This window comes from Artemia sp. Qi Xiang Cuo, chromosome 4, assembly GCF_049724085.1.
Source record: "Artemia sp. Qi Xiang Cuo chromosome 4, ASM4972408v1, whole genome shotgun sequence".
NCBI lineage: Eukaryota > Metazoa > Arthropoda > Branchiopoda > Anostraca > Artemiidae > Artemia > Artemia sp. Qi Xiang Cuo.
The window spans coordinates 73,329,861-73,749,343 of NC_142797.1; the positions used below are offsets into that span (position 1 = coordinate 73,329,861).

Below are 419,483 nucleotides of genomic sequence, written 5' to 3' on the forward strand. Positions count from 1 at the left end.
CGGGGGCCTTGGCAAATTCATTAGAAGGACTATACTTACGCATATAAAAGGAGTTGGCCCTTCCATGAGACCTTGCTCTGTACGCTAAAGTTCTGACATTTTTTTTCCTAATTCTTTAAGAACGATTCCTGAAACACAATGGCCATTTAATTAGAACAATAAGCTTTGTTCTAAAATTATAAAAGAAAAACTTTAACGTAAAGAGCGAGTTCTCGAGGAGGAGGCATCCCCTTTCATATACGTAACAATTTCTGTTCGTTTCAAGGTTTGAGGCTGCTCCTTACTTTCAGTTCAAAAATTTATTGTTTTTTTATTTAATGTATTTGTTAATGGAAAACATACGGAACATCTTTTTAAAGAAAAGTAAAGAGCCTCATTATACCAAAAATGAGCAGAAATAAAACCAAATAATCTTCGAAGTAAAAACTATGGAGTCTAATGGAAAAAAAATAATATAAAAGAAAAATTATGAAAAAGTACTATTAAAAAATTAACGGAAATTAATTGAAAAAGCCGTTTCTATAATACAAGTTTGTCAAAGAATAGTAAGGAGCCTCATTAAGCCAAAATGAGTAGAAATAAATTCAAATAATTTTTCCAAGCGTATAACTTCTACAAATCGCCATCAGTAAATGAATTAAACCCAAAAAGATCAGAAATTACAATAAATAAACCGATTCAAACTCAAAATAAGCAAAAATTAACATGACTAGGGCTGACAACCCCCACAAATCCTCAAGATCAGAACATAATTTGCACTTTACTGAAAACAAAATACATTTTAAATGTTTTACTTTTTTGACTTTGACAAATAAAGAAGTATTAAGACTATAAGGAATGAATATAAGAATATGTATAGCTGACAATATGTATAGCTGGTATCTGTAGCTGGTATAGCTACAGATACCAATCTGTATAGTATCTGTTTAGATATCTGTATAGTATGTATAGTAGATATCTGTATAGTAGTTAGATATCTGTATAGTATCTGTATAGATACCAATCTGTATAGTATCTGTAATGTATCTGTTTTTTTTTTTAATTTAAGTGCAAATAATGTTCTGGTCTTGGGAAGACATGGGTGTTGTCAGTCATATTCCTTTTAATTTTTGCTCGTTTTGACTTTGACTAGGATATCTATCGTAATTTCTGTTAGTTCTGGATTTCATCTATTTATTAATGATGATATGTGGTAGTTCTACACTTGGAAGATAAGAGAAACAAACTCATAGAATTTGACAACGCTTTCAACCGTAAAACCTGGTTGTGCAAGTTGCTTATTAATACTTTGATACTTTGCTTACCTTGATAACTTGTTAACTTTTATTCTTTCTTTAATTTGATGCTTTGGTTCTTTGATATTGTTACTTTGATACTATTTTTGATCCGTTGATGAAACTTTGATGTTGAAAAAAAATCTTACTTTGAAATAAGGAGCTTTTTAAAACTTGAAACTTTCTTGCAACCTAAAAACGAACCAAAATTAATTAAAAAACTTTCCGAAAGTTTTTTCTCCAATTCTTTCTGAAATAATTGGGGTTATGTACTTCTAATGGATGGTGTCTTCAGTACAAACAAGAGCATGGTTACTGCCCGCTTCCCAAACAGTAAAGGTTTCATTCTCTTACTTAAATAACCAAATCTCTTACTTACAATTATCATTCTTTTACTTAAGTGGCTACAAAGTCCTGTAAAATTAGTTTACTTTTTCTTTATTATATTAATTGGGAGAAAATAATTCAAAGACAAGTGAGAACTTTATTAAGCATTGGTTGTTAGACTGCAGACGTCTTCAGAAAGTAGGGGTTATGTACTTCTAATGAATGGTGTCTCCACTACAAAGAAGAGTATGGCTAATGCCCGTTTTCCTAACGGTAAAATTATCATTCTCTTACTTAAGTAACAAATTCTTTTACTTAGAATTATCATTCTCTTACTTAAGTGGCTACAAAGTTCTGCAAAATTAGTTTACCTTTTTTTTATTATAATAATTGGGGAACAGAATTCAAACACAAGTGAGAATTGAATTAAGGATTGGTTGTTAGACCGCGGTCGTTATAAGGAAGTAGGGGCCATGTTCTTCGACTGAATCATATCTTCACTACAAACTAGAGTATGTTTACTGCCCGTTTTTTTTAACGGTAATAGCATAAGACCTACTGCGTCTTTGGCACTTTAGTAAAAGGAATTGTATTACAAATATTTTCTTTTGTTCTTATTACAACATTGAAACTAAAATTGAAATTGCAGTGAAACCAGACCGGAATTTACCAATAGGCCCACTTGGTCCTGCGGCAATCACTGTTCCCCAAGTTTTGCGGATTTCCCCGAAAATCTTGCAAAAATAGAGCGGCTAAAACGCTTGAGCCTAGAGGTGTTAAAACTTTAAATCCGGCCTGGGTGAAACAATTCTTAAGCAGCAGTTAATATCATTAAGAATTAATCTTGAACTTTCAGCAGTTAATATCATTATATATCCAATATTCATTCTATTTTATTAATTCTTACCGAAATTTTGAAAAACTTGAAGCTTTGGCAATCAAAAACGAACAGAAATTAAATAAAGAAAAAACTTTCTGAAAAAGAAGTTTTCTACACAAAAGGAAAGGTCATATGAAACTTAAGATCATAACAAGTGGAAACCTACAATAGCATAAACTCAAAAGAAACATAAATTACTATTAAAGAATAAATGAAACCCAAAATGAACATAAATTAAATAAACAGCGATAGAAAAAAACATACAACAGGTACTAATATAAATGAATAAATAAATCTCAAAATGAGTAAAGCTTAAGTTGAATATCAGTTCTCATTCAGCTCCCGTGCTGTGAACATCTAAGCAAATAGATAGCATTCGTAATCAGATTATATTTGAAGCGTACAAAAGGATAATTTATTGCATAAGTATATTTCATAAGGAATCTAGCAACTAGCATTCAACCAAGCAAGTTCGAAAATTTATCTGTGCTGTTTTCCGTGCCAAGTACGCTGTGACGTAATCTATTGGATAAACAAACTAATTATTGGATAAGCTAACTACCCGCTGGCGGACGTGGTTTTTTGCAAGTATTTTTTGGAAAAACGGGGTTATTTTATTGCCCCCCCCCCTGTCCTGTTCATTCAGTATTCGACGGGTTACCATCGATTTGATAGCAAGTGAGAGCGTTGCGGTAATGGAATAATACGAACGATTCAGATAAAGGACTGAGTGGAGTACGGACAGGAGATTGGATTTTTTTTTTGACTGGATTGTTATTACTCGGTGACGCCACTGATAAGTTATTGTTACAATGCAAGCGGATAGAGGTGATTCGACAATGAACAGTCAGTTTCTACAAGAGATAAATTTTTAGCTGGATTTGCTGCCGGAATTGACATCAAAAATGGACACTCTCCCGAAACTGGTGGAAATTGTAACTTCTGTCGAGGCACAGTTAGCACAAGTGAATGTTCAGCTAAAATCGAACGCAAAAGCTAACGAGAAACTGAAAAGTGAATTGATACTGATTCGCCAACATTTACAGTCAGCCACGCTTAGAGCTGACCGTTTAGAGGATGAGTAGCGGCGCAGCAATGTTATAATCTACAACTTTGAGGCGGCGGATCCGAAAAGCTATACCCTTAGTGAAGAGATTATGAAGGTTTTGAACGACATAATTCCCAATTTATGCCTCACCCGCTGTGATGTAACAGACTCTTTCCGATTTAAAGTGGGTCCTATTGTGCTAAAGCTGAATTCGATGGATGTAAGAAATATGATTTTAAGGGGAAATCCACTTCTACAAGAATACGGACTTTCTGCTGCACCCGATTATAGCCCCGCCCAGCGTGAAGCTAGAAAGCACCTCAGAGTAGAAATGAATAAAGCTCTCTCTGAAGGTCATTCTGGTTATCTCTGGGGTGTCAAACTCTATGTGAACGATGTTATGTTTAAATATGATGAGCTATTGAATAAGGTTATAAAGGAGACTCCGCGCACCACGCAAAAAGTACAAAAGGCAAGAGCACCTAATGCAGGCGCCATTAATAAGGGCAGCGAAGTTGTTATTCGAGGAAATGCGGAAGACATTTCGGATAGCGATGCAACAATGTCTGATAGCGATGCAGAAACAGTAGTTGAAGTTGATGTGAATAACCCCGCATCTACTGGCAGTAAAACCTACCATAAAGGCACTATTTTAGCGATGTCTCCATTAAAGGGTAATGATAAGAAGACGCGAAAATTTTCGGAAGTTATTAGTCCTGAAGAACAGTCAAGGGGAAAGAGTAGGAATGTTTCCAGGCGAGTGTCGCCCACAGGTGGTTGGCCAAATAGAGTTGGTCGGTACGTGTCGAGGGGCCCCCGTGGAGATAACCCTTATAGTAACAGATATTGTGACTGTTACCGCATTACTCCGGAATTTTCAGATTTTGACACAGCTAATACCGAAGAGCGACAGGTACGCAGTGACTAGGAAAAACCCGGCCATATACATCGAATAAGTTTAGTAACCTGGAACGTACAAGGTGTGAAAAATAAAGTGAAACAGATTAGTGAAGATTTAAAGTCAATCGATATTATAGGGTTAGTTGAAACATGGCATAGCGCAAGTGACCCTCCGATATTCGACGGTTTTAGTGCTGAGCATGTTGCGCGAAAGCCAGCTGAACACATGCGCTGCTATGGAGGGATAACCGTGTTACTAAGTAAAGCTCGTTTCTGAAGTTATCCTAGAATCGCTAGTAATTCAGAGAACATTCTTTGTGTACGATTGGAGTTGGTGAGAAACAAATGGATGATTTTAGGGTCTTTACATATATCACCTCAGAATAGTTCCTATAGTAGAGAAGAAGCATGGGGCGTGTTAGCTGAAGAGTTAAGTAGACTAAAAAGGGATTTTACAGAGGATGTTTTTGTTGTTATGGGGGATTTTAACGCTCATACGGGTGCTGTATAAGAAATGGAGAGTGTCTCGTTCCGAGAAGTGCCAGACTTGGTTCCATCTGAGTGTGGAATGCCTAGAAATAGCAGAGATATGGATAGGAGGGTGAATTGTTGGGGGAGAAGGCTCTTGGAGCTCTGCTTGGAGAATGGTCTAATAATTGGGAATGGGAGATTTGGAACTGATGGGGGAGTAGGGGAGTTTACCTGTATGTCGGGAGCTCGTCCGGGTCTGATAGATTATGTGTTGGTTGACAGTGGGCTTGCAGCTGAATCAGTTGACGTTGAGGTATTTCAGTCAGATGGTTCAGACCACTGGCCAGTTAAGTTAGAGTTGGGTATAGAGGTTGAAGGTAAGAGGAGCGGTATTGTAAAGAGGTATGAGACAGTCGGTCAAGAGAAGGTTAGAGTTCAAAAAGCGTTAAAAAGAGATTGGAATAATAAATAAATTTATAAAATAAAGGAGATATTAGCGAGACCGTAAGTAATGGATAGATTAGAGGAGATTAGAAATCTAGATTGCGGTGCTGAGGAAGTCCTTGCCGAGTTATGTGAGTTTGTGCACCAGTGGTCTAGTAAAGCGGTAGAAAGGAAAGTTAAATTAGGATATAAAGGATATTATTATTAGGAATGTAGAAGGTTAAAGCAGGAGGTAGAAAAAGAACTAGAAATTGTTAGGCAGTGCCAGGATGAAGAATTGCGGTTAGAAGCGTTGAATTTTTATAGAGTTAAGAATAGGAAATATAAGAAATTGCTGAAGAGGATTAAGTCGGGAATGGGATAGTTTAGAAAGGAAAAAAGATGATGGAAGATTTTACACTAGGGAATGTTAAAGAATTTTGGAGTAGAATGAGAAAGGAAAGAGCTAATATTTCAGGTCGAACTCCTTCACCGGAGTCGTGGTCTGGTTATTTTGAGAATTTAGAAGGAGATTGTGAAGGGCTAGGAGAGGATAGTCAGTCGTCATGTTCAGGTGAAAGTATTTTCCTGCTGCAAGAGAATGATTATGAATTAGTAGGGGAAGTAACAAGAGAGGAGGTTAGAGAAGTAGTTAGTAAGATGAAAGGAGGTTGAGCACCAGGTTTGGATGGGATACCAGCCTGGGTGGTTAAGAAATTTTTGTCGGTGTTTTTGTCAATATTAGTTATAGTATTTAATAGTATTGTATCTACAGGTAAGTGGCCAGAATTATGGAAAACTTCAGTTGTTATACCGGTTTATAAGAAGGGAGACCCTAGCTCGAATGATAACTATGGGCCCATAGCTCTAGCACCAGTTTTTAGTAAAGTGTTAGAGAAAATTTTAGATGGGAGGCTAGATAGGTGGTTGGATAAAAATAAGATTATAAATGAAGAGCAAGGAGGATTTAGGAAAGGTTATAGTACAGCAGATAGGGACTTTGTGCTTAGAGCTTTAGTTCATAAGTATGGAACAGGGAATAGCCGTCTACATGCAGCTTTTTTAGACCTAAGAAAAGCTTCTGATAATATTGAGAGGGTGCTTTTGGTAGATATTATTAGAAGTATAGGATTACCCAGTGTTTTTCGGAGGTTAGTTACTAGCATGTATTGCGGAACTAAGATGGTAGTAAAGTTAATAGATCAGGGTTTTTCTAGAGTTCATAGAAACCGTAAAGGGATAAAACAAGGTAGTGCTCTTTCCCCCCGTTTGCTTTCTATATTTATAAATGATTTAGTTCAGTTTTTGGAAAGAAGGTGGGCTCTGACAGTGGGTCTTGGCTCAAAATTATTTTCAGTTTTGATTTTCGCTGATGATAGCGTACATGTAGCTAAGTCTGCCCAGGAATTAAAGATTTTGTTAGATCTTGTTGCAGATTACTTAGATCTTAAGAAGCTCCAACTTAATGTTAAGAAGACAGAAATAGTTATTTTTGGTAAAAGAAAAGATAAAGAAAGTAATGGTAAGTTTATGTTTAAAGGAGATGAAAAAAAGATAGCTGAAAATTCAAAATATTTAGGTTTTGTATTTCAAAATAATGGTAGTTGGTGTGCCCACATTAAAGAGTCAGTAAAAAGGGGGAAAGCGGCTATATCGATGGTTTTTAGGAATGGTACAGTTATGGGTATTAAAAGTCTAGCAATGCATAGGAGAATATTTTTAACGAAGATTATGCCAGTTATTCATTTTGGTGGGGAATTCTGGGGGATGGAAGCGGCAGAACAGCTGGAGACCGTGCAGATAAGTTATTACAAAAGGCTTTTCGGCCTCCATAGAACTACGCCTACCCAGTTTTTGACAGGGGAGCTAGGGCTTTTTTCGCTCCGTAAACATAGGCTAGTTCAGGTAGTTAGATTTTGGATGAAGTTAGTGCAGTTACCACGAGGTAAACTTATTAGAGAGGCCTATGAAGAGCTACTTGCTTCAGGGCGTAAGAGGTCGTGGCCGTTTAGGGTTAAATCCTTATTAGACAGATTATGATTGTCATATATATGGAATGATGGTAGAGGCACCGCTAATAGTCAGATTGATATAATAGGAATAGTTAAACAAAGATTAGAAGATCAGGAGATACAGACATGGGGGATTGAAATTAAGAGATCAGAGACATTAAGTGTTTATAAGGAAGTGAAAAAGGTGTTTGGCCCGGAGATTTACTTTAAATTTAATTTGCCAAGTAAGTATTTGTCATATTGGTTGCAGCTGCGGGCCAACTGTTTGCCTTTAAGATGGAGGAGTAAAGTATTTGAGAGAGGTAAGGGGTTCCTGGCGTCTAGGTACACGTGACCCATTTGTAATATTGAAGAGGAAAATCTGGACCATTTTCTGTGCCGGTGCCAGGGACTTAATGATTTGAGGGAGGGTATTTTGGGGAAAAGTAATTTTTCACTTCGGGGCATGTTGTCTCTGACGGTACCTAGCCTCATGTGTAGATTATGTAGAATTGTGGATCAGGCACTAAAGATAAAAAAGGAACTATTGTGAAGAAGATTTATTATGGTTTGGAAAAAGATTGCTGAAGGGAGTTTTACTTTTGTTTTCCTGTTTTATTTGATGTATAGTGTATATGGTCCTGTATAAAGGCTTTTGAATTCATGATTATTATTATTATTATTATTATTACTATTATTATGTGTGTGACATTGTGTGTAATTATGTGAGTTAGTTTTATAGTATTATGTGTGCTTTTGTGCTGCAATTGTTATGTTATTTTATTTTTATTTGCTATAGGCTATGTTTAGTTATTGTTATATATGTTATTATCATGTGTTTTGACTATATATGCAACTGTGTTTGTTTTTGCCATGGCCCAAAGAGGCTTTTGTTTTGCAATAAATATCTATATTTATATCTATGCGAATCAAGTTTAAAACGAACAAAAATATTTTGATATAAAGGCATAAATGAAACCCAAAAGGAACAGAAATCAAATAAACAATCATGTTTTTTTGTCATACAAAAACATGATTGTTTGTTGATTGTTTGTTGGAATAAAAAAACATGATACCCCCCGGGGCGAAACTTATAACGCCTGACCCCGGGCCCTGGGGGCTTTGTTTCGACACCGGAAGTTTCTTTGTATGATCTTTAAACAAGTTTTAACAAAATTGCTATCTCGAAATTTTTATCGGATGTATTTGGAAAAAAAGGGTGTAGGGGGGAGGGGTGCTAGTTGCCCTCCGATAACTTTTGACTCTTAAAGAGGTCACTACAACTTCCGATTTTCAATAGAATGAGACCCTCCTTTCATATGAAGTGCCTCGGGGGAAAAAAATATATTGGAGCCGTATGGCCTTTACTATAGGCAACGCTGTAGCGTTGCCTCTGATAGCTAAACCTTTTTAAACTCTTTGGTACGATGTGTTTTAACTTAATTTCGGTGATTATTCGCTTACATTTTTTTTCTCTTTCAATATTGTTTAATTTGGCGCCCGCTACTGCCAAAATTGGAGAAGTTATTATGGACTTCTTTTCAACAAAAATAGATCTGTGGGGTTTTTTTCTAAGTTTTAATGATACTTTTGGTGTGTAAATTATTTTTTTTTTACTTTCCTTGTCATTTTTCAAGGAAACTAAAAAAAACTGAAGTAAAATTCTCAAATTTGGAAACCTTATTTTCCATAGGGAGGTGGGTATTTTCCGGAGGGTATTTTCCGCAGGGGGATATTTTCTGTGTTTTTTGTTTACAGGGTGAGGTTTATTTTCCGGGGGGGGGGAGATTTTCCGGGGAATAAACACCTAGAGCCCTTCCTTAGTTAATTATTTTTTTTGGTAGCTCTGCTATAGCAGAGGGGTTATTTCCCTTACTCAAATGAGCAAAACCTAGATTAGTTTATAAGGCTTCCATCTAATTTGGCCATCTCTCTCTGGCTGGGATCCCCCTTTTTTGGGATTGCTTATTAAATGAATAACGTTAGAAAATGATTTTGTCCCCTTTCTTGTTGCCTTGGCCCTTGTTTTGTTTTCTTGCCTCACACTTTATTTCTATTTTAAGATTGCTATAAGCTTTCTTGTATTCCCCTCAGAAATAAAATTAAAGGGCCTGGATTCCCTAGGAATACTATCAATAGTATTTGCCATTACTCTTCCTGTATTTTTATAGATAGATAGATAGATAGATAGATAGATATTTATTGCAATAAAAGCCACTTTGGGCCATGGCAAAAAAAGAAAAATCACACAAAATAATAACATGATTATAACACTCGAAGCAAAGTATGGTAGCCTACATAACAATAACAACGCAAAATTATAAAACATTACAAAAACATAATAAAGCACACGATACCATTAAACTAACATAAATAGATAGATGTATGTTACATCTATCAAGGGCCATGACTAAAAAAATAACAAACAAGAAAACAACTTACACACATACAACAATACTTTCCACACTCGCCCCACCCCCTTTACAAAAATCTATCTCAATGTGACATACCCAATTTTATATACTTTGCTATCATTCTTATTGTCCCATAATTGTTTGATCCCATTACTGAAACCAACCACTCACTTGTCCCCACATTAACAAAAAATTAATCTTTACTTAGATCCTGTAATTCGGGACAAAGGGCCATGAAGTGAAGCAGATCCTTTAATATTATAATATTAAATAAAAAAAAACAAGTTTTTTAAACTGAAAGTAAGGAGCGACATTAGAACTTAAAACGAACAGAAATTATTCCGTATATGAAAGGGGCTGTGCCCTCCTCAACGCCTCGCTCTTCACGCTAAAGTTTGATTTTCTCACAACTCTTTTTTTTAAACAATAAAAACTTTAGCGTAAAGAGCGAGGCGTTGAGGAGGGCACAGCCTCTTTCATATACGGAATAATTTCTGTTCGTTTTAAGTTTTAATGTCGCTCCTTACTTTCAGTTTAAAAAACTTGTTTTTTTTATTTAATTTCTAATCGTTTTTTAGTTAATGCAGCTTTTATTTTGGCTCGCCGGCATTGAATAAGTAAACAAAATTTGCATAAAAAATTTACTTTTCTTTTGCTAAATGGCTGTCTCTAAATTTGGTTCTGACGTAATTTAGAAATTAACTTACCTAACGAACTTCTATATTCGTATATTTTTCTTCTGGCAAAAAATACACAGTTGCAGATTTTTGCAGATATGAGCTTGCAACCTCTGTTATAGGGTTTTTTGATACGCTGAATCTGACGGTGTGATTTTCATTAAAATTTTTTCACTTTTAGGGGATGTTTCTCCCCTCTTTAAAAAATCCGGTAAATTTTCTCAGGCTCGTAGCCTTTGATGAGTAATACTAAACTTAATAAAATTCATATATTTAGAATCAGCATTATAAGCCCATTCTATTAATACATTTTTTGACATCAAAGTTCCGTTTTTAAAAGTTTAGATTACTATTGAGCCGTATCGCTTGTTTTTTTTATTGTTTTTTTTATTACGTATATGTTATTACGTATATGATGGGGTTCTCCCCTTAGTCAATACCACGCTCTTTACGTTAAAAGTAAAATTTTTTTTTTTAAACTGTTGCGTAAAGAACGAGGTATTGACTTGGGGGAGAACCCCCTCATATATGTAATAATTTATGTTCATTTTAAGTTCTAATGTTGCTTTTTACTTTCAGTTGAAAAAACTGGTTTTTTTTAATTTAATTTCTGATCGTTTTTGAAATAATGCTTGGAAATCTGGCTCCCCCTTCATAGAAATGTCCCTTGCTCCAAAGAAACATCCTCCACGGAAAGATTCTCCCGAGTAACTCCCTCCTCCAGCCCCCCCCCCCCCACCCGAAAATAATTCTTTCTGAAAATGTCTGTATACTTCCCAATAACCACTACAATATGTAAGCAATGGGCAAAGTTCATAACTTGCAGCCCTTCCCCTGGGAACTGTGGGAGATTAAGTCATTCTAAAAAACATATCTATTAGATGTTCGACTATGCTGGAAAAAATAGCTACCTCAAAGTTTTAATTGGGTCACTTTGGAAAAAAAAGAACGTGGGAGAGGGCCAAGTTACCCTCCATTTTTTTGGTCACTTAAAAAAGCCACTAGAACTTTTGATTTCCGTTCGAATAGGCTCGATCTTGATGTTCTAGGACCACTGGGTCAATAAGATTACCCCTGGGAAAAATAAAAAGCAAAAAATAAGCACGCATCCGTGATCTTTCTTCTGGCAGAAAATACAAAATTACACATTTTTGTAGATAGTAGCTTGAAACCTCTACAGTAGGGTTCTATGATACGCTGAATCTGACGGTGTGATTTTCATTAAGCTTCAATAACTTTTAGGGGGTCTTTCCCCCTTTTTTCGAAAATCAGCCAAAATTTTCTCAGGCGCGTAACTTTTGATGGGTAATATTGAACTTGATGAAACTTATATATTTGAAATCAGCATTAAAATCTGATTCTTTTATTGTATCTATTGGTATCAAAATTCCGGTTTTTAGAATTTCGGTTACTATTGAGCCGGGTCGCTCCTTACTTACAGTTCGTTACCACAACTGTTTGAAAAGCTTCTCATTAGCCATACAACTAGCCTTCAAAGCTGAAATAAAATATTCTTAAGGTTTGCCACCTGATTATTTGCTATATACGAGGGTAATATTTGCATAATAGTAGTTTCAACGTAATTTTTTTATCTTTTAAGAATTATTAAATATGAAAAAAAAACTCTTTTCAATTGAAAGTAATTACTTAAAATAAGTAAAATTTTTAGTACTGTTTAAAAAGATTTTTATTCTAATTAAACAGTGCTTGTGTTTCAGCAGTTTCTCTAAAGATTTGGGAAAACAAGTCAAACTTTAAGGTAATGGGCGAGGTACTGAAGAGCGGGCCATCCCCTTACATGTACGGATGATTTCTGTTCGTTTTACACATTATAGTTGCTCCTTACTTTCAGCTGAATTTTTTTTTCTTTAATTTCTAGTGGTTTTTCAAATAATGTCGGGAAACCTGGCCTCCTCCACGAAACCCCCCAAACAAAAAAAAATTCTCAATTGAAGCATCTCTCCATGCAAAATACCCACCTCTCTCAAAAATTCCCACAGAAATTTTATATTCTCACTGACAATTCCCCGTCAAATTTCTTGCGGACGAATCCATCTGAAAAATTCTCCTTGGCATACTTTCCTTTGAAAAGACGCTAATTTTAAATCGTTTTCCAAAACAATATGGAAAACTCCTTCCGTGAAATTTTTTCCCGAGAATTCCCTTTTCCCCCCTCCCCTCTCTGTGGGAAGTTGATCCTGTTAAAAGGTCTTCCATGGATAATTTCTCCCTGGAAAATTACCGTATGAAGAATTTATCTCGTGAAAATCCCCCTCCCCCCGCCATAAAAAATCCCCTAGAAAATGCCAACCCAGTTGAAAATTTCTCCTGGAAAATTTTCCAGGAAGAACTCTACACCAAAATTTTGACGGTAAATAGAGAGTATGACAAATAAAAATAGTTTCGCATAGAAATTTGTTAAATTCTCCTAGCGCAAGATTTCCCAGGAAAAGTTCACCCCTGGAAACTTCCCTCCCAACGGACAATTCTCCCCAATAAAATGTTATATGTATAAATTAGCAAATTTACAAACTTACAGGTCTTCCTCCAGAAGCTGTGGAGGGTCATGGTGTCTCCAAAGACATAGTTACTAGACCTGTCATCTATGGCGATAAAAATGGCTATGTCAAAATTCTTGTTAGACGACGTTAAGGAAAAAGGGCGTGGGAGGGAAAGTAGTTACCATCCAATCTTTTTTTTATTTAAAAAGAGCAGTAGAGCTTTTAATTTCTGTTTAAATCATCCCTATTCCAATGGTCTAGAACCATTGGGTCGATAAAATCAACCCTGGGGAAAATATATAGTAAAACTAACACGCTGAATGGATTGAAAATTGAAAGGTCTAGTTCCCTTTTAAATGGCCGAAAGTGACTGGAGGGAAACAATACCCCTCCCCCCCCCTCACGCCCATCATTTCCCCAAACACTTACAATAAGACTACTACAAATGCGTCAGCTCTTTTTATAGCTTTGAATTTACAGATAAATAGATTCAGCGTTCATAGCCAGAGTAGTTACATATCAGTAAATTAAAACAAACAGAAGTTGTTACAAATATGAAAGGGGTTACCTCCTCCTCAAGACCGCGCTCTTTACATTAAAGTTTTTTTGTAGAACTTTCATGCTAATCTCTTCTAGTTTTGAGTTTGAATCGGGTATTTATTGTAATTTTTTTCGTTTTGGGTTTAATTCATTTATTAATGGTAAATTGTGGTAGTTATACGCTTGGAAAACTATTTGAATTTATTTCTACTCAAATTTGGCTAAGTGAGGCTCTTTACTATTCTTTTACAAACTTGTTTTGTGGAATTTTCTTAATTTTTTCTGTTCATTTTTTATTGACATAGTCATTTTCATAGAAATTATTTTTTTTTATATCTTATTTTTTCTATTAGACTCCCTAGTTTTTAATCTGAAGATTATTTGACTTATGTCTGCTCATTTTTGGTTTAATGAGGCTCTTTACTTTAATTGAAAAAATTTGTTCCGTATTTTTCCCATTAACAATTACTGTCTATAAGTAATTAAATATAAAAAAAACAAGTTTTTCACTGAAAGTAAGGAGCAACATCAAACCTTAAAACAAACAGAAATTATTACGTATATGAAAGGGGTTGCCTCTACCTCAAGACCTCGCTTCTTACGCTAATTTTTTTTATATAATTTTAAAGCAAATCTTATTGTTCTAATTAAAGGACCATTGTGTTTCAGGAAATGTTCTTAAGGAATTAGGACAAAAAGTCAGAACTTTAGCGTAAAGAACAAGGTCTTGTGGAAGGGGCAACTTTTTTCATATACTTAATAATTTCTGTTCGTTTTGAGTTTTTATGTGGTTCCTTATTTTCAGTTGAAAAAAATTGTTTTTTTAATTTAATTTCTGATTTTTAAATAATACCGGGAAATTTAAATAGTACCTGAATTTCTCTCCATGAGAAATTCCGGTACTTGTGTATTATACGCCACTCACTCAAGTTTACGATGTGTCAAACAGTTCGTGGTAACGAACTGTAAGTAAGGAGTGAACCGGCTCAATGGTAACCGAAACTGTAGAAAACAAAATTAGATACATCGAAATAGATACATCAAAAGAATCAAATTTTAATGCTGATTTCAAATATATAAGTTTCATCAAGTTTAGTCCTACCTATCAAAAGTTAGGTGCCTGAGAAAATTTGGCTGATTTTCAAAAAAAGGGGGAAAGACCCCCTAAAATTTATAGAACCGTAATGAAAATAACACCATCATATTCAGCATATTAGAGAACCCTACTGCAGAGGTTTCAAGCTCCTATCTACAAAAATGTGGAATTTTAAATTTTTTGCCAGAAGAAAGATCACGGATGCGTTTTTTTTTTTTTCCAGGGGTGATCGTATCGACCCAGAGGTCCTAGAATATTGTGGGAGGTCTCATTCGAAAGGAAATTAAAAGTTCTAGTGCTCTTTTTAAGTGATACAAAAATGGAGGGCAACTAGGCCCCCTCCCATGCTCATTTTTTCCCAAGGTCACCCGATCAAAATTTTGAAATAGCCATTTTGTTCAGCATGGTCGAAAATATGATAAATATGTCTTTTAGGATGACTTAATCCCCCGCAGTCCCCGGGGGGAGGCTGAAAGTTATGAACTTCACCCAATGTTAACATATAGTATTGGTTATTGGGAAGTATACAGACGTTTTCAGGGGGGATTTTTTCTAGTAGTGGGGGGGGAGTGGGTCGGGGGTTATGTGGGAGTATCTTTCCGTGAAGGAAGTTTTCATGGGGGAAGGGACATTTCTATGAAGGGGGTGCCGGATTTCCAAGCATTATTTAAAAAAAGATCAGAAATTATATATAAAAAAAAACAAGTTTTTAAACTGAAAGTAAGGAGCAACATCAAAATTTAAAACGACAGAAAACATTACGAATATGATTGGTTCACCCCCTAATTATTCTCTCGCTCTTTAAGCCCAAGATTATTGAGTACTTTCATAAGAGCTATTTATTCTAATTAACGGCATTTGTGATTAAGAGGTCATTTTTAAAAAATTGGAACAAAATTCGAACTTTAGCTTAAAGAGCAAGGTATTGACTAAGGAGCGAACCCTCTAATATACTTATTAAAAATATATAAATATAGAAGTTCGTTACGTAGGTTAATTCGTAAGTTACGTATGTTTATTACTAATAAAAACGTTCGTAAATAAAATTAAACAGGTTTCAAGAAAGCGATTTAACCAAATAAAAGTAAAATTAATATTCCAACTTTGTTTTTAATAATTCATGTACGGTGAGCCAAAATCAAAACCTGCATTAATTCAAAAACGTTCAAAAAGTAAATAAAAAAACAGTTTTTTTAACTGAAAGTAAGGAACGACGTTAAAACTTAAAACGAACAGAAAATATTCCGTATATGAAAGGGGCTGTCCCCTCCTCAACGCCTCGCTCTTTAGGCTAAAGTTTGATTTTCTCACAACTCTATTTTTTTAAACAATGAAAAACTTTAGCGTAAAGAGTGAGGAGTTGAGGAGGGGACAGCCCCTTTCATATACGGAATATTTTCTGTTCGTTTTAAGTTTTAACGTCGTTCCTTACTTTGAGTTAAAAGAAACTCGTTTTTTTTATTTAATAATACTCGAGAACAAACCGGTTTCTTCGTTAGTTTCTTGTTTACGTTAGAAAAAAATTTGGGCTATATCTTTGCATATTAGGGAGGGGGGTAAACTATAGCAGGTCCGCATTCAAAATGTGTTAAGTACAATTATTCTGCATATTTTGAAGTAAGAATTGTTTTCTGATTTCAAACTGTTCAAATATTTCACCCCCCCCCCTTATGTGCAAATATATAGCCCAAAATATATATTTTCCATGTATTCTGTCACTTCTCATTGTCTTGTTTCGGGCTAAGCTGAAAGAAACTAACGAAGAAATCGGTTTGTTCTAAAGCTTTGCACAGCGTAAACTTGAGTGAGTGGCGTATAATACACAAGTACCAAAATTCCCTCCCCCTACGGAAAATAAGAAAACAAAACTCAAATAAAATTCTCAAATTTTGGAAAGCTTTATTTTCTACAGGGGGTATTTTCTCGGGGGGGGGGGGGGCTATTTTCCGTGAGGTGTATTTTCCAGGGGGTATTTTCCGAGGAGTATTTTCCGTGGGGGGGGGGGGTATTTTCCTCGTGGAAGTATTTTATGGAGGGGATCTTCTGGGCATGGGGAATTTTCGTGGGGGGTATTTTTCTTTGGGGGGGAGCTATTTTCCGGGGGTATTTTTCGCTGTGGGTGTTTTCCGGGAAGGTTTTTCGGGGAGAATTTTCCAGGGGGGGTATTTTCCATGGGGGTAAATGCCAGGAGGGGGGAGGGGTAAACGCCGGCCACCATGCTAAGTATGGCAGACACGTATAGTCGTTTAAAATCTTTGTAAAGCTCTGGGAAACCTTGGTTTAGCGAAGGAGTTCTAGGAGTAGGAAGCTGACCAAAACCATTGCAGGTTTAGTTCCCTTTTTACTAAACTTAATTGTAATTCACAAAGTTTAAGACCTTTCACCGTAGAGCCACCATGGTCATTCAACCCTGGTGTCTTACTTGCAACACGTTTAGATTGTTTTAAAAAATGGTGATCTGTAAATTCTGATTTGATACCTTTGAAACTTCGGGGGTTGTAGGGTTTTTGAGGATGCTGCATGCCCTACATTCACTTTTGGCTCTTTAAAATGGCACCAATACTTTCAGTGTCTGGTCGAATATACCTCCTCTCAAGTTCCTAAAACCATATCTCTTATACGAATGGTAGGCAAAAAATTAGAGGGAGGCACATGGCTCTTCACTAAGGCAATGCTTGTGCTTTTCTTCTGATGAGGCTAATATAAAATTCACAGCTAATACCACGTATAAAATCTGATATATTTAGACTCAATAGAAACTTCCTTACTTTTACTTGCAGCACGGTCAGGGGTTTTCACCTCACCTGGCGAGCTTCTGAATGAGGGTGTAACATGATGGCGGCCTTGTGCCAGTTATTCGGTGAACATTAAACGTTGCTTATGCCATATTTAGCCAAATATAGAGGATTTCTCCAGCAGGCTCTAGATCTTGCCTAACGAACTACCATCAATTTTTAATTGTCCACCTTTTTTTCTACGGCATGTTGATAAGGACTCACCGATAAGTATTTATTTAATGAGGCGTTCGGTGGGTGGCAAAAAACGTGTTCAAGCCGACAGAGCTTGGTGACACTTAAGATTTTCTCGACGTTGAAACAATGTCAAAGGATATCGTCGTTCAAAGTCTGATATAACATTCCGGAGTTTAACATTGAACGTAGGCAAATGTGGTCAAAAGCCTCTAGAACACGTCAGTAAGCTCCTTTGACGAACCACAGTTCAATACCATAGAGTAAGACTGCCCTTACGGTCAACTGCCCATATGCTTATATTCGTGCGCAAACTATTTTCACGACGGACCTAGAGATGTTTGGGAAGCTGAGCGAAAAGCTAAAGCTGGGATGCTAAGAGTAAAGATATAAAAAGTAATGGGTTTTTGAACATTTTTATTTACATTTGTCTGTGAAGGTCTCCGTTCATTTGAATTCAGAATGCTTGCCCATAAGTAATGCAATGAATTTCAGGGGTTTTTTTTCAAAGAAAACAATCACTTAGTTTTGATTTACAAGGCATAGTCACTTTTTGGTCAAATCAACAAGCGACTTTCAGTGATTGCGTGTACATCATTGAATAGAAAAATTAGCTTTCTTAGCTAGAAAAATTAGTTACTGTGTAGTTGCGCATACATAGTTACTGGAAGATGTATTTCTACTAGAAACGAGATACTTCTGTAGCTAGTGTAAATAATCGTAAAACAAAGACTAAATTTTGATCCTGCTATTGCTACTGGCTATTTAGAGGTGATAAAGGATTGGTGTCTGCATGAAATAGCAGATCAATGAATTGTTATTAGGGAGTTTTAAACATTAACATGTAGAATGATGGGGCAAAAATTGATTATAAAAGGTTGCAAACACTAAAAAAGCGTTTTTATTTCCGAATTCAAACTTATTTCAAGTTTTTTAAGACAAAAATTGGGAGTGTGGTGTAGTCATGACATAAAAGGTTTTCATAAAGTATTTATAAAATAAACTGCTTCTACCCCAAGCTGAGCATGCCACAATATATTTTATAAGTATACTGAATTTTGACTCAGAATATGTCTATTTTTCCTGGTCTTGAATCAAAGATAGACAGCTTTTAACAGACTTTTCAGACAAAATTTCCGTTTCGTTCATCGTAGATCTCAAATTTGATGCTATTTGTTTACAACTATTGTAGCATATTGTCAGTCGAACCTTTGGAACTATTACAGCCTTCTTGCTTCTCTTGCCTCAGGTAATGTTTTACTAATACTGTAGGGCTAGGCTAAAATTAATACTAGAGGGATGGACAGATGTGCTATTTTTCAGCATAAAAAGTACCATACTTATTCCACACGGGTCTATTTATGCCAGCTTTTGAACTGGCGTTTTTTTCAGTGTTCACGCTCATTTTGGGTCTCTTTTAGGCTGGTTTTTAATTTTCAAGGATGTTTTAAACATATTTTTATTTTTATCATGAGATTTCGAAGTTACTTACTAAGTTATGTGGTATTTAATGACTTAACGAAACAGCTGTCTTCGTAAGTGTCCAAGTTTTAAAACTTTAAAATAATTTGCATTGAATACGCCTTGAAATTACCTATGCTACCTTTTCTTTGAGAAAGCCAGCTTGACATATCCATTCTAATGGTCTTAAGACTTTGGCAAAAAAACTCAATGTCTTTCAAGCTCTTAAGTTTTTCTTAGTGTTTCTTCGCAAAAAGCTAAATTCTCAGCGGCTATTTGGAGCTGCCAGTAAGTGGTTCAGTGATGACCTCAACTTCGATTAAACTGTTCAGTGATGACCTCTACTTCGATTAAACTGAAATTTAAATTATGATTTGATCATATAAACCAGAGTGGTTCCCAAACTGATTTCAAGCCATGTTTCAAAGATCATGATCTCCCCCCTATTCGTGGTACTTGAGTTGATATTCAGTCTCTGACCTGTTAAGACCAATTTGTTCTTTCAAAAGGATAAAATCCCAGTTTTGAACAAGTGTTGAAAAAGGATTATATACGGAATCAATTTGGGTCCGTAGCTAATTCAGTGACTGTTATTTCGTAACATTTTGCTGTGGGTTAAAGTGACCCAGATTCAGGATATTCATTTAGATTTTAGATAATTTTTACATTCGACACCCAATTGTGAATGGTGGCTGATGTTTAACCTCCCCCTCTGGTCTCCGTGGAAAATACTCCCGAGGCAAGACCTATTTTCATTTCACCCGTGTTGTGACGTAATAATCGAGTGAATACCTGTTTTGGTTTATACTTTAGCTGGCTGGCGCTGGACTTTTTGAATATTTATTTGGAATATTTTGTTTGGCCTCACGTAAAGATAAGTCATTTGCTTTTTTTTAATCTTGCTACTGATAATCATGGATTTTAAACAGTTTGATCTTGCTCTGGTGAAGTTCAAGGATTATCCCCTCTGGCCAGTAAGAATTATCCAAGCTTGTAAAGATACACGAGGCATGCCAGTTTATACTGCATTTTGCTATGGATCACATGATGAATTTCGCCTCGTGGATGTAAATCTCCAAGTTTATGATCCTACCACTGTTAATTTGTCTACTCCTGCTTCAAAAAAGCTTTTGAAGAGCTTGCTACTACACCTGATATTTACATGAGACTGTCACAAACATACCTTGCCCTGAGAGGTAATGATAAAAGCAAAGCAAATGGCCCTGCATTAACATTACTTAGCAGTATTAGCCCGATACAACAGCAACTTATAGTTACCCAAGCTGAACTGGATAAAACCAAACATGACCTGATGAACAGCATAATTCAAAAAGTTTCGGAAAACTGGCTAGCTCAGACTCTCTTAAGGAATCAACTAAGCTTATTGCTAATCAAATTTATGATGCTCTCACGATTGAATTTAACCCCAAGTTTCGGCAAATTGAAAAGTCGCTAAACGGACTGAGTAATGAACTTGAAAATTTAGAGGACAGACTGAACAGGCATGAGAATAAGCACTAGACAGCCTGGTTTTTCAAGGTGTTAGGCAGAAAACTGGTGTTGACACTCGATCTGCTGTGTTGCTAACTATTAATCAGAAGATGTCTTTGCCTGAAAGGTACAACTGAGGTCGTGAGCGTGTATAGACTTAGACTGAATAATGCTGCTACAACTGATTCAACTCAGGCGGTTCCATCTGCTCCAAGGGTCGCTCCGATAATAGCGAAGTTTTCGAGCAAAAGCGTTGCTTGTAAAGTGTTCAAGGCCAAATCCAAGTTGGCCTCTAGTGGTATTTTTGTTGTTGAGTCTCTGACTAAGCAGATACGAGATATTCTGAATGCGGCGAAAGACAAATTCGGTCAGCGGAATGCTTGGTATGATCGGGGTCAAATATCGTCAAAGCCTAGTGACAGGACTCCAATAAAAAAGATAAGGTCTCTCGCTGACTGTATCTAGTTGTTGTTTTTTTTTCTTTTTTTTCTGTTTGTTTTTGTTCTTGTTTTTTTTTTATTCAGGATGATTGCATCCAAGAGTTACTTTCTCATGGATTATTTGTTTATTTTTTATTTTGTTGTTTTTTTTTTCTCTACTAAAAGAGTCGCTAGGTTTTATTTAATTTTTTCTTATCTGTTTTTTTATAATATTTTTTTGTATTTTTATTATTAAAAATATTGTTTGTTTCTATTTATTTTTTGGTGCACTTTTCGGTATTTTTTATATATTTTATTAATTAGGTTGTGTCGTTTTTAGATTTTATTATTTATATTAAATTTTATATTACTTCCTCAGGTCATTAATTTTCATTTTTTACTTTATTTTATTTGTTTACTTTTTCATTTTTGTTTCTCCTTCCGTGCTAATGGTTCCTTTTAATAATACCTGCTATGCAATTAGTTATTTATGAGTTTGTAATCCTTTGACAGGGTTTTCTTTTGTAATTAATTAAAGTAAAGATTTATTTTTGGTTCATCTGGTGACTTGAATGGACTCCAAGTAAAACCTGATTTTGTGAATAATTTATGCCATGTGAGTCGCCTTTGTGAGCTTGAAAATAATCCTTTTGATATAATTAGTATAGTACATAATTTTGTGGGCCAGGCTAATCAAAATTCGATTAATATAAACCCTATTTGTAATAGTAAATATGTTTCGGATTTGGGGGGAGAACAGGTTAACAAAGGAAATTATTCTCTGACAGCATTTCAGCTTAATATTCAGGGTCTCTCCTCGTTAATAGATAATTTGAGACAAATTGTTTCGGATGGACAGCCTGATGTTGTCGGTTTCTGTGAGACGCTTTTGGATTCTGGCAATGAAATGCTATTGGATATCCATCGTTATAAAATGGAACGTATAAACCGCTGCAAGATGGCTAAAGGAGGTCTTGCCATGTATGTATCTTGCAATTTGCATTATTGCTTGCGTGATGACTTATCAAGGAATTTTGAAGGTATTTTCGTGTCACAATTTATAGAAATTAGATCTATTGGTATTGATCTAATAATAGGCAATATTTATCGTTCTCCTAGTGGTGCTGTTCCGTTGTTTCTTTGGAATTTTGAGGAAATACTTGACATACAACGTCCGTGTCAGTTAATCATAATGGGTGATTAATATAAATTTGATAGATTCAAAATCTTTGGCTTCAGCTGATTCTCTTTCAACCATGCTCGCCACAGGAACTCTACCATCTACATGATAATGGTAATAAGCTTACCTAAGCTATGGATGTCAGGTATCTGACATCCATAGCTTAGGTAAGCTTATTACCATTATCATGTACAAGAGTCAGGTTGGCCTCAGAGAATATATTAATATCTACCATCTACATCCATCCCCACGCGAGTAACTAATGTTACAGCTTCTTTGATTGACAATATCTTCTCTATGCTTAGTTTGAAGGAAAACTCAATTTTAGTTAGTGATATCTCTGATCAATTTCCAATATATTCTCCATTCAGCTTTAAACAGGGGAGGAGTAACTGGGCTCAGGTGTTTGATTCTTATTCTGTTAGGTTTGGTGAGAAAGAGTTATCTCTTCTTGGGTCCAATTTAGCGGAAAATTCGTGGAGCTTGCTGGATAATGATAAGGATTTCTCTTGTTTCTTTGAGTCCTTTTATGGAACCATAAAAGACTATTCTTAGCATTTGTAAAGTACCACCTTCTAATAATAGGTCTAAAAGGATTGTTCCTCTAAACCCATGGATGACATCCGGACTTCTCAAAAGCTGGAGAAGGAAAAATAATCTCTAAGGAGCTTATAAATGCGCCACATTTTCAGCAAGTGCTATTTGTCTTTGTCAATTCAAGATCTACCGGAATATATATAATTCCTTGTGTAGGAAAGCCAAATCTCTGTATTATCCTAATAATTTTGCTGCTTGTGGCAATGATATTCGTAAAACTTGGAAGGTAATCAATTCTGTACTTAAACCCGCTTCTGAATCTAGCTCTTTACCTATGAGTCTGGTGATAAAGCTGTGGAGGGTGAGCTTAATGTCCAAGAGGCATTCACCTCGCTCTTCGCTAATGTTGGTAAGAATATTACTTCTACAGTTACTTTGCCTCGGTCTAAGCCGGACTTTAGATCTTATGTCGGGCCATCTTGTGTTAAGTCTATGTTTCTAGAGCCATTAAAAGTAAGTGAAATCACTAAAATTGTCAATGGCTTGAAAAACTCGTCCTTATCTGGGCTAGATTCTATCCCTACTAAGGTAGTTAAAGATATTCTTCCTTCAATAGTATTGTCTTTAACAAAACTTGTTAATCTTTCATTTGAATGGGGTATTTTTCCGGATGCTCTCAAGCGTGCTCGGATTATGTTTTTGTATAAAGGTGGACTAAGAAATGATCCAGCCAATTATCGACCACTTTCAATTTTATCAGTATTTAGTAAAATATTTGAAAAGGCTATGCTTTCTCGTCTCCTTACTTTCTTATAATCTAAAAATTTTCTTCATGATTTTCAATTTGGTTTCCGAATGAAGCACTTCACTGAACATGCCTGTAAAACCCTTTTGATTTTTATCCATTCTGCGTTAGATTCGGGATTGATTCCGGCTGCTGTATTCCTGCATATTCGTAAGGCTTTCGATTCCTTAACCCATGAAATTCTTCTATCAAAGATGTCTCATTTTGGCATAAGGGGAAATGAATTTTTGGTTCCAGTCTTGTTTGAAGGATAGGTTAATTTCCGTTGATCCGCTTTTCCGGTCACCCTCGCAAGTGAATTTTGGTGACCCCCAGGGATCAGTTTTAGGGCCTTTGCTATTTTTGATTTATGTAAATGATCTTTATTATGTTGTAAAAAAGCAGAAACCTATTAGTTGCTGTAGAAATTGTCATCCTAAGCCTTCCCTTGCCCATAGTGGCAATTATAGTTCGTCTTCTTCTGATGTCCTTCCTTGTTTTGCTGATGACAGCACACTTGACACTTAGGGAAACTGCAAATCCGAGCTTCGATTGAATTTAGAAAATTTGTTTGATAGGGTGATTTTGTGGCTTGATGCTAATTATCTTACCCTAAATTTTTCTAAGTCCAGTTTTTATTTTTATTTTTTCGCGTGTTTCTCAGGTTTATCCCCAGTTATCCGAAATTCACCAGCCAAATGGAATAATTCATGGATCTAAAGACCAATATGTTCGTTTTTTGCGCATTCTTGTTGATGAAAACCTATCTTTCAAACATCACATTGATTTCATTCAAATGAAGATATGCAGGAGTCTCGGTATTTTAAGAAAACTTAGAAATAATTTTCCTGGATCAATTTTGGAAATCCTTCTTCACTGCTTGATCCAATCTTACGTTTCTTACTGTCCAATTGTGTGGATGTCAACTTTTCCTTCACTGTTAAAACCATTTTCTAAGGTTTACAATAAAGCTAAAACCTCATTCAGGAAACTAATCGTTCATTAGTTATACCATTACTTGATCTTGAGTCACTATACACACTTTCATGTGCATGTTTTACTTTTGTTCAGCTTCATGGTGACCTCCCCCGGCCCCTAAGTGTTCTGCTATCTTTTATCTCTGATCAAAATCATTGTAATCTTCGTAATATGACAAATCATGTTCAAGTTATGTTTACTCCTTGTATAAGGTCAGATTTTAATCCTCTAATTGCGGGTCATATTGTATGGAATAAGTTGCCTGAATCAGCCCGAAGGTGTCACTCATTCGGTTTGTTAAAAAAAAATTGTTAAAAATTCTTTGGCTTCTTAGAAGTTTTTTTTGAGTCTATTTAATCTAATTAAATAATTTAGTTTATTTATTCTTTTTCTTCTATAGTTTTCATTTTATCTATATTTTCTTTTCTTCTCCTTCGTATGGGAGTAAGTGATCATTTAAAATTTTCTTTTGCTTTTCATCTCTGAGTAAGCAACTCATTTGTCTTCCCCCTTTGTACAGGCCAATGAGCCTTTGGGGGAATAATAACATGTAATATTGTGTGTATCTAACGAAGAATAAATCTTATCTTATCTATCTTATCTTATGTTCAACTTTGTGACACAAAATTTTACCTGAATTCACCTAAAGAACGCTTAATGTGCCTTTAACTTTTTTTTGGGTCATTCTCTAGGCATATTTTATGCTAATAGTAAATACTGTCTGTATAAAAATATACATACAAAACAGGACGTTATTGCAATGCTATCATGTATCTTTTCTGCTTTATAAACGCATATGAATGCGACGTAATTCACCTGAAGAATTTTTTTCCAAAATCAAGGCTCTAAAGGCTAAAGGATGCACTCGAGCCCACTACTCACCAAAATATTGTCATACCGCACTGGAGGGCCCTGCACCCTATGTAGGGAATCACGGATCTGGCACTTTAAACGTTCTCCTACGCAATCGTTACTTTAAACGTTTAACGTTAACGTCTTCTTTACATAGGGTGCAGGTAGAAAACTTTAAACGTTTTCTACGCACTCTGTAGTGCGTACACAGTTGCTTAGCATATAATTCTCAAATGCTAATAGAATATAAGTAAAAACATATCTTTAGTTGATTAAAAACAATTTTTCTTATCCATCAATAACTTGCATATTATTTTACGTTGAACTAATCTTTCAGAAGCTTCGAAGAAGATCAATTGGCGATTTTCAGATCACTGGAACTAAGTCTAACAAGTAGAGGTATAGATGGGAGGGCTTGCCTTTTGAGGTCAATTTGTGAGCTACAGAAATATCCTATTGGACATATGAGTCTTGCTGGGGAGATACTTACCATACTTCTCACGTAAGTAGAAATAATTCATTTTTTTACTGACTTTAATTAAAAAGAAGTACATTTTAACCTAAAAATGGACAAAAAAAAATCTCTACTGAATCTGCAAAAGCTAATTTTTAATACATAACAAATTAATATGTTGTCCAATGGGCTAATCTGTTTGATATTTTAGTTAAAAATGTAACAATTTCACACTGTCCAATTAATTTCATATTGTGCACGGGTGCTTGGAAGCATTATGTTAATTTAGATAACTTTAAAAACCTGCTGAAAAAACCGCACTTGACAACTGCTCCCGTTGAACTTACAACTTATTTTTTAATGTATTTCGTAAAGGGAATCCTAATAGCCTTTTTACAGATGTTGCGTTTAAATATTGTTGCTACATCATTTTTAAGCCTATATAAAGAACTCAAACCTGATTGGTGTTTCTATTGGAAATTTATTAAGAGAAAGGAGTTAAATGTTCTTTATCACATTTTTTTGCAAATAAACTCCCTGTTTACTGCAAAATGTCTGGAGTAAGGATGAGGAGTGCAATACTACCATGCTTAATACAAGACAAGACGAGAAAAGATCTTTTATTGACAAAAACACATGACAAATAAACTTCTAAGCTGGTCGCCGGAGAGCAAGGCTCGATTTGTCGACCATAAATAGGGAAAGGGGTACCAGCCCGGTACGAACACCGTGCTGCCATCTACAATTTGGTCTAACGCCGACCGGTTATAATTTATTCAAGGATTATCGATCCACGAAGGGGAGAGAATTTCTGAGAAATTGATTGCGTAATCGGTGGGGAGAATGTTTTGATCAAGGAATGGGAAACAGGAAGTACATGCCTCCTTCTAAGCCAATCATAGAGTCGGTTACATCTCCTTCTAAGCCAATCAGAGGGCTGGTTACATATTAGCGGGAGAAAATTGCAGAGAATATAAGGAAAGGCTTTTTGCTATAGTTTTTATTAGTCTGTGAATTGAATTCAAAGGAGTGAGAAGAACAGTTTGACTTTACTCATTTGGATATATTTGTGTTGATGATGAGTGGTATGTTTACCCTATTAGAAGTTGATAGTGGAGTTGGTAGCAATAATACAAGAGCACCAAACATTGCGGTGGAAATCAAGAGAGGATCACGGCTTTGTCTGGAATGGGATGAAGTATGTGCAAGACATGTGATACCCTTGAGCAAATTTAAAATGGAAGATCAATTATGTTTCGCTGCAAAAGTTGATATAGAACATGTGAATAGACTTCAATGTGCTTTAAGTGCATTAGTGACGCATATCGAAGACAATACACTGTATCGTTAATTGTATATGCTTAGTATTATTGTTGTAATTATTCAATAAAATTGTTTCGAAATCGGAAATTTTCCCTTTCTTTTTGTCAGGTTAGAATGTTAGGCTAACGAATCATGGTCAGTCTAGAGTCAGCAGTCAGAGTGATAGGATTAAAAAATGAATAAATTTGAGAAAGAGAGAATTAGATCGAATCTAGTGTTTATGGAAAAACATTTGATTTTGGATGATGATTTTCTCGAGTTATCTCTTCAACGCAGGATATTCTCTAGGGAAACACTTGACAATATAATGAAAACTGATTCTCCCCCATTGGACTATTGTATGAAGCTTTGTCAATGTGACTCAAATGCTTATACTCAATTTATTGATATATTAATTGGAACAAAGCAGAATCATATCGTGGATACACTTTTGAAAACATTGCCAATAAATTCAATGTAGATGGCTCCTCATTCGAAAGAGGTGACGTCGCAGAGTTACTCCTCTCCCATTCCTCCACCCTGAATTTATCCGTCGGCAGGAACGATCAGTTTCGTTTTAGCTGTGAGAGAGTTGACATCGGAAACCAAAAAAAAATGTTCCATACATGTCCATTATGCATGTACACTCTTGGCAGTTGGACTACAATGTGAGAATTGTAAAATTATTGATGACTATAGTGAAAAGTGCAAATTATGTAATCCTTGTAAATTACATAGAGGCTATGCAGTACAAATTAAGGTATGTAATTCATGTCTTGAGAAGATTTATGACTCTCACCCTAGAGGACATCTGTGCTCAAATTGTCACTATGATAAATGTGATCAGTGGGAGAATACTTACCCTGCTATGATTGGAAAAAATCCCAAACGTGATTTTAGTTTATTTCTATCACATTGGTATCGTCGTGGATTTAAATTATTCTGGGAGGAGGAGCCAGGTCTACGATTCAACTGTTGGGGTAACAAGACAATTTGGTTTCTACGTCATCGTTGTGATGACACTGCCTGTTATAACTATAAAACAAGTGATTTTTATTTGGCAGTTACCGAATTTGATTCACCATTTGAAAACACTGTATGTGATATTGCTTCAAATAGTCAGATTGAAACTCGTGAATTTCATAATATGAATGCAAATAGTAACACTGACTATACAAAGAGATATATAAAGAGAAAAGAGTGAAGTTACATTATACTGTAGAAAATGTGACCCTGACTTTGCAGTCAATTAAGATCAAAATACAGTGAATCCAAATGATTTATCTACATTAGTATTTCACGACAGTTGCCTATAAACTGAAGAAGAAGAAGAAATCTAAAATGAAGATTTAAAGACATTGTTGTACATATATATGCATTTTATTAATAAACAAATTCACAAACATTTTTTAAGCACTTTACTCTTAGGGCACTGAAATAAATATTGTACAGGTCTGAGAGGATATTTTCCACTAGAAAGTCGTTCAGACGTGGATTGTCAACATAAATGTTGAGAAATTGCGTGTAAGTATAGCCGCGACATCGGAACACAAAATATAGTAGTGCATGGAAGCCACAGCTTTTAGTCGTTAGATCCTGCACTCTCCTCCGATTTTGAATAATAGTTTTCCCACTGCTCTCAATATAGTTGCTGATGTGGGATGTGTAGAATGTATAGGGTAGACCAAGAGGATCAAAACATTCAATCGTCTTCATTGTTTGAAAGATGCACAGCCAATGACCCTTCAGCACAGTCGACGGACTGCTATTAACAATAATTAAGGTATTGCTTCCACTTTGAATTTTTCCAAGAAAGTCCGAGGGTAGACAATAGTATTTGTACTGGGACATGTAGAAGTCCATATTAAATACGTTGATTATTTGACTAGTGTTCATGGTGCCAAGTCTAGTAGAATACTGCCTTCTGGAGTGATTTTCCAATTAGTTGGATATTGATCTAGTGAGATCAGTCTAATACTCTCAGTCATAGGGTCGGCGGAAGTATACTCAAAACACATACTCCCCGTGTGTACTATATTCATATCCTGCGTACCGGACACATCTAATACAATGATACCATTTGTCTTAGCAAACCTTTCTTCGGTTTTACCATTTTCAAATAATTGCGAATCATGATCTAGGGTTTGCATGGTCAACTCATACAATGTTCTATAGGATTTATCAAAAGATAGATTGTAGAGTGGGATACCGTTTACTTTGCACACAAGAGATGAAAGTCCAAACATTTCAAATTTATGTGGACATCCAGTCCACGATCCTATTGCACTAGTGCTTTTTACAAATGCCAAAGTGAGCTTTGACGGAATTTCACCATTGATAAAGGATGAGTCGGTGAAGGTGCGTGACCCCATGGCAATATGACGTTGATTGGTGATTGTATGACGAGCAAGTAGTTTAATATTATTTCCAATGACTTTCAGTTTTTCCACTTCCAAAGGATCAGTAATCATAACTTGTTGTTTGCGTACATGAAGTATTGCCGAGATGAGGGAGAGAGTAGCATCAGGATTGGCAGCAATTTTTTTTCTCAATATGAAATTGGATGGTGCAAGCGTCAGTTTTATATCAACTTTAACAATGGGTGGTAGCCATTGGGGTATATTAAATATTTCATGATATATTTTTCCAACTAGATGTAATTCACTAGTTGTAGCATTTTCAGTACATCTGTACTATCAGTATTAGTAATATATTCATATCCATTGGAAGTGCCTCTCAATTCCTTGTAGGACTTGGGTGTCATCAGCATGAATTGCATATAGCTTGTATAATTTGAGAGATTGTTGCTTGTGCTCACCAGCGTGCCATTGATGTAGACACTGATTTGTTGAAATAAATTATGTAATATACAATTTTCATAGGATATTCCATCGGCCCGAATTGGCAATGTATTATCGGATTTCCGGACTTTCATTTGTATATCTATAAATGTTAAAGACATGTCTATAAAGTAGTCTTCATTGGAATAAATTTGAAAGTGAATAATATCGGAGAGGGGTTGTTGAGGATAAAATTTCTCATAGTATACATGCTTTGACATTCACATCAACGTTTTCATCGTTGAATAGATTCAAAGAAACTGTGATTGAAGGTAGAGAAACCTTATGTGGTAGGTAGGACATATTAGGAAAATAAATCTAGTTTCGATCTAACAATTCTCTTCCTGGGGCTTCTTCTTCAACTACTGTTTACAGAACATGTCGGCTTTTTCCTTCTTTTCTTTGACAGGAGTGATGTCTTTTGTTTCCGACCTGAGTAGAGATTGATGAGTGATGCATTGTTTCTCAACATTTTTAAACCTTTTCCATTTTGTTTTAATCTCTCGCCAAGGGTTCGCGCACTGGACCTAAGATTTTCCGTAGCACTTTTTTTTTAAAATCCAGAGCCCCAATCCTATAGTGTAGAGGATGCAAAATCTGTCGCAGCCGGTACAAGATATTTTCTAGCCAGTGGTAGTGAAGAACGAAACAGCTTAGCAAACCAACTACCAAGACCATAGCCAGACATTGACGAGCAACCCTTGTAACAGTCCATTCCATTGCCCTGTTGTCTTGGGCCAAGAGTATTAACATAGCAGTCAATATCAGGACAAATGAATACCACTTTTCTATTAGACATCTTTTTGTTGAACGATTGGTCAAAAATGGCAAGTAATCAGAGCCAAACCTTTTGAAATTGCTATGGGATCACCTAATTCAGTTCTTAGTGTTAACTGACAGAGTTCCAAATAGGAAGTGTTTACGGGAATATATTTAAGATGCTTTATATTGTAGTGGTGAATATTTTCTTGATTGGTTTTTCGTTCAAAAACTCGTAGGAGGGGAACATTTGAATTACCGAACCGGGATGTTTCCACAAGTGAAGCGCAGAAAGATATACATATGTCCGTGGAAAAGGCAGGTGGGTAGTCTGCAAATATGAAATTAATTTTTCCAGCACTTTTACCGTTGATTATGTTGGGCTTAAAGCCAAGAATATCCATTATATTATCATTGAGAATAACCTTTTCATTGGCAGTAGCTGAACTAATGTAGATCTCACCCTCCTCCTTTGAATAGTTGAAATGAAAAGCTCCTTTTTTACGAGCGGAAATTCTTTTATTAATAGAACGACATAAATCATTCATACAGGTGAGTTCTGCATAGGGTAATTCAATATATGGATAATCCATCCAATTGATCTTTTGAGTTTGTTCTTGATAACTTGAGGGTGGTGGTGGCCAATCATAGGGTCTAATTTTTATTTCATATTTACGATCTTTTCTCAGGATGTCGTAGGTATTTTTGAGAATACAGTCGACAAGAGCCACTTCATACTTTCTATTGTCTTCGAATTTGATGGTGGGGGAAAGTTTGGTCCAAAAATCACTTGTTATATTCAGGTCATTGTAGAGAGGATCAGAAACATTGGACATGAAAGTCACATAGAAATCATTGGGCATTGTTAATATCTTCAGCACTGACCCAAAAATCAAAATCAGAGTTGTATCCTAACCAGCGAATAAGCAACTTTCTCTGGCCCGTGCGGGTAGGACTCTGTAATATTTTTTCGATTTGATAAATTTCACTAGTGTTTCTAACTTTTTGCAGTTCATATTTATAAAAACTGCCGAGAATATCATCATCTTTGGTGTCTCGCAGTCGATATGTTGTGGGTTCAGTGTCCAGGATTTTGGAAACTTTAAAAAGTTCAGTGCTCCATAAATAATTCCCCTTTTCAAAAATATTGGTGGTTCTATTAAATTAAAAAGTATCATCGACATTGAAATTCTTCTTCATATTTTTTCCTTTTCATCATTGGAATATTGCTTTAGAAAAGTATCAAATGTATTTTCCCTGCAATGAACTTCCGGAAGACTTGAGTTGGACAGATATCGATGAGGTTAATAGTTATATATCTGCATGACCTTATCTAAATCATGAAAAAAACCAGGTGTATTTTTCAGTGTACAATATCTTGAAATTAATAGACGAATCTTTCTTATCAATCGTTCAGCCAATGCAGCCTTTATCGGGCTGTGACTATGATAAAGTGTTGTATTATATTTCAATAGAACCTTTTGCACATGGGGATTAACAAATTCGCTACCACGATCCGATTGAATTTTTCTATAGCAATCCTGTTCAAGAATACTCTCAATGGCCTGAGCAACTTCAACTCCTCTCTTTGATCGTAATGGGATGGCATATGCATAGCGACTAAAGACACTGATTGCCACCAGAATATATTTGTAGGGTGCATTGTGACGCCGTTGAATTGCGTCTAAAGTTAAAAGATCCGTTTGCATTATATGCAGAGGGAAAAAGGCTTTAGTTTGTCGATATTGTTTGCCACAAAGCCTGTGATTCCGATGCAGTGTGTAACTCGGTTAATTCTGAAGATACTCCTTTGCTTTTTTTAATGTGCTGCCAGAGACAACTTTAGAAAGGGTTTTGGGAGACTTAAACTTCCCGCTTCACCAATATTTTCATAGACATGTTTCAGAACTTCATCCATTTTGAACGCAAACACGTAGTGTAATGTCCACTCCCCTTTTGCATACTGGAGGGTGAATAAATCCGTCTTCGCTTTTGACTAGCAGCCACAGGTGTTATAAAATCATTGTTGCGGCTGCTGCTGCTAGTATTTTCAAATATTGAATCTTCTTCCTTTTCAAATGCTGTTGGTGATGGCGTTGTTGGAGGACTATATTCTCTTAGTTTTTATAGAATTTGATTATTGCCAATAAGACTTTTGGGGAAGTTTGATACACTTAGAAAGGTGTATAGATTATTGTCAAAGGATAAAAGTCCTTTACGATTCGTCACCATATCACATATTAAATCAACTAGATTATAACTTTTTCCCTGAATTATAATTCGTTTTCCTGTGTTGTCAACTTGAACTTGATGATCAGTTTCCAACATGAGATATGATAATACTCTTTTACTCTGTTCTCGATAGGTCACTGGCAATAAGTTTCCAATCTTCAATACAATTGAATTCAACTCCTTCTCCTTTGATTTCACTTATGCTGCAGAATCTTGAGGGTATGTTTCCTGTTTAGAGGGATCTCTGACGGTAACAGCGGTGGGTCTCTCACGATAAGGTCTATGTTTGTCCACACGTCGCAATGCATCTTGAAGTAAAAGCAGTTTTGTCATCGGCAATATTCTCATCATCAATGAATTTGGTTAGATTGTCTTCAAAATGTTCGACGGGCGAGAGGACAAGTTCAAATGGTGTCAATTTATAGGGTTTAGCCATTGTCTAGAGAAAACTGTTTACAAGTCCTGCAATTATCGGCAGTAAAAGTGTAAAAAAGCTACCGCCCGCTTGAAGGAGACGTTTTCTTTTAAAAATCTTTCCCTTTTTTTTGAGAGCCAAGGCGCGTACAGTGGAACGATGTTGCTTTGTCTGTTGTCTAACACCTTCTGGCAGTTGAACATTGCCCTAGGTCAAATTTAAACAAAGTTCAGATATTAGATTAATGAAATCATTGTCAACACCTTGTTTGAGTTTAGCCTTCCTGAGTGGAGATTTTGAAGTGCCTAAAACGGAAAATAAATGCCGTTATTCGTGTAGTTTTTTTCAGTGCCATAATGGCAACTAATAGCTTTTTTTACTGTTCACCGGAAGATATACAGTAATTTCTTTGTCGAAAATGTCGGTGACTACACGTAGATCCTCGGATGTGCTCTGATTAAGATCTAGCAAAATGTAGCCGTAGGCCTTATTTGTCGCCTGAGTCTACGCTGACAGCAGAAATGTATGTGTGCCGGGATATATTAGCTTATTGAGAGTTATTAGCGAGCTAGAATCACGAACAACTCGATAGATAATATAGATGGTGCAATTCAATGCAAGGGCTCGCATATATTTGATCTGATGAAACAGATTTTGTTGGACTAGGGTTATGGAAATCTTTTCATGATGAGAGCGAACGGTGAACAGCTGTAGCATTTCCTGTGAGAACTGTTCAATGGATCCAGCCAAATCATCAATGATCAGCCATGAGTTCGGTTCAATACTATTGAAAACATCAAGTCCCCGTATGAATTGTATTGGTATGGTTGTGGCAATAGCTTTTATTTGATCGTAGGACTCCTGCCAAATACTATAGCAATAATAAATTTTCTTTGGTTTTTCCAAAAACATTTTCTGACAATTTTCCCTTCCCTCATTGATCTTTCTACAAAAAGGTGTTGATCCACGTCGGTGATTAGACCTTTTTCCTCCCTACTAATTTTTAAAATCAAGTCCATCACCAAATGCGATGTGGAAAAATAATAGCCTATATCTAGGCCGAACTCTGAATAAATTTGGTCTGTGTTCTTGCAGACTATGTCTAACAGAGTTAAAACATCACTGGCCAAGTACAGTCTACAATAATCCCACCCATTTTTACAATTCCCCTTAGACCACACCTTCTTGGCAAACTCATATTCCTCGGCTGTGCATTCACTGTTGGTGAGTGAATTATAGAAAGCTTCAATTGGAGGTAGTTTCACCTCGCTTAAGCGAGTGCCAGAACAGTAATAGTCGTATGCGTATACACCTTTACAGGTCGATAGGTCATACATTTCACTGTCTGGAAAGTGCTGTTTAAGCAAAGGAAAACATATCAAAATTGTCGCTTTTCTGCACTTGAATCAATTGACTCAATGCCTTGGGGAAAAAACTAAAAGAATGTAAAAACCTGATTTTATTCCAGCACGTATGCCCATTATTTACTACCTGCCATTTAAGCTCGAGAAGCACCAACTTCTCGGCCGATTAGGGAATGATGTTATAGGTAAATGAATTATTTACCCATGGACTATCTTCTCCCTCTCCCTACCTGTGCATACGTGCCAGTGGCGGTAAAATAAATTTTAAATCATAATTTGAATTGTGAATAAAAACTGGAATTAAAAACTGCTGGCTAACGTTTATGTTACACGATTGATGCGCTACCCCTCTAAAATTACTACCCCTAGAGGATATTTCCTGCCACAAGTGATCATGGTCTCTGACTTTCCCCTTCCCCCCGCTTTTCCCTTTAGTCCCCGTTTCCCCCTCTTCAAACTCTCCCTTACAAACCCGACATATTTTTTGATTTTTAATCGCGAGACGATCTTCTGCAGACAGCTGGTAATGTGTATTTCTCAAACGAGAGATAGCGCCATTAGCTGTACCAATTAATTTAGTCAGTGCCTTGATCATGCACTCTCCCTCATCCAGTGTTTCAACTATTTCTAACAACTGCATAGTGTTAGAACTGTCTCTTTGTGCGTGGGCGTAGGAGACTGCAATAGCTTGATGTTCTTTGATTCGGTTTGGAAATCGAGGATCGTTCACTTCCACCAGCTTCGCTTCACAATCCAACGAGATTTTATTGCTCTGGAGGAGACTATTTTGGAAATTTTTGAAAAGTAAAATGGCTCTATCCCCTGAAACCGTTTCCACTGACTGGTAGCCATGCCGTCTACAGTGCTTCATATGATTTTGCAACTTTATATCGCTACGAAATTGTGACAGGCATGTCGGAGAGTAGAAACGTACCCCTAGATCCCTACCACCCTTCCAGAACTCTACTAATGTCTTTAATTGGGTTGAAATGGCCAATTGAATTGGCTAGGTCACTAGATGGTGGTGTGTACAACAACCAAACCCAGTGTTTGACCAATTCAATCGACGGACCCCTTACTGGGAACACCATCCCCTTCTTTTTTGAATGAACCCCATCTTCAAATTCAGTTTCATACTGAACCACAGTAACGCCGATATTTAAATGGGCATTGGCCCTTTCAAAAATATCAATAGATCTTAGCGTTACTGGGTATTTTCCCTCTAAACAAGTGAAATCTACAATGGGAAAATCGGACCCCTCCTTCCCATGTACAGCCCAGTGGTCTAAATTCGTCTTGGTAGTTTCACGTGCTAGAGGCTCGAATGCTGATATGAGGAAAGCGTACTTGAAACATTTTTGAGCTGTTTGAAAACAAATTTGTTGGACACCTTGACAACCTACTAAATCAGAATTATATTTTAAAACTATTGACCCCTCAGACCCCCCACCTGCCCCCCCCCTCTTAAACTAAAATCTTTCAAAAATTTAAAGATATTAACGCTTAAATTTTCAACATAAAGAACTACAGACCCGCTCCCATTTACGCTATAACTCTCGAGATGCGTAGTATTATGACCTATCCACTCGGAAAAACACCCTTAAAACACTCTAAATTTGGATAGATCACTCGCATCTCGGTGTGTACATAATGATGTTAAACCTCACTTTTTCCCTCATTTAAATAAAACGCCTTTAAAACAATAGAAACCTTAATTGAATCCCTCCCCCTCCCCACAACTGAATTTGGTTCTCTAGCAGTGCACGAATTCTACCTACATAGTCATGAACAATTTCTACGGGGTAAAACACAAAATTACCACACAAAAGCAAATTAAATGGGTCACCAAAGGTTGCAGTGTAGACAACTATTGTATTTAAAATTGAGTTTGACAGCTGAAAGTCAGGAAATGATGTACATTGGATATTCTCCCCCTCCTCCCCCTCTTGTATATTATCACCACCCCCTCCCCCACATTGTTCGTTAATAGGGCATTGGGAAGCCACTTCAGTTGTTTGAAGTGGGGAAATATAATCAGTGGGGGGAGGGTTCCCTGTTAATTCCCGGGTAAAATCGTCTAAAAGCTGCAAGGTTTTTGGACTCAGCAAAGGTAAGTCCCTCTGCTCAACTGTGCTGCTATCTACATTAAAATAATCAGCTAAAAAATCATCAATATTGACATGAATTTCGTTAACACGACCATTCCATGTTGAATTGTTTGAGGGCTCCATAGGCGCTTCCCCTCCTTCCCCAACTGATGAGCAAGGGGGAGATGGTGAGTATGGAACTAGAACAACCTATAAATGAAAATTAGCTTATTTTCAAAGTGTCTAAATCACCCTATTTTTAAAAAATTGGATTATCATTATTTAAAAAAACGTGCTGCTTAGCAGTAGCATTTGATTAATTCACTACTCTAACTACTCTATATATTCTGAAAGTCCCAACTTAATATATGATATTTACAATCTAAAACAAAACATAGTAGGTTTTGGTTTTGTTCCAACAACCCCTCAAAAATTTAATATTAATACTTTTTATCTGCTTTGAAAAAAAACGGTGTCTTTACTTGATTTGAGATGGATAGCCTATCCCTTTCATTATACACAACTCATTCCGATAGAAAGTTGTTTTTACAATATTTGTAGAGGCAAGGTGAACCATTCGTTAATAAAGCAGTTTATATTAAAAGGATTTTGCTACTTATTATGAGCGGGATATAGTGCCTTTTTTTTGGCTTCGCTAACCTAATTCAGCAGACTGAATGCATGCACTTGTTATGATTCAAAGGGGGAACGTTATATTTTATCAGGTTGAAAAAATAGCGAGAAATAAAATTCTAACTTACATCTCCAAATTTCGGCTGCACTTGAGTGCCGGATGGTCCTGGGAACGCTTGAGGGGGGGTGGGCGGGACGGTGACGTCACGCTCTTGTGCAACTGGGCCCGCAGTGTCAGTGGGATATGCAGATGCGGCAGCGATTTCAGTGGCTTGGGGGCTTGTAGCAGTGGGGCTCACCATCATGTGAGCAGCCATCCACTCCCTCTTTAATTTTCTGCCAGGCTGCATTGGTGTCTGATCGGATGGGACTTGGGCAGGCAGCGTCGGTCTTGAATAGCCGAAATGGAGGTTGGATGGGTCAGTGTATTTGATAATTGATGGTCTTAAAGGAGTAGCCTCATCCTCTCTTGCTCTCTTAGGTGGTGGAGGGGCAATATATTCTGCATAATTTACCTTAAAAGAAGAGAAAAAAGTATTGAAATAATTTTCCCCTTTTTCACAGAATACAAATTAGTACCCCCCCCCTAACATAGCCATAATTTTGTCTAGAAAGCATTTATCGCAATGAAGTCCCCACTCCCCCCTTTTCAGCAAAGCAAAAGGTAAAATTTGTGACAGTTAGAAATGCTCCTATTTTTACCATTTAGAGAAAAAATTAAATACGCAACTTGTGAGAAAACAGAACTCGAAAAGCATAGAAATCCTATTTTTACCATTTAGAAAAAAAACTATTATTATTCTTTAGGGCCAGCAGCTGCATCAAATCCGAGCCAATGATTTAAAATCTAGATCTCAAAATAGCCATCCTGATAAATATGGTATAAATAAAAGCTAACCAAACACTAAACTTCAGGGTTATATATATATATATATATATATATATATATATATATATATATATATATATATATATATATATATATATATATCTATAGGAATGACTACATTAGTTTTCTTGTCAAAGGGTGTACATGTCTGCACAATGTATCCATCCCCTTGCGGTTGATGGGGGGGCGGAACAGTTTGGTTTCACCTTGCTGCGAAGCTGCTAGAAGCGAGGCACAGCCCCTTCCCCCCTCTCCCCATATAAACACTGAGTACTCAAAATGAAAAACAATACTATATGAAACTATTTATCATAACTGTCACCAGCTCCCCTTGCAATTTATAAGATTTACTGTATCGCTAATTCGACTGAAAAAAGTGCCTTTCTGTGAAACCTACAAAAAGCTTAATTCCCTGGTTTCGTAGATACCGGATGAGCGTTGACAGGATGCGATAATTAACTCTATTTAAATCTTTGCGGAACTGATAAAAGATAGGGTGACGGATTAAATGGAATCAGCATATAGATAGCTGACAGAAGTCAGTTGTCACTTTAGATAGGATATAGAAAGCAAGAATTTATCGAAAAAGAGAATTATTTCCTATGAAAGAAGTAAAGTCGTAAACAGTGGGGGGTTTACATGGTTAAAAAGAGCGTATTTTAAGCTTTCTAGCGAGTATAAAGATAGCATAGTGGAGTTTGAGGGGGAGATTAGAGGGGGAGGGAGGGGGGATTTACCTGAATTTACTGGAGGGACTACTATGTAAAATGATTTTATTTGAACATAAAGAATAAAAATGTACTAAACAGAACTCACATTGTTAATCATTGTAGATGAAGTTTCCTTGTCAATAATTTCAGATGCTCTATCCGTTGTGTCTTGGAACTATATGATAATTTAATCACAACGCATGTCCATTACATATGAAATCTCAAGGGCGAATTGCGATGTAATGGGGGAAACCATATGTAAGCGACTCTCTGTTTGGCTTATATGGAGTTTTAACCGACTCTCTGATTGGCTTAGAAGGAGGCATGTACTTCCTGTTTCCAATTTCTGGATCAAAACATTCTCCCTAGCGTACACCTGGACGAACAACAACAACAAATCAATTGACCTTGGAAATTTAATTCCCCTAGTCGAGCCCTGAATCAATACATTCCCCCTAGTGATTATGTAAATCACCCCCAGTTTCATTACACCTGATCAAACAACAACAACAACAGCAAGAAATAAATCGACCTTGACATCATCCATTAGACATTAATAAACCATGAATAAATGGAGTCCCGTACGGAGTTGGACTCAATTGTAGATGGCAGCACGGTGTCCGTTCAGTATTCTATGCCCATATATGGTGCCCTATCACGAGTTATAGATCAATACATTTCCCCCCACCGTTAATGCACATGTGCAAACTTCACTCCGGAGTCAAGGCACTTGAAAACAACAAATAAATCGACCTTGAAAAAAGGGGTCATTGACTCGATCGATAATCCTTGAATAAATTATAACCTGTTGGCGTTAGACCAAATTGTAGATGGCAGCACGGTGTTCGTACCGGGCTGGTACCCCTTTCCCTACTGCCATCAACAAATATAACAAGCCATAAACAAGTAAAATTAATATACAAGTTTCATTCTGATTATTCATGTATGGTGAGTCAAAATCAAAGCTCCATTAATTCAAAAATGTTCAGAAATTAAATAAAAAAAACAACTGAAATTCAAAAACGTTCAGAAATTAAATAAAAAAGCAAGTTTTTTTTTAACTGAAAGTAAGGAGCGACAATAAAACTTTAAACGAACAGAAATTATTCTGTACATGAAAGGGGCTGCCCCCTCCTCAATGCCTTGCTCATTACGCTATATTTTTTGTTTTAAAAAATAAAGTCGTGCGATAGAGTCAAACTTTAGCGTAAAGAGCGAGGGGTTGAGGAGGGGACAGCCCGAAAGTTTTGTAAGGATAGAAGGGCGGTATAAACAGAGTAGATTCAATCCATTTTTTTCAAAACATTTTTTCTAAAAAAAAAATTAAATACAGCCAAATCTATATGTTATGTTTGTTTTCTTTCAAAAATTAAATAAAAAACAAGTTTTTCAACTGAAAGTAAGGAGCAACGTTGAAACTTAAAATAAACAGAAATTTGTTCGTATATGAGGGGGTTCGCCCCCTCGTCAATACTTCACACTTTATTCTAAAGTTCACATTTTGTTCCAAATTTTTAAGAACGACCCCTGAATCACAAAGGCCGTTTAATTAGGATAAATAACTCTTTTGAAAGTACTAAATATACTTTAGCGTAAAGAACAAGGTATTGACAAGGGAGCAAACCCCCTCATATACGTAATAATTTATGTTCGTTTTAAATTTTAATGTTGCTCCTTACTTTCGGTTGAAGAAACATGTTTTTTTTATTTAATTTCTGATCCTTTTTGAAATAATTTTTGGAAAACCTGCACCCCCTTCATGGAAAATTCTCTTCCCAAATGAAAAATACCTCCATGGAAAGATCCTCCCACGTAACCACCATCTCCCGAACCCCTCACCCTCCAGAAAAAATCCCCCTGAAAATTTCCGTAGACTTCCTAATAACCAATATTATAAGTAAACAACGGGCAAAGTTCATAACTTGCAGCTATTCCCCCAGGGGCTAAGTCATCCTCAGAGACATAGCTACTAGATTTTTCGACTATGCTGAACAAAATGGATAAATCCAAATTTTGATATGGTGACTTTGGGAAAAAATGAGCGTGGGAGGGGGCCTAGTTGTCCTCCAAATTTTTGGTCACTTAAAAAGGGCACTAGAACTTTTGATTTCCGTTCAAATGGGGCCATCTCGTGAGATTCTAGGAACACTGGGCTTATATGATCACCCCTGGGGAAAAAAACAAAAAAATAAACCCGCATCCGTTCTTTTTATTCTGGCAAAAAATACAAATTCCACATTTGTGTGATAGGAGCTTGAAACCTTTACAGTAAGCTTCACTGATATGCCGAATCTGATGGTATGATTTTCATTAAAATTCTACGACTTTTAGGGGGTGTTTCTTACTTTTTCAAAATAAGGTACATTTTCTCAGGCTCGTAATTTTGATGAGTAAGACTGAACTTGCTGAAACAAATATATTTGAAATCAGCATAAAAAAACAATTCTTTTGACATATCTATTGGTATCAAAATTCTGGTTTTTGGAGTTTTGTTATTATTGAGCCAGGTCGCTCTTTACTTACAGTTCGTTACCACGAACTGTTTGATTGTCTTTTTCAATTGCTCACTGTATTGCTTTTTTTTTCGTAAGGTCCTAAGAATGAGAATCCTGAAAAGTTCAGTTTTAAATCATAAATAAATGTAATTGCTGCTTGTTATTTTAGCATTGATAGAAAATTTAAATCCTTTCGTTTCAGCATAACTAACCTAAAGCATATTTCAAAAATAAGTCCCATTTTACAATCAACGTTATTTACTATGATGTGTGAAAGATCGTTAGGACTAAGAGAAAAATTATCTTTTTCGAAACGTCAAGAATCGATACAACCTATATATTTTTTCAAATATTAATAAAGGTAATAGTGGCCCTGTTGAAAAATTATTTAAAGCAGATTGATTAATCATAGGCAGCGTAGGCACAATGTAATTTTTTGAACTTAGCTATGAACTTTGGACAATTAAAATTTTTAATAGTCCAAAGGTATTTTGAGGGCAACTAGCCCCCCTCTCAGGCCCACCTTTTCCCCAAACACATCCAATCAAAATTTTGAGATAGCTATTTTATTCAACGTAGCTGACAGTTCTGGAAATTAGTTCTTTGAGGATGACAACCCCCCCCCCACATAACTAAGGGCAAGTGTTGTAAGTTATGCCCTGGAGGCATATATGGTTTTCATAGAAAGTGTCGTCGTAAAACTTCAAAAAGAGCTCATTCGATTGAAAATTGAAAAGTTCGGGAAATTAGGTCTTTGAGGATGATAACCCCCTCAGACCCCACAGGGCAAGGGTTATAAGTTATGCTCTGGGGGCATATAAGGTTTCTATTGAAAGCTTTTTCGTAGAAACTTGAAAAAGAGATCGTTCGATTGGAAATTCAAAGAGCTAGTGCCCTTTTTAATAGTGAAAAGTGATTGGAGGGCGACTAACCCCCCTCCCATCCCCACCTTTTCCCCAAACACATCCAATCAAATTTTTTAGATATCCATTTTTTTCAACGTTGTTGAAAGTCTTAGAAATTAGGTCTTTAAGGATGACAACCCCCCCCCCCTAAGAGCCCACAGGGCGGGGATTGCAAGTTATGCCATGGGGGCATATAAGGTTTTTATAAAAAGCGTTGTCGCAGAAACTTCAAAAAGTCGTTCGATTGGAAATTGAAATGGCTAGTGCCCCTTTTAATAGTCGAAAGTAATTGGAGGGCAACTAACACCGCTCTGACACAGTCTACTTCCCCAAACGTATACAATCAAAATTTTCAGATAGCCATGCTTTTCATCGTAGTCTAAAGTTCTGGAAATTCGGTCTTTGCGGATACTAACCCCCCACAGCCCTCAGGGTAAGGGTTTTAAGTTGTTCCCTGGGGGCATATAAGGTTTTATAAAAAGGGTTGCCGTAGAAACTTCAAAAAGGGCTCATTCGATTGGAAATTGAAAGGGCTAGTGCACTCTTTAATTGTCGAAAGTGACTGAAGGGCAACTAACGTTCACGCCCACCGTTTCCCCAAACATATCCTATCAAAATTTTGAGATATTCATTTTGTTCAACGTAGTTGAAAGTTCTGGAAGTTAGGTCTTTGAGGATGACAATCCCCCCCCCCACCAAAAACAATCCTCAGGGGAAGGGTTGTAAGTTATACCCTGGGGGCATATAAGGTTTTTATGGAAAATTTTGTCGTCGAAACTTCAAAAAGGGCTCATTGGAATGGAAATTGAAAGGGCTAGTGCCATTTTTAATAGTCGAAAGTGAATGAAGCGTAACTAACGTCACGCCCACTATTTGTCCAAACACATTCAACCAAAGTTTTAAGATATAAATTTCGCTCAACGTAGTATGAAGACCCCTCACGGCAAAGGTTGTAATTTGTGCCCTGAGGTCAAATAAGATTTTTATAGATAGTGTTGTTGTAGAAACTTCAAATGGGGCTCATTTAATTGGAAATTGAGAGGGCTAGTGCCCTTTTTAATATTCGAAAGTGATTTGAGGGTAACTAACCTCACTCTCACGCCCACCATTTCCAATCATAATTTTCAAAAAACCATTTTGTTCAACGTAGTCAAAAGTTCTAGAAATTAGATCTTTGAGGATTACACTCCCCCAGAGTCCTCAGGGCTAAGGTTGTAAGTTTTGCCCTGGGGGCATATAAGGTTTTTATTGAAAGCTTTGTCGTAGAAACTTGAAAAAGCGCTCATTTGATTGAAAATTCAAAGGGCTAGTGCCCTCTTCAATAGTCGGAAGTGATTGGAGGGCAACTAACCCCCCTCTCACAGTTATTTCGGACATGTTTATTTTTTTATATAATTAAATAAAACACATTACAGCCAGCATAACTAGAACAAAACATTCCAGTGTTCAAACCTTTTAAAAGTCGAAAGTAATTGGATGGCCACTAACACCCGTCTCACGTCCAGCATTTCTCCAAACATATCCGAATCAAAATTTTGAGATTGAAATTTTGCTCAACGTAGTTGAAAGTTCAGGATATTAGGTCTTTGCCAGGTGTTTCGTAGAAACTTCAAAAAGGACTCACATTGAATTCACATTCAGTTGTGAATTGAGAAGACTGATCGGAGGGCAATTGCCCTCACCCCACGCGCATCATTTCTGCAATTACTGCCGATCAACATTTTGATATAGCCATTTGGTTGAACGTAGTTAAAGGGTCCGTAAATTATGTTTTTGAGTATGACAACCCCCTTACAACCGTCAGGGCTTAGGTTGTAAGTTATACCCTTTGGGCATATAATATTTTTATAGAAAGTGTTGTCGTAAGAACCTCAAAAGGGGTTCTTTCGATTGCAAATTGAGAGGGCTATTGCCCTTTTTAATATTCGAAACTAATCGGAGGGAGAATCGCCCCCTCCCCCATGCCCATAATTTCCCCAAACATTTTCGATTATTATTTTGATATGACCATTTTGTTCAACGTAGTTGAAAGGTCTGTAATTTATGGGTTTGAGGATGACAGCCCTCTCCCCATATCCCTCTGGACAAGGGTCGCAAATTATGCCCTTGGGGCATATAAGGATTTTATAGAAAGTTTTCTCGTAGCAACTTCAAAAACGGCTCATTTGATTGGAAATTGAGAGACTAGTGCCTTTTTTGTTAGTCAAAAGTGATCAGAGGGCAAATTTTAATATAGCCATTTTGTTCAGCCCATCAGAAAGGTCTGCAAATTATGTCTTTGAGGATAAAAATCCCCCCAGCCCTATGGGCAAGGGTTTTAAGTTATGCCCTGGGGGCATATAACGCTTTTATAGAAAGTGTAACCATATAAACTTCGGAGGATGCTCATTGGATTTGTAATTAGACGCTCTAGTGCTCTTTTTAAGAGTCAAATTGATCAGAAAGCAGCTACCCCCTCCACCCTACACACACGTCGTACTGTCCCGTAATGTGTCCAATAGAAAGTTTGAGATGGCCATTCTATTCAAAAATGGTCTAAATATCATATAACGAGGCTTTTGGGGTTTAAAGAAGCCCAAGAGATTAGGGGCAAGGGTTGTAAGTTTTACCCAGGAAGTATTTAAGGTTTCTATTGAAGTTATGGTTGTTTAACTTCAGAAGGGGCTCAGTCTTTATCCCTGAAAAAGACTATGTCAATATAAAACCAACAGAAATTAATAACCAAATTTTTTTCACAAAATAAATTTTTCAAAAACAAAGTAAAAAACTCCATTAAACCAAAAATGAACAAAATAGTCTACCAGGCATACAGCTACCACAAATCAGTATCAATAAATAAATGAAACCCAAAACAAACAGAAATTAAAATAAATCAAACTCAAATCGAGCAGAAACTAATCTGATTAATCTGAAAAAATTATTTTAAATGTTTTAACTTTTATAACTTTAAGAAATCAAAATTAATTAAGATTTTAAGGAATGAATATCAGCATATGTATATTAAACTGACAATACACATTTTTTTCAGTAAATTCATTTGAATTTTTTTCTGTCAAATTATATTCTGTCTTTTAGAAAGCATAGGGTTTAGAACCCTACTCAGATTAATTTCTGCTCGTTTTAAGTTTGACTTATTTTAATTTCTTTTTGTTTTGGGTTTCATTTATTTATTGATACTGATTTGTGGTACATGTATGCTTGGTAGATTATTTGATTTTATTTTTGTTCATTTTTGGTTTAATGGGTTCTTTATTTATTTTTTTAAAACTTATTTTATGCAAAATGTTTTTTTGATTAATACCTATATAAGGCTAAAAAAATTTGAAATAGGGCAAAATAATTTTTAGACCGTTTTTGGTCAAAGACGTTGTCATTTTTTTTATTAGGCTTCCCTTGGTTCGTAGACCTGCAGCCTCAAGTTTCAATCTGATCAAGGGAAATATTGCCCCATTACCCATTTCTCCTTCGAAATAATATTTTTCGCCCTTGGCCCAAGCAAATATTCTGGGAGGTTTCAAGCCATTGTGAAATTATTTTTAGGGAATCAAACCTTGCTTGGGCTAGAGGGGACTGTATTCACAAATTTTTTTTATATTTTAATCCGTGGACTTAATGCCTTATATTTTATTTTTTTTTTTTCAGACACAAATTCTTCTTTACCCTTTTTTGGCCCAACTTTCACATAAATTAAATAAAAAAGACAAGTTTTTTTCAACTGAAAGTAAGGAGCAATACTAGAACTTAAAACGAACAGAAATTATTCCGTAAATGAAATGGGATGTCCCTCCTCAACGACTCGCTCTTTACGCTAAAATTTGACTCTTTCTCACAACTTTACGTTTTAAAACAATAAGGAACTTTAGCGTAAAGAGCGGAGTGTTGAGGAGGGGACAGCCGCTTTCATACAAGGAATAATTTCTGTTCATTTTGAGTTTTAATGTTGCTACTTACTTTCAGTTAAAAAAAACTTGTTTTTTTATTTAATTCCTGAATGTTTTTGAATTAATGGAGGTTTTTATTTTGGCTCACCGTACATGAATTATTAAAGCAAAATTTGCCTATTATTTTTTCTTTGTTTGGCTAAATAGCTTTCTCTAAATTTTCATTGGACAATTTTGAGAAAAAGAGGCGGAGGAGGGGGCCTAGTTGCACTCCAATTTTTTGGGTACTTAAAAAGGGCAATAGTATTTTTAATTTTATTTACGAACGTTTTTATTAGTAATAGTATACGTAACTTACGAATCAAATTACGCAACGAACTTCTAGATTCGTATAATTTTGTTACGCATATGGGGGGGGGGGTTCACCCCCTCGTCAATACCTCGCTCTTTACGATAAAGTTCGATTTTTGTTCAAATTCTTTAAGAATTACCCCTTAATCACAAAGGCCGTTTAATTAGAATAAATAGATATTTTGAAATTACCAAAAATAATTTAGCGTAAAGAACGAGGTAAAGAGAAGGAGACGAACCCCTAATATACGTAATAATTTCTGTTAATTTTAAGTTTTAATGTTGCTCCTTACTTTCAGTTTTTTTTTTTATTTCTAATTGCTATTTAAATAATGCTAGGAAGTCCAGGGTCCCCTTCATGGAAATTCTCTTCCTCCAGGAAAAATTATTCCATTAAAATATCCCTGACCCTCACAACGCCACAGGAAAAGCCCCCCCCCCCTGAAAACGTCTGTATACTTCCCCAATAACCAAATACTATATATAAACAAAGGGCAAAGTTCATAAGTTGCAGCCCTTCCCCCGGGGACTTTGGGGGATTACGTCATCATCAAAGACATAGTTATTATATTTTCCGACTATGGTGAACATAACGGCTATCTCAAAATTTTGATCCGGTGACTTTGGAAAAATATGAGCGTGGGAGGAAGACTAGTTGCCTTCCAATTCTTTTGGTCACTTAAAAAGGGCACTAGAACTTTCAATTTCCGTTCGAATGAGCCCCTCGCGATATTTTAGGACCACTGGGTCCATTTGATCATTCCTGTTGAAAAAAACTGAAAGAACCCAAATAAACCCGCATCCGTGATCTTTCTTCTGGGGTTTGTTTGGCCCCACTTAGCTGTCCTGGCTAAGGGGTTGGCGCGCTATGTTAGGAATCCTTTGTCAGAGGGGTACGGGTTCGATCCCTAGTATGGCCGGTTATTTGATTGATGACGGGGGTCAGTGGCGTGACTCTGTAAGCTCAGTCAAAGTCAATCCAGCTCTAAATGAGTACCTGGAGAAATTTGGGGAAGCTAAGAAGGAAGGGTTTACGAAAGCAAAGGATGGCGGGCCCCCAACTTCCCATTGCGCTTCCTGGCTGAAGAGCCATGAAATAGAGACCTTCACAGCCATTTTTGACCTTAAGAATCTAGTGCGGTCATACTTACTCACTTTCTTACTTACTGTTTGGCCCAAATAATTTCATAAGCAAATCTGAAGCCAACACGATTTTTTCTGGCCCAGAATAAAGAGGAGAACATACCAAATCTATGTTTCATTGTACTTATAATAGGGTTCTTCTTGCCAATAAACTTCCTTTATAATTCCCATATTTTGTTAGCCTAATCTGCCATTTTATATTTTGATGCATTCAGGAATTCCCTTCCCCCTTCCCACGGCAAAAAATATCTTCTACTCCTATTTACATGTAGTGTAGCATATATCAAGTCTGTGTAGAAATAATTAGTTCTGTTTCAGGCCAAAGAGGGGTAAAAGGGATTTCCTGCATTCCTATTTAGATGCCCAAAAACTTGGTCAAATGGAAAACTCGACGCTTATAACCTGTGAGGATCATTATTCAAAGTGTCCAGTGTCATTACTTAACCTTTTGAAAAGCTGGAGTGAAGCTAAAAGTGCCATTCCAAGTAAGCGAGAAGTGAGAGAAAATGGAGAAGATAATCCATGTCAAAGAGGATTAGAAGTACCAATAGAATATAGCTATTTAATGCATTCAGATTAAAATGAAGGATCATCTATGCTGGCATATTGATTACTTCAACATTGTTGATTTTTGTTTCTGCAGCTGAACTAACGTGATTTTTTTTACTATTTACTGTGATATTTAGTTTAAATATTAATATTCGTTTATCAATAAATGTTTATACAATTGCTTATTTTAAAATTGCTAATAGGTTTGTTCCCTTCTAATTACAAATAATAACTAAAATTAGCACCATAAAAGTTTTTAGTTTTTACAGTTAAAACATTTGGAGAATTAAAATAAAAGCTCATTTTTTGAGTTGTTCAAGTGGAATCTACACAGTCGTATATAGATTTAAGAAATCATGAAAAATAGTAATTAAATTTCTAATGAAAAAAAAACTTCAACACACGGTTATGAATTTATAGGTAGTAGCTGTCGCCAATGAAAAAAAAATGAAAAAAAAATAATAGTATAGATAAAAACTAACCCATCACATTGTCACTAAACAGCGTAAGAAGTGTGGCTTCCTTTTGAAGGTTTGTTTGTCTTTGGGAATTAGCGGATTTGAATTTTTGAATTTTTACAGGAAAAGAGAGTATTTAATTAGTTTTACTCAGTTAATTTCACGATTGATTACGGCAACACAGACGAAAGCGAGGTACTGCCCTAAGGACCTCATAGTTTATGCAACAACCGACAGAAAAGCTTTAGACACTAGATGGGTCAAGGGGCTAAGAATTTGTGTTTATTATGATTTCCTTGGAGCTTTCTGTGTTTAAGTTGTGTCTAAATAGCTGTCTTTATCAATACATTTATTGTCATTGTTTAGCAAACAGTTCGTGGTAACGAACTAACTAAGTACCAACTTGGCCCAACAGTAACCGAAACTCTAAAAAACATAATTTTATAACAATTAAATACAAAAAAAAAGTTTTTTTTTAAAATGAAAGTAAGGAGACACATAAAAACTTAAAACGAACAAAACTTATTCCGTATATGAAAGCGGCTGTCCCCTCCTCAACGCCTCGCTCTTTACGCTAAAATTTGACTCTGTCACAACTCTACTCTTTAAAACAATAAAAACTTTAGCGTAACGAGCAAGGCATTGAGGGGGGAACAGCCCCTTTCATATACGGAATAAGTTTTGTTCGTTTTAAGTTTTTATGTGTCTCCTTACTTTCATTTAAAAAAAACTTTTTTTTTATTTCTGAACGTTTTTGAACTAACCCAGGTTGGAACTTGGCTCGTCGTACATGAAAAATTAAAACGAAATTTGTATATTAGTTTTGGCAGATGTATTCAGGATATGAAGGGTTACCCCCTCCTCAGTACGTTGCTCTTTACGTTAAAGCTGTTAGCACTTTGAGAAAAGCTTCCTATTCCATTTAAATGGCCCCCGTGATTCAATTTTAGTAAACAGTCAACCTTTAGCGTAAAGAATAAGGTATTAAGGACGTGGCAGTAAGTAGTAAGGCCATATGCACTTGAAAACTTACATTCAAACTTACGCCTGAGGCATGGATATGTGTGTATATATTTAACTAATTGGGGTTACCAGGGTCATTTGCAAAGAGGTACCATTTCTATAGAAGCTATAGTAATTTGAAATATCATATGGAATTTGCTTGAAGCTATATACTTTGCGTACGCGCCCGTACCAAACAGGTTGGGTATAATCTGTTTTGATTCAAGTTTTTTCTGACAAAATTAACTGAATTTCTATTTCATGATATACAAATTTTTTTTTAGGTTAAATCCGTGTTGAAAAACCGGGGTATCTTTTTAGATTACTATTACTTTTTGTATATATTCAAGTTTCAAGTTAGATTCTTCAACAGTTTTAAATAGCTTATTGAACATAACACAACTGACATTTTTTGCAATGATTTACATAGAAAATAGATAATTCAAAGCAATTTCCGGTGAGTAGACATTTTCTCATTATTATAATAAAAAAAGAAATTGTCTTGTCATCAATTTAAGTAATAAATTCTTTCCTTAAAATATAAATAAGGCTAATTATATAACTATAAGCATTTTGTTTTTTTGTGCTTAAACATATAAATAATTCTATTATTGGTTTAAGCTTACGACAGCGGTTTTGTTGTTTTTTTTTGGGGGTTTTTTTGAAAATAATTACAGGCCAGTATTCATTTAAGGTGTGTTTTTTATAATGATCAGTTAACCTTTTTTGGTATTTTTTTGAAAAAGTGCTTAGCTATATTGAAAAAAAAAAATATTTTACAATACTTTAAATTACAAAAATAAAATTAATTATTTTCAAAACACAAAATGCATTTTTTTTAATGTTAAATTTTACCCTTTTTTTTTCAAGGAAGTGGACACATGCAATAACCCCCCTTCTTGAAATAAGGCAATAAATAGCGCATGTATATTACTGCAAGCTGAGAGACCATCAATTATCAAATTCGCTGCTAGAACTAACGTCGCCCATGGCCAGCCCCAGATTGCAACTACGTTAATGCCAGGTACCTTCATCACCCATTTTATCTCAATGTCAGCTGGAAGGAAGTTGAAAAGGGAATGGACTGCTTTGTATAATGCCTCAGCTCAGCCTACTGAAGATTATGAGCTTGACCTCCTTCAAGTTTTGCCAAGGAGTTCAGATATAGAAGCCCAGTCAGAATTTGTAAGTATATACATAATTTTTTTTTTCTATCCCTATTTTCAAAAATAAGGTAAATTTTCTCAGGCGCATAGCTTTTGATGATTAAAACTTCAAATTTTTTTCTAAAGACTATTTTATTTTCTTTCGTTAAACCAATTAGCGGTACATATAAATTAATTATTATCATGCAGTTACAAAACAAAAAAACAACATTAAAACTTAACATAAACAAACTAATATTAAAAATTAAAAAATAAAATTTCTAATTTTATTAAAAAAATAACTATTTGAAAAAAAAACGAAAACAATTTTGTACTTCAAAGTTTACACGCACTTTTAAAAAGGTATTTTTTCGCTAAAGCATTTGCATGCATCCGCTACTTATCAGATCTCCATTCGCTTTTTAATCCGATTTGAATTCTAAGTGGGTCTCTTGCAAAGTGGACTTTAAATAACCAGATTCCTATCTTCGATAAGCAATTTACACAGGGAAAAAGGTTTTTTGATAATTCCCAAATATGTCTTCCCACGGGTGTCAAGAAACAGTAATTGGGTGAAGCCGTTTCTGGTCTTTTCATTGAAATACTTATCTGTTTGCGAGAAAGAATTTTCGAGTTTTCTATTTGAACAGTTCTTTGACGTCCGATACCCCCCCACCGTTAATCGGTATCAATCCCCATACACCGAAGGAAGCTCCCGGCTCCCAAGGGTCCCCCCCGGGAGAGGGGAGGGGGGAGGGGAGGGGGAGGGGAGGGGGGAGGGGTCTAAAAAAAAGGACCATACAACATTTTAATTGTACTTTAATTGTTGATACTGTTGGAGGAGAAAAGTTCTTCTATCTTTATAACATTTATTTAGCCCAGGTAAACTTCAAACAAATCCTCTGGCATAAGTCACTTGAAAATAAAGAGTATTGAAAAAGTAGCAACTTCAGTCGCCAACATACGGAGTTCGTGTCCGTTAACTGAAGGTGAGGAGCAAGTGTTCATAGAGCATACCATGTCAGTTGAACGATGGTCAAATTTCATTGAGAATTATAATGAAGAGGCTCAAACAATCTAATTGGACCCATATTTTACATTTTTTTTTGGTTTTTTTTTCAGGGGTGACTGTATTGACCAAGAGGTCCTAGAATATTGAGAGAGGTCTCATTCAAATAGAAATTAAAGGTTCTAGTGTTCTTTTTAAGTGACCTAAGGATTTGGACGGCAACTAAGCCCCCTCCAAGGATCATTTTTTCCCAAAGTCACCGGATTAAAAGTTTGAAATTGCCATATTTATTCAAAAAAATCTAATAACTATGTCTTTGAGGATGATTTAATCCATCACAATCCTGGGTGGAGGACTGTAAGTTATGAGCTTTGTCCTTTGTTTTAATATAGCTTTGTTTTTTTGTACTTATACCGCCGTGTTCAGTTTTTTTTTGGTGTATAGGGATGGGGTGGGGGAGGGATGGAAGGGGGAGGGTATATCCCTGAAGGAAATTTTCATTGTGGAAGAGAAAATCTCTATTTGGGTGGTGTCAGATTTACCAGCACGATTTAAAAATGATAAGAAACTAAATTTTAAACTAAATTTAAACTAGAAAATAGTTTAAATAAATTAAACTTTCAGTTGAAAGTTTTTCAACTGAAAGCAAGAAGCAACTTTAAAACTTAAGAAAACGGAAATCATTCCGTATATGAGGGGGGTCGCCCCTTCGTCAATACCTCACTCTTTAGGATAAAGTTTTTTTATTACTTTCAAAAGAGCCATTTATTCTACTTAAGCAACTTTTTTGATTCAAGGGCCATTTTTAAAGAACTGGAACAAAATTTTAACTTAGATTGAAAGGTGTAGTGTTGAGGAGGAGGGAGCCCCCCTAATATACGTAATAATTTTGGTTCATTTTAAGTTTTAGTGTTTCTCCTTACTTTCAGTTGAAAAAAATTTATTTTTTTATTTAATTATGAACAAGCTTTTTAAAGATTGTAAAATTTCATTGATAATTCAAATGAAGAGGCTCAAACAATTGAATTTGATCCATATTTTGCTTTTTTATTAAAAAAAATTTTTGGAATAAAAACATTAGTTTTTTTTTATAATTCTCTTTTTCGAAATTCTCCAAAAAAGAATAATAATATAATTTCCTGACTAAAAAAAAAAAAAAAAAAAAATATATATATTTTTTAACATGTTCAGTTGACATTATGAAAGACATAAGGCAATGTAAATTTTTTTCTTCTTCTTTTAATTGTTCAGGTGGTGGCGGCGGTGATAGTGTGACAATGACTATGAGAAATTGACAAAGTTTATTAACTATAAAAAATTTACATAAAAAATAAAACTTTTTTTTCTACAGATTAAAAATATAGCACCACCAGCGACACCATCGAGTGATGAAGCGAGTATATTTATAGGACCAATTTTGTCGCCACCAGCAGAGTTCAAGAATGAACCTATACTAATTCTAGAGAATTCGGAGTTGGAAAGAGGACTCTTGAACGATGTTTTTGGGGAAATGGCCACTCTGAAGGACTTTAGTTGTGATCTTAACATGCTTGAGGATCCGGGGTGGACAGATAGTTTCATGCGTGGATATTTAGGTGAGTTTACAAGTAAACTTGAACCGTGTACTCATAACGAAAGTCCGTCAGAGGACAACACCGGCTGGCTGGACCAATTGTCCCAAAATACCTTGAAATATGTCCTGGGGTATATGAAGTCACGACCCCTCAATTTGATTGAATAGATTGGGACTGGTGGTATTGACAATTGTCTGTCATCCACCACCATTCCACCTCATGCTATAGATAGAAGTAGTAATACACCAGCATCAGGACCTCCTCTTCTGGATTTTTTTCCGTCCAGCTCTGCCTTGCATCGCACATTAGTGTATAGTACCAATTTTGGTGATTATTTCAACTCTCGAGGCTCGGGGGATATAATAACATATCACATGATTATTACACATTCTTCTACTGAGAAGATTAGAGCCATTCTTGAACAAAACAGGGGGAGGTGGGACATGAGGGTCAGTTCAAAAGCATTAATAGCACTAAAAATATTTTTTTAAATGAAGGTGCGGGTGAGATGTATTCTAAATGCTTGCACACAGAGATGTTGGCAATTCACCAGCATTTATCAAATTACGGGGAGGTTTTTCTAAATTGGGCTAATAGCATTCAAAGTAAGTGGGAAAATTATCAAGAGGGGGGTAATAGATATGTGTTTTTTTTTATAGAAATTTTAAATTTTAATATTTGTAGTTTTAAAATGTATTTTTTTTTAAGAAGTGGGGGGGCGGGGCTGAGGGCTATAGTTTTAAAATATCATTCAGATTTAGAGGGGCTTAGGGGGATACAACGAATCTGTTTCGATACGAGGCTGCAGTGTTTCAAGTATGCGTTTTTAATTGCAGCATACAGACCACTTCAAAAAGATGCATCTAAGAAAAAGTTGGATAAAATGGCAGTTAATGGTAGGGAGGGTTCAAAGTTCCCCAAAGTAAATTTTAATTGTTTAAATGGTCAATATCCCGTGACACTAAAAGGAATAGATATTTTTGAGCGGGCTAATGCAAATTTAAAGATTGGTGTCACGGTGTTACAGTATGGAATAGAATTTGAAGAGGGTCAGCGTTCCAATAAGAAGGGTGTATTATTTCCAGTGCGGGCTCCTTCAATTGAATCAGTAGAATATTGGGTGTGGCTTCTATACACCCCACCCACAGACTCCGATTCAATTGGCCATTTCAATCCAATTACGGATATTAGAAGGGTTATAAGTGAAGGTAAAAAGTGAGATGGAGTGTGTTATTACTGTCCAACATGCCTCTCAAGATTTTGCTCTGATTTAAATTTAAAACATCACATGAAACACTGTAAACGTCATGGGTACGAGGCTGTGGAGTTGGTAAGTTGCGATAGATCAATATTATTTTTAAAAAAATTTCAAAACACAGTATTACAGAGCAATAAGATCTCATTAGCCCGCGAGGATGAGCTGAAAGTCTTTTGAAATCCATCAATTTAAAATCATGTTAAAGAACATGAAGCCAGAGGGATCTTTTACGCTCACGCACAACGAGATTCCAATAATACCATGCAAGTGTTGGATGTCGTGGAGATTATGATTGACGGTGATGACTGCATGCACTCAGCATTGGTCAGTCTAATTAAAACAGCGAACGGTGCAATTTCGTGCCTTCGTTATACAAACTATCCTATGCTCCTATTAGCAGATGACATAGTGGCCATTAAAAATCGTAATATGTGTTGATTTTGCAAGAGGTAATTTGATTATGGTGTTGGTACCGGTAGGAGGAGGAATATGATTAATCAATATTATTTTTGGAAGGTTATAAACTTGAGAGGAAGTAACTTTAGGGGGGTATCACACAAGTCATGCAATTTAAACATTAGACAGCAGAATTTCTTACCTGTTTATATATACAATTCCAATTACGACTTATAGTTTGTTCTTCCAGCGTTGGCTTGCATTGCCAAAGGGGGGGTTGTAGATGACGCATGCATAGTTGGTTCTTTTTCACATAAAATCATACCCAACTCCTCTGATAAGCTACAGTTGCTTGAACTCATGAAGGAATCTTCAGGCAGGGGCAACAAGTGCATAAAATAGCTTCGTTTTTATACTTTATACTCCTTATCGGAAGCTTTAAGTCTATTAATTTAGGTATAGAAAAGTGATAATTTAAACAGCTTCCCTCTCCTTAAGCAGCGCTTCCCAGATGATGAAATGTGTGATATATTAACTTGTAAGGGTATATATCCATATGATTATTACAACTCTGGCTCGAGGCTAGATGAGGTGTCACTACCACCCATTGAAGCTTTTTACAATTCTCTAACTGAGAGTGAGTGCACCACAAGCGACTACGAATTTGCTAAGAGGGTTTGGGCAAAGGGCGGATGTAAAAATGGGTGGGATTATTGTAAACTTTACTTGGCCAGTGATGTACTCACTCTTCTGGATATTGTGTACAAAACTACGGATAAAATCTATGGTTACTTCGGTTTGGAGTCAGTTTATTATTTTTCAACCTCCCATTTGTTGAGGTAACTGATAATTAAAATCAGCAAATAAGAAATAGGTCTGATCGCATTTGTGTAAAAGAAACTTTTTTTATCTTTAACATTGAGGGGGGGGTATGTTTTTCAAGGGGATCGTATCATGACAACTGATCCGAGTGGACAGCACACCGATGAAAATTCGGACGCAGTTTTTGTTGATATAAATTCCCTTTAACCATCAGCAATGTCTCACGACTGTTTACAGTGTGTTACTTTTTAAGAGCTTGCAAACCTTTTTGCCTCGAATGTCCCTCACCTTGACCGTGGTGAGGAGAATGGAATACAAAGATGGTTTTTTGAAATTGATGGTGAAATACCCTTTGAAATCCATGACTTGGTAAAGGACTTTGTTTTTTCGTGCATAAATAGACCGGTGGGTCGGGAGTCTCTGATCCCCTAGAATTTATCTTTAGTAGAGGACGGGATTATGCACTGGGTACCTTCAAAACAAAAACTAAGTGCCGATCTCAACCCGAAACAGAATATCGTTGTTAATCACGAGCTATTGCAATTGATGGTGTACAATGGTTTCAAGGTCACAAAAATTCATAGAGCACTCCAATTTGATCTAAAGCCTTACATGAAATCGTTTATTGAAACCTTTGTCAGTAAGCGTTCACAAGCGAAAATTAAAGTTGAAAAAGAAATCTATACTCTCATTTTGAACTCAGCTTTAGTTAAACTTTGAGAGAGCATACGAAACAGAAATAAAAGTGACGTTGTAATCAACCCCAAATATTGTGCTAGAATAATTGCGGATACAAACGTCACATCGTTTACAATCATAGACTCCTCTATGTTCTCCTACATCTCAAAAAAACAAGCATTGTATTAAATAAAAATATTTCAGGTGGACGTGTAATAACTGAAATATCCAAAACACTCATGTTGTTATTTTATTACAATGTAAGCAAGGTACAGTGGCCGATTGAGGGACAATTTCACGTGTATTATCGTGACAATTATTCACTCCTGTTAAAATTCAAAACTGAAGATCTATAGAATTATATTTAAAATGTAGGGAAAATTATCTAACTACTTTACGACACTAACTGATACTATTCACTCTACACGGAGATATTGAGAAGCCAGTACAAAAATCCATTTTTAATGCTAAAATCTGAAACGGGTAGCGATCTGATATCCAGTGGTGTGTTTCCGGCACCGAAGGTATACTGTTTGGAAACGCTCGGCAAGGATATTAAACACGTTTGCAAGGGGGTACCTACACACTTTGTAAAAAATAATTTCGACATGAGTGTGTATAGAAACTGTGGGAAACTTAGTTTAGTGCCACGGGCGACAGTCATGGCGAGTCGCTCTTTACAATTTAAAAACTACAAAGTTCGAGTGTCGAAAAACGCCATGTCGGCAAAATCGAACAAAGTGTATATTCTTGTGGTTGGTGTGAAGTTAATACCAAACGGTAATTTTTTAATTCCAGCCCTATTTGATTGTAAAGAGTACATAAAAAAAATCGGTATAAAAAAATTTACAAAATTTAACTAAAAAAAAAAAAAGTATTAAGTGGGTGGGTGTGTTGTTTTTTTTTGGGGGGTAATTTGGTTTTTTTTTTAATTCTTTTTTTTCTATAAAAAACAAATTTCAATGTGTGTGTGTGTGTGTGTTTGCAAGGCCGATCAATTTACATTATTTAATGCCGGCCCCGGCCCGGGCCCCCCGCAGCGGTTCCCCGGGGCCGGGTACGTCCGACCCCCGCTTGCGGCCTCGCCCGCCCTCCGGGGGGAGGGATTATCCCACCCTTTTCAATTTGGTATTTCACTGTATAGGATAGTATTTCACAAGTGTGTGTGTGTGTGTGCAAATTAGTCTAATAAATGTTGTATTTTTTATAACTAAATAAACAGAAAAAAAAAGTTTATTTATTTAAGTGTTTTTTTTTCCAGTGGTTATGTAAATGTTTTTTTTTTTTTTATAAATAAATTTAAAAAAAAGTGTATTTTTTTTATTCATGTTTAATGTGCCTTTTTCAATGTAGTATTTTTTTAAAGTATTGTCACCTTTTTTTTTTTATGTATATAATAAAATAAAATATTATTCTTTATTATTCTTCTTCTCGTTATTATTCTTGAGCGGAGTCGGAGTAGTAATAGGGAAATTATTTAGACATCATACACCCATAGTCTACGGTTAGTTCTCTAGGTGAATTGTTGAAGTGAACATGTATCAATTTAAAAAACCATTCAGGTCGTTTCTGTGTGGACAGTAAATTTAGTTAAAAAAAACAATATTGAATAAATTAAAACAATTTTGCGATAAAATGTTAGTGGTCAGTCCAAAAAAAATCAACCAGTGCTAGTTTAAGTGGATTTATTCAAATGATGAAATAAAGGCGATCGCCACCACCATCGTACTGGTGAAGACAAAAGTAATCCTGGGGCTTGATTTTTTCTGCACACTTGAACAAAACTCTTGGTTGATCATTGACGATCTGGCTGAATCTATTGAACAATGGTCCCAGGAAATGCTACAACTGTTCATTGTTCTATCTCATAATGAACAGATTTTCTTTAATGTGGTTCTACACAATCTCTTTCATAAGAGAAAGTGTATGCGAACACTTCCTTTTAACGAAACCTACTATATAGTATACAGAGTTGTTAGTGATTTCAGCTCGCTAATAACTATAAATAAGAGACAATAAACGGGAGCCCCCAACTATCATCTATCAGCATACAAACATGCCACTAAAAAAACCTACGAATACATCCTATTGGATTTTATTAAAAAAACACCACAGAATCTGCGTGTTGTCCCAAATATTTTCGACAATGAAATTACAGTATATCTCCCCGTTAACACTTAAAAGACCTATTAGTTGATATCATTACACTGAAGAAACTACATGAAAATAGACATTCAGTTCTAAGCACTTCAAAACCTCCGCTTAGGAAATCAATACTCAATCATGGTATTGACAACGATTTCATTAATATAATATCCAAACTTTTTTTAATTTTGATCGTAGGAAATTTTTAAGTGACATAAATATTTAAGCAGCAAGCACAGCAATATTGTTCAAGTATATTTACAGGGGTTTCCAACCAGAAAGGAAATAATTTCAAACTGAAACGACTTCTTCAGGCGGTCGGTAGCTTTTTCAAACTATTACTGCCAATAATTGCAGGACTTGTAAACAGTTTTCTCTAAAGAGAGAGAGAGAGAGAATGGCAAAACCCTATAAATTGACTCCAATAGAACTCGCTCTCTCACCCGTCGAACACTTTGAGAACAATCTGAGTAAATTCCTTGACAATGAGAATATCGATGATGATAAAAAAAACTGTTGCTACTTCGAGACGCGATTCACAGAGTGGACAAACACAAGTCCTATCGGTCGAAGCCCACTGCTGCTGCTGCTGCTGATCCCAAAAAGGAATCATCTCCTCGGGATTCTGCTGCTGCTGCTGAACCAAAACCAAAGATGTTGTAAGTGTTGTCATGTTTCTTTAAATTTTTGTTTCTAAGGACCAAAAATTATCTTGACAAAATAACACCACCCCTAGCCTTTCGCTCTGACCGTGATAACATTCAAGTTAAAAGAATTGGTTCTTGTATTATCATGCGAGGAAATAGATATATTAAAACTAATCTAATCTCTTATATAGTAATAAATCGTAAAGGACTACTATCATTTGGAAAACATATATATAGCTTTCTAAATACATTAAACTTCCCCAAAAGTCTTATTGGCAATAGACAAATTCTAAAAAAAATAAATGAACATGCATCATCGTCATCACCATCCAACAACATCAAAAAAAACATTGACCCCATTAGAAAATGAACATGAAGAAGATGATTTTACAACGGATTGGGAAAATACTAGTCACCTACCGTGATCTAGAAAAAAGGAAAGCGGCATCTAGTCATCATCACCACCAACGGCAAATCTCCAACAAGGTAGCGTACATCAAGAACCGTGCGGGCGAACGCAATTGTTTTCGTTCTGGGGCTCCTAACAAGTGTGTGGTAGTGTTGAGTTTCTGTTCCCACACAACTCTTTCCAAGGTCACAGATGTTCACACTAATAATGTACAATACTATCGACAGAACTAATCAAGTTACACATTTAATATAATGCAAGCAGATCTCCTGACTCTAGATGAGCTTCAAATTCGTTAAAAGAAACCGAACAAGTACAATCTAATTGGAGTAAGTGTCTATAGTTGATATGCATTTGCCGTTCCAATACAATCGAAGAAAGATGTTGAAGTTGCTAAGGCCAGTGAAAATTTTTTCCACCCAATTCGTATAAAAAAAATTTAATCCGACCGCGGTAGTGAATTTTCTAATACCCATGTATCAAAAGTACTAGAGATAGATAGTAAACTGCTCTATCAAGGACACAGTACTCTAAATACTTCATTTTAAGAACTATTCATAATAACTATTAGACTTATAATTTCAAGATATTGTATATTGAAAAAAACATCGTCTTTTATTCATGATATTTATAAAGTCATGTTGATTTATAATCAATTACCTCATTGATCATTATCCAACTCTACGCCAACGAAATTTTATAACGTGGATCATAAAACAAATGAAACATTTCTTAAAAAGTATTCCAATGAATCGTCAACTTATAAGAAGATGAAAAATAAATTCAATTCTTGTGATGGCGTTCGACTTAATAGATCAACTAATTTTAATAAAAAGCGGAATTACTTGTTGTCCAAAGAACTTCTTAAAGTGTAAAAACTTCTATAAAACCAACAGAACACATATTACCTGCATGATACCAAAGATGAGGAGATTCTCGGTGGGTTTTATGACTATGAACTACAAATATTTAAAAATGTCAGTGAAATATACCAGATTTAAAACGTATTACAGACAATGACTCGCGTTTGTAAGAGAAAGTTTCAGTTTCGGTTGATAGTATGAAAGTATTATATTTTGTCCAGTGTTGGGTTTTATGTCTAAAATCTATACCATTAGTTCTATGTATTATTTATTTCCAATGTTTACTATCCTCTCTACACTGACTTGAATATGACAAGTGATTTTTGGACAAAACTCTCAACCGCCGTCAAATTTGACGGTGCATATGAAGTGGCTCTTGTCGACTGTATTCTCAAATATAACAATTAAATCCTGAGAAATGATCGTAAAAATGAAATATAAACTATACACTATGATTGGCATCCACCAATAGAGGATAATGAAGTAATCCAAAAAAGCCATAGAACGGATTATCCATATACTGAATTACCCTACGAGAATCTCAAATGCATGAACTATTTATGTTGCATTATCAATATAAGAAATTAACTTCGTGAAAAAGAAGCTTTTCATTTCAATTATTTAAAGGAGGATGAAAAGATATACATTAGTTCAACTATTGCAAAGCACAAGAACATTATTAATGATAACTTAAAGGACGTTCTTGGCTTTAAGCTCAATATAATCAATTGTAGAAGTACTGGAAACACTAATTTCATTTTTGCTGACTACCCACCTGCCTTCTCCACGGACACTTGTGTATTTCTCTACGCTTCATTTGTGGAAACATCTCGGGTTAATAATTCAAATGCCCCCCTCTTACGAGTTCTTAATAAAAAATACAACCAAGAACGTGTTCATCACTACAATATAAAGCATCATCAGTATGTCCGTGTAAACACTTCATATTTGGAACTCTGTCGGTTAACACTAAGAACCTAATTAAGTGATTCTCTAGAAATTTCAAAAGTATTAGCAGTGATTACATATAATTTTCAACCAATTGGCAACGACGACGGCACAATCAACTAAAAAAATTAACAATAGAAGAATTCTATTTGTCTACCCTGATAACAACTTTGATGTTGGTTTTTCGAGTCCACCACAAATCGGGCCTGGCTTGTACTACTAGAAGGGGCGTACTAAAATGTCTGGCTATGGTCTTGGTAACTGGTTTGCTAGGCTATTTCGTTCTGCACTACCCCTTGCAAGAAAATATCTTGTACCTGCTGCATCACATTTTGCTGCCTCCACACTACAGGACTAGGGGTCGGGCAAGAATTTCAAGGAGAGTGTTAAGGAAAATAAGGAAAATATTAGATCTTCAGCAAGAGCCGTTGGTGAGCAACTAAAATATAGACAAAATGGGGAGGGATTGAAAAGGATGCGTTCGCGTCATTCACTCATCAGTCTCCACCCAGGCAGGAAGCAAAGGACATCAACAAGGACTTTGAGAAATAAAACAACAAAGAACAATAGGCAACATAAAAAGAAGAAGAAAAAGAAAAAGGTTGTTAGATCAAATAAGGATTTCTTCTCTTAAGAGAACTTATATCCCCCGCAAGGAATTATATCCATCAATCAAGTCATCACTGAATCAATTCAACGCTGAAAATGTTCAGGTCAGTGTCAAGTATTGCTCATATGAAAAATTCAACCCTCAGCACCCTCTCTCTGAGAATATATAATTTCAAATATTGTCCAATGAATGCTATTTACTTGATTTGTCGACATAATTTATTGATTTAAATGTTGTGGTGAAGAAAATCACATATAATACAACTCCAACTGCCGGAGATGGTCTCTCCTATGAAAACTGTATTCTACACAACCTATTCAGAAAAATTAATATATTTATTAATGGGACATTGGTGAGTACTAGCAATAATTTAACCAACTATGCAAGCTATATACAATTTATGATGAGGATACCTAAGGCGTACAAAAAGTCGAGAGGACACTCGCTGGGCTATGAATATCAAACCGGTGTTGATGCTGATTGTGAGTTTACTACAGCAGGCACCCAAGAGTATTATCTGGTTGGAAAATTAAATCACGAGATATTCAATATATCCCAATGGCTACCCTCAATGTCAAGATTGACATAAAGTTACAGATGACTCCAGCGAATTTCATTTGTAGAAAAATTCTTCCAGCAGCATCAGATGCAATTATCATTATCAAATCGGCAATTCTCCATGTTCGAAAAAAACAAGTTCTGAGATCTGTTGCATTGGCAGTGGAAAAGCTAAGAGCCAATGGTAATAATATTAAACTCCTTGTCCCACATACAATCACCAATCAAATTCAAATTGCCATCTGATCTCGCAGCTATATTAATTTATCGTTTATCAATTGAGAAATCCCTTCAACCTTGGCTTTGGCTTTACTGAAGAATGTCAGTGCCTCTGGATCCGGGACTGAATCTTCCCGTGATTTTAATTTTTTCGACCTATTTAGACTCGTGTGCAAGGTGAATGGTATCCACTGTAAACTCTATCGTTTGATAAAAAAACCTATAGAACTCTCTACGAGTTCATCATAGAATCCCTGGATCATGACTCTCAACTATTTGAAAGTGGAATAACCAATTCAATGTTCTCAAAAAATCATGGGGCTTTTGTTTCGGATTTGTCGGGCACACAAGATATGACAATAGTACGAACAGGAACTGTGTGTTTAGAGTGTAAACTTACTAATACTCTGACCGAGATTATCATAATCGCATTACTGAATCACTTTGAAACTTATTGGGAAATCACGCCCGACGGTATTGTTCTACTAGACCTAGCACCATGAACACAAATCAAATAATCAACGTATTTAGTATGGATCCATACATGTCCCAGTACAAGTCCTATTGCATACCTTCGGACTTCATTGAAAAAATTCCAAGTGTCAACAATACCCTAATCATTGTTAATACCAGTCCATCGACTTTGACGACCGGTCACTGTCTATGCATCTTTCAAACAGCAAATAATGTTGAATTTGTTTATCCTCTTGGCCTATCGTATAAATTCTACGCTCCATACATCAGCAACTTTATTGAAAGCAGTGGGAAAAACATTATTCAAAATCAACGAAGAGTACAGGATTTAACGACTAAGACATGTGGCTTTCATGCACTACTCTTTTTCATGTCCAGATGTCGTGTCTACACCTAATAGTAGTTTTTCAACATATACGTTGACTTACCTCAATTTAACGACTTTCTAGTGGAGAATGTACTTACAATTGTATTTAATATTGATTTTAGTGACCTAATAATAAAATTTTCGAAAAATTTTTGTGAAATTGCTTATTAATAAAAAAATTTATATACACGATAAAACTACTGTTCTACTCTTTAGATTTCATCCACTACTAGGTATTTGTTGACAACAACTAGTACAGGTAGATTACCTGAATTCACAGTGTACTGATCCTGATGTAGTGCAATGTCAGGGTCACATTTTCTACAATAGAGTGTGACTTCACTCTTGTCATATCTCCTTGTATAGTCAATGATACTATTCTCATTGATTCTATAGAATTCACATGTTTCAATTTGCCTATTTGAAGCAATTTTACAAACAGTGTCCTCAAGTGTCGAATCACATTCCGTCACAGCCAAATAAAAATCAGTGGGCTTATAATCATAACACCCATTGTCTTCACAAAACTATCGTAGACACCATATTCTTTCGTTGTTCCAGCAGCCGTAATGTTGACCTGGGTCCTCCCCCCCGAAAAGACTAAAACCACATCAATACCACTCTCGTACCGATAGACTACCATCCTGGTCAGGGTTCTTTCCAAACATACCAGGGTGTTTATTCTACCATTTCTTACACTATTTCTAAGTACAAGAAGGACATAGATTACATCGCGGGTGATAGCCGCTCGCCTTTATAATACGAGCATTACATCTTTTTATTTTTATAGCATATCCTCTGTGCAATTTACACGGGTTGCATAATCTACACTTTTCATCATACTCCTCAATCATTGTGCAATTCTCACATGATGACCAGCTGCCCAGTGTGTACATACATAACGGACATTTATGGAACATTTTGTCATGTTTTAACGCTCCCACTGACACAATGAAACTGAGCTAGCAACAAAAAAAATTGTCTGAGAGAGAGGGAGGAGTAAATCATCCTAGAACACCATCTTTCTTATGAAAAAAAGTCATATATCTCTAAACTAATTTTTAAAAGCATATCCACAATATAATTTTGTCGTGTCGTGATCAATATATCAATAAATTGTGTAAATGCATTTGGACCACGTTGTAGAAGCTTCATACAATAGTCTAATGATTGAGAATCGGTTTTCATTATATCGACAAGCATTCCTCGAGAAAATATCTTCCTTTGAATAGACAACTCTAGAAATTCATCATCTAGAATCAAACACTTGTCCATAAGAACTAGATTCCTCATGATTCGCTCTTTTTTCGAATCTATCCATTTTTTTTTTTTTTTTAGTCCTAACTCTCTCACGATCAACTTGTACCCTAGGAAATATACGCATGTCTACTATAGAAAAAAAAATACAATTGATTTAGAAACAGTTTTATTGGACATAATTACAATAATAATATTCACTGATGCATTTTGTTCTCATCAATATATTTCGATAGGAAATCTAATACTGACAGGAGTTTATTTATATGTAGAATATTTACTTTTCCAGCAAAACACAGCTGCTCCTCCTGCTTAAATTTTTTATTAATGATATCACGTATCTCGCATACATAATGTCCCATTCAAGACATAGTCTACAGCCAGCAGTTATTTCCACAGCTACATTAGGTACTCGTATATCGCTGCTGCTGCTGCTGTCGGTTACATCATTAATATCCAATAATGTAAATGCACCACTCATTTTTTTTTTACTAATATCCTTGCAAATAAACTATTCTCTTTTAATTCAATTATCTTACTAATATGAATTGTAAAGAAAACTATTCCTTTTATTCAAAAACTAATCACCAATCAAGTTATACTCGTTCCTCTTGGCAAAGGTGTAATGACCTGTAGAATAGGACTACCAGAAACAACCTATTTGGTACGGGCGCGTACGCAAAGTATATAGCTTCAAGCAAATTACATCTGATATTTCAAATTTCTATAGCTTCTATAGAAATGATTCATCTTTGCAAATGACCCTGGTAACCCCAATTCCTTAAATTTATACACACATAACCATGCCTCAGGCGTAAGTTTGAATGTAATTTTTCAAGTGCATATGGCCTTACTACTGCAGTAGTGTCCCATATTGACATTTGAGATATACATAACCTGTCAGACCACTTTCTGCAGCTATACCCATTTCTTGGCCAATCAGAGATGTTTCTACTAAAGCTACACTATATATGGTGACCATAGATGCAGAGCTAAATTTAATGATCGCATACATTATTACAGGTATCAAAGGGTAACATATTTGCATAATAGGTATCCCATTTGCATAACTCTGGTCTAAATGAGCCTAATTGATGATTTGACTAATAGGAAGAAACCGAGGACAATAAAATTCTTATTTTTTTTTATTTTGATCGTATGAAAGTGGTAAAAGGATTAAAAATTGCTTATCAACTACAGGTAAGTCTAAGGGGTTGATAAGTCTTATGCAATGTAACAGAGAATATGACTAGAATAACGTCATATGTATCAGTCTATGGAAACGGTTAGCAATGACAAAGTGATCTCGAGAGTTGAATTGGCAATACTTCTTGGCTGTGTTCTGTATAATACACAAGTACATAATGAGGGATGGGGGCAATGTGTAATATTCTATATCAATGGAGTATACTAATAAGTTTAAAATTTAAGTTTGGAGTTTTAGTTTAGGTTAGTTTTGAGTTATAGCTTAGAGTTTTAGTTTAGTTTAGAATTTTAATTTAGAGTATTAGTTTAGAGTTTTAGTTTAGAGTTTTAGTCTAGTTTGGTTTTCGTTTTGCGTTTTTAGTTTAGAGTTTTAGTTTACTTTCAGTTTAGAGTGTTAGTTTAACGTTCTAGTTTAGAGTTTTAGTTTAGTTTAGTTTCAGTTAAGAGATTTTGTTAGACTTAGTTTAAGTTAAGAGTTTATAGTTTAGGCTTCTAATTTTGAGTTCTAGTTTAGAGTTTTAATTTAGTTTTAATTTAGTTTTAGTTTAATCTAGTTATAGTTTATAATTTTATCTGGAGTTTTACTTAACTTTTAGATTAGATGTTTAGTTTAGTTTAGAAGTTAGAGTTTTAGTTTAGTCTTAGTTTTGACTTTCAATTTAGATTTTTAGTTTAGTTTAGTTTTAATTTAGATTTTAGTTTACTTTTATTTTAGTTTAGAGTTTTAGTTTAGCTTTAGTTTAGAATTTTGTTTAGAGTTTTAGTTTAGTTTAGTTTTAGTTTAGACTCTTATTTAGAGTTGTAGTTTAGTTTTGGATTTTAATTCAGATTTTTAGTCTAGTTTACTTTTAGTTTAGTTTATTTTTTGTTTAGAGTTTTAGTTTAGATTTTTAGTTTAGAATTTTAGTTTTCAATTTTAGTTTAGAGTTTTAGTTTCAGTTAGAGTTATAGTGTAGTTTATTTTTAGTTAAGAGTCTTATTTAGAGTTATAGTGTAGTTTAGTTTTAATTTGTGTTCTAATTTAGTTTTAGTTTAGAGTTTTACTTTAGTTTTGGTTTATTTTAGTTTCAGTTTAGAGTTTTAGTTAGAGTTCTAGTTTAGCTTAGAGTTTAGTTTAGAGTTTTATTAAAAGTTCTATTCTATTAGTTTACAGTTTTAGTTTAGAGTCTTAGCTTAGAGTTTCAGTTCAGAGTTTTAGTTTAAGGTTTTAGTTAGAGTCTTATTTTATTTTTAGTCATGAGTTTTAGTTAGAGTGTTAATTTGGTTTTAGTTAAGAGCTTTAGTTTAGAGTTTTAGTTTAGAGTTTTAGTTAAGAGTTTTAGTTTATGCTTTTAGTTTAGAGTTTTAGTTTAGTTTAATTTTAGTTTAGAGTTTTAGTTGGAGTTATAGATTTGTTTAGTTTTAGTTAAGATTTTTAGTTTAGAGTTTTAATTTAGAGTTTTAATTTAGAGATTTAGTGTCGAGATTTATTTTGAATATTAGTTTAGAGTTTTAGTTTATTTTTAGTTTAGAGTTTTTGTTTAGAGTTTTAGTTTAGATTTTTACTTTAGACTATTAGTTTGGAGTTGTATTTTAGAGCTTTAGTTTAGAGTTTTAGTTTAGTTTTAATTTAGAATTTTAATTTAGTTTTAGCTTATAGTTTTAGTTAGTTTTAGTTTAGATTTTCAGTTTAGAGTTTTAATTAAGAGTTTTAGTCTATTAGTTTACAGTTTTAGTTTAGAGTCTTAGCTCAGAGTTTCAGTTAAGAGTTTTAGCTTAAAGTTTTAGTTAGAGTTTTAGTTTAGTTTTAGTCAAGATTTTTAGTTAGAGTGCTAGTTTAGTTTTAGTTAAGAGTTTTAGTTTATAGTTTTAGTTTAGAGTTTTAGTTTTGAGTTTTAGTTTAGTTTTAGACTAGTTTTACTTTAGAGTTTTAGTTAGAATTATAGTTTAGTTTATTTTTAGTTAAGAGTCTTAGTTAAAGTTGTAGTTTAGAGTTTTAGTTTAGAGTCTTAGTTTAGTTTAGTTTTACTTCGGAGTTTTAGTTAGAGTTATAGTTAAGTTTACTTTTAGTCAAGATTTTAGTTTGAGTTGTAGTTTAGTTTAGTGAGAGTTTTAGTTAATAGTTATAGTTCAGTTTTAGTTTAGAGTCTTAGTTTAGAATTTTGGTTTAGTTTAGTTTAGTGTTTTAGTTTACTTTTTGCTTAGAGTTTTAGTTTAGAGTTTTAGTTTAGTTTAGTTCTAGTTTAGAGTTTTAGTTTAGAGTTTTACTTAGATTTTTAGTTTAGTTTTAGTTTTGAGTTTCATTTAGAGTTTTAATTTAGAATTTTACTTTGGATTTTTAGTTTAGAGTATTAGTTTAAAGTTTTAGCTTAGAGTTTTACCTTTAGAGTTTTAGTTTAGAGTTTTAGTTTAGTTTAGTTTTAATTTAAAGTTTTAGTTTAGTTTAGTTCAGTTTTAGTTAAGATTTTTACTTAGAGTTGTAGTTTAGTTTTAGTTAAGAGTTTTAGTTTAGAGTTTTAATTTAGAGTTCTAGTTTAGAGTTTTAGTTTAGTTTTAGTTTAGAATATTAGCTAGAGTTTTAGTTTAGTTTATATTTTCAGTTTTGTTTAGTTTTAGTTGAGCGTTTTAATTTGGAGTTTTAGTCTAGCTTTAGTTTAGAGGTTTAGTTTAGACTTTTAATTTAGATTTTTAGTTTAGTTTTAGTTTAGATTTTTAGTTTAGTTTAAATTTAGTCTAGAGTATTAGTTTAGATTTTCACTTAGACTTTTAGTTTAGTTTTAGTTTAGTTTTAGTTAAGAGTTACAGTTCAGTTTTAGTTTAGAATTTTACTTTAGTTTAGATTTAGTTTAGAGTTTGAGTTTAGAGTTATAATTAGATTTTTAGTTTAGTTTTGTTTAGAGTTTTACTTTAGAGTTTTAAAATAGGACTTTTGGTTTAGAGTATTAGTTCTGAGTTTTAGCTTGGAGTTTTAATTTAGAGTTTTAGTTGAGAGTTTTAGTTTAGAATTTTAGTTTAGAGTTTTAGTTTAATTTTAGTTAAGAGTTTTAGTTTAGTTTTAGTTATAGTTTTAGTTTAGTTTTAGTTAAGAGCTTTAGTTTAGTTTTAGTTAAGAGTTTTAGCTAGTGGTTTAGTTTACTTTTAGTTAAGAGTTTTAATTTACAGTTTCAATTTAGAGTTTTAGTTTATAGTTTTAGTTCACAGATTTAGTTTAGAGTTTTAGTTTAGTTTTAGTTTTAGTTTAGTTTAGTTTTAGCTTAGGGTTTTAGATTAGTGTTCGTTTAGAGTTCAAGTTATAGGTTTATCTTAGTTTTAGTCTAGTTTTAGTTAAGAGTTATAGTTCAGTTTTAGTTTAGAGTCTTAGTTTAGAGTTTTACTTAGAGTTTTAGTTTAGTTTTAGTTTAGATTTTCAGTTTAGAGTTTTAATTTAGAATTTTAATTTATTATATTTAGTTTAGAGTATTAGTTCAGAGTTTTAGCTTTGAGTTTTAATTTAGAGTTTTAGTTGCGAGTTTTAGTTTAGAATTTTAGTTTAGTTTTAGTTTAGAGTTTTAGTTTAGTTTTAGTTATAGTTTTAGATTAGTTTTAGTTAAGAGCTTTAGTTTAGTTTTAGTTAAGAGTTTTAGTTAGAGTTTAAGTTTTATTTTAGTTAAGAGTTTCAGTTTAGAGTTTTAATTTAGGGTTTTAGTTTAGAGTTTTAGTTTAGAGATCTAGTTTAGAGTTTTAATTTAGTTTTAGTTTTAGTTTAGTTTAGTTTTAGCTTAGAGTCTGAGATTAGAGTGTTAGTTTAGAGTCTTATATTGTTTTTTACCTCTAGCTATAGATAGAAGCACACCCACTCAAACACACCTTCATAGTAAGAGACACATGCAAAAAGTTAGGTTAATTTAGGTTAGCTTAGCATGGCACACCATGTTAAGTTAACATAAATTAACCTAACTTTTTTCTTGTCTCTCTCACTATGCATATTTGTCTGAGTGGGTGTGCTGCCATCTATAAGTAAAGTTGAAAAAGGTGTGACCAATCTCAGTTAACCTACATGAAACTAACTTTTGCATGTATCTCTCGCTATGATGGTGTGTTTGAGTGGGTGTGCTGCCATCTATAGCTGGAGGTAAAATACAATATAAGACTCTAAAATAATACTCTAATCTAAGATTCTAAGCTACAGCTAAACTAAACTAAAACTAAAACTAAAATAAAACTCTAAACTAAATCTCTAAACTAAAACTCCGAACTAAAAATCTAAATTAAAACTCTAAACTGAAACTCTTAACTAAAAGTAAACTAAAACTCTAACTAAAACTCTTAACTAAAACTAAACTAAAGCTCTTAACTAAAACTAATCTAAATCTAAAACTCTTACTAAAACTAAAATAAAACTCTAAACTAAAACTAAACTAAAACTGTAAACTAAAACTCTAAGCTATGTGTCTAAACTAAAACTAAACTAAACTAATACTCTAAACTTAAACTTTAAAGCTAAAACTCAATTTCAAACTCTAGACTAATATTCTAAACAAAAAATTATAAAGGAAAACTCTAAATTAAAACTCTAAACTAAAACTAAACTAAACTAAAACTCAAAACTAAAACTCTAGACTGAAACTAAACTAAAATTTTAAACTAAACTAAGCTAAAGCTCTAAACGAAAATTCTGATTTGTAACTCTAAACTAAAACTCTTAATTAAAACTAAACTAAACTACAACTCTAAATAAAAGTCTTAACTAAAAATAAACTAAAACTAAACTAAAGCTCTTAACAAAAACTAAACTAAAACTAAAACTCTAACTAAAACTAAACTAAAAACTAAAATTAAACTAAAACTCTAAACTAAAACTATAAACTAAAACTAAACTAAAGTAAAACTCTAAACTAAATCTCTTAACTAAAACTACACTACAACTTAAACTAAACTTCCAACAAAAAAAAACTATAACTCTAATTAAGACTCTAAACTAGAACTAAACTAAAACTCTAAACTAAAACTCCAAATTATTTATACAATGTAAAATAGAATATGACTCGAATAACGTTATGTGTATCAATCTATGGAAATGGTTAGAGATGACAAAATGATCTTGAGAGTTGAATTAGCTATACTTCTTGGCTGTGTTTTGTATAATACACAAGTACATAATGAGGGATGGGGACAATGTATAATATTCCTTATCAATGGGGTATACTAAAAAGTTTAGAATTTAAGTTTAGAGTTTTAGTTTAGAGTTATAGTATAGAGTTTTAGTTTAGTTTAGAGTCATAGCTTAGAGTTTTAATTCAGAGTTTTAGTTTAGATTAGAATTTTAACTTAGAGTATTAGTTTGGAGTTTTAGTTTAGTGTTTTAGTTTAGTTTAGTGTTAGTTTAGCGTTTTTAATTTACAGCTTTAGTTTAGTTTTAGTTTAGAGTGTTAGTTTATCGTTCTAGTTTAGAGTTTTTACTTTATTTTAATTTTAGTTTAGAGACTTAGTTAGAGTTTTAGTTTAGTTTTAGTTAAGAGTTTATAGTTTAGACTTTTAATTTGGAGTTCTAGCTCAGAGTTTTAGTTTTTTTTAGTTTAGTTCTAGTTTAATTTAGTTTTAGTTTATAATTTTAGCTACAGTTTTAGTTTAGATGTTTAGTTTAGTTCAGTAGTTGGAGTTTTAGTTTAGTATTAGTTTTGACTTTCAATTTAGATTTTTAGTTTAGTTTAGTTTTAATTTAGATTTTAGTTTACTTTTATTTTTAGTTTATAGTTTTAGTTTAGTTTTAGTTTTGAGTTTCAATTCATATTTTTTGTCTAGTTTAGTTTTATTTTAGTTTAGTTTTAGTATAGAGTTTAAGTTTAGATTTTTAGTTTAGGATTTGAGTTAAGATTTTTAGTTTAGAGTTTTAGTTTACAATTTTAGTTAAGGGTTTTAGTTTAGAGTTTTAGTTAGAGTAATAGTTTAGTTTATTTTTAGTTAAGAGTCTTAGTTAGAGCTAAAGTGTAGTTTAGTTTTAATTTAGAGTTCAAATTTAGTTTTAGTTTAGAGTTTTAGTTTAGTTTTTGTTTATTTTAGTTTCAGTTTAGAGTTTTAGTTAGAGTTTTAGTTTAGTTTAGAGTTAAGTTTAGAGTTTCAATTAAGATTCCTAGTCTTTTAGTCTACAGTTTTAGTTTTGTGTCTTAGTTTAAAGTTTTAGTTTACAGTTATAGCTGAAAGTTTTAGTTAGAGTTTTAGTTTAGTTTTAGTCATGAGTTTTAGTTAGAGCGTTAATTTAGTTTTAGTTTAGAGTTTTAGTTTAGAGTTTTAGTTTAGAGTTTTAGTTAAGAGTTCTAAATTAGAGTTTTATTTAGAGATTTAGTTTAGTTTAGTTTTAGTTTAGAGTTTTAGTTTAGAGTTTCAGTTTTTTAGTTTAGAGTTTTAGTTTAGTTAGATCTGGGGTGTGATACTTCCATTTGTCTTAAGGTCTTCTAAATCTTTTTTTAATCTTTTAACATGCAATTCAGTTGGGTCTGAGTTAAGTTTTTATGTGTTGAAGTATCACTTAGAATTGTTCCTATTTTACTATCATAATCATCTTTTTCTAGTTTTACTACTGTATTGCTCTTATCCGCTTTCGTTATTATTAGAGAATCATCTTTTTTAAATCTTTTAAAACTTTAATATCTTTGTTCTTAACGTTTTCTTGATAACTACCAAAATGTATAAGCCTAATTATTTCCCAGGCCCTGGGGTGATTAATTTAAGCAAAAAGGATTTAACCAAAGAACAAAAGGAAATCCTTGAAAGAGGTATAAAATTTGGACTAAATCCTAAAAATGCACTAATAGAGGAAATTATTTCAAAGATTGAAACAAGGATTCATAAGTTTCCAAAAGATATAAATAATGTAGATGATTTAAGATTAGGGGTAGTGAATATTTTAACAAATTTTGATAGTTATCAACAAAACGTTAAGAACAAAGATATTAAAGTTTTAAAAGATTTAAAAAAAGATGATTCTCTAATGATGATCCATAGAAATAATAACGAACTAGCGTTTTCAATTTACCGTAAACCGACTGATAACAACCGTTACTTGTCTTTCGCATCAAATCATCCAATCCAGGTAAAATGGGGTGTGGTTATTTCTTTAGTTGATATGGTATTAAAATTAGCATGACCAGAATACATAAGCAATGAACTAATTTTAATTAAGGATATTCTAGTAGGTAGTGGCTATCCGGAAAATATGATATCTCAAATAATTGAAAAAAGGCAAAAAAGTTGATTGAACCAGAAATTTTAGAAGAAGATGGGTCAAATCAAGAAACAAATTAGATAATTTTGCCTTTTTTCCCAATTCTGTCTCAAAAAGTAAGAAGAGAATTAAAAAAACATAATACGAGAGCAGCATTTAAATCAGGAAACACTGAAGACTCGTTGTTAAATAAAGTGAAAGACAGGGTACCGAAAAATTTGCAAAAGGGAGTAAATTGTGGTAAATTTTATGTGGGAAGAACACAACAGATTTTAGAAAATAGGCTGCAGCAACACAAGAATGCCATAGATTGCGCTCTAAAACAAAAACAAAACACCAGAAACGTTTGAGTCAGCTGTTGCAGAACATCTTTATAATTTTCCTCATCACAGTATTTTATTTGATCAAACATAAATAGTAGATACGTCTGTAGGACTTTTACAAAGCTTCAGGGAAATTATAGAAATAAAACAGATAATATACGGGGGTATTAGTATCAATAGAGATGAAGGGGATTTTAGGATCAATTCGATTTATAATAGTTTAATTAAAAAGCAGGTAAAATTTTCAACCAGTACTAATTTTAATAATAGTTCGGATACGAAAGATGACCTTGCGGACAAAGGTCCGACTGGGTTAAATGCTGGGAAAGGTAAACGAACTGCAGCTAAGCTTGCAAGCAAACGAATCTTTTCAATTTATAATTCAAACATTAGGTGATGAACTTGTGAGATCTATTTAGGGGTTATGGGCCGGGGGTTAGCTGACCTTTTTTGTTTTAGTTTAAGTATATATATATTTTCATTTTTTGATAGATTTCCATTTACATATTGTGAGAAGGCGTGCTCCAATCAATATAAACATTTGATTTTGTTTATACGCCAGTGAATGGAATTGTTTATTTAATATGTGAGTTTTCTTTTCCTATTTATTTATATTTTTACTTTTGTTTGTTTAGTATGTTTTTTATGTTGATGTAAGAAATTATTTTTTGTTTTATTCCGTTGAGAAAGGCTCCCGGATGTGGGGCCGAAATATTCGGAGTATTTTTGTTTAATTAAGTGTTTTTATTCACTGCTTTATAGAAATTAAAACCCGTTTCTCTAGTTTAATTTTTTGTAGTTTTAGTTTAGGTTTTTAGTTAAGACTTTTAGTTATGAGTTTTATTTTAGAGTTTTAGTTTAGTTTTAGTTTAGGATTTTAATTTAGTTTTAGTTTTGAGTTTTAGTTTAGTTTTAGTTTAGTTTAGTTTCAGTCAAGAGTTTAAATTAAGATTTTAGTCTATTAGTTTAGAGTTTTAGTTTATAGTCTTAGCTTAGTGTTTTAGTTTAGAGTTTTAACTTAAGGTTTTTGTTTTAGTTTAGTTTTAGTCAAGAGTTTTAGTTACAGTGTTAATTTAGTTTTAGTTAGGAGTTTTAGTTTATAGTTTTAGTTCAGAGTTTTATTTTAGCGTTTTAGTTTAGTTTAGTTTTACTTTAGAGTTTAGTTAGAATTATAGTTTAGTTTATTTTTAGTTGAGAGTTTTAGTTAAAATTATAGTTTATTTTTTTATTTTAGAGTTTTAGTTTATAGTTTTAGTTTAGTTTAGTTTTACTTTAGAGTTTTAGTTAGAGTTTTAGTTGAGTTTATTTTTAGTTAATATTTTAGTTTGAGTTGTAGTTTAGTTTAGTTTAGATTTAGATAAGAGTTTTAGTTTAGAGATCTAGTTTATGGTTTTATTTTAGTTTTAGTTTAGAGTTTTAGTTAGAGTTATAGTTTAGTGTATTTTAGTTAGAATTGTAGTGTTAGGTTTAGTTAAGATTTTAGTTTAAACTTTGTTTTAGTTTAGTTTTAGTTTTATTTAGAGTTTTAGTTTAGTTCTAATTTATTTTAGTTAAGAGTTTTAGCTAGAGTTGTAGTTTAGTTTAGATTTAGTTAAGAGTTTTGGTTTAGAGTTTTAATTTAGAGTTTTAATTTAGAATTCTGGTTTAGTTTTAGTTTAGAGTTTTAGTTAGAATTTTAGTTTAGAGTTTTAATGTAGAGTTTTATTTTAGAATATTAGTTTAGAGTTTTAGTTTAGAGTTTTAGTTTATTTATAGTTTAGAGTTTTGTTTAGAGTTTTAGTTTAGATTTTTAGTTTATATTTGTAGTTTAGACCATTAGGTTAGAGTTTTAGTTTTTTTTTAATTTAGTTTTAGTTGAGAGTTCTAATTTAGTTTTAGTTTAGAGATATAGTTTAGTTTAGTTTTAGTTTGGCGTTTTAATTTAGAGTTATAGTCTAGTTTTAGTTTAACGTTTTAATTTACAGTTTTAGTTTAGTTTTAGTTTAGAATTTAAGTTACAATTTTAGTTTCAGTTTAGATTGATAGTTTAGTTTAGTTTAACTTAGCGTTTTTAATTTAGAGTTTTAGTTTAGTTTTAGATTAGTGTGTTAGTTTAACGTTTTATTTTGGAGTTTTAGTTGAGTTTAGTTAAAGTTAAAAGTTTTACTTAGAGTTTTAGTTTAGTTTTAGTTTAGTTTTCGTTAAGATTTTTACTTAGAGTTGTAGTTTAGTTTGTGTTAAGAGTTGTAGTTTAGATTTTTAATTTAGAGTTCTAGCTTAGAGTTTTAGTTTAGAGTTTTAATTTAGAGTTCTAGTTTAGATTTTTAGTTTAGTTTTAATTTAGAATATTAGCTAGAGTTTTAGTTTAGTTTATATTTTCAGTTTTGTTTAGTTTTAGTTTAGCGTTTTAATTTGGAGTTTTAGTCTAGTTTTAGTTTTGAGTTTTAGTTTAATGTTTTTATTTATGGTTTTAGTTTAGTTTTAGTTTAGAGTTTTAGTTTAGTTTAGTTTAGAGTTTTACTTAGACTTTTAGTTTAGTTTTAGTTTAGTTTTAGTTAAGAGTTACAGTTCAGTTTAGTTTATAGTTTTAGTTTAGTTTAGTTTTTTTAGAGTTTTAGTTTAGAGTTTTACTTAGAGTTTTAGTTTAGTTATAGTTTATTGTTTTAGTTTGGAGTTTTAACTTAGAATTTTACTTTGGATTTTTGGTTTAGAGTATTAGTTTAGAGTTTTGGCTTAGAGTTTAAGCTTTAGAGTTTTAGTTTGGAGTGTTAGTTTAGTTTAGTTTTAGTTTAGAGTTTTAGTTTTAGCTTGGAGCTTGACCCTCCGTCCCTAGGCAGCATAGGAAATCCGCTAGCACACGTCAAAGTGGTGAAGGGGCTTAAACATCACTGAGCTTCACGCCGAGCAAGGTGATGGCCAATGCGCTTCGGGTGACCGCAAGACTGGGGACCTTGTGGTGTATCTTATCCCCAAGAAGCGCTCAATGATGATGACAAATATGATGATGAAAAGTTTTGCTACGGCATCCCCGGTATTATGCGATGCGACCAGAATGGCGCTCTCGTCGAAAAGTATGCTAGCTACCGTCCTATCAAGAAGACAATGCCTGAATATCGGCTGCTGGAACCTGCGCTCGATTAAATGTTCATTGACACAAGCTTTTGTAGCTAATGAATTTTATCTTTATAACCTTGATATTTTGTACGTTTCTGAGACGATACTAAATGAACGTAACATCTTGACCCTTGAATCCTCGGCTGGGAAGATGGTCTCTTTTTACAACTCGTGACCATTAGATGATCTGGCCGATCAGGAGTAGGTATCCTGTTGTCCACAAAAGCAGCTACTGGGCTCATAGAATATGAGCCTGTGTCTGAGAGAATTGTACGGACAAGAATTAAAGGTCGCACGAACAATGTGACTGTCCTTAGCGTTTACGCCCTAATAAGAGATGCCACTCAACAGCAAAAAGATCAGTTTTACATTGACCTGAAGACTGTCATTGATAAGATTCCCCAGAAAGATATCCTCCTAATTGGAGGCGAATTCAATGCCAGAATCGGCGGAAAGCTGAATAGCTCGGAAGATGTGATCGGCAAGCACGGCCTTGGAGATAGGTGCACAAATGGAAACAGGCTTTTGCTGTTCGCAATGAAGAACAACCTCGCTGTGGCTAACACCTGGCTTAGGCACAAGTCGTGTCATACGTATACATGGGAATCCCGCGATGGTAGAGTAAAGGCCTAAATAGATTATCTCCATGTATCCCGACAATGGAAATCCTTGGTGGTGAACTCGAGAGTGCACAGATGTGCTGACATGGGATCAAAAAATGGATATGACCACTTCTTGCTGAAGACAAGACTAAAGTACAGACTTGGCTCAAGAAAGACTACTATACCGAGCCAGAAAATAGACGTGTCGAAGCTGAAAATAGATGAGTAGCGAGGAGCATTTGTCCTTGAACTCTCAAACCGCTTCGCTTTCCTTCAAGATGATACCGAGGAGGCAATCCCGACTGATCAGTGCCCCAAGATAAAGATTGAGAAGAAATGGAGCAAATTCAAGGACCACATCAATGAAGCTGCCGCAAACATACTTGGGTTTGTCAAGCGTAAAACCAAGAAATGGATCTCATAAAAGACTATCAAACTCTCTGCCAAAAAATCCGAAATGACCAACAAGAAGTCCCCCACATTCAAAGTGCTACGACAAGAATGTAACAAATCAGCAAGAGCTGACAATAAAGCCTACTGGGTTAATGTTGCCAGTTATATGGAAAGAGCCGCATCACGGAACGATACACGAAAACTCTATCAGATACTTGGAGAATGCACTGGGAAGAAGAAGCATACTACCATCCCCTCACTTAAGGCGAAGGATGGGAAAATACTCATAAGCAGCGAGGAACGTATCGAAAGATGGCGAGTTCATTTCCAAGAGCTATTGAGACCAGGAGACAATAGTAATCGAAAGCAACCACTTACAGAACTGCAGAACCCCCCGCACAACCAGGCTTATGAAAATGTATGTACGGACCCACCCTCCAGGGATGAAGTAATTAAGGTGATCCAAGTTTTGAAAAACCATAAAAGCCCAGGAATAGATGGGATTCCTGCCGAGTTACTGAAATCTCTCCCCGAGGCGGCGGTGGATGAACTTCATAGCGTGATAACCGAAGGCTGGGACAATGAATACATCCAAGATGACTGGAAGATCTCAATAATTGTCCCTATCTTCCAAAAAGGAGACCGAATGGAGTGCAAAAACTACAGAGGTATATCCCTTATCCCCATTGCTGCCAAGCTGTTCGCAGTCATACTTTTAAATAGATTCAGAGACAACAGAAATAGCCGAACGGACCCAACCAAGCAGGATTCAGGCCGGGTATGGGTTTCTATGACCAGATTCTTAGCCTGCGACAGATTCTTGAACACCGGTTTAAACACCAGCAGGAAACAATCCAAATCTTCATAGACTTCATTACCGCGTTTGATTCGGTCCATCGTGATGCAATATGGGAGGCAATGAGAGAACCTCCTTTTGCGAGACCTTCCTTGTGTTCCTGATCTTCCTTGAAATGAAGAGGGTGTCATTTGTTTGTATTGTTTCTTGTGATATGTGTCACTCTCTTCCACTGCAGAAACTGATGAGCCTGCCCTTTTTCTCTCCATTTCAACAAAGATTCTTCTTCTCATTTCTTCCAGATTGTCCTCTTCTTTTTCTTATTCCACGATTTCTAAATTTGCTGCATTACTCTCATATGAGTTACTGAATTAATTTTTATCTATTAGCAATTTTAATCCCTTTACCACTTTCATACGATCCAATTAAAAGAAAATGAGAATTTTATTGTCCTCTGTTTCATACTAATATTAGAATCATCAATTAAGCTCATTCAGACCAGAGTTATGCAAATGGGATACCTATTATGCAATGGTTTGCCTTTGACTTACTTGAATTAAGGCTTCTGCCGTGTTGGGGGCGGCGTAGAGAGCGTCGCAACTCTGCTTCTCCGGGATGAACGGTATGCTGCTATTAGTGGGGCTTGTCAATAGCAATGTTTGCCATCTCCAGGAGTTTGTTAAGGCTATCCTTCCACCTTGTCTGAGGTTTTCCCCCTCGGGGGAGACCAGCCATGAGCTTTAGCGTCAAAATCATAGATTGTTCGGGCTGCGGTTATCTTCGGCATAATCAGGAGGTTTCCAAACCATCTGAGAGTACGCTGCACTGTTTGGACGGATAATCGCACTTGGGAGGTGAGTGTGAGCAACCTTGCGTTGCTTACAAAATCATACAATCAGAGTTCCTCAATCCGACGGAGCAGTTTCATCTGGCAGACGTCTATCATGCTGAGGATTGTTGATTTCAGAGGCCAGGTTTCCGCTGCATAGAGGAGGCCAGAGCTTAAGGATGCATTATAACTTTGCATCTTCGTGCGCCTAGATATATGCGGCATTCTCAACAAATTGTTGAGCCTTCCGACGATAGACGAGGCTTTTGAAATTTGGCTGCACAGCCAAGATAAGTGCAGTTTTTTACAACCTCAACGGAAGTTCCGCAAATAGTTATGTTCTCAGGGGGCAACACTGGGCTTGGGGGCTCAATTTCCATTATCTTCGTTTTAAGCCATATTTTCAGCCCCCCCTTTGCTGCCTCTTCCTGCAGGACTTCCATAGCGTCAGTCAACCGGTCGATCGAGTCAGCAACGAGACCAAGATCATCAAATGAGTTGCCTTTGATACCTTTAATAAAATATGCAATCATTAAATCTTGATCTGAATCTAAGGTCACCATATATGGTTTACCGTTAGTAGAAACATCTCTGATTGGCCCAGCATTGGGTGTAGCTGCAGAAAATGGTCTGACAGGTTTTGTATATCTCAAATGCCAATAAAGGACGCCAGTGGTGGTAACCCTTTGTATATGGAATAATTTTTGTTAGTTTTTCAATTAATGCCGGTAAATCTGGCTCACCCTCTATGAAATACACCCCTTCTTCTCATGGAAAACTCCCCTGTGGGAATTTCATCTCATGTAAACTGCACTCACCCCCGTCAAATTCCCTCCAGACAATTCTATCCTCGCTGAGGATCTTCCCTCCCTGTAAACTTGCTTGTGGGCGAAACACACTGAAAAAATTCTCCTTAGCATTCTATCATTTGAAGAAGACTTTAATCTCTAATCTGTTTCTTGATCACTCCAAAAATGTCCCCTTCCGTGGAAATTGTTTCCCAGAAAACAAAACACGCGGGAGAAAGCCCCTGGATAAATCCCCCGGAACATCTTCTAATTTTCTCTGGAATATTCACTCCCCAGAAATTTCTCTTCCCAAGGAAGATTCTCCACATAGAAATGTACCCCAAGCACAACCCCCTCCCCCCCACACCGGCTGTCTACTTCCGAGTAACAAATCCTATGCTTAAACAATGAGTGAATTTCATAACTTACAGGCCTTTCCCCATGGGCTCTGGTGGATCATTTTACGCATAAAGACACACATATTTGATCTTTCAACTAAACTGAACAATATGGCTGTCTCACAATTTTGATTGGATCATTTAAAAAAAAAAATGGGCGTGGGAGGGAGCCCAGTTGCCCTCCAATCTTTTTGTCACTTATAAAGGGTGCTAGAACTTATATTTTCCATTCGAATTAGATCCCTCCCGATATTTTAGGACCCCTGGGTCGATGCGATAACATCTGTGAAAAAAAAATTCACGCATCCGTCATCATTCTTCTGGCAAAAATTACAAAAATACTACTTTTTTGCAGATAGGAGCTTGAAATCTCTACTGTAGGTTTCACTGATACGCTGAATCTGATGGTATGATTTTCATTAAGATTCTGTGACTGTTGGTGGGTGTTTCCCCGTTTTTTCGAAAATAAGACAAATTTTCTCAGGCTCGTAAACTTTGATGGTTTAGAGTAAATTTAATGAAACTTATATATTTGAAATCACTATAATAATTAAATTCCTTTGATTTATGTATTCGGATCAAAAATTTAGTTTTTTAGAGATTCGGTTACTATTGAGCCGGGTCGCTTCTTACTTACAGCTTTTTTTCCCACGAACTGTTTGATAGATAAACGTAAAGAATGCAGGTTCCGATTAAACAAGAAACATTAAGTTTAATAAAACCCATCAAAAATTACAAGCCTGAGAAATTTTGCCTTATTTTTGAAAAGGATGGAGAGGATACCTACTAAAAGTAAAACCTGACCTGACTTATTTCTGAAAAAAAGAAGAAATACCCGAGTAGAAAGGCCTCATGAGCTCGTGACGGGGCTCCATATATGGGCATAGAGTCCCTAGGGAGAACACCTGTGCTGTCAGTCGTGACGGGGCACCAAATATGGGCATGGAATCCCCAGGGAGAATGATTGCGTAATCGAAGTGGGTCAATGACCTCTTTTTCCATGGTCAAGGTATTTGTTGTTGTTGTTTGGCCAAGTGCACGCTAGGGGCGAATGTTAAGATACAGGAATAGGAAACAGGATCACGTGTTTCCTTCTAAACCAATCAGAGACTCGCTTACATATCCTTATAGACTAATCAGAGGCTCGCTTACATATTAGCGGTGGAGGATCGCAGAGAATATGAGGAAAGGATTTTTGCTATAGTTTTATTAGTCTGTGAATAGAATTCAAAGGAGTGAGAAGAACAGTTTGACTTTACTCATTTGGATATATATTTGTGTGTGTTGATGATGACGAGTGGAATGTTTGCCCTATTAGAAGTTGATAGTGGAGTTGATGGTAATAATACAAGAGCACCAAACATTGTCGTGGAAATCAGAGAGGATCACGGCTTTGTCTGGAATGGGATGAAGTATATGCAAGATATGTGATATCCTTTAGCAAATTTAAAATGGAGGATCAATTATGTTTCGCTGCTAAAGTTGATATAGCACATGTGAATAGACTTCAATGTGCTTTAAGTGCATTAGTGAAATCTATCGAAGACAATAAACTGCATCGCTAATTGTACATGCTTAGTATTATTGTTGTTGTTGTAATTACTCAATAAAATTGTTTCGAAATCGAAAATGTTCCCTTTCTTTTCTGGTTAGGTTAGGTTAGGGCTAACGAATCAGGGTCAGTCTAGAGTCAGCAGTTAGAGTGAAATGATTGAAAAATTAATAAATTTGAGATAAAGAGAATTAGATCAAATCTAGTGTTTATGGAAAAAAAATTTAATTTTGGATGATGATTTTCTCGAGTTATCTCTTCAACGCAGGATATTCTCTCGGGGGACACTTGACAATATAATGAAATCTGATTCTCCCCCATTGGACTATTGTATGAAACTTTTAAAATGTGACTTAAGTGCTTATACCCAATTTATTTATATATTAATTGGATCAAACCAAAATCTTATCGTGGATATACTTTTGAAACAATCCCGATAGATTAAATGTAGATGGGACCACCACTCAAAAGAGGTAGTGTCAGAGAGCTACTCCTCTCCCAATTCCTCTCACTGAATTTATCGACTGCGAGGACGATCAGTTTCGTTTTAGCTGTGAGAGAGTTGACATCGGAAACCAAAAATGTTCTATACATGTCCATTGTGCATATACACTCTTGGCAGTTGGACTCAATGTGAGAATTGCACAATTATTGATGACTATAGTGAAAAGTGTAAATTATGTAATCCTTGTAAATTACATAGAGGCTATGCAGTACAAATTAAAGGATGTAATTCATGTCTTGAAGAGATTTGTGACTCTCACCCTAGAGGGCATCTGTGTCCCAATTGTCACTATGATAAATGTGATCAGTGGGAGAATACTTACCCCGCTATGATTGGAAAGAATCCCAAACGTGATTTTAGTTTATTTCTACGAGATTGGTATCTTCCTGGATTTAAATTATTCTGGGAGGAGTAGTCTGGTCTACGATTCAACTGTTGGGGAAACAAGACAATTTGGTTTCTACGTCATCGTTGTGACGACACTGCCTACTATGACTATAAACCAAGTGATTTTTATTTGGCAGTTACCGAATGTGATTCACCATTAGAAAACACTGTTTGTGATATTGCTTCAAATAGACAGATTGAAACTCGTGAATTTCATAATATGAATGCAAATAGTATCATTGACTATACAAAGAGATATGACAAGAGTGAAGTTACATTGTACTTTAGAAAATGTGACCCTGACTTTGCAGTGTATCAATATCAATATACAGTGAATTCAAATGATTTACCGACATTAGTGGTTCAAGACAGTTGCCTATACACCGAAGAATAAGAAATCTAAAGTGAATATTTAAAGACATTGTTGTATATATAGACATTTTATTAATAAGCAAATTCACAAAAATTGTTTAAGCACTTTACTCTTAGGGCATTGAAATCAATATTATATAGGTCTGAGAGGATATTTTCCACTAGAAAATCGTTCAGACGTGGATTGTCACTATAAATGTGGAGAAACTGCTTGTAAGTATAACCGTGAAATCGGAACACAAAATATAGTAGTGCATGGAAGCCACAGCTTTTAGTCGTTAGATCCTGCACACTCTTCAGATTTTGAATAATAGTTTTCCCACTGCTATCAATATAGTTTCTGATGTGGGGTGTGTAGAATGTATAGGTTAGGCCAAGATGATCAAAAAATTAAATCTTCTTCATTTTTTGAAAGATGCACAGCCAATGACCCGTCAGCCCAGTCGATGGACTGCTATTAACAATAATTAAGGTATTGTTGACACTTTGAATTTATCCAAGAAAGTCCGAGGGTAGGCAATAGGATTTGTAATGTAGGGATCCATATTAAATACATTGATTATTTGACTGGTGTTCATGGTGCCAAGTCTAGTAGAACACTGCCTTCGGGAGTGATTTCCCAATACGTTTCATGTTGATTTAGTGAGATTAGTGCAATACTCTCAGCTAATAGGTCGGCAAATGTACAATCTAAACGCGCACTCCTCTTACGTACTATACTCATATACTATGTGCCAGACAAATCCAGTACAATGATACCATGTGTTTTAGCAAACATATCTTCGGTTATACCATTTTTAAATAGTTGCGAATCATGATCTAGGGCTTGCATTGTCAACTCATACAATGTTCTATAGGATTTATCAAAAGATAGATTGTAGAGGGGGATGCCGGTTACTTTTCACACAAGAGATGAAAGTCCAAACATCTCGAATTTATATGGATATTCAGTCCACGATCCTATTGCGCTGGCGCTTTTTACAAATGCCAAAGCGAGTTTTGATGGAATTTCGCCATTGATAAAGGATGAGTCATTTAAGGTGCGTGACCCCATGGCAATATGACGGTGATTGGTGATTGTATGAGGAACAAGTAGTTTAATATTATTTCCATTGGCTCTCAGTTTTTCCACTGCCAAAGCAACAGAACTCATGACCTGTTGTTTGCGTACATGAAGTATTGCCGAGGTGAGGGAGAGACTTACATCAGAATTGGCAGCAAGTTCTTTTCTCAATATGAAATTGGATCGTGCAAGAGTCAGTTTTATATCCACTTTAACATTGGGCGGCAGCAATTGGGGTATCTTAAATATTTCATGATATACTTTTTCAACTAGATGTAATTCACTAGTTGTAGCATTTTGAAGTGCATCTGTACTATCAGTATTAGTAATATATTCATATCCATTGGAGATGCCTCTCAATTCCTTGTATGACTTGGGTTTCATCAACATGAATTGCATATAGCTTGTATAATTTGAGAGATATGTTGCTTGTGCTCACCAGCGTGCCATTGATGTAGACACTAATTTGACGAAATAAATTATGTAGTGTACAATTTTCATAAGATAGCCGATGTCCCCGATTTGGTATTGTATTATCAGATGTCCGGACTTTCATAAGCAAATCAATGAATTCCGAAGCTATATCCATAAAGAAGTTTTCTTTGGAATACATTTGTAAGTGAATATTATCGGAGAGGGGTTGTTGAGGATAAAATTGTTCATAGTATCCATGCTTGACACTCACATCAACATTTTCAGCATTGAATAGATTCAATGAGGCGGTGATTGAAGGTTGAGAATCCTTATGCGGTGAGTAGGACATCTTAAGAGAAGAAATCTAGTTTCGATCTAACAATTCTCTTCCTGGGGCTTCTTCTTCTGTTTACACCACGTGTCGACTTTTTACTTTTTTTCTTTGACAAGATGGATGATGTTTTTTGTTTCTGACCTGACTGGAGACTAATGAGTGATACATTGTTTCTCGACCTTTTTAAGCCATTACCATTTTGTTTTAATCTCTTGCCAGGGGTTACCGCACTGGACCCAAAATTTTCCGTAGCACTTTTTTTAAAATCCTTGCCAGAGCCCCAATCGTATAGTATAGAGGATGCAAAATCTGTCGCAGCCAGTACAAGATATTTTCTAGCCAGTGGTAGTGAAGAGCGAAACAGCTTAGCAAACCAACTGCCAAGATCATAGCCAGACATTGACGAGCGACCTTTGTAATAGTCCATTCCATTGCCCAGTTGTATTAACATAAGTATTAACAAGAGTATTAACATAGCAGTCAATATCAGGACAAGTGAATACCACTTTTTTATTAGACATCTTGTTGAACGATGGGACGAAAATGGCATGCAATCACAGCAAAACCTTTTGAAATTGCTATGGGATCACCCAATTCAGTTCTTAGTGTTAACTGACAGAGTTCCAAATAGGAAGTGTTTACAGGAATATACTGAGATGCTTTATATTGTAGTAGTGAATATGTTCTTGATTGGTTTTTCGTTCAAGAACTCGTAGGAGGGGAAAATTTGAATTACCAACCCGAGATGTTTCGACAAATGAGGCGTAGAGAAATATACAAGTGTCCGTGGAGAAGGCAGGTAGGTAGTCAGCAAAAATTAAATTAGTGTTGTTGTACCATTTATCATTCATTATATTGAGCTTAAGGCTAAGAACATCCTTTAGATTATCGTTGAGAATAACCGTTTCGTTGGGAATAGGTGAACTAATGTAGATCTTACCCTCCTCCTTTGAATAGTTGAAATGAAAAGCCCCTTTTTTACGAGCGGAAATTCTTTTATTATTAGAATGACATAAATCATTCATACAGGTGAGTTCCTCGTAGGGTAATTCAATATATGGATAATCCATTCAATTGATTTTTTGAATTTTATCTTGATCACCTGAAGGTAGTGGTGGCCAATCATAGGGTCTAATTTTATTTTATATTTACGATCTTTTCTCAGGAGGTCATAAGTATTTTTGAGAATACAGTCGACAAGAACCACTTCATACTTTCCGTCGAATTTGATGGTGGGGGAGAGTTTCGTTCAAAAATCACTTGTTTTATTCAAGTCATTGTAGAGAGGATCAGAAACATTGGACATGAAAGTCACATAGAAATCATGGGGCATTGTTAATATCTTCAGCACCGACCCAAGAATCAAAATCTGAGTTGTATCCTAGCCAGCAAACAAGCAAATGTCTCCTGACCCTACGATTACATCTATATAATATCTATACAATTTTATAACCTTCCCTATTGCTTTTAATTTTTTTCAATTCATCATCATATAAAACCACCGAGAATCTAATTATCCGTGGTGTCTCGTATTTTATATGCGGTTGGTTAGATGTTCAGGATTTTGGAAACTTTAAGAAGTTCGGTGCTCCATAAATAATTCTCTTTTTCAAAAATATTGGTTGTTCTATTAATTCTAAAAGTATCACCTACATTGAATTTCTTTTTCCTATTTTTTTTTCTTTTCCATCATTGGAATATTGCTTTAGAAAAGCATCACATGTATTTTCACTGCAGTGAACATCCCGAGGGCTTGAGTTGAACAGAGATCGATGAGGTCGATGGTTGTATATCTGCATGATTTTTATCTAAATCATGAATAAAAGCCGATGTGTTTTTCAGAATACAATATCTTGAAATTAATAGACGAATTGTTCTTATTAATCGTTCAGCCTATGCAGCCTGTATCGGGCTTTTACTATGATAAAGTGTTGTATTATATTTCAATAGAACCTTTTGCACATGAGGATTAACCAATTCACTACCACGATCCGATTGAATTTTTCTATATCCTTTTCAAGAATATTTTCAATGGTCTAAGCAATTTCAACACCTCTCTTTGACCGTAATGGAATGGTATAGGTATAGCGACTAAAGACACTGATTGCCACCAGAATATATTTGTAGGGTGCATTTTGACGCCGTTGAATTGCGTCTAAAGTTAAAAGATCTGTTTGCATTATATGCAGAGGGAAAAAGGCTTTAGATTGTCGATATTGTTTGCCGCGAAGCCTGTGATTCCGATACTGTGTTTGACTTGGTGCATTCTCGAGACACTCTTTTGCTTTTTTTTAATGTGCTGCCAGAGACAAATCTAGACAGCTTTTAGGGAGAGCTTAAACTTCCAGCTTCACAAATATTTTCATAGACACCTGTCAGAACTTCATACATTTTGAACGCAAACACGTAGTTTAATGTCCACTCCCCTTTTGCACACTGGAGGGTGAATCAATTCGTCTTCGCTTTTGACTAGCAGCCACAGGTGTTATAAAATCATTGCTGCTGCTGATAGTATTTTCAATTATTGAATCTTCTTCTTTTTTAAATGGTGTTGGTGTTGGTGTTGTTCGAGGAATATATTCTCTTTGTTTCTTAAGAACTTGCTTATTGCCAATAAGACTTTTGGGGAAGTTTGATACACTTAGAAAGGTGTATAGATGAGCATCAAAGAATAAAATTCCCTTACGATTCATTACCATATCACAAATTAATTCAACTAGATTATAACTTTTTCCCTGAATTATAATTCGTTTCCCTGTGCTGTCGACTTGAACTTGATCACCAGTTTCCAACATGAGATAAGATAATACTCTTTTACTCTGTTCTCGATAGGTCAGTGGTAATAGGTTTCCAATTTTCAATACAATCGAATTCAATTCCTTCTCCTTTGATTGCACTGCTGCTGCTGCAGAATCTGGAGATGTTTTCTGGATGGAGGGATCTGCAGCAGCGGTGGGTCTGCCACGAGATGGTCTATGCATTTTCAAATTTTGAAATGTATTTTGAAGAAAATGCAGTTTTTTGTCATCGGCAATATCCTGATCAACAATAAATTTTCCTACATTGTCTTCTAAATGTTGGACGGTCGAGAGGACAATTTCAAATGGCGTCAATATATAGGGTTTTGCCATTTTCTCTCTAGAGAAAACTTTTTACAAGTCCTGCAATTATCGGCAGCAAAATTGTGAAAATGCTACCGCCTGCTTGAAGGAGACGTTTTATTTTAAATATTTTCCCCGTTTTTTTAAAGGCCAACGCACGTTAAGTGGAACGATGTTGGTTCGTTTGTTGTCTAAAACTTTCTGGCAGTTGAACATTGCCTTCGGTTAAATTTAAACAAAGTTCAGATATTAGATTAATGAAATCATTGTCAACACCATGTTTGAGTATGGCCTTCCTAAGCAAGGGTTTTGAAGTGCTTAAAATGGGAAATAAATGCCGTTGTTCGTGTAGTTTCTTCAGTGTCATAACGCCAACTAATAGCCTTTTCTACTGTTCACCGGAAGATATACTGTAATTTCATTGTCAAAAATGTCGGTGACTACACGTAGATCCTCGGGTGTGCTCTGATTAAGATCCAGCAAAATGTAACCATAGGGTTTTTTAGTCGCCTGAGTGTACGCTGACAGCAGAAATTTAGGGGCGCCGGGGTATATCTGTTTATTGAGAGTTATTAGCGAGCTAGAAGCACGAACAACTCGATAGATAATATAGATGGTGCAGTTCAAAGCAAGGGTTCGCATACATTTCCTGTGATGAAACAGATTGTGTAGAACTAGGGTTATGGAAATTTGTTCATGGTGGGAGCGAACGGTGAACAATTGTAGTATTTCCTGTGAGAACTGTTCAATGGATTCAGCCAAATCGTCAATAATCAACCACGAGTTCGATTCAATACTATTGAAAACATCAAGTCCTCCTATGAATTGTACTGGTATGGCTATGGCAATAGCTTTTATTTGATCATGGGACTCCTGCCAAATACTATAGCAATAGTAAATTTTCTTCGGTTTTTCCAAAAACATTTTCTGACAATTTTGAATTATTTTAGCTAAAAGTGTTATTTTGCCTGACATTGACGGCCCACACAGAAACGATCTGAAGGGTGTTTTAAATTGATACATGCTGCTGCTGCTGCTGTTGACAACAGTTGGACTACAACTAACTGTAAATCATACGTGTCCAATGAATAAGTAGTAATAATTTTCTCATAGATCTTTCTACGTTAACAAGAACAACAACAAAAACAATATTTCATGGTCATTTATTTCCAACATGAAAACTCTATTTGTTCAACATGAACAACAACAACATAAGAATAACACTTGTTCAACAAGAACCTGAAAATATTTCACGGTCATTTATTAGCAACATGAAAACTCTATTTGTTCAACATGAACAATGATAAAAATGACACTTTATGTACAACATAAAAAAAACACTTTTTGTCCATCAACATGAACAAGAGCAAGAACAACACTTATTGTCTTAAAACACTTTTTTTTTGTCCAGCAAGAACACTTTATGTACATTAACACACAGTAGCACACTTTTCTGTACAACAACAACACTTTTCTGTACAACAACAACAACACTTGAAAAAACAAAAAAAAACACTTAAAAATTGATATAACAGTTGAACATTATGAATTTAAAAGTGGGGTCCCCCCCCCTCTGGGATCGCGGGGCCGAGGACCGGCCATGGGTGGGCCCCCCCCACCACCGGGAGTGGCCGCGGGCCGGGCCCCCCCCCCCCCGGGAGCCGCGAGGGACAAAACGGTATACCATCGGTGTTGTGACTGCAGGTTGGGTTAGGTTGGGTCAGTGGTGGTGGTGCTTAATTTATGAACGGGTTGGGTGGTTGGGTGGTTAGTTAATTTATGAAAGGTTGATGGTGGTGTTTGGGTTAGTTGGTTAGGTTAATTTATCCAGACCAAATTGATTGCGATAGTACGTGCATTCAACTCGGTCTGAAATAAGGTAATGGCCATGAGGCAGGACACTCACACCATTCTCGAGCACATAGACTTTGTCAGATATACACGACATTGCATTTTTTTCCACTCTTACAGTATAATTTCTATACTGTAGAGAGCGAATTGCAAGCACTTGTGCTCTCGGCACTAGGCTACTTTCTACACAGTCTCTGTACACGCTTAAGTTGAAATTGCTCCTTACAAAATGTGTAGGCACCCCTTTACACGCCTGCTTTTCATCCCCATTATGAGTTTCAACGCAATAAACTTTAGGACCCGGGAACATCCCCCTGGATATCAAATCACTCCCCGTCTCTGATTTTAACATTAATAGTTGGTTGGGGGCTTGACGTTTCACCAACTCGGGGTAGAAGGACGGATTCCAGTTGGTGAAATCCATCCGCGAGCTGATGTGTTCCCCCTTTTCTAGATCACCCAATATATACTCAGTTTTTACATTTAACAACAGAGAATCTGTATCCCCATAGTAAACTTGAACCTCCCCCTCCCGTGGCCATTGCACCTTGCACACATTGCAAAAAACGACAACATGAGCTTTTTGGAAATTTCTAGTACTGAACTACCTCCTGCTATATTCTTGTTCAGTACCACATTTCTCTTTTTCCTGTGTAGAAGAACCATGCCAGCCTCTATACTCGTGAACGATGTAAAATTGGGATCAGCAATAATTCGTGCACACTCGAGAGGGTCAGTCACGACATCACAGAGAGATCTGTTACTTACGCTTTCACATATTATGCAAAACGCTGAATTTAGAATGAGTTTGTACATTTCCTTCTCTACCTTGGAGTTTGCCCTAGATTGCTTTTGACCAAAAGTGTTAATAAACATTTTTAAATAAGGTTTCTGATTGAACTGCAGGACCCTATGTATTTTGGTGATCTTGAAACCATTGTTCACCATCCAGTGCAAACGCACATGATGAACAACGATATTCTCCTTAGGGTCCAAATCAGCCATCAGTTTTTGCTTATAGGGGGTCCAATGCATCCACATATCCTCGACTAGTGATCCATTGTAGGGGCTCAATGAGTCGGTTTTCATGGGCCGACTGATACAGAGACAAAAATAATCACTGACTGAATCGGGAAGTGCCAGAGGACTGTTTCCGTCAATTTCAAAGAACTCTTCTTGTAACCCATTGTCCTCGACGTTGGTAATGTCGAGGAACTCACAAGAATTCTCAAGCCAATGATAGTTACCACACGGCAAAGAGTAGTGAGACATTGCCGAGGGGTACAATGAGTTCATGTCCAAGAACACTGCATTTGACTTTGCACCGGTGTTTTGTCCGCTCAGATCGGTTGACAAAACGCAATCCCCATGAAAAACCTACCCTCCCCTCATTGAACGCTCTACAAAAAGGTGCTGATCTACATCGGTTATTAGGCCTATGTCCTCCCTACTAATTTTTAAAATAAATCCATCTCCAAATGTGGTTTGGAAAAACAAAAACCTATATCTAACCCAAACTCTGAATAGATTTGGTCTGTGTTCTTGCAGACTAAGTCCAACAGAGTTCAAACGTCACTGGCTAAGTACAGTCTACAATACTCCCACCCATTTTTACAATTACCCTTAGCCCACACCTTCTTGGCAAACTCATAGTCCTCGGCTGTGCATTCACTACTGGTGAGTGAATTGTAAAAAGCTTCGATTGGAGGTAGTTTCACCTCGCTTAAGCGAGCGCCAGAACAGTAATAGTCGTATGCATATACACCTGTGCAAGTCAATAGGTCATACATTTCACTGTCTGGAAAGTGCTGTTTAAGCAAGGGAAAGCTATCAAAATTGTCGTTTTTCTGCACTTGAATCAATTGACTCAATACCTTGGGAAAAAAACTAAAGGAATCTAAAAACCTGATTTTATTCCAACAATTATGCCCATTATTTACTACCTGCCATTTCAGCTCGAGAAGCAACAACTTCTCGGCCAATTTGGGAATAATGTTATAGGTTAATGAATCATTTACCCATGGACTGTCTACTCCCCCTCCCTCCCTGTGCAAACGTGCTAGTGCCGGTAAAATAAATTTTAAATCATAATTTGCATTGTGAATAAAAACAGGGATAAAAAACTGCTGGCTAACATTTAAGTTACACGATTGATGCGCTACCCCTCTAAAATTACTCCCCCCCGCGGGGCGGTCCGGCCCCACGTGATTATGGTCTCTGACTGTCCCCCTCCCCCCTTTTCACTTTAGTCCCCTTATCCCCCTCTTCAAACTCCCCCTTACATACCCAACATATTTTTTGATTTTTAATCGCGAGACGATCCTCTGCAGAAAACAACAGTGTATATTGCATATATCTAAATCGATAAGGTGTACCATTAGTTGTGTCGAGGAATTAGGTCAGTGCTTTCACCTGAATCTCCTTATCATCCACTTTATCATCAAGTTCTATCGGATAGCTTGTTTTAGAGTTGTTTCTTTTCTCTGTAGTTTAGGGCATTGCAATGGCCTGAGATTCGTTAACTTAATTTGGAAATAGGGAATTATTCACCTTCACCAGCTGATCTTCACAATCTAAATAGATTTTTTTACAGTGGAGGAGGGTATTTTGAAAATATTTAAAACTTAGAATAGACCTATCCCGTGAAACCGTTTCCACTGTCTCATAGCCATACAGTTTAAAGTGCCTCATGTGATTTTGCAGCTTTAATTCTATCCAAAATCGAGAGAGGCATGTCGGACAGTAGAAACGTGTCCCCCTAGTCTTACCCTCCCCCAGAACTCTACTGATTTCTGTGATCGGTTTAAAATGGCCAATTGAATTGGCAAGGTCACTAGATGGTGGTGTATACAACAACCAAACGCAGTGTTTGACCAAATCAATTGACGGTTCCCTTACTGGAAAAACCACCCCCTTCTTTTTTGAACGAACCACATCTTTAAATTCAGTTTCATACTGAACCACAGTAACGCCGATATTTAAATGGACAGTGGCCCTTTCAAAAATATCAATGGATCTTAGCGTTACTGGGTATTTTCCCTCTAAACAAGAAAAATGTACAATGGGAAAATTGGACCCTTCCTTCCCATGTACAGCCCAATCGTCTAAATTTGTCTTGTTAGCGTCACGTGCTAGAGGCTCGAATGCTGATATGAGGAAAGCATACTTGAAACATTTTTGACCTGTTTCAAAACAGATCTTCTGGACACCTTTACATCTTTCTAAATCTGGATTATAATTTAAAACTGTACCCGTGTCCCTATGCCCCCCTCTTAAAATAAAATCTTTCTTAAATTTACAAATATTCACACTTAAATTTTCAACAAAAAGAACTACAGAGCCGCTCCCATTTTCGTTATAGTTCTCAAGATGCGCTATAATATGACCTACCCACTCGCAAAAATTACTCTCAAAATTTTTTAAATTCGGATAAATCGAACGCATCTCTGAGTTTATATAATTGTGTTAAACTTCACTTTTCCACTCATTTAAATAAAACACCTTTAAGACAATTGAAACCTTAATTGAATCCCGCCCCCCCTCACCCTCATTGACTTTGGGTCTCCCGCAGTGCACGAATTCTATCTACATAGTCATGCACAATTTCTACGGGATCAAACACAAAATTACCCCCCATAAGTGAATTAAACGGATCACCAAAAGTTGCAGTGTAGACCACTATTGCATTTAAAATTGTATTAGATAATTGAAATTCAGGAAAAGTTGTAAATTGGACATTAACCCCTCCCCCTCCCCCTCTTGTATTTTATCAACACCCCCACCCCCTCCCAATTGTTCAATATTTGGGGTATGGGTATCCAGTTCAGTTCTTTGAAGTGGAAGCATGTTATCAGTGGGGGGAGGGTTCCCAGTTAATTCATTTTTAAAATCATTTAAAAGCTGTAAGGTGTTTGTACTTAGCAGATGTACGTCCCCCTGCTCAACTGCACTATAAACTACATTTAAAAAATCAGTTAAAAATCTTCAATATTATCTGGAATTTCAAGTGAAATACCACTCCAGGGTGAATTTTTGTAGAAGTCCACCGGTGCATCTTCTTCTTCTCCAACTGATCGGGACGGTGACATAGAATAAGGTACCAATGCAACCTATAAATGAAAAATAGCTTATTTTTAATGTGTTCAAATCATCCCTATTTCTTAAATTGGATTATTATTTAAAATGCGCTTAGTAGCATTTAATTCCCTACTCTATCGATATTCTGAAAGAAAATCCAACTTAACGAAAATCTAAAACGCTTTACATAGAAGGCAATACTTAACGAAAATCTAAAACGCTTTACATAGAATACAATTTGGTTTTGGTCAAACAACTCCCCCCTCACTTTCCAGTATTTAATGCTCCCCTCCGATCGGCCCAGCGGGCCACCGTGGCGCTTCCCGCGGCGCTTCCCGGGCCCCACAGCGCTTCCCGGGTCCCACGGCGCAAAAAGCTCTCTTTTTCTTAGAAATTTCAGCCCCATACTTTTCACGTGAAGAAACAGTTTTTTGTTTTTTCAATTTACAATGGTGATGATAGAATTGAGGCATGTTCCCCTCCCCCCTTTCAGCAATGTCCTAAATATATTGTTAGACCTTAATTTGAAAATAACTCTTTTCATTCCTCCAAATACAGATTGTGTAGGCCTGTGCTTAATTATTGCAATTGTCTGAAAAACCGTTTTAATTTGATGGAGAAAAACAATCCCCCTCTCCCCTTTCAGCAATATCCTAAATATATTGTTAGACCTTAATTTGAAAATAACTCGTTTCACTTCTCCAAATACAGATTGCGTTGGCCTGCGCTTAATTATTGCAATTGCCTGAAAAACCGTTTTAATTTGATGGAGAAAAACAATCCCCCTCCCCCCCTTTTCAGCAATGTCATAAAAATATTGTTAGCAATTATTTTTGAAGAATAGCATGTTTCGCTCTTACATAGAATATAGAATTCCAATGTCCTTAATATCTATCGATAATTTTGCAGACAATAAGTTCTCCGCTATTTTCGGACAAACACATAATTACGTAAAAAACATTGAAAACCTAGATTGTCTAACCTAAATACTAATGTAAACAAAACAGGAAAAGGGGTGACAAAATTATTTATAAGCTTGCGCGGAGCTTTATGTCAAAAATTAAAACTATAATATTCTAGCGATAAACAGCATTTTGAGATAAAAAGGCTCTCTATCAGTAATTGACTGGAAATTAGCTAAAAATATTATTAAGAGATAACGAAGAGATAGCAACAGTTTATGGCCTATAGTGGGGGGCCAGAGAAAATTGGAAAGATTAGAAAAAGAGCGGTTTCTTTGACAAGCAAAAAAATTACATTATATTTAGATATCTCTGAGGGAGGGGGGAGCAGAGAAATTTAAAACAATGGTTGGGGGCGGGGGGTTAACATTTTAATATCTCTGAGACACTTTTACTGCGCGATGAAAAATGGATATGTTTAGATATTTCTATAAGTTAGCTATGTCAAATGCTCACATTTTTATATCCCGGCTGCACTTGGGTGCCAGATGGTACGGGTAGCTCGTGTTGGAGGGCAACCTTATGATCTTGTATAGGCGGGGCAGCTCCTAAGACCCTCGACAATGTATGATAAGGGGGTGACGGGCCGGCTATTTCATGATCTTGCGTAGGTGGGGCTTTGGCATTGTAGTTATCCGCCCACTCTCTCTTTAACATTCTGCCAGGCTGCATTGGGACTGTCTCACCCTCTCTTGCTTTCTTATATGGAGGGGACACATATTCTTCGCAATATGCCTTGAAGAAGAGAAAATAGTTAGTATGGAAAAAATTTCCCCCCTTTTTTTACAGAAGTACCATTAGTATCCCCACCCCACGCACCATACTGTTTTGTAGAAAGCATTTATCACTAAGAAGCCCCCTAAGCCAAAAGCAAAGCAAAAGGTAAAATTTGTGAGAAATGCTCCTATTTTTACCTTGCTGAGAAATTTTTTTAAATGTTTCCTGTCTATAGCCTTTTAAAATAGAAAAAAGATTGTTAGCCTAGCAGGCTATAGGTCATAAATTATAATCTTGGATGTAAATGATATCTATGCAGTAGACATAATAAAGCTATCTTTTTTTCTTAGAAACCCCCCGGTCCTCTTACTGCCTAACGCGAAGAAAACAGTTTTTTTTCACTTTACAATGATAGCGATAGAATTTAGGCATGGCCCCCTCCCCCCCCTTTTCAGCAATGTCATAAATATATTGTTAGACCTTAATTTGAAAATAACTCGTTCCACTTCTCCAAATACAGATTGTATAGGCCTGCACTTAATTATTTCAATTGTCTGAAAAACTGTTTAAATTTGATGGAGAAAAACAATCCCCCTCCCCCTTTTCAGCAATGTCATAAAAATATTGTTAGGAATTATTTTTGAAGAATAACTTGTTTCGCTCTTACATAGAGTATAGAATTCCAATGTCCTAAATATCTACCGCTAATTTTGCAGACAATTAGTTCTCCGCTATTTTCAGACAAACACGGAATTACGTAAAAAGCATTGAAAACCTAGATTGTCTAACCTAACCGATAATGTTAACAAAACAGGAAAAGGGGTGACAAAACTATTTATAAGCTTGCGCGGAGCTTTATGTCAAAACAGAGCGGCATAATGCCTTAAGAATTGACAGAAGTCAGTTACAGAAAAGATTACAATACAGAAAAGCAAGAATTTTATCGAAAAAAGAGAAATATTTCAATTGCGAGAACTATCGTTGTAAAAACATTGGGGGGTTTTGAGGGGGTTTATGTGGTAAAAAGAACATATTTTATGTTTTCTAGCGAGTATAAAGATAGCATAGTGGAGTTTGTATTGTGGGGAAGGGGATTTACTTAGATATACTGGAGGGTGACCAAGGAAAATAATTTTATTTTGAAAATAAAAAATGAAAATGTACTCACACTGTTAATCATTGCAGATGAAGCTTCAAGGTCGATAATATTCAGTGTTATATCCATTGTGTCCTGGAACTTTCTGAATGTTTAATCACAACACATGTCCGTTATATACGAAATCCCAAGGGCGAATTGTTATGTAATGGGGAAAACCATATGTAAGCGAGCCTCTGATTGGTCTAGAAGGAGATGTAACCGAGTCTCTGATTGGTCTAGAAGGAAACACGTAATCCTGTTTCCTATTCCTGGATCTTAACATTCGCCCCTAGCGTGCACTTGGCCAAACAACAACAACAAATAAATCGACCTGGGAAAAAGAGGTCATTGACCCACTTCGATTACGCAATCATTCTCCCTGGGGATTCCATGCCCATATTTGGTGCCCCGTCACGACTGACAGCACAGGTGTTCTCCCTAGGGACTCTATGCCCATATAAGGAGCCCCGTCACGAGCTCATGAGGCCTTTCTACTTACCCGCTAAAAATCATTGAATAATCCCTAAAACCCAATGGTCCTAGAAGACGGAGAGAGAGCTCATTTAAAAGGAAATTAAAAGGTCTAGTTTTATTTTTAGATAATCAAAAAATTTAAACCTTTGAGGAAACTAGCCACTGTCATACGCCCCCTTTTTCCGCAAAGTTGGCCGTTTTGAGGTGGCTATTTCGCTCAACATAGTTGAAAGGTCCAATAACTATGCCTTTGGGGATGACGTGGTCCTCCATGGCCCCAAGTGAAAGGGATGCAAGTCATAGAATTTGCCCATTGTATACACATAGTATTTGTTATTGGGAAGTATAATATATGTATATTTTTAGTTTTTTTTGGGGGGGGGGATTTTCTATGGAGTGAATTTCTTTCGCGGAAACTCTCCTATTCGAAGACAAGTTTCTTGGGGCGAGCTTTCAAAGGGAAATTTTTATGGGATAGGGCGTATTTTCCAGAATTCCCATACTAAATTCGTTTTATTCGTTTTATATACTTATTGCAGACTCAATTTTACATGTGGAGATTTCTTTGGGATATTGCCTAGGGGGAAATTTTCAGATTTGTTGGAATACTTTGGGGGATTTTTTGTGGAGGAGGTTTTTCCATGGGTGGTAGTGACATTCTCCACGGAAAATTATCACCAGGAATAATTCTAAGCGGGGGGAATTTCCTCGAGAGAAAATTTGTATTGGAGGGGTCCAAGAAAAATTTGCCACATAGAGGGTATTTCCTGTGTAAATTGAAAGACGATCAGAAATTGAATAAAAAATAAGTGTCTTTAAATAAACATCAACAGGACATGGCATATGAACATCAGTATCAGAATAAAGCCATAACAAATAATTTGGTGATACAGATGTTTGACTTTTTTATTATCATGTCCTTGTCCTGTTCTATTGGCTCTTTGAGAACCTTAACAATAGACAAGTGTCAAAGCTGGTCCAAAACACTGTCAATAATCTCTCACCTGGAGATCTGTTTTTTCATTGACAGATTCTTAAGCTTCTGTGTCGATTCAGCGCTCTCAACTACTCGTTTGTAAGCAATAACTCGTTTCATTTGACCCAAAAAGAAGACATACAGTTACTGGAAGATTTCAAATATTTTTCCGACTATGGAAGAGTTGCTCCACTTGTGCTCCACCAAGAGATTCTCTCTGCGAACTATGGATTCCATTTAGCGTACTTCTATTCCCTGTTAAGCTCATATGTGTTCCTTGGCATCTTGTTGAATACTAGACATGTTGTTGGGATAATTTTAGCTTTAAAACATTAGCACCTCTCTGCTTACACTTTCCTTTTCTAAGACTTCTAAAACCTTTTCGGCAGTGTGGCACTGCTAATTTGATTCTTTTGGTTGCTTATGTTGCAAACGGGTTGCAAACAACCTGCTCAGCAGCTAAAATCCATTCAGTCTCTTTATTTATTTGAAAAATGGCATTCGTTCATTTACGATAGCCTTTGTCATATATATTCATGCACTTAATTTTTTTCAATTCGTTTATAACTTCAACATATCTAATTCCCTTCATTAGTCTGTGCCTTTGAACTTGAGATCAATGATCCGGATCAGGTAATTTGCAAAGTTCGAAACTGACAAGTGGGTCCCTTCGATGGTGCGTCACTTTACTTACCACCCATAGCAAATAATCTACTAACCACCTAACCTGCTATAAATGCGGATGTGACCTTCCTCCTTGCCAGTAACTCGAATTAGTTGTTACCGAATGGGGCTTTACCCATTCTTTCCAGTCAGTAAAACTTCTGAATTTGCCGACCGAGATCAATATTTCCATATTCTTCATTTTACCGAAGGAAAATAGTGGGACCATAAATATAATCAGAGCACAGTTTTCTAAAACTGCTGCATTTACCGACCAAAATGAGGATTTTGGTAGATGTCATGTCAGTAATGACAGCATAATGACTTTAAATGGGACCATAGCCACTACTCCTTTCTTCCCTTAATGACGGAGGAGGCTTAGCGGCGATTCCATCAAGACGCAGATGCATGTTACGTATTAGGGAATGTTTTCTAAGAGATGAAGTTGTTAATTACGTAATGGGAAGGGCTTTCTAGACGACAGAGGTATTTATTACGTAATACCCAAAATTCGAAACGATTAAATGTGCTCGTTATTATCAAGCCTGAAAGTGCCTTTTCACCTTTTACAAACCTCTGTAAGGTCATCGACAGCTAAGATTGATTCAAATTGTTTCTATTACCAGATTGAACATTGTTTGAAGGCAGCTGCTTCAGTTTAAGTTCCTGTTGAACGTGTTAGATTTGGCACCAGAAAACCATTATGGAATGTGTGCCCAGAACTGAAAAAAGCTAAACAACGCACGAATTTTTGGCTTCGCCTTTGGATTACTTGTTATCGGCCCACGTCTAGTGAAGTATGTAAAATTAAGCAAAATTCAAAACATCAGTTTAGATCTTCTTTGCGTCAAGCCTGCCTGAATGGCTTGGATGGCCCCTCGGATAAAAAGACTTGGTCCAATGTAATTATTAGCAGCAAGTGTGTGCCTGCTATCGTTTCGATTATCAAAATCAGTGATTTTGTTGCTCATTTCACTCGTGTTTTTTCTACATTTAATCATTCTATCCAGTCAATTTCTTCTTCCTTATTGTATAATACAGTTCCTCGAGTTCTTCGATAAGTCCATATATTGTCAATATCTAGTGGTTATATCTGTCGGGCTTTTAAGTGTGTTAAGAAATCACGTGCTCCTGATATGGATGGTCCCTGTCACAATCACTTCAACTGTAAGTGTCCATTATTGTTAACACACATTCAGCTCAATTCTAGATGTGTGTAGCCCAGTCCTTAGTTCCAGATAGTTTTCTTTCGGGAATTGTAACATCAGTTTTGAAAAAGGGAAAGGACGCAGATCAGTGCTCCAGTTATCGACCAATTACAGTGTCCTGCTTCATGAGAAAGCTGTTCGAGTATGCCGTATTGCTTGAAGTTTTGACTAAATGTGATTTTTCTGATTATTAAGTTGGGTTAAGAGCCGGTTTTGGTTGTTCTCAAGCCCATCATATACTTGGTCAGTTGCTAGTCTCGGCAAAAATGCAAAAAAAGGCCACTTAATTTTTGCTCGGTTGATATCTCGGGCGCTTTTGACAACGTTGTACATTCGCAAGCGCTTCACTGCTTAGTTAAAGCAGGAATTAAATGTTCCGTATTAAAAGTTCTTCAATACGTGTATTCCGATTCGTTGGTTCGGTTAAAATGAATGTCTGATATATCCGAACCTATCTTAGTAGAGAAGGGAGTCAGGCAAGGTGGTGTGACGTCTCCATATATTTTTAAAACTGTGCTTGCGGACTGTTTGCTAATGCTGTCTCCTACTTTGTTTTTAGAAAATACCGCTGTTAGTCATATTGCCTATGTTGTTGATTTTATGCTTGTTAGTCATACTAGGTCAGGCCTCACAAACAAATCTAAATGTTCTGATTAATGCTTTGAGTATGATTGGGCTTTCTGTAAATGTTTCAAAATGCGAGTTTCTGTGTTTTAATATTTATAAACCAGCTCCTCCTGTACATGTGTACTAAATGCTACAATGCAAGTGTGTCTCAAAGTTGAAATGGTTTGGGATTAGTTTTTCTGATACACTTTCTACTAAATGCTCTTCTCTGGTTGCTAGTACTCTGCAGTGTATTCGCTTCTCATACGATAATATCTCGCCTAAGAGAGGGAGGTACAGCCGCCGAGCCTAATGTAAACTTTGCCATAGTTTTTGTTCTCCTACATTTCATTTTCTTTCCGGTTTGCAGCCTTTAATGCTCAAAAAAGACCGTCTTCAGCTAGGGAGAGGCTATTTTAAATATTGTAAATTCCTGCTATTTTACCAAGGTAGTACAGAAATCACAAGCTTATTAATTCTAATTTTGGACTTATCGACCCTCTAGTGCTGCTTGACAAGATCGCTAAGGACCTGAGGACCAATACTCCATGGAAGATATGTGCCAGTGACCCCCTCACTTATTTGTTTCCAGATTAGAGATTTATGGATATTGTTACGTTATTTATGTTGTGTTTTTCTTACTATTTCATTGTGGATAATATTATTTTGTTTTTTCTTCTTTACTCTGCATTTATTTTATGTTGCGGGTTATAAATAAACTTACTTACTTACTTACTATAATAGTGTTTGTTTACTTTTGGTTGTTACGTAATAAGCCGTGGTAGAGTCCTCTGGTCAAGTGGGGATTTTTTTTTAAAATATTTTTCTTCAAGACGTTCTAAAAAATTCAAAGACATTTTTAAGACATTTTCCTTCAAGACGTTTCAAGACATTCCAAGACGTTTTTTAAGATTTTTTTTTTCAAGATGTTTTTTCAAGGCGTTTCAAGACATTTCAAAATGTTTTTTAAGACATTTTTCTTCAAAACGTTTCTTTAAGATGTTTCAAGACATTCCAAGACGGTTTTTAAGATATTTTTCTTCAAAACATTTTTCAAGACATTCCAAGACATTCCAAAAAATTTCAAGACGTTTTTCTAAGACATTTTTATTCAAGAAGTTTTTCAAGGCGCTACAAAATACTTTAAGATGTTTTTTAAATACTTTCATTCAAGACGTTTCTTAAGACGTTTCAAGACATTTCAAGACGTTTTTAAGTCATTTTTCTTCTAGACTTTCTACGACGTTTCAAGACATTCCAAGACGTTTTTTTACATTTTTCTTCAAGATGTTTTTTTTAAAGATGTTACACGACATTTTAAGATATTTTTTTAAGATATTTTTCGTCAAGATGTTTTTTAAGAGGTTTCAAGATATTACAAGATATCTTTTAAGAGATTTTCTTCAAAACCTTTTTCAAGATGTTTTAAGACATTCCCAGATGTTTTTAAATAAATTTTTCTTCAAGACATTTTTTCAAGACGTTTCAAGACACTCCAAGACGTTTTTTAAGAAATTTGAGAACTTTTTAAAGACATTCATCTTCAAGACATTTTCCGAGACGTTTCAAGACACTTCAAGATATTTCTTAAGACAATTTTTCCCAAGCCCTTTTTCAAGAAGTTTCAAGACATTCCAAAACATTTTTTAAGAAATTTTTTTTCAAAATGTTTTTTCAAGACGTTTCAAAACATTCCCAGACGTTTTTAACATATTTTTCTTAAATATGTTTTTTTTAAAGATGTTTCAAGACATCTGAAGATGTTTTTTAAGACATTTTTCTTCAAGATTTTTTTTAAGACGTTTCAAGACATTACAATATGTTTCTAAAGACTTTTTTCAAAACGTTCTTCAAGACGTTTCAAGATAATCCAAGACGTTTTTAAGACATTTTTTAAGACATTTACTTCAAGCCATTTTTCAAGACGTTTTAAGACATTTTAAGACATTTTTTAAGGCATTTTTCTTCAAGACGTCTTTTAAAACTTTTCAAGACGTTTTTAAGATATTTTTCTTCAAGACCTTATGACGTTTCAAGACATTTTTAAGATTTCAAGACATTTTGTTAGACCTTTTTAAGACTTCAATATTTTTCTTCAAGATGTTTTCTAAAAGGCGTTTCGAGACATTTCAAGACGTTTCTCAAAACTTTTCAAGACACTTAAATATGTTTTTTAAGACATATCTTCTCAAGACCTTTTTCAAGACGTTTCAAGAAATTTCAACACAATTTGAAGACATTATTTCTTAAGAGGTTTTTCAAGATTTCTTTGGTTTTTACGTAATAGTACAGTCAATCTAGCGTCAAATAGGACTCGACCGCAAACAAATTGCAACAGAAATGATTTTTACACCATCTTGTAAAGAAAAAAAACTGTACAACATATCAAAAGTTGAGAAACCCAACGGGGTGCAAAATAAGTGTTTTTTAGCATTTTCCGTTTGTTTTTTGTTGTTTTTAGCGGAAATTTTTCGTTATCCTAGAGCTTAGCATTTACTTCATGGGAGACATGTTTCTGAACTAGTTTTGTGTGCTGAATTCGAATATCGCATCAGATTCAAGTTATGTCCCACCGTTAGTGTTTCACATTCATCACCAAACAAGAAATTCGTATTTCGTGACCATATTTCCGTGTGCTTCATGTCAGATGTGACGACAGTGTTCTTTCAAAAATCAGATACGTTTTTATTCCTGACTTCACTGCACTGGATCCCAGTGCTAGTCTCGATACTCTCTGGCTTTCGTCGTGGTATCTGAAGACTCCAAGGCCGGGATGGAATGGGACACATCAGACTGTCATGGTTAGAAGCCATCCGGGGAAAGCGTCTGTAATATTTCTCCCGATGATTGATCTGTCTGCCAGTGATGACACCTGTGTGTACTCTACCTTGATGTTCATCGCAGACCAAGCTAAACGCCATTGATTCTCCCCAGTCTTGACCTTCGATCAGCCATTGTGGTGGAAAGCTATGAAAATGGTTGAGGCTTCTGAACCAGGAAGTGAGCTCTCAGCAGTAGTTCTGAAACTCGGTGGGTTTCACACAACCATGAGCTTTATTGGATGCATAGGATACACAATGGAAGGATCCGGTCTCCGCGAAGTCCTGGAACTTGCATATGCCCCAAACACTGTTCCCCATCTCCTAAGTGGAAAGGCTATTTCACGAGCTGTTCGAGGTCTCTTGCTAGTTGATAGTGCTCTACATGCCGTGCTGCTCTCCGAGTTATTTGACGATGATCCCTGTTCACAACCTGAAACAAAGTTAGGCACCAAAGAAGTTGCAGACCTTAAAACACTATACAGCAAGCTAATGAATGGAGAGGCAACAATGAAGGAGGTTGAAGAAAATCCTGCACTCAAGCGGATCAAAGGTTTCGTCGACCAGAAGATACTTGATCTGTATCAGCACAGAACTTCAAAGCTGTGGTTTCAGCTTATGAATATGGTTGGGATACTTCGTTCTTTCATCAAAGCTGAGCGGATGGGGCTTTGTGACTTACACCTAAAGTCTGTGTCTGAAATGCTACCTTTTCTTGCGGCATGTGGTCACAACAACTATGCCAAATCGTGCCGAATATACCTTCAGAAGATGGTGAAGCTTGAAGAAACCCATCCTACTGTTCATAGTTCATTCCAACAAGGAATGCACGTCGTCAGACGATCTGATCGCTATTGGGCTGGCTTGTCGACGGATCTAGTTATTGAACAAGAGCTTATGCGCTCGTTGAAAACAGCAGGTGGACTGACTAGGGGTACGGGCATGACCGAAACCCAGAGGTCGCTGTGGGTTTTAGCACACCCAACCTGCTCTGCTGTTAACCTCCTAATGGAAAATCTGACGCAAATTCTCTATGGGACAAGCGAGCAGCACAAGGAGAACGCAGGCCCCAGACAAGAACAAGACTTCAAGGATACGCAGGCGATGGTCACGTACTTTGAAAATGGCTCACCATTCAGAGGGGATACCCAGCTTAGAAGCATTGCTACCGGTTTGACTGCATATGAATCTGCAAACGTTGACTGTGCGAAGGCTGTCGGGATAAAAATCCTTGATGCTATGACTGTAAATGTGGCTAAGTATTTTTTCTTCCTAATAAAGGAACAGGCAGTCCATATAAAAACAAAGAAAACAGCTGGAGGAGATTGCAAGCGACTGGATCCAGCTTTGCTATTCCAACGCTTCATTGCGTTAGCCAAAAGGACAAGACTTCCTGAATCAGAGTGCTTCCGGTAACTTTGTTCGTATCCCGCTGCTCTGTTTGACAGCTCATTTATGCCGAGAGTGCCAAACAAGGCCGAATTCGCCAAGGCCATTGCACTTGCATGCAAATTCGAAGAAATTCCGTGTGTGCTGAACGACGGGACACACTACGTACTTGATGGCGGATCTCTATTGCACCGAGTCCCATGGATAAAAAATGACACGTATGCGGGTATCATACAGAGCTACTCTCTGTATATTTCGTGGAAGTACCCTGGCGCAACTGTTGTTTTCGATGGGTATGATAGTGGACCTCCCATCAAAGACATGGCCCATTCGTATCGTAATCGAACGATTGGTCGCGAGGTTTTCTTCACGAATGACATGCGTCTGAAAGTTAAGAAAGAAGAATTTCTCGGGAACAAGAAAAACAAGTCAAGATTCATTAGTGAGCTTGCAGTTCATCTCCGGCAAAAAGGCTATTTTTTAGTCCAAGCCCCCAGTGATGCAGACGTGCCTATTGTAAAAGCTGCTATCGAATCAGCTAAACAAAAGGTAACTGCCGTTATTGGAGAAGATACGGATCTTCTGGTCGTTCTCTGCTACCACTGTGATATCTCCACTAACAAGGTGTACTTCGCCCCAGAGCCAAAGAAAAATAAAGAGCGAAGGTGCTGGGATATTCATGAAATGAAAAAAAGATTAGGCCAAGAAGTATGTGGTCTGATCCTCTTTGCCCACGCATTCCTTGGGTGTGATTCTACATCACGTGTCCACAACATCGGAAAAGGTCTTACCCTGAAAAAAGTGATAGAAGACGAAAGTTTTCCAGCATCTGCCAAGGTCCTTATGAAGAAGGCAGCAACAAAAATCGAAGTCAAGGAAGCTGGAGAAGACGCACTTCTTATAATATATGGTGGAAAGAAGGGGGAAAATCTGAATGAGCTTCGAAAGCAGCTCTTCGAAAGAAAGCTCGTCACAGCAACGGCTTTTGTTCACCCAGAGCAGCTACCTCCCACATCCAACTCTGCAGCATTTCACAGCTATAGAGTTTACTTTCAGGTACACGCCTGGAATGACAACCGTAATCTAGAATTGGACCCTCAAGAGTGGGACTGGAAGGACTGAAATGGTACATTATACCCTGTGATGACGGACCTACCCCCAGCACCTCCCCAACTTCTTAAGATTGTTAAGTGTTCCTGCCCTTCAAACTGCACCTCTGCTCTGTGCACTTGTGTCAGAAACGGCATGTCTTGTACTCTCGCGTGCAAAACTTGTAAGGGAGCAGAATGTGATAATTCTCCCAAATCAGAAGATCTCATCGACGATCTCGACGACGAAGTTTCAAACTACACTGCCAGTGATTAATGTCGCAAGTCATTTGAAAAGTTGCCTGCCTTTTACCAATGTGATTTTTGTTACCTGTGATTTTAGTCAGTTAATACATTAAGAGATGATTGACTATTTTGAAGAAACCTTTTGGTGATGAATGTGAAACACTGTCGGTTGAACATATCCTTGACCTGATGTGATATTCGAGTTCATCGCATAAAACTACTCAAGAAATGTGGTCCTATGTTATAATAGAATCGCGAACTTCGTGAATGGTGATGAATTTGAAACACTTTTGGTTCACCGTACCTTAAATCTGATGTAATATTCGAGTTCAGCACATAAAACTACATCAGAAATGTGTTTCCCATGAAGTAAACTCTAAGCCTTGAGAAAATCGAAAATTTAGGCTTAAAAACGAAAAATAAAACACAAAACGCTAAAAAACAATAATTTTACACCCCGCTAGGTTTCTCAACTTTTGATATGTTGTACAGTTTTTTTTTCTCTACAAGCTGGTGTAAAAATCATTTCTGTTGCAATTTGTTTGCGGTCAAACCTAATATTGACTGTACTATAATAGAGAATGTTTAACTGTGTTAAGGATGACGCAATCTTGCTTTACTTGTTAGAGGTCAGGGACCAAGGGGGTTCCCCATATGTAACTGAGGAGGACCCACATGTTGATGTTACGTAATCTCGATGCACAAGCGGGATATTACACAATACTTTAAGAGATTTCATTTTTCTTCCGAATTTCCCTTTTCTTCAGTATTTTTTTTTTCGTTCAAGGCGGTTTTTTCTTTCAAGGCGTTTATTTTTCGGCATTTCATTCTCATTCAAGGTGATGTTTTTTCTTCCAAGGCCTTTTTTTAATTTCTTTTCCTTTCACGACGTTTTCCAGGGAGTCTTTATATTCCAAAGATTTCTGTCCGCATTTTGATTCAAAAAGTATTTCCCCTAAATGGAATGGAGCGCTAGACAGTTGGACTATGAAAGCCTTTCTAATACTATTATTCGGGTGATACTTTCATCGTTATAACCTATTGCAAGCAAGAAAAATTTCCTTCTTTCTAGAACTACTTAATGGATTGCTTGTTTCAATGTGGCTGCAATAATTGACGTGGAAGGGGAAACCGACTACTATAAATTTCTTACATTTGAAGTGCACCTGCTTGTTAAGTTATGCTTTAGATGGTGTTAACAGATAATACTGGGGATTGTCCTTAACGCATTTTTAGTAATAGAGTCTTTTAGTCTATTGGAGCTTGAATTTGCTATCAGAGATGAAATAAAATCAAGAGTATCATTATGGTTAGAATATGGTACACCTTCATATATGATTAAAAGTCTTTCTTTTCCTCTTCACTACACAGAATTTTACACTTATATTAGGGACAATCTTAAACGAAAAGAACCACAGTTTGCAACCTTGATTGTATATTTTCTTCGATATTCAAACATCAACGTCTTTACTTGGCGTTCATTAAAAAAGAAAGATTTTTGTTAAATAAGTAATTCTTGTATTCTTTTAAAGAGCTCTACGTGGTTTGCAAGACTCTGTTGTCTGATTTCATGTGTTTTTTTTACTTAATGCTCTTTAAAAAGCGAAGATTTTTGTTAAATAAATAACTATTGTATGTTTTTAAAGTGGTTTAAGAGGTTTAAGAGACTCTGTTGTCTGTTTCCTTGTTTGTTTTTTTTTTAATTTACAATCATTAAACAGAGAATATTTTTGTTGTAAAAATAATTCTTGTATATTTTAAAAGAGATTTATGTGGTTTGAGAGACTCTGTTGTGTGATTCCATGTGGTTTTTTTTTACTTAATGCTCGTTAAAAAGTGAAGATTTTTGTTAAATAAATAATTATTGTATCTTTTGAAAGGGATTTACGAGGTTTGAGAGACTCAGTTGTCTGATTCCATGTTGTTTCTTTTCACTTTGCGCTCATTAAACAGCGAAGATTTTTGGTAGAAAAATAATTCTTGTATCTTTTAAAAGAACTTTATGTGGTTTGAAAGACTCTGTTGTCTGATTTCATGTGTTTTTTTACTTAATGCTCGTTAAAAAGCGAAGATTTTTGTTAAACAAATAACTATTGTATCTTTTTAAAGGGATTTACGAGGTTTGAGATACTCTGGTGTCTGATTCCATGTTGTTTCTTATCACTTTGCGCTCATTAAACAGAGAAGATTTTTTGTAGAATTATACTTCTTGTATATTTTAAAAGAACTTTATGTGGTTTGAAAGACTCTGTTGTCTGATTCCATTTGGTTTTTTCTTTACTTAAAGCTCACTAAAAAGCCAAGATTTTTGTTAAATAAACAATTCTTGCATCCTTTTAAAGAGCTTTACGAGGTTTGAGAGACTCTTTTGTCTGATTTCATGTGGTTTTTTCTTTACTTAATACTCGTTAAAAAGCGATGATTTTTGTTAAATAAATAATTATTGTATCTTTTAAAAGGGGTTTACGAGGCTTGAGAGACTCTGTTGTCTGATTCTTTGTTTTTTTTTACTTTACATTCATTAAACAACGAAGATTTTTGTTAGAACAGTAATTCTTGTATCTTTTAAAAGAGTCTTATGTGGTTTGAAAGACTGTTGTCTGATTCCAAGTGGTTTTTTCTTTACTTTATGCTCATTAAAAAGCAAAGACTTTTGCTAAAAAAATAATTCTTTTATCTTTTAAAAGAGCTTTAAGGGGTTTGAGAGACTCTGTTGTCTGATTCCATGTGGTATTTTTTTTACTTAACGCACATTAAAAGTGAAGATTTTTGTTAGATAATTTATTCTTGTATCTTTTAAAGGGCTTTATGAGGTTTGAGAGACTCTGTTGTCTGATTCCGTGTTATTTTTTCTTTACTTAACGCTTACTAAAAAGCGAAGATTTTTGTTAAATAAATAATTCTTGTATCCTTTTAAAGAGCTTTACGAGGTTTGAGAAACTCTGTTGTCTGATTCCAAGGGATTTTTTCTTTACTTAATGCTCGTTAAAAAGCGAGGATTTTTGTTAAATAAATAATTATTGTATCTCTTAAGAGGGTTTTACGAGGCTTGAGATACTCTGTTGTCTGTTTCCATGTTGCTTTTTTTTACTTTACACTCATTAAACACCAAAGATTTTTTTTTAGAAAAATAATTCTTGTATCTTTTAAAAGAGCTTTATGTGGTTTGAAAGTCTCTGTCGTCTGGTTTCATTTGGTTTTTTTTATTACTTTACGCTCATTAAAAAGCAAAAAATTTTGCTAAAAAAATAATTCTTTCATCTTTAAAAAGAGTTTTAAGGGGTTTGAGAGACTCTGTTGTCTCATTCCGTATGTTTTTCTATTTACTTAACGCACATTAAAAGTGAAGATCGTTGATAAATAAATAACTCTTGTATCTTTTAAAGGGCTTTACGAGGTTTGAGAGACTCTGTTGTCTGATTCCATGTGGTTTTTTTTACTTAACACTCATTAAAAAGGGATGATTTTTTTAAAATAAATAGTTCTTGTATCTTTTTAAAAACACTCTACGGAGTTTGCGAGACTCTGTTGTCTGATTTCATGTGTTTTTTTTACTTAATGCTCGTTAAAAAGCGAAGATTTTTGTTAAATAAATAACTATTGTATCTTTTTAAAGGGGTTTACGAGGTTTAAGAGACTCTGTTGTCTCATTCCTTGTTTTGTTTTTTTTACTTTACACACGCGGTTTGCGAGACTCTGTTGTCTTATTTCATGTGTTTTTTTTACTTAATGCTCGTTAAAAAGCGAAGATTTTTGTTAAATAAATAATTATTGTATCTTTTTAAAGGGGTTTACGAGGTTTAAGAGACTCTGTTGTCTGAGTCCTTTTTTTTTTTTTTTAATTTACACTCATTAAACAGCGAAGATTTTTGTTAGAAAAATAATTCTTGTATATTTTAAAAGAGCTTTAGGTGGTTTGAGAGACTCTGTTGTCTGATTTCATGTTTTTTTTTTTAATTAATGCTATTTAAAAATAGAATACTTTTTTTTAAATAAATAAACTTTGTATGTTTCTTAAGGTGCTTAAGAGGTTTAAGAGAATCTGTTGTATGATTCCTTGTTTTTTTTTTAATTTACACTCATTAAAAAGCGAAGATTTTTGTTAGAAAAATAATTCTTGTATATTTTAAAAGAGCTATACGTGGTTTGAGAGACTCTGTTGTCTGATTTCATGGTGTTTTTTCTTTACTTAATGCTCGTTAAAAAGTGAAGATTTTTGTTAAACAAATAATTATTGTATCTTTTGAAAGGGATTTACGAGGTTTGAGAGACTCAGTTGTCTGATTCCATGTTGTTTCTTTTCACTTTGCGCTCATTAAACAGCGAAGATTTTTGGTAGAAAAATAATTCTTGTATCTTTTAAAAGAACTTTATGTGGTTTGAAAGACTCTGTTGTCTGATTTCATGTGTTTTTTTACTTAATGCTCGTTAAAAAGCGAATATTTTTGTTAAATAAATAACTATTGTATCTTTTTAAAGGGGTTTAAGAGGTTTAAGAGACTCTGTTTTCTCATTCCTTGTTTTGTTTTTTTACTTGACACCCGCTGTTTGCGATACTCTGTTGTCTAATTTCATGTGTTTTTTTTTAATTAATTCTCGTTAAAAATCGAATATTTTTTTTAAATAAATAACTATTTTATATTTTTAAAGGGGTTTAAGAGGTTTAAGAGACTCTGTTGTCTGATTCCTTGTTGTTTTTTTTACTTTACACTCATTAAACAGCGAAGATTTTTGTTAGAAAAATAATTCTTGTATCTTTTAAAAGAGCTTTACGTGGTTTGAGAGACTCTGTTGTCTGATTTCATGTGGTTTTTTCTTTACTTAATACTTGTTAAAAAGTGAAGATTTTTGTTAAATAAATAATTATTGTATCTTTTGAAAGGGATTTACGAGGTTTGAGAGACTCAGTTGTCTGATTCCATGTTGTTTCTTTTCACTTTGCGCTCATTAAACAGCGAAGATTTTTGGTAGAAATATAATTCTTGTATCTTTTAAAAGAACTTTCTAATATACGTAAAGAACCCTCTAATATACGTAATAACATATACGTAATGAAAAAACAATAAAAAAAAACAAGCGATACGGCTCAATAGTAATCGAAACTTTAAAAACATTCCATGTGGTTTTTTCTTTACTTAACGCTCACTAAAAAGCCAAGATTTTTGTTAAATAAACAATTCTTGCATCCTTTTAAAGAGCTTTACGAGGTTTGAGAGACTCTTTTGTCTGATTTCATGTGGTTTTTTCTTTACTTAATGCTCGTTAAAAAGTGAAGAGTTTTGTTAAATAAATAATTATTGTATCTCTTAAGAGGGATTTACGAGGCTTGAGATACTCTGTTGTCTGATTCCATGTTGTTTCTTTTCACTTTGCGCTCATTAAACAGCGAAGATTTTTGGTAGAAAAATAATTCTTGTATCTTTTAAAAGAACTTTATGTGGTTTGAAAGACTCTGTTGTCTGATTCCATGTGGTTTTTTCTTTACTTAACGCTCACTAAAAAGCCAAGATTTTTGTTAAATAAACAATTCTTGCATCCTTTTAAAGAGCTTTACGAGGTTTGAGAGACTCTTTTGTCTGATTTCATGTGGTTTTTTCTTTACTTAATACTCGTTAAAAATCGATGATTTTTGTTAAATAAATAATTATTGTATATTTTAAAAGGGGTTTACGAGGCTTGAGAGACTCTGTTGTCTGATTCCTTGTTTTTTTTTTTCACTTTACATTCATTAAACAACGAAGATTTTTGTTAGAACAGTAATTCTTGTATCTTTTAAAAGAGTCTTATGTGGTTTGAAAGACTCTGTTGTCTGATTCCAAGTGGTTTTTTCCTTACTTTATGCTCATTAAAAAGCGAAGACTTTTGCTAAAAAAAAAAATTATTTTACATTTTAAAATAGATTTAATGGGTTTTAGAGACTCTGTTGTCTGATTCCATGTGGTATTTTATTTACTTAACGCACATTAAAAGTGAAGATTTTTTTTAGATAATTTATTCTTGTATCTTTTAAAGGGCTTTATGAGGTTGAGAGACTCTGTTGTCTGATTCCGTGTTATTTTTTCTTTACTTAACGCTCACTAAAAAGCGAAGATTTTTGTTAAATAAATAATTCTTGTATCCTTTTAAAGAGCTTTACGAGGTTTGAGACACTCTGTTGTCTGATTCCAAGTGATTTTTTCTTTACTTAATGCTCGTTAAAAAGCGAAGATTTTTGTTAAATAAATAATTATTGTATCTCTTAAAAGGGATTTACGAGGCTTGAGATACTCTGTTGTCTGATTCCATGTTGTTTATTTTACTTTAAACTCATTAAACACCAAAGATTTTTTTTAGAAAAATAATTCTTGTATATTTTAAAAGAGCTTTATTTGGTTTGAAAGTCTCTGTTGTCTGGTTTCATTTGGTTTCTTCTTTACCTTACGCTCATTAAAAAGCAAAAAATTTTGCTAAAAAAATAATTCTTTCATCTTTAAAAAGAGTTTTAAGGGGTTTGAGAGACTCTGTTGTCTCATTCCGTATGTTTTTTTATTTACTTAACGCACATTAAAAGTGAAGATCGTTGATAAATAAATAATTCTTGTATCTTTTAAAGGGCTTTACGAGGTTTGAGAGACTCTGTTGTCTGATTCCAAGTGTTTTTTTTTAACTTAACACTCATTAAAAAGGGAAGATTTTTAAAAATAAATAGTCCTTGTATCTTTTTAAAAAACGCTTTACGGAGTTTGAGAGACTCTGTTGTCTGATTTCATATGTTTTTTATTACTTAATGCTCGTTAAAAAGCGAAGATGTTTGTTAAATAAATAAATATTGTATCTTTTTAAAGGGGTTTACAAGGTTTAAGAGACTCTGTTGTCTCATTCCTTGTTTTGTTTTTTTTACTTTAAACACGCGTTTTGCGAGACTCTGTTGTCTGATTTCATGTGTTTTTTTTTACTTACTGCTCGTTAAAAAGAGAAGATTTTTGTTAAATAAATAATTTTTGTATATTTTAAATGGGGTTTACGTGGCTTGAGAGACTCTGTTGTATGATTCCTTGTTTGTTTTTTTTTTAATTTAAAGTCATTACATTCTTGTATATTTTAAAATAGTATTATGTGGTTTAAAAGAATCTGTTGTCTGATTACAAATGGTTTTTTATTTACTTTAAGCTCATTAAAAATCGAAGAATTTTGCTAAGAAAATAATTCTTTTATCTTTTAAAATAGCTTTAAGGGGTTTGAGAGACTCTGTTGTCTGATTCCATGTGGTATTTTATTTACTTAACGCACATTAAAAGTAAAGATTTTTGTTAGATAATTTATTCTTGTATCTTTTAAAGGGGTTTATGAGGTTTGAGAGACTCTGTTGTCTGATTCCGTGTTATTTTTTCTTTACTTAACACTCACTAAAAAGCGAAGATTTTTGTTAAATAAATAATTAATGTATCCTTTTAAAGAGCTTTACGAGGTTTGAGAAACTCTGTTGTCTGATTCCAAGTGATTTTTTCTTTACTTAATGCTCGTTAAAAAGCGAAGATTTTTGTTAAATAAATAATTATTGTATCTCTTAAGAGGGATTTACGAGGCTTGAGATACTCTGTTGTCTGATTCCATGTTGTTTATTTTACTTTACACTCATTAAACACCAAAGATTTTTGTTAGAAAAATAATTCTTGTATCTTTTAAAAGAGCTTTATGTGGTTTGAAAGTCTCTGTTGTCTGGTTTCATTTGTTTTTTTCTTTACTTTAAGATCATTAAAAAGCAAAAAATTTTGCTAAGAAAATAATTCTTTCATCTTTAAAAAGAGTTTTAAGGGGTTTGAGAGACTCTGTTGTCTCATTCCGTATGTTTTTCTATTTAATTAACGCACATTAAAAGTGAATATCGTTGATAAATAAATAATTCTTGTATCTTTTAAATGGCTTTACGAGGTTTGAGAGACTCTGTTGTCTGATTCCAAGTGGGTTTTTTTTTCTTAACACTCATTAAAAAGGGAAGATTTTTTTAAAATAAATAATTCTTGTATCTCTTTAAAAATGCTCTACGGAGTTTGCGAGACTCTGTTGTCTGATTTCATGTGTTTTTTTTTACTTAATGCTCGTTAAAAAGCGAAGATTTTTGTTAAATAAATAACTATTGTATCTTTTTAAAGGGGTTTACGAGGTTTAAGAGACTCTGTTGTCTCATTCCTTGTTTTTTTTTTTTTTTATTTTACACACGCGGTTTACGAGACTCTGTTGTCTGATTTAATGTGTTTTTTTTACTTAATTCTAGTTAAAAAGCGAAGATTTTTTTTAAATAAATAAATATTTTATCTTTTTAAAGGGGTTTACGAGGTTTAAGAGACTCTGTTGTCTCATTCCTTGTTTTGTTTTTTTTACTTTACACACGCGGTATGCGAGACTCTGTTGTCTAATTTCATGTGTTTTTTTTACTTAATGCTCGTTAAAAAGCGAAGATTTTTGTTAAATAAATAACTATTGTATCTTTTTAACGGGGGTTTACGAGGTTTAAGAGACTCTGTTGTCTGATTCCTTGTTTGTTTTTTTTTTAATTTAAAATCATTAAACAGCGAATATTTTTTTTATAAAAATAATTATTGTATATTTTAAAAGAGCTTTAGGTGGTTTGAGAGACTCTGTTGTCTGATTTCATGTTTTTTTTTTTAATTAATGATATTTAAAAATAGAATACTTTTTTTTAAATAAATAACCATTGTATTTTTTTAATGGGGCTTACGAGGTTTAAGAGAATCTGTTGTCTGATTCCTTGTTTTTTTTTTTAATTTAAACTCATTAAACAGCGAAGATTTTTGTTAGAAAAATAATTCTTGTATCTTTTAAAAGAGCTTTACGTGGTTTGAGAGACTCTGTTGTCTGATTTCATGGTGTTTTTTCTTTACTTAATGCTCGTTAAAAAGTGAAGATTTTTGTTAAACAAATAATTATTGTATCTTTTGAAAGGGATTTACGAGGTTTGAGAGACTCAGTTGTCTGATTCCATGTTGTTTCTTTTCACTTTGCGCTCATTAAACAGCGAAGATTTTTGGTAGAAAAATAATTCTTGTATCTTTTAAAATAACTTTATGTGGTTTGAAAGACTCTGTTGTCTGATTTCATGTGTTTTTTTACTTAATGATCTTTAAAAAGCGAATATTTTTTTTAAATAAATAAATATTTTATCTTTTTAAAGGGGTTTACGTGGTTTAAGAGACTCTGGTGTCTCATTCCTTGTTTTTTTTTTTTTTATTTTAAAAAAGCTGTTTAAGATACTCTGTTTTCTTATTTATTTTTTTTTTTTTTAATTAATTCTCGTTAATAAGCGAAGATTTTTTTTAAATAAATAAATATTTTATCTTTTTAAAGGGGTTTAAGAGGTTTAAGAGACTCTGTTGTCTGATTCCTTGTTGTTTTTTTTACTTTACACTCATTAAACAGCGAAGATTTTTGTTAGAAAAATAATTCTGGTATCTTTTAAAATAGCTATATGTGTTTTGAGAGACTCTGTTGTCTGATTTCATGTTGTTTTTTCTTTACTTAATACTTGTTAAAAAGTGAAGATTTTTGTTAAATAAATAATTATTGTATCTTTTGAAAGGGATTTAAGAGGTTTGAGAGACTCAGTTGTCTGATTCCATGTTGTTTCTTTTCACTTTGCGCTCATTAAACAGCGAAGATTTTTGGTAGAAATATAATTCTTGTATCTTTTAAAAGAACTTTCTAATATACGTAAAGAACCCTCTAATATACGTAATAACATATACGTAATGAAAAAACAATAAAAAAAAACAAGCGATACGGCTCAATAGTAATCGAAACTTTAAAAACATTCCATGTGGTTTTTTCTTTACTTAACGCTCACTAAAAAGCCAAGATTTTTGTTAAATAAACAATTCTTGCATCCTTTTAAAGAGCTTTACGAGGTTTGAGAGACTCTTTTGTCTGATTTCATGTGGTTTTTTCTTTACTTAATTCTCGTTAAAAAGTGAAGAGTTTTGTTAAATAAATAATTATTGTATCTATTAAGAGGGATTTACGAGGATTGAGATACTCTGTTGTCTGATTCCATTTTGTTTCTTTTAACTTTGCGCTCATTAAACAGCGAAGATTTTTTGTAGAAAAATAATTCTTGTATCTTTTAAAAGAACTTTATGTGGTTTGAAAGACTCTGTTGTCTGATTCCATTTGGTTTTTTCTTTACTTAACGCTCACTAAAAAGCCAAGATTTTTGTTAAATAAACAATTCTTGAATCCTTTTAAAGAGCTTTACGAGGTTTGAGAGACTCTTTTGTCTGATTTCATGTGGTTTTTTATTTAATTAATACTCGTTAAAAAGCGATGATTTTTGTTAAATAAATAATTATTGTATCTTTTTAAATGGGTTTACTAGGATTGAGAGACTCTGTTGTCTGATTCCTTGTTGTTTTTTTAAATTTAAAATAATTAAACAACGAAGATTTTTGTTAGAACAGTAATTCTTGTATCTTTTAAAAGAGTCTTATGTGGTTTGAAAGACTCTGTTGTCTGATTCCAAGTGGTTTTTTCTTTACTTTATGCTCATTAAAAAGCGAAGACTTTTGCTAAAAAAAATAATTCTTTTATATTTTAAAATAGCTTTAAGGGGTTTGAGAGACTCTGTTGTCTGATTCCATGTGGTATTTTATTTACTTAACGCACATTAAAAGTGAAGATTTTTTTTAGATAATTTATTCTTGTATCTTTTAAAGGGCTTTATGAGGTTGAGAGACTCTGTTGTCTGATTCCGTGTTATTTTTTCTTTACTTAACGCTTACTAAAAAGCGAAGATTTTTGTTAAATAAATAATTCTTGTATCCTTTTAAAGAGCTTTACGAGGTTTGAGAAACTCTGTTGTCTGATTCCAAGGGATTTTTTCTTTACTTAATGCTTGTTAAAAATCGAAGATTTTTGTTAAATAAATAATTATTGTATCTCTTAAAAGGGATTTACGAGGCTTGAGATACTCTGTTGTCTGATTCCATGTTGTTTATTTTACTTTACACTCATTAAACACCAAAGATTTTTGTTAGAAAAATAATTATTGTATCTTTTAAAAGAGCTTTATTTGGTTTGAAAGTCTCTGTTGTCTGGTTTCATTTGTTTTTTTCTTTACTTTACGCTCATTAAAAAGCAAAAAATTTTGCTAAAAAAATAATTCTTTCATCTTTAAAAAGAGTTTTAAGGGGTTTGAGAGACTCTGTTGTCTCATTCCGTATGTTTTTCTATTTACTTAACGCACATTAAAAGTGAAGATCGTTGATAAATAAATAATTCTTGTATCTTTTAAAGGGCTTTACGAGGTTTGAGAGACTCTGTTGTCTGATTCCAAGTGTTTTTTTTTAACTTAACACTCATTAAAAAGGGAAGATTTTTAAAAATAAATAGTCCTTGTATCTTTTTAAAAAACGCTTTACGGAGTTTGAAAGACTCTGTTGTCTGATTTCATATGTTTTTTATTACTTCATGCTCGTTAAAAAGAGAATATTTTTGTTAAATAAATAATTATTTTATCTTTTTAAAGGGGTTTACAAGTTTTAAGAGACTCTGTTGTCTCATTCCTTGTTTTGTTTTTTTACTTTACACACGCGGTATGCGAGACTCTGTTGTCTGATTTCATGTGTTTTTTTTACTTAATGCTCGTTAAAAATAGAAGATTTTTTTTAAATAAATAATTTTTTTATATTTTAAAAGGGGTTTACGAGGCTTGAGAGACTCTGTTGTCTGATTCCTTGTTTTTTTTTTTTTAATTTACATTCATTAAATTATTGTATATTTTAAAATAGTCTTATGTGGTTTAAAAGAATCTGTTTTCTTATTCCAAATGGTTTTTTATTTAATTTATGCTCATTAAAAAGCGAAGACTTTTGCTAAGAAAATAATTCTTTTATCTTTTAAAAGAGCTTTAAGGGGTTTGAGAGACTCTGTTGTCTGATTCCATGTGGTATTTTATTTACTTAACGCACATTAAAAGTAAAGATTTTTGTTAGATAATTTATTCTTGTATCTTTTAAAGGGCTTTATGAGGTTTGAGAGACTCTGTTGTCTGATTCCGTGTTATTTTTTCTTTACTTAACACTCACTAAAAAGCGAAGATTTTTGTTAAATAAATAATTAATGTATCCTTTTAAAGAGCTTTACGAGGTTTGAGAAACTCTGTTGTCTGATTCCAAGTGATTTTTTCTTTACTTAATGCTCGTTAAAAAGCGAAGATTTTTGTTAAATAAATAATTATTGTATCTCTTAAGAGGGATTTACGAGGCTTGAGATACTCTGTTGTCTGATTCCATGTTGTTTATTTTACTTTACACTCATTAAACACCAAAGATTTTTGTTAGAAAAATAATTCTTGTATCTTTTAAAAGAGCTTTATGTGGTTTGAAAGTCTCTGTTGTCTGGTTTCATTTGTTTTTTTCTTTACTTTACGATCATTAAAAAGCAAAAAATTTTGCTAAGAAAATAATTCTTTCATCTTTAAAAAGAGTTTTAAGGGGTTTGAGAGACTCTGTTGTCTCATTCCGTATGTTTTTTTATTTACTTAACGCACATTAAAAGTGAAGATCGTTGATAAATAAATAACTATTGTATCTTTTAAAGGGCTTTACGAGGTTTGAGAGACTCTGTTGTCTGATTCCATGTGGGCTTTTTTTACTTAACACTCATTAAAAAGGGAAGATTTTTTTAAAATAAATAATTCTTGTATCTTTTTAAAAATGCTCTACGGAGTTTGCGAGACTCTGTTGTCTGATTTCATGTGTTTTTTTTTACTTAATGCTCGTTAAAAAGCGAAGATTTTTGTTAAATAAATAACTATTGTATATTTTTAAAGGGGTTTACTAGGTTTAAGAGACTCTGTTGTCTCATTCCTTGTTTGTTTTTTTTTTACTTTCAAAACGCGGTTTACGATACTGTGGTTTCTTATTTCATGTGTTTTTTTTTAATTAATGATCGTTAAAAAGCGAAGATTTTTGTTAAATAAATAACTATTGTATCTTTTTAACGGGGGTTTACGAGGTTTAAGAGACTCTGTTGTCTCATTCCTTTTTTTTGTTTTTTTACTTTACACTCATTAAACAGCGAAGATTTTTGTTAGAAAAATAATTCTTGTATCTTTTAAAAGAGCTTTACGTGGTTTGAGAGACTCTGTTGTGTGATTCCATGTTGTTTCTTTTCACTTTGCGCTCATTAAACAGCGAAGACGAAAGACTCTGTTGTCTGATTCCATTTGGTTTTTTCTTTACTTAACGCTCACTAAAAAGCCAAGATTTTTGTTAAATAAACAATTCTTGCATCCTTTTAAAGAGCTTTACGAGGTTTGAGAGACTCTTTTTTCTGATTTAATGTTGTTTTTTCTTTACTTAATACTCGTTAAAAAGCGATGATTTTTGTTAAATAAATAATTATTGTATCTTTTTAAAGGGGTTTACGAGGCTTGAGAGACTCTGTTGTCTGATTCCTTGTTTTTTTTTTCACTTTAAATTCATTAAACAACGAAGATTTTTTTTTTAACAGTAATTATTGTATATTTTAAAAGAGTCTTATGTGGTTTTAAAGACTCTGTCGTCTGATTCCAAGTGTTTTTTTTTTAATTTATGCTCATTAAAAAGCGAAGACTTTTGCCAAAAAAATAATTATTTTATCTTTTAAAAGAGCTTTAAGGGGTTTGAGAGACTCTGTTGTCTGATTCCATGTGGTATTTTTTTTACTTAACGCACATTAAAAGTAAATATTTTTGTTAGATAATTTATTCTTGTATCTTTTAAAGGGCTTTATGAGGTTTGAGAGACTCTGTTGTCTGATTCCGTGGTATTTTTTCTTTACTTAACGCTTACTAAAAAGCGAAGATTTTTGTTAAATAAATAATTCTTGTATCCTTTTGAAGAGCTTTACGAGGTTTTAGAAACTCTGTTGTCTGATTGCAAGTGATTTTTTCTTTACTTAATGCTCGTTAAAAAGCGAAGATTTTTGTTAAATAAATAATTATTGTATCTCTTAAAAGGGTTTTACGAGGCTTGAGATACTCTGTTGTCTGATTCCATGTTGTTTTTTTTACTTTACACTCATTAAACACCAAAGATTTTTGTTAGAAAAATAATTCTTGTATCTTTTAAAAGAGCGTTATTTGGTTTGAAAGTCTCTGTTGTCTGGTTTCATTTGGTTTTTTCTTTACTTTACGCTCATTAAAAAGCAAAAAATTTTGCAAAAAAAATAATTCTTTCATCTTTAAAAAGAGTTTTAAGGGGTTTGAGAGACTCTGTTGTCTCATTCCGTATGTTTTTTTTATTTACTTAACGCATATTAAAAGTTAAGATCGTTGATAAATAAATAACTATTGTATCTTTTAAAGGGCTTTACGAGGGTTGAGAGACTCTTTTGTCTGATTCCATGTGTGTTTTTTTCACTTAACACTCATTAAAAATGGAAGATTTTTTTAAAATAAATATTTCTTGTATCTTTTTAAAAAAGCTCTACGGAGTTTGCGAGACTCTGTTGTCTGATTTCATGTGTTTTTTTTACTTAATGATCGTTAAAAAGCGAAGATTTTTGTTAAATAAATAACTATTTTATCTTTTTAAATGGGTTTACGAGGTTTAAGAGACTCTGTTGTCTCATTCCTTGTTTTGTTTTTTTACTTTACACACGCGGTTTGATAGACTCTGTTTTCTGATTTCATGTGTTTTTTTTAATTAATGCTCGTTAAAAAGCGAAGATTTTTGTTAAATAAATAATTATTGTATATTTTAAAAGGGATTTACGAGGCTTGAGAGACTCTGTTGTCTGATTCCTTGTTTTTTGTTTTTTTTTTACTTTACATTCATTAAACAACGAAGATTTTTGTTATAACAGTAATTCTTGTATATTTTAAAAGAGTCTTATGTGGTTTGAAAGACTCTGTTGTCTGATTTCAATAGGTTTTTTCTTTAATTTATACTCATTAAAAAGCGAAGAATTTTGATAAAAAAAAATAATTCTTTTATCTTTTAAAAGAGCTTTAAGGGGTTTGAGAGACTCTGTTGTCTGATTCCATGTGGTATTTTATTTACTTAACGCACATTAAAAGTGAATATTTTTGTTAGATAATTTATTCTTGTATCTTTTAAAGGGCTTTATGAGGTTTGAGAGACTCTGTTGTCTGATTCCGTGTTATTTTTTCTTTACTTAACGCTTACTAAAAAGCGAAGATTTTTGTTAAATAAATAATTCTTGTATCCTTTTAAAGAGCTTTACGAGGTTTGAGAAACTCTGTTGTCTGATTCCAAGTGATTTTTTCTTTACTTAATGCTCGTTAAAAAGCGAAGATTTTTGTTAAATAAATAATTATTGTATCTCTTAAGAGGGTTTTACGCTCATTAAACACCAAAGATTTTTGTTAGAAAAATAATTCTTGTATCTTTTAAAAGAGCTTTATGTGGTTTGAAAATCTCTGTTGTCTGGTTTCATTTGGTTTTTTCTTTACTTTACGCTCATGGATTCATGTGTTTTTGTGTTTCATGTGTTCATGTGTTCATTTGTTTTCATGTTTTCATGTGTTTTCATGTTTTCATGTTCTGATTCCATGTGGTTTTTTTTTTACTTAACACTCATTAAAAAGGGAAGATTTTTTTTTAATAAATAGTTCTTGTATCTTTTTAAAAACGCTCTACGGAGTTTGAGAGACTCTGTTTTCTGATTTCATGTATTTTTTTTTTACTTAATGATCGTTAAAAAGCGAAGATTTTTTTTAAATAAATAATTATTGTATCTTTTTAAAGGGGTTTACGAGGTTTAAGAGACTCTGTTGTCTCATTCCTTGTTTTGTTTTTTTTACTTTACACTCATTAAACACCAAAGATTTTTGTTAGAAAAATAATTCTTGTATCTTTTAAAAGAGCTTTATGTGGTTTGAAAGTCTCTGTTGTCTGGTTTCATTTGGTTTTTTCTTTAGTTTACGCTCATTAAAAAGCAAAAAATTTTGCTAAAAAAATAATTCTTTCATCTTTAAAAAGAGTTTTAAGGGGTTTGAGAGACTCTGTTGTCTCATTCCGTATGTTTTTTTTATTTACTTAACGCACATTAAAAGTGAAGATCGTTGATAAATAAATAACTCTTGTATCTTTTAAAGGGCTTTACGAGGTTTGAGAGACTCTGTTGTCTGATTCCATGTGGGTTTTTTTACTTAACACTCATTAAAAAGTGAAGATGTCTGATTCCTTGTTGTTTTTTTTTTACTTTACACTCATTAAACAGCGAAGATTTTTGTTAGAAAAATAATTCTTGTATCTTTTAAAATAGCTTTACGTGGTTTGAGAGACTCTGTTGTGTGATTCCATGTTGTTTCTTTTCACTTTGCGCTCATTAAACAGCGAAGACGAAAGACTCTGTTGTCTGATTCCATGTGGTTTTTTCTTTACTTAACGCTCACTAAAAAGCCAAGATTTTTGTTAAATAAACAATTCTTGCATCCTTTTAAAGAGCTTTACGAGGTTTGAGAGACTCTTTTGTCTGATTTCATGTGTTTTTTTCTTTACTTAATACTCGTTAAAAAGCGATGATTTTTGTTAAATAAATAATTATTGTATCTTTTTAAAGGTGTTTACGAGGCTTGAGAGACTCTGTTGTCTGATTCCTTGTTTTTTTTTTCAATTTAAATTAATTAAAAAAAGAATATTTTTTTTATAAAAGTAAATATTGTATATTTTAAAAGATTCTTATGTGGTTTTAAAGACTCTGTTGTCTGATTCCAAGTGTTTTTTTTTTAATTTATGCTCATTAAAAAGCAAAGACTTTTGCCAAAAAAATAATTCTTTTATCTTTTAAAAGAGCTTTAAGGGGTTTGAGAGACTCTGTTGTCTGATTCCCTGTGTTATTTTTTTTACTTAACGCACATTAAAAGTAAATATTTTTTTTAGATAATTTATTCTTGTATCTTTTAAAGGGCTTTATGAGGTTTGAGAGACTCTGTTGTCTGATTCCGTGTTATTTTTTCTTTACTTAACGCTCACTAAAAAGCGAAGATTTTTGTTAAATAAATAATTCTTGTATCCTTTTGAAGAGCTTTACGAGGTTTGAGAAACTCTGTTGTCTGATTGCAAGTGATTTTTTCTTTACTTAATGCTCGTTAAAAAGCGAAGATTTTTGTTAAATAAATAATTATTGTATCTTTTAAAAGGGGTTTACGAGGCTTGAGAGACTCTGTTGTCTGATTCCATGTTGTTTTTTTTACTTTACACTCATTAAACACCAAAGATTTTTGTTAGAAAAATAATTCTTGTATCTTTTAAAAGAGCTTTATTTGGTTTGAAAGTCTCTGTTGTCTGGTTTCATTTGGTTTTTTCTTTAGTTTACGCTCATTAAAAAGCAAAAAATTTTGCTAAAAAAATAATTCTTTCATCTTTAAAAAGAGTTTTAAGGGGTTTGAGAGACTCTGTTGTCTCATTCCGTATGTTTTTTTTATTTACTTAACGCATATTAAGAGTGAAGATCGTTGATAAATAAATAACTCTTGTATCTTTTAAAGGTCTTTAATAGGTTTGAGAGACTCTGTTTTCTGATTCCATGTGGTTTTTTTTCACTTAACACTCATTAAAAAGGGAAGATTTTTTTAAAATAAATAGTTATTGTATCTTTTTAAAAACGCTCTACGGAGTTTGAGAGACTCTGTTGTCTGATTTCATGTGTTTTTTTTACTTAATGCTCGTTAAAAAGCGAAGATTTTTGTTAAATAAATAATTATTGTATCTTTTTAAAGGGGTTTACGAGGTTTAAGAGACTCTGTTGTCTCATTCCTTGTTTTGTTTTTTTACTTTACACACGCGGTTTGCGAGACTCTGTTGTCTGATTTCATGTGTTTTTTTTTACTTAATGCTCGTTAAAAAGCGAAGATTTTTGTTAAATAAATAATTATTGTATCTTTTAAAAGGGGTTTACGAGGCTTGAGAGACTCTGTTGTCTGATTCCTTGTTTTTTGTTTTTTTTTACTTTACATTCATTAAACAACTAAGATTTTTGTTAGAACAGTAATTCTCGTATATTTTAAAAGAGTCTTATGTGGTTTGAAAGACTGTTGTCTGATTCCAATTGGTTTTTTCCTTAATCTATGCTCATTAAAAATAAAAGAATTTTGCTAAAAAAAAATAATTCTTTTATATTTTAAAATATATTTAATTGGTTTTAGAGACTCTGTTGTCTGATTCCATGTGGTCTTTTTTTTACTTAACGCACATTAAAAGTAAAGATTTTTTTTAGATAATTTATTCTTGTATCTTTTAAAGGGCTTTATGAGGTTTGAGAGACTCTGTTGTCTGATTCCGTGGTATTTTTTCTTTACTTAACGCTCACTAAAAAGCGAAGATTTTTGTTAAATAAATAATTCTTGTATCCTTTTAAAGAGCTTTACGAGGTTTGAGAAACTCTGTTGTCTGATTGCAAGGGATTTTTTCTTTACTTAATGCTCGTTAAAAAGCGAGGATTTTTGTTAAATAAATAATTATTGTATCTCTTAAGAGGGTTTTACGCTCATTAAACACCAAAGATTTTTGTTAGAAAAATAATTCTTGTATCTTTTAAAAGAGCTTTATGTGGTTTGAAAATCTCTGTTGTCTGGTTTCATTTGGTTTTTTCTTTACTTTACGCTCATGGATTCATGTGTTTTTGTGTTTCATGTGTTCATGTGTTCATTTGTTTTCATGTTTTCATGTGTTTTCATGTTTTCATGTTCTGATTACATGTGGTTTTTTTTTTACTTAACACTCATTAAAAAGGGAAGATTTTTTTTTAATAAAAAGTTCTTGTATCTTTTTAAAAACGCTCTACGGAGTTTGAGAGACTCTGTTGTCTGATTTCATGTGTTTTTTTTTTACTTAATGCTCGTTAAAAAGCGAAGATTTTTGTTAAATAAATAACTATTGTATCTTTTTAAAGGGGTTTACGAGGTTTAAGAGACTCTGTTGTCTCATTCCTTGTTTTGTTTTTTTTACTTTACACTCATTAAACACCAAAGATTTTTGTTAGAAAAATAATTCTTGTATCTTTTAAAAGAGCTTTATGTGGTTTGAAAGTCTCTGTTGTCTGGTTTCATTTGGTTTTTTCTTTAGTTTACGCTCATTAAAAAGCAAAAAATTTTGCTAAAAAAATAATTCTTTCATCTTTAAAAAGATTTTTAAGGGGTTTGAGAGACTCTGTTGTCTCATTCCGTATGTTTTTCTATTTACTTAACGCACATTAAGAGTGAAGATCGTTGATAAATAAATAACTCTTGTATCTTTTAAAGGGCTTTACGAGGTTTGAGAGACTCTGTTGTCTGATTCCATGTGGTTTTTTTTACTTAACACTCATTAAAAAGGGAAGATTTTTTTTTAATAAATAGTTCTTGTATCTTTTTAAAAACGCTCTACGGAGTTTGAGAGACTCTGTTGTCTGATTTCTGTGGCGTTTTTTTTCTTTACTTAACTCACATTAAAAAGCAAAGAATTTTGTTAAACAGATTATTCTTGTATCTTTTAAAAGGGGAATATACGAGTTTTGAAAGACTTTGTTGTCTGACTCCACGTGGTTTTTTGTTTACTTAATGCTCATTAAAAAGTAATTTCTTAAATAAATAATTCTTGTATCTTTTAAAAGATCTTTACAGAGCGTTTTAAATAAGTGAAACCAAAGCCAGCACCCAAACAATCTTACCCGTCCCGTTTCTTTGACTAAGTGTTAGATTTCAGCCCCCCTCCTTCCACCGAAAAAATCTTTAGCGCATCCCAACTTAACACTAAACGTTAGAAGGAGTTTGTCCAAGGCAATTCACGACACCCTGGCAAATTCTGGATGGCACAAGACACCCTATAGACCTCTCATCGTATCAAAGGTATTTTCTTGTTAAAAATCATGCTTTAAATCTATTAGTTCATCTTTTTGCAAACCACCCTCAACCTCATACAGCATATCAATTTACACAACCGTGCCACATTATGACAGGCTTTCTGGCAAACCTCATCATTCCTAAAACATTTTCCAGATATTTTCTTGTTAAAAGTCATGAATTAAATCCATTGGTTCGTGATTTTGGAAGCCAATCCTCCGTGATACATAATGTCATTCCACACCACAGTGGTACACTGTGACTGGCTCTCTGGCACTCCTCATCATTACTAAGACATTTCTAGATATATTTGTTTAAATAAAGTGATATTCAATTCCGCTTCCCCCGCTCTTGACCTCGGTTACAACAGTTTCAACTTCGATTCTGCTAGCTTCCATCCCGGTTCAACCGATTCTAGCTCCCACTATGTGCGGTTGGATTCCAATTCCAAGTCTGGCTCCAGTTGCGTAAGTTCCGGATTTCCCAATTCTGCCCTTGCTTCCACAATTGAGATTCTTCCTATTTTGCTCCAAGTTCCCCCGATTCTGAGTTTTGTGTGTAACTGCCATTGTGTAATCTATGGCTGGCAAACAGCCTGCCACTGCTACACATTATAACACCTAAGGGTTTTTTAACCTTTTCCCCACAAAATAACTTTATAAATTAAAAATGACCATTGTTTGTATTTGCACTGCCAAAGTTTGCCATTTCATTGTTAAATTGCAATGTTCCGTTGCAATTGCTAGCCTATGACACTCAATGACTGACAGACGGCACCCTCTGGCAAGCTTAATCAAACATATGGCGTTTTTCGCACATTTGCTGCAAAAAAATCCGTTTACACACGATTCGATTGTTTAAAGTGTATGATAAACCCTCAGTAACGTTTGTGCTGATGAATCCTGGCAATTGATACTAGCGTGGAACAATCTTCCTGCCCAGTGACAAACTCTGGCTTACATTATCACACCTATGGGCTTTCAACCTTTCCCCACAAAAATAATTTTATAAACTAAAAATGGCCATTGTTTTTATTTTAACAGCGGAAACTTGCCATTTCATTGTTAGATTGCGATGTTCCATGGCGATTCCAAGCCTTTGACACTCAATGCAACGATTATCACACATATTGCCTTTTTGCGTATATTTTGCTTCAAAATATCTGTTTACACTAGAATAAATCGTTTAAACTTAATGAATTATCCCAAATAACGTTTCTTATGATGTCTCCTGGCAGTTGAGGCCAGCGTGGCATAATGTACCAGCCCGATTACACCCTGATGCGCACATCTTAAGAAATCACAAATTCTTATTTCAAAATACAAAAAATTTCTTACAAAAAAAAAATAATTCTTTTAAAACAAGAAATATATCCTAACAAATCACAAATTCTTATTAAAAAACAAAAATACTTCTTGCAAAACAAAAACTAATTCTTACCAAACAAAAATCCATCCTTAGAAATCATAAATTCTCATTAAAAAATACAAAATACTTCGTACGAAACAAAAAATAATCCATGCAAAACGAAAATACATCCTAAACCACCACAAACTGTTCTTACAAAATATTTGTTACAAAACAAAAATATTTCTTTAAAAACAAAAATAATTCTTACAAAACAAAAATACAACCTAAAAGATCACAAATTCTTCTATCAAAATGGAAAAATGCTTGTTAAAAAACAAAAATAATTCTTACAAAACAAAAATACATCCTAAACAATAACAAAAGCTTATTGCAAAGCAAAAATACTTCTTACAAAACAAACAATTATTCTTACAAAAACAAAAACATGTCGTAATAAATCACAGATTGTTCTTACAAAATGTCAGATTCCTACTGCCACCATCCATATATTTTCACTCATAGTTGACGACACGTTTTGACTCTCTCAAGTGTTTAGAGTTCGGGACAGATGAAGTGGTAATTTATCAAGATTCAAATAACTGCATCCTTGTTAGGTTTATTTGGGTTCACTTAACATGGTTGGCTAAGCTAAGTGAACCTATATGAACCTGACTTGAATATATTTATTTTAATATTGATATATTCCCACTTCATATGTTTCTAACTCTAAACACTTGACATAGTCAAAAAGTGTCGTAATCTATCAGTGAAAATGAATAGATGTCGGCAGCAGGAATGCAACACTTTGTAAAAACAATCACTGATTTTTTTTTTTTAGGATGTATTTTTGTTTTGTATGAATTAATGTTGGTTTTATAAAAAAAATTTTTTGTTTTGTAAGAAGTATTTCGTATTTTGTGACAAGTATTTTATATTTTGTAAAAACAGTTTGTGATTGCTTAGGATGTATTTTTGTTTTGTAGAAATAATTTTTGCTTCATATGAAGTATTTTCTATTTTTAATAAGATTTTGTGATCTCTTAGGATACATTTTTGTTTTATAAGAATTATTTTTTGCTTTGTAAGAAGTATTTTTTGTTTTGTAACAAGTATTTTGTATTTTGTAAGAACGATCTCTGATTTTTTATGATGTATTTTTTTTGTAGGAATAACTTTTTTGTTTTTAAGAAGAATTTTGTATTTCGTAAGAAGAATTTGTGATTGCTTAGGATGTATTCTTTTTTGTAAGAATTATTTTTCATTTTGTAAGAAAAATTTTTTGTTTTGTAATAAGAATTTGTGATTTCTGAGGAAGTAGGCTATATTTTTTTGTAAGAAGTATTTTTTATTTTATAATAAGAGTCTGTGATTTCTTAGGATGTATTTCGATTTGTAAGAAATATTTTTTGCTTTGTAAAAAGTATTTTTCGTTTTGTAAGAATTATTTTGTATGAACAATCTTCAATTTTTTAAGGTTGTATTTTTGTTTTGTAAAAATATGTTTTTGTTTTGTAAGAAGTATTTTTAGTTTTGTAATAAGAATTTGTGACTTCTTAGGATATATTTATCTTTTGTAAAAATTATTCTTTGTTATGTGAAAAGTGTTTTGTAATAACAATTTGTGATGTTTTAGGATGTATTTTGTGCTGTGTAAAATATTTTTTGCTTTGGAAGAAGTATTTCTTGCTTTTTAACAAGTATTTTGTATCTGTAAAAACAGGATTTGATTGTTTAGGATGTATTTTCGTTTTGTAAGAATGATTTTTTGTTTCTTAAGAAGTATTTTTTATGATGTAATAAGAATTTATGATCTTTTAGGATGTATTTTTGTTTTGTATGAATTATTTTTGTTGTTCAAGAAGAAGTTTGTTTTTTAACAAGTATTTTGTATTTTGTAAGAAACGTTTGTGATTGTTTAGGACGTATGTTCGTTTTGTAAGAATATTTGTTTTTCATTTGAAGTATTTTGCATGATGTAATAAGAATTTGTGATTTCTTAGGAGGTATTTTTAATTTGTAAGAATTTTTTTTGCTTTGTAAGAAGTATTTTTAGTTTTGTAAGAAATAATTTGTATTTTGTAAGAAGAATCTCTGATTTCTTAGGATATATTTTTGTTTTGTAATAATTATTTTTCGTATTGTAATTAGAATTTTGTATAAGGTAAGGACATTTTGTGATTTTTTAGGATGTATTTTTGTTTTTTAAGATTTATTTTTTGTTTCGTAAGAAGTATTATGTATTTTGCAATAAGAATTTGTGATCTTTTAGATTTATTTTTGTTGTGTAAGAATAATTTTTTGTTTTATATTTTGTAAGAAGAATTCTGTATAAGGTAAGGACATTTTGTGATTGTTTAGGATGTATTTTTGTTTTGTAAGATTTATTTTTTGTTTCGTAAGAAGTATTATGTATTTTGAAATAAGAATTTTTGATCTTTAAGATTTATTTTTGTTGTGTAAGAATAATTTTTTGTTTTATATTTTGTAAGAAGAATTTGTGATCTTTTAGGATGTATTATTGTATTGAGAAAAATATTTTTCGTTTTTTAACAATTATTTTGTGTTTTTAAAAACAGTTTGTGATTGTTTAGGATGTATTTTCTAAGAATTGTTTTATGTTTCGTAAGAAATATTTAGTATGATGTAACATGAATTTGTGATTTCTTAGGAAGTAGTTTTGTTTGTATGAATTGTATTTTGCTTTTTAAGAAGTATCTTTGTTTTGTAATAAGAATTTGTGATTTCTTAAGATATATAAAAACAAAAAAAATTTTTAAACACGAAAAACGGGTTTTAATTTTCTAACAAGCAGTGAACTACAAAACAATCAATTATGCACAAAAGCTCCGAATATTTCGGCCCCACATCTGGGAGCCTTTCTCAACGGAAAAAAAAATAAATAAATAAATAAAGCAAAAAAAAACAACTTAAATTACATTACAATAAAACATACTAAACACATAAAGAGAACAAAAAGCAAAAACGAAAGAAAAATATAAATAAATAAGAACAAAACTCACATATTAATTAAACACTTCCATGCACTGAATGTTTAATTAATATGTGAGTTTTGTTCTACTTTATTTATATTTTTCTTTCGTTTTTGCTTTTTGTTCTCTTTATGTGTTTAGTATGTTTTATTGTAATTTAATTTAAGTTGTTTTTTTTTTTGCTTTATTTATTTATTTTATTTTTTTTTGTCCGTTTATAAAGGCTCCCGGATGTGGGGCCGAAATATTAGGAGCTTTTGTTTTGTAGTTCACTGCTTGTTAGAAAATTAAAACCCGTTTTTCGTGTTTAAAAATTTTTTTTGTTTTTAATGGAAAAGCAGTGTGGTCTAAGAAATTTCTTAAGATATATTTTTTGTTTTGTAAGAAGTATTTTGTATTTTCTAGTAAGAATTTGTTTTTTCTTGGGATGTGCGCTGGAGGAATTCCTCGGGCTGGTAAATTGTGCCAGAAGAACCGTTATTTGGGATTTTTCATTAAGTTTAAACGATCGAATCTAGTGTAAACAGATATTTTGGAGGAAAATATAAAAAAATGCAATATGTATGATTATGGTTGCCAGAGAGTGCCTTGTCTCAGCCATTGAGTGTCATAGGCTGGGAATCACCACGGAATATCGCAATCTAACAATGAAATGGCACATGTCCGCTGTTCAAATAAAAACAATGTTCATTTTTAGTTTATAAGGCTATTTTTGTGGGGGAAGGGCTGAATAATCCTTATTTGAGATAATTTTAGCCAGAAGGTGTCATCAGGATGGTAGATTGTGCCAAGCTGGTCTCAATTGCCAGGAGGCATCAGGAGAAACGTTATTGGGGGTTTTTAACTAGGTTTGAACAATCGATTCTAGTGTAAACGGATATTTTTGCAGTAAAATGTAAAAAATGCCGTATGTGTGATAATGCTTGTCAGAGGGTGCCGTATTTCAGCCATTGAGTTTCATTGACTGTGAATTGCCATGGAACATCGCAATCTAACAATCAAATGGCAACTTTCCGATGTAAAAAAAAATGGTGATTTTTAGTTTATAAAGTTATTTTGTGGGTAAAAGATTGAAAAACCCTTAAATGTGACAATTGATGTCAGAGGGGTGCCATTTGCCAGCCATAAATTACCACGGTGGCAGCTGCACAACATCTAAAAAAAAATAAAAAAAAATAAATGAAAAAAAACTATAAACAGGTGGCAAAAGTAAAGAAAATTAATCACATGAAAACAAATATTTTTTTACTAGTCTTTTGAAGGTGCCAAACGAGTGGCATTCTCGAGCCGAATCGGGAAGGGTGTTCCATTTCAAATGACACGCAACAAGAGGATTAAAATCGGATCTTATTGTTGGTGTATGGGGAATTTGGATATTTAGATAACTACGGAGTTGATAATTTGACCGATCAGATACAAAAGAAGACGTAAACCTAAGGGACCTAGGAATATCACCATGGAGCTGAAGAAAAGCGAAAGACGCACGGGAAAGAATATAAAGTTTTTTAAATATCAAATAACGGTTTAGTTGCCGAACGTTTTACATCCTGGATAATATTTATAGCTTTATCATAAGTATTCGAAAGCGGTTTGAGAAAAGAAGGGAAAGTAGACATCCATATGACTGAACAATAGGAAACATAAGAATGAATTAAGCTATGAAATAGGATTCTTAGAATTGGTCCTGGAAAGATATGTTTTAGTTTTCTTAGAATACCGAGGCTTCTGCATACCTTCATTTTAGTCAAATCAATATGGTGTTTAAAAGATAAATTTTCATCTAGGAGGATACCTAGGAAATGGATATGGCCATCCTTTGGTCTACTAATAAAGCCTTTGGATATATGAATTTCAGATAATTGAGGACAAGCCTGGGATATACGAGAAAAAACTAAAAAACTAATTTTATAAACATTTAAGGCAAGAGAGTTAGCATCAAACCAAATTGAAACTCTCTCAAAGAGGTCCACTAACCTTGTACGAACCTCATCCTCTGTTATCCCAGAAGTAATAAGGGTATTATTATCGGCAAAAGTAACAAGAGAATCCGAGGTATGCAAACTATAGTTATGGGTAAGGGAGACTGTTGGAGGACATAGATGACAGCAATAAAGAGGATTTTTATTTCCAACTGCAAGAATTAAGTCATTTATATAAATTAAAAACATTACCAGCCCCAACACTGACCCTTGAGGGACCCCCTGATCAACACTTGTTGGTGAGCGAAAAAGTGAATCAACAGACATTATTCTACCAGACAAGAAAGAATTGAACCACACAAACGCTCTACCTCTTACGCCAAAATGAGAAAGTTTAAATAGAAGAACATTCTGGGTTAAAGAATCAAAGGCTTTACGAACATCCAGAAACAAAGCAGCAGGAATCAAATGGGAGTCTATGGCAGAGTGAAGATAATTCAGTAAAACTGCACAAGCATGCTCAGTCGAATGATTTGTTTGAAAACCAAATGGAAAATCGTGAAAAAAATCTTTAGAAGAAAGAAAATTATTAAGAAGAGAAAGCATCGCCTTCTCAAATTTTTTGCTAAACACAGACAACAAAGAAATTGGCCGATAGTTGGCTGGATCATTTCGTGTCCCCCCCCTCTTATATAATATGATGACTCGAGCACGCTTGAGACTACTCGGGAAAATACAATGCTGAAAGGAGAGGTTAATAAGTTTCGTTAAGGGATAAATAATAAAAGGAAGTATGAACTTAATTACTTTAGTAGGAATATTATCAGGGCCAGACGACGAAGAATTTTTCAATCCCATAACAATTTTAGCAATTTCTTTCTCCGTCGCTGGTTCCAAAAACATTGACTTCATACAAGGTGGCCCAAGATAAGACCTGAAGTTGGATCCTGAAGGAGAAGAACCAACAGCCGAAGCGGTACTTTTACCAATATGCGCAAAATATGAAGTAAATGCATCTTGAACATTCAGTTCACCTTCGATGATTTTGCCATCGAGATCCAAAATAGAAGGGGCTGATGGAGACTAAACAGAGGGCCTAAGCACATAATTTATAACCTGCCAAGTTTTTCGTATATCTTTACCACAATCAGAAAAACAATTAAAATAATACTGGGACTTGGCCTTTCGACACACAGAATTATAAATATTCCTATAAATTTTAAATCGCTGAAAGCAAATAGCTTTCATTCAAGGGCTAGCAGAATTAAAGGCCCTCCAGAGATTATTTTTTCTCCTACAACTCCTAAGGAGACCAGGGGTCATCCAACGATTTAGAGGAAAAGCATTCTTAGACTTACGATTAGAAGGTGAAACAGAACAAATATCAAGAACAGCGTCTTTAATAGACTCATAAAAAGTACCAAACAAATTACAAAAACCAGAATCACTCCTAAAACCACCCCAAGAAATGTCTACCAATATTGACCTAAGAAGCATCAATTCCACTTCACCAAACCTAAAAGGCCTCTTACCAGACTCACAAGTCCTCTCAATAGTCAGTTTATCAAAACAGTATCTATAGTAAACAGGGAAATGATCGGAAATGTCGCTAACTAAAACATAATTTTGGATCAAGGTAGCCGTGCAGAAAATATTGTCAATCAGAACCGACGTACTCTCTGTTATGCGAGATGGGATACATACAGACAGTAAAGTACCTGCGGCAAGCCTGTACGACAGAAAATCCAAAGATACAGAAGACTTTATATCCATCAAGTTCATATTAAAATCTCCCATAATAATTAATTCAGTCGACTGTTTTAGGACGGTATCCAGTAGATCATTAAGGGTGTGTAGAAACAGTGGAATAGAGCCACTAAGAGATCGATAAATAATATCAACAATTAAATCCTTACCTCCACAGTTAATATCTACGAAAAGTGACTCAAAGACACCTTCGATATTTCTGGATAAATCCATTCTAAGAGAATATGGGACATTATTAGAAATATAAAAAGCAAGACCACCCTTGGCCATCTTTTCTCGATTCAGTGGTTCCATTTTATAACCTTGCAAATTCAAAAGCATATTATTTTAGAATCTAAAAAAGTCTCGCACAAACCAACAACGTCAGGTAGCCCATCAGAAACAATCTGTTTTAGATGGTCAATTGAAGAACAAAAACCCTGAATATTCAACTGGAGCACTGAAAAATATCTATCCCGTTTGACAGCCTCCCTTAGACTAGAAACATATTTACTTATTACTGCGTGGTTCACTGTCGTCAAATCACTGTTGACATGTCCGATAGAATTATTGATAATACTTAAAACATCTAACGGGTTATTTTCAAGCTCAAAAGTCGTCCTACAACTGGGGCCTTTTCTAATTTGCTATTAAAAAAAATAAAATAGATTTTAGATATGGCATTAAATCATAAAATATACATGCACAAAAAAAAAAAAAAAAAAAAAACATATCTAAGCACAATCCGCGAATGATCGAATCTTTCGTATCATTGATTGACCAAAATCAATGTCAGTCTTTCTGAAATAAAAGAAAGAAAAAGAAAAAAAAATGAAGATAACAGTCTGAAGTATTAAAGGGTTTCCTGCTCAACGTTTTTCTTTCTAAGAATGTAAATTGAAAATTCTTGTATGATTTCAGTTCAAACAATGTGCAACATGTTTACCTTTCTACTAAAAAATTAATGTCGTATATGTTGGATTGATTGACCAACTAATGAATCAGCAACATTTAATTTTTAATTAGAAGAGAAGAAGGATGTACCACCTTTATTAAAAATTCAACGCAATATTAAAGAAGTCAAGACAGCTAATGAACCTTTTAAGTCAATGGACCGGAATTTTGCTGTGACCCGGACGTTATTATTTTGTTTAGTATGAAAAAAGTTTTTTTTTATTTTAATACTTTGGTATCTCTGCTGATGATGAAGACTGACTATGTCTTTGAAAAATCCACAACTTTTGTATTTTTTTTCACTGTCTAATAAAATGATGTGATCCCTAATTGGAACTCTTATTTGTTTCGTCGTTGAAAAGGCAGTTTGGTCTCGGATTAAATGCTGACGTCATATATATGGGGATAATTAACCAACTATAGAAGCAGCAACATTTTATTTGCAATTAGAAAAATAGAAGATAAATTCAGCAGCATTTCATTTTTAATAATAAGCAGCACAGTAGCGCTGCCTAAGTAAAGAACGATGTTGGGACAATTTATTACTTATTTATTTATTATTTTTTCTAGACCAGGGCACTTCGTATCGAAGGAGTTACCGTAGAAACATTGAAAATGGCTTAATCGATTGGAAATTGGAATGGCTAGTGCCCTTTTTATTAGTTGAAAGTGATTGGAAGACAACTAACATCCTTTCCACGCCCACCATTTCCCCCAACACATCCATCAAAATTTTGAGATAGCCATTTTGTTCAACGTAGTTGATATAAAGATAGAGATTATATTTTTGAGGAGGATACTCCCCCCACAGCCCTCAGGGAAAAGGTTGTAAGTTATGTCCTGGGGGCATATAAGGTTTTTAGAGAAAGCTTTGTCGTAGAAACTACGAAAAAGGCTCATTCGATTGGAAATTCAAAGAGCTAGTGCCCTTTTTTATAGTCCAAAGTGATAGGAGGGCATCTAACCCCCCTCTCACTTCCCACTTTTTCCCAGACACATCAAATCAGAATTTTGACATATCCATTTTGTTCAACGTAGTTGAAAGCTCTGTAAATTAGGTCTTTGAGGATGATACCCCCCTGGCCCTCAGGGCAAGGGTTATACCCATGGGGCGTATAAGGTTTTCATAGGAAGCGTTGTCGTAGAAACTTCAAAGAGGGCTCATTTGATAGGAAATTGAAATGGCTAGTGCCCTATTTAATAGTCGAAAGTAATTGGAGGGCAACTAACCCCCTCTCACACCCACCATTTATCCAAACACATCCAATCAAATTTGCTCAACACAGTGGAAAGTTCTGAAAATTGGGTGTTTGAGGATGATAACCCCTCAGAGCCCTCAGGGCATGGGGTTATAAATTATGCGCTTGTGGCATATAAGGTTTTGATGAAAGCTTTGTCGTAGAAACTTGAAAAAGGCTCACTCGATAGGAAATTAAAAGGGCCCAGTGCCCTTTTTAGTAGTCGAAAATGATTGGATGGCAACTAACCCCCCTCTCATGCCCACCTTTTCCGCGAACACATCCAATCAAAATTTTTAAATAGCCATTTTGTTCAACGTATTTGAAAGTTCTGGAAATTAGGTCTTTGATGATGACGACCCCCCCAGCCCTCTGGGCAAGGGTTGTAAGTTATGCCCTAGGGGCAAATAAGGTTTTTATAGAAAGGGTTGTCGTAGAAACTTCAAAAAGGGCTCATTAAGCTGGAAATTGAAAGGGCTAGTGCCCTTTTTAATAGTCGAAATTGATTGAAGGGCAACTAACCCCCCTCTCACGCTCTCCATTTCCCCAAACACATCCAATCAAAATTTTGAGATATTTATTTTGTTCAACGTAGTTAAAATTTCTGGAAATTAGGTCTTTGAGGATGACAACTCTCCCTTTCATAACCCTCACAACAATGGTTGTAAGTTATGCCCTGTGGGCATATAAGGTTCTTATAAAAAAATTTGTCGTAGAAACTTTAAAAATGGCTCATTTGATTGGAGATTTAAAGCGATAGTGCCCTTTTTAATACTCTAAACTGAATGGAGAGCAGCTAACCCCCCTCTCACGCCAACCATTACCCCAAACACATTCAATCAAGGTTTGAGCCATTTAGTTCAACGTAGTTGAAAGTTCAGGCTGTATTTGAGGATGAATAACCAATACTGTATGTGAACAATGGTCAAAGTTCATAACTTGCAACCCTTCCCCCGGGAACTGTGGGGCATTAAGTTATCCTCAAAGACATATTTATTAAATTTTCGACTATGCTAAACAAAATGGCTATCTCAAAATTTTGATTGGGAGACTTCAGATATTCTATGACTTTGATTAGCGGTTGTTCAGATATTCTATAATTAATGGATCGATACGATCACCCCTAGGAAAAAAAAAACACGCATCCGTGATCTTTCTTCTGGCAAAAACTACAAAATTCCACATTTTTGCATATAGGAGCTTAAAACTCCTATAGTAGGGTTCTCTAATACTCTGAATCTGATGTTGTGATATTCATTTAAGTTTTATGACTTTTAGGGGCTGTTTCCCCCTTTTTCCGAAAATAAGGCAAATTTTCTCAGGGGCGTAACTTTTGATGAAACTGATATATTTGAAATCAGCATAAAAATCTGATTCTTTTGATGTATCTATTGTTATCAAAACTCCATTTTTTAGAGTTTCGGTTAATATTGAGCTGGGTCACTCCTTACTTACAGTTCGCTCCAACGAACTGTTTGATCACAAAAAATCTCTATCCGCTATCCCTTAAATTAGCAAAATCTTAAGTTTTTTTTATGGTTAAAGTACCAAGGACAGTAAAATTACAACAATTTTTCTCTCCGGTTTCCATCTTTGTTCTGAAGTTTTCAAAAAATTGAACTTTACGATTTTTTAAATTAAATTTCTATTTAGCAAGCTCAAAAAAGGAAATTTGATTTTCACTGTCAGTTGTACTTTTAAACTATCAAACAGTTTGTGGTAAGGAACTGTAAGTAAGGAGCGACACGGATAAATAGTAACAGAAATTCTAAAAAATGAAGTTTTGATACCAATAGATTTATCAAAAGAATCAGATTTTTATGGATTTCAAATATATAAATTTCATTAAGTTTAAACTTACCCATCAAAAGTTACGCACCTGAGAAAATTGCCTTATTTTCGAAAAAAGGGGTAAACAACCCCTAAAAGCCATATAACTTTAATCAAAATCACACCATCAGATTCCGCGTATCAGCGAACCCTACTATGGAAGTTTCAAGCTCCTATATGCAAAAAAGTGGAATTTTGTATTTTTTTGCCAGAAGAAAGATTACGGATTCGTGTTTATCTGTTGTTTTTTTTTTCCCAGGGGTGATCGTATTGATCCAGTAGTCCTAGAATATCAATAGAGGGTTAATTCAAATGGAATTTAAAATTTCTAGTGCCCTTTTTAAGTGACAAACAAAAATTGGAGGGCAACTTGGCCCCCTCCCCCGATCAATTTTATCCCGTAAGTTAATTCGTAAATTACGTCAGAAAAAAAATTCAAGAAAGCCATTTGGCCAAAAAAAGGAAAATTAATCCGCAAATTTCCTTTTATTATTTATGTACGGTGAGCCAAAATCAAAGCTGTATTAATTCAAAAACGTTCAGAAATTAAATAAAAAAACAAGTTTTTTTTAACTGAAAGTAAGGAGCGACACTAAAACTTAAAACGAACAGAAATAATCCCGTATATGAAAGAGGTGGTCCCCTCCTCAACGCCTTGCTCTTTACGCTAAAGTTTGACTTTGTCTCACAACTTTATTTTTAAAACAGTGAAAAACTTTAGCGTAAAGAGCGAGGATTTGAGGAGGGGATCGCCTTTTTCATGTACGGAATAATTTCTGTTCGTTTTAAATATTAATGTCGCTCCTTACTTTCAGTTAAAAACAACTTGTTTTTTTATTTAATCTACAAAAAAAATTGGCTAGCGGCAAAGCGCTCATAAACAGATTCGTCTGGTCTTGCAAAATTACTTAAATCTAACAAAATGAACGTGACAAATTTTATCAAAATGTAGGTCGCTTAAGCAGAACAAAATTTACAATTCTTGATGGACCAAAGTTTTCCTAACTAATTCGGTTGTATATCAAACTTACAAAACTAAGTGGCGGTTGTTCAGTCAAAATCAGAAAGCGAAGAGTTACCTTAGTGGATATCACAGCAAGTACGTATTATGCAACATATTTAGAAAACTATGGTTATTTTTAATTAGTTACAATAATTAAACAGAATAATTAAACTTTTTGTTTCCCCAATAGTTCAAGCATGACAACTTGGCTAAAACATGCAATATATTTTGCATTCAGCTCCCACAAAATCTCACTCTTAAACTTCCCGTTTCACTGAAGAGTTTGGCCTTGTGGTATTTATTTGGTAGACTAAAATGGTTTTTGACACACTATGAAATGCGTTACCACTCTATAAAGTCTTATCATATCTTTTACCGCAAAGGCCCACTGGCGTACGCAAGGAATCAGATATCTACTGGACCAGCAGGTGAAAGAGGGCTTTATATCCTCTCAAGAAAGAATCTATTGCATTTTCTGGTTTCCCCCAGCATTAATAATAATCGTTCTGTTAGCTCGTGGAAACAGGATTGTTAGTTCTAATAATTACTACTACTACTACTTACTACTAACAACTCACCGCAGCACCAAGTCGCCTGAGGCCAATACAGCTACGCACGCTTCTCCTCCACCCCAATCTATTCAAAGCCTCTCTTTTTACACCCACCCACGAAGTTCCCATTTCCTTTAAATCTTTCTTTATGAAGTCCTCCCACCCCAGACGGGGACGACCTGCTTTCAGTTTAGCCGTAGATGGTTGGCTGAAAAGAACAATCTTCGGCAATCTGTCATTCGCACATTATGCCCACCTCAACCTTTCTTTCATTATAGCCCTAGAGAGCGGTATTGAACCACATTTTTCGTATAGCCTATTGTTTGAAATACGATTAGTCAGCCGGGTACCCAGAACAATCCTTAAACAATTTCTCTGGAAAATATCTAGCAAATCTTCATCCGCTTTCCGGAGCGTCCATGCTTCAGAGCCATATTTGACCACTGTCATCACTGTAGCTTCTAATATTCTAATCTTGGTTTGCAGACTTATCTTCATATTCTTCCAGACTTTTTATAACTGTGAAAAAACACCCTGAGCCTTGGCTATTCTACTTTTAACATCTTCACTGCTCCCACCATCTTTACTAATAATACTACCAAGATAAGTGAAGCTGCCAACCTGATCAATCTTTTCATTACCCAACGTCACCTTTTCATCTTCCCTTATTCCTAGCCTTAGTGACTTAGTCACTAATTCACCCTGAACTCGCAAAACCTTTAAAACTTCATTCATTTTGCTCACACTTTCATCAAGGATGCTTAAATCATCAGCGTAATCTAAGTCCAGGAGACTTTTTCCTCCCCATTTGATTCCGTGGTCTCCAATTGCCTTTCCTGTGCTCCTAAAGATGAAGTCCATCAAAATAATCCATATAAAGGGGGATAGAACACCACCCTGCTTAACTCCTGATTTAATACAAAACCAGCTGCTAACCTCATTTCCTACCTTAACTGCAGCAGTGTTATTCTCGTACATAGCACTAATCAATCACTGTAATGTATTTGTCTGGTATATCATACAAGGATAAAACCTTTACTAAAACTCTTCTATCAACAGAATGGAACGCTTGCTTATAATCTATAAAACTGAGGACCAAAGGTGTTTGAAAATTCAGGCAATTCTCAATTATTAACCTAAGAGTGAAAATTTGGTCGGCACATCCTCTACCTTTTCTGAAACCGCATTGCTCTTCTCTTAGAACTTTGTCTACTGCATCTCTCAGTCTAAAAAGTATCATATTCTAAGTAATTTACTACCTATAGAGACCAGACTAATGCATCGATAATTACCACACTCACTTTTATCACCTTTCTTATAAAGTGGCTTAATTAAGGTTTTCCTAAAATCGTTAGGTACTTCCCCTTTTTCAAAAATTATTTTCATAATTTTCAGTAGCTTATTTCTAACCTCAGAGCCACCATATTTAAGAAGCTCATTTACCACTCTATCAGCACCTGGAGCACATCCTCTACCTCTTCTGAAACCGCATTGCTCTTCTCTTAGAACTTTGTCTACTGCATCTCTCAGTCTAAAAAGTATCATATTACTAAGTAATTTACTACCTACAGAGACCAGACTAATGCCTCGATAATTACCACCCTCACTTTTATCACCTTTCTTATAAAGTGGCTTAATTAAGGTTTTCCTAAAATCGTTAGGTACTTCCCCTTTTTCAAAAATTATATTCATAATTTTCAGTAACTTATTTCTAACCCCAGAGCCACCATATTTAAGAAGCTCATTTACCACCCTATCAGCACCTGGAGCCTTATTATTTTTTAATCCTTTTAGTACTGTTGCTAATTCGTCCTCACAAAAAAAAATATTCCTTCACATCCAAGGTATCACAAACTTTTTCATTTTCCTCTATTTTTCTTCTTGCAACTCTATCTCGGTTAAGCAAATTCTCAAAATGTTCGGCCCATCTCTCTTTAGTTTTTTCCTTATCGCTAATTGCGACCCCATTCTTATCTTTAACTGGGCCAAGTCCGGATGGACTACTCCCTCTTAATTTGTTAACGTGTCAGTACAATATTTTACTATTATGCCGTCTAGCTGCATCTTCCAGATCCTCGGCAATTTTATCCATGGCCTCCACTTCACACCTCCTTAGTTCATATTTTAATGCTTTCTCCGCTTTCTTTACATTTCTTTTGTTTTCATACGATCTATCACTCAGATAATTCTTGTACAAGTCCTTTCTCCTTTCTATTAAACATAAAGCTTTTTCACTAATATTCTTAGCTGCAGTTCTAGTTTTCTTCCCTACTGCACCTTCACCAACTTTTTCAAAATTATTTAAAAGCAACTTTTTCAAAATTAAAAGCAACTTCAGCAAAATTATTTTTCTAAAATTTTTCCAACCATCTTCCACATTTTCAAATTTTAAACTCTGAAGTTTAGTATTCAACTGTTCCTGGAAAATTTCTCTCAAACTCTCATCCTGGAGTCTACCAGTATCATAACTTCCCGGAAGGTAGTTACCCTTCCGATATTTCAGCTTTAAATTAACCCTTGACACTACTGGATGGTGATCTTTACTTTTAACATCAATAACAGCACTCCTATATACCCTAGTATCTTGTATTGATCATGCCAGTCTTCGGTTTAATATAACATAATCAATAAGGTTTGCTCTCTTACCATCACTTGAATACCATGTTAACTTATGAGCCATTTTATGACCAAGCACCGTATTGGTTATAACTAGATTGTTATACCTACAAAATTGCAACGTATCCATTACTGTACTCTTTTCCTGCACCAAATTTACCTAGGCTGGGATACCATCTATGCCTATTTCTACCAACCTGGGTGTTAAAATCTCCCAGTAATAACATCATATTTCTACCTGGGACATTGTCTATTTGCTCCTGTAACTGTACGTAAAATTCATCTGAGTCCCTAGTATCTCTGTCAGTCGGTTCTACAGGGGCGTATACTACTATAACTGATACCCTGAACTTTCTAGTCATAAAATGAGCATTTAGTATTTTATTATTAATACCTTCCCAGCCTAAACAAGACTTAGTAGCTTCCTTATTCATCATGAGCCCTACTCCCTGTCTATGTACCCCATCCTTCCTGCCTGAGTAAACAAATTGTATATCACCTAATTTCATGGTTCCCACTCCTGGGATATGAGTTTCTGAAACTCCTAATAAATCTAGTTCGAATCGTCTGAATTCGTCAGTCAAAATGCCGATACGATAGTCATTTTTTAATGTGGTAACATTCCAAGTTCCAATTTTCATGTTCTTTAAATCATTTAAATTATTTTCGCCTCAGGAAAAGCAATGATCCCGGATACCAGTGTAGGACGGGGATCACATATCTTCTCAAGTCTACACCGAAGTGCTTAAGCCGACTTAGAACCGGACAGCAAGAAGTCCCAGGGACCTCCATGAATGGAGGCTTTTTGCAATCCTGGGCCCATCTTGGTCAGAACATGGTTTTCAGCACTTGGCGATGCTCTTTTATCAACAAGAGTCGAAATCCTGCACAGACATACCAAGCCCAGAAGAATTGTCGATTAGTCAGAATCCCTTGCGAATGCTGTGTCGTTTACTAGACTATAATTTCCTCGAGGTGTGCCACTCCTCAAGTGGGAATAGAGTTGACCACAAGGTCCCCAGTCTTGCAGGTACTCCGAAAAGGTCGAGGCAGCCCTTTGCAGAGGCCGTTGTCCATAGATCTGGATCTTACGCCCTGCCGCAGTTGTCCTCCTATAGAGGATCCTCCGTCGATGGTGTTCTGCATTACCATGCAATTTAACCCATTACTGGGAGAAGGTTTGCAACGCATGGGACTTGTGGACAAACCAGTGGGCCCTTTTGAGTGTACATTTGAGGGGCCTTCTTCCTCCTCCACCTGTATTTATGACCCCGGGCGAGGGGGCCGCAGTTTCTATTATGGACCCCCGGGGACAATATCCCCCCTTGGTCCGTGCCTTCTATGGAGGTACCCTACATATCTGTAGAGCGTTCCCCTATCGCCACCTGGGGACACGCTGAATGGCCTGGGGGAGGCCAAGAACATAAAAATGAAATTAATTAAAAATATTATGTTTCCTTTAAACATGGGAAATGGTATAGTCTTCTGTATGACTTTTTAAACATCAAATTATTATAAAGAAGTATGAACAAAGTTATACAGAAGAATTTTTGGAATTACACTTATGGTCAAAGTTAAATGAGTATTATGAGCTAACATAATACTTATTTTTTTTTTATTTATATATATATATATACAGTCTGCCAAACAAAGTAGTAAGTTTTTTCGTTTTGAGTATTTTATAATTCAAAATCAAAATTCTTACTTGTGGGAGACTAGTGCTATCAAAAAAAGCCAAGTTAGTCATTATGGATTTATTAATCTAGTTTAGGAAAGTAACGTGACAGTCTTCCCGCTTGAATGCATCGATTTTAATTGAGTCCCACAACGATTCAACCTGAGCTGCTTGATTTAGGATTTACCTCGAGGGAAACTTCAAAAATTCCTAGTAGAGTTTCGAGCTCCTCTTTTGATTTCGGGATGGGAGAATTGTTGATTGCGCACTGTAATTAGTTATAATAATTACTCCTAACAATCTGCGGATACATGATATTTAGGCAGGACAGGAATAAATGTCCAAATTAATTCCCAAAATAAAGATATGTACTAAGCAAATCTTTTATTTGTTTATATCTCAGCATCAAGGCCGTATCCAGGGGGGGGGGGGGTTACCAGGTTTGAACCCCCCCCCCCTGAAATGTTTGACCGAGTCGAAAATAAGTAAATCCGAGGTAAAAATCAGTAAAAATAGTCGAAAACTGAGTCAAAAATTAGTACCCCCCCCCCGAAAAAAAGAAATCCTGGATCCGCCCTTGCTCAGCATTCACTCTAACAGCATTTATAATTGCTAAAAAAATCTGGCTAACGACTGTTGACTACAAATTGTAGGGTAAATTAACTATTAAAGTGGGGTAGCCACTGATTATAATGATGAATAGTGGAACGAGCAGAATTAATCTCTATGCTGGAGATCATGTGGGAATATGGTCAATTACATCACACCATTGTAACCCCAAAGGCAACTAACAGATTTTTTTCAACTGTTGGTCAATAATTCTAGGGGGGTTTAATTTTCATTTTTGTGATGTATTTCTAAGTTTTTGTATGTTTTCTTCCACTGCCTCTTTTCGTGACGATTTCTGGTCATTGAAAGTATAAAGACAGATTTAAAACACCGTTTTAAATTTCAGGATAAGAATAAAAATGGAATACAAAAAAGTAAAACACAAAAGAAATACAAAGCCATCTTTTGTAAATGAACTAATTTTTAAAATTTATTTTATTCGTTATAGAATATTTAATTTATCCTTACCCACAAGGATGCATGTAAATTTGAACATAGAAGTATCTTGACAAACATGAAAGAAAAATCATACTGAATTTCCTTTTTATTTTTGGTGTCTTAACAAAAATGAATCATCATCCGATGAAAAATATTTATTTTTTAACTATCTTAAGCTGGAAAAAATTCCTTTGTTAAGTATCGTCATAAATATCGTCAGCAAAAGCATTCTTAAGACTAAAAAGACAATTACTACAAGCATATCAAAACTTTTGTGCTAACCAACTGTACGTAAGGCCAAACTCGGCGAATAGCAGCGGAAACTTTTACATGGTAGGAGGCACTTGAGCCGAATCCTAACCTATTATGGGGTACCACCTCCATGTTGAAGATGCGGTAATGAGGTGCGTTGACAGGTGGCACCGTTCCCCGTCTAATTATGCATGGCAATGGATTTATGGGCTTTGTTGGGCTAACCACCCGACAAAGCTTCTTTATCCTGGTTATGATTAACAACAAAAAGCCTCGGAAGAAACAGCCATTTCGACGACGACCTGTAGCACGTCCACCGACCATCCAAACGGACCTGTTTACGGTAGCCCACTGCAATGTACGAGGTCTCAGATCTGAGTTTGACCGGTTCCTACATTTAGTGAACTCGGTCAAGCCATCTATCATGTGCATCACTGAGACCAATCTAAACCAAGAAATTCAGAGTAGTGAGGTTGCCATACAGGGATACACGCTCCTCAGGCGGGATCGAGAGCATACTGACGGCGCTAAATACGAAGGAGGAGGTGTCGCTGTTTATATACAGAGCCATATACCTTATTCATGCCTGAACATACCAGATTCAGCAGGCGAAGAAGCTCTGTGGGTCAGGGTGACCCTCCCAAATAAGTCCGTGATTGTCGGTACCGTGTATAACCCTCCAACTTACCGGATTACCAGCTACCTTAAAACCTCCCTTGAATATATTCGGGGCAAGTACGCTAAGTGTGCTATTATCCTTCATGGAGACTTAAACGTCCATTATAGCGTGAGGCTTCGCAGAAAAAATACTGATTGGGAAGGTCTGGACTTCTGTGATCGATCTCTCTCTGACGGGCTGGAACAACCTATCGATTTCGACATTTATCATAGCCCAAACGGATCATCTCTTCTTGACCCATTCCTTACAGATCACCCTGATTCCTTTAAGGTAGACGCTCATGCTTTCACCAGTGACCAAGTTGTCGTCGTTGCACGTGGAAACCTACGTATTCCACCTCCAATAAAGCATGAACGAACAATCTGGCTATACAAAAGAGGTGATTGGGACGGTTTGAGAAACACTCTTTTTTCTCAGCAGTGGAGAGCCTTCCTCCTGGAAGGCCCAGAGAAAAGTGCAGATAAGTACCAGCAGGCCATAGTTGACTCTGTCGAAAAGCATATCCCTTCAAAGTGGATCCAGGTGTCCAGTAAGGACAAGCCTTGGTTCAACGCCCAGTCTAAGAACACAATCCGAGCAAAGCAAAAGGCACACAAGCGATGGCTACTTTCGAAGAGTGGAGAGGACAGAATTGCATTCAAAAATGCGCGTAAAGATGCAGTTTAGGCAATTCAGTAGTCCCGGGTTCAGCATAAGGAGAAATTCGCCACCAAGCTTCAACTTGCTTCGGCAAAGAGTTGGTGGAAAATTGTCAAGGAGGCTTTACCGTCGTCCAAGGGGACCTCAATTCCGTCTCCCCAGAGTAACGGGACAGTGGTACAAGATCCAAAGGCAAAGGCTGAAGCTCTTGCTAAGGCTTTTGCCAAATTCTCGAATCTAGACGATGACGGTAGAGAAGTGCCAAAATTCTCCGACCGAACCGACACTGTCCTGAAACGCGTGAATTTTTCTGCTCCCTTCGCATTCTGCAACATCTGGATGTGACCAAAGCCACGGGTCCTGACAACATACCAAATGTTGTCCTCAAGTCCTGCACTGTCGAACTAGCTGGACCCTTGTCATTGCTTTTCCAGCTGTGCTTTCGCTCCGGAACCTTCCCACGAACATGGAAGTCTGCCCATGTTATACCTACTCTAAAGCCAGAAGGCGATCCAACGAGCGTGGGCTCCTATAGACCTACTAGCCTTCTCTCCTGTGTTGGCAAAGTCTACAAGAGCGTCTCCAATAAAACACTTCATCAGTACCTGGAATCAAATGACCTTCTAGGCAATCGCCAATATGGATTCCGCCGGAAACGCTCAACATTTGACTGCCTAGTGGCCTAGTATCAGGATTGGATAGAACTACTGACAATGGGATATGACATCAGGCTACTATCCTTCGACATTGCGAAAGCTTTTGGCAGAGTATGGCACCGTGGCCTGCTAAAGAAACTCTCTGTGTATAGTATTCTTGGATGTCTGTTAGAAGTGATTGAGAGCTTTCTTACCGATCGTTCATTGCGGGTTGTTCTTGATGGGTTTATTTCCCGCGAATATCCAGTGAAAGCAGGGGTACCCCAGGGCAGTGTCTTGGGACCTAAGCTCTTCCTTATATACATAAAAGACATGGGAGACAAACTTGCAAACCCTCTGCATCACTATGCCGACGATACCAAGACACACTCAGCCGTCCCTAAACACGAAGACCCAGCACAAGCGTCTCTGTCCTTACAGATGGATTTTTTGAAAACTGAAGTTTTCTGATGTATGGATGATTAATTTGAATGCCATAAAATAAAAGAAGCTTCTAATGATCTGATCAAAGATGTCATGTGAACATCACCGTTTCATCTTCAAAAATGAAGCTATAAAGAGATTCGACGAGCTTCGTCTACTGGGGATTCATTTCTCCACCGATCTCTCTTGGAACAACCACCTTGATCGGGTGAGAACCTCCTGCGCAGGAAAGCTGGGAGTTACTCTTCGCTGCAAAAACCTTCTTCGATCAAGCTTGATCATCCCACTCTATAAGTCTTGCATCAGACCCATAGCTGAATATGGATGCCCGCTATATGCTCCAAAAACTCTGTTGGCACCACTTCAGAAGATCCAGAATAGGGCAAATAGGGCGGGCTGCGCCGCTACACAAGAATTGCTCCAGCCTCTAAATGAAAGGTTTGATGTAGCGTCGATGGCAGTTTTCTACAAGTACATGAATTCGCCTCCCTCAGACGAGCTCTCTCGAATTGTGTCCCCCTTTGTCCAGCCGACAAGGCAGACACGAAGGCACACAGTTCGGTCCAATTATCCAAAGGAGGATACGCCGAAAACCGAGTACTTGAGGAACAGCTTCATTCGGCGTTGCACTTCTATCTGGAAGGATCTTCCTGGAGATATTATCCCTGCAAATCCCTCTGTTGACACCTTCAAAAGAAGGTTCAATAGACATTTAAAACCTCGAGGCCATTGAAAGAGGTAAATGAATAGCGGCATAGCAGATACTTGGAAGTACCTGGCAACGTGAATATTGGAATTAAAAAAAAAAAAAAAAAAAAAAAAAAAAAAAATCTCTGAGAAAATGGAATGTCAATAACAATTAATACATCGAATAATTGAATTTTTATGCTAATTCCGAACATATTTAATTCATTAAATTTAAAGTTACCTATCAAAAGCTGTGAGCCTGATATAATATGGCTTATTTTAGAAAAGGCACGGGGAAATACCAACAAAGAGGCAAGTAATTTTCATGAAAACCATGCGTTTAGTTTCAGTATATGAGAAAATCCTAATCTAGAGGTTTGAAGCTCGTATCTACAAAAATGAGGAATTTATCTTTTTTCCATAGGAAATATACGTTTACGGCTTTATTTATTGTTTTGATTTTACTTAATTATTGGTTTCCCTAGGGGGCATTGTATGAAACTAATGGTCCTAAAAGGTTGGGAGAGTGCTCTTTTAAACAGAAATCAAAATTTCCGATGTTACTTTTAAAAGACCAAAACTATTTTGCCCCGAGACAGTGGTGGTTTCGGCCATGTTGTTTCACTAAACTATGAATTTGCCACAAAGGGGTCTAGTTTTCTGTCGATTGAAAATTCGGATTTAACAAATAGATTTAATATCTATCCTGTTTTTTCCTGGCCATAGAGACTTACTATTTTATTCTATGTTTAATTGTTTTTCTCGTAAATTTATTGGTTGAATAAATTGATTGATTGATTGATTGAATAGTATTGGAAAGTATATATTGAGTTTCCGGAGGAAAACATGCCACACAGTGGCGTACTCATTCCCAAAAAGTCGAGTAGTCCATATAGAATACATGGTTAATATTGACAATTATCATAATGCTTGATTTAACTAAGTTGATTCACTTGTTAAATTTTTCATAAAATTATGTTCAATGATTTATAATTGCGAGTCACAAATTATGAATGAAGGGGAGCTGGGTCACTGTTTAGAAGGGAGGGACACATGCCTAAAATAGTGCATGTCAATGCCAAAGTTTTCTAACTCCGTATGAGCCTTCAGACTGACATAGAAAGGAGTGTGTGTGCGTTGGGGGGGGGAGATAGGAATTAATCTCTCATCTCTATCTGGATAATATCTAAATAAGGGAGCTACGGAGTGAAAGCTTTTAGCTTTCACTCGGAGTGAAAGCTGCCAATTACCAAAAAGAGGGTGTCTAATGCCTGAATTGCCTAACCCTCACTGAGCCTTCAGGTAGATATAGATTGAGGCTTGGGCTAAGGGATGGGGCGGGGAGCATAAATTAATGTTTAATACCGCTAAATTTACTGGAATGGTTTTTGGTATACGCCTTTATTATCGATGTTTAGGGAAGGGGGTGTAATAAAATACCCGACTATTGCGACACTTCTATGTAGGATAGAATGTTATATTCACAAATATACCGGTACAGAGTTGGAATAGCGAGGGAGAGGCATTATGGGTCTCATCGAAAAATTTCTTGGGGGAGCTCTAGTGCTACTAGTTATTAGCAAGGTTGACAAGTGCTACTAGGACCTTTGTTTTCACCAAGTTTAAATTGTAATATGTCCCATTTCCTATTAATACAATATTTATAAACTCATACCATCCTCATAGAAAATCCATCCCAAACATTGATAAAGACAGGACTTTAAAATTAAAAAAATATTTGAAAATTCCCCTCCAGAGAATTACACCACAAAAAATATGCTCCCCCGGGAAATTCCCATTTGGAAAATTTCCCCTTTCGTGCAGTAAATTTACCCCCTCCCCCCCCCCCCAAAAAAAAAATACCTCCTTTGAATGATTCTTCCCCATATTATTTCCCCTGAAATTCACTTGGGATATTTTCCAAACACATGTAGAATAATGATTGCCTTTTTCAATTTAGAAGTATTTGAAATTTATGATTATGATTATTAACTTACTCGTTGGACGTTGTTGGATAATTTTTACTACTACTCTTACTAAGAACTCGCTGCAACACAATCCATCTGAGGCCAACACAGCTACACACGGTCCCCCTCCACCCCAATTCATTCAATGCCTCCTTCTTTAAACTTTACTGAAAAGTTCCCATTACCATCAAATCTTTTCTTATGAAATTCTCCAACCATATTCGGGGACGACCTGATTTTTGTTTTGACCTACATGGTTGCCCAACAAGGAAAATCTTGGGCAACCTGTCATCTTTCATCCGCAGAACCTGTCCAAGCTATCTCAACTTTTCTATTATTGTAGCCCAAGAAAGAGATTTTGGCCCGCCTTTTTACTGTTTGAGATACGGTCAGTCAGTCGGGAAAACCAAATATTCCGTAGGTAATATCTCTGGAAAACATCCAGCAAATCATCCTCTATTTTGTGGAGGACAAACGCTTCAGAACCATACTTGACCACTGCCATCACTGTCGCTTCCAATATTCTTATCTTGGTGCGCAAAGTTATCTTCCTACTTCTTCCAAACTTTTTTTTTAACTGTAAAAAAAAAACACACCAAGGGTCATGGCTATTTTACTAATTATTACTACCTAGCAGTCCACTTGATCGATCTTCTCGCAACCCAACATCACTTCTTTACCTTCACTAATTTTTAGTGTTAGAAACTTGGCTTTCTTAACATTAATTTTCATTCCTTTTCTGCCCCCTGAACTCGCAATCCTTTAAAAATACATTTATTTTGCTAACATTTTCATCTAAGATACTTAAATCATCAGCAAAATTTAAGTCTAAGAAATCCCCAAATTATTCCTTTTTCTGCCATTGTCTTTGCTGCGCATCTTAGGACAAAGTCTATCAAAATGATTCATATAAATGGTGATAGGAATCAAGCCTGCTTAACTCCTGATTTAGCCCGACCCGGCTACTAAATTCATTTCCTATCTTAACAGCAGCAATTTTAATCTCGTATAAATCACTAATCACTTTAGTGCATTCATCTTTAGTATATCACAGGTAGCACAATGGCGTTGCTTAAGTAAAGAACGATGCTGTCACAATGTATTACAATGTATCACAATCTTCATATCGAAGGAGTAGTCGTAGAAACTTCAATTGGAAATTGGAATGGCTAGTGCTCTTTTTAATAGTTGAAAGTGATTGGAAGGCAACTAAAATCCCTTCCACGCCCATCATTCCCCAAAACACATCCAATCAAAATTTTGAGATCGCCATTTTGTTCAGCGTAGTTGATTTCCAAATAGAAATTATGTTTTTGAAGAGGATATTCCCCGCACAGCCCTCAGGGCAAGGGCTGTACGTTATGCCCTGGGGGCATATGAGGTTTCTTATAGAAAACTTTGTCGTAGAAACTTCAAAAAGGGCTAATTGGATTGGAAATTCAATGGGCTAATGCCCTTTTTAATAGTAGAAAGTAATTCAAGGGCAACTAGCCCCCCTCTCACGCCCACCTTTTCCCCAAACACATTCAATCAAAATTTTGAGATAGCCATTTTGTTTAACGTAGTTGAAAGTTCTGGAAGTTAGGTCTTTGAAGATGACAGCTACCTTTTGCCCTCAGGGCAAGGGTTGTAAGTTCTGCCCTGGGGGCATATAAGGTTTTTTATAGAAAGCTTTGTCGTATAACCTTCTAAAAGGGCTCATTTGATTGAAAATTGAAATGGCTAGTACCCTTTTAATAGTCGAAAGTGATTGGACGGCAACTAACATCCCTTCCACGCCCACCATTTATCCAAACACACCCAATCAAAATTTTGAGATAGCGATTTTGTTCAAAGTAGTTCAAAGGTCTGGAAATTATATCTGTTGAGGATGACACTCCTCCCAGAGCCCTCAGGGCAAGGGTGGTAATTTATGCCCTGGGGACATTTAAGGTTTTTTATTGAAAGATTTGTTGTAAAAACTTGAAAAGGGCTCATTCGATTTAAAATGCAAAGTGCTAGTGCCCTTTTTAATAGTCGAAAGTGATCGAAATTGATTGCAGCACAACTAACCCCCCTCTCACGCTCACCTTTTCCCCAAACACATCCAACCAAAATTTTGAGATATCTATTTTGTTCAACGTAGTTGAAAATTCTGGAAATTATTTCTTTGAGGATGATTACCCCCTCAGAGCCCTCAAGACAAGGGTTGTAAGTTATGTCCTGGGGGCATATAAGGTCTTTTATAGAAAGTTTTGTCGTAGAAAATTCAAAAGGGGCTCATTTGATTGGAAATTGAAAAGGCTAGTGCGCTTTTTAATATTCGAGAGTGAATGGAGAGCAATTAACCTCACTCTCACGTCCATCATTTTCCCGAACACATTCAATCAAAGTTTAGAGAGAGCCATTTTCTTCAACGTAGTTGAAATTTCTTGAAATTATGTATTTGAGGATGACAAACCCCTCAGAGCCCCTAGGACAAAGCTTTTAAGTTATGCCCTGCTGCCATATAAGGTTTTCATAGATAGTGTTATCCTACAAAACTTCAAAAGGGGCTCATTTAATTGGAAATTGAGAGGGCGAGTTCCCTTTTTAATAGTTGAAAGTGATTGGAGGGTAACTAACCCCCCTCTCACGCCCACCATTTCTCCAAACACATCCAATCAAAATTTTCAGATAGCCATTTTGTTCAAAGTAGCTGAAAGTTCTGGAAATTACGTCTTTGAGTATGAAACTATCCCCAGAGCCCTCAGGGTTAAGGTTGTAAGTTAAGCCCTGCGGTATATAATATTTTTATTGAAATCTTTGTCGTACAAACTTGAAAAAGGGCTCTTTTGATTGGAAATTCAAACGACTAGTGCCCTTTTTAATAGTCGAAAGTGATTGAAGAGCAACTAACCCCCCTCTCACGCCCACATTTTCCCCGAACACATGCAATAAAAAATTTTAAAAAGCCATTTTGTTCAACTTTAAAGTTCCGTAAATTAGGTCTTTGAGGATGACAATCCCAAACAGCCCTCAGGGCAAGGGTTGTAAGTTATGCCCTGGGGTCATATAAGGTTTTTATAGAAAGAGATGTCGTAGAAACTTAAAAAAGGGCTCATTCGATTGAAAATTGAAATGGCCAGTGCCCTTTTTAATAATCGAACGTGATTGAAAGGCAACTAACACCCCTTCCAAGCCCACCTTTCCCCAAACACATCCAATAAAAGTTTTGAAATAGCTTTTTTGCTCAACGCAGTTGAAACTTCTGGGATTTATGTTTTTGAGCAGGAAACTCTCCCACAGTGTTCAGGGCAAGAGTCACAAGTTAGGCCTTGTAGGCATATAAGGTTTTCATTGAAAGCTTTGTCGTAGAAACTTGAAAAAGGGCTTATTCGGTTGGAAATTCAAAGGGCTAGTGCCCTTTTTAATAGACGAAAGTGATTGGAGGGCGACTAACCCCCCTCTCATGCCCACCTATTCCACAAACACATCCAATCAAAATTTCGCTTTTGTTGAACGTAGTTAAAAGTTTTGTAAATTAGGTCTTTGAGGATGAAACCCCTCCCCCCACATCCCTCAGGGCAAGGGTTGTAAGTTATGCCCTGGGGCATATAAGGTTTTTAAAGGTATCTTTTTAGTATTAATTTCAAAAACGGCTAACTCGATTGGAAATTGCAATGGCTAGCGCCCTTTATAATAGTTGAAAATGATTGGACGGAAAATAACTCACTTTCCAACTCACTCTTTCCCTAAACATATCCACTCAAAGTTTTGATATAGGTAGTTCTTTCAAGGTAGTTAATAGCTCTGGTCATTATGTCTTTGAGGATTACCCCTCCCCTCCTCCACAGCCCTCAGGGCAAGTGTTGAAAGTTGTGCCCTGGGGCATATAAGGTTTTTATAGAAAGCGATGTAGTACACACTTCAAAAAAAGCTCATTCGATTGGAAATTAAAGGGCTAATGCCTTTTTAATAATGGAAAGTGATTGAAGGGCAACTAACCCCCTCTCACATCCACCATTTTTCCAAACACATCCAATCAAAGTTTTGAGATAGTCCTTTTGTTGGACGATGTTGAAAGTTCTGGAAATTATGTATTTGAGGATGACAAACCGCCCAGAGCTCCCAGGGCAAAGGTTGTAAGTTATGACCTTACGACAAATGTATGGATAGAGTTTTCATAGAAATTTCAAAAGAGGCTCATTCAATTGGAAATTGAGAGGGCTAGTGCTCTTTTCAATAGTCAAAAGTGATTGCAGGATAACTAACCCCCCTCTCACGCCCTCAATTTCCCCAAAAATATCCAATCAAAATTTTGAGATAGCCATTTTGTTGAACGTTGTTGAAAGTTCTGGAAATGAGGTCTTTGAGGATGACAAACCCCCAGAGGCCTCAGAGCCAAGATTGTAATTTATGCCCCGGGGGAATATAATGTTTTTTATAGAAAGCGTTGTCGTACAAATTTCAAAAAGGTTCCATTCGATTGGAAATTGAAAGGGCTATTGCCCTTTCAATTATTTATTGAATGTATGGCTGTTTAACTTCAGAAGCGGCTCAGTCTTTCTCTCTGAATTAAATAAAAAAACAAGTTTTTTAAACTGAAAGTAAGGAGCGACATTAAAAATTAAAACGAACAGAAATTATTCCGTATTTGAAAGGGGCTGTCCCCTCCTCAACGCCTCGCTCTTTACGCTAAAGTTTAACTCTGTCTCACAACTTTATTTTTTAAAACAATAAATAACTTTAGCGTCAAGAGCGAGGCGTTGAGGAGGGGACAGCCCCTTTCATATACGGAATAATTTCTATTCGGTTTAAGTTTTAATGTCGCTCCTTAGTTTCAGTTTAAAAAACTAGTTTTTTTTATTTAATTTCTGATCGTTTTTTAGTTAATGCAGCTTTTTTTTTGGCTCACCATCATTGAATAAGTAAACAAAATTTGCATAAAAATTTTACTCTTCTTTTGCTAAATGGCTGTCTTTAAATTTGGTTCTGACGTAATTTACAAATTAACTTACGTAACGAACTTCTATATTCGTATATTTTTCTTCTGGCAAAAAATACGTTGCAGATATAGTTGCAGATTTTTGCAGATATGAGCTTGAAACCTATGTAATAAGGTTTTGTGATACGCTGAATCTGACAAAAAAATCATCTTTAAAAAATCTTTAAAAAATCAGGTAAATTTCTTCAGGCTCGTAGCATTTGATGAGTAATACTCAACTTAATAAAATTTATATATTTAGAATCAGCATTATAAGCCCATTCTTTTGATACATTTATTGACATCAAAATTCCGTTTTTAAGAGTTTCGATTACTATTGGGCCGTATCGCTTGTTTTTTTATTGTTTTTTTTTATTACGTATATGTTATTACGTATATGAGGGGGTTCTCCCCTTAGTCAATACCACGCTCTTGACGTTAAAAGTTAAAAAAAATGCTAATTCACAAACCCCTGAATCACAAAGGCCGTTTAATAAGAATAGATAGCTCTTTTGAAAGCACTAAAAAAACTGTAGCGTAAAGAGTGAGGTATTGACTTGGGGGAGAACCCCTTCATATACGTAATAATTTCTGTTCGTTTTATGTTCTAATGTTGCTTCTTACTTTCAGTTGAAAAAACATGTTTTTTTTTAATTTAATTTCTGATCATTTTTTAAATAATGCTTGGAAACCCGGCGCACCCTTCATAGAAATGTCCCTTACCCCAAATAAACATCCTCCACGGAAAGATTTTCCATAGCGACCCCCTCCTCCAGCCCCCCCCCCACCAGAAAAAAAATCCTTCCTGAAAATGTCTGTATACTTCCCAATAACCAATACAATATGTAAGCAATGGGCAAAGTTCATATCTTGCAGCCCTTCCCGTGGGAACTGTGGGGAATTAAGTCATCCTAAAAGACATATTTATTAGATTTTCGACTATGCTGAACAAAATGGCTATCTCAAAATTTTTATTGGGTGACTTTGAGAAAAAAATGAGCGTGGGAGGGGGCCTAGTTGCCCTCCATTTTTTGGAGGGCACGCATCGTGATCTTCCTTCGAGCAAAAAATACAAATTTCTACCTTTTTGCAGATAGGAGCGTGAAACTTCTTTAATAGGGTTCTCTGATAAGCTGAATGTGAGGGTGTAATTTTCGTTAAAGTTAATTAAAAATGCAAAATTCCACATTTTTGCAGATATGAGTTTGAAGCTTCTTTAATAATGTTCGTTGATAAGCTGAATCTGATGGTGTGAATTTCGTTAAAGTTAATTAAAAAAATTTGCAATTAAAACAAAATTTTATTGTTTAAAAAAAATGAGTTGTGAGAAGGTCAAACTTTCGTGTAAAGAGCAACGCGTTGAGGAGGGGACAGCCTCTTTCATATACGGAATAATTTCTGTCGTTTTAAGTTTTAACGTCGTTCCTTACTTTCAGTTAAAAAAAAACTTGTTTTTTTACTTCATTTGTGAATGTTTTTTAATTAATGCAGGTTTTGATTTTAGCTCACCATGCATGAATAATTAAAACGAAATTTGTATATTAATTTTTCTTTTATTTGGTTAAAAGGCTTTCTCGAAACTTGTTTAATTTTATTTACGAACGTTTTTATTAGTAATAAATATAAGTAACTTAAGAATTAACTTACCTAACGAACTTCTATATTCATATATTTTTAATACGTATATTAAGGGGTTTGCCCCCTAGTCAATACCTTGCTCTTTAAGCTAAAGTTCGAATTTTGTTCCAATTCTTTAAAAATGACCCTTAATCACAAAGGCCGTTAATTAAAATAAATAGCTCTTATGAAAGTAATAACAAATCTTTGGCTCAAAGAGCGAGGCATTGATTAGAAGGTGAACCCAATCATATAGCTAATCTTTTTTTGTTCGTTTTAAGTTTTGATGTTGCTCCTTACTTTCAGTTGAAAAACTTGTTTTTTTATATTTAATTTCTGATTTTTTTTATAATAATGATAGGAAATCCGGCGTCCCCTTCATAGCAATGTCCCTTCCCCCATGAAAACTTCCTTCATGAAAAGATCCTCCCATATAACCCCCAACCTACCCCCACCCCCCACTACCAGAAAAAATTCCCCCTGAAAACTTCTGTATACTTCCCAATAACCAATACTAAATGTTAACATTGGGTAAAGTTCATAACTTTCAGCCCTCCCCCTGGGGGCTTCGAGAGATTAAGTCATCCTAAAAGACATAGTTATAATACTTTCAACCATGCTGAACAAAATAGCTATCTCAAAATTTTGATCGGGTGACTTGGGAAAAAAATTAGCGTGGGAGGGGGCCTAGTTGTCCTCCATTTTTGTCACTTAAAAAGGGCATTAGAACTTTTAATTTCCGCTCCAATGAGCCCCCCAACGATATTCTAGAACCACTGGGTCGATACTATCACCCCTGGGGAAAATAAAAAAAAAAAAAAAAAAAAAAATCCATTAAACCATAAAGGAACAAAAATACAATCAAATAATTTAACAAGGATAAAACTACCACAAATCAGTACCAATAACTAAATGAAACAAAAAACAAACAAAAATTAAAATAAGTCAAACTCAAAATGAGCAGAAATTAATCTGAGTAGTGTTCTAAAACCAATTCTTTCTAAAAGCCATAAAATAATTTGTAATTTACTGAAAAAATTATTTTACATGTTTTTACTTTTATAACTTTAAGAAATCAAACATTTATTAAGATTTTAAGGAATAAATATCAATTTATTTATATTAAACTGACAATGCACATTTTTTTCAGTAAATTCATTTGAAATTTTTCAGTAAAGTACAAACTAAATTCTGTCTTTTAGAAAGCATAGGGTTTAGAACCCTACTCAGGTTAATTTCTGCTCGTTTTGAGTTTTACGTATTATAATTTCTGTGTGTCTCGGGTTTCATTTATTTATTGATAATAATTTGTGGTAGTTGTATGTGTGGTAAATTATTTGATTCTATTTTTTTTCATTTAGGGTTTAATGGAGTTCTTTACTTTTTTTTGAAAAACTTATTTTGTGCAAAAAGTTTTTTTGATTAACTTTGTATAGCGTTACCTATAGTAAAGGCCATAAGGCATAATTCTTTTATTATTTATTTATTATTATTATTATTATTATTATTATTATTTTTATCCCAGAGACAGTTCATATGGAAGGGGTGATCGTATAAACTTTGTAATGGCTCGTTCGATTCGAAATCGGAATATCTAGCCCCGTTTTTAAGAGTCAAAAGTGAATTGCTTTTAACTAGCCCCCTTACGAAAAGAGGGTAATCTATTTTTCCCAAATGTATTCGATCAAAATTTTGAGATAGTCATTTTGTTCAAAATAGTCCAAAGATCATATAGTAGCGCCTTCGGGGTTAAAACAGCCCCCAAGGTCCCGGGAGTAAGGATTCTAATATCTGCCCCGGGAGCATATAGGGGTGTTATTATAGGGGTTGTCCAATAAACTTTGGAGGAGGCTTATTTGATCGGAAATCGAAAGTTCTAATTCGCTTTTTAAAAGTCAGAATTGATGGGAGGGCAACTAGCCCCTCCCCCGCGGTCTTTTTTCCCTAAATGAATCCGATCTAAACTTTTGATAGCAATTTTATTCAATATAGTCAGAAGATCATATAAAAATGCCAGGGGGGTTGACACAGCCCCCCCCACAGCCTGGGGCAAGGGTTCTAAGTTATGCCCCAAGGGTATATAAGGTTCTTATGGAAAAGGTGGTCGTATAAATTTTGGATGTGGCGGAATTGATTGGAAATTGAAATTTTTATTTCCCTTTTTAAGAGTCATAATCATCTGAAGGCAACTATTTTCTAATTCCTTCTTTTCCCCAAATAGATCCGATCAAAATTTTGAGATGACTATTTTGTTCAAAATACTCCAAACATCGTGTAATAATGCCTACTGGATTGACATAGCCCCCCTGAGCCCAGGGCAAGGGTTGAAAATTATACAAGCTGAACATTCGTAACATAAGAGACTTTAATGGAAGGGATGTTCTCACAGACTTTGGAGAGGGCTCATTCGATTTAAAATTGAAAGTTCTAGCTTCCTTTTTAAAAGTCGAGAGTGATTGGATGACAACCACCGTTCAGAAATAACGAGCAAAACGAGCAGAAATTAACATAAGTTGGGCTCAAAACCCCTATGCCTTTCCAAAGCCAGAACAAAACTTGCACTTTACTGAAAAAAAAAAAATTTTTACTTTTATAACTTTAATAAATCAAATAATATTAACATTTTGATTACTAAATATCAGTATATTACATTAAACTGACAATGCATATTCATTTGTATTTTTTTCAGTAAAGTGCAAATTTTGTTCTGCTCATTAATTTCGCTATGTTAATTTCTGCTCGTTTTGAGTTTGACTCGGTTATTTTTTGTAATTTCTGTTCGTTTTTGGTTTCATTTATTTATCGATGCTGATTTGTGGTAGTTTCACGCTTGGTAGATTATTTGATTTTATTTTTGCTCATTTTTTGTTTAATGGAGTTCTTTACTTTTCTTTTAAAAACTTATTTTGAGGAAAAAAAGTTTTTAATTAATTTCTGTTTGTTTTATATTGACATGGTCTTTTCAGAGAAAAAGAAAATAATACTTTAAATGTTTTCGTTTTTTTCAGACTTTATAGTTTTGCCTGCTATTTGTAGGCTGGAGAAACATTTTCAGCAATTTTTAACAACATACACCCTTTTAAAAATCTGGACACAAATAGTTGTGTTTAATTTAGTTTCATACCTCCTCCAGTTGACCTGAAATAGAAAACTTGATTCCATTCGCAAAAAAATCTGTTTACTTTCTTTGATAGATTGGATACACTTACGCTATTTTAGTTTGGTTAAATTTTAAGAGCAGAAGTAGCCCCGAAAGTTTGAACATAATACCCTCAGTCATTCTTGGGGTACTGCTGAGATGCCTTATTGGGAATTAGCATTGACACAGTGCATTTTGATTTAATCTTAAGGCAACATTTAGTTTTTTAACATATTGGGCAAATGGGAGGGTGGGCCTGGGAGGGGGATTAGTTGCCCTCCAATAACTTTCGACTATTAAAAAGGGCATCAGCCCTTTCTATTTTCAATCGAATGAGCCCTTTTCGAAGTTCCCACGACAACTCCTTTGATGCGAAATGCCCTGGTCTAAACAATAATAACAACAAAAAATAATAAATTATACCCATATCGATCTTTAATATAAAAATGTCAAGCCTTCCAATCATTTTCGACTATTAAAAAGGGCACTAGGCCTTTTGATTTCCAATCGAAGGAGCCCTTTTTGAAACGACAACGCTTTCTATAAACACCTTATATGCCCCCAGGGCATAAATTACAAGCCTTACCCTAAGGGCTGTTAGGGTGGTTGTCATCCTCTAAGACCTAATTTCCAGAACTTTCAACTACGTTAAACAAAATGGCCGTCTCAAAATTTTGATTGAAAATGCTTGGAGAAATGGTGGGCGTGATAGGGGGGTTAGTCGCTCTCCAATCACTTTCAACTATTAAAAATGGCATTAGCCCTTTCAATTTTCAATCAAGTGAGAACTTTTGAAGTTTTTACGGCAACACTTTCAATAAAAACCTTATATGCCCCCAGGGCATAACTTACAATCCTTGCCCTGAGAGCGGGGGGGTGTCATTCTCAAAAACCTAATTTCCAGAACTTTCTAACTACGTTGAACAAAATGGCTATCTGAAAAATTTGATTGAATGTGTTTGGAGGAATGGTGCGCGTGAGAGGGGTTAGTTACCCTCCAATCACTTATGACTATTAAAAAGGGCACTAGCCCTCTCAATTTCCAAATGAATGAACTCCTTTTGAAGTTGTACGACAACTCTATCTTACAACCTTTGCCCTGGGAGCGCTGGGGGGGTTTTCATCCTTAAATACATAATTTCCAGAACTTTCAATTACATTGAACAAAATGAATATCTCAAAATTTTGATTGAATGTGTTTGGGGAAATGGTGGGCGTAAGAGGGGTGTTAGTAGCTCTCCAATCACTTTCAACTATTAAAAAAGGCACTAGCCCTTTCAATTTCCAATTGATTGAGCCCTTTTGAAGTTTCTACGACAACGCTTACACTAAAATCCTTATATGCCCACAGGGCATAACTTACAACCCTTGCCCTGACGGCTGTGGGAGTGAGGGGTTGTCATCCTTTAAGACCTAATTTCCAAAACTTTAAACTACGTTGAACAAAATGGCTATCTAATAATATTGATTGGATGTGTTTGGGGAAAAAATTGGCGTGAGAGGGCGAGCTAGTTGCCCTCAAGTCACTTTCGACTATTAAAAAGGGCACTAGCCCTTGCAATTTCTAATCGAATGAGCCCTTTTTCAAGTTTCTACGACAAAAATTTCAATAAAAACCTTATATGCCCACCAGGGCATAATTTATAACCCTTGGCCTGAAGATTGTCGGGGGAGTGTCCTGCTCAAAGGTATAATTTCCTGAACTTTGAACTGCGTGGGACAAAATGGCTATCTTAAAATTTTTATTGGATGTTTTTGGGAAAGTGGTAAGTGTTAGAGGGGGGCTAGTTGCCCTCCAATCACTTTCGACTATTAAAAATGGCACTAGCCCTTTGAGTTTCCAATTGAATGAGCCTTTTTTGAAGTTTCTACGACAACACCTTCTATTAAAAACCTTATATGCCCCCAGGGCATAACTCACAACACTTGCCCTGAGGGCTGATGGGGAGTTTCCTCCTCAAATATATAATTTCTATCTGGAAATCAACTACGCTGAACAAAATGGCTATCTCAAAATTTTGATTGGATGTGTTTCGGGAAATTCTGGCGTGGAAAGGGTGTTAGTCGCCTTTCATCACTTTCGACTATTAAAAAGGGAATAAGCCACTCCAATTTCCAATTGAATGAGCCCTTTTCGGAGTTTCTACAACAGCTCCTTCATTACGAAGTGCCTTGGTATGAAAAAAATAATACATTGTGCCAATATCGTTCTTTACTTAAGCAGCACGATTACGCTGCCTATGAAATTATGAGACTGTAGAGCAGAAGTTGTACATGGGGTCATATAATAGGATATTAATGCACATAAGGTTTGTGTTTCCCCTTCTAAAAGTCTCCATAATTTAAAGTTATCTCTTTTGTCGTATATTTTATGTTTTTCTTTATTGATCAACGAATTAGCTCCTATTACTGATAGATAAGCCTTTACATCGCCCCCTCTTCCTAACTTTTTTTCAGGTATATATATATATATATATATATATATATATATATATATATATATATATATATATATATATATATATATATATATATATATATATATATATATATATATATATATATATATATATATATATATATATATATATATATATATATATATATATATATATATATATATATATATATATATATATATATATATATATATATATATATATATATATATATATATATATATATATATATATATATATATATATATATATATATATATATATATATATATATATATATATATATATATATATATGTAAATTTTAAATTTGTGTAGTATTTTTATACTCCTCCTTGACCCCCCCCCCTGTATATAACCCAATGGTGCACTTTTGGTGTAATTCTTGTTTTTTTATATTTTAGCAAATACCCTCCCCCCCTCTTACTTGGGAAGATGACCCTCTCTACTCAGAAATTGCATGGAAGTTCTTAGATGCATATTTTACTTATGAGGCAAACACCTTGCTTCTAGGGGCTGTATTTGGGCAGACTTACTTAACATCTATTACTCAATTGATTTCCATAAAAAAAAGCATAAGGTTTGATTGGCATATATGACAGCTATAGTCTTGGACAGTCATTTCAATTAATTTCTCGACTGCTTTCTTTTTTCTGTCATCGCACTAATTGGCTTCAATGTATCAAATATTGGGCATTTTCCAAAGTAGGAAACTTCAAAGCTTTCTATTATTAAAACTGTTAAGTTACTGAACTAACGATATTTAAAGAATGAGAGAAAGGATAAGATGGCTAATCACATTCTGCGGATGAAGGATGATAGATTGCCAAAGTTTGTTCTTGTCGGCCAATCTTCTAAGATCAAACAAAAGGCATTTCATCCCCGAATAGGGTGGGAGATTGTCGTAAGAAAAAATTTAAAGGAAACAGGAACCTCTTGGGAAGTTTTTGAATAGATTGAGATGAAGGAGGAGCATCAATAAACATGTTGGCCTAGGGTGGCTTGGTGGTGCAGTGTGTTATTGGTTGTAAGTAGGGAAGGGGGTGTAAAATAGTTAATAAAAATAAAAAAAAGAAGGAACTGAACATATTTAGTCTTTCCAACAAACTAAGTTGATTTGTGTCTCATTTTTTTTCTAGTTTTTTCTTATCAAAAGTCTTATTATCTTATTTTTTTATAGCTCTTTCACCTCGTATTAGCGAAATGTCTGTAATATTCCACAACAAAGTTGTAGGTGCAAAACTTGTTTGGGTCCTTGAAACGGAAATACGGTTCCCTATTGACAGCAAAGTTGATCCTCTTTTCATCTACATTGCTTCAGCCAGTTTTGTGTTTCGTATCGCAATGTTATTGGAAACGTTGTTCGCTATAAAGCAGCCAAAACGAAGAAGGTAAGGTTTTGACAACTTGACAATTTTGAAGATGAAAAAGGTTACCTACTTCTCTTTCATTATAGATTTATTGTGCAGTCTTTACTGACACAGACAAAACTACGTAAAAAAGAAAGATTTAAGTCTTCACAGCTTGCTCTAATTAATTACTTGTACCAATTTCGAAAAGCGGCAGTGAGTTTTTTTTTGTATACAAAAATACCAAGTTTTAGCTAAGAAGTTATTTGTCACATGGCTAGCAAGGCCCATTTAGATTTCTATCTGACATTTGTGACTAGCAAAAACCCGCCAAACCATATTTACAAGAAGACAAGAATTAGCTAGTTTTAGAAATCACGTCCATGTCGCTAGTGCAACTATTTCTGGTTAGTAGTATTGGGAAACATTTTCAAATTGTGCTCAAAACTATAGGCTAATGAGAAATACAATTTTTGACTTTTTTTTTATTAACTTTAGAACTACTAACTTCAATGCCCTGGTGAGGGTAGGCTGGATATGAACGGTTGGATTTGATCTGTGTGATTTGGGGTCTCCCTCTGCCATAAGCCTATATCTCTTTTCTTGATCCCGGGAGAGAAACCCTGCTGGCGTGGCCTCATAGAAGTGTCTGTTATGAGTTTTCTTACCAGAACCGTTGGAATTTTTTATTATTTTGTAATTTCTATGCTCTGTGCCCCGACAAGGGCAGGCTGAGTGTGAAAAGTTAAAGTAATTCTGGGGTTGTGAGATGGTTATGGGTCTATCCTCTTTCGCAACCTCCTTCCTCCGTATATATTTCCTGAAGGGAAACCCTGCTTACGCGGCTCATAGTAGCATTTTTCAAGAGTTTCAAACAGTTCTTGGTAACAAACTGTAAGTAAGGTGTGACCCGGCTCAATAGTAACTGAAACTCTAAAAAACGAAATTTTGACACCAATAGATACATCAAAAGAATCAGATTTTTATGCTGATTTCAAATATATAAGTTTCATCAAGTTAATCACCTCTTTTCGAAAAAGGGGGAAACCCCCCTAAGAGTCCTAAAACTTTAATGAAAATCACACCATCAGATTCAGCATATCAGCGAACCCTACTATAGAAGTTTCAAGCTCTTATCTGCGAAAATGTGGAATTTTGTATTTTTTGACAGAGGAAAGATCACGCATGCGTGTTTATTTGTCTTTTTTTTGTTTTTTTTTCAGGGGTGATCGTATCGAACCAGTTGTCCTACCATATCGCGGGAGGGATCATTCGAACGAAAATTAAAAGTTCTAGTGTCATTTTTCAGTGACCAAAAAATGGAGGACCACTAGGCCCCTCCCACGTTCATTTTTTCCCCAAAGTCATCCCATCAGAATTTTGAGACAACTATTTTGTTCAGCATGGTCGAAGAATACAATAACTATGTCTTTGAGGATGTCTTAATCCCCCCACAGTCCCCCAGGGAAGGTCTGCAAGTTATGAACCTTACCCAATGTTTATATATAGTATTGGTTATTTGGAAGTACTCAGAGGTTTTTAGGGGGGATTTTTCTCGGTATTTGGGGGGGGGGGTTTACTTGGAATGATCTTTCCATGTAGGAAGTTTTCATGTGGGACGGGACATTGCTATGAAGGGGGTGCCGGATTTCCCAGCATTAATAAAAAAAAGATCAGAAATTAAATAATAAAAAAACAACTTTTTCAAATGAAAGTAAGGAACAACATCAAAATTTAAAACGAACAGAAATTAATACGTTTATGATTGGGTTCACCCCCTACTCATTATCTCTAAACTCATTACCCCTACTCATTACCTCATTACCGCTAAACTTTTTTTTGTACTTTCATCAGAGCTACTTATTCTAATTAACGGCTTTTGTGATTAAGAGGTCATTCTTAAAGAATTAGAACAAAATTTGAATTTAGCGTCGAGAAGGAGGTATTGACTAGAGGGTGAACGCTCTTATACAAGTGATAAAAATATATTAATATAGAAGTTCGTTACGTAAGTTAATTTGTAAGTTACGTCAGAACAAAATTTCTAATAAGCTATTTAGCAAAAAAATAAGTAAAATTAATATTCAAATTCGTTTGGATTATTTATGTACGTGAGATAAAATAAAAGCTGCATTAACTCAAAAACGTTCAGAAATTAAATAAAAAAAACGAGTTGTTTTAACTGAAAGTAAGGGGCGACATTAAAAGATAAAACGAACAGAAATTATTCCACATATTAAAGGGGTTGCCCCCTCCTCAACCCCTCGCTCTTTACGCTAAAGTTCGACTCCGTTTCACAACTTTGTTTTTTGAAACAATAAAAAACTTTAGCGTAAAGAGCGAGAGGTTGAGGAGGGAACAGCCCCTTTTTTATACGGAATAATTTCTGTTCGTTTTATGTTTTAATGTCGCCCCTTATTTTCGGTTAAAAAAGCATGTTTTTGTGTATATTTAATACCTAACCAGAACTATGACTGCAAACAGCACTGCAGGGTTACCTTGACGATTGACGTCGACTCTCTTTGATAGAAGAACATTTATAAGTGTGAAAACCATACAGTTACCATGATAGACCCAGAATTGTTCAAAGTCTCCATTCAACTTGAGAGGGTCCAGTGGTTTCTTGCTGTCTGGTTCTAAGCCGTCTGAATCTCTTTGTGTCTACTTGAGAAGAAATATTATTCTCTGACATGTAAGGGGTGGACATATTACTTTTCTTGAGACTCAAAAAATTTGTATGGTCTTGATAATATGAAAATTGTAACTTGGAAAGTTAAAATTTTAAATAACGAACTATTGTACTGACATTTTGACAGACGGATTCAGACATTGTTTTTTTTTTTTTAGTTTTCCATACCCGGGCACTTCGTATCGAAGGAGTCGTCGTAGAAACTTCGAAAAGGGATCATTCGATTGTAAATTGGAGTGGCTAGTTCCTTTTTTAATAGTCGAAAGTGATTGGAGGGCAACTAGCCCCCCCCACCACGCCCAAAAATTTGAGATAGCCATTTTGTTAAGCGTAGTTGATTTCCAGATAGAAAATATCTTTTTGAGGAGGACATTCCCCCACAACTCACGGGGCAAGGGTTTTAAGTTATGCCCTGAGGGCAGATAAGATTTTATAGAAGGCGTTGTCGTAGAAACTTCAAAAAAGGCTCATTCGATTAGAAATTCAAAGAGCTAGTGCCTGTTTTAGCAGTCGAAAGTGATTGGAGGGCAACTATCCCTCCCCCCACGCCCATCATTCCCCCAAAGACGTCCAATCAAAATTTTGAGATAGTCATTTTGTTCAGCGTAGTTGATTTCCTGATAGAAAATATCTTTTTGAGGAGGACATTCCCCCACAACCCACGGGGCAAGGGTTTTAAGTTATGCCCAGAGGGCAGATAAGGCTTTTATAGAAGGCGTTGTCGTAGAAACTTCAAAAAAGGCTCATTATATTGGAAATTTAAAGGGCTAGTGCCCTTTTTAATAGTCGAAAGTGATTGAAGGGCAACTAGCCCCCCCCCTACGCCCATCATTCCCCCAAATACATCCAATCACCCAATCAAAATTTTGAGATAGCCATTTTGTTCAGCGTAGTTGATTTCCAGATAGAAAATATCTGATTGTGAAGAAAACTCGCCCACAAACCTCGGGGCAAGGGTTTTAAATTAGGCTCTGGGGGCATATAAGGTTTTTATAGAGGGTGTTGTCGTAAAAGCTTCAAAAAAGGCTCATTCTATTGGAAATTCAAATGACTACTGCACTTTTTAATAGTCGAAAGTGATTGGAGGGCAACTAGCCCCCTCCCCCACGCTCATCATTCCCTCAAACACATCCAATCAAAATTTTGAGATAGTCATTTTGTTCAGCGTACTTGATTTCCAGATAGAAAATATGTTTTCCAGGAGGACACTCCCCCACAACCAGGGCGAGGGTTTTAAGTTATACCCTAGGGGCGTATAATTTTTTTATAGATGGCGTTGTCGTAGAAACTTCAAAACAGGCTCACTCGATTGGAAATTCAAAGGGCTAGTACCCTTTCTAATAATCGAAAGGGATTGGAGGGCAACTATCCCCCCCCACGCCCATCAGTCCCCCAAACACATCCAATCAAAACTTTTAGATAGCCATTTCGCTCAGAGTAGTTGATTTCCAGATAAAAAATGTGTTTATAGGAGGACACTCCCCCACAACCCTCAGGGCAAGGGTTTCAAGATATGCCCTGGGGGCATATCAGGTTTTTATAGAAGGTATTGTCGTAGAAACTTCAAAAAAGGCTAATTCGATTGGAAATCCAAAGCACTAGTACCCTTTTTAATAGTTGAAAGTGATTGAAGAGCAACTAGCCCCCTCCCCCACGCCCATCATTCCCCCGAACACATCCCATTAAAATTTTGAAATAGCTATTTTGTTCATCGTAGTTGATTTCCAGATAAAAAATTTGTTTTGAGGAGGACACTCCCCCACAACCCTCAGGACAAGGGTTTTAAGTTATGCCCTGGGGCATATAAGGTTTTTATAGAAGCCTTGGTCGTAGAAACTTCAATACAGGCTCATTCGATTGGAAATCCAAAGCGCTAGTACCCTTTTTAATAGTTGAAAGTGATTGAAGAGCAACTAGCCCCCTCCCCCACGCCCATCATTCCCCCGAACACATCCAATTAAAATTTTGAAATAGCTATTTTGTTCATCGTAGTTGATTTCCAGATAAAAAATTTGTTTTGAGGTGGACACTCCCCCACAACCCTCAGGGCAAGGGTTTTAAGTTATGCCCTGGGGGCATATAAGGTTTTTATAGAAGGCGTGGTCGTAGAAACTTCAAAACAGGCTCATTCGATTGGAAATCCAAAGCGCTAGTACCCTTTTTAATAGTTGAAAGTGATTGAAGAGCAACTAGCCCCCTCCCCCACGCCCAACAATCCCCCCCACACAACCAAATAAAATTTTGAAATAGCTATTTTTTTAAAAGTAGTTGATTTCCAGATAAAAAATTTGTTTTGAGGTGGACACTCCCCCACAACCCTCAGGACAAGGGTTTTAAGTTATGCCCTGGGGCATATAAGGTTTTTATAGAAGCCTTGGTCGTAGAAACTTCAATGCAGGCTCATTCGATTGGAAATTCAAAGGGCTAGTACTCTTTTTAATATTCGAATGTGATTTGAGTGCAACTAGCCCCCCCCCCTCAAGCCCTTCATTCCCCCAAACACATCCAATCAAAATTTGAGATAGCCATTTTGTTCAGCGTAGTTGATTTCCAGATAGAAAATATGTCTTTGAGGAGGACACTCCCCCACATCCCTCAGGGCAAGTGTTTTAAGTTATGCCCTGGGGATATATAAGGTTTTTAAAGAAGACGTTGTCGTAGAAACTTCAATAAAAGCTCATTCGACTGGCAATTCAAAGGGCTAGTGCCCTTTTTAATAGTCGAAAGTGATTGGAGGGCAAATAGCCCCCCCCCCCCACCCCCCCCAAAACCCCAAAAAAAAACAAAAAAAAATTTTAGATAGCTAATTTGTTCAGGGTAGTTGATTTCCAGATAGAAAACATATTTTTAAGGAGGACATTCAACCACAACCCTCAGGGCAAGGATTATAAGTTAAGCCCTTGGGGCATATAAGGTCTTCATTGAAATCTTTGTCGTAGAAACTTGAAAAAGGGCTCATTCGATTTGAAATTCAAAGGACTAGTACCATCTTTAGTAGTCAAAAGTAATTTGAGGGCAACTAACCCCCCTCTCTCGCCCACCTTTTCCCAAAACACATCCAATCAAAATTTTTAGATAGTCATTTTATTCAACGTATTTAAAAGTTTTGAAAATTAGGTCTTTAAGGATGAAAACCCCTCCCCCACAGCCCTCAGGGTAAGGGTTGTGAGTTATGTCTTGGGGTATATAAAGTTTTTATTGAAAGCGTTGTCGTAGAAACTTCAAAAGGGCTCATACAATTGGAAATTGAAAGGGCTAGTGCCTTTTTTAATAGTTGAAAGTGATTGGATATCTACTAACGCCCCTCTCACGCCCGCCATTATCCCAAACACATCCAAACAAAATTTCGAGATATCCATTTAGTTCAACGTAGTTGAAAGTTCTGGAAATTAGGTCTTTTAGGATGATAACCCCCTCAGAGCCCTCAGTGCAAGGGTTGTAAGTTATGCCCCGGGGGCATATAAGGTTTATATAGAAAGTTGTTGTATATGATTTATAGAATATATTTTAGTATTCCTCAAATCCAATTTTTATATGTTTTAAAAACAAAATGTTGACTTAAGATTAAATCAAAATGCACTGTGATAATGCTAATTCCCAATAAGGCATCTCAGCAGTATCCCAAGAACGAATGAGGGTATTATGTTCAAACGTTCGGGGCTACTTCTGCTCTTAAAATTTAACAAAATCCAAATAGCGTAAGTGTATCCAAGCTATTAAAGAAAGTAAACAGATTTTTTTTTGCAAATGGTATCAAGTTTTCCATTACAGGTCAACTAGAGGAGTTATGAAACTAAATTAAACAGTACTATTTGTGTCCAGATTATGCAGTTAAAAATGCTGTCAGATTATGATGTATGCTGTTAAAAATTGCTGAAAAATTTTCTCCGGCATACAAATAGCAGGCTAAACTATAAAGTCTCAAAAAACGAAAAGATTTAAAGTATTATATTCTTTTTCCCTGAAAAGACTATGTCCATATAAAACGAACAGAAATTAATTTAAAAAAAATTTTCCGCAAAATAATTTTTCCGAAGAAAAGTAAAGAACTCCATTAAACAAAAAATGAGCAAAACTGAAATTAAATAATCTACCAAGCTTGAAACTACCATAAATCAGCAATGATAGATAAATGAAACCCAATAGGAACAGAAATTACAATAATTAACCGAGTCAATCTCAAAACGAGCAGAAATTAACATAAGTTGGGAGCAAAACCCCTATGCCTTCCCAAGGCCAGAACAAAATTTGCACTTTACTGAAAAATATAAAGGTTTTTACTTTTATAACTTTAATAAATCAAATAATATTAACATTTTGATTACTAAATATCAGTATATGTATATTAAACTGACAATGCATATTCATTTGTATTTTTTCAGTAAAGTGCAAATTTTGTTCTGGCATTGGGAAGGAATAGGGGTTTTGAGCCCAACTTATGTTAATTTCTGCTCGTTTTGAGTTTGACTCGGTTAATTATTGTAATTTCTGTTCGTTTTGGGTTTCATTTATTTCACAATGCTGATTAGTGGTAGGTTCACGCTTGGTAGATTATTTGATTTTAGTCTTGCTCATTTTTTGTTTAATGGAGTTCTTAACTTTTCTTTGAAAAACTTATTTTGCGGAAAAAGTTTTATTAATTAATTTAACAAGAAGCTACAGGAACAGATATACTTTTTCGTGGGAAACGTTACAGGAAGCTGTATAAGTGTATCAGGATTGTTGGAATCAGTAGTGTGCTATCTATATATTTGAATGGAGGTTGTATAATACGACCAAACCTTCCATACCATCAACCTATAAAGTATACCAAGCATGCCATATTTGGAACTAGATATTCAGGGACGAAATCGTATGAAGCCAGCATACTGGTTTCTGAGGCACCACCTATTTTCTGGGCCAATCAGAGATGTCTGATTGGCCCAGAAGTAGGTTTGTTACCTAGTTACAATTTTTTCAAAATTTCATGAATGAAATTTCTGTATTTTATATTCAAGAGGTGAATTCAAGAAAGAGTTTGTTACCTACTTACAATTTTTTCATAATTTCTGAAATGAAATTTCTGCATTTTGGTGCTTACTTACAATTTTTACCTAATTTTATGAATGAAATTTCTGTATTGTGTATCCAAGAGGTGAATTCAAGAAAGAGTTTGGTACTTACTTACAATTTTTTAACGATTTCTTGAATGTAATGTAAATTTTTTGAATGAAATGTCTGTATTGTGTATTCAAGAGGTAAATTCAAGAAATAGTTTGTTAGCTACTTACAATTTTTCCATAGTTTTTGAATGAAATTTCTGTATTGTGTATTCAAGAGGTGAAATCTAGAAAGAGTTTGTTACTTATATATAAATTTTTCTTAATTTCTTGAATTAAATTTCTGCATTGTGGTTTATAATTACAATTTTTTCATAATTTCATGCATGACATTTCTGTATTGTGTATTCAAACGGTGAATTCAAGAAAGAGTTTGGTACTTTTTTTTACAATTTTTTCATAATTTCTTGTATGAAATGTCTGTATTGTGTATCCAAGAGTTGAGTTCAAGAAAGAGTTTGGAACTTACTTGCAATTTTTTCATAATTTCATGAATGAAATTTCTGTATTGTGTCTCCAAGAGGTGAATTCAAGAAAGAGTTTGTTACCTACTTACAATTTTTTCATAATTTCATGAATGAAATTTATGTATTGTATATCCAAGAAGTGAATTCAAGAAAGAGTTTGTTAACTACTTACAATTTTTTCATAATTTATTGAATGAAATTTCTTCATTTTGATGCTTACTTACAATTTTTACCTAATTTTAAGAATGAAATATCTGTATTGTGTATCCAAGAGGTGAATTCAAGAAAGAGCTTGTTACTTACTTACAATTTTTTCATTATTTCATGAATGAAACTTCTGTATTGTGTTTGTCCAAGATGTGAATTCTTGAAAGAGTATGTTAACTACTTACAATTTTTTCATAATTTCTTGAATGAAATTTCTGTATTGTGTATCCAGGAGGCGAATTTAAAAAAGTGTTTGTTACTTACTTACAATTTTTTCATAATTTCTTGAATGAAATTTCAATATTGTATATTCGAGAGGTGAATTCAAGATAGAGTCGGTTACTTACTTATATTTTTTTTATAATTCGTTGAACGAAATTTCTGCTTCGTGTATCCAAGAGGTGAGTTCAATAAAGAATTTGTTACCTGCTTATAATTTTATGTTGATTTCTCGAATAAAATTTCTGAATTGTGCATCCAAGAGGTGAATTCAATAAGAGTTTGCTTCTTACTTACAATTTTTTCATAATGACATATCCGTCAATGGATAATGATAAAGAATTTATTCATTCTAATACATATATTTTGTCAATGTTATCCGACGTATCCGAGAAACAATATCGATAAAGAATGTTAATAAAGAATTTATTCACTATGACACTTCAATTTTATCAATTTTATCCAGCGTATTCGACAAAGGATGTTGATAAAGAATTTATTCATTCTAATACATAGATTTTTTCAATGTTATCCGACGTATCCGACAAATGATGCTGATAAAAAAATGTGAATGAATTTATTGGCTCTGATACTTACAATTTTTTCATAATGACATATCCAACAATGGATGATGATAAAGAATTTATTATTTCTAATACATAGATTTTGTCACTTTTATCTGACGTATCCGACAAAGGATATCGATAAAAGAATGTTAATAAGGGCTTTGTTCAATTTGATACTTAAATTGTGTCAATGTTATCAAACATATCTGTCAAAAGGCATTGATAAAGAATTTATTCACTCTGATACTTAGATTTTCTCAATTTTATCAGGCATATCTGACAAAGCATGTTTATAGAGAATTTATTCACTCTGATACTTAGATTTTGTGTATGTTATCTGATGTATCCGACAAAGAAGTTGATATAGAATTTATCCACTATGATACTTAGATTTGGTCTGTGTTATTAAACGTATCTGTCAAAAGACATCGATAAAGAATTTATTCACTCTGATACTTAGATTTTGTCAATGCTATCCCTTGTATCTGACAATAGATGTTGATAGAGAATTTATTCATTCTAATATTTAGATTTTCTCTATGTTAACCTATCTATCCGACATATGATGTATGCTAATTCTTTTTATTACATTCCAATCTTTTAGTAGACATTCTAAACGTTTGATATGCTAGCATACTCTAATAATAATGAACACATAACAATGTAATGCATAATATATTTTTAATGAAATAATGTCATGTTGAATATTAATACAAAAAATATATTATGATACATTACCATTATCAATGATCAACTTTGGACATTTTGAATCTGTTCCATACAATAGTTCGCCATGTTCTCTCTTGATATTGTAGCTATTGTCTTCTCTTAGCTCATAACCAGTAGAATAATCATTATTCCATTTTGAGTCATACACAATTTTTACTGGTGTGTCACCGACAGGCTCAATATGCGTTTCGTCTTTGGTATAATTTGGTTCATTGATTGTTTTATCAATGGTAGTAACGTTTGCTGGTACTTCGTTTTTCATCGATTCATCTTTATATTCCTTAGTGATATTTTCGATCAATGCCCTTTTTATATTTTTGGCAATTTCACTGTCAATTACAACATTATTTTTACACAGGTAACAGTTTTGGCACGTAAACAAGATATGGTTTATGATATTAGTAGAAGAGTAGGACTTTCTTTTCCTCTTTGCTTTCATTTGAATGCTAATGCCCGAAAGCTGACGATATGGTTTAAAAGTGGGTAACATGTTACCAAAAGCACTAGCAAGAAGATACCCCTCTTCATCAACTATAACTTTTAGGTTGTTATTCTCTTTGAGTGCACTCTTTCCTAGGAATTTCAATCTCAAATATCCACCATTATAAGAGCCGAATTTTTTTGGTAATAAAAATGCATTTAATTTTGTGTTTGCATGATGATGCAAGATTGCTTTTCTTATAGTGCTAACAGTTGAGATTGTTTTGTAGTTCAAATACTTTATCTTGTCAGCATTCAATGCTACAATAACACTATCATATGAACACATTTTCTTAAAATGCTTCATCTTCACTTTTTAGAGATATTAGTTATGTGTTTATTGTTCCACTGCGTAAAAAATACTGATTTAATACATGTAATAACCTAGGTAGTGTCGATAACCCATTTTAGAGTAACAGTAGGAAAGCCGCATCGTGTCTATGAGCAAGCATAGAGTACAATTGCTAGAGCCACAAGCATATTTCATGTCATTTTAAGATACATAAAAAAAAGTTGAATATTTTCAGTGCATAAAAAAATTCAGTCCAAAAAAACAAAAAAAACTGCTAGTACAAACATTATTTTTCTAATAGTAATAGTTACGACTAAAATATCTATACTATTCTCATTTTGAGTTTTGAAAATATTAAATGTGGTTTTTATGTTTTAAGTATGTATTATGTCCATGTAAAAAAAAGTTGAAAAAATAGCATGTTAAACAAAATTGGGGGGGAGGGGGAGGGGGCTGAAAAAGTTGGGGGAGGGGTTCTTTGGAGGTTGAGGATAGGGGGATCTTTGGAGGTTGAGGTCCCTGGTAGTTAGGGTCATTGGTGCTTACGATCCTTGACGATTCATACTCATAATCGTCTCCCCACTTGGTTTCCAAGGTTTTCTAAGGAATGTTCTGAATTTCTACAGTAAGATTCTTTTCTTGCAATCTACATCTCTATTACTATCAACTTTTTAGTATACTAGAATGTTATAGCATATTTTATAATGACAGCACTGTTCAAACGGTACTTGTTTATTATAAAGAATACATCGGAGAAGTAAAGCTAGGTCAACTCACGAGGTCATTTTATCGTCGTCAACCATTTCCATAGATTGATGCTATTCCAAACTTATAATAAATAGCCTATGAGTTAACAACCCCTTTGGGCTTAGCTTAACTGGTAATCAGATTAACCCTTTTTTACCACCTTCATACAATCCAATCACCAATTAAGATCATTCTCACACCTATTATTCAATCATCAATTAAGATAATTCATACACTTAAATTCGCAATTGCTATACCTTTTTCCATGGGCGTAGGGAAGGGGGGCAGGGGAGGGCAGCTGCCCCCCCCCTAGAACTTCAAATTTACGATAGATTTGAGTGACAACTTTTCGTATGATGGAATTTTTGTTGAATGTTACCTGGTAGATGGTTAAAAAAGCTGGAAATAAACAGAATTTTCCAAATATCGTTTGCGATATCAACATTTACGTTTCGATCTTCAATATCGATTTTCGGTCCGAAATATAGATAGGAGACTGGCCTTCGATCGGCTGATTTTGACTTGTTTAATTCTCAATGAATTGATTCAAGTGATAAGAAGTTGCTGAGCATGCCAAATCATAAGTAACTCATTCAATACCATCCTTAAAAAAGACAGTTAGAAATACTCCGCCATTTCTCCATCTGGATGCCTCTCTATCCAAGTGGTCAGGAGTGCCAAACCTGGGCCACCCCGGCACAGGTTCTGTCGTCTCTGGCTGACGTTTGACCACCGGACAAAAGAAAAAGAAAAGTGAGCAGGGGAACATTAAAGCTTGTTTTTCGGCTATAAAATTAAGAAAGAATATGGTCAGCATAAAAAACTACAAAATGAATTTCATTAAGTTTAAAAAAAACTAAAGAGTATTAATTTCAAATTATACAATGACCGATCAACACCAAAAGTAAGCCGCTCTGCTAATCTTGGTTTTCTACCTTTCAGTGGTGGCAGTTTTATTTCAACTTCTGTCTTTAAGACACTATTCATCTCGTCAGTTAGCGCAAAGTCTCTTGCTCCAGTCTCCATCCCAAAGTGGACCTTAATTTCTTCAGTTGCTACTTCTTGATAATGATAATATTGTGAACAGAATTCCCTTTCTTGCTCTTCAGCTCAATCAGAATGTAATCACCAGCCTTGACTTTCTCAGTGTCAAATTAGAAGTTGCTGGTAGGGGGCTTGTCTTCATTGTCTATACTGGGGTCTGAAGAGTTGTTGTACACAGAATCATCGACGTCAGAATCGTCACTCTAACTGTAACTCTTGTTGCGAGAGACACGCCTTTTGCTTTTTAGTCTTTTCACTTGTCTGACTTTCTTCCGTTCCAGGATTAGGGATTTTGGCAGATACAGCTTTTATCCTAGCAGTAATGCATTCTTTCATGGGGGTGTCAGTGAGCACATCTGACTTTTTCATATTTTTTTCCTGTTGAGTTTTTGGGTTTGACTTGATTGATAAAATGCTGCAAGTAAAGCAAAGAATGAGAGGCAGTCATCCAGCCAGAAGTATTTTCTGAGCTGATCGTGATGGTTCCTGGTAAAGCTCCCCTGAGTAAAATTTCCGGACACTGTTTTTGTGGGGAAATAAGTAGAGGAGGGACTGTGTTCCCAACACATTAACACCAGCACAAATCGTGGTCAACTGACCTCTTTTGCCGACGTGACCTTCCCTACTTACTTCTGGCCTCGCTGTGCAAGGATTTTACCAGGCTTGTGAATTTTTTCAAACCTGATTCGTCAAAACTTCCAATGTCTTGTGGTCTGAACATGTGTTTATATAGGCCTCAATCCAGGTTCTTAAAGAAAGCTCCTAAACTATGACAGTTGAAAGCAGTTGTCCGTCATAGGCTTGTACTTTTTGGCGTTCTTACTGATAGAGTTTTAAGGCAATCAATAAAACCACGGTACCAATCTTTACCTGTAATTCCTCTACTGTCTCCTCTGCTTTTGCAATTCCGTTATCCGGTACTTTTATGCTCTAAATAATGGCATAAGTGTAAGCAAATTTACACGCTTCTAGGGGAATACAGTCGAAAGCATATCAGCTATCGTTTTCAAGTAAGTTTTTAGTCTTTTCTCTTGTTCCTCTGTAAATATAAATTCAGGTCCAGACAGATTGAAATTCAGGTCCAGACTTTTTAGAGGGATTTTCAGCTTCTCAACTTTTTTTTATGTAGTCTTGCAGCGTTCCTCTAGGGACACCCATGGTACTTCCAGGGAATCCAACTGACTTCTTGTAGAATAAGACAGAAAAAACTGCTATTTTATTTTCTTCTGGATCACATCCAACTTTCTTTCTTTTCTCTTCTGTTTTACTTTTAAACATTTTATCTTGAATGAAATTTAACAGGAAATAATACAACTCCAATTCACCTACTGTTCTGACAGGATTAAAGAACGCCAGAAATAACACAGTTTTGGGTTTTAAGCTTGCCTTCAACCTTTAAATATGCTGTTTCCACAGCTTTTACAAGCATAGCCTACTTTTGGACACCTATGTACGGCATGCCGAATTTACCCTGGGTATTAGGGCTGAACATGGGAGATCACTACCCCACGGGATGAAACAATACTAACAGCAAACTGGTGAATATGGCACGTCTCGGAAGCTGCCAAAAACAGGCAAATAATAAGAGAATACAATGTGAGTTTACAACGCGAGTTTTCTAGTATTCGTAATTAGGCACGGCTTTCAGACAAAATTGAACAAAATTCCAGAGTTAATCACCATAAAACCTGATCCAATCTGATATTTTTGGTAAAAGTATTAATTAAGGAAAAACATTTTAAAAACATACACTGCCATCTTTTAGAGCATTTATAATCCACCAGAAGCCCCATAGGTTTTCATATTGAAACTGTTTACTTTGGCTAAACGTAGGCGGGTCTCCTCTTAACCAATTTTGATATTTAATTTTGCCCAACTGTAAACTTTTGAATTGAATTCTTCGAAGAAGCTGTTATCAAACCATAATGTGATTTGTGTCAAATCGCTTTTGTGGTGTTTATGTTTTCTGGAAATTGGAAGTAGGATAGTGGGTCTCTTATGTTATACTGTTGCATGATTAGTAGAACATGGAAAATGTTAAAGGCCGAGTTTTAGTAGAATATAGAATGACTAGTTTCTAAAGACCTATATTAAAAGGACCTCGGGAACTATTAGTAAGATCTCTCCCCCCTCCATCACAGAAGCGGCTGCCCCCCTCTACACAAGGTGCTGCCTACGCCCATGCCTTTTTCGCAAATTGAGTTAGCTTTTATGCAAAATGATATAAAAAACATGATTATTTTCCCATGTGACTCAAACCCGGATTTTTATATAAAGCCCATTAAACTAATGAACACCTTGCACCATGGTCTCTTGTAGGCGTCAAATCTATTACACTTCTGTGCATATTCTTTGTATAGTTGATAGTAATTAATTCCCAGATGCCATCATTAAACCTACCATTGAATGCTAATATCCGAAAGCTTTGGCTGTTCTCACATAAAAGAAAAGTCCAATAAACCTGTGAACATGTTGAAAATCACTCCTTATATTTGAATCCAATTGCTAATCAACTTACCGTATATGGAGTAGCCTTCGCTCTCTCTGATTGGGCCCCCCAAAAAATGGGTGTTGCCTCAGAAACCTGTCTGCTAAGGCATATACCAGTCCTTGTAATAGCCCGTGGTAAGGCATGTATTCGTGAAACTGCACTGTATATTCTTATCCCCGTGAAACTGCACTGTATATTCTTGTCCCCTTGAAACTGCACTGTATATTCTTGTCCCCGTGAAACTGCACTGTATATTCTTGTCTCCGTGAAACTGCACTGTATATTCTTGTCCCCGTGAAACTGCACTGTATATTCTTGTCCCCGTGAAACTGCACTGTATATTCATGCCTCAGGTGTAGGATTGATATATATAGATGCATTAATACTAACACCCCCCTTATAATAACCTATAAGCTTTAACTTAATACTCTTAGCCGTTCCTTAGATATTGCGGATGCGCCCTTTCAACAACAAGTATGCATACATTGTGTTTTTATTCAGTTCTATACCACCCTCATCGTTCCCTGAATGTTTTACCTAATACGCTTAGCATTAGCAATTGTAGTAATTGTAGAAGGAGAAGTAATGAAAGGAGCAATGCGAGCAGTGATAGTAATAGTATTAGTAATAGTAGCAGGAGCTGTATTCACATTGTGCCTGCTTGGCTAGTCCAGCATCTCTCATAATGCTCTTGTAGTTTAAACTTAATACTTTAAGTTATTTCTGAGATATTAACGATGCGCCATTTTGACAGCCATCATACACATAGTGTGTTTTGGTATGGTTCAAGATTCCATTCAGCAATCCCTGAAAGTTTCATCTTAATAACATTATCCTTCTTAATAGGAGTGGAATAGCAGTAGCAATTGTAGTGAAACCCTGTAATTCCCTGTAATTTTCCTCAATAATCCCTGTAAAATATTATCCCTTAACACCCTTAACCTTAGTAGTATCAGTCTTAGCAGTAGTAGTAGTAGCAATGGCGTTAATTGGCACATGGTGCCTTTTTGTTAGTTCAAAATCTCACTGAACTTGTCTTTGAAGTTTGAAATTACTATCCAAGGCCCTTCCTACGGTATTTTTTATATGCCCTTATGACAATGTGTTTTAATTTAGTTGTAACTCACCCTAAACATTTCCTAAAAGTTTCAGCTTAAAACCAAAGCACCATTAGTAGCAGTTATTGTAGCAGCGGTAGTAGTAGAAGTAATATACACGCAACGGCTTTTGGTTAGAAACCAGAGAGTTTCGACACCCTCCTCAAAATATCCTGAGAGTTTCAGGATATGATCTAGTAGTAATAGTAGTAGTAGTAGTAGCAGTAGTAATGGTGGCAGTAGTAGTAATGGTAGCATTAATAGTAGCAGTAGCAGAAGTACCAGTAGTACTAGTAAAAGCAGTTGGAGGAGAAGAAGTAACATACCAATATTGCCTTTTGGTTAGTTAAATACCCCCCGCAACATATCCTGTAAGCGTCAACTTAAGACTCGAAGCCATTCCTGAGATATTGCTGTAAGCAATTTTTACAACCTGCATGCACATATTGTGTTTTGATCTGGTTCAACATCTCCCTCAATATTCCATGAAGTTTTCAACTTTGTGTCCTTAGCCTCAGTAATCCGAGTAGTTGTAGCAGTAATAGTATTAGTAATAGTAGTTATAGTAGTATTTGTACTAAGAGTAGTAGTAGTAGTAGCAGTAGTAGTAGTATTAGGAATAGTGATAGTAGTAGCAGTAGTTTTATTAGCAGTAGTAGTAAGCACATACTGCTTTTTGGTCAGTTGCCCCCCCCCCCAACTTACCCTGAAAGTTTCAACTTCATACTTAATGCTGTTCTTAAGATATTACTGGTATGCCCTTTTGACCTCCTGTATGCACATATTGTGTTTTGATATAGTTCAAATTCCCCCTCAACATTCTCTGAGATTTTCACTTTAATACCATTAGCCTTAGTATTGGTCGTGATAGAAATATTAAGTTGTATCCAACCGTTACTCCCAGAGAGATCGACCTACCTACATCTACATCTGTACCAGTAATAGTATTAGTAATAGTAGTTATAGTAGTATTTGTACTAAGAGTAGTAGTAGTAGTAGCAGTAGTAGTAGTATTAGGAATAGTAATAGTAGTTGTGTTAGCAGTAGTAGTAAGCACATACTGCTTTTTGGTCAGTTGCCCCCCCCCCCAACTTACCCTGAAAGTTTCAACTTCATACTTAATGCTGTTCTTAAGATATTACTGGTATGCCCTTTTGACCTCCTGTATGCACATATTGTGTTTTGATATAGTTCAAATTCCCCCTCAACATTCTCTGAGATTTTCACTTTAATACCATTAGCCTTAGTATTGGTCGTGATAGAAATATTAAGTTGTATCCAACCGTTACTCCCAGAGAGATCGACCTACCTACATCTACATCTGTACCAGTAATAGTATTAGTAATAGTAGTTATAGTAGTATTTGTACTAAGAGTAGTAGTAGTAGTAGCAGTAGTAGTAGTATTAGGAATAGTAATAGTAGTAGCAGTAGTTGTGTTAGCAGTAGTAGTAAGCACATACTGCTTTTTGGTCAGTTGCCCCCCCCCCAACTTACCCTGAAAGTTTCAACTTCATACTTAATGCTGTTCTTAAGATATTACTGGTATGCCCTTCTGACCTCTTGTATGCACATATTGTGTTTCGATATAGTTCAAATTCCCCCTCAACATTCTCTGAGATTTTCACTTTAATACCATTAGCCTTAGTATTGGTCGTGATAGAAATATTAAGTTGTATCCAACCGTTACTCCCAGAGAGATCGACCTACCTACATCTACATCTTCGCACTTTGAAGTAGCCCTAGCTTCGGATTTTTCCTTGTTTCTAAATCACCATATAGCACGTTGGCCCTATCATCACATTTTACTAAATTTATTTCAAAGACCTTCTCTCGTTCGTCTTTGACCTTTCCACATCTTTTAACCACCTTGTGATTTTTACAACATCCGTCGTGAAAATTCTGTGCCCATCCAATTCTTCCAAGATATAACAAAGCACTTAAAAAGTGTCTTTTAAGTTTCTAAAGTAGACATATACGTTTAAAGTGAAATGGACAAATTCTCTGAGAATAAACCTATAAGGACTGAAGATAAACTTATTTAAGTCGCCCTTAATAATTTTGATGTTGAATTATTTCATGTCTTGGGAATAGCTTTTTAACTAGCGATGACATAGCAAAGAAAATAGATGAAAGTCCGTCCATGAAATTGAGAATCGAGCAGCTACAAACTTTATTAAGATCAGATGACAGTATTAATCAATTTGAGACTCAGACTTTACCCTACATTAACGGACAAATAAAAGTCCATTGCAAAAAGATGACCCTGAGTTATCTAATAATCAAGGAAAATCTGTTTCATTTCCCACCAAATCAAAAGTTCAGGGAAAAGAAGCCTTAGTTTAGGGACTAGCATTTAACCATAAAATTGCGAGACATGCAGTAAAATGTTTACTGACCATTGTAATTTATCTTGGTATAAAGGATTTAGTTCTGGATAAAAACAGTGTACCTGCAATTTATGTGCTAAATATTTTTCTCAAATCTCTAATTTATTCATCCATTTGAGGGTTCACACTGGAGAAAAGCCTTATATCTGCAACATCAATGCTGAACAAATTTTTTAGATTTCTACTTGCAAGATATATGCGAAATTAGACTTCTATCTTATATACCCTTTTCAGAGCTCATACTGGAGAGAAAACCCTGTACCTGCAATAAATGTAGTAAAGCATTTCCTCCTCATTCAACTGTATCCAAACATATCTAGCTCTTGGCAGAAACCACCACGACAGTGAATAAGCAAAAGCATCAACCATAGACCTAAAGTTTATATAGTAAATAAATATTTTAAGCGGATTGCGCTAAAGTGAGCATATATTATCTGTTTTGTACTATAGTGTTACAATATATTTGTTTTACGATTTTTGTCATTTGCCTGGAATATGCCTACCTTAGCGTATATTTCTGAGCGGGTGAATAGTCAATACCAAGTAAACCTTAAAACTCCCACAATTTAACTAAAAATTCAAAATCCTCCAAACCTCAATATCAACTGTGCTAATAACTCATCTCAAACAAAGAGGGTTCGGAGATTTTGCCCAGTCAATAATTTCAGGACAATTCATAAGCAATGAAGAAATTAGCCCACTGCAAACCTATAGCGTTTGTACTGGGATGTATACAGACAAATTTTGGTTGGGGAGAGGATTTTCCACGTAAAGAATATTCCATGAGGAGAGAAGTTTCAAGGGCTGATTTTTTTCAGTAGAAATTCTACAAATAAGGAGTTTGCCAGAAATCCTGTACGGAATTCTTTTTATTGTTTTACTTTCTCTTTTGTGAATCAATTCACCGTGGGAAAAATTCTGTAAGGGAAAATTTTCCAAGAAAAATAGTTTCCCGTTCGAGGGATTTTTTCCCAGAGGCGATCTTATCTAACCAATGACCCTAGAAGTTCGTAAGAGGGCTCATTTGAATGGAAGTCAAAAGTTCTTGTTACGTTTTTAAGCATTCAAAAAGATTGTAGAGCCACTAGCCCCCTCTCACGCCGCTTTTTTCTCATAGTACTTATTACCAAAATTTTGAGATAGCCATTTGATTGAGTATAGGTGAAATGCCCAATAACTATGTCTTTGGAATTGTTATGCCCCCTCCATATGTCCCTAGGGAAAGGTCTTGAATGTTCAATCACAAGGGCCATTAAATTTGAATGAGAAGTATTTTAAAGAACTTTTGTGTAGAGACTTTAGACTAAGACTTTAGCATAAGGAGCAAGGGTTGTGGAAAGGGCATACTCCATCATATACGGAATAATTTCTGCTCGTTCTAAGTTTTAATATAACTCTTTACTTTAGGTTGTAAAAAAAACAAATGCCATTAACATTAACGGTAGTAAAAGTTACCATTTTGAATCAGCTTCAAAGAGTGATTCTTCCTCATGCAATAGTTGATTTTAAGCTCTTTTCAAAATTTTCATTTACCGTATGCTGGCCTTCATTGTCTGCTAGGTTGTTTCTGACGCTGCGTCGTCTCATTTTCAGAAAGATTGGAGAATTTCAATACAGGGAGGATTTTAATTTGGGTGTGGATTGGAGCTCTATCGTTATTACCTGGCCAGCACTGCTACAATACACTTAAAGCCTTAATTTTTTGAAGTATTTTCTTGTGGGTGCTTCGAGCCCCCTCTTCTTATGTGAATCTGATTAAAAATTTTTCTAGGAGTATCGAAGGTGACCAATATCAGATATTTAAGTCAATAGAATCAGCTCTGGCAGTAATGGGCGTAGATGGTCGGTCATGCTTACTCAGAACCATATGTGAAATGCAAAAAAATTCTATTGGTGAGATGACTATGATCGGAGAAATTATTACAGCTCTTTTGACGTAAGTAGGCCAAGCAAAATCCCTACTGCTAAACTGAAGCAAGTCATACAATAATAACGAATGATTTTTTTATAGTTTTAGTACGCTAGATTTCCACAGAAATAATCATTTTAGGGTTGAAAGTAAGCGCAGAATTACGTTAAGGGGTGTTTATAAAACTTTAGTTGCTACTGCGAACAATTCAGTGTGGCCCCTCACCCCTTTTAGGCTAACAGAGCAGCAAACAGCATCATTCCAGCATGTTCAGAGCTTCCCTCTTTACCATCACCTGAGATGTTCACAATTGCTTAAAATGCACAACCTGGACCACCAACTGAGACAAGACCAGACTCAGCAGCTAAGGCAAAGTTCATTAAAAAATGTCTGAAGTAATACAACTGTGCCTCAGCGAGAACTACAATGAGTCAAAAACGAAAAAAGTTGAACGCCAACAAGCTATGGCAGAAAACCCAGTACAAACATACAAAGATGCCGCAAATCTACGCAAGCGTAAGTCATTGGAAACTATCAACGTTTTATGTATTTACTGTGGAGCACTCAATTTTTCTGAAGAAAGAACAGGATACAAAGGTAATTCATCAGGAGATTGCTGCTTGCATGGTCGAATTGTGTTGCCACCTCCACAATTTGGATCTCACAAACAAACGGATCTGAAACTTTAACACATGTTTCGCTTTAGGCTCATTAAACGCAAACGATGATCAAACCATCAATAATTGCAGTACTTTTGGCTTTAAAGAAGCTGTAAAATTTTAGTTGGCGTCAACCTCCGTACACCTGTTTCGATCATGGTATGTTACATGTGTCATTACTTCGTAATAAACGACAACGTAGCTTAAGAGTTCTGCTATCACCTGAAAACAAACGACGAACACATAATGTTGTGCGGAACAAAGCATTGAACACTGCCAACGAAAACACTTTTTTTTAGAATTATATGCCTTTCAACTTAATTAAAAGAGCAGTAATTTTAATTATATGTATTAATTTTCCTCAAATCTGCTACATAGTTGTATTTTCTAAACACTGGCATGCAGAAATTTCTGGCCAAAAAAAATATCTAAATCGGTCACAACTTTAATTAAGAATTTGAATTTTTTCCTGTGTGGTTATATCGAACCTACGGTGAGACAAGAGACAACGAGAATCAATATATAAAAGCCTGTCGCATGCCGATTTGCCGTTGCCCGGGCCAAGCTTGGAGTCCCGGTACAATTCATACCATGAATATTTTGGTTAAACTTAAAAAATTAAAACTTTTTAAATCAAAACGAACCGATATTAGATTATAAAAAAATTAAAAAAAAGGAGAGAGTGGTATAAAACTGAAATCCTGCAGTCCTCTAGTAACTCAAACTCAAAATGGCTAGGAATTACTATCAAAGAAATAAATCAAACTAAAAAAAAATGGAATGAAGTAAACGATCATATCAAAAATAAGCATAACACATATTGATATAGATGAAAAAATGTCTTAAAAACAATAAAAATCAAGTTGAATGTTGAAGTCAAACACAAAACAAACAATAATCAATATAAACAGAAGTTTGGCTAACGCCTCTCTCTTAACTGTAATAGCTTTAAAGCCTAATGCCTCGGCTGCACTTCACTGAAAACAGAATCTATTAAAAACATTTTTTCTATATTTATAAGATTGAAAAATAAAAAATTACAGTGAAATAAAATTTTGAATTTCTAAGATGTCTAAGAATTGGTATCATTATATATTAAGTATTCATTTCATTTTTAAACCAGACCAAAATACGTATGGCATCTCATAAAACACAAATGATGCAATAGGCTTCAGAACTATCACGGTTAGGGGAGGAGGAAGCGGGCAGTAGCCAAAATTCAACTTGTGGTAATATTTGTTCGTTTCAAGTTTGACCTGAATACTTAGTTTAATGTAAATTCGCTTTAAGATGTAATGATTAACTCATAACAAAATTTTCAAAGAAAGTAAAGAGCTCCACTAAGCCAAATATGTTGAGAAATAAAGTCAAATAACCTTACAAGTGTAAAATTTCTACAAATCACCATCAATATGTAAATAAAACTTAAAATGACCAGAAATTACAATAAATAACCGAGTCAAACTATATATAGCAAAACTTTACACCAGTAAGGCTGACAAGTTCCATGTCTTCTCAAGATCAAAACATAATATGCAATTTATTAAAAAAAAACTTCTCTGATCTTGAGAAGGCATGGAGGTTGCCAGCGTTAATCATGTTAATTTTTACTCGGTTTGACATTAACTCGGTTATTTATTGCAACTTCTGTTTGAGTTTTACTTATTTATTGATGGTGATTTGTGCTTTTTTATGCTTGGAAGGTTATTTCACTTTATTTCTGCTTACTTTTTGCTTAGTGGAGCTCTTTTCTTTTCTTCGGAAAAATTGTTTTGTGAAAATAATGTTTAAAATTAATTTCTGTTCACTTATTATTGAAATTGTCTTTTTCGTTGAAAAAAATAATATTTTATGTCTTTTCGGTTTGTTTTCTATGAGGTTCCATAGATTAGCTTGCTATTTGTATGTTGGAGAAACTTTTCCAATAATTTTAATCCTGGCCCAAATAGTATTGTACAATTTAGGTTTATACCTCCTCAAATTGACATAAAAAATAAAACTTAATAAAATTCCTAAGAAATTCTACCTATGCTCTTTGACAACCTAGATACACTTACATTCTATCGATTTGGATAAATTGTAAGAACAGAAGTAGTAATAGTAATAGCCCCAAAAGCTTCAAATTAATTCCCGCAGTCGCTCAATATATTACTGAAGTTTCTTATTGGCAGCAGTACACACAGTGCCTTTTGATTTAGTTTTAAAGTATAATAGTCCAATTGTTTAATTGTAGGGGGACGTTGACATACCCATTATTCCTAGAGACATGGCTATTGGGTTGTTCTACAATGCAGAACAAACTGACAGTCTTATAATTTTGATTGAATGTGCTTTGAAAATGAATGGGCTTGGGAGGAGGGCTGCTTGCCCTCAAAGGTCTTTTTACTATAAGAAAGGGCAATAGAACTTTTAATCTTGAATTGAATTAGCTCCTTTAAAAGTTTCAATGATGCTTCTAGCTATTATCGAACGGCACTGCCTATGATATTCCTTATATGCCCTTTTGAAAACCTGCATAAATATAGTTTTTTCGTTTAATTGAAACTCTCCCTAAGATTTCCCTAAAATGTTCACCTTAATACCGTTTGCGTCATTAGTTATAGCAACTGTAGTGTGTTATTAATAGTATAAATACTGCCTTTTGGTAATTTCAACATCATTCTCATTCTGGAAGTTTCAGCTTAATACAATCAGCCGTTGCTGTGACATTGCTGATTTATCCTTTTGATAATCTGTATATTTTTATACTTTTGTGATTTTCATCTTAATGCTCTTAGCCCTACAGGTGACTGCAATAGAGGTATTAGTTGATGTAGCAGTAGTAGTAGCAGTAAATGCAGCAGTGGGAGTAGTATTAACAGTAGCATGCACATATTGCCTTTCCTTCAATTGGTTTTCCCCTTCAAGCACTTTCTAAAAGTTCCAACTTAATACTCAAATCCCTTCTGAAGATACGCTCTTTTGACAATTAGAATGCATATAGTGTCTTTTGATTTAGTTTAAATTTTCCCTCGTTATTTAAAATGTAGGGCTGTGGTTTTAATAATAGCAGTGGATGCAGTAGTAACAGTGGTAGTTATAGCATCAGTAGTAACGTACAAATTTTACCTTCTTGCTTAATTAATTGATCACCTCCATTATTATTTGCTGAAAGTTCCAAATTAATATACTCAGTCATTCCTGAGTTACGTTCTTTTGACAGCCCCTATGCTCATAACATATTTTGATTAAGTTCAGCACTCCCGTCAACCTGCTCTGATCGACTCACCTGAATGCTCTTTGTCTTTTTGGAAATAAAAGGTCAAAAATGCATACCATTCTCAATAACATATACTATATGTAAACACTGTTTACTAAACTGTGAAGGAATTGAAAAACTTACACCCTTTGATCTAGGGACTGTGAGGGGGTTGACATCCTGAGAGGCATAATTTTAGGATCTTTCAACAATACTGAAAAAAGTAGACGTCTCAAAATTTTGATCGCATGCTTGTTTTAAAAAATAATGGTCTTGGGGGTGGGGTGGGGGGGGGTGGTTAGTTGCCCTAAATTCACTTTTGACTCTTAAAAAGAGTAGTATAACTTCCAATTTCAAACCCAATGAGCCCTAACCGAAGTTTATACGACTACCCATTCCATAAAAACCTTATATACTTTTGGGGCATAACTTGTAACCCTAAACCACAAGTTCTGAGGGGCTTTTCCAACCTCCCAAGGCCTTTTTATATAATGTTTATACTATTTTGTTAAGCATATTTGGAAGGTCCAGCAATTATGTTTTTGGGGATGACAACTTCCCCCTCCATAGCCCCGAAGGCAAGGGCTATAAGCTATAATAGTTGTCCATTGTCAACATTTAAGGATTTACGGAAAAGTGTGGTCGTATGAACTTCGAATGTTCCTCATTAAATATAAAATCAGAAGTTCTAGTATCTTTTTTAAGAGTCAAAAGTGATAAGAGGGCAACTACCTTTACCCCACGTCTTTTTCCCCCAATAATTTCAACAAAAGAAATTATTAACGAAATGCCTATCTCAAAATTTTCTTCAAATACATATCTCCAGTTATCTTCAAAGACACAGTTAGTGGCCTTTCAACTACGCTGAATAAAATGGAACAAAATCAAAGTTTTGATTGGATGTATTCGGGCAGCGCAATTGCACTGCCTATGATCTTTGGACAATTTTTTGAACAAATGGCTGTCTCAAAATTTTTATCAGATGCATTTTGGGAAAATTTGACGTGTGGGAGGGGGGTAGCTGTCATCCTATTACTTTAAATCTTAAAAAGGGCACTAGAACCTCTAATTACAAATACAATGAGCCCCTTACGATGTTTATGCGACCACCCTTTCTACAACAACCTTATTTGCCCCAGGGTTTAACTCACAACCCTTGCCCTGAGGGATGTGGGGGGGGGATTCATTCTCAAAGACATAATCTCTGGACTTTTCAACTACGCTGAGCAAAATTGCTATCTCAAGATTTTGATTAGATTTTTTATGGGAAATGATGGGCATGGAGGGGGGACTGGCTGCCCTTCAATCAGTTTCGAATATTGAAAAATGCACTAGCCCTTTTAATTTCCAATTGAATGAGTCCCTTTCGCAGTTTCTGCGACAAATCCTTCAGTGCAAAGTTCCCTGGTCTAAAAAAATGAAATAAATAATGCATTGTATCCACACCGCTCTTTACTTAGGCAGCGCTATTGTGCTGCCTATGATTTCTGCACGCTAACGGTTTAATTCGCTCTTTAATACTAATTTCTTTTCGTTTTAGATTTTAATCATTATAGGATTTTATTTCATATCGATTTAAGCCTAATCATGCATATTTTGGGTTATTTTTGTTGATTTTTAATCCACTTTCTTTGTATTAAATTTATCACCTTGTTGTACCAAAAACTGATAATGGAGTTCTTTTCCAAAAACAATTTAATTACGAATTTTTTTTTTTTTTTAAAAAACCAAGGTTTTGCAAATTTTCATGTAACCGCTTCAAACAATTATATTTTTATTTTAATTATGTTTAGTGCTTAATTGGCCTTGAAACGATTTTACCGTCGATAAAAAAATACATTTAGTCAATTAACTTCTCAATTCTGGTTGACACTTCCCACACAGATAATACAAAAATAAATAGAAATTCTAGTTGATTCTAAATTCCTTCTTGGATGTACTTTTCTTAAAATAAATTAAATTGTGACCTTTTGTAAATGCAATTATAAAAACTTTAAAAAAGCAGGAATTTCTGTATTTACATTTTTTAACGTTATTACGAGTTGTAGAAATATTTGGGGGGAGGGGCTGTTCAGGGGAAGGCCTTGAATCCAAACTGAATCCAATCTGAAAAAAAATATTTTATTCCACCCTTTTTTAAAATATGAAAAGTCACACTACCTAAGCCAAATCCGTTAAAATACCAATTAGTGATTTTGAAGTGATTCAGATTTCTCAAGCAAGAGTCTTAAGAACTAGTGTTGTGCATTTTCAACGGGACCGGATTTAGAATGAAGAAAATGTTGCCGCAGACATTTTTTGTACTTCAATTCTTCTTGTTTTTCTATGGAAACCATACTTTGAACTGTCTTGCCCGTTGCCAATGAAGCTCTGAATCACTTCCGACGAACAACTTAATCTGTTAGCTTCAGCTTCCCTGGTCAATTTTCAGCTGATCTCCGCCCGACATCCAACTGTTCCTTTGGAAGCCTCTCTATTGTCTTTGGTCCTCTTTGTCGATGTTCTTTTAGTATCCTTTTCGATGTTGTCTCCAGAAGAGTTTGTGCTTGCAGAATATTGACATTTATTATCTATGGGGTGAAGCATGGTTTGGCCGAAGAGCTTAACACTGGGTCTTTGTACAACCAAAGGTTGCTATTCAGATCGGCTGCAACGCCTTGTTTTTTTCGCTGGTTTGAATTCTAGATCACCAACTATTTCACTGTATACAAAAAAAAGCAGTAGTGATCTAATGCACCTAAAGTTCTTGTTCCTTCTGTTTAGGTTGGTTACGTCTCGCAAAAGTACAGTTCAAACGGATTTGAAATTGATTTTTTGGAATTTTTTGGAAGGAATTTGATTTTTTTTTCCGCTGAGATCTTATATTTGGCCATTAATGCTTTTTTAGGCTGGTAAACCGTCTCCAATCCTTAACTATGCGTGCTGAGGCGTCTTTTTGAAGTCCGCCATCCGGTGTGATTGTAAACTTAAGGAGCTTGAATTAAAATTTTCAGTTCGTTATATTCAGAATGACCATAAATGAAGCAGAATGGTCATTTCGACCATTCTCGAAACGGTCACTACCTAAAAAGTCACTACCTAAGCAAAATCCGTTAAAATATCAATTAGTGATTTTGAAGTACTTTATTCAAATTTCTCAAGCAAGAGTCTTAAGAACTAGTGCTGTGCATTTTCAACGGGACCGGATTTAGAATGAAGAAAATGTTGCCACAAACATTTTCTGTACTTTAATTCTTCTTGTTTTCTTATGGGAATCATACTTTGAACTGTCTTGCCCGTTGCCAATGAAGCTCTTAATCACTTCAGACGAACAACTTAATCTGTCAGCTTCAGCTTCCCTGGCGATTTTCAGCTGATCTCCGCCCAACATCTAACTGTGCCTTCGGAAGCCTCTCCGTTGTCTTTGGTCCTCTTTGTTGATCTTCTTTTAGTATCCGTTTCGATGTTGTCTCCAGAAGAGTTTGTGCTTGCAGAATATTGACATTTATTATCTATGGGGTGAAGCATGATTTGGCCGAAAAGCTTAACACTGGGTCTTTGTACAACCAAAGGTTGCTATTCAGATTGGCTGCAACACCTTGTTTTTTCGCTGGTTTGAATTCTAGATCACCAACTATTTCACTGTATACCAAAAAAAGCAGTAGTGATCTAATGCACCCAAAGTTCTTATTCCTTCTGTTTTGGTTGGTTACGTCTCGCAAAAGTACAGTTCAAACGGATACTGCAAGGAATTTGATTATTTGTTTCCCCGCTGAGATCTTTTATCTGGCCATTAATACTTTTCTAGGCTGATAAAGACTCTCCCAGCCTTAACTATACGTTCTGAGGTGTCTATTTGAAGTCCGCCATCCGGTGTGACAGTAAACCCAAGGTGCTTGAATTGTTTAAAATTTTCAGTTCGTTATATTCAGAATGACCTTAAATGAAGCAGAATGGTCGTTTCGACCATTCTCAAAACGGTCGAATTGATCGTTTCGAAAATCCTGATATATTAATATGACTCTGTGGAAGATGTATTATTTAATTCTTAACTTGATAGTGAAACTGAAATAAATTTTATAATGCAACTCAGTAAAGCAGTAATGATAGTCTAGTCCCTAGGGCGTTTCAGAGGGCAGGGTTCCGTTGGTCGTTTTAGGTTGGAATGTTAGTTTTTTACTTTTATTTTAAAAACAATTTAGTTTGGAAAATATTTTTCTAAACTAAAACTAATGAAAATATGGAATTTATCGAAGTAATTTAATTCTTCTAACAAACCGGAGAACGCCATACTGTCTGCAGCACCATTAGTTTTAGATCATATGAAGCCATGATGAAATACCCTTTTTCTCCAGTTTCTGATTTTCTGATTTGAGCTACCATTTTCCCGAAGCAAATTGGCTTCTGCGGATCCTTATTTGTAGTTGGAACCGACGGAGAGGTAGTTTTCATGATATGCTTTATTAGGAGGAAGGATTCTCTTAATGACAAAAGTTGCAATCATTATTAGGCTATTGCATGAATCCCTTCAAAAATTTAGCACAGATGAGAGTAGAACCTAGAGAGATATACCATGGAACCGGTCGACGAAGAAGTAACCAGTCATGTGCTTTTAATATGAGAATTAAATCCACTAATTTGTTATTCCAGTTCTCACATACCCTATTCATCACTAGTACTTCATTTTTTACCATATCAAAATCTTTTTTTTTAATTCAGAGTTGATGAGAGTAAAATAAAGTTTTGCTCCCGGAAAAATCAAACAATAAGCCGATTAACGGTGAGATATTTTGAAAAAGTACTATATCTTTTCCGACAAATTTTTCATCCATTAGTGGATTATTTTATCATTCACTTAGGCATCACAGAACACCTTTTTAACCATACCCAAATCACTTTTGGAAAGCAGGGCTACTGAGAGCAGAAACAAATTTGGGTTCTGGAGACAAAAACTAAAAGCCAATCAACGTAGAAGGATTTAAATTAGTATTACATTCTTTTTCAACGAAAGCTGCGACCGTTTTTGGATTATCGATTATTAAGAAATACATCTTCAGGATTTTACCCTTATTATAGTGAAATGATTATAAGATATGCTGCTGTTTAAGACAGACATTACCTCAATAAATTATTCACATGATGGCTATCATCAAGGTTTCATTTTCATCAAACCAAAATCTTCAAGAGGTTTTGAAATTATATGTGAGTAAAGATGTTTTTTTAAGTTAAGTGCCAATAAACGTTAATACGCTATTTTAATTTTCCTTTAACTGATAGCATAATTAGCTAAGTTTAAAATTCATTTCAGGCCAAAGCGTGGGATTAGAGACTTCTTGCATGATTATGTTGAGGCAGAAGAATTAGGACGAGCAGCGAATACAACAGCAAAGACATGTGGACTTCACTATCCTAAATGTCGGGCCTCCTTATTTGAAATTTTCAAAAACTGGAGCGAATCAGGAGACAAACATGGATCGGCTAATAATATCGATAGAATGAAGAGTGCAAATGAAGATGACGATGAGGATGCTGATTTTTATCCCGAAGATAGTTGCCTGGCATCAAATATCACACTTTCACGAAGATGGCACGAATAGGGAAGGCATTTTTCCCCACAGTAAGGCCAACCATTTCCACAATAAGCAAAATCCATTTTGATCAAAAATGAAGAATTTGAAATTATTTTGTTAATTAGTGATAGAAATGTTATAGTTTTGTTATTATTTTGGTCCGTTTTTCCATAGCATGAGCATTTTTTACCTTTTTTTGTAATTAAAACAAATCTTGGAAGGCGCATTTTACACTACAAACTCAACTGAAAAGGTTATCAAGACACAAACAAGTCTAATACAAATTACACAAGCTCTTTACAAATTATATTAGCTCTTTCTTATGAATGATTTTATAGTTATATTTATACAAAATATTTCTCGCAGAGTTACTTGAGAGATAAAGAACTGTTGTTGTAATCTATAATGAAGAAGTGTTGCGGAAGGTAAAATTACTTCTTAAAAAATCGTTTACCAGAATGCTGATAATTGTGCTATTTTTCTTCTCCTTTTTTATTAATTTTTTCTAAGGGGAATGAGCAACTAAAAAATATTGGAATATAGTGCATAAAACAGGGCAATGTAGTTATGAGGCAAATAGCACTTAATGTGTAGCAAGGTCAACATCATTAGAATATTCATTAAAGTGTTTTTAAGAAGAGAATGTATGATACAATTCCAATAGTTTCCATTATTCCTTTAAAACAATCTCTATTTCCTCAGTGATAAAAAAAAAAGTTTGGGTATCTCCTTTTTTTTGTCTGGAGATGGATTGGAAATTCGGCATATCTCATGGAAAATTAGCAGAAGTGGAAACACTGACAATTTGTGTATCAATAGCAGCACGTAGTAACATTCGAGCTCTCAACTTGGAATTCAATCGTCTTCAAGCCAACCCAGAAGAAGTAAATAGCCTTTTAAGTGACCTCTACTAATATAGATCTTTTTTCCCAAAATTAATTGCTAGTAATGATGTCAGCCCGGACACTGGAAACTCTAAAACTAGACATTTAGCTATTAAATATATTTGCATTTTGTAGTTTTTGTTTTTAATTTTCATTCAAAAGCCTGATTAGTTTTACATTATTTTGAATATGTAGATCAAATATTTGCATTAAGTTTCCTAATTAGAAATGTATTTTGACAAACAGTCATCGTGTTTAGTTATTTAGTATTTTCTGATAGAAATTAATGCGGAAATTAAACTACTACTAAATGAAAAATATTATTTTGAGAAGTAACGAAGCCGAAAAAAAGTCAGAGAGCAAAAGAGCAAAAAATTTCGCTTGAAAAGTTAACTTATCGTTGAAAATGTCCTTTTAATGGGATTTTTTCCTGTTTTTGAGAAATGAGAAAAAACCTCCAAAAAACAAGATAAGAAATTTGAGATTTTCTAAAAGTATCCAACATATAAAAGTCAAATTTCCATTTTATTACATTTGTCTTTTTTCTACGAAAATCGATTGCGTGGAAAAAAGAAATTAATTGTTCAGTGAAATAAAAAATATTAAAAGTCACGACTATAATGAATGCCTTAATTTAACTGACAATTTGACAACATGGAAGATGGGTGGAATAAGTGCATGAAAATAATTGTGAAGTAGCAGAAGAAGTTTTAGGGAAGAAAGTTACAGGCGTAGTTAGGAAGATTAGCAAAAATGCTTTAAGCTTGGTAGAAGAGCAGGGGTTTGTACAAATAGTTTCTAAGAACTAAATCAGCATAGGCAGCACATTAACGCAACCACAATAAATAGCCAAGCAATAGCCAAACTTTATTTCTTATTCATTTATTCTTGCTTTCTTTTCACCAAGGCTCTTCACAGGGAAGGATTTGTCATAAAAACTTTGGAGGGGGGCTTGAAAAATGAGTGTTCTAGTTCGCCTCTTAGGGGTCAAAATTCATTTTTAGGCAAGCACCCTCTTACGCCAATTATCCCCCAAAGACACCCGATAAAATTTTGGGGTTTTGGTGAACATTTTGTTCACCATAGTCAAAAGCTAAAATAGCTATGACCCTTGGGATGACAACCCCACCCTACAGCACTTGGGGCAAGGGCTACAAGTTAAGAAATTCGCCCATTGGTTACATGCAGTGTTTGTTATTGGGAAAGGGACTGTGTTGTCCAAAAAGGACACTGCTGCTACGATGCTACTTCTACTCCTACTACTTCTACTGCTACTACTTCTATTGCTACTACTGCTAATACTACTACTACTGCGGTAACTACTACTACTACTACAGAGATTAAGGGTATTAAGGAGAAAATCTTGGCAAATGTAAAGGAGTGTGTTTAACTAGATCAGAACATACCAAAAGCATGGAGGTTTTCCAAATAGATTATCAGCAACATCCCAAGAACGACTTATGGTATTACGTTGTATTTTTTCAAGGCACGTAAAGGGGGGGTGCTAGGGTTTTAAGCTGAAAATTTCAGTGCCGGATAAGTGGGATATATAACAAACCGAAAGGTAGTATATGCATATTATTACTACTACTTCTAATGCTACTACTACTGCCAATGCTACTCTTACTACTACTACAACCACTAAGTCTAAGAGCTTTAAGGTAAAACTGTCAAAAAATATCAAGGGGGGGTTGAATTAAATCAAAAGACACTATGTGGATGCAAGCTGTAAATATGGAGTAAAGACAATTTCTGAGGAACAGATTAGAATATTCAGGTGAAACGGTGACGGTATGTTGACGGGGATCCTTAAGTAATAAAATGCATTATGAATATATAAGTACTACTAGAAGCAGAACTACTATTGCTACTACTACTAGTGGTTCTATTACTAAGGCTAATAGCACTCAGTTAAAACTTCCAGGAATTATCAAGGGGGGTGCTGGACTGAATCAAAAGAGACTATGTGCATCCAGGTTATGTGTACCATTGTGTGTAGCTCAGAAGAAAAAATATACAATCGGTGTTCTTGAAAGGTTTGAAGAGCTTAATACAGTTTAATAGAGCTAGCTAAAGTTGCCATTAATTTAATATTTTCAAATATTATTTTTAAATCTTTATCATTATCTACTATAATGAATTAACCCCCCCCCCCCCAAAAAAAACAACAAAAAAACAAAAAAGGATTAAAATAAATACAAATGTAAAAATAAATACTATAGGATATTTTGCACCATAGATTCTATCTATATTTTGGAATATAGTTAGAATATTCCACAATTCCTTCATATTTTCAAGACTTTTATTTGTCATACCTTCTCTTTGGCTGCTCAATTTCGCATATGGGAGAATTTTCCACAGGAGGAATTTTCAAGGGAAAATTTTTTGGAGGGGAATTTTTGGCGGGAATTCGCTTAGTACCATCAGCAAATCACTTTTATAACAACACAGCCAAGTTCAAACCGAGACACATTAGTTGGTAATTTCCTTAAATGACCAACTAATACTAAAGAACTGCCTAGGGGCTCATCTTATACCCTTGTAGCTTCTATAATAGGCATTACTATATTTATTTTGTAAAAATCTGCACGTCCTTGTAAACATCAAAGCTATATTTATGAAATATGGTCAATGGGACACGTGTAAGAAAAAAAGAACGTACGAAAATGTACATTTTATTCATACATAGACATAAATAAACACAAAACCATCGAAATCAAAGTTGAAGCAAGAGCTGGTGCTGAGGACCGGACGTAAATGTTTCTTGAACCAAGATTTTGGAAGGGTCGATAATTATTTACCAATGATTTGCCATTTATCTTGAGAAGCTCCCGGAATTTTGACAGCTGCAAAAAATTGAAATGTTAGTCAGAAATTCCATTTTTCACAGGATATTGAAGTTAATAAAACTGACAATTCTAAGACATAAAAAGGGAAACCGCAAAAGAAAGAGATAAAAAGAGAGAGGAGGGGGTGGATCATCTTTGGGTAATGTTTAAAAAAAAGAGCATTATAGCTTGTATTTCTTTGTCCTTGCTAACATGTGATTAAACATGGAAAACCAGGAACGTGCCAAGTAAACAAGGCATAAAAATGCGTCAGAGAAATTTTTACCCTGAAGGTTTCCCAAACTACTAACAGATGTCATAAAACAGTTCCATTAATAGTAAGAAAATAACTGGCATTCCTTCGTGATTGGATACGAAGATTGCATTTTATTACACCGTTAGCTTTCTTCCAAGAAGAAAACTACTACTACTACCACTAACAACTCATCGCAGCACCAAGCCGCCTGAGGCCAACACAGCTACGCACGCTCCTCCTCCACCCCAATCGATTCAAAGCCTCCCTTTTTACACCTACCCCGGAAGTTCCCATGTCATGTAAATCTTTCTTTATGGAGTCCTCCCGCCCCAGACGAGGACGACCTGATTTCCGTTTAACCCTACATGGCTGGCCGAAAAGAACAATCTTCGGCAATCTGTTATCCTTCATCCGCACAACATGCCCTAACCACCTCAACCTTTCTTTCATTATAGATCTAGAAAGCGGTATTGAACCACATTTTTCGTATAGCCTATTGTTTGAAATACGGTCAGTCAGCCGGGTACCCAGAGCAATCCTTAAGCAATTTCTCTGGAAAACATCTAGCAAATCTTCATCCGCTTTTAGGAGCGTCCATGCTTCAGAGCCATATTTGACCACTGTCATTAGTGTAGCTTCTAAGATTCTAATCTTGGTTTGCAGACTTATCTTCCTATTCTTCCAGACTTTTTTTAACTGTGAAAAAACACCCTGAGCCTCGGCTATTCTATTTTTAACATCTTCACTGCTCCCACCATCTTTACTAATAATACTACCAAGGCAAGTGAAGCTTCCGACCTGATCAATCTTTTCATTACCCAACGTCACCTTTTCATCTTCACTTATTCCTAGCCTTAGTGACTTAGTCTTCCTAACATTAATTTTCAAACCAATACTAGCACCCTGAACTCGCAAAACCTCTAAAACTTCATTCATTTTGCTCACACTTTCATCTAGGATGCTTAAATCATCAGCATACTCCAAGTCCAGGAGACTTTTTCCTCCCCATTTGATTCCGTGGTCTCCCATTGCCTTTCCTGTGCTCCTTAAGACAAAGTCCATCAAAATAATGCATATAAAGGGGGATAGGACACAACCCTGCTTAAATCCTGATTTAATAAAAAACCATCTGCTAACATGATTTCCTAACTTAACCGCATCAGTGTTATTCTAGTACATATCAATAATAACTTAAATGTATTTGTATGGTATACCATACAAGGATAAAACCTTTACTAAAGCTCCTCTATCAACAGAATCAAACGCTTGCTCATAATCTATAAAACTCAGGAAAGGTTTTTGAAAACTCAGGCACTTCTCAATTATTAATCTAAGAGTGAAAATTTGGTCGACACATCCTCTACCTTTTCTAAAACCGCACTGCTCTTCTCTTAAAACTTTGTCTATACCATCTCTCAGTCTTAAAAGTATCATATTACTAAGTAATTTACTACCTATCGAGACCAGACTAGTGCCTTGATAACTACCAGACTCACTTTTATCACCTTTCTTATAAAGTGGCTTAATTAAGGTTTTCCTAAAATCGTTAGGTACTTCCCCTTTTTCAAAAACCATATTCATAATCTTCAATAACATATTTCTAACCTCAGAGCAACCATATTTAAGAAACTCATTTACTACCCTATCAGCACCTGGAGCCTTATTATCCTTTAATCCTTTTAGTCCTGTTGCTAATTCCTCCTCAAAAAACAAATCTTCCTTCACATCCAAGGTATCACAAACTTTTTCATTTTCCTCTTTATTTTTCCTGCAACTCTATCTCGGTTAAGCAAGTTCTCAAAATGTTCGGCCCATCTCGCTTTAGCTTTTTCCTTATCGCTAATTGCCACCCCATTCCTATCTTTAAATGAGACAAGTCTGGATTGACTACTACCTCTCAATTTGTTAACGTGCCAGTACAATATTTTACTATTCTGCCGTCTAGCTGCATCTTCTAGATCCTTGGCAATTTTATCCATGGCCTCCACTTCACACCTCCTTACTTCATATTGCAATGCTTTCTCCACTTTCTTTACATTCCTTTTGTTTTCATACGATCTATCACTCAGATTATTCTTGTACAAGACCTTTCTTCTTTCTATAAACCATAAAGCTTTTTCACTAATATTCTTAGCTGCAGTCCTAGCTTTCTTCCCTAACACACCTTCAGCAACTTCACAAATTATTTTTTTTAAATTATTCCAACCATCTTCCACATTATCATATTTTAAACTCTCAAGTTTAGGATTCAACTGTTCCTGGAAAGTTTCTCTCAAATTCTCATCCTGGAGTCTATAAACATCATAACTTCCCGGGAGGTAGTTACTCTTCCGATATTTCAGCTTTAAATTAACCCTTGACACTACTAGATGGTGATCTTTACTTTTAACATCAATAACAGCACTCCTATAAACCCTAGTATCTTGTATTGATCCTGTCAGTCTTCGGTTTACTATAACATAATCAATAAGATTTGCTGTCTTACCATCACGTGAATACCATGTTAGCTTATGAGCCATTTTATGACCAAACACCGTATTGGTTATAACTAGATTGTTATACCTACAAATTTGCAAAAGTCTGTATCCATTACTATTTTCTTTTCCTACACCAAATTTACCTAAGCTGAGATACCATCTATCCTTATTTCTACCAACCTGGGCGTTAAAATCTCCCAGTAATAACATCATATTTCTACCTGGGACCTTGTCTATTTGCTCCTGTAACTGTAAGTAAAATTCATCTGAGTCACTAGTATCTCCATCAGTTGGTTCTACAGGGGCGTATACTACTATAACTGATACTCTGAACTTTTAGTCATAAAATGAGCAATTAGTATTATATTATTATTACCTTCCCAGCCTATACAAGACTTAGCAGCTTCCTTATTCATCATGAATCCTACTCCCTGTCTATGTACCCCATCTTTCCTGTATGAGTAAACAAATTCTATATCAACTAATTTCATACTTCCTACCCCGGGGATATGAGTTTCTGAAACTCCTAATAAGTCCAGTTCGAATCGTCTGAATTCGTCAGTCAAAATGTCGATACGATAGTCATTTTTTAACGTCGTAACATTCCAAGTTCCAATTTTCATGTTCTTTAAATCATTGAATTTTTTTCGCCTCTGGAAAAGCAATGATCCCGGATACCAGTAGACGACGGGGATCAAATATTTTCTTAAATCTACACTAAAGCGCTTAAGCCGGCTTAGAACTAGCCTGCAATAAGTCTCTGGGATTTCCATGACTGGGGGTTCTTCGTAGTCCTAGGTCCATATTGGTTTTATAATGTCTTTCAGAACTTGGCAATACTCTTTTATCAACAAGAGTCAAAATCCTGTACAGACAATATCAACCCTATTACCTCCGACTCAGTATATATTCATGCCTACAAATATTATGCTACTACGGGGAGGCACCCCGTAATAGATAAATTAGCTCGGAAGAGGTTTTTCAGCCCAAAGACGCCCATCAAAACATACCAATCCCAGAAGAATTGTCCATTAGTCAGACTCCAGTGCGAATGCTGTGTTGTTTACTAGACTATAATTCCCTCGAGGGGCGCCACTCCTCAAGCGGGAATAGAATTGACCGCAAGGTCCCCAGTCTTGTAGGTACCCCAAAAGGGTTGAGGCAGCCCTTTGCAGACGCCGTTGTCCATAAATCTGGATCTTACACCCTACCGCAGTTGTCCTCTTATAGAGGATCCTTCTGTAATGGAACTCTGCATCGCCATGCAATTTAACCCATTGCTGGGAAAAGGTTTGTAACTCTTGGGACTTGTGGACAAACCAGTGGGCCCTTTTGAGTTTACATTTGAGGGGCCTTCTTCCTCCTCCACCTGTATTTATGACCCCGGGCAAGGGTGCCCCAGATTCTATTATGGACCCCCAGGGACAAGGTCCCCCCTTGGTCCGTGCCTCCTATGGAGGTACCCTACATATCTATAGAGTATTCCCCTATCGCCACCTGGGGACACGCTGAATGGCCTGGGGGAGGCCAGATAAACGGAGAGGCCAGATGGGGGAGGCCTACTACTTATAAATATGTGTAACTCACTGACTAGGCATATAAGTTATATACAGAAATATATAACTCAGTGATATATTTAGCCTACTACTTAAAATATGTGTAACTCACTGACTAGGCCCATATAAGTTATATACAGAAATATATAACTCAGTGACATATCTAGCCTACTACTTATAAATATGTGTAACTCACTGACTAGGCCTATCTAAGTTATATACAGAAATGTATAACTGAGTGACATATTTAACCTACTACTTATAAATATGAGTAACTCACTGACTAGGCCTGTATAAGTTATATACAGAAATATATAACTCAGTGACATATTTAGCCTACTACTTAAAATATGTGTAACTCACTGACTAGGCCTATATAAGTTATATACTTATATACACTTTAAAAAAAAATAGAGACAATGTAATTATGTTATATTGTGTTACATTCAGCGTTACAATTATGTTATACTCATTTAAGAAGCTATTATGAATAGTCCGATTTTACATGTATGTTCAGTACCAAGCAGCTGAACGAGGTGTTAGGCAAATTCCCTCTGGAGAATTTACCCCCCTCTTTGAAAATTCTCCCGGAAGATTCCCAATGTGAAATAATTCCCCGGCTAATCATCAACAAGAAAGTATCTCCTCGTGGAAATTCCCCTCAAGAAAAAATTCCCCAAGTAAAAACGGAGCAGCCACAGAGAAAGCATAAAAAAATATTGAAGAAAACAAAAAATTTTTGAATATTTTGCCTATATTCGAAAATATAGGAAGAATATGAGGCGTAGAATATTGTTTAATATTCATTTTCATTTCATGTTAATTCGTTTTTACTCTTTTTGAGGTTGCTGATTTGGGTGATATTGCTATTAAAGTTACTTTGTATTTCAGTTTTTACCGACAGAGACTGATTTTCTTCCGTTTATTTTTCGCCATATATTTCCATTAGCACATTTACCCTAAAGAAAAATATGATCCAGTAAAAAGTGGTGATTTGTGCCACTAAAATATTAACTGGAATTTGTGTCCGAGAAGAAGGCGTCCCCCTCCCTTATGCGTGATGCCCCTGTCGACAGCTGTATGAAGTGCAGGGTATTTCTCTTAGGAATTTTCGTATTATCTGTCCCCAGTGGGGGATGGGCAAGCCTCCACCAGGACAAGACCTTGGGTAGCGTGGTAAGCAGAGTTCATATCTACTCAACATGTTGCTAAAATTACTTTAATAAACAAATAAACAAAATACAATACTAATGCACACTCGTGAACAGTCTTCTTGAAGCTGTAGAGAACCTGAGCTAAAGTCAACTTGTACCGGCTGGTACAGTTGATTTGGATGTGGCTGCTGCACTCTCCAAGCTCGCTGTCTATAGTTGGCTAGCGGAGGTATTAGAACTCTTTGACGACAGTGGATGTGGAGATTATTGTTAAACCCTCCCAGCCCACCTTATACTATATAAAAAGGTAGAGGCTACTTGAACTCTCCCAGTGGTGTCCCTCTAACCACTCGTCACTATTGGTCCCAAAGATGAACTGTCCACAAGTTGTGTCTTTTCCCCCTTCTTCTATTCCAGGTCCCAAGTATAGAATTCCGGTTCCTTGACCCTCCAAAGTAGCCTTTCATTAGCTGGCAGGTTTTGGTCGTGGTAAAGCACTACCTTGAAGAGAAAGGGAGGCCAAAACAGGCACTAAAACAATACATACCAAAAATATACCGTTAAAGTGATAAAACACTAAATGCGAGAAATACACTGATCTCCAACTTGCATAGGCCTAGCAACAATCTTTCCAACTGAAGTACTTGACACCAGTTCACTGCTTGCGACCGAAAACGCAGTAAATACATGTAAGTATTTTAATGACGTCATGCACTAAAGTAAAAGGCTGCATACATGTCATAACCTTAAATGACGTCATAAAAACCGCATCATAATTTCTATTTCAATGACGGCATTCATATTATAAAACTAGCTCAGGTCTAGAAAAATTTATCAGTCTATTAATAGAAAGCTTTTTAGCCAGTTTTATAAGTAGAAAAAAAATATGGCTAGAAGGAAACCCAAACAACAAAAATTTTCTATTCTTATAAATGGTGATTCGTCGGAACAACAAGGGATTTTCCTCCAGCCATCTGAACCATTAAACTTGATAAGACCAAGAGAGCAACCCGAAAAATCCAAATTTAAAATTGCTAAGAACATTTCTAAAACACAAGTGAAGAACAAAGAAATATTATGTTAGAGGAAAAACAGAATAAAAAAGAATAACACCCCCACAATGTTCAGCATCAACAAGTTACGGCACAAAACAAAGTATAACCCTAGAAATACGACGCAAACTACGCAATTGTTAATTAAAAATGATTGGGACCCTTTAAGGTTTTATGTATTCACTGTGGAGCTATGTATTTCCCGGGGAAAGAGTAGCAAAAAAATGTGGTTCACTTGGAGATTGCTGCTTGCATTGTTGAACAGCATTATTACCCCTAAAACTTCCATATGAACGGGTTTTCTTTCTTTTTTAGCACGTCACTCGCTTACTAAAGAATTTTACAAACGAATCCGGAACTTAAACTCATGTTGTACTTTAGCTTTATTCTTTTTTAAGCGATGATTCAGCTATCAGTAGTCATAATGTTGTTAGCTCAAAAATTTTAAATGGAGAAATCTTAGATGGACAAATTTACCACAGGATTAATTTTGCGGTACATTTATCAAAAACACTCTAGGTTATTTTGAAACACCTTCATGAGCCCAGATGTGACTGAATTGTACTGCAATGGAAAACCAAAGCGGCACTGGAATTTTCGATTTTTATTAATCATACAAATCGCATTTGGATTTAAAGTCCCGCAGGGATTATAAATCATCCACTTTAAAACTATTTCTCTTAATAATGGATCGTTGGAATTTGGAATTTCAGCTGAAATAAAATCTTAAATTTCTACTGGATTATGGATTCGATCCTGAGGACTCGTGATCAATAGCAAATGCATATGTGGTAGTCCACGTTTTTGAAATTCAATCGTATACACATGTGCTGCCACCTTTAAAAATATCTTATACTTATCAATATCATTGATTATATCGTCAAATTTCAGTTTAGCAATTCATGTAATGTGATCAGGAGGATCTTGAGGGGACTGATCTATAATAGAGTCATCATCAAGTTTAATACTTGCTGCCTATTAAATTCAGCCCAATCAGGATTTCAAGTCACAGTTATAAAGAAATCTGCGGGTCCAAGGCGACGAATAATAGCCAAGGCGTCTTCAAAATGTTCAGCGAAGTAGCGTGTTGATCCGACAAATGATTTAGGTAGTATAACTTTCTCACCAACGAATGCATCCTTTTTCGAGGCTAAGTCTTTAAGAAGTCGTGTAACACCTATGTAGTTTTCACTCGTAATAGTTTTCTGGTTAAATTTTATCCAACCAATACGATCACGCTCAACACGAATAGCAGTATCTACCAGGTACTGTTGGAAAAGTCTTCCACCAAAATGCAAACTATTAAAAACAATACTTCGCAGATCGGGTGTTACAGCTTGCACAGAAAGGCTTCTCGCAAGTTCAGGTTGAAAAGCGATATGATTCCTTGCTAATTCAAGCCATGTTATATGTGGAAGATTTACAAAAGATGTTTGAAGTAGCATAACCCTTGAAAATCCTGAAGTTCCAGCTGGATAAAGCATTGGGTAGGTAAAGGGCTCTACATGGTGATCGGTATTTTTTTAAAATGACAATATTTTCGCCACGTTGTCTTACAACCATTTCATTTGGTGGAAAACTATGGTCTGCATTAAGAGTAAGCACAGCGCATACTACATTACATGTGAGAGGGTTGAATCGTCTATAATCGAAACCATCTGGCAAAGTAAAAACAAGCTGCACGTTTGGAGGATGTTGTCCAAATGAAGCAGCAAGTTGATTTGAATTATCCTCCACTTCTCGCATTGTTTTGTTACCTTTGGCACAGTCGTTTGAATCCCTCAGTATTTCTTCCAAGAGATTCATTAGATTTTTAGAGATTTGATAATTTAAAGCAATTTAAAGCATTTAAAGCATTTTATGTACTTGGTTTTGTGCCATACGCTGTTTGTAATGAAGATTAAGACGCTACTGTTCTTCTAACCGCGTGTATCTTTGCTCTTCTTTTTCGGTTTTGATACGCTCTAATTTTCGTTTTAGTTTATCTTCTAACTGCGTGCCTCTTTGCTGTTCATGTTCATTTTTCATACGAAAGCTCATGAAACTACCTCATGTCTAGAAACATTTATCAGTCTATTAATGAACAGCGTTCTAACCAGTTTTATAAGTAGAAAAAATATGGCTAGAAGAAAACCGAAACAACGAAAATATGCAATTCTTATAAATGATGATTGGTCGGAACAACAAGGGATTTTCCTCCAGCCTCCTGCACCATTAAACTTGATAAGACCAAGAGAGCGACCTGAAAAATGCAAATTTACAATTGCTAAAAACATTTCTAAAACACAAGTGAAGAACAAAGAAATATTATGTTACAGGAAAAACAACATCCAAAAGAATAACGCCCCCGGAACGGTCGTGCAGCAACAAGTTATGGCACAAAACAAAGTATAACCCTAGAAAGACGATGCAAACTACGCAATTGTTAATTAAAAATCATTGGGACCCTTCAACGTTTTATGTATTCACTGTGGAGCTCTGTATTTTCCCGGGGAAAGATAGCAAACAAGTTTGGTTCAGTTGGAGATTGCTGCTTGCATGGTCGAACAGCATTATTACTTCCAAATTTTAATGATCGGGTTTTCTTTTTTTAAGTAGTCACTCGCTTACTAAAGAATCTTACAAACGAATCCAGAACTTAACCTCATGTTTTAGTTTAGCTTTATTCTTTTTTAAGCAATGATTCATCCATCAATAGTCGCAATGTTGTTAGCTGATTTACAATTTTAGATGGAGAAATTTTAAATGAACAATTCTTAGATGGACAAATTTACCACAGGATTAATTTTGCGGTACATTATCATAAAAACTTTAGGTTATTTTGAAACACCTTCATGAGACCAAGTGTACTTTTTAGACCCCGATGATACTGTTGACAAACACCATGCACATCCTTTAAATTATGGTATTCCTCGTTACTGAATGGATCTCTGTTGAAAAAATATTGCAACTAGACTCAATGTTGGAAGCGCATATTAAACACAACAAGAAGTTTTAAGAAATGAAAACAAGTCAGAAATGTCTCTATTATTGGAATAAGACCAAAAACGTAAAATGGAGTGGAAAAACGCGTACATGGGAACCGCAAATCCTTCGATTGCGTGCCATTAGTCAAATGCACAAGGTAAATTATGTAGATCGTCCAGAGTCCTTCCGTTTGTGAGTACTTATCCATCATGTGAAGGATTCAACAAGTTTTCAAGATCTTTTTATGTGAATCACATTCATTATGCGACATAAAAACAAGTATGCCCAGCTCATGACCTTGCATTCGACGGTAGACAGTTGATAGAGGATCTAGAAGAATTGGCACTTTACAAAATGCCTTCTGTAATACGAATACTAATCGTTCCGATTCTTGAAATTGAAAATCCTGGAGATCCAAAAGATCTTTGAGAAAGATTCAAAAATCAGTTGAAAGAAAATTTTATTTGGCAAGCCCGATGAGGAATTATGTGTGAAGATACTGCAATAAAATGGGCTTATCGTATTATGGCATCCAAGGTAACTACGATGGCAATAGAAGTTCAAAATTATGGTTTTGAGGTAAATTGATATGGTATGGACGACATTGAGACCTATGAAGATGACCAAAACATGGAATTTCTAAATTCTAATAAGTCATCTGCTACTGGAGAAAGTATGCATCGGCTTCTGCAAGGAAAACAGGTTGAAATTGAGAACAATATTTTGCAAGCTCTCAAGGATTCTAATTATACTGGGAAAAAACTTTTTTTTTTCATAGATAGACCAGGTGATACCAGTTGACCACTTCCGCATAAAAACATCCCTATGTCAATTTCTAAATCTATTCTTTTCTCATGATGCCATTTGGAAGAAACAAACAATAAATAGAACGGGAGAAACACAGTGCTTTTTACTCCGTCAACAGCATTGCGTCGATTAAGATTATTTGTTAATGTTTGGCGTTTATATATACATATATATATATATATATATATATATATATATATATATATATATATATATATATATATATATATATATATATATATATATATATATATATACATATATATAAAAGTTCTTCATGAGAAAAAAATTTTTTTAGAAATTGACAAAGGGATGTTTCAACCGTAAGTAGTACTCATTTTCAGTGAAAAACAGATTGAAGGACAACATGATACCCCTTCATCTGACTTCTAGTTAACAGTGTAGACACAAAGAGAAAAGGCGGATATTTTGTGAATCTTGTGATAATAGAGTTTTGATATAAACTAAACTAAACTCTATAGCTTTTAAAAACAAATATTTCTTTAAAAAAGGAAGAAAAATTGAGCAATAAAAACAAAACATCTAGTCCTCGGTGCTCGAGTCTTTAACAATGAATTAGGATTTAATAGTCATTTCTGTAATAGTCTTTCATGTTTCAGGTCGACTTTTTGTCAATCAAAACTAGTCTATTAATACGCTGCTTTATATAGAATATTTGCTTATCTTGGGGTCTCCGTTATTTTTTAATGTTAGTCTGTGCCCCCATGACTCCTTGCTAAAGACCAGAATATTTTAGACTAAGTTCTCTGAACCTTAGTATTTTCTGCTTATGAAAAAGGCCTTTTATTTTTTACGACTCATAGTTTGTTTAGTTTAGCTTAGTTTATTCATCATAAGAATATACAACAAGTCAACCATTTCTTAATATAAATTACCACCCTATGGGCAACTAAAGGAGCCTTGCCAGCGGAGAGCAATTAACATTCTAACCTTTATTTTACTCTTAATAATTACAGGAAAGAATAGAAAAAAGAGAGAGAAATTATTGTTTAAGATTAACAGAAAAATAAAACCAGTTTAAAAAGAATAAAAAAAAAAACAGAAGGAAAAATAAAATCAACCTAGAAAACATGAATATGAATATGTTTAACCTTTCTCTCTCAATTTATGCGTACGAAAACATTCATCATAAAAAGCATTTAATGGTAATGTGTTCTACGACCCTAATTACCTCGTTGTCTTGATCATTTTTGCTTTTCATGACCTGTGTACAAGGATCTTAACTGATGCCTTAAATGAGATGAAAAAAAAAATCCTAAACTGTAACACGAGCGAAACTCTGATGACTTGTGAGTTTGCAGGCCTTATGTATAAGGGTTCATTTCCTATACAAATTATATGTTCTAATTTTTTCATAACCTAAGAAAATAGTTCATTATTTATAGGCATGGTATTCATTGAAGCCAAACTATCAAAGCTGCTCATCTTCTTTGTGTTTCTCGCTCTCTTTCTTCAGAAAATTTCCCTAGTTACAAACTGGGTCCTTAGATGCTGTAACTTGGTCCTGACTTGGTCCTTGGTTCTTGTAACTTGGTCCTTGGATGCTGACTTGGTCCTTAGATGCTGTAACTAGCGGTAAAGTTTATGTTGTTTTAAAAAGTAGACTTGTGACAAAAAGTCAAACTTTAGTGTAAAGAGGGAGGCGGTGAGGAGGGACCAGCACCTTTCATGTACGGAATAATTTCTGTTCGTTTTAAGTTTTAGTGTCGTTCCTCACTTTCAGTAAAAAACTTTTTGATTCATTTAATTCAAAAAGAAAAGCCTATTGCCTATTTCATACACATAGCAATTGTTATTGGGAAGTAAACGGACATTTACGGGAGGTGAATTTTCTGTAGGGAAGTTTTCCGTGGTGGGATGTGGAGGGTGCCTCCCTATTAAATACTTTGTTCCTTATACTAAACTATGACTTTGTATCCCAATCCTTTACGAACAAAAAGTGAAACACAAGGTTCAATAAATTAGAATCAGATAGCTTTTTGAACGTTCTAAATTATGTTAGCGTGAGGAGCGAAGTATTATGGTAGGGGTATTCTCCCCATATCGTAATAATTTCTGTTCGTTTAAGTTTTAATGTTGATCCTTAATATCAGCTGGAAAAACCTCCTCTTTTTGTTTAATCACTGAAAGCCACAAACAATTATCAGGGGAAAACATTGAAATGCCACTGATTTTGAATAGCCGAAATCAGCCAGTAGTTTATTTTTCTTTATATGGAGGCTGAGCCCATGTTATTTCAAATCTAGATTTTGTGGTAAGCATTTATGTCATCGAAGCTTGTTTTTATATTAGTCAATGTCAAAAAATTGTCAATGTAAAAAAATTGCCAAAAAATTGTGCAAAATACTGTTTAATTACAGTTTTTCTTATTGAACTTTGGCAAAACGATTAGTTAATTAATTTGAGCAAAAAAAAATTCGGAGATATCGAAATCATTGTGACAAATATAGATAGTGAAAACATCGATACATCGTTTAATCAAAATATCGCCCAACACTTCCAATTTCAAGCAAAACATCTCATCGTAAAACTCATCTAATAACAGAATTGAAGCGAAACAGTGGTTTACTTTGGATACGACACCAACTACTTTTCAGGAATATATTTTTTAGAGCAGGATTTTTTAGAGAGTAGTATTTTTTTTTAGAGATTAGTAGATTATAAGAGGGTTTAAATGTGGAGCAGTTAATGGGAGCGTAAAATTTTTTTCTTTGACGTAGTAACTGAGAAAATAAACGCAATCCCAAAACATATTTTGCTACAAATGGAAGTATTTAGTGATGCGAAAGCCAAAATGGTGGGTATTAACAAAAAAGTGTATTTTCTCTCATATACTGAAACTTGTAAAGCAAAAACATTTCTGTAACTTAATTGGTTGAAGCTGGAACGCTAATAGCAACAAAAAATGGATTCAAAATCCTTGTATTCAAATGGAGCAACAAAATCCTTGCTCCGTAGATGATGCATATTTTCTTCAGCTTGTAAAGTGCATGATTGTTGTGAATCATTGTGTATGAAAGTATAATCGTTGCGTTCTTGAATTTTCTGAAAACCACACTGCCTTTGCATGACTTATAAATAAACCAGCCTGAAGTAATGGCCCATCGCCCATCGCCCTTGCCATCGCCCTATGTTCAGTGTTGCCAAACTTTGAAGAAAACATCCCTTGCCGATCGCCCAATCTTTCAAATTGATTACAGTGTTGCCAAATTTTGTCTACTTTAACCTAAAGGACTATTACAAATACTTTAACACAATTGACTCACAGCGGAGAAGATTCTAAGGGGTCAGACACTACTTTTTGGGACTAAACCTTATCTGCTTGACTAGTAGCTCATTTTAAAGCCCATTTTTCGCTGATTCATAATATATACGTCTTACCACGTTTAAAATTCTTGAATTCAATTTAGTTCCCAAATAAAGTTATTTTAAGAAATTCAAAATCCTTGTCTTACAAAAAAGCGGGCGATGGCCTTGCTTTGGCTTATTATGTCCTATACAGTGTTTTTATAAAGTGAAAACAATTTACCATAACATTACCATAACATTTAGTATTTCGTTCATTGCTAAAACTCTTTGTGACTTTTTTATTTAGCCAGGGCGACTTTCTGATCGCCCTAGTCTTAAAATTCCAGCAATAAGGTCAAAGAATGAGAAAAAGGTTCCTATTCTTCTCAAAAAGTGTAGCGCTATCATCAGACGGATGAGACGTTTCAAATGAGCTGTCACTCACCACAAGTCGGAGCACAATCACAATTTACTCACAGCAGAGGAGATTCTAAGGGGTCAGACACTACTTTTTGGGACTAAACCTTATCTGCTTGAGTAGTAGCTCATTTTAAAGCCCATTTTTTGCTGATTACTTCTTACCGTGTTTAAAATTCTTGAATTCAATTTAGTTCCCAAATAAAGTTTTTTTTAAGAAATTCAAAATCCTTGTCTTACAAAAAAGCGGGCGATGGCCTTGCTTTGGCCTATTATGTTCTATACAGTGTTTTTATAAAGTGAAAAACCATTTGCCATAACATTACCATAACATTTAGTATTTCCTTCATTGCTACAACTCTTTGTGACATTTTTATTTAACCAGGGCGATTTTCTTATCGCCCTAGTCTTAAAATTCCAGCCATAAGGTCAAAGAATGAGAAAAAGGTTCCTATTCTTCTCAAAACGTGTAGTGCTATCATCAGACGGATGAGACGTTTCAAATGAGCTGTCACTCGCCACAATTTGGAGCACAATCACAATTGACTCACAGCAGAGGAGATTCTAAGGGGTCAGACACTACTTTTGGGGACTAAACCTTATCTGCTTGATTAGTAGCTCATTTTAAAGCCCATTTTCTGCTGATTACGTCTTACCGCGTTTGAAATTCTTGAATTCAATTTAGTTCCCAAATAAAGTTTTTTTTTTAAGAAATTCAAAATCCTTGTCTTACAAAAAAGTAGGTGATGGCCTTGCTTTGCCTTATTATGTCCTATACAGTGTTTTTATGAAGTGAAAACCAATTAACCATAACATTTCCATAGCATTTAGTATTTCCTTCATTGCTACAGCTCTTTGTGACTTTTTTATTTAATCAGGGCGATTTTCTTATCGCCCTAGTCATAAAATTCCAGCCATAAGGTCAAAGAATGAGAAAAAGGTTCCTATTCTTCTCAAAACGTGTAGTGCTATCATCAGACGGATGAGACGTTTCAAATGAGCTGTCACTCACCACAAATCGGAGCACTATCACAATTGACTCACAACAGAGGAGATTCTAAGGGGTCAGACACTACTTTTTGGGACTAAACCTTATCTGCTTGACTAGTAGCTCATTTTAAAGCCCATTTTTCGCTGATTCATAATATATACGTCTTACAGCGTTTAAAATTCTTGAATTCAATTTAGTTCCCAAATAAAGTTTTTTTTAAGAAATTCAAAATCCTTGTCTTACAAAAAAGCGGGCGATGGCCTTGCTTTGGCTTATTATGTCCTATACAGTGTTTTTATGAAGTGAAAACCATTTGCCATATCATTACCATAACATTTAGGATTTCGTTCATTGCTAAAACTCTTTGTGACATTTTTATTTAACCAGGGCGATTTTCTTATCGCCCTAGTCTTAAAATTCTAGCCATAAGGTCAAAGAATGAGAAAAAGGTTCCTATTCTTGTCAAAACGTGAAGTGTTATCATCAGACGGATAAGACATTTCAAATGAGCTGTCACTCGCCACAATTCGGAGCACAATCACAATTGACTCACAGCAGAGGAGATTCTAAGGGGTCAGACACTACTTTTGGGGACTAAACCTTATCTACTTGATTAGTAGCTCATTTTAAAGCCCATTTTTTGATGATTACGTCTTACCGCGTTTGAAATTCTTGAATTAAATTTAGTTCCCAAATAAAGTTTTTTTTTAAGAAATTCAAAATCCTTGTCTTACAAAAAAGTGGGCGATGGCCTTGCTTTGGCTTATTATGTCCTATACAGTGTATTTATGAAATGAAAAACAATTTACCATAACATTTCCATAGCATTTAGTATTTCCTTCATTGCTACAGCTCTTTGTGACTTTTTTATTTAACTAGGGTGATTTTCTTATCGCCCTAGTCTTAAAATTCCAGCCATAAGGTCAAAGAATGAGAAAAAGGTTTCTATTCTTCTCCAAGAGTATAGTGCTATCATCAGGCGGATGAGACGTTTCAAATGAGCTGTCACTCACCACAAATCGGAGCACAATCACAATTGACTCACAACAGAGAAGTTTCTAAGGGGTCAACACTTCTTTTTGGGACTAAACCTTATCTGCTTGACTAGTAGCTCATTTTAAAGCCCATTTTTCGCTGATTCGTAATATATACGTCTTAAAGCGTTGAGAAATTCATGAATCTAATTTAGTTTGCAAATAAAGTTTTTTTAAGAAATTCAAAATTCTTATCTTACAAAAAGTGGGCGATGGCCTTGCTTTGGCTTATTATGTCCTATACAGTGTTTTTATGAAGTGAAAAACAATTTACCATAACATTACCATAACATTTAGCATTTTCATTCATTTCTACAACTCTTTGTGACTTTTTTATTTAACCAGGGGGATTTTCTTATCGCCCTAGTCTTAAAATTGTAGCCATAAGGTCAAAGAATGAGAAAAAGCTTCCTATTCCTCTCAAAACGTTTAGTGCTATCATCAGACGGATGAGACGTTTCAAATGAGCTGTCACTCGCCACAAATCGGAGCACAATCACAATTGACTCATAGCAGAGGAGATTCTAAGGGGTGAGACACTCCTTTTTGGGACTAAACCTTATCTGATTGACTAGTAGATCATTTTAAAGCCCATTTTTCTCTGATTCATAATATATACGTCTTACTGCGTTTAAAAGTCTTGAATTCAATTTATTTCCCAAATAAAGTTTTTTTAAGAAATTCAAAATGCTTGTCTTACAAAAAAACAGGCGATGGCCATGCTTTGCCTTGCTTTGGCTTGTTATATCCAATACAGTCTTTTTATGAAGTGAAAAACAATAGGCCTTAGATAATGTGATATTAATGGTATAGGAGGACAACTACCCCTTCCTTATCCCCGTCTCCACCTCAAAATCATAGAAATTTTGGAGGGTACTCATTCGATCCTGAATCAGTTTTACATAGCAATTTTCTTTCACTAAGTTGTTTTTTTTTCAAAATACGTTTATTAACTTTTGGTTACTTTGGGCTGTGGTTCGCTTTTTACTATGTTGCAGTTACCGCTGCAATCATGACTCCTGTTTTTGTTATTGCGATTTTTCAGCCGTAATACTGCGAGCCATAATGTGAGATTAATCGTTTAGGAGGAAAACTGCCCCTTCCTTATCTCCATCAAGGAGGCACACTTGTGCCTCTTTAAAGAGGTGACCCACCACAATGCTAAGCGATTTCCAGTCCTAGCGGTCGCAGAGAGACGGCGGGGCTCGCATTTTGTAGCCTAAGCTCAAACTAAGAAAAAAGCAAAATTTCACCCCCTCCGACTTTATCTTCATGGGGGAAAGTGGGCCGGAAGTTTCGACCCTCCCACCATAGCCCCCCTTTAACATTGTCCGATTGGGCTGAAATTTAAAGGATAAGCTTTCCTAGGGCCTGGGAGCTTATCCTCAAAATTTCAGCTCAATTCGATCACTCCTTCCCTGTTTTCCAAAAACCAAATAATACCACTTAATGTTCATCAGGTTATTTTTTTATCAGCCACGCCTACAGGCCACAGTTGGCAACAGATCCAGGTGAATGAGGACTCATTCAAACCGGAATTCGACCTGTTAGGGCCTTTTGATATTTTCAGACCGAAAAAATTATCCCCCGAATTTACATTTACGAAAAACCTCATTTTCCTATAAGAGCCCATGTTAATTTTTCCCGCCACAGCTCCTCTTTAAGGTTGTCCGATCGGTTTGAAATTTAGAGGATAAGCTTTTCTGAGGCCTGGAAACTTATTCTCAAAATTTCAGCTCAATCCGATTACTCCTTCCCTGTTTTCAAAAAACTAAATATCAAGTTTTGTGGGGATTCGCTTGCGTCAAAAATAGATTGCAGAGACTAAAAATAATGTAACGAGTGTCTCTGTGGTACAGTGGTCACTATTCCTGACTGTCAGGTGGAAGACCTGGGTTCGATTCCCCGTCAGAGAAAATATTTTATATATTGAATTTAAAATAAAAAGAAACTCAGTTACTTTTTAAATCCAATCTATTAAATCCTTCGGCTCAACAGGCGTCTCCAGAAGAATATCACAGTCGGCCTTCAGGTTACAGGTAAGTCTCCACTGCTTTGATAACATGCCGTATACCCGCATACTCGAAGAAAAGTTGAAAAAAGAAAATCTTAGTGTGCATTTTATTTTAGTATTCAGTAATTAAAAGCCTTAACAGAAGAATCTTGAAGCGCGGGGGGTTTGGGGGCGGCCGCCCCCCAGCTTTAACTCCTGACACGATCAGCTAACAGTTAGTCAAGCAAAAATAAGTAATAAACTGTACAAAAACCTGCAGAAATTATTTTAAAAAAACTAATTTTTCTAAAGAGTTAAAAAGGCTGAGTCACAAGTTCGAACCTTAAAACGTACAGGGATTAGGAGGTACAGTTGGGAGGCTGCCGTCCCCCAAACCCCCCGCTTTTGCAGCCTTTAAATAAAAAAAACAAGTATTTTAAACTGAAAGCAAGAAATTATTCCGTATATTAAAGGGGCTGTGCCCTCCTCAACGCTTCGCTCTTTACGCTAAAGTTTTTATTGTTTAAAAAAAGAATTGTGATAAAGTCATACTTTAGCGTAAAGAGCGAGGCGTTGAGGAGGGCACAGCCCCTTTCATATACGGAATAATTTCTGGTCGTTTTAAGTTTTAATGTCGCTCCTTACTTTCAGTTTAAAAAACTTGTTTTTTTTATTTATTGTTTTTATTGTTTAAAAAAAAGAGTTGTGAGAAAGTCAAACTTCAGCGTAAAGAGCGTGGCGTTGAGGAAGGCACAGCCCCTTTCATATACGGAATAATTTCTGTTCGTTTTAAGTTTTAATATCGCTCCTTACTTTCAGTTTAAAAAACTTTTTTTTATTTAAAGGCTGCAAAAGTGGGGGGTTTGGGGGACGGCATCCCCCCAACTGTACATCCTAATCCCTGTACGTTTTAAGGTTTGAACTTGTGACTCAGCATCTTTAACTCTTTAGAAAACGTAGTTTTTTTCAAATAATTTTAAGACTAGGGCGATAAGAAAATCACCCTGGTTAAATGAAAAAGTCACAAAGAGTTGTAGCAATGAAGAAAATATTGAATATTATGGTAAATCTAAGGCCTATTGTTTTTCGCTTCATAAAACACTGTATAGTACATAATAAGCCAAAGCAAAGCCATCGCCCGCTTTTTTGTAAGACAACGATTTTAAATTTCATAAAAAAAAACTTTATTTGGGAACAAAATTGAATTCAAGACTTTTAAACTTGGTAAGACGTATATATTATGAATCAGTGAAAAATTGCCTTTAAATTGAGCTACTGGTGAAGCAGATAAGGTTAGTCCCAAAAAATAGTGTCTGACCCCTTAGAATCTCCTCTGCTGTGAGTCAATTGTGATTGTGCTCCGATTTCTGGCCAGCGACAGTTCATTTGAAATGTCTCATCCGTCTGATGATAGCACTCCACGTTTTGAGAAGAATAGGAACCTTTTCCTCCTTCTTTGACCTTATGGCTAGAATTTTAAGACTAGGGCGATAAGAAAATCACCCTGGTTAAATAAAAAGGTCACAAAGAGTTGTAGCAATGAAGAAAATACTAAATGCTATGGTATCGTTATGGTAAATTGTTTTTCACTTCATAAAAACACTGTATAGGACATAATAAACCAAAGCAAGGCCATTGCCCGCTTCTTTGTAAGAGAAGGATTTTGACAAGGATTTTGAATTTCTTAAAAAAACTTTATTTGGGAACTAAATTGAATTCAAGAATTTTAAACGCGGTAAGACGTATATATTATGAATCAGCGAAAAATGTGCTTTAGAATGAGCTACTAGTCAAGCAGATAAGGTTTAGTCCCAAAAAGTAGTGTCTGACCCCTTAGAATCTTCGCTGCTGTAAGTCAATTGTGTTAAAGTATTTTTAATAGTCCTTTAGGTTAAAGGAGACAAAATTTGGCAACACTGTAATCAATTTGAAAGATTGGGTGGTCGGCGAGGGATGTTTTCTTCAAAATTTGGCAACACTGAATATAGGGCAATGGCCAGGGCGATGGGCTATTACTTCAGGCTGGTTATAAATAACACGTCAATAAGGAAAGCCTTTTATTTGACAGTGAAAAACAAGAAAAGATCTCTGGCTATTTCAGTCACATTCGTAGTGGCCGTCTTAAGCAGATAAGCACTATGACGGCCACTGTATAGGTGACAGAAATACAAAGAGGTTGTTTTTCCCTCTCAAATAAAAGAATTTCCCCTATTGAACTGTTATTAAAATGTGAGTTATATAAAGCTGGAAATGCAGCAACAAAAACAGGACTGGCTAATGGTAAAGAAAACTGTGACTTACTTGTTCCACTGAAGCTACAATTGGGTTAGAAAACACATTCCAGAAAACGGCCTCGTTGCAGTTTGGAGTGGTTAAGGATCCGCGGTATCTATAAAATTTTCCAAGGTCCTTGGGTAGTAGGTCATTTAACCGAAATCCTAAATTTGCTCTAGAGGTATTTGTTTCAGCAACTCGGACTTCAGAAAGCATGTCAACGATGGGGCCAAGATTGGGATTGTCATCTTCTGACTCCTAGAAATTTATTTATTTACTCTTTAGACTTTTTCTTTATCAAAGGTAAAAGTAAAGAAAAAAATTCAAAGCTACAAGTGGTTTTTCCTTTTTTGTTTTTAAAATATTTGTTTAAAAATACACCCTATTTTTTATTATTTCGCCCATACTTAATCCAAAAAAACCATCATAGGACAACACGACTCTAATTTGCGCAATAAATAGAACATAAGGAGGCATAAGTTAATCCTAGCCTTGTCAATGGGTTATGATTTTTTCTGGGGGGACGCACGGGTTAGAGGAGGGGGTTATGTGGGAGGATCTTTCCATGAAAGAAGTTTTCTTGGGGGAAGGGACATCTCTATGAAGGGGGTACCGGATTTTCCAGCATTATTTAAAAAACAATCAGAAATTAAATAAAAAACAAGTTTTCTTTCAACTGAAAATAAGGAGCAACATTAAAACTTAAAACGAACAGAAATTATTACGTATATGAGGGGGTTTTCCCCCTAGTCAATACCTCGCTCTTTACGCTAAAGTTGTTTTAGTACTTTCAAAAAAGCTATCTATTCTAATTAACCGGCCTTTGTGATTTAAAGGTTTGTGATTCGAACAAATTCAAACTTTAGCGTAGGGGGCGAGGTAATTACTAGGGGGCGAACTCCCTAATATACGTAATAAAAACATACGAATACAGAAGTTCGTTACTAATTCGTAAGTTACGACAGAACAAAATTTCGAGAAAGCCATTTAGCCAAAAAAAGTAAAATTAATATGTAAGTTTAGTTTTAATAATTCATGTACAGTGAGCCAGAATCAAAGCTGCATTAATTCAAAAACTTTCAGAAATTAAATAAAAAAACAAGTTTTTAACTTAAAATAAGGAGCGACATTAAAACTTAAAATGATGAGACATTATTCCGTATATGAAAGGGGCTGTCCCCTCCTCTGTGCCTTGCTCTTTACACTAAAGTTTGACTCTGTCTCACAACTTGTTTTTAAACAATAAAAGACTTTAGCGTAAAGAGCAAGGCGTTTGAGAGCAAGGCGTTCTTTTAATTGTTCAGGTGGTGGGCCAAAAACTCTTTTTCTTCCAATGATTTATCCAGTCCATATTTTTGATTTTCAAAGGTACGGTAGGTATTAACGATCTTATCCATGTCTTTCGTCATTATGTCGTTGGCTTATCTTTCGTTATGTATGGGAGCCCCACGGCTCCGGCACAACCATGCGCCAGGCTTTTATATATGGATTCTCATGGTCTCTTGTCTTCTAACCGAGTCAGCTGTCCCAGTAAAGCAGCAAGTTGATACGTATCGTTATCCATTTCTCAAATTTTAATTGTAACCTTTGGCGTATTTGTTTTTGTTTCGCAATATTTCTCCCAATAGATTCGTTAGGGTACGAAAAATCTCTTAATTTAAAGGACTTACAAGGCGCTCTTCAACAGATTCATCGGGGCCTAAAAAGCTGCGGTATCGCCGCCAAGCCCCGGGAAGCAGGCTCTTGTATATTTTATAAGGACATACAAGGTGCTATTCAACGGCTTAATTGGGATCTGAAAAGCTGTGGCATTGCAACCAAACCCTGGCTCTCTGGACGCGGCAGGCTTGTCTGTGAAATAGCAGAATCATCACGCTTTTCTTAAGACGAGGTGTCACTTTCATTTTTTATTCGTTATAATTGTTGTTGTTGCATATCTTCTTACTGCCTATTTCATTGTTCTTCACTTTCGTGTTTGATTTATTTTGATCCTTGTGGTCGCAAATATATTCATTTTGATTGTTGTAACCGCATGTTTCTCTGTCCTTGACTTTTGCAGCAGGCTTGTATATATTAGACTCTCAAATTATACATTAGCATGATCATCACGTTATTTGTTAGTTTTAACTCATTGGGTTCAAATTTAGTTTTTTATTCGGTAGGATTTTGTTGTCGCATATCTTCTAACCGCGTATTTCTTTGTTTTTCTCTTTAATTTTTGAAACCTTATCTTTTAACCGCTTATCTTTGTACCTTATCTTTTAACCGCTTATCTTTGTTATTCACTTTTGTTTTTGATTTGTTCTGATCCTCGTTGTCACACGTCTTGTAACCGCATATTTCTTGGTTCTTAAATTTTGTTTTTGACTTGTCAAATTTCCTTGTTCATCACTTTAAAATGTGACTCATTCTAATTGTCGTTTACAAAAATAATCTAACCGTATATTTCTTTGTTCTTAAGTTTCTAAGTTACTCATTTGTCCTCTAGGTATTATGCAACAGCTGAAAACGCCTTGTGCAAAAAGACTCATTAAACTTGGTACTTTATACTTAGTTATGTTTATTGTGTATTTTTGCCTGCATCATAGACACTGAAAACGTTATATTCACTACTGAGGCAAATATGGCGTATGTTTGCTTTTGGAATGTGCTCATAAATATGAAGTCACTCATATCGATTATCTTCCAAAATTTAGGCTCTTAAAGATTTTTATCAAACTCGTGACCAATATAGACGGTTTTGAGGCCGGAAAAACCCAGGATTTGATTCGTTCTGATCCTCGTTGTCCCCTGTCTTGTAACCAAATATTTTTTTTGTTCTTCACTTTTGCTTTTTACTCGCTGTAATTGTCGTTGTAGCAAGTATTCTAACCACATATTGCTTTATTCTTCATTTATCTTGTAACCCCATGTTTCTTTGCTCTTCACTTTTGTTTTTGACTCGTTACAACTGTTGATGTCGCAAGTATTCTAACCGCTTATTTCTTTGCTCTTCGTGTTTGCTAATTACTACTTTGGACATTTTTTCAATTCCCCTTGCCTTAGCTCCTTTGATTGGTCTTTGATGTCGCATTTGATGGTCTCGGTTGTTCATTTTCCCCGATTGTGAATTTGCATTCCTCGGATCGTCCTGTTGATGTTATCTCATTTGGTGGTTCAGTTTATTCATTTTGAGCAATTATTAATTAACGCATTTTTCCCTTATGCATTATGAAACTGCTCAAAACGCCTTTTGTAAATTTACTCATTACACTTGGTATTTGATTTTAGCTATGTTTTTATTTGAAATTTTGCATTCGTCATAGACACTATAAACGACTCAACCAATCTTGGGGTGGAAATGATGTAATTTATGCTCCTAAAATATACTCAAAAATATCAAAAATTTCTAAGTTACTAGTCTTCTAACCGCAGACAATTTTTTTTTATTAAAAGACAAAAATTGTCTGCGGTTTGAAGACAAAATACTTAGAAATTTTTGATATTTTTGAGTACATTTTAGGAGCATAAATGAGGAGAAGGCTCAAATTGTCTGCATTTAGAAGACAAGCTACAGTGACAATCTATATATATAAGAGTGCCCCACATATTTGTTACAAAAACACAAAGTTTCGGCGATACGTAATTCATAATGATAAAAGATAAGCTGACGAGTAACGAACCAAACAAATTGAAAATGATAGCAATGATGATCGGGTTTAGGATTTTGATATGGATAAGGTCATCAATACCTACCTAGAAAAAGAAGTTTTTGTCCCACCACATGAACAATTAAAAGAAACAAAAGGTTCGGCGATACGTCTTTCATAATGACAGAAAACAAGCCAAGGCAAAGAAGAAGTTTTTGTCCCTCCACCTGAACAATTAAAAGAAACAAAGGTGGTCGTCAATGCTTTCCATACCATTGAAAGTCAAAAACCTGGACTAGATAAATCGTTGGAGGAAAAGGAAGGTATTTGTCCACCACCTGAACAATTGAAAGAAACAAAGGTTTGGCGTAATGTTTTTTTGATCATAGGCAGCACAATCGCACTGCCTAAGTGGAGAACGATGTTGGCACAATGTATTATTTTTTCCATACCAGGGCACTTCGTATCGAAGGAGTTTTCATAGAACCTTGGGAAAGGGCTCATTCGATTAGAAATCGGAACGGCTAGCGCCCTTTTTAATAGTTGAAAGTGATTGGAAGGCAACCCCTTCCACATGGTGGGGGTGGAACTAACACCCCTTCCACCCCCACCATTTCCCCAGACACATCCAATCAAAATTTTGATATAGCCATTTTGTTCAGCGTAGTTGATTTCCAAATAGAAATTATGTTTTTGAGGAGGTAACTCCCCCACAGCCCTCAGGGCAAGGGTTTTAAGTTATGCCCTGGAGGCATATAAGAACGATTTAGGCACAATGGATTATTTATTATTTTTTTCCTTTATACCAGGGCACTTTGTATCGAAGAAGTTGTCGTAGAAACTTCGAAAACGGCTCATTCAATTGCAAATTAGAGTGGTTTGTGCCCTTTTTAATAGTCAAAAGTGATCACAGGGCAACCAACACCCCTTCCACGCCCACCATTTCCCGAAAGACATCCATTCCAAATTTTGACATAGCCATTTTGTTCAGCGTAGCCGATTTCCGGATAGAAATCATGTTTTTGAGGAGGACACTCCCCCAGCGCCCTCAAGGCAAGGGTTGTAATTTATGCCCTGGGGGCATGTAAAGTTTTTTATAGAAAGCGTCGTCGCAGAAACTTGAAAAAATGCTCATTCGATTAGAAATTCAAAGGGCTAGTGCCCTTTTTAATAGTCGAACGTGATTGGAGGGCAACTAACCCCTCTCTTACGCCCACCTTTTCCCCAAATACATCCAATCAAAATTTAGAGATAGCCATTTTGTCCAACGTAATTGTAAGTTCTGGAAATTAGGTCTTTGAGGATGAAAACTCCTCCCCCTAAGAACCCCCAAGGCTCGGAGTTGATTTCCAAATAGAAATTATGTTTTTGAGGAGTATACTCCCCCAGAGCCCTCAGGGCAAGGGTTTTAAGTTATGCCCTGGAGGCATATAAGAACGATTTGGGCACAATGGATTATTTATTATTTTTTTCCTTTAGACCAGGGCACTTTGTATCGAAGAAGTTGTCGTAGAAACTTCGAAAAGGGCTCATTCAATTGGAAATTAGAGTGGTTTGTGCCCTTTTTAATAGTCGAAAGTGATCGCAGCGCAACTAACACCCCTTCCGCGCCCACCATTTACCGAAACACATCCATTCTAAATTTTGACGTAGCCATTTTGTTCAGCGTAGCCGATTTCCAGATAGAAATTATTTTTTTGAGGAGGACACTCACCCAGCGCCCTCAGGGCAAGGGTTGTAAGATATGCCCCGGGAGCATATAAGTTTTTTTTTATAGAAAGCTTTGTCGTAGAAACTTCAAAAGGGGCTCATTCGATTGGAAATTCAAAAGGCTAGTGCCCTTTTCAACAGTCGAAAGTGATTTGAGGGCAAATAACCCCCCTCTCACGCCCACCTTTTCCCCAAACATATCCAATCAAAATTTTGAGATAGCCATTTTGTCCAACGTAATTGTAAGTTCTGGAAATTAGGTCTTTGAGGATGACAATTCCTCCCCATCAGAGCCCTCAGGGCTCTGAGTTGATTTCCAAATAGAAATTATTTTTTTGAGGAGTACACTCCCCCACAGCCCTCAGGGCAAGGGTTTTAATTTATGCCCTGGAGGAATATAAGAACGATTTAGGCAAAATGGATTATTTATTATTTTTTTCCTTTAGACGAGGGCACTTTGTATCGAAGAATTTGTGGTTGAAACTTCAAAAAGGGCTCCTTCAATTGGAAATTAGAGTGGTTTGTACCCTTTTTAATAGTCGAAAGTGATAGTAGGGCAACTGACACCCCTTCCACGCCCACCATTTCCCGAAACACATCCATTCCAAATTTTGACATAGCCATTTTATTCAGCGTAGCTGATTTCCAGAGAGAAATTATGTTTTTGAGGAGGACACTCCCCCAGAGCCCTCAAGGCAAGGATTTTAAGTTATGGCCTGGGGGCATGTAAGATTTTTATAGAAAGCGTTGTCGTAGAAACTTCAAAAAAGACTCATCTGATTAGAAGTTCAAAGTGCTAGAGTCTTTTTTAATAGTCGGACGTGATTGGAGGGCAACTAACCCCTCTCTTACGCTAACCTTTTCCCCAAACACATCCAATCAAAATTTTGAGATAGCCATTTTGTTCAACGTAGTTGTAAGTTCTGGAAATTAGGTCTTTGAGGATGACAACTCCCCCCCCCCCTCTCAGAGCCCTTAGGGCAAGGGTTACAACTTATGCCCTGGGGGCATATAAGGTTTTTATTGAAAGCTTTGTCTTAGAAACTTGAAAAAGGGTGCATTCGATTGAAAATTCAAATGTGTATCTCTTTTTAGTATTCAAAAGTAATTGGAGGACAACAAGCCCCCCTCTCACACCCACCATTTCCCCAAACACATCCAGTCAAAATTTTTAGATAACCATTTTGTTCAACGTAATTGAAAGTTTTGGAAATTAGGTCTTTATGGATGACAACTCCCTCACAGCCCAAAGGGCAAGGGTTGTAAGTTATACCCTGGGGGCATATAAGGTTTCTTGTAGGTGTTGTCGTAGAAACTTTAAAAAGGGTTTATTCGAGATAAAATTGAAATTGCTAGTGCCCTGTTTAACAGTCGAAAGTAATTGGAGGGCAACTAATGCCCTCTCACCCCACAATTTCCCAAAACATATACGATCAAAATTTTGAGTTAGCCATTTTTTCTACGTAGTTGAAAGTTCTGGAAATTATGTCTTTGTGGATGACATCCCCCCTCCACAGCTCTCAAGGCAAGGGTTATAAGTTATGCCCTGGGGGCATATGATGTTTCTATAGAAAGAGTTGTCGTAGTCAATTCCAAAAGGGCTCATTCGATTTGAAATTGAAATGGGTAAAGCCCTTTTTAATAGTCGAAAGTGATTGAAGAGCAACTAAACCCCCTCTCTCGCCCACCATTTTCCCAAACAAATCTAATCAAAACATTGATATATTCATTTTGTTCAACCTAGTTGAAAGTTCTGGAAATTAGGTCATTGAGGATGACAACCCTCTCCCCCCACAACCCTCAGGGCAAAGGTTGTAAGTTATGTCCTGTGGGCATATAAGGCTTTTATAGAAAGTTTTGTCGTAGGAACTTCAAAAGGGCCCATTTGATTGGAAATTGAAAGGGCTAGTGCCCTTTTTAATAGTCAAAAGTGATTGAAGGAAAACCAACCCCCTCTCACACCCACCATTTCCCGAAACACATCCAATCAAAATTTTGAGATAGCCGTTTTGTTTAACGTAGCTGAAAGTTCTGGAAATTAGTTCTTTGAGGGTGACAGCCCCCTCACAGCCCTCAGGGCAAGGGTTGTAAGTTATGCCCTGGGGGCATATAGGGTGTTTATAGAAAGCGTTGTCGTAGAAACTCAAATAGCGCTCATTCGATTTGAAATTGAAAGGGATAGTGCCCATTTTAATTGTCGAATGTGATTGAAAGGCTTGACATTTTTATAGTAAAGACCGATCTGGGTACAATGTATTATTATTGTTTTTTGTTTGCTTAGACCAGGACACTTCGTATCGAAGGAGTTGTCGTAGGAACTTAGAAAAGGGCTCATTCGATTGAAAAAAGAAAGGAATAATGCCCTTTTTAATAGTCAAAAGTGATTGGAGGGCAACTAGTTCCCCTCCCACGCCTACCCTCCCATTTGTTCATTATGTTTAAAAACTAAATGTTGCCTTAAGATTAAATCAAAATGCACTGTGTTAATGCTAATTCCCAATAAGGCATCTCAGCAGTATCCCAAGAACGACTGAGGGTATTATGTTCAAACTTCCGGGGCTGCTTCTGCTCTTAAAATTCAACCAAATCAAAATAGCGTAAGTGTATCCAAGCTATGAATGAAAGTAAATAGATTTTTTTTCGAATGGTATCAAGTTTTCTATTTCAGGTTAACTAGAGGAGGTATGAAACTAAATTAAGCACTAGTATTTGTGTCCAGAATTTTTTCTGGACTACTGTTTTGTATTAAATATATATATATATATATATATATATATATATATATATATATATATATATATATATATATATATATATATATATATATATATATATATATATATATATATATATATATATATATATATATATATATATATATATATATATATATATATATATATATATATATATATATATATATATATATATATATATATATATATATATATATAAATATATATATATATGTATATATATATATATATATATATGTATATATATATATATATATATATATATATATATATATATATATATATATATATATATATATATATATATATATATATATATATATATATATATATATATATATATATATATATATATATATATATATATATATATATATATATATATATATATATATATATATATATATATATATATATATATATATATATATATATATATATATATATATATATATATATATATATATATATATATATATATATATATATATATATATATATATATATATATATATATATATATATATATATATATATATATATATATATATATATATATATATATATATATATATATATATATATATATATATATATATATATATATATATATATATATATATATATATATATATATATATATATATATATATATATATATATATGTGTGTGTGTGTGTTTGTGTGTGTGTGTGTGTGCGTGTGTGTGAAAACGAGATATGCAGCTAAAAAACATTTGACAAGCAGTTTCACAACAAATACATCGAATCGTAAATGGAACCTGCGGTTAGAAGAAAAGAAAGAGTGAGAATCACAATGAGTTCCAGAGGGAAAATGCCGTTTCTTATGCATTAACAAGAAGGAGGAATTGAATTCACACCACACTTTCCTAGCTAAATTGTTAATGCTTATTTGACACCTAAAAAAAATAATACCTAAAAAAAAAGAAAAAAAAATCTAACCTGAAGCGACGACATCAAGATAAAATTCAGATTATCTGCAGTTAGAAGACAAGGGACAAAAAAAATCCTTGTATGCAAGTTCTCTGCGTGCCGAGTGCCGGTACAAGGCCTTGAAATCGGCTAAATAGTTTTTTTTTCTTAAAACTGACATTTTAACTTTTCTGGCCCCAAAAACGGTCTAAATAGGTCACAATTTCACTGAGGAATTAGTATTTTTCCGTCTATGCAGCTATGCATCCATGTCTATGCATCTATGTCTATGCATCTATACAAGAATTTCTTCTTTTCTTTAGTTTTTTATTTGTCTTAGTTTCCCTTTGGCCGCTGAAATTTAAATGTGGGGAGAATCTCCATCGATGATATAATTACTATTAATTAAAAAAAATATTTCCGATAAAGAAGTTTTTCAAAGAAAATTTAAGACCATATTAAACTTAAGATTAGCAGAAATAAATTCCTATAATAATTCAAACTCAAAATGACCAGAAATTACTATTACAGCAGGAATGAAACCCAAAACGAACTGAAATTAAATTAACAATCATAGCAAACAATCATGCAACATGTATTAATATAAATGAATTAATAAATCTTAAAACGAGTATAACTTAAATTGAATATTCAAATTAATCTTAAAACGAAAATAAATACTTTACCATTAAAGATTATAAGTAAATGAAAACGACCACCCCTTCCATAAGAAACTTTATATCTCCCTGAGGGATAACATACAACACTTGTCCCGTGTTCTGCGGGGTTGTGTAAACTCCGGAGTTTTGTTATACGATCCTTGGCCTATTTTGAACAAAATGACTGTCTAAAAAAATCGATCGGATGCAATTAAAGGACTGGGGCGTGGGGCGTAGGGGTAGTTGCCCTCCAATCACTTTTCATTCTGCATAAAGGGAACTAGAATATTCTAATTCCAATTAGATGAGCCTCCCATAAAGTTCATACGACCAACCATTCCATAAATACCGTCCATACCCCGGGGAATGGGTTACAACTCTTGCCCCTAGAATTTTTTGTGTGATCTTTGAACTATTTTGACCAGCATTGCTATCTTAAAATTTTGATTGGATACATTTTAGGAAAAGAGGGCATGGGGAGATACTAGTTGCCCTTCGATCAGTTGATTTTAAAAAGGGCTCTAGCACTTCCGATTTCCTATCCAACGAACCCCCCTTCCGAAGTTTATACTACCATCCCTTCCATATGAAGTGCTTCTGGAAATAAATAATAAATAAATAATAAAGCCGTGAAGCCTTATGGCTTTTACTATAGATTAAATAAAAAAAACAAGTTTTTATAACTGAAATTAAGGAACGATGTTAAAACTTAAAACGAACAGGAATTATTCCATATATGAAAGGGGCTGTCCCCTCCTCAACACCTCGCTCTTTACGCTAAAGTTTTTTATTGTTTAAAAAAATAGAGTTGTGAGAAAGTCAAACTTTAGCGTAAAGAGCGAAACTTTTGATAGGTAGGACTAAACTTGATGAAATATATATATTTGAAATCAGCATTAAAATATGATTCTTTTGATGTATCTATTGGTATGAAAATTCCGTTTTCTACAGTTTCGATTACCATTGAGCCGAGTCGCTCCTTACTTACAGTTCGTTACCACAAACTGTTTGATAGCGCTATAGCTTTGCTTTTGTTTTATAGTTTTTCCAAGATGAACTTCATTTGGAAGGTGTGGTTGTAAAAACTTCAGAAACGGCTCATTCGATCAGAAATTGGATGTTTTATTGTCTTTTTTAAGAGTCACGAGTGATCAGGGGCAGATAGTCCCCCCCAAGCCCTCTTTTTCCCAAATATATCCGACAGAAAGTTTGAGATAGCCATTTTGTTGAAAATCGTTCAAAAGTCAAATAACTATTCCTTTGGGGTTGACCCCTTTCGTAGTCCCTTGGTCAAGGGCTGTAAGCTATGCAAGTTGCCCACTCTTAGCATTCAAGATTTATATGGAAAAGGCGGTCGTATAAACTTTGAAGGAAGGCCATTCAATTCGAAATCACAAGTTCCATTTTTAAGAGCAGAAAGGGATCAGAGGGGAACCAGCCCCCCATCCCAAGACCTTTTCCCCCAAAATGCTTCCACTTAAAATTTTGAGATAGCAACTTTTTTCAAAATAGTCCGAATTTCAAATAATTATTGCTCCGGGTTTACCCCCCTCCCCATAGCTCCTCGAGCAACGGCTGTAGCTAATGCAAGTTGCTCACAGTTAATATATGAGGTTTTTATGGAAAGGGAGGTCATATAAACTTCGGATGAGGTATATTATATTAGAAACTGCACCATTTTCGCTTTATTGAATATTATATTGCAAATTTTTCATTTGTACTAACAATATTGATAATAAAATTACCGATAAGATTTCTACCTACCTCTTTAGATTCGACCTAAGCTGAAAAGTTAAAAGAGTACATAGTAAAAAAAAAGCTTACTGTAATCACTACACGTTGTATACAAGAACTGATCTAAAAAGGACTCTTTCTCCCAGCCCGCTAGCCGCGGGCTGCGACAGGGGTTACGAGGGTGGTAAATGAATCTTTCCAGCCAATCCTAGGACTTACTAATTTTAAACAAATAAGAAGAACAACAGGGAATTTTTTTTTTTTATACAAGACAGTGGAACGCAACTTTAAATGAATATTTCGACCCTATATCCAAGGGCCGTCCTCAGCAAAACAGACGAAGAGAATAAAACACTATAAAAGAAACTTACATTAAAATTCAATCATTAAAACTGTTTAAAAAGGTTTTAAAACAGCCCTAATATCATTACTTCAAGAAAGTTCAACCAGGACTGGTACTCCAAACGAAATGGACAGAGAACAATTCATTCAGATGGAATTAAAATACTTACAGACAAGATTTTAAAGCTAATCTCGCCTTCTTGGCAGCTAGCCTAGAAGGTCTATTCGTAATAGGTTGAGTGGAGTTATTTACTGTTTTTTTAATATAATTAGTCAAATCATTTTTAATTAAATTTGTGCATAGGGCATTAAGCGAATATTCCCCCAAATCTCTATTTAAAGAAATATTACTATTTATTTTGATTTTAATTTCAATTGCCTTTCGAACAACCTGTTTTATGCCTAAATCATTGCTAATAAGGCAAGTTTCTTCAAAAAGCACTTTATGACTAGGGTTATCATATATGTGACTGCTTAAAGCAGAATCAAAGGAAATATTTGTACTATTAGAATTTAAAGCTTTAGTTATGTCATCTTTGTATTGTTGCAGGCGTTTTTCTGAATTTCTATGTGTTTTACCAATATAAAAATAACCAATACTTTATGTCATTTGATAAACCCCTCTCTGGCAAATCGTTTGGGTTATATCTTTACCATGATTTAAGAGACTCAGGCTGTTAAAATTATTTGTAAATACAACACAAAAATTATTTTGTGTCCAAGCTTTTTTTAAATTTGTAGTTAATTTTGGAATATATTTAAGGTAAATTATATTTGAGGGCTTGAAGGGAACATCACATTGCAAAAGACCCTTAATTTTACGGGAGTGTCTTGCCAATCTTCGGCCAATTGTATTGTTAATAAAGACAATAGGATAACCGTTTCCAAAAAGTATGTCTCTAATAAAATTTAGTTCATCTGTGATGTAAGATTCAGAGCAAATATTTAGGGCACGGTCAACAAGAGATGTAACAACACCTCTTTTAACTTGTGGGGGGTGATTGGATTTAAAATGTAGATATCTGTTATTTTGTGTGGGTTTTCTGTAAATTGTAAAATCCAGTTTATCGATGTCACGAATAATTAAAACATCCAGAAACGGTAATTTACTTGCATTTTCAATTTCTAAGGTGAATTGTAAATTTCGGTCATATGTATTAAGGTGATCTAGAAAGCCTATGATGATATGAGTTTATCATATGACTTATGATATGTTTTATTTTATTAGTTTAGGCAAAAAACATGCTAATATTATCAATCCACAAAAATTTTTAGAATCTTGTAGAAATGAAAATCTTATTCCTAAGTCTTTAAGATATAAATTGCATTTAAATACCCGGAAAGAAGCGCAATTCACGAACACATTAAATTTAAAAACTCTAGACAAAATTATTAAGGACAAAAAACAAAAACGACATATTATTTCCTCAGAAAGAAAATCTCTTGAAAAATTTTTGTGCGAAAATCTGTCCTCGGTTGATTATTCTCAGGTTGTAGGATTGGAAAAGAATTTATTTAGTCACGATTTTCGTTTGTCTAGAGAACGTCTTTATAAGAAATTGGAATGTCTGAGGTATGAATCTTTGACGAATCATCGTGTCTATACCCCGAGGTTTAATCCAGGACTCGCTATTGTTAATCTCTCCTCTAGAGCTCTTGAACCTAAGGAAATCCAAACTCTTAAATAGGGTCCAAAATTTTCTTTTTCACCAAAACAAGTTCCTTTGGCAGATATTGTTTCCTCCTTAGAATCTTCTTTGCACAAACACTACACATCCATTTCTAACCCAGATGAAGTGAGGTCTTGTTTTAGTAATACACTTTACGGCAGCCAAAAAAAAGTTACATCTCATACTAATTTGACACCAGAAATTTCGCACGACATGAAAATTTTGTCTAATGTTCACAGAGACCCTTGAATTATAATAACTAAAGCAGACCAGGGAAATTCACTTGTAGTCATTGATACCTTAGATTGCGACAATAAAATTTGTTCACCCTTAAATGACACAAATATATATACTTCCATGACTCACGGCCATACTGATATGTTTGCCAATAAAATTATAACCGAATTAATGAATATAAAACAAAATGGCAAAAACAACCCATAATTGTATAATAACTTTCTCCCCGGAGGTAGCTTTTGCCCAAAGTTTTACGGTTTACCGAAATTACACAAGGAAGGTATTCCCTTAAGGCCAATTGTAGCATGTATGAAAGCCCCTGCCTCCAATATTGGAAAGTGGTTATGTACAGCCTTCAAACCGTTACTTTATTCCCAAAAATCGTACATATGTAATTCGGTAGATTTAGTAGAAAAACTTAAAAGTGCAAGCATTTCAGAAAATACAATAGTAAGTAGTTTCGACATAGTTTCTATGTACACAAATATTGATGTAGCAATATCTGAGCAGTTATTAAAAAATAAAATAGAAGAAAACTATCATTTAATTGAAGATTTAACAACAGGAATAGATTATGAGGTTTTAATGTCCCTAGTCAAAATTTGTAATAAGTATTCAATGTATTTTCAGTTCCGTAATTCTTCTTATCAACAAAAAAATGGTCTCCCTATGGGGGTGCCACTATCCGGGTTATTAGCGAACATTTATGTAGAACACCTCGAAAATTGGGCCTAAAATTCATATTTTTTAAAACATGTATATTGGGGGCGTTATATGGATGATGTAATATTGCTCTGGAATTATGGGGAAAATGAACTTAGGGGCTTTCTAGATCACCTTAATACATATGACCGAAATTTACAATTCACCTTAGAAATTGAAAATGCAAATAAATTACTGTTTCTGGATGTTTTTATTATTCGTGACATCGATAAACTGGATTTTACAATTTACAGAAAACCCACACAAAATAACAGATACCTACATTTTAAATCCAATCACCCCCCACAAGTTAAAAGAGGTGTTGTTACATCTCTTGTTGACCGTGCCCTAAATATTTGCTCTGAATCTTACATCACAGATGAACTAAATTTTATTAGAGACATACTTTTTGGAAACGGTTATCCTATTGTCTTTATTAACAATACAATTGGCCGAAGATTGGCAAGACACTCCCGTAAAATTAAGGGTCTTTTGCAATGTGATGTTCCCGTCAAGCCCTCAAATATAATTTACCTTCCATATATTCCAAAAGTAACTACAAGTTTAAAAAAAGTTTGCACACAAAATAATTTTTATGTCGTATTTACAAATAATTTTAAAATCATGAATTTCTTAAATTCTGGTAAAGATATAACCCCAGTTACTCGCCAGAGAGGGGTTTATCAAATTCCATGTGACTCTGGCCATTTTTATGTTGGTAGAACACATCAAAATTTAGAAAAACACCTGCAACAACACAAAGATGCCGTAACTAAAGCTTTAAATTCTAATAGTACAAATATTTCCTTTGATTCTGCTTTAAGCAGTCACATATATGATAACCCTAGTCATAAAATGCTTTTTGAAGAAACTTGCCTTATTGGCAATGATTTAGGCATAAAACAGGTTGTTCGAGAGGCAATTGAAATTAAAATCAAAATAAATAGTAATATTTCTTTAAATAGAGATTTGGGGGAATATTCGCTTAATGCCCTATACACAAATTTAATTAAAAATGATTTGACTAATTATAATAAAAAACCAGTAAATAACTCCACTCAACCTATTACGAATAGACCTTCTAGGCTGGCTGCCAAGAAGGCGACATTAGCTTTAAAATTTTGTCTCTAAGTATTTTAATTCCATCTGAATGAATTATTCTCTGTCCATTTCGTTTCGAGTACCAGTCCTGGTTGAACTTCCTTGAAGTAATCATATTGGGGCTGTTTTAAAACTATTTTAAACAGTTTTAATGATTGAATTTTAATGTAAGTTTCTTTTATAGTGTTTTATTGTCTTCGTCTGTTTTGCTGAGGACGGCCCTTGGATATAGGGTCGAAATATTCATTTAAAGTTGCGTTTCACTGTCTTGTATAAAAATGTCCCTGTTGTTCTACTTATTTGTTTATGATGGAAAGGCAGTGTGGTCTTCGTCGCTATTTGCGTCTAGCTTACGGGGAGCAGTTGACTTATGATATCTTTTATTTTATTAGTTTAGGCAAAAAACATGCTAATATTATCAATCAACAAAAGTTATTAGAATCTTGTAGAAATGAAAATCTTATTCCTAAGTCTTTAAGATATAAATTGCATTTAAATACCCGCAAATAAGCGCATTTCACGCAAACATTAAATTAAAAAACTATAGGCCAAATTATTAAGGAAAAATAAAAAACACGACAGATTATTTTCTCAGAAAGAAAATATCTTCAAAACTTATTGTACAAAAATCAGTCCACGGTTGATTATTCTCAGGTTGTACGATTGGAAAAGAATTTATTTATTCACGATTTTCGTTTGTCTAGATAACGTCTTTATAAGAAATTGGAATGTCTGAGGTATGAATCTTCGACGAATCATCGTGTTCATACCCCGAGGTTTACTCCAGGACCCGCTATTGTTAATCTCTCCTCTAGAGCTCTTGAACCTAAGGAAATCCAAACTCTTGAAACAGGGCCAAAATTTTCTTTTCCACCAAAACAAGTTCCAGCGGCAAATATTGTTTCCTCCTTAGAATCTTCTTTGCACAAACACTACACATCCATTTCTAACCCAGATGAAGTGAGGTCTTGTTTTATTAATACACTTTACGGCAGCCAAAAAAAATTTACATCTCATACTAATTTGACACCAGAAATTTCGCACGACACGAAAATTTTGTCTAATCTTCGCAAAGACCCTTCAATTATAATAACTAAAGCAGACAAGGGAAATTCACTTGTAGTCATGGATACCTTAGATTACGAAAATAAAATGTATTCATACTTAAATGACACAAATATATATACTTCCATGACTCACAACCATACTTATAAGTTTGCAAATAAAATTATAACCGAATTAAAGAATCTAAAACAAAATGGCAAAATCACCCCACAATTGTATAATAAATTTCTCCCCCGAGGTAGCTTTTGCCCAAAGTTTTACGGTTTACCGAAATTGCACAAGCAAGGTATTCCCTTAAGGCCAATTGTAGCATGTACGAAAGCCCCTGCCTCCAATATTGGAAAGTGGTTATGTACAGCCTTCAAACCGTTACTTTATTCGCGGAAATTGTACCTATGTAATTTAGTTGATTTAGTAGAAAAAGTTAAAAGTGGCAGCATTTCAGAAAATACAATAGTAAGTAGTTTCTACAGAGTTCTAATGTGCACAAATATTGATGTAGCAATATCTGAGCAGCTATTAAAAAGTAAAATAGAAGAAAACTATCATTTAATTGAAGATTCAACAAGAGGAATAGATTGTGAGGTTTAATGTCCCTAGTCAAAATTTGTAATAAGTATTCAATGTATTTTCAGTTCCGTAATTCTTTTTATCAACAAAAAAATGGTCTCCTTATGGGGGTGCCGCTACCCGGGTTATTAGCGATCATTTATGTAGAACACCTCGAAAATTGGGCATTAAATTCATATTTTTTAAAACATGTATATTGGGGGCGTTATATTGATGATTTAATATTGCTCTGGAATTATGGGGAAAATGAACTTAGGGGCTTTCTAGATCACCTTAATACATATGACCGAAATTTATAATTCACCTTAGAAATTGAAAATGCAAATAAATTACCGTTTCTGGATGTTTTTATTATTCGTGACATCGATAAACTGGATTTTACAATTTACAGAAAACCCACACAAAATAACAGATATCTACATTTTAAATCCAATCACCCCCCACAAGTTAAAAGAGGTGTTGTTACATCTCTTGTTGACCGTGCCCTAAATATCTGCTCTGAGTCTTACATCGCAGATGAACTAAATTTTATTAGAGACATACTTTTTGGAAACGGTTATCCTATTGTCTTTATTAACAATACAATTGGCCGAAGATTGGCAAGACACTCCCGTAAAATTAAGGGTCTTTTGCAATGCGATGTTCCCGTCAAGCCCTCAAATATAATTTACCTTCCATATATTCCAAATGTCACTACAAGTTTAAAAAAAGTTTGCACACAAAATAATTTTTATGTCGTATTTACAAATAATTTTAAAAGCATGAATTTCTTAAATTCTGGTAAAGATATAACCCCAGTTACTCGCCAGTGTGGGTTTTATAAAATACAATGTGACTGTGGCATTTTTTTTTTTGCTATAACCCATAAAAATTTAGAAAAACGCCTGCAACAACACAAAGATGACATAACTAAAGCTTTAAATTCTAATAGTACAAATATTTCCTTTGATTCTGCTTTCAGCAGTCACATATATGATAACCCTAGTCATAAAATGATTTTTGAAGAAACTTGCCTTATTAGCAATGATTTAGGCATAAAACAGGTTGTTTGAGAGGCAATTGAAATTAAAATCAAAATAAATAGTAATATTTCTTTAAATAGAGATTTGGGGGAATATTCGCTTAATGCCCTATACCCATTTTAATTAAAAATTATTTGACTAATTATATTAAAAAACCAGTAAATAACTCCACTCAACCTATTACGAATAGACCTTCTAGGCTGGCTGCCAAGAAGGCGAGATTAGCTTTAAAATCTTGTCTGTAAGTATTTTAATTCCATCTGAATGAATTGCTCTCTGTCCATTTCGTTTCGAGTACCAGTCCTGGTTGAACTTCCTTGAAGTAATGATATTAGGGCTGTTTTAAAACTTTTTTAAACAGTTTTAATGATTGAATTTTAATGTAAGTTTCTTTTATAGTGTTTTATTGTCTTCGTCTGTTTTGCTGAGGACGGTCCATGGATATAGGGTCTAAATATTCATTTAAAGTTGCGTTCCAATGTCTTGCATATAAATTTCCCTGTTGTTCTTCTTATTTGTTTATGATGGAAAGGCAGTGTGGTCTTCGTCACTATTTACTTACTAATTTACTGGTCAACCTCCCTAACTGCGCAATTTCTTACCTCGTGGTCTATTAAACACGTACGCAATTAAGAAGACCCAAAATGGCGTCACAAAAATAAAAGGAAAATTAATATTTATTACTCGGAGAAGGAAAATAATTAAGGGGCCAAAAGAAATGAATCTGGGAGGGACATTTATCTGAACAAAGTGGGACCAAGGGTTCCATCACCTCCCTCCTAAGATAAATGGCCCGCATCTCCGGTGGATTGGCTGGAAACTCAGACATAAAATAAATAACACCAAACTTAAAATCACTAAACTTGTTTATCTTCTCTTCTACCAATGCCTGTGCTTCCTCCGCTTGGCTCTGGATCAGTCATCCTCGACACGTCTCTACTGTAGCACCACCATGGTCTAGATTGTCTAACATCCGCATTTGGTTTTCAAAGTTGACGTCCCCAAGATTCGTAGAAATTCATTGTGCACAGCACAATCAAAAACAAAAAATTTCTTGCTCTCACGAATTTACATTTGAGAGGAGCAGAGAATCAGTTCCTGGCACTTTCGATGATGCCAGCCATCGTAAAAATTGGCTGCAGTAGCCTCTTAATTTCCATCTGTGGAAAGATCCCCACATCTCAATAAAAAAGTAAATTACCCCTTGGCATAATTTCAAATAGTCTAAGGCCGAAAATACACAGGCCTGTGAAAACGATAAGAGTACTGGGAATGAAGTAAAATTTTGAGAGATCCATGAATCGCCTTTTTTCTGGGTTCCCTCCCCTAGGATAATTAAATGAAGAATATACGTTGATGGTAATTGAAGATGAATCTTAGATACATATCCCACTGAATAGAATTTGCCGGAAATACTTGCCGATTCCCATGAAGAATAACAGCTATGAATCGGGTTGCTGGACAAAGGTTTGGGTGAAGTATGAAGTGACTGGGAGAGAGTATCCCCAAAGGACTCTAGATCAGAAAGACAAAATCTCGGTAAAGGGATTACAACTTGTCAGCCAGTTGTACATTTAGTAAAAGGGCGATCTTTTGCAACGTCCCGCGGGGGATCTTTGCCACGGGATCCCTCCCCATCATAAAGGAACGAACCCTCTTTTGAGCTGATCAGACCAATATTAGATTCCTCTCCAAGTTTTTTCCATCCAAATCGACATTCAATATTTCCCAACTTTCCCCCACCCCGTAGTAGGTCATTCATCTCTCTTTTGTAACCATCTTCTTTTATTCCCCATGGGTCTTTGACCTCTTTTTCCCCCTTATTATCTATGTTTTTAAGGCACAGCCCGTCCAACATTTTTTTGTTTTTCGCCACTGTAGGCTGAATCTCCAAATTTTGTCTCTACTTTGTATACCTCTTTTCTTTTCTACTTCTCTCAACTCTTTCATTTACACAAAATGATAAATTACCGTTATATCTGATTTGGACTACAGTGTCCAATGTCTTTAACTGAATTTCCTCATTGTAGCTCCGTTTAATATCTCTTTTCTCTTTTTTACTTCTTTATTCTTTCCGCAGAAACAAATATTTCGTCATCAAATGGGAACTGTACTCCGACATTTGGTTTTTCATATTCTACTAAAATTTCACGAACTTTCTGAAGAAAAGCGCGTACAATAAATTTCGTCTCATTTTTCTCTGGTACACTCAGCGTTTCATTTTGGCCTGTACTTGTTAGCGTGTCATATTCATTAAACGTGTTTTCAAGTTTTCTATTATTTGCAAATTTTCCTGAAAAATCAATTTCGCGCGTCTTATTTTCGATATTTTTTGGTCTTTTTACTTCTGCATCCCATTTTTGTGGATTATCAACATTTTGAACTCGCGTATCAAGTATTTCATTTTTCCGACAGGGTGGCACAGCCTCCCCATTTGTTTTATGGGTCGGTCCACCTCCGCGCCTTGTCAACGAAGTATCATGTTTTCCCGTAAAAGTGTTTAATGTCTGGTAATTTTCTTTTTCTCGCGATTGGTTCTTAGACAAATTATTATGGCTTTCTGACGGCCTAGAAGTTGGTTGTAATAAAATCTCACTTTCTTAGAATTCCCCAGCGGGCTTCGATTAGGCCTATCATGGTTCTTTTAAACTCTTCCTTTTTTTCTCTAGCTATTATTCCTTCCTCCATAAAATTTGATATTCGATGTGCTATATCTATTTGAGTACTATTTCACGAGCCCCTGCTGGACCTCGATTTAACACTGCTCCTTCTACTCAGACTACTTTGATTCCGTCTGTCATTATTTCTTCTTAATTCATTTTCTGAATCTGTTCATTCTTTATCCGTATTGTCTCTTTCTTTATAGGCTACTTTAGCCCTTTCGTCCTGTTTTCTATTCTTTCTAATTTCATCTTTCTCAGCTTGCATTTTTCCCTTATATTCTTGGTGCTCTCTTTCAAAGGCCTCCATATTTGCCTTTCTTTCTATTTTACCACTTTTTCTATGGGCTTCACTCACCTTTCTCGGTCTTGAGTTCATCTTATCTCTGTCCCGCAACTCCCCTTTATTTAGCACAGCCTCTGAGGGATGAGTTCGTCTTGTTTTTTGACATATTATTTCTTCACTGTTTATTTCGTACCCTCTCATTTTACCGCGTTTACTTCTCTCTGATTATATTATCTCTTATTCAATTAGTCAATCTTGGTAAGTTCAAAAACTGTCACGCAAAAATTATGCCACGCAATTACTATTGTGAATTATCAGCTCCGTGTAATGAGATTCAACAATTTTTCAAATAACCAGAATGTGTAGACTTCATTAGGGAATAACGACTTCTTTCACAACAAGCAGTTTTACGCGAGTGAATTATATCTCCGAAAAACGAATTACCAGGGGTTGGACGAGAAAATAAACTGAAAAACCGCGCGAATATTCCACTAGTGAATTAGCTAGACTAAGCTCAAACAGGGGACCTACCCTGTAAAACAAATCACGTATCCTCCCTAGATACTCGTATTTTAAATATAATCTCCTCCTGGTTAGATTACTCAATGGAACAGGTGCCTCCCACCTTCGTTGTCCAATATGCGCACAAATTGACAAATTCTCCTAATTTGCCGTCCTCAATACTCTTATAACCTTCGTCACTGAAGATTATATCTAAGTCCGCCAATTCACTCAAATAATAACCCAACTTCGAACGTTTTCTTATCTGTCCTTAAAACCTGTAATACTTTTAAATACGAAGATTTCTCCACTGTAAACTCAACTCATTAATTTCACGTTATTCCTTTTTATATTTGTCTAACAAGGCACACAGCCCATTATAGACCTTAATAATTCTATTAATGAATTGCGTATTTTTGTCTTTTTATATTTTACCGCAATAGGCTACTTTCTAGGCCAAATAAACCCGTCTCTTCGAAAACGCTAAATTCTTTTGCTATCAGTGCTGTTGATTGGTCCTTTTCTAGCTGCCACCACTTATTGGATGTGTGGGTACCGCTGGCACCACTTATTAAAGGCAAAAATGGCGCAAAGAGTTGCTAAGCCACTTACTGGAGGGGGAGATCCCTCGTCGGCCCCAAATTAGTAGGATTTCCGCGGTTACTCCAACGGTTTCGTATACTAACGTGATCGGATGGTGTATGGCCACATTTAAAGCCAAAGTTTACGGATTAGATTTCTAACTACCTCTTTAGACTTGACCTAAGCTGAAAAGTTAAAAGAGTACATAGTAAAAAAAAAGCTTACTGTAATCACTACACGTTGTATACAAGAACTGATCTAAAAAGGACTCTTTCTCCCAGCCGGCTAGCCGCGTGCTGTGACAGGGGTTACGAGGGTGGTAAATGAATCTTTCCAGCCAATCCTAGGACTTACTAATTTACTGGTCAACCTCCCTAACTGCGCAATTTCTTACCTCGTGGTCTATTAAGCACGTACGCAATTAAGAGGACCCAAAATGGTGTCACAAAAAAAAGAAAATTAATATTTATTACTCGGGGAAGGAAACTAATTAAGGGGCCAAAAGAAATGAATCTGGGAGGGACATTTATCTGAACAAACTGGGACCAAGGGTTCCAAAAACAACAAATTAGAAATGCCTCAGAAAAAAAAAATTGCGTCGTTTAATTGCAAAAAGCAATCGTTTGGTCGCAGTTATTTGTTTGGCCGCAGTAATTTTTATTTATAAAAGAAAAAAAAGAAAATGTAGTTTTTTACGCTTTTCAGAAATATGCCTTTTGAATCACTCTAGTCAAAAGGGCTGAGGGCAAGGGCAAGATCAAATTTATAAGTTTCTAACTTTCTTAGAGCAATTTTTTTGTACACTAGCGATACCTAACACAATTATATGTAAAACAGAAAATTATAATAAAGAAATGACAGATTCTGTAAAATCTATACAAATTAAATTAAACATGACACAAAACTAAATTGAATAACTGCTTCATAGCCATTCCCTTAAGTAGCAAAAAAAATAGTTACAGGCTTAAATTTTTTATCTTGAGTATTGTAAAATCATGAAATTTACTTAAAGCAGATGACTCTGCGATTTAGTAGCTATTTTTATGACACAAAATAAAGTACAAAAATGCAGCCGTCATATGCAGCTTAAATCTCATATAAACTGATCTATGCTCATATTAGTTCTTAATTTAATCTTTAAATGTAGTGAAAAATGTATTCTGTTTATATCTATTACTTAACGAAATAAGTTAGAAAATGTGCTTCAAACAAAGCCTTGATTGATACTGAGAATCTGTCTGAATTCAGCTCAATAGGAGAGTTTTTCTGTTAAACCTAATTGGTTTTTATATTCTACACACGTATAATATATAAGCAAACTAAATGTTAAAAACTTCGTTGTATTATATGGATATTAATATGATCAATATTAACATAAACTATGTTTAGCTCCTGAAAAGAGCGAAGCAGTAGTATTCACAAATAAGAGGAAAAGGCAAGTCCCGTTCACTCTAAAAATTTATTAACCATCGTTATCCCTGAAGCAACAAATGAAATACCTAGGGGAAAATACCAGCTGAATTGAAAAGCTCAACGCTTTGAAAAAGCACAGAAAGTTACAGCTTTCCCAAACAAATGTATGGTGGGAAAGAGCTGGGGGTCGGCTCCCTATAAGACCATGTATTTATGTAAGAGGGTAATTAGACAGATTCTGCCATTTAGATTATTGGTTTGGATTAGTCCAACTTGAATAGTGAGCCAAATAACTCCCTTCATAAGGGTGCAAGAATAGCATGGCTAATCGTTACATCGGCAAATGGGACCACTACATCATCCATGGAGTTTAGCTTGACACTTCGACCCAAAGAAAATTTTTTTATAGGAAGAAGCAATAAAAAGTGCTAGTAGATTTCACATAAATGGTTAATTGTCCCTAAGACAGGTGATTTTGAATTTCTTTCATTGAAATGCAAGAGTTGGATTATTTCAGTAGTGTTTTGTCGTGGTTTACCTTGTCAGAGTTAAATTCTCTTAATTTTTAAAAGTTCATTTTGGATTTTTTTTGTGAAATGCAAGAGTTGGAATATTTCACTAGTGTTCTGTTGTAGTTTAGCTTGTCATAATTACATTCTCTTGATTTTTCAAAGTTCATTTTGAATTTCTTTCGTTGAAATGCAAGAGTTGGAATATTTCAGTAGTTTTTTGTCGTGGTATACCTTGTCAGAGTTAAATTCTCTTGATTTTTTAAAGTTCATTTTGGATTTCTTTCATTGAAATGCAAGAGTTGGACTATTTCAGTAATGTTTTGTTATGGTTTACCTTGTCACTGTTACATTCTCTTGATTTGTCAAAGTTCATTTTGGAATTTCTTTCGTTGAAATGCAAGAGTTGTAATATTTAATTAGTGTTTTTTTATTTTTTACCTTGTCACAGTTTATTTCCATTGATTTTTAAAATTTCATTTTGTATTTCTTTCGTTGAAATTAAAGAGTTGGAATAATTCAGTAGTGTTTTGTTGTGGTTTACCTTGTCAAAGTTAAATTCTCTTTATTTTTAAATGTTCATTTTGAATTTCTTTCGTTTAAATGAAAGAGTTGGAATATTTCAGTAGTGTTTTGTCATGGTTTACCATGTCACAGTTACATTCTCTTGATTTTTCAAAGTTCATTATGGATTTCATTCGTTGAAATGTGTTTTGTTATGCTTTACCTTGAAACATTCTACAGTTACATTCTCTTGATTTTTCAAAGTTCATTTTGAATTTCTTTCATTGAAATGCAAGAGTTGGAATATTTCAGTAGTGTTTTGTCATGGTTTATCATATTACAGGTACACTCTCTTAATTTTTGAAAGTTCATTATGGATTTCATTCGCTGAAATGTGTTTTGGTATGCTATACCTTGACCCAGTTACATTTTTTGATTTTTCAAAGTTCATTGGGATTTCTTTCGTTGAAATGCAAGAGTTGTAATATTTCAGTAGTGTTTTGTTGTGGTTTATCTTGTCAAAGTTACAATCTCTTGATTTTTCAAAGTTCATTATTGATTTCTTTTATTGAAATTCGTTGTTGTGTGCTATACCTGGACAGAGTTACACTTTTGTAATTTTTTGGAACTCAGTGGAATTATCTTCACTAAAGTACACAAATCGGATTAGTGACGATGTGTTCGGCTGTGTTTCACCTTCTAGAAGTTACACTTTCTTATTTTTCAGTTTTCAGGGTGGATTTCTTTCATTTAAATGCATGAGCTTGAGTATTTCAGAAGTGTATTGTCGTTATTAAAACAGTTATAGTTACATTCTATTTATTTTTCAAAGTTCAGTTTGGATTTCTTTTACTGAAATGCAAGATTTGGAATATTTCAGTAGCGTTATGTTGTGGTTTACCTTGTCACAGTTACATTCTCTTGATTTTTCAAGGTTCATTTTGGATTTCTTTCATTGAAATGCAAGTGTTGAAATATTTCAGTAGTGTTTTGATGTGGCTTACCTAGTCACGGTTAAATTCTCTTGATTTTTCAAAGCTCATTTTGGATTTCTTTCATTGAAAATCGAGAGTTGGAATATTTCAATAGTTTTTAGTTGTGCTTTACCTTGTCACAGTTAAATTATCTTGATTTTTCAAAGTTCATTTTGGATTTATTTCATTGAAATGCAAGAGTTGGAATATTTCAAAAGTGTTTTTTAGTTGTTTACCTTGTCACAGTTACATTCTCTTGATTTTTCAAAGTTCATTTTGAATTTCTTTCATTTAAATTCAATATTTGGAATATTTAAGTAGTGTTTTTTTGTGGTTTAACTTGTCACATTTAAATTATCTTGATTTTTCAAAGTTAATTTTGGATTTCTTTCATTGAAATGATAGAGTTGGAATATTTAAGTAGTGTTGTGTTGTGGTTTAACTAGTCACAGTTACATTCTCTTGATTTTTCAAAGTTCATTTTGGATTTCTTTCGTTTAAATGCAAGAGTTGGAATATTTCAGTAGTGTTTGTCGTTGTTTACCTTGTCACAGTTACATTCTCTTGATTTTTAAAAGTTCATTTTGGATTTTTTTTTATTGAAGTGTAAAAGTTAGGTTAGGTTAGGTTTTTTGAAGAAGCGCAAAATGTTCAAGTTCTCTTCTGAATTTTCTTAAAGAATAGAAAAAGCTATAGTCCAATTCTAATTTTTTCCAGGTTAGGTTAGGTTAGGTTATGTTATGCTAGATGAGGTTATGTTATTTTAAGTTAGGATAGGTTAGCCTATGTACGCGCGCGTACAGCTAACCTATTGCAACCTAACTTAAACATGGAGAAATTTTTCTATTTATTTATTAATATTTATTCATATGGCTGTATCAATTATACTCTATGGTTGGTCATAGACACTATGCGGCTGTCTCAGTGATGCTCTATGGCGGGTTATCGACACTACCTAGTTAAAGGTAGGTATTAAATCAGTAATTTTCACACTTTGGCAGGATAAACACCTTGTATCATACTTAGAAAAAAAGTGAAAATGAATTATTCAGCGAAAGTGTGTACACACTATAAAATCATCGTCGTGTTGAATGCCGACATAGATCTTTATTTAAACTATGAGACAAGCATTAATGGAGATCTTATTGGAAATGTTTGTGTGCGTTGTCATGATAGTGAAAAGCTAAATTTCTTTGGACTATCGAAACCATTCAACATTGCTCAAGGTGGATATGCGAGAGTGAAAGCACCAGAGATGATAGTGCTAAAGAAGAATGCCAACTTAAAAATAATAGTTGATGAAGATAGTCATCTTCTTGCTAATGGTTCTGGTAACACGATACCTATTGATCGATCCTATTCCCATCGTTCTGGTATTACTATTCAAATGAAAGCAAAGAGGAAAAAAAGGCCTACTGCTGCACTAGTGTAATAAATCATATCATGTCTACCTGCCAGAACTGTTACCTGTGTAAACCCAGTGTGAGAATAGACAGTGAAATCACTGGCAAAATAAAAAGGGCATTGGCATACAATATCATCAATGATTATAGAGATAAATTGATGGAAAATGAAGCATAAGTATGCATTATTACCACTATAGATCATATAGTCAATGAATCAAATAATACTAAAGAAGAAATACAGATTGAGCCAGTAGGTGACAGCCCTGTAAAAATTGTATATGACACATAATGGATGAATGATTATTCTATTGGTTATGAACTAAAAGAAACGAGTAACTCTAGTATCAAAAGAGAACATGATAAATTATTTTATGGAACAGATTCAAAATGTCCAGCGTTGTTTAACTATGTTAATAATGTATAATAATATCTGAAACATATTTTTGTGTTAATATGCTACATGTTGTTATTTCATTAAAAATATATTATACATTACTTTGTTATATTTCCATTATTTTAGGATATGTTAGCATGTCAAACGCTTAGAATGTTTATTAAAAGGTTGGAGATTTTTTATTTTCTTTGGTAAAAATTAGTATTGGGCAATAGCTTTTTTTTTTCTTTATGAAAATTCAGAAGAGAACTTGAATATTTTGCGCTTCTTCAAAAAACCTAACCTAAACTGACTCTTACATTTCAATAAAAAAGAAATCCAAAATGAACTTTGAAAAATGAAGAGAATGTAACTGTGACAAGGTAAACAACGACCACTGAACTACTGAACTACTGAAATATTCTGACTACTGAACTACTGAAATACTGAAATATTCCAACTCTTGCATTTCAACGAAAGAAATCCAAAATGAACTTTTAAAAATCAAGAGAATGTAACTGTGACTAGGTAAACCGCAACAAAACACTACTGAAATATTCCAACTCTTGCATTTCAATGAAAGAAATCCAAAATGAAATTTAAAAAATCAAGAAAATGTAATTGTGACACGGTAAACCATAACAAAACACTACTGAAATATTCCAACTCTTGCATTTCAACGAAAGAAATCCAAAATGAACCTTGAAAAATCAAGAGAATGTAACTGTGACAAGGTAAACCACGACAAAACACTACTGAAATATTCCAACTCTTGCATTTCAACAAAAGAAATCCAAAATGAACTTTGAAAAATCAAGAGAATTTAACTGTGACAAGGTAATGTACAACAAAACACTACTGAAATATTCCAACTCTTGCATTTCAATGAAAGAAATCCAAAATGAAATTTTAAAAATCAAGAGAATGTAACTGTGACAAGGTAAACCACAACAAAACACTACTGACATATTTCAACTCTTGCATTTTAATGAAAGAAATCCAAAATGAACTTTGAAAAATCAAGAGAATGTAACTGTGACAAGGTAAAGCACAACAAAACACTACTGAAATATTTCAACTCTTACATTTCAATGAAAGAAATTCAAAATGAACTTTGAAAAATCAATAGAGTGTAACTGTGACAAGGTAAACCACGACAAAACACTACTGATATATTATAAGTCTTTAATATAAGTTAATGAAATCAAACCTGAACTTCAAAAAATCGATATATTTTAACCACGACAAGATATAAAATGGTACAACTAATCTGAATTATTTTAATTCTCTAATATCTACAAAATGCAACCGCAAAAGAAGTTGAATAATATATAAAAAGTCACTTAGACAAGGTATAATACAACGACACTCTACTGAAAAAATCTAACTATTATATGCCAACGAGAGAAATTCCAAAACAAACTTTGAAAAATCAAGAGAATGTAACTGTGACAATGTAAACCACAACAAAACACTACTGGAATATTCCGACTCTTGAATTTCAACGAAAGAAATACAAAATGAAAACCGAAACATCAAGAGAATTTTAGTTTGTCTATGTAAATCATGCAACCACAAATTTCAATGAAAGAAATCCATACGGAAATTCGAAAAATCAACAGAATTTACCTTCGTCAAGCTAAACCATGTCAAAACCCTTCTGGAATGATCAAACTTTTGCGTTTCAATCAAATAAATCCAAAATGAACTTTGAAAAATCAAGAGAATGTAACTCTGACAACGTAAACCACAAAAAAACACTACTGAAATATTCCAACTATTGTAGTTGAAGGAAAGAAATCCAAAATGAACTTTGAAAAATCAAGAGAATGTAACTGTGACAAGGTAAACCATAAAAAAACACTACTGAAACATTCCAACTCTTGCATATCAACGAAAAAAATTCCAAAATGAACTTTGAAAAATCAAGAGAATGTAACAGTGACAGGGTAAACCATAACAAAACATTACTGAAATATTCCAACTCTTGCATTTCAATGAAAGAAATTCAAAATGAACTTTGAAAAATCAAGAGAATTTAACTGTGACAAGGTAAAACACAACAAAAAACTACTGAAATATTCCAACTCTTGCATTTCAACGAAATAAATTCAAAATGAACTATGAAAAATCAAGAGAATGTAACTGTGACAAGGTAAACTACAACAAAACACTACTGAAATATTCCAACTCTTGTATTTCACGAAAAAAATCCAAAATGAACTTTATAAAATCAAGAAAATGTTACTGTGACATGGTAAACCACGACAAAACACTACTGAATTAATCCAACTCTTGCATTTCAATGAAAGAAATTCAAAATGAACTTTGAAAAATCAAGAGAATGTAACTGTGATAAGGTAAAACACAGCAAGACACTACTGAAATATTCCAACTCTTGCATTTCAATGAAAGAAATTCAAAATTAATTTTGAAAAATTCAAGATAATGTAACTGTGAAAAGGTAAACCACAACAAAACACTACTGAAAAATTCCAACTATTGCATTTCAACGAACGAAATCCAAAATAAACTTTGAAAAATTAACAGAATGTAACTGTGACAGCTCAAACCACGACAACCCTCTCGTGAAATATTTCAACTCTTGCATTTCAATGCAAGAAATTCAAAATGAACTTTGAAAAAACCATAAAATGTATCTGTGACAATGTAAATAATGAAAAAACGCTACTGAAATATTCCAAATCTTGTATTTCAATAAAAGAACTTCAAAATGAAATATGAAAAATCAACAAAGTCCGATTTTGACGATGTAAGCAACAACAAAACACAACTGAAATAATCTAACTCTTGCATCTCAATGAAAGAAATTCAAAATGAGCTTTGAAAAATTAAGAAAAAGTAACTTTGACAAGGTAAATCACGACAAGACACTGCTGAAATATTAAAACTCTTGCATTTCAATGAAAGAAATTCAAAATAAACTTTGAAAACTCAAGAGAATGTAACTGTGACAATGTAAAGCACAACAAAACACTACTGAAATATTCCAACTCTTGCATTTCACCGAAAGAAATTCAAAATGAACTTTGAAAAATAAAGAGAATGTAACTGTGAAATGGGTAACCACAACAAAACACTACTGAAATAATCCAACTCTTGCATTTCAACGAAAGAAATTCAAAATGAACTCTGAAAAATCAAGAAAATGTAACTGTGACATAGTAAACCACAACAAAACACTACTGAACTATTCCAACTCTTGCATTTCAATGAAAGAAATTCAAAATGAACTTTGAAAAATCAAGAAAATGTAAGTGTGACAAGGTAAACCACAACAAAACACATCTGAAATACTCCAACTCTTACATTTCAACAAAAGAAATTAAAAATGCACATTGAAAAACTAAGATAGTGCAACTTTGAAATTGAAAACAATGGAAAAACAGTATTGAAACTTTCCAACTCTTGCATTTCAACGAATGAAATTCAAAATGAACTTTAAAAAATCCAGAGGATGAAACTGTGACATAGTAAATTACTAAAAATCACAATAGGAATATTCCAATTCTTTCATTTCAATGAAATAAATTAAAAATAAACTTTGAAAAATCAAGAGAAAGCATCTATGAAACGTTAAACTACTACAATACTCTACATAACTAATCAAAATCTTGTATTTCAACGAAAGAAATACAAAATGAACTTTGAAAAATCACGAGAAAGTAAGTGTGACAAGGTAAACCACGACAAAACACTACTGAGAAATTCCAACTCTTGTATTTCAACGAAAGAAATTCCAAAATGAACTATGAAAAATCAAGAGAATTTAAATGTGACAAGTTAAACCACAATGAAACACTACTGAAATATTCCAACTCTTGCATTTCAATGAAAGAAATTCAAAATTAACTTTGAAAAATCAAGAAAATGTAACTGTGACATAGTAAACCACAACAAAACACTAGTGAAATATTCCAACTCCTTAATTTCAATGAAAGAAATTAATAATTAAATTTTAAAAATAAATAGAATTTAACTGTGACAAGGTAAAACACTAAAGAACAATAATTAAAAATTCAAACTATTTCATTTAAACTAAATAAATCAAAAATGGACTTTTAAAAATTAAGAGAATTTAACTGTGACATAGTAAAACACAACAAAACACAAATTAAATATTCAAACTATTTAATTTAAAATAAAAAAATTCAAATGAAATTTTAAAGAACAAGAAAATGTAACTGTGACAATGTAAACCACGTCAAAACACTTCTGAAATATTCTATCTCTTGAATTTCAACTAAATAAATTCAAAATTAACTTTTAAAAATCAAGAGTATGTAACTGTGACAAGGTAAACTACAACAAAACACTACTGAAATATTCCAACTCTTGCATTTCAACGAAAGAAATTCAAAATGAACTTTGAAAAATCAAGAGAATGTAACTGTGACAAGGTAAACTACAACAAAACACTACTGGTGGGAGGGGGAGCCAACAGTTGTAGGGGATGGGGACCCTTTTGTGTCTCAAAATGTACAAATTAAAAAGTATTAAAAAATGGGGGGGACGGAGTGACGGGGTCTCGGGGGGCTCTTTGAGGGCCCAGGGGCACTTGGGGGCCCTTTGGGGTTGGGGACGGGGGGTTGTTGGGGTAGAGGACCTCACAACACTGTTCAAATGGAACTTTTGTATTATAACGACCACAGATTTTCACCCTCAAATCATCTTCTAAACCTTCTTCTAAAATCATCTTCTAAAATACCTCAAACGGTTCCGCTTAAATCATCTTCTAAAATGCCTCAAACTGTTTCGCCCAAATAATTCCCTAAAATGCCTCAAACGGTTTCGCTTAAATAATTCCCTAAAATGTCTCAAAACTATTTCGCCCAAATAATCCCTAAACGTAATTTCTACGTGTTCCTTTTGTTTTGGCATCACTGCGCTGTCACATTTGAAATTCCTAGGAAACCCTTTCCCGCGTTAATCTCTTCATCTCATAAATGTTCCTAGCTACATTATTAAGATTTCGTTAGAATATCAATTTATCTCTCCGAATTAAAGATCAGTGAAGCCGTATTTAAAAATAGAATTTATATTTCTTTAGACTCCCGCATAATTCCAAGATAACAAGTGATGTCATTTCTAATTCCTGACACTAAAGATCAACGAAGCCTTATTTAAAAATAGAATATTAATTTTTCGCTCTGACCTAAAGAGCGTTTATCACTCAGACCTAAGATCAAAGATGCCATACTTGTTTCTTTATTCCCCTTTTCGTAAATCAATAATTCCCCTAGCGATTATGTAAATCAAGTTCTCAGAAATTCTCTCCCCTTTCGTGAATCAATAATTACCCTCGATTATGTAAATCAATTTCATCGAAACCATAAAAATACATAAAAGTGATAAAAATCCTGTTTTTTTCATTCTCAGTGAGAAAATTCATAAAAACATGCACAAATTATGTAAAAAAGTTGTAGGTGGCAGCAGAGGTGAGCAATGGGACTGGTACGCCCCTCTCTACTGATTTCCTTGAATAGCTTGGCGTCCAAAGGAAAACAAATTACCCTTATGTTGGCACCAGGGTACTCTAGAATAGAAGATAATTAAATGCAAGGTTAAGCAAAGAAGACTGGAACATTGTTTAGATACTATGGTCTAGAAACTTTGATCCCCATTTCCTAAGAATGCTGAAAGGTGGTTGGAGGAGCTGGGGTAAAGAGAGAGCAAAGATTGGCATAGGAAGGTTGAATACAAGGAATAAAAGGAATTACTCCGAAAATTTAACCCTACCTTGACTAAATAGTTTCTACAAATGGCATTTTTTACGATGTCTGAGATGAGAGGGATAACAGAAGCCATAACAGAAATTACAAGTTTTGCGAAACATCTTTACCGAATAAGGAGGGCTGAATCCAAATTATGCCAAAAGTGCAAAATGCCTACCGTGGAAACAATAAGGTAGCCAATAGAACTGTGTCCATCTAGAATAAGACACCAGCTTGAGATATATCATAATGTTATTGCCAAGCTGCAGGTCATAGTAGAGGGAGGAAAAGTCTGAGAGTTGGCAAGATATATGGTAAGTTTTGGGAGGCGAAATCCATCACCGGACCCCAACCATGAACGGACAGCAGCTTTCGGTTTGTAAAGGCAATGGATCTTGAAGGCTTGAACCCCAATCCAGGGATAGTGGGTCAACCCCATCTCAATAGTGTTAACAATAATAATAATAATAATAATAAAAACTATTTTAGTGTTAGAAAATAGAGACTAAGAAAATAACTGAATAGCACGACCAGTTTTTTTAGCTTTGTATCTTAGTCCTACCTACCGTAACAAAAACACCAAGAACGAGCAGACCGTCGTAATTCTGAAGGGCATCAGAAAAGTTCCCATATTTTGTGTTCCAATGCACCAAATGTATTTCAGCCGAGAATCTATATAAATAAAATATACACTTTAAAAGTAGGAAAATAAAGTAAATTTTATTGTATTGAACATTTTGTAAACAATCGACTCTAAATATATATATATATATATATATATATATATATATATATATATATATATATATATATATATATATATATATATATATATATATATATATATATATATATATATATATATATATATATATATATATATATATATATATATATATATATATATATATATATATATATATATATATATATATATATATATATATATATATATATATATATATATATATATATATATATACATATATATATAAATATATATATAAATATATATATAAATATAAATATATATATATATAAAAATATATAAATATATATATATATATATATACATATATATATATATATATATATATATATATATATATATATATATATATATATATATATATATATATATATATATATATATATATATATATATATATATATATATATATATATATATATATATATATATATATATATATATATATATATATATATATATATATATATATATATATATATATATATATATATATATATATATATATATATATATATATATATATATATATATATATATATATATATATATATATATATATATATATATATATATATATATATATATATATATATATATATATATATATATATATATATATATATATATATATATATATATATATATAATTGTATATTTATTTATTTATTTATGTATGTGTTTTTCCTCGAAAATGGCTCCATATTTTTTTTTTTTCAAATTGGTGTCCTGGTATATTCTGGTCTAAAAAACGATTTAGATAGGTCAGAAGTTTGTGAAAATTAGTTAAGAGTCTTAATTTTCGAAAAAATCTATTTATCTTAGCGACGTCATTTTTATATACATCAGTATAGCAATGACGTTATCACACTTGTCACACTTATGTGATTGAAGATTTTCATGTATGGAGAAGTACATTAAATTGCTTAAAGAGCAAAAATATGGTAAATTCAAAAATATTTATATATATTTTGACAAGGGTTCACAATAATTCCAAAACCTTAAAAAAAAAAAAATTCTAAGCTGAGTAGAAATTGTTGTTAGAAATCTTACTTGCTGTAATAATCAAATATTTTTCAATAGACTGCAGAAGGAAAAGACATTAAATTGCCTTAAGAACAAAAAAATGGTAATTGTAAACATTACCATTATATACTTTTTAACAGGGGATTGCAACAATTCCAAAACCTTAAAAAAGAAAACAAAAAGTTTGAAGCTTAGTCGAAATCGTTGTTAGATAATTTCGGAGACCACACTGCCTTTCCATGACGATAAATAAAAGTTCAAATAGGGATAAAATCCTTTTAATAGACAGTGATGATGATAACAGTGATAGAAATTCACAAAAAGTCCAGATATTTCGGTACTACTGATACCGAGTTTTACTACTGATGACGGTCACTGTATATGTGACCGAAATATCTGGTATTTTTGTGAATTTCTATCACTGTTATCATCATCACTGTCTATTAAAAGGATTTTATCCCTATTTGAACTTTTATTTATAATCGTTGTTAGAAATCTGACTTGCCATAATAATCAAATATCTTTGAATAGACTGCAGTATGAAAAGACATTAAATTGCGGAAAGAGAAAAGAACGGGTAACTACAAAAATATTTGTATTTTAAAAATATATTACAACAATTAAAAATCCTTAAAAAATAAAACCAAAAGTTTGATGAATTATATCATTCTCCCCCCCCCCCCCCCCACCACAGAAATGAATGTACCGTTTTTATATCGATGCTGCATACAACATTACAAATGGAAAGTATTTAAGACTTGAAAAAAAAAGTGAAATTTGTTTTAAGTTCATTTCAGAATCTCCATGTATGGAGAAGTTTATACTAAATTGCTTAAGGTGCAAAAAACTGGTAATTATATAATACTTGCATATATTTTAACAAGGGATTACAACACTTCGAAAACATTAAAAAATAAAACCAAAATCTTAATGACTTCTATCGTCCCCCCCCCATCCACAAGGATGAACGTATTGTTTTTATATCTATGACGCATACGACATCACAAATGGAAAGTATTTAAGACATGAAAAAAAGTTTAATTTTTTTAAGTCAAGTTCAGAATCGCTGAAGTTATTATGTAAATTGCAAAAGTATTTATGGTGTCTGAGCCATTATTTAAATGTTTTAGTTCAAACTAGTAAAATACCTGACAATTTTGAAAATAGTTTTTTTTTTATAAAAACAACTCAATACGTGAATAAGGCCTATAGGTTTAAACATAACCAGCTATATAATGCCTATAGGAAGACCCGAAAAATGAAGATTTACATTTATTACAAAAGATGATTCTTCGGAATCCCCTGAGCTATCAAACGTGAAAAGACCGAGAGAACAGCCCGAACAAATTAAATTCACAGTGAGTGCAAATCCACCTGGGCCGTCAAATGAAACAAGACCAATACGGACAGCTAAAGAAAAGGGCATTGCGAAATTGACTGAAGTAATTAAAATCCAAAATGAAGAAGAAACACAAATGTGGTTAGAAGACAAGCGACACCGATAAGCGAGTCAAAAATGAAAATGAAGAGCAAACTCACACGCGGTTAGGTAAAAAGGGACACCAAGAATCTGAGCAAGTCAAAGATGAAAATAAAGAGCAAAGACACACATGGTCAGAAGACCAAGCGATGCAGAGAATCTGAGCGAGTAAAAAATGAGAAGGAAGAGCAAAGACAGTACATCATAAGCATTTCTCTTAGATCATGTTCAAAGCATCAGTTATTTATATAAGATAATGTCTGTTTGAAGTCCTAAAAAACGAAAATTTGCAGTTGCCGTTTACTACAAATGATGATTCTTTGGAACCATCACCTCAGCTATCAAACATAACAAGATGTGAACATTGACAACCTCGACCATCAATTATGACATCACCAATATGGGCAGCTAAAGCAAAGACCTGTCGCAAAGAAATTGCTAAATTGTCTGAAGTAATCAAAGTCCAAAAATGTGTCAAAATGGATATGAAGAGAAAACACACGCGGTCTGAACAAAAGTGGTGGCGTGTAAAAAATGAAAATGAAGGGCAAAGCCACATGCGGTTAGAAGACATGCAACACCGAACATGTGAGCGAGTCAATGAAAATTAACCTGGACAGCAAGAATCAAAACATGTTGAATTTGAAAATGGTAGCGATGATGATTGGCTTTGGGATTTTTATATGGGTAAGGTCATCAATGTCTACCATACTAAACAAGGAAAACAAGGGTTCGGCGACATGTATTACATAATGATGAAAGACAAGAGGAGGTAAAACGAACCAAACAAATTGAAAATGATTGAGATAATGATCGGGTTTTGAATTTTGATATGAATAAGGACATCAATGCCTACCGTACCATTGAATATCAAAACCTGGACTAGATAAATCGTTGGAAGATAAATAAGTTTTTGTCCCAATACCTGAATAATTAAAAGATACAAAGGTTCAGTGATATGTCTTTCATAATAACAAAGGACAAGCCGAGGCAAAATAAAAAAAAAAATTTCCCACCACACGAACAATTAAAAGAAACAAATTTGGTGATCAAAGCCTACTACACCTTGATAAAATAAGAATCCTTGACTAGATAAATAGTTGGAAGAAAATAAAGTTTTTGTCCCACCACCTGAACAATTAAAAGAAAGAAGGTTCGGCAATATGTCTTTCATAATGACAAAGGACAAGCCGAGGCAAACGTTAAAGGTCCATTAAAAAAAATTCATTTTACTAAGGCACTACTTCTAATTTAGATCCATTCGGACATCGTGACATCAAGAAAAGGCGAAAATTGTCTGCGTTTCGAAGACAAGCGACAGTGACAATCCATATATAGAAGCTTGCTGCGTGCCGAGTGCAGGGGCACTGTACTATTCAATTGATAAGCAAAGTAATTTTGTTTTATTATAAAAACTAGGAATATTTATTCATTATTATTTACTATTAGATGTACTTTAATGTAAAAACAAACATGCCAGGTAATATTCTCCATCTGATGAATAGAATTGATTTGATAACAAATGAGTAGTTTGCATTAGGGTATATTTATTTTCTGGAATATTTTGCTCTCCAGGAGTCTTCGTGTTTTTAATATTTAAATGAAATCTCAATAAAAAAAAATTGGGAAAACTTTTAAATTATGAAAATGAATTATGGCTTGCTGTTGATAAAAAAAAACTAAACAATGGCTAATTTTAGCTAAAATTATGAATAACCTACACTACACACTCAAAGCACAAATGTCTAACAAAGTGTTTGATTATTTTTCTAATTCAAAGAGTTGAAGGGTGTTTTGTTCTGTACTATTGGAATGTGTAAATGTTAGAGCATTCGGTCCTGATTACCAAAATGCCCCTTGTTGATTTTTTTTTTAAATAAATCAAGTTATTCCAATCTGTGAGGCTTTCTATTTGACTCCCCCCTTTCTTTTTACTTCGTAATCTTTTGTTTTCCCTTTTAGCATAATCTTTTTTCTCGCAGACTCGTTAATTAGCTTGAATAGTAATTGCGCATTTTGGATGATTCGTCCCAGACCAAAATATAATTTTGGACGGCCAGACTTGGGTAGGATAAGCCAGGGTTGGAAGGAATAATTAATCCATTCATTGGGTATGACACAGGGCTTTATGTTGCACCCTTTGAGGGCTAAGATTGGTTGGTCTTCATTATTCGTGCCTCGGGCTTTTAGAGTTGGTCTGCTTTTGTTTTGTTTTGAAAAGAAGTAAAAAATTAGTAGTATTGGTACAATCTAAGGTACAAGACAGGTAGGAAATTACTGTATCAATCTAAGGTACAAGACAAGTAGGAAATTACTATATCAATTAAAGGTACAAGACAGGTAGGAAATTACTGTATCAATCTAAGGTACGGGGGTAATAGGAAATTACTGGTTCAATCTAAGGTAGCGCACAGTCCCCCCATATAGCTATAATGATAAGTAGCGCACAGTACTCCCATATAGCTATAATGATAAGTAGCGCACAGTCCCCCCGCCATACAACAAGACAAGTAACAGGTCAATCTATTCAAGCAGACAGGTAGCCATTGTAGCTATATAATCTCCAACAAGACAGTATTCCCGCCATACAAACAGACAGTACAATGACCGGATTCAACCTACCATGAAAATTCGTGCTGTTCACGAAACCATGGTTTCGGGTCATGGCCGTTCACATATCTAATGTTAAACATGATTCTTCATTATGGTATGATTATAGGCGTTGACAGAAATGAAAATGGTAAACGATCTGAGGGAATGCTAACTCCTATTCAGAAATACATATTTTTTTTTATTTGGGCGATTCTCAACTGTGTTCGGTATAATACACAACTAACATTTGAACAGTGTTGTTAGGTCCCCTACCCCCCCCCAAGGGACCCCCTCCCCCCCCCCCCAACGTTTTGCCCCCCTCCAACCCCCCTAACTCCTGCTCCTAACTCACCCCCCCTCCCTTAAAATTCTCCCCCCTCTCCCTCCCCCCCCCCAGCCCCAACTTTTTTTTAACATGATATATTTTTCAACTTTTTTCTACATCTCTTAGAATGACATGTAACATACTTACTACATAAAAAAAATTGCATTTAATATTTTCCGAACTCAAAAGGAAAACCATATAGAAATTTTAGTCGTGACTTTTACTAATAGAAAAATAATGTTTGCAGTGACCATTTTTTTTGACAGTTTTTTTGAAGTTTTTTCAACTTTTTTTTACATGACTAAAAATCAGCACTCAACATATTCCATATATAAATTGTTTTCACGAGGAAAAATAAAAAAATCAATGTACAAAATTCACGAAGAAAAAAAAACAAAATGCTATAAGTTTCACGAATAAAAAAAAATTAACTTGCAACAAGTTCCATGAACAAATCCAGTTTTATTTGGATAAAAATCAATGTATAGGTTTCACAAAGATTAAAATCAACATGTAACAAGGTTCATGAAGAAAAACCAGCAAGCAACAAGTTACACATACAAAAATAATCAGCGCGCAACAAGTTCCATGGAGAAAATCCGCTTCAAGAGGAGAGAAATCAATGTGCAAGTTTCTCAATGAGAAAAGTCAACATGCAACAAGTTACACGAACCAAAAATATATGCAACAAGTTCCATTAACAAAATCAGCACGCAACAAGTTCCTTGAACAAAATCAATTTCACGAGGAGCAAAATCAGTGTACGAGTTTTGCAAAGAGAAAAAAATCAACATGCAACAAGTTTCACGAACAAAAAAAAACAGTCAGCACACAAAAAATATCCACGATCAAAAAAATATGCATGCAGTATGTTCCATGAACAAAATTAGTTTCAGGGGAAGAAAAAAATCAATGTACATGTTTCACGAAGAGAAAAAATCAACCTGCAACAAGTTTCACGAATAAAAAAATCCAGCAAGCAACAAGTTCCACGAACAAAAAAAAACAATCAGCACGCAACAAGTACCATTAATAAAATCCGTTTCACGAAGAGAAAATCAATGTACAAGTTTCGAGAAGAGAATAAACAAACTCACACTACAACACGTTTCACAAACTAAAGACCATCACTCAACAAGTTCCACGAACATAAATCAGCGTGCAACAAGTTCCATGAACAAAACCTGTTTTCTCAATGAGGAAAATCATTGTAGAAGTTTCATGAAGAGAAAAATCAACATTTAACATGGATCACGAACAATGAAGTATGCACGCAATAGATTCCATGAACAAAATTAGTTTCACTAGGTAGAAAAAAAATCAATGTACTTGTTTCACGAAGAAAAAAAATAAAGATGCAACAAGTTTTAGGACTAAAAAATCAGCAAGCAACAAGTTCCATGAACAAAATCAGTTTAACTGGGAGAAAAATCATTGTTTAAGTTTCGCGAAGAGAAAAAAATCAGCATGCAACAAGTTTCACAAAGAAAAATCAGCACTCAAAAAGTTCCACAGGCATAAATCAGCACGGTCAAATTCCATGAACAAAATTGGCTTCAAGAGAAGAAGAAAAAATCAATGAGCAAGTTCCACGAAGAGAAAAATCAACATGCAACAAGTTTCACGAACAAAAAACAATCTTGCAACAAGTTCCTTGAACAAAATCAGTTTCACGAGGATAAAAATCAGTGTACAAATTTCGCGAATAGAAAAAAAACAACATGCAACAAGTTTCACGAACGAAAAAAAAATCAGCATGCGATAAGTTCCTTGAACAAAATCATTTTCACGAGGAGAAAAATCAGTGTACGAGTTACGCAAAGATAAAAAAAAATGAACATGCAACAAATTTCACGAACAAAAAAAACAGTCAGCACACAAAAAAAATCCACGATTAAAAAATATGCATGCAGTATGTTCCATGAACAAAATTGGTTTCAGGATGAGAAAAAAAAATCAATGGACATGTTTCACGAAGAGAAAAAATCAACCTGCAACAAGTTTCACGAATAAAAAAACAGCAAGCAAAAATCATTGTAGAAGTTTCATGAAGAGAAAAATCAACATTTAACATGGATCACGAACAATGAAATATGCATGCGATAAGTTTCATGAACAAAATTAGTTTCACTAGGTAGAAAAAAAACATCAATGTACTTGTTTCATGAAGAGAAAAAATAAACATGCTACAAGTTCAGGAATAAAAAATCAGCAAGCAACAAATTCCACGAACAAAATCAGTTTAACTGGGAGAAAAACCATTGTTTAAGTTTCGCGAAGAGAAAAAATCAATATGCAAAAAGTTTCACGAAGAAAAATTAGCACTCAACAAGTTCCACGGGCATAAATCAGCACGGTCAAGTTCCAAGAACAAAATTGGCTTCAAGAGAAGAAGAAAAAAATGAATGAGCAAAAAATCATGCAACAAGTTTCAAGAACAGAAAACCATCATGCAACAAGTTCCTTGAACAGAATCAGTTTCACGAGGAGAAAAATCAGTGTATAAATTTTGCGAAGAGAAAAAAAGCAACATGCAACAAGTTTCACGAACGAAAAAAAATCAGCACGCGATAAGTTCCTTGAACAAAATCTGTTTCACGAGGAGAAAAATCCGTGTACGAGTTTCGCAAAGAAAAAAAAAAAATCAACATGCAAAAAGTTTCACGAACAAAAAAAACAGTCAGCACACAAAAAAAATCCACGATTAAAAAATATGCAAGCAGTATGTTCCATGAACAAAATTGATTTCAGGAGGAGAAAAAAAAATCAACGTACATGTTTCACGAAGATAAAAAATCAACCTGCAAGAAGTTTTACGAATAAAAAAAAACAGCAAGCAACAAGTTCCACAAACCAAAAACAATACGCAAGCAACAACTTCCGTTAATAAAATCAGTTTCACGAAGAGAAAAATCAATGTACAAGTTTCGAGAACAGAATAAACAAAATCACACTGCAACACGTTTCCCGAACAAAAGATCATCACTCAACAAGTTCCAAGAACATAAAATAACAGTCAGCACAAAAAAAATCCACGATTAAAAAATATGCAAGCAGTATGTTCCATGAACAAAATTGGTTTCAGGAGGAGAAATCAATTTACATCTTTCACTAAGAGAAAAAATCAACATGCAACAAGTTTCACAAAAAAACAGCATGCAACAATATCCCCGAACTAAAAAAAAAAATCAACACGTGAAACTTTTGTGAAACTTGTTGCATGTTGATTTTTTGGCTGTTTTTTTATTCGTGAAACTTGTTGCAGGTTGATTTTTTTTCTTCGTGAAACATGTACATTGATTTTTTTTCTTCTCCTGAAACTAATTTTGTTCATGGTACATACTGCATGAATATTTTTTTATCGTGGATTTTTTTTGTGTGCTGACTGTTTTTTTTTCGTGAAACTTGCTGCATGTTTGTTTTTTTATCTTCGCAAAACTCGTACACTGATTTTTCTCATCGTGAAACTGGTTTTGTTCAAGGAAGTTGTTGCATGCTGATTGTTGTTCATAGAACTTGTTGCATGATGGTTTTTTTTTCATGAAACTTGATTTTTTTTTCCACATAGTGAAACTGATTTTGTTCTTATAACTTATTGCATGCATATTCTATGCTCGTGTTTCATGTTACATGTTGATTTTCTCTTCGTGAAACATCTACAATGATTTTTCTCATTGAGAAAACTGGTTTTGTTCATGGAAATTGTTGCGTGCTTATTTATGTTCGTGGAACTTGTTGAGGGATGGTTATTTTTGGTTTGTGAAACTTGTTGCAGCCTGTTTTTTTTTCTCTTCGTGAAACTTTACATTGATTTTTGTACCTTGTGAAACTGATTTTGTTAATGGAACTTGTCGCGTTCTGATTGTTTTTTTTTAGTTCGTGGGATTTGTTGCATGCTGTTTTTTATTCGTAAAACTTGATGCATGTTGATTTTTTCTCTTCGTGAAACATGTACTTTGATTTTTTTTTTCTCCTCCTAAAACTAACTTTGTCCATGGAACATACTGCATGCATATTTTTCTGATTCTGGAACTTGTTGCTTGCTGTTTTTTTTTTTGTTCATGAAACTTGTTGCATGTTGCTTTTTTTCTCTTCGCGAAATTAGTACACTGATTTTTCTCCTCGTGAAACTGATTTTGTTCAAGGAACTTGTTGCATGATGGTTTTCTGTTCATGAAACTTGTTGCAAATTGATTTTTCTCTTTGTGAAACTTGCAGATTGATTTTTTTTCTTCTTCTCTTGAAGCCAATTTTGTTCATGGAGCTTGACCATGCCGATTTATACCTGTGGAACTTGTTGAGTGCTGATTTTTCTTCGTGAAACTTGTTTCATGCTGATTTTTATTCTTGAAAATTGTTTAATGTTGATTTTTTTTTTCTTCGTGAAACTTAAACAATGATTTTCTCTCCGTTAAACTGATTTTGTTCGTGGAACTTGTTGCGTGCTGATTTTTTTATTCCTGTAACTTGTTGCATGTTTATTTTTTGTCTTCGTTAAACAAGTACATTGATTTTTTTCTATCCAGTGAAACTGATTTTGTTCATGGAACTTATTGCATGCATATTTCTTTGTTCGTGATCCATGTTACATGTTGATTTTTCTCATCGTGAAACTTCCATAATAACTTTCCTCATTGAGATAACTGGGTTTTTTCATGGAACTTTTTGCACGCTTATTTATGTTCTTGGAACTTGTTGAGTGATGATCTTTTGTTCGGGAAACGTGTTGCAGTGTGATTTTGTTTATTTTCTTCTCAAAACTTGTACATTGATTTTTCTCTTCGTGAAACTGATTTTATTAATGGAAGTTGTTGCTTGCGTATTGTTTTTGGTTTGTGGAACTTGTTGCTTGCTGTTTTTTCTATTCGTGAAACTTGTTGCAGGTTGATTTTTTCTCTTCGTGAAACATGTACATTGATTTTTTTTCTCCTCCTGAAAAAAATTTTGTTCATGGAACATACTGCATGCATATTTTTTAATCGTGGATTTTTTTTGTGCTGACTGTTTTTTTTTTTGTTCGTGAAACTTGTCGCATGTTGATTTTTTTTTTCTCTTTGCGAAACTCGTACACTGATTTTTCTCCTCGTGAAACTGATTTTGTTCAATGAGCTTATCGCGTGATGATTTTTATTTTCGTTCGTGAAAATTGTTGCACGTTGCTTTTTTTCTTTTAGCAAAATTTGTTAACTGATTTTTCTCCTCCTGAAACTGATTTTTTTCAAGGAAGTTGTTGCTTGATGGTTTTCTGTTCCGGAAACCTGCTGCATAGCGATTTTTCTCTTTGTGAGACTAACTCATTGATTTTTTTTCCTTCTTCTCTTAAAAATAATTTCTTTCGTGGAAATTGACCGTTCCAATATATGACTGTGGAGCGTGTTAAAGGCAGATTTTTTTTTGTGAAACTTTTTGCATGATGATTTTTTCTCTTCACGAAACTTTAACAATGGTTTTTCTCCCAGTTAAACTGATGTTGTTCGTGGAATTTGTTGCGTGCTGATTTTTTATTCCTGAACTTGTTGCATGTTTATTTTTTCTCTTCGTGAAACGAGTATATTGATTTTTTTTCTACCTAGTGAAACTAATTTTGTTCATGGAACTTACCACATGCATATTTCATTGTTCGTGATCCATGTTAAATGTTGATTTTGCTCTTCATGAAACTTCTACAATGATTTTTGCTTGCTGTTTTTTATTCGTGAAACTTGTTGCAGGTTGATTTTTTCTCTTCGTGAAACATGTACATTGATTTTTTTTTCTCCTCCTGAAACCAATTTTGTTCATGGAACATACTGTATGCATATTTTTTAATGGTGGATTTTTTGTGTGCTGACTGTTTTTTTTTATTCGTTCAAGGAACTTATCGCATGCTGATTTTTGTTTTCGTTCTTGAAACTTGTTGCATGTTGCTTTTTTTCTCTTCGCGAAATTTGTACACTGATTTTTCTCCTCATGAAACTGATTTTGTTCAAGGAACTTGTTGCAAGATTGTTTTCTGTCTGTGAAACTTGTTGCATGTTGATTTTTCTCTTCGTGGAACTTGCTCATTGATTTTTTTCTTCTTCTCTTGAATCCAATTTTGTTCATGGAATTTGACCGTGCTGATTTATGAATGTGGAACTTGTTGAGTCCTGATTTTTCTTCGTGAAACTTGTTGCATGCTGATTTTTTTCTCTTCGCGAAACTTAAACAATGATTTTTCTCCCAGTTAAACCTATTTTGTTCGCGAAACTTGTTGCGTGCTGATTTTTTATTCCTGAAACTTGTTGCATGTTTATTTTTTCTCTTCGTGAAACAAGTACATTGATTTTTTTTCTACCTAGTGAAACTAGATTCCTTCATGGAATTTATTGCGTGCATATTTAATTGTTCGTGATCCATGTTAAATGTGGATTTTTCTCTTCATGAAACTTCTAAGATGATTTTCCTCATTGAGAAAACTGGTTTTGTTCATGAAACTTGTTGCACGCTGATTTATATTCGTGGAACTTTTGTAGTGATGATTTTTTGTTCGTGAAACGTGTTGCAGTGTGATTTTGTTTATTATCTTCTCAAAACTTGTGCATTGATTTTTCTCTTCGTGAAACTGATTTTATTAATGGAACTTTTTGCGTGCTGATTGTTTTTTTTGTTCGTGGAGCTTGCTGCTTGCTGTTTTTTTATTCGTGAAACTTGTTGCAGGTTGATTTTTTCTTTTCGTGAAACATGTACATTGATTTTTTTCTCCTCCTATGAAACTAATTCTGTTCATGGAACATACTGCATGCATATTTTTTTGATCGTGGATATTTTTTGTGTGCTGACTGTTTTTTTTGTTCCTGAAACTTGTTGCATGTTGATTTTTTTCTCTTTGCAAAACTCGTACACTGATTTTTATCCTCGTGAAACTGTTTTTGTTCAAGGAACTTGTTGCGTGCTGATTTTGTTAATGGAACTTGTTGCATATTTTTCTGGTTCGTGTAACTTGTTGCATGTTGAATTTTCTCATTGAGAAACTTGCACATTGATTTCTCTCCTCTTGAAGCTGATTTTCTCCATGGAACTTGTTGCGCGCTGATTTTTTGTGTATGTGTAACTTGTTGCATGCTGGTTTTTCTTCATGAACCTTGTTACATGTTGATGTTAATCTTTGTGAAACCTATACATTGATTTTTATACAAATGAAACTGGATTTGTTTATGGCACTTGTTGCAAGTTAATTTTTTTTTATTCGTGAAACTTATAGCATTTTGTTTTTTTTTCTTCGTGAATTTTGTATATTGATTTTTTTATTTTTTCCTCGTGAAATCAATTTGTAGATGGAATATGTTGAGTGCTGATTTTTAGTCATGTAAAAAAAAGTTGAAAAAAAAACTTCAAAAAAACTCTCAAAAAAAATGGTCACTGCAAACATTATTTTTCTATTAGTAAAAGTCACGACTAACATTTCTATATGATTTTCATTTTGAGGTCGGAAAATATTAAATGTAATTTTTTTATGTAGTAAGTATGTTACATGTCATTCTAAGAGATGTAGAAAAAAGTTGAAAACATATATCATGTTAAAAAAAAAGTTGGGGCTTTGGGGAGGGGGGAGTTAGGGGCAGGAGTTGGGGGGCAAAAAGTTGGAGGGGGGCAAACAGTTGGGGGGAGGGGGTCCTTGGGGTTAAGGTAGGGGACCTAACAAAACTGTTCAAATGGTAGTCGTGTATTATACCGAACACAGTTGAGAATCGCCCAAATAAAAAAAATATGTATCCCTGAATAGGAGTTAGCATTCCCTCAGATCGGTTACCATTTTCATTTCTGTCAACACCTATAATCATACCATAATGAAGAATCGTGTTTAACATTAGATATGTGAACGGCCATGACCCAAAACCCTGGTTTCGTGAACAGCACGAATTTTCATGGTAGGTTGAATCCGGTCATTGTACTGTCTGCTTGTATGGCGGGAATACTGTCTTGTTGGAGATATTATAGCTACATTGGCTACCTGTCTGCTTGAATAGATTGACCCGTTACTTGTCTTGTTGTATGGCGGGGGGACTGTGCGCTACTTATCATTATAGCTATATGGGAGTACTGTGCGCTACTTATCATTATAGCTATATGGGGGGACTGTGCGCTACCTTAGATTGAACCAGTAATTTCCTATTACCCCCGTACCTTAGATTGATACAGTAGTTTCCTACCTGTCTTGAACCTTTAATTGATACAGTAATTTCCTACTTGTCTTGTACCTTAGATTGATACAGTAATTTCCTACCTGTCTTGTACCATAGATTGTACCAATACTACTAACATTATTTTTCCTCTTGAGGAGTCTAGAGATAGGTTATTTGATTGAGCAGTGTTGGTTCAGAAATAGAGTCCTGTGCGAGTTCTCATATCTTTCTTAGGGAAAGTGAAAGTTTACGTCACGATTTTTGAGCTTGATTACTTTGACACTTACAGTAGCACTTTGGGCCAATTAGGGTAGCACATCACTGACTAACCATGGAAAACCATTAGATTTACAAACATTTGGGGAAGAATAGTCCACGAGAGACAGTGGAACGCTTGACTACGATACCATACCCTAGTACTGTCGGTAGTGTCACTGGTGGCACTGCGGCAAGTACCCAGTCGGCAACAAGTATAGATCTGACAATGCTGGCAAGAGAATAAGCTGTTGTTTTAAAAAAGCTTCTCTTTGTTTTTGTGTTTTCCATACTCAGAGTGGAGGTTGAAAAATGCAATTACCTCTCCAGTGACCGCCATATCCGATTTGTAATTACAGGTTATTTTTCTTCCGGGAAAAATAGACCAAATTAGGTATCTAGTTATTCTTTAAAAACATTATTCCACAGTTGAATACAGGTAACAAGGTAAATTGCAGTGGCAGAAGAAGAATAAAGGTGAAATAATAGCGCAGTGTTGCGTACAGGACGGATGGTGCGTTGGCGGTAGCAGGCGCTTGGGCAATTGAAGGTAAAAGATTTTTCCGGGAGATTATTTTGGAGCGTGTGAAAGGGAATTTGGTGCTGTTTTTGGGTAAGTGACTTTATGTTAGATTGAAAAGGATTTTTAGAAAGTGGAAAAGGGATTTAGTGTATTAGTAAAATTTTGTTGAGGTTTTTTTTTAGGTTTAGTTTATGCTATAGAGGTTTTAATAAAATTTTGGTGAGGTTTAGTTTATAAAAAAAAGGGTTGGGATTTAGTTTATAGGCTAGAGGGTTTAATTAAATTTTGGTGTGTTTTAGTTTATCTTATAGAGGTTTTAATAAAATTTTGTTGAGGTTTAGTTTAAAAAAAAAGAAAAAGGAAAATAACGGAAAAAAAGGAAATGGCAAGGAAAACGATTAAGTTCGATTTTAGTGCAATGCAAGATAATGTATTGAAAGAACTACCGCATTCGAATATACACCAATTCCTGATGTTGATTGGCCTGAATGCACAAAACGTACAGGCGATTGGCGGAAATGATGCAAATAGGTTTGGTGTAGTGCAAGTAACGATGTAAAGTCCTGTACTGGTAGAAGAATGGGTTCAAAGACCAAAGGCAGTGGGGTTGAAAATTATTTCCAAAATGAAAGGTATCCAGTTTTTGTAGATAAAAATGGAAAACGCCCACACGTGATCCATGTCAAACGAATTCCGAGAGAAGCAACTTATCATGATATAAAAACAGCACTGCAAGGTTATAGGCTTGTGGTGAATATTAGAAGGAATAATTTTTAAGAGGATAGTTTTCTACCTGTTTTTAACGGGAAGGGAACATCCCTGGTGTATTTGGAAGTAGCTATCCCACCGTCCGTAAAGATTTTGACAGAGGATAAAATGCAGGTTTTCTACGAGGGTCAGCCTAAAATGTGTTGCATTTGTCTTCAGAAGGGTCATGAAGCCCTATTAAGCCCAAGAAAAAAACAATAGAGGAAGCAAAAACTCAAGAGTAGTGCTGACAGATCAGTCCTCGGAAAACGGCAGAAACTCTAATGTCTGGTTTACAGACCCACAAAAAATTGCATGCTCTCTAGATGAACAGCTGGCAAGTTTGAGTCCCATGGAGGTGGCGAGTCTGGTACTGGGGGTGACAGAGTCATTAGAAACGGAAAAGACTCGCACGGGAAACTCGAAAGCACAAGATGAAACCAGGAAAAAAGAGCGGGAAGTAGCTATTGTGAAAGAAAAGGAAATGGCAGAGCCTAAGGGAGAAAGTTCGAAAAGAGTTGAAGTAGGAGTGAAGGAGGTAAAGGGCATTACCCCCTGAGTAGTCTGAGAGGATTTAAGGAGCCAGAGGCAAAACCAATCCAATCCCCAAAACGAACGTTAAGTAGCCTATCTTTATCGTCAACTACAAGTGAAAAAACGAGCGAAAATAAGACTTAAAGAAGTGCGGTGCAAAATAGGCGGAAGAAACCCGGACAAAAATAAATGAGATTTGTGACGCTGAACGTTAACAGGATAAAACAGGAAAAACGGCAGAGTTTAGTTTTAGGTTTTATTGTAAAGCAGAGAATTGATATACTGTTTCTCCAAGAATCAGATACAGTAAAGATAAGAAATATTGAAACACAGGGATTCCACTACATCATTTTAATGAATACCAAACGAGCCGTATGGTAAGTGAGGAGGAAAACGAAAATTTAAGGAGCCCTATCTCGAAAGAAGAAATTGATCTAGTTTTAAGGAAAGCTAAAAGTAAAAATTTCCCGGTATAGACGGGCTGAGCTACGAGTTTTATTTGGAACTATGGGAAGAAATGGGGGATGTTTACGAAAATGTCGTTACACTGAGGGGTACCCGGAAGAAGAGGCAGTAATAACCCTAGTAAACAAAAACGGGGAACGATTTGATCTACGCAACTGGAGACCTATCTCCTTGCTTTGCTGTGACTACAAGATTGCATCCCTAGTGCTAACAAAAAGACTAGGAAAGATAATACCACATATACTAGGAAGTTCGGGGGGATAAAAGGAAGAAAAGCACAGCATATTTTGAGCGTTCTAAGAGATGTATTGTATAGGAGAGATGAGACGACCTGAAAGAAAAATGAAGTGCGGAAACTTGCTTGTTTCTTAAGTGTGGATGTTGAGAAAGCTTATGATTCAGTTGACAGGGGAATTTTATGGTCTTTGATGATTTTAAAGTATGGTTTTCATGAGGATTTTTTTCGTATGTTTAAAAGCCTTTATCAAAAACCAGTAGCTGTCATAAATGTAAATGGCTCGCTAACAAGGAGGATTGATTTGGAGATATCGTTGAGACAGGGTGACCCGGCTTCGCAATACCTCTTTGAAATATACATTGATCCCTTTTTCAAGCTCGTAGAAGACCGTATAATCGGTTTACCTCTCAGTTATGAGATATGCTTAAAGACCCTGGGATTTATAGATGATGGGACTTTTACCCTATCAAGTGTCAAAGATGTAAAGGCAGTTCTACAAGGACTTGATTGGTATGAGAGGAATTTTAGGGTAAAAATACACAAGGGAAAAAGCAATCTTTTACCAATACTGGAATCAGAAAATACGGAAAAAATGATGCAGGAGCTTTGTACAGCAAAACTAGAAAATGCAGAAATACTTGGAGTGACATGGACCCGCGAGATGATGCTGGCGACGGCAAATGATATTGAAGAGTGTTCTTTGTTTTTCAGAGTGACATATGTAAACACATATTGTCCACCACTACTGTTCTATTTCGTGCCAGCTTTCGAGCTAGATGAAGGGAGTGCTAAGAGAATAGAAAAGATTATCTGGAGGTTTGTGTGGAGAGGAAAAATTGAAAAGTTGACCATGAAAATGCTGTTTGTACCAAGAGTAAAAGGAGGAATAGGAGTAGTAAATAATTGGAATGTATGCCAATCACTTTTTTGGAGGAATGCTATTGAGATGCTCCAAAGGGACGATGAAATTGGATGTTTGGGGAGAGAATGGCTGCTACCGGTCTTGAACGAAGTAGTGGAGGAACCAGTTTTGACGCTAGGGGAAGAGGTCCGAGATCAGTTAAAAGAAACAGCGGAAACTTTAAGAGAATTGAGATCAGAAGGAGTGTTAGTAGAGAGGGAGGTGCTACTCGTGTCCCTCACCCCTGCTGCCACCTACAACTTTTTTTAACACCAAATATGGGCATAGCCTCCCTAGGAAGAACACGTGGTTAATGGGGTAAATGACCTCTTTTTCCATGGTCTCTTTCTCCAGGTGTGTTTTTGGCACGCTCTCAGCGAATGTTATGATCCAGAAATAGTATTTGTTGTTGTTTCCGAGGCAAATGTCAAGGTCAATGTTGTTGTTGTTGTTGTAAGTGCACGCTCTCAGCAAATGTTATGATCCAGAAACAATATTTCTTGTTGTATTCTCGACCCGAATGTTATGAGCTTCCTGGAAACAGTTAGATCGCGTGTTTCCTTCTCAGCCAATCAGAGGGTTTGTTACATAGTAGCGGCGGAGTGAATATAAGGAATGGGTTTTTGCTAAAGTTTTATTAGTCTGTGAATAGAATTCACTAAGTTTTTAGTTAGCAGTGTAATAACATGAGTGAACAAGTTGAGTTAGAAATATCCATTAATTGCAACTGTTCTATTTGTGAAAGACATTTTCATGATTTTGAACATTCTCGTGAACCTACTGCATGTTTAGACAGCATAGAGGCAGAGACAGATGAGAAGAATCTGGAGGGAACGATAAAAAAAATTATATGTGACATGGAGAGAAATTTATATCGGTTGCAAGTATGTTCACATAAAAGAAGGGTTGATATGATAGAAAAGGACGATCAAAAGAAGAGACTGATAAAAGTGGGCTGTCTCTATAGTGCAAAAGACAGCAGTGAAAACCTAATGAAAAATATATATAAAGCAAGATATAACTTGGGATATTATGATGATTATGTTCTAAGAAAAGAGAAAAAGTGGTCCTTCAAGAGACAAAATAAGAGGTCATTCTATGAAAAGGATTTTAAACAACGGAAACCATGGTGAAAGAGTTCTCATATATGATTTAACGTTAAATCTAATTATTAATATGTATAATGATTTTTATATTGTAATCATACAATAAATTTGTTTGTATTATTTTAATTTTCATATACTAGATATATATAGAGTGAGGATACCATCAGAGACTTCTGAATATGAATAGTTCAGTTTAATTAGATCACTCCATAGAGTATTATCAGTCCACAACCAAGTTTTCTATCAAAGATAACAAAAAATAATTCATTCTTTCTAATATTTATTCTCATAAAATATCAATATTCACAACGCTTTTTAAATAAACTATATTTGGTTCAATTATCTGAACATCTATGTCACCATCCTCCACTACCACTATATCTACCAGAGGTCGTGGTATACACTCAATTTCAACCTCCGATTCATCATTTATTGATATATCAATCAATGGGGTGGGTATATATTCAAATAAATCGCCGCGTACTCCTATTGTAGGCAAACTAGGAGCCAACCGCTCGTCATCCTCTATGCAAAGACGACCTGAAGGCCCCCACCGTACCAGATCTTTCGATGTATGCGACAGACCATCTTCCGTATAATATACTTCTAGCACGTCACCAGTACCTTCGACGGTTGTAGTAGTACAAAGAAGGACCTCCTCATCAAGTGAGAGATCCCAACCAAGCCATACATCCTAAAAGATTGATAACATTATGATCAAAAACTAGAGTTTCCTGCGGTAAACCCCCGGTCCTCAAAGGTCCCCCAACCCCAAAGGGCCCCGATCGCCCGACCCCGATCCAAAGGGTTCCAATCTCCATACACCAAATCCGAAGGAACCCCCCGGTCTCCCAAGGCTACCAGTGCTCCCCACCCCGCCCCCCCACCCCCCAAGGCCCTCCCCGGGCCCCCAAAGAGTCCCCTCCATATTTTTTAATACTTTTTTTAAGGTTTTATTATATCTTTTCAGAACAAGTTATTTTCTTAATGTCCATCCTAAACCCATTTTACAAGTTGAAATGGGCAAAACCGTTTTATGCATTTTAGTGAATTATTCCGGTAAAACAATTAGAAACATTTTAAAAGATGATTTTAGAAGATGTTTAAAAGATGATTTGAGGTTGAAACTCTGTGGTCGTTATAATACACAAGTTCCATTTGAACAGTGTCGTGAGGTCCCCTACCCCAATCCCAACGGCCCCCGGTCCCCCTATTGCACATCGAGCCCCCAAACACCACCTGAACCACATCCCGCCCCCCCCCCCCATTTTTATAAAATAATATTTGTATCTTCTTTACATGGTATTTTTTTTATATCAACCCTTTTCCAACTTGTAGTACGTATGTTTTTAACTCAAAGCTATACTTTACAGCTTTTTGGATACCACAATACCAAGAAATACTTTTCAAAGACCATTTCAGAGCAAGTTAATTTCTTAATATTCCTCCTAGACCCATTTTGCAACTTGAAGTACTTATCTTTTTCACCCACAACTATACTTTACAGCTTTTTGAGTGTCCCAACACCAAGAAATACTTTTCAAAGACCATTTCAGAGCAAGTTACATTCTTAATGTCCCTCCTAAACCCATTTTCCAACTTTAAGTACTTATCTTTTTAACCCAAACCTATACTTTACAGCTTTTGTAGAACATAACACCAATAAATAATTTTCAAAGACCATTTCAGAGCAAGTTACTCTCTTAATATCTCCCATAATCCCATTTGCACACGGACGTACTTATATTTTCCACCCCCCACGAAGATTTACAGCCTTTTGAATGTCAAAACAACAAGAAATACTGTTCGAAGAGCGTTTCAGAGCAAGTTACTTTCTTAATGTTCATCCTAAACCCATTTTGCAACTTGAAGTACTTATCTTTTTCACCCACATCTATACTTTACAGCTTTTTGGATACCTCAACACCAAGAACTACTTTTCAAAGACCATTTCAGAACAAGTTACTTTCTGAATGTCCCTATTAAACCCATTTTCCAACTTGAAGTATTTATCTTTTCACTCACAACTATACTTTACAGCTTTTTTGATACCTCAACACCAAGAAATACCTTTCAAAGACCATTTCAGAGCAAGTTACTTTCTTAATGTCCCTCCTAAGCCCATTTTCCAACTTAAAGTACTTATATTTTTCACTCACAACTATACTTTACAGCTTTTTGGATACCTCAACATCAAGAAATACTTTTCAAAGACCATTTCAGAGCAAGTTACTTTCTTAATGTCCCTCCTAAACCCATTTTGCAACTTGAAGTAATTATCTTTTTCACACCCAACAATACTTTACAGCTTTTTGGATACCTCAACACCAAGAAATACCTTTCAAAAGGCATTTGAGAGCAAGTTACTTTCTGAATGTCCCTCTTAAACCCATTTTCCAACTTGAAGTACTTATCTTTTTCATCCAAAACTATACTTTACAGCTTTTTGGATACCTCAACACAAAGAAATACATTTCAAAGACCATTTCAGAGCAAGTTTCTTTCTTAATGTCCCTCCTAAACCCATTTAACAACTTAAAGTACTTATCATTTTCACACACTACCATAATTTACATCTTTTTGGATACCTCAACACCAAGAAATACATTTAAAAGACCATGTCAGAGCAAGTTACTTTCTTAATGAACCTCCAAAACCCTTTTTCCAAATTGTAGTACTTATATTTTGCGCTCACAACTATGCTGTACAGCTTTTTGTATACCTCAAAACCAAGAAATAATTCTAAAAGACCATGTCAGAGCAATCTACTTTCTTAGTGCTCCTCTTAAACCCATTTTCCAACTTGAATTCCTCATCTTTTTCACCCACAACTATACTTTATAGCTTTTTGAATGCTCCAGCACCAAGAAATACTTTTCAAAGGCATTTCAGAACAAGTTCTTTTCTTAATATGCTTCTTAAACCAATTTTACAAATTCTAAATTTTTCTATAGTAGATAGAAAAATCTAGATCATAGCTGTGCATATTTTCACGAAAGATAAGCATTTCTATTTCAATTTTAAATTTTCTCAATTAAGTGAAGAAAAGTTTAAGTCCTTTTATGATTTTGCGCAATCAAACAGAGAAATTAGTGTTCATTCTCTTCCATTTATTTTAAAAAGACACATAAAAATTTAAAGTTAAATTCGGTTTTTTAGGTGATAGATATAAAAAGTATTACAATGATTATGAAAATTTTCACGTAAGATAAAAATTTCTAGTTCAATTTAAAATTTTCTCAACGAAGTCAAGGAAAGTTCAAGTTCTCTTCTGAATTTTCTCAATGAATAACAAATTAGTCTATCTTTTTCTATCTTCCACCGAAAAATTTAGAATTTAAAATTTAATTTATTTTTTTCCTTTTTGAAAGAAAGAACTGCAGTGAAAGATTTTTATTTTTTCTTGTGAAATTAGAAATGAAGTGTGTTCTTTAGTAAAATTCAGAATAGAACTTGAACTTCTCTTCGCTTATTTTATAAAATTTTAAGTTTAACTACAACTGTTTATCTTCCGTGGAAATAATCACAAGTATGGTATTAATTTTTCTATCTTCCACCGAAAAATTTAGAATTGAACTTTAAATTTCATTATGTCTTTTTGAAATAAAGAACTTAAGTGGAAGGTTTTTGTTTTCTCTGTAGAAATTAGAATTGAATTGTGTTCTTTGGTAAAATTCAGTAAAGAACATGAGCTTTTCTTCACTTCATTGAGAAAATTTAAAATTGAACTAGAACTTTTCATCTTCCGTGAAAATAATCACAAGTATGGTATTAATTTTTCTATCACCCACCGAAAAATTTAGAATTGAACTTTAAATTTCTTTATGTCCTTGTGAAATAAAGAATTGAAGTGGAAGATTTTTGTTTTGTCTGGAGAAATTAGAATTTAATTGTTTTAATTGTTAATATTACTTAGAGAACATGATCTGGACTTGAAATAGCTGAGAAAATTTAAAGTTCAACTTGCAATTATTAACTTCCGGTAAATAATACACTGGTATGGCGATAATAATCCTCAATTACATCGATAAATTAGAATAGTCAATTAAATTTATCGAGTTCTTTGAGAAATAATTCACTTAAGTTGAAGATTTTTTTTTCATATGGTGATATTAGAATTGTATCTAGTTCTTTGGTAAAATTCAAAAGAGAACTTGAACTTTTCTTCACTTCCTTGAGAAAATCTTAAATTGAACTAGAACTTTTTATCTTAAAGGAAAATATTCACAAGTATGATATTACTTTTTCTATCTTCCACCGAACAATTTAGAATTGAACTTTAAATTTCTTTATGTCTTTGTGAAATAAAGAACTGAAGTGGAAGATTTTTATTTTCTCTGGAGAAATTAGAATTGAATTGTGTTCTTTGATAAAATTCAGAAGAGAAATTGAACTTTTTATATCTTCTGTGAAAAATTTGGAACAGTATTTTAAATTTTTCATCTCTTCGAGACAGATCTGAACTAAAGTGGAAAATTTTTATATTATTTGGAAAAATAGATATGATCAATAACTAATTTCTTTTTCATTGAGAAAATTCAGAAGAGAATTTGAATTTTCCTTGACTTAATTGAGAAAAATTTAAATTAAACTAGAACTTTTTATCTTTCGTGAAAATAGTCACATGTATGGTATTACTTTTTCCATCTTCCACCGAAAAATTAGAATTGAACTTTAAATTTCTTTATGTCTTTGTGAAATAATGAACTGAAGTGAAAGATTTTTGTTTTCTCTGGAGAAATTAGAATTGAAGTTTGTTCTTTGGTAAAGTTCAGAAAAGGAACTTGAACTTTTCTTCACTTCGTTGAGAAAATTTTAAATTGAACTAGAACTTTTTATCTTCCATGAAAATATTCACAAGTATGGTATTACTTTTTCTAGCTTCCATAGAAAAATTTAGAATTGAACTTTAGATTCATTTATGTCTCTGTGAAATAAATAACTGAAGTGGAAGATTTTTATTTTCTCTGGAGAAATTAGAATTGAAGTGTTTTATCTGTTAAAATTCCAAAGAGAACTTGAACTTTTCTTCGCTTCGTTGAGAAAATTTGGAACAGTATTTTAGATTTTTCATCTCTTCGAGATAGATCTGAACTAAAGTGGAAAATTTTTATATTATTCGGAAAAATAGAAATGATCAATGACTAATTTCTTTTTCATTGAGATAATTCAGAAGAGAACTAGAACTTTCCTTGACTTCGTTGAGAAAATTTTAAATTGAACTAGAACTTTTTATCTTCCGTGAAAATATTCACAAGCATGGTATTACTTTTTCCATCTTCCACCGAAAAATTAGAATTGAACTTTAAATTTCTATATGTCTTTTTGAAATAATGAACTGAAGTGGAAGATTTTTGTTTTCTCTGGAGAAATTAGAATTGAAGTGAGTTATTTGGTAATGTTCAGAAGAAAAATTGAACTATTCTTCACTTCATTGAGAAAATTTAAAATTGAACTAGATCATTTTATCTTCCATAAAAATATTCACAAGTATGGTATTACTTTTTCTATTTTCCACCGAAAAATTATAATTGAAATTAAAATTTCTTTATTTCTTTGTTAAATAAAGATGTGAAGGGGTAGATTTTTGTTTTCTCTGGATAAATTAGAATTGAAGTTTGTTCTTTGGTAAAGTTAAGAAGAGAACTTTAACTTTTCTTCACTTCATTGAGAAAACTTAAAAATGAACTAGAACTTTTTATCTGTTGTGAAAATATTCACAAGTATGATATTGTTTTTTCTATCTTCAATCTAAAAATTTAGAATTGAACTTTAAATTTCTTTATGTCTTTGTGAAATAAAGAAATGATGTGGAAGATTTTTGTTTTTTCTGGAGAAATAAGAATTCAATTGTGTTCTTTGGTAAAATTCCGAAGAGAGCTTGAACTTTTTTATCTTCTGTGAAAAATTTGGAACAGTATTTTAAATTTTTCATCTCGTCGAGACAGATCTGAACTAAAGTGGAAAATTTTTATATTATTTGGAAAAATTGAAATTATCAGTGACTAATTTGTTTTTCATTGAGAAAATTCAAAAAAGAAATTGAAATTTACTTCCCTTCTTTGACAAAATTTTAATTTGAACAAGAACATTTTTTCTTTTAGGAAAATATCAAAAGGTATGATATTACTTTTTCTATCTTCGATCTAAAAATTTAGAATTGTACTTTAAATGTCTTTATTTCTTTTTGAAATAAATAGAATTGAATAAGAACTAATTTCTTTTTCATTGAGAAAATTCAGAAGAGAACTTGAACTTTTCTTCACTTAATTGAGAAAATTTAAAAATTGAAATGGATCTTCCTATATTCTGTTAAAATATTCACATCCCTCACCTAGATTTTTCTGTAAACTCTGGAAAAGTTTAGCGTTTACAAAATTATGTCTAGAATCCTATATAGAAATGACATTGTTCAACCATAATATTGAAAAGTATTTCTTTTGGTTTGAGAGCTTAATAATATTTCATGTCTAATTTGGGGTGAAAAAGATAAGTACTTCAAGTTGGAAAATGGGTTTAGGAGGAGCATTAAGAAAGTAACTTGCTCTGAAATGGTCTTTGAGAATTATTTCTTGGTGTTGAGGTATCCAAAAAGCTGTAAAGTATAGTTGTGAGTGAAAAAGATATGCACTTCAAGTTGGAAAATGGGTTTAGGAGGGACATTAAGAAAGTAACTTGCTCTGAAATGGTCTTTGAAAGGTATTTCTGTGGGATGAGGTATCCAAAAAGCTGTAAAGTATAGTTGTGAGTGAAAAAGATAAGTACTTCAATTTGGAAAATGGGTTTAGGAGGGACAATAAGAAAGTAACTTGCTCTGAAACGATCTTTGAAAAGTATTTCTTGGTGTTGAGGTATCCAAAAAGCTGTAAAGTATAGTTGTGGGTGAAAATGATAAGTACTTCAAGTTGGAAAATGGGTTTAGGAGGGACATTAAGAAAGTAACTTGCTCTGAAATGGTCTTTGAAAGGTATTTCTTGGTGTTGAGGTATACAAAAAGCTGTAAAGAATAGTTGTGGTTGAAACAGATGATTACTTCAAGTTGGAAAATGGGTTTATGAGAGATATTCAGAAAATAACTTGCTCTCAAATGCTTTTTGAAAGGTATTTCTTGGTGTTGAGGTATCCAAAAAGCTGTAAAGCATAGTTGTGGGTGAAAAAGATAAGTACTTAAAGTTGCAAAATTTGTTTATGAGGGACATTAAGAAAGTAACTTGCTCTGAAATGGTCTTTGAAAAGTATTTCTTGGTGTTGAGGTATCCAAAAAGCTGTAAAGTATAGTTCTGAGTGAAAAATATAAGTACTTCAAGTTGGAAAATAGGTTTAGGAGGGACATTAAGAAAGTAACTTGCTCTGAAATGGTCTTTGAAAGGTATTTCTTGGTGTTGAGGTATCCAAAAAGCTGTAAAGTATAGTTGTGAGTGAAAAAGATAAGTACCTCAAGTTGGAAAATGGGTTTAATAGAGACATTCAGAGAGTAACTTGTTCTGAAATGGTCTTTGAAAAGTAGTTCTTGGTGTTGAGGTATCCAAAAAGCTGTAAAGTATAGTTGTGGGTGAAAAAGATATATACTTCAAGTTGCAAAATGGGTTTAGGATGAACATTAAGAATGCAACTTTCTCTGAATTGCTCTTTGAAAAGTATTTATTGGTGTTGGGAAACTCAAAAGGCTGTAAAGTATAGTTGTGGGGGAAAAAGATAAGTACTTCAAGTTGTAAATGGGTTTAGGAGGGACATTAAGAAAATAACTTGCTCTGAAATTGTCTTTGAAAAGTATGTCTTGGTGTTTAGGTATCCAAAAAGCATTAAAGTATAGTTGTGGGTGAAAGAGATAAGTAATTCAATTTGGAGAATGATTTTATGATTGACATTCAGAAAGTAACTTGCTCTGAAATGATCTTTTAAAAGTATTTCTTGGTGTTGGGAAACCCAAAAGGCTGTAAAGTAGAGTTGTGGTGGGAAAAGATAAGTACATCAAGTTGCAAAATGGGCCTAGATGGAACATTAAGAATGTAAATTGCTCTGAAATGGTCTTTGAAAGGTATTTCTTGGTGTTGAGGTATCCAAAAAGCTGTAAAGTATAGTTGTGAGTGAAAAAGATAAGTACTTCAAGTTGGAAAAGGGTTGATATAAAAAAATACCATGTTAAAAAGATTCAAAAATTATTTTTAAAAAATGGAGGGGGATGTGGTTCCGGTGGTCTTTGGGGGCTCGATGTGCATTAGGGGGACCGGGGGCCGTTGGGATTGGGGTAGGGGACCTCACGACACTGTTCAAATGGAACTTGTGTATTATAACGACCATAGAGTTTCACCCTCAAATCCTCTTCTAAAACATCTTCTAAAATCATCTTTTAAAATGTCTCTAACTGTTTCCTCGAAATAATTCTCTAAAATGCCTAAAACGGTTTCGCCCATTTCAACTTGTAAAATGGGTTTAGGATGGACATTAAGAAAATAACTTGTTCTGAAAAGATATAATAAAGCCTTAAAAAAAGTATTAAAAAATATGGAGGGGACTCTTTGGGGGCCCAGGGGGGCCTTTGGGGGTCTGGGGGGCCGGGTGGGATCACGGGGAACCTTTGGGGACCGGGGGGTTCCTTCGGGATTGGGGTATGGGGATCGGAGCCCTTTGGATCGGGGTAGGGCGATCGGGGCCCTTTGGGGTTGGGGGACCTTTGAGGACCGGGGGTTTACCGCAGGAAACTCTAGTTTTTGATCATAGTGTTAACAATCTTTTAGGACGTATGGCTTGGTTGGGATCTCTCACTTGATGAGGAGGTCCTTCTTTGTAATACTACAACCGTCGAAGGTACTGATGATGTGCTAGAAGTAAATTATACGGAAGATGGTATGTCGTATACATCGGAAGATCTGGTACGGTGGGGGCCTTCAGGCCATCTTTGCATAGAGGACGAAGAGCGGTTGGCTCCTAGTTTGCCTACAATAGGAGTACGCTACGATTTATTAGAATATAGGCCCACCCAATTGATTGATATATCAATAAATGATGAACCGGAGGTTGAATTTGAATGTATACCACCTCCTCTGGTAGATATAGTGGTAGTGGAGGATGGTGACATAGATATTCAGATAATTGAACCAGATATAGTTTATTTAAAAAGCATTGTGAATATTGATATTTCATGAGAATAAATATTAGAAAGAATGAATTATTTTTTGTTATCTTTGATAGAAAACTTGGTTGTGGACTGATAATACTCTATGGAGTGATCTAATTAAACTGAACTATTCATGTACAGCAGTATCTGTTGGTATCCTCGCTCTTTATGAATCTAGTATATGAAAATTTAAACAATACAAACAAATTTATTGTATGATTACAATTTAAAATTCATTTTAAATATTAATAATTAGATTTAACTTTAAATCATATATGAGAACTCCTCCACTATGGTTTCCGTTGTTTAAAATCCTTTTCGTATAATGACCTCTTATGTTGTCTCTTGAAGGACCACTTTTTCTCTTCTCTTAGAACATAATCATCATAATAATCCGAGTTATATCTTGCTTTATATACATTTTTCATTGGGTTTTCACTGCTGTCTTTTACACTATAGAGAAAGCCCTCTTTTACCAGTCTCTTCTTTTGATCTTCCTTTTCTATCATATCAACCCTTCTTTTATGTGAACATACTTGCAACCAGTATAAATTTCTCTCCATGACACATATAATTTTTCTTCTCGTTTCCTCCAGATTCTTCTCATCTTTCACTGCCTCTATGCTGTCTAAACATGCAGTAGGTTCACGAGAATGTTCAAAATCATGAAAATGTCTTTCACAAATAGAACAGTTGCAATTAATGGATATTTCTAACTCAACTTGTTCACTCATGTTATTACACTGCTAACTAAAAACTTAGTGAATTCTATTCACAGACTAATAAACTATAGCAAAAATCCTTTCCTCATATTCCCTCCGCCGCTAATATGTAAGCAAGCCCTCTGATTGACTGAGAAGGAAACACGTGATCTAACTATTTCCTGGAAACTCATAACATTCGCCTAGAGCAACAACAACAAATACTATTTCTGGATCATAACATTCGCTGAGAGCGTGCACTTACAACAACAACAACAACATTGACCTTGACATTTGCCTCGGAAACAACAACAAATACTATTTCTGGATCATAACAATCGCTGAGAGCGTGCCAAAAACACCCCTGGAGAAAGAGACCATTGAGACAGAGGTCATTGACCCCATTAACCACGTGTTCTCCCTAGGGGGGGATTTTTATTTTATCAAGGTGTAGTAGGCTTTGATCACCAAATTTGTTTCTTTTAATTGTTCGTGTGGTGGGAAAATTTTTTTTTATTTTGCCTCTGCTTGTCCTTTGTTATTATGAAAGACATATCACTGAACCTTTGTATCTTTTAATTATTCAGGTATTGGGACAAAAACTTATTTATCTTCCAACGATTTATCTAGTCCAGGTTTTGATATTCAATGGTACGGTAGGCATTGATGTCCTTATCCATATCAAAATTCAAAACCCGATCATTATCTCAATCATTTTCAATTTGTTTGGTTCGTTTTACCTCCTCTTGTCTTTCATCATTATGTAATACATGTCGCCGAACCCTTGTTTTCCTTGTTTAGTATGGTAGACATTGATGACCTTAACCATATAAAAATCCCAAACCCAATCATCATCGCTATCATTTTCAAATTCGACATGTTTTGATTCTCGATGTCCAGGCTGATTTTCATTGACTCGCTCACATGTTCGATGTCGTATGTCTTCTAACCGCATGTGTCTTTGCTCTTCATTTTCATTTTTTACACGCCACCACTTTTGTTCAGACCGCGTGTGTTTTCTCTTCATTTCCATTTTGACACATTTTTGGACTTTGATTACTTCAGACAATTTAGCAATTTCTTTGCGACAGGTCTTTGCTTTAGCTGCCCATATTGGTGATGTCATAATTGATGGTCGAGGTTGTCAATGTTCACATCTTGTTATGTTTGATAGCTGAGGTGATGGTTCCAAAGAATCATCATTTGTAGTAAACGGCAACTGCAAATTTTCGTTTTTTAGGACTTCAAACAGACATTATCTTATATAAATAACTGATGCTTTGAACATGATCTAAGAGAAATGCTTATATGATGTACTGTCTTTGCTCTTCCTTCTCATTTTTTACTCGCTCAGATTCTCTGCATCGCTTGGTCTTCTGACCATGTGTGTCTTTGCTCTTTATTTTCATCTTTGACTTGCTCAGATTCTTGGTGTCCCTTTTTACCTAACCGCGTGTGAGTTTGCTCTTCATTTTCATTTTTGACTCGCTTATCGGTGTCGCTTGTCTTCTAACCACATTTGTGTTTCTTCTTCATTTTGGATTTTAATTACTTCAGTCAATTTCGCAATGCCCTTTTCTTTAGCTGTCCGTATTGGTCTTGTTTCATTTGACGGCCCAGGTGGATTTGCACTCACTGTGAATTTAATTTGTTCGGGCTGTTCTCTCGGTCTTTTCACGTTTGATAGCTCAGGGGATTCAGAAGAATCATCTTTTGTAATAAATGCAAATCTTCATTTTTCGGGTCTTCCTATAGGCATTATATAGCTGGTTATGTTTAAACCTATAGGCCTTATTCACGTATTGAGTTGTTTTTATAAAAAAAAAACTATTTTCAAAATTGTCAGGTATTTTACTAGTTTGAACTAAAACATTTAAATAATGGCTCAGACACCATAAATACTTTTGCAATTTACATAATAACTTCAGCGATTCTGAACTTGACTTAAAAAAATTAAACTTTTTTTCATGTCTTAAATACTTTCCATTTGTGATGTCGTATGCGTCATAGATATAAAAACAATACGTTCATCCTTGTGGATGGGGGGGGGGACGATATAAGTCATTAAGCTTTTGGTTTTCTTTTTTAATGTTTTCGAAGTGTTGTAATCCCTTGTTAAAATATATGCAAGTATTATATAATTACCAGTTTTTTGCACCTTAAGCAATTTAGTATAAACTTCTCCATACATGGAGATTCTGAAATGAACTTAAAACAAATTTCACTTTTTTTTTCAATTCTTAAATAATTTCCATTTGTAATGTTGTATGCAGCATCGATATAAAAACGGTAAATTAATTTCTGTGGTGGGGGGGGGAGAATGAGATAAGTCATCAAACTTTTGGTTTTCTTTTTTAAGGTTTTTGAATTGTTGTAATCTCTTGTTAAAATACAAATATTTTTGTAATTACCCGTTCTTTGCTCTTTCCGCAATTTAATGTCTTTTCATACTGCAGTCTATTCAAAGATATTTGATTATTATGGCAAGTCAGATTTCTAACAACGATTATAAATAAAAGTTCAAATAGGGATAAAATCCTTTTAATAGACAGTGATGATGATAACAGTGATAGAAATTCACAAAAATACCAGATATTTCGGTCACATATACAGTGACCGTCATCAGTAGTTAAACTCGGTATCAGTAGTACCGAAATATCTGGTATTTTTGTGAATTTCTATCATAATGAATTTCTATTCATATAAATATAAATATATATATAAAAATATATATAAATATATATATATATATATATATATATATATATATATATATATATATATATATATATATATATATATATATATATATATATATATATTTTTATATATATATATATATATATATATATATATATATATATATATATATATATTATATATATATATATATATATATATATATATATATATATATATATATATATATATATATATATATATATATATATATATATATATATATATATATATATATATATATATATATATATATATATATATATATATATATATATATATATATATATATATATATATATATATATATATATATATATATATATATATATATATATATATATATATATGTTTCAGAACGAATTGAGTCAGATAGAAAGAAAATGGGTCATAGATGATTACATATGGACCCGAGAGGACGATTTTTCACACCATGTTAAAGAATAAGAACCTTTCATGAATTTTGATGCGGGTTTCAAAAATCTAAATGAAGTACCGTGTGGCACTAGAGAAAGAGAGGTGATGTTTTTGCTGATACACACCATATTACCCTACAGGGATAGAATAAGCCGTTTCAAGAAGGTCGAAATAAAGGAGTGCAACCTGTGCCAAGAAATGCCATGAATTTATAGAATGTATTTTTAGCAAAGAAGTTTTTAGTTTTATTTTTGATGTTTTTAGGGGTGAGAATATGGAGATGGTGAGTTTAAATAGTAAGAAAAAAAATTTTGAAGTTAGATTTTGAAATAAAAGGTGATGAAAAGAGGTAGAAAGGGATGTTATTAATTGTGATATGGGCATGTGCCTATATTTGGAATATGAGGAAAAAGAAAAAAAGAGTTGAGTTAAAAACATTTAAAGGAGTAGTTAGGGGAAAAGTAGAGCTTTTGAGAAAGAATAGAAAATGGAAAGAAAGAATTGATGAGGGGTGGATACAGGGTTTGGTAAATAGTTTATCTTTTTTTTTTTAAGTTTAAAGTTTATGGGTAATTTGTTAGAATTTTTGAACCCTTCTTCCTAAATAAGTATTGTGTTGTTTAAGTATATGTTTTATTGTTTGTTGAGGTTTTTGTAAGGGAAGAATGGTTCAAATTGTATTAATTTTATTTATTTATTTTTATATAATTAATTTTTTTTTTTGATGGAAGATTGAAGGGGTAATATAAAGTTTGGAATGTATTTGAAGCCACCGCCAAAGGATTCTCCTAAGGAGGGGGAGCATCCTATAAGCGGGACGTGCGTTATATTTTGTTTTGTTTTTATTTGTGTTGTAGTATGCCCCGGAGAGTAACGTGTTGTATTTGATTGCCTTAATTCATTTTTAGTTGGTAAAAAGGGAAATTCTTATTATTTTATTTTTTTTGAAAAAAGGAGTTTATAGTTAGGTAATTTTCTAAAAAAAAAACAAAAAAAAAACACAAATGCCTAACAAAGTGTTTGATTATTTTTCTAGTTAAAAGAGTTGAAGGATGTTTTGTTATGTAATATTGGAATCCTTAAATGTTCGAGCATTCGGTCCTGATTACGAAAATGTCCCTTTTTGCTGTTTGTTTTTTTTAAATAAATTAAGTTATTCCAATCTGTGATACTTTCTAGTTGACGCCCCCTTTCTTTTTACTTCGTAATCTTTTGTTTTCCATTTTAGCATAACCTTTTTTTCTCGCAGACTTGTTAATTAGCTTGAATAGTAACTGCACACTTTGGATGATTAGTCCCAGACCAAAATGTATTTTTGGACGACCAGGCTTGGGTAAGATTAGCCAGGGTTGGAAAGGGATAATTAATCCATTCATTGGGCATAATACATGGCTTTACGTTGCACCTTTTGAGGGCTAAGATTGATTGGTCTCCATTAGTCGTGCCTCGGGTTTTTAGAGCTGATTTACTTTTGTCTTGTTTTGAAAATAAGTAAAATATTATTTTTCCTTTTGAAGGGTCTAGAGATAGGTTATTTGATTGAGCAGTGTTGGTTCAGGAATAGAGTCCTGTGCTAGTTCTGATGTCTTTCATTAGGAAAGTGAAAGTTTAAGACACGATTTTTGAGCTTGATGACTTTGACACTTACAGTAATACCTTGGGCCACTTAGTGTAGTATATCACTGACTTACCATGGAAAACCTTTAGATTTACAAATAGTTTGGGCAGAATAGTCCACGAGAGACATTGGAAGGCTTGACTACGATACCATACCCTAGTACTGTCAGTAGTGTCACTGGTGGCACTGCGGTACGTACCCAGTTGGCACCAAGTAACTACACGGGTGGCACTAGGCCAGAATACTGGTAGGATCTAACGACTAGGAGCATTACTGGGACGTCAGCAGAGAATCCAACACGCGTTTCCGAAGATACGAACTATTTTAGCCTATAGTAGCCCCTAAAAAATTGTAGAAAAAATGCAGAATTAAAGACACTATTCCTAAGCTAAAATCAGGTGAGCTTGGCTTTTTTTTTAGGAAAAACGCTTATGAATAGAATTTTATTTCGATTTGCCTTGATTGAAAAATTTTATAGAGAAATATCAGAAATTAGGTCCCATTAAAAAGAGTACAAGCTAATAGCAGACGAACTCAAAAGAGTAACATATTCCAGCTTTCTTAGGAGAACGGAACTGTTAAATTCAAATGCCGAGAATTACAGGCTAACAGTAGAATCATAGGCAGCGCAATAGCGCTACCTATAAAGAGTGATTTGGGCATAATTTATTTTTTGTTTCTTTTTGGTTTAGACCAAGGCACTTCGTATCGAAGGAGTTGTCAGAAAAACTTAGAAAGGGCTCATTTGATTGGATATCAAAAGGGGTAGTGTCTTTTTTAATAGTCGAAAGTGATTGGAGGGCAACTAAACCCCCCTCCCTCGCCCACCATTTTCCCGAACACATCCAATCTCAATTTTGAGATAGCCATTTTGTAAAGTAATTGAAGGGACCGGAAATTATCTCTTTGAGGATGACACCCCCCCCCCCAAAGCTCTTAGGGCAAGGTAAGTTATGCCGGGGGGCATATAAGTTATATACAGAAAGGGTGATATATTTTGTGTATCTAAATCATACTATAAATAACCGTGTCAAACTTAAAACGACCAGAAACTAACATGAGTATTGCTGACAACCCCCATGCCTTCTCAAGACTAGAACATAAATTGCACCTTTCTTTCACTTTCCTTTTACTTGTTTCAAATGTTTTATTATATATTTGAAGGGGGAAGTCCTCCTCTTGCACCCCACAGAGTGAGTGTCGAGTACCCTTTTAAAGAGTAACAAGAGATCGGAAGGCAAGTAACCCTTGTTTCAAGCCCATTCATTTGCCAAACGCATCCAGTCAAACTTTCGAGACAGCCACTTTGTTCAGCATAGTAGAACGGTTACGAATTCCTTTAGAAACGAATTCCTTTAGGAACGAATTCCTTTATGTTTTTGAGGAAGTATAAGTTAGTCCTGCAAAAAAGGGTAAGTCATACAGGAACATTGTTTTTAGCCAGTGAAAACGTTTCTGCTTGAAATTATAAATTAAGAAGATAAAATGTTCAAAAATCTGGATGGAATCTTGGAGGAATTAAGATAGAACTTCTCTACTCAGAACGGCGCGCTACTGAAAAAATGTAGCCGCAGTTATATTATCCATGCAATTTTGACTACCTTGTAGATTTTGAATTTGATGCGTCATCATTATCACCACTTGAGATAAAAAATGTCATCAATGAAGTAAAAAGTAACTCTTCTGGTAGTGGTGTTATATCAATGAGTGTTATAATATTATTCTCTTATACTATTATCAATCCAGCAGCGGTTTATGTCCCGAATGAATTATTTAATTATCTTGCTGTTAAGTATCTTGTTTGAATTTTGTCCATAAAGATGATGAGGCTAATAGCTTAGGAAATGATAAAACAATTTCGGTTTTTACTGTCTAATCATTTTGCCTAGAAAATGTTTTGACGAACACCTGTACTCATATTTACAGCATCATAACGTGTTAAAAACTATCCAATTTCGAATACAGAACGGTCACACAAAGGGCTGCATCCAGGATTTGTGTTCAGGGGGAGGGTTTTGGGGGAGAGGTTACAAAAAACTTAAAAAACGCATCAAAAATATGTATATAAGTATTTTTTCGCGCTTATACGAGTGGAAAAGAAATTTCAGGGGGAGGGGTCAAACTCCCTGAGTTTTACACACCCCCCCCTTAGATACGATCTTGGTTACTCAACGGAACAGACTGATGCCTATTTAACTAGCTTAGTTTTACGAAGTGCTGGATTGACGATGATAAGTTTTACCAATGTTCCTAGATGTAGTTGAAGCTTTTAGCAAAATCAGTCACGATTTTCTTATTAGGAAGTTTGAGTAACTGGACTTAGTTCCTAAGCTTCTGTGAGTTTCTTGATCCCGGACATAGCTTTATATAAATAGCGACGAGGAACCAAACTGCCTTTCCATTACAAACATCCAAAACAAGAAGAACAATAGGGTATTCTTTCCGTAAGACAGTGAAATTTTTTTTTTGAATGAAAATTTCGGCCCTATGTTTAAAAACCGTCCTCGGCAAAACATAAATATACAAAAGAAGAAAGACTTTCAACAATATATGACCAATAAAAAAAAAAAAAAAAAAAAAAAAAAAAAAAAAAAAATTAAAACAGTCTCAACATCCTCACTTCTGCGAAGTTCAACAAGGACTGATAAATAAAATAAATCTTTTATTAGTTTATACTATTATTATTAACCAACAAAAATTTTTGGTATCTTGCAAAATTGAAAATCCTTTTCCTAAGTCTTTAAGATTCAGACTACACTTAAATACCCGGAAAGACGAACAATTTGCTCATACGCTACAGTTAAAACCTTAATACGTGTTATTAAAGACAAAAATAAAAAAAGATACACTATTTCCTCTGATAGAAAATCTTTAGAAAAGTTCTTATTTGAAAATCTATCCTCTGTTGATTTTTAGCCAGGTGCTAGATTGGAAAGAAATTGTGTAGTCATTATTTCCGTTTGTCGTTTGACTTGTTACAAAATTGGAAAACCTACGATATAAATCTTCGATGAATAACCCTACTTATAATCCAAGATTCACTCCCGGACCTGTCCTCTGTAAGTCTGTCCTCTAGACCGCTTGAACCATTAGAAATTGAAGCTCTGGTAAAAGATCCAAAATTCTCTTTTCTTCCAAAACAAGTTCCTGTGGCAGCTTTAATTTCCTCTCTAGACTATTCTTTACACAAATCTTATACATCTATTTGCAACCCAGACCAAGTTAGGGCTAATCTTAATGATACCCTTTACAACAATAGATAAAAGGTGAACTCTCTTGCCCATATAAAACCAGATAATTTGTATGACCTAAAAATTCTATCTAATCTCTGCAAATGCCCGTCCATTATTATAACTAACTCAGATAAAAAGCAATTATCTGGTTGTCATGGATACGACAGATAACGACACAAAAATTTATTCATCTCTAAATGAAAAACCACATATACAACTATATATGAAACATATATAAACCATATATAACCATATATAAACCATATATAAACCACATATAAACCATATACAACTATAACCTACTACCATACTGATCAGTTTGCTAACAAAATTATAAATGAATTGAAAAATCTAAAACAAAATGGTAAAATTACCCCACAAATATATAATGAATTTTTCCCCTGTGTTAGCTTCTGTTCAAAATTTTATGGTCTACCAAAATTACATAAGCAAGGCATTCCCTTAAGGCCCATCATAGCTGGTACGAAAGCCCCCGCATGCAATATTGGAAAATGGTTATGCACAGCCTGCAAACTTTTACTTTATTCTCAAAAATCATACATATTTAATTCAGTAGATTTAGTTGAAAAACTAAAAAACATGAATATCTCAGAAAATACAATTATAAGTAGTTTTGGAATTGTCTCTATGTATACCAATATTGATGTAGCAGTATCTGAACAATTATTAGAAAATGATGTAAACGAAAACTATCATTTAATAGAAGTTTCAGGAGCAGGAATAGATTGCAAGGTCTTAATGACCTTGGTTAAACCATGTAGCAAGTATTCAATGCATTTTCAATTCCGTAATTCTTATTACCAGCAAATTAACGGATTACTGATGAGCGCACTCCTCTCGGGGTTACTAGTGAATAATTATGTAGAACATACTGAAAATTGGATGTTGAAAACGTGCTTTTTGAAATATATCTTTTGGAGACGTTACCTTTATGACAGAAGCATGGGGTCAACGGTTATAAGCGCCTAGTTATCCCACCATAGAAGTGCCCACTTTTGTAACAATGCCTTTACTTTAAGACGGCCTATAGTGTTAACTCAGCCAAATATTTTGATATATAAGAATGCTCATCCCGGTTATTTTCATCAGATGAAGTCGAAGTTATAAAATGGATTCTAACATACAATTGGTGGAGACCTCTTTAAACTATAGCGGTATCGAGCCGATTATTGATTATTGATAGTTGATGACTACAACCGGTCAGATATCATTATTGTAATGTAATGGCCGTGAGCATATATGTTTTCCATTACCGGTTTTTTGCATGAGTTAGGGTCCCCAAATTCCCATCCAGGACCCAATGTCCCCCACAAGGACCCAGAGTCCCCTTTCAGGTCCCAAAGTCCCCCTCCAGGGCCCCCAATGCCCCCCACCCTAATATATTTTTTAACTTAAATAATTTTTAAATTTTTTTTTCAAATTTTTACCATGTCTTAAAATCACATTAAATATACTTATAACAAAAAAATCACTTGTGTTATTTAAAAAAATAAAAAATGAGGATGATATATATGTGTCAGTCGTGATTTTTCCCTATTAGAAAAATAATGTTTAGAGTGACGTTTTTTTTTCACGACTAAATAATCTTAGTCGTGATTTTTTCTATTAGAAAAATAATGTTTGTAGTGAAGGTTTTTTTTTACTTAGTTTTTTTTTATTGACAAAACTGGAATTTTTCATTTTTTTTTCATGTCTCAAAATCACATCAAATATACTAATAGCAAAGCAATCACCTGTTGTATCTTAAAAGTACACAGGCATATATAGAGAGACAAGCAAACAGCCACTCAGACACACAGGCATAGTGAGAGAGAGAGAGAGAGAGAGAGAGAGAGAGAGAGAGAGAGAGAGAGAGAGAGAGAGAGAGAGAGAGAGAGAGACAGACAGACAGACAGAGAGAGAGAGAGAGACAGAGAGATACAGAGAGACAGAGAGAGAAACAAAAACACCTACAAACACACAGAGTCGGAAACACAAACACAAAAACACAGACATGGAAAAATGCAAACACCCGCTCAGACACACAAGCACAGTGAGAGTGACAAGCAAACAGCCACTCAGACACATAGGCATAAAGAGAGAGAGAGAGAGAGAGAGAGAGAGAGAGAGAAAGAAAAAGAGAGAGAGAGACACAGAAACACCTACGAACACACAGAGTCAGACACATAAACACACAAAAACAGACACGGAAACACGCAAACACCCGCTCAGATACACAGGTATTGTTAGAGAGACAGGCAAACAGCCACTCAGATAAACAGGCATAGAGAGAGAGAGAGAGAGAGAGAGAGAGAGAGAGAAACAGAGAGAGACAGAGAGTGAGAGAGAGAAACAAAAACACCTACAAACATGCAGAGTCGGATACACAAACACACAAAAACAGACATGGAAAAATGCAAACACCCGCTCAGACACACAAGCACAGTGAGAGTGACAAGCAAACAGCCACTCAGACACATAGGCATAAAGAGAGAGAGGGTGAGAGAGAGAGAGAGACAGAGAGAGAGAGAGAGAGAGAGAGAGAGAGAGAGAGAGAGAGAGATAGAGAAACACCTAAGAACACACAGAGTCAGACACATAAACACACAAAAAAAACACAGAGTTAGAGGCACAAACACACAATTAGAGACATGGAAACATGCAAACACCCGATCAGACACACAGGAAGAATTAGAAAGACAAGCAAACAGCCACTCAGACACATAGGCATCTTCCAATTGTATAGTAGAGTCCATGTTATAACTTTGAATTCATCTAATGAAAATAACCGGGACGATTATTCTTATTAATCAAAATATTTGGCTGAGATAACACTAAAGGCCCGCTTAAAGTAATGGCATTGTTACAGAAAAACTGCAATTAGAAAAATTCCTTTTAAAAGCGGAAGTGCGATAAGACCGGATGTGCGCACTTGGAATGATAGGATAATGGCACCGCTCAGAATGATAGGCTATTGTGGGAGTAGTGGGCGCTTGTATGGTGGGATACCTGGGCACTTTTAATTTTTGACCCCATACAATAGATATTTACATTTTAAATCAACCCCCCTCGACAAGTTGAAAGAGCTGTCATAATCTCACTCATCGACCGTGTTCTAAACCTTTGTTCTGATTCTAACAACAGAATAGAACTAGACTTTACTAGCGAAATACTTTTTGGAACTGGGTATCCTATTTTAATTATTAATAATACAATTAACCGTAGATTGAAAAGAAATTCCCGTAAAATCAATGATAGTTTTCCATGTGAGAGTCCCGATAAGCCCTGAAACATAATTTACCTCCCATACATCCCAAAAATCACAACAAATCTTAAAAAAGTCTGCACACAAAATAACCTGTATGTAGTTTTTACAAATAATTTCAAAATCATAAAATTCCTAATTTTATGATAAAACCCAAGTTACTTGCCAAAGAGGGATCTATCAAACAGCATGCAACTTTGGAAAATACTATGTAGGTAGAACTCACTAGACTTTAGAGATACGCCTACAACAGCATAAAGATGATATCTCCAAAGCTCTAAATTCTAATGATGCTACTGTTTCTTTTGATTCTGCTTTAATCAGCCATGTATTTGAAAATCCTAGCCATAAAATACTTTTTAAAGAATCCACCCGTATTAGCAATGACCTAGGCATAAAACAGGTGGTTTGAGAAGTAATTGAAATCAGACTTAAGATAAATAATAATATATCCTTAAATAGGGACTTGGGGGAATATTCACTAAATGCTGTATACACAAATTTAATTAAAAACGATCTTACAAAATATAAAAAAAAACAATAAACATCAACACAGAACTAGACACAAATAGACCTTTGAGATTAACTGCCAAAAATGCAAGATTAGTAATAAGAACGTGTTTTTAATTATTCTTCTTTTATTTCAATGAATTGCCTTGTTTCATTTCACTTTGTTTATCAGTCCTGGTTTAACTTCGCCGGAGTAAGGATGCTGGGAATGTTTAAAAAAAAAAATTATTTTAGTTTTTATTGGTCGTATGTTGTTCTAAATTTTTCTTCTTTCATATATTTATGTTTTGCTGAGGACGGCCCTTGGATATAGGGCCGAAATATTGATCTAAAAAATTTCCATTTTCATACGAAAAGAATTCGCTATTGTTCTTCTTTTTTTGATGTTTACATAGCTTTATCCGTTCAATTTTAGCAGGATGGCAGCAGCATGTTCAGATTGATTCAAAGCCCATCAAAAATTTGATTCAAAGTTCATCAAAATGCCCCATTAGATGCAGAAATCCACAGGAATCTATTCTTGGACCATAATTATATCTTATTAAGCAAGCAATAATGGCATATATATTTGCAATGTTTTCCTCGAAAATAGCACTATAATTTCTTCTGAAAATTGGCCAACTAACATTTTTTGATGTGAAAAACGATCTAGATAGGTCACGATTTTGGGAATATTTGTTTTGCTCTCCCACCCCCCTTAATATTTCAAATAAATTGTCGGGTGACTGAAAATAGAGACCCCCGGAACTGGAAAGCCTTGAGCAAAAGTAGGAAGACTTTCAAAACCCATTTTGTTCGTTGACAAATCAGCCTACTCCGAGCATTTAAAAAAAGAAATATCCCATTTGGTTTCTGTGAAGCGAGTCTCGGAATTTTTATTGCTTTGCATTTAATGTTACGTATTGTGGTAGAGAAATTACCATAACTGTATGCCAGTAGCCTGAATTTTGCTCGATGACTATTAATTGTTTAATAAGATTGAACGTGAAGTGGTAATTGTTGGTTTTCCTATGTGAAAGAACTATCGAGATGGGTAACGACTTTGAGGGCCTTAACAAATTTTGGAAGAATATTTTCTTATGAATGAAGTCACAAATAATCAGACGTAAAAAAACCTAATGGTTACTTTCTAAAAGTGAATAAAATGAATTTGAAATTAAAGTTCTTTTGTGAAAGTGATTAAAAAACTGTTTTTCTTTTTGCCGAGCGAAGCTCTGATACCTGGTACTATTTTCCATTTTTTTTAAATGACCTAAATCACTTTCAGATGTTAAAGCTGATTTTAAGGAGTTATTCAATGATCCACAAACATGGACAGTTCCGCCGGCTGTTAGGTTGCAGAGTTCTTACCAACTATTATTTATGTTTATTTATTATAATAATAATCTTCCTTTATATTTTTAGGTATACTTCAGCTTAGGTGTGATTACCACAATTATGATAATCGCACGAGGAATGAGTTGTCCACTCCAACTGAAATCACTCTCATGTGCAAACTGTCGTTTATTAATAGAAGAATAGAATTATGGAATGTATTGGTAATGAAATTAAAAATATAATAAGTTTTGAAGAATTTAAGAATAAGGTAAAGAAATTATTTACTCTAAAAAGATTTTAATTAGCTATTAGAATTAGGTTTTCCTTTCCTTCTTCTTTTTGAAAGTGGTGACTGGAGAAATATTTTGGAAGTTTAGATCATTAGATTTATTTTACTACGCTCCCCTCCAGCTTGGTGAGGAAAATATATACATATTGATTAGCGTCATCAGTATTATGTGTGCAGTTAGTTCAAGCAAATAACCATATGGAGGATATCTTTATTTTTCTGGCATGGCCATAGGACGATATTTCGTTGCAATTTCTAGGATGATCAAACTGAGCTGTAGAATAAAGCTTTTGCATCAAAGGGTGATTCCCAGCTTTTTTGCATAGGAGGATAAACTGATCGATGTCACCCGATCGGTTTTCCAATAGATATATGTGAAGAAGTTGATTCCAAGGAGATGAAGCTCGCAGACTGTCCTTATATTTTTATTCATGAATATGAAATTGAGGTGTATGCGTCTCACCAGCTCTTTGGTTTTTACTGTATTGAAACTAAACATCAAGGCATCAGACCACTTTTAATTTTCAAAAGATCCATCTTTGGGGACAGGGAGGCTTGGATTGGGTCTTAATGTTTTGCAATGACTACATGTCTTATGATTTCATCTTCAAAGTGATACAGAGGACTCGCAAGGTTATCTTTTATGTCATTTATGTAGATAGTGAAAGACCTAGATTTCAGTGTACTACCTTGAAATACGCTTGCCATTATTGGGTAGTCAAAGAAAGTGAACCCGTCAAGAATAACCCGCACTGAAGGATCAGAAAGGATGCTCTTAATCATCTTTAAAAGGTGTCGTTCGACACCCTACAAATTAAGTTTCTTCAATAGGCCATGACGCCGTACTCTATCGAAAGCTCAAGCAATGTCTAACATATTTATAATTTACATCTACTCCTGGTGTTCGGGGATTAATCAGTCAAACGTTGAACACTTTTAGCGGAATCTATTTCGTCGGTTGCCTAAAAGGTGATTTGACCCGAGGTGCTGATCAATAGAAAGATTAGAAACCCTTTCGTAAACTTTTACAGTGCAGGAGGGGTTCCTAATAGGCTTATATTTGCTAATACTCATTGGATCGCTAATTGGCATAGCTATAGAAGTGAAACAGGCAGATTTCCATATGGGTTGAACGTTCCAGAAGAAAAATACAGTCGAAAAAGCGTTTAAATAGGTTCAACAAATTTGGCACTGCAGGACTTCAAGAAAACATTAGTTATACTCTCATGACCATCATGTTTGATCTCATCAACGCTCTGGAGAATGCGGAGAACCTTAGAAGTGATATTGTTCACATGACCAAGAAGAGTATGGGTTCAATCAAGGAAATGGAAAACTTCTTTATCATCGTCGCCCACATTTGGGAATTCGACAAACGCCTTGGAAAGAGTTTCGGTCTTTTCCTGTTGGTCTTGAACGATAGTCCCATAGTTTCTTTAGGTGACTGTGAAGTTTCTTTGAAAATTCTTCGCTAGGTCTTAGCAGAGGCATTTTGAAGCTTGGAAACCAATTTGTCTTTGTACTGAACCATTAATTGCTGAATCTTGTAAGCTACGTCTATACGGACATTTATTAAATCAAGTCTGTCCTTTTAGTTCTTTGAGATTGTCCATCGGTTGTGTTCTTTTTTGCTCACATAGTCTTTTTTTCAGCAGATATTGAACCAAGATTTGTTTTTTATGGACACCTGGATCCACCTCGATAGGATATAACTTGCGATAGAGTGGACTATGACCTGCTACTATTTTTCTGCACCCGCCTCGGTCCCTTCAAGGAGAAAGATTCTCTATTGTTGAGAAGCAAAAGAATTCCTTAAGACACCCCCGATCTCCTCTTTTCTTTTTGCCCGAATTGTCGCTCGTACTTTATAGGGGAAAGAATACCAAAATTTCTTTGGGCAATGATGGTAACGTGGCTACCTGTAGGGGTATGAGCGTCAACCTCGAAGTAATCTAGGTGTTCCGTGAGGAAGATATCAAGACAATATTGATCATGTAAGCCATGGTAGATATCGAGTTCAGCCAGTTTTTCAAGCATATACAAAAAATACAATCCACGCAAGTCAGACCCCTCTCCTTTTCATTTTTTTTCTAGGGACTATGCGCTATAAGAGACGTTGAAGTCTCCATGCAGGAAAATGGGAGAATCAGTGTATTTGCCCCGAATATAATAAAGTTTTAAGGTAGCTAGCGATCTGGCAAGTTGGAGTGTTATATATAGTTCAAATAATCCCAGACTCACTTGGAACGTTAACCCTAAACCACAGAGCTTCCTTGCCTGCTGAGTTTGGGAGATTAAAACATTAGTACTGTATTTGGCTATTTATATAAACGGAAACAATTCCACCTACTTATTTCGCACAATCGTTGTGTACTCGGTATCACCTGAGGAGTATGTGCCCCTATATGGCAACCTCAATGCTTGATATCTCGTGATTGGTCTCAGTAATGCATATGATAAATGGTGTTAAGTTATATTTTATAGTTCACTTGCTGGCGTTGACCTACTAAAGAACAATCAATCTCAATAGTGATTATCAAGGTTATAGTATCCAACTCACTAAGAATATGGATTGAAAGGCACTGATCCATCTTCTATGCACAAGTAGTCCGTGGCTTCAAATAGCACAAGATCGGGATTCCACAAATTTTTGATTTATAAAACTAATCGAAAACTAAAAAATAATCCTTAGGTGGTGGAATTACTCCTTTACCCCAAAGATTAAGGCTCCCAAATGAAGCAAATGAGATATGCTAATGGGCTTCATGGAGACACTTTATTGAATTGCAGTGGGGTTACAGGTTTTCTTTGTTGCATTTATAATCATAATCATGAAAAGATACTTAGTCACATCCTCATTTAAGTCTTTGAATCCTTGGTAATCGGCAAAAGATCAACTAGTTAATATATTTTATGGTAAGGTGTCTACAGCATGGTGCTCCAAAGTGATTGAATTTTGCTATTCATAAAACCCATAAATTTCAATCATAAACTCCAACAACAGACTAGAAATCTTTGTCTTTCCTTTCAATTTAGACTAAGATCCTTCTCATATTTTTATCACTCTATAGCACTGTTCACACAAAATAGAAGTAAAAAAAAAATTAGTGCTTGGAAAGTAAAAAGTCAGTTTGAACATTATTGAACTGAACTAGAAAGTAATACCTTTCATTATCTATGGCATGCTCTGATCCATGTGAGTCATTTGATCCCCAGTGAAAATGGGCCTGTTCAAAGTTGAAATATGCCTCTAAAGACTCATCAAATACATAAGGGACTCTTTCCACCTCCATGGAGATAACGACTGGAAGATATGAAGATGCATCTTTAATACTTTCTAAAAACGAAAGTTTGACTCTAAAAACAGCGACGTAATCAGCCAAACATAAGGAGAGTAAAGTAATTTATGCATCTCCTCCAATTTCATTTTTCTTTTTATCTCTTAACACCTCTATCTATCATTCTCCCCATCTCTGTTTCTTTTTCACTCTCTGTCTCTCTCTCTATCCGTCACTCAATTTCTCTATTTTAAAATTGTAAATGAAAAACTCTAAGGGCTAAAGCCCATTACTTGTTTTTCTTTTTTACAGTTTGTACTGAATTGCCATTGTTTTCTCCCGTGAGGAAGTCAAAGTCTTTATATAGCTGATTTAAAGATTGCAAAAGATTGCATCCAGGTGAATTGTGTTTATGTGGCATTTCGAAAAAAATCGGCAAAATACGTGTTAGAACGAAAATTATGTCCCTAAAAGCCACATCATTAATGGTTGTCAAATACAATTCTGCAACTTAAGTGCTCTAAGGGTTAAAGAATATGTGATAGATTTTGAAAAGGAACTGTCTAAGAAAAGACTTAGGTTCTTGTTTGACTGACTGTTTACCAAATAAATAGCTTTAAACGAACTGTGGTTTGATCATACTTTCGAGGCTGTCATGAAAGGATGGATAAAAGGATACCCCACCAACTTCCACCGAGCTATGCCTCTTGGTCATTTAGCTAGGATCAAACGAACAGCAGTAAAAGCAGCTAAAGACGAGGCTATTGGAGAGGCTATTTTCAATTTACAACTGTGCCCTAGTTTTTTTTACATACAAATAAGAGTTCGATAGGAATAAATCCTTTTATTTGACAGTGAAAGAAACAAAAAATCTCCGGATATTTCAGTCACGTATGCAGTGGCTGTCTTGAACAGATAAACCTCTACTTATCTATCAGTTTTTCTGCTGAAGACGGCTACTGTATATATTACCGAAATATCCAGATATTTTTGTTTGTTTCACTGTCAAATAAAAGGATTTTGTCCCTATTAGTAGTATCCATATACACAGTCCAGAACCTACAGGAAAACCTACAAGAATATTGTCAAAAGTGTAATAGATTGAAAACCTACATGAAAATATACACATGAATTGCGCAAGGAAAAGCCATGCCTGAGACACTAAACTCACGCGTGAACATTTTAAAAAGATAATCTGCCTTGGAAACAGTTTGATGTGTTCGGGGAAATTATATTCCTTGGTGTTGATTGACATTTGCAAAAAAGGGGTAATTAGTGATAGGATAATTTTTTAACATGAAATCTCTGAATAAAATATTTTTGGAGCATGTACTTGACGATGGAGAAAAAGGGTTAAGGTGATTAGCAATTACGAGTGGGGATTCCCCACCTGTTCCTAAACATTGCAAAAAAGATAGTCAAATTGCGTATTTAGGAATGGTTTTTTAGGGAAACCTGTCAAACACCCAATTTGCAAATACTTCAATGTGTTGTCAATTTTGGAGGGAAAATCAAAAATACTCAGAATCGAAAATAAATGGGACCTGCCTCAAGGGGAAGGCTCAGAGGCCCTTCGTTCCCCCATTTCTGAGGGCAAGGGAGGGGGGGGGGGTCAATTTTGGAAGGAAAACCAAAAATACTCGGAATCGAAAATAAATGGGATCTGCCTCAAGGGGAAGGCTCAGAGGCCCTTCGTTCCCCCGTTTCTGAGTGCAAGGGAGGGGGGGTCAATTTTGGAGGGAAAATCAAAAATACTCAGAATCGAAAATAACTGGGCTCGGCCTCAAGGGGATGGCTCAGAGGCCATTCGTTCCCCCATTTCTGCGGGCAGGGTCGGGGGGGGGTAAATTTTGGTGGGAAAAACAAAAAGACTCAGAATCGAAAATAAATGGGATCTGCCTCAAGGGGAAGGCTCAGAGGCCCTTCGTTCCCCCCTTTCTGAGGGCCGGGGAGGGGGGGTCAATTTTGGAGGGAAAACCAAAAATACTCAGAATAGAAAATAAAAGGGATCCACCTCAAGAGGAAGGCTCAGAAGCCCTTCGCTCCCCAATTTCTGAGGGCAGGGGAAGGGGGGGTCAATTTTGGAGGGAAAACCAAAAATGCTCAGAATCGAAGATAATTTCCATTCATCTTAGTTTTTAACGATGCTCCTTATTTCTAGTTGAAAATGCTTATTTTTTAATTTAATTGGGAATGAAACGTCAAACTCTAACATAAAGAACAAGGTATTTTGGAGGGGGTATCTGATGAAATAATTTAGGTCGTATGATCAATTTAATTTATTTTTTAAATTCAATAGTTTTTCAGAAAGGACACTCGATATCCTAAAAGTGTCTGATTAAAACTTTTACCTTGAGCATCGATGTTGTTTGCAGAATTTCAAAAAGGATCGTTTATGAGGGCTGGCGTATCTGATGTAATAATTTAGTTCGTATGATCAATTTAATTTATTTTTTAATTCAGTAGTTTTTCAGTAAGGACATTCAATATCATAAAAGTGTTTGATTTAAACTTTTACCTTGATCATCTATGATGTTATCAGAATTTCAAAAAAGGATTGTTTATGATGGCTGGCGTATCTGATGAAATAATTTTGGTCGTCCGATCAATTTAATTTATTTTTTAATTCAGTAGTTTTTTTCAGTAAGGACTCTCGATATTCTAAAAGTGTTTGATTCAAACTTTTACCTTGAGAATCGATGTTGTTGGGTCCCAGTCCACCAGCCTGAATGGTGGAAATTCACTAGCTCAGAATTGTCTTAGTCCACCAGCCTGAATGGTGGAAATCCACTAGCTCAGAATTGGGGTCTTAGCCCACCAGCCTGAATGGTTGAAATTCACTAGCTTAGTATTGGGGTCTCAGTCCACCAGCCTGAATGGTGGAAATTCACTAGCTCAGAATTAGGGTCTTAGTCCACCAGGCTGAATGGTTGAAATTCACGAGCTCAGTATTGGGGTCTAAGTCCACCAGCCTGAATGGTTGAAATTCTCTAGCTCAGAATTGGGGTCTTAGTCCACCAGCCTAAATGGTGGAAATACTCTAGCCCAGAATTAGGGTCTTAGCCCACCAGCCTGAATGGTTGAAATTCACTAGCTCAGTATTGGGGTTTTAGTCAACCAGCCTGAATGGTGGAAATTCACTAGCTCAGAATTGGGGTCTTAGTCCACCAGCCTGAATGGTTGAAATTCACTAGCTCAGAATTGGGGTCTTAGTCAGTGTTCAGATTGGAGCGTTGGGGTCCGACAATCTGGGCTTTAATTGTCAAGACCTGAATGCTAAGCGATGGACATGAGCTCGATTGGGACCCCTTTGTGAAAACGGAAAACAATAAAAAAAATATATTGCTGGTATGTGTGTAGAGCATGGCATGGTTACCGCTAGGGCAACAGTCTAACCGTTGACGGTTTTAGGTATCCGTGAATAACTTCTAAGGCGAGAGTGGAAGTTGGGACAAATTTTTGGAGGTGCCCACCTCACCTGCCCAGAGTCTCAGGTAATTGACCCTAAATTTGAAAAAGTGGAAATTGGCACAGATTTTCTAAACTGAGCTGAGACAATGAATAGATACTATTGGGAAAGTGATTGGAGACGCTGGGTATCCGTGAACAAGTGCTAAATTGAGAGAGGAATTTGGGACAACATTTGGGGGCGCCCAGCCGCCCAGAGTCTCTGGCAGGTGACCAAAAAATTTAAAAATCACTCAGCAAGGACAGACACAAAGAGACGAATCGCATACAGAGAGGACAAACACACAGAAACTACACATAGAGACAACGCATGCACAGAGACGATACACACACACAGAGATATGAGACACACACACAGAAATGACAAACACACATAGAGATGACACACACAAAGAGACGTCACACACACAGATATACGAAACACACATAGAGACAACACACACATAGAGACAACACACACACACACAGAGACAACATCCACACAGAGACGACACACACACACAGAGAGACGACACACTCAAAGAGACGACATACACGAAGAGAAGACACACACACAGAGACGACAAACACACAGAGACGACACACATAGAGAGACGACACACACACAGAGACGACACACTCATAGTGACTACTTACACAAAGAGACGACACACACAGAGACGCCAAACCCACAGAGACGACAGACACAAACAGACGAATCACACACAGAGACGACAAACATACAGAAACGAGACATAGAGACGACACATGCACAGAGACGATACACACACACAGAGTCAACACACACAGAGAGACGAGACACACACACAGAAATGACAAAACACACATAGAGACGACACACACAAAGAGACGTCAAACACATACAGATACGAAACACACATATAGACGACACCCACACATAGAGACAACACACACACACAGAGACAACATCCACACAGAGACGACACACCCACACACAGAGACGACACACTCAAAGGGATGACTTACACATAGAGACGACAAACACACAGAGACGACACACATAGAGAGATGACACACACACAGAGACGACACACTCAAAGTGACGACTTACACACAGAGACTACACACACATACAGAGACGACAAGTACACAGAGACGACACACATAGAGAGACGACACGCACGCAGTGGGGGGCTTAAAAAGGCAAAAATGGGTGAACTACATCAGTTTATCTGCCTTAACTTGAGAGTAGTTTGTTAGAAATGCGTCGGTGATAATTAAAAAATCGGATGCTAAACTCAGACAAACAAAAGAATTGTAACACCTTATTTTCTCGTATTTTTTGAATGATATTTCTAAATTAAATTAAGATGAAGAAATATCGGAGTGTATGTTAGACATCAGCAAGCACATACGTGTGTATTGTTTTTCTGGTGGGGGACTTAAAAAGATCAAAATGAATAAAATACATGAGTTTATAAGACAGTTCGGGAAAATCCCACGTTTTTTTCTGATTTTTTGGACAATACCCATACTCCTATTGATGAGGACTGATGGTTCTAATTCAATATTTTTTTCATGAAAACAAACTATTTTTTTTAACAAATGTTTTTTTTTATTTCGAAATTATTCAAATTTTTGTTAGAGTTCTAGTTTAGTTTAGTTTTAGTTAAGAGTTTAGAGTTTTACCTTATAGTCTTAGCTTAGAGTTTTTGTTAGAGTTCTAGTTTAGTTTAGTTTTAGTTAAGAGTTTGATGTTTTAACTTTGAGTTTAAGTTATATTTCTATTTTAGTTTAATTTTAGGTAAGAGTTTTGTGTTTTAACTTATAGTCATATATTAGATTTTTTTTTATAATTATAGTTTAGATTATTTTTAGTTAATATTTTATAGTTTTATATTAGAGTCTTATCTTAGAGTTTTTTGTTAGAGTTCTGGTTTATTTTAGTTTTATTTAACAGTTTATAATTTTATCCTATAGTCTTTTGTAGAGTTCTAGTTTAGTTTAGTTTTAGTTAAGAGTTTAGAATATTTAGCTTAGAGTCTTAGCTTAGAGTTTTTGTTGAAGTTCTATTTTAGTTTAGTTTTAGTTAAGAGTTTAAAGTTTTAGCTTAGAGTCTTAGCTTAGAGTTTTTGTTAGAGTTGAAGTTTAGTTATGATATTTTTAAAGTCAATTAAGATGAAAAAATGTCGGAATGTAGGTTTGACATCACCAGGCACGTGCGAGGGAAATTTTTTGTTGGTGGGGGGCTTAAAAAAGGCAAAAATGGGTGAACTACATAAGTTTATAAGACGGTTCGTGAAAATCCCAAGTTTTTTTCTGATTTTTTGGACAATACCCATACTCCTATTGATGAGGACTGACGGTTATAATTCAATATTTTTGTAATGAAAACAAACTATTTTTTTTAGTTACAGTTCTAGTTTAGTTTAGTTATAGTTAAGAGTTTAGATTTTTAGCTTATAGTCTTAGCTTAGGGTTTTTGATATAGTTTTAGTTTAGTTTAGTTTTAGTTAAGAGTTTAGAATTTTTATCTTATATTCTTAGCTTATAGTTTTTTTTTAAGTTCTAGTTTAGTTTATTTTTAGTTAAGATTTTAAAGTCTTAGCTTAGAGTCTTAGATTAGAGTTTTTGTTAGAGTTGAAGTTTAGTTATGATATTTCTAAAGTCAATTAAGATGAAGAAATGTCGGAGTGTAGGTTTGACATCACCAGGCACGGGTGCGAGGGGAATTTTTTGTTGATAGGGGGCTTAAAAAGGCAAAAATGAGTGAACTACATGAGTTTATAAGACAGTTCGTGAAAATCCCAAGGTATTTTTGATTTTTTGGACAATACCCATACTCCTATTGATGAGGACTGATGGTTCTAATTCAATATTTTTTTCATGAAAACAAACTATTTTTTAAATTTTTTTTTTTTTGGACTTCGAAATTATTCAACTTTTTGTTAGAGTTCTAGTTTAGTTTAGTTTTAGTTAAGAGTTTAGAATTTTTAGCTTAGAGTCTTAGCTTAGAGTTTTTGTTGAAGTTCTAGTTTAGTTTAGTAATAGTTAAGAGTTTAGTTTTAGCTTAGAGCTTAGAGAAATTCAATTCAGGAAATTATGAAAAAAAAAATTTTTACGGTGTTACTTGCGCGCACGTAACCCTATCTAAATTTTTTTCTTGAATCCCCCATTTGGATGCACAATACAGAAATTTAATTCAAGAAATTATAAAAAAAAATGTAAGTAAGTAAGTAACAAACTCTATGCTTTTTCTGCATCAATTGTCGGATATGTTGAATAAAATATACAAAGTCGACATAGCTTTATTTCATTTTTTAAGGTTAATTTAGACGAGGTTACGTGCGCGCACGTAACAAAAAAAATTTAGACGGGGTTACGTGCACGCACGTAACACCGTCTAAATTTTTTTTTTTCATAATTTACTGAATTAAATTTCTCTTAGCTCTAAGCTAAGACTCTAAACTCTTAACTATTACTAAACTAAACTTCAACTCTAGCAAAAACTCTAAGCTAAGACTCTAAGCTAAAACTTTAAACTCTTAACTAAAACTAAACTAAACCAGAACTTCAACAAAAACTCTAAGCTAAGACTCTAAGCTAAAAATTCTAAACTCTTAACTAAAACTAAACTAACCTAGAACTCTAACAAAAAGTTGAATAATTTCGAAGTCCAAAAAAAAAAAATTGTTAAGAAAATAGTTTGTTTTCATGAAAAAAATCTTGACTTAGAACCATCAGTCCTCATCAATAGGAATATGGGTATTGTCCAAAAAATCAGAAAAAACCTTGGGATTTTCACGAACTGTCTTATAAACTCATGTAGTTCACCCATTTTTGCCTTTTTAAGCCCCCTATCAACAAAAAATTTCCCTCGCACGTGCCTGGTGATGTCAAACCTACACTCCGACATTTCTTCATCTTAATTGACTTTAGAAATATCATAACTAAACCTCTAACAAAAACTCTAAGCTAAGACTCTAAGCTAAAACTTTAAACTCTTAACTAAAACTAAACTAAACTAGAGCTTCAACAAATACTCTATGCTAAGAATCTAAGCTAAAAACTCTAAAATCTTAACAAAAACTAAACTAAACTAGAACTCTAACAAAAACTCTAGGCTAAGACTCTAAGCTAAAACTCTAAACTCTTAACTGAAACTCAACTAAACTAGAACTCTAACTAAAAAAAAAAATAGATTGTTTTCATGAAAAAAATATTGAATTAGAGCCATCAGTCCTCATCAGTAGAAGTATGGTTATTGTCCAAAAAATCTGAAAAAACCTTAGAATTTTCACGAACCGTCTTATAAACTCATGTAGTTCACTCATTTTTTGCCTTTTTAAGCCCCCCACCAACAAAAAAATTCCCTCGCACGTGCTTGGTGATGTCAAACCTACACTCCGACATTTCTTCATCTTAATTGACTTTAGAAATATCATAACTAAACTTCAACTGTAACAAAAACTCTAAGCTAAGACTCTAAGCTAAAACTTTAAACTCTTAACTAAAACTAAACTAAACTAGAACTTCAACAAAAACTCTAAGCTAATACTCTAAGCTAAAAATTCTAAAATCTTAACTAAAACTAAAATAAAATATAACTCTAACAAAAAATCTAAGATAAAACTCTAAGATAAAACTCTAAACTCTTAACTAAAACTAAACTAAACTAGAACTCTAACAAAAACTCTAAGCTAAGACTCTAAGCTAAAACTCTAAACTCTTAACTAAAACTAAACTAAATTACAACTCTTACTAAAACTCTAAGCTAAGACTCTAATGTAAAACACCAAACTCTTAACTAAAACTAAACTAAACTAGAACTCTAACTGAAACTCAAAGGTAAAACATCAAACTCTTAACTTAAACTAAAATAAACTAGAACTCTAACAAAAACTCTAGGCTAAGACTCTAAGGTAAAACTCTAAACTCTTAACTAAAACTAAACTAAACTAGAACTCTAACAAAAAGTTGAATAATTTCTAAGTAAAAAAAAAATTTGTTAAAAAAATAGTTTGTTTTCATGAAAAAAATATTGAATTAGAACCATCAGTCCTCATCAATAGGAGTATGGGTATTGTCCAAAAAATCAGAAAAAAACCTTGGGATTTTCACGAACCGTCTTATAAACTCATGTAGTTCACCCATTTTTGCCTTTTTAAGCCCCCCACCAACAAAAAATTTCCCACCCACGTGCCTGGTGATGTAAGACCTACACTCCGACATTTCTTCATCTTAATTGACTTTAAAAATATCATGCAAAATATACGAGTCAATCAGGTGTTACAATCTTGTTGTTTGTCTGAGTTTAGCATCAGATTTTTTAATTATCAACGACTCATTTCTAACAAACTACTCTCAAGTTAAGGCAGATAAACTGATTTAGTTCACCCATTTTCGCCTTTTTAAGCCCCCCAATGCGTGTGTGTCGTCTCTCTATGTGTGTCTTTTCTACATGATAATGGTCTCTGTATTTGTGTGTCGTCTCTATGTGTAAGTCGTGTAAGATTGTTAGTCGTCTCTGTGTGTGTGTGTCAGATCTCTATGTGTGTCGTAGCTTTTGTTGTGTCTTCTCTGTGTGTGTGTGTCGTCTCTATGTGTAAGTCATCACTTTGAGTGTTTCGTCTCTGTGTGTGTGTGTGTCGTCTCTGTGTGGATGCTGTCTCTGTGTGTGTGTGTGTGTTGTCTCTATGTGTGTATGTCGTCTCTATGTGTGTTTCGTATCTGTGTGTGTGTGACGTCTCTTTGTGTGTGTCGTCTCTATGTCTGTTTTGTCATTTCTGTGTGTGTATCTCGTCTCTCTGTGTGTGTTGACTCTGTGTGTGTGTCTCGTCTCTGTGCATGTGTCGTCTCTATGTCTCGTTTCTGTGTGTTTGTCCTCTCTGTGTGTGTGATTCGTCTCTTTTTGTCTGTCGTCTCTGTGTGTTTGTCGTCTCTGTGTGTGTGTCGTCTCTATGTATAAGTCGTCACTTTGAGTGTGTCGTCTCTGTGTGTGTGTCGTCTCTCTATGTGTGTCGTGTCTTTGTGTGTGTCGTCTGTTTGTGTGTGTCGTCTGTCTGTGTCAGTCGTCACTGTGTGTGTGTCGTCTCTGTGTGTGTGTGTCGTCTCAGTGTGGATGTTGTCTATGTATGTGTGTGTTGTCTCTCTGTGTGTGTTGTCTCTCTGTGTGTTTAGTATCTCTGTGTGTGTGACGTATCTTTGTGTGTGTCATCTCTATGTGTGTTTGTCATTTCTGTGTGTGTGTCTCATCTCTCTGTGTGTGTTGACTCTGTGTGTGTGTATCGTCTCTGTGTATGTGTTGTCTCTATGTGTCGTTTCTGTGTGTTTGTCCTCTCTGTGTGTGATTCGTATCTTTGTGTCTGTCCTCTCTGTGTGTTTTTTAAATTTTTGGGTCACCTGCCGGAGACTCTGGGCGGTTGGGTGCCCCCAAATATTTTCCCGAATTCCTCTCTCAATTTAGCACTTGTTCATGGATGCCCAGCGTCTCCAATCACTTTCTCAATAGTATCTATTCATTGTCTCAGCTCAGTTTAGAAAATCTGTGCCAATTTCCACTTTTTCAAATTTAGGGTCACTTGCCTGAGACTCTGGGCAGGTGAGGTGGGCACCTCCAAAAATTCCACTCTCGCGTTAGAAGTTATTCACGGATACCTAAAACCGTCAATGGTTAGACTGTTGCCCTAGCGGTAACCATGCCATTCTCTACACACATACCAGCAATATATTTTTTGTTTTTTGTTTTCCGTTTTCACAATGGGGTCCCAATCGAGCTCATGTCCATCGCTTAGCATTCAGGTCTTGACAAATAAAGCCCAGATAGTCGGAGCCCAACGCTCCAATCTGAACACTGACTAAGACCCCAATTCTGAGCTAGTGAATTTCAACCATTCATGCTGGTGGACTAAGACCCCAATTCTGAGCTAGTGAATTTCCAACATTCAGGCTGGTGGACTAAGACCCCAATTCTGAGCTAGTGAATTTCAACCATTCAGGCTGGTGGGCTAAGACCCTAATTTTGAGCTAGTGAATTTCCACCATTCAGGCAGTTCGACTGAGACCCCACGATTGAGCTAGTGTATTTCCACCATTCAGGCTGGTGGACTTAGACCCCACTTCTGAGCTAGTGAATTTCCACCATTCAGGCTGCTTGACTAAGACCCTAAGTCTGAGCTTGTGTATTTTCACCATTCAGGCTGGTGGACTGGGACCCCAATTCTGAGCTAGTGAATTTCAACCATTCAGGCTGGTGGGCTAAGACCCCAATTCTGAGCTAGTGGATTTCCACCATTCATGCTGGTGGACTGGGACCCAACAACATCTATTCTCAAGGTAAAAGTTTGAATCAAACACTTTTAGGATATCGAGTGTCCTTACTGAAAAAACTACTGAATTAAAAAATAAATTAAATTGATCATACAACCTAAATTATTTCATCAGATACGCCAGCACTCATAAACGATTCTTTTTGAAATTCTGCTAACAACATAGATGCTCAAGGTAAAAGTTTGAATCAAACACTTTTAGGATTTCGAGTGTCATTACTGAAAAACTATTTAATTAAAAAATAAATTAAATTGATCATACGACCTAAATTATTTCATCAGATACTCCAACCCTCATAAACGATACTTTTTGAAATTCTGCTAACAAAAGCGATGCTCAAGGTAAAAGTTTTAATCAGACACTTTTAGGATATCGAGTGTCCTTACTGAAAAACTACTGAATTAAAAAAATAAATTAAATTGATCATACGACCTAAATTATTTCATCAGATAACCCCTCCAAAATACCTTGTTCTTTATGTTGGAGTTTGGCTTTTCATTCCCAATTAAATTAAAAAATAAGCATTTTCAACTAGAAATAAGGAGCATCGTTAAAAACTAAGATGAATGGAAATTATCTTCGATTCTGAGCATTTTTGGTTTTCCCTCCAAAATTGACCCCCCCCCTCCTCCACCTGCCCTCAGAAATGGGGGCACGCAGGGCCTCTGAGCCTTCCCCGTCAGGCATATCCCATTGATTTTCGATTATGAGTATTTTTGATTTGCCCTCCACAATTGACCCCCCCCTCCCCGGCCCGCCGAATTGGGGGTCGGACGGGCCGTTGTTCCTTCACCTTGAGGCAGATCTCATTTATTTTCGATTCTGAGTATTTTTTGTATTCCCTCCAAAATTGACCCCCCCCCCCTCGCCTGCCCTCAGAAACGGGGGAACGAAGGGCCTCTGAGCCTTCCCCTTGAGGCAGATCCCATTGATTTTCGATTCTGAGAATTTTTGGATTTCCCTCTAAAATTGACCCCCCCTTCCCTTGCCCTCAGAAATGGGGGAACGAAGGGCCTCTGAGCCGTTCCCTTGAGGCAGATCCCATTTATTTTGGATTCTGAGTATTTTTTATTTTCCCTCCAAAATTGACAACACATTGAAGTATTTGCAAATTGGGTTTTTGACAGCTTTCCCTAAAAAACCATTCCTAAATACGCAATTTGACTATCTTTTTGGCAATGTTTAGGAACAGGTGGGGAATCCCCGCTCGTAATGGCTAATCACCTTAACCCTTTTTCTCCATCGTCAAGTACATGCTCCAAAAATATTTTATTCAGAGATTTCATGTTAAAAAATTATCCTATCACTAATTACCCCTTTTTTACAAATGTCAATCAACACCAAGGAACGTAATTTCCCCGAACACATCAAACTGTTTCCAAGGCAGATTATCTTTTTAAAATATTCACGTGTGAGTGTAGTGTCTCAAGCATGGCTTTTCCTTGCGCAATTCATGTGTATATTTTCATGTAGGTTTTCAATCTATTACACTTTTGACAATATTCTTGTAGGTTTTCCTGTAGGTTCTGGACTGGGTATATGGATACTACTCCTATTAAACTGTTATTTGTACTTCCAGGAAAGACAGTGTGGTCTTCAAAATCAGCTAGTTTTCTTATATGAGACGTGGTGGAGGGGCTGGGTCTTTGAAAGTGAGAATTATACTTCTTTGAAAAATTGCTTGCTATACTCTTTTCATCCTATATTTTTAAGGTCACTTATGTAACCCAACATGTATGACAGAGAGAACCTTGTGTACGAGCACTTCCATCCAAAGTAAGACTTTGTAGTTAATATTTCTGATGGTTTTATTATGTACTCTTTCGCTCCCAATCCACACCAATTTCTTGAAATTTCACTCTTTCGCAGCAAAAGGAGCATTGCTGTTCATTTTATCTTTCTTATGTAAAGAATATCTAAGATTCTATGAATTATAATTAAAACGTCTAGTAAGCAAATAAATCATGCTTTGTCAATTTAAAAATCTGTACGATAAGGCAAGTTCCTGTTTTATCACCATAAGCCTAGGTAAAGCCAAGTTAGGATAATTTATAATAAACAGAGAATTGAATTCAAATTTTGCCAACAAAATGTGCAAACAATTGTTGAAATGATAGTTTCAAAGTTATATAACTTTGGTCAACTTAGTTTTCAAAACAACTGGGAAGCAAATTAGATTTTCATCAGACAAATTGATAAGAAATATGCTGGTTCGGCATAAAAGAGTGCAACTTTACTACTTTTGTCAAAATTGCACCGATTTTACGTGTCACTTTCCAAAGTACTTCAAATTCATTTAAGTTCACATCGATGAGAAAATACTACGAAAAAAACAACAACAAAAAACAAACAAAGAAGAGATGTACCTGTATGTCCACTATTAGCCACAGTGACCTTTTTTGATGCTGTTTCCCCATTTACCACAAAGATAGGATCGTATCTTGCTGCCACTGCTGAAGAAGTGACAATATTGATTGGTGATTGCTCTGATCCACCGCACATCGGATCTATTTCGTCCCAGTTATCAGGACCTGAAAAACAATGTTGCAATTTCACCTGACTTCTAATTTTCAACATATATACTACCGGTATATATATATATATATATATATATATATATATATATATATATATATATATATATATATATATATATATATATATATATATATATATATATATATATATATACGTGTGTTTAAGTGAAGTGAAGGTCACATTGACTTGGGTAAAATACGGTTTCTTTTACAATTATGAAGAAAATACTGTTGATTAATCAAATTAGCTTTTTTTTTCCACAAGAGATATGAATATAGTAACAACGTCGGTAGAATGCTCCCCATAAACATGACGAAGATAATTTCTTAAATCACATTGGCCTGACATCACATAAAGAAAGAAAAACGAGCAAAAAGGGGTTTTTACATGCCAAATGAAAATAGTGAAAAAACACAACAAAGCGAATATTTCGAGAGGACAAACGCCTCTAATCTTCAGCGCAAAACAAAATAATTTATCTAAGAAAATTGCCGAAGAAAAAAAACAACAAAGAACTACCACAGAAAGTCATGTTGTAGATAACAAAAAAACCAAAGAAAAACCAAAAACTTAAAAGATGAATAAAATTCAATAAAATCCAAAAATTATAACCAAATACCTAACAACCATAAAAGCTTTTTATTCGCCAATATCCGTGATTTGTACAAAATCAAATAAAGTATGAACTGCCATCGACGAATACTAGCGAACAACTGAGAAAGAAAAGAAAACAATTCATTCAATCAAAAAAAAAAAACCAGCCATTAAATAAGTTGGAGAACTATGTCATCTGATTTCGGATTTTAATTAATGCATTTCTTGCAGACACCCTTTGAGACCTAAGGGGTTGTTCGAGTGTTTGATTATATGACTGGGAAGGTGGTTCAAGGTTTATTTAAGGGATTACTAAAGTATCGGCTTCTCTTTTGAGAAAATGAAAATATGACTCGTTTATTCTTAAATCACTGGAATCTCTGTTTAAAGCTTGACCTAAATTTTGGTATTTATAAATTTCAACAGCTTCTCTTTCCGAAAAGAGCTTTCTTATCTAAAAGGAAAAGGTGAAATTACAGATCAATTGTACAAAAGGTTTTACCCACGCGGATGCACGTCCCCTAACTTTTATGGTCTTCCTAAAGTTCATAAGCCCGGTAATCCACTTCGACCCATTATTCCTTCTTTTAATTCTCCTACAGCAAAAATAGGAAAATTCCTATCAGTTGTATTTCGCCCACAAATTCAGGCTCAAAAATCCTATATTAAAAATTCCACTGATTTTGTTTCCAAGGTAAAGCAAGCTTCGGTTAAACCAAATACAAGAATTGGCAGTTTTGATGCAGATTCAATGTATACCAATTGTGATCCTCAAAAGACCGAACTGATTTTGGAGCATAAACTTAATTCTAACCCAACTATATCACAAAAATCTACTCTTTTGAATCAGACACTTCTTTCATTTACAGACTTTTGTAACATAACTTCTTTTTACTTCCATTATAGAGGTATTTTTTATAGACAGATATATTGGCTTTCCCTGGGTGCCCCCTTTTCTCCAATACAGGCTGATGTCTTCATGGAAAACCTTGAAGAAAGGGCCATTTTGCAAAGTTTTTGTAAACCTGAATTTTGGGTTCGTTTTAAAGATGATATTTTTTATTTGTGGGAGCATGGTGACGATCCTTTGGGTTCTTTTCTTCACTTGGTCAACTCCTTGGATCCAAAACTTAAATTTACTCAGGAATCAGAGATAGAGAGGCGTCTTCCTTTCTTAGATGTTCTGGTGCACCGAAATGATACATGTTTCAAGTTTGGTGTCTATAGAAAACCCACACATAATGACCGTTACTTAAATTATTCCTCTAATCATTCTCCTGCTGTGAAAAGAGGAGTTGTCACCTCTCTAGTTGATAGACCATTGAAAATTTGTTCAACACTCTTCTTCGATTTAGAGCTCAACCACCTTAGAGCTATTTTATTTGGGAATGGTTATCCAATTAGTTTAATAAATTTTGTGGTTGCAAAACGTATTAAAAGATTATCAGATAGTTCCACAGAAAACACAAATCAAAGGGAAAATTCAGTTTATCTTGGTCTCCCATACGTTAAAGGGGTTTCAGGCCACACTTTAAAAAATATAAGAAAAAATAACATTTACACTTATTATAGACCCAGAAAAACTATCAGGTCCCAAATTTATCAAGGTAAAGACCCTATCCCGATAGGTGAAAATTCCGGTGTCTACAGGATTCATTGTTCGTGTGGTCTTAGGTATATCGGAAGAACTGATCAGCGACTAACGGATAGATTAACTCAGCACTCTAGTTCAATTAATAATACACTTAAAAAGCGGAAAAATCCAGAAAGTTTTGACTCTGCCCTTGCAGAGCATATTTTTGAAAAACCAGACCATACTATTTTGTTTAATTAAGCTAGCCTAATTTCATATGACAAAGGTATTGTCCAGCACTACAGAGAATTTGTTGAAATTTATATATACCAACATTTAGGTCTAGCTTTAAAAAAAAGATTCCGATGATTTAAGAATAAACGAGTCATATTACGGTTTTCTCAAAAGAGAAGCCGATACTTTAGTAATCCCTGAAATAAACCTTGAACCACTTTCCCAGTCATATAATCGAACACGTGAACAACCCCTTAGGTCTCAAAGGGTTTCTGCAAGAAAATCATTAATTAAAATCCGAAATAAGATGACATAATTCTCCAACTTATTTAATTACTGGTTCGTTTTGTTTTTAAGTGAATGAATTGTTTTCTATTCTTTCTCAGTTGTTCGCTAGTATCCTTCGATGGCAGTTCATAGTTTTTTGGATTTTGTGCAAATCGCGGATATTGGCGAATAACTCGCTTTTATGGTTGTTAGGTATTTGGTTTATATTCTTTTAATTTTTGGCTTATATTGAATTTTATTCATCTTTTAAGTTTTGGTTTTTTCTTTGGTTTTTTGGTTCTTTTCACATTGACTTTCCGCGTTTGTTTTTAGTTTTTTTTTCTTCGGTTCTTTCCTTGGATACATTATTTCGTTTCGTGCTAAAAAAGAGAGGCGTTTGTCCTCTCGAAATATTCGCTTTTTTGTGTTTTTTTAGTATTTTCATTTGGCCTATAAAACCCCATTTTTGCTCGTTTTTCTTTCTTTATGTGATGTTAGGCCAATGTGGTTTAAGAAATTATCTTCGTCATACTTATGGGGAGCATTCTACCAATGTTGTTACTACATTCATATCTCTTGTGGGGAAAAAAGCTAATTTGATTAATCAACAGTATTTTCTTCATTATTGTAAAATAAACCGTATTTTAACCAAGTCAATGCGACCTTCACTTCACTTAAACACACGTAGCGAACGGCAATTTACAGAACGTATAGGGTTTGGTACTTTAAATCATGTTATTAGCGATTGCAAAAGCAAGCGCTACCAGTTAAATCAGGATATTTTCAGGATAGAGCGAGAAATATTATGTACGCTTTCTTATGCTGATTTTCATCAAAATAAGGCTATTGCTGAAAATTCTTTTCAGCATGACTTTAGGATTTCTAGACAAAGACTTTCTAAGAAATTACACCGTTTAAAATTGGAAAAAACTCTCTAATAGTCCACCTTTTGTCCCAAATGCGCATCCTGGTCCTGCTGTGATAAATCTCAGCTCCACGCCCCTTACAACAGAGCAAAATCAGGTTCTGTCGAAAGGACTGAAATTTCGATAGCCCCTTCGAAAATACCTTATAGTGAAATTACCGCGAACACAGAGGGGGCATTTCATGACTCTCATGCGGATATTGGAGACATTGCTGAGGTTAGAGCACAATTTGCTGAAACTTTGTTGGATTCGCCTTCTGTTAATAATCCAGATTTAAATTCTTTTTATTAAAATTGAACACTTGGTCTTACACGCACTGCATAAAGATCATTCCAGGATTATTACAAAAGCCGATAAAGGAAATGCTGTTGTTGTATTAGATTCAGATGATTACGACAAAAAAGTCAGAGAAATTTTAAATGATTCTAACACATATGAACAATTAGCTACCGATCCCACAGAAAAATTTGTCCAGGAAGTCTGAAAAGCGCTTTCTTATCTAAAAGGAAAAGGTGAAATTACAGATCAATTGTACAAAAGGTTTTACCCACGCAGATGCACGTCCCCTCGCTTCTAAGGTCTTCCTAAAGATCATAAGCCCGGTAGTCCACTTCAACCCATTGTTTCTTCTTTTAATTCTCCTACAGCATAAATAGGGAAATTCTTATCAGTTGTATTTCGCCCACTAATTCAGGCTCAAACTACAGCAAATCAGAAATGAAAAATAAATGAAACCCAAAACGAACAGAAATTACAATAAATAACCGAGTCAAACTCAAAACGAGCAGAAATTAACATGAGTGGGCTCAAAACCCCTATGCCTTCCCAAGGCCAGAACATAATTTGCACTTTATTGCTCATATATTTTGTTCGAGAATGTCTCTTTGATTTCTAGGGATCGGGGTTTAAAGCAAAATTTTCGTGAAATTTTTGAAATAAAGAAAATCTTATTCAAGAATATTGCTTTGAATCGGGATACAGGTGAATATGGGCTGGACTCTATCTATGATAATTTATTAAAATCTGACAGAGTAAAGTTCAATTCACCCAATGTAGTTGACCTTTGTCCAAATGTTGTATCATTGAACGCTAATGAATCAAATCCAAGAAGGTCAAAGAGAATAGCTTCCGCCTTTGCTTTGAAAAGAATTAGGGATTCAAATAATATGTAGTATTATTTGATTTAGTATATATTCTTTTGTTTTGAATTGTTTTATTTTAGTTTTACTACTGATGACGGTCACTGTATATGTGACCGAAATATCTGGTATTTTTGTGAATTTCTATCATCACTGTCTATTAAAAGGATTTTATCCCTATTTGAACTTTTATTTATCGTAAATATCAATATATGTGTATTAAACTGACAATGCACATTGTCAGTTTAATATGTTCTGGCCTTGGGAAGGCACAGGGGTTTTGATCCAACTTATGTTAATTTCTGCTCGTTTTGAGTTTGACTCGGTTATTTATTGTAATTTATGTTCGTTCTGGGTTTCATTTATTTTTCATTGCTGATTTGCTGTAGTTTTACGCTTCTTAGATTATTTGATTTTATTTTTCGCTCATTTTTTTTTTAATGGAGTTCTTTACTTTTCTTTGAAAAACCTATTTTGCGGAAAAAGTTTTTTTTAAATTAATTTCTGTTCGTTTTATATTGACATAGTCTTTTCAGGGAAGAAGAAAATAATACTTTAAATATTTTCTTTCTTTAAGACTTTATAGTTTTCTCTCCTGTTTGTATGTTGGAGAAAATTTTTTAACAATTTTTAACAACATACACCCTTTTAAAAACCTGGACAAAAATAGTAGTGTTGAATTTCGTTTCATTTCTCCTCTAGTTGACCTGAAATGGAAAACTTGATACCATTCACAGAAAATTTTTTTTACTTTCTTTGATAGTTTGGATATGTTTACGCTAATTTTACTTGGTTAAATTTTAAGAGCAGAAGTAGCCCCGATTGTTTGGACATAATACCCTCAGTCCTATTGCTAAGATGCCCTATTGGGAATTAGCATTAACACAGTGTATTTTGATTTAATCTTAAGGCAACATTTAGTTTTTAAACATAAAGGCAAATGGTAGGGTGGGCGTGGGAGGGGGATTAGTTTCCCTCCAATCACTTTCGACTATCAAAAAGGGCATCAGCCCTTTCTATTTTCAATCAAATGAGCCCTTTTCGAAGTTCCTACGACAACTTCTTTGCTATGAAGTGCCCTGGTCTAAACAACAACAACAACAAAAAATCATATATTATACCCACATCGATCTTCACTATAAAAATTTCAAGCCGTCCAATCACTTTCAAAAATTAAAAAGGGCACTAGGCCTTTCGATTTCTAACCGAATGAGCCCTTTTTCAGTTTCTACGACAACTTTTTCTATAAACACCTGATATGCCCAAGAGCGTAGATTACAACCCTTACACTAAGGGCTGTGAGGGTGGTTGTCATCCTGTAAGACATAATTTCCAGAACTTTTAACTACGTTCAACAAAATGGCTATCTCTAAATTTTGATTGGATGTGTTTGGAAAAATAGTTAGTCTATCTCCCATCACTTTCAACGATTAAAAAAGGCACTAGCCCTTTCAATTTAAAATCAAATGAACACTTTTGAAGTTTCTACGACAACGCTTTGAATAAAAACCATATATGCCCCCAGGACATAACTCACAACCCTTGTCCTGGGGGCTGGGGGGGTGTCAACCTCGAAGACCTAATTTCCAGATCTTTCAACTACGTTAAACAAAATGGCTATCTGAAAAGTTTGATTGGATGTGTTTGGGAAAATGGTTAGTCGATCTCCCATGACTTTGAACTATTAAAAAAGGCACTAGCCCTTTCCATTTCCAATTAAATGAGCCCTTTTGAAGTTTCTACGACAATGCTTTCAATAAAAACTTTATATGCCCCCAGGGCATAACTTACAACTTTGCCCTGGGGGCTCTGGGGGGTTTGTCATCCTTAAAAACATAATTTTCTGAACTTTCAACTACGTTAAACAAAATGGCTATCTCTAAATTTTGATTGAATGTTTTTGGGGAAATGGTGAGCGTGGGAGGGGGTTCAATTACTCACCACTCACTTTCGACTATTAAAAAGAGCAATTTCAATTTCTAAACAAATTAGCCCTTTTAGAAATTTCTACAACAACTTTCTATATAAACCTTATATGCCCCCAGGGCATAACTTACAACCCTTGCACTGAGGGCTCTGAGGGGGTTATCATCCTAAAAGACCTAATTTCCAGAACTTTCGACTAAATTTAACAAAATGAATATCTCAAATTTTTATTGGATGTGTTTGGGGAAATAGTGGGCGTCTCCCTTCAATCATTTCGACTATTAAACGGGCCCTTGCCCCTTCAATTTCCAATTGAATGAGCCCTTTTTGATATATTTACAACATCGCTTTCTATAATAACCTTACATGCCCCCAGGGCATATCTTACAACCCTTGCCCTGAGGGTTGTGGGGGGAGGGGCTGTCATCGTTAAAGACCTAATTTCCAAAACTTTCAACTACGTTGAATAAAATGGCTATCTTAAAATTTTGATTGGATGTCTTTGGGGAAAAGATGGGCGTGAAAGGCGGGCTAGTTGCCCTCAAATCACTTTCGACCATTAAAAAGGGCACTAGTTCTTTGAATGTCTAAGAGAAAGATCTCTTTCTCAAGTTTCTACGACAAATATTTCAATAAAAACTTATATGCCCCATGGGCATAATTTAAAACCCTTGCCCTGAAGACTGTGGGGGGAATGTCCTGCTCAAAGGAGAATTTTATGAACTTTAAACTGCGTGAAACAAAATGGCTATCTAAAAATTTTGATTGGATGTGTTTCGGGAAAAGTGGGAGGGGACTTAGTTGCCCTCAAATCAGTTTCACCTACTAAAAAGGGCACTAGCCCTTTGAATTTCCAGTAAAATTAGCCCTTTTTCAAGTTTCTACGACAAAGATTTCCATAAAAACCTTATGTGCCCCAAGGGCATAACTTAAAATCCTTGCCCTGAAGACTTTGGGGGGAGTGTCCTGCTCGAAGGTATAATTTTCTGAACTTTAAACTGCGTGGAACAAAATGGTTATCTCAAAATTTTGATTGGATATGTTTGGGGAAATGGTGGGTGTGGAAGGGGTGTTAGTTGATTTCCAGTTACTTTCGTCTATTGAAAAGCGCACTAGCCATTTCAATTTCCAATCGAATGAGCTCTTTTCAAAGTTTCTACGACAACGCGTTCTATAAGAACCCTATATGCCCCCAGGGCAAAACTTACAACCCTTGCCCTTAGGGCTCTGGGGGAGTTCCCTCCTCAAAAAAATAATTTCTATCTGGAAAACAACTACTTCTATCTTCTATCTTCTATCAACTACTTCTAACAACTAATTTCTATCTGGGAAACAACGCTGAACAAAATGTCTTGCAAAAAACTTTGATTGGATATGTTTCGGGAAAAGGTGGGCGTGAGAGGGGGGTTAGTTGCCCTCAAATAACTTTCGACTATTAAAAAGGGCACTAGACCTTTGAATTTCCAATCGAATAAGCCCTTTTTGAAGTTTCTACGACAATTTTTCAATAAAAACTTATATACCCCCAGGGCCTACCTTATAACCCTTGCCCTGAAGACTGTGGGGTGTTTGTCCTAAGCAAATGTATAATTTCCTGAACTTTAAACTGCGTGGAACAAAATGACTATCTCAAAATTTTTATTGGATGTGTCTGGGGAAATGGTGGGCGTAGAAGGGTCGTTAGTTGCCTTCCAATTACTTTCGACTATTAAAAAGGGCACTGTCCATTTAAATTTCCAATCGAATGAGCCCTTTTTGAAGTTTCTACGACAAGGCGTTCTATAAAGACCTTATGTGCCCCCAGGGCATAACTTACAACCCTTGCCCTGAGGGCTGTTGGGGGTTTTGTCATCCTCAAAGACCTAATTTCCAGAACTGATAAATATGTTGAATAAAATGGCTATCTGAAAATTTTTACTGGATGTGTTTGGGGTAAAGGTGGGTGTGAGAGGGGGGTTAGTTGCCCTCCAATAACTTTTGAATATTATAATGGGCACTAGCCCTTTGAATTTCCAACCGAATGAGCCTTTTTTTAAGTTTCTACGACAACGCCTTTTATAAAACCGTATATGCCCCCAGGGCATAACTTACAACCCTTGCCTTGAAGTCTGTGGGGCAGTATCTTCCTCAAAAACTTAATTTCTATATAGAAATCAGATACGCTGAACAAAATGGCTATCTCAAAATCTTGATGGGATGTGTTTTGGGATATATTGGGCGTGGAAGGGATGTTAGTTGCCTCCCAATTACTGTCGACTATTAGAAAGGGCACAAGCGACTCCAATTTCCAATCGAATAAGCCCCTTTCAAAGTTTCTATGACAACTTCTTCGATACGAAGTGCCCTGCTCTACAGAAAAAAAATAATAAATAATACATTGTGCCAACATCGTTCATGTATGCGCTCAGGGCATAAATTATAAACTTTTGCCCAGAGGTTTGTGGTGGAGTGTCCTCCTCAAAAACATATTTTATATCTGGATTTAACTACGCTGAACAAAATGGCTATTTCATAATTTTGATTGGATGTGTTTGGGGGAATGATGGGCGTGGGGGGGGGCTAGTTACCCTCCAATCACTTTCGACTATGAAAAAGGGCAATAGCCACTCTAATATCCAATTGAATGAGCCCTTTTCGAGGTTTCTAGGACAGCTCCTTCGATACGAAGTGCCCGGGTATGGAAAAAATATAATAATACATTGTGCCAACATCGTTCTTAACTTAGGCAGCACTATTGCGCTGCCTATGATAACCCTAGAAAGGAGGATTGAACCACACTTTTCATACAGCCTACTGTTTGAAATATGTTCAGTCAATCAAGTGCCAGAAACAATCCGTAGGGAGTTTCTTTTGAATGAATCTAGCAAATTTTCTCCGTTTCTTAAAGCGCCAATGCTTCAGAATCTTAATTTACCATTGTCAACACTGTAGCTTTCAATATTCTAATCTTGATTTGTAGACTCATTTTCCTATTCTTCCAAACTGTTTCTAACAGTGAAAAATCACCCCGGGCCTTGTCTATTCTACTTTTAACATCTTTACTGCACCAACCGGTGCAGAAACATACTACGCATGTAAGTTAAGCTATCCAGTGGATCGATCTTTCCGTTACGCAGTGTCACTATTTCATTTTCACTTATTCCTAGCCTTAGGTACTTATTCTTCTTAATGTTAATTGTTAAACCTATTCTAGCACCCAGAACTTTCAATACCTCAAAAATCTCATTAATTCTGCTTAAACTTTCATCTAATATGTTAAATCATCAGTATAACCTTAGTCCGGGAGATTTTTTCTTTCCCATTTGATTCTATGTTCTCCCATTGCTTTTCCTCTGCTCCTTAAGACAAAGTCAATCAAAATGTTCTATAGAAATGGGGATAGAACACAACCCTGCTTTAACTCCTGACTTAAAACGAAACCAGCTACTAATCTTATTTCCTATCTTGCGCATTCCTATCTATCCTATCTAAGCGCACCATTGTTATCCTCGTACATAGCACAAATTACTTTAATGTATTTGTCTGGTATGAAACACGTCATGGTAACGAACTGTAAGTTAAAACCGGCTCAATAGTAACCAAAACTTTACAAACTGGAATTTTTATACCAATTGATTCATCAAAAGAATCAGATTTTTATGCTGATTTTAAATGTATAAGCTTAGTTTTACCCATCAAAGGTTTTGCGCCTGAGAAAATTTGCCTTTTTTTCGGTAAAAGGGGGGAAAAACCCCTAAGAGTCATAGTACTTTAATTAAAAACACACAACCAGATTCACCGTATCAGAGAACCCTACTTTAGAAGTTTCAATCTCCTATCTACAAAAATGTGGAATTTTGTATTTTTTGCCAGAAGAAAGATCACGGATGCGTGTTAATTTGTTTTTTTTTCAGGGGTGATCGAATCGAACCAGGGGTCCTAGAATATCGCAGGAGGACTCATTCAAACGGAAATTAAAAGTTCTAGAGTAATTTTTTAAAGACCAAAAACGGAGGGCAACTAGGCCCCCTCCCACGCTCATTTTTTCCCCAAAGTCACCCGATCAAATTTTGAGATAACCATTTTGTTCAGTATGATAAGAAAATACAATAAATATATCTTTGAGGGTGACTTAATCCCCCACAGTCCCCCGGGAAGGTCTGCAAGTTATGAACTTTGTCCAATGTTTAACATATAGTGTTGGTTATTGGGAAGTATACAGAAGTTTTCAGGGGGGATTTTTTTTGTAGTTGTGCGGGAGGGGGGGGGTCGGGGGCTACGTGGGAGGATCTTTACATGGACTAAGTTTTCAGGGGGGAGGGACATTGCCATAAAGGGGGCGCCGGATTTCCCAATATTATTTAAAAAAAACGATCAGAAATTAAATAAAAAAAACAATTTTTTCAACTGAAAGTAAGGAGCGACATCAAAATTAAAACGAACAGAAATTAATACGTATATGATTGGGTTCGCCCCTTAGTCCTTACCTCGCTCTTTACGCTAGTGTTTTTTTGTACTTCCATCAAAAATTTTTCTCTACTTTTTTTTTTAATTTTCTTTTGAATTTTTCTTTTGAATTTTCCTCTTATTTCCTCTAATTCAACTTGGTCGGATTACAAACATTTGGAAATTGATACAATAATGACCCTTGTTCGTCTTTGCAACAAGTTCTCCTCGTATTTTAAATTCCGAAAAAAAAATTTCCTTCAAATCATGTTTTTATCCATGGTCGCTGTCTTTTCTCCTTATTTGGCAAATTTTTACATGGATTTCATAGAACAGTCTGCTTTGAATAGTTTCCACTTAAAAAACTCTATCTGGTTTCGTTTCGTTGATGATATCCTTTATGTTTGGGAAAATGGACAAGACTCTCTAAGAGATTTTTTGGCACATTTGAACTCTTTTGATTCGAATCTCTAGTTCACATTTGTGCCGTTAAGGACTGCGCCACTTGTAACGGGGGGAAGGTAAATGGGTGATCGTGCCACTCCCTATGGGAGAAAATAAAACAGATTAAATAATAAGTTAGAAATGCCTTGTGGGGTGATTAATTGGGCTGGGGACCCATCAATCCAAGAGCGTAATCAAACTTCGTAGGATTATCAGATTCCTTAGGAGTGTTTCCAATTGAGACGTTTGAACTAGTTATCTACTTTGCGGTGAGATACAGGCATATATATAAAACAACACAAATAGAAAAGTAATGGGTTTATTGAGACTTACATTTCAGGTGTACAACAATGTATGTATTATGAGCAAGACTTCGCTTCAGTCAGAATGATAATTTCGTAATTGCTCGCAGAATGGTAGGAATATGATAATCATAATGCCTCTAAAAACACTTTTCCAATACTATAAAACACTAGTCTTGATTCTACGCGCTAAGAGCTATTTCACGATTGGCCCAACTCCTATTGGGGTGGCACCCTCCTTCTTCCTTATTCTGACCAATAGTTTATTCGCAATATTTGGATCCTCAAATGCCCGCATTCCTAAGAAAAATTCCAAACTAAGTTTTAAACAATGTCCCACAATATTTATCGAATACTTCTGCGAGATTCAAATCCATCTCCTTAGCTTTGTACTTGCAAAAAACCCGTAGTTTTTTGCTTTTTAAATCTGTCAATAGCGTCTGGGAATGTTCAAGTCTCTATAGTTCTGTAATAAAAAGAATTTGGAATTCAGCGGTGTATTACAAAGTTTGCGGTTTTTCTTTCTCTGTTTATGAATTTAGACGAGAGTTTGAAACGGAATTTAAACTCAATTAGGGGGAGTTTAATTTACATCGGAAGTATATTTAGAACGAAATAAATTGTTCATATTTTAAATACATTTTATTCCCGGTATATATTACCCTTCCTATTGTTTAATGACGTCCCGTCATTAGGACTTGCTTGCCCTTGGGTTTTAAAGTACTTCGAAATTCATTTACTATTTGTCCTATATAACTTTAATTGATATTGTATTATTATAAATCTTATTTAAGCTTAATCAAAAGTGCTCAAAAATTCTTTTTGTATTACTTTTCTAATTTTATTATATTTACTTTTCTAAGGTTTCTCTACCGGACTAAGATTATCTACGGTTACACCCTATCTAATACACAAAAGATTTTTTTTTGTTTTTTCCTACATCTAACACTGGTAACTCCAATATTTCCAACCTTATCAAATATTATCATGGGAAATTTTTTTTTGTGGTTGAGACTATTCTACTAATACTATAAGATTTTTTTTGTTTTTTTTGGAAGATTCACCTTTTATAAGTTTTTATCTTACACTAACTATGGGATAATTATGTTTCCTACCTACGCTAAATTAATGGAATAATACTACGACACTACACATAAATCTATGTAAGCAATTAGCAATATATATATATATATATATATATATATATATATATATATATATATATATATATATATATATATATATATATATATATATATATATATATATATATATATATATATATATATATATATATATATATATATATATATATATATATATATATATATATATATATATATATATATATATTTGAATGGTTTAAAACACACAATATTATGTGCACCACGTTCACTGGTAAACATTAAAACACTTTCACTGGGACTGTTTGTTATGTAATATTAATGATAGGTTATCGAAATTGTTAAATTTTCAAAATTAATAAAATGTGATGTAAATTCACACCTACTTCACCACTTTACGTGTCTCTTAGCGTACTCACTCCTTCTGTTGTAAATTATGGTCCTTCACTATTTTCGTCTTGTGCAAAAAATTTTAAATCACTTACAATATAGTTTCTTTACAGAATAGTTCGAGCATGGCTGTGTTCATCTTGAATGAAGGGCTTTCTCTAATTGTCAAACGGGAAATGATACTTCCAGCTACAGGTGTGTGGAATTTCAGAATCGAATCAGAATCAAAAGTGAAATTGAAAAACATGAATCAAATTAAAATACCAGCACCCGATGTTCTCTTGACGCACAGGATGCTCCACAGAACAGTTCTCGTATCAAAGAGTATGAGTAAAGATCTTTAAGATGTTTTTAAAAAAGTAACAAAAGCTATAAACTACATAAAAAAACAGTCCTTTATAAGTTAGATTATTTACAAAGCTGTCTAACAATATGGGAGCTACTTACGCCTCCCCTTTGTACTATTGTGAAGAGGACTGGCTATCAAAGTGGTACAAAGTGGTTCAGGGAATATATGGAATCAATGTGTAAATTACAATTTTTATCTAGTAAAATCAAATCGAGGACGCAGATATGTTTAACAGTTGTAATTTAATTATTATACTGACATATTTTGTGGATATTTTTGGAAAATTCAGGTTTTTAAATAAATCGGTATAAGGGCCAAAAACACATCTGTTGATTCTAAAAGATAATGTTAAGGTATTCATAAGAAAATAAAGATATGGGAGGCAAATTTGGAAGAAAAAAAAAACAAAAAACAAATTTGACATAGGCTATTTTAACTTTTAAATTAATACACCCAATATAACATATAAGAAAACAAATAAACATTTGTTGAGCAAGACGAGGCTTTGTTAGGTAACTTCTGAAATTATTTAGTGATACCAATTTTTCAAAATATGTATGGATGCAGGATCAATTTTTCGAGGAAGAAGATGACCAATTTGAACTAACAAGTAATAAGAAAGAAAACATTATTGAATTAGCTTCTGATAATTGCTTAAAATAAAATTTTCAGATACATCTCTCATTCGATTTTGGCAAGATATTAAGAGTGAATACAATATTTTGTCAAATAAAGCTTAGAAAGCATTGATACCGTTCATAAAATCTGATTTATTCAAAACAGGATTTTCAGCACTAGCTGAAATGAAACCAATATATGGGGTTCTTCTTTTTTTAGAAAAGGAGCTTCGTGCAGCCATCTCTTCATTGACACCCAGATTTGACAAACTCTGTGCCAATTATACGTAAGCATACTAATCTCATTAAAAGAAAATAGTATACAATTTTTATTCGTTTTCCTTTTTTTAAGAGTTTGGCGCAATAAGTTTTTTGGTACTAAAAATTTTCATATCTGTATTATTTTCTAAAATGGAAGGGAGGCACCATGCGATCAAAACTTTTTAAGGGGGTCCCGGTACAATAAAGTTTGGAAGCCAATGCTGCAGACATAGTTTTAAGAAAAGAACAGTGGGGTTTTAGGTAGGGTAGAGGATGTGTCGGCCAAATTTTTACTCTTGGATTAATAGTTGAGAAGTGTAAGAGTCATCGAACAAATTTACTCCTCAGTTTTGTAGATTATGAGCAAGCGTTTGATTCAGATGATAGAATACCCTTAACAAAGGTCTCATTCCTGTATCTTATATCAGACAAATACATTAAAATTATTTGTGCTATGTAGGAGAATAATACTGCTGCGGTGAAGGCAGGAAATAAGGTTAGTAGCTGGTTTCATGTTAAATCAGGAGTTAAGTCGGGTTGCGTTCCATCCCAATTTAGACGGATCATTTTGATGAACTTTGTCTTAAAGAGAAGAGCAAAGGCAATAGGAGAACACGGAATCAAACAGAAAATAAAACTTCCCTAGACTTAGATTTTGTTGAAGATTTAGACATCCTAGATGAAAATGTTAGAAAAATGAATGAACTTTTAGAGATTCTGTGAGTTCAGTTTGCCAGAATAGGTTTAAAAATTCATATTGAGAAGACTAAGTTGCTGAGACTAGGAAAAAGTGAAGATGAAAAGGTGATATAGGGTAACGAAAAGATCGATCAAGTGGGCAGCTTTACTTATCTATGTAGTATAAGAGGCAACGCTATAGCGTTGCCTATAGTAAAGGCCATAGGGCTCCAATATTTTATCATTTTTTCCCCAGAGGTACTTCATATGGAAGGGGTCGTCGCATAAACTTCGGAGGGTGCTCTTTCAATGGGAAATCGAGACTTCTAGTGCCATTTTTAAGAGTCTAAAGTGACCGGTTGCAACTACCCCCCACGCACTTTTTTCCCAAATGCATCCGATAAGAATTTGAGGTATCCATTTTGTTGCAAAAAATTTAGAGATTAAACAACAAAAACTCCAGTGTCTACCCCCAGACCCCTTGGGCAGGCATTGTAAGTTATACCTTGGGGGCATATATCGTTCTTATGCAAGGAATGCTCGTATAAACTTTAGTGAGGGCTCATTTGATTGGAAATTGAAAGTTTTAGTAATTTTTTTAAAATTCAAAAGAGATCGGAGGGTAACCACCCCTGCCCACACCTTTTTTTCCTAAATTCATCTGATAAAAATTTTGAGATAGCCATTTTGTTAAAAATAGTTCAAATATTCTATAGGCAAAACTCCGGGGTCGACAGAACCCCCGAGGGCTCGAGTGTTGGCGTTGTAAATTATGCCCTGGGGGCATATATGGTTCTTATGTAAGGGATGCTCGTAAAAACTTTAGAGAGGGCTTATTTGATTGCAAATTGAAAGTTCTAGTTCAGTTTTTGAGAGGTAAAAGAGATTTGAGGGCAAATAGCCCCCCCCATGCTCTTTTTCCCCAAATGCATTCGAAAAAATTTTGAGACAGCCATTTTGTAAAAAAAAATTGAAAAGTCAGATACCAAAACCCAGGTGTTGACACAACCCCCAAGGGCTCAGGGCAGGCGTTACAAGCTATACCCTGGGGCAGATATGGTTCTTATGAAAGGGATGCTCGTATAAACTTCAGAGAGGGCTCATTTGACTGGAAATTGAAAGTTCAAGTTCACTTCTGAGGGCAACTACCCCCCCCCCACCTACGCCTTTTTTCCCAAACAGAATCCGATGAAAAGTTTGAGATAACCATTTTGTTAAAAATAGTTCTAAGGTTGGATAACAAAAACTCAGGTGTCGATACGAACCCCCAGGGCCCAGGGGCTCCAAGTTATGCCCTGGGGGTATATATGACTCTTATGAAAGGTTTGCTCGTAAAAATCTTATAGAGGGCTTATTTGATTGAAAATTTAAAAACTCTTCTTCACTTTTTAAGAGTCATGAGAATGGAAGGAAAATAACCCCCATGCCATTTTACCCCCATGCCCATCTGCTATAAATCTTGAGATAGCCATTTTTTTATATGGCTCAAAAATTAGATGACAAAAACTGTTTCCCCAAACCTGTCCGATAAAAATTTTGGGATAAACATTCTTTTAAAAACAGTTCAAGAGTCAGATAAGAAAAACTCCTTTATTGACGCAACTCCCCAGGGCCCGGGGATAGACATTGTATTTAATGCTCTGTGGGCATATATGGTTCTTATGGAATGGATGCTCGTATAAACTTCGGAGAGGGTTCATTTGATGTGAAATGAAAAGTTGTAGTTCACTTCTCTTTAGTCAAAAGATTTTGGAGGTTAACTACCCCCCCCCCCCTCCACGCTCTGTTTTCATCAAACCCATCCGACAAGAACTTTGAGAGAGCAATTTTTTTTAATGGTTCAAAAATCTTATAACGAAAACTCAAGGGTCTCCACAACCCTTCAGGACACAGGGTAGGCGTTGCAACTTATGCCCGGGGGCATATATAGCTATTATGGAAAGGATACTCGTATAAACTTCAGAGAAGGGTCATTTAAATGGAAATTGAAAGTACTAGTTCGGTTTTTAAAAGATAAATAAGACCAGAGAGCAAATAGACCCCCTCACCTCCTCCACGCCCTTTTCCCCAAACCCGTTAGATACAAATTTTGAGATAGCCATTCTTTAAAATAGTTCAAAGGTCAGATAACAAAAACTCCGGTGTCCACACAAACCCCCAGAGTCTGGGGGCAGGCGTTGTAAGTTATGTCCCTGGGGCATGTATGTTTCTTATGAAAGAGATGCTCGTATAAACTTAAAGAGGGCTCATTTGATTGGAAAATTAAATGCTGTAGTTCACTTTCTCAGATTCAAAATGGATCGGAGGACAACTGGCTCCTCCCCCTTCAATACCTTTTTCCCCCAAACCCATCCGATAAAAAATTTGAGATAGCCATTTTGTTAAAAGTAGTTCAAACATCAGATATAAAAAACTCCAAGTATAATAAAAACTCCGACACAAACCCATTTTTTTACTTTGATGTTGTTACTTCGATACTAGTTTTGACACTTTGATGAACATTTGATATTGAAAAATAAATTGATTTTGAAATTAGGAATTTTAAAAACTTGAACCTTATTGCAATCAAAAACAAATAAAAATTATTAAAAAAAAACTTTCCGAAAAAGAAGTTTTTCAGCAGATACATATACCTGTTGAAATTCAAACTCAAAAGGGCCAGAAATTACTATTAAAGAATAAATGAAACCCAAAACAAACAGAAATTAAATAAACAATCATAGCAAAAAAACATAGAGCAAGTAATAATATTAATGAATAAATAAATCTTAAAGCGAGCAATGGTTAAATTGAATATACAAATCAAGCTTAAAACGAAAAAACGTTTTGCTATTGAAGTACAAATGAAAACCAAAACGAAGAGAAATTAAATAAACAATCAATGTCGACAAGCATACAATAGATACTAATGTAAATGAAAAAATACATCTTAACACGAGTGAAACTTAAATTGAATACGCAAATTACTCTTGAAACGAACAAAAATCACTACAAAGAAGAGTTTGGGTATCGCCTCCTTCCCTCATTATAAAAATCTAAAACCTACTGCGTCTTTGGTGCTTTACTGAAAACGAATTGCATTAAAAATATTTTCTTTTGTACTTCATATTGAAAATAAACATTAAAATTACATTAAAATTTTGAACTGATGAGATTTCAGCAATTAATAGCATTATACATCAAATATTGAGTTTAATGTATTAGTTATTTCTAAAATTGTTCAAGACGAATATAGTTTCACTAAAAACTAGATTTTGAACACTGCCCTTTTCCTCAACTGTAAAAACCTAAAGCCCACTGCGTCATTGGAGCTTCAATGAAAACGCATTATATTACAAATATTTACTTTTCCAGTTCTTACAGCATGGTAAATGAAAATAAAATTACAGTGAAATAAGACCTTGAACTGATGGATCTTTCAACGATTAATATCATTATATATTAAATATTCAATTTGATTTTGTTTATACGTTCCAAGACTGTTCAAGGTACATATAGTTTTCTGTAAAGCGACAATGACGCAGTAGGTTTTAGACTTTTAGAGTGAGAGAAAGAGGCGATACCCAAACTCTTGTTTGTAGTGATTTTGGTTCGTTTGAAGCTTGATTTGCATATTCAATTTAAGTTTTACTCGTTTTAAGACTTATCTATTCATTTATTACAGTATCTATTGTATGTTTGTCTGCATTGATTGTTTACTTAATTTCTGTTCGTTTTGGGTTTCATTTATGCTTCAATAGCAAATTTTTTTTTTTCGTTTTAAGCTTAATTTGCATATTCTATTTAAGAATTACTCGCTTTAAGGGTTTTATTTTGGGTTTATATTTGTTTTATATTATATGGTAATATAATTCAATACTAGTTATATTTGTAACCTAATTCGTTTTCATTGAAGCTCCAATGACGCAGTGGGTTTAGGTTTTTACAGTTGAGGAAAAGGGCAGTGTTCAAAATCTTGTTTTTAGTGAAACTACATTTGTCTTGAACAATTTTAGAAATAACCAATACATTAAACTCAATATTTGATGCATAATGCTATTAATTGCTGAAAGCTCATCAGTTCAAAATTTTACTTTAATTTTAATATTTATTTTCAATATTAAGTAAAGTATCCTTTAAGCATCCTTTTGGGGAGGTGCCCTAAATTATTCAAATTAGCCAATGTTCAGCTATTGTTTTCAAAAATAATAAAAAATCTTACTGATCTTAGCTCTCCGAGTGGACAAAAACTATTAAATATCACTGGGGCAACAGTACCTTATTTTTTGGGAGGGAAAGGGGCCGACAAAATTAATTTTGTTTGATTTGATTGGTATAAAATTTATAACTGTAAGCCTTGGACCCAAGACAACAGTAATGTACAAAAATAATTAAGTTAAGGTACGGATCCTCGTGAATTGGGTCCAAAAATGGGTTAAAACTCTAATTTTGATTGGCTTGAAACTTATATCTAAAAGTTACAAGGCCAATGGATTCCCGATGCAGAAAATACATTTGGTATTATCAAACATGTCCGTCGTAACGAACTGTAAGTAAGGAGCGACCCAACTCAATAGTAACCGAAACTCTTAAAAACGGTATTTTGATACCAATAGAAAGTGGAGAAAGCATTAAAATATGAACTAAGGAGGTGTGAAGTGGAGGCCATGGATAAAATTGCCGAGGATCTTCCATACCTTTTTCCCCCAAACCCATCCGATAAAAAATTTGAGATAGCCATTTTGTTAAAAGTAGTTCAAACATCAGATATAAAAAACTCCAAGGATAATAAAAACTCCGACACAAACCCATTTTTTTACTTTGATACTGTTACTTCGATACTAGTTTTGACACTTTGATGAACATTTGATATTGAAAAATAAATTGCTTTTGAAATTAGGAATTTTAAAAACTTTTAACCTTATTGCAATCAAAAACAAATAAAAATTATTAAAAAAAAAACTTTCCGAAAAAGAAGTTTTTCAGCAGATACATATACCTGTTGAAATTCAAACTCAAAAGGGCCAGAAATTACTATTAAAGAATAAATGAAACCCAAAACAAACAGAAATTAAATAAACAATCATAGCAAAAAAACATAGAGCAAGTAATAATATTAATGAATAAATAAATCTTAAAGCGAGCAATGGTTAAATTGAATATACAAATCAAGCTTAAAACGAAAAAACGTTTTGCTATTGAAGTACAAATGAAAACCAAAACGAAGAGAACTTAAATAAACAATCAATGTCGACAAGCATACAATAGATACTAATGTAAATGAAAAAATACATCTTAACACGAGTGAAACTTAAATTGAATACGCAAATTACTCTTGAAACGAACAAAAATCACTACAAAGAAGAGTTTGGGTATCGCCTCCTTCCCTCATTATAAAAATCTAAAACCTACTGCGTCTTTGGTGCTTTACTGAAAACGAATTGTATTAAAAATATTTTCTTTTGTACTTAATATTGAAAATAAATATTAAAATTACATTAAAATTTTGAACTGATGAGCTTTCAGCAATTAATAGCAATATACATCAAATATTGAGTTTAATGTATTAGTTATTTCTAAAATTGTTCAAGACGAATATAGTTTCACTAAAATCTAGATTTTGAACACTGCCCTTTTCCTCAACTGTAAGAACCTAAAGCCCACTGCGTCATTCGAGCTTCAATGAAAACGCATTATATTACAAATATTTACTTTTCTAGTTCTTACAGCATGGTAAATGAAAATAAAATTACAGTGAAATAAGACCTTGAACTGATGGATCTTTCAACGATTAATATCATTATATATTAAATATTCAATTTGATTTAGTTTATACGTTCCAAGACTGTTCAAGGTACATATAGTTTTCTGTAAAGCGACAATGACGCAGTAGGTTTTAGACTTTTAGAGTAAGAGAAAGAGGCGATACCCAAACTCTTGTTTGTAGTGATTTTGGTTCGTTTGAAGCTTGATTTGCATATTCAATTTAAGTTTTACTCGTTTTAAGACTTATTTATTCATTTATTACAGTATCTATTGTATGTTTGTCTGCATTGATTGTTTACTTAATTTCTGTTCGTTTTGGGTTTCATTTATGCTTCAATAGCAATTTTTTATTTTCGTTTTAAGCTTAATTTGCATATTCTATTTAAGAATTACTCGCTTTAAGGGTTTTATTTTGGGTTTATATTTGTTTTATATTATATGGTAATATAATTCAATACTAGTTATATTTGTAACCTAATTCGTTTTCATTGAAGCTCCAATGACGCAGTGGGCTTTAGGTTTTTACAGTTGAGGAAAAGGGCAGTGTTCAAAATCTTGTTTTTAGTGAAACTACATTCGTCTTGAACAATTTTAGAAATAACTAATACATTAAACTCAATATTTGATGCATAATGCTATTAATTGCTGAAAGCTCATCAGTTCAAAATTTTACTGTAATTTTAATATTTATTTTCAATATTAAGTAAAGTATCCTTTAAGCATCCTTTTGGGGAGGTGCCCTAAATTATTCAAATTAGCCAATGTTCAGCTATTGCTTTCAAAAATAATAAAACTCTTACTGATCTTAGCTCTCCGAGTGGATAAAAACTATTAAATATCACTGGGGCAACAGTACCTTATTTTTTGGGAGGAAAAGGGGCCGACAAAATTAATTTTGTTTGATTTGAGTGGTATTAAATTTATAACTGTAAGCCTCGGACCCAAGAGAACAGTAATTAACAAAAATAATTAAGTTAAGGTACGGATCCTCGTGAATTGGGTCCAAAAATGGGTTAAAACTCTAATTTTGATTGGCTTGAAACTTATATCTAAAAGTTACAAGGCCAATGGATTTCCGATGCAGAAAATACATTTGGCATTATCAAACATGTCCGTCGTAACGAACTGTAAGTAAGGAGCGACCCAACTCAATAGTAACTGAAACTCTTAAAAACGGTATTTTGATACCAATAGACAGTGGACAAAGCATTAAAATACGAATTAAGGAGGTGTGAAGTGGAGGCCATGGATAAAATTGCCGAGGATCTGGAAATTGCAGCTAGACGACATAATAGTAAATTATTGTACTGGCATATTAACAAATTGAGAGGGAGTAGTTATTGGGGTGTAAGCTACGGGTGTCGCCATTTATTGATACAAAAATGGCGCAAAAAGAACCCAATTATACCTCTTAGATTTATCTTTCAATGACTCTCAAAACCAGGAAGTACGAAAATAGAACTTAGTTCAAAGCTTACTTATTCCTAAACCACTATCGCTTAGTAACGGAATTTAACCTGTCTTTTGAAATTATACTATAAGCAAATGTAATTAAGAAAACGAAAACAGGTCATTTATCTGAAAGAAAAAGAAACAGGGGTGGAACCCCAACACCTCCCCCCGCAAGATAAATGACCGCCCACGCGCTACCTTGGTCCATCCTTACAAAAATAAAAACATAACTTCAACTTTACAAAATCTATTTGCCTTCTCTCTTCCACCAGTGTCTGTGCTACTACTTCCACCGCTTGGCTCTGGATTGGTCGTCCTCGACACGTCTCTACTGTAGCACCACCATGGTCTACATCGTATAGTATCCGCATTAAATTTTGAAAGTTGAAGTCTTCAAGATTCGTAGATACTGATTGTGCGTAGTACAATCAAAACAAAAAAATGTTCTCGCTCTCACGAATTTACATTTGAGAGGAGCAGAAAATCAGTTTCTGGCACATATGATGATGCCAGCCATCGTGAAAAATTGGCTGCACTGGCCTCTTAATTTCCATCTGCGGAAACAACCCCACATCTCAATCAAAAAGTAAATTGCCCCTTGGCATAATTTCAAATATTCTAAGGCCAAAAATGCAAAGGCCTGTGAAAACGATAAGGGTACTGGGAATTAAGTAAAATTTTGAGCGAACCATGAATCCCCTTTTTTCTGGGTTCCCTCCCCTGGGATAATTAAATGAAGAATATGCGTTGATGCTAATTGAAAATGAAACTTCGATACTGAATATGGTTTTCTGGAAAAAATTGTCGATTCCCATGAAGAATAACAGCTATAAATAGGGTTAGGGGACAAAGGTTTGGGTGAAGTATGAAGTGACTGGGAGAGAGTATCTCCCATGGGCTTCAGATCAGAAAGGCAAAATCTCGGTAAAGGGATCACAACTTGTCCGCCAGTTTTGTAGTGAGGGAAAGGGCTATCTTTCGCAACTTCCCGCACGGGATCTTCCCCAAGGGATTCCTCCCCCTCATAAAGGAACAAACCCTCTTTTGAGTTGATCAGACCAATATCAGATTCCTTCCCAAATTTTTCCAATCCGACTCGACATTCCATATCTCCCAACATTCCCCCAACCCGTTGTAGGTCATTCATCTCTATTTTGTAACCATCTTGTTTTATTCCCCATGGATCTTTGACCTCTTTTTTCCCTTTATTATTTATGTTTTCAAGGCACAGCCCCTCCAACATTTTTATTTTTCGCCACTGCAGACTGAATCTCCAAATTTTGTCTCTTTTTTTACACTCCTCTTTTCATCTCTACTTTTCTCAATTTTGTCATTCGCGCAAAATCATAAATCATCGTTAAATCTGATTTGGACTCCAGTATCCACCATCTTTGACTGCATTTTTTCATTGTAGCTCCGTTTAATATCTCTTTTCTCTCTTTTAGTTCTCTTTTCTTTTACCGCAGAAACAAATATTTCGTGATCAAATGGGAATTGAACTCCGACATCAGGTTTTTCATATTGTACTAAAATTTCTCGTTTTTTACGAGGAAAATCGCGTACAATAAATTTTGTCTCCTTATCCTCTGGTACAATCAGCGCTTCATTTTGGCCTGTACTTGTTAGCGTCGCATATTCATTAAAAGTGTATTCAATTTTTGCATTTTCTGTAAAGATATCTCCAAAGTCTCCTCCTACTAAAACATCCACTGCTAGTGTAGGTACTAAGCCTACTTTTATCGTTTTTCTCTGGATTGTACCGTCGTTCCTTGCAATTTCTATTCTAACCCAAGCAGACTGGCATTGGTGCTTATCTCCATAATAACACACTGTTGTAATATTATTTTTATGGTCTATTTCCGTCTTTTTAATTAGGTCCATTCGCAAAAATATTTGCTCACTCCCTGAGTCAATTACCATTTCGGTCAATTTTCCGTTTAATTTTCCTGCTATTTTATGTGATTTCACAAACTCGTCAATATTTCCTTGATTATGTGCTATAGCCCAATTCGTTCTTTTATAGGTTACTTTCTCCTCTTTATTATGGCAATTTTTAGAAAAAGGTTCCAAGAAATAAATGTTTACCAGATTATCATCATTTTGACTATCAACCATTTCTTTTTTCCGATAGGGCGGCACAGCCTCCCAATTTATTTTATGGGCCGGTCCACCTTCCCCCCTAATCAGCGACGTTGTATATTTTCTTCTAAAAGTGTTTAATGTTTGGTAATTTTCATTTTCTCTCGATTAATTCTTAGACAAATTATTATGGCTATCTGATAGCCTAGAATTTAGTTGTGATAAAATCTCACTTTCTGGAATTCCCCAGCGAGCTTCTATTAGACCTATCGTGGTTCTTTTAAACTCTTGGTGATATCTTTCTTCTTTGTCTCTAGCTATTTCATCATTCTCCTTTTTTCGTTCTCTGGCTATTCTATTAGCCTCTTCTTTTCGTTCTCTGGCTATTCCATCAACCTCTTCCTTTTGTTTTCTATCTATTCTAATATTCTCTTCTCTCTGCTCTCGAGCTATCTTCTCTTTATCTCTTTCTTGTCTATCTTTCTCTCTTATTTGTCTATCTTTTTCAATTTTGTCCATACGGGCCTGATGAAGTATTTCATTGGCTTGACTATCTTTTTCAATTTGATCTATCTCATCCTGTAATTTTTTCAAATACTCTAGGTGCTTTCTGAATATTCTCTCTTTCTCTCTTTCTATTCTATCTTTTTCTCTTTCTTTTCTATCTCTCTCTCTTTCTATCTCTTTTCGTTCTCTGTCCGTATTGTCTCTTTCTTTATAGGCTACTCTAGTCCTTTCGTCCTCTTTTCTATTCTTTCTAATTTCATCTTTCTCAGCCTTCATTCTATATGTAACCACAATAGGCTACTATCACTATGTAGGCTAACTCAACTAGTCTCTTCGAAAACGCGAAATTCTTTTACTATCAGTGCTGTTGATAGCTCCTTTTATTGCTGCCACCACTTATTGGATTGATTTATACCACTGTCACCACTTATTGGGGTGTAATTACGGGTGTTGCCACTTATTGATGCGAAAATGGCGCAAAAAGGTTGCTATGCCACTTACTCGAAGGGGAGAACCCTTTGTCGGCCCAAATGTTAGTGGGATTCCCGCTCTTACCCCAAGTGTTCTGCAAATATCGGGTTTGGTACTACCCGATTTACAGTATACCCTGTCCCAGGGTATGATAACGCGATCGAGTGGTCAAATGACCATTTTCTAAAGCCAAATGTACCCCTCTTGGGTTACGGCTAGAAAATCTCTTAGCTCTTTACTTGGAGGTAACAAACGTCCCTGTCAATATAATAATGACGGTACCTCGTAGCTCTATTCCTACCCTGCCTGGGTTACGGAGACTATTACACAGTTTGTAGAAAATACCTTACTTCTCCCATTCTCCCAAAAGGTCACAATAGTACCACAAAAATATATATATATATATATATATATATATATATATATATATATATATATATATATATATATATATATATATATATATATATATATATATATATATATATATATCCCCGAATGGGGTCAAAACGCAGACTAAAAAAATAATAATAATCTTTACAGTACTGTCCCTAGGGGTGGACCGTCGCTTGGCTCAGCCAATCAGCTACATCCCCATTCAAACCCAATTATACCTCTTAGATTTATCTTTCAATGACTCTCAAAACCAGGAAGTACGAAAATAGAACTTAGTTCAAAGCTTACTTATTGCAAAACCAGTATCGCTTACTAAGGGAATTTAAACTGTCTTTTAAAATTATACTATAAGAAAATGTAATTAAGAAAACGAAAACAGGTCATTTATCTGAAAGAAAAAGAAACAGGGGTGGAACCCCAACAGTAGTCAATCAAGACTTAGCCCAGTTAAAGATGGTAATGGGGCCGCAATTAGCGATAAGGAAAAAAAGTAAAGAGAGATGGGCCGAACATTTTGAGAATTTTCTTAACCGAGATAGAGTTGCAGGAAAAGATATAGAGGATAATGAAAAAGTTTGTGATACCTTGGATGTGAAGGAAGATTTGGTTTGTGCGGAGGAATTAGCAGCAGTACTAAAAGGATTAAAAAATAATAAGGCTCCAGGTGCTGATAGGGTGGTAAATGAGTTTCTTAAATTGGGTGGCTCTGAGGTTAGAAATAAGTTACTGAAGATTATGAATATGATTTTTGAACAAGGGGAAGTATATTATGATTTTAGGAAAACCTTAATTAAGCCACTTTATAAGAAAGGTGATAAAAGTGAGTGTGGTAATTATCGAGGCATTAGTCTGGTCTCTGTAGGTAGTAAATTACTTAGTAATATGATACTTTTTAGAGTGAGAGATGCCGTAGACAATGTTTTAAGAGAAAAACAGTGCGGTTTTAGAAAAGGTAGAGGATGTGTTGACCAAATTTTCACTCTTAGGCTAATACTTGAGAAGTGCCTGAGTTTTCAACCACCTTTGGTCCTCAGTTATATAGATTATGACCAAGCGTTTGATTCTGTTGATAGAAGAGCTTTAGTAAAGGTTTTATCCTTGTATGGTATACCAGACAAATTTCATTAAAGTGATTAATGTTATGTAAGAGAATAACACTGCTGCAGTTAAGGTAGGAAATGAGGTTAGCAGCTGGTTTTGTATTAAATCAGGACTTAAGCAGGGTTGTGTTCTATCCCCCTTTATATGGATTATTTTTATGGACTTTGTTTTAAGGAGCACAGGAATGGCAATGGGAGACCACGGAATAAAATGGGAGGAAAAAATCTCCTGGACTTGGATTATGCTGATGATTTAAGCTCCTAGATAAAAGTTTGAGCCAAATGAATGAAGTTTTAGAGGTTTTGCGAGTTCAGGATGCTAGAATCGGTTTGAAAATTAATGTTAAGAAGACTAAGTCACTAAGGCTAGGAATAAGTGAAGATGAAAAGGTGACGTTGGGTAATGAAAAGATTGATCAGGTGGGCAGCTTCACTTACCTTGGTAGTATTTTTAGTAAAGATGGCGGGAGCAGTGAAGATGTTAAAAATAGAATAGCCAAGGCTCAGGGTGTTTTTTCACAGTTAATAAAAGTTTTAAAGAATAGGAAGATAAGAAAATTAGAAGCTACAGTGATGACAGTGGTCAAATATGGCTCTGAAGCAAGGACGCTCCGAAAAGCGGATGAATAGTTGCTAGATGTTTTGCAGAGAAATTGCTTAAGGATTGTTCTGGGTACCCGGCTGACTGACCGTATTTCAAACTATAGGCTCTACGAAAAATGTGGTTCAATACCGCTCTCTAGAGCTATAATGAAAGAAAGGTTGAGGTGACTAGGGCACGTTGTGCAAATGAAGGATGACAGATTGCCGAAAATTGTTCTTTTCGGCCAACCGTCTAGGGCTAAACGAAAAGCAGGTCGTCCCCGTCTGGGGTGGGAGGACATCATTAAGGAAGATTTAAAGGAAATGGGAACTTCGTGTGCGGGTGTAAAAAAGGAGGCCTTGAATAGATTGGGGTGGAGGAGGAGCGTGAGTAGCTGTGTTGGCCTCAAGTTGCTTTGCGCTGCAGTGAGTTGTTAGTAGTATTATTAGTAGTAGTTTGATACTAATAGATACATAAAAAAAAATCAAATTTTTATTCTGATTTCAAATATATAAGTTTCATCAAGTTTAGTTTTACCCATCAAAAGTTACACGCCTGAGAATATTTGCCTTATTTTCGAAAAAAGGGGGAAACCACCCTTAAAAGTCATGGAACTTTAATGTAAATCACACCATCAGATTCAGCGTATCAGAAGACCCTATTATAGAAGTTTCAAGCTCTTATGTGCAAAAATGTGGAATTTTGTATTTTTTACCAGAAGAAAGATCATGGATGCATAATTTTTTTTTTTCCAGGGGTGATCGTATCGATCCAGTAGTTCTAGAATATCGTGAGAAGGATCATTCGAACGGAAATTAAAAGTTCTAGTGCTCTTTTAAAGTGACTAAAAAATTTGAGGGCATTTTTACCCCTCCCATGCCCATTTTTTCCTGAAGTCACCCAATCAAAATTTTGAGATAACCATTTTGTTCAGCATAGTCGAAAATCTAGTAAATATGTATTTGAGGATGACTTAATCCCCCGCACTTCCTGGGAGAAGGGCTGCAAGTTATGAACTTTGTCCACTGTTTACATATAGTATTGGTTATTTGGAAGCATACAGCCGTTTCCAGGAGGGGTTTTTTTCTGGTGGGGGGGGAGTAGCGGGTTACGGGGAAGAATCTTTCCATGGAGAATGTTTCCTTGGGGAAAGGAACATTTCTATGAAGGGGCGTTGGATTTCCCAGCACTATTTAAAAAACGATCAGAAGTTAAATAAAAAAAACAAGTTGTGTTAAACTTGAAGTAAGAAGCAATATTAAAACTTAAAACGAACAGAAACTATTACTTATATGAGGGGGTGCACCCCCTTGTCAATACCTCGCTGTTTGCGCTAAAGTTTTTTTTATTAATTTCAAAAGAGCTATCTATTATAATTAACCGGCCTTTGTTATTCAGGGGTTTGTGATTCGAAAAAAAATTTGAACATTAGCGTAAAGAGCAAGGCATTGACTAGGGTTTGAACTCCCCAATATACCTAATAAAAACATACGAATATAGAAGTTCGTTACGTAAGTTAATTCATAAGTTACGTTAGAACAAAATTTCGAGAAAGCCATTTAGCCAAAAAAAAGTAAAATTAATATGCAAATTTCGTTTTAAGTATTCATAAACGATGAGCCAAAGTCAAAGCTGCATTAATTCAAAAACGTTCATAAATTAAATAAGAAAACGAGTTTTTTTAAACTGAAAGTAAGGAGCGAAATTAAAACTAAAAACGAATAGGAATTTTTCCGTATTTGAAAGGGACTGTCCCCTCCTCAACGCCTCGATCTTTACGCTAGAGTTTGACTCTCTCTCACAACTTTATTTTTAAACCAATAAAAAACATTGGCGTAAAGAGTGAGGTGTTGAGGAACGGGTAGCCCCTTTCATATACGGAATAATTTCTGTTCGCTTTAAGTTTTAACGTCGCTCCTTAATTTCCGTTAAAAAAAACTTGTTTTTTTTAATTTTATCTGTTAAAAAAAAACTAGGTCTCTACTAAACAGACTATATGATAATCAGCGTAGAGTCAATGGCCGTCTATAATAAATCTCGAGTAATAGCCCGTAAATAAAAATCACATAGTGTGTTACTTGTAAAAAAAAATTTGTAAACAAACACAGATTTTGAGCAAAAATCTAATCGGATGCTTTGCAACAATCGGAACAATTTTTCTAATTTTGACCTCCAGTAATTCGTCTATTCTACAAATAACTCATAATCCTGAAATAGCATAAACAATCTATTTCTCTAGTTAATAATTGCTTTTGGTTACTTTGTGGACGTTTATATAACTTTGCTGATCAAAGATGAACATAAAGGTTAATGCCCACCTTAAAACTGATTCCAAATACATTGTAATAATTGTCCCTCAAAAATTTACCCCTGCTCTTTTAGTTCGACAAGGTATAGTCTGGCTTTGAAGTGCCTCTGGATTTTGAATTAAAATAAAAAAAACAAGTTTTTTTTAACTGAAAGTAAGGAACGACGTTAAAACTTAAAACGAAAAGAAATTATTCCGTATATGAAAGGGGATGTCCCCTCCTCAACGCCACGCTCTTTACGCTAAAGTTTTTCATTGTTAAAAAAAATAGAGTTGTGAGAAAGTCAAACTAGCGTAAGGAGCGAGGCGTTGAGTAGGGGACAGTCCCTTTCATACACGGATTACTTTCTGTTTGTTTTAAGTTTTAACGTCGTTCCTTACTTTCAGTTAAAAAAACTTGTTTTTTTTTATTTAATTTTTGAACGTTTTTGAATTAATGCTGGTTTTGATTTTGGCTCACCGTACATGAATAATTAAAAAAAATTGAATATTAATTTTACTTTTATTTGGTTAAATGGCTTCCTCGAAACCTGTTTAATTTTATTTACGAACGTTTTTATTAGTAATAAATATACGTAACTTACGAATTAACTTACATCACGAACCTCTATATTCTTATATTTTTAATACGTATATTAGAGGGTTCGCCCCCTAGTCAATACCTTGATGTTTAAGCCAAAGTTCGAATTTTTTTCCAATTCTTTAGAAATGACCCCTTAATCACAAATGCCGTTAATTAGAATAAATAGCTCTTATGAAAGTACTAAATAATCTTTGGCTTAAAGAGCGAGGTATTGACTAGGGGATGAACCCAATCATATACGTAATGTTTTCTGTCGTTTTAAGTTCTGATGTTGCTCCTTGCTTTCAGTTAAAAAACTTGTGTTTTTTATATATAATTTCTGATCTTTTTTTAAGTAATGATGGGAAATCCGGTGCCCCCTTCATAGCAATGTCCCTTCTCCCATGAAAACTTCCTTCATGGTAAGATCCTCCCATATAACCCCCGACCCATTCCCCCCGCATTACCAGAAAAAATCCCCCCTGAAAACGTCTGTATACTTCCCAAAACCAATACTATATGTAAACGTTGGGTAAAGTTCATAACTTTCACCCCTGCCCCCGGGGACTTTGGGGGGTTAAGCCTTCCTAAAAGACATAGTTATCATATTATCGACCATGCTGAACAAAATGGCTATCTCAAAATTTTGATCGGGTGACTTTGGGAAAAAATGAGCGTGGGAGGGTGCCTAGTTGCCCTCCATTTTTTTTTGTTACTTAAAAAGGGCACTAGAACTTTTATTTTACGTTCAAATGAGCCCTCTCACGATATTCTAGGACCACTGGATCGATACGATTACCCCTGGGGAAACAAACGAACAAACAAACAAATAAACACGCATCCGTGGTCTTTCTTCTGGCAAAAAATAAAAAATTCCACATTTTTGTAGATAGGAGCTTGAAACCTCCGCAGCAGGGTTCTCGGATACGCTGAATATGATGGTGTGATTTTCAATAGGGTTCTTTAACTTTTAAGGGGTGTTTACCCCTTTTTTCGAAAATAAGCCAAATTTTCTCAGGCAGGTAACTTTTGATAGGTAGAACTAAACTTGATGAAACTTATATATTTGAAATCAGCATTAAAATTTGATTCTTTTGATGTATCTATTGGTATCAAAATTCCTTTTTCTACAGTTTCGGTTGCCATTGAGCCGGGTCGCTCCGTACTTACAGTTCGTTACCACGAACTGTTTGAAAATACCGTTTTTGGTATTTTTATTGACAAAAAATATTGCCCTAGATTTTAAAAATGCATTTTAAAATCTATCTTCATTTGAAAACTTGAAATAAAAACCTTTTCCTCTCCCCACTTAGAGTTTTATAATTTGGTATCCCCTGTTTGCCGGTCTTCCACTAGCTTCGTAGATAATTTTGGAGACCACACTGCCTTTCCATGACGATAAATAAAAGTTCAAGTAAGGATACAATCCTTCTAATAGACAGTGATAGAAATTCACAAAAAATACCAGATATTTCGGTCACATATGCGGTGACCGCCATCAGTAGTAAAACTAAACTCTGTTTAGTCTTACTACTGATAACGGTCACTGCATATGTGACCGAAATATCTGGTATTTTTTGTGAATTTCTATCACTGTCTATTAGAAGGATTTTATTCCTACTTGAACTTTTATTTATCGTCCACTAGCTTCGTGTCGTTTCAAGTAAAAATTAATATTTACGTTCATTCTCACTTTTTTATTACCAACTATAACTGCATGTAAAATAAAACTTAAAAAAAATAATTTGTTAAAAGTGATAATGCCTGAAACATTATGCCTAATCAAATAATTGTGATAGCCTTAGATAAAATTGTTTGCATCGCTTTGCTTGACACTTCCACACGAAAGTATGAAAGTTGTGACCTAAAAATGTGCTTCTCCGTATTTCAAACCACCTCCCTTCTCGTTCCTTCTATGCTACAGACGAACTTCGCAAGATAAGCTTTGTTTCAGATTGGAGTTGTATTGCATTATGAAACAGGTCCGGATTAGCAAAAAAAAATAATTAAGCAAAAAAAAAACAAGACAAAACACAATAAAAAATGAACAAAAATACGAAGTAAGCTAAAAAAATGCAAAACAATGCAACCCGAGTTGCATGTTTCTGCTTTAGCAGAAAATTATCTAAACATCCATAAGCTTACCATGCCTTTTAAACCAATTATTGATAGAAATTTGATTCAAGCTTACAAGTTTTAGAGAGAATGAACAAAAAGCTTCTTTACAAACTTACCGGTTTCTCCTTCATAATCCCATAGTAAACTGCGGTCATAGCCAAATATACCTGAAAGTGAATTATACATTTGCGATTATTAAGCTACAAGTAAATTCTTATTATTATTATTTTTTTTTTTTTGATTTTGGGGAAAAGGGCCGTAAAATTTTGCTTGAAAGAAAGGCCGGGTGAATTGTTTTAGTCTGCTACAGTAAGTATGAGTAAATATTTTACATTTTGTTCGGTTTAAGAGGTAAATAAATCGCAGGGCTCTCGGTTATTTCTTCTGTGCTAGTTATTTATAATGTGCTTGACGACAACTGAATTATTAGAGCATAGATCTTCGTTTCTATTTATGGCTGCTGCTACTACCACTACTATCATTACCACTGTTATTACTACTACTGCTATTACTACTGCTACGACTACTACTGCTGCCACGACTACGCCTAATGCCACAAAACTAAATCAAAAGAATTTAAGTGCATGATTGTCAAAATGGCACAGATGCAAAATCTCAGTAATGGAATAGAGCATTAAGTTCAAACTTTCAGCAAAAATTGAGTGGAACATAAAACTAAATCAAAATATATTATGTGCAATATGGTTAAAAAGGTCTTATGAGCAACACCCGAGAAAAAAACTCAGGGTTTTTTAATGGAACTTCAGGGCATGCTTTGGGCATGTTGAATAAGATCAAAAGACACTATTTGAATACACTTTTCCACAAGGGGCCTATCAACGATATCTCAGAAACGACTAAGGGTAATAAGTTAAATTTTTTAAGAAAGGTTTTGTCAAAATGCACTATGTCCATCCAAGGTTTCCGAAATGCTGTTTCTGCGATGTCTTAGGAAAAGTTATGGGAATTAATTTGAAACGTTAAGGGCATATAGGGAGGAATGGAATAGTAAGCCCATCCATATTCTTATAGAGAAAAACCTAAAATATTAAAAATATTATTTTCTTAACCAATAAAAAAGACTATTGCAATTAAAAACGAACAGTTGTAAATTTAAGAAACTTTTTTCCACAAAAGAATTTTTTATAAGAAAATTGAAGTACATTTAAGCAAAGATGAGCAAAAGTAAAGTCAAATACTTTGTCAAGCATAAAACTACCATAAATCACAGGCAATAAAAATGAAATCCAAAACGAACAGAAAAAACAATATAGGTCAAACACAAAATTAGCAGAAACGACAACATAGATAAGTAGGGCTAACACCCCCCTGTGCCTTTTGGACCAGAACGACTAAAAATAGCTTGCAGTTTACAAAATAAAAAAACAGTTTTGAATTTTTTCTTTTTCTTAACTTCAGTGAATCTAAAGTAATTAAGACTTTCAAGAAAAAATATCAGTATTTATTAAACTGTCAACAAATTCATTTCAATAAATTCACATTTGTTCTTTTCAGTAATCTTGATTAGAATTGTGATTTTATATGATGTTATAAGAAATAAATCACAGAGCTCGAAATAAAAATTGTTATGTGGCCTTACTCCGCTTTGTGGTATTTTCTATTTATTATATGGTTTACTTTATTATTTTTCGTAGTTTCTGTTTGTTTTAGGTTTCATTTATTTACTGTTAGTGATTTAGGGTAGTTTTACACATGAAAACCTATTTGACTTTATTTCTGTTCGTCTACGGTTAACTGTAGATTTCTACTTTTCTTTGTAAAACTTCTTTTGTGGGAAAAGTTTATATAATTAATTAAATCGAAAGACAAACAGACCTATTCGTTAGGTACTAAAGAGTTAAAATAAAAACTTGAAACGAACAGAAAATTTTCAGCATATGATGGGGGCTGAACACGCTCTTTTCAGAGGCAACACTCTAGCGTTTCCTATAGTAAAAAAACACAAAGCTTCGATATGTTTTCCACATGAAAAGAGCGGTCGTATAAACATTGGAGCAGGATCATTTGATTCAGGAAATTGAATGTTCTAGTGCCCTTTTTAAGACTAAAAATGATCAGAGGGCAACCAGCCCTCTCTTACATCCCTTTTTCACATAATGACATCCGATAAAAGTATTGAGAGAGCGATTCTCTTCAAAATAGTTCAAAGGTTAAATTACTTCAACTTTAGGGTTGGCAACCACCCCCCCCCCAGGGCAAGGGCGGAACGTAATAAAAGCTACCATTGTTTACATAAAAGTTTTTTTTTAATGGAAATAGGGGGAATGCTTGATCTTTGGTCTCCAAAAAACACTTAGGGTATTAAGATAAAGCTTGAAGCAAATGTTGAGAGGCAAACCAAATTAAAACAGACAATGTGCATACTCGTTGTCAAAAGCGCGTATCATCAGTATCTAAGAGACGGCTGAGGGTGTTTAGTTGAAACTTTCAGGGTATGTTGAAGAGTAATCAGAGGGTAATAAGCCCCAAAACCCTTATTAATGTCTCCCTTAGTACTGATCGAAATTTGGAAAAAATTCATATTGTTCAAAGTAGTTAAAATGTCTAATAACTATTACTTTATAACGAACATCCCATGTCTCCCAAAGCCCCGGGGCAAGAATTGTAATGAATTACACAATCTACCGATTGCTTACATGCAAAATTTATCATTGGCAAATGGTGGAATGTTTGATTCTGGGTGTGTCCGAAAAAATTAAGGCTATCGAGGTGAAACTTTGTCCAATGTTAAGGGGCATGTTGAACTAAGTCAAAAGACCCTATGCATATCCAATTTATCAAAATGGTGTATCTGTAAAAGATAAGTGATTTTTTGGATTTTTTTTCTCGTTTGTGTCTTCAAGATGCCCTTTAAAAAGTTTGATTTAGCCCTAGCTCATTTCCAAGGATTCCTGTTATGGCCAGTCAGAGTCCTGCGGATCGTTAAAGATAACAAAGGCCGAGAAAACCTCAGTGTTTTCTGCTACGGAGATCACAAGGAAATTAGGCTCGCTGAAAAGAGTTTAGTATCGTATGAAGATAATATAAAGGAAGCGTCGCAAAAAACGGGAAAAGTAGCAAAGCTTGCGTTTGAAGAAGCTAGAAATTCTCCCGAAATCTACAAACAAATCAAATCGTACACTGCGCTTGAAATCAGCGAGCCAGCGAGCTCGTCATCTCAGCTGTTGGAGAGAATTGTCGCTAGCGAGGATGAAATTGCAAGAACGCAAAAATCAATGATGGAACTAATTACTGAAAATGTTTTAGAAAAGTGCGGGGATAAACAACAGAAAAGTTGGGATTCCCTAAAGCAATCGTGCGAGATGATGATTAGTGAAATCTATGCCTCAGTGTCCCTTGAGTTTACACCAAAGTTCCATAGCATATTACAGTCATACAAAAGTTTGAAAGCAGAAGTTTAAGGTTTGGAAAATCGCGTGGAACAGATGGAAAGTAGAATAGATTATTTTGAACAAGACAAGCTTCTAGATAGCCTAGTTTTCACGGTGTGAAGCAGTTACCGGGTGAAGATTTGAAAGCAACAACTATGAATATCATAACACAGAAAACGGGAGTCACCAGTTTTTCGCAAAATGACATTCAGAGTATTTATCGTTACCGTTTAAATAATTTTACTGCACAAGGCCAAAGAGATGTTGCACCGGTGTTTGTGAAATTGAGAAGCCGCAAAATGGCAAAGAAAGTTTTCAAGATCAAAACTAAACTTGCTAAGTCTGGCGTTTTCGTCTCTCAGGCCCTAACGAAACGCCGTGGGGATATTCTGGATACGGCAAGGGATAGTTTTGGAGTGCGAAATGTCTGGTCTTATCGTGGGCTTATTCTTGCAAAACTCCCAACAGACACCATTGCTCGCAGGATTTGGTCACTGGCGGATTGCTTTTAGTTGCTTGTGGTGATTTTGTAGTTTTGGTTTATTGTTTGTCAATGCTTTGTTCTCTTTTCATTTATTATTATTTATCTGTTCCGAGAGCTCAGCTGCGCCTTTTTTGTCTTTTATTTTATTTTACTTTATTATTATTATTTTTTATTTATTTATTATTATTTATTATTATTTTTGTTATTTTATTATTTTCTTTTCTCACAATGAAAGTTATGAAAGTATTTATTAGATATAAATATGTGTGATGTACCAATCGGTACCACATCGAGGCTGAGCCAGTTGGAAAGTCGCCCGCTTGATATTGATAGTTATTTACTTTCGGATTTGGCAAATGAAGAGTCTACAGTGAGTTATAGACCTTTGCAGTATGGTAAATATTATGATTCTTCTTATCTCGGAATTATGCAAAATGCTGGTTTTAATGCGTGTTCGTGGAACTGCCACCTTACTTCTTCGCATGATGAGATATTTTTTCTTTTTTTTAAATGTAGGAATCTCCATGTTATGAGTAGAACCCCCCTATCGACTCCGAGACGACACCACTGCTGCCATCTACAATTTAGTTTAATGCCAACTGGGCACCATATATGGGCATAGAGTTCCTAGGGAGAACACCTGTGCTGTCAGTCCGACGGGGCACCATATATGGGCATGGAATCCCCAGGGAGGAACACGTTTCCGAGAAATTGATGTTCGTCCAGTAGAATTATTTCCGGGGCGAAGTTTATTAATGTCTTTGGAGTTCGTCCAGGAGAATTGTTTCCGGGTGAAGTTTATTATTGTCTGACGGATGATGTCAAGGTTGATTGATTTGTCACGATAGGGGAATTAATTTGTTTTTTCTAAGGGGAATTATCGATATACGAAATGGGAAATGATATGTTGTCTCTAAGGGGAATTATTGATTCACGAAAGGTGAATTAATTTGTTGTTTCTAAGGTAAATTTTTGATTCAAAAAAGGGCAATTAATTTGTTGTTTCTAAGGGGACGGTGGAGAAGAGATATATTGATCTTGGACTCGAGAGGGAAATTGAATTTCCGAGAAATCAATTGCGTAACCTAACCTAACCTCATGAGCACATGATGGGACTCCATATATGGGCATAGAATCCCTCGAGGGGAGAGGATTTCCGAGAAATTGATTGCGTAATCGAAGGGAGAGAATTCCCGAGAAATTGATTACATAATCGGTAGAACCCTATCAGGAGTTCGTGACGGAAATCCATTTATGGGCTTAGAATGACGTAATCGATTAGGACAAATGGATTTCTAAGAAATTGACCACATACTCGGTAGAGCCCTATCAGAAGATCGTGACGGGGGTCCATATATGGACATAGAGTGAAGTAATTGATTAGGATAAATGGATTTCTGAGAAATTGACTACATAATCGGTAGAACCCTATCAGGAGGTCATGACGGGACTGCATATATGGGCATAGCATGATGTAATCGACTAGGACAGTTGGATTTCTGAGAAATTGATTACATAATTGTCAGAACCCTATCAGGAGGTCATGACGGGAGTCCATATATGGGCATAGAATGACGTAATCGACTAGAACAGTTGGAATATTTCAGTAGTGGTTTGTCGTGGTTTACCTTGTCACAGTTACATCCTCTTGATTTTTCAAAGTTCATTTTGAATTTCTTTTGTTGAAATGCAAGAGTTGGAATATTTCAGTAGTGTTACGTCGTGGCTTACTTTGTCACAGTTACATTCTCTTAATCTTTGAAAGTTCATTTTGAATTTCTTTCGTTGAAATGCAAGGGTTGGAATATTTAAGAACTGGTTTGTTGTGGTTTAGCTTGTCACAGTTACATTCTCTCGATTTTTCAAAGTTCATTTTGAATTTTTTTCGTTGAAATGCAAGAGTTGGAATATTTCAGTAGTGTTTTGTTGTGGTTTACCTTGTCACACTTACATTCTCTTGATTTTTTAAAGTTCATTTCGAATTTCTTTCATTGAAATTAAAGAGTTTGAATATTTCAGTAGTGTTTTGTCGTGGTTTAATTATTCACAGTTTCATTCTCTTAATTTTTCAAAGTTCATTGTGGATTTATTTAGTTGAAATGCAAGAGTTGGAATATTTAAGTAGTGTTTTGTTTTGGTTTACATTATCACAGTTACATTCTCTTGATTTTTCAAAGTTCATTTGAATTTCTTTCATTAAAATGCAAGAGTTGGTTTATTTCAGTAGTGTTTTGTTATGCTTTACCTTGTCACAGTTACATTCTCTTAATTTTTCAAAGTTCATTTTGAATTTCTTTCGTTGAAATGCAAGAGTTGGAATATTTCAGTAGTGTTTTGTCGTGGTTTACCTTGTCCCAGTTACATTGTCTTGAAATGCAAGAGTTGTATTATTTCACTTGTGTTTTGTCGTGGTTTACCATGTCACAGTTACATTCTCTTGATTTTTCAAAGTTCATTTCGAATTACTTTCTTTGAAATTCAAGAGTTGGAATATTTCAGTAGTGTTTTGTTGTGGTTTATCTTGTCACAGTTACATTTTCTTGATTTTTCAAAGTTCATTTTGAATTTCTTTCGGTGAAATCCAAGAGTTGGAATATTTCAATAGTGTTTTGTTGCGGTTTACCTTGTCACAGTTACATTCTCTTGATTTTTCAAAGTTCATTTTGAATTTCTTTTTTGAAATGCAAGAGTTGGAATATTTCAGTAGTGTTTTGTCGTGGTTTACCTTGTCACAGTTACATTCTCTTGATTTTTCAAGTTGATTTTGGTTTTCTTTCGTTGAAATGCAAGAGTTGGAATATTTCAGTAGTGTTTTGTTGTGGATTACTTTGTCACAGTTACATTTTCTTGATTTTTCAAAGTTCATTTCGAATTTCTTTCATTGAAATGCAAGAGTTGGAATATTTCAGTAGTGTTCTGTCGTGGTTTACCTTGTTACAGTTACATTCTCTTGATTTTTCAAAGTTCATTTGAATTTCTTTCATTGAAATTCAAGAATTTGATTAATTAAGTAATGTTTTGTCGTGGTTTACCTTGTCACAGTTACATTCTCTTTATTTTTCATAGTTCTTTCTGAATTTCTTTCGTGAAATGCAAGAGTTGGAATACTTCAGAAATGTTTTGTTATGGTTTACCATGTCACAGTTACATTCTCTTAATTTTTCAAAGTTCATTTTGAATTTCTTTACTTTAAATGCAAGAGTTGGATTATTTCAGTAGTGTTTTGTCGTGGTTTATCTTGTCACAGATACATTCTCTACATTTTTCAAAGTTCATTGTGGATTTCGTTCGTTGTAATGCAAGAGGCGGAATATTTCAGTATTGTTCTGTCTTTGTTTAACATGTCAAAGTTACAGTCTCGTGATTTTTCAAAGTTAATATTTAATTTATTTCAATGAAATTCAAGAGTTTGAATATTTCAGTAGTGTTTTGTCGTGGTTTACCTTGTCACAGTTACATTCTCTTAATTTTTCAAAGATCATATTGGTTTTCTTTCGTTGAAATGCAAGAGTTGGAATATTTCAGTAGTGTTTTGATGTGGTTTACCTTGTCAGAGTTACGTTCTCTTGATTTTTCAAAGTTCATTTTGGTTTTCTTTCGTTGAAATTCAAGAGTTGGAATATTTCAGTAGTGTTTTGTTGTGGTCTACCTTGTCACACTTACATTCTCTTAACTTTTCAAAGTTCATTTTGGAATTCTTTCGATGAAATGCAAGAGTTGGAATATTTCAGTAGTGTTTTGTCATTGTTTACCTTGTCACAGTTACATTCTCTTGATTTTTCAAAGTTCTTTTTGAATTTATTTCATTGAAATGCAAGAGTTGGAATATTTAAGTAGTGTTTTTTCATGGTTTAACTTGTCACAGTTAAATTCTATTAATTTTTCAAAGTTCATTTTGAATTTATTTCGTTGAAAAGCAAGAGTTGGAATATTTCAGTAGTGTTTTGTCATGGTTTACCTAGTCACATATACATTCTATTGATTTTTCAAAGTTCATTTCGAATTTCTTTCATTGAAATGTAAGAGTTGGATTATTTCAGTAGTGTTTTGTCGTGGTTTACCATGTCACAGTTACATTCTCTTGGTTTTTCAAAGTTCATTTTGAATTTCTTTCCTTGAAATGCAAGAGTTGGAATATTTCAGTAGTGTTTTGTTGTTGTTTACCTTAACACAGTTACATTCTCTTAATTTTTCAAAGTTCATTTTGAATTTCTGTCGTTGAAATGCATGAGTTGGAATATTTCAGTAGTGTTTTGTTGTGGTTTACCTTGTCACAGTTAGATTCTCTTTATTTTTCAAAGTTCACTTTTAATTTCTTTCTTTGAAATGCAAGAGTTGGAATATTTCAGTAGTGTTTTATCATGGTTTACCTTGTCACAGTTACATTCTCTTGATTTTTTAAAGTTCATTTTGAATTTCTTTCATTGAAATGAAAGAGTTGGTATATTTCAGTAGTGTTTTGTCTTGATTTACCTTGTCACAGTTACATTCTCTTAATTTTTCAAAGTTCATTTTGAATTTATTTCATTGAAATGCAAGAGTTGGAACAGTAGTGTTTTGTCATGGTTTACCTTGTCATAGATACATTCTCTTGATATTTAAAAGTTCATTTAGAATTTCTTTCATTGAAATGCAAAAGTTGGAATATTTCAGTAGTATTTTGTCGTGGTTTACCTTGTCACAGTTATATTCTGTTTATGTTTTAAAGTTCATTTGAATTTCTTACATTGTAATGCAAGAGTTGGATTATTTCAGTAGTATTTTGTTGTGCTTTACCTTGTCACAGTTACATTCTTTTAATTTTTCAAAATTCATTTTGAATTTCTTTCGTCGAAATGCGAGAGTTGGAATATTTCGGTAGTGTTTTGTCGTGGTTTACCTTGTCACAGTTACATTCTCTTGATTTTTCAAAGTTCATTTTGAATTTATTTTATTGAAATGCAAGAGTTGGATTATTTCAGTAGTGTTTTGTCGTGGTTTACCATGTCACAGTTACATTCTCTTGATTTTTCAAAGTTCATTTTTGATTTCTTTCGTTGAAATGCAAGAGTTGGAATATTTCAGTAGTGTTTTGTTGTGGTTTACCTTAACACAGTTACATTCTCTTAATTTTTCAAAGTTCATTTTGAATTTCTATCGTTGAAATGCAAGAGTTGGAATATTTCAGTAGTGTTTTGTTGTGGTTTACCTTGTCACAGTTACATTTTCTTGATTTTTCAAAGTTCATTTTGAATTTCTTTCGGTGAAATGCAAGAGTTGGAATATTTCAGTAGTGTTTTGATATGGTTTACCTTGTCACAGTTACATTCTCTTGATTTTTCAAAGTTCATTTTGAATTTTATTCATTGAAATGCAAGAGTTGAAATATTTCAGTAGTGTTTTGCCGTGGTTTACTTTGTCAAAGTTACATTTTCTTAATTTTTCAAAGTTTATTTTGGATTTCTTTCGTTGAAATGCAAGAGTTGGAATATTTCAGTAGTGTTTTGTCGTGGTTAACTTTGTCACAGTCACATTCTCTTGATTTTTCAAAGTTCATTGTGGATTTCTTAAATTGAAATATGTTTTGTTGTGCTTTACCTTGACACAGTTACATTTTCTAGATTTTTGTTAGGTTAGGTTAGGTTAAGCTAGATCAAGTTAGGTTTGGTTAGGTTAAGTTAGGTTAGGTTAGCCTATGTACGCGCGCGTACTAAAGAAATCAAAAATGAACTTTGAAAAATCAAGAGAATGTAACTGTGACACGATAAACCACGACAAAACACTACTGAAATATTCCAACTCTTGCATTTCAACGATTAAAATTCAAAATGAGCTTTGAAAAATCAAGAGAATGTATCTGTGACAAGTTAAACCATGACAAAACACTACTGAAATATTCCAACTCTTGCATTTCAACGAAAAGAAATTCAAAATGAACTTTGAAAAATTAAGAGAATGTAACTGTGACAAGGTAAACCATGACAAAATACTACTGAAATATTCCAACTCTTGCATTTCAATGAAAGAAATCCAAAATGAACTTTGAAAAATTTATATAATGAACTTTGACAAGGTAAAACACAAAAGAACACTAATTAATTATTCCAAATCTTGCATTTAAACTATATAAATAAAATTTAACTTTGAAAAATCAAGACAATTTATCTGTGACAAGGTAAACCACTACAAAACATTACTGAAATATACAAACTCTTGCATTTCAATGATAGAAATTCAAAATGAACTTTGAAAAATCAAGAGAATGTAACTGTGACAATGGTAAACCATGACAAAACACTAGTTAAATACTCCAACTCTAGCATTTCAATGAAAGAAATTCAAAATGAAATTTGAAAAATCAAGAGAATGAAACTGTGACAAGGTAAACCATATCAAAACACTACAGAAATAATCCAACTCTTGCATTTCACCGAAAGAAATTCAAAATGAACTTTGAAAAATCAAGAAAATGTAACTGTGACAAGGTAAGCCACAACAAAACACTACTGAAATATTCTAACTCTTGCATTTCAACGACAGAAATTCAAAATGAACTTTGAAAAATTAAGAGAATGTAACTGTGTTAAGGTAAACAACAACAAAACACTAGTGAAATAGTCAAACTCTTGAATTTCACTGAAAAAAATCCGAAATGATCTTTAATCAAGCAAAATAATATAACTTTGACATGGTAAACCATGACAAAACACTACTGATATATTCCAACTATTGAATTTCAATGAGAGAAATTTGAAACGAACTTTGAAACATAAAGAGATTGCAAGTGTGACAAGGTAAACCATGACAAAACACTACTGAAATATACCAACTCCCGCATTTCGACGAAAGAAATTCAAAATGAACTTTGAAAAATTAAGAGAATGTGACTGTGACAAGGTAAAGCACAACAAAACACTACTGAAATAATCCAACTCTTGCATTATAATGTAAGAAATTCAAATGAACTTTGAAAAATAAAGAGAATGTAAATGTGACAAGGTAAACCATGACAAAACACTACTGAAATATTCCAACTCTTGCATTTCAATGAAAAAAATTCAAAATGAACTTTGAAAAATGCATAAAATGTAACTGTGAAAAGGTAAACCATGACAAAACATTACTGAAATAATCCAACTCTTGCATTTCAATGAATGAAATTCAAAATGAACTTAGAAAAATTAAGAGAATGTAACTGTGACAAGGTAAATCACAACAAAACACTACTGAAATATTCCAACTCTTGAATTTCAATGAAAGAAATTCAGAATGATATTTGAAATATCAATAGAATGTAACATTTTCATGGTAAACCACGACAAAACACTACTGAAATATTCCAAGTCTTGCATTTCAAGAAAGAAATCCAAAATGAACTTTGAAAAATTAAGAGAATGTAACTGTGACAAGGCAAAGCACAACAAAACACTACTGAAATATTCCAACTCTTGCATTTCAACGAAAGAAATTCAAAATGAACTTTGAAAAATTAAGAAAATGTAAGTGTGAAAAGGTAAACCACAACAAAACACTAATGAAATAATCCAACTCTTGCATTTCAATGAAAGAAATTCGAAATGAACTTTGAGAAATTAATAGAATGTAACTGTGACAAGTTAAACTACGACAAAACACTGCTGAAATAATCCTACTCTTTCATTTCAGCGAAAGAAATTCAAAATGAGATTAAAAACATCGAGAAAATGTAAATATAACATGGTAAACGACTACAAAATACTGCCGACATAATCAAACTCCTGAATTAAAACGAGAGAAATTCAAATCGAACTTTGAAACATAAAGAGAGTGCAACCATGAGAAGGTAAAGCACGACAGAACACTACTATTCAAACTCTTGCATTTCAATGAAAGAAATTCAAAATGAACTTGACAAATTAAGAGAAAGTAAGTGTGACAAGGTAAATCACGACAAAACACTACTGAAATATTCCAAATCTTGCATTTCAATGAAAGAAATTTAAAATGAAATTTGAAAAATCTTGAGAATGTAACTGTGACAAGGTAAACCATGACAAAACACTAATGAAATATTCCAACTCTTGCATTTCAAAGAAAGAAATTCAAAAAGAACTTTTGAAATATAAAGAAAATGTAACTGTGACAAGGTAAAGCACAACAAAACACTACTGAAATAATCCAACTCTTGCATTTCAATGAAAGAAATTCAAATGAACTTTGAAAAATCAAGATAATTTAACTGTGACAAGGTAAACCATGACAAAACACTACTGAAATATTCCAACTCTTGCATTTCAATGAAAGAAATTATAAATGAAATTTGAATAATCAATAGAATGTATCTGTGACAAGGTAAACCATGACAAAACACTACTGATATATTCCAACTCTTGAATTTCAATGAAAGAAATTCAAAAAGAACTTTGAAAAATCAAGAGAATTTAAATGTAACAAGGTAAACCATGACAAAACACTACCGAAATATTCCAACTCTTACATTTAAAAGGAAGAAATCCAAAATGAACTTTGAAAAATTAAGAGAATGTAACTGTGACTAGGTAAATCACAACAAAACACTATTGAAATATTCCAACTCTTGCATTTCATTGAAAGAAATCCAAAATGAACTTTGTAAAATTAAGAGAATGTAAGTGTGACAAGATAAACCACAACAAAACACTACTGAAATATTCCAACTCTTGCATTTCAACGAAAGAAAACCAAAATGAACTTTGAAAAATCAAGAGAACGTAATTGTGATAAGGTAAACCACATCAAAACACTACTGAAATATTCCAACTCATGCATTTTAACGAAAGAAAACCAAAATTATCTTTGAAAAATCAAGAGAATGTAACTGTGACAAGGTAAACCACGACAAAACACTACTGAAATATTCCAACTCTTGCATTTCAATGATAGAAAATAAAAATGAACTTTGAAAAATAAAGAGAATTTAACTGTGACAAGGTAAACCGCAAACTAACACTACTGAAATATTCCAACTCTTGCATTTCAACGAAAGAAATTCAAAATGAACTTTGAAAAATCAAGTGAATGTAACTGTGACATGGTAAACAATGACAGAACACTACTGAAATATTCCAACTCTTGCATTTCAACGAAGGAAATCCAAAATGAACTTTGAAAAATCAAGAGAATTTATCTGTGACAAGGTAAACCAAGAAAAAACACTACTGAAATAATCCAACTCTTGCATTTCAATGAAAGAAATTCAAAATTCAACTTTGAAAAATTAATAGAATGTAACTGTAACAAGGTAAACCACGACAAAACACTACTGAAATATTCCAACTCTCGCATTTCAACGAAAGAAATTCAAAATGAACTTTGAAAAATAAAGGGAATTTAACTGTGACAAGTTAAACCATGGCAAAACACTACTGAAATATTCCAGCTATTGCTATTAAACTAAGTAAAAAAAAATTAAAATGGAAAATCCCCGGGAGAGAATCATGGAAAAGTTCATCCACAAACAAAAACAAATTCCAGCTTCATTTCATAACAATAATATGTATGATTTTCGACAATAGCTTTGTGAAAACAAGCAAAGGTGACTGTAACATTATACTCCCTGTAGCATCTCAACTAACATATTTCTGCCACCTCATTTCAACGAAACAAATTCAAAATGAACTTTGAAAAATTAATAGAATGTAAATGTGACAAGGTAAACCAAGACAAAACACTACTGAAATATTCCAACTTTTGCATTTCAATGAAAGAAACTCAAAAAGAACTTTGAAAAATCAAGAGAATTTAACTGTGACAAGGTAAACCATGACAAAACACTACTGAAAAATTCCAACTCTTACATTTCAACGAAAGAAATCCAAAATGAACTTTGAAAAATTAAGAGAATGTAACTGTGACTAGGTAAACCACAGCAAAACACTATTGAAATATTCCAACTCTTGCATTTCATTGAAAGAAATCCAAAATGAACTTTGAAATAATCCAACTCTTGCATTTCAATGAAAGAAATTCAAATGAACTTTGAAAAATCAAGAGAATGTAACTGTGACAAGGTAAACCACGACAGAACACTACTGAAATATTCCAACTCTTGCATTTCAATGAAAGAAATTCGAAATGAACTTTGAAAAATCAAGAAAATGTAACTGTGACAAGGTAAACCACAAAAATAACACTACTGAAATATTCCAACTCTTGCATTTCAGTGAAAGAAAACCAAAATGAACTTTGAAAAATCAAGAAAATGTAACTGTGACAAGGTAAACCACAACAAAACACTACTGAAATATTCCAACTCCTGCATTTCAACGAAAGAAAACCAAAATGAACTTTGAAAAATTAAGAGAATGTAACTGTGACAAGGTAAACCACGACAAATCACTACTAAAATATTCCAACTCTTGCATTTCAACGAAAGAAATTCAAAATTAACTTTGAACAATTAAGAGAATGTAACTGTGACTAGGTAAACCACAACAAAACACTATTGAAATATTACAACTCTTGCATTTCAACGAAAGAAATCCAAAATGAACTTTGAACAATTATGAGAATGTAAGTGTGACAAGGTAAACCACGACAAAACACTATTGAAATATTCCAACTCTTGCAGTTCATCAAAAGAAATCCAAATGAACTTTGAAAAATTAAGAAAATGTAAGCGTGACAAGGTAAACCACAACAAAACACTACTGAAATATTCCAACTGTTGCATTTCAACGAAAGAAAACCGAAATGAACTTTGAAAAATCAAGAGAACGTAACTGTGACAAGGTAAACCACATCAAAACACTACTGAAATATTCCAACTCTTGCATTTCAACGAAAGAAAACCAAACTGATCTTTGAAAAATCAAGAGAATGTAACTGTAACAAGGTAAACCACGACAGAACACTACTGAAATATTCCAACTCTTGCATTTCAACGAAAGAAATCCAAAATGAACTTTGAAAAATCTAGCGAATGTAATTGTGACAAGGTACATTATTACAAAATACTATTGAAATAATTCAACTCTTGCAATTAAATGAAATAGATTCAAAATAACATTTGAATAATTAAGAGAATGTAACTGTAACAAGGTAAACCACGACAAAACACTACTGAAATAATTCAAATTCTCGCATTTCAACGAAAGAAATTCAGAAAGAACTATGAAAAATAAAGAGAATGTATCTGTGACAAGGTAAAACCACAACAAAACACTACTGAATTATTTAAATTCTTGAATTTCAATGAAAGAAATTCAAATAAAAATTGAAATATCAAGAGAATGTAGCTCTGACAAGATAAACCACGACATAACACCACTGAAATATTTCAACTCTTGCATTTCAATTAATTAAATTTTATAAGAGCTTTGAAAAATCAAGAAAATGTAAGTCTGACAAGCTAAACCACAACAAAACACTACGGAAATATTCCAACTCTTGCATTTCAACGAAAGAAAACCAAAATGAACTTTGAAAAATCAAGAAAATGTAACTGTGACAACGTAAACCAAAACAAAACACTACTGAAATATTCCAACTCTTGCATTTCAAGGAAAGAAATTCAAAATGAACTTTGAAAAATCAAGAGAATGTTACTATGACAAGGTAAACCACAACAAAAAACTACTGAAATATTCCAACTCTTGCATTTCACCGAAAGAAATTCAAAATTAACTTTGAAAAATCAAGAAAATGTTACTGTGACAAGGTAAACCACGACAAAACACTACTGAAATATTCCAACTCTTGCATTTCAACGAAAGAAATCCAAAATGAACTTTGAAAAATCAAGAAAATGTAACTGCGACATGGTAAACCACGACTAAACACTACTGAAATATTCCAACTTTTGCATTTCAATGAAAGAAATTCTAAATGAACTTTGAAAAATCAAGAGAATGTAACTGTGACAAGGTAAACCACAACAAAACACTACTGAAATATTCCAACTCTTGCATTTCAACGAAAGAAAACCAAAATGAACTTTGAAAAATTAAGAGAATGTAACTGTGACTAGGTAAACCACAACAAAACACTATTGAAATATTCCAACTCTTGCATTTCATCGAAAGAAATCCAAAATGAACTTTGAAAAATTAATAGAATGTAACTGTGACTAGGTAAACCACAACAAAACACTATTGAAATATTCCAACTCTTGCATTTCATCGAAAGAAATCCAAAATGGACTTTGAAAAATTAAGAGAATGTAACTGTGACTAGGTAAACCACAACAAAACACTATTGAAATATTCCAACTCTTGCATTTCATCAAAAGAAATCCAAAATGAACTTTGAAAAATTAAGAGAATGTTAGTTTGACAAGGTAAACCACAACAAAACACTACTGAAATATTCCAGAACTTGCATTTCAACGAAAGAAAACCAAAATGAACTTTGAAAAATCAAGAGAACGTAACTGTGACAAGGTAAACCACATCAAAACACAACTGAAATATTCCAACTCTTGCATTTCAACGAAAGAAAACCAAAATGTTCTTTGAAAAATCAAGAGAATGTAACTGTAACAAGGTAAACCACGACAGAACACTACTGAAATATTCTAACTCTTGCATTTCAACGAAAGAAATTCAAAATGAACTTGGAAAAATCAAGAGAATGTAACTGTGACATGGTAAACAGTGACAGAACACTACTGAAATATTCCAACTCTTGCATTTCAACGAAATAAATCCAAAATGAACTTTGAAAAATCAAGAGAATGTATATGTACCAAGTTACACCATGACGAAATACTACTGAAATAATTCAACTCTTTCATTAAAATGAAATAAATTCAAAATAACATTTGGAAAATTAAGAGAATGTAACTTTGACAAGGCAAACCACGAAATAAAATAAATGAAATATTCCAATTCTCGCATTTCAACGAAAGAAATTCAAAATGAATTTTGAAAAATCAAGAGAATGTAACTGTGACAAGGTAAACCATGACAAAACACTACTGAAATAATTCAACTCTTGCATTTCAATGAAAGAAATTCAAATGAACTTTGAAAAATCAAGAGAATGTAACTGTGACAACGTAAACCATGACAAAACACTCCTGAAATATTCCCACTCTTGCATTTCAACGAAAGAAATTCAAAATGAACTTTGAAAAATCAAGAAAATGCAAATGTGACAAGGTAAACCACTATAAAACACTACTGAAATATTCCAACTCTTGCATTTCAACGAAAGAAAACCAAAATGAACTTTGAAAAATCAAGAATATGTAACTGTGACAAGGTAAACCAAAACACAACACTACTGAAATATTCCAACTCTTGCATTTCAACGAAAGAAAACCAAAATGATCTTTGGAAAATTAAGAGAATGTTACTGTGACAAGGTAAACCATGACAAAACACTACTAAAATTATCCAACTCTTGCATTTCAATGAAATAAATTCAAAATGAACTTTGAAAAATCAAGAGAATGTAACTGTGACAAGGTAAACCGCAACAAAACACTACTGAAATATTCCAACTCTTGCATTTCAACGAAAGAAATTCAAAATGAACATGGAAAAATCAAGAGAATGTAACTGTGACATGGTAAACAATGACAGAACACTACTGAAATATTCCAACTCTTGCATTTCCACGAAAGAAATCCAAAATGAACTTTGAAAAATCAAGCGAATGTATCTGTGACATGGTAAACCATGTCAAAACACTACTAAAATAAACCAACTCTTGCATTTCAACGAAATAAATCCAAAATGAACTTCTAAAAATCATGGGAATGTAACTATAACAATGTAAACCACGAAAAAACACTACTGAAATAATCAAACTCTTGCATTTCAAGTAAAGAAAATCAAAAATAACTATGAAAAATAAAGAGAATGTATATGTGGGATGGTAAGCCACGACAAAACACTATTGAATTATTTCAATTCTTGAATTTCAATGAAAGAAATTCAAATGAACTTTGAAAAATCAAGAGAATGTAACTGTGACAAGGTAAACCACGACAGAACACTACTGAAATATTCCAAATCTTGCATTTCAGAGAAAGAAATCCGAAATGTACTTTGAAAAATCAAGATATCGCAACTGTGACAAGGTAAAGCATAACAAAACGCTACTGAAATATTCCAACTCTTGCATTTTAACGAAAGAAATCAAAAATGAACTTTGAAAAATAAAAAAAATGTAAGTGTGACAAGGTAAACTAAATCCAAATACTACTGAAATAATGCTAATCTTGCATTTCAAAGAAAGAAAACCAAAATGATCTTTGAAAAATTGAGAAAATGTAACTATGACAAGGTAAACCATGAAGAAACACGACTGAACTTTTCAAAACCTATCTCTTAAATGAAAGTTTTTCAAAATGGTCATTGAAAAATTGGGTGAATGTAAGCGTAAAAAACTCCGCTACGACAACGAAGTACTTAAATATACCAGCTAATGTATTTCACCAAAAGAACACCAAAATGTTCTTTGAAAATTATGAAACCACAACTTATACAATGAAAAGTACGTTCAAACGCAACTGAAATAATCCAACTATTGGATTGCAATGGAAGAAAACCAAAATGAATTTTGAAAAATCAAAAAAATGTAACTTTGACAAGGTAAACCATGACAAACCACTGCTGAAATATTTCAACTGTCCTAGTCGATTACGTCATTCTATACCCATATATGGACTCCCGTCACGACCTCCTGATAGGGTTCTACCGATTATGTAATCAATTTCTCAGAAATCCAACTGTCCAAGGCGATTACGTCATTCTATGCCCATATATGGAGTCCCGTCATGACCTTCTGCTAAGGTTCTACCGATTATGTAATCAATTTCTCATAAATCCATTTGTCCTAGTCGATTACGTCATTCTATGTCCATATATGGACCCCGTCACGACCTCCTGATAGGGTTCTACCGATATGTAGTCAATTTCTCAGAAATCCATTTTTCCTAATCGATTACGTCATTCTATGCCCATAAATGGATTCCCGTCACGAGCTCCTGATAGGGTTCTACCGTTTATGTAATCAATTTATCGGGAACTCTCTCCCTTCGATTACGCAATCAATTTCTCGGAAATTCTCTTCCCCCGAGGGATTCTATTCCCATATATGGAGTCCCTTTATGTGCTCATGAAGTTAGGTTATGTTACGCAATCAATCTCTTGGAAATCCATTTTCCCTCCCGAGTCCTAGATCAATATATCTCTTCCCCACTCTCCTTAGAAACAACAAATTAATTGCCCTTTCTTGAATCAATGATTCCCCTTAGAAACAACAAAGTAATTCCCCTTTCGTGAATCAATAATTCCCCTTAGAAACAAAAAATTAATTCCCCTTTCGTAGATCAATAATTCCCCTTAGAAACAACAAATTAATTCCCCTTTCATGATAAATGAATCAACCTTGACATCGTCCATCAGGCAATAATAAACTTCACCCAGAAACAATTCTCCTGGACGAACTCTAAAGGTCTTAATAAACCTCGCCCGGAAACATTTTTCCTGGACGAACACAAAAGACATTAATAAACTTCGCCCTGGAAACAATTCTCCTGGACGAACACGATTTTCTCAGAAACGTGTTCTCCCTGGGGATTCCAAGCCCATATATGGTGCCTCGTCGGACTGACAGCACAGGTGTTCTCCCTAGGGACTCTATGCCCATATATGGTGCCCAGTCGGCATTAAACTAAATTGTATATGGCAGCAGTGGTGTCGTCTCGGTGTCGATAGGGGGGTTCTACTGTTATGGCCCTTTGCGAAACATTTTTGAGTAAGGATAGTCCTCTCTCGTCTTTCAATTTTTTCGGGCAATCATCTTACCACGAGGAGTAGAGCTTCAATGAACCGCGGCGGACTAGATTTGATAGTAAGTGATTCACTTAAATGAAAGCCCAGGGAGGATCTTGATGTCTGGAGAGAAGGTAAGGTACAAACACTTTCTATTGAAATTGAGATTGGTATGAGACTTGGTGTGAGAAAAATAATCCTATCAGTAGTTTATAAACCTCCAAATGCGTCATATGAGGAATTCACAGAAGGCTTCCAAAGTCTTCTCATGATAGTTCAGAAGTCAAAGCAAGAGTTAATATGTATGGGTGATTTTATTTTTGATCTTTTGTCTACAGGTAGTTTTAATTTAGAGTTTTTAAATTTTATGGTTTCTAATGATCTTTTTACCACTGTAACAATTCCTAATAGGATCAAGGACCACTCTGCTACCCTGATTGACAATGTGTTTGTCTCTTCAAAGTATATCCGAAAGGTGTTTTCTAATATTGTAGTGAATTCGGCATCTCATCATTTTCCAGTGGTATTTAGTTCAGATTTACAAATGTCACGCCAGAAAAAGCAAAAAAAAAGTGTTCGAGAGATTAAGCCTGAAAACATTCGGAAGTTTAAAGAAGAAATAAGTGCAACATGTTTTGAATCTGTATTGAACCAGAATAACCCCTGTGATGCTTTTGAGCAATTTAGTAGCATTATAACTTCTGCATATGACAAAACTTGTCCGCTGAAGAAATTCAGACAGAGACCAAATATGCCAAGAAAACCATGGGCCGATGAAGAGCTAGTTAACTTATTTGAACTGCGGGACAGTGCGTTTCAGGATTATCTGAGATCTTAAAAGGAGGAAGATAATGCTCATTTTAAACAGATTCGGAATATGGCGAACTCACTGAAAAGGAAAAAAGATACAGTATTACTCGGCACTTTTTGAGGAAAATAAAGCAGATCTAAAAAGAACTTGGAAAGTTATTAATGAACTGGTTAGCGGGCGTCGGAGAACTCAAGACGCTCGAATTGAAATCGAAGGAGTGGTTGTAGAGGATAGACAAGAGCTGTGTGACAAGTTTGGGGATTATTTTTATAGCATTGGAACGAAGATACTTGCGGAAACTAGAAATTCCCAAGCTCTTGTTGGTAGCAACTCGTGTGCTGACGGGAGGGGCGAGGGAATAGAAACGGAAATAGAATTTCGTCCCTGTGACTCATATGAATTAACAAAGATCGTCAGCTCGATTGGATCATACAGTACCAGGTTAGATGGTGTTAACCTGAAGACTATTCGATCAATTCTGGTGTACATTCTTCCTGTGCTAGCGTACCTAATAAATTTATCAATGAAGAAGGGAGTATTTTCCAAAATTATTGAAAACAACAAATATTCTCCCTCTCCAAAAAAGAGGTACTCAAATGGATATATTGAATTGGAGAACTATCTTTATTTCACCAGTGTTTTCGAAAGTTTATAAGACGGCCATCCTCGGAAGACTGTATAATTACCTCACAAGCCTGCATGCAGTGTATGACGGCCAGTTTGAATTCCGGAAGGGCCATTGGACTTCGCATGCTGTACAACATCTTTTAGAAAATATTAATTTAGCTTTGGAAAAGGGTGAATATTGTATTAGTATTTTTATTGATTATAAAAAAGCGTTTGATACTTTTGATTTTAGTATTTTATTGGATAGATTAAGGGATTTGGGTGTAAATGGGATATGTTTGGATTGGTTTAGTTCGTATTTAAATGGTAGGGCAGTTAGAGTAAATCTAGTGGAGAAGTTTTCTAAGTTTTCCCTGTTTCTTGTGGAGTTCCCCAAGGTTCCGTCTTAGGACCCCTGTCGTATTTAGTGTATGTTGACAGTATGCGGTTTTATATTCCTGGTGCGACTATGACATCTTTCGCCGACGATTCAGCACTTTTTGTGACAGCGAAGACTCTTGAAGAATTAGTCTATAAAGCAAACAGAGCTCTGCAAGGGTTAAGTGACTTTGTAGGCATTAGCTTACTTAGCATTTACGCGGCAAAAAGGTAACTATATTGTGTTTAGTCGGACTGGTGTATCCTCAAATCTTCCCAGTGAAATAGCAATAAATGGTGCTGTACTAAAGCGGGTTGAGGAAGTGCGTTACCTAGGATTCTTTCTCGATCAGAACCTCAGCTGGAGAAGAACAGTGATGTGGTTGCTTGTAAGGTAGCCCGTGGCCTTGGGATTTTAAGACGTTTTCAACATTTTTTACCTTCTCATATTTTAGTTCTTTTATACCATTCTTTGATTGTGCCGTATATAAATTATGAATGTATGATTTGGGCTAGTAATTTTACGTGCAATTTTAAACGAGCGCCGATTCAGCAAAACAAAGTGGTGAGATCAATTGATAAGTATGATACAGGAGTTTTAAGTACAGAGTTGGATTTTAGGAAACTTAGGATTTTGAATGCAGGTCAGATTAGAGATTTTCAGATTAGTATTTTTGTGTTTCAGAGTTAATGGTTTAGCGCCTGATGTTTTTAGTAATTTTTTTCGCTTTAACTCATTTTATCATGGATATTCTACGAGAAATGCTGGAGACCTGGTAAGTGAGCCAAGAAGTACGGTTCGTTCTAGCCATGTGGCAAGGCACTCGGGTCCGGTGGTCTGGAATACTTTTCCAGACTCAATTCGGGAAGCGGAAAGTGTCCCGCAATTTAAAAAACGGTTAAAGAAGCATCTCCTTGCGGGCGGTTGGTGAGTGTGGGGCTGGAAGACGAGAGAGGAAAAATTAAGTAATTTTTTTGTTCTGTTATTAATATGTTCGTTTTATTATGTTATTTTTTTAGTATTTATTTATTTTTCTTTTTATTATTTTTTTCTTTTTTTTTCATAATTAATTAGTCAGTAATTATTATTATTATCTCTTTTTTTTATTGTTCTTTATTTGTGTTTATTTCAGTGATGATTCGGTTAGTTTTATAATTTAGTAAATGTGTACTGGTTGCGTTTTTCAAGCATATATGTGCTTTGTTTGTAACTGGTCGTAAAGCCGGCATGAATCATTTTTAGTAAAGTTGTTGAATCTTGATCTTTTTGCAATATCTTGATAACGGCTGAGGATATTACTTTGAAACTTTCAGGGCATTCTGAAGGGGATATTGAAAAAGGGCCAGAGGGAACTAGCTCCCTTCCATGTCCTTTTGAGCAGCCCATCCTCTAAGGACATCCAATCAAAACTTTGAAATAGTCATCTTGTTCAAAAGTGTCTAAAGGTCAAGTAACTAAGCCTTGGGTGAAGGCATTTTTTCCTACTGCCCTAAGGCAACGACTCTTAGTTATGTAAGCTACCAATTTTTTATATATCAAAGGTTTGTTATCGGAAATAGTGGCATGTTGGATTCTTGGTCTCCAAAAAGGCTTTGGGTAACTAGGTGAAACCTACAGGAAATGCTGAGGGGATTTTTTAACAAAATCAAACCGCACTATAATCAGGATGGTTGTCAAATAGCCGCGTCAGCAATATCTAAGGAACGGCCGAGGTTGTTAAGTTGAAAATTTCAGGGCATGTCCAAGTGGATGTCCGAAAGCATTGAATGGTACACATCCCTTCGCCACTTGCCTTTTTGATAGGCCCCTCCCCAAAACTGGTAAAATCTGCAAAAAGTATTTTTTTTTTAATTATCCAAAAGGTCAAATAATTCTGCAACCAGAGATGCCAAGTTCTCCAGAGCCCATGGAGCAAGAGTTGTAAAGTATACGAATTGCGCATTATTTACATACACGATTTATCATAGGGATAGGGGAATGTTGGATCCCTGCTGTGTCCAAAAAAGCTAAAGGTGTTAAGGTGAAACTTTAGAGAAAGTTGAGTAGACTACTGATCAAAATATAAAAAGAAAACACTCTTTGCATCCAGGCTATCAAAAAGGGGAATCTGCAATGTTCACTTTCAGAGTTCAAAGAGTGAAGAGCTAAAGCAGCTTAAAAAGGATTATAATTTGAACTATTCAGATAGTGATTTCATTGTTACAAAATTAAATTTACCTGAATGCATTCATACAGGTAGTTTCGATTGCATTCTAACCTAGCTATTGCGTGATTTGCAAGTGTTCATGAAAATTTTTTTGCGGATAATAAAAACAGGATAATCTTTTATCTGGAGAGAATTGGCAAATTAGGAGCTGAGTTCGAGATTTAAGCTGTTTGCCGTGGCTTAATTAACGGCCGATTAAGCAAATTGCATGCTTTGATCCACGTGGGTAAAATAAGGAGCTTTCATGGTGAGCACATTCTTTTGTATACTTTAAATTTGTTGGCAAGGTTTCATTGGAGATGACAAAAAAACGAAAGAAGCAACAAGAACTTGACAGTTCAAACATCTCAAATGTTTCTTCAGGAACATCGGTTGAAGACTTGTCAATCAAATCGTTAGCTGACAACATAGCTATTATTTTAGTAACAGTAAAGGGCAACTCAACTGCTCTACAAGGTCTAACTGATAGTAGTGGAAAACCGTTTACTGGAAGTGGAAAAATCTGTGACGGATTCAAATAAGGAAATAGCTGAATTGAAGCCGCGAATTTCTGCCATAGAAGATGAGGCGTCAAATCTGAAGGTGCAAATTTCGGTTTTGGCTAATGAAAATGTGAGGTTAACAACCAAGTTGTCTGCAGTTAATTATAATCTCCAGCGAGTAGAAGGTAAATAAACTCGCAAGAACGTGATTTTATGGAATGTTTCGGCGAGCGATATGGAATGAGCCAAAAATGTGTTTGAGAAGGTTGTTAAAAACGGTTTGGAATATGAGCAGAACTGTGATTTCTCGGTTTTGGAATATGGAAAGGAGAAAAAATTTATCAAGATTGAGATGCATAGTATAGAGACTTGACTGGCTTTGTTGAAGAACGCTAAAAAACTAAATAGGAAAGTTGTCATGATTTTTTCAAATATCTATTTGACGGATGATATGCCCCTTTCGGTTAGAGAAACTGGTCGGAAATTACTGGCACTTAGAAAGAAAATTAACGATTGCCAAATTCCCGAATTGGACGTTTGGGTTACAAAGTCGGCACCACCTCTTTTGTGCATTCGACATCATGCAAATGCTCCTGTGGATAAATATACGATGGAACAGATTCCAGACAATATTTTAAGCAATATAGTGATCAACAGTAAAAATGTTCAAATACCAGAATAGCCTATGCATTATGAAAGTATTCACGAGTGGAGTGCATCAAGGGATCAAGGGAAGAAAAAAAAAATTCAATTGTATTGTGAAAAATGAAGTTGGTTGTTTTGTTATCTATTATTATTTTTGTTATTTATTTATTGTAGTGGTTATCATATGAGGTTATAAGTTTTTTTCTTTCTTAGTTTTTATTTATGAGATGGAAATAATAAGTGTTTATTTTCGTTATTATTTCATTTAGTCGTTGTGTTATAATTTCTTATTTGTCTGATTTTGCTGCCGGATTTCTGGGGCGCTTTTATACATATATATATATATATATATATATATATATATATATATATATATATATATATATATATATATATATATATATATATATATATATATATATATATATATATATATATATATATATATATATATATATATATATATATATATATATATATATATATATATATATATATATATATATATATATATCCATACAAAAGACACTGGATGTAGTGATTTCTTTCAATTGAGCCCTAAAGTGTCTCTCAATGATGCTTTAGTTCCCTACTAGTGGCGAAAGATTAAATGTAGAGAAGAGGAAATGATGGGCGAAGTGTTAGAATTATGTTGTCATTGTTTCCAATAGAAAATTGTGATTTTCCTTGTTTTTATTAATATATTTCAGTTTTTTTTGGGGCGTTTCCTCCCTTTTTTGAAAATCAGGCAAATTTTCTGAGGTTCATAGCTTTTGATGGGTAAAAGCTAAAGCTTTTTTTCTTAGTTTTAGTTTATGAGATGGAAATAATAAGTATTTATTTTCATTATTATTACATTTATTCGTTGTGTCATAATCAGCTAGGTTAGGTGCTAAAAAAGAATGATGATAGTGATGAAAAAGGAAAAAACATGAAAAAGTGATTCAGGAGTGTTTCTTAGTTTTATTTATATTAGTGTTCGAGTTTTTGATGGTTCATATCGTGAAACTTCGCCGACGGGGTTCGCAGTATACGGTTATTATGGTAAGATAAATATCAGGGATTAATGAAAAGTTGGCACTACTAGAAAATAATAGGATTAAATTTTAAGAAGAGGTTGATAGGGTGCTCCAGGATGGTGATGATATGTGGTGTATGAGACTGGGACCACCAGTGAGGTATGCTTTCCCCATTGATATATTTTCACCCAATGACCCTATGAAACCTATGCTGATGCATTTGGATTGTCGAAGGTTAAATAGTAGTTTTAAGTACATTTCTGAGTTGTGAGATAGTGTGAGTGATATAAATATTGTTGGGTTGACTGAGACTTGGCTTAATGATTATAATGACTTGCTACTTGATATTAATGGTTACTCGTTTTATAGGAAGAATAGAATGATACATCAACATGGTGGGTTTGCAGCGTATGTAAAGTCAAGCCTTACTTCTAAGGTAAGAGAAAATTATCTGTGTCTGTTGAAATGGTATTTGAGAGTATGGTTTTGCAGGTTGATATCAATAAGGATACATTTTACGTAGTAACTGCATATAGAACTCCTTCAAGTTCGTTACAACAATTTATGGATTATATGGAGTCACAGCTGATGGAACTACCATCTTTGGCCCATTGTTTTGTGATGGGTGATTTTAATATTGATATGAAGAATAGAGAAAATGTGGTTCGTAATAATTTTGTAATCTTATTTTTAGTTTTAATCTTCACCTAGTTATTGATGTGTGCACTCAAATTACTGAGACGTCTGAAATTTTGATTGATAATATTTTTTCGAGTGTTAAATATGATAGCCCAATTGTATTCCCAAATGATGTGTCCAATCACTGTTCAATCATGATATGTATAGATATCGAAAAAGACATGCATAATTATTCTAATAATATAAATAAACAATATCCTTATTTTTATAAATTAAGCATTAATGAAATGACAGAATGACTTGTGGAGTATGTTTGGAGTTGTTTAAGCGAATCCGCAAATTATGGTGACAGGTTTGCACTGTGGTATGAAAAAGTCACAAATTTGATCAATAAAGTGTGTATTAAGATAACTATAAAGAAAAAACTGAAAGAAGCGCAAAAAAGGCATGGATATCCCGCAGTCTTTTGGCTAGCATCAAGAGGAGGTATGCATCAAGAGGAGGAGCATCAAGAGGAGGTATGCGGTCAGTAAAATTACTGACCGAGAATTAGACCGAAATATTTATAAGAATTATAATAACGCGCTCAATAAATTGTTAAGAAAAGTAAAAAAGGATTATTACTCGAGAATGTTTGAGTCGTGTAGATATAGCTCTTTGAAGATTTGGAAAATTATTCGGTCGATAATTGGAGGAAGTGACAAGAAGTCATGTTGAAGAAAACAATACCAGGCAGATTTTAATGAAAAACTGGCTGATCATTTTTCTAACGCAGGTAATGAAATTAGACAGTCAGTAAGTATACATCAAAACGAAGGTTCGTTTTACCATATTGGGCCAGCTAGTGAAACAAGTATGTGGCTGTAAAAGACGAATAAAAGTGAAGTGTTAACAGTGATTTCTGGAATAAAGAATAATTCCGCTGGATCAGATTTTTTATCCCTCCGTGTTCTGAAAGAAATTTTTCCAGTTATTAAGGATCAACTTGTCGAACATATTAATGGGTGTTTTAAGGATGGAATCTTCCCTCAGCCATTTAAAACTGCAAAAATAGTGCCAATTTTTAAGTCAGATGACTGATAAAATCCTAGCAACTATAGGCCAATAGCACTGCTTCCGATTATAGCTAGAATAATGGAGAAGATTATGCCTAAGGATTGAGACATTTCTAGAGAAGAAAGGATTTTTCTTTAAGAACGAATTTGGTTTCAGAAAGAAACATTCTACAGAGCATGCAGTTCAGTTTCTTACAACGTTGGTTAATGATGGCCTTGATAAACATCTTAAAGTCATAACTGTATTTTAGATATTTTAAAAGTATTCGATCCTGTGGACCATGAAATTCTATTGTGTAAATTAGATAATGTCGGTACATGAGGAAGAGCTCTGAATCTGTTGAAGTCTTACATAAGTGATAGAAAATTATATTTGGATTATGGAAAAAAGCTACATGTGAATATGATGTCGAGTCTGGAGTCCCAAAGGGATCTCCCCTTGGTCCACTATTATTTGATGTATATATTAATGATCTATGTGGAGTTTTATCTAATATTGTTAATTCAGTAAACAGTGGAGACCCAAATATGATCTCTATAAAAGCGTTAGTTTTATTTGCTGATCATACTAATTTAACGGTATGCGCGAGAACTGAAAAAGAGTTGATCCGAGCAGTTGAACATGATATAGGTTTGATTGAAAAGTGGACTAGGTTGAATAAGCTGAAAATAAATTTTGAGAAGCGTAATTTTGTGTTGTTTGCTCGTTCTAAAAAGTATTATTCTTGGGTAGATAAGTTGAGGTGTGGGAATTCATTTATTAATAGAGTACACCCGACTAGGTATTTAGGCATTATTGTAGATGAGACGCTTGGTTTTTCAGATCATGTAAATTGTATAACATCTAAAATTGCCCGTAATGTTGGATTTACTAGGAAACTGAAGCATATTTGTCCGAAAATTGTCCTTAGACTTTTGTATTTTTCACTTGTCCAATGTTACCTTTTATATTGTTGTTCGGTATGGTCTTCAACTTTTCAATTCCATCTGAAACGACTTAGAGATTTGCAGAATTCTGCCATTAGGATTTTAGCAAATTATGGACCGAGAGATTCAGTGAGAAATGTGTATTTGAAACTGAATATTCTTCCTCTTGCAGGTATATTCCTTTTTTATCGATCTATGCTAATGTTTGATATTATTAATAACTTTACCTCAGAACGTTTTAATGACATGTTTATAACTGGTTTGGATCTTCAAAATTTTAATACAAGAAATGCAGATGCTTTTCGGCGGCAGCAGTGTGAAACAACACGGTCACAGTTCTCTGCTCGGCATGTTTTGCCGAGCTCCTGGAGTCATTTACCAATTGGGGTTGTGCGTGAGCATGACCGAAGTAGTTTCCGGGGAAATTTGAGGGATATTTGTAATAATATTTATCAAGTTGTTTGATTTTTTTTTTGTTTTTATTATTTTTTGTTTTTTTTATTTTTTGTTTTTTTTTAGTAGTGCCATAATGGAATTTTCAGTTGTGTTGGTTGGCTAGCCCGTCGGCGGGGTATAATGTTTTTTTTTTTGTTTATTTATATTGAATTATGTGTTGGAAGTTGGAGTTGGCCTAACGAACTGAAAGGTTCCTTGGCGTTTGTTTTTTGTAAGTTTTGTGTAAATAAAATTATATTCCTGAAAAAAAAATACTTTAGGAATGGCTAAGGGTGTTAATCTGAAAATTTAAGGGCCACTTCACTGTTACTACTACTGCGCCTGCGTTTAGTTTTGACTCTGACTGTGAATACTTGTGAAAGTGACAGCTTGCTTATTTAACTGCGACAAATTGTGACTGCGACTGTTTCTACTTGCGACTACTTTCAGCGAATATTGATGAGGATGTTGGAATCAACACACAAAATCTGCATGCTGGTAGTCAACAGGGCGCAACAGTAAAATACCTGGAACGACTGAAGGTACTAAGTTGAAAATTTCAAGGTATATTCTATGCGCTTGAAAGGGCAATGATCCTTCCTGCTTATTTTAGATGTCCCGTTTCCTCACCACGGATCAAAATTCTGAAATAGCCATTTTGTTTGAAATAGTCATATTGTGTAATAACTATGCTTTTGGGGATACCATACCCCCAGCCACCAGGTAAATTATGTAATCTGGGCATTATTTACAAACAGGATTTATCATTGGGAAAAGGGGGGACCGTTTGATCCTGGTTGTGTCCGAAGAGGCTAGGCATAGTAAGATGAAACTTCATGGAATAATAAGAGAGATATTAAAGTAAATCGACAAGACACTATGTGCATCCAGGTTATCAAATGGGTGTATCTGCAATAACTTAGGAGCAACTAAGGGTATTATACTAAATTTCCAGGATTGTTATTGCTATTACCTCTGTGACTGCAAAGACTCGTTGAGGCTACGGCAGTTACGACTACTTGCAAATATAACTACTTCCGACTTTGACTACGACTACTTGCGACTCGGACTGCTAGTGCTTGTGATTGAGACTACCTGCGAAAGCAGTAGTTATCTTTAGTCACTTCCTGACAGATCACCCTTCCCTTGCATTTTACCATCTTTACTCCACACCAGATCTCTCTCCTAAACTATTACCGGAAACCTAGCTTTAATTTTTTTTGTGTGTGTTGGCTCTCACAACAGCTGGTTTTCCAAAAAAAAACACGAATTTTTCCATATTCTTCTTCAAAGCTAAGATAAAAATATCCGGCAAAATTTACATCATACCCTTTTCTCCTCTTAGAACCTTCGTTTAACCCATCCCTGGCTATTATTACTTTTTAACACACCTTTTTAAACAAACCCTAATTCAAAATAAAGTAAAACAATTCAATATTGTTTTTTAAATAAAACGCAAATGACAAAATATACTTTAGAACTTTTACAGAAAGGGGATTCTATTAGTATAGATATTTAAGTTTCAAGCAGTGCCATCCCTAAGTTTCAAGCCGAGACAAATCCCCTTTCCAACCGTAGGCCCTGTGACATCACGCGACAAACCCCTGTGTATTTCAAGCGGAGCCCTGTAACGTCACGTGACACACCTCCATGTATTTCTATGAGAGTTCTGTTACATCACGGAAACCATACTGAAATTAGCATAGGGAAAATAGCATTGGATTTTAAAGTCATACCCTCTGACGTCATGGTACAGATACGGAAAATAGCATAGGATTTCAAGCGGTCCCGGAATACAAGCGATCAGATAAAGAAATTAGCATAGGATCTTAAAGTCATGCCCTCCGACATCACGCGAAAAACCCCTTTGTGTTTCCACGAGAGCCCAGTGGAGCTACCGACCCCTCAAGCCAATATACCGACGTAATGCGTTCACGACACTCCCCTCTGGACTCCAATCACATCACACGACTTTGCCCGTTTCAATCGGACAGGTTTAATCTGCTTGACGCAATTTTATGTAACCCTGCCTCAGGAACCCAAGGGGGAATCCCCACTTATAACGTAAGGAAAGCACATATCTTGCGTACTGATTTAGCATCATTGTCACATAATACCCATTTTTACAATTTATACTTCCCCAAGGCATAAATTACAACCCTTGCCCTGAGTGCTGGGGGGGGAGTTTTCTCAAAGACCTAATTTTCAGAACTTTCTACTACGTTGATCAAAATGGCTATCTGAAAATTTTGATTGAATGTGTATGGAGGAATGATGGAAGTGAGAGGGGGGTTAGTTACCCTCCAATCACTTTCGACTATTACAAAGGGCACTAGCCCTCTAACTTTCAATTGAATGAGCCCTTTTTGAAGTTTTACGACAACTCTATCTATAAAAACTTTATATTCCCCCAAGGCAGAACTTGCAACCTTTACCCTTGGGGCTCTGGGGGTTTTGTCATCCGTAAATACATAGTTTCTAGAACTTTCAACTACGTTGAACAAAATGGCTATCTCTAAACGTTGATTTAATGTTTTTGGGGAAATGGTGGGTGTAAGAGGGGGGTTAATTACTCTCCACGCACTTTCGACTATTAAAAAGGGCAATTTCAATTTCCAATCAAATTAGACCTTTTTGAAATTTCTACAAGAACTTTCTATATAAACTTTATATGCCCCCAGGACATAACTTACAACCTCTGCACTGAGGGGGTTATCATCCTAAAAGACCTAATTTCAAGAACTTACAACTAAGTTGAACAAAATGAATATCTCAAAATTTTGATTGGATATGTTTTGGAAAATGGTGGGCGTGAGAGGGGCGTTAGTCGCTCTCTAATCACTTTCAACTATTAAAAAAGGCTTGAGCCCTTTCAATTTCCAATTGAATGAGCCCTTTTGAAGTTTCTACGACAACGCTTTCAATAAAAACCTTATATGCCTTCAGGGCATAACTTGAAACCCTTGCCCTGAGGGCTGTAGGGGAGGGGGGTTGTCATCCTTAAGGACCTAATTTCCAAAACTTTAAACTACTTTGAATAAAACAGCCATCTTAAAATTTTGATCGAATGTGTTTGGGAATGTATAGGATCTAAAAAATTTTATTGGATGTGTTTGGGGAAAAGATGGCGTGAGAAGGGGGTTATTTGCCCTCAAATCACTTTCAACCGTTAAAATAAACGCTAGCCCTTTGAATTTCCAATCGAATGAGCCCTTTTTCATGTTCTTATAACAAAGATATCAATAAAAACCTTAAATATCCCCAAGGCATAACTTTTAGCCATTGCCCTGAAGACTGTGGGGGGATTGTTCTGCTCAAAGGTATAATTTACTGAAGTTTGAACTGCATGGAACAATATGGTTATCTAAAAATTTTTATTGGATGTGTTAGGAGAAATGGTGAGCGTGGAAGGGGTGTTAGTTGCTTTCCAATCACTTTCGACTATTAAAAAGGGCACTAGCCATTTCAATTTCCAATCGAATGAGCCCTTGGGGAATGATGGGTTTGAGAGGGGCTAGTTGCCCTCCAATCACTTTCGACTATTAAGAAGGGCACTATCTACTCCAATTTCCAATTGAATGAGCCCTTTTCGAAGTTTCTACGACAACTCATTCGATACAAAGTGCCCTGGTTTGGAAAAAAATAATAATAATACATTGTGCCAACATCGTTCTTATATGCCCCCAGGGCATAACTTAAAACCCTTGCCCTGAGGGTTTTTGGGGAGTGTCCTCCTCTTGACTTAGTCCCCGTTTCTTGTCTCGTTCTCGAGTGCCCCCGTTCTTTACTTAGGCAGTGCGATTGCGCAGCCTATGATTTATACAACAACTTTCTATATAAACCTTATATGCCCCAAGGACATAACTTACTACCCTTGCACTGAGGGCTCTGAGGAAGTTATTATCCTAAAAGACCTAAATTCCAGAACCTTCAACTACATTCAACAAAATGGATATCTCAAAATTTTGATTGGATGTGTTTTGGAAAATGGTGGGTGGGAGAGGGGTGCTAGTCGCTATCAAATTACTTTCAACTATTAAAAAAGGCACTAGCCATTTCAATTTCTATTTGAATGAGCCCTTTTGAAGTTTCTACGACAAGGCTTTCAATAAAAACTTTATAGGCCCCCAGGGCATAACTTAAAACCCTTGTGCAGAGGGTTCTGAGGGGGTTATCATCCTAAAAGACTTAATTTCTAGAACTTTCAACTACGTTGAACAAAATGGATATCTAAAAATTTTGATTGGATGTGTTTAGGAAAATGGTGGGTGTGAGAGGGGCGTTAGTCGCTATCCAATCCTTTTCAACTGTTAAAAAAGGCCCTAGCCCTTTCAATTTCCAACGTACTAATACCTTTTGAAGTTTATACGACAACGCTTTCAATAAAAACTCCATATGCCCCCTGGGTATAACTTACAACCCTTGCCCTGAGGGCTGAATAAAATGGTTATCTAAAAACTTTGATTGGATGAGCTTGGGGAAAGGTGGGCGTGAGAGGGGGGTTAGTTTCCCTCAAATCACTTTCAACTATTAAAAAGGGTACTAGCCCTTTGAATTTCAAACTGAATGAGCCCTTTTTCAAGTTTCTACGACAACGATTTCAATAAAAACTTTATATGCCCCTAGGGCATAACTTACAACCCTTGCCCTGAAGACTTTGGGGAGAGTGACCTGCTCAAAGTTATAATTTCCTGAACTTTGATCGTCTTGGGACAAATTGGCTATCTCAAAATTTTTATTGGATGTGTTTGGGAAAGTGGTGGGCGTGGAAGGTGTGTTAGTTGCCTTCCAATCACTTTCGACTATTAAAAAGGGCAGTAGCCATTTCAATTTCCAATCGAATGAGCCCTTTTTGAAGTTTCTACGAGAAAGCGTTCTATAAAAACCTTATATGCCCCCAGGGCATAACTTACAACCCTTCCCCCGTAGGCTGTGGGGGAGTGTCCTCCTCAAAAATATATTTTCTATCTGGAAATCAACTACGCTGAGCAAAATGGCTATCTCAAAACTTGATTGGATGTGTTTGGGGGAATGATGGGCGTGGGGGGGGGGGGGGTAGTTGCCCTCCAATCACTTTCGACTATTAAAAAGGGCACTATACCTTTGAATTTCCAATTGAATGAGCCTGTTTTGAAGTTTCTACGACAACGCCTTCTATAAAAACCTTATATGCCCCCAGGGTATAACTTGAAACCATTGCCCTGAGGGTTGTGGGGGAGTGTCCTCCTCAAAAATATATTTTCCATCTGGAAATCAACTACGCTGAACAAAATGCTTATCTCAAAATTTTGATTGGATGTGTTTGGGGGAATTATGGGCGTGGGGGAGGGTGACTAGTTGCCCTGAAATCACTTTTAACTATTAAAAAGGGCAGTAGCCACTCCAATTTCAAATCGAATGAGCCCTTTTCAAAGTTTCTACGACAACTCCTTCGATACGAAGTCCCCGGGTATGGAGAGAGAAGAAAACAAATAAATAATACATTTTGCCCACATCATTCTAAAACAATCGCGGTTGCTAGGCAAAACCTGTGACGTCAAGGGGAGTGTGTATTTTTACTGAAAGAATTTTTCTAATACAGAACATTGGAAATGGCTTGTTATCCTGCCGGTTAAGGCACAAATCTGTTGGATGGGAATGACCTTTCGAGTCCTGGCGGCGTCAAGAACTATAGAAAAAAAAAGAACTAAAGAAAGAAAGAAAGAAAAAATGTGTTTAGCGTTTCGAACGACAAATAAATTGTCAAAATGGGTATTACGTGACAGTGATGCTCAATCATTGCGTAAGGTGTTTGCTGTCGTTACTTTATAAGCGGGGATTCCCCCATGGGTTCCTGGGGCAGGGTTATATAAAATTGTTCCAAGCATATTAGACCTTTCCGTTTAAAATGGGCTAAGTCTTGTGACGTTATTGGAGTCCAGAAGGGTGTTTTGTAATTGTATTTTGTAGGTGTGCTGGCTTGAGGGGTTAGTATTTGCACTGGGCTCTCATGGAAACACAAAGGGACGTGTCGTGTGATGTCAGAGGGCATGACTCTAAAATCCTATGCCAATTTCCCTATCTGACCGCTTGTATTCAGGAACCGCTTGAAATCCTATGCTAGTTTCCCTATCTTGTGCCGTGACGTCTAAGGACATGACTTTAAAATCCGATGCCAATTTCTCTTTGCCAATTCGCCTATGGCTGCCGTGATGTAACAGAACTCTCTTATAAATGCAGAGAGGTGTGTCGCGTGAAGTAACAGGGCTCCGCTTGAAATACACAGGGTGTGTCGCGTGATGTCACAGGGCTTGTGCTTGGAAAAGGGAGGGCTCTTCTTGAAACCTGGGGAGGGCTCTGCTTGAAGCTTAAATGCCTATACTCAAAATTGCTATCCAATCTCTGATTTTTCAAATTTTCTTTAATTTAAGTACAACCCAGCACCGATTCCCTTTGCCCATAATATTTGAAATATTAAAGTTTCATTTTTTGATTTAAACACTTTTTTCCAAATGTGAACTCTAAATATTGAATTTTTGTAAATTAACTAGTGTACATACACTCTTATACCAATTTGCTTTCCCCCGTACTATTTAACATGAATATATAATGAGTAGGAGGTAATAGGCTTCGGATTGTCCGATCAGGATTTCAATTCTTTTTGGTAGAAGAGCATCGCCATGTGCTGAGAACTATGTTGTTACCAAGATGGGCCAAGTACTGTACAAAGCCTCCATTCAACTAGTAGAATACAAATCGTTCATTTCATGACTAAAAATTCAGGGTATCAGTAATAGTACTATATGCCCCTGTAGAACGATTGACGGAGATACTAGTGACTCAGATGAATTATACTAACAGTTAAAGGAGCAAATAGACATTGTCCCAGATAGAAATATATTGTTTTTATTAAGTGATTTTAAAGCAGAGGCTGGTAGAAATAAGGACGGATGGTATTCTAGCCTAGGTAAACTTAGTGTAGGAAAGGAAAACAGTAATGGCTACAGACTATTGCAATTTTGTAGGTATAACAATTTAATTATAACCAATACAGTGTTCGGTTATAAAAAGGCCCATAAATCAACGGGGTGTTCATGTTGAGGTAAGACAGCAAACCTTACTGATTATGCTACTGTAAACTGGAGACTGGTAGGATCAATTTTAGCTATGTACTACAGTGTATATGAGTGCTGTTATTGATGTTAAAAGTAAAGATCACCATCTAGTAATGTCTAAGGTTAATCTAAAGCAGAAATTTCGGAAGGATAACTACCTCCAGGGAAGTTATGATGTTGGTAGACTCAAAAATCAGAATTTGAGAGAAATTTTCCAGGAACAGTTGAATACTAAGCTGAAGAGTTTAAAATTTGACAATGTAGAAGATGGATGTGATAAATTTAGAAAAACAGTGTAGAGTTGCTGATAGTGTCTTAGGGAAGAAAATTAGAGGAGAGAAGACGGGGCTTGTACAAGAATTTTCTGACTAATAGATCATATAAAATAAAGAAGAATGTAAAGAAAGCGGAAAGCACATTAAAATATGAACTAAGGAGATGTGAAGTGGATGCCATGGATACAGTTGCCGAGAATCTGGAAGATGCAGCTAGACGGCATAATAGTAAAATATTGTACTGGTATGTTAATAAATTGAAAGGGACAAGTCAATCTGGACTTGTCCCAGTTAAAGATAGGAACTTAATCATTGATGAGGGAAAAATTAAAGAGAGATGGGCAGAACATTTTGAGAGTGCTAAACCGATATAGAGTTGAAGGAAAAGATGTAGAGGAAAATAAAAAAGTTTGTGATACCTTTGATATGAAGGAAGATTTGTTTTGTAAAGAAGGTTAGCAATGATTTTGGCTACTAAAGATTGTGAATATTGCCTCAATGTCTGAAAATAGAAAAATTTCCTCAATTTCTTAAATTTTACAATTTAATTTTTACATTTCTTCAAGTAAAAACTTTCCATATCATTTAATTTTAACTCTTTATCAAATTATTATTTTTATTTTTTGAGCAATAGAAGTGGCTATAGTAATAGTAGTAGTAGTAGTAGTAGCAGGCAATTTTTATTTTAATTGCAAAATTAAAAGAGTAGAGGAGGGCAGAAAAGTAGCAGTAGTAACAGGCCAATTTTAACTTTTTCCTAAATCAAAACCGAAAAAGAATTTCATGAAAAAATTTTTACTTTTCTAGAAATTTAATGGACAAACACACCAAAAAAAAAAACGTGCACATGCATACATTTCAAACTAAGAGTCATTCTAATATCTGTAAGCTAGTGAAATACGCATATAGAACGAGGTAACAGTTGCGGGAGTTGCTCCTAAGCAAATACACTTCATGTTCGGATGGAGTATGAGCTTTCCCCTGTAAATCTTTGAGACTGAAATAAAAAAGAAATTGTCTTTTCATAAATCCTAGCCTTCCTCTCCTTTTCTTAATTTTGCAATTAAAATAAAAATCGTCTTCACATAGGTACAGAATTCCCACATCTTGTTTTTTATATTGCACTCTGATTCTTCAGACTGTTTGAGGGAAAGCACCCATTCTAAACTAATTTTAAACTTTGACTGGGATAATGGGTGCCGGATTTTGGTGCTTTGTTATTGCTGCCACAAATCTACAAGATAAGGTTAGAAGCCTGGCATATCCCGTCGTCTGACTTTTGGTGCCTCGTTATAGTAGTAATGGGTACCTACGGTCGGATGGCACGCTTGAGTCTCTAAACATCTTCTATTAATACAAGCGGCACACAATTTGCATAACCGGTTTACCTAGCAACAAGATCAGCCAATGAATCTTTCCTGACAACCCTATTGCCTATACTCCCATGAGGATCTTATTTACATACTTCCATGAGAACATAATTTACATATACCCTAAACATCATTTGTATACACCAGTCGGTATATACTTATATTACGTGAACCCATGACGATTTTATGAATAAATTTTTATTCGGGTTTAATGAAACCAATATTCCAGCCGTAATTAATATTCCCTAATCCCATGAAAATTTTATGAATAAAATTTTTATCAGGTTGAATGAAACCGGTTTACAGTTTTGTAAATTCTCTAGACTGAGTGAATATAAAGCGGGATTTTAAACGCATAGTAGGCAGCGCAATCACGCTGCTTAAGTAAAGAACGATGTTGACACATTGGCACAGTTATGCCCTGGAGGCATATAAGATTTTTATAAGAAGAGTTGTCGTAGAAAATTCAAAAAAGGCTCATTTAATTGAAAATTCAAAGGGCTAGTGCCCCTTTTAATAGTCGGAAGTGATTGGACGCCAACTAACCCCTCTCTCACCTTTTCCCAAACACATCCAATCAAAATTTCGAGATAGACATTTTGTTCACGTTGAAAGTTCTTGAAACAAGGTCTTTGAGGATGACACCCCCCCTCCCACAGCCCTCAGGCAAGGGTTGTAATTTACCCCCTGGGGGCATATAAGGTTTTTATAGAAAGCGTTGTCGTAGAAACTTCAAAAACGGCTCATTCGATTAGAAATTGAAATGGCTACTGCTATTTTTAATAGTCGAAAGTGATTGGAGGACAACTAACATCCCTTCCACGCCCACCATATCCCCAAACACACCCAGTCAAAATTTTGAGATAACCATTTTGTTCAACGCAGTTGAAAGGTCCTGAAATTATGTCTTTAAGATGGACACTCCCCCCACAGTCTTCAGGGCAAAAGTTGTAAGTTATGCCCTTGGGGCGTATAAGGTTTTTTATAGAAAGTGTTGTCGTTAAAACTTGAAAAAGGGCTCAATCGATTGGAAACTATAAGGGCTAGCGCCCTTTTAAATAGTTGAAAGTAATTGAAAGGCAACTAACACCCTTTTACACCCACCATTCCCCAAAATATTTTTGGGGGACTTCTTACCGAATTATTTTTTTCCATACCAGGGCACTTCTTATCGAAGGAGTTGTCGTAGAAACTTCGAAAAGGGCTCATTCAATTGAAAATCAAAATGACTAGTGCCCTTTTAATTAGTCGAAAGTGATTGGTTGAAGACAACGAACACCCCTTCCACACCCACCGTTTCAAAAAGCAAATCCAATCACAATTTTCAGATAGCCATTTTGTTCAGTGTAGTTGATTTCCAGATAGAAATTATGTTTTCAAGGAGGACAGTCCCCCCACAGCACTCAGGGCAAGGGTTGTAAGTTATGCCATGGGGGTATATAAACTTTTAATAGAAAGCTTTGCCGTAGAAACTTCAAAAAGGGTTTATTTGATTGGAAATTCAAAGGGCTAGTGTCCTTTTTAATAGTTGAAAGTGATTAAATGACAACTAACCACCCTCTCACGCCTACCTTATCCCCAACAAAATTTTGAGATAGCCATTTTGTTCCACGTAGTTTAAAGTTCAGGAAATTAGTGTTTGAGGATGACACCCCCCCAGCCCTTAGGGCACGGGTTGTAATTTATGTCCTGGGGTATATAAGGTTTTTATAGAAAGCGTTGTCGTAGAAACTTCAAAAAAGGCTCATTTGAATGGAAATTGAAATGCCCTTTTTAATAGTAGAAACTAATTGGAAGGCAACTAACGCCCAATCCACGCCCACCATTTATCCAGACACATCTAATCAAAATTATGAGATAGCCATTTTGTTCAAAATAGTCGAAAGGCCCAGAAATTATATCTTTGAGGGTGACCCTCCCCCCACAGCCCTCTGGGTAGGGGTTATAAGTTATGCTCTGGGGGCATATAAGGATTTTATTGAAAGCTTTGTCGTAGGAACTAGAAAAAGGGCTCATTCCATTGGAAATTCAAAGGACTGGTGCCCTTTTTAACAGTCGAAAGTGATTGGAGGGCAACTAACACCCCTCTCACGCCGACCTTTTCCTCAAACAAATCCGATCAAAATTTTTAGATAGCTATTTTGTTCAACGTAGTTAAAAGTTTTAGAAAATATGTCTTTGAGGATGATAAACTCCTCAGAGCCCTCAGGGCAAGGGTTGTAAGTTATGCCCTGGGGGCATATTAGGTTTTTATAGAACGTGTTGTCGTAGAAACTTCAAAAAGGGCTCATTTAATTGGAAGTTGAAATGGCTAGTGCCCTTTTTAATAGTCGAAAGTGATTGGAAAGCAACTAACACCCCTTCCACGCCCACCATTTATGCAATCACATCCAATCAAAATTATGAGATAGCATTTTTGTTCAGGGTAGTTGAAAGATCCGGAAATTATATCTTTGAGGATGAAACTCCCACCACAGCCCTCAGGGTAAGGGTTGTAAGTTATGCCATGGGGGCATTTAAGGCTTTTGTTCAAAGCTTTGTCGTAGAAACTTGTAAAATGGCTCATTCGATTGGAAATTCAAAGGGCTAGTGCCCTTTTTAATAGTCGAAAGTGATTGGAGGGCAAATAGCCCCCCTCTCAGGCCGACCATTTTCCCCAACACATACAAAATTTTCAAAAATTTGAAATCAAAATTTTTAGATAGCCATTTTGTTCAACGTAGTTAAAATTTTCAGAAATTAGGTCTTTGAGGATGATAACCTCCTCAGAGCCCTCAGAGAAAGGGTTGTAAGTTATGCCCTGGGGGCATATAAAGCTTCTATAGATAGCGATGCTGTAGAACCTTCGAAAAGGGCTTATTCGATTGGAAATTAGAAGGGCTTGTGGCCTTTTCAATAGTCAAAAGTGATTGCAGATTAACTAACACCCCTCCCACAAAAATCATTCCCCAAACACATTCAATCAAAATTTTGAGATAGCTGTTTTGTTCGAAGTAGTTAAAAAATCCAGAAATTATGTTTTTTAGGATGATATTCCCCCCACAGCCCTCAGGGCAAGGGTTGCAAGCTATGCCCTTGGGGTATATATGGTTTTTTATAGAAAGTATTGTTGTAGAAATTTTAAAAAGAGCTCATTCGATTGGAAATTGAAAGGGCTAGTGCCCTTTTTAATATTCGAAAGTAATTGGAGGGCAAGTAGCCCCCTTCTCACGCCCACCATTTCCCCAAACACATCCAATTAATATTTTGAGATATACATTTTGTTCAGCGTAGTTGATTTCTAGATAGAAAAAATGTTTTTGAGGATGACACTTCCCCCACAGCATTCAGGGCAAGGGTTGTAAGTTTTGCCTTGGGGGCACATAAGGTTTTTACAAAAAGTGCTGTCGTAGAAACTTCAAAAAGGGCTAATTCGGTTCGAAATTGAAAGGGCTAGTACCCTCTTTAACAGTCGAAAGTGATCGGATGGCAACTAACCCCCCTCTCACGCCCACCGTTTCCCCGAACACATCCAATCAAAATTTTTAGACAACCATTTTGTTCAACGTAGTTGAAAGTTCTGGAAATTAGTGTTTGAGGATGACACCCCCCCAGCCCTCAGGGCAAGAGTTGTAAGTTATGCCCTGGGGTATATAAGGTTTTTATAGAAAGCGTTGTCGTAGAAACTTCAAAAAGAGCTCATTTGAATGGAAATTGAAATGCCCTTTTTAATAGTAGAAACTAATTGGAAGGCAACTAACGCCCAATCCACGCCCACCATTTATCGAGACACATCTAATTAAAATTATGAGATAGCCATTTTGTTCAAAATAGTCGAAAGGCCCATAAATTATATCTTTGAGGGTGACACTCCCCCCACAGCCCTCAGGGTAGGGGTTGTAAGTTATGCTCTGGGGGCATATAAGGATTTTATTGAAAGCTTTGTCGTTGGAACTAGAAAACGGGCTCATTCCATTGGAAATTCAAAGGGCTGGTGCCCTTTTTAACAGTCGAAAGTGATTGGAGGGCAACTAACCCCCCTATCACGCCAACCTTTTCCCCAAAGACATCCAATCAAAATTTTTAGATAGCCATTTTGTTCAACATAGTTAAAAGTTTTAGAAATTAGGTCTTTGAGGATGATAACCTCCTCAGAGCCCTCAGGCCAAGGGTTGTAAGTTATGCCCTGGGGGGCATATAAGGTTTTTATAGAAAGCGTTGTCGTATAAATTTCAAAAAGGGTTCATTTGATTGGAAGTTGAAATGGCTAGTGCCCTTTTTAATAGTCGAAAGTGATTGGAAGGCAAACTAACACCCCTTCCACGCCCATCATTTATGTAGACAGATCCAATCAAAATTATGAGATAGCATTTTTGTTCAGGGTAGTTGAAAGATCCAGAAATTATATCTTTGAGGATGAAACTCCCACCACAGCCCTCAGGGTAAGGGTTGTAAGTTATGCCATGGGGGCATTTAAGGCTTTTGTTCAAAGCTTTGTCGTAAAAACTTGTAAAATGGCTCATTTGATTGGAAATTCAAAGGGCTAGTGCCCTTTTTAATATTCGAAATTGATTGGAGGCTAACTAACCCCCCTCTCACGCCGACCATTTTCCCCAATACATAAAAAGTTTTCAAAAATCGAAATCAAAATTTTTAGATAGCCATTTTGTTCAACATAGTTAAAAGTTTCAGAAATTAGGTCTTTGAGGATGATAACCTCCTCAGAGCCCTCAGAGCAAGGGTTGTAAGTTATGCCCTGGGAGCATATAAGGTTTTTATAGATAGCAATGTTGTAGAAACTTCAAAAAGGGCTCATTTGATTGGAAATTAGAAGGGCTAGTGCCCTTTTCAATAGTCAAAAGTGATTGCAGATTAACTAACACCCCTCCCACAAAAATCATTCCCCAAACACATTCAATCAAAATTTTGAGATAGCCGTTTTGTTCGAAGTAGTTAAAAAATCCGAAAATTATGTTTTTTAGGATGATATTCCCCCCACAGCCCTCAGGGCAAGGGTTGCAAGCTATGCCCTTGGGGGATATATGGTTTTTTATAGAAATTATTGTCGTAGAAACTTTAAAAAGGGCTCATTTGATTGGAAATTGAAAGGGCTAGTGCCTTTTTTAATATTCGAAAGTGATTAACCCCCTTCTCACGCCCACCATTTCCCCAAACGCATCCAATTAAAATTTTGAGATATACATTTTGTTCAGCGTAGTTGATTTCTAGATAGAAAATATGTTTTGAAGAGGACACTCCCCCCACAGCATTCAGGGCAAGGGTTGTAAGTTTTGCCTTGGGGGCATATAAGGTTTTTATAGAAAGTGCTGCCATAGAAACTTCAAAAAGGGCTCATTCGGTTCAAAATTGAAATGGCTAGTACCCTCTTTAATAGTTGAATGTGATTGGAGGGTAACTAACCCCCCTCTCACGCGCACCATTTCTCCAAACACATCCAATCAAAATTTTAAGATAGCCAATTTTTTCAAGGTAGTTAAAAGTTCTGTAAATTAGGTCTTTGAGGATGACAACCCCCTCAGACCCCTCAGGGCAAGGGTTGTAATTTATGCCTTGGAGGTCTATAAGGTTTTTATAGAAATTGTTGTCGTAGAAACTTCGAAAAGGGCTCATTCGATGGAGAATTGAAAGGATTAGTGCCCTTTTTAATAGTCGGAAGTGATTTGAAGGCAACTAACCCCCTCTCACCCCCACCATTTCCCCAAACACTTCCAATCAAAATTTTGAGATAGCCAATTTGTTCAACGTAGTTAAAAGCTATGGAAATTAGGTCTTTGAGGATGACAACCCTCTCACAGCCATCAGAGCAAGGGTTGTAAGTTATGCCTTGGAGGCCTATAAGGTTTTTATAGAAAGTGTTGTCATAGAAACTTCGAAAAGGGCTCATTTGATTGGGAATTGAAATGGCTAGTGCCGTTTTTAATAGTCGGAAGTGATTGGAGGGCAACTAACCCCCCACTCACGGCCACCATTACCCATAATACATCCAATCAAAATTTTGAGATAACAATTTTGTTCAATGTAGTTGAAAGTTATGGAAATAAGGTCTTTGAGGATGGCAACCCCCCCTCCAATACTCAGGGAAAGGTTTGTAAGTTATGCCCTGGGAGCATATAAGGTTTTTATAGAAATCGTTGTCGTAGAAACTTGAAAAGGGCTTATTCGATTGGATCTTGAAAGGGTTACTGCCTTATATAATAGGTGAAAGTTATTGAGGAGCAACTAACGCCCCTCCCACGCCCACCATTACCCCAAAAACATCCAATTAAAATTTTGAGATAGCAATTTTATTCAACGTAGTTGAAAGCTCTGGAAATTAGGTCTTTATGGATGACAACTCCCTCAGAGCCCTCAGGGCAAGAGTTGTAATTTATACCCTGGGGCATATGAGGTGTTTATAGAAATCGTTGTCGTAAAAACACAAAAAGGGCTCATTTGATTGAAAATTGAAAGGGCTAGTGCCATTTTTAATAGTTAAAACTGATTGGACGGTTTGACGTTTTTATAGTAAAGAGCGAAGCGGGTACAATGTATTACTTTTTTTTTGTTTTAGACCTGGGCACTTCGTATCAAAGGATTTGTCGTAAAAACTTCGAAAAGAGGTCATTCGATTGAAAATATAAAGGGCTAGTGCCCTTTTTAATAGTTGAAAATTTTTGGAGGGCAACTAATCCCCCACCCAAGCCCAATCTCCCATTTGCCTATTATGTTTAAAAACTAAATGTTGCCTTAAGATTAAATCAAAGTGCAATGCGTTAATGCTAATTCCCAATAAGGCATCTCAGCAGTATCCAAAGAACGAATGAGAGTATTATGTTCAAACTTTCGGGGCTACTTCTGCTCTTAAAATTTAACCAAATCAAAATAGCGTAAGTGTATCCAAGCTATCAGAGAAATTAAACAGATTTTTCTCGAATGGTATCAAGTTTTCTGTTTTAGGTCAACTAGAGGATTTCTGAAACTAAATTAAACACTATTATTTGTGTCCACATTTTTAAAAGGGCGTGTGTTTTTAAAAATTTTGTAAAATTTTTCTCCAGCTTACAAATAGCTGGCCAAACTATAAATTCTTAAAACATTGATAAATGAATTAAACCCAAAACGATCAGAAATTACAATTAATAACCGAGTCAAACTCAAAACTAGCAGAAATTAACATGAATAGGGCTCAAAACCCCTATGACTTCCCAATGCTTATTAATCACAATGTTAGTATTTTTTGATTTATTAAAGTTATAAAAGTAAAAATATTTATATTTTCTTATAACCCCAAAATTTGTTGGTTTTTTTTAACTTTTTGAAAAAAATCTGGTTCACCTGTTACCGACTTTTGAATAAAAATCCTGTTCTTGTTTCTCTGACTATGAAAAAAACATTGAAAATCCTGTTTATTTGTCTGACTTTAAAAAAAAATCCCATTTGCCTGCCTCTGACTTTGGAAAAACCTCAATTCATATACCTCTAGCCCAAACAAACCTATATTTCTGATTTTAAAATTTTTGACTTTGAGAAAAATTCTCATTTATGTGTTTTCGATTGTTGAAAAATCTTGTTGACGCATCTCTAGCCTCTGGGAATCCCATTCACATGTCTCTGACATTTGAATGTCCAGAAGAAATTCTGTCCTGAAAAAATGAATAAATCTTCCTGTCTTTGGAAAAATGTTGTTCAACTGTCTCTGACTTTTGAAATCCTCAATTCAAATTACTCTAACTAAAAAAAAGAATAGGGTTCGTACGATTCTGACTTTTAAGAAATTGCTAACGTACCATAAAAATAATGGATACATAATATAGTATAGCAATGAAACATTCTTATTGAAATAACGGCAGTTAGAGTATTATGAATAATGATTACTTTGAATCCATTCAATTAAATACTTCGTTATGTTTTGAAAAGGCATTTTATTCCATTTGAGATGGCATTTATTCCATTTTGGGATCATATACAAATTGTTGAAAAACTTCTAAGTCCCAAAATTTGATGTTTTTTTTAAAGATCAAAACAAAGTAAAAAAAAGAAAAATGTCACTAAAAACACTACTTTTCTATTAAGAAAAATCACGACTGTATATTATCTTCATTTCGTATTTCAAAAATACCACAAGTGAATTTGTTTTGCTATGAGTATTTTTAATTTCATTTTAAGACATGAAAAATTTTTTTTTTAATTGCAATTCCAAAAAAAAGTTGAAAATATTTCTTAGTTAAAAAAAGTAAAAAAAAAAAATGCCATGATAATTGATTCATTCCCGGTTTACTTTACCCAGGAGTTTTCCGAATAGAAGTTTCCCGGTTTACTTTACCCAGGCACGCATCATAAGAAAAAAGGGGTAGCAGACTTATTGCTTTTTGATTCATTAAAATTCTGTTTATATTATAAAATGCATTTAAAATCCCTTCTCGGTGCCCTTTAATGTCATAAATTTAAAATCCCGCTTTATATTCACTCAGTGTAGGAGACTTATAAAAATTTAAACCGGTTTCATTCCACCCGAATAAAAATCTATTCTCAGATTTTTCATAGGATTAGAGAATATTCAGTACGGCTGGAATATCGGTTTCATTCAACCCGAATAAAAATTTATTCATAGAATTTTCATGGGTTTAAAGAACATTGAGTATGTACCGTCTGGTATCTGCAAATGAGTTTTAGGGTATATGTAAATATGTTCTCATGGAAGTATGCAAATGAGAGTCTCATGGGAGTATAGGCAATATGGTTGCTAGGGAAGGTTCATTACCGGAACTGGTAGCTAGGTAAACCTGTTATGGAAATTGTGAGGCGCTTGTATCCATAGAAAACATTTAGAGCCTCAGGCGTGCTATCCGGCCGTAGATACCCCATACTACTCATTCTTGCTGCCATCGCAATACCTTGGCAACAAAAAGTTTCAAAGCCTGTCACTTTCAGAAATAAGATGACGAAGAAAACCGTAAACTAAAGGATTGTTGGCATACCAGAATACAATTGTGTACATCCCAGTTGTCAAAAGGGCATATCAAAAATATCCCTGGATCCACTAATGGTGTTTAAATGCAAATTGCTAGGAATGTTGAACTAAATCAAAATATACAATGTACATCCAGCTTATTGATATGATTTGCACAATTTCTCCAAAACAGTTAAAGATAATAAGTTGAAACATTAAATGAATGTTGAAAGGGATTTTGAACTCGATCAAAAGAGACTGTTTACATCTCAGTTTTCAAAACAGTATATTTGTAATATTTTTGAACGGCTAATTAAATTGACTTTAAACTTCCAGGGATTATTGAGGGGGGGGATGAAATAAGTTAAAAGGCACAAATTAGAACTAATATATTAGAGAGGGACGTTTAAATTCTTGAAACAAAGACGTGAGACACTGGGGAAATCTTCTTTATATTCTCCAGTAATGCAATCAAACGTTTGGCAATCAAAAACGAAAGCAAATTAATTTAAAAAGAAATTTCCTAATGTAACTTTTTCAAGGAATTCTATGGAGGCTCATTAAACTTATAGGAGCAGGAATAGGTCTTTTATTAGTTTAAACTCAAAACGGCTAGAAATTACTGCCAAAGAATAAATTGAACCCAAAATGAACAGATATTAAATTAGTGATCATATCAAACGTTAAGATGACAGACACAGATGGAGATGAATAATTAAATCTTATAATGAGTAAAACTTAATTGAGTATTCCAAGCAAAATTGAAATGAACAAAAATTACTTAAAAAATGGATTAATTTTTAGTTGAAAAGCCGATTGTATTTTCAACGTAATTCTCACATTTTAAAACTCCACCTGCCCCTAAAACTATTTCTAGTATATGTCTCTAAGAAAAGTAATTGACATTTAGTGTTTTTCGTTGATGTTCCGATCGTTCTTACTAATGGTTCATTGATGCTTCCCATTGTGTAACACAGCGATCGCTTCCAGGAAAACTCACAGTGTAACTGCTATAGATATAGGCTAAATTTTTCTAATTTTCAATTTGGTATTATCTACCATTATGAACAAACGGTTGATGAAAAGTGATTTCCAAAAATGATACTGACCAGGACAATCGGCTAAATTGTGTATATAGCCACGGTGAATTTTCTAAATAAATTAATAATAATATAAATCTTTATTATTTGTTATACTCTAAATAATGTAAGCCTCTTAATAAACAAGTCAAACCGTTCGTGGTAACAAATATATATAACTGCCGCGCAAATATATGCAAAATATGGAACTATATATTGATTCTCACTGTCGCTTGTCGTCTAACCAGAGACAATTTGAGCCTTTTCTTGATGTTATTATGTCGCCACAGTTTCGATACAACCATTTTATTGTAGTTGTCAATTCAGAATCGCTAAAGTTGTTATGTAAATTGCAAAAAAATTCAAAATCCAAAAATCCATGATAAATAAGAGTTAAAAATATATCATCATGTGCATTATGATGCAAAAATAATTATCTTTTATCAGACAACATAACACAAACATATTTTGAAAAGTTACCTCTTGGCGATACCTTATTTGAGTGACATTACTGCCTCATTCCCTGTGGTTCGTCTTTTACTAATCCAAAAAAAAAAGCCATAGGCTTTTCCTTTGCGTAATTATCTTTGAAAATCAAAGAAATCCAGAGAAAAATTTTAGAGTAAATAAAATTCACGACAGTTGAAAATTAAAAGTCGATTGTGCAGCAAGAAGAAATTCTTCCATGTAAACAACTTCACATCGTGGTTGCTGCGACCTAGTATAAGACAAAAACTTTATATGGTAACAAAACATAGTAACTTATCCATGTCAAAGTCCCAAACTGAATCATCATTGCTATCATTTTCAATTTTGGCACATTTTGATTCTTGCTGTCGCTTATCGTCTACCCCGTTTTTTCTAATTCAACTCGAATTTTTATTACTTCAGACAATTTGCCAATGTACTTTGCTTTAGCTGCCCTTTATGGTCTAGTTTTACATGATGGTCGAGGTTGTAGATTTGTTATTTTTCTAGGTGGTAGGACAAAAACTTCTTTTTCTTCCAGAGAATTATCTTTTGTAAAACTTGTAAATTTTCGTGTTTTGGGTCTTGTCTCATTTGATCGTCCAGGTTGATGATTTTCACCCATTGTGTATATAATTTGTTCGGGCTGTTCTCTTAGTCTTATCACGTTTGATGGTTTAGGTGGTTCGAAAGAATCGCCATTTGTATTCTCATCGCTATCATTTTCATTTTGACACGTTTTGATTCTCACTGTCGCTTTTTTTCTAACACCAATTCTCTTTATTCTTCATTTTGGAATTTCATTACTTCAGAAAATTTTGCAATGCCCTTTACTTTGCCTGTCATTATTGGTCTAATCTTTCATCATGGTCCAGGTTGTAGATTACTTAATTGTTCAAGTGGTGGGACAATAAGCTTCTTTTTCTTCCAACGAATTATCGTTTATAACACTTGTAAATTTTAATTTTTTGGGTCTACTTCTAGATAAGTTTTCATAATGATAAGTGTTTTCATACTGTCGTCTTTTCAAAGATATTTGATTATTCTAGCAAGTCTGATTTCTAACACCGATCGCAGGGGTGAATCCAGCGATAAATTTAGAAGGGGGGATGAATATTTTAATTAGGGATGGTATTAATGGTTCAAAAGTAAAAATCAAGTTTTAGAATTTATGGTACATTGTTTATTGAGACAACCCTGTAAATATGTAAATATATAATAAATCAAGCCGTCTTTTTTCTTGTGTGGTAGTTTCTCCCAAATGTCTTCTGGATTGACTGAAACACCCCTGTGTGTGGATAATAAGGCCAATCCATTAAGCCGTTCCTAACCAGAGGTACCCCTGGTATAGGATTTCACTCTTCTCAGGGTAGAAAAAAGAACGCTCGCACGTAGCAGCAGTGACGGGAATTGTTACACCAATCTTCAAAAATTGATGTAGCGTAGGGATAATGTTCTTATCACATTGTTTTAAGCATGTTATGAAATGTTTTGGTGCCAAGTTTCCTGACTGTATCCACATTCTCCTCTAAAGAGCTGACTCAGCTTTCAAGCTTCCCTTATAGCTGTCTGCATCAAGATACCAAAAATTATTCAGAGTATCATATATACTCTTTGTTTTTTCTTCGTCAAGGGAAATACAGTGATGAGGAAGAGGGTATTGCAGTGACTCCAGCAACTTTCCATGACTAAGAAATCGCCGATGCAGCTACTGCAGAAAGTAGTCCATACATGAGATAAACGCAGAAAGTCAGTAATACATTTCAGGATCCTCTGCCGCTGTTACGTAATTATTCCTTTACGTTTGTTTTGGAACTCATCTGGCACTCTAATGCTGATTTCATAATTTTCGCAACAGATCAGTCAATCAGTAAAACGTGGATGAAACATAGCTTCACTACTCTCTCTCATGTCTCTAACTTTGCTCTTAAGATCGTCAGCGTGTTTGGGAAAGTATACGATATCTATAGTTTCTGATTGCAAAGATGTCAACAAACTTTGTGACAGACTAAAATCCTTACTTACAGTAACCATAGCTGCAACAAAACTGTACCTCTCAATAGCAGATAGCACAGAATGAACTTTGCTTGAAGATTCAGAATCTAAATCAGGATGTTCTTGAATTTCCTTTGTAGCCTTACAGATAATAATGAACATCTCTCTAAACAGAATGATTGTTTTAGGTGTTCTAGTCATCTAGTCTCACAAACTTTGTTAGATTTTATTCTTTTTGTCCCTGTGATAAGATTACTTGCTTGAACAGTTTGTTTGAAAATTGCAGAGCGTTTAGGTGAAATTCTCAAGAAATTAATTACTTCTATGAAAGTTCCTAGACAACTTATTATAATATGTATATTGTACAAATGACACAGGGCTAAGTTTAAGGAGTGACTTGCACAGTAAACACAGACTGCATGGGGAATAATTTCGCAGAATATAGCAGCCAAACTTTGAAACTGGCTGCTCATAGATGAAATTCCATCTTAACCTTGCCCCCTTAAGTATTTTAATTGCTTCCCTCCAAACTAACATTTGCATTAACCAACCAAGGTCTACTATCAATCAACTGTTTCTTTTGGAAAAAGTTTACAATTTTTTATTTCCGTTTTGAAATTATGGACGACTAATTGACAAGCAGGGGCGTAGACTTCAACATAAACACTGAACAACCACACGCGTAATCTAAATGAATTTCAAAGCTCTTAGGAGCCTGAGGTTATAACAGCACGTGGCTTACTTGGTAGTAACCTAGCATTGTTCCCAACTGCATTTTCACAAAACAAAAATTCTTTTGTGGAGATCGTCACAGATTATCTACTTTTTGTGCATACATTATTCTACATTGATGGGATTAAAACCCATAATGAATTTGGTTAGCTTTTAAGACAGTTTTGTTCTAACTTTTATTTTATAAAATGAATAAATCCTTCAGTTTTTATTCTCATCACAATAAAATTTACAGCGTGCATGATCCTTTCTTATTACTCTAGATCTATAAGACCGTTTACCCTATAGGACAAATTTCTCAAGTTTCGGAGGGGGGGGCGTATTCACGTTATACTTCCCCTGAGTTTGCCCCTAACCCATTGTCTATAAAGCTTCAAACTTTTGGTTTTCTTTTTTAATGTTTTTGAATTGTTGTCATCCCTTGTAAATTACAAAAATTTTTGTAATTACTAGTTTTTTGCTCTTTAAGCAATTTCATTTCTTTTCATAATGTGGTCTTTTCAAAGATATTTGATTTTTGCAGCAAGTCCGATTTCTAACACCAATTGTCTACTAAGCTTCAAACTTTTGGTTTTCTTTTATAAGGTTTTTGAATTGTTGTAATCGTTTGTTAAAATATATACAAATATTTTTAGAATTAATAGTTCTTTGCTCTTTAGGCAATTTAATGTAAACTTCTGCATGTATGAAAATCTTGAATTTTTCCACATAAGTGTGACAAGTGTGACAACGTCATTTAAATAGGGCCTAAGGGGGCAAAACCTTTATCTCATGTTGAGGAAATAATAGTTCAATCTGGATTATTATACTTAATTTAGAAGAGAAAACCCATTAAATAAGCTCTTTTTCTCAAAGCTTTGCTCTGCAAAAGTCAAATTCTTGCTTAGAGAGTGGAGTCTTAGACTTGGTGGCATTCCTCATATTTAGGTTAACTCTGGATATACTTTGGAAAACGAATTAAATTAAATAAACGCGTTTTCTCAAATGAAAGTAGAGGAACGCATTAAAAACTGAAAAACAAAAAGAAAATATTCCTTATATAAGAAGGGACACCCCTTTAATCCAAGGGATACCCTCTTTACTCCATCTGTCTTTACGATTAAGTTTGACTTTTTTTCCAATCGTTTAAGAATCACTGCTCAAACAGGAGGATCTATGAATTGAAAAATCTTTTTTTTTTAGCAATAAAAAAACTAGTTATAAAGAATGAGGGGTTCAAGAGGAGGCAGTCCCCTTGATATGCGCAGCAATTTCTGTTCGTTTTAAGTTTAGATGTTGCACTTTCCTTTCACTTGAGAAAAAATCCTTTTTATCTATTTGTAATCATAGGCAGCGCAATAGCGCTGCCTAAGTAAAGAACAATGTTGGCGCAATGTGTTATTTTTTTTTAGACCAGGGCACTTAGTATGGAAGAACTGGTCGTAGAAACTTCTAAAATGGCTCTTTCGATTGGAAATTGAAAGGGCCAGTGCCCTTTTTAGTAGTCAAAATTGATTGGAGGGCATCTAACCCCCCTCCCACGCCACCAATTTTTCCAAACACATCCAATCGCAATTTTGAGATAGCCATTTTCTTCAGCGTAGTTGAAAGGTCTGGAAATTATGTCTTTAAGGATGACACCCCCCCATAGCTCTCAGGACAAGGGTTTTAAGTTACACCCTTGGGGCATAAAAGGTTCTTATAAAAACAGTTGTCGCAGAAGCTTCAAACAGGGCTCATTTGATTGGAAATTGGAAAGACTAGTGCTTTTTTTATTAGTCGAAAGATATTAGAGGTCAAATAACCCCTCCCCCAAGCCCATCATTTCCCCACACAATTCCAATCAGAGTTTGGAGATAGCCATTTTGTTCAAGGTAATTGAAAGGTCCAAAAATGTTTTTGAGGATAACATATTCCCCCAGCCCTCAGGGCAAGGGTTTTAAGTTATAACCTGGGTGAATATAAGGTTTCTTATAGAAAGCGTGGTCATATAAACTTCGGAGGAGCCTCACTGGATTGGTAATTAGACGCTCTAGTGCTCTTTTTAAGAGTCATAAAAGAAACACTTATATCTATTCACGTGAGTTTTATTTGCCTTGAAAAATAAACACTGTAACAAATTTATGTAAGCTGAATGCACTGAACTGTAAATGAGATGTAAATTATGATAAACTATGAGTAAATTTAACTATGAGTAAATTAACTATGAGTAAACTACACAAATGGCTTTAAGTTGACACTCTTAGGGACATTTAGGAGGAGTTTAAATTAAATGAAAAACCTATATGCATGGAGGTATTAAAAGGGAATATAAGCACTATAGGGCATATAAGGACACAGGCAGCGATGCTATATCATAGCTAGTAGTATCATTGATATTTTAAAGGAGCTAATTTTATTGAAAATTAAAAGTTCTATTGCCCTCTTAAGAGTCAAAAGTGATTGGAGGGCAATCAGCCCTCCTCTTTAGCTCATAGTTTTCCAGACACTTCCAATCAAAATTTTAAGACAGCCATTTTGTTCAGCAGAGCTGAATGTTCTAGTAATTATATCTATAGGGTCATTGGGTAGGTCAGTCCCCAACAGTTATGTAATAAACAATTATGCTTAAAAACTAAATGTTGCTTTAAAATTAAATCAAAACACTCTGTATGTATGCTGGGTGCCAATAAGACATCCCAGCAATATACCAAGAACGACTGACAGTATTCAGCTCAAATTTTCGGAACAACTTCTATTAGTACTTCTAAGTATCTAATTTTACTTAATCAAAAGAGTGTAAGTGTATTCAGGCTGTAAAAGAGCATAAATATATTTTTTGGGGAATGGTATTAATTTTTATTTATCAGGTCAACTAGAGGATGTATAAGACTAAATTAAACACTACTATTTGTGTCGTGATTTTCAAAAGTGTTTATGCTATTAAAAATTGCTGAAAAACTTTCTCCAACATAAAAATAGTAGACCAAACTACAAATTCTTAATAAGAAACCTGAAAGATTCAAACTATTATTTTGTTTTTCTCTGAAAAAAACCTATGTCAATTTAAAACAAACAGAAATTAATTGGAAAAAATAATTCCATAAAATAAGTTTTTAAAAAAAAAGTAAAGAACTCCATTAAAACAAAACTGAACAAAAACAGAATCAAATAATCTACCTAGCATACATCTACCACAAATCAGTATCAATAAATAAATGAAACCCAAAACGAACAGAAATTAAACTAAATAACAGATCAGACTCAAAACGAGCAAAAATTAATATGAGTAGGGTTCAAAACCCTTATGCTTTCTAAAAGCCAGAATATAGTTTATATTTACTGAAAAATTCTTTTAAATGTCTTCACTTATATAATATTAAACAATCGAAAATTATTAAGATTTTAAGGAATCTATATCAGCATATGTATATTAAACTGACAATGCACATCTTTTTTAGTAAATTCATTTGAATTTTTTCTGTAAGTTTCATATTATATTCTGGCTTTTAGAAAGCATAGGGGCTTAGAGCCCTACTCATATTAATTTCTGCTCTTTTTGAGTTTGACTCTGTTATTTATTTTAATTTATGTTTGTTTTGGGTTTAATTTATATATTGATACTGATTTGTGGTAGTTGTATGCTTGGTATATTATTTGAATCTATTTTGGTTCATTTTTGGTTTAATGGAGTTTTTTACTTTGTCATGAAAAACTTATTTGTGGAAAAAGTTTTTTTAAAATTAATTTCAATAAAGAACGGATGAAACATTATGTATTAACACCTTTGGTCTAAATATGTATGAAAATCTGAATAAAAGAAACCCTTATATCTTTTCACGAGAGTTTTATTTGCCTTGAACAATAAACACTGTAACAAATTTATGTAAGCTGAATGCACTGAACTGTAAATGAGATGTAAATTATGATAAACTATGAGTAAATTTTAGTTTACTTACCTGACACAACATCCACTAAAATAAGAGTTATGATGACTGCATATTTGTTCATTTTCAAATGACTAGGAGACTCTAAAAAAGTAAAAGTTTTGTTTTCTTTCACTCTTAAGAAAATGTGTTCCAAAAAAGGTTAAAACAAAATGTGGTTATTCATTGATCAAGGTTTTTGTTTATCTAATTATGTAAAAAATCATCCAGGGGAAATACCTCACAATTACAAAAAGTGCACTCAAGCATTTTCTTCGTCTTTATCAAACCATGTGAATTTTTTAAAGCGAAGAGCCTTAATAATGCAAAAAATACAAAAGAGTTTTTTTTGCAGTCCTTATTTATCCAGTCATATATGAGTGCATACAGGAAATAAACCTTATAAATCCAAGTAACATAATAAAGTGTTTTGTTCCCGTGCTTATTTACCTGTGCTTACGAAATGCGTTACACGAGAAAAGCACTAAAAATGTGCGCCAAGCAATAAAGTATTTTTTGCAGTTATTATTTATCCACACATACAATTATTAATAGAAGGGAGAGCCATGAAAGTGCGCCATATGCAACAAAAGTCTCCTACCAGTTTTGATTAATGTAAGCACCATAGAATATATACAGGGGAAAACGGTTCCAGTGGAATATATGCGAAAAAAAATTGTCCACCTCTTTCGATTTGATTTTAAATCAAAGAACGCATTCAGGAAAAACCTTATAAATACAAAATATACAATAAACCATTTCCTATCAGTTCTAACGTTTCCAGGCATATGAAGCTTGGTTGAGGAGGAAACCACTATAAATTTACACTATGCTCTTAACATTTTCTCTTAACTCCTGTTTATTCACCCGTATGATAATTCATAAAAATAAAAGCCGTATAAAAGCAAAATATTTAATAAAGAGTTTTTCTCAAATGTAATATATCCAGGCATAAGAAAGTTCATACAGAAACCAAAATGCCCGCGAGTAGCTAAAAGGAGTTACTATAGGCATGTATTTGAAAAGAAATAGAATACTTTAACTTGAAGTTGCAAGAGTTTAGTGATATTCGTTTTTGAACAATATAATTGCAAAATATTTGTTTTGTAAATTTTTTTCATGCATCTAGACTACAGTTAGCTTATCAGACCCACTTGCCAGAGGAAGGTATACACTTTATACTTTTTCATTTAAAAGAAAACTCACCAGTGAGCTCCATTCATATACCCTTACCCTTTACCCTATACCAATACCCTTTCTGCAAGCAACTTATTTTTCGTCGAAGAAAAGCTACTGCAGATGATACCAAAATAAAAATTAATTCAAATCATTACGGGTCAACTAAAATAAAATAATTCTTTAAAGAACCTCAATATATAAAAATTCACCCTCTTCAACTCTATACGGCTTACTCTACAAAGGGAAACTCAGCATAAAGCATCCGAAAAGACAACCAAGCTAGGGCTATACAAAAATCGCTTGCCTTCTAAAAACAGCCGTCCAGCCTGTTGGAAAAGCTCATAGTAATTACTACGTTGAATCTGAGAGCTATCTTGGCTCAAAGATGACACTTAAAAACTAAGCCTAAATCAAAAGCGAACCGTGGGTTCTTTCAAATCGTATGGGTAATCGTGGACAAGCTAATAGTAGAGGAAGACCTTATACTCGGGAAGAGAGTCAATATATGGGCAGAGAATACTAACGGGAGTGACGCAACATGTTCAGTGAATAGGAGCATGACAAGATCAATGACCTCCAATGAATTTATGTAACAGGATTCATTCGAAATCAACCTACATAATAACTGTTTATTATGATTCCAGACTTTGTTTATAAAATCCTCTTATCTCATTATCAAATATTCTTGAAGTAGAACTTTCATAGGGGATGAAACAAAGCTAAATATTATTCATATTCTCAATTCGATTGTATGACAGGGAATACAAGAGTTAAAAAGCGCGTAACAGTTAAGGTAAGTCTGAGAGGATGGTAAATTGAAAATGTATATGTGCACAGTTGCCAGAAAAGAGGAAACGTCAGAGATTAAATGACATTTTAGGGGAATTATTTGGGGTGAAACTCTGTGGTCTCTATAATAGACATGTACACAATATGGGATGTGAGCAATATACAATATTGTTTTTGGCAATGGAGTATGCTAAAAAGTTGAAAGTAATAGAACCATTGGTGACAAGATGATATTGTGAGTTAACCTAGCTTTACTTCCCGAATGTATTCTGTATATTACACAAGTACCATTTAAGCAGTGTTGTCAATATAAAAAGTTGATACTAATAAAGTTGTAGATACCAAGAAAAGAATTTTAATAAAGAAATTCAGAACAATCCTTAGAAATCCTTAGAAATCAACTAGTGAGACGATTATGAGTATGAACCACCAATGACCCTAGCCACCAAGGATCTCAACCGCCAGGGTTCCCCTCTTCCCAACCTCCAAGCCCCTCTCCCCCCCAAATTTTTGGGGCCCCCCCCACAATTTTTTATACGTTTTTGAAGTTTATTTTTTTTAACATGATTATTTCATTTCAACTTTTTTTACATTTCTTAGAATGACATTAAACATACTTAAAGCATAAAAAATTCCCATTTAAGCTAGATTTCCTAACCTTTCATAGTTGTAGGTCTGGTTTTATTAATAATATTTGATTTTCTAATAAAGTTGGGTTTTAATTTTCAGAAATAAGAACAATCATGTTTAAAATACATCGGATTTTGTTAATAATATTTGATTTTCTTTAATAATTGGGTACATTTTTGCATTTTTTTTAATAAAGTGAGGTTTTAGTTTTCAGAAATATGCACACCCCAGTTTAAAATACATCTGATTTTATTAACAACATTTGATTTTTTTTTTAATAAAGCTGGATTTAAATTTTAAGAAATATGAACATCACAGTTTAAAACACATCTGATCTTATTAATAAAAATGATTTATTTTAATAAAGTTGGGTACATTTTTGCATATTTTTTTAATAAAGCTGGATTTTAATTTTCAGAAATATGAACACCACAGTTTAAAAAACATCTGATTTTATTAATAACATTGATTTTTTTTTTATAAGGTTGGGTTTGTTCCAAGTCCTCATTGGATACAATTTGCATATTTTTTAATAGAGTGAGGTTTTAGTTTTCAGAAATATGCAAATCCCAGTTTAAAATACATCTGATTCTATTAATAACATTGATTTTTTGTTTAATAAAGTTGGGTTAGATCCAAGACCTCATTGGGGACATTTTTGCATACTTTTTTAATAAAGTTGGGTTTTAATTTTCAGAAATAAGAACAACCATGTTTAAAATACATCGGATTTTGTTATTAATATTTCATTTCTTTTAATATTTGGGCAGATTTTGGCATTTTTTTTTAATAAAGTGAGGTTTTAGTTTTCAGAATTTTGCACATCCTAGTTAAAATACATCTGATTTTATTAACAACATTTGATTTTTTTTAATAAAGCTGGATTTTAATTTTCAGAAATATGAACATCAACGTTTAAAAAATATTTGATCTCATTAATAACAATGATTTTTTTTAATAAAGTCGGGTATATTTTTGAATATTTTTTTAAATAAAGCTGGATTTTAATTTTCAGAAATATGAACATCACAGTTTAGAAAACATCTGATTTTATTAATAACATTGATTTTTTTAATAAAGTTGGATTTGTTCCAAGTCCTCATTGGATACAATTTGCACATTTTGTTAATATAGTGAGGTTTTAGTTTACAGAAATATACACCTCCCAGGTTAAAATACATCTGATTTTATTAATAACAGTGATTTTTTTTAATAAAGTTGGGTTTAATCCAAAACCTCATTTGGTACTTTTTTGCACATTTTTTTTAAATAAAGTTAGGTTTTAGTTTTCAGAAATATGCATATCACAGTTTAAAATACATCTGATTTTATTAATAACAATTGATTTTTTTTAATAAAAATGGATTCTATTTTTCAGAAATATGACAATTTTTAATAGAGTTGGGTTTTGCTAGGTTTCTTAACCTTTCGTAGATGGATATTGCATGAAACTCATGATTTGGGATGTATAGTTTGCTATTTTAGACTTTTCTGAGCTAGATTTTCTAACCTTTCGTTGGTGTACGTCTGGTTTTATTAATAATACTTGATTTTCTAATCAAATTGGGTTTTAATTTTCAAACATTTTCTTAGCTAGATTTCCTAACCTTTCGTAAGTGTGTGTCAGGTTTTATTAATAATATTTGATTTTCTAATATAGCTGGGTTTTATTTTTCGGAAATAAGAACACCCATGTCTGAAATACATCTTATTTCATCGATAATATTTGATTTTCTTTTAATAATTGGTATAAATTTTTGCCTATTTTTTAAATAAAGTTGTGTTTTAGTTTACAGTAATATCAACATTTCAGTTTAAAATACATCTGGTTTTATTGATAACATTTTTGTAGCTAGGTTTCTTGAACTTTCGTAGATGTGTGTTGCATGAAACTAATGATTTGAGATGTATAGTTTGCTATTTTGGACTTTTTTGGGCTAGACTTCCCAGCCTTTCGTAGGTGTATGTCTAGTTGTATTAATAACATTTGATTTTCTAATCAAATTGGGTTTTAATTTTCAGAAATAATAACATCCATGTTTAAAATACACCTGATTTTATTAATAATATTTGATTTTCTTTTAATAATTTGATAACTTATTGCATATTTTTCTAATAAAGTTGGGTTTTAGTTTTCAGAAATAAGAACATCCATGTTTAAAATACATCTGATTTTATTAATAATATTTGATTTCTTTTAATAATTCGATACTTTTTTGCATATTTTTTTTTAAAATAAAGTTGGGTTTTAGATTTCAGAAATATGAACAGCCCAGTTTAAAATATATCTGATTTTATTAATAACATTTTCCTAGCAAGGTTTCTTAACCATTCGTAGGTGTATGTCTGGTTTTATTAATAATATTTGATTTGTTAATAAAGTTGGGTTTTTATTTTCAGAAGTAAGAACGTCCATGTTTAAAATTTTCCTGATTTTATTAATAATATTTGATTACCTTTAATAATTGGGTACATTTTTGCATATTTTTTAATAAGGTGGGGTTTTAGTTTTCAGAAATATTAACATCCCAGTTTAAAATATATCAGATTTTATTCATAAGATTTTCTTAGCTAGGTTTCTTAACCTTTCGTGGATGGATGTTGCATAAAACTCATACTTTGGGATTTCTAGTTTGCTATTTTGGACTTTTCTGAGCTAGATTTTCTAACCTTTCGTAGGTGTATGTCTGGTTTTATTAATACTATTGGATTTTCTAATCAAGTTGGGTTTTAATTTTCAGAAATAATAACATCCATGTCTAAAATACATCTGATTCTATTAATAATATTTGTTTCCTTTTAATAATTTGGTACATTTTTGCATATTTTTTCTAATAAAGTTGGGTTTTAATTTTCAGAAATAAGAACATCCATGTTTAAAATACATCTGGTTCAATTAATAATATTTTGTTTCATTTTAATAATTGGGTACATTTTTGCATATTTTTCTAATAAAGTTGGGTTTTAATTTTCAGAAATAAGAACATCCATGTTTAAAATACATCTGATTTTATGAACATTATTTGATGTTTTGTAATAATTGGGTACATTTTTGCATAATTTTAAAAATAAAAATTGGTTTTCGTTTTCAAAAATATGAGCATCCCAGTTTAAAATAAATCTGATTTTATTAATAACATTTTCTTAGCTAGGTTTCTTAACCATTCGTAGGTTTTTGTCTGGTTTTATTAATAATATTTGATTTTCTAATAAAGTTGGGTTTTTATTTTCAGAAATAAGGATGTCCATGTTTAAAATTTATCTGATTTTATTAATAATATTTGATTACCTTCTATAATTGGGTACATTTTTGCATATTTTTAATAAGGTGGGGTTTTAGTTTTCAAAAATATGAACATCCCAATTTAAAATACATCCGATTTTATTACATAGACAATATTTTCATAGATAGGTTTCTTAACCTTTCTTAGAAGGATGTTACATGAAACTCAAGATTTAATTTTTTCATGATTTAATTTATACTCATGTATAAATTTTTGCCTATTTTTTAATAAAGTTGTGTTTTAGTTTACAGTAATATCAACATCTCAGTTTAAAATACATCTGGTTTTATTGATAACCTTTTCGTAGCTAGGTTTTTGAACTTTCGTAGATGTGTTTTGTATGAAACTAATGATTTGAGATGTCTAGTTTGCTATTTTGGACTTGTCTGAGCTGAGATTTCCTAGCGTTTCGTAGGTGTATGTCTGGTTTTATTAATACTATTTTATTTTCTAATCAAGAAGGGTTTTAATTTTCAGAAATAAGAGCACCCATGTTTAAAATACATTTGATTTTATTAATAATATTTGTTTTCTTTTTATAATTGGGTACATTTTTGCACATTTTTTTTAAAAATAAAGTTGGGTTTTAGTTTTTAGAAATATGAACATCCCAGTTTAAAATAAATCTGATTTTATTGATAACATTTTCTTAGCTAGGTTTCTTAACCATTCGTATGTGTATGCCTGGTTTTATTAGTAATATTTGATTTTATAATAAAGTTGGGTTTTAATTTTCAGAAATAAGAACATCCAATGTTTAAAATACATCTGATTTTATTAATAATATTGTATTTCTTTTAATAAATGGGTACATTTTTGCATATTATTTTTCATATTGGGTTTTAGTTTTCAGAAATATGAAATTCCCAGTTTAAAATACATCTGATTTTATTAATAACAGTTTCTTAGCTTGGTTTCTTAACCTTTCGTAGATGTATGTTGCATGAAACTCGTGATTTGGAATATCTAGTTTGCTATTTTGGACTTTATTGAGCTACATTTCCTAACCTTTCGTAGGCGTATGTCTGGTTTTATTAATAATATTTGATTTTCTAATCAGGTTGGGTTTTAATTTTCAGAAATAAGAACATCCATGTTTAAAATACATCTGATTTTATTAATAATATTTTATTTCTTTTAATAATTGGGTACATTTTTGCATATTTTTTCTAATAAAGTTGGGTTTTAATTTTCAGAAATAAGAACATCCGTATTTAAAATACATCTGATGTCATTAATAATATTTGATTTCTTTTAATGATTGGATACATTTTTGCATATTTTTTAATAAAGTTGGGTTTTAGTTTTCAGAAATATGAACTTCCCAGTTTAAAATAGGTTTCTTAACCTTTCGTAGATGGATGTTTCGTGAAACTCATGATTAGGGATGTCTAGTTTGCTATTTGGAACTTTTCTGAGCTAAAAAAGTTCAAAATCCTAACCTTTCGTAGGTGTATGTCTGGTTTTATTAATAATATTTTATTTTCTAATCAAGTTGGGTTTTATTTTTCAGAAATGAGAACATCCATGTTTAAAATACATCTGATTTTATCAATGATATTTGTTTTCTTTTAATAAGTGGGAACATTTTGCATATTTTTTTTAATTAATTTGGGTTTTAGTTTTCAGAAATATGAACATCCCAGTTTAAAATACATCTGATTTTATTAATATAGTTGTCTTAGCTAGGTTTCTTAACCATTTGTAGGTGTATGCCTGGTGTTATTAATAATATTTGATTTTCTAATAAAGTTGGTTTTTTATTTTAAGAAACAAGAACATCCAATGTTTAAAATACATCTGATTTTAATAATAATATTTTATATCTTTTAAAAAATGGGTACATTGTTGCTTATTTTTTTAAAATTGGGTTTTAGTGTTCAGAAATATGAACATCCCAGTTTAAAACACAACTGATTTTATTAATAACATTTTCTTAGCTAGGTTTCTTAACCTTTCGTAGGTGTATGTTGCATTAAACTCATGATTTAGGATGTCTAGTTTGCTATTTTGGACTTTTTTTAGCTAGATTTCCTAACCTTTCGTAGGTGTATATCTGGTTTTATTAATAATATTTGATTTTCTAATCAAGTTGGGTTTTAATTTTCAGAAATAAGAACAACCATGTTTAAAATACATCTTATTTTATTAATAGTATTTGATTTCTTTTAATAATTGAGTACATTTTTACATTTTTTAAAAATAAAGTTGGGTTTTAGTTTTCAGAAATATGAACATCCCAGTTTAAAATACATCTGATTTTATTCATAACATTTTCTTAGCTAGGTTTCTTAACCTCCGTAGTTGTATGTCAGGTTTTATTAATAATATTTGATTTTCTAATAAATTTGAGTTTAAATTTTCAGAAATAAGAACATCCTTGTTTAAAATACATCTGACTTTATTAGCAATATTTGATTTCTTTTAATAATTGGGTACATTTTTACATATTTTTTATAATAAAGTTGGGTTTTAGTTTTCAGAAATGTGAACATCCCAGTTTAAACTACATCTGATTTTATTAATATAATTTTCTTAGCTAGGTTTTTTAGCCTTTCATAGGTGTATGTCTGATTTTATTAATAACAATTTCTTAGCTAGATTTCTTAACCTTTCGTAGGTGTATGTATGGTTTTATTAATAATATTTGATTTTCTAATAAAGTTGGGTTCTAATTTTCAGAAATAAGAACATTAATGTTTAAAATACATCTGATTTTATTAATAATATTTGATTTCTTTTAATAATTGGGTACATTTTTGCATATTTTTAAAATAAAGTTGGGTTTTAGTTTTCAGAAATGCGAACATACCAGTTTAAAACACATCTGATTTTATTACAATGATGGGAGGCACTTGTGCCGAATCCTAACCCATTAAGGGGTACCATCTCCATGTTGAAGATGCGGTAATGAGGTGCATGGCAGGTGGCACCTAATGATGCCACCTGATGCCACCTGATCTAATGATACATGGCAATGGATTTATGGGCTTTGTTGGGCTAACCACCCGGCAAAGCTTCTTTTACCTGGTTATGATTAACAACAAAAAGCCACGGACCAAACAGCCATTTCGACGACGACCTGTAGCACGTCCACCGACCATCCAAACGGACCTGTTTACGGTAGCCCACTGCAATGTACGAGGTCTCAGATCTAAGTTTGACCAGTTCCTACATTTAGTGAACTCGGTCAAGCCATCTATCATGTGCATCACTGAGACCAATCTAAACCAAGAAATTCAAAGCAGTGAGGTTGCCATACAGGGATACACGCTCCTCAGGCGGGATCGAGAGCGTACTGACGGCGCTAAATACGGAGGAGGAGGTGTCGCTGCTTATATACAGAGCCATATACCTTATTCATGCCTGAACATACCAGATTCAGCAGGCGAAGAAGCTCTGTGGGTCAGGGTGACCCTCCCAAATAAATCCGTGATTCTCGGTACCGTGTATAACCCTCCAACTTACCAGATTACCAGCTACCTTGAAACCTCCCTTGAATATATTCAGGGCAAGTACGCTAAGTCTGCCATTATCCTTCATGGAGACTTCAACGTCCATCATAGCGTGTGGCTTCGCATAGAAAATACTGATAGGGAAGGGTCGGACTTGTATGATCTATCTCTCTCTTACGGGCTGGAACAACTTGTCGATTTCGACACGTGTCACGGGCCAAACGGATCATCTCGTCTTGACCTATTCCTTATAGATCACCCTGACTCTTTTAAGATAGACGCTCATGCTTTCACCAGTGACCACATTGCCATCGTTGCACGTGGAAACCTACGTATTCCGCCTCCAGTAAAGCATGAACGAACAATCTGGCTATACAAAAGAGGTAATTGGGACGGTTTGAGAAACACTTTTTTTTTCTCAGCAGTGGAGAGTCTTCCTCCTAGAAGGCCCAGAGAAAGCTGCAGATAAGTACCAGCAGGCCATAGTTGACTCTGTCGAAAAGCATATCCCTTCAAAGCGGATCCAGGTGTCCAGTAAGGACAAACCTTGGTTTAACGCCCAGTGTAAGAAGAAAATCCGAGCAAAGCAAAAGGCACACAAGCGATGGCTACTTCCGAAGAGCGAAGAGGACAGAATTGCAGATGCAGTTCGAGCGATTCGGCAGTCCCGGGTTCAGTATAAGGAGAAATTCGCCACCAAACTTCAACTTGCTTTGGCAAAGAGTTGGTGGAAAATTGTCAAGGATGCTCTACTTTTGTCAACGGGGACTGCAATTCTTTCTCTCCAGGGTAACAGGACAGTGGTACAAGATCCACAGGCAATGGTTGAGACTCTTCCTAATAATTTTGCCGAATTCTTGAATCTAGAGGACAAGGACTGAGAAGTGCTAAAATTCTCTGACCGAACCGACACTGTCCTGGAAAGCATAAATTTTTCTGCTCCCAAGATCCTTTGAATTCTGCAGAATCTGGATGTGACAAAAGCCATGGGTCCTAACAACATACCAAATGTTTTCCTCAAGTCCTGCAGTGCCGAACTAACTGGACCCTTGTCATTGCTTTTCCGGCTTTGCTTTCGCTCCGGAACCTTCCCACGACCATGAAAGTCCGCCAATGTTATACCTACTCTAAAGCCAGAAGGCGATCCAGTCAGCGTGGGCTCCTAAAGGCATATTAGCCATCTCTCCTGTGTTGGCAAAGTCTACGAAAGCGTCTCCAATAAAACACTTCATCAGTACCTGGAATCAAATGACCTTCTAGGCGATCGCCAATATGGATTCCGCCGGAAACGCTCAACACATTAGACTGCCTAGTGGCCCAGTATCAGGAGAGGATAGAACTACTGGCAATGGGATACGACATCAGGCTACTATCCTTCGACATTGCGAAAGCTTTTGACAGAGTATGGCACCGTGGCCTGCTAAAGAAACTCTATGTGTATGGTGTTCGTGGATGTCTATTAAAAGTAATTAAGAGCTTTTTTTCCAATCATTCACTGCGGGTTGTTCTTGACGGGTTTATTTCCCGCGAATATCCAGTGAAAGCAAGGGTACCCCAGGGCAGTGTCTTGGGACCTACGCTCTTCCTTATCTACATAAACAACATGGGAGACAACCTCGCAAACCCTGTGCATCAATTTGCCGACAATACCACGACACACTCAGCCGTCCCTAAACACGAAGACCCAACACAAGCTTCCCTTTCCCTACAGATGGATCTTTTGAAAATTGAAAAGTGGTCTGTTGTATGGATGACCAACTTCAATGCATCAAAAACAAAGGAGCTTCTAATTACCCGATCAAAGGTGCCACGTAAATACCCCAGTTTCATCTTCAAAAATGAAGCTATAAAGAGAGCCGACGAGCTTCGTCTACTGGGGATTCATTTCTCCATCGATCTCTCTTGGAACAACCACCTTGATCGGGTGAGAACCTCCTGCGCAAGAAAGCTGGGAGTTACTCTTCGCTGCAAAAACCTTCTTCCATCAAGCTCGATCATCCCACTCTACAAGTCTTGCATCAGATCCATAGCTGAATATGGATGCCCGCTATTTGCTGGTGCTCCGAAAACGCTGTTGGCATCACTTCAAAAGATCCAGAATAGGGCAAATAGGGCGGGCTGCGCCTCTACACAAGAATGACTCCAGCCTCTAAATGAAAGGTTTGATGTAGCGTGGAGGGGTGTTTTCTACAAGTACATGAATTTGCCTCCCTCAGACGAGCTTTCTCGAATTGTGCCCCCCTTTGTACAGCCGACAAGGCAGACACGAAGGCACACAACTCGGTCCAATTATCTAAGGAAGGATACACCAAAAACCGAGTACTTGAGGAACAGCTTCATCTGGCGTTGCACTTCTATCTGGAACGATCTTCCTGGGGATATTATCCCTGCAGATCCCTCTGTTGACACCTTCAAAAGAAGGTTCAATAGACATTTAAGACCTTGAGGCCCTTGAAAGAGGTAAATGAATAGCGGCATATCAGATACTTTGAAGTACCTGGCGCCGTGAATATTGGAATACAAAAAAAATTAATAGTATTTTCTTAGCTAGGTTTCTTAACCTTTCGTAGATGTGTGTTGCATGAAACTCATAATGAGTGATGTTTGGTTTGCTATTTTGGACTTTCTGAGCTAGATTTTCTAAACTTTCATTGGTGTATGTCTGGTTTTATTAATAATATTTGATTTTCTAAACAATTTGGGTTATAATTTCCTGAAATAAGAAAGTCCATGTTTAAAATACATCTGATTTTATTAATAATATTTGATTTCCCTTTAATAATTTGGTATATTTGTGCATATTTTTTAATAAAGTTGGGCTTTAGTTTTCAGAAATATGAACATCCCAGTTTAAAATAAATCTGATTTTATTAATACTATTTTCTTAGCTAGGTTTCTTAACCATTCGTAGGTGTATGTCTGGTTTTATTAATAATAATGGATTTTCTAATCAACTAGGGTTTTAATTTTCAGAAATAAGAACATCCATGTTTAAAATGCGAGCACGTAACCTAGTCTAAATTAACCTTAAAAATGAATAAAACCCAACGTTATTTAAAAAATATGCAAAAATGTACCCGATTATTAAAGGAAATCACATATTATTAATAAAGTCAGATATATTTTAAACATGCATGTTCTTATTTCTAAAAATTAAAACCCTAGTTGATTAGAAAATCAAATATCATTAATAAAACAAGACATACAACTACGAAAGGTTAGGAAATCTAGCTAAGAAAAGTCCAATATAGCAAACTAGAAATCCCAAATCATGAGTTTCATGCAACTTACATCTATGAAAGGTTAAGAAACCTAGCTAAGAAAATGTTATTTATAAAATCAGATGTATTTTAAACTGGGATATTCTTAATTCTGAAAATTATAACCCAACTTGATTAGAAAATCAAATATCATTAATAAAACCATACATACACCAACGAAATGTTAAGAAATCTAGCTATGATAATGTTATTAATAAAATCAGACATACGTTATTTAAAGTTATTGTGCCAGATTAAGAAATTGAAGGAATATTTCAAGGGTTTATGCATCACTTCCGTTTGACCAATTACACTGAGTATTTGATACTTAGCTTCGTTACTTGGGTTATGTTGTCTATATCATAGACACTAAGATAATGTAATTCATAAAACCAGACATACACCTATGAAAGGTTAAGAAACCAAGATAAGAAAATGTTATTAATAAAATCAGATATACACCTATGAAAGGTTAAGAAACCTAGCTAAGAAAACGTTATTAATAAAATCAGATGTATTTTAAACTGGGATGTTCATATTTCTGAAAACTAAAACCCAACTTTATTTAAAAAAATATATATAACAATGTACCCAATTATTAAAAGAAATCAAATATTATTAATAAAATCAGGCGTATTTTAAACACGGATGTTCAAATATTATTAAAAAATCAAATATTATTAATAAAACCTGACATACACCTGCGAAAGGTTAACAAATCTAGCTCATAAAAGTTTATTAATAAAATCAGATATACACCTATGAAAGACTAAGAAGCCTAGCTAAGAAAATATTATTAATAAAATCAGATTTATTTTAAACTGGGATGTTCATATTTCTGAAAACTAAAACCCAACTTTATTTAAAAAATATGTAATAATGTACCCAATTATTAAAAGAAATCAAATATTATTAATAAAATCAGATGTATTTTAAACATGGATGTTCTTTTTCTGAAAATTAAAACCCAACTTTATTACAAAATCAAATATTATTAATAAAACCAGACACACACCTACAAAAGGTTAGGAAATCTAGCTCAGAAAAGTCCAAAATAGCAAACTAGACATCCCAAATCATGAGTTTCATACAACATATACTTTCGAAAGGTTAAGAAACCTAGCTAAGAAAATGTTATTAATAAAATCAGATGTATTTTGAACTGGGATGTTCATATTTCTGAAAAGTAAAACCCAATATTAAAAAAATATGCAAAAACGTACCCATTTGTTAAAATGAATAAAATATTATTAATAAAATCAGATGTATTGTAAACATTGGATGTTTTTATTTCTGAAAATTAAAACACAACTTTATTAGAAAATCAAATATTATTGATAAAACCAGGCATACACATACGAATGGTTAAGAAACCTAGCTAAGAAAATAGTATTAATAAAATCAGATGTATTTTAAACTGGGATGTTCATGTTTCTAAAAATTAAAACCCAACTTTATTTTTTAAAAATATACAAAATTTGTCCCAATTATTTCAAGAAAACAAATATTATTAATAAAATCAGAGGTATTTTTAACATGGATGTTCTTATTTCTGACAATTAAAACCCAACTTGATTAGAAAATCAAATATTATTAATAAAACCAGATATACACATACGAATGGTGAAGAAACCTAGCTAAGAAAATGTTATTAATAAAATCAGATGTATTTTAAACTGGGATGTTCATATTTCTGAAAACTAAAATCAGATAAACACCTATGAAAGATTAAGAAACCTAGGTAAGAAAACGCTATTAATAAAATCAGATGTATTTTAAACTGGGATGTTCATATTTCTGAAAACTTTAACCCAACTTTATTTAAAAAAAATATGTAACAATGTTCCCAATTATTAAAAGAAATCAAATATTATTAATAAAATCAGACGTATTTTAAACACGGATGTTCAAATATTATTAGAAAATCAAATATTATTAATAAAACCTGACATACACCTGCGAAAGGTTAACACTTCTAGCTCAGAAAATGTTATTAATAAAATCAGATATACACCTATGAAAGGATAAGAAACCTAGCTAAGAAAATATTATTAATAAAATAAGATGTATTTTAAACTGGGATGTTCATATTTCTGAAAACTAAAACCCAACTTTATTTAAAAAATATGTAACAAGGTACCCAATTATTAAAAGAAATCAAATATTATCAATGAAATCAGACGTATTTTTAACATGGATGTTCTTATTTCTGAAAATTAAAATCCAACTTTATTAGAAAATCAAATATTATTAATAAAACCAGACATACACCTACGAAAGGTTAGGAAATCTATCTCAGAAAACTCCAAAATAGCAAACTAGACATCCCAAATCATGAGTTTCATGCAACATATACCTAAAAAAGGTTAAGAAACCTAGCTAAGAAAATGTTATTAATAAAATCAGATGTATTTTGAACTGGGATGTTCATATTTCTGAAAAGTAAAACCCAATATTAAAAAAATATTCAAAAACGTACCCATTTGATTAAATAAATAAAATATTATTAATAAAATCAGATGTGTTGTAAACATTGGATGTTCTTATTTCTGAAAATTAAAAACACAACTTTATTAGAAAATCAAATACTATTAATAAAACCAGGCATACTCCTACGAATGGTTAAGAAACCTAGCTAAGAAAATGGTATTAATAAAATCAGATGTATTTTAAACTGGGATGTTCATATTTCTGATAACTAAAACCCAACTTCATTAAAAAAAATATACAAAATTTTCCCAATTATTTAAAGAAAACAAATATTATTAATAAATCAGATGTATTTTTAACATGGATGTTCTTATTTCTGAAAATTAAAACCCAAATTGATTAGAAAATAAAATATTATTAATAAAACCAGAAATACACATACAAAAGGTTAGGAAATCTAGCTCAGAAAAGTTCAAAATAGCAAAACTAGACATCCCTAATCTTGAGTTTCACGCTACATCCATATACGAAAGGTCAAGAAACCTATTTTAATCTGGTATGTTCATATTTCTGAAATCTAAAACCCAATTTTATTAAAAAAATATACAAAAATGTATCGAATTATTAAAAGAAATCAAATATTATTAATAAAATCAGATGTATTTTAAACACGGATGTTCGTATTTCTGAAAATTAAAACCCAACATTATTAGAACAAATATACAAAAATGTACCCAATTATTAAAAGCAATCAAATATTATTAATAAAATCAAATGTATTTTAAACCTGGATGTTCTTATTTTTGAAAATTAAAACCCAACTTGACTAGAAAAAATTAAGTCTCTTGTATATGTGTATAACTTTATTCTTGAAAACAGCTTAATAATTTTTTGAAAATTTACTACCTATTTTTTTTTGCCTGAAATAACAATCTAGATAGGTCAAAAGTTTAAAAATCATCGTTTAGAGCTTTAATAATTGAAAAAAAAAATCAGGAGTAGTTGTATTATTTTTGGTATCTATGACGGTTACAAAATTACACAAGAAATTATAAATGACTCTGAAAAGCTAAGGAAAAAGGAATGGAACAAGTAAAGGCCAAAATCATATTGAATTGCAAAGGAAAACGTTGCTCAATAATAATGGAATGGAGGAACATATTATTTCAGCGTGCGTGAGTGGTTATAAGACGAAGTAAGATTAAAATGGAATGAAGGAACGTGGAAGTTTAGCGTGTGTTAGTCTGTGGTACATAAACAGGAAGGGGGAATTAAACTGGAGATTTAAAATTCGGTAATGCAGAAGATGGATGAAATAATTTTTGGAAAACAATTTGTGAAGTCGTCGAGGGTATTTTAGGGAAGAAAGTTAGAAACGCAGCTAGGAATATGAGTGAAAAGCACTTTTTGTTTAAAAGAGAGGAGGAGAGGATTGCACAAATCTATCTGAATGATAGATTATACGAAAATAAGAGGAATTAAAAGCAAGAAGAAAAAGTCTTTGAATATGAACTAAGGATAATTAAAGTGGAGGCCATGGATAAGATTGCTGAAGATCCGAGATATGCCTCGCATGTACGTAAATTGAGAGGCAGTAGTCAATCTGTACTTTTCCCGGTTAAAGATAGAAATGAGACCGTCGTTTCTATGCTATGAATGACGTCTGCATATGGTGTCATCGATGAATGTAATATGAATGCAGCCTTTTATGGCAGCTACGCCACTGGGCCTTGGCAGGGCTACATGGCAGGCCTGTATATATTGATTCTTAAAGTTATTTGTATTCTATCCGCAGCCACTTCTTGATGTTATGAAGTCAATAAAGCTTTGATACAACCCCCCTGGGAAAAATAGGAACTCTTCTTCGAAATTGTGAGTCATTTAGATTATTCATGGCCAAAAATTACAGCATGCTAGTTCTAGGGAAAAAAACTTTTTAGCCGATTTCAAGGCCGGGCCCCAGCACGACTACGCGGGAAGCTTGTATATATTGATTCTCATTTTCGCTTGTCTTCTAACGGCAAACAATGTGTGCCTCTTCTTGATGTCATAGGTCATGCCCCAGCACGGCCATGCGGTAAGCTTGTATATATTGATTCTCATTGTTGCTTGTCTCTTAACCACAGTCAATATGAGCCTCTACTTGATATCAGGGTTGAAATTTGGATTTTTTATCCATGAGGTCATAAAAAATTATACAAGAGGATGAATGAATACAAACAGCTAAAGCAAAGGCATGGAAAAATGCCTTAGAAAATGATGAATGAAAATGAAGCAGAACGAGATCTGTTGTTATGAGACATACGACAACAAACATTAAAATAAGTCACAAATGAAAATGAAATACTACGAAATCTGGTGTTAAAATACAAGCGACAGCAGGGATTACATCGAATCGTAAACGAAATCAGCGGTCAGAAGAAAAGCACCAGCAAGACTGCTGCTACTTTCAACTCACTGTAGCACCAAACTATCTGAGGCCAGCACATCTAGGCAGCTCCTCCTTCACCCCATTCTATGCAAAGCCTCCCTCTTTACACCCTCCTCTATATTAGATGGTTAGTTTTTACGGACTGCATGCATTTTAAATACTAAATGTCATTTTGTAAGTCATAATTGCCTCTGACATTGGGGGACTATTTAAATACCCTTTTAATAGCTTTCAGAATTTTTATCGAAAGTATTTTGGTCATATTGGGTAGAATATGACCAATATGGCCTGTCTTCTACAGGCCAAAATGCTCAAATATGGCAATTTTCTGTGGTGTAATCTTTTTTTTACTAAGAAAAAGAGCACTAGATCTCTAATCTTCATTTAAATGGCCCCTCTTTTAATAATCTATGCCTACGTACGATTCATTTTCAAGTGCGTGTCCATCCTTCTTTGGAAAAGTAAAAAATGGAGTATTTTGTTGACAGCCGCTTTAGGGTTTTCAAACATATTGAAACTCATTGCATAACTTCCCTCTAAACTACATCCTTTTTAGGGAAGTTCAATTTCTTACTTTAAAGTTATGCAAATTTTCTTGAGCTCGTAATTTTCAGATTTTTTTTAAATCAATTGATTTACGACATTTAGAATCGGCATAAATAAAATATTTTTGCTGCCTATGTTGCAATCAACGCTTAATTTGCAAAGTTTCGGTTTCTATTGCCAAGAGTGGTTTTTGACCTATAGTTTTTCCTATGGACTGTTTGACCTAGGGCTCTCTTAAATGTGACGGAGACCCCATAAAAAAATGAATATGCTTTTTGAAAGAGGGGAAGTACCAGTAGAGGGGACCCTAAAGCCACCACGATTACACCACCCCTTCGAATCCCGATCCGGACACTTTTTTTTAGAAATCACACGATCCACACGGGGATTATGGTCCAAATATGGGCATGGCCCCCCTCGGGAGACTGATTGTGCAATGGGGTCAATGACCTCTTTTTCAAAGGTCAATTTATTTGATGTTTCTATGTGTAATAACTCCGGGACGAAGGTTGCACCTGTGCATTGAATTCTAACGGGAAACAATGTTATTGATCTAGGACTCGAGGGGGAAGTGAATTTCCGAGAAATTGATTGCGTAATCCTTCGTGAATGTTATGGATGATCCAGAAATAGTATTTGATGTTGTTATTCGAGCCAGATGTTATGAGGTTCCGGGAAACAGTTAATTAATGTCTGACAGATGACGTCAAGTTAATTAATGTCCTTGCATTTCCAAAGAGAATTGTCACCGAGAAACAGTTAGATCACACATGATGTCATGATTGATTGATTGACACAAAAGGGGAATTAATTTGTTGTTCTATAGAGAATTGATTCACGAAAGGGGAATTAATTTGGAGTTCTAACAAGAGAATCGTTTCCGAGGCAGATGTTTTGATCTTAGCGCGCGAAAAGGTTTCTTTGTAATTTCAAATGTGAAAGCACAGGGATGCCAAACAAAAGGAACACGCTGAAATTCCGTTTAGGGATCATTTGGGCGAAACTGTTTTAGACAGGTTATGGAATTATTTCCGCGAAACAGATAGAGACATTTTAAGAGATGATTTTTGAAACGATTTTGGAAGAGGTTTTGAGTGTGGTCGTTATAATACACAAGTTCCATTTGAACAGTGTTGCGAGGTCCTCTACCCCAACCCCAAAGGGTTCCAATCCTCCTACCCCCACCCCGAAGGACGCCCCCGGTCCTCAAAGGTCCCCCAAGCGCCCACAGGGCCCCCGGCGCCCCCAAAGGCCCACCCACACCTCCCAAGGCCACCCCCGGGCCCCCACAGCCCCATCGAGCTCCCAAAGGACTAACGGGGTCTCAAAGGGCCCCCAGACCCCAAACAGACCAGACCCGAGCCCCAAAGGCCCTCCCCCGTCCCCACAGGTCCCCCCGACCACCAAAAGCCCTCCTTGGGCCACAAAGGCCAGCCCCGGGCCCCCCAACGCCCCAGCGAGCTCCCAAGGGCCCAACGGGGTCCCAAAGCCCCTCCACCGGTCCCCAAATGTCCCCCAGGCCCCCAACTGCCCCCCCGGACCTCCAAAAGCCCCACGTGCTTCCAACCGACCCACGCGCACCCCAGGGCCCCCCCCCCGCTCCCCACATGTCCCGCCTACATCACCACCACCCCTCACTCCACCCGGTCCACCGGAACCCACAAAACGCTCCCAGGGCCGCAAAGGTCCTCCCCCCGGGCCCCCTACAGGCACACAAAAACTTACACACACACAAAAACTTACACACACACACACAAAAACTTACGCACACACAAAAACTTACACACACATGAAAACTAACACACACACACAAACACAAAAACTTACACATGCACACGAAAACTTACATGCAGACAAAAAATTACATGCACACAAAAACTTACACACACACACACACACACACACAAAACTAAAACACATAAACACCAACACACGAAATAAAATACACACACACAAAAATTACACACACACACACACACACAAAAACATAAAAATGAACACAAAAAAACTCACACACACACACACACACACACACACAAAAATGAAAAAAAACAACAAAACACTAAAATACACAAAAAATACACACACACACACACACGAACACAAAAAAGAACACGACAACAATAACAACCACTAAAAATTACATTCACACAAAAAATAGCATTCAAAAAAAAACTTACACACACACACACACACACACACACACAAAAATTACACACACACACACAAAAACAATTACAGACAAAAAAAAACTTACACACACACACACACACACACAAACTAACAAATCAAAACAAAAAAACTCACACACACACTAACAAAAGCTTACACACACACACACACAAACAAAAATTACACACACACACACTATTACTAACACACACACTAAAAAACTTACACACACAAAAAATTACACACACAAACACACACACACACACACACACAATATCTTACACAATCACACTAAAAATTAAATGCAAACAAAAAATAAAATTCACACAAAATATTACACACACACAAACACACACACACACACAACAAATACAAACAAAAACAAGATAAAACAAACACACACACGCAAAAAATAAAACACACACACACAATAAAACACAAACACAAACAAACATACACAATAACAGAAAAACACTCTCCCACAAACTCACAAAAAATTACACACACACACACACACACACTCACAAAAATAAAAAAAACAAAAGCACGAAAAATTACACACAAACGAAAAAACAGACACACACAAAATCTAAAACATGCAATCTAAAAATTAAACACACACACGAGAACAATTAAACAAAAACTCAAAAAAATTCAAACACACACACAAAAACAAACACAAACACAAAAACACAAAAAAACACAAACACACACAAACACACACACACAAGAAATAAAACATGTACACGACCAATAAATATTACACAAATTAATACATGCACAAAAAATAATACACACACACACACACACAAAAAATACAAACACAAAAACAAAAAAACACACGCAAAAACAAACACACACACAAACAAACTTACACACACACACACATACACAAAAACTTACACATGAACACAAAAAAACTCACACACACATACACAAAAACTTACACACACACACACACACACACGAAAAAATACACACACACCCCAAAACCTACACACACAAAAACTTAGACACAAACATACACACACAAAAACTTACACACACAAAAACAAAAAAATACAAACAAAAACACACACACACAAAAACACAAACACACAAACACACACACACACACACTTACATAAACACTACCAAACTAACAAACACAAAAACTCACACACACACACAAAAAATTACACACACAATTACAAACTAACATTCACACAAAAACTTACATGCACACAAAAACTTACACACACACAAAAACTTACACACACACACAAAAAAAAACTTACATCCACACACAAAAGCTTAGACACACAAAAACCTACACACACACACAAAAAATTACGCACACACAAAAACTGACACACACACACACAAACACAAACCCACAAACACACACTAAAACATCCACACGAACACTTAAAATCACACAAAAACTCACACACACACACACAAAAACTAACTCACACACACGTCAAAACTTACACAAACAAAAGCTAACACACACAAAAACTTACACACACACACACACACACAAAAACTAACACACACACAAAAAAACTTAAATTCACACAAAAACTAAAACAAACACACACACACAAACACATACACACACACACACACACACAAAAATAAAAAACACAAAAACTTACACACACACACACAAACAGACAAACAATTACACACACACAAAACTAACACACCCAAACAAAAGATACTACACACACAAACTTACACGCACACACAAAAACGTACACCCACACTAAAAAAATAACATGCACCCAAACACTTACATCCACACAAACACTGACACACACACACAAAAAATTACACACACACACACACAAACACACACACACACACCAAAACTTAAAGACACAAAAAAACATACACACACACAAACACACACACAAAAAAAAACAAAAAAACACACAAAAAAAACAAACACACACAACAAATAAGACACACAAAAACTTACACACACACACACAAAAAATAAGACAAACACGCACACATGCTTACAAAACATACATGCCCACAAAAACTAACATGCACACAAAAACTTACACACACACAAAAACTTACAGACACACACAAAAACTTACACACACACACGCATGAAAACTTACACA

The 419,483-nt window shown here is 34.6% G+C and overlaps 3 protein-coding genes across 3 annotated transcripts; 2 read left to right on the plus strand and 1 right to left on the minus strand.

The window, feature by feature from the left end:
* The first annotated feature begins 77,922 nt into the window (after nt 1–77,922).
* LOC148953421 (uncharacterized) lies at nt 77,923–103,993 on the plus strand. The gene is made up of 3 exons (XM_089087956.1): nt 77,923–78,526; nt 101,023–101,083; nt 103,717–103,993. Exons 1-3 carry the CDS (start codon nt 77,923–77,925, stop codon nt 103,991–103,993), a joined length of 942 nt encoding a protein of 313 aa, XP_088944082.1.
* A 35,526-nt stretch (nt 103,994–139,519) lies between these two features.
* On the plus strand, nt 139,520–194,251 carry LOC148953422 (uncharacterized). Its single transcript, XM_089087663.1, has 4 exons — nt 139,520–139,559; nt 163,995–164,205; nt 184,450–184,614; nt 193,772–194,251. The coding sequence occupies exons 2-4, from the start codon at nt 164,018–164,020 to the stop codon at nt 194,058–194,060; spliced, it is 642 nt and encodes a 213-aa protein (XP_088943789.1). The 5' UTR covers nt 139,520–139,559; nt 163,995–164,017; the 3' UTR covers nt 194,061–194,251.
* Nucleotides 194,252–197,576: 3,325 nt separating this feature from the next.
* On the minus strand, nt 197,577–397,286 carry LOC148953423 (carbonic anhydrase 2-like). The gene is made up of 7 exons (XM_089087664.1): nt 397,221–397,286; nt 342,676–342,726; nt 309,818–309,982; nt 296,581–296,719; nt 251,670–251,775; nt 218,060–218,290; nt 197,577–197,763 (listed from the first exon to the last, which is right to left on the minus strand). The coding sequence occupies exons 1-7, from the start codon at nt 397,270–397,272 to the stop codon at nt 197,593–197,595; spliced, it is 915 nt and encodes a 304-aa protein (XP_088943790.1). The 5' UTR covers nt 397,273–397,286; the 3' UTR covers nt 197,577–197,592.
* Between the last annotated feature and the right edge of the window lie 22,197 nt (nt 397,287–419,483).

What these genes read in the sequence shown, in the direction of transcription:
- LOC148953421 (XM_089087956.1), top strand. Translation starts at nt 77,923, where the DNA reads ATGACCAACAAGAAGTCCCCCACATTCAAAGTGCTACGACAAGAATGT. An exon ending in GGAGTGCAAAAACTACAGAG is followed by an intron (nt 78,527 to 101,022) that starts GTATATCCCTTA and finishes CTTTGTTTTTAG; the next exon opens with AAAATACCGCTGTTAGTCAT. An exon ending in ATGCTTGTTAGTCATACTAG is followed by an intron (nt 101,084 to 103,716) that starts GTCAGGCCTCAC and finishes GCTTCATGTCAG; the next exon opens with ATGTGACGACAGTGTTCTTT.
- LOC148953422 (XM_089087663.1), top strand. Translation starts at nt 164,018, where the DNA reads ATGTCTGTAATATTCCACAACAAAGTTGTAGGTGCAAAACTTGTTTGG. An exon ending in AAGCAGCCAAAACGAAGAAG is followed by an intron (nt 164,206 to 184,449) that starts GTAAGGTTTTGA and finishes AAATTTTTCTAG; the next exon opens with GAGTATCGAAGGTGACCAAT. An exon ending in ATTATTACAGCTCTTTTGAC is followed by an intron (nt 184,615 to 193,771) that starts GTAAGTAGGCCA and finishes AATTCATTTCAG; the next exon opens with GCCAAAGCGTGGGATTAGAG.
- LOC148953423 (XM_089087664.1), bottom strand. Translation starts at nt 397,272, where the DNA reads ATGAACAAATATGCAGTCATCATAACTCTTATTTTAGTGGATGTTGTG. An exon ending in GGATTATGAAGGAGAAACCG is followed by an intron (nt 309,983 to 342,675) that starts GTAAGTTTGTAA and finishes ATTGTTTTTCAG; the next exon opens with GTCCTGATAACTGGGACGAA. An exon ending in TTGTAGCTTCAGTGGAACAA is followed by an intron (nt 197,764 to 218,059) that starts GTAAGTCACAGT and finishes AATTTTTTGCAG; the next exon opens with CTGTCAAAATTCCGGGAGCT.